General features: G+C 45.8%; 10 protein-coding genes, 1 non-coding gene and 2 pseudogenes across 39 annotated transcripts; 9 read left to right on the forward strand and 4 right to left on the reverse strand.

Moving 5' to 3' along the window:
- Positions 1-6529: 6529 nt before the first annotated feature.
- KDM4A (lysine demethylase 4A) lies at positions 6530-52704 on the forward strand. 5 transcript variants are annotated; one of them, XM_012775882.2, is made up of 22 exons: positions 6530-6656; positions 8899-9075; positions 10158-10333; positions 12977-13091; positions 15084-15277; positions 17501-17550; positions 18626-18729; positions 19131-19268; positions 20045-20292; positions 21024-21223; positions 22497-22867; positions 33643-33763; positions 39252-39433; positions 41036-41240; positions 41683-41759; positions 42382-42437; positions 44232-44340; positions 44667-44852; positions 46778-46948; positions 50449-50568; positions 50844-50936; positions 51409-52704. In XM_012775882.2, the coding sequence occupies exons 2-22, from the start codon at positions 8938-8940 to the stop codon at positions 51547-51549; spliced, it is 3195 nt and encodes a 1064-aa protein (XP_012631336.1). In that variant the 5' UTR covers positions 6530-6656; positions 8899-8937; the 3' UTR covers positions 51550-52704. The 5 variants fall into 5 exon arrangements, with proteins under 5 accessions (XP_012631336.1, XP_075853575.1, XP_012631338.1 ...); XM_012775883.3 differs by lacking the exon at positions 6530-6656 and adding an exon at positions 6852-6954; XM_075997451.1 differs by lacking the exons at positions 6530-6656; positions 8899-9075 and adding an exon at positions 6841-6954.
- Positions 52705-54667: 1963 nt separating this feature from the next.
- ST3GAL3 (ST3 beta-galactoside alpha-2,3-sialyltransferase 3) lies at positions 54668-248566 on the forward strand. 4 transcript variants are annotated; one of them, XM_012775890.2, is made up of 13 exons: positions 54668-54829; positions 77721-77856; positions 128408-128455; positions 148630-148672; positions 168310-168402; positions 218756-218850; positions 222179-222242; positions 223058-223153; positions 223424-223610; positions 241147-241293; positions 241518-241664; positions 246057-246112; positions 247518-248566. In XM_012775890.2, exons 2-12 carry the CDS (start codon positions 77751-77753, stop codon positions 246093-246095), a joined length of 1065 nt encoding a protein of 354 aa, XP_012631344.1. In that variant the 5' UTR covers positions 54668-54829; positions 77721-77750; the 3' UTR covers positions 246096-246112; positions 247518-248566. The 4 variants fall into 4 exon arrangements, 3 of the variants coding, with proteins under 3 accessions (XP_012631344.1, XP_012631339.1, XP_012631343.1); XR_012914863.1 differs by lacking the exons at positions 246057-246112; positions 247518-248566 and adding an exon at positions 225457-225613 and having other exon boundaries at positions 241518-241655; XM_012775885.3 differs by lacking the exon at positions 246057-246112.
- A 4198-nt stretch (positions 248567-252764) lies between these two features.
- Positions 252765-254526, forward strand: ARTN (artemin). 2 transcript variants are annotated; one of them, XM_012775894.3, is made up of 3 exons: positions 252765-253018; positions 253351-253513; positions 253590-254526. In XM_012775894.3, exons 1-3 carry the CDS (start codon positions 252959-252961, stop codon positions 254054-254056), a joined length of 690 nt encoding a protein of 229 aa, XP_012631348.1. In that variant the 5' UTR covers positions 252765-252958; the 3' UTR covers positions 254057-254526. The 2 variants fall into 2 exon arrangements, with proteins under 2 accessions (XP_012631348.1, XP_012631350.1); XM_012775896.3 differs by having other exon boundaries at positions 253375-253513.
- A 9955-nt stretch (positions 254527-264481) lies between these two features.
- Positions 264482-286623, forward strand: IPO13 (importin 13). Of its 3 annotated transcripts, XM_012775901.2 has the most exons (21): positions 264482-265214; positions 266916-267443; positions 267630-267697; positions 273687-273827; positions 273936-274077; positions 274188-274354; positions 274557-274677; positions 274764-274911; positions 275349-275530; positions 275613-275639; positions 275834-275968; positions 276141-276284; positions 278580-278660; positions 279200-279337; positions 279518-279614; positions 282976-283028; positions 285266-285332; positions 285419-285477; positions 285625-285714; positions 286187-286368; positions 286459-286623. In XM_012775901.2, the coding sequence occupies exons 1-21, from the start codon at positions 265131-265133 to the stop codon at positions 286553-286555; spliced, it is 2751 nt and encodes a 916-aa protein (XP_012631355.1). In that variant the 5' UTR covers positions 264482-265130; the 3' UTR covers positions 286556-286623. The 3 variants fall into 3 exon arrangements, with proteins under 3 accessions (XP_012631355.1, XP_012631351.1, XP_012631353.1); XM_012775897.2 differs by having other exon boundaries at positions 266916-267697; XM_012775899.2 differs by having other exon boundaries at positions 266961-267697.
- A 1965-nt stretch (positions 286624-288588) lies between these two features.
- Positions 288589-291942, forward strand: DPH2 (diphthamide biosynthesis 2). Of its 3 annotated transcripts, none has more exons than XM_012775902.3 (6): positions 288589-288954; positions 289226-289338; positions 289577-289800; positions 289997-290680; positions 290763-290939; positions 291020-291942. In XM_012775902.3, the coding sequence occupies exons 1-6, from the start codon at positions 288808-288810 to the stop codon at positions 291142-291144; spliced, it is 1470 nt and encodes a 489-aa protein (XP_012631356.1). In that variant the 5' UTR covers positions 288589-288807; the 3' UTR covers positions 291145-291942. The 3 variants fall into 3 exon arrangements, with proteins under 3 accessions (XP_012631356.1, XP_012631357.1, XP_075853622.1); XM_012775903.3 differs by having other exon boundaries at positions 288589-288902; XM_075997507.1 differs by having other exon boundaries at positions 288589-288800.
- A 2152-nt stretch (positions 291943-294094) lies between these two features.
- On the forward strand, positions 294095-297547 carry ATP6V0B (ATPase H+ transporting V0 subunit b). Of its 2 annotated transcripts, none has more exons than XM_012775905.3 (8): positions 294095-294196; positions 295115-295163; positions 295398-295481; positions 295613-295690; positions 295875-295944; positions 296050-296101; positions 296301-296491; positions 297232-297547. In XM_012775905.3, the coding sequence occupies exons 3-8, from the start codon at positions 295423-295425 to the stop codon at positions 297256-297258; spliced, it is 477 nt and encodes a 158-aa protein (XP_012631359.1). In that variant the 5' UTR covers positions 294095-294196; positions 295115-295163; positions 295398-295422; the 3' UTR covers positions 297259-297547. The 2 variants fall into 2 exon arrangements, with proteins under 2 accessions (XP_012631359.1, XP_012631358.1); XM_012775904.3 differs by lacking the exon at positions 294095-294196 and adding an exon at positions 294203-294367.
- Positions 297548-298452: 905 nt separating this feature from the next.
- Positions 298453-309057, forward strand: B4GALT2 (beta-1,4-galactosyltransferase 2). Of its 3 annotated transcripts, XM_012775934.2 has the most exons (8): positions 298453-298769; positions 300392-300747; positions 300968-301203; positions 304141-304331; positions 304547-304669; positions 304787-304891; positions 307919-307969; positions 308910-309057. In XM_012775934.2, the coding sequence occupies exons 2-8, from the start codon at positions 300444-300446 to the stop codon at positions 308977-308979; spliced, it is 1080 nt and encodes a 359-aa protein (XP_012631388.1). In that variant the 5' UTR covers positions 298453-298769; positions 300392-300443; the 3' UTR covers positions 308980-309057. The 3 variants fall into 3 exon arrangements, with proteins under 3 accessions (XP_012631388.1, XP_012631386.1, XP_012631387.1); XM_012775932.2 differs by lacking the exon at positions 308910-309057 and having other exon boundaries at positions 298458-298769; positions 307919-308808; XM_012775933.3 differs by lacking the exon at positions 308910-309057 and having other exon boundaries at positions 298762-298875; positions 307919-308808.
- Positions 308956-313251, forward strand: CCDC24 (coiled-coil domain containing 24). 5 transcript variants are annotated; one of them, XM_020289883.2, is made up of 9 exons: positions 308956-309035; positions 309475-309632; positions 309837-310012; positions 310125-310241; positions 310957-311034; positions 311616-311670; positions 312131-312200; positions 312310-312388; positions 312477-313251. In XM_020289883.2, the coding sequence occupies exons 2-9, from the start codon at positions 309507-309509 to the stop codon at positions 313249-313251; spliced, it is 1476 nt and encodes a 491-aa protein (XP_020145472.1). In that variant the 5' UTR covers positions 308956-309035; positions 309475-309506. The 5 variants fall into 5 exon arrangements, with proteins under 5 accessions (XP_020145472.1, XP_075853700.1, XP_075853692.1 ...); XM_075997585.1 differs by having other exon boundaries at positions 312473-313057; XM_075997577.1 differs by having other exon boundaries at positions 312119-312200; positions 312473-312799.
- SLC6A9 (solute carrier family 6 member 9) lies at positions 313014-344652 on the reverse strand. Of its 8 annotated transcripts, none has more exons than XM_012775925.3 (14): positions 344455-344652; positions 338433-338550; positions 325581-325737; positions 324833-324964; positions 324216-324486; positions 319262-319394; positions 318922-319056; positions 318741-318844; positions 317854-318091; positions 317639-317773; positions 317430-317529; positions 317241-317341; positions 314388-314558; positions 313014-314288 (listed from the first exon to the last, which is right to left on the reverse strand). In XM_012775925.3, exons 2-14 carry the CDS (start codon positions 338469-338471, stop codon positions 314094-314096), a joined length of 1911 nt encoding a protein of 636 aa, XP_012631379.1. In that variant the 5' UTR covers positions 338472-338550; positions 344455-344652; the 3' UTR covers positions 313014-314093. The 8 variants fall into 8 exon arrangements, with proteins under 8 accessions (XP_012631379.1, XP_020145463.1, XP_020145465.1 ...); XM_020289874.2 differs by having other exon boundaries at positions 325664-325737; positions 344455-344651; XM_020289876.2 differs by lacking the exon at positions 344455-344652 and adding an exon at positions 326418-326506 and having other exon boundaries at positions 338433-338528.
- A 33469-nt stretch (positions 344653-378121) lies between these two features.
- On the reverse strand, positions 378122-390803 carry LOC105877614 (zinc finger CCHC domain-containing protein 9 pseudogene; annotated as a pseudogene). 2 transcript variants are annotated; one of them, XR_012914892.1, is made up of 3 exons: positions 390648-390803; positions 390018-390199; positions 378122-378623 (listed from the first exon to the last, which is right to left on the reverse strand). The product of XR_012914892.1 is annotated as a zinc finger CCHC domain-containing protein 9 pseudogene, transcript variant X2 (transcript). The 2 variants fall into 2 exon arrangements; XR_012914889.1 differs by lacking the exon at positions 378122-378623 and adding an exon at positions 385015-389939.
- A 9622-nt stretch (positions 390804-400425) lies between these two features.
- Positions 400426-401161, reverse strand: LOC109730395 (translationally-controlled tumor protein-like; annotated as a pseudogene).
- A 22090-nt stretch (positions 401162-423251) lies between these two features.
- Positions 423252-432235, forward strand: LOC105877435 (KLF transcription factor 17). The gene is made up of 4 exons (XM_012775936.3): positions 423252-423355; positions 428917-429063; positions 429631-429775; positions 430097-432235. Exons 1-4 carry the CDS (start codon positions 423284-423286, stop codon positions 430285-430287), a joined length of 555 nt encoding a protein of 184 aa, XP_012631390.2. The 5' UTR covers positions 423252-423283; the 3' UTR covers positions 430288-432235.
- Positions 432236-469666: 37431 nt separating this feature from the next.
- On the reverse strand, positions 469667-469769 carry LOC142869756 (U6 spliceosomal RNA). Its single transcript, XR_012918324.1, has one exon. It is a non-coding gene; the product is annotated as a U6 spliceosomal RNA (small nuclear RNA).
- Positions 469770-477151: the final 7382 nt, after the last annotated feature.

The following is a 477151-nucleotide window of genomic DNA, read 5'->3' on the forward strand; positions in this document are numbered from 1 at the left end:
TATAAAGAACCCTTACAACTCAATAATGAGAAGATAAACAACCCAATTAAAAATGGATAAAAGATTTGAATAGACATTTCATCAAAGAGGATATATGAATGGCTAATAATAAGCACATAAAAAGATGCTTAACATCATTAGTCATTAGGGAAATGCAAATGAAAGCCACAATGAAATACTACTTCATGCCCACCAGCATGACTATAATCAGAAAGACAGACAATACCAAATGTTGGCAAGGATGTGGAGAAATGGGAATCCTCATGTATTGTTGATGGGAATGCCAAATGGTACACCCACTTTAGAAAACAGTTTATCAGTTTCTTTAAAAGATAAACATAGGCCGGGCGCTGTGGCTCACGCCTGTAATCCTAGCTCTTGGGAGGCCGAGGCGGGCGGATTGCTCAAGGTCAGGAGTTCAAAACCAGCCTGAGCAAGAGCGAGACCCCGTCTCTACTATAAACAGAAAGAAATTAATTGGCCAACTGATATATATATATAAAAAATTAGCCGGGCATAGTGGCACATGCCTGTAGTCCCAGCTACTCGGGAGGCTGAGGCAGCAGGATTGCTTGAGCCCAGGAGTTTGAGGTTGCTGTGAGCTAGGCTGACGCCACGGCACTCACTCTAGCCTGGACAACAAAGTGAGACTCTGTCTCAAAAAAAAAAAAAAAAAAAAAAAAGATAAACATAGGCCGGGCGCTGTGGCTCACGCCTGTAATCCTAGCTCTTGGGAGGCCGAGGCGGGCGGATTGCTCAAGGTCAGGAGTTCAAAACCAGCCTGAGCAAGAGCGAGACCCCGTCTCTACTATAAATAGAAAGAAATTAATTGGCCAATTGATATATATATAAAAAAAAATTAGCCGGGCATGGTGGCGCATGCCTGTAGTCCCAGCTACTCGGGAGGCTGAGGCAGGAGGATCGCTTGAGCCCAGGAGTTTGAGGTTGCTGTGAGCTAGGCTGACGCCACGGCACTCACTCTAGCCTGGACAACAAAGTGAGACTCTGTCTCAAAAAAAAAAAAAAAAAAAGATAAACATAAATTTACTATGCAACCCAGCAACCATTCCACTCCTAGTTACTCCAGAGAAATGCAAACATATACTCATACAAAGACTTGCATGTAAATGTTCATAGCAGCACTATTCATAATAGCCAAAAAGTGGAAACAACCCAAATGTCAATCAGCAGTATAATAGGATACCATTCAATAATATAAAAGAACGAAATGCTGATGCATGCTACAACACGGGTGAATCTCAAAAAAATTATACTGAATGAAAGAAGCTAGACACAAAAGACCACATACAGCATGGTTCTATTTGTATGAAATGTCCTGAAAAGGCAAATCTATATAGACAGAAAGTAGATTAATGGTTGCCTGGGGCTGGGGGGTGGGGTGAGAATGGAAATTGATTGTAAATGGGCACAAGGGATCTTACTGAGGTGGTGGATTTTATTGAGGTAATGGAAATGTTCCAAAACTGGATTGGCTAGTGGTTGTATGACTTGGTAAATTTATTTAAAAATCATTAAATTATACCCTTAAAAAGAAAAATGTTAATGACAACATATATCTTTTTTAAAAAAGATTTTTATACTCTTTTTTTTTAGTGTTTCCAACATTTTCCTCTAAACAACAAATATTTTTTCTCATTTTCTTAAAATTTCTTCTTTTAAACATTATTTCTTTTTTTTTCTTTTACCCATTACACTGACTTTGCTATTTAGCATATATCTTAATGTGGACTGTTTTTGTGCATTTAGCACAGTGTTTGAAATATAATAGCTCGGCTGGGTGCGGTGGCTCACACCTGTAATCCTAGCACTCTGGGAGGCCAAGGAGGGCAGATTGCTCAAGGTCAGGAGTTTGAAACTAACCTGAGCAAGAGCGAGACCCCATCTCTACTATAAATAGAAAGAAATTAACTGGCCAACTAATATATACAGAAAAAATTAGCCGGGCATGGTGGCACATGCCTTTAGTCCCAGCTACTCGGGAGGCTGAGACAGTAGGATTGCTTGAGCCTGGGAGTTTGAGGTTACTGTGAGCTAGGCTGATGCCAGGGCACTCACTCTAGCCTGGGCAACAAAGTAAGACTCTGTCTCAAAAAAAAAAAAAAAAAAAAAAAACCAAAAAGACAAAAACAGCTCAATAAATGTAGTTAACTTTTTAAGCTAACAATATTGCCATTATTATTATTTATGTCATGCTTACTATGTGCTAAGCATTGTGCTTGAATGCTGGGAAAAGTGAAGCTCCAGGAAGGAACCCTGGGCTAAGACATGGCATATACTTTATACCATGATATAGTTTTATTTCCAAATCCAGCTGACATTTACTGGCAAGTCACTCTAAATGTTGTTCTGCTCTGTTCTTTTCCTTCATAGTAAGCACAATTTTTATAATTACATTGATTGTATGATCACTTGCTTCATACATCTATCTTCTTCTAAAACACCATGACAGCAGGGAAAGGTCTGATCTATGCATTACTGGCAGGTGGGCAGATTCTGGTAGACTTTGCTGGCCTGATAGAAGAAACTGGTGCTGCCAATACTGTCCCTTTCCTCCTTATCCTCATGAATGTGGACAGGATGTCTGGAGCTGCAGCAGTCACCTTACAAACATGAGTTGCACACATGAGGGCCAAAGCCAAGTTGTGAAGAATGATGGAGAGAGATGAATGAGCCTGTATCTTTGATGACTTTGTTGAGCACTGAGCCAGTGCTCACCCACCTCTAGACCTCTTATTACATGAGAAAAATAAACTTGTATTTAAGCCACTGTTGCCTAGAGTATTCTATTTCTGGCAGTGGAACACATTCCTAAATGATACTACCAATAAGACCAAAGTAATATTTTTTTTTTTCTTTTTTCGTTGAAGATTCCATGTCTATTTTTTTTTTTTTTTTGAGACAGAGTCTCACTGTGTTGCCCAGGCTAGAGTGAGTGCCGTGGCATCAGCCTAGCTCACAGCAACCTCGAACTCATGGGCTCAAGCGTCCCTTCTGCCTCAGCCTCCTCAGTAGCTGGGACTAGGTATTTAGGTATCTGTAGGACATCTGGGGGAGGGATCCAAAGATAGCAAGATATATGGATCTGAGTTCAGGGGAGAAGACTGTGCTGGGGTACAGGATGGTCATCATTAGTGTGCATGTATGAGTAAAGCCTAAGAGTCAAAGTGTATTGAGTTCTTTTTTGTTGTTGTTGAGACAGAGTCTTGCTTTGTTGCCCAGGCTAGAGTGAGTGCCATGGCGTCAGCTCACAGCAACCTCAAACTCCTGGGCTCAAGCAATCCTGCTGCCTCAGCCTCCTGAGTACCTGGGACTACAGGCATGCGCCACCATGCCTGGCTAATTTTTTCTATATATATTAGTTGGCCAATTAATTTCTTTCTATTTACAGTAGAGACGGGGTCTCGCTCTTGCTCAGGCTGATTTCGAACTCCTGAGCTCGAGCAATCTGCCCGCCTTGGCCTCCCAGAGTGCTAGGATTACAGGCATGAGCCACCGCGCCCGGCTGTATTGAGTTCTTGTTTCAAGCTTTGTATCATTACCATCACCATCATCATCCATCATCGGAGCTAACATTTACTGAGCACTTATTATATGCCAATTAGACTTCAAACTGCTTTACCTCATTATCTCATTACCTCATTTATCTCATTCAATTCTCACAACCAAGAATTGGAAGGGAAGTACTATCCCAATTTTAGGTATGAGAAAACAGGAGTAGAGAAATTCAGTTGCTTGCCCCAAGTCATACTGCTAGTGATTTGTAGAATCAGAAAGACCTAAGGAGAGTGTGTCGAATGAGAGAAGAGGGCAAAAGACAGCCACGAGGACATCCACATGTTTTTCTTTTTTAATTTAAAAGAGGCTTAACATTTAATTTTAAAAACTAAGGTATACTATGTACATCAAATGTTATGTACAACTTAGAAGTGTACAGATATCCTCACTGAATTTTTTTTTTTTTTTTTTTTTTTGAGACAGAGTCTCACTTTGTTGTCCAGGCTAGAGTGAGTGCCGTGGCGTCAGCCTAGCTCACAGCAACCTCAAACTCCTGGGCTCGAGTGATCCTTCTGCCTCAGCCTCCCGAGTAGCTGGGACTACAGGCATGCGCCACTATGCCCGGCTAATTTTTTTTTATATATATATCAGTTGGCCAATTAATTTCTTTCTGTTTATAGTAGAGACGGGGTCTCGCTCTTGCTCAGGCTGGTTTTGAACTCCTGACCTTGAGCAATCCGCCCGCCTCGGCCTCCCAAGAGCTAGGATTACAGGTGTGAGCCACAGCGCCCGGCCCCCTCACTGAATTTTTACAGTGGGAACACACCAGTTAACCACCATCCAGATCAAGAAACAGAACATTACTAACACCCCTGAAGCACCCCTTGGGCCAATGCCCCCATCATTCCGTGTCCCCCACCTAAAGGTAACCAGAAGTTTAACTTCTATTGCCTAGATTAGTTTTGTTTAGACTGTAGACATTTAAAGGGTAGGTAGGAAAAGAGCTTAAAAATAAAACTGAAACAACCTGGCGGGAGAAATGGGAGGATGCCAAGAGAACTTGATCTGGGCTCTCCTTATCATGTACACACACCAGTTGGAAGCTAGTGATAAAATTAGAGGGGCCTTGGAAATCCTCTTTGAGGGAAATATAGCAAGCTGAGTTCATGGAGCAGTTGGTAGTAACAGCAACTGAATCCATATCTAGGACAGGTGGAGTCTGTGAGGCAGCCTGCAACATCTTGTGCTTAGTGGCAGCAGCAAGGACAGTGGTGGATGCAATTCGATTGCATGATTTGGTGTGGTCTTCTTTATGTATCCTCTAAGTTGGATTCTTCAGACTCTTGGCAATTATGTGAGCTACCCAATATAATCTATTACCTAATACTGTCTATTGCCTTACTAAGTCAAAAGAGAAAAACCTTATAATTGTTGTGGAAGACTATTGGTTGCTTACCCAAAGATTATTCTTTTTGAAACAGTCATTTCTGTTTTTGAAACAACTGTTTTTTGTTTGTTTTTCATTTTTTCAGGAAGCATGTGCTCAGCCTAAAGGGATACATCATGATTGGTTCATACCTTTCATTAATACCATCCTTTTTGCCAGCATTCATTAACTCTCATCTTCATAACAATCCTGCCAGGCTGGTATTGTTTTTCTTTTCGTTTCTTTTTTTCTTTTTTTTGAGACAGAGTCTTGCTTTCTTGCCTAGGCTAGAGTGAGTGCCGTGGCGTCAGCCTAGCTCACAGCAACCTCAAACTCCTGGGCTCAAGTGATCCTCCTGCCTCAGCCTCCCGAGTAGCTGGGACTACAGGTACGAGCCACCATGCCCAGTTGATTTTTATATATATATATATATTAGTTGGCCAATTAATTTCTTTCTATTTTTATGGTAGAGACGGGGTCTCGCTCAGGCTGGTTTTGAACTCCTGACCTTGAGCAATCTGCTCACCTTGGCCTCCCAGAGTGCTAGGATTACAGGCCTGAGCCACCGTGCCCGGCCTTTTTTTTTTGAGACAGAGTCTCACTTTGTTGTCCAGGCTAGAGTGTGGTATTGTTTTTTCCATCTTACTGATGTGAAAACCCAGGCTCAGAGAAGTGACTGGTTTTGAACACAGGTCTCACTCCATACGGCTCCTTGCAGTGCGCTACACCATTACTCATCCATTGGCAATTTGGTACATGTTTTATGACTCTGGTTGTGGGTATCCTGCTTTCCTATTTGAATAATAAGGGTGTTTTGTAATGCCTCATTTCCCATCACCCTTGAAAATCTGGGAACTCCTTAAGGCGACTCACTACTCCTTAGAAACCACTCCTAATGACATCTAGGACCCCCTCAACCTCCTGAAGTGCCTCTAATGACTCCCAGGATCCCCTCTTTCCGTCCCAAGAGCTGTTCCTAATGACCCCCAAATCCCTGCTCACTGAGGAACTGCCTTTTAATGACCCTAAGGACACCTTCCCTTAGAACCTGTCCTAATGACCCTCAGGGGCACCTTTCCCCTCAGGAACTTGCCAGCAAGTGAGGGGATTCTAAAGACACTGGAGTTTGTTTGTAAAAACCGAGACAAGCTGGGACAAGTTGGTCACCTTTTCAGGACTCCTTGACCTCGGAAGCTGCCCCTACGGGCCCTCAACACACTTCCACCTTAGGCAACGGAGCTACTAAGCCTGAGAAAACTTTGGTCCATTCTTTCCTTACAAACATCCTCTAATAACCCATAACAACCTACCCGACCAGCCCATTTCTAGGTACTCGCCTCTTTCAACCCTGATTAGTTATGGGTGGCCAGAGCCCCCCTATGATTGGCCAACTCCTCGATCCAGGCGAGATGCTCAGTGGCCGCGTTGCCGAGTGGTACAGCGTTTCCTCCTGGCAACAGCCCCAGCCGGCGCTCATAGGCTGAGCAGATTGATATCGCCGGACTGTGAGGCGGCTGCAGCGCGTGCTCATTGGCTGTTTGAAGTCTTATAGCCCTCCTCAGATTGGTTGGCTCTGTGGGGCGTTGTACGGCTGCGCAGATGCCGACTTTAGAGGAGGCGGAGCTTCGTCCTTCGCTTGCTGGAAAAGCCGTATGATCGGCTAGTGGCGACAGCAGAAGCCGAGCCTAAGCCCTGCCGGGGCTTGGGACTTTAGGTGAGAGCTATAGGGTTTTGTAATCCTTTAGGTTCATTGCTGCCATAGCCGTGACCGTGAGCTTCCGTGGGGGAGGGGCGGCGGGGTGAGTGTTTCAGCGTTGAGTAATGGGCATGTCTCTCGGCCAATAGGAAAAGAAACTTCTAAAATGGATTCTGAGATTGGCCCTTTCCAATCTTTTGTGGCCAATGGACGTCGGGGCAGGGGGGCGGGTCCTCTGGGCCTTATTTTCTTCTTCCTGCGGCCGGGCCTCACTCGCCAAGGCGGCGGGGCCGGCAGGGGGCTGTACCTTTGCGCGGTGAGGTTCGGGGACCCTGGGCGCGGGGGTTTGTCTTTGCAGTGATCCTCGCGGGAGTGGCTGTAGAGGAAAGGTGTGGGAGTTTGAGGTGGTTGTTTGCAACTGCTACCTTTATTGAGTGGTTAAGTACCGGGCCTAGCATTTCGCTTGCATCATCTGAGCTCATCACAGAGACCGTGCAGGGCAGGGGGTTGGAATCCCCATTTTACAGACAGAGAAACTGAGACTCAGTTAACTCCCACAGCCAAGGTCACACAGCTGATAAACGGCAGAGACGGGATCTGTGTTCAGAATTTTGACTCCGAAGCCGGTGCTCTTGAACCACTAGGCTTTGTTGCTGGATGCGGGAGGGAAGGTGTCGGGAAACGGGAGCTTTCCCCAGGGAATAGATTGGGGGAAGGGAATCCTAGGATTGAAGAAAGGGGATGAATAGCTGAAGTGAGGGTGAGCAAATCAGTTATTCAGCAGTTATGGAGTGCCTACTCTGTGCCATGCTTTGTTCTAGGCATACAAAGATGAATAGGGCCAGAGGCTGATGAAGCCCCATTAGGGCCCCTTTCAAGGCCTGGGGAGGGGCCCCTATACTGTATTCACTTGATTGTATGTTTTTATAAAATTTGCAAAGGTAGGATATTTTGAATTCTTTAAGAGTTTCCTCAAAATTGATAAGCTTCAGGGTTCTCCATACTTGGATCTGCCCTTGCAAAGACAGCCTATGTCGAGATTAGAATGTAAGTAGTATAGGGTAATGGAAGGTGCACTAGGAGTGCACTGTGGGCAAATTTCGTGGTATGTAAAGTAGAGATAACAGTATGCCTGCCATGCAAAGTTTCTGCAAGGTTAGTAAACAGCTCCTGGCCAGGAACACACCCTATTTTTGGTGGAATGGAAGGCTGAGAGATGTGGGTAATAAGGGTTTGTCTTCTACCTTACACAGTTCTGCTCCATGCTATCTCTCACATCTGTTACTAGATTTCTGGTAGATTGGAGGCAGTTTTCTTTCTTCTGAGCTCTCAAGGGGACTCTTGTAGCTGCACTGCCATTGCTTTTGGCCCCAGATTGTGGGAGCAGAACTGCTGGACCCTTTGGAGATTTAGTAAGGAAAGGACATACTGTTAGCTTCTAAACTGGCTCCTTTTGACTGGTATGCTTTGCACTTTTGAGATTGTCTGTTGTGTTACTAACCAGTGGAGATGCACCCGCTTAGCTGAAGTCCCCTTCTGAAAATGTAAAGTATTTATTTTGCTTTCTCAAGTCAGTTATGAAGACTTGCCTGTTTAAATTTTCTCCTTTGAGTTCTGGGTACAATGCAGTTGAACTTATTTCCACCTTGATTTCATTAAGTATTGCTGAAACTGCATTTTGATTTAGTTATCAGAACAATTTCACTTTAGGGTTTTAAAATCATAAATCACACTACTAATATCAAAGTACTTTAGAACCCTTAAACTTATCTTGAAGCCAAGTAATTTATTTTAGGAATCTATAATCCTGTTTTAAGGCTTTGCACTAGGAAGGAGCTCATAGGTGGCTTTTTAAGTCAGGTTGTAGTATCTTATGTTTAATACTCTGAGAAGGTATTAGCAAGGTGTGAATAAGGGAATAACCTAAAACGAAAAGGATAAAATATGGGCAGGCCAGCTGTATTGTTAGATAGGACCAACAACCAAATAATTACAGTTTCCCTTTTTTAGCTGATACAGTATCTTTAAGTGAGATTTGTATACATGCAGTTTTGATACATTAGGTTCTTTTTAAACAGAACCTTTTCTATTTGTATTTCTAGTTCATTTAAATAACTTCTAGAGGCAGATTCCAAGTGTGAGGTCTTGCTGCTGCTTCAGAATTTTTACACCATCTTTTACTATGTTCAGTACTGATATTCCCAGCATTTAATTTTAATTACATTTTATATAATTTTATGCTCTTAATGTATTTCTTCAGATTCCCGTTTGACCAAAGTGACCTCAAAAAAGAGGGAAAATGGCTTCTGAATCTGAAACCCTGAATCCCAGTGCTCGGATAATGACGTTTTATCCAACTATGGAAGAGTTCCGGAACTTCAGTAGATATATTGCCTACATTGAATCCCAAGGAGCTCATAGGGCTGGGCTAGCCAAGGTAAGGAGTTGAGATCTTCCACTTGGCTTTTGTGTTGGAGGGTAGCAGCTGTTGAGATTTTTCGTAAATGAAGACCGGAACTAGGTTTACTGAAAGTTGGGTGTGGTGATGACTTTAGTAAATGCTGTCCTATTTGCAAGTTAATTCATCTTGTTAACATCAGAAACATTTCTGCTTTTAGGTAGGATGAGAGCTACTTGGAATCTCCCAAAAGGGGAGGTTAAGAGCCAGCATTTCCAGACCTAGCTCCTATGCTGCTTCAGGCCTTATGGCAAAGAGGCTGAAAAATATGAGAGCAAGAGAAGTAGATGGCATGAGCACTTAGTGACAGTTAAAAATGACTAAATCACCCAGCTCCACCATGAGTTTGCCACCAAGAGAGGAGGGAACTGTACGAGTATAGAGTTGACCACATCAAGTAAAATTTTAGGGGTTTGTTTTGTTTTGTTTTTTTTGAGACAGAGTCTCACTAGAGGCTAGAAGGTGAGTGCCGTGGCATCAGCCTAGCTCACAGCAACCTCAAACTCCTGGGCTCAAGCGATCCTACTGCCTTAGTCTCCCGAGTAGCTGGGACTACAGGCATGCACCACTATGCCTGGCTAATTTTGTAAATATATTTTTTAGTTGTCCATTAATTTCTTTCTATTTTTAGTAGAGATGGGGTCTTGCTCTTGCTCAGGCTGGTTTCGAATTCCTGACCTTGAACAATCCTCCTGCCTCAGCCTCCCAGAGCGCTAGGATTACAAGCGTAAGCCGCCGGCCCAGCCTCATTTATTTTTTTAAGAGAGCTTTGGGCTGTTAAATTGAATAAGAATCAACTCTTCAACCTCCTTTCTTGGTGCCCAGATAAATTACTGAGGCTGGGAACAAGTGTTACTTTAGGTCATTACAACTAGGCAGCTAGTTGGTGGCAAAACTGGATGAGGGCTAGCATGACTGTGACTGACTGTGTTTGGGTGAGCCTGGGTAAATTAAAGTAACTTTCCAGTAAAAGTGACCATAAGGTTGGATAGCAACCTACACACTTCCTGAACTCTGACTGGCTTACCAGGTTTCTCATCTGTCTCTTGTGTTCCCTACAGGTTGTTCCTCCAAAAGAGTGGAAGCCACGAGCATCCTATGATGATATTGATGATTTGGTCATTCCTGCCCCCATCCAACAGCTGGTGACAGGGCAGTCTGGCCTCTTTACTCAGTACAACATACAGAAGAAAGCCATGACTGTTCGAGAGTTCCGCAAGATAGCTAATAGCGATAAGTGAGTGCAAACACTTTCTTACCTGTCATAGTATCTAGGAGCTATTGTCTCATCTTCCTAGCATCTCCAAGTCCTCCTGAAAAACAGTTTCCTCTTTTCTGGCTTCTGTTTCCCTCTCTACTCTTTTTATGGAAGCATTTACTCCTCTTAGTACTGTTTCACAAACTAAACCTGTCCCTCCTCTTATATGCAGTAATCCCATTGTTTTTCATGAGAAGTAGAATCATTTTTGACTCTGGTAAAATTGTTAAGTTGCAAAGGAGAAAATTGGAGGTGGATCAAAAGGAGCTTTTGCTGTATGTATTGACACCACCTGCTTACCAGAAAGGTTTCAGTGGTTTCAGTTCAGCTCTCCTTTAGGGATCCTCTGTCTTTAATCACGCCCATCCAGCTGCTAGCTCATTTCCGTTTTGATATTATCAAATGTAAATAAACGACCAAGCTGGTTGCTATATTCCGTCATTCCATACGTCATCTGTGCATTCTTTTTTTTTTTTTTTTTTTTTTGAGACAGAGTCTCTTGCCTAGGCTAGGGTGAGTGCCATGGCGTCAGCCTAGCTCACAGCAACCTCAAACTCCTGGGCTCAAGCAATCCTCCTGCCTCAGCCTCCCGAGTAGCTGGGACTACAGGCACGAGCCACCATGCCCGGCTGATTTTTTTATATTATATATATTAGTTGGCCAATTAATTTCTTTCTATGTTTATGGTAGAGACGGGGTCTCGCTCAGGCTGGTTTTGAACTCCTGACCTTGAGCAATCCGCCCGCCTCGGTCTCCCAGAGTGCTAGGATTACCGCGCCCGGCTGCATTCTTGACTCTTTTAGAAATGTCTTTCTTTGTTTAGGCCTGCTGTTTCCACTTGTTTTTCCTTGCTGTTTTTAAACATTTTGCTCTCATTTTACTTTGCATTCACAGAGAACGAATTTTGTTTCCTTCATTTGGCTCTGACTACTTTTAATCTTTTTTCTTGAATCTTCTCACTTTTGACTTCACTCCTTCATTTTGAGTTTCAACACAGGGTTCCACTGCTTTCCCTTGCTTCTCCTCTTGAGCCTTTTTGATCCATACATGCCTTGATTTCAGCCTCTGAGACATAACTGCGCCTTCACCGTGTGCAAGAGCAGGTGCTTTCCCTAGCCAGCCTTCACACTTCTGGGGGTGACACTTCATGTGCTTAATCATTTCTGTCTCATGTCAGATCTTGCTCTTTCTATTTCTACTCTTTGCCTTCTTTTCATTTGACTTATCACAATTCTAATTGAGGTCTTCCAGTTTTATTGACAACTTTTAAAACATCTTCATTGCTAGCCAACCTGCTGGCCAATGAGAGAATTTATGTTAAAGTCTATGTGACTTGCTCTTCAGATGAAAGGCATGTCATGCTTGATGTCTGATTTTAGCCATGCATGGGGACCCACCTCTGCTGCCTTCTATTTCTCATGTGGCATTCCACCAGGGGCTGCAGCCTCCTCTGTCTTCTTTTTTTGTTAACACATGCTAGACTTTTTCTTCTTGCAGGACACTTCTTTTCTTTTTAAATTAACCAGCCCTACCAGGGGTGGGGAACCTGTGGCCACATGTGGCGCTCTAGATCCCCCAAGTGATTTTTTCTGTAACATTTGGATTCAGTCAAAAGGCTACACTCAAGGATCCAGAAGGCCACATGTGCCCCCAAAGCTGCAGGTTCCCCACCTCCTGCTGGAGATTCTTACTCTTGATTTCTATTTGAATGTCCAGGTAGCTTTAAGAAAAGCCAGTAGGTAAAAACCTAAATTTATAAAACAGATCAGTTGGAGGTAGAGGAGTTACCACTTTACAACCACTCATATTTTTTGCCATTTTAGTTACAGTGTGCCTTAGGTTTTCTACCTTTTCAAATACCTGTAAGGTTTGTGTATTACTCCTTTTAAATTGCTGCATAAGAATTTTGAAATGGTTTGAACTGTTTAAAAAATACTTTATGGAGTAAATTCTCAGTATGTGATTATTAAACTAAAGAGTATGATATTTTTATGGCTTCAGATAGAATGGGTAGATATGAATTTGTGTATATGTATGTAATGTATATTTTCCTAAATAGAATTTTGATGTGCAAAAATTTATTTTTACTAAAATATCTTACATTTTTAGGCATAATTATTTGTTGGGTGTTAGCTATTGCATAAGGTGCAGGAAGATAGCAGTGACACCTACAAATGAGTCTTCTTCCCTTATGATAGTTTAGAGAAGGGAATGCTGTTAGAAAGTCTTAGCTTTCACAAGCTGGTGGGTTTTGGTTGTCTGTGGATATGTAGGAATTTGTGGTTCTTGGTTCTCATAAGTTTGTAAGCCCATTTTCTCCATGGGTAGCCAGGCTACTCCTGAATCTGGCAGGGTGTAATTTAAGTAGAATTGAGGGTATCATGCTTCTTAAGGAAGATGGGTGTACATCTGTGTGTACATTACCTTCCTCAGGCCCAGAGCTCATGGAAGGGCTATTGAGGGTGTTACTATGTATTAAGAGTCTTGAAGGCCAAATTAAATCTTGTTCATTAGAAATGTCTTGTGTTCCAGGAATAGGGGATTATGTCTTATACTGTTCATAATGCCTAACAAACCCCTATAAATGGTTAATACTTTTTTTTGTTTTTTTACTTTCAAAAGGTACTGTACTCCACGCTATAGTGAGTTTGAAGAGCTTGAGCGGAAATACTGGAAAAATCTCACATTCAATCCTCCAATCTATGGTGCAGATGTGAATGGTACTCTCTATGAAAAGGTGAGACTGACTGGAAACCCTCTGCAGCATTTTTGTAATTTTCTAATGTAATACCATTTTTTTCTGCCTAGCACATAGTAGGCTCCTAAAAGCTGTTGGGTGAGTGGGTGGATGAACAAATGAATGATCTACCACCAACTGATGTGCCTTGCTTGCTTAATTGTGGGTATTTTTGCATGTGACTGAATTTTATTTCTCTCACTTTACATGTGAATTGAATGACGTGGTGTTCTTTTCAAGGGCTGTTAGCATAGTCAGTGGGTGGTAGTTGATGAATTCTTGAAAGGGTGGAGCCAATCAGAAAATGAAATGGGGGAAAGGCAGTGTGGTTTCTGCAGAAAAAAGATCACTGACTAATCTAATGAAAGGGGCATATATTTGAGAAAAGTGTTTTGATTTTTCAAAACCCTCAAACAAGATTCTGTAGCAAAAGCTATTTAACTGATCACATTGCCTTGGGACATAGTGCTTTTGGGATAAAGAACTGTCTTATCTGGGTGTGATGGCTCCGCCCACAATCCTATCTCTTTGAAAGGCCAAGGGGAGGATCACTTGAGACTAGAAGTTTCAGACCAGCCTGGAAAACAGGAGACCAAAAAAAAAAAAAAAATTAGGTGGGTGTGGTGGCGCATGCCTGTAGTCCCAGCTTCTGCAAAGGCTGAGAGAGGAAGATCATTTGAGCCTAAGAGTTTGAGGTACAGTGAGCTATGATGACACCACTGCACTCTAGCCCAGGCAACAGAGTGAAACCCTTTCTCAAAAACAAAAACAAAAGAATGACAAAAAAAACTAAAACTCTTTTTTTTTTTTTTCCCAGACAGAGCCTCACTCTGTTGCTCAGGCTAGAGTGCCGTGGCATCAGCCTAGCTCACAGCAACCTCAAACTCCGGGGCTCAAGCAATCCTACTGCCTCAACCTTCCGAGTAGCTGGGACTTTAGGCATGCGCCACCATGCCTGGCTAATTTTTTCTCTGTATTTTTAGTTGTCCAGCTAATTTTCCTCTATTTTTTTTTTTTTTTTATCTATCAGAGACAGGGTCTTTCTCTTGCTCAGGCTGGTCTTGAACTCCTGAGCTCAAACGATCCTCCTGCCTTGGCCTCCCAGAGTGCTAGGATTGCAGGTGTGAGCCACTGTGCCCGGCCCAAACAAAAACTCTCAAGTATGGTAGGAGGGGAAAATACTTGGGACTGTGTCTGGATGATTGAAAAATCTGTAAGGTCTTTCAGAGATTATCACTCATGTTAATTTTAATGTTTTTATCAATTATTGGAAGAGTTTTAAAAGTGAAGTCCAAGTTTGTTAAGTTTTTTTGGGTAGAAAGTCAAGCTCATAGGGATGAATGGCAGGAAGATGCTGTAAGGATCTGGGATGGGGAGGAACAAGGCAGGACTTTTGATAATCCAGAACCCACTTATGTGCAGTGAGTTCCTGGCCGACCGTTGCAATGCTGGAAGAGGATATTATAGACTTTTTATGAAGACACTGCCAAGTGGAAATTGGGGCTGAAAAAGCCACAAAATTACTATAGTTGATTCCCATGTTTGGCTTTTTTTGTGTGTGATCTAAGAGTTCTTTCCTATTTTGACCTGTTTAGCTTTGGTTCAAACTCTTTCTCTTAGGATTTAAAACAGGTGCCTGTCATCTCTTTATTTTTATATTTTTAAATTTATTTTTTCCAGCATATTATGGGGGTACAAATGTTAAGGTTACGTATATTTCTCTCCTCCCCCCCCCCCGCCCCCAGTCTCTTTATTCATCTTTCTACACTAGCCTCATTCACAAAGTGGTATTTGCCCTTTGAAGGTATATTGGCATCAGTTCCAGCAGTAGCTTCGAAAGTGATTGCGGGATGCTGCGATCTTCATGTCCGTATTAATCTACATGTTTGGCAGAGGTGACAGCTCCCCTGTGACCTATTCTGGGATTTGTAAGTTCAGAGCCTCAGTTTATATTCAAATGTAACTTGCCCTGGACTGTCATTTCCTTTGCAGCATGTTGATGAGTGGAATATCGGCCGGCTGAGAACCATCCTGGACTTGGTGGAAAAGGAGAGTGGGATTACCATTGAGGGTGTGAACACCCCATACCTGTACTTTGGGATGTGGAAGACATCCTTTGCCTGGCACACCGAAGACATGGACCTGTACAGCATCAACTACCTGCACTTTGGAGAACCAAAGTCCTGGTAAAGTCTGTCTTCAGTTGGCACTGGGCTTCCCATGCCAGAACAGGGCCTCACTTTTAACATGCATGGGAAACACCTTGGGATTGTGTTAAAATGCAGATTCTGGTTCAGTAGGCTTGGGGTGGAGCTGGCATTCTACACTTTAAACACACTTTCAACTGCTGGGATGCCGTTGGAGCTGTGGTGCTCAGACCACCTTTTGAGTAGCTAGGCTTTAGTGAACAGGGCACTTAATATCGTTGTATGGAAGCATAAGTTGGCTGAGTTACAGAAGCCACAGGGGCTCTTTCAGGCTATTCCACTGCTTTCTAATTTCTTTTTCTGAACAGGCCTGAGGCATTTCTTAGAGGCAGACTTCCAAGACTGGAGTCACTCCTTCAGATGATAGAAAGCTTTCTTTTCCTCATGGAAAAAATATTTGGTGAGCAGCAGTATGTGCTTAACACAAGAGGGGATGCAAGGCTACTCAGTGTATATTTCCTCTTCTCCAGGATGTTGCCAGTCCTGTTGGGGAGACAAAGATTGGTCCTCTCTCCTCCCTGACCCATCTCTCAGTGTCGGCATTTAGCGAAGGTGCTACGGATAGCAGCAGCGAATGAGATAGATGGAGGTACCTGCCCTCGCACAGATAGGAGACCAGTCAGGAGATAGAAAGTGGGAAGTGTGCGAGAATGATGATACGGTGTGAGGAAAGCTCTCTGATGGGGAAGTAGTGGGTGCTAAGGTCCACATACGAAGGGCACTGGGGTGGGCTGGGGTGGGGATTAGAGAAGGTTTCCTTGGCAGAGGTGACAACTAAACTGAGACCTAAAAAATGAGAAGGGTATAGCTGGGTGGATGGTGGTGGGTTTGGGAGACAGGAGACTGAGGGAAGGAAGTGTGTCCAGGCGTTTGGGACCACATGTATGGTCCCAAAGCTGCTAAGTTGAGAGAGCACAGTGTGTTTAGAGAGCTCGAGGAAGTCCATGGTAGTTTGGGTGCCATATGCAAGGATGGGAAGTGAGTGATGAGACCAAAGGGGACACCATGGGCCAGGTTTTGGGGAGTTGTGAAAACCGTGTCCATCTTCATTTTTTCTTTTCAGCATCTTCAGCCACATCCTTTCCCCGGGGTTTTTCTTTCTTCTTTCACATGCTTTCTAGTTTTTGACTTGGGGAATAAAACCTTTTAAGCCTATGGTTACTCCCTGACTATTGACCTGTTTTCCTTCGTTAGATGGCTAGCTTTGTAGAATCTGTAATTGTAACTTGTGTATCTTGACCATAATTGTTAACTGAAAATTCCCTCATGTTGGGTTTCCATTCTCATATTAGGAGAAGGTTTTCTAGTTATTAATTACATACACTCTTTAGGTCATCTGAAGTGGGACCTTCAGAGACTTTTGTGCAAGGTTGCCTGATGGGTCCCAAGTCCTTTAGGTGACATTTTTCTCAACTCTCCTCCTCTGTTTTGTATTATAATGAAGCTAGTTAGAATGGGAAGATTTGTTGTTCTTGTGGAATAATCTTTAGATTATAAAGGTTAAAATAGTTACTGTGAGTTTGAGAATATAAAGTTTAACAGCTTTGCAAAAGTTTTAAATGTTCTTTTTTCTCTTTCTTTTCTTTCTTTCCTCTTTTTTTTTAATGAAGTGCAGTTTCTATGGTGTTTAGAGACCCTATTGGTTAGAGGAGTAATTCATTATTGGGTAATCAGTGTATGTAACTGTTGGGAGTTGGAGGGAAAATGCGCTCATTCATCAGCAGACACGGGGCTAGGCCTTTAAGTGTCTGATCCATCTTCACCTCATTTTCCATCCTTCTAGCATACCCTCCCCCCTCCCCCCCATCGTTAGGCCTTTCAAGGCTCTGCCAGGAGTATTTTTAAAATTGCTGAGGTTATATTAGGCCATCCTTCCTTTTTTTACCTTTTAAAAATTTTATTACATGAACAACATTATAAAGGAGTGTAACATTGTATACCATAAATCCTGGCTTATGGTGAATATTTAATAAATGTCTTATTAAATGAATGACTTTAGAATAAATAAATTCACTCACAATTCTATGGGGGCTGCCCACTCCTCTCTCCAAATAGTCTAATATTTCATTTTTCCAGATTCCTTTCTGGTGCTTGGGAAGTTTAAAAAATCTGCTATTTCAAGGTGTTTTGAGATTGAAAACAAGCCCCTTAGCTCCTGTACCTGTCGCTTGCCCAGGGTCTGATGCTCTCATGTGATTGCAGGTACTCTGTTCCGCCTGAGCATGGAAAGCGGTTGGAGCGCCTCGCCAAAGGTACTGTGTCTCCTCCCTGTGCTGGGTTGGACCCTCTTGTGAGCTGTGCTCATTGCTCTAAAATTTGCATTTCTTAGGCCGGGCGCGGTGGTAATCCTAGCTCTCTGGGAGGCCAAGGCGGGAGGATTGCTCGAGGTCGGGAGTTCGAAACCAGCCTGAGCAAGAGCGAGACCCCCGTCTCTACTATAAATAGAAAAGAAACTAATTGGCCAACTAATATATATAGAAAAAATTAGCCGGGCATGGTGGCTCATGCCTGTAGTCCCAGCTACTTGGGAGGCTGAGACAGAAGGATCGCTTGAGCCCAGGAGTTTGAGGTTGCTGTGAGCTAGGCTGACGTCATGGCACTCACTCTAGCCTAGGCAACAAAGCGAGACTCTGTCTCAAAAAAAAAAAAAAAAATTTGCATTTCTTGTGGTCAGATTCTTGGATGGCCTTTCGCAGGCCTGTCGGTGGGTGGGCTGGACTGCCAGATTGGTTACCTTAGCAGAGCAAGGACAATCAGAGCCTTTCCCTGCTTTATCCTGAGAAAGCACTTCATCATTCCTTCTTTGGTGTCTTTGCTTCAGTTTTACCAAGCACAAATTTATTTGACTGAGGATAGTCCATCAGTCATATTGAGTCTCATTCTTTTTGCCAAAAACCAAAGTCAAAATTGAATTATGTTATGCTTTGATTCTTTTAACGGGACTTTGATAGATTTGTCCCTTTAAGAGAGCCTATTTCAGGAAAGCCTGGGTAAACTACTGTAGCTGTGTTACTGACAGAAGATCGAGGATACAGGTGACTGGTGAAAGGTCCTAAATAGCTTCAGAGTTCTATAAGAACAGAGGCAGCTTGGGAGATCTCAGTCCCCCAAACAGAATTTGATTACCCGTGTAGCACCCTATGTGAGAGCGAGTTTAGAGGCTCATTGTAGAATCTTAGAATTGGCCTAGAGCTAGAGGGATCTTGGAGAGCACATTGGTGATTCACCCTCTTTATCGCCCAGGTGAGATGCACGTGTATGAAGTGAGTCCATTGTAGAGCTACTGTGGAGCATTGTGTTGACCCACACCCATTTTCAATTGCACAGGCTTCTTCCCAGGAAGTGCTCAAAGCTGTGAGGCTTTTCTCCGCCATAAGATGACCCTGATTTCTCCTTTAATGTTGAAGAAATATGGGATTCCCTTTGACAAGGTGAGCTGATTTTATATACAGAAGTCCTTGGGGCACAGACTCTCTCTTTCTGGTATTTATTTTACAGTTTTCTTGTAGTTCATCACTGTGTACCAGCCCAAAGCTAAATTCTGTAACAATACTTTGATCTAAGGGTGTTAAAGGTGGGGCTACTGTACTTTTGTGGTGCCAGGAGAGAGTCAGATCCCTTTGAACAGTGTTAATTTGGAAAAATTGTTAAACACAGTCATGGCATCTGATTAGTTCAAGTCTTTGCATTTTACAAAAGACATGAAGACACCAGTAGTTTTGTGACTTATCCTTGGTTACGTGGTTAAGTTGTGGCCGAGCTGGAGCTCAGAATGCCAGTTCTATAGACTTCTGCTATTTGAAGCAGCTGCTTCAAGTTTGCTTTTGTGTAGGTAACTCAAGAAGCTGGAGAGTTTATGATCACTTTCCCTTATGGTTACCATGCCGGCTTTAACCATGGCTTCAACTGTGCGGAGTCTACCAATTTTGCTACCCGACGGTGGATTGAGTATGGCAAGCAAGCTGTGCTGGTAAGCCCACTTTGATTTCTTTCTGTAACACCATGACTAAAAAGTCTGGTTGAGCAAATTCTGGATAGATAGATACATTGGCTAGTGATTAGAACATTTCTGTGAACTGCTGAAATTCAGAAAACAAACTGAGTAGGAATGTGCAAAAGTGCCAACATTTTGTGTTCTTAAGGAATTTTTAAAAATGTGTTCAGATTTGGGAGTATAAAATGAAGAAGTGTTGTGCTCAAGTCCATTATGCATTAAAACCACACACTCATTCAAGCTTTAGGTTTGTGGGAAAAAAAAAAAAAGAAAAAGAAAACCACACACTCACAGATATCAATATTTCTTGATTCAGTGACTCTGAGAATTCTCTGTTGAGAAATTCTTAGGGGTTTACTTTTATCCTAGGCAGGCAGCAGGGCTGGATATTTGGGCATAGTAGCCTTGACTGTGTGGGCCTGGCTTGGACAGATGTCAGAGGGCAAGTGGCTGTTGACCAGCCTGGGACCCACATGTAGAGCCTCATCTCTAACTATCCTCTACGCACCTTAGTTAGTGCCTGGGTAGACTTGGCCCAGTGCCATGCATTTTCTGCCCCTTTTTGCTGGCTTCCCTTCATGTTTGAAGGCTCTGCAAGGACAGTATGCCCTCAGTTTGTGAACCAAAACAATTTGGTTTTAAACTGTCTTGTGCTTTTTTTCCTGTTGGAGGGAGGCCATGGCATATGATGGGCTTGAGGTGGAAGCAGTTAAGGCATGCTCACCTAGAGCTCTTTTGGTTACTTGTGACAGTGTTCCTGCAGAAAGGATATGGTGAAGATCTCCATGGATGTGTTCGTGAGGAAGTTCCAGCCAGAAAGGTACAAACTTTGGAAAGCTGGGAAGGACAGCACAGTTATTGACCATACTCTGCCCACGCCAGAAGCAGCTGAGTTTCTTAAGGAGAGTGAACTGCCCCCAAGAGCTGGGAATGAGGAAGAGTGCCCAGAGGAGGACATGGAAGGGGCTGAGGATGGAGAGGAGGGAGACCTGAAGACAAGGTAACCAGCAGCCCTGTGGGCCTGGCTGTTTGAGGGAGGGATGCCTGGGCAGCTCCTGTAACCTGCAGAGAGGCTGTTTCTAAGAGGGGTGATGGAGCCAAGGGAGTTTCCTTCTTGATAAAGGCTCCCGGGTCAGAGCCAGGGTATTCAGGCACTTCTAGAATGAGAGTGCCCTGCAGTAAGGCCAGTAATCTGCTGGAGCAAGGGGTCCTTTATGCGAGGGAAGGGCTCCCTCTGAGCTAGAAAAGTCACATTTACTTATCGTCACGTCCAAGTGTTTTTTTAAAAAGAAAAATGTCGTAGCAGGAATGAGACTCAAGGCACTGGTAATGGTGTGATTTAAGTCTGCCAGTGTTGTCAGTGTCTGAGCCAGAGGATTTGTGCTTCGAGGAGAGTTTATTATCCTGGGCCATATGGGAAAAAAAGAAGGAACATTTATCTGGTACTTTCTACACGCCAGGCACTCTGCTAGGTACTCCGCATACCTTTTCTTAATCTTCAACAAATCCATGAGGTGGGTGGTGATATCTGTATTTTACGGATTATGGAACAAACTCAGAGAGGTGAAGTCCTTTGGTTCAAGTCACACATATGAGAGGCAGCCCTGAGTTTTGAACCAGGCCTAACAGGCTCTGGCCAATTGTTTTTGGTTGTGTGTAGATGTGTGTGAATGTGTTTGTGTGAATAGTTGGGTATGTGGGCTCTTAAAAAGTCTGCCCTTTTCCTTGTAGCCTGGCCAAGCACCGAATAGGGACAAAGAGGCACCGCGTTTGTCTTGAAATACCGCAGGAGGTGAGTCAGAGCGAGCTCTTCCCCAAGGAGGAGCTGAGTTCTGAGCAGTATGAGATGACGGAGTGCCAGGCTGCGCTCGCTCCCGTGAGGCCCACCCATAGCTCTGTGCGGCAAGTCGAGGATGGCCTTACCTTCCCAGGTTAGTTGATTATGGTGCTTTTTTTCCATAGCCCTAACTGGTGTGTGTTATGTGTTAGATGTCATATTAAGTGCAAAGTCAGAAATAAAAAAGGAGGACGACAAGTCTGTGAGCAGCTAGTGTAATTGAGGACATTGCAATGTGGGAACGGCTTTGGGTAGGGACATACAGGGCGGACAGGCACATAGGGAAAGGCTCCTCCCTCTGCCTGGTCGGGGGTCAGGGAAACATTGAAGGTTTTGGTGAAGGTGACTCTTGTAAGACAAGTAAGTGGGAACTTTCCAGGCAGACAGAGAATGCAGGGGTGTAAAAAGGGCTTCCCAGAGAGGAGCAGCAGGCATGGGCACGGAGATGTGGGTACTGGAGAGAGGGTGACTTCCTCTCATTTGAGTATGGGGGTGCGAAGGGGGGACGGGGGTGAAGCTAGAGAAATCGGGAGATGATGAAGCGCTGCTTGCCATCTTAGAGTTTGCTCACTGGGGACTTGAGGAGCTGTTTGTATTTTAAGGGAGGGAATAGTGTGGTCAATAGTATTTAGAGCAGTCACTGAGGCTAGATTTGTTAGGGAGAGGCTTGTATCAGTGTCAGATCAGGTGTGACATGAAGACTTGGTGTGTCTGCTGACAGCCAGACAGCACTGTGGACTAGGACCCTGCGGCTGGGCTGGCTTCTCTTCAGTGGATTCCCCCCGCCCCCAAAATGTATTTATTTATTTATTTTAAGTTGATAAAATTTATGCATTTGTCATGTACAATGTTTTGAATTTTATATATGTTGTGGAATGGTTAAATCTAGCTAAAATATTCATTATTTCACATAGTTTTTTTTTGTGGTGAGATCATTTAATATCCACTCTCTTAGCGTTTTTTAAGATCCTTAGCAGACTTGCTAGCTTGGGGTAGCCAGGTCTCTGCTGAATTCAGGCCTTCACTTCCTGCCAGAGACTTCTGTGGAAATGGCAGCTGCTCCTTCCTGAGTTACTGGGTGTCTGCCGTGGGCCAGGCTGTGCCCCCACCGTCTACTCAGGGCCATATTTAGGAGCCCTGGAGATAAATGGTAGCATCTTTACATTACAGAGAGGGAAACTCAAGGGCCAGAGAGGCTGGGCAGTTAGCCCTGGGTCACACAACGAGCCTGTCGGTGACAGAGCCAGGAGTTAAAGCCAGGTCTCACTCCCCCAGCTCGCGTTCCCTATGCTTCACCACTCTGCCTTCAGTCAAGTTCATGTGTCCAAGAGGAGCTTGACTTTGTCTAATGTGTATGTGTATTTCAGATTATTCTGACTCCACTGACGTCAAATTTGAAGAGCTCAAAAACGTCAAACTAGAAGAGGAGGATGAGGAAGAAGAGCAAGAAGCAGCTGCCCTGGATCTTTCTGTGAATCCTCCTTCTATAGGGGGACGCCTTGTCCTCTCAGGTTCCAAAAAGAAGCCATCTTCTAGCCTGGGTTCCAGTTCTTCACGGGATTCAATCTCTTCTGATTCAGAAACCAGTGAGCCTCTCTCCTGCCGAGCCCAAGGGCAGCCGGGAGTTCTCACTGTGCACAGCTATGCCAAGGGGGATGGCAGGGTCACCGTGGGAGAGCTGTGCATGAGGAAGAAAGGAAGCACTGCCAGAAGTATCAGCGAGCGGGAGCTGGCAGAGGTATGGCTCTGGGCAGTGGTGTCTGCTCTGGAAGGCATCCTGCAGAGGGGAAGTGGATTTGTGGGGCTGAGGCGCTGCAGGTGCCTCCAGCCTGCAGTGGTTGTGTCAAACAGAAAGCATTCATTTTCTGGGTGGCATTCACTCTCTCCCAGCTTTTTCTTTCATGGGAATTCCTTTTCTCTTATCCCTGTTGACTGTTGATCTGAGGAATGCATCACAAAAGGCTCAGTGGCAGAGCAGGTTCTCAGCACAATGGGATGCACACTGCCTTTTCAAGCGGGGTAGGCAGGAGCCCTTTGACCCACCATCCCTTAGCAGCACAAGGGTTAGAATGGCAGCGTTTGCAGCCCAGATGTTTGGGGGTTTGGGATGAGATGACCTTTCTTACCCTAAAATTCAAGGTTTTTTCTTACCAATCTCAACTGACCTGTAGACTCCCAGGATATCATTGATAGAGTATCCTTTTGGAGACTAAGAAGAATTCCCAAAGCAGTACATACGAATATGTTTGTTCAGGCTTTCTAAAACTCACGTTGTCACCAAAAGCTGTTCCTTCTTTGTATTGTGCATGGCTCTTGGTGGACCTGCCTCTCTGAGTGGGGTACATAGAGCCTTGGAAGGTGCAACTGGACTCATGCTACCCAAGGGAGCTGCTCTTATTCCCCAGCCTTATAGCTTGTGTGGGTCAAGTCGCATCCTTTGGGGAAAGGTGACAGACAGTAGGAGCCAGTGCAGAAGGTCCTCTTTATTCCTCATCCCTTTACCTTTAGTGGGCTTTTTTTACTGTGGTTTTTTTTTTTTTTTTTAATTTATTTTGATAGATTGGCCTTAGAGCCTTTTAGATCCTTGACTGTGGCCTTTTGACTGAATTCAAAGTTAACAGAACAAATCCCTTTATTAAAAAGGGTGCAGCAGAGAAAGAGAAAGATGCTTCTTTGGTACTTAAAAAAGAATAATCTTGAAATCAGAAGGCTTCAGGTTCCCCACCCCTGATTTAAGGGGTACAAGTGTCTTTTGGTGGATGTATCATATATTAGGTTGGTGCAAAAATAATTGCGGTTTTAGCATTGTTGAAATTTGCCGTTTGTTATTGGAATACATTCTTAAATGTGGTTATGTTACACATCATTTTAATGTGCATTTCTTGCTTTATTTTTTTTTTTGCTAATGACTTATTACTTGCTGTTTATTTTATATTTATTTTAGACTATGGAAATGTTAGACAAAAAGCAAATTCGAGCAATTTTCTTATTCAAGTTCAAAATGGGTCATAAGGCAGTGGACACAACTCGCAATAACAATGCATTTGGTCCAGGAACTACTAAGGAATGTATAATGCAGTGGTGCTTCAAGAAGTTTTGTAAAGGAGACGAGAACTTTGAAGATGAGTCCGGTGGCTGGCCACCGGAAGTTGACAATGACCATTTGAAAGCAATCATCGAAGCTGATCCTCTTAGAACTTCACGAGAAGTTGCCAAAGAACTCAACATCAACCATGTCGTTTGGCATTTGAAGCAAATTGGAAAGGTGAAAAAGTTTGATAAGTGGGTGGCTTATGAGCTGACTGATAATAAAAAAAATTGTCATTTTAAAGTGTTGTCTTCTCTTCTTGTATGCAAGAACAACGAACCGTTTCTCAGTTGGATTGTGACATGCGATGAAAAGTGCATTTTATATGACACCCAGCAATGACCATCTCAGTGGTTGGACCAAGAAGAAGCTCCAAAGCACTTCCCAAAGCCAAACTTGCACCATAAAAAGGTCATGGTCATTGTTGGGTGGTCTGCTGCCGGTCTGATCCACTACAGCTTTCTGAATTCTGGCAAAACCATTATATCTGAGAAGCATGCTCAGCAAATCGATGAGATGCATCAAACACTGCAACACCTTCGGCTGGCATTGGGTCAACAGAAAGGGCCCAGTTCTTCATGACAACACCTGACCGCATGTCGCACAACCAGTGCTTCAAAGGTTGAATGATTGGGTTATGAAGTTTTTCCTCATCTGCCATATTCACTTTACCTCTCTCCAACCAACTACCACTTCTTCAAGCATCAAGCAACATTTTGCAGGGAAAATGCATCCACAACCAGCAGGATGTAGAAAATGCTTTCCAAGAGTGGGTGAAATCCTGAAGCCCGAATTTTTACACTACAGAGATAAACAAACTTATTTCTAATTGGTGAAAATGTATTGATTGTAATGGTTCCTATTTTGATTAATAAAGATGTGTTTGAGCCTAATTATAGTGATTTAAAATTCACGGTCCGAAACCGCAATTACTTTTGCACCAACCTAATAGTAGTGAAGTCAGAGGTTTTTAGTGTACCTGTCACCCAAAGAGTGTACATTGTACCTAATAGGTAATTTTTGATCCCTCATCCCCCTCCTATTCTTTCCCCCATTTAGTTTTTAAAAAATGTATTTCTTGAAAGTTTTCATTATGGAAAATTTCTAAAGTATGTACAAATAGAATATCATCAGGAGTCCCCCCATGTATGCTCATCATATATATGATTATTTACGTTTGGCGTAACTGCTTTCCATTGTCTTTGACTGAAGTACTGATACTTATCTGTATTCAGATTTCCTTAGTGTTGCCAGTAGCCCCTTTTTTATGGTTTGTCCCCTTGTCTTTAGTACTTATGTAATTTTTTCTCTGCATCTCAGGGTTCAGCTTCTATAGACTTCACTTTGACCATGTGAATGTTCCTCTTTTCATCTTGGTGGTTGTAGGCTAATGAGTAGATAACCAGTGTTTCCTTTTCATTGCTGCTTTATGTGCCCACTTATGGCAGGTTGCACAAGAGGGGTTTTCAGCTTGGAAACCAGAGTCCCCTTACACTCCCAGTTGCTACCTATTCTTCACAAAGGCCCTGAGCCATCTTCATTCATTCCGCTGTTGCTTTACAGTTCCCACTGTCCTCTTATAGTATCTGCCTGACTTTCTTGTCCTGGGTTGCAATCACAAGCAGCTAAGGACTCACTATATACTAAATACTTTATATGCATTATGCAGTCTCTGTATTACTGATAAATTAATCTCATTACAGAGTCAAGTTTGTTTGCGGGGGGTTTTTTTTTTTTTTGGTGGGGAGATGTAGGAGACCAAAATAGCACTCATCTTTTTTTCTCCCAGATTTGGAACCAGTTTAAGTGATGGATACAAGAATCAGGCATATAGAGCTTAGAATATCTCTTTATTACAAGTCAAAATGATCGAAGAAATTAGCTTTTAATCTGTGGCCAAATGGCCCTGCTGCTCATTTAATCTCACTTAGATCATAAGTGATCTAAGTCAGGCAGGTCACAGGCAGTCCTAGTTGTCCACAAGCCCCTCATGGGGGTAAAGCATTTCCCCGTCAGCTTCCATGTGGTGCAGATGCAGACCAGAGTGCACTTTCTCTGCAAAAGGCAGCTCCTAGCTAAGTGAAGCACGTTCACTTCCAAGGAGTGGGGAGAAAAGCCAGAGATCCTTCCACTGGGGAAGGAGGTTTTTCTCTAACACTTCTCTCTCATTCAGTCCACTGTTCAAAAACCATTCAGTGCCTTTATGGCTCCCTTTTATTTCTGTATGGTCTTTGCAGCTGTAGCCTGATGATAATACCCCTGTCCACTCCTTCACCTACCATGCCTCCACCCCTGACATGTGCTGGCTTGTTTGAAGTACTGAGAAATCTCTGAAAATGTCTTGGCTGCTCTGCCTCTTCACTCTTTGTAATCATTTATGGCATGCCTGCTCTGGGCCAGGACGGCCTACAAGAAACTCATGGTCTAGGATAGTAAACGGATAGAAGCGGTACTTAGTGGTAAGTGTTGTGTCTCAAGTGGAAGAGTTAGCAGCTGAACCTAGGGTTGGAGTGCAGAGTTCAGGATGCTCAGAGAGAAGGAAGCATTTTAGCTAGGTCTAAGGTTAGAGAGAGGGTGCCAGGTGGATGGAAGGAGAGAGAATCTGGGAGGGGAAGGTGTTCTAAATGGTGATGATAGCTCATGCCAGGGTCAAAGCGTGTGGGGGTCTGCGGTGGTTTAGTTTGTCTTAGGCACAGAGGACTGGAAAGGGACTCAGGAGGTAGTGTTAGAGGATGTCAGGAGCCAGAACCTGGAGGCTCTGCCTTGTTGCTCTGTGAAGCAGTTCGAACAGTTGTGCTTTGGGGAACAGTGGAAGGTTCCCTACCATATGCATGGAGATTGAAAACTTAATAACACATTTTTTTCTTTTTTCTTTTTTTGAGACAGAGTCTTACTCTGTCACCCTGGATAGAGTGCAGTGGCATTATCATAGTTCCCTGCAACCTCAAACTCCTGGGCTCAAGTGATCCTCTTGCCTCAATCTCCTAAGTAGCTTGGATGACCAGGTGTGTGCCACGATGCCCAGCTAATTTTTTTCTATTTTTAGTAGAGACAGGGTTTCACTCTTGCTCAGGCTGGTCTTGAACTCCTGATCTCAAGCATTTCTCCCATTCAGCCTCCCAGAATGCTAGGATTATAGGCATGAGCCCCTGTGCCCAGCCTTTATAATACATTTTTTAAAATGCACACACAAAGGTGCAGAGCAAATAATACAATGATCCCACAAATACTCAGTGCTTAGATTTAATAGTTGTTAGGATTTTGCCACATTTGCTTCACCTTTCCTGTTTTCAATTTGCTGAAATATTTTAAAGCAAATCGCAAGTACCATGGCATTTCTTCCCTGCTTCAGTTTGTATCTCTAAAAAAGAAGGCCATTTTCTTAGATAATCACTATGCCATTATACCGAAAAAATTTACAAAAATCGTTTTGCATCATCTAATATCTAGTCCATAATCAAATTTCCCTAGTTGTCCAATCAAAATCTATTTTACAGTTGGTTTGTTTGAATTGGTATTAAGTCAAGGCTGGTGCCCACTTTTATTCCCCGTCCCATTGACTTACTCAATAACCTGTCAGTTGTCCTTCAACTGTTCAGTGAAGGATTTTTAAGCACTACACTGACAGATTATTCTGGAAGCAGTACAAAGATTTGAGGGTGGGGGAAGAAGGCAAAATTAGAAATGGTTAACAGGTTCTCTTAAAGGTGGAATTATGGATGATTTCGCTTCCTACATTTATGCATCATTGGAATATTTTTTATGATTAACATGTTATTTTTATAACTAAATACTTCTACTTCAGGAAAGGAGGAAAAAAGATTTGGAACATGGAAATGAGTTAGAAACCTGTTCCTTTAGTCTGAGAGAGGTAGTGAGGACCTGTGGGCCTGTGGGCGGTGGTGATAGGGATGAGAACAGAAAATGGACTCGAGTGCTACTTAGAATGTAGGAGTGTAGATTATGTGCCTGGGTGTGGGTGAGTCAGGGCAGTGTAGGAGTGTCGGGGTTGACTCAGGTGTCCGGCTGGAGTTAACTGGATGGATGATGGTTCCATCCATGTAGGATAGAAGTTACAAGAATAATGAAGGTGTTTTTAGTGCCGGTCAGGAAGTGAGTTCAGTTTGGGGCATGTGGGGCGTGACCTGCTTATGAGGTAGGCTGTGAAGCTGTATATACACAGATTTAATGCAGCGGTGGGGTGGGGGCGGGTATCTGTAGTTTTGCAAGTGTATGTGTAGAATGAGAGGGAGCAGTGGGAGACTGGGGAAACTAGGAGAGAACAGTGTGTCCAGAGTCAAGGTAGGAGAAAAATTTAGAACAATGGGAGGCACGGCCAAGCGTGCCCTGTATTAAAGAGCAGAGTCATACTGAGTAGAACTTGAAGATAACAAGGGAGAGTAGAGTGATTGGATGCTGGGACCTAAACAGGTGGGAGGGGATGGCTGCAGATCGGTTTATTGTACAGTTCAGTGGAGTAAGTACATCACATTGTGCCACCATCACCAGAATGCAGATGGTTTTGAGTTAGGATGAGACAGGCAGTTGTCTCCCATGGTCTCCTAGAACAGTCAGATTCCTACCTGGGCTTAGGGTAATCCTCCCTTTTCAAAAGCGACTGTTAGAAACCTCATTGTTTTCTATCTAGTTTACTTTCCTCATTGAAATCCTACGGTGCTTTGCTTCTTGGTGCAGTTGGAGAAAATAACTCCGGCTGGTGGAGAAAATAACTTTCTAGAAGTCGATCTCTGTGCCGCATTCATCCTTCTTGAGGTACCAATATGGTCCCCAGGGCTTGGCCATGCATTCTCTGTAAAGATATAGTAAATGAATGAAAGGTCAGGTTTACTTTAGTAAAAAGACACCATCAGGGTTAATTGTGGGAGATGGAGAACTGATAGTCAAGGCTTGGGGGCAGAAGCTGAACAACTTTGCCCTTCCCTGGAGAGGTCTAATAGCATTGCAGCATATTTGGAGACAGCTGGTTCCGGAGAGCACCCTTTGTTCCCCTACCCCCACTCTAAGCATCCTCAAGCTGTAATTTGGGCCTCTTGCTGTTCAGTTTATACGCCACCGTCTATGTCAAGGGCCTGTTTTAACAGGGCAGTCTGATCTGTTTTTGGTAGAAGTGCCCTGGTTGACTGACTGTGGAGGCATCTAAGCTGTAAAGTTTTCATTTAACTACAGACTGAGCCACAGTGACGTGTCTGCTGTAGAAGTTCTTGTAAGTTCAAGCTGCTTTGAAAAAGGGAGTTCTCCAAACAAGGTGAGAGAACAATTGGTTCTTCTCACCGCAGAACAAGCCCTGTCAGGAACACTGACCTTGACCCTGGTGCCAGGTGATAGAAGGGGAACAGAGAACTTGGGAGCCTCAAGCTGCAGCACTACTGCAGGTAGGGTCTGGGAGATTCAGCTCGTCCTCACACCTCCTTTTGGAAAATTACCCCCATTTTACTAGTTGGGTTGCTACTTGCCCAGGCTAACACGGCTAATTGGTTGAACTGGGATTTGAACCCAGCCCTTTCTGTTACATACTGAGGGAATTTAGAGAGAGCAGATCTCAGGGAAAGGCAGCACCATGACAAGGGCGTGGATGCCATGAAGTGGGAAGAGTATTTAGCTAGGAGGGGAGAAAGTGTGAAGAGATACTCAGATATTTGAATGGGCCTGACTGCCTTGCTGAGAAGCATCGTGGTGGTGGTGGAAAGGGCACAGACTTGGACACCAGGTCTCCCTCTGGCTGGGCTGTGAGCTCCTTGACACTAAAGATCATGTCTCATTCATCCTTGCACTGCCAGAGCACCAGGCACAGCGTGGGGGTGTGTTTACTGGGTATCCAGGAGGCACTCGGAACACACAGCTAACGGAAAAGATGCCCTCTTCCTTTCCCAAAGCTGCATTCTGGTGTTCTTGGTCATGACCTTGTCTGCCTCTTCTAGAACTTGGATCTATAAACGATCCGTCTCTACTTCCTACCCTGTATTAGTTCTCTATTTCTACTAGAACAAGTTACCGCAGACATAGAGGCCTAGAAGAACACAAATTTATTTTCTTACAGTTCTTTGGTTCAGAAATCAAAAGTGTCTCTCCCTGGGCTAAAATTAAGGTGTCGAGAGGGCTGTGCACCTGCCTGGAGGCTCTTGGGAGAATCCGTTTCCTTGCTATTTTCCAGCCTCCCTAGGCCACCCACATTCCTTAGCTCGTGGCCCTCATCTTCCATCTCCAAAGGCAGCAGCGGTCAGCCAGTCTTTCTCCAGTTGTGTCACTATGACAGACTCTTCTGCTTCCCTCTTCCGTTATTACGCCTCACTGGGATTACACTGGGCCCACCTGGATGATGATCCAGGATAATCTCCGTATTTTAAAGCCATCTGGTTAGCAGCCTTAATTCTCCTCTGTCATGTGAACATATTCTGTCTACCACTCATCCTAATATCTCCCTTTCTCAAGTTTTTTCTCCTTTGCCTATAAAACCATGCTCAAATAGCCCCAAGCCTAAAATAAAATTCTGGAGGACGTTTCCTTCTCAAATGATGATCTCACTTCTTCCCTTGAGCTTCTCAAAAATAGTCTTTGCGATGTGTTCGTTCCTTAATGTTGGTCTGCTAGAACTTACCTTGAAAAAAAGTCCTGACACCTCCCCATTGCTGAGTTCCTTGTTCACTTCCCTGTTCAATTCTTCTGTGCTCTTTGGCACTGTGGATTTCCCCCCCTTTGGAGCCATCTCCTCTCTGGCTTGTTGGTGTTCCTCTTACCTATCTGCTTCTGAATCTCCTTTCCTCTTTTCTTTTCTTCCTCCTGTCCCTGGAAGGCTTGGTCTTCAGTCATCTTGTCTTTCGCAGATAGATGTTATCTACGCCCATGGGTTGGTTTGTTTGAGACAAGTTCTCTGTTGCCTGTGCTGGAGTGTAGTGGCATCATCATAGCTCAATACAACTTCAAACTCCTGGTCTCAAGGGATCTTCCTGCCTTGGCCTTCCAAGTAACTGAGACTACAGGCACGTGCCACTACACCTGGCTAATTTTTACAATTTTTTTGTAGAGATAGGGTCTTACTATGTTGCCCAGGCTGGTCTCAATGTGATCCTCTCGTCTTGGCCTTACTCCCCCAGTTTTAATTCTGAACCTAATGCTTGAGGGTTCCCAAGTCTATAGCTCTTGCTCTGACCTCTTTTCTGACCCCCAGCCTGAATTTCTTATTACTTTCCTGGGTATTTCTAAAGGAAAAGACCTATAGATACAGGTTGTGTGTACTACACACAGCATGTTTAACATGGCTGGTTATTATCCCCCTCTCCTTGCACAGGCGTCCTCTTAAATGTCTAACCTTGGTGACTCAGGCTAGAAATTCCCACCACCTCTGGCTTCTTGATTCTCATCCCTGTGTCTGCTCTATCCCAGGCTTTAGTCCTCTTACCTCGGTGTCTTCATAGTGGGGAGTATAAAGTTACTGGGGTTCAGGAATAAAGTAAAACGAACTTTATTTTTATCTTAAACTTTTACAGTCTTTTTGTTTTGAAATATGCATAAGTGCATATTTATAGTATATAGTATATATATGTATATAGTATATATATAGTATATATATGCATGGTATATAGAATTTATTAATAAGCAATACATATGTTGGGGTACATGTTCCTAAATTTTTTATTTACATGATAAAACTATCAAAAAAGTTAGGCAAGTGTGGGTTTTCCAGTTTGTTTTAGCCAAAGAACCCTTTCTTTAAGTGAAATCTTACTCATTTGAAAAAAATCAAAAGCAGAAGTGTTCTGCTTTAGAGCCCTTCTTTGCTCTAAAGGAGGCTCCTGAGGGGCCCTCTTGATGCGCATTTTGAAAACCACTGGTTTAGGCAATTGATGTTGCTCTGGTCTGATTAAAAGTCTGTAATCATCAGGTTTGGTGGCTCCCGCCTGTAATCTCAGCACTTTCGGAGGCCAAGGTGGGCAGATTGCTTGAGCCCAGGAGTTCGAGAGGTTGCAGTCTGTTACGATTACATCACTACGCTCTAGCCTGGGTGACAGAGTGAGACCTTGTCTCCAGAGACGGAGCTGGGGAGGGCCCGGCGCAGTGGCTCACACCTGTGATCCTAGCACTCTGGGAGGCTAAGGAGTTTGAAGTTGCAGTGAGCTACGATGACACCACTGCACTCTACCTAGGGCAACAGAGCAAGACTCTGTGTCAAAAAAAAAAGTCTATGATCATGTAAGTCTTGATAGACACCAGTAGTAAAAGGTCCCTAACATTCTCACTTCACATTCCCCCACACTGCCGCCATCATCCCTTACTCGTGTAAGCACAGATCACATCCTGTTCATTCATTTCTCCATACCTCCCCCTTTCCTGGGTGGGCCTTTGCACACTGAATGGGCAAATGCACAATGGAACTTGTTGATAAAATTTGTTTGGAAGAGCAGGCTCTTTTTTACCTGGACATGGCCTGCTCAGAACTTTTTTCTTGGCATTCCAAATGTGGTCCTTAAATTTTGGGGCTCTGTGTAGTTGCACATGGAGTTTGTAGGCCCAGGGTGGCTTCTGTGAAGTGGCACTTCTCTGCAGCATTCTAAGGCACTGGTTTTTGTCACCGTTGCAAAGTGGCCTTTCTCCAGGCCTCATTTCCTCGCTTAATGGATTTTGTAAGCCCTGCATCTCCTAATGTCAGTATAACCGAGTTTTAAATATGTTGAGTAGAAAGAAACCCTTACGTATTATTACTGAGTCAATCCTGTACATTTTAAACCTAATTACATTTGCGCTGACATTGTATAAGTGCTATGTTGAATCAACCTTTCCCTTTGCAACTAGGCCAGAGTTTTAGGTGCACTATGTGTCCTGGCTGATGTTCTCCCCTGGAGGAGAAACTTAACTGAGGACTTAACAGTGTCAGTTAGAGCTGAGGTCTTGGGAAGGTATAAGGAGAAGTTGACCTACTTTACTTTTAATGGGTCAGTTGCTCCTCACCCCTTTGGATGTCCTCTAGATACGCCAGATGGCCCAGCTGCCTGGCACCCTGGCACATTGTAACAGGTGCTGCTATCCTCTGGTCCAAAGAAAGGGGCACCTGGGCTCCTCTGGGCTCTCGGATGCAGTCTCATGGCAGTGAGCTGCAGGGGGGTGCGGCTCTCCCTTATGGCTTGAGCAGGCTTATTTTGTACATTTCTTTCATTCAGGCTGCTTCGGAGAAGGCCAGGAACCATACTTAGGCAAAAATTTTGCCCTACAGTTTTTATATAATCCTGGTTTACACTAGTTTGGTACATTGTATTGTCATTTGGCTTTTTCTGAGGCAGGTATTTTCTGTTTGATTTTATATTTCATTGTGTTTCTCTGTGCCTCTCTCTACCTTGGTTTTCATGTAAGACTAATTTGTGCTATGTCTCAAGTTGAGGCAAGACTAATTTGATTTCTTCTGGATTGCCCAGGTTGCGGATGAGTACATGTTTTCCCTGGAGGAGAATAAGAAGTCCAAGGGTCGCCGTCAGCCCTTAAGCAAGCTTCCCCGCCATCACCCACTTGTGTTGCAGGATTGTGTCAGTGATGATGGTGAGTGTTGTCTTCTCTCTTCACTTAGGAGGATAGTAGCTCACTGCATTAGTTCTTGCTTGGACAGGATATGAGAAGGCCAGGCTAAGGGATGAGGGTGGGCCTGTGGCTTAGCTGTTCTCCCAGATACTCCATAAAGAGGATAGCATTTCCTTTTATATCTAATTTACTAATCAGATCTCATTATAAGTTTGAGTATCTTAGAATGTACCTTAATATGGGATAATTGCATGCAGGTTCTTTCTTTTCTTCTCCTACGGAGATAAAAGGCTGATTTTTCAGGATAGCAAATTCTGTCCATGATGCTGTGCTGGATGTGTGGCTGCAAAGACAATTAAGATAGGTCCTTGCCCTCAAGACACTCACAGGGTAGTTGGGCAAGCTGACAGGTTAAATAGATCTGAAGAAAGAAGAGGTGTTGATCCAGCATGAGTAACTATCGAGAACAGAAACAAAAAGGGTATATTCAGAGGAACTGCAATCGGCTCGGTGTGGCTGGAGTTCACGGGCAAGACCAGCAAGTGATAGGTGGGGTGGGAGGAATGAGGCTGGATCATGGACAGCATAATATGCGAGACCAGAGTCAGGGCCTTTTCTTACAGGCATTGGGGAGCCATTGACCTGTTTAAGCAGAGAAATGACAGGGTCAGATTGGTTTCAGAAAGATTGTTCCTAGTAATGGCATCTTGAGGGGGCTTTGAGAGGACCAGGTGGGCTTTTGGGTTTTTTTTTATTTGTTTGTTTTTTGAGACAGAGTCTCACTCTGTTTCCCCAGGCTAGAGTGCCGTGGCATCAGCCTAGCTCACAGTAACCTCAAACTCCTGGGCTCAAGCTATCCTTCTGCCTCAGCCTCCCGAGTAGCTGGGACTACAGGCATGCGCCACCATGCCCAGCTAAGTTTTTCTATATATTTTTAGTTGGCCAATTACTTTGTTTCTATTTTTAGTAAAGGCGGGGTCTCGCTTTTGCTCAGGCTGGTCTCAAACTCCTGACCTCAAGCAATCCGCCCGCCTCGGCCTCCCAGAATGCTAGGCTTACAGGCGTGAGCCACCTCGCCCAGCCTAGATCGGCTGTTGTAATGAACTCTGTGAGATAGGAGGGTCTGAACTAGGATGGTGGTGGTAAGGATGGGAGTGAAGGTGTTTTGGAAGATAAAGGCAGTTGGATTTGGTGACTGACTGAGGAGCTGAGGGTGGTAGGTAGGGGAGAAGGATGAGTTGAGTGCCTCCCTGGTTTGTAGCTTTGGTTGGTTTTTGGACACCTGAGTTAAGGGTCTGTGGGGGTTGTAGACTTGGGGATTGGCACAGAGATGGTATTTGATGTCATTATTGAGATAAACGAGGTCACTCATGGAGAGGGTGCAGAGGGGTGTGAGCAGAGGCTGGGCTATGTGGACAGAGCAAGGAGAGGAGCCTGCAGAGGAGACAGGGAAGTGGGGAGCAGGCAGACGTATAAGAACCGGGATGTGTTTGTGGCACTGAATGTCCAGGAGGGATGGACTGCAACAGAGAGTTCTCTCCTGTGTTTCCTGGAGCCTGGAGATCCAGTGAGATCTGCTGACGAGGCTCGCCATCAGCTCCGCTAGTGGCTGGGCCCAGCACGCTCAGGGAGAGCAGAGGCAGTTGTGCTTGTTGCCCTTTCCCACTGTGTCCTCTCCTTTCTGATCTGCTGTCAGTGCCCACCTCCACTGGATTTTTTGGTAGAAAGATCGTGATAAGCTGGGAGAACATCCCTGAGATCCTCTAGTCAGAAGTGTGGGCAGACCCTGAGTCAAAGAGGAAAACAAAATTACCCATGAAAGATGACCACTGTGAACATTTTAACATATAATCTCCCTGACTTTTCTAGTTAGGTATTAAATTATATCTGTGTATGTCTTTTTAAAGTAACACAATTGAGGTCATAATATCCGACCTCCCCCCATTTTCTTTTTTTTTGAGACAGAGTCTCACTTTGTTGCCCAGGCTAGAGCGAGTGCTGTGGCATCAGCCTAGCTCACAGCACCCTCAAACTCCTGGGCTCAAGCAATCCTCCTGCCTCAGCCTCCCAAGTAGCTGGGACTACAGGCATGTGCCACCATGCCCGGCTAATTTTTTCTATATATATATATTAGTTGGCCAATTAATTTCTTTCTGTTTATAGTAGAGACGGAGTCTCGCTCTTGCTCAGGCTGGTTTTGAACTCCTGACCTCTCACAATCCGCCCACCTCGGCCTCCCAGAGTGCTAGGATTACAGGAATGAGCCACCGTGCCCAGCCTTCCCCCATTTTCTTATGATGAAAAATTTTTAAATGTGGATAAGTTGAAAGGATCAAAACCTTGTATGTGCCGGGCGTGGTGGCTCACGCCTGTAATCCTAGCTCTCTGGGAGGCCGAGGCAGGCGGATTGCTCGAGGTCAGGAGTTCGAAACCAGCCTGAGCAAGAGCGAGACCCGGTCTCTACTATAAATAGAAAGAAATTAATTGGCCAACTAATATATATATATATATATATATATATATATAAAAAATTAGCCGGGCATGGTGGTGCATGCCTGTAGTCCCAGCTACTTGGGAGGCTGAGGCAGAAGGATTGCTTGAGCCAGGAGATTGAGGTTGCTGTGAGCTAGGCTGACGCCATGGCACTCACTCTAGCCTAGGCAACAAAGCGAGACTCTGTCTCAAAAAACAAAACAAAAACCTTGTATGTTCTTCATGTACATTCAGCGGTTGTTGCCATTTGCCATAATTGCTTTTGTCACTCCATGTGCTTTATCGACATACGTAACATATTTGCTGTTATCTCTTGATGGCAGGTTGTAGTCACCAAGTCACTTCGCAGTAAAGACACTGGTAGGCACCTCCTACGAAGGCTTATTTCCTGTGTAAACACTGTGCTGTTTTACACCTGGGAAAACAAGCAGTAGTTCCATAACGGCATCTAGGCTTCAGTCTGTAGCCATCTTTCCCTGCTTCCCAAGAATGTGTTTCAGAGCTTTCTTCCTTTAAACTGACATAAGCCAAACTGAGATCACACATTGCATTCAGAAATTATGTTTTTTTAGCCTCTTTTAGTCTAGTACACCTCTCCCCCAACTTTTAAGAAAACATTTTCAAGTGAGGCATCACAACAGAGTGAAAATGCATACATTTTAACTGTACAGCTTAATGAAATTTTATATATGTAAACTGCAAAATTTTGATTCCTGCAATTTTCACTTAACGGAGTGAACATTTTCCCTCATCATTCAGCATTCACAAATGGAATGATGTTTGGCCACTTTTGGCTATGCAAATGGAATAGATGTCAGTGTGTTAGTTTTTTAACTGTGGGTGTGAGCCTGTTTCTATTTCTTCCATCCTATCTTGGTCACTCTTGTTTTGGCCAGAATAAAGAGTAGAATCTGGGCTTAGGTTTTGAGTACCATGGTCCTGACTGGGCCTGAATGATGGAGCTTATAGGGGTTGATTTTAATTGCCTGCATTGGTGTCCTTGTGCCACAGTAGCCTTCACTGAGGCCACACACAATGGCAGCTGTCAGATCCTTTAGATTAAACATGACTGTGAAGGTGGAGGGGAAAACTATTTATTTGCACTGAGCTGGTGTTGCCAGAAATGAAGAAATGAGCACCTCATGCAAGTGTGTACCAGAACTTTCCTTGGGCTGCTTTTCATAGATGCAGGGGCCTCTTCAGAAGCACTGCTCTCTGGGGGGGAAACAAGAAGCTCCTTGGAGGGTCTATAGGTGGGAATTGCTGGCTCCCCCTCCCTCTACGGCTGGCTGCGGTGGTCTACTCAGGGGCCCCTGTGTGGTGGGGCTGGCACAGAGCCAGTCTCCTGTCAGGTGCTGCATACCTGGGGCTTGCTTTGGTCGTACTTGCCAAAGAAGGATGTAGCAATGGTAGCTTCTCATACCTCTCTCAAATGGGGGAGCATCTGAAAGAACACTTTGGACATCAGTTTATTTTGATACTTGCTTCTGCTTCTATCAGATTGCCCTCATTAACTCAAAACTTTCAGAATTTTGATAGGGTTTCATTTACTTCCTTGTTTCTGTTCCTTGTTCCTGCCGGGAGCTGGTGGGCTGTGCCCTTATCTCACTGATTAGGGGGAGCGGGGAAGTGTGCTTTCTTAATCACTCACATGAGTTTTTGTGAGCAAACTTGTTCATTTTCCATTCAGCAGTATGTCCCTTCCTTCTAGGAAGGTGCATTCAGAGGGGATTTTTCTTCCCTGAACAATAGTGAGGTATGATGAATCGTGTGCTCTGCTGGCTAGAGCTCCTAAGAGATGCAAATTGTCATGTAGACCAGGAGTCTGTGAAGGACTGGGAAGTAAATATTTTAGGCTTTACAGTCATTATTAGTCTCCGTGGTCATCAATATTATCTTTTTTTTTTTTAATTTCCAACCCCGTAAAGATGTAAAAACAAAGGCAGGCATGTTGTCCCAGCTGCTCAGGAGGCTGAGAGAGGATTGCTTGAGCCCAGGATTTAGAAGCTGGAGTGTACTGTGTATGATCATGCCTCTGAATGGCCACTGCACTCTGGGCTACATAGGGGAACCCTGTCTCTTAAAAAACAATGTAAAAACAATTCTTAGCTTCCCGAGTGGGCTAAGTCCACAGGCTGCTGTTTGCCAGCATTGATCAAGACTCAGGGCATTAATTCATCTGGAACATGCCTTCCTCTGGCAGAGCAAGGAGGGGTTAGTTAGGGAGCCCTTCTCAAAATAGGCAGGTATCCCAGTGACCTTACCAGAGGGAGCTAGAGTCCCAAGAACCATGATGTAACAGCTTTTTCTTTCTTTCTTTCTTTTTTTGAGACAGAGTCTAGTTCTGTTGCCCTGGGTAGAGTGCACTGGCGTCATCATGGCTCAAATGATCCTCCTGCCTCAGCCTCTTGAGTAGCTGGGACTACAGGCATGCGCCACCATGCCTGGTTAATTTTTCCTATTTTTAGTAGAGATGGGATCTTGTTCTTGCTCAGACTGGTCTCAAACTTCGGACCTCAAGTGATTCTCCTACCTCAGCCTCCCAGAGTGATGGGAATGTAACAACTTTTAAGCTTTTTCCTAGTTCCCTATTATTTTCTTTTCTTGTTTCTCTTTAGCACAACTAAAGGGAAAAATCTACAAGGTAAAGAAAGGATGTAATGTGCCAACATTTTGGAGTCAGCAGATAACATGGTCTCTGACAAGACAGTGCTTAGCTGTGCTGCCCTTGGGCAGAGGGGTTGAGTGGACAGGTGTAAGGGAGAGTAGGACAGGCCAAGCTCCTGGGGCAAGAGGAAGGATGGAGACCATCAGGTAGGGCTCCCCACACCAGCATGCAGACATTGAAGGAATGTGTGGACACTTGCTTTCGCATGTTGCCTTTATATCACCCTTAGGTGTCTTGGGTTTAGTAGAAACTTAGGACCAAGACTCCTAGTTGAGCTCATTTGTTCACTAAGCAGAGCCACAGATGTGCAGGGTTGGTGCTGACTCACATTTCTGTTCCCTGCTCTAGAGACACCTGAACAGCTGACCCCTGAGGAAGAGGCTGAGGAGACAGAGGCCTGGGCCAAGCCTCTGAGCCAACTGTGGCAGAACCGACCCCCAAACTTTGAGGCTGAAAAGGAATTCAATGAAAGTATGGCCCAGCAAGCCCCTCATTGTGCTGTCTGTATGATCTTCCAGACTTACCATCAGGTAAGCCTGCTCCACCCGGCCCCCCATTTACCCAGGCCCAGCAATTGGGGGAAGCTAGATTTAATTGTGTATATAGCTTGTCACTGGTTGTCTTGGAAAGGCTTTTTTTCTAGTGTTCTCTACACCATGTGTATATTGGTCAGGCTTTGCCAGGCAGATAACCCAGTGATGTGGGTTTTCACTTGATAATGCTTTGGAGGTGCGTTGAGGGTGTGGCTCAGGCTCCCCCTTGCGAATGCACTCATCACAGACTTCACTGTTTGCAGAGCAGTCTGCTTTTTTATCCTTACTCTAGTCAGTGATGATTCCTGCCAGGTGGTTGTAGTCCTGGCCAGTGACTGGAGGACTCTAATTTCTTTACTGCAGTCTGTACTTGAGATGAAAAGCCAGATCCTCTAATCTTGTCATCGCCTTTCCTTTCCCACTGGCACAGTGGGTGTTTCCAGAAGCAGAAGGAACTTGGGAGGGGCAGAAGCAGAGGGCCCAACTGAGGGAGAGCAGGGCAGGGAAGCAGGGTTGCTGAGCTCAGCCGTGAGCTTCCCACTCTGGGGCACTGATGGCTTCCCCATCATGGATCTCTTTGGGTCCAGCTCTAGGAGGCCAGGAAGGCACTTGCAGCAGCAGGTGCTAAGGGGACCGGCTCAGTCTCAGCTGAGGCCCGTACAGGGTGGCAGGTAGGTAAGTGGTCCCCTGTGCTGGTTAAAGTGGCATGGTTGGCGCTGAGCCTGGCATGGCTGGCACTGAGCCTGGCAGGGCCCCAGGTTCATGCCTGCTGAAAAATGGAATCTCAGACCACACACTTTGGAAGGCAGCTGTGCTCACCACTATACCACCAACACACTTTGGATTAGTAACTCACTACATCTTTCCATTGACAAAAAGCAAAACCAAAGAACTATAATGTGCCATTGCCTGTGGGGGAGGTGAATAGTCTGGTTGTTAACCATCAGCAGATCTACTCAGTGAAGGTCAGAGTTTCATGAGTGTTGACATGTTTCTGGGCCACGTCCTTGGGGTGGAGGGTGGTTAGGGTGCCATCCAGAAGCAGAACCAGTAGATATTTGTAGTCAGTATAGTTTGCCAAGGGAAGTATGTGGACATAATGTTCTTCCTGGAGGGGCCCGAGCCAGGAATCACAGGTGGTGCTCTAGCCATGTGAGGGTGCTGCACCTCAGGTGACCTGCTGACATAGGCCACTAGAGGCAATCAGTGTTGGCCCATTAGGAGCACCTGCTCTGGGTGCTCACCCTGGGTGGGGCCACCATACTCTGTAGCCCACAGGGGAGCCCACAGTACAGCCCAGCTGCTAATATCTCAGTGCATTTTATTACCTCTTAGTTTGGGAAGATTGAAATCCCAATTGCCTCTTACCTCGCTCCCTTTTCTCAGTTGTCCCCTAGGGGCCTTTGTTTGATGCTGCTGTGAGAAATTGAATTTGAGTCATTAGAGGTAACTTCAATTAACAGCTCTGGGATAATGGCTGTGCACCCGGGAGCCATAGCCATATCAATAAGAGCACCAGCTTTCTGCTGATGGAGCAGGTGGGAAGCTAAGAGCATAGGTGTGTGCTCACTGAGGTGTGCGCTTGTTTTCGCCCCTTAGGTTGAGTTTGGAGGCCTTAGTCAAAACTGTGGAAATGCTCCAGATTTAGCCCCACAGAAGCAGAGGACCAAGCCATTGATTCCGGAAATGTGCTTCACCTCAACTGGCTGCAGCACGGACATCAATCTTTCCACCCCTTACCTCGAGGAAGATGGTACCAGCATTCTTGTCTCCTGCAAGAAGTGCAGCGTCCGTGTCCATGCCAGTGAGTACTCCTCACCTTTCTGTGTCCTATCCCAGGAGCACGGGCCTGCTCCCTGGAAGTCCTTCCTTGCTACCTGGTGGCCTCCCAGTCCTTCCACACACAGTTTGCTTCTGTGTTCTGGGGAGTTTGTTGCTGATTTTCGTTGTCTCCAGGGGGCCATTCTTATACCAGTCATCTCTGTGCTGTCCTGTTGGTTGCAGGTATATGGAGGTGATTAGTTCCTGCTACTCACTGGGTGTTTGTACCAGTGAATCTATGGTTTTTGACTTTTTGAGACTTTGGGCCATACTATATGGTTGAACCCTGGAGACTCAGACTCTAGAATTCAATGGTTTCTATAGGTTTGATTGTAGCTTCGGGGCTGGTCTAAGGAAAAGAATTGCAAATCTACCTCTGGCTCTGACCTCTGGGTTTAATTTGCTCATCTTGGTGTCCCTGTTAGGTTGCTATGGGGTCCCCCCTGCAAAGGCTTCTGAAGACTGGATGTGTTCTCGGTGTGCAGCCAATGCCCTAGAGGAGGTGAGTCCTCCCACACTTTTGCAGAGACTTGGAGTACATTCAGGGCCAGACTGTTTCCTATTGGTCTTTATATTCCCAGTAGTCCACATAGGGCCTGCTACAGTTGTGTCAGAGAGTACTATGAGGATAAATCCTATGACAGTGAGAGTGGTCGCTGCCAACTTGTGGTGTCTGGAAGCTGTGTTTGCTTCATGCGTGAAGACCAGGTGGAGGCCTTCCTGTGGAGGAAGCATAAGAATTTATCCATCTTGGGTTGGAGCCTCAGAAAGGGGCTGAGATAGTTCATTTTGCAGCTTTCTGTTCGTTGTACCTTTTGGAAGCTGGCAACACCCCACATAAGAAGCAATCGGAGCCTTGCAGTGCCTCCAGTTGGAGCAGAGCATCTTTTGTGCCTTTGCCAACAGTTGTTATTAACAGTAACAGTGGAGAGGATTATGTTAAGTCAAGCGAATACTTGGTACACTTTAGCCCCGAGTGGCCTCTCCTTCCTACAGGGGAGTGCTGGTTACAGGGGCTGTGTAGGTGAAGCCCCACATCCCATCACGCTGCTTGCTTACGTGGCAGGAGAACAGACTGGATGTTAATGACTAGGCAGAAACCACTCTCTTTCCTCCCTTGGCAGGACTGCTGTTTATGCTCGTTACGAGGAGGGGCCCTGCAGAGAGCAAATGACGACAGGTAAGTTTTCTGAGTAGCATCTTGGAACAGACAGGCTCATTTCTGAAGCAGCATGCAGCGGCATTGTGAGGGCAATGGCTGTTCTTGTGAATGACTGATGAGGACTTGGGAAGCACTCTGTGGAGCTGGGATAGCATCTCCAAGACTAATTTCAAAACTGGAATGCCATGGGGAGCCAAACAATCCCTGACTTTTCCGATTCCAATTTCCCCTCTGTAGCAGAGAGGGAAGTGGGGTCCTCCTTTGGGAACTAATAATGGACTCACGGGAGCATGAAGACCCTGTGGAGAGGATGTAGAGACTTCGTGGGCTGGATGGAGGACATTTGCCTTGTTATGGCTGGCCCAGTGTGCGGTGGCCATGGGATGGGGAGCACTTTTCCTCAGGGCACTCTCTCCTGGTTCAGACCTGCTGGTTGGAATGAGGTGAGTACCCTCAAGGACAGCAGGACATTGAGGAGAACTCAGCCAAGCCCACCCTCTGTGTGGTCAAATCTACAGATGGCCCTGGGCTTCTCAGCTGTCAGGAAGCTCATTGTCATGGAGCTGAATCTTTGTGCTCAGTCTCTTGTTTAGTTGTTCTGAGGTAGAAATGGAAGATGAATGAGGTTTTTGCCCTGGAAGAGCTGGCTGTCTAAGGGATAGTACACACAGGTTGGCAGTGAATATCCTGTTTTGAAGTAAAATCCTATGGGAACTTGCAATGTAACTACCACCCAGCCTCCTGCCTCCCTGGAACCCCCATTCTGCTGTTTCAGATAGGTAGCTCTTCTGCTTGTTGTCTCCACTCCTTTAAACAGGCACTTGCTGCCATCACTTGAGGTAATTGTGTTCCTCACAACTGTAGGACAGTGCTGGTAATGTCCTTCCTTATTTGGAGTGCAGATGGCTCTGCTAGAGCCTCTCACTCTCACCTTTTAATCCCTGTACTGCTCTTCAGGGCCACATAAAACAAATCTGTTCCTACTCCCACATGACAGCCTCACCAGTGCTGCAGACAGCTTCCATGTAGCCCCAACATTGTCTGTTGTAGGTTTTCACATGGCCTGATTTTAAGAACTTTTACCATTTTAGTTGTTCTTATCTTGGCACATGTCAGTTTCCACAAAGGGTCAGAATTTACTTTAATTCTCTAAGGATGTCCGTTGAATAGACCTTGCAGGGTAAGTGGGGCTTTAGCCCAATGTCCTAGCACTCTGGGAGGCTGAGGCAGGAGGATCACTTGAGTCTAGGAGTTTGAGATTGCAGTGAGCTATGGTGATGCCACTGCATTCCAGCCTAGGTGACAGAGTGAGACTCTATCTCAAACAAACAAACAAACAAACAAACAAAAAGTGATTCAGAGATGGGTAAAGGGAGCAGAAGGAAGAGGCCATTTGAATCTGAGGGAGAGGACTGGGAGAGGCCTGGGGAGAGCTGTGATTGCTGACAGATTGGGGCACAGCGGGGATGTTTTCAGGAAGCACTCAGGTCCTTTTGTAAAGGCATTTATGTAAAGTTCTCCATTGTCTTCTCACTCTCTGAAACCTGCCATACAGTTACCTGTGGTTTTGCTCATTTTGCAGCAGACTGTGAGTGAGTGGTGTAAGAGGCCTGACCCTGTGTCAACACAAGGCAGTACAGTGGGGAACTGTTTCCGTATAATCAGTGTGGAGACACTTGTGATTCTTGCCTTCCTGGGTCCCAGGAACTTGCTGGGTGAGGAAGGATACACTGTCAGCAGATTCACATTAGAAGAGAAGGCCACAGAGCCTTGGGCCCAGAGGTGACTGAGCCAGCCTTTACGTTTTGGCAGGTGGGTCCATGTTTCATGTGCTGTGGCAATTCTGGAAGCAAGGTTTGTCAACATTGCAGAAAGAAGTCCAGTGGATGTGAGCAAAATCCCCCTGCCTCGCTTCAAGCTGGTAAGGAAGAAGAGACAGGCTTGTAGGCTTTATATAATTACCCTACCTGCAAGTCTCTGGGTGGAGGGGAACAAAGTATTTCTGCTTGGCCCAGTGGCCACCTTTATCCCGTGGTCTTGGTCAGAGTTTGTGATTCCCACCCTGTGGTTAAATTACTTAGTGGGACACCCATAACCAGACAAATTAGAGCTAGCTGTGTGTGTCCTCATGTTTTAGGAAAGGGGTTGGTTCCTGTTCATTAGGCTATGCATTTGAGAAGGGGGAACAACAGAGGCGGCTGTACCATCAGTTCCTGGAATCATTGACTTTCTTCCCCTGTGCTGCAGAAATGCATCTTCTGTAAGAAGCGGAGGAAAAGAACTGCTGGCTGCTGTGTGCAGTGTTCTCACGGCCGTTGCCCAACTGCCTTCCACGTGAGCTGTGCTCAGGCTGCCGGAGTAATGATGCAGCCAGATGACTGGCCTTTTGTTGTCTTCATCACCTGCTTTCGGCACAAGATTCCTAATTTGGAGGTGAGGGAGGCTGCCATTATGGAATCCTCCTGACAATTTTTGGGATCATTTTCTCTGCACGCTCTCCATTTATTGTGTTAGCAAATATTTCCTCAAGCATTATGCTTTATGGAGAGTGCTAATGAGTAAGGGATTAAGAGATGGCTCCTGTCCACCTCTACTCCCTGCCTGGTACTTCATAATCCAGTGGCACCAAACTGCTTGTGGTGGATTCCTTTTGATTATCTGTTTTCTTGTTGCCTCTCCACCAGGATAAACTCCTTAAGGGTCCATATCTTATTGTTCTGGGTGTCCTTATTACTTAACCCAGTGTCAGGGACATAGCAGAAACTCTGTAAATGTTGAGGATTAATGGGGAAGGCTCCCGATAGTTAACCCACTGACTACGCAATAGAGATTTTTTTTTTTTTTTTTTAAAAACAGAGTCTCTGTTGCCCGGACTAGAGTACCATGGTATCAGCCTAGCTCATAGCAACCTCAAACTCTTGGGCTCAAGTAATCCTTCTGCCTCAGCCTCCTGAGTAGCTGGGACTACAGGCATGTGCCACCATGCCTGGCTGATTTTTTCTATATATTTTTTAGTTGTCTAGCTAATTTCCTTTCTGTTTTTAGTAGAGACAGGGTCTTGCCCTTGCTCAGGCTGGTCTCGAACTCCTGAGCTCAAATGATCCACCTGCATTGGCCTTCCAGAGTGCTAGGATTACAGGCGTGAGCTACTGTGCCAGACCCTACAATAGAGACTTTTGCAGTTCTCTAAATAGTGAAGCTCAGAGAAACACACATGTATTGTTAGCTAGAGGAATTATGAAAGGGTTTGGGTAGAAAGTGGCATTTGAAGTGGGTCTTAAGTAAAAAGAAGGAATTGTGAGCAGGTGGCCATTCAAGGCTTTGAAACAGAATCAGCAAGTTTCAGAATAACGAACATGAAAGACTGGTTCTGGGAGTGTGGTGGGCTGACACTAGAGAAGTGATGAAGGCCCTAGACTGCCATGCTTAGGACTTTGATCTCTATTCCATTGGATGAGGAGGACTTTTAGAATATTATGATTTTCAACTATATGTTTAAAAAAAATCACTCTGGTGGTTGTTTGAGGAGAGGATTCAAAGAATAAGAATTTGAGACAGGGAAAACAGTTAGCCTTGGAGATAATAAGGTCTGAAATGGTAACACATAGGCAGAGCTTTAGGGTCGCATCTAACCCTGCGATCCTACAACAGGTAGAATTGACAGGGTTTGTTGACCTTCATGGGTTGAGAGGATGGAGAGATGAGGAGGAAGGGGTGATGGATTATGAATTAAGTTGACTTAGGTTACTCCCTTGAGAGATGGGAAGGATGCCAATATGATGGTATTGGTAATTGCAATCAGGAACTGAGACGGAACAGGGTGTTTTGCAGCAGAAATGGGGGAGGGATGGGAAAAAAGAAAGTACATGTAAACTTTGATGTCTCTGCAGCATTCTGGTAGAGGGTAGAGCTAGTGCTAAGACCTGGTAGAGTGTTTTGCCTGGCAGGACCAGGACCCCGGGTCACCTATTGAGTCTGTCCTTTGATACTTTGATGTATATCTGAGCTGTAGCATCAATAGATGCTATTTGGTCAGTCCTGGCAATAACAGGGAAGTCACAAGAGCCTGTTCAGGGAGTTTTGGGTAAGGTAATATAGTGTAAGAACGAGTTGTAGACTAGGAGCTAGGGAAGTTTTAAAATTTATGGAGGAAAATATGACACTGGTTTTTTCCAGTGTTTTAGATGGGATGTGTATATCTGTAAAGGCCAATTTCAGCTCCCATCTCTTCTCTCCTTTTTGTCTTCCAGTTTCCATACTTATCTTTCCCTAATAAAGAGGAACCAGTTGATCTTGGTCACCACGTGCCAGGCCTGACAAATTACTGTGTGAATAACATAAAGCTCTGTTTTTTCCAGCGTGCCAAGGGGGCCTTGCAGAGCATCACTGCAGGCCAGAAGGTCATTAGCAAACATAAGAACGGGCGTTTCTACCAGTGTGAGGTGGTCAGGCTCACCACTGAGACCTTCTATGAAGTCAACTTTGATGATGGCTCCTTCAGCGACAATCTGTATCCTGAGGACATAGTGGTAATGTCTGCAAAGAGCTTCTTGGGCAGTTTGACAGGGGGGATGTTTCTAGGTCTGGCTGGGAAACTGGCTGTAGGTCTGCCTGCCTTTTCTATCCAGGTTCCCCGGTCCCATTAGTCAATCCCCAAACAGAAAGAAGCATTTGTATTGGTCCTTCCTTGCAAAGAAAATTATGTGCCATTAGGGTACCCTGCTTCCCCTAGAAGTTTGTGTGAATCAGCATTTTCTGTAATTATTTGAAACATGCACATATTTTGGTCTAAATTATGCTTCGAGGCATTCTAGTGCAATAGAAAAGCCTGCACTAGTCAAACCCATGTGCCAACATTAGTTTCACTGCTTAGTAACTGGGTATTTTCAGTCATATCCGTCTGTCTTTTCTACCAAGTTCTCTTAGTAGATGTGTAGAATCTGCTTTTGTCTCTTCATAATTGAAGGCCTTGGGGCTAAGTAGAAACTGCTTGGAGACACCTGGCCTGCTTATTTTAACAACACCTGAGACACTAGAGACCCTGCCCTGGACCCAATCCTAGGTTTCCTGGCTCAGTATTCAGGACTTAAGTTTCCCCTACCCACACCCTGCCTTTTCATGTGGTAGACTAAGTGCCAAGGTAGAGAAGAAGGAAACCATTTCTTCCTTTAACAAATCAGGTATTTTATACCATTTATACCATTAGCAACTTAATTGCTAAAAGCACATTCATTAGTTATAAGGTAGACTTTTAGTGAAGCTGATATTAGTAGTATTCATAGTAGTATAGCTCTCATTTATTAAGCTCTTGCAGTATGCCAGGCACTATGCTATACTAAATGCTGTATGTCAAAAATCTCTTTCATTTTCATACCAACTCTGAGAAGTAGGTGGTATTATCTCTAATTTATAGAGCAGTAATCTCAGGGCTCCCTTTTATAAAAGTTATTGAAGACCCCAAAGAGCTTGTGTTTTTGTGGGTTATATCTATGAATATATACTATATTAGAAATTAAAACTGAGACTAATTTAAAATAATTCACTTTATAATAAAAAAATTCTAAAACAAAAACAATTGAAAAGAATGCTATTTTTCTACAATTTTGTAGATCTTTTTAATGTCACTTTTTTTTTTCTTTTTTATTTCAGCATATTATGGGGGTACAAATGTTAAAGTTACCTATAATACCCTTGCCCCCCCCTTAATGTCATTTCTTGATTTAATATGTTCTGATATACTGTTTTGGTTAAACTATAGGAAGAAAATTCAGCCCCACACAGATATGTAGTTGGAAAGGGGAGGAATATTTTCACAGCCTTTCAGATAATTGTGATTATTCTTCTCTGATGCTCTACCAAAACTCAAGTGGCAGTTTCTTAAAAGTTAGTTGCAGTGTGGAATCTGAAAGCAGGTCAATGAACTTTTCATACTCTGTTATATTAAGATCCATTGCTCTTTCTTAGAATGCATCTTTCACTCATGCCTGATTTTATAACATCATACATTGGTCATTTAGAAAACATTGGTGCATTGGACTATGGAGATCTTCCAAATGTTGTTAAATGTTATATATATCAACAGATCACATGGTTAGTATCACTAATCTCATCAGAAAACTTTAAATTTTGGAAAGCTTCAAGCTCACAGTGGTGAATGAACTTTTCTGAAATTCTAATTTTAGCTTGAAAGTGTGAATTTTATTATTGGCAATAGATACTGACTCTTGTTTTCTTTGAAGTGACAGGCTCACTTTGTTCATTTCAAGTTGTCTGCCAATCCCCAAGTCTGAATAACCATAGTTTGTCAGTCATTTTTTTCAAATAAAAACTGGTGTTTCACGAAAAAAGAAGCTGGTGTAGCTCACAACTCAAACAATTACACAGGTATTTTTCCTCTCAAGGCAACCGTCATACTTTGGTCTGCAGCCAGAGTGTCTTATGAGTACTTATACATATATTCAATGATTAAGGTTTAACAAAATTAATAATCTTTACTGCTCCATCAAGGGACGACGTTATGTGAAACCAGGTTTGCTTTTTCCCCCCTAAATTATGAGTGCACAGTGGTGAAAAATGCAATAACAATGAGTAGAACTTGGGGCCAGTGCTTTAATTTGTGCTCAGGTGCCAGCAGTTCTACCCATCATAGATTTGATGCCATCACTGCAAATGTCAACACAATGAAAGAGGCTAGTGTTTTAACATTATGAAAATAGTCATGGCCTTACACGCTCCCTGAAAGTGCCTCAGGAACCTCTCAGAGGTTCGTGGACTACACTTGGAGAACTGCTGTTGTAAGAGGTAGAAATGAGATGCAGAGAACTTAAGTGATTTATTAAAGGTCACATAAGTTTGACTAGCTAAAACTTCTGCAGATTTGGGGGGTGGGAGGCTGCAGTTTCTGCTTAATTATTAGATTGATACAAAATATATTTATTACCTACTAAGTAAATGAATTGTCAATACAGTATAAGCTGTTTCTGCTCAAGAAATGAACTGGAAGGACAGACCTTTTCTAACTCTCTTGTCATGTACCGTGATTGGTAAGAGCAGTTGTGAACATCCACACCCTTTATAGACTCACTGTCCCCCCACTCTTATCTGATGTGTACTTTTTAATCACGTCTCTAAGGACCTTTCTCCCAGGTCTACCCATCAGACCTTTCATTCAACCCACATGCATGTACATTGACTTTACACTGTATACCAAGCCCTTTACTGGGAATATCGTGAGGACTCACCTTACGATGCCTACCCACTTCTGGAAGGAGAACTTCTAAAATACTTTGCCAAGTGCCATGATGGGTGATCCTTTCTTTTAGTACCTTTTCTATTAAGAACACATTTTGAATACAGTTGTAGCATTTCAACATGGCAGAGCCCTGGGCAGCCCTTAAAGGAAGAGTAGAGGGAATGCAAGAAGGACTCTTGATTATGGCACCTGTCTTTTATGTTAACTAAATTATTATAGCCATTCTTTTTTGTCACCAAGAAGCATCAGGGGACAGAGATATAGGGCAGACTTTGACTTAGCAAGCACATCTTTATTGCATCTTTCAGCCCAGAGAGCTGCCTTGTTTGGAGTATTAGAGCAGGAATTTGTCCTAGTTCATTCTTTTTTTTTTTGAGACAGAGTGTCACTCTGTTGCCCAGGCCAAAGTACCATGGTGTCTGCCTAGCTCTCAGCAACCTCAAACTCCTGGGCTCAGGCAATCCTCCTGCCTCAGCCTCCTGAGTAGCTGGGACTATAGGCATGCACCACCATGCCCGGCTAAGTTTTTCTATATATTTTTGGTTGGCCAATTAATTTCTTTCTATTTTAGTAGAGACAGGGTCTTGCTCTTGCTCAGGCTGGTGTCGAACTCGTGGTCTCAAGCGATCTGCCTGCCTCGGCCTCCCAGAGTGCTAGGATTACAGGCGTGAGCCACCGCACCAGGCCAGTCCTGGTTCATTCTTTACTGAGTACATGGCAGTTATTATTGTGCTCAAATGGACCTTTTTTCACTCTCCTTCCTTCCTGTTTCCTCAGAGCCAGGACTGTCTCCAGTTGGGTCCTCCTGCTGAAGGGGAAGTGGTCCAAGTGAGATGGACAGATGGCCAAGTCTATGGAGCGAAGTTTGTGGCTTCCCACCCCATCCAAATGTACCAGGTAGCCAAAGGTTCTTGCTGGGAGAGGGGGTATGTAATTAAATCATTGCTTCCTATTGGGCCAGAGGCAGTCTGCTCTTGGGAGAACTAGTGAGTTGGTAACCCTTTTAGAACTAGGAGTCTGCCCTGTGTCCAGCTTGTCAAGTGTGGCTTCAAACATGGTAGCCCGTACTTCAGTGTTCTAATTCCTTCCTTTGGCTGCACGGACACTGCACGTGGTGGACCAGGGAGAGAGTAAGGGATTTCCTAGCCAAAAGGCTTTTGCTTCCTTGATAGGTGGAGTTTGAGGATGGCTCACAGCTTGTAGTTAAGAGAGATGATGTGTATACGCTGGATGAAGAGCTTCCCAAGAGAGTCAAGTCTAGACTGGTAAGTGTTTTTGTTTGTTTGTTTTTTTTAGACAGAGTCTCACTTTGTTGCCCAGGCTAGAGTGAGTTCTGTGGCAGCAGACTAGCTCACAGCAACCTCAATCTCCTGGCCTCAAGCATTCCTACTGCCTCAGCCTCCCAAATAGCTGGGACTACAGGCATCCACCACCATGCCTGGCTAATTTTTTGTATATATATTTTTAGTTGGTCAATTAATTTCTTTCTATTTTTAGTAGAGACGGGGTCTTGCTCTTGCTCAGGCTGGTCTCGAACTTCTGACCTTGAGCAATCTGCCCACCTCAGCCTCCCAGAGTGCTAGAATTACAGGCATGAGCCACCACACCCAGCCTAAGTGTTTGTTTTCTTGTGCCCTTGGTTCCTGTCTGGGAGGGAGGGAACAAGGCAAGGATCTGTCCCTTTGTGTTTTTCCGTTGGCCATAAAGTGATTGTTTGGCCTGCTTATTTTTCTGTAGTCGGTAGCCTCAGACATGCGCTTCAACGAGATTTTCACAGAGAAAGAGGTTAAGCAAGAAAAGAAACGGCAACGAGTTATCAACTCAAGATACCGGGAAGATTATATTGAGCCTGCACTATACCGGGCCATCATGGAGTAGGTGCTTCCAGGGTCCAAGAGATTCCCAGCCCTCAAGGCAAGAGCACTCCAAGGTTCCACAGCACAGCAGACACTTGGAACTCTGAAGTCTCAAAAAGTGAAGTTGTAAAAAGAAAAGGAATGAACTAACGAACTCCATCATCTTCTCACCCCATCCTCGTGGCATTCTGCTATAGTGAAAGGACAAGCCGTTTTTGGACACGTGACAGCAGCTGCTGATCTTCCAGCTGGGGGGGCTGAGTACTGGAATCCTGTGGCTGCACTGACCCCAGTCTATAAAGGGGTCCACTGTGCTGGCTGGACTGATTGCCCTGTTCCTGGCCTAGGACTTAGCTTCCTAACAGTTGCCCGCACCAACTAGGTAGAGGTGCTGGTGCCTGCCCCCATGCCCACTTTTGTATTTATGTGTGTGTGTGGGTGGGTGGCTGGGTGGGTGTGTGCGTATCTTTGTATGTTTGGTCTGGACCAGCTTCTGCCAGCCCCTGGCCTTTACTTTCTTCCTTGCCTATGTAGGGAAACAAAATGTGAAATTCTGCCCTCAGCTAAGCTGAGTAAGGGCCCCTAGGGGTTGGCTGGAGATGGGTGTGACATCTGTCCCTGCCAGAACAACCTCAAGAGAGTGCTGGCAAAGCTGCAGTATTGAGATGCTAAGAATTGATGCCACTTCTTTGTCTTCCCTTGAAGGAGAACATAGGGATAACATGGGTGTGTGCCCACAACACTAGGCACAAAGCCCTTGTGGCACAGTATTACTAGGTATGGGCGGGGATTACCCTGAAGGGGGGATTTTAATGATGGAAGCAGGCAGAGCCTGGTGGGTGATTCTATCAACAGAATATTGCAATCATGCAGGGGCTGGGAGGGTTAGGTTGAAGCAACTGGGGCCACTGGAGGCCCACTGGGGGTGGGAGGGAGCTGATTTAGGGGTGGGGGTGGGACTAGAGGGCAACACTGAAGGGGTTAAACAGGTTTTTACTCCTCATGAATTTGTTTGCCTGGGCCCAGGATTGCAGGGCTTCACACCTATACCCTGTGTATACAAGAATCAGATTTATAATACTTCCCCTTTTTTTGTTACGTATGAACGCTATAAACCAAATTATTTTGAAAACCGGTGCATCACCTTGTCCTTAGCAATAAAATATGTTGTGCAGAGGATTGGCTGTCTGCCCCAAGGAGCCCAAATGGCCCAGGGTCATGCTGGGGTGTATCTAGAGTCATTGGCTCTGGGACAGGGCCATGTATTATAAAAATCAGTAAGGCAGATCTAGGAAGCTGTTCCAAAGAGATGGGTTCTTTCCTTGTGAAGCTCTGTATTGGGCCAAGCATGGTGGGACATGGGAGCAGGTATACTTTGGGCTATGAGCACCTCTGCGTTGTATACCCTTCCTGGGAGATGGGCAGGAGGAGATAATCAAGGAAGCACCAGACGGCCCAGTCCTCTCAATAGTCTAATCTCTTGCTTGATACATCTTCATTGACTGGCCTAAGTCCATTACAACATCTTTGTTCTACACAAATTTTGGAACCAGTTTGAAGGAGGGGAGTGCATTTTAGGTGCTTGAAGAGCAAAGGATTCAGCCCCAGTGGGGTCCTGAAGCTGCTTTGAGCCATCTGTTGTTGGTGAGAAGCTTCCCTGGAGGAAGACCTGGTTCCCTTCACCTTGTGGGTCCCTGATGTTGAAGTGGACAATGATGGGGAGCTGCAGGGCATGGAGGGGACAGTGAGTAACAGGACTTGGGTATAGAAGATCTGCTCCAGCTGGCCCTTGGACAGCTAGATACCCAATGGCATGGCCCTGTCCCAGTGCAGGAGAGGCTTGGGTCAGCTTAGCTACTTTCAGTACTTGTGTCCTTCAGGATTAGGAGGTAGTTGCTACTTGGTGTCTGATTGTGGGAGGAGCAGCAGTTTTCAAAGATGCTTTTCTATGCCAATTCTCTCCTGGGGCCAAGAAAGGAAGGTTGACTTTTATGCCCTGTAGGAACATTCCCAGGGGAGGCTGGGCAGAGCCAGGCCTTAGTGGATTGGTGATTGAGCCCTGGGGGCACACATCTTTGGAGCACTTCCCTAGCCTTTCTTCACAGGGTCTCAGACCTCCCTGCTTCTCTCACTGACCCCAGTGTCCTCAACCCTGCTGAAGGATCTGCAGGGCTAGGTGCCTAGTCTAATCCCCGCAGAGTTCTTAACAGCTGACCATTTTCCTAGAAACTTTGCATTTTTTATTTGGCCAACGTGATGACCCTGAGGAAACCGAAACTCAGAGGGGACGGGCCTTTCCCATATCACATGGAACCCGCCTGTTTTCTCCCTCACTGGCTGCCTTTTCGGTCACGTCCGGGCCTTAGAAGACTGACCCCGGGCAAAAGGCCGGCCAGCCAGGCTGCTACCAGAAGCTTTTTGCCACAAAGGACAAGCTACCTTCCTTTAGCAAGGTAGGGTCATTGTGCTAGCATCCTAGGATTACGGTTTGAAGTCTCCCCTGACCCCTCTGAGGAATTAAGTTTTAAATTGTGCCCCAGGCAGATGATGCCAGGGCTCAGCTGCGGGGATGAGAGTGGGGTGGGAGACAGCTGCACAGGGTATGTGGGTGGGATGCCCATGTGCCCAGACTAAACACTTTCTACAAGGCTCTGAAGTTAATGCACAAGAGCAGTATGGACCTCCGTGGCCTTACCCCACAGGATTGGGCACGGAGGTCCAAAGCCTTGGGCCTGATGGAGTGGACTGGCTGCGCGAGATGAGGTGTCCTCGGCGTGGAATGACCGTCACCACCCTGCACTTTGAGCTCCGCGCACGGGCAAGGAAACAGGCTCTCAAGGGGCTAGGTCCTCGGGACGGCCCAAGCGGCCGTCTGGCGGCGAGGCCTGGGAAGGAGGATTCCTCCAGGCGGCCGGGTGTGCCCTTGAGGGCGCTGACGCGAGGCTGGCACGCACCGCTCCCTTTCCTCAGCCCGGGTCCCCGGGGTGGGCGGGCCGGGGAACTCCGCGGCTCCCGCGCCTACTGGGCAGCTCCGGCGCGCGCCCGCCCACTCGGGCAGCGCAGCTCCGCGTTGGCCAGCCCGGCGCCCCGCCCGGCTCCCGCGCGCCCATTGGCCGCGGACGCCCGACCTGGTCGTGGCCGCGCGCTCCGCCCGCCGCTGCGTCCCCACTATGGCGGCGCCCATGCAGCCCACCGCGTCGTGGGCGCCCGCCGGGGTCCCCCGCGGCTGCCGCCGCCGCCTCCGCCTTCCCGTCCCGCCTGGGGCCGGGCGCCGCCTCCCCCCTACCTCCCTCTCCGCTGCGGTAAGGGCCTGCCCGGTGAGCTTTGGGGCGTGACGGCAGACCGCGGCTAACGGTCGCCGCGCTGCCCCGCCCCTCCCCCGCTGCCCGCGGTCCCCGGGCCGGGCGGGGCGCGAAGCCTGCGCTAGTGCTGGGGAGGAGGGGGCGGGGTACGGCCCAGTTGTCCCACCGGCTGGGAGCCCAATCCCTGGATGACTTCGACTGTGTAGGGGCTGCCAGGCCTGGGGGGAAAGGCGGGCCGGATGCGGCCGAGCGGTCTGAGGTGATCTCCCAGCGAGACCCCGCTTTGCAGTGTACCTGGGCTCAAAGCAAGGACACTGTCATTCAGGCCCCGCTGTGCCAAGAGGGAGGAGAAGTACAGGGAAAGCCTGAGCCCGAATCAGCAGCATATGGGTCGCGGTTGTCATTGCTTACTGCTCTATTTGGGGCCAGATATTCAGAAGGACCAGGGTCAATTTGACTGGCAAAGTACCCCTTGCTTGCTTTCTTTGCTTCTGACACTTTTCCCCATTGTCTCCTCCGTGATTTTGCTCGCAAGAGGAAATATCTTAGTGAGGAGAGCAGGTTTTGTTAGGAGAGTGTCTCGTGAGTATTTTGGATTCCTTTTTATGACAATGCCCATTTTTATGATTCCTCAATAAACCTCATTTTTGTTTGTGTTTCTCTCATATACCGGGAGGGAGTGAAACATGAGAACTGAATTATTGCAGTTAATTGAGGGAGGGACTAATGAAGGCAGCTGTTAGTCCAGAAAGTAAAATATACCAACTTTTCTGTGGATATATTTTGAATTGTCTATACTATAGATAGTTGGACATGAAGGTAGAAAAAACCACTAGGTTACTGAAAGTAAAACACTCCTAATGACAAATTAGGTTGTTTCTAAGAATCATTTTGGGGCTGGGCCTAGTGGCTCAACCCTGTAATCTCATCACTTTGGGAGCCTGAGGCTGGAGGATGCTTGAGGCCAGAAGTTCAAGACTAGCCTGAGCAACACAGCCAGACCTTGTCTCTAGAAAAAATAGAAAGATTAGCTGGGCACGTTGGCACATGCCTGTAGTCCCAGCTACTTGGGAGGATTGCTTGAGCCCAGGAGTTTGAGGTTGCAATGTGCTATGACAAGGCCACTGGACTGTAGCCCTGGCTACAGAGGGAGACCTTGTCTCAAAAAAAAAATCATTTTGGACTGAGGATCACTGAACTGTTTGGTGTACTTTTTTTTACGTTAACAGTCATAGGGTTAAAAGGAAGCTGGTACAAATATTTATGACCAAGTCGTATTTTCAAATAATCTCTTAGGCAACAACAGCTCCCAAGAGTTGAGATTCTTAACTCAAGGATATTTTGAAGTATTAAGTTGTGAATCTCTCCATTTCACATGTCTAAATATCTAACCATGGTGTAATAAAAGTAAATTATTAATGATGAAATAAGACATTCATATTCTTAGAGACTAATTGACTTTGGATCAATCAATAAAGTGTCTCCTGAGTACATATTTTGTGCAAGGCATTGACTGAGGAGGAACTCAAAAACATTTAAGATATGAAACTTGTTCTGATGGCCTATAATATAGTTGTGGGAATAAAGTACACACATGACAGTGGTAAGTAATGATAATGCCTCCAGAATTCCAAGATAGTAGGTGCTATGAGAAATCAGGAAAAGGAGAAATCCATGTGTCTGAGGAAGGTTTCACAGGGGAGCTGAGTTGAGCCATGAAGAGTGGGTAGGCATGGTTGCCTGAAGAGGAAGGAGAAATGAGCAGATGAAAAAGTGAAGATGGTAGAGGCACAGGGACAACCTGAAATGCTCATGGATGCTTCTTCCAGGGAGTTTCATATTGGAAAAAGTGAAGATGAGGCTGTACAAAAAGTAGGTTGATGGCAATAATCCAAGAAGTACCTTTGTCCTGGATGGAGCAAAGGATAAATAGGTAGTGGTATTTATTTCAAAGGAAGCTGAGGATAGCTAACCATCAGAAAATAAGTACAGTAACACCTGATTTGACATTGTCATTTTTTTTTTTTATTAACCTCAGCTATTTGGAATAGCATTCTCTTAACTACCCAGGATCTGCACCTCATGTTCATTCTTGCCTTTCTTCTTTTGTCCCTGTGTTCAGTTGGTTGCCAGGTCTTGCTGATCCTACCTCCATACCATTTCTGAAATCTACTTTTTTCCACTACTGTCAGTTTACTAATTTAGGGCCATTGATACCATTTCTGCGAATTACCACAGAAACCCTGTAACATTTTTTTATTTCCTACCATCTACTGTGTGTGCTACAATCACTTCCAGGTATGTCACTTCTCTGGCTAAGACTTTCAGTGGCTCCCCACTGTCTGTTGAGTTAGGCACAGGCCAGCCTGGCATGGGCAGCATGGGCAAACTAATTTCTTGTCGTTCCCTTAGGTTTTATTATGATTTCCAGGTCAGTGGAACTATCTGCTCTTTGTGCTTTGCTGTTTGTGCTCCATATTTTTGCTCATGTTGGCTTTTTCTATCTTAAATGACCCCTTTGAATCTCTAGTTATTGTTCTTACCCATGTTTCAGGGCCATATTTGTAGTCCCAGCTACTCGGGAGGCTGAGGCAGGAGGATCACTTGAGCCCAAGAGTTTGAGGTTGCAGTGAGCTATGATAATGCCACTGCACTCTAGCCAGGGCAATAGAGTGAGATCTTGTCTCAAAACCAAATATGATATGGAACTTTGTTTGTGACATTTTTCTTTTTCTTTTTTTTTTTTTTTTTTTAAACAGCCAAAAACCATGTGTCATGTTTGTGACATTTTTCTATACTTTTCTCCCCATCTAGATGTCTCTCTCCTTTAAACCACTATAACATTAGAGTCTACTCTTTTGCTATAATTGCCTTAATCCCGCTTCTACCTACAACATAAGACTGAAGCTTTTTCAAGACATGGACTTTTTCATCATCTAACACATTGTTTTGTACATAGTAGGTACTTGGCAAACATATTTTAATTGAAAATAGCTTTTTTTGTTTTTGAGACAGGATCTCACTCTCTTACCCTGGCTAGAGTGCAGTGGCATTAATTATCATAGCTCACTGCAACCTCAAATTTCTGGGCTCATGCGGTGCTCCTGCCTCAGCCTCCCGAGTAGCTGGGACTACAAATATGGCCCTGAAACATGGGTAAGAATAATAACTAGAGATTCAAAGGGCTCATGCGGTGCTCCTGCCTCAGCCTCCCAAGTAGCTGCGACTACAGATGTGCACCATCATGCCCAATTAATTGTTTTATTTTTTGTAGACAGGGTCTCAATATTGCCCGGGCTGGTCTTAAACTCTTGGCCTCAAGTATCCTCCAGCCTCGACCTCCCAAAGTGGTAGGATTACAGGCGTGAGCCACCTCACCCAGCTTGAAAATTTCTTTGAACCAGGATGAATACGAAGAAAATTCTTTGTGCAAAAAAAATGTTTGTCATAAAATCTATAGATAAAGTTATTTATATGAGAGACTCCCTTACTGAGAAGTCTGGTATGTTGGTATGGATAGCTTGGATTAGGCTGCACTAACAAAAACCTCCAGACTTCAGTGGCTTAACAGAACAAAAGTTGACTTATCATTCATGTGACATGTCCAGCATGACTGCATAGGAAACTCTTCTCCTTACAGTCACCCAGGAACTGAGGCTGATGGAAACTCCATCTTAACATGGTGCTTCTGTGATCATTTTAATTCGATGAAAAAATGTTGGTCACATGGACAAGTTTCTGTCCCAGTGTGGCACATGTCACTTTCATTCACATTCCATTGACCAAAGCAAGTCACTTTTGGCCATGCCTAACTTTAAAGAACGGTAAGGAATTACAGTCTTAGTATATGCCTGGAAAGCAAAGAGCCAGAAATATTTTGTGAACAGCACTAATGACTACTATGTTGTCTATGGGTATCATGCCCCATTGAAGATTAGAGGTAGCAAATCAGATGGCCTATTAGAGATAAGCATACTGACCGTATTACCTCTAACTAGACATAGGGTAATGGTGGATTGAGAGTCAAAACTCTATTACAAGCACTTGTAGATGCTCATAGGCCAAGGCTGTTGATACAAGGGCAATCTGTTAAATCCCAGTTATAATAGTCATTCCTGAGGGAGGGACTATTTTAAGAAGTCAGGAAGTATGTAATCATTTGAGCTGCATTTTCAGTCAAATGGTTAAAATAAAGAATTTTAGTTTAACCTTATTGGTTTAATTGAGCCTAGCAAACTTGGTATTTGGGGAGATTCTACTTTTGACAATGAACAGAAGCAGAGTGCTAGTTGGAGCCCTGGTTTAGGAGACAGAAGTTCTAGGTTCAAATCTTATTTATTTTTTGAGACAGTCTCACTCTGTTGCCCAGGCTACAGTGCCATGACATCAGCCCAGCTCACAGCAACCTCAGACTCCTGGGCTCAAGTAATCCTTCTGCCTCAGCTTCCAGAGTAGCTAAGACTATAGGCATGCGCCACCATGCCTGGCTAATTTTTTCTATATATTTTTAGTCGGCCAATTAATTTCTTTCTATTTTTTAGTAGAGATGGGAGTTTCACTCAGGCTGGTTTTGAACTCCTGGGCTTAAGCAGTCCGCCTGCCTCGGCCTCCCAGAGTGCTAGGATTACAGGCATGAGCCATCACCCGGCCTAGGTTCAAGTCTTAGCCCTGCCAATAACTAGTTGTCTGACATTGGGCAAGAGTCTTGTTCTTGAGCCTAAGTTTTCTCATCAGTGAAATGCATAAGGTACTTGTGAGAATTAAACGAATTAGTTCATGAAAAGTACTTTACTTCATGCATACTACAGAGTAAGCACTCACGATATCGCAGCAGCAGCAGCAGCAGGGTTTGAAGAAACTTTGAGGAATCAGATAAAGAAGCCCCAAAGATGTAGGTGAAGATTCCCCCAGATAGTCCTACTTTTTCTCCCCTTCCTTGGATAGCTTTCCTACTATATGTCTTATTTTCATACTTACCATATTTTATTTAGTTGTACACATGTCTGTGTCTCCCACTAGACTAGGTGCTCTAATCACTCCACAGTTATTTACTGAACATGGTTGTGGCTTGATAGGTATGAAAGACATGTCCCTGGTCTCAAAGATCCTCCAGTCTGGTAGGACCAGGAGCAGTTAGAATATAATACAATAAGGGCTGTGATTGAAGGTCTTGTGGGATCTCCTAAAAGGGTCTCTGATATTACATGGGGAATATAAGTAGTGGTTTTCTAGAAAAGTTCACACCTAACTAGAATCTTGAAGAGTCAGTAGTTATTAGCTGGGTAGATGTGGGCTTAAAAGGCTTTTCACACAGGAAACAATGTGCTGTGGCCTAGAAACAGAGCGTGGCTACATCCTGAAGACGCCTGTGTGGCAGGGGTACAAAGCATGTTTGGGGAGTGTGTGGGAAATGAAGCTTCAAAAAGTTGGTCAAGTACAGGTTGTGAAGGGCTTTGAGAGTTGTGGAGTTAAAGCTTTATCCTGAAAGTGATTAGGCACCACTGAAGGATTTGAAGGGAGAAAATGACTTTATATCAGTTTTGTCATTTAGGAAGATCACCGTGTGTAGAAGAGGCATTGTAGTGGATATCCTATTTCCCTGACATGGGAAGTTCTGAAGTTTGCAACAGTAGTACCATGCCTGCTACACAAGAGTCATAAAATATTTATGTATAACAAGAGATTAGAATGAGGTGAGACTGGAGGGGAGGATACAGTTAGGCTGTGGCAGTAATATGAGGGACATGTCCATATCCTGCCCAGGGCTAGAGCAGACCATATACAAGAGTTAGCAGACCAGGATTTCAATGATAGCTTCACCAGTTTCTGTTGTATCACCTTGGGCAGGCTTCAGAATCCTTTGCATCTTCTTGGTTTTCAAATTTGGAAAATGGAGATAAAAATTCCTACATTGCAAGGTTACTGTGAGTATTTGAGGGAATAGATGTAAAAAGCCTGGTCCTGTGCTATTAGCTACATAAAGGACCTCTTGTAATAATAATAGTTTTAATATTCCTAATGTTTAGTATATTACCTGGTCCAGGGTAGGTGATTATTAGCCTCAAATCTCACCACCTAAAGATACCCACTGCCAACATTGTGGTTTTATTTATGCATTTTTTTTTTTAATTTTTTTTTTATTTTGGCATATTATGGGGGTACAGATTTTAAGGTTTCAATAAATGCCCATTACCCCCTATTTATGCATTTTAAGTGATTGATGATGCTGGGGTGGGAGTGTTGAGTATAAGGGAATTATTCTGAGATCAAGAAGAGGGAGTTGATGAGAATACAATACCAATCTAAACACTGTTTAAATGCCAACAGAGTATGTGTGGCCATTTAGCTGTTCCAGCCCTTGCTCAGAAGTGGCGCAGTGTGTGTGCATACACTCTCTTGTCACTTATGTGGCCATGATGTGCTCTCTGCATGGACTACTAAAACATACATGCTTTACTTCTTCTCAGCCTGTCATTGACTTCTTCCCCTCTGAAATTTTGCTCTTCCTTGGTCATCTTCTGATGATTTCTTTAAAGATGATAGTGGAAGTTTAATTCAGATTGGTTCTCCATTAAGTTCCTTCCTGGTCATCTTGTTTTGACATGGGTTCTTCCTCTCTGAACTCCTGTAGAACTTAATTTATTAAGTTATTCTGATTAAATGTCATCTACTACTTTGTCTTATTATTTGTCTGTAGGTCAGTAAATTTCCTTTTTCCTTGATGTCAGTTTTTCTTGCAAAATAATCGGAAGGTGGCATGTTTATGTATTTTTAACGCAGCTTAAAAACTCCCTGAAGCCTTTTGTTTGGAATATGTTAAACAAGTCAGAAAATTCTGTTACTGAGTTTTTAAAGTATAGTATATAGCAGTGGTTATCAGACTTTTAGGTCTAGGGATCCTTTAGAGTTTAAAAATTATCGAATACCCCCATCTTTGTGGGTTTTATTGATATTTGATGTTTTAAAAATTACTGAGAAAATTTTAAATCACAAGAGCGTACAAATACACATTCCATTAGCCATGAGAACAATCATGTCATCCCATCATGTGTTATGTAGCCTCTAGCAAACTCTGCAGGACCGTTATACGAGAATGAGAATGAACAAGGCAAATAACATCTTAGAATTATCAAGAAAATAATGTTAAACTTGTGGATCCCCGGAAAGGGTCTTGGGAAACCTCAAGGGTTCTTGGGTCACACTTTGAGAACTGCTGGTATATGGATGTAAGGGTTTTTATGAGACATTTTAATATCTTTTTTGGTAACAACATAAGGATGGAAATGTTTACAAACATCATTTCAAAATGCACTCAATGTGGTTTCTTTAAAAAAAAAAAAAAGACAGCTAAGTTTCTTTGTTACGACATCTTTATCTTGGAAGGGCAGAAGTGTGTATTTTTGGAATGTCTGCTAGTTACCATACTGCTGACAGACATTTGTCATTCCAGGAAAGGTCAGTAAACTGGGAACAACAGTATATTTGTAAAAGAAAAATATACAACTGCTCTTTAAGTTCTAGAAATCTTACAGTTACTTGGCCGGATGATAACTGGAGAACTTCTTTGTGGTGCTGGTTTCATGGTTTCTTGCTCTCTCATTGTCAAGTTTAGTTAATGACCCTACTTAGAAGATGCATTTTTAATGAGATTAATCATGTTGATGTCATTTTGTACTGCATAAACATTAGGAAGTTTGCTTCCTAATGTACTGTACTATATTAGGAAGTGAATGAATGAGTGGTGGCATCACCACACCACCCTCTGTTCCATGTATTTTCGCACTTTCTAAGGAATCTTCCCAAGCCTTGTGTGCCACAGATGTCAGACACAGGGATTGTGTCAGGAGGCCAGTGTCAGTGAAATTAAATACCAGAAAAGTTTATGAATAGGAGTTGTGTCTCTTATTTATGGACCCTGGTGGATCACTTTGGGTACTCTTCAAGAGGTACATCCTCTCTTTGAGGGCAGGTGGCCTGGGCTGTAGAATGGCTTCTTCTTGCTCTTGGCTTGGTCTTTTCCAGTGTATCCTCCATGTTACTACTTGAGTGATTTTTCTAAAATACATATCTATGTCATTTCTCTACGTAATCTCTTAAGTGGTTCCCCATTGCCGATGGGATACATTTCAAACTGCCTAGCATGGCTTATAAGGCCTTTCCTGGCCTCTGCTGCTTTAGTGTGCCACAGTCAATTTAATTCAGGCAGCACCTTGTAGAAGCTTTTCCTGAGCCTTACAGTTATTAATTGCACCATCTCACAGTGTCTGTTCCTTGTTTATACTGTGCCTCGTTATACTGCACGCATCACCCTGCACCTCGAGGGCAGGTGCCACACCCTGTGTTCCTACTGTTTCCCTCAGGTGTGCAATAGTGTCTTTTGCTGGAACTGATAAGATGGCATAGCTTCTTTCATGGTTCCAGCATAGTTATTCTGCAATAGTCCAGCAGAATTTCTCTACAATATTATATTTTTTTCCTTTTTTTTTTTTTTTTGTTTGTTTTGTTTTGTTTTTTTGAGACACAGTCTCACTTTGTTACCCAGGCTAGAGTGAGTGCCGTGGTGTCAGCCTGGCTCACAGCAACCTCAATCTCCTGGGCTCAGCGATACTACTGCCTCAGCCTCCCAAGTAGCTGGGACTACAGGCATGCGCCACCATGCCTGGCTAATTTTTCGTATATATATTTTTAGTTGGTCAATTAATTTCTTTCTATTTTTGGTAGAGATGGGGTCTCGCTCAGGCTGGTTTTGAACTCCTGACCTTGAGCAATCCGCCCGCCTCGGCCTCCCAAAGTGCTAGGATTACAGGCCTGAGCCACCGCGCCCGGCTTGTTTTTTTTTTTTTTTTTTTTTCTTCTTTTTTTTTTTTTTTTGAGACAGAGTCTCACTTTGTTGCCCAGGCTAGAGTGAGTGCCGTGGCGTCAGCCTGGCTCACAGCAACCTCAATCTCCTGGGCTCAGCGATCCTACTGCCTCAGCCTCCCGAGTAGCTGGGACTACAGGCATGCGCCACCATGCCCGGCTAATGTTTTGTATATATATATATTTTAGTTGGTCAATTAATTTCTTTCTATTTTTGGTAGAGATGGGGTCTCGCTCAGGCTGGTTTCGAACTCCTGACCTTGAGCGATCCGCCCGCCTCAGCCTCCCAAAGTGCTAGGATTACAGGCGTGAGCCACCGCGCCCGGCGCGGCTTGTTTTTTTTGTTTTTTTTTTTTTTGTTTTTTTTTAAAGATACGGGCAGATAAACAATATGGAACTACTACATAGGCTTAAGTCTCAGAGAAATAATAGCAATGAAAGGGAACATTTATTTCATATTTTCTAGTGATGTATTTTACACATATAAGAACAGAACAATATAATGGTACCCATTATTAAATCTTAATTTGCTATTTTGCTTCAGTTTTTTTTCCCCCAAATAAATAGCACATTATACTTTCCACAAATGTTTTTCCCCAGTTCCCTCCCTTCTTCACCAGAGAAAGCCACTATGTTTGATTTAAAGGTTTCTTAAATTCCCACACATTTTTATACTTTCACTACATGTTATGTTTCCATATATAATACATGGCAGAAGCTGACAAACTGGCCTGCAGATTGTATTGGGACACAGCCATGCTTGTTTTTTCACATATTGTTGGTTGCTTCTTTCAAGCTACAATTTTCTGTTTCTGATTTTCTGGGCATATTGCCATCTCCTAAACTCACCTTCAACACCAGTCTTTACCTCTTGTCTCAATTGGTCAGGCAAAGGAAAGCCATCCTTTCAAACATTGCAGTTGAATTTTCTCAAGACTGATTGCATTCAGCATGTTTTTTTCAAAGACACAGGGTTCACTATGTCATTATGTCACCCAGGCTGGCCTTGAACTTCTGGACTCAAATGATCCTCCCGCCTCAGCATCCTGAGTAGCTAGGGCTACAGGCATGCACCCAGCTTGCATTCAGCATTTTTAATCTTCCACATAGAAGTCACATTTTCCAAATAAAAAATTATGTCTAGAACCTTGTCCTCTGAACACCATTGCAACAAATAAGCAAAAAACCCCAATAAAACCAAACCAGAGCAGCTCCTATTCAGAATGGTGTTTTGTGGGTTTTTTTTGTAAAAACAAAGATGAACCCACATAGGCAGAACTGAAAGTTCTGTTCCCTTGGATGTTTACTCCCCACACACTTGCAGACTTTCTCAGTTACTTCTAAAGGGAATATCTGACCAGTGACAAAGTATTCTTCAGCTTAACTCTTCTGTTTTCTATTTTTAAAACCTTGTTTTAAAGGGTTTTAAACCCTTGTTTTAAAGGATATTTAATTTCTACCCAGAAAGTCACTGACTACCCATGTTGCAGGAGTCTGGGTCCAATCAGGAGAAAAATCACACGTTAATTTGAACAGGTAAAGTTTAAGAATTATTAACTATTACAGAGAATTGGAGTTATGTGGGATTGGCTAGTTAGAAGTAAAGAAATAAGCACATGGAAAGATGGTCAGCAACGTCATCGGCCATCGGGAGTACAGATCAAAACCACAGTGAGAGACCTCTCCACACTCACTAGGATACCTGTAACCAAAAAGATAAGAACAAGTGTTGAAACAGGTGTGGAGAAATTGGAACTCTCACTCACTGCTTGTAGGGATGTATTATAAATGGTGCAGGTGGTTTGGAAAACAGTCTTGTATTTCCTCAAACAGTTAAACACAATTTCCATATGTCCTAGGTATATTTTATTCCTAGATATCCTAGTCCATTTTGTGGTGCTATAACAATACCTAAGCCTGGGTAATTTATAAAGAACAGAGATTTGTTTCTTACAGTTGTGGAGTCTGGAAAGTCCAAGGTCAAGGGGCCAGCATCTGGTGAGGGCCTTATTGCTATTTCATCCTATGGTGGGAGATGGAAGGGTAAGAGAGCAGGAGAAGGAAGGGGGGTGGGAGGGAGAGGGAGAAAGATCAGACTCTCAGCTTTAAGCCCTTTTATAAGCAGCATTAATCACTGCATGAGCGTGGAGCCCTCATGACCTTACCTCTCATTAGGCTCTACTTCCCAATACTTGTGTTGGGGATTAAGTTTCCAACACATGATTTTTAGGGGGACACATTCAAACTATAGCATTAGATATATACCCAAGAGAAATTAAAATTTATGTCCATACAGAAACTGTACATGAATGTTTGTACCAGCATTATTCAGCCAAAAAGTGGAAACAACCCAAATATCTGTCATCTGATGAATGGATACATTAAATATGGTGTGTTCATATGTTGGAATAGTATTTAGCAATAAAAAGCAATGAAGTGCTGATGCATGCTACAATATGCGTGAGCCTTTAAAACATGCTAATTGCAAGAAGCCATTCACAAAGGACCATATGTTGTATGATTCCATTGATATGAAGTATCCAAAATAGGAATATTATTCTGAGTATAGAGACAGCAGATTAGGGCTAGGAGAATAGGAGATGAGAAGGGGCATGACAGATAAGGGATGCTAGGTACCTTCTTGGGGCTAATGAGAAAGGTCTAAAATTGTGATGTTTGCACAACTCTATGAACTTCATGGGTATACTGAAAGCCATTGAATTGTACATTTTGGGTGAATTGTAAGGTATGTGAAGGATAGTTCAGTAAAGCTGTTAATAAGAAACAAAGAGGCCGGGCGCTGTGGCTCACGCCTGTAATCCTAGCTCTTGGGAGGCCGAGGCGGGCGGATTGCTCAAGGTCAGGAGTTCAAAACCAGTCTGAGCAAGAGCGAGACCCCGTCTCTACTATAAATAGAAAGAAATTAATTGGCCAACTGATATATATATAAAAAAAAAAAAAATTAGCCGGGCATGGTGGCGCATGCCTGTAGTCCCAGCTACTCGGGAGGCTGAGGCAGAAGGATCACTCAAGCCCAGGAGTTTGAGGTTGCTGTGAGCTAGGCTGACGCCACGGCACTCACTCTAGCCTGGACAACAAAGTGAGACTCTGTCTCAAAAAAAAAAAAAAAAAAAAAAAAGAAACAAAGAGAGCTCTCAAGAATATAGAAATAGCAGATAAAGGAGCAGCCACCACCCAGGGCTGAGGCAGAGTGCCCCACAAGAGCCCCCCTCCTCCACTTCCCTAACGCTGCCCGTGGTTGAGATCTGGACCTTGGTGTAGTAGCTCGGTGGATGGCAGAGAAGTGACTGTGATGCTGCAGGGCAGAACATGCTGGAAATCTGCCCTGTAGTGTTCTGGGGAAAGCTGTTTACAGGGACGTATCTCACCAGAGGCACTCAACTACAAAACTGCCTGAGAAAAGTGCTCAGGGAAGCTTGGTGATGGCTGAACACTGGAAAAGCCATTGAGTGCTGCAGAAGCCTACTGAGCAGAGCTCTCTGGAACTTGGAAGCCAAGCCTCTTTCCTCATGCAGTGTCTCTGTGGCACCCTCTACCAACAGAGCTTGACAGAAGGCCAGCTGGCAAAAGAAAAATATTTACAGGGCCCAGATCCATTTTTGCAAGGTGGTCAAAAAGGATGAATTTGGAGCTGAGAAGCAATAAATCTATAACCAGTACAGTGGGTAACTGGGACCTTAGCATACCCTTAGCTTTTAATTTCCTTTGGAGGTATTTAGTTATTCTTGCCTTCCGTGGCTATTGTGGTTTGGAGAAGCTAGGAAACTCTTTGGGCCAACTTGCTGTCAGCTCAGCTTTCTAATTGTCCATGTTCACACCTTTTTCTATTCCATTTGCTTGGTTCTCTCTTTCAGGCTGCAGTTATGCTTATGGTGGATCTCCTATGACTTCCATTGCTACATGTTTTTGTTTCGTTTTTGGGGGTTTGTTTTGGAAATCCTTTTGAACGTTTTATTCTTTTTCATTTTATCTTGCTCATTTTTTTTTTAAGACAGAGTCCCACTCTGTTACCCTGAGTAGAGCGCCATGGTTTCAGCCTCTAATTCATAGCAACCTCAAACTCCTGGGCTCAAGCGATCCTCCTGCTCAGCCTCCCAAGTAGCTGGGACTACAGATATGCACCACCATGCCCAGATAATTTTTTCTATATATTTTTAGTTGGCCAATTAATTTCTATTTTTAGTAGAGATGGGGTCTTGCTCTTGCACAGGCTGGTTTCGAACTCCTGACCTTGAGTGATCCACCCGCCTCGGCCTCCCAGAGTGCTAGGATTACAGGCATGAGCCACCAAGCCTGGCCTATCTTGCTCATTTTTTACCAGTCATGATCTTTATGACTCTTAGAGTATTTTCAGGAATGTCCACTTTGTTTTGTTTCATTGAGGAGTTTGTGTTCGTGATAATGTTTTTCTTTGTTCACTTTTTTCCTGAATGCTAATTTTTATTTTAAAAATTTTGCTATTTTACAGTTTTTCCCCTGAGATTTCCCTTTACTCTCTGCCCCTAGTTCTTGTTTCACAGAGCCAATGGGGAGTGGGTGGACCTGGGAGAATCTTTATTAATCATCTTCATCAGTTCTGTGACATTTTTTTCTGTTGTGTTGTCTTCATCTACCATGCTTCCCCTTCCCTTCAACCCTCCCTCTTTCTTCCACTTTTGTTTCAGTATTTTTGTGAAGATTCTGTACTGATTCCTTTTCAATATTATTTGGATAAAACTTTTCTCATTATTTAGAGAGACAATATAGTATATGACTGAAGCCAGATCATCTGAATTTGAATCCTGGCTCTGCACTCACTAGCACTGTGATCTTGGACTAGATCTTTAACCTCTCTGTGCCTCAGTTTCTTCTCTATCAAATGAGAATGATTACATCACAGGATTGTTAAGAAGATTCAATGAATTAAATTGTATAAAACTCCTAGAACTGGGGCTGATCCACAGTGTTATATGAATATTAGCAATATTAATTATTTTATCTGTTACAGTGACTTGTAATTAGAATGTGCACAAGTCTTCTGAATAAAATAATTTTATAGATTGCAGGATAATTACTTAAATCTACTTGGTCATGCATGCAGTCTGAATAGTAGAGGTACATTCAGTGAAAACAGTTTGAAAAAATTGAACTTTTCAGTAGATGGTTTGGGAAACTGGATAATAAATAGTACGTAATAATGTCTAATTATCTTGCCTCAAAAATATTCACAGGAGACATGCTCTGGAAATACTCTGGTCTTTTGTTCTGCATGCATGATTTTGTCATAATTGAGTTCATATCCATTATGGCTGGTATTTGAAGATCATAAAAATTCTGACATTTCAGACTAACCTAAAAATTGTTGCTAGGTTTAGTTCAGAAAATAACCATATTGTTGGATGTTTTGGGGATAGCAAGAGTTTGGTGCAGCTTGTTTCAGTGAGTGTGGATTTTTATGCAATTTTGGATTTATATTTAAGATAATCTAGCTTTCTATACCTTATGTACCTCTTTTCAAATATACTATAACTAACTGAATAATCAGTCAGTGAACAAATAGTTCTTGAGCACTTACAAGGGATACAGTGGTGAACAAAATAGACATGTTTCCTTTCTGGATTAGCCAGAATATAAATGTTAAATTATTGCAAGTACTTATAAAATTATAAGTACACTATGTATTGGATTGGGATAGGCAGGTGCTGGGGGAGTTTATGACAAGGAAACCTAACCTAAAGTGTAAAAACAGATAATGCTTCCCAGTAGAATAGAACTTTTAGCTGAAACTCAAAGGAAGAATAAGAGTAGGCCAGATGAAGTGGTGTGGTCAGAGGATTTCAGCCTGGAGAGCATGGTAAGTTCAAAACATGGAAGTTCCATGTGGCAGGCTCATAAGAAGTGATATGGCAAAAGATGTGGGCAGAGAGATGAGCAGGGGTCAGATCTTATATGCCTTGTTAAGGGGTTTGGGGCTTTACCCTGAGGTTAAACCTGGGAGTGAAATAAGCTGATCCCATTGGCTGCTATGTGGAGAATGCATTGGAAAGGGGTAAGAATAGGAGGTTTACTAGGCTTTTGTGGTAGTCCATGCAAAAGATTATAGTGACTTGAAATAGGGTGGTGACCGTGAAGAGAGAGGGATGGATGGCTTCAGGAAGTATTTAGGAAGTAAAATTCATAGGACTTGGTCGATTATACATGGAGGGTGGGAGTGAGGAGGAGGCTAGTGTCAAGGATCATTTCCAGGTTTCTGATGGAAGCACCTGGGAAAGTGTGGTCTTTGATTGAGGTATTAAACACTGAAGGAAGGGCATGTTTATAGGGGAAGTAGAGGCATCTGGGAAACATCTAGATGACGAGAAGTTAAATGAATCAGCATAAAACGCAGAAGGGATATCTAGGTTGAATATGGAAAGTTTGGGATAGTCAGCATAATGATGATAGGTGAAGTCACAGAAGAGGATGACATTGCCTTGGGGATATCTGCAGAATGAGGGTGTAAGAACGCCTAACACAGTGCTCCAGGCTTCTCTCCACATTTAAAATTGCTGTGCATGTGTATATGCACACACAAATTATACCTTTAGTATATATTTTCAGAATGTGTTCAAATTACATTAGCTGTGTCTAGAGTTAGAGCACATCATTAGAAATATATTAACTTATTTTATTTTTAACTCTTCTTGGGTTTTATTATGTATGAGGCACTATGTTGTTAAATGCTGGTGATTCACAGACCTAAGTTATAGGTTCTGCTTTCAAAAGCATATGCTGATTCTCTGCAGAGACAGAAAAAGAGACAAGATGTTTTCTAGATGCTATAATAGAGGTAAGCATGGGATGTTATGGGAGTGATGCGGAAAATGTCGGGTGGCAGGACGTGGCCCATTGCCGCCTCCCCGTAGTTCCGCATCTCCAGGGGCCAGTGCTGCGTGAGGCCAGTTAGAGGCACGCTGCTGGGGCCGGGCCCTGGACGCCCCAGCTGCCCCCCCCACGCCCGCGGCACACAGCTGCACAGGGACCCCGCATGCCACCGCCTGTTTCGGCCACGCTGCTTGTGTGATCCTGATTGGGTGATTTTTGAATCCCACTGTTGATTGGATGTTAAAGCTTGTTGTTGATTGGATGTTAAAGCCTGTAGTTGATTGGATGCTTCTTGAGCCCTACTAAGGGTATAAAAGCAGGGTCAGAAGGGCAGGAAGGGGAGTACATCGGGAGAACATCGAGGGAACACGAAGAGAGCTGTAACACTAGGTGTGCTGAGCCTGCTGTAGAAGAATAAAGGCTGTTCTCCAACTCTTCGTGTGCCGCTCGGTTCTTTCCCCAGTCAAATGAATAAGAGCTGTAACGCTTAGCTGTACACACTGCCGCAACAGGAGCACAAAACCAGCCATAATGTGGGGCTGTGAGTGAGGAAAGCTTCCTGAAGGAACTAAGACTTGAATGGAGTCCTAAAAGATAAGCCCATATTAGCTAGGCAAATGAGTTGGAGAAAGAAAATCTCTTATTACCACTGTATCACTTCTCACAGTTTCAGATGCTGTGTAAAGGTCAAATCATGGGAAGATTGTAAAGTGTCCGGTGGATTTGGCATTTAAGGGGTCAGGTGGGGTCAGGAGACAGATGAGAGAGGTTGGTTGGTCGTGGTAGGTTGACAAATGAATGGGAAGAGAGAAGTCAAATACACTCCTTAAGGCAGGGTCTGAGTTTTAGTGTCCTAGTATCCTCTGTGTCCTGCACAGTCCCTGGCACTTGGTGTTTGTTACATTAGCTTTGGACAGAAGAGTGACACCTCATTCTCTGAGATAAGATGAATATATGAATATATTTTTGAATTTTTTTATTGAGGTAAAATATACATATATACTGTCTTTTTCTTTTGATGTGTCCTCACTGTGAGCATTGTCCTATTTTTAAGCATGACAAGATGGTCCAGGCTCATCTTGTGCTTCTCTGCTTCAGCCCTGGAATCAGCCATTCTTCCAAGGGTCCCTGCTCCCTCGTGGGGAATGGTATTTGAAAGCCAAGGTCTCGGTGCTAGATGTGCTCATTGCTGTTGGGATATGATTGCTGCCAGGCCCTTTCAGTGCATAGAGCTAAAGAATGTCTGTGTGTGCACACACTGTCCACATCTATATTTATTTTTATATCTTTATATATTGAAAACCATCTGTTTGTACTGACACCTCCAATTCCAATACAAACTAAAAGATTAATTCTAGTTTTTCCCTTTCCATATTTGTAACTGCCTTCATCACTGACAAATCTCACTCCCATTACCCTCAATGTATTAATATTTACTTACTGGTCAACCCCAAATCACCTGTTGCCACACCCCAAACCCCACACATAGACTGATACCCCTCTCTCCCCCTTCATCCCAGGCACAGGTGACTACCTCTAAAACCTATTGGTTTTTAGATTAAATCATTCAGAAAGGAAGGGCTGGAAAGGGCTCATTTCTTTTTATGGCTGCATACTACATATTTTGTGTATGCACCATAGTTTATTCAATTCCTATTGAAGGACATTTGGAGTACTTTGAAATAGTGCTGCAATAAATGGCCATATGCATAAGACTTTTTGTATTTTTGTCAGTGTATCTTTGGAATAGTTTCTTATAAGTGAGATTATTGAGTTAAAGGGTAAAAAGCATGTGTAATTTTGTTAGATATTGCCCTATCCCTTCTGCCTCCAGAAATGTCTGAGAGAGCCTGTTTTTACCTCACAGCCTCATCACTAGAATATGTTGTCAGACTTTTGTCCTAGGAGTGAGTTTAGAATTACATCTCTTTCAGCATCTTAGGGTGATGTTCTTCTTGTCTTGGAGGTTTGAGCTTCTTTTAAGGTCTTTGTTCTTTTGTATGTTGTCCACTTCTAGAAATCAGTTTCTTCTTTAGGATGGTTGTTTTCCTTAATGGAAAAGACAAACAAAATAGGTGATTAGTTCAGCCTGCTTAGTGTCATATTTGTTGAACGAATGGGTAAACCTATTGACTCACTGTCATGTGTCTGCCAGAGCCTTGGGTTGTGGTTACCTTTTGGCTGTGGCAGTTCAGACATTCCATCTGCATTCAGCACAGAAAGCAGGTGGAGGGACTGGTACCAGCCACTTCAGCACCCTTCTAAAAGCAAAGAAAAAGCTTTCCAAGAACCACTCGCCTTTTGTGGTCAGGATACTTATACCTTAAATTTTTAGTTCTTTTCAGTGGGAAGGTTGGACAAGATACGTAGTCTTTTATGCTGCTGGGAATGCAAGTCCAATTTCTGTTTCACTCTGAAAACTTTGTACCTTTTATAAATATAAAAATTAAAAGTGAATATACGGAGCCGGGTGTGGTGGCTCATGCCTGTAATCCTAGCGTTCTGGGAGGCCGGGACGGGAGGATTACTCAAGGTCAGAGGAGTTCGAAACCAGCCTGAGCAAAAGCGAGACCCCCGTCTCTACTAAAACTAGAAAGAAATTAATTGGCCAACTAAAAATATATAGAAAAAATTAGCCGGGCATGGTGGTGCATGTCTGTAGTCCCAGCTACTTGGGAGGCTGAGGCAGGAGGATCGCCTGAACCCAGGAGTTTGAGGTTGCTGTGAGCCAGGCTGACGCCATGGCACTCTAGCAGAGGCAACAGAGTGAGACTCTGTCTCAAAAAAAAAAAAAAAAAGTGAATATACGAATAGATTGTTAATCCCTCCAAACCTACTTTTCCAAGAGAATTATTGTCAATAGTTCAGGGCATATTCTTTTATGTATGTACTTGATATTTAATCTTAAATTTTAAATATTACCATCATCCTTAATTTGTCATTTCGAGTATGAGGCTATACATACTATTCTGCAGTTGGATTTTTTTCACTTAGTATTTTCTAGATATTTTTCCCCGTCAGTACATGCAGATGTGCTCCTTCTTTCTAACTGGTACGCCGCATTCTGTACTCGTTATTCTCCTGCCCTGGCAGATCCATTGTCTACCTTCTTTCCTCTGTGTGTTGGTGGCTCACCTTTATGAATGGAATCATCTGGACTTACTGGCCCTCTGGCTTCTGCTTGAGATCAGCTGCTAAAAGGCACCCACAGGAGAGTAGAGGGTAAGTGGTGAGAGAGGTCAGAGTGTTTCCCATCTCCCACTGCCCTTGTCATGATCCTAGTAGCAGCTGTGCTCCTCTGTGGCCACTGCTCCTATTGAGTGATCTCTCTTCTCCAGCCAGCTTTTGCTGGCTCCAGTGACATCCTTCTCTTCTCTGCCCTTCCAAGCCGAAGGGCACAAGTGGCTTTCTGCTGTGACCAGTCCCTAGATCCTTTACCATTCCTTGATGGTTGCTTTATGGCCTACTCACACTGCTGTAAAAAATCCTGCCATTAAGCTGCTTCCTTCAGTTTATTCCTTTGCGTGTGCCATCTGTTTCCTGCCAAGACCTGAACTGATGCCACCGTGAGACCTACTGTAATTCATTTGTCAGGTTCCCTATTGTTGAGCATTTGAACTGTTTCTAGTATTTTGTTCTTGTTATCAGTGTTACTAATGAACATTCGTGTACATGTCCTTTTTAGTATTTGGTGGAGTTTTGAGGAAAAAGTCATAGAAATGCTGGGTCAAGGTGTGTGAATGTTGTAAATTTCAATAGCTACTTCTTTTTTTTTTTTTTTTTTTTTGAGACAGAGTCTCACTTTGTTGCCCAGGCTAGAGTGAGTGCGGTGGCATCAGCCTAGCTCACAGCAACCTCAAACTCCTGGGCTCAAGCAATCCTACTGCCTCAGCCTCCCGAGCAGCTGGGACTACAGGCATGCACCACCATGCCTGGCTAATTTTTTGTATATATATATTTTAGTTGGGTCAATTAATTTCTTTCTAGTTTTAGTAGAGACAGGGTCTGGCTCAGGCTGGTTTCGAACTCCTAACCTCGAGCAATCCACCCGCCTCAGCCTCCCAGAGAGCTAGGATTACAGGTGTGAGCCACCGCACCCAGCCTCAATAGCTACTTCTTAATTACTCCTGGGTCTACCAGTTTACATTTCTATGGTGTGGTGTTTGATATTTTCAGTATTAAAAAGTTATTGAGCCAATACTTGTGACTTATAACAAATATGTTTAATTCAAAAGTATGTAAAGAAAGAAGTAAAAGTCCTCCCCAGTCCCATCCACTTCTCATCACCACCTCCTACTCCTTAGAGGTAACCATGCTGACAGTTAGCTATGTAGCCTGTCAGACTCTTCCCCCCTTTTAATATTTGTATGCCTAGCATAGAATAAATGGAATAAATTTGTATATATGTATATGTAAAGCAGACTCATTCATACATATGTGTGTATGTATTTCTTTATCTGAGAGAGCTCATTTCTAGACTCCATTCTGTTCATTGATCTATTTTTTTCCTGTGCCAGTACCCATCTATCTTAATAATTATAGCTTTGACAATATAAAGGATATTAGAAACCAAGGAGAGGGGAAGGCAGGAGGGTGGATATGGGATAAAAACTTAACCTATTGGGTATAATGAACACTATTCTGGTGGTGGGGCACACCAAAAGCCTGACTTAAGCATTATACAAGATACCCATATAATAAAAACACTTTAATTAATATTAATTAATTAATATTTAAAAATATTAAAAAATTATAACTTTGAATTGGTTTCATATCTGGTAAGGCAAATTTTCATCTCATTATTTTTCAGAAATTTCTTGGATTGTCTTGGGTATGAACTCTTCAGATTATCTTTGTATCCAACTTCAAAAAATTAATGGATTTTGACTGGAATTAAACTGAATTTATGGAGAACAACATTTCAGGGGAACTGACATGTTTCCAATATTCAATCATCTCACTTAAGAACCTACTATTGGGCTGGGCGCGGTGGCTCACACCTGTAATCCTAGCACTCTGGGAGGCCGAGGCGGGTGGATTGCTCAAGGTCAGGAGTTTGAAACCAGCCTGAGCAAGAGCAAGACCCGTCTCTACTATAAATGGAAAGAAATTAATTGGCCAACTAAAAATATATAGAAAAAATTAGCCGGGCATGGTGGCGCATGCCTGTAGTCCCAGCTACTCGGGAGGCTGAGGCAGCAGGATTGCTTGAGCCCAGGAGATTGAGGTTGCTGTGAGCTAGGCTGATGCCTCGGCACTCACTCTAGCCTGGGCAACAAAGAGAGACTCTGTCTCAAAAAAAAAAAAAAAAAAAAAAAAAATGAACCTACTATTGTTTGCTTTTATCAGTATTAGGACTAAAAAAAAAAAGAAAAAGAAAAGAACCTATTATGTCTCTTTATTAACTCAGATCTTTTATATCCTTCGGTGAAAGTCTTGCCCATTTCTTGCTAAGTTTACTTTTAGGTATTTTATAGATTTTGTTGCCATCACAAATGGAATTTTTTCACCTTACATTTTCTAATTTATTATTGCTGGTATAGTTTTTAAGAAGCTGCTGATTGTTGTAAATTAATCTTACAATCATCACTTCTTGGCCTTTTGGCTAAGATCAAGTGTAATTTTATAATCACCTGTTTTATTGAACTTCCTATTAGTTCTAATGATTTTTCAGTTCATTCTCTTAGCTCTTGTAGGTGGACAATTATTTAATTTGCAAATTATAACTTTTAGTCATTTCATTATTAATATCTAGACATAATTTGTTTCTCTTGTGTTATTTTGTGGGTAGAATATCTGATTAGGTGTTGGGGGGGGCCTGATCCAGGGAAGTCTTCTCCACTGATATTACATTTTATATTTAAGGTGAGTATCAAAGGATGTGCAGCAGGTGCAATAGCCGGCTAGGTGGAGAATGTATTCCAGATAGGCCTTGAGGAGAGAGACATCAAGGCAGCTTTCAATGAATAGAAAGAAAAATGACATGATCTTAGGGCACAAATGAGGTTGGGAGAAATAAGAGATGGAGAAGTAAATAGGGGCTCAGTCAGAAGCTGCTAGGCTTTAAGGGGAAATTACTTTATTCAAAGGAATTGAAAATGTAATGAAAAGTATGTTAGGCAGAATGAGTCCCTAAAGATATCAACACCCTAATCCCTGGAACATATAAATACATTACCTGATATGGCACAAGGGACTTTGCAGATGTAATTAAGGATATGGACGTTAAAATGGGGTGATTATCCTGGATTATTCAAGTGGGCCAAATATAATAACATGAGCCCTGAAAAGCAAAGATGTTTCTCTGGTTGGAAGCAGAAGCAAGATGCGGTAGAAAGGGAAATTGGAAGGATTCAAAGAGTGAGAGAGGCTGAAGGGGTCCACATGGAAAGCATTAAAAGGACCACAGGAGCAAAGGCTGGCCCCTGTCTGGTAACCAGCAAGGAACTGGGGGCCTACAGTTACACGAACTGAATTCAGCTAACAGCCTGAATGAGCTTGGAAGTGGATTCTTCTCTAGGGCCTCCAGAAAGGAACACAGCCCTGCGGACTCTCCCTGGATTTGTCCTTGTGAGACGCTAAGCAAAGGACCCAGCTGAGCCACACTATACCTAGATTTTGACCTTCAGTACGCTGAGATAAATCTGTATTGTTTTAAACTGCTAAGTTTGTGGTACTCTGCTACAGCAGCAGTGGAAAACTAATAAAAAGGGGTTTAAGCAGGGAAATAACATTATCAGATTTTGTATTATTAAAAGACTTCTTGTGCTGCAGGGAAAATGGATTTGGAGAATGTAAATTTGGAGGCAGGGAAACTTGTTTGTGGGAATACAGTTATGGCACGGACTAGGGTAGTGATTGTGGGAAGGGGGATATGATTTAAGATTTATTTGTAGGTTAGAATTGCCAGAACTTGGTCATTGACTAGATGTCGGGGATTGGGGTGGGGAAGCAAGGATGACTGCTGATTTTTGGCTTAGGTGCTGGATGATGGTGACGCCACTCCCTTGAGCAGGTTGGAAGATGCATGTCATGAAAGTGGTAACTCTAGGTTGTTCTTCATTTGGGAATTCTGTCTATAGATACTTTATTTTAAGATAGAGTATATCAATAAGATGAGTACTTTATCTTTTAAGAACTAAATTGTTTTGTTTTGTTTTGTTTTTAGGTCATGTAGGAAATTGTAAATCATGTGAAGATGGGACTCTTGGTATTTGTGCGCAATCTGCTGCTAGCATTCTGCCTCTTTCTGGTACTGGGATTTTTGTATTACTCCGCATGGAAGCTACACTTACTCCATTCCAGTAAGTATGGTCACTGTAGCCTACCCCGGGAAAAGCCCATTGCAGGTCAGTTACTGGTTTTTCATGTGGCTGCAGTGCTCTCATATTCTTCAGAGTTGAGCAGTGAGTATAAACTGAATGTTTCTGGGACTAGGCTTAGAAATTGCTTACCATTTTAGTTGGTGTAGGCTAGGCACTTTGATGTTTTTAAAAAACTGCATGCCATAGCAAATATCAGGGTTTTTTGGTGGTTTTTTTTTTTCAGAATATTACAGTACAAATATTTTGGTTACATAAATTGCTTTTGTACAGTTTGAGTCAAAGTTATAAATGCACCCATCACCCACATAGTGTGTATTGTACCTGTTAGATGTGAATTTACTCATCTTTTCCTCCCCCCCACCTACTTGATTTCTGATGAGTCTTATTTTTATATGTGCACGTAAGTGTCCAGTTTAATGGTGAGTACATGTGGTGTTTGTTTTTCCATTCTTGTGACACTTCACTTAGAAGAATGGTGTCCAGTTCCATCTAGGTTAATACAAGAGGTTCACCATTTTTTTTCATGGCTGAGTACACATGGTACATGTATACCACATTTTATTAATCCACTTATGTATTAATGGGCGCTTGGGTTGTTTCCACATCTTTGCAATTGTGAATTGTGCTGCTATAAACATTCAGTTGCAGGAGTCTTTTTTATAAAATGTACTTTTTTTCCTTTGGGTAAATACCCAGTATTGGGATTGCTGGATCAAATGGTAGGTCTACTTTTAGTTCTTTGAAGTATCTCCATACTACTTTCCATAGAGGTTGGACTAGTTTGCAGTCCCACCAACAGTGTATAAGTGTTCCTATCTATCTGCATCTATGTCAGCATCTGTTGTTTTGGGATTTTTTGAGAAAAGCCATTCTTACTGGAGTTAGGCAATATCTCATTGTGGTTTTGATTTGCAATGATTAGAGATGTTGAGCATTTTTTCATATTTTTTTTGGCCATTAGTCTATCTTTTGAAAAGTTTCTGTTCATGTATTTTGCCCACTTTTTTTTTTTCCATTTACAAACATGTTTAATAGCAGCATTTTTTATATTAAAGAAAAACAAAGTTCAAATGCCCAACAATGACATTTAACACTCAGTACACATATGAATAAAGACAAAAAGCTGCTAAACTGCATTTAATTAAAAGTATTAGAAGCACATGGGTACAATTAGCTGTAATTTAGGCTCTCCCCATCAGGCAATGACAACACACTGGACCACTAGCTCTGCTGGCTCAGAAAAAGTGTTTGGCCTGTGGCTCCACACTTTTAATCCTAACCTGGTTCCAATTTCAGGAGCCCAATCCATGCCTTTGGTTACCTGAGACTTTTAAGCAGCAGTATGAACCTTAAATGCCAGCACCGAACCAAGCGAAGGCTCTTATAAGATTCCAAATCTGTTACTTAAAATACCTTTCAGTTAAAAAGGAGGAGAGAAGAAACTTATCAGAACACGGCCACCTAGGAATGTTCTTAGCCTCTCCATTCAGCTTTTGGCTGACATACTAAACTATAAATAATAAATACAACCTTTCCCCAGCAGCTTCTGGGGCTTGGTCGACAGTGTTCGGAAAGATACATTGCCTAACTGGTCAGGCTAGTGATGTAGCTTCAGCGGCCTCTGAAAATGAGGCCTCGCCAACCCCCAGTGGACAGACACATAGTATCCAGCACCAGTCCTCGGGCCTTCCCTCCGAGTTTCACAAGCAGGATCCATGTGAGGGAAGCAGCCCATATTTCTGTTGGAGGATGGCTGTCCTACTTTCCAGGCGCAGCCTGGACGAATGATGCCAAACTTTCCAGGTACAGATAAATCAACCACAATTGAGCCGAGGTGACACTCAGTGCTCTGGCCATCCCCAATTGATCCCCTATCAATGACCAAGGACAAATGAGGCCAGAGGTCTTGGAACTCTTCAACATTCAGAGAACTGCCCTGGGAGCTGAGGTTGGCACTAGTGAGAGCAAGAGATCCCCCAAACATCTGGGCCAAGTCTTGCATAAAGGCATGGTGAAGAATCCAGATGCCTACAAGAAGAATAAAGGGGTTCAGATCCTTGTTGAGAGCCTCCGAGTGTTCCATCACCAGGCTCACTGGTCCTGGCAACAGGTCTTTCAGGAGCTCCTCAGGTACTCTCACATGGCAGTACCTGGGAAACAAAGGAGCATAAATCCATTCAAATTGAAGGGCCATTGGCAGTCCTTTCCCATATTCTAGGCAGACCCAGGAAAAGGGTCCATCTCGGACTACAACAGCTGCACTGCTGTGATACTGGGTTAGCAGTATCAAATTCAGTGGTTTTTTTTCTTCAGGATATTTGCTACTGTATTAAGCTACTGTGTTTGTTTCCTGTTTTTCTTCTGCCCTGATTAGCACAAAAGCACCAAAAGAATAGGGCACTTGCCTGCCTTGTGCATCGCTGTGTCGCAGCATGTCATTTGGGGCCAGGCACACATTAAGTGCTCAGTACACATTTCCAGTTCTGGATTCTCTGGTGAACCTGGACAAGCCTTTTGCCCACTTTTTAATGGGGTTGTTTGATTTTTTTTTTTTTTTTTTTGCTGATTTGCTTGAGTTCTTTGTAGATTCTAGTTATCAGACCTTCCTTGGATATATAACATGCTTTTAGTTTCTCCTATTCTATAGGTTGTGTATTCACTCTGTTGATTGCTTCTTTGGCTATGCAGAAGAAACTTTTTAATTTGATCAGGTCCCATTTGTTTATTTTTGTTGTTGCTGTGATTGCTTTTGGGGTCTTCTTCATAAATTCTTTCCCTATGCCCATGTCTATAAGAGTTTTTCCAACATTTTCTTTTAGAATTCTTATAGTTCAGTGCCTTCACTTTAAGTCTATTATCCATCATGAATTAATTTTTGTGAGTGGTGAAAGGTTGCAGATCCTGTTTCAATCTTCCACATGTGGCTACCAGTTTTCCCAGCACAATTTATTAAACAGGGATTCTTTCCCCTATTATATGTTTTTGTCTGCTTTGTCAAAGATCAGATGGCAATATGAAGATGGTTTTATATCTGAGTTCTCTGTTCTGATCCATTGGTATATGTCTCTATTCTTGTGTCAATGCCATGCTGTTTTGGTTACTATAGCTTTGTAGTATATCTTGAAGTCTGATAAAGTGAGGCCTCTTGATTTGTTCTTTTTGCTTAAGATTACCTTGGCTATTTGGCTCTTTTCTGTTTCCATATGAAGTGTAGAATTATTTTTTCTAGTTTGCGAAAAATGACATTGGGATTTTAATGGGAATTGCATTGAATTTGTAAATCACTTTAGGTAGTATAGACATTTTAACAATGTTGATTCTGCCAGTCCATGAACTTGATATGTTTTTCCATTTGTTTACATCCTCTGCATTTTCTTTCCTCAGTGTTTCATAGTTCTCACTGTATAGGTCTTTTACTTCCTTGGTTAAATATATTCCTAGATATTTCATTTTCTTTGTTGCTATTGCGAAAGGTATTGAGTCTTTGATTTGATTCTCAGCTTGACTATTATTGGCTTATAGGAATGCTACTGATTTGTGTGCATTGATTTTGTAACTTGAGACTTTGCTGAATTTATTTATCAATTCCAGGAGTCTCTTGGCAGAATCTTTGGGCTTTTTTAGATATATTAATAAGATCATATCATCAGCAAAGAGCAATAGTTTGACCTCTTCTTTCCCCATTTGGATACCCTTGATTTTCTTTTCTTGCCTGATTGCTCTTGCTAGGACTTTCAGCATTATGTGGGCAACCTTGTATGGTCCCAGTTCTAAGCAGGAATGCTCTCAGTTTTTCCCCATTAGGTATGATGTTGGCTGTGGGTTTGTCATAAATGGCTTTTATAATTTTGAGGTAGGTTCCCTCTATACTTAACTTTGTTAAGAATTCTTATCATAAAAGGGTGCTGAATTTTGTCAAATACTTTTTCTGCAACTATTGAGAGGATCATATGTTCTTTGTTTTTGCTTTTACTTGTGTAGTGAATCACATTTATAGATTTGCATATATTGAACTATCCTTTCATCTTTGGGATGAAATCCACCTGGTCATGGTGGGTTATTTTTATCGATGCACAGCTGAATTTGGTTTGTTAGGATTTTATTGAGATTTTTTGCATCCTATATACATAAGGCATATTGTTCTTTAGTTTTCTTCTTTTGTTGTGTCCTTTCCTGGCTTTGGTATCAAGATGATATTGGCTTGGTAGAACAAATGGGGGAGGATTCGTTGCTTCTCAATGTTACAAAATAATTTCCGCAGTATAGGTACTAGTTCTTCTTTGTAGCTCTGGTAAAATTCAGCTATGAAAACATGTGATTAGGGACTATTTTTGTTGGAAGATTTTTTTTTTTTTTTTTTTGAGACAGAGTCTCACTTTGTTGTCCAGGGTAGAGTGAGTGCTGTGGCGTCAGCCTAGCTCACAGCAACCTCAAACTCCTGGGCTCAAGCAATCCTCCTGCTGAAGCCTCTCGAGTAGCTGGGACTATAGGCATGTGCCACCATGCCCAGCTAATTTTTTCTATATATATTAGTTAGCCAATTAATTTCTTTCTATTTATAGTAGAGACAGGGTCTTGCTCTTGCTCAGGCTGGTTTCAAACTCCTGACCTCGTGCAACCCTCCCGCTTTGGCCTCCCAGAGTGCTAGGATTACAGGCGTGAGCTACCGTGCCCGGCCAAGATTTTTTTTTATTGCTGCTTCAATTTTGTTACTTGATATTGGTCTGTTCAGGAGTCCTATTTCTTCCTGATTGAGCCTAGGGAGGTTGTGTGTTTCTAGGAATTTGCCTATTTCCTCAGTGTTTTCAAGTTTATGTGCATAGAGATTTTTATAATATTCAGAGATATTTTGTATACTGTTTCCATAGCATCAGTTGTAATATCTGCTCTTTCATTTCTGATTGAGTTTATTAGACTTTCTTTTCTGTCTCTGGTTAATCTAGTGAGAGGCTTGTCAATTTTGTTAATCTTTGCAAAGAACCAACTTTTTGTTTTATTATTAATCTATATAATTCTTTTGTTATCAATTTCATTTAGTTCTGCTCTGACCTTATTTATTTTCTTATGCTGGGTTTGGGATTTGTTCACTCTTCCAGTTTCTTGAGATGATTCATTAGATTGTTGTTTTGTGATCTTTCTGTCTTTTGGACATAGTAGGCATTTAAGTCTATGAATTTTCCTCCTAGGACTGCTTTTGCAGAATCCCACAGATTTTAGCAACTTGTGTTCCCTTTGTCATTTAGTTTGAAGGATCTTTTGATTTCCATCTTAATTTCCTCCCAATAATCATTCAGCAGTAGGCTAATTCCAAGACTTTGTGTAGAGTTGAGTGTTCTTATTGGAGTTGACTTATAATTTTATTCCACCGTGGTCTGAGAAGATACATGGTATAATTTCTTTTTTTTTTTTTTTTTTTTTTGAGACAGAGTCTCGCTTTGTTGTCCAGGCTAGAGTGAGTGCCGTGGCATCAGCCTAGCTCACAGCAACCTCAAACTCCTGGGCTCGAGTGATCCTTCTGCCTCAGCCTCCCGAGTAGCTGGGACTACAGGCATGCGCCACTATGCCCGGCTAATTTTTATATATATATATATCAGTTGGCCAATTAATTTCTTTCTATTTATAGTAGAGACGGAGTCTCGCTCTTGCTCAGGCTGGTTTTGAACTCCTGACCTTGAGCAATCCGCCCGCCTCGGCCTCCCAAGAGCTAGGATTACAGGCGTGAGCCACAGCGCCTGGCCAATTTCTTTTTTTAAACTTATTGAGACATGTTTTGTGGCCTAGGATATGATCAGTCATAGAGAATGTTCCATGAGCTGATGAGAAGAATGTATTCAGTAGTTTTGGGATAGAATGTTCTGTAAATGCCTGTTAGGCCCATTTGTTCTAGAGTCCTATTTAAGTCCCTTGTCTCTTTGTTTATTTTCTGTTTCTTTTTTTGTTGTTGTTAAGACAGAATCTTGCTATGTCTCCCTGGGTATATTGTTATCATCATAGCTCACATTGTAACCTTCACCTCCTGGACTCAAGCCATCCTCCTGCTTTAGCCTCCCAAGTATCTGGGGCTACAGGTGTACACCACAATGCGTAACTAATTTTCTATTTTTAGTAGAGATGGGGCCTCACTCTTGCTCAGGCTGGTCTTGAACCCCTGAGCTCAAGTGATCTGCCTGTCTCAGCCTCCCCAAGTGCTAGGATTACAAGCATGAGCCACCATGCCGAGCCTCTTTGTTTATTATCTGTTTGGAGGATCTGTCCTGTTCTGTCAGTGGAGTGTTGAAGTACCGTGCTATTATAATGCTAGTGTTTATTATTTTGTTTCAATCAAGTAGGATTTGCTTTATGAATCTGGATGCACCTGTGTTAGGTGCATAGATATTTAGGATTGTTATGTCTTCTTGTTGAATTGTTCCCTTCAGTAATAACTGTCTTTGTCTTTCTTTTCTTTTGTTGAAGTCTATGTTATCTGATATGAGAATGGCTACACCAGCTTTCTTTTGGTTTCAATTTGTATGAAATATTGTTTTCCATCCCTTCACCTTGAGTCTGAATGAGTCCTTGTGGGTTCGATGCATTTCCTGGAGACAGCAGATACTTGGCTTGTATTTTTTTATCCATTCAACTAGCCTGTGTGTCTTCAGTGGGAAGTTTAAGCCATTAACATTTATTGAAGGAATTGATAAGTAGGGTAGATTTCTGTTCATCCTGTTGCATAGAATTTTATTGCTTTGTTTTACCTCTTGAGCCATTGTGGTATCTGGGCTCTGACCTTTAGCTTTTGGATGGTTATACACTGATGGGTGTCTACTGATCCATGTATAATGCAGATCTGAGTAATTCCTGAAGGGCCAGTCTGATCTTGATAAATTCCCTCAGCGTTTGCATGTCTGAAAAAGTCTTTATTTCTCCCTCATATAAGAAACTTAGTTTTGCAGGATACAAAATTCTAGGCTGGCCATTATTCTGTTTGAGAAGATTGAGAATGGGTCCCCAGTCCTTTCTGGCTTGTAAGGTCTCAGTTGAGAAGTCTGCAGTTAATCTGATGGGTTTTCCTTTTGTAAGTTAGACCTGATGCTTTCACCTTACAGTTCGTAGGAGTTCCTCTTTCATGTTAACTTTGGCCAGTCTGATGACTATATGTGGTGGTGATTACCTGTTGGAGATGAATCTCCCAGGAGTCTTCTGTGATTCTAGTACCTGGATGTCCAGATTTCTAGCAAGACTTGGGAAATTTCCCTCAATTATTCCCTCAAGGTTTTCCAGACCTTGTGTATTTTCTTCTTCACCCTCCTAAATGCCTATGATTCTTACGTTAGGCCTCTTCACATAATCCCATATTTCTTGTAGGCTTTGCTCTTTTATTTCTCTGCTCTATCTCTGCAGCTGACTTGTTGAATTGCAAGGTATTGTCTTTAAGCTCTGAGATTCTTTCTTTTACCTTATCTAACCTATTATTAAGGTTTTCCCACTGTTTTGTATTTCTTTGAATGAATTTTTCATTTCCAGAAGCTCTGCTTGATTTTTTTTTTTAATAATTTTATTTTTTTAAGTGAATTTTTCATTATCTTCTACATTGTTTTTGTTGTTTTTCTGTGTTGGGTTTCTATTTTCTCTTGTATTCCATTGGGCTTCCTTACAGTCCATATTTGAAATTCTTTGTCAGTCATTTTAATATTCTCATTTTGGTTGGTTTCCATTGGTATGGAGTTATTGTTTTCTTTTTTTTTTTTTTTTTTTGAGACAGAGTCTCGCTTGTTGCCCAGGCTAGAGTGAGTGCCGTGGCGTCAGCCTAGCTCACAGCAACCTCAAACTCCTGGGCTCAAGCGATCCTCCTGCCTCAGCCTCCCGAGTAGCTGGGACTACAGGCATGCGCCACCATGCCCGGCTAGTTTTATATATATATTAGTTGGCCAATTAATTTCTTTCTATTTATAGTAGAGACGGGGTCTCGCTCTTGCTCAGGCTGATTTCGAACTCCTGACCTCGAGCAATCCGCCCGCCTCAGCCTCCCAGAGTGCTAGGATTACAGGCGTGAGCCACCACGCCCGGCTTATTGTTTTGTTTTGAAGGTGTTCTTTCATTCTGATTTTTCATGTATCCAGAGATTTTTTTGCTGATTCCTTCAGATCTGGAGCAGCTTTTGCTTATTATTTTTGAATTTTCTTTTGATTAGATAATGGCATGCCTGGTTTAATCTTTGAGACAGTGGGTGGTGCTTGTGAGTGAGACTCAACTATACCTTGTATGATTGAAACAGTAAATGCTGTAAAGGGTGTGCAAATTGACCTCCCTGTCAATAGATGGTGCTTGCCGGAAGGAATAAGCTGCAGTATTGTTTTGGGGTCCTGTGACTTGCTGTAATTCCTAAGGAGAAGCACTTGATTGCCCTTGGGGGTAGGTGGGGCCCTGGAACGTCAGGTGAGTCCTTATTCTCTGCTACAGCAGAGGTGGGTTGGGGAGTGTGGCTGGGTAGGGTTGGGTTGGGTGAGCTTGCCCTCAGGCTCCACCAAAGTTGGCAGGGTAGCTGTTTCAGCAGGGGTCAAAAGTCTGCTCCCAGCCAGGCACAGTGGCTCATGCATGTAATCCTAGCACTATGGGAGACTGAGACAGGAGGATTGTTCAAGGTTAGGACTTTGAAACCAGCCTGAGTAAGAGCGAGACCCTGTCTGTACTAAAAATAGAAAGAAATTAATTGGCCAACTAAAAATATATAGAAAAAATTAGCCGGGCATGGTGGTGCATGCCAGTAGTCCCAGCTACTTAGGAGGCTGAGGCAGAAGGATTGCTTGAGCCCAGGACTTTGAGGTTGCTGTGAGCTAGGCTGACGCCATGGTGGCAACAGAGTGAGACCCTGTCTCAAAAAAAAAAAAAGTCTGCTCCCAGCTTCTAGACAAAGGCACCAGGGAGAGGTTGTAGTAGCCTCACCCAATCACAAATCTCCTCTCCTTACACCCTAAGCAATGCAATTAAGACCTGGGGGTATGGGCTGGCTGCGGTGGCTCACGCCTGTAATCCTAGCTCTCTGGGAGGCCGAGGCGGGCGGATTGCTCAAGGTCAGGAGTTCGAAACTAGCCTGAGCAAGAGCGAGACTCCGTCTCTACTATAAATAGAAAGAAATTAATTGGCCAACTAATATACGTAGAAAAAATAAATTAGCCAGGCATGGTGGCACATGCCTGTAGTCCCAGCTACTCGAGAGGCTTCAGCAGGAGGATTGCTTGAGCCCAGGAGATTGAGGTTGCTGTGAGCTAGGCTGACATCACGGCACTCACTCTAGCCTGGGCAGCAAAGTGAGACTCAGTCTCAAAAAAAAAAAAAAGACCTGGCGGTATGGAATCTGGCCTCTGGGCCTGTCCCAAGGTCCCTGAAGATTAATACCTAACCATGCCAGGGAGACGCATGTTGGTCTCAAGTTGCTCACAGGGTACCCAAGCAAGTTTGATGCCCGTCCACCTCGAGGCTTGCCCGACACTGATTGAGTCACCAGGCAGGCGGCACCAGGGAGGGCTTGCAGGCAGAGAGCTCACAGTGTGAGCACCCCTGGTCTGCTGCAGGACTCCTAGAGGAAAGATCTGACCCACATTCTCTGAGGAAGCCTTGGCATCGGGGCTCTTTTGTCTTTCTGGGCAGCTGTAGGTCAGGGAGTGGAAGGGGAGAAGAAGAGTCCAGGAAGGATTGGGCTCCAGTCTCTGTGGGAGCCCCAGTGTGGTGGATGCACCAACAGAGAGGAGAAGCAGTTCCTGCAAGCCCTGGCTCAGTCATCTCTTAGCAGCCACCAGCGGAGCAGGGGAAGGGCAGGAGAAGAGTCTGAGTGGAAGAAAGCTAGCACTCTTGTCATCTCTGTCCTTCTCTCCAGAAGGCAGTCCACCTAGAATGTCCAGACTCTGGGGTCACACGAATACCCTGGGACTCACTGGCACCCTGTGGCTTTGGCAATCTGGCCCAGAGTTAAGAAATATTTCTGTGGGAACGAGTGAGACTAAAGCTGAGGGGCTGAGGCCCCCCGGGGAAAACAAAGGTGCACAGTGGATGGAGAAGCAGTATGGCACCTGCCTTCTGGGCTGGGATCTGCGGTGATGGGAAGTGACCCCCAGGGCACTGGCTGCCTGGTACTTTGTCCTCACGAAGTTCCCAGTTCACTGGCAGTGGCAGCTTTTGGCCTTGTGAGGGTAGAAGAGCTCTCTAGCAGCTTGGGAGCCCACTGACTGCCAGAGATGTGGGCGAGGGAGAAATAAGCTGCTCCACCGACCCTTCTCGGTAGACTCCAAGCCTCTTGGGGTTGATCTCTGCCAATATCCTGCTCCTTTGTGTTCCACTCCTAGTTCTGGGGCTAGAAGTCCAAGGTGCCAGTGGGGTTAGTTTCTTCTGAACCTCTCTCCTAGGCTTGCAGATGACTGTGTTACTCACCCAGGTTTAATGAGCTCACTCCCTTTAATGAACCCAGTGAGAATGTGCTGTTCTTCAATAAAAATACAAACTGTACCCATACTTCTAGTTCTTGAGTGCTTTTTGTTCTTTTTAATTACTGTAGTGTACTGCCATTTTCTTTTGCCATTTATTGCCTTAGGGTTTGGTATTGAAGTCGATTTTCTTCTACTCTTAAAACATTCATCTTTACCTTTTCTTTGAATTTTCAATTTAACATTGTCTTTGTTTTGTTTTCCCTGAAGAAACTTTGTCTGCTTAATCTCTTTAGCCCTTGCTGATATTGATCTGGCCTGTGGGATCTGGCGTGTCCCAAGGTCCCTGAAGGTCAATCCCTGACTGTGCCAGGGAGAAGCATGTTGGTCCCAAGTTGCCTGCAGGGTACCCAAGCAGGTTCAATGTCCCTCCGCCTTGATGCTTGCCCTGCACTGATGGAGCCACCAGGCAGCTTGCAACTGACTAGAATAATGGCTTCTTTTCCCTACTCAGTAACTCCTAATCCCTATCTTCCACTTGTGCATTTGGTCTCATGTGTTGCATGGTGTTTTCCACATAGCTTGAACCCCTCTGTCTTGGTTTCGATTTGCCCGATGTTGGCTGTGTTTTAGTTATAGGCTTGCAGTTGAAGGGCTTACATTGATCAGCACCAACCTTTGCACATTCTTTTCTTGGCTATAGCTGGAAGTGTCACACGGTTACCATAAGTAGTTTTCTTTTGTCTGATGGTTATCTGGGCTTGGTGCAGGAAATAATATAAAATCAGATCAGGGTGCCTATTCTGATTCCCAGTGATGCGTCTTTTCTAAAGTAGTTTTATTATTACAAACATCTGCTGGATACCAGCGTAGAACTCACTTGAGAGTAGAGTCAGTCTCTAGGTATGAAGTTAAGATGAATTGGGATGAGTTGGAAGAGGCAACTGACAATTGGCCTAATGTTGTACTAAGACCCTGACATGGGACTATTACAATGAAGTAAGTCATTTATTTCTGATGTGGCCTAAACTACTGAGGAATTTTCAAGCCAGTTTTTTAAAATATAGTGTTATATCATTAATTTATTGTTTTATATAGAACATTTAAGTACTTCTTAAATGCTTAGCTTAAAATTATTACTAATTACTTTGTGTTTCAAGAGTTTTTTCAAATTTCTCTGTGCTGATTTATTTTTAAAATCAAGGAGACTACCCAGGATAAGGAGTGTTTATATCAGTGCTGTGCAGAATTCTGTAGTTAGGGACATTTTCTGTATTCATAATGGCGGATCTATCTGTCTCAGTAATATAGATGGAAATGTGTGCAAGGAACGGGGTATTCTTTTCTGTTAAGAGCTACTGACCTGTGGAACACAGAAACAAGGATCAGAGTAGTTTCCTAGAGAGGTAGGGAAGGGAATTAACGTTATGGAAGACCCATTGTGTGTTAGGTATTAGACAATTTACAAGTTTTAGTTCATTTAATTTAATTCTTAGTACAATTCTGTGAGGATGACATTATCCCTATTTTCCTGTTGAGCAAACTGAAGCACTTAGTTTATTTAATTTACCAAGGCTATATACAGCTAATTGTTGGAGCTGGAATTGAATTCTGGTTTTCTGTCTTTAAAAACCTATGTTCCATTTTTTATTGAAAATTATAATAAATACTCAAGATAAAATTTAATTCTATATTCTACCTGGTGAAAAGAGAGGAAAAGGGGGCTCAGAGAATAAGCAGTACAGAGTGTCAGGAGTGGGAGTAGAGAAACAAAACGGAGGAAAAGGAGAGGAAGGGGAAGAGAGAAAGTCCTCCAAAAGAAGACAGAGTTGTATTAGATTTGGAGGAAACAAGGTGCTAGCCACTTGGACTGTAGGCTTCATTAGTTTGTTATTAGTTGTGCTATCTTTTGCATTAATTGTAGCTGACTAACCAGTGTTCATAGTTTTTGTGTTATTCTTACTCTCAAACCTCTTAAACACTTGATTTTAAATAGATTGTTTAGACCATCTCACTATAGCATATTATTTTCTGAGCTGTAGTATCAGAGAAAAGAGTGATAGGACCAGCCTTGGATGGCTTACCAAGTCAGAGAGGGTTCTTTACTCATTAACAAAGTCAAGTTGAAGAAGCTTCCCAACCTAGATGACTGCTATGTTGTGAAATTTAGGCTGTAGTTTAATAATATGATGAATCTGATGATCAAATGAAATAGTAATTTATTACGTGTCTACCGTATATCTGTATTTTAACAGGATCTTTATATTCATAATCTCATTTGAACCTCATAATTTTTATTAGTTATTATCCCTATTTTACAGATGTAGAAAATAAGGCTTCAGAGAGGCTCTCTAATCAAAAGTTTGTATAACTTTGTTCTGAGGAGCTTGAGGACATTCTCAAGCTTGAAAAGTAAATGTCTTTAGCATTATTTTTCCTTAAGTTTTATGTTATTAATAACTTACTAAACTTATCTATTGGATTTCTTTCTAGAGGGGCAGTGGAGGCTAGAGTTTTTTTTTTTTTTTTTTTTGGAGACAGAGTCTCACTCTGTTGCCCAGGCTAGAGTGAGTGCCGTGGCGTCAGCCTAGCTCAAAGCAACCTCAATCTCCTAGACTCAAGCGATCCTCCTGCCTCAGCTTCCCGAGTAGCTGGGACTACAGGCATGTGCCCGAGTAGCTGGGACTACAGGCATGTGCCACCATGCCCGGCTAATTTTTTCTATATATATTAGTTGGCCAATTAATTTCTTTCTCTTTATAGTAGAGATGGGGTCTCGCTCTTGCTCAGGCTGGTTTCGAACTCCTGACCTTGAGCAATCCGCCCGCCTCGGCCTCCCAGAGTGCTAGGATTACAGGCGTGAGCCACCGTGCCCGGCGGAGGCTAGAGTTTTTTATTATTAAATTATTCATTCAAGCCACACATAGTGGCTCAGGCCTGTAGTATCAGCTACTTGGGAGGCTGAGGCAGGAAGATCACTTGAGCCCATGAATTTGAGACCAGCCTGGACAACATAGCAAGATACATATATGAGTGTGTGTGTGTGTGTGTGTATGTGTGTATATATATATATATATATATATATATATATGTATATATTTAAATTAATGAACAAATCAGCACAGGCTTTGGAGTTAGAGTTCGGCATGCTTCAGTTTCTTCATCTCTAAAATGGGGATAAAATACTATTTCTCTTTGCTCTGATGCTTTATTCAGGTCAGTGCCTTGGATAAGAGTTGGATAGTTGTTGCCTTTCAATAGACTTCATTCCAGTGGACCATTTGATGGCAGCCTTGCATATTTTAATTTATTAATTTAAAATTTTATTTATTTCTAATTAATAAAGTAGATCTTTTATGGGATTAATTTCCTGTGTTGTGGAAATCATAATTATAAATGCTACTACATTTATCAATTATAGCAACTCCCTTTGTGTTCTTGCCCATATTTATAAAATATTATAACCAAGAGAAAATATAAAAATATGCATTATTGATATGATTTCTCTGGAGAATACCATCTGGCAAGTAAGTTGGAATTGGATCTGATATTAGAAAGACAGGTTGAACTGAGCTTAATATACATAGGACACTATATTAACTCTTAGTTTTCCATCTTAAAAATGAAATAGAGGCCGGCATTCCTGGCCTTTGGCTTATTAGCAAGGCACTCTGCTTCCAGTGATGGTACAGTGACTGGTGTCAGAACCAGCCCTCCCTCGATAAAAAGCTATAAAACTGAACAAAGTAAATGATGCAACTGTGTCAGACAGTGGACAACACTTAGTAGCTATTAAGAATACATTTAAAGCAAAATACAATGAATAATAAGTACTTTCAACAGAGAAATAGAATCTAGACTTATAGTAACTTTATGGTAAATTTCACTTAATGGCAGATTAGATAGAACAGAAGAAGTCAGTGAACTTGAAGAGAGTGCAAGAGCAATTATCCAGTCTGAACCACAGAATGAAAAAATATTAAAGAGAAATAAACAGAGCTTTACGGATCTGTGACACTATCAAATAATCTGATATAAATGAGAAGTGAACAGAAAAATAATTAAAGAGATAATGGCTGGAAAATTCCTAAATTTGGTTCAAAAAACATTGACTTACAGATCTAAGAAGCTCATCAAACCCTAAGATAAATATTGAGGAAAAGACCTACATACATCATAGTTAAACTTCTGAAATCTAACAGCAAAGAAAGGGTGCTCTTGGTGCTACTTGTATGCTCGTTCAGTGTGGAGCTCTGGTACCATTTTTTTGTGAAGTGGCAGCTGTAGAGACAGGACACAAAAGGCATTAACCACAAAAGAAATATTGATAAATTGGATTTATCAAGATTCCGTCCACTCTTTAAATTGTTTCACCAAGAAAATGAAAAAGCAAGCCGCAGACTAGGAAAAATATTGATAAGATATATTGGGCAAAAGACTTGGCTCCTGAAACTGTAATGATCTCTTACAACTTAATAAGAAGGCAAATAACCAAGTTAAGCAATTGGCAAAAGACTTGAACAGAATAGTTCACAAAAAATATACAAATGGCCAATGAGAATGTTTGAATGTTTCTGTCACCTCCCAAAACTCATGGATTAGAAACTTAACCCCTAATGCAACAGTGTTGAGAGATGGGGCCTTTGGGGAAGTGATTAGGTCATGAGTACTTTGCCCTAATAAGTGGATTAATGCCGTTATAAAAGGGCTGGACAGCTGGGTATTGTGGCTCACGTCTGTAATCTTAATGCTCTGGGAGGCCGAGGTGGGAGGATCGTTTGAGCTCAGGAGTTTGAGACTAGCCTGAGCAAGAGGGAGACCTTATCTCTACTAAAAATAGAAATAAATTGGCTGGACAACTAAAAAATCCATCCATCCATCCATCCATCCATCCATCCATCCATCCATCCATCCATCCATCCATCTATAAAAATTAGCCAGGCATGGGAGTGCATGCCTGTAGTCCCAGCTACTCAGGAGGCTGAGCTACTTAGAAGGATTACTTAAGCCCAGGAGTTTGAGGTTGCTGTGAGCTAGGCTGATGCCATGGCACTCTAGCCCAGGCAATAGAATGAGACTCTGTCTCAAAAAAAAAAGGGGGGGGGGCTTGCCCTTCCACCTTCTGCTATGTGAGAACATGGTGTCCCTTCCTTCCAGTGGATGCAGAGTTCAAGGCACCATATTGGAAGCAAAGACCAGGCCCTTCCTAGATGCTGAAACTACTGGTGCCTTGATCTTGCTTCCCAGCATCTAGAATAGTGAGAAAATAAAAATTTGTTTTTTAAGCCGGGTGCAGTGGCTCACGCCTGTAATCCTAGCACTCTGGGAGGCTGAGGCAGGCGGATTGCTCGAGGTCAGGAGTTCGAAACCAACCTGAGCAAGACCCCGTCTCTACTATAAATAGAAAGAAATTAATTGGCCAACTAATATATATATAAAATTAGCCGGGCATGGTGGCACATGCCTGTAGTCCCAGCTACTCGGGAGGCTGAGGCAGAAGGATTGCTTGAGCCCAGGAGTTTGAGGTTGCTGTGAGCTAGGCTGACGCCACGGCACTCACTCTAGCCTGGTCAACAAGCGAGACTCTGTCTCAAAAAAAAAAAAAAAAAAAACAAAAAAAAAATTTGTTTTTTAGAAATTGCTCAGTTATTATAGTACTAGCAATAGACTAAGACACACCTCAAAAGATATTCATCATCATTAGACATCAGGGAAATGCAAGTTAAAGCCTCAGTGAGATGCCACTTCATACCCATTAGAATAGCTAAAATTAAAAAGATTAGGAATACTTGATATTGAAAAAAATGTGGAGTAGCTCAACTCTCTTATGTTGTTGAATGGATCGTAAAATGGCACAACCACTGTGGAAAACAATTTGGCAATTTCATACAAAGTTAAGCATAAATTTAGTGCATGACTCAGCAACTCTACTAACAGATATTTACCCAGGAGAAATGAAAACCTGTGTCTAAAAAAAAGACTTGTGAAAAATGTTCATGGCAGCTTTATTAACAATAGCCAGGTATTGGAGGCAACTTAAATTTCCATCAGCAAGTGATTGAAACACATACACACAGCTTACACAAAAGTAAATGTCAGTTAGGTTCAAGAATTAATTGTAAAAAACTAAAAATATAGAAGAAAATAAAAAATATGTTATTGAGGTTAAGAAAAATTTTATTATGCCACCAAGGTCAGAAACCATAAAATAAATGAATGAAAAATGTTGTTACCTTTTATTAAAACTTCTGTTTGAAAGACATTCTAAGCAAAGTTAAGACAAATGAAAAGTTGTTTTCAGTATATATACTAGACGAAGAGATATTTTTAATATATAAAGAGTTCATATTAATTATTTGGAAAAATTAAACACTAATAGAAAAATTGATAAAATGCATGAATAGATAATGTCACAGAAGGAAAATTATAAATGGTTATTATGATTTACAAAAATGTTTATTCTCACTGATTTTAAAGAAATACAAAGTGTAAAATAATGATTATGTTATTTTTACTCTCCATATTGTCAGAGATTTTAGAATGATAATGCCCTGTATATGTATAAGTAAGCCATTATTCTTACTAGTGGGTTTCTAGAAGGGACTGTAACAGTATGTATTCAAAAGTTTGGGCCAGGCGCAGTGGCTCACATCGATAATCCTAGCACTCTGGGGAGGCGGAGGCAATAGGATTCCTTGAGCTCAGGAGTTTGAGACCAGTCTGAGCAAGAGTGAGACCCCATCTCTACTAAAAATTAAAAAATTAACTAGGCATCTTGGTGCGTGCCTGCTTGAGCTTGCAGTGAGCTATGACAACACCACAGCACTCTACCTGGGCAACAGAACGAGTCTTTCTCTCCAAAAAAAAGAGTAAATGCAAAAATTTAAATATGCATACCTTTTTTTTTTTTTGAGACAGAGTCTCACTTTGTTGCCCAGGCTAGAGTGAGTGCCATGGCGCCAGCCTGGCTCACAGCAACCTCAATCTCCGGGGCTTAGCGATCCTACTGCCTCAGCCTCCCGAGTAGCTGGGACTACAGGCATGCGCCACCATGCCCGGCTAATTTTTTGTATATATATTTTTAGTTGGTCAATTTATTTCTATTTTTGGTAGAGACGGGGTCTCGCTCAGGCTGGTTTCGAACTCCTGACCTTGAGCATTCGGCCTGCCTCGGCCTCCCAAAGTGCTAGGATTACAGGCGTGAGCCACCACGCCCGGCCAAAATATGCATACCTTTTGATCCAGCAGTTTTACTTTCTAAAGAAATACAGAACAAGCATGCAAAGGTATATGTACAAGTGTGCACATTGCATCATTTTTTATAAGAAAAAAATGGAAACATAAATGATAGAGGATTGAGTAAGTAAATAATGGTGTGCCCATTTGATAAATACTTTGCAGCCATTGAAATGGCTAATGTAGATCTTTATGTACTGACATGGAAAGTATATAAGGATGATCCTTTTCATTTACACACACACAGACACGCAGACCCTCAAATGCCCATACATACATACAGGTCAGTTCCAGGCTTCATTTGCAGGAAGCTCAAAATCAACAGCAGTCAACATTTATTGGCAGTTAGAATATTCCTGGTATATTCTGTGTTAGATCTTTAGGATAGAAAGATGAAATATGGTGCTGTTCTGCTCTCATGGTGCTTATAATCTTGCAACCCTGTGAGGTTATAATAGGTTGCACTTTTGAACATTTAACTATGTCCTTAGAGCTCATGTTGTTCTAAAGTGCTTTGCATGCATCATCTTATTTAACCTATTGGGTATGTTTGATAGTATTTCCACATTTACAAGTTAGACTAGTGAGGGTTACCAAGCTAATGCCTCGTTTGAGAGCCCACAGATGGGATAGTAAAGTCTGGACTGCTCTTATCCCATTTTACAGATGGAAAAACAGAATTTTAAATAAATTGGCCACTAGCAGAGACAGGGCTTTAACAAAGGTTTTCTATTTTCGAAGTTTGTGCTCTGAGTAACAATATTTGGTACTCTAATGTCCCCATCTGCTTGATACACTAGGTTTTTTTCCTTTGGTTTTTTTTCCCTCTGTTATTCCCTCATGAATTTTTTTGACCAGGGCAAAAGGCCTCTTGTTCCACTTACTTCATCTATTTCACTTTTCAGTGGAAAAAGAACTTAGGTGATAGTGATGGAGTAGCTCTCTACAAGCAAATTTGGGGGAATTATGTATAAATCTGCTTTAAAAGAGTATTCATATTTTAATAGTAACTCATACATGCCTTGAGGTCTTGTTATTGGAAAATTACATCAGCACTTTTATTGATGGAAATATGTCAGTACTCATTGTAGAGTTAATAACTAAACAGTTTATACAAACTGAACTAATGGCTAAGCTAACTCAAATTTATAATTTAAAAGCAAGAATAACAGAGATTGTACACCATGTCCACTTCAAGACAGCACTGATGATGCACTGATAATAGACTATATTTCAGAGCATCGTAGGAATCCTGCCCATGTGTGGGCATGAGTGGGAGCAGCTTTGCAGTACAGTTGAATATTGCACGGTTTGCAGACTGCTTAATGGAATACTGGTTTAGAATTCACAGTACACTCCAGAAAAATGCTGTTTGGTTTTACCTATATCACATTTTTGTAACTTAGTAATTTATTTTGTGGGTTTCTAATAACTAGATAAGGCCCAATTTTAAATAAAAGTGAACATTTATGGAATTCCATGTGTCACAAAGAAAGGACTTGCATTTTTTAATCAGTCTCTAGTGTGGATCATTAGAAGAATCCGTCAGTACCACTTGTTCTAAGGGTGTACGTGGTGGTGGGAGGGATGCAGAGAGCTCTCCATTCCCTCTCCTGCTTTCCACTACTTTTGGCTGTGCTTGCTGATCCCCTCTTCTAAACTTCCTGTTACAGCGCTCTCTCCTAGCCTGCCGACCCTTATCAATGTCTTTCTCCTCTTTGGCTTGATGAAAGCTCTTCCTACTTCTAGTGAGTGCTCTGTCTGTAGGGATTCCCCCAGCTGGGCCTCTGGGAACCCAGTTCTTTATATCACAGTCTTCTCGGAATTCACAGGTGCCCTGGGTTAGAAGGGCTGAAACCAGGTGTGCTCTGCAGGTGCTAAGGCACAGCCCCCGCTTCCTCCCAGCCCCTGCTCCTGCTTATGTCCTCTCCCAGGTGCCTTGTCTCCCTCACTCTCTATTCCATCCAGCCGCCTTCAAAGAACCACAGTTCATTAGAGAAATCTGGACCTGTATATACCCAAACTATGGGCTAGCTTTATTTCTCTCTGTAAACATAGAAAAGTCTTGCCCTCCCAGATACTAAGGTGTTCTTAAAGCCATACTATTAAAAATAGTAGTGTTAATGCTAGGAAGAAAAAGTGACCAATTTAAACAATAGCTCAGAGACAAAACTCATACATACAGGAATGTAATACAACATAAAAGTGATACCACAAGTGAAAGCAGAAAGGGCATACAGGCTCATTAGATGACATTGAATAAAACTGAGTTCATATCTAACTCCAGGTACAAATGTAGACTTTAGATGAACTAAAGATTTAAATGAGAATGGTAAAATTAGAAAGTGATAGAAGAAAATAAATGATTATCTTTGTGACTTACATGTTTAAGGGAAGGACTACACAAAACTTTAAAAGCAAAAATTGTAGGCAAAAAAAATTGATGAATTTGTTTAAATCAAATTAAGGATTTTGTGCTATTAAGGACATTATTGACAAAGTTAATATACAGATAATATACTGGGAGAAGAAATTTTCAATATTTAAAATTCACAGAGGTTGATATCTAGAATATACAAGGAACTCTTGCAAATCAAGAAAAAAAAGGCAGCAACTTTAACAGAAAATGGACAAAGAATTGGAACAATTTACAGAATAGGAAACCCATGAGCCTAAGCATATGAAGAGATAAGCTCATGGACTATAAGAAATATTCAAATTAAAATATCACTTTATACATCTTAAATTGAAAAGATAAAACCTAGAGAGAGCTAGATAATGTCAAGTATTGGCAGAAATGTGAGAACACTGTATCTGTATCCTTTGCAAGTGGGAAAGTAGACTGGTACAGCCATTGTAGAGAGCACTCTAGCAGTAAGTAATCAACATAAGTGTACACATGTGTTCTGATCTTCCCCTGTGAGTTCATTCCAATTGCTTGGCAAAGAACTATCGGTTGAAAAATGTTTGGGGCCACAGTTTTATTTATATCTCCTGTGAACATTGCTACTTGGCAGCATCCCCTTAAAACTGCTTCCATTTAGGGTACAGACCCTACCACTTATAAGAAGGAGGTGGGGATGTTGTGTGGTGTATGTTCATATTTATACATATACAAGCATATATATTACATACAGATTACATACATATATATAAAATAACTCTAGAAGCATAAAACCCAGAAACAATAACCTTGCTTTCTTTCTGGAAAGAAAACATAACTGGAAGGCAAGAGTGGGTGAGATTGTTGGGGAGAGAATATAGGATGAAAGGGGACCAAAGACCAAATCCTGGAGAACTGACAACTAAGGGATGAGCAAGGGGAGGACAGTGTGGGGAGAAGCCTGATAAGGAGCAGTCAGAGAGATAGACGGAAAGTCTGAGGAGGAAAAAGTTTCAAGAAAGAAATCGTACAAAGGTATGTATGTGCCCTTTGACCTAGCATTTCCACTTCTAAGAATTCATCTACAGGGATTCATGCACACTGCAAAATGATCTATGCACAGGGTTACCCACTACAGCATTTTTTTGTTTGTTATTTGCAGCATTGTTTTTAATAGCAAAAGTTTGGAAGCAATTCAGGTGTTCACCAGTAGGGGACAAGTTAGCTAGATTATGGTTCCCCCATCCAGTGAGTACTCTACTCCTGAAGAGTGAGCAGGCTCTGTCTATGCTGCTATGGAGAGATTTCTAAGATATATTCTCAGGCGTAAAAAGCGAGGATCAGGAGTTGTGTTTGAGGCTTAGAATGTTTTAAACTTGTATCATTGTTCTAAATGGATATTGTTGGTTGTTGTTTTCCTTAGTATTGCAAAATACTGGAATTTTTGTTTTTTCTCTGAGCTTTAGTATTCTGTTCTTCTTGTTTTGAGCTTCCTTATTACATGCAATATTTGGAATGGAAGAGTGGCAAAATCAAAATTTTAAATTATTGAATTGGCTCAATTTCAAGCAAATCAGAGTTATTTTGTGCCTGGCTGCCAAGTGCCTTTATATGGTATTTCAGCTTTTTAATGGAACTTTGATATGTAGCAGTCGCCCTGAGCCACAAGAGGGCAGAAGAACCTTTCAATTGCTGCAGGATAAGCTCCTGCTGGATATTGCTTCTGGCAGAGTCCTGCATAGAATGGTTCTTCTGCTCACTCAGGAGACTGCATGCACCTGGAAGGCAGAGCCTGCCATCAGAGGAGTCAGTGGAGGGGTGAGAGGCGAGAGCCTGGATTTTTGGAAGCATCTATACCTGCCATTTCTGCACTCCCCACCCCCAATGACTTAGTGAACTAGTTACGTACTTAACCTCTCTTAGAGCTTGAATGTGCAAGACTTTAGAGACATAAAGGTTGAGGCTTTGGAGTCCACCCCAACCAAAATGAGTCCTGGCTCTGCTATTTGGGTAATTTATTTGCTTTCATTTATTCAATGAGATAATAAGAGTAAAGCTCTTAGCACTGTGTTGTGGTGAGCACTCAAGAAGTAACTGCTATAATTATAATAATATCAGGTACCAGCACAGATGAATAAGAGATCCTTAATAATTTTTGTTATGTGGCTGTTTGTTGTGTATTTAATAATTCCTTTGATTACAAGCAAGGTGGTAATAATTTCTTTAGGACAATTTCAAAGCTACTTTCTCAGAGGGCTCTCAAAATGTTTGTGATCTCTCATTAATTTTCTTGCAAATAACTAGTCTTTTAATAGTACGGTACATTCTGAATTTTTGCAGAGTCTCAATTTCAAAGCTTCCGTCCCATTGTGATTTTTCACTGGAAGATGTGGTCATTGTGCCATATACTGAGACACAAGTTAGGCAACATAATATTGCATCAAGGAAATGGTGCCTATCTCAGGTTGAGGTTCAGGAGAAGCAAACTCTGAGGTAAAGATTAGTGTGTGGAAAGCTTATTAGACACTCCTGGGAAAAAAAGAAAGGGAGGGTAAGAAGCAGGAAACAGGAAAGGGAAGGGAAGGGAAACGGGAGAGGATTTTATACAGGAAAACTTGGGCTGTGACTCCATCTCAGAAAAGGTCCCAGCCCACCCCACGGGGACTGTGGAGTTGGGATGGCCCTTCCTTGGCGATTGGAGTGAGGGGGCTGTGCCTCTGTGCTTCCTCCTGCCGGTCACTGGACGAGGCCTGCCCCAGGATGGCGCAGGACCCTGGGCCAGGCAGCGCCCCTCTGCCAAGGCATTTCTAAAGAGGGCTGATCCCAGCAGCTGGGGAATGTGTCCTTCATCCCCTGGGGGAATCTGAGTGGCACGGCACAGCTTCCCCACAGTGCCCAAGTCACCTGAAAGGTATGGCTTTAGACAGAATTGCTTGGGAACAACACTTAGGAATAATTGTTTTTTTAACTTTAAGAATTCAGGATAATATTATTTTGGTCAGGGTGGACTCCAGTGCAACAAAATACCCCCCAGTTTTGGTGATTCAATACAGTAAAGGCTATTTCTCTCTTGTCACAATCCGGTGCGGGTCTGTGGTGGTTGCGGCGGGGGCGGGGATTCTGTTCTACCTACTTTGCATAGAGTCAGGCTCCTCTGACGCAGCTCACAGAGGACATACAGGCAGGCACATGGAGAATCGTGCAGAAGGTCTCGGTGGGCCATGCCTAAAGGCCATGTGCTTGCCTGCAGTCCACCTTCCACTGATGAGAATTCAGTCCATGGTCCCACCCCACCCACCTGACCAATATGTCCAGGAGACCAGGAGGCCATTTGCAGATGCCCTCATGGCTGCAGTGTTATGCTGCTCACACCTCTGTGAGGACTCAAGTTCATCACTACTGGTGAATCAAAGACACCTCAAGAACTGTGTTTCAGATTCCCTAGCATTAGAATACTTAAATTGCCACCATTATGATATCATAGTTTTACTTAAGTGGGAGCATTTTTTAAAAAGGAAAGCTAGATTTTACCAAAGAGAAGGGATAGAAGGGAGGGATACAGAGCTGAGAATTTTCTCTGGAAAGGCAAAAAGAGGCAAAATAATTTCTCGTGTGTGTGTGTGTGTGTGTGTGTGTGTGTGTGTGTGTGTATGTGTGTGTTTAGTGGTATGGAAGAAAATTGAGAAGCCCCTGATCTTGTCATGTAGCTGTCAAAACAAGCTCTTCTCTCTTCCTGAGCTACAGCAGGAATGTCTTCAGCATGGTAACATGGAGAGAGTTGGGGGATCTAGGATTACAAGGAAATATTCATGCAAATAGCACTGACAGTTCATTGCCGGATATATGCTAATACCACCCAAGTAGCCCTTGAGTTGGAGGAGGAGAGGCCAAGGAAGAGATATCAATTACTTTTTCTGTCAGTCAACAAGGATTACTGCTGAGTGACAGCTCGTTACTTACTGCGCTTATTCCAGGCAGTGCGAGCGTACAGGAAGAGAGCACCCAGGCCTGACAAGCCTGCACACTCCAAGTTCAGACTCAAGGAACGTAACCACTGACAAGACCAGGTGATAGGAAGTGTTTCAGAAATGAGAGAGAAGTGACAGGTTGTTTCTTGAGACCAAGGTCTTGCTCTGTTGCCCAGGCTAGAGTGCAGTGGCATGTTCATAGCTCACTGTAGCCTTGAATTCCTCTCGCTATATTGCTCAGGCTGATCTTAGAGGTGTCAGCCACCATGCCCAGCTGAGAAGTGACAATTTTAAAAAATAAAATAAAAAAATAGGGCTGGGCATGGTGGCTCATGCCAATAGTCTAAACAACTTGGTGGGAGGATTACTTGAGGCTAGGAGTTCAAGACCAGCCTGGGCAACGTAGCAAGACCCCATCTATAAAAAAAAAATTTAAATTAGCCAGGCATGGTGGTGTGTACCTATAATCCCAGCTACTCAGGAACCCATGAGTTGGAGGCTGCAGTGACCTCTGATTGCACCACTGCACTCCAGCCTGGACAGAATGAAACTCCATCTCAAAAGAAAAAAATAAATAAATAAAATTTAAAAAATAAGAAGTGAAGTGGAGGAAGGCTTTGAGAAAGAGATGGGCTTTGAAGCAGGGATCTTGACGGGTGGGGTAGGACCGTTTGGGACCTGGGGGAAGTGCTCCAGCAGGTAGAATATGAGAAACATTTCTGAAGCTGGAGTGACAGTGACACGTGAGGAATGGTGGGGTGAGGAGTAGTGGAGTAGATGGAAGGCCCTGATGTCCATGTGGAATTTAGATTTAAGGCAACAGCCATTAAAGTTTCCTACCCTTAATGGAAAGAACAGGTGGGAAGGTGGTGTTCTGGACTTTTGTGTGAAAGAGGATTAATAGAACACAGAGGTTTCTTCTGGAATTTCTATTTGAGTACCTAGAATTTAAAATTGGGGGTTATGTTCCTTTATTCTCTCAGTGAAGTTCATTCCACATCCATTTAATCATAGTTATTAAACAAGTTACTGTATTGGTCTGGCATGGTAATTTTTAAGATCAAAATTAATTTGATCTAATTTTTAAGATCAAAATTAAAATAGACACAGCCCCTACTTTTGAGGAAATTATAGTCTGGTTAGGTAAGATATACTTTTTAAAAACAAATGCTAAAGCAGGTGCTCCATGTCCTGGAAGGATGCACAGCGGTGCTTATAGTGCTTACCAACCTTTGAAAAAGCTCACAGTCACCCTTGATTGAGATTTAAAATAAAATAATTGCCATAATTAAAAATTAATGAAGGGAAATCCTACTGCCCACCACTGCCCCTGATTATTACAGTTATACAGGGAGTGGCTAATTTGACCTAGAAACACAGCACTGGGGGACGGGTGCAGGAAAGGCTTCATAGAGGAAGTGACTGTCAAGCCTGGACTTGAAAGATGAATGAGTAAGGTAAGAAGAGTCTGAATAAGATGTAGGGGCCTGGAAAAGGGCTGGGAGAGTCTGGTATGGAAAGCTGAGTTTGGACTCTGAGTGAGGTGGAAGCAGCTGATGAAAGGATGTTAGGCAGGTGAGAAATGTGATTAGATTTGCATTTTATTTTATTTTATTTTTTTCTTTTTTTTTCTTTTTTTTTTGAGACAGAGTCTCACTTTGTTGTCCAGGCTAGAGTGAGTGCCGTGGCGTCAGCCTAGCTCACAGCAACCTCAAACTCCTGGGCTCAAGCGATCCTCCTGCCTCAGCCTCCCGAGTAGCTGGGACTACAGGCATGCGCCACCATGCCCGGCTAATTTTTTATATATATATCAGTTGGCCAATTAATTTCTTTCTATTTATAGTAGAGACGGGGTCTCGCTCTTGCTCAGGCTGGTTTTTTGAACTCCTGACCTTGAGCAATCCGCCCGCCTCGGCCTCCCAAGAGCTAGGATTACAGGCGTGAGCCACAGCGCCCAGCCAGATTTGCATTTTAGATGGCTAATGTTGGCAGCAATGTGGAGGATAGATTGAGAGGGAAAGACAGCCACAGCCCGTCACCAACTGGGGAAGACCAGGGATGGACAGGATGCCTGGAAAGGCTTCATGGTAGAGGTGATACGTGAGCTGAGTACAGAAGGAGAAGAGGAGCCCAGAGTAGCAGCAGGAGCATTTCTAGCAGAGGCCAATGCAGAAAGAGTGAAGGAGCATGGCATATTTGAAAACTATGGGAAGACAAGCATGGCTGGCATGAGGAGTATAAATGGGGGCAGGTGGGTGTAACCTGTAACTCAGATCACAAAAAATGTGCTTTGTATGTCATGTTAAAAAGTTTATCAGGTAAATGAAGGCAAAGCCACAGACCATACGCAAAGCAAGTCTCAACATGTTTCAGAGGATTAATGGCATTCAGAGTAAATTCTCTCACCACAGTGGAATTGAGCTAGAAATCAATAACAGAAAGATCACTAGAATATCCCTGTATGTTTAGAAAGTACGAAATAAATTTATAAGTAATCATTAGATCAATAAATCATGGAAATTGAAAATATTCTGAACTGAATGATATTGAATATACTACATGTCAAAACTCAACAAAGAACTCAAGAAAGTAATTGTAGGCCAAGCTACCTAAAAATACAGATGTTAAAATCCTGGAGAAAATTTTAGCTGGTTTCACAATATATAAAAAAGATAATATTTCATGATCTAGTTGGGCTTATCCTAAGATAATCTACATGGTTGACTTAACATTAGAGAAATTTATCCATGTAGTTAATCTTATGTCAAAACTTGTGTAATTGGGAATGGGCATTTATTGAAACCTTAAAATCTGTACCCCCATAATATGCCAAAATTAAAAAAAAATGCAAAAAAAAAAAAACTTGTGTAATGCTACCAAAGCCAAGCTTAAAGGGAAATTTAAAGACTTAAATGTACATGTTAGAAAAAAAAGGTCAAAAAATCAATCATCTAAACATTGATTTCAAGTCAGGAGTTTGAAACCAGCTTGAGCAAGAGCGAGACCCCATCTTTACTAAAAAATAGAAAGACATTACTTGGATGGCTAAAAATATATAGAAAAAATTAGCCGGGCATGGTGGTGCATGACTGTAGTCCCAGCTACTCGGGAGGCTGAGGCAGAAGGATTGCTGAGCCCAGGAGTTTAAGGTTGCTGTGAGCTAGGTTGACGCCATGGCACTCTAGTCTGGGCAACAGAGTGAGACTCTGACTCAATAAACAAACAAACAAACATTGATTTCAAGAAGTTAGAAAATGGACAGTACATTAAACCCAAAGGAGAACAAAATAATAAAGAGTTTGGTGAAAAATAAAACAAACATACAGTACAGAGGATTAATGACAAACTTCTGGCAAGATTGATCAAGGAGGGGGTCGGGGGGACGAAGAAAAGTTTCAAGCACAAGTGCCAGTGAGCAATGCCAGGAACAAAAGAGGGGACAACCCTATAGGAGCTGTGGACTTTAAAAGGATAAAAAGAGGATATTATGAACAATTTTATGCCAAAAGTTCTGAGAATTTTGTGAAAATGGATCAATTTGTACAATAATATAACTGACCAAAATTGACTCAAAAAGTAATGGAAAACCTTAAAATCCTAATGGAATCAGTAATCAATAATCTTTTCACAAAAAACAACTCCAAGCCCAGATGGCTTCCCTTAAGATTTCTTCAACATGGCTCATGCCTGTAATCCTAGCTCTCTGGGAGGCCGAGGCGGGCGGATTGCTCGAGGTCAGGAGTTCCAAACCAGCCTGAGCAAGAGCGAGACCCCGTCTCTACTATAAATAGAAAGAAACTAATTGGCCAACTAATATATATAGAAAAAATTAGCCGGGCATGGTGGCGCATGCCTGTAGTCCCAGCTACTTGGGAGGCTGAGACAGAAGGATCGCTTGAGCCCAGGAGATTGAGGTTGCTGTGAGCTAGGCTGACGCCACGGCACTCACTCTAGCCTGGGCAACAAAGTGAGACTCTGTCTCAAAAAAAAAAAAAAAAAAAAGATTTCTTCAACAGATTCAAAAGAATAAATAATCCCATCCTCTTACAAACTCAGAGAACAGAAAAAGAGGGATACTCCGTATTCATACTCATTTTTTGAGGCTAGCATAACTTTGATATCAAAACCCAACAGAGAACTCAAGAAAGGAAGATTATAGGCTAAGCTACTTAAAAATATAGATATTAAAATCCTGGAGAAAATTTTAGCAGGTTCCACAATATATAAAAAAGATAATGTTTCATGATCTAGTTGGGCTTATCTTAAGGTAATTGACATGGTTGATTTAATATTAGAGAAATTTATCCATGTAGTTAATCATATTAATAGGTTAAATAGATTTTAATAGATTAAAAAGAAAAATCATATTTCATTAGATACAGAAAAAGCATTCAATAAAATTCCACATCCTCTCACACTGGAACTGCTTAGCAAACTGGGAATAGTAGTGAGCTTTAATCTGAAAAAGAGTATCTGTCCATAAAAACTCAAGCTAACATCTTATTTGAGGGTGAAATTTTCCCTCCAAATCAGAGATAAGACAAAGATGTTCCTGAACCACTTTTTCTATAGTATTAGACTGGATGCCTAGCTTAGTGCACAAGGGCAAGGGAAAACATGATGAAAGTCTGCAGAAATAATAGGATGGAGGGGAGGGCATGGGTTTGAGAGAAATTTAGGAAGAAGCCTTGCCATGCCTTGGGTTCATGTGGTCATTTCTTTTGTTCAACAAGTACTGATGAAATATATTGTCTGGTAATGGGGAAGGTAGGAAGGAGAAGCAAAGGAATGGGCCTGGCATTTACTCAGTTTCTACCCTGTGAAGGCTCTGGACTAGATGCTTCCACATATTTTACCTTATTTCATTCTCTTTGCTATCTTGAAAATTCATGTAATTAGTCATTGGGGAACACATGAGAAAAAGGTGTACTGTTTTTGCATAAATCATTCCCATTGTAAAATATTAGTTCAAGTTTGTATTTTGGTATTAAGAGTATGTTGCAATTTCTGTAGTAGTTTTCTTTTTATTTTTTCTCTTTCTCATTTTTATCCATATAGCAGGTCTTTGAAATAGAATGAAGTCTGGCAAATGTTCTTTTTCTAATTTATAGATAAAGAAGCAAGTACAAAATTACACTAATTAGCTCAATGTCAATATGGGATTAAAACTTTAATCTTTCATCTCTGGGAGTAAATAATTTATATTACAACTTGAAAGGACATACTCAAAAGATTTTTGAAATGGAAATATGCTGGGGTCCTGGAAGCATGGTTTAGGGGATCACACAGAGTACTCTCTAGGAAGAGTCTTTGTAAATAAGACTCAGAGAGAGAGAGAGAGAGACAGAGACAGAGACAGAGACAGAGGGAAGGAGAGAGGAGAGGAGAGGAGAGATGGGAGAGAGAAGGGGGAGAAAAGATCTCTACCCCAGTGGAGAGGCCTCTCAAGGCCTTACCTGTGTGCATAAATTAACACAAACAGCATATTTTAAAAGTGTTGACACAGGAGGGAGGTGTCACCTCATTATGACTTGCTGAGGGAGGAGGGACTGATGACAAAAACATGATAAAGAAAAGGTACATCTGTCCAAAGATCAAATTTAATGGAGAAAACAAAGCAAGCTGTCCTGAAGGTGAGTATAGGGATAAAAATCATAATACTTGGACAGTTGTTGACTGACTGTTTTTGTTTTTGAGACAGAGTCTCACTCTGTTGCTTGGGCTAGAGTGCCATGGCATCAGCCTACCTCACAGCAACCTCAAACTCCTGGGCTCAAGCAATCCTCCTGCCTCAGCCTCCTGAGTAGCTGGGACTATAGGCATGCGCCACCATGCCCGGCTAATTTATATATATATATATAATTTTTTTTTTTTTAGTAGAAATGGGGTCTCACTCTTGCTCAGGCTTGTCTCAAACTCCTGAGCTCAAACGATCCTCCTCCCTTGGCCTCCCAGAGTGCTAGGATTACAGACATGAACTACCATGCCTGGCCTGACTGACTGTTAATACTAGGAATAAAGTGTCTGATAAAAATCTTGCCTTGATTCTCATTGCTTACAAGGGAGAAGAAATTATTCAGCTTATCAAACGTTTCTGAATTCCTGCTACATGCCAGGTACTTTGTTGAGTGCCTGGGAGTCTCTGAGCCTTGATCTCTAACGTGAAGAATCTAAAACATCCTTTTATGGCCTAAAAAGCCCTTCATATTCTGATCTCTGACTGTCTTTGCAGCTTCATCTTCCAAAATAACAAAGATAGCTGCCGTCTGTTGAGTTGAAGTGCATCAGGTGCCTTTCCTGCCTTGATTGGATTTTCTTCGTCCTGTTGTAGCTGCCAAATCCAGTGGATTCTTTCATTCTTCATCTGTTATCACTCCCCTCAGACATTTCCATCCTCTACTTTTCTCCTGGTTCTTTCCCTTGGGGCAATAAACACGCTCTCTTATTGACATATAAATAAAGCCATAAAGCCACGGTTGTTAAAGTTGTGATAATTGTGCTATTAATTTCAGGATAATAAATTTCTTAGACAAATGAACACCTCTCCTTGTTTTTTACAGAAGATTGTTTCAAAGGTGTGTGCTCCTGGTACACATCATTTTTCTCTCTTCCCGGAGAGTGGAAATTAAAAGAAAAAATAAGAAGTGGAGGAATATGAGAAGTCAGTTGATTTGAAACTGAACATATCCAGTAGAGGTGGTCCTTGTTTTTATTCTACATACTTATGTGCTTTTTATAATGGTGTGCAGATTTCCCGCAATCTAGAGTGCTTGTGACCAACCCTACCTTCCTTCATGAACTCATTGCTTACATCCAATTCTTCTCTTCCACACTCTCGGTGCCCTTTCCTAGCCCAGTGATTTTTTTTAAGAAAGGTTTTTGGGAGGGGGGCGGGTATATACATACATAATGAGTGAGAGGTGCACCATCTGGGGGATGGTCATGATGGAGACTCAGACTTTTGGGGGGAGGGGGGGAAATGGGCATTTATTGAAACCTTAAAATCTGTACCCCCATAATATGCCGAAATAAAAAAAAAAAAGGTTTTTATTTTCATTTAGTAGAATTGTTCAATAAAATGAGAAAATAGTTTCTTCTCTTTTGGCTAATCCTGCCTTTGTTCTCAAATCTTTTTTGAAAAATCACTGCATTAATAAATTTCTTAATTTATTAAGAAATTATTTCTTAATTTATTATTTCTTAATTTATTAAGGTTCTGAGTGCTCTGATAAGCATGGGAAAGGAAGATGTGAGGGGGTCTGAGTGTTGTAACTGTAGGTTGATTCATGCTTTCTGCGTTTCCTCTATCTGTGCATCCATAGCTAACCTAACTCCAGCGGGTATGTTTTTGGCTCCTGGTTGACATCCTACCAGTAAGTTTTGGGGTTTTTCCCCTAAAGACTGGAGAGATCCTGACGTAAGCCTTCTTGGCATCTCAGTGTTGTCCTACTGACATTACTACTTGCTCTGGTCCCAGGGCTCCCAGTTCTGATCCATCGTTAATCCTTTTTATTCATTTGTTTTCCCTTAGCTTTTTGCTTTGGAGAAATCACAAACCAGTGGAAAAGTCGAAAGAACGATTCAATGAACATCCGTATCTTTTCAGCCAGATTCCTCAGTTTTCATTTTAACATTTTACCATATTTGTTCTGTCTCTATAGATATATATATATAGAGAGAGAGATAGAGGATAGATAGACATCTACAATTTGAAAGTAAGCTGCAGAGTTTTTTATCCTTCTTCAAATATCTCAGCTTGTATTTCCTAAAAAAAACAAGGATATTCTCCCCTAGACACAGTACCATTATCATACTAAGAAAATTAACTTACTAATTCTTATATAAATTACCTAATAATTAACTTACTAATCACAAGGGGAAAATGTTCTGTGGGTCAACACGTTAACCAAATGATCCGATTTGTTAACATCATCAATGATGGGACAGTCTGTCATTATGTGCCTTCTGATGTGATGCAATAAGAATTACACATCACCTATGTAGTGTCTGTGCCAAAAATGTTTAACCTGAATCTAATCATGAAGAAGTAATCAGATAAAATCTGACACGTAGGACACACTACAAGCCAGCTGGCTTAGACTGTTCAAAACAAAAGGCAGTGGCGTGAGAAGACAATGAAGGGGGCAGGCTATTACTAATTAAAATACACTAAAGAGACAAAATAGCCAAATGCAATAGGTGAAATGTATTAGAACCCAGATGGGAGAAAACATAGATATAAAAGACATTTAGGGGGCATTTGGGTACATTTTAATATGGACTACACATGACAATATTAAATTCTTGTTATTCTTACATAAACCATATTAGTATTAATAGTTGTTTTGGTGATTCCAGTTCTAACTTGGTTTTTTCTTTTAATATGTTTATTCTTGTTTCACTGAGCACATGGAACTATATACCTTATAATATATTTTAATAAAAGGAACGGTTTTCCATGTTACTCCTCTGTGCAAAGTTTTGCAGTGAGTGTTACAGGAGGCTGCCACCTGGCTCTCTGTGCAGGTGTTGGGTGGGTCACCAAGTGGGCTCCCCTCTCTGGGACATTCAGGACCTTTGCCTTGCTGATCGTGGACTAGAGTTTTTTATGATATGGGGATGTTCTAAAAGTCTATAGTGATTCTATACAGAATTTGGTCCTTTTATTTACAGTGAAAAAGTGATTAGCAGGATTTTTGTTTCCTAAGGATTATATGTTTTCAGATCCTGTTTTATATTGTTTGTTTATTAGTGTAGCATCCAATAAATATTTATTGTCTGCTATGTGTCAGGTACTGTGCTAAGTGAAGAATATTGTGGAAAATACATTACATGTCACATAGAGTTTTCAATCTAGATGGGGAAACCAACACTCAACACAAATAAATATTCAGTTATGTCTTTGGTAAGTGCTCCACAGGAAATATAGGAGTGCTGTGAGAGAGAATAATAGGGATACGCCAAGCAGAGAGATGACCTCAAAGTATAGCTCTGAAGGTACTTACCCCGTACCTCCTCCTCAGCCTCTCATTACACCTGGTCCCCGGCTGCCTGATTCTGGCACATTCTCTTTCCTAGTTTAAAAGTAAGAACCACCTAACTTAATCCATGAGTACCTTGGATATCAATTTATAAAAATTATTTGTTACTCTTGCTGAATAGAAGAAGCACTCTTCCCTGTTGCCAGAATCTCCCAATCTTTCAAGAGAAGCTGGAAATCTGAATTTTTATGCAAAATATCCTGACTTATACATGTAAACAAAAATCTTCAAACACTTTGTGGGCTAAACCTAATTTATCTGTGAACCTTCAGTTTACAACTTCTGTTTGAGGGGACACAGAAGTATAGTTACATGAGAATTCTAATTCAAAGATTAGGAAAGCTCCATTCTTCTTGTCCATGTCCTTGTCCAGCATAGTTATTGAATAAAAGATTCAGAATCAAAGGGTTTTTTTCCCTCTCTTTTTTAGCAAAGTTTTCTCTTCATTATAATGTTAAGTAATAATTATTACCTTCACTGATTTCCTTCCCTCCTTTTCTCCCTCTCTTCCTGAATCCAAAGAGTAAAGATGCCCCTGTCTTACAAGGAGCAGACAAAGGAGATTGTCCACAGTCAGACACCATGACCACAACCTGGTCAATGTTTCCCTGGAGGCGAGATGACCTGCCTTCCACTCCCCACCTTTTTTTCTTTTTTGGTAGATAATAGTTTTCTTGAAATATAATATACATACCATACAGTTCACCCATTTAAAGTTCAAAATTCAGTGGTTTTTAGTGTATTTACAGAGTTGTACACACATCACCAAAATCAGTTGTAAACATTTTAATTACCCCAAAAAGAAATCCTGTAGCCATTTGCAGTCAGGCCCTGTTTCTCCCCATCACCCCGAGCCCTGGGCAACCACTAATCTATTTTCTATCACCATAGATTTGCATATTTTGAACATTCTATATAAATGGAATCATACAATATATAGTCTTTTGTGACTGGCCTTTTTTACTTAGCATAATCAAGGTTCATCCATATTATAGCATATGTCAATACTTCATTTCTTTTTATGGCCAAATAATATTCCATTGTAGGATAATACCACATTTTATTTATCCATTCATCAGTTGATGGATATTTAGGTTGCTTCTACTTTTATTATAAATAATACTGCTATGAACATTTGTGTACAAGCTGTTGTGTGGATATATTGTTTTCACCTGTCTAGGGTACATACCTAGCAGTGGCATTGCTGAATCATATGGTAACTCTATATTTAAGCCACTGAGGACCTACCAGACTGTTTTCCAAAGCTGCTGCATCATTTTACATTCTCCCCAGCAGTCTATAAGGGTCCATTTCTCTTTGTGCCTTCCACTCTTAATACTTAGGATGATTGACAGTGATGACAGCCTATTATAACTTTTCATTTCTCAGTTGGGGCACCGAGAACTGTGTATCCTCTCTTTTTTTAAATAGAGATCTTATAAATTAATAAGCATACAAAATTTATCATGACAAAATATAAAATCTTTATTGAGCACCTTTCATATTTGTTCCCTGTGTGTCTTAACTAAGCCATCTCTTGAAAATGGAATGGTACTATGCTCTTTTAATGATAGCCTATCAAGTCAATCTTTTTCCCATATAAAAGAAGGAATGTCATATGGCAAATGACTTAAGAATCTCATCCTGTCCAGGGTCTCCAGCACATGTGTATTATACAGGCCCTGCTCTCACAGAACTTCATATCTTTTATTATTTGTATTTTTTTTTGAGACAGAGGCTCACTTTGTTGCCCAGGCTACAGTGAGTGCCGTGGCGTCAGCCTAGCTCACAGCAACCTCAAACTCCTGGGCTCAAGCAATCCTCCTGCCTCAGCCTCCCGAGTAGCTGGGACTACAGGCATGTGCCACCATGCCTGGCTAATTTTTTCTACATATAGTAGTTGGCCAATTAATTTCTTTCTATTTATAGTAGAGATGGGGGTCTCACTCTTGCTTAGGCTGGTTTTGAACTCCTGACCTCGAGCAATCTGCCCACCTCGGCCTCCCAGAGTGCTAGGATTACAGGCGTGAGCCACCGCGCCCGGCCTATTATTTGTATTTTTAAAGCAAATCCCAGGCATTATGTTAATTTACCTACAAATACTTGAGTATGCATCTCTGTGTTATTATCTCACATTAACAATAATTCCTTAATGTCTTCTAATACCCAATCTGTATTCAAATAATCCTAATTAAATTATTTAAGGTCATTAAATATGAAATGTCCAATTTCAAATCAAAAGTGTAGTTTATTATATCTCAAACAAGAAGCAGCACAATTAATCAAAGTATGTACCTAAACTTTTGATACCATTTTGCCATCTTAACATGCCAGCAGTGAAGAAGCCTGGAGAGCAAGTGGTGATGAAATTGCAAAAGGCGTTTTCCACAGTTTGTTGAGAATTGAATATTTTTCCTGGCAAAAAGTGGTCCAAAGCCTGGAAGAAGAGGTAGTCAGTTGGTGCAAGTTCTGGTGAATACGGTAGATGACAGTTTCCAAGTCCAGCTGCTGTAGCTTGAGCAGCATTGTTTGTACGACATGATCAAGCCTTGTCTTGCAAGAGGATTTGCCTGTCTCTGTTGACTGATCTCAGCTGCTTAATTGCAAGCATCCTCATCATTTCATCCAATTGGTTGCAGTAGACATCCACTGTAATCTATTGAATGGGTTCCATGAAGGTGTAGTAGATAATATTAGCACTGGATCACCAAACAGACACCATTAGCTTCTTTTGATGAATATTTGGTTTTGGAGTATGTTTTGGCACTTCATCTTTATCCAGCCATTGTGCTGAATGCTTGTGATTGTCAAAAGTAATCCATTTTTCATTACACATAACAATTGATGTAAAAATGGTTCACCTTTATGCCATGACAGCAAAGAAAAGCAAGCTTTGAGACACTTTCTCTTATGATACTTGTTTAATTCACGCGGAACCCATCTATCCAGCTTCTTTACCTTGCCTCTTTGTTTCAAGTGGTCTAATATTGTTGGAATAGTAACATCAAACCTCTCTGCTAATTCACACGTAAGTTGAGATGGATTCCCTTTCACTGTAGCTTTCAGCTCATCATTATCCACCATGGTCTCATGTCACCCATGTGGCTCATTTTCAAGATTAAAATCACCAGAATGGAACTTCTAAAACCATGGATATACTGTGCATTCATTAGCCACATCCTTCCCGGATACTTCATTGACATTTCAAGCTATCTGCACTGCATTGGTTCCATGACGGAACTCATATTAAAAAATAACTAGAATTTTTTACTTATACATGGTTTCACAGAAATTGCTCTTAAAAATGTGAAAGATAATCATAAGCCAAAACATGTGTTTGAAAGACTGAGGGTGTACCTTCACAATAAAAATAATACAAGAAATGTCAAAGGAAATGTGAGAAATAGCAACTGTCAAACTTAGTATGTAAGGAAATAGGACATTTCATACTTAATATCTTTAAACTGCCTTTCATAGATAGCACTTTGGATCTGGGTCTAAACAAGGTCCACCATTTAATTGTTTTGCCCTTTAATTATCTTTCATTCTAGATTAATTTTTTGATGGATCATGTTTAGGTAAGTAAAACAATGAAAAAATAATGTGAGACAGTATTTAGTAAGGCATTCGGCAGGCTTTGATCAAATGTGAGGCATCTAGGTTTCTAATAGACTCTTCGTTGGCCCTAATGGTAGGTACATGATATACTACGTAGGTTAGGGAACCAGATCAATTAGATTTGAAGCCCTGGCCCTATCCCTGTAGGCTGTGTAATCTTGTGCAAATTACTTTAGAATTTGTTCTTACTAAAATTATACATGTGCATATGTTAAAAAGACAATTCTATAAGAGTTATTACCAACAGCCACCAACAACAAACAACACTCTTCTCCATTATCTCCAGTACTTGATTTGCTACCTCCAAGAGGCATCCATTTTTAACTCTTTTTACTAATTTGTTTGGTTTTGACTTCCAAATCTCTAGTAACAAACTGATGTTGCTAGTTCTTTTTTTTTTTTGGAATGCCCCATTACGTGGTAGCTAGTTCTTGATTTTTCTATTTTGAGTATTATCTATTGACTTTCTTCAATGGAAGAGGAAGATGTAGTACTTTATCCACCACTTCTCCACCACAGACATGCAATCTATCTTTTCATTCTCTTAATATAATTAGAATAATATTCAGTTTACATATTATGACCATGGAAATACTATTCATAGATACCATGATTACTATTTTTTTCACTGCACATTTTGTTTTTCCTAAAGTCGATAAAAGTCTTGCTTTTTGCTTTCCTTAGTTTTCTATGTATCTATTGCTATTTCAACCCTAAACTATTTCCTAGTTGTATAAATCTCCTCTCCATATGTTCAAACACATTAGATAGTCTATCAGCTTCCTTTTCTTGAACTCTCCCTGGGAGACTCTGATATGCTGTGCTCTGGATGGTTTGCTCTCTGTGTAGCTGCCCAGCTGTGATCTTGAAGTCTTCCATCACCATCATCCTTTCATGGTATATGTAGCCCATTTCCTGTCCCTTATGCTTTTTTCATTTACTTCTTCATTTATTGGAATACATCTTGTACTGATTTCCTGAGAAAGGTATATGAGAGGTAATTTTTGAGACCTTATCTGTTTGAAAATATCTTTATCCTAATCTCACACTTAAATGATAGTATAGCTAGGTATAGAATTCTAGGTTGGAAATCACTTTCCCTCAGTATTTTGAAGGTATTACCCCCATTGTATTCTAGGCCTGTTGAGGAGTCTTATGCTTTTCTGATTTTTAATTATTTGTATGAAACCTGTTTGTTTTTGTTTTCTCTGAAAATTTGAGTGTTCTGAAATTTCATGATGATGTTCCTTGGTAGAGTGCTTATTTTCATATTGTGCTGGATACTCAGTGTCCTTTCAAGACCTAAAAACTCAAGCCTTTCAGTTCTGGGGAAATTTTATTATTCCTTTTAATATTTTCTCTTTTTCATTTTTTTCTCTTTATTTTCTCTTTCTGGAACTCCCATATTCAGATGTCATGTTTTCTGGACTTGTTTTATATATATATATATATATATATATATATATATATATATTTTTTTTTTTTTTTTTTTTTTTGAGACATAGTCTCGCTCTGTTTCCTGGGTTAGAGTGCAGTGGTGTCATCATAGCTTACTGCAACCTCAAACTACTGGGCTTAAGTGATCCTCCTGCTTTTTTTCAGCCTCCTGAGTAGCTGGGACTGCAGGTGTGCACTGTGACACCTGCCTAATATTTCTATTTTTAGTAGAGATGGGATCTCCCTCTTGTTCAGGCTGGTCTTGAACTCCTGAGCTCAAGCAGTCCTCCCACCTTGGCCTCCCAGAGTGCTAGGATTATAGGCGTGAGCCACTGCGCCTGGCCTCTATTCTTGCTTTAATCCTTTTCTCCCATTTTCTATCTCTGTCTTTTTGCTCTATATTCGGAGAGATTTTTTCAACTTATTTTCCAATCCTTTTTATTTCTGCTGTCACATATTTAATTTTCCAGAGTTATTTTTTTCTTTTTGTTCACTAAATATACCTTTTTAATGATATCCTCTACCGGTTTCATGTATAAAATTTCTTCTCCCTGAGGATTTTAATGATTTTTTTCTAAGTTTTCATCTCCCCTAAATATTTTCTGTTTTTTCCATGTTGCATTTATTTTTCGTTTGTTTTGGTCACCTGTCTTTATATTAGATACTTTCTTCTAATGCTTTATGATCTTGGCTGTCAGCTTGCATTTAAGAATGCACCGTGTTTTTTTAATATCATCTTTACTCCCACTTCCAGTAGTACCTGATGCTGCTAGTGATTGAGTCTTTGGGGAGTTCTGTGGCGTATTTCTTATTACAGCTCAGCTTTTCCCGCTACCAGCATAGGATTCAGCTTCCTTAGGTTTGTGGAGTTCCACTGGTTTATTTGCTTTCCAGCTTCCAAACCTTTATTGCTGATGTCTCCTCTCTTGTTGTCTTTGTCCTTGTGTATTTCTGCTTTGCAATAAACAAATAATCTTTTCTGTCATTTTGGGAATTTGAGAGGGAGCAGAGGTATGTATGTAATCGAAATCAGGGTCAGCAAGCTATGGTTCCTGGACCAAATCCAGCCCACAGCTTGTTTTTGTGTGGCCTGACTTAAAAAGGGTTTTTACATTTTAAAAAGGTTATTAAGTAAAATGAAACAAAGAAAACCCCAGAAGGCTGTGTGACAGAGATGTTGTGTGGCCCACAAAGCCTGAAATATTTGCTGTCCATTTACAGAGAAAGTTTTCTGACACCCCCCGCCCCCCCATCTTAAAGTCAGTTTCCAACTGGAAGACTAATTCCTTCCCTCCTAATTTCCACAACCAATGGTCACCTGCCATTTCAGAGAGAAAATAAATCTTTCAGGCCTCCATACATAAACCACTGCTGTTTGCAGGTTACCCGTAGTTCTTCATCAAGCCAAACAATCATGAATGGCAAAGGTCATTGAAGACCTCCTTACCAAATTCAGGAGCAGTTTTTTCACTCTGTGTTTTACCTAGCTCCTCTGTGGCTTGCGATACAGTGTGGTTTCCATTCTCTCTAACTGCCTTGAGCCTGCTCATCCTGAGACCACCAGCAGCCTCCTAACTGCCGCATCCAGAGGGTACTTTTCATACCTTATCTGGACTTTCTTTTTGTTCAGTTTAACAGTATTGCTGCCCATCTATTTCTGGAATATTTCTATTCTCTTGTATTCTGTGATGCTGTTTTCTCTTGGTCCTCACCACCCACATCCAGTTTCCAATAGTGTCCATCCTCCCTCGAGTTCATCTCCTCCACCTTGGCCTCTTATTGGACCCTCATCGTCTCTCATCTGGTTTGCTGCAAAGCCCTCCCAACAGGCATAGCCACCTTAAGTCCCGTCTTTCACATTGCCCCAAGAGTGGTTTTCCTGAAACAAAAATCTGTTGCTATCATTAACTTTCTGAACAATTTGTAGCACTTTTCTCTCCTCTCTCAGCTTCTACATGAATCCAGACTCCTAACTTGATATTCAAAGCACATCATCTGCTTTCCTACCTTGCTTTCACTCTGTTTCTCCCTTTCCCTCTCCCACCCCACTTGTCAGTCCCCGTTTCACTTTAGCCAGACCACTGCTAATAATGGTGATAAATACAGCAGCAGGGGCGTTAAAGACTTACTGTGTGCCAGGCACTGTGCTAAGTGCTTTACATGAATCTAGTCACTTAATCCTCATGACAGCCTTCTGAATGGGGTCTATTAGAGGCCCACCATTACTGCAAATATAAACTTCAAAAGCCTTTTAAAAATAATTTTTTTCAAACAAGCACCAGATATATTCTCCAGCAACTGGTATTAACTGAGTAGCACCTAAGTGGACACATAGGTACTACAGTAATAGGGTATTGGGGCAGGTGGGAGGGGGGAGGGGGGCGGGTATATACATACATAATGAGTGAGATGTGCACCATCTGGGGGATGGTCATGATGGAGACTCAGACTTTTGGGGGGAGGGGAGGAAATGGGCATTTATTGAAACCTTAAAATCTGTACCCCCATAATATGCTGAAATAAAAGAAAAAAAAAAAGAAAAAAAAATAATTTTTTTCATAAGATTGGTGTCAAAACTCATTTGGCACCAAAATCTGACCTGAAATGATTTGAATATATTTACAGTTCCATTTAGTATAAAAATTCATTTCATAGCAGAAATATTAATATTTGATTATAGGATACTGCCCCAAATAAGGGGAATGTTAAATAATATGTGGTTTGTTCAACATGTTGCTTTTCTAAAATATAAACATTAGAACAAATTTTTTTTAGAGAGAGAGGATCTTGTTCTCTGCATCCCAGGCTAGTCTCAAGTGAACTCCTGGCCTCAAGAGATCCACCTGCCTGGGCTTCCCAAGGTGCTGGGATTTCAGGTGTGAGCCACCACACCAGGCTTAAAATATGACCATTATTGAATTCTAATAGTGTCTAGTTTCAGGGGGTTCTGAGAAGAGATTTTGGACTTGAATTACTCTTTTTTACATATGAGGAAATTAAGGCTCAGTGAGATTAAGTAACTTGCCCAAAGTCATACAGTGGAGAAAACAGCAGAGCCCAGATGAGCACCATGCCAGCCTGGTTCAAAGCACATAACTTGTCCACCATGCCTGCCACCTGCAGGTCCCTGCCCTTGACTTCTTCTAGGTTGCTGGCTTTTGGCCCTCCCTGTTCTCTCAATGTTTAGCCCTTGCTGAGTTCCCTCCCATGTCTACTCACCCAGGCTGAGTTCTTTCAATAGAGCCTCAGTTTCTTCACCTGCTGTCCTGAAAATGTCCAGCCCTGACTGAGTCTGCCCATCTGTCTCTCAAAAATCATGCTCTTGGACTGTCATTCAAGAGTCAATAGAAAGGCTAATCACCCTCATCTGCCAGTTTCACATTGTGCCCTAATCAGTGCTTAGTGATATTGCCTTTTACATTTCCTTTGTCAGCTTCCTTTCTTACTTTTAGGGTGGCTGTCCTAAAACTTTTTCCAAACCTCATCCCTACCATCTTATTCCTAGTTTCAGCACATGCCTAATTCCATTTTCATTCCAGCTGCTTCTGTTGTGCACACAGGGGTTTGTAAGCAGTGCCATCCTCCCACCCTCTCCACCACCTTAGGAGAGCAGGGGCTAGTAGAATTCCAGCAACTCCCAGACTTCCTGGTCTCCTTGTGGGTGCTGATGCCCCAGGGCCGTCCTGCCCCTGATCCTCAGCCAAGTGCCTTTTGTCTCCTGGCGTGACATAGCAGTTTCTTCCTCAATTTCATGGTGACTCACTTTTTAAAAATAGTCTTTGATGTGTCAAAGCCTTATTTTGAAAGTCTGAACAGGTTGTATTGACTGGTTCCGTTTTAGTCACATGCATTTTTACCTCCTGAAAGAAACCCTAATTATTAATTAGGTATGATTTTACCTTCCTGAAATCACACACCTCTCACTTTCCACGCTTCAGTGCATTTCTTTAGCTGTTCCCACCCTATGAGTACAGCCTGTCCGTAAGGTCATCTCACACCAGCGCAAACACCATCTCCTCCACATCTTCCCACCTCTTCCCAGCCCCAAATTCTCCCCCTTGCATCTGAATTCCTACAGTGAGTCTCTAGAGGGTGGTAATGTTGTTACTTGTATCTCTCTATTAGTCCTCTGACAGTTTGTAAACTCTTTGATGTCAGGGACTATGTCTGATCTTTTCATACAGTCTCTTGAGTTCGGTGAGAACTCTGTATATGTGGTAAGTCAAATTAGTGAAATAAATATAAAGTCTTTAAGTCTACTACATCAACAGCCCCCACTTGCTCATTCACAGGTGAATCTTTGAAATCAGATCATTGTTCAGAAATCATTTCCACTAAAGTTACAAATGCCCTCCCAGTGAATAACTCTGTTTTATCTTTTTAGTCATCAGCTTCTTCCAACTTTTTGCCACATTTAAATTCTCCTCCTTTATTCAGTAATCAATTCTCACCTCTTCTGGCTTCCTCTGTCCTGCTACTTCTCTCTCTGATTATTTTACTGTTTTCTCTTTCATATTACCACACCCTCCTAAATTAATGGTTGTGTTTTATTTCCTCTCCTCAGGTTTTTTCCTCAATGTAGCTTCAGGAATCTCATTTACTCAGGTGTTGCTTCATTAGGATTGGAGTTGGGAGGGAAGAACTTGAGGGACTAAGACTAGGGGTCAGATCTCACCAGGATCTAAGCAATGGAGCAACTAGAACAAGAAATAAGTGGCTACGTGGCCGTTAAAGTACCAGTTCTGTTAACAGACGTAAACCCCCAAAGTTGAGGGCTCTTTCATAAAGGAAGATTGAAGAACACAGCTTAGACCTTTGGGCCAGGTGAGGCCTCTACTGATTCTTCTGAAATTCACACCCGGTGTATGAGCTGTGCTTGGTGCAGATCCAGCCCTGTGGTAGGTCCACCTCTTACACCAGCCGTCAGGAAGGCAGAGAGTGCCCAGGGTATTCGGGTAGGAGGTTTGGAAGGTAGAGGAAGCGACTCAGATTGCAGACAGCTCTAGAACAGCAAGAGACAAGTAAAGAAAAATGTCAGCTATAGGTGAGGCCTGGGGGAACTGAGGGAAAGCCAAGCCCCAAGGCCTTGTGGAAAGATGATCTATGGTGCAGCTCGTTGCCACAGAGCCTGGAACTGGGAGAATATTCTGAATCTAAGGCATCCCTTTAAGTTGTCTTGTTGCCCTCTACAGCAGGGTTGCAACTCTTCTCTCTGATGCTCTACCACTAATGTGGGCCCTAGGGCCCCCGCATCCAGCCCAACCCATAGCATCCGAGTCTCTGCTCTTCTTTGTGTCTTGTGTCTCTTGCCAACCTCCCAACTCTCTGTGCTTCTCAATTTAAATCTCTAAAAGATAGACTGTGTCTGCCTCATAGATGAATGATCAGTCTATGAATTACCTTGCCTTGAGTCAGGTAACCACTGTGGTTCAGTCACCAGTGGCCAGAGGAGAGGCAGGGCCGTGTGGTTTAACCCACTCTCCATCGAGCAACAGGGAACAGCTGTTTGCTCAAGCCCACGCTGTGGGTATAATCCTTCTTCCTAGCGCTCCCTGATCTCCTGAAGTTTTACCTTTTGAATGTCCAGCATTCACCCATTTTTCTCTATTCCCATGACCACTGCCTTGGTTTGGGCCACCATCACTTCTCATCTGGAGTGCTGCATTCTCCTCCTTATCGATCTCTCTGACTTTACTCTCTCCCCTACTCTACATTTTACTCTGTTGCCAGAATAGTCCATTTAGTTTGCACATAGCAGCCATATTTATATTTTTAGACATAAATCAGATCTGTTACTCCAGTGGTTTTAAGCAGGACTTCTCATTGCTAATGAAATATAACACAGACATCTGTCAGCGTCTCCTCTCTGACCTCATTTCCCCACCCTCCTGTTTTCTGTGCTCAGTGCTGCAGCGACGCTGACCTTCTGGCCTCTTCCTTAACACATTGACGACCACGTGAGTTGTATTTAACTCAGGCTAATTTTGAGCCCATAGTCTTGTAAAGCAAAACCCAGTAGTTGGTTCATGAAACTCTTACTTGTTGATGTTCTTACTGTTACAATTAACATCAACAATTTAATTCTAAAAACATGATTGTGTTGCATATAACTCACACAGAAAACAATAAAAAATAAATTAGAAAGGATTGTTTTCTTTTAATAAAACACCATGGCCCCAGGGAAAAATTTTTTTTCTAGTGTGGCAATGTGTTAAGTGTGCAGGGTTGTGGCACTTGCTTTTCATTCTGCCTGGGACTCTCCTCCCCTTCATCTTTTCTTAGCTGGCTCCTGTCTCCAGGTCTCGACCCCTGTGTCACCTCTCCAGAGCAGCCTTCCCAAAATACCCCATCTAACGTTGCCTGCATGTCTACCGTTGGTCCCTGTCACATGGTTTAACATTCTTCATACTGCTCATCACTGTCAGAAGTTATTTTGCTCATTTTATTTGTTTTTCTTTCTCCCTGACTGAGACATAAATTCCTGGAGACTAGGAACATTCTTGTTCTTACTATTGTATCCCTAAGCCTGGTGTGTGGTAGTTGCTCAATAAATATCTGTTAAATAAACAGTGAAATCTCCTTCATTACTCTTTTTTCCATCCCCATGTATCATGCTTAGCTTTATATGCGTTTTTATTTTACCTGTCAGGTTGAGAGCTACTTGAGGGAACATCGTTTTTTTAATTCATTTTTACATCTTTAGGGCTTCCCCTGGTAGATAGCAAAAGGTGAGTATGGAATGTGTGCCATGACAGGTAGTACCCCAAAATGTAGCCCGTTCACTGCATCATTTGTGCTCTGGAAACCTCTCCAATGGCTGGAAAGACCAAGCCCCTTTTTCATACTCCCTTTATATTCCTTTTATTCCTCTTCAGAAACCAGACACAGGAAACATCTGACCATAATAAAAGATTTCCAGTAAATTCTAGGTTTCCTCATTGAACAAAGTCATGTGCAGCAAGGCCGTGTTGTGCTTTGGTCTGGGTTCCGTGTGGTCATTTGTGTAGCACGCCACATGGCTGCCTCTGGCCTGGGAGCCAGGAACAGCTGGAGTCTGGGACGCTAGAAGTAAAAGTGACATATTTGTTAACTTGAGATGGAGACGTCTGGATATTCTTTCTCTGTTTTGTGCAAAGCAAACTTCCCAGTTCGTTGAGTACTAAGTTTTCCCGTTAGCTGTCAAAGTGGTTTATTATTAAAATAATCTTACATCCTTTAGAATAAACACAAATAATGAATGGCCAAACTATGTCTGAAGTCTGTGCCTTTAATGCTCAAAGCAAAGTTCATCAAAACTTACACAAAACATGAATATGTCACCAACTTCCTCTCAAAATTTCTGCCCTCTCACTTGTATCTTCTGGAGGTTAAAGATACATTGCTCTTAGGAGCATTCCACTGTCACTGGAATTAATATTTACAAAGACTTTGACTCTTTCTTTACAGTAAGATTGTCACCTGTTTGGTGCTTACCCCGTGCATACCCTTCTCACACAGTATCACCAGGGCCTACTGACTTCTCTGTCTTCCTTGGCTTGAAGGCAAAGACTGTGTCTTACTTGGCTCCATGTCCCTGGTATCTGGCACAGGGCCTGGCACACACAGCTACTTGATAATATTTGTGGGAAGAAGGGAAGAAGAAAAGAAGGGGTAAAAAGAGCTCAGTTCATTTAGAGATTGATACCGTTGGGGTATATTTAAGTATAATGACATATAAGGATGACCTCCGTAACTAAAGAGAAAAGCTGAACAGCTTTTCAGCATGTACCGCAAATAATGAAGGTGATCAAGAACCTTCTATCCAGCCGGGCGCGGTGGCTCACGCCTGTAATCCTAGCACTTTGGGAGGCCGAGGTGGGTAGATTGCTCAAGGTCAGGAGTTCGAAACCAGCCTGAGTGAGACCCCGTCTCTACCAAAAATAGAAAGAAATTAATTGACCAACTAAAAATATATATACAAAAAATTAGCTGGGCATGGTGGTGCATGCCTGCAGTCCCAGCTACTCGGGAGGCTGAGGCAGTAGGATCGCTGAGCCCAGGAGATTGAGGTTGCTGTGAGCCAGGCTGATGCCACGGCACTCACTCTAGCCTGGGCAACAAAGTGAGACTGTGTCTCAAAAAAAAAAAAAAGAACCTTCTATCCCTTGGCATTAATACCAGTAAGTTATAGGTTAAAATCCTGAAGCTGGATCAGAAAATTCTTTAATTTTTTTTCTCATGATACAAGTAATGCATGTTTACTATAGAAGTTTTGCAAAAATACCAAGAATAAACATTACCTGTAATTCTACCACGCAGAGACAACCACTATTAACATTTAGTCTTTTTTAGTCTTAGTTAACTTTTAGCCTTTTAGTTTACTTTTAGCCTTTTTTCTTTACATTTCTTTTTTTTTTTTTTTTTTTTGAGCTTTGTTGCCCAGGCTAGAGTGAGTGCCATGGCGTCAGCCTAGCTCACAGCAACCTCAAACTCCTGGCTCAAGCAATCCTCCTGCCTCAGCCTCCCAAGTAGCTGGGACTACAGGCATTCGCCACCATGCCTGGCTAATTTTTTGTATATATATTAGTTGGCCAATTAATTTCTTTCTATTTATAGTAGAGACGGGGTCTCGCTCTTGCTCAGGCTGGTTTTGAACTCCTGACCTCGAGCAATCCGCCCGCCTCGGCCTCCCAGAGAGCTAGGATTACAGGCGTGAGCCACCGCGCCTGGCCTACATTTCGATTAAAAAGTTTAGAAGAGATTATATCAGAACTGCTTGTGAGTATAAAGAAGGTAAATGGCAATTGGAAAAATACTTGTGAACTACAATAAAAATTTTATAAAGACATCCACACCTGAATGTTTATGGCAGCACAATTCACTATTGCAAGATCATGGAAACAACCCAAAGGTCCGTCAATTCATGAGTGGATAATTAAAATTTGGTATATGCTCACAATGGAATACTACTCAATTCTAAGAAACAACAGTGAGCTAGCACCGTTTATGCTATCCTGAGATGCGTTTTAAATTGTTGCTCATCTGGGCAGGCAATTCCTCAGAATTCCATTCCCAGTTTTCTTCAGGGGAATGTGATCTCTCACCTAGAAAGCTCTAAGAGCACCTTTGTTATTCCTCCTGTGCTGAGACTCTGCGTGATTACTTTTATCTTCCGAGGATGAGGCCAGGCTTGAACCTCTGAAGCTTCACATTTCAAGGATAGTTCAGGACTGACTTGAACTGAATGAGAATCAATACCCAGAATGGATTTTTCCCCCACCTTGTGAAATACTGCTCAGATATCATCACCTTTGAAAGAAAGCAAGGACATTTACTAGTTTATTTCTTTTTTTTTTTTTTTTTTTTTTTTTTTGAGACAGAGTCTCACTTTGTTGTCCAGGCTAGAGTGAGTGCCATGACGTCAGCCTAGCTCACAGCAACCTCAAACTCCTGGGCTCAAGCAATCCTCCTGCCTCAGCCTCCCGAGTAGCTGGGACTACAGGCATGCGCCACCATGCCCGGCTAATTTTTTATATATATATATCAGTTGGCCAATTAATTTCTTTCTATTTATAGTAGAGGCGGGTTCTTGCTCTTGCTCAGGCTGGTTTTGAACTCCTGACCTCGAGCAATCCGCCCACCTCGGCCTCCCAGAGAGCTAGGATTACAGGCGTGAGCCACCGCACCCGGCCTATTTATTTCTTAACATACTGCTTTCTATGTGTCAGTCACTGAGCTAGACATCAAAGCCTCAAAGGGAATACACAATCCTTGTCCTCAGGGAACTTTCAGTTTAATGAGGGAAAAAAGAAAAGTAAACAAGGATTATAATGCAGTATAACCAATACTGTAGCAGAAATACAGTTATGGCCTAAAGAAGAAAGTGAGCAGAATTGATCAGAGAAGGCTTCCAGAAGAGGGGATGATTGGGTCGAGTCTTAATGGAAATGTGGAGATTTTTTATGCAAACAGGCAGAAAGAACAACATGTCCAATGTCTGAAGACATGAAGGCACATACCTCTTTGGGAAATATAAGTAGTTTGGCATATCTGGAACAAGAGATGTATTAGAGGTGACAAATGAGGCCCAGTAGTGAAAAACTTGAATGTCAGAGCTTGAACTTTATCTTACAGGCCGTAGGAAGCCACTGAGGGGCTTTAATCAAGAGCAGAGACACAGTCTGGTATACTTTTTGGAGAAATCAGTAGAAAGGATGGAGGGAAATGGGCTAAGTTGGAGGCAGGGGTTTGGTTTGGGGACTATCAAAACAGTCCCAGCAAAAGATGATAGGCAGACTTGCAGAAAAGCAAATCTGTAGAGACAAAAAGTAACTTAGTGGCTGCCTAGGGCTGGAGGGGAAGGGGGAGAGCGATTTTGAGTGGGTATGAGGGATCTTCTGGGTGATGGAAATGTTCTAAAATTAGATTGTGGTGATGGTTGCAGAGCTCTGTAAATTTTCTAAATATCATTGAATTGTACACATAACATGAGTGAATTTTGTGGTATGTAAATTATATGTCAATAAAGCTCTTTTTAAAAGCAGGGGTTGGGGAGGGAGGCGAGGAGATGAGGAGAGAGATGTTAAGAATGAGGTGAATTTATAAGAGTTAGACACTGATTGTATGAGATAGGATGGTCATCTATCTATTCAGCCAAGTATCCTAATTGTGCTTCTACATTTTGTAAAGAAGTGGCAACCCTGCCTCTTTGTTGGTAGATTTCAGAGCATATGGTTCTGCCCTTAACTAGCAGTATAGAATATCTACCGTGGAAACCACATCCTCCGGCTCTCTGCTACTCAGTTCTTAGTAAGCACATGGTTGTGAAAAAAAAATATTTATGAAGGATTTGTGATCTATTCATTTCTCTATGCTTTGTTATTCAGCAAATAGTTGTCAAGTGCCAGGTGTCATGCTGGTGAAGTTAGTGGTGAATAATGTAGATATAGTGCCTGCTTTTATGGAGCTTATGGTCTAGCAGTGGAACAGATGTTATTTGTACTTATGATAACTATTGTGTTGGATTCCATGTGCAATGAGAGAAAATAACATACAAACTGAGATCTGAGGATAATGCTGGGGTGGGGGGTGGCTGTAGACCCTGGTCCTGCATCCAACACGTGCACCTTTGTAGCGAGTGAGTCTTTTGAGTCTGGGGTCTCTTGGGTTATCTTGGGCCTTACATCATCTTGATACCCCTTATAATTGTTTTTATTGAGCTAAACATTGGATTTATGCTATCATTTGGCATTGGCTCATGTAAGAAACAGCCTTACAAGATTCACAAGGACTTATTATGGAAATGTTGTAGAATATACAGTCTTCAACATCAGATAGCATCCCCTTTTTTAAGACTCACAAGAGAAAGTTCTCTCTGATCACTGTATGGTATTTGCTTTTATGTTTTGGTCTTTCAGTTTCTCTGAAGCACCAGATTCCATCTTGCTTCAGGTCCCCATACATGGCCTTCTCTCTAGCTGGAATGCCCCATTCCGTTCTCATCGGCCCTCACTAATCCTTCAGCTATGAGTTCAAGTGTCACTTCTGCAGGGCAGGCTTCCCTATCCAGTACCAGCTGCTCTCTGCTCAATCCAGTTCCTAAGATAAACTTTCATAGCACTTTCTTCTTTTCTCTTTTATTTTCTCAGTTTCTAGTTAAATAATTTGTTCTTTAGTAACCTTTTTCTTTCCTAGACCGCTAGCAGGGAGATCCATAGGATAGACACCATGCTTCTTCTGTTTGCTGTTGTATCTCAAAGTCATAGTGTAGTGACTTGCACATAGTGTTTACTGAACATTTGAATGAATGAAAAAATGAATGCATTGTGGGTACTGAATATTTGACTGTTCATCTCCTTTTTCATTTGCCTGTTTGGAAGCTCAGACCCTGCTTGCTTCTACCTGCAGTGTTTGTGTAGGTCCTCATGGCATGCATTTTGTGCGCTAACATTTCCCCCACTATCTATTAATAATATTTTTCCTTTCTTTGAATACTTTGTTTTTTTATTCTAGCTTCTACTGTAAATTCCTATAGGCCACTTCAAGTTTTTTGGGGGAGAAGAAATAATAAACAATTGGGTATGTGAATAGAAAAAAGAGGTCAAAGGGGAAATGTTAGTGCCTTTAACCAGATGCAGGAGAGAAGTTTTATTTTGCTGTGTTTTAATTTTATTTTCACTAGGAGAAGGAAAAAGAAGTAAATTTGTCCCCTAATATGGTAGGAAGTGCCTCTGAAGAATTTGGAGCCTGTCCCTGCCCTTAGTCGTTTCTCCCAGTGGCAGGAAACAAGAGGTGCTGGGCTCAGCAGGGCCCCCGGCCCAGTGGGCAGTGGGCATGGGTCTGCAGAGGCTGCTATACAGCTGAGTTCCTTCCAGTGGACCCTCCCCTGGGGCAGGGTTTGGGAAGAGCCAGTGGGAGCTTGCTTTTTTACTATGAAGGAAAAAGAAATGAACTTGTCCTCTTGTGTTGCAGATTCAGTGGTTCTGTCCTTCGACTCCGGTGGACAAACACTAGGCTCAGGTACCAATTTTCCTCCCTGTCATTTTTTCAACACTTGATACTGGCCATATTTTTAGTGGAGCCTAATTGGAAGGGGGGTTTGGGGTGAGGGAAATGGAATATTTCAGAATTGTGGGAAAGTCTCAAGAAGCCTTTCTAGGGACTCATGGTCTAAGAAGCAGAAGAGGGATACAACATCCAGAAAACTTTTCCAGTTTCTTTCACAGTGTGCTCTGAAGAGTTGTCCAGATTCATATAAAAGGATTGCTATTTTCTGTGCACACATCCTGTCTCAAAGACTGGGTCTGAGAGACCCCAAGCTCTGTGAATGCTGGAGCAGATAACCACCAGGGCTTTCCAGAAGAATTCCAGGCTGTTGGGAGCATCCCAGTTTCCTGAGAACGTGCACTTTGTTGCATGTTTATGTGCACACCCTATGTATCCAAGAACAGAACTCTTCCAGGAGAGGAGCATCGTTTTATTGTGCACTTGTGCCAAAATGCACATAGGCAGACACACTCCCTCTCTTGTTCACACCCACACTCATGTTCACAGTGCAGGACACACAAATTGGTACACCTGCTCCTTTGACCCAGACCCAGAGGAACTTGGCTCTCCCATGGCTGAGGCAATTGATGTGTTTGGTGGCAGTGAAGGGGAAGAGAGGCTGCTTTGATTCTTCAACTTGCTGCCATTGGGTCCCTATGGGAGCCCTAGAATGACTTTACTTTGGAGTGAAAACATCGCTGTCATCAATCTTATGTTTTTAGGTGAAGTTAGGTGGGCCTTATACTATGGGTGCTGCCTGTGAATACCAAGGAGAGACTTTGCTGTCCTGTTGAGAGTAGTTAATATACTTTGCTGGCCTTAAATGCAATAAATTGACATTTCACTAAACAGCCACGAAGTTTAGGCAGTTGTGGTAGAGTGTGCAAGAGGAAAGACATTCAGAGAATGTGATCACAGCTGCCACCGTTTGCCAAGGGCCCACTGTGCCCCGATACTTTGCTGAATGCTTTATGTACCTCTGAGTCATCCCTTACAATAGCTTTGATATCTTAAATTATATAATAGATAATGAAACAAATGCTCAAAGATGTGAAGTAACCTGTTCAGGACATTCATCTATCTCTGTCCAACTCTAGAGCCCATACTCTCTCCCTTACCATTTTGCTATCTTATACCTTGTATGCTTGAGGTATGCACCACCAAAATGCTGAGGCAAGAGAAATCACTTTAAGGTAAAGAGGACAGACAGAGTTCTTAAATGAGACTCAAAAGCTGTATCTATACTTATAGGAAAAGATTGATCAATTTAATTACATTAAAGTTAAGAATTTCTATTCATCAAAAGACTCCATTAAGAGAGTGAAAAGGCAATCCAGAGTGAAAAAAGACATTTACAACACAAATAATCCACAAAGAACTACAAAATCAATAAAGAAACAATCCAGTACAGAAACAAGCAAAGACTTGAAGAGGCGTTTCACAAAAGAGGAAATTCAAATGGCAAGTAAACCTATGAAAAGGTATTTGATTGCATTAGTACTCAGGGAAATTCAAATTAGAATCATCACAGTGAGATGTTGTTACACACCTACCAAAGAGCAAAACTTGAAAAGCTTGATAATTCCAGTGTTGGTAAGGATGTGGTATGGGGAAACTCTGAGTCTTTACTGGTTGGAGGGTAAATTGGTGCAACAATTTTGTAAAAAACAATAGTAGTATCTTAGCTAAATTTTCATATAATGCATACCTCATGACCTGGCAATCCTCCTTTAGGTATTGCCTACAGAAATGGTATCCCTTAGGTATCCCTATAGAAATGCATGTTTATATATAACAGAGTATATGTGCAAGATATGTGTATAAGAATGTGCATTATTAATAATTTTCAAAAGCCAAAAACAGTCCAAATACCTAACAGCAAGAGAGTAAATATGGAAACTACATTATATTCATATGGGTAACAGTAAAAATGAGCAAATCATAGATAGATGCAACAACATGGATGAATCGTAAAGACATTGTTGGGTGAAAATGTCGGACAAAACAGAGTATATACTTTGTTTTTCCTTTTATATAACATTCAGAAACAGATGAAATTAAACTATATTTGTTTAGATGTGTAATTCAGTATTAAAACAATAGAGAAAAGCAAGGATATGAATTCTGTAATACCTAGGGTGGTGGGATTCAAGGGAATATGTTGAGGGATGAGCACATGGGAACTTCTGGAATGTTGATATGTTCTTTTCAGTGACCTCAGTGGAGTTACCTGGGTGTCCATTTTACAGTAACTTGTTAGCTGTAATTTAAGTTTTAGGTACTTTTCTATATATTTGTTAAATTTTAATTTTTTTATACAAAGGGCATAATGTATTGTCAGGCTTGGGACAAGCTGTCTCTAGGAACAGAAGGATCAGGAAGTAGCACTCTATGTTGGGCTTACCAGGACAATTAAGAAGGAGGAAGAGGGGGCAGCTAATATCTGTGGATCATTTATTATGTGTCAAACAGAGTTTTAACCACTTTTGTGTGTACTAACTCACTTAAGCCTCACAGCAACCCTTTGAAATAGATACTGTTAAAATTAGCCCATTTTTCAGCCAAGCAAACTGATGTACAGAGAAATGAAATAACTTAACCAATATCAAATAGCAAGGAAATGGCAGAGCCAGGATCGGAATTTAAGCACTCTGGCTCCAGAGTTCATATTCTTGCTTTCTCTAGTCTTACAAATTTTTAAGAGGACTTTGGTTCTTGGTCTCCATCTATCTTGGAGTTATAAACAGATCTTGGGCTTAATGTGCAAATAACTGAGGACCCTGGGATAAAGCTCCCAGTTTTATACATGGCCTCAGTGAAAGCTGGCAAAGAATTAGCATTCAGATATTTTTCTGCCTAATTTCCTCTTAGTGGAAGATAGGTCAAATTGATTTAAAGTCAGCTTTAAATGAGGACTTATTCTCAGCTTACCTAGCATTCAGTCTTCCTGACACCACCACTGAACTCCACACCTAGTCCTACCTTATTCATACTCTCATGGAATATTGGCAAGAGGCCAACAGTCTTGCTGTCTCATGCTTTGCATCAGCCCTAAAAGGGAATGGTGATAGAGAGGAGCTGGGCAGAGGTCTTCACAGTTGCCCTATTATTATTCTATTTGGACAGAATTTACACAACACTGGGAATACTACACTGCCAAAAAAGTTTTAGAATCTTAGCAAGATAAGTTTGGAATTAATCCCCCTTTTACTTTCTTTCTATTAGTGTGGGTAATTAAAACTAGGAAAAAATGTTCCAGTTCCAGGTAAGATGGAGTGAATACACTCACCTTATCTTTTCACTGAATGCAGCTAAAGGCCTGGGCAGAATGCATTTAGCAGCTATTTGGGGACTCTGAAACATAAATAGTAGCAGACAGATTGGGGAAGAATACCAGAATTCAATGTATTGCCAAACTGGCAGTGAATTTCTGATCTTTCCTTCTGTGTCTCATGTCTTGGACTCAAGGCAGCCCAAAACCCTGGAGTAAACACCAGGGCATAAACAGAGCTCCAGGAAAAGAGCTCTAGTTATATCTCTGGGGTAGGAAAATGGTGGCTAGGTCTCAGACAGAGGGGGAAATCCCAAAGGTTATTTTTTCTTTACTCTGTTCCCTCCCACCCTAGTCCCCAGCAAATCCCATGGTGGTGGTGGTGGTGGTAGGGACAGGGGCAGCAGTAGGGCCTTTAAGCACCTAAAACTGAGGGAAAGGAACCTTCCTCTCTGATCAGAGGAGATACAGTCCCAAGAGAGTGGGTTGCAATTTTGGTTGCTTAGTTTCTCTTTGCCTTCCTGCTGCTTGGCCCCAGATTTGGGCCTGGCTCAGGAAATTCATGGCAGAATGTGGTAACTAAAGCCCCAGCTTTCTGGCCAGAGGACCAAGAAGGGAAAGCCCAAGGAACCAGAAGGCACAGAGGAGAAAAGAGCGAGGGGGAGCTCAGGAAAGTAATTCCTTATAGTTATTTATGAACTCCAGACTAACCTGAGCTGTGCATTCATGCCTCTGATTCTAAACAATATACCAAAGACTTTCAGAACTGAACTAAGGGTTAGACCACTGCCCAAGTCCCAGCCTGGACACTGGGTGGCGCACACAGAGAACTCAATGAACAGGCTTTGAAAATGGCACTGACATTAAAACCACAACCACAGAAAGCTAGGCAGGAAACTTGCTCCCTGAACCCAGTCTGGTCAATTGTCTGCTAAACAAAAATATCAACATTCTCCACTGGATTTAACATGTTAACTGATTGTGAGTTGTATTTAACTCACACTAGTTTTGACCCCGGAGCCTTGTGAAGCATATGTAACTCACACATCTCTACCTTGGAGCCACATGAACTATTTTTCAAGTTGCATATAACTCATATACAGAAAACAATACAAAATAACACAGTTTTTATTAAATTAGAAAGGATAATTTTGTTTTTGTTCTAAAACACCATGGCCCTGAGAAAAGAACATTTTTTTCTAGTGTGGCAGTCAATGTGTTAAACAAGACCTAGAGTATCATAATATAATATTCAAAATATCTAGGATGTAAGCCAAAATTAATCATTAAATGAAGAACCAGAAAAATTTAATTCTTATGGGAAATTAGCAGATGTCAACACTAAGATGACACACATGTTGGAATAATGCAACAAAGACTTTAAAGTAGCTATTATAAAAATGCTCCCCAAAGTAAAGGCAAACACTGTTGAAACAAATGAAAAGCTAGAATCTTAGTAAAAAATGAGGAACTACATGGAGATATAAGAACAGAAAAAATAAAGCAATTGAAGTTTTAAAAACTCACTACATGAGTTCAATAACAAAATGGAAATGACAGAGGAAAGAGTTAGTATACTTGAAAATAAAGCAATAGAAACTATTGGAATACTGTGCAGTCATTAGAAATGTTGCAGCTTTGTTTTTATTGACCCAGAAGATGTTGAAGATATTGTTGAGTAAACAAAACAGGGACAAACACTATGGATATTGAGGCCAAATGTAAATAAGCTTATATGTACATTCCATATAGTATTTATGGAAAGAGATTTCTGGGAAAATAGTCACCAAAATGTTTATAGTGATTAACCTTAGGTAATGGGGGTTTCACATGGTTCTTAGTGTTTTTGCATTTGGATTTTTATATTGAGCATGTGTTATCCTTATAACTGGGAAAAATAAGTTATTTTTGTGTTGGGGGAACCCTGTCTTATTTTGTTCAGTAATTGCCTGGTTATTTATCTCTAGTTCTGACTTTTTTTTTTTTTTTTGAGACAGAGTCTTACTCTGTTACCCAGGCTGGAGTGCTGTGGCATCAGCCTAGCTCACAGCAACCTCAAACTTCTGGGCTCAAGCAATTCTTCTGCCTCAGCCTCCCAAGTAGCTAGGACTATAGGCATGCGCCACCATGCCCGGCTAATTTTGTCTATATATGTTTAGTTGGACAATTAATTTCTTTCCATTTTTAGTAGAGACAGGGTCTTGCTCTTGCTCAGGCTGGTTTCGAACTCCTGACCTTAAGTGATCCTCCTGCTTTGGCCTCCCTGAGTGCTAGGATTATAGGCGTGAGCCACCATGCCCAGCCTAATTCTGACTTTTCATCCAAGTGTTAGTCTTATATTCATAAATATCTATGTGGCTATTAATTTGGATAGTTCTTAAGATCAACATGTACAAAACCAAAATGTCTCATTTCTTTAAATATTTAACAATAACTGACACCCAAACTCTTTCTTTTGATTTTATATTTCTGCTTTTAGTACTATCTCAATCACACAAGTTAAATATCTTCTGCCAATTAAACATTATTTTAAACTGCATAGTTAAATAATATTTTCATAAAAATTCAGATGTTACAGGTAAGTCCACTGTATCATTGACTCCCCTCATCCTAGTCTTATGTTAAAAAAAAATTGCGGGCCGGGCGCAGTGGTTCAAGCCTGTAATCCTAGCTCTCTGGGAGGCCGAGGTGGGTGGATTGCTCGAGGTCGGGAGTTCAAAACCAGCCTGAGCAAGAGCGAGACCCCGTCTCTACAATAAATAGAAAGAAACTAATTGGCCAACTAATATATATAGAAAAAATTAGCCGGGCATGGTGGCTCATGCCTGTAGTCCCAGCTACTTGGGAGGCTGAGACAGAAGGATCGCTTGAGCCCAGGAGTTTGAGGTTGCTGTGAGCTAGGCTGATGCCATAGCACTCACTCTAGCCTAGGCAACAAAGCGAGACTCTGTCTCAAAAAAAAAAAAAAAATTGCGTATAATCTTAGTCCATTAAAAATACATGTGTGCTTGTATGTATGTATATGTATGAGTACAAAATACATAGTTTTGTTTGGGGTGCATATATTTAACAATTTATCTGGACATCTTTCTTTCAATGTTAGTATAAATGCATCTGATTGTTTTAAATATTAACAGTATTTCGTCTTCATCAAGCCATTTTAAAAACATCTCCTTTATATCCCAGCTCACATGAAATCTGTTTTTTTTTTACCTCAGCACTGCCATTTAGGTACTGTTTGAACTCCCATTTTAAAGATGAGAAAACAAGGCCCATAAAGTTTATTTTACCTGTCCAAGATTATTTAGCTGTTTGTGTAAAATCAGGTTGTAAAACCAGACCTGGTGACTCTCTATTGGATTGTCACCTGCACCAGAGCTCCTTTATTTGCATTCACATTGCTACTTGCCTAGGACTGTTAGGATGCCATGGAAGTATAGACACTTCCTTGAGTATAGACACTCACTTGAGAGAGAGACCTAATCAGAACAGCTATTCAGTCAGTCTGCCCCCTCTTTATCACCTCATAGCTATAACCTAACATCAAAATCCAGATAAAAGAAAGCCCCGGCCCCCAAAAAATTGCTTTTTGAGTGTCTTAATCCATTTGGGCTGCTATAACAAAATTACCTAGACTGATTAATTTTTAAACAACAGAAATTTATTTCTCATAGTTCTGGAGGCTGGAAAGTCCAAGATCAAGGCATTAGTAGATTCAGTGTTTGGAAAGGGTCCATTCATCATAGGTGGCACCTGCTATGTGTGTCCTCACAAGGCAGAAGGAGCAAATAGGCTCCCTCAAGCTTCTTTAATAAAAGCGTTAATCCCATTCATGAGCGTGAAGCCAGCATGAGCTAATCACCATCTAAAGGCCCCACCTCTTAATACTATCATGTTGGTTATTAGGTTCCAACATAGGAATCTGGGGGGGACACCAACATTTAGACTATAGCAGCAAGTATTTATGCCTTATATACCTTACTAGGTGCTAAGCTTCAGGAAGTTTAAGATAAAAACTGCAGAGCAAGCCACTTTTTTTCCATTTCCTATACCAACTGCTCTTTCAACATCCTGTCCCTCAATCCCCCTGAAGCTTTGTGCAAGATGCCCTGGCATGGCCTGGACACACTTGATATCATGAATATGATTGAATTCACTGCAGTACTTGGACCCTAGACATCTGCCATTTTCCCAGGACAGAGCGGAAATGAGCAGAGTAACCTCTTTGGCTGCAGTGGGAGGGGGCTTCTACCCATGGTGAGAGGCTTCCAGGGCTCCTTCTATAGCCTGTGATTGTCCTCACAGAGTTTCTACTCTCCATCAGCTCCAGTAGCCTCACATTGGAGAAGAGCCGTGCTGTGTTTGGATGGGGACTCATAGTCACAGGGGACTCCGTGTCATCAGAAGCATCTTGCTAGACCCCTTACCTCCCCCAACAAGTACACCCATTTGGGGTTGGATTTTAGTCTGTGAGCTTTTAAGTTATTTTGCTGGTTCATTTAATTTAGTCTAGGTCAGTGGGTTTTTCTGTGTTTAGTTTATAAAACTGCTTCTCCTATTTTAGTTTGTCTTTGATTAATTGATCCCATGTTACAGTTTATTTCCCTGACTTGAGATGTTGTGGGAGCTGTTTGCTCTTTGGCCAGCCCCTCTCAGGCCTCTGCTGAGTCGCATGATTCATGTGTGGCATGGCTGGGGGCCTCCTGGCATCGCCCCTGGGGCAGGTGGTGGGAGGTACTAATATATAATGCTCTCATGGCAGCTGCTCTCCGAATGTGAGGGTCTGCTTTTCTTGCCTCCTCTGAGAGTCAGTGTGAAATAATGTAAAGCAAAGAAGCTTCAGAGTCAGACCCAACTAGTCCACTTAATGATTGGGGGTCTTGAACATGTGTTTCCCCTCTCTAAGCCTCTGTTTCCTCATTTATAAAATGGAGATGATACCTGCCTTATGGGGCTGTAAGGATTAACTTGACAGTACTAAGAGTGGCATGGATACATAGTAGATGCTCAATAAATAGTAGTCCCCTCAGTCTTTCCTTCACCCAGCATGCCTGGCAGTCCATTTGGAACTAGTGCCAACTTCCTTCTCTACTCAAGCCGTGGCATATATTAATATTACGTTATGTTTCACTGGAAACTGTACAGTGTCATTTCTTAAGAAATGAGAGACCTATTTTGGTTAAGATAGGTCTGCATTCCATTTACTGCTGTGCCCTTTGCACTTAGCAATTCATCATAGCCCAGAGATTGGAGCCAAGACCACTTTAAAGAAGATCTGGAGGCAGAACTGCTTCTCTTGTGTGGGTAGACTTTTCTTGCTTGATGGACTATCCCTGCCCATGTGGCTTTTGTGAATTATAATATGAAACATTGTGATTTTCTGATAGAACCCAGTTCATATTTTTATGCCATGAGATACTAAACTCTGTAATCTTCCTCAAACTGATCCTCATGGGAAATGTTCACGGTTGTCATCAGTAGCAGTTATCTAATAAGCATCTGCTTTATGCCAAGCACAGTGACAGCTGATGGGAATTTGTGGTGGTTCTTTAAAATGAAAAAAGGAATTGGGTTATTCAGGACTGAAAATGCCAGTGCATGTAAGGCTCATAATGTGTGGCTGTATTCCCTGAAATTCAATTCTGGGGCTCAGCAACCTGAAGGTGTGGCTATAGTAGGACACCTGGCTTAAGGAATTTTTGAGAACGTCTCACTTTATCCTAAAATAGAATCTCACTGCATAGCATGGTGCTCCCAACTATTTGCACATCAGAATATCAGTAGAAAGTGATAACATTTGTATGCCATACTACAATAAACAGGGAGCTTGGAGTTATCTAAATAGGGCACTGTGAAAACATTTATAATTTTTTAATATTATAGAATTGTGATGAGCAAAATGAAACACAAAGTATTATGAAATATATTAAATGTTGACTCACTATAAAACATAAAAATCTTTTCCAGTTTTTAATTAAAAACTTGAACTTGTTTCGGTGCTCATATATTTTTAGATTAGGTTTTATGCCTGGGAAGGCTTCATGTAACTTCTGTCAAGACTTTAATGATGCTCAGTTGTTATCATCAAAACGAAATTTTGTTCACAAATAACTGATAAAAAATGTAAAACTATTTTTGTACTTATAAGTTTATGATGTTTGAAATTATAAAGAATCCAACAGCTCTGCCTTTTCTTTAATTAAAGAAAAGGATGATTTCCACCGATGATTCAAAAACAAGAGTGGGTAGAACTTCCAGTGCTTTAGCATGAATGAAGGCAGTGACACTAAACTATGCTAGTAGTCAATTGTTGCATTCTTCATGGCCATCCACAGTTTTACTTAAAATATGCTTCATGAAGCAGTAACAATTATTAAATTTATTTGATTTCATCCCTCAAGTACACATCTTTTTTATATTCTTTGTGGAAGTATGCATAGGACAGACACACTGTTGTGTACCAAAGCACAGTGGTTGTCTTTAGGAAAAGCACTTGTGTTCCCAGCTGAACTAGCTACATTTTTCATGGAACACCATTTTTACTTGAAAGAACAACTGAAAAACTATGGTTTGTCATACTTTGGAATTTGGAAATTATTTCATTATTTCCTCAATAATGAAAGTGAGCATATCACTTCAGGGGAAGTAACTGACAGTATTTTGTTGCCAGTGATAAAATGTGAGCATTCAAGTGAAAATTAGAATTTGGGGAAACATATTTCTACTTGATAGCTTCCCAATACTTAAATTTTAAATTAAACCAGGGTGGGGGGTTGGCCCTATGTTATGGCCTGACTAGTGATCAATTTTGATAAATGTTCCCTCCATGCTTGCAAGGAATATGCATTCTCCATTTATTGGATGTAAAGTTCTCTGTGTGTCAGTTAGTCCTAATTTAGTAGTTGTTCTGTTCAAATCTTCTGAATTCTCACTGATTTTGTGAGGCTGATTTTTCAGTGTTGCGTGTGTTTCCTATTATGATGATAGTAGACCTATTGTATATTTCTCCTTGCAATTCTGTTCATTTTGCTTTATAGAGAGGTTTTGTTATGTGGTACATATGCACTTTGATACATGGCCTCCTTTTGTTTATGTCCAGTTTCTGAATCTTCTAGGAGTTTATATGAGCTCTTCATTTTTCTTCCAACAATTTACATAAATCTTTTGCTGTAAGAAAGAACACCGACTTATCCCTTTGAAGTGGCAATGGAAGAGTTAATGGTTAATTTCAAAGACATCTGAAAAAGCACTTTCTGCTTTCACAGCTCTGACTTGGTGCAGGTGCAGGAGGAGAAAGGCAGAGATTTGCATCAGCTGTGTCACTCCCACCTGGATCTGGGCAGAGAATACACAAGTGTTCCTTGGTTACTGCTTTTTGTAATCCTGGGCTTTCCAGCCTGGCTGAGTCAGGCAGCTTAAGCCACCAGACTAAACATTTCTTCTTCACTACACAGCTGCTGGCTTGCTGCTTTGATACCTGGGAGGGGAGTATTTTTAGGTGCTGGGAGAGCTGGATATGAATGTCCGTGCCTATCGTGCCTGGCTGACTTGAGATTCTCAGTCTTCTGTTCTTAGTACAGATCTGGGATCAGTGAACTGCTAGTGAGACGTGGACTTCCCTGCCAGCCACCCGAGGGGTGAATTGTCCCTGAAGTGTTGGTACATTCAAAATAGCATTTCCTTTGTAGAAGGGGGATTCATGTGCAGCAACTCCGGGAACTCTTGTGTAAAGTTGCGTCAGCAACTCTTGTGTAAAGTAAGATGCTCTGGGATCTGTAACCTTGCCCATCCCAACAGTAAAGCAGCTCTGCTCCTGTATTCCCAGAGCATTCTGCCCCTGCCTTCCTGGTTGCTTTCTTTTCTGGTTTACACTTCCTAAAGATTATGCTTAAGCTTTCCTGCTAGTCAGGGAACTCTGCAAGGAACCACACACAGATTAGATCATCAGTTACATGAATATGTGGCTGGGGTTGAAAGTGAAGCACTTAGCAGTTAAGATCCTTGGTCAAGATGGCGATGAGGCAGTCACCAGTGACTCAGGAAGCTCAGGAAATCTTTGTAAAGAAGGCTAAATTTCATGTCTTATAAATGATGGGAGGGAATTACTTTGGCAGATTGGAAGTTCTCAAAAAGGAACTGTAATAAGGGATGTGAGGGACATTAAATAAACAGAGCAGCAGACAGTTGTGCCTTAGAAGAGCCAGGGGAGTTTTTCTATGGGCAGGTGACTACAATGTCATGGGATGGGCTGGGAGCCAGGAATGGCCAGAGCAAGGGTAGCACTGCTGTCGGAGACGGGCTAGTGAGTAGGAGAAGTGGCTACTGCTGCCATTGCTGCCACCACCAACATTGCCCCCTCACTGCAAGGGGTGGAGGAGACAAAGGATCCTGGTCTCAGGGCCACTCATTAAGCTCCCTGGTCATTTGGTCACTCCATTGATTCTTCCATTCATTCATACATATATGGAATACCAACTTGGTGCCAGATCCTATATTAGGTGTCAGAGGCTCTCAGATACAGAGGTGAGCCCAGACTCTTAGGAGAACTCAAATATGTATGTTAGGATTGCTTAATTGTAAGCAACAGAAACTGACTTGGGTTAACTTTAAAAAAAAAAAAAAAAGGAATTTACCAGAACATGGGTACCCACAGAATCAAATTAAAAGCCAAACATCCAGTCCTCAGAAAGAACATAAAGAGCAGCTCTAGTAATCTAGATTGCGGGAATAAGTGGCCCCATTCTTTAGCATACTGTTTTTTTTTCCTGATGTCACTCAGCTTAAGGGAAAAAGAGTCCAGCCAGCCTAGCTTTTGTCAAGTGGCTACACTGTGGACACAGATCCCACTGGCGAGGCCACCACTTGCCTGCAGTGGGAGAAGAGCAGTTCCCTGTAGGAAACCCAAGAGACCTGTTTCTAAAAGGACAAGTGACACATGTGCACTGCAGGCTCATAAGTACGTTCTGTAAGTTTGGTGGAGAGGACAGATGAAGTGGCACTGAAGCTAACAGGTTAGATCAGAGAAGGTGTTTTTCATTCAACATTCACTCAACATGTCATGTGTTGCAGCTGTGAGGAAGACAAGAAAACCCTTGGTGGAACTTCTAGACTAGCAAAGGAGAGGTACCAAATAGTCTAATAAATGTGTACTTACAAACTGCACTGAGTTCTGTGAGGGGAAAGTACACTGTGTCACAGGAGCAGGTGAGGGGCACAATCTAGGCAGGACGGGCAAGGGATGCTCTTATTAGAGAGGGCCTTTGAACTAGGGTCTAAAGAATGAGTAGGAATTAACCAGATAAAGAGGTGGCTTATTCAGGAAACTGAAAGAAGGCCAAAATAGCCAGAGCACAGAGCACAAGGGAAAAGATAGTACAGGATAGGAAGGTAGGCAAAGGCCAAATCATGAATTTCCTTGTTGCACTGCAAGAATAGCTATAAACCGAGCTTTGGTGGTGGCTGTATCTTGAAGAATGATTGAGTGTTCACCAAGTTAGCAAGGTGAGTGAGGCCATTATAGAGGAAACAACACCTGCAGTAGCTCTCTGGCATAAAGGCTGCCTAGAAAGGAGTGGCAGAAGATTAGGCCAAGAAGACAGATAGGTTAAGAGGTTGCTACATGGTCTAAGCAACAGCTAAGACTCAAGCAAAAGTAATGACAGTATTATAAGGAGGAGGGTCTGTATTTAGAAATGAGAAGCATAGGGTACACCAAAAATTTCTTTCTTGGAGAACTGGATAATAATGCCATTATCAAAAAAAAAAAAAAAGAGGAAACAAACCAAGGCTGAGGACAGAGTGAAGATAAAGTCTGAATTTGTAGCATTTTTAGTTAGAGGTGACTGTCAGTTGGAGACTATGTATGGGAAATAACCAATGTGAAAAGGGGTTGGGAGAATATTTTATTTTTTTATTTTTATTTTTATTTATTTATTTTTTGAGACAGAGTCTCGCTTTGTTGCCCAGGCTACAGTGAGTGCCGTAGTGTCAGCCTAGCTCACAGCAACCTCAATCTCCTAGGCTCAAACAATCCTCCTGCCTCAGCCTCCTGAGTAGCTGGGACTACAGGCATGCGCCACCATGCCTGGCTAATTTTTTCTATATATGTTAGTTGGCCAATTAATTTCTTTCTATTTATAGTAGAGACGGGGTCTCGCTCTTGCTCAGGCTGGTTTTGAACTCCTGACCTCGAGCAATCTACCCGCCTCGGCCTCCCAGAGTGCTAGGATTACAGGCATGAGCCACCGCGCCCAGCCTTGGGAGAATATTTTAAATGAAGGGAGAAGTATGTACAAAGGCCTGGAGATGGTAATGATACTCTGGAAGAAGACAAAATAGCTCCAGTCTGACTGGAGCATAGCATATTGCAGGGGCGAGGAAGGGACAATGTCAGGATCAAAAAATGAAATTGGAATGGTCGCTGGTGGCCAGATCATTAAGGACCTTGTAAACCAAGAGATTGGAGTTTATTCTGAGAACAACAGAGTCCATTCAGAGGTTATAAACAGGGTTGTGACATGACCATATTTATCTTATTGAAAGGTAGCTCTGGTTACGCATCGTTTGAGAGGGACGAGACTGGGGCAGGGAGACCTGGCTGTAATGGGAGGCTGTTGCGGTAATCCAGGTGAGAGGCAGAGCTGGCCTGGTCAAGGATGGTAGTAATGGAGAAAAAGTAAGTGGATCTGAGATCCATTGAGGAGATGGAATGAAAAAGACATGGTAATTAATTGAATGAAGTAAGAGAAAAGCAGGAATCAAGGAGTTCTTTCAGGTTTCAGGTTTAGGCATCTGGGTAAATAGTGGTGCCATTAATTAAGACAGGAAATACAGGAAGAGGACCGGGTTTGGGGTGTGTGTGAGCATGGTGAAGATGAACTCTGTGGGGCATCTTGAGTTTTAAGTGCCTGTAGGACACTGAGTGGAAATGTTTAGGAGGCAGCTGGCCACGCAAGTGGAGCACTCAGGAGGGAGGGTTGGGCGGGAATGAGAGATTTGGTTTGGGTGCAGTGGAAAGATGGCTGGGGCAGGCTTAACTGAGTGTGGAGTAAGGTGAAGTCTAGACTGAAGAAGGAAAAGTAAAGAAGGATAAATGACTGAAAAACATGAAAAACATTTTCTCATACATTGAACAACAGCTAGCACAGGACACTGATCTCTGAAAGAAGGGCACCAAATAAGGTTAGCCTTATAATTGCCAGGCTAACTGCCTGGAGAGGGTTTCTAGAACACAGCATAGGGAAGGAGAATCCTAACAGACCCCAGAGCCTTTCTAAGTTGAGGAAACAGTTGAGAATTTGAGGAGATTACCAGAGAGGAGAGAGCTGCACACAGAGAGTGCTCTGGGGATCTGTCAAGGGTCCCCTTGGACTTCTTAGCTGGTGAGTGCATGTGGATAGGAAAACTACCAGAAGCTGGGAAAGAACCACTGGAAAGGGGCAAGCAGAATAATCCCTAAAGTTCACACGGTTGGGAATTGTGGAAAAACTTCGTAATACATGAGCATCACATAGTATATTCAGAAAGGAATCGTTGTAGCAGTGGGGCAAAATTAGTAATGGTCCAAAATCAGCCTGAAGTTCATTCTTGCCTTTAACCCTAACCTCGCAAAGCTTAAAAGTAAGCCTTGAAAGGATCAAACTTTTTCCAAGTAATTTAATTGCACTTCAAAAATGCTTAAGGAATGTACAAATATCCTGCTCCCCAAAAGGTAAAATTCACATGGCTAGCAACCAATCAGAAATTACTAGGCAATTCAGAAAAGCATGAAAATACAACCTGTAATGAGAAAAACCAATCAGTGGAAACAGGCCTAGAGATGGCACAAATGACAGTAGACAGGGACATTACAACATATTTACATATTCCATATGTTCAAGAAAGTAGAGGAAAGCATGAGGATATTAAGGAAAGGCATAGAAGATACTAAAAAAGGAACTAGACATGAAAAAATATAATATCTGAGATGAAAAATATACTAGGTAGATAATCAGCAAATTAGATACTATAGAAGAAAAGAGTAGTGAACTGGAAGATGAATCAATAGAAACTATCCAAAATGAAACACAGAGTAGAAATTATTGGGGAAAAAAATGAACAGAACATCAATGAGCTGTGGGATTCCAAATAGCCTAATACATGTGTCATTGGAGACCCCAAAAGAGAGAAGAGGGCAGAAAAATATTTGAAGAAATAATTGCTAAATTTTTTTCAAATGTGATTAAAATCCAAGAAGCCCCATGAACCCCAAACACAGGAGAGATGGTGAAAACCACAGCACAGCACAGCATAAGCACTCTCTTCTCACCACCCACAGGTACTCAGCGTGGGGGATGAAAAGCAAAGTATCGGGGCACAGCCAGGCTGCAGTTCTGGCAGCGGGCAGAGGGAGGTGAGCCAGGCGGTGGGAATGCGGAGTCCGTAGGGCATTTTGAGAAGGATTTGAATAGGAGGTTGGTCAGGGAAGAACACCCACAGGAATAAGGATAAGAGAAATAAGTGTCCATGGCCTATTTTAGCTGGTTTATACCTGGGAGATTTAGCTCTAAATTTTCCGAAGACTATTCCTCCTGTTCCCAAGGGACCTTTATTTGTTCAGGGCAGCACATTCCTCCTTCTGGTAAATGTGTATCATGAGGGACTCATCATTTTCACAGACCCCATCTCCTCCATCCCTGTGATCAGATGCAAGCTCCGCCAACCCTGGCCCTTCCCCAGGAGTTTTGCCATCAGGAGCAGAGAGATGGGTCGCAGTCCCTTTTCAGTGGCAAAGCTGAAGACATGTGCCCAGAAGGTGCCGGGCGCCATGCTGCCTCCCTTGTGAAGAAAGCTCAGGGGAGAGTAAAGCTGATGGAGGGATGTTCGATGACAAGCCAGTCATTTTTGGTCCCCCCTAAAGCCCTCCACACTCCAGCCTTTCCCACAGTTTGGTTATATGAACCATGAAATTGCCCTCCTAGTTGCCTAAGTTAGTGCAACCAGTATGTTGCCAGCCAGCCCACCTCATGTCCTTTAGACTCTGATGGGAGTCCACTGTGTTCCCCAGGCCGGGCGAGAGACAAGTACTCGTCATGCCCTTTAAGTGAGGTGGGTTCATAACACAGCTTCCCCCAAAGGAATTTTTTGTATTCTCTCTCCTGTCATCTCTAACAACTTTAGAGGGCCGTTAGAATTATGTGACAAGTTTTCAGATATTTCCTTTGAAAGTCTACAATCTTAGTTTAGCACCTAACTTTGGCGTCTGAAATGTATCACCTTAGAGGCTTAGCTGAAACTTTCTTTTTAGCATCCTGCTATACTAATTTGATTTGAATTTATGACTGTTGTGACCAAATAATGCTGATAATAGCAGTCAACAAATATTCACTGAGTATCTGCTGTGTGCAGCCACGGCCCTCTTGAGCTGTCAGTCTAGAACAGTTTATGTGTATTTGGCCCACAGGCTGCATCCTGTCCATAGGCATATTTTGGATGATCCACATAGTCTTTAGGTTTCTCTTGAATCCACTGCCAATATTTAGAAACTGAGAAATTTCACCTAAAATAATCCAGATTCCTGCTGACATAGGTCTACACTGCTCCCTGGCACGAACTAGAGCTGTAGGCACCAGCATGCAGTCTCTAGGTAGACTCTACCCCCTCTGGACTACAACGAGCCAAGTGCCCGTTGCCATTTGTCATCAGTGGGCTCACACAGTTACCTTTCCGTAAGGCAGGAGGGTCACTTGACGTCAGGAGTTCAAGACTAACCTGAGAAACATAACAAGACCCCATCTCTGCAAAAAATAAGAAAAATTAGCTGGGCACAGTGTTGTGCGCCCATAGGCCCAACTACTCAGGAGTCTGAGGTAGGAGAATCAGTTGAGTCTAGGAGTTCAAAATTGCAATGAGCCATGATCATGCTTTAGCCTAGGCAACAGAGGGAGACTCTGTCTCTAAAAATAAAATAAAATAAAGAATAAAGTGAACTATTTCTGGTACTCATGTCTCTTAATAAAAGAGAGCTTCCATGGCTCTCTGTTGGCCAAGAGAGCCATGGAAGGGACAAAATTTCATTAGAAATAAAAAGTGTTCTTAGGCCGGGCACGGTGGCTCACGCCTGTAATCCTAGCACTCTGGGAGGCCGAGGCGGGCGGATTGCTCGAGGTCAGGAGTTTGAAACCAGCGTGAGCAAGAGTGAGATCCCGTCTCTACTATAAATAGAAAGAAATTAATTGGCCAACTAATAAAGTGTTCTTATATGCTTAATATGCAACTTGTGTGTGTAAAACAAAATGTAAGATGTCATTGGAAAAGAAACCATAGATGAAATTATTTTTATTATACAGAAAATATGGGGGGGGTGACAATGAATTTTAAAAAAGACATTTTAACAAGATGTTTGGCTTTTGTTTTTGAGACAGTTTCGCTTTGTTGCCCAGGCTAGAGTGAGTGCCAGTCTAGCCACTGCTAGGCAGCCACTGCTAGGCGTCAGCCTAGCTCACAGCAACCTCAAACTCCTGGGCTCAAGCAATCCTCCTGCCTCAGCCTCCCGAGTAGCTGGGACTACAGGCATGCGTCACCATGCCTGGCTAATTTTTTCTATATATATTAGTTGGCCAATTAATTTCTTTCTATTTATAGTAGAGACGGGGTCTCACTCTTGCTCAAGCTGGTTTCCAACTCCTGACCTCGAACAATCCACCCACCTCGGCCTCCCGGAATGCTAGGATTACAGGCGTGAGCCACCACACCGGCAGGCTTCTTCTTCTTTTTTTTTTTTTTAAGAGAGGGTTTTGCTCTGTTGCCCAGACTGGAGTGCTATAGCATAATCATAGCTCACTCTAATCACCAGCTCCTGAGCTGTAGCAATCCTCCTGCCTCAGCCTCCCGAATAGCTGGGACTGCAGGTGCACACCACCATGCTAATTTTAATTTTTATAGAAGCAGGGTCTTGCTCTGTTGCTCAGGCTGGTCTTGAATTCCTGGCCTCCAGTGATCCTCCTACCTTGGCCTTCCAGAATGCTAGGATTACAGGTGTGAGCCACCACACCTGGCCAGGATTTATTTTTTAATGCAACTAAAATAAGTGGTGTGAACTACTGCAAAAGGACATTATATCCTCCCACTTCCCTCATTTGGGTTATGTTCTTGTTTGGCCCCTGACATTTGAGTTTGCAACAAGGGTAAAAACACTATCTGGCCTCTCTGGAAGGAATCCCACAAAGTGTGGATTCACTGTCTAAGGAATCTCAGCTCAGGTGTGAGGAGCAGTAGCATGAGAGTTGCCCCATGGTTGTCATCACACAGGGAAAAAGTGACACGTATTTGGCAAGTTGATGAGGTTCCCTTTTCATGGAATGACAAAATACGATTGTTGACAGAGTATTAAACTCTGAAATGAACTCTTTTTGCAAATTATGTTTTTAGATTTATTTTAAATGTAAGCCTTTTTTGTTTTTCTTACTGAATTTTTAAAGTTCTTGATATATCAAAGAAGGTCTCTTATCTATTTGTCTGAAAGCAAAACCAGAATTATTCTAAGGAAAGGCTTTCGCTTGCCTCGGGGTATTCTCTTGTGAGGTAAGCCTTCCATTCAGTTATGTGTCCTAGTTTGTATCTTCAATTTTAAGAAAAGAATTTAATTCTCTCACTGCAGCTCAGCAGATTTTGAAAGCCATGAGTCTGGCCTTAATTGGCCTTGCAGAATGAGTCCTGTGAGGTACTCATCAGCCTGTGTAACTTCCCTCTCTTGGCCATTCAGGGCTTATTAAAGGCTGAGTTCCTCGAAAGCCTTGCTGCCTGGCCCTTCCATCCAGTGTTTTGGCCTTGTATTCTGTTTTACCCTCAGGTGGAGCCAGGCCAGCTGAGAATTGCATTCGTAGGCCACATTATTTTTGCATACACACACACACACACACACTCACATACACACACTCACTTTGCCATATTGAGCAGAGCTATAAGAAACAATCCCTTGACATTTCCTATCATTTTCCTTATACAAATATTTTTGAGGACACAAGATTCCCTCAAGTCTTAGTACCAAGAATAGCTATGATTCTCCTGTTTATTTTGTAGATACTGTGAACCATGAAATCAGTGCTTTGCACTTAATTTTTGCTGTGGACAGATGGACAAATCCTGGGGACAGCTCTGTAATCCTCCTCCAGGAAACACACAGGGCCTTAAGACGTTCACTGTTGGTGTTCCTCTTACCCCAGCTGCATTTTGGTTTTTTCCTATGCTTATTTCCCCTTTGGGCTCCAGATTCCTCCCTTTTGAAATCTTATAGTCCATACAATTTTGTAGGACTACATCAACCTCATTTTGGAATGAGGTGAGATATAAAAAACTTAAAGTATTAATGCTTAATCATTTGTTGCAAACATCTTACCAGTTTTTAAATTTTATTTTAAACTGTGTAATCCAATCTGTTGATTCTTTGTGATTACCATGAAGAGAATTGTTGCCGTGGATTTGAGGACCCGTTGTCTGCCACATCTTCACCCCACAGTTAACATGGCTGATTCAGCAAATATTGTTTAGAGCTTAGAGAAAGCAGAGATTGCTTCTGACATTCTTACTTCTCCAGGGTCCAGTTTCATGGTTTACAAATTTCAGCTCTAAGTACCATATTTATGCAGGAAGGTAATTATGTAACATAGGACTGGTTGGCCTAGAATGCCTGGGAAATACCTGGTATTGAACCTGGTCCTTCATAAAACAGGTGTTCCAGTAGCATTTTGTGCCTTGTGCATTTGGTTCTGTTCTGTGAAGCAGTTGAATCACATTCTTTTCTAAGGGCTGTCTGTGGTCTAGGTCTGGGGATCCAGTCTGCTAGTGTGAGCAGTGGCTTGACTTCTGTGACATTTTCTGCTTTTCTTTTCTTTTTCAGAGTATGATCGGTTGGGCTTCCTCCTGAATCTGGACTCTAAACTGTGAGTAGCATGAGAAGGTGCCTTGGCTCTGTGGTAGAGAGATCTGCGAAAGCTGGGGTCTCACTCTGAAGGGTCCGCTCTCATTAGCCCTGTGGTCTTTGGGAGATTCCCTGGGGCCTCTGTCTATAGAATCTTTGTGCATGTTACAGTCTGCAGGGGCCTGGGGAGGATGGGATAGTGGGTGCAAACATAAGGCCTTAGATTTGGCTGGCACAGGCAGCTCATTATAGAAGGCGGCCACTGCCAGGAATTTGAGGGACAAGGAGGCCCCTGGAAATACTTCATCTAAGGGTGGGAACAGTTGAGTCACAGCAGGAGGCAGTGGCCTCTCAAAAATGCTCTGTCACCTGGCATGCACAGTCTTCCACATCAGTCCCCTGTTTTCCTCTCCAGCTTCAACGCCAGTCACTCCAACCACAGGTGAACCCTCCTTTCCCCCCTGCCTTTACATGTGCTTGTTATCTGTGTCCCTTTCCTTACTGGACCACTTGGAAATCTCAAAGACCACTTCCTCCAAGCCACACAAAGTTGTCTCTTCCTCTATGCTTCCTTTGAGTTTCCTACCTCTTGTTACAGAGTATCTCACTAGACTATAACAAACTGTGTAATAATTATTAATTTATTAAGGGCATAGACGCAGAGTCAGGCAAAGCTTGGTTCAAATTCCAGATTGCCATTTATTCTCTTTGTGATTTGAGGCCAGCTACTTAGCCATTCTGAGCCTCAGTTTTATCTGTAAGATGAAGACAATATACATATTTCACAGGATTATTAAGGATTCCGTCAAAATGATTAACTCATAGGGGACTGTCAAACACAGAATATCAAACCCTTCCAGGATCCTTCCCTATTCTGGCCTTTGTGTTCTCTCTAGTGCCTAGATAGTTCTGACATATGTTTGTTAGGTGCTCATGGATGGATGGATGGACGACAGGAGGATGATTCTGCCCTTCCCTACTTGACCAGCAAGCATTGGGTTGGAGCTCTATCTACTATGAGAGTTTGAGCCCTGTGCAAGACTACTCACATGGCTGCTACTCAACAGGGGCTTGCAAAACCACCTTACTACCTACTGTGGCTCCTTTCTGTTGTTATTCATCCTTGTTCACCATGTCCCCTGTCCTGTACCAGAGAGACATCATGAAAGATGAGAATTGCATCTCCTTCCTTTCCTCTCTTGCCTCAGGCCTTGTCCACAACTGCTTCTGATGGTGATGGCCACAGCTACATACAGGACATCAAACCAGGGGCTGTTTGGCTTTCCCACTGAGTAGCCTGGCATCTGGCCCCTTTTATTGGAATCTGGCTTTTTGGCTCTGGTGCCTCATAGTATGAGTTCAGGCATTGTAACTCCCAGCTTTTATACGTCATGGAGGCAGCTACGAGGGAAGAATGGTCTGCTCTTTCCACTAGGCTAGTAGAGAGATGTCAGCCACATGTTAACATCTTAGGAATGGAGCTTGATTATGCTAAAAAGCCACAAGCTTCACACTTTTAAAAATTCTTAATTTAGTGCTCTGGGCAAAAAACAAATCAAGTGTAATCCATAAGCAAGTGAAATGCCACTGGAACAGAAGAGATATAGTAATTACCAAGTTGAATCACATTGATGAACAAAAGACGTGTTATCTAGGACATGTTAACTATAGTATTTAAACTGTCTTCAACGGTATAAGGAGGAGCATGAGGAGGACACTCCTGCCCTCCTGTCCTGACTGTTGGGTGGTGCAGAGTAGGCTATTGTGTAGCTTTCTGTTTAGTATCAGGCTTGTTCCATGAACCATTTGAGTCAGCCTAGTCTTTAGCACAGTGAATTAGCTTGGCCTCATTTGATTTAACTCACAATCTAAGGTACAAGCTAGAATTTTCCTGAGTCTTGCTATAGATAGAGGCTTGTCCAATCCAATGATGTCTTCAGAAGAAAGCATAGATTTATGAGAAAGGTTTCTACCTGTGTCCAGGGAGATGCTTCCAAATTAAGGATTCTGCTTTTAGGGGGCAATTCCTCAGAAAAGTACAGATCTCCCCTTACAGAGTCTTTCTCTGGTTGTGTTACATTCTATTTCTGATGTATAGGAAAGGACCTGAACTTGGATGAGAACTGGATTTGAATTCTGCCTCTGCTGTGTAGTATTACATAACCTTAGATCATTACTTTAGCTTTTTGAATTCTAATTTTCCTTTATGAAAAATGTAGACACTAACACTCATTTCCTATGGTTTTATTAGGAGTAAAAGAAAGGGTTCTTTAAAGTATGAATATGTAAGGCATTCTTTTCATTTTTCTTGACTGGTATTTAGCTTCTTTTGTTTTGGAGACAGAGTCTCACTCTTGTTGCCCCGGCTAGAGTACCGTGGCATCAGCTTAGCTCTCAGGAACCTCAAACTCCTGGGCTCAAGTGATCCTCCTGCCTCAGCCTCTTGAGTAGCTGGGACTACAGGCATGTGCCACCATGCCCGGCTAATATTTTCTATATATTTTTAGTTGGCCAATTAATTTCTTTCTATTTTTTTTTTAGTAGAGATGAGGTCTCACTCTAGCTCAGGCTGGTCTCGAACTCCTGAGCTGAAACGATCTGCCCCCCTTGGCCTCCCAGAGTGCTAGGATTACAGGCATGAGCCACCACACCTGGCCTTTTTTTTCCTTTTAACACTGTGTGCGTTTCCAGTAATTATTTAGCTTCTTAAGTATACGAATTCATATGTTCTAGAAAATTTCCAGCCATTTATCTCCTTAAATATTGCCTCTGCCCCACTCTCTTTCTACTCTTCTTCTGAAACGGATTACATTTTAGACCTTATCATTCTAGCCTTCAAGTCTGTTAACTTCTCTTTCATGTTCTCCATCTTTGATCCTTTCCACATTAAACTGGAAAGTCCCAAAGGACTCAGCATCAGGATAAACTAGAACTAAATCTGCACCCCCAAGCCAGGACTGCAGAAAGAGTTACCATAGCTCTGAATAGATCAGGGCAAAAAGTTAATTTTAAAAAAAAAATTGCTATTTGTTGCCAGAGTTCTCACCACTCACATGATCTAAGGAACCTCAAGTCAAGAGTTTAGTTTAAGGTATTCCAGACTGGCAGTGCCGCCAAGCACCTGGCAGAAGCAAATACAAATTCTCTATAGAGGAAGACATGAATTCTTCACAAATAACCTCACAAGGAAACAAGCAGTTTACAGTAAAAAATAACTAAACACACAAGGAAACAAGCTTCCATTAGTGAGAACCATGAAAAACAAAAAACAACAGAGGATTTCTGAAATTGGAATTACCAGACATATTGTATAAAGCAATTATATATTTAAGGAAATAAAAGACAAATCATGCCATTTTACTCCAGCCTAGGCAACAGAATGAGACCTTGTCTGGAAGGAAGGACGGGAGGGAGGGAGGGAGGGAGGGAGGGAGGGAGGGAGGAAGGAAGGAAGGAAGGAAGGAAGGAAGGAAGGAAGGAAGGAAGGAAGGAAGGAAGGAAGGAAGGACAAGATTGAACTATATGTACATAATAGGGACTACAAAAAGTAAAATATCAAATTTAAAAAGCAGTGAATTTATAGAATTGAAAAATACAATGAGAGAAAGAAATAAAAGTCATCAAAATTGGAAAGGAGGAAGGAAAATTGTCCCTATTTGCAGACAATGTGATCTTATATATAGAAAACCCTAAAGACTTACCAGAAAACTCTTAGGACTAATAAATTCAGTAAAGTTGCAGGATATAAAATCATTATACAAGAATCAGTAACATTTCTATATACAAACAAACTAGCTGAAAAAGAAATCAGAAAGGCAATAAATCCCATTTATAATAGCTACAAAAAGTAATAAAATACCTAGGAATAAATTTAACTAAGAAGGTGAAAGACCTCTGCAAATAAAACAGCAAAACACTGATGAAAGAAATTGAAGAGAATACAAATAGAAAGACATCCCATGCTCATGGATCAGAAGAATTAGATTGTTAAAATGACCATAATACCCAAAGCAACCTAGAGAGTCAGTGTAATCCTTATCAGAATACAAATGACATTCTTCACAGAACTAAAAAAAAATCTTAAAATTTGTATGGAACCACAAAAGATGCTGACTAGCCAAAGCAATCTTGAGCAAAAAGAGCGAAACTGAAGATACCACACTATCAGACTTCAAGATATACTACCAAGCTGTAGTGACCAAAACAGCATGGTACTGACATAAAAATAGACCCATAGACCAATGGAACAGAATAGACAACCCAGGAATTAATCCATATATCTATAACCATCTATTTTGACAAAGGTACCAAGTATACTCATTCTGGAAAGGACAGTCTCTTTAATAAATGGTCCTGGGAAAACTGGATATCCATATATAACAGAATAAAACTAGAGCCCCACCTCTCACCCTATACAAAAATCAATTCAAAATGGATCAAAAACCCACATGTAAGACCTGAAACTATAAAGCTGCTAGAAGAAAACATAGGGGAAATACTTTAGGACATTGATCTGGGAAAAGATTTTATGAATAAGACCTCAAAAGCACAGGCAACAAAAGCAAAAATAAACAAATGAGATTATATTAAACTACAAAGCTTCTGCACAGCAAAGGAAACAATCAACAGAGTGAAAGACACCTAAGAATGGGAGAAAATATTTGCAAACTATTCATCTGACGGGATTAATATCTAATATATACAAGGAACTGAACTATCGCAACAGCACAAACACAAATAGTCTGATTAAAAATGGGGCAATGATCTGAACAAACATTTCTCAAAAGAAGACATACAAATGGCCAACAAATATATGAAAAAATGTTCAACATCACTAATCATCTGAGAAATGCAAATCAAAACCATAATGAGGTATCATCTCACCCAAGTGAGGATGGCTATCATCAAAAAGACAAAAAATAACAAAGCTGGTGAGGACATGGAGAAAGGGGAACTCTTATACTGTTGGTGGGAATATAAACTAGTAGAGCCACTATGTGGAACGGTATTGAGGTTTTTCAAAGAACTACACACAGAACTACCGCATAATCTAGCAATCCCACTCCTGGGCATTTATCCAAAGGAAAGGAAATCAGTGCGTCAAAGGGACATCTGCATGCACATGTTTACTGCAGCACTATTCACAACAGCCAAGACATGGAATCAACCTAGGTGTCTAACAACAGATGAATACATAAAAAAAAATACGGCATATAAATACAATGGAATACTATTCATCCATAAAAAAGAATAAAATCCTATCATTCGATTTGGTTGGAACTGGAAGACATAATGTTAAGTGAAATAAGCCAGGAACAAAAAGTTAAATGCTGCATGTTCTCACTTATATGTGAAAGCTAAAAAATGTTGATCTTAGAAGTAGAGAGTAGAAGAGAAGATACTATTGGCTGGGAAGGATGGGGGGGGAAGGAGGAATAGGGAGAGATTTGTTAAAGGATACAAAATTATAGCTAGGCAGGGGGAATAAGTCCTAGTGTTCTGTACCACTTTAGGATAACTATAGTTAATAATAATATAAGTTTCAAATAGCTAGGAGAAGGATTTTGGATGTTCCCAACACAAAGAGATGATGAATGTTTGAGATGATGGATATGCTAATTACTATAAATATATTTATTTATATCAAAACATCTCTATGTACCTCCATAAATACATACAATTGTGTGTCAATTAAAAGAATAAAAGTATTTTAAAATAATACAAGTGTTTAGCAGCAGATTAGATACAACTGAAGACAGAGTTAGTGAACTAGAAGATAGAAGAAATTATCTGTAACAGAGTTTGCAAACTGTAAAGGGCTAGATAGTAAATATTTTAGGATTGGGGGGCCTTTTTCTGTCACAACGACTCAATTAAAAATATTAATAAGTTAAAATGTAAAAGACATTTTTAACTCATGGGCCACATAAAATACAGGTGGTGGGTTGGCTTTGACCCACAAGTAGTAGTTGGCTGACCCTTAATTGAAAATGTAACACAGATATCAATATATCTGGGTGAGTACTGTCTGCTCATCCAAAGTCTTTTCTATTCTTGAAACCCTATTCCATAAAAATAATCTTAAAATAACTGTCCAGTGATATTCCAAAAATCTGTAAATAGATATTTTGGATTTTTGTCTTTCCTATATTCTTTTAATTATGCTTTTCTGGAATAAATAGATTGGTTTGTATTTCCTTTGAGAATTCCCTACTTCTTGTATCTATATGACAAAATCATTTGTCAGTGCTATGAAAATTATTCAGAATACTTATGTGCAAAACCTTGTTTTTTAACTACAAGATCTGTTCAACTTAGGGTTCTGTCTGGAAATGCTCAAACTACAAGATTGTTCAGAAAGGCCAACAAAGGTGGTTACAAATGTGGGCTGCGGAGTCAGACGTGGATCTTTGAGGCCCAGTTCCACATCTTATTAGCTGTCATCTTGAGTGTGTTATATAACCACTGTCTAGGTTTCTCGCTATAAAGTGGGCATAATAGTAATCACTTGAGGATGAGATTCACATATCCTGTGCCCTCATCATTGTCTGGTGGTAAACTCGGAAGGATATAACCCAGGAAGGAGACCTAGACCTCAGCTTGCCTTCTGCTCATTTTGCAAATATTTCTTGAGCACCAACTGGGTGCTTTGTAATTGGGATTTAACTGAAAATGCTAAGCCATCTGCACAGCTGTATAAGCTTGACTAGAAAGGGTGTTTTGTGAGTGTGATTCTTGGTGAATGGGAAGGAAGTAATTGAGAACAGCTAGGGAGGGCAAAGGGGTGGTATTGCTGGATAGCATAAGTAATGAACAGGTTTTCGTGTTTACTTTTTAAATAAGAATGACATATTTTGGAAACATAAATGGAGTACAAAGAGGAAACCAGGGTTCCCAGTGTGCATGGGATATGAAAAAAGAGCAGCCTCCCTTGCAGAGAGCTGTAAAAATGGTGTTTTCCAAAGAGACCCAGGTTTCTATGAAAGCAGAAGGTGAAAGGAACATTCACTGAAGGAACAAGGAACTGAGGATATAAAGGAACAAGGTATCATGGAACATAATGGAAAGCTAGAGTGTGGGGCAGGAGGAGGGAAATAGGAAACTGGGCCAAGAAGCAGCAGAGAGCAGTGACTTGAGGATAAGAAAACTGACAAGGATATAGTTGGGGGAGTGAACAGAATAACTAGGATGTGAGGATGGTGAGTCAGTGGGTGTTGCTGGCCTCCAGGTTGCCCAAAAACCGATCCTGTCTTCCTGGGGTTGGGCACTCAGACTGCTCAGTGCACACGGCTACAGCCTGATTGGATGACACCTCCAGGGACTCAAGGCTGGTCACCTGGAGTCTAAGAGGCTCCAGGCTCTCTGAAAGGGGTTTGCTGTGTTCTGGTTCAAAGTTGGGTCCTGGGGAAATGCTCAGGGGTAAAGCCTCCTGCCCCGACACCGAGGTGAACACTTCTTCATTCAGTCAGCAGATTTCTTGAGCAATGACTATGTATCAGGCAATAAATACTATGTGCTCTGAAGATACACCAGTGAACAAGACAGTCAATATCCAAAAAATATTGTAAATAATTAAAGTTTTTAGTACCTTGGAATGTGGTAAACACTGTGGAAGAAAATAGGGAATGCTGTTGAAGAGATTGCAAGGTTAAATGGAACAGTCAGGGTCGAACTCATTGGGAAGGTGATATTTGAGCAAAGACTCAAAGGAAGAAAGGGAGTTATCCCTGTTCGTATCTGGAGGCAGAGCATTTCCAGACAGAACCCTAAGGAAATCTCAATCTCAGTTATGAGGAATATAACACCATGAGCTGGGAATGTGCCCATTAGTCCAGAGGAGAGAAAAGCCATCTGGATGCCTTGGAGGAGCCAGATCCTGGAGTCCAGATATGTGTGTCCTGAGCTCATGTGAGTCTTCTGGGAGTGGATTTAATTAAATGGAAGTTTCAACATTAAATGAGTGTGAGTAGGGAACACTGTCTGCCGCCACAACGTGGTGTTTTATAGTCATCATGTGGGTGAAAGCATGGGGACTCTTAACACTCAGTCTAATTTCATAAGGGAGTTCATGTGAAGACACAGATGAAAACCAAACAGCTTAATCCCCAGAGCCTAGTGAAGACCAGGCAAGTTGTGAAAAGTGTGTAGACATGGGGCAGTCTACGTACACCTGGAGGTGAGTTTACTAATTCCCAAGTTCCCTTGGCTACAAGGGGAAAGCATTTTGTGAGCTCTTACTATGTGCCCAATGCCATACTAGGTACTTTCTGTTACCTGTTCCCCACAACAGTCACTTAGATGATCTCATCCAGTATCATGGCTTTAAATGTCATCTATATGCTGATGACTCCTAAATTTTTATCATGCACAGTCCTTTCCCCACACTCCAGACTCATCTGTCCAATTGCCTTCTTCACTTGGATGTGTATTAGGCATCTCACAATTAACATGTCCAGAACCGAACTCCTGATTCACACCCTCCACCTCCCAGAATCTTTCCTGCTCCAGCAAATGGCGACTCCATCCTTCCAGTAGTTCAGGTCAAATAATCTTAGCATCATTTCTTTGACATTGAAATCTAATCATCAGCAAACCTTATTGACTTGATCTTAAACATCTTCAGATCCAACCACTTCTCACTACCTCCAGACCAGGGGTGGGGAACCTGCAGCCTTCAGGCCACATGTGTTGCCTCTTAGGTCCTTAAGTGGGCCTTTTGACTGAATCCAAATTTTCAGAACAAATCCTTTTATTAATACATTTTTGTTCCTCTTTTATATTTTTATTTTATTTTAAAAATAAACATATTTAAAATACCCAATAATAAAATAAGTTGCAATGAAATAATCCTCCCACATTGACCAGCGGCACAATTAGAACATCAGTAAGCCATTAAGGGCTAAATTGACAGCTGCTACACTCGTGATTTATCTCTAACTTCCTCCACCTGACTAGCGCCACTACCACACGAGGCAGGCTGGCAAGAGTTTATGGGGGTCTAGTATGCCAGTCTGTTACCAGCTTTTGACAACGGTGCACTCTGTTTGTGTCTGAATGGAATTCGTGAATAATTGCACACCTCGACAGCATTTTTTAATTCTGTCTGCTTAACAGCTATCATGTGAAAGAAGACTGAGAGAACCGCTGAATTAAACAGGTTTTTTAATGAGGATTGGGAATTGCAATATTATCTTGTTTCTGCTGAAGATAAGATGATTTGCTTGCTTTGTTATACTGCAATATCAACATTAAAGAAATTCAGTGCTCATCAGCATAACACTCATAAAGACCACAAATATTTTAAATTAGAGGGAGAGGCACCAAAGCTTGTACTGCAGAAATTAAAATATGAAAAGCAAAAGCAAAGACAGTTGTTTCAAGTGGCAAAAAATCCAAGCATTTCCAAAAAAGCTATCTTTTCAAAACACTTCTTCAAAAGGAAATTTTGGATGAACATTTTCCCCAGTTAACAAAGGTGATTGATGGGCAGTATGATATATGCAAATCATTTGAAGAATATGCAGCTGTTAAGACCTATTTTTTTTTTTTTAAGTCACCAGGTCCTGCACAACCTGCCCTGTCACCTCCCTTCCCTGCCCTCCTCCCTCTCTCCTTTTTAACCTCTCTGCTCCAGCCACAGGGGCCTCCTCCATGGTAACTTCCAATGCCAGGACTTTTCCTCCTGCCTTGGAACATTTGCACTGGCTGTTCCCTCCACCTTGAACCCTTTTCCCTCTGATAGTCCTATAACTCTTTCCCCCAATTCCTCCAAATATACTCAAACATCACCTTCTCCATGAAGCCTTCCCTGACCATCCTATGAAAAATTGCAAACGCCCCAAAATTGCAACCATACTGTCTCACGTATGACATACTTTACATATTTATTATATTTTTGTCTGTGTCCCCCACTCCTATGCAGGCTCTTTCCTTTTTTTTTTTTTTTTTTTTTTTTTTTTTTGAGACAGAGTCTCACTTTGTTACCCCAGCTAGAGTGCTGTGGCATCAGCCTGGCTCACAGCAGCCCCAACCTCCTGGGTTCAAGCGATCCTCCTGCCTCAGCCTCCCTAGTAGCTGGGACTACAGGCATGCGCCACCATGCCCAGCTAATTTTTTTTCTATATATTTTTAGTTGTCCAATTAATTTCTTTCTATTTTTAGTAGAGGCGGGGTCTCACTCTTGCTCAGGCTGGTCTCGAACTTCTGGTCTTGAGTGATCCTCCTGCCTCAGCCTCCAGAGTACTAGGATTATAGGCGTGAGCCACCGCACCGGTCCATGCAGGCTCTTAAAAGCGATCTGTTAAGACCTGTTAATTGGAGAATACAATGAAAGTTTCACTGACTTTGAGAATCATGACATCACACTTAAATTAGCATTTCAGCTTCACCTAGTTGATATCACCAAGGCATCTAAAGAACTACAAATGGAATTGATTGAGCTCTCAATAGATGACATTTTAAAGTCTTTGATGCCAAGAAAGATCCAATTGAAATATGGAAAAATGCAGAATACCCATGCCTTCAACAACACACCGGAAAAATGCTTTCTTGCTTTTCAACCACTTACTGCTGTGAGTCTACATTCCCCTACCCAACCAAATCAAGGTCACAAATGACTGATACCCATCTAGAGGATCAGCTGAAACTGCAGACCTCCATGCTGCAACCGAGCATTCAAATGCTTTCCAACAAAAAGCAAACAGAACAAAGTCTTTAAAAGGTTAGTTAACTTTAAAATTAACAAATAGCTTTCATTTTTTGAAATTATTAAATATGTAGTAGTTAGATTTTTGCAAAATAATGTACATTTTTAAGTATATAGAATTGAAGTTTCTTGAATGTGGCCTTATTTGATTACAGCTAAATTAATGAGGCCTTCCAACATGAAAAGGTCCCTCACCCCTGCTCCAGACCATCACCCTGTCCTAACAACCATCATATCCCACCTCATTTTTGTGCTCCTAACTCATCTCCCTTCTTTCATGATTGCTTCCCCGTGGTCTACTTCCACACTAAGCCAAAATGATCCCGTTAAAAAGCGAGATTTTGTTACACCTGTGGTCAGAAAGTTCCAGTGGCTTCCCATTTCTCTTAGAATGAGAGTCAGAGTCTTTACAATGCTCCCCATGGCCCTGCATGGTCTGTGCCCTTGTTTTCTTGCTACTCCCCTTCTTGTTTATTGTTTCATAGTGGGCTCCTTGCTGTGACTCAAATATTACAGGCCTACTCCTGCCTCAAACTCTTGGCATTTTCTCATTCCTTTCTCTAGGACACTCTTCCCCAGATACCTGCAGAGATTGTTCACTCCCTCACCCTTTCAGACCTTAGCTCAAATGTTACCTTCAGTGCGGTCTTCCCTGCCTATCCCATTTAATATTGCAACCCTATACCCTATTAGCATTCCCCTTTCCCCTTTACTGTGTCATCTTCTCCAGGGTTTATCACTGTCAGGTGCTTCATATATTATTTTACTTGTTTATTGTCTGTCTCCATGGGTTTTTATCTATTAATGTTTTGTTCATTACTATTTCCTAGCACCAAAAACAGTGCCCTGCTGTATTTCTTAGTGATTGCTCAATAAATATCTGTTGCACAGATGAATGACTTGGTGGACAACTCTGTGAAGTAGATAGTATTTAAATGCATTTTCACAAAAGAGAAAGTGATCATAGAAGGGATCAGTAATTTACTTGTATTTGTAAAACTCCATGTGAGTTTTGATTCATCCAACCCAAGTCTACTTTGGAGGCTGCAAAGAGCAAAGGGTGAGTTCCTGATGCCAAGAGTGGATGGATTCAAACTCACATGGAGTTTTGGATTGATTCAAAGCCAATATTTGAACCCTTCTCTGCCTGGCTCTATACTTTCTACTTTCTACTTTTCCCACTATTCAAGATAGTTTTCTATTTTTTCCAAACCCTTACTGTGAGTTCCATCCTAAGTTTGAGCAACTCTGCTGGAACCTTTGTAAGGGCAGGAACTATGAATGTCCAGCTCACAGTTGTATTCACAGTGCCCAGTACAGTGTTTGTGGGGCATAGCAAATATTCGATAAATACTTGTTAAATCAATTAAGGACAGAATGAAGAGGATATGAGCAAGAGAGAATAGTATCACTTTTATAATAAAACTCAGATCCTCCAAGCGTCAACATGGAGAGTTAGAGAGCAGGGAGTGCAGCGGAGCTGTCAAATGGCCCTTTCTGTTTTTTATTGTCAAATGCATAATTCCTGGCAAATTTCATATCTCCTACCACACACAAAAATCTAGCAGTGCTGGCATTACTCACAGTGTCGCAGCTTTTTGGAACCTGTTTTATAGAAACAATATAGATCCTCTTGTCTTTTTTTTTTTTTTTTTTTTTTTTTTTTTTTGAGACAGAGTCTCACTTTGTTGCCCAGGCTAGAGTGAGTGCCGTGGCGTCAGCCTGGCTCACAGCAACCTCAATCTCCGGGGCTCAGCGATCCTACTGCCTCAGCCTCCCGAGTAGCTGGGACTACAGGCATGCGCCACCATGCCCGGCTAATTTTTTGTATATATATTTTTAGTTGGTCAATTAATTTATTTCTATTTTTGGTAGAGACGGGGTCTCGCTCAGGCTGGTTTCGAACTCCTGACCTTGAGCAATCCGCCCGCCTCGGCCTCCCAAAGTGCTAGGATTACAGGCGTGAGCCACCGCGCCCGGCTTTTCCTCTTGTCTTTTCAATTCTCCAGTACCAGTCATTTTATGCTGGTTGCATCATAACTCATGCTGATGCCCATGACTGCTGCCTTCCAGTGACTTTCTCACAGGTGTGACTGCTTTGTTGATCATGGCCACAAATGCAAATGTTATGCAGAGTATGCAGGGGAAATGTGAACCATAATTAGTTTTCTGGTTGTGTTAAATTGATCCTTTGAAATTTTAACACAGAGTATACAACAGCACATCATCCGACTACGTCTTCTCCTGGACTCTTTCAACAGCATGTGCCTGGGTCTAAGGGCAGTACTGCGTTAGAGGATCACTGTAAAGCTAAAGTAGATAATTAGATCCACTGTCTAGCACATGGTTTATGCTCAATAAATGTTAGTTCCCTTGTTCTTTTCACTACCATCCAGAAAGAGGATGTGTTTTCATTTTTAAAGAACTGAAGTGTGGAAACAAAATTGAATTGGAGCACTCCCAGCAGATCCCTGGTAGAGATCCTCTGTGAAAATTGTCTGTAGTGCTCAGGCTAAAGCTCAGGCTAAAGCTTTCTGGAGAGCATCCTCCCAGCCAAGATGAAGTAAATTACAAGGCCCTGGAGATAAAGATAACCTGCAGTAGTGTCAGCTCCAGAATCACTGATCAAACAGGAAAGTGCCTGGTTTGATGGAAAGGTATTGTAGTGCCCGGGGCCTCCAGAGCTGAGAAATACCACAAATTCCAGATGGCTCACATCAAGCAGTCCCTCTTCTCTTAAAGTGATAGAAGAAGACTTCTGACAGTGATGCCTGTATGTGGGGCAAAAGCTGTAGAAAAACCCAAGTCTACTTTGGAGGCTGCAAGGAGCAAAGGGTGAGTTCGTGTTGCCAAGGGTGGATGGATTAGCACGCCCCAGATGTGGGTGGATAAAGAGACCTAGGCTAATGCAAGAAGGGCCAGAAGACCTGTAGTAATGGGTTGGAGGGATGGCAGTCAGAGGAGACAGAAATTGTCCTTAAGGAGAAAATTTCAAGTTTCCATCTTGGAGCTTGAGAGAGTCTATGGCAGTATTAAGTACTTTTCTTACATAAAGGCTGTTTAGAAAAAAATAAAAATGTTTAATGAAAGAATAGGCTTACTAAAGCTAAGCAAAGCTGCTCCTGCCATTATCCAAGTCATGTCATTGTTCCAGAAACAACTCTCTAGTAATAGGAGAAATGCCTCCTCATCAGAAAGGTAAAGGATGGTGGAGCAAGCTCTGTGCCTCGGGATCTTGTCAGCGCATTTGTGCAAGTCCCCCCAGTGTGAGAATATTGACTAGTTTTGATTAAGTTGCTGTGTTACTTGTCATGCAGTGTGCCAGGTGTTACATATGGCGTCTTCTTTTCTCATAATGATTGCCTTGAACTCTACGTCACTAAATTAGCACGTGGAATGAGGGAGGGGGCACAGTAGAGAGCTGATCTGAGTTCAGTCCTCTCTGAGATGGTTCTAGAAATTAGACTGTTGGCTACAAGATGTCCATCCCTAATCTGCAGAGTCCTCAGGGATAGGGCTCAGAGTCCTTTCCCCAGTCTCCCAGCCATCACCACCTCCCCCGCCCACTTCCTGTTGATTAACCTTGCAAGGCAAAGCAACCAGTTGAGTTCAGTCCAACATTTTGTTGGGTACTCTATGCTATGCATGCTGTCCTAAATTATCATGGTCTGGAGAGAAAGATATTTAAGTAGACAATAACTCTTCAGTGTAACGAGTGCTGGGCCATAAATATGTCATCATCATATCCCTAATCCTAGGCGCATTACAGTTAGCATGTACTGAGTAATAGCTAGGTGCCAGGCATTGTACTAGGTGCCAGCACATTATTCTCAGAGTAATCCTCAAGCAGTTTTATGGAGTAAGTACTAAAGCTGTGTAATCACAACTATAAAGATGTGGAAAGTCAGGGCACAGAACAGTTAAATAACATGACCCATTGGAAATCAAGCCGTGGAGAGGGGAGAATAGGGAAGGGGCAAAAACCTACCTAGCAGGTATGATGAACACTGTTTGGGTGATGGGCACATTTATAGTCCTAACTCAAGCATTATAAAAACTATCCATGTAACAAAAACATTTATACCCCCTTAATATTTTGAAATAATAATAATAAATCAGGCTGGGTGCGGTGGTTCACGCCTGTAACCCTAGCACTCTGGGAGGCTGAGGCAGGAGGAACACTTGAGGTGAGGAGTTCGAGGCCAGCCTAAGCAAGAGCAAGACCCCATCTGTACTAAAAATAGAAAATATTAGCTGGGCCTGGTGGTACATGACTGTAGTCCCAGTTACTCTGGAGGTTGAGGCAGGAGGATTTTTGAGCCCAGGAGTTGGAGGTTGCAGTGAGCTATGATGACACCATTGTACTGTAGCCTGGGCAGTAGAGCAAGACTCTGTCTCAAAAAACAAAACAAACAAACAAAAAAAAAAAACAAAAGAAAAAAGAAAGAAAAGAAAAGCCCTAAATCACACAGCTAGTAAGAGATAGGGCCAGGATAAAAATCCAAGCAGAGTGACTCCAGTGCCTCTAAATATTTGTTGCATGAGTGAAAGGAAGGAGGTAGGAGAGAAAGAAGAGAGAGTAGAAGTGAGCAAGCTAAAGGGAAAGTCTGCTCTAGGAAGCTTGGGGTCCACAGGCAGGATGGGTTGGTTCTACTTGGGAGGGGAAGCATCACAGGAAGTCCCGAAAGTAAGTGTTTAACCTGAACAGGTGTTCCCTGGCCAGGGTGGGGTGAGGGAGCAGAGCTAAGGCCAGCCCTTCCCCGTTTCTGCTAGACCCTCCCCTCCCCAACCTTCTCAAGGACAATTCTCCCTACAACTGTCCCGTCTCTACTGCATCCTGAGTTTTTCTTTTATTCTAACCAGCTTATAAACATGCTAAAATATTTCCTAACCTCAAAAACACTGTCTTTACCTGCTTCCTGCCTCCAGCTATTACCCCATTTCTTTGTCTCCCTTTAGAGCAAAACTCCTAAAAATAATCCTTATTCCATGCCTCCCAGTCCTCTCCTCCAGTTTTCTCTTAAACCTAGTGAAACGGGAGCCCCTCTACCTTCCAGTGAAACAGCTCTGGTCAAGGTCAGCAGCGACCTCCGTGTTGCCAGATCCAGCAGCTGGTCCTATGGCCACACCTTCCCAGGCTACCGCAGTGTTTGACCTGGTGGGCACCCGTATCCTTCTATTATTTATTTTATTTTATTTTTTTTTTTTGAGACAGAGTCTCACTTTTGTTGCCCAGGCTAGAGTGAGTGCCATGGCATCAGCCTAGCTCACAGCAACCTCAAACTCCTGGGCTCAGGCGATCCTGCTGCCTCAGCCTCCCGAGTAGCTGGGACTACAGGCATGCGCCACCATGCCCGGCTAAGTTTTTCTATATATATTAGTTGGCCAATTAATTTCTTTCTATTTTTTTTATAGTAGAGACAGGGTTTCGCTCTTGCTCAGGCTGGTTTTGAACTCCTGACCTTGAGCAATCCGCCTGCCTCGGCCTCCCAGAGTGCTCGGATTACAGGCGTGAGCCACCTCTCCCAGCCAACATCCTTCTTGAGATACTTCCTTCCCTTGGCAGCTGGGGCATCACACTCTTTCAATTATTTTTCTATCTCACTGACTGACTGCTCCTCCCACCCTCCTACAGTTCTCCTCATCTCCCAAATGTTGATTTTTTTTTTTTTAATAAATGCACACACCAATCAGGGCAGCCTCCACTGGAAGTCACGTGGCAGCTCTTCTTGGTGGGCAAGTCCAGACTGAGCCAAGTGTTCAAGTCCTCCACGTCCCGGCTGCCTGCCTCAGCCACCTCCCCTTCCATGTAGCATTTATACGGTGCTATCCTCTTCAAACATGCTTTCTCACCACATCCTCACAAGATCCTGGGAATTACATGGTTCCCATTGAGCATGCAGAAGCTGAGAATCAGATTTTCCATCATTTGCCCAAGGTCACACGGCTTGCAGTGTCCTCTGTGAGAGTTTCTGATTCCAGAACTGATGTTCTTTCTGTTTACATTGCTTGGCTGGATTCCTTAAACGTGGCCCTGCAGAGTGAAGCAGGGGAGTGGAAGTCTGGTTCCTTCTTTGGGGTTCCAGTCTGTCCATCTGGATGTCCCCTTGAGAGTGCAGTGGTCACACTCTTCACCCCAGGGCCTGGTAGTCACGTTTGCAGGACAATGGGTGCTCTTACTGTTTGAAAGGCCAGCTGCAGAGTAGGAGAAGAACAAGGGCTGAATGATTTGATCAGACATCTGTGGGGCCTCCTGGCATTTGGAGTGTGAGTGCCTTAGAGAGACTAACTATTCTGGCCTCAGGGAGTTGGCGACCGTTAATCTTGGTGGTTTTGACCGCTAACTGCCCCAGAGGTCCCAGCCTGCTGCATGACTCAGAGTCCCCAACACTCCCCCTATTCTTCTCCCACTGGGATAGTCAGGAGGCTATTTCTAAGGCATTTTAATTTGGTAATAACTTGACGTGGCCCACTGTAACTGGAGTTGTATGTTTTAGAAGTTATGTTGCATTTTCTAAAATGAGGGTTGATTTAGAGCCAATCATCTTGATATCTGACTGCCTTGCACTGCCATGGAGAGAGTAGTATCTCCTGCCATCCCTGCTGGGTTCTGATCCCCTCTTCTCCATTACAGATGGCCTGAGCCCATGGGCCCTCAACTGTTCCATAACCCTTTTTCTTTAAGCACCTCACCAAAAGTTGATGGGGTGAACTATAGAGAGCAAGGGTATGGCCTGGGGATTGTCTGTTGTTGTACCTTTATTTGTGTAACATACTGTGTGAAGAAGGGCAACCACTGTCCATCTGTCCACTTGCTTGTGAAATTTTCTAGAATTCAGAAAGACCACAGGAACTCATAGTACAAGGCAGGGAAGCAGGTTGCAGGGGGGCGGGGTGGGGGTTGCGGACAGGGCAGGAAGGGACTCAGAATGCTTCACCACTGTGTATATCCTTCCAAAGAGCTATGTGTGAGGCCTTCTTGATCCTGTCCTCTACCCCGTCTCCAAGTGTGTTGACCACTCCTGTGCTATCATTGGACTCTGCACCTTCCTCTGTGATCGTGTTGGTGGCAGTGTCACGTTGGAGCTCCTGCACTGGTGTTAGGGAGAAGTGAGTTCAAATCTGATGTCTACCACTTGCCAGCTGTATGATCCTGGATAAGTCTCTTCATCTTTCCGAGCCTCATGTGTTAAGTTAATAATTCATTGCACCTGCTCACAGAGTTGTTGAATACATCTAGAATGATTTCATCACTGTGCCTGGTCCAAAAGCTTCTAGTAAGTTCGGTAATTGCACTGAAGTTTATATTTCATTTCTGAAATACAGTTGTTTACATAAGAAAATATTTTTCTTTTGTTGAAACCTGTGGCTTTCTTTTGCCTACCAAATAAAGTCCCAACTCCTTGGCTTGTCACTCAGCATTTGGATTTGCATTTGAGGCTTTAAATTTCATTGGTAGAGAAGGCTTAAAAACATATATTTCTAAAAGAAATTGCACATGGATACAGATGAGTTTGTCTGTATTCAGCGAGCAGTTACTCTGTGTAAGGTCCTGGATTAGGCCCGCAGGAGTCCAGGGGTAAATCAAACATGACACACAGTAGGCAGTGGTATCATCGCTCTGGCAACACTACCCCATATCCACCCCACCCAGCCCCTGCAGAAGGCGGCCCTGCAGGCAGACTTGCCACAGGGCCCCAGCCCAGTCGAGCAGCTGGGCACCAGCTTGTTGGCAGCAGGCCCAAGGTGGGGGCGGAGGATGTTGGGACTTAGAACTGGCAGCCAGCCAGGGCTCCCTCAGGTGCCCCAGCATGCAGGGCCTCCAGCCCCAGCAGTCACTGAGCCCATTCACTGAATATGTCCTGCTCTCCTGCTGTGATTTTCTCTAGACTGCGTGGGGCAGAGTTTTTGGTGGCAGGGCAGTGACTTCAGCCCCACACTGAACACTTAAGAACATTGAAATCCAAAGATGTGAGGTTGCCTGATTATAGTCATACAGCAACAAAGTCTGGGTTAGAAGACAAGTCTTCTGAAAATATCTGGCAGTTTCTGCTTGTGGGTCCCTGAGATTACCTTGGCTGCAGTGAGACTGTCAAGGTCATTTCCTCCCTTTAGAAAGTTATAGGGGTCTTCTGTGTGCCCATCTCTGTGCAGGGTACAGGGTAGGGGAAGGTGGGCAGGCTTAAGTCAGATTCTGACCTCAGGAATTTGCAGCATAATGAGGGAGACACCCTGGCAATAATTCTAATCCAGAATGGCGAGTGCTGATGGGGGCAAGCGTGTGACATGGGTGGCAGGGAGAGGCACAGCACAGAGGCGTGTACAAGCACAGAGAGGCACCTAGCTCAGTCTGGGGGGTCAGGAAATCACCCCCAGTGAAGCTGACATCTGAGCTTAGTTGTGAAGGACCAGGAGGCATTGGCCAGGTGGAGAGGGACAGGAGGAACATCCCAGGCAGAGAGAGCGGGGAACACCCTCACCTAAAATAGCCCAGTAACACACTTATATTGTGTCCATATTCAGTACCTGCGAGTGGCTCCCACTGGGTGGATCGTGGTTCATGTGGTGGGAGTAAGAGCAGATGACGCTGGACGTGTGTGAGCGTCCAGGGAAGGGGGGAAGGCAGCGCCTCTGACCCCATCTGGCCTGAGCAGCTCTGCCGAATACCACTCCCGAGTCTTGGAGCCCGGATGGAGCTCCTGACTTCTCTGGTGTCAGGGTTACTGCCAAGAATCTGTGTGAAATCGAGGGGCCTGACTTACTTCTCTGCCTATTTTAGGGTTTCGGTGGGGGTTTTTTTGAACCCCTGAAGCCTGGTGTGGAAAAAGGCCTGAAGTGCTGATTGTAGAGAACAAAGTTTTGTTCAAGGTTTAAACACCTACAGCTCTTCGTGAATTATAACCCACAGACTGCTCAGTGCCTGGCAAACTGTGACTTTCCCTCTCTTCCCCTAGGCCTGCTGAGTTAGCCACCAAGTACGCAAACTTTTCAGAGGGAGCCTGCAAGCCCGGCTACGCCTCAGCCTTGATGACGGCCATCTTCCCCCGGTAAGTGCTCCTGCCTCCTTCCGCTGCCTGGACGGCCTGGTACGTGCGTGGCCCCTTAGTCAGGAAGCTGCCCCTGTGGGGAGTCAAGATTCTGCTGTAACGTTCCTCCGGGGTCCTGGGATCTACAGGTGCCTGGAAAGGACTTTGCTTCTAGTTGCCTCCTGCCCCAGTCCCTCCTGATGCCCTTGCCACGCCTCAGGCCCATCCTACGTCTTGGAGCTTGCGCCTGCAGACACAACCTGTTTCTGCAGAGGGATAACCTACATGAGGAAGCCAGGTATCCAGAGGTGGCCAGACAAGGCTGCAAGCACAGAAGCTCCTAGTCCTGGTATCAATGACCAAACAAGCTTTTTTGGAAGCTGGGACCAACTAGCTGGCTTCAGGGAGGCTTTAGCAGGGAACAAGGAGTTTAGAGGTGGTCAGAGTTTTAGCACCGTCCCTGTCTGTCCATTTTGCTCTCTGGAGCCCCTGACTTCCTTGATATCAGACTTGCTGAAAGAATATCTGCCTTACCCAGGAGTTCCTTTTACCACGTGCTGCTAAGGGGCCTTTCTCACTTATCTCCATTCTCCATTTGGGTTTTCTTTCCTGAAACCTTGGTGGGGGAAAGGGGCTGAAGTGCTGAGATTATCTTGTTTTGTCTTGGAGTGCGGTGAGCCTGTCAGGGTCATGGTATTCCTTTGGGAAGTGAGAGGAGCTTCTGCCTCAGAGGGGCTGGAGGAAAGGCTGCGCAAGAGCCTCCGGGCTTCAGGGCATAGCACTGGGACCACCAGAGAAGGCTGAGGGGTGGCCTCTGGGCTTGGGCTCTGCTGTCTTGGGGAAGGACTTGCCTCCCATCCCTTAGAAGGCTGAGGTTTGGGCACACGATGTGCTTGCAAAGGAGTGCTGAGAAACAGCTGGCCCCGAAGTAAATCCAGGATATTTGGTTTTATGCTCCTTTTCTCTTCTAACGTGAGCAATCCCAGTTTAGCAGGGGCTATTCTGGCTCGGTATCTGGTGCTCAGATAGTGATCTCTTTGTCCTTCTGAATTGAGTCCAAATATTTTGCTTCCTCCAACTATTTATTGAGTGCCTCTGTCTGTGTCTGGCTGTGTGTTCTGTGTTCTTAACGCATGTTTTCTCAAGCCTACACGACTCAGTCCCCTGGCCCAGACACCTGTGAGTTTTCTTTGACCTGTATATAAGCTTCTTTTACTTTTTCTAGTTGGAAGTAATATAAGCATGTGGTTTAAAAAAAAAAAAAACTCCAGTAGTATAAAAGTGTATGTACTGCCACCCCACACCCCTTCCCCAGACACAGCCAGTATTACCATAAATGGGAATATACTGTATTTACTGTTTTATACCTTGCTTTTTACTCCTAACAGTTTGTGTTAGACAGTATCCTATTATCGGTGTATATGGATCCATCTCATTTTTTAAATGATTGCATAATATACTATGGCTGTATCATTTTTTAAAGTGAGGGTTAATGAAGTTTGATTTACCTATATTAAAGTTTACCTTTTGAGTAGTTTTATGAGTTTTGAGAAATGCATGCTTTGTTTAATCACCACAACAATCAACAGTACATGTCTTTCATCCCCTAAAAGTTCCTTTATGCACCTTTATAGTTAACCCCTCCCCCAAAACCCAGCCCCTGGCAACCACTTGACTATTTTCTATGCCTGTCGTGTTTCCAGAATGTCACGTAAGTGGAATCATATGATAGGTAGCATTTCAAGTCTGCTTCTTTCAATTTAGTACAATGCATTTGCGATTCATACATGTGTTATATGTGTCAATTGTTTGTTCCTTTTGATTGCTGAGTAGTATTCCATTGAATGGATGTAACACAGTCTGATGATACACTCAAAGACTGAAAGTTATATGGGTTAATTCCAGTTTGGGACAATTATAAATAGAGCCACTATGAATACAGCTTTATGTGTGAACTTGTATGTTTAGTTTTCTTGAGTAAATACCTAGGGGTGGAATGGCTGAGTCCTAGGGTAAATGCATGTTTAACTTTATAAGAAACTGACAAACTTGTTTTCCAAAGTGATTGTATTATTTTGCCTTCCCACCAGCAGTGTATGAGAGCTCTAGTTGCTCTACATCCTTGCCTTCAGTCTTTTGATTTTAGCCATTCTAATAGGTTTATAGTGATGTCTCACTGTGGTTTTAATTTGTGTTTTACTAATGACTGACAATCTTAAGTATCTTTTCATGTGCTTATTTGCCATTCTTTTATCTTTACAGAATTGTCTGTTCTAATCTGTTGACATTTTTTAATTGACTGTCTTCTTACTGAATTAAAAGAGTTTTCAAATTTTCTGATAGCTCTTTTTGTCAGATAAGTGATTTACAAATATTTTCTTGTCTTTCTCATCATTCTCTTAACAATGTCTTTCATAGAGCAGAAGTGTTTAATCTCGATAAAGTCCAATTTATCTTTTTCTTTTAAGGATTGTGCTTTTGGTGTTATATCTAAGAAATCTTTTCCCAATCCAAGGTCAAAAAGTTTTTTCTTGTTTTCCCCTGGAATTTTTATAGGTTTAGCTCTCACACTTAGGTCTGTGACCCATTTTGAGCTAATTTTTGTATATAGGAAAAGGTGAGAGTTGAGGTTCAATTTTTGCACATGGGTGTTCTGTTGTTCCAGAACCATTTGTTGAAGACTGTCCTCTCCCCATTACATTACCTTAGCTTGTCTGTTGAGAATCAGTTGAACATATATGTGTGGGTCTGTTTCTAGACTCCCTGTTCTATTCTGTTGATCTAGGACTATCCTTATGTCAATATCATACATATATGGACATTCATATCTTCTGTTACTAAAGACAGTTTTATTTCTTCCTTTTTAACCTGGATGCCTTTAACTCCTTTTTATTGCCTTCCTGCACTGGCTACACTCTTCAATACAGTTTTGGACAGATGAAATGAGAGTGAACAAACTTGCCGTGTTCCCAGTCTTAGGAGGAAAGCATTTAGTCTTTCACCATTTTGGTGGTAGCTGTAGGTTTTTCATAGATACCAGATACCTTTTTTCCCAGATAGAGGAAGTTCTCTTCTATTCCTAGTTCATTGAGAGTTTTTGTTATGCCTAGATGTTGAATTTTGTCAAATGCTTTTTCTATATCTTTCAAAGTTATCATATGGCTTTTCTATTTAGGCTGTTAATATGGCAAACTACATTTATTCATTTTTGTTTTTGCCATTAATTGATTTTTGAATGTTACACCAACCATTCACTTGTAGGATGTGATAAAAGGAACTTACCAGCACGTGGTAAAAGGAACTCCTGGGTTAGGCAGATATTCTTTTTTTTTTTTACTGTGTACACAGATTACTTTTTATTTCATGTACAATTATTTTTTTCCTCCTAGTGTTAACAATTATATTTATTTGGTCAATATGCTCTACACTTCTCACTAATTTTTTTGTTTTCTTGAGACCGAGTCTTGTTCTGTCACCCTGGCTAGAGTGCAGTGGCATCATCATAGCTCACTGCAACCCCAAACTCCTGGGCTCAAGCAATCCTCCTGCCTCAGCCTCGCAAGGAGCTGGGACTACAGGCATGCGCCACCATGCCAGCTAATTTTTCCTATTTTTTTGTAGAAATGGGGTCTTGCTCTTGCTCAGGCTGGTCTTGAACTCCTGACCTCAAATGATCTTCCTGCCTCAGCCTCCCAGAGTGCTAGGATTACAGACGTGAACCACCATGCCAGGCCCCTATCACTAATTTATCCTGAAACTTCTCTGTGTAGGCAGATATTCTTTCAGCAAGTCTGATATCAAGGAAGTCAGGGGCTCCAGAGAGCAAAATGGACAGACAGGGACGGTGCTAAAACTCTGACCGCCTCTGAAAGTCCTTGTTTCCTGCTGAAGCCTCCCTGAAGCCAGCTAGTTGGTCCCAGCTTCCAAACTTCATTTGGTCTTTGTATTAACAATGTAACAATGTATTATTGTTTTTATACATTGCTGGATTTAGTTTCCTAATATTAAGGATTTTTATGTCTCTGGTCATGAAAGATAATTGGTCTGTAGTTTTCTTGTGATGTCTTTAGTTTTGGTATTGTTGTAATGCTGGCTTGATAGAATAAATGAGAAAATATTCCTTCATCTTTCTATAAACTTTGTATAAAATTGGTAATATTTGTCCATAAATGTTTGCTAGAATTACCTAGCAAAATCTAGGCCTATCTGAAGTAAAACAAACTTTTCCTCTCTACTGACACACACCACTGAACACGCTTCTGACACCAGATAGTGGCAGTTTTTCCCACACACCAAGCAAGTTTTCAGCAGTTATCAACTGGGTGTCCTATCATTCAGTTCAATTCTTACACTACCCACCTGGAGGTAGCGTCAGATCCCACAGGTTGAAGGCTCGCTTCAACAAGACTGCCCCCACTTCAGATGCCAATCACAAGTAGAAGGTTGTCATCTATACTTCTGACCCACCAGCTTAAATTGGGGATTCCCAAGACACCCTCCTTGGGTTTGATTAATTTGCTAGAGTGGTTTACAAAACTCAGGGAAATACCTTACTTATTTTACCCATTTATTATAAAAGATATCACAAAGGATACAGATGAACAGCCAGATGGAATAGACACATAGGACATGGCATGTGGGTAGGGATGCACCACTCTTCAGGCACCGAATTGCACTCAGCAATTTGGCAACTCTCCAAATGCTATCCTTTTGGGTTTTTATGGAGGCTTCTATAAATTCTATGGAGGTTTATGTAGGCGTGATTGATTATATCATTGACCATTGGTGATCAACTTAACCTTCAGCCTCTCTCCCCATCCCCAGGGTCGGGGGGGGGGGTGGGTTGTACTAAAATTTCAAAGAGAACAGAAGACACTCCTATCACTCAGGAAATTTAAAGAAATTTAGGAGCTCTGTGTCAGATGCTCCTATCACTCAGGAAATTACAAAGGTCTTAGGAGCTCTGGGTCAGGAACTGGTGTCAAAGACCAAATATCAGAACAAAAGTTTCTCCTAGTTCCCCTATCTACAAGGAATTTATTAGCTCTATGTCAAGCATGAGGAACAGATACCAATACATATATATAAATAAGAAACGTATCTTATTATTTCATGTGGGAAGGTTTTTTTATTAAGAATTAAATTTCTTTATAGATCTAGGGTTATTTAGTTTTCTTATTTTTTCTTCAGTAGTATGTCTTTCAGGGAAGTTTTGCATTTCATCTAAGTTGTGAATTTATTGCATAAGTTGTTCATAAAATTCCCTTATTCTTTTAAGGCCTAGAATCTCTATAGAGGTGTCCTCTCTTTCATGTCTGTTATTGGTAATCTTTTCTCTTTTTTCCCTAATCCATCTGGTTAGAGGTTTATCATTTTTATTGAACCTTTCAAAGAACTAGCTTTTGGTTTCATTAGTTCTTGTCAATTAATATTTTTTTCTACTATGTCATTGACTTCTGTTCTTAACTTCATTTTTTCCTACCTTCCTCTTACTAGAAGTTTAATTTATTCTTTTTATTTTTTCTTAGGGTAGAAGTTTAGATCGTTGACTTGATTCCTTTCTTATATAGAATTTATAGCATTGTAATACTATACATTTCCCTCTATTTACTGCATTGGCTGCATCCTACAAATTTTGATATGTTGTATTTTTATTTTCTACCTTTACTTGTGATCTCTACTTTGACCCATTAGTTCTTTTGAAGTATTTTGCTTAATTTCAAAATATTTGGAGATATTCCAGATATCTTTTTGTTATAGATTTCTGGTTTATTTTTATTGTGATCAGAATATACTTTGTATGATTTTAATACTTTTAAGTTGATTGAGACCTGAGTTATGGGATAAGATTTGATTTATCTAGGTGAATGCTCTGTGTGTGCTTGAAAAGAAAATACTTCTGTTGTTATTGGATATTCTATAATTGGCAATTAGATTAGGTTGGTTCATAGTGTTTCTCTGGTCTCCTCTATCCTTCCTGCTTTTCTATCCACTTATTCTAACAATTACTGACAGAGGGTATTGAAGTCTTTATCAGTTTTTTTTTTTTTTTTTTTGAGACAGAGTCTCACTTTGTTGCCTAGGCTAGAGTGAGCGCCGTGGCGTCAGCCTAGCTCACAGCAACCTCAAAGTCCTGGGCTCAAGCAATCCTTCTGCCTCAGCCACCCGAGTAGCTGGAACTACAGGCATGCGCCACCATGCCCGGCTAATTTTTCTTATATATATATTAGTTGGCCAATTAATTTCTTTCTATTTATAGTAGAAACGGGGTCTCGCTCTTGCTCAGGCTGGTTTTGAACTCCTGACCTGGAGCAATCCGCCCGCCTCGACCTCCCAGAGAGCTAGGATTACAGGCGTGAGCCACTGCGCCCGGCCACTTTATCAGTTTTTGCTTCATGTATTTTGAAGCTCTGTCATTTAGTACATATTCATTTAGGATTATCGTATCCCATTTCTGATAGATTCTTTCATTATTTTAAAATAATCTTTTCTCTGGTAATAATCTTTTTTCTGAAATCTTCCTTGTCTGATATTAATATAACCACTCTACCCTTTTTAAAGCTAGCTTTATTGTTGTATATGTTTTTTCATCCTTTTACTCTTTTTTGGTGGCCTTGAGTTATCTCAGGGCCGGTTGGGAAGCAGTCTGTCCTTTTACTTTTAACCTATCTGTGTCTTTATATTTAAAGTAGGTTTCTTATATATAGCACATAGTTGAGTCTTGGTTTTGTATCCTATCTGATAATGTCTGCCTTTTATTAGAATGTTTATAACATTTATATATCATTTATATTTAATATAATCATTGATATGGTTGGGTTTAAATCTAAGTTGCTATTAGTATCCTGTTTGTTGCTTTTTTTCTTTCTTTTCCTGCCTCCTTTTGGATTAATTTGGTATGTTTTGTGATTTCATTTTATCTCCATTATTGGCTTAGTAGCTGTACCTCTTTGTTCTTTGGTTTTCGTGGTTTTTGTAGAGTTTACAATATATAATAATCTATTTTCAAATATTATATACTTAGAGTATAACAATCTTACAGCAGTATACTTTTGTTTCCCTTTTTCATCTTTTGTGCTATTTTCTCATATATTTTACATCTATGTATATTATAAATCTACACAGCTTTGTTTTATTAATATTTATTAATACATTATTTGAAATAATTATTTAAAAGGAGAGGCCAAGTCAACTTACGGAATGAGAAGAAATATCTGCAAATCATATATGTGATAAGGGACTAATATCCAGACTATAAAGAGAATTCCCAAAATGCAACAACAAAAATGAACATTTTGAAATGGGCAAAGTACTTATACACAAAGAAGATGTACAAATGATCAAATATCACATAAAAGATTCTCAACATCACTAATTAGGAACTACAGATCAAAACCACAGTGAGATGCCACCTTATACCCATTAAGATGCCTACTATCTGAAAAACAAAAAATAAGTGTTGGCAAAGATGTAGAGAAATTGCAACTCTTGTACACTGTTGGTAGGAATGTAAAATGGTGCAGCCACAGTGGAAAACAATATGGCAGTTCTTAAAAAAATTAAAAATATCATATGGTAATCTAGCAATTCCACTTCTGGGTATATACCCAAAATAATTGAAAGCAGGGTCTCAAAGAAATGTTTGTACAGCCAAGTTCATAGCAGCACTATTTATAATTGCCAAAAGGTAGAAGCAACCCAAGTTTTCATTGACAGATGAAGGGATAAACAAAATATAGTATGTACATGCAGTGGAATGTTAATTCAGCTTGGAAAAGGAAGGAAATCCTAACACATGTTACAACATGAACCATGAGGACATTATGCTAAGTGAAATAAGCCAGTCACAAAATGGCAAACATTGTGTGATTCCATTTACATGAAGTGCTTAGAGTAGTCAAATTCATAGAGACAGAAAGTAGAATGGTGATTGTCATGTGCTGGGGGAAGGGAGGAATGGAGAGTTACTGTTGAAGGGATGTAGAATTTCAGTTTTACAAGATGAAAACCAGTTCTGGATATTGGTTGAACAACAATGTGAATTATACTTAATACTACTGAACTGTACACTTAAAAATGGTTAATATGATAAACTTTATGTTATATGTATTTTACCACAATTTAAAATTTTTTAAAAGTATTTTTAATGAGGGGTAAATGTCTTTTATATTTACCCACAAATTTTCTTTATTGTTGGTCTTTCTTTCTTTGTATAAGTACCTATTTCCACGTAGTACCCTTTTTCTTCTGCCTGAAGAATTTCTTTTAACATTTCTTATGGAGCAGGTCAGATAGCTATGAAGTCTTTCAGCTTTGGTTTGTCTGAACAAGTGTTTATTTTACCTTCAGTTTTGAAAGTTTTTTGGGGGGGCGGGGGAGGGCAAGGTACACAATTCTAGATTGACAGTTTCCCTCCTACTCCTTTAAAGATGTAACTCCATTTTCTTTTGGCTTGCATAGTTTATGACAAAAAGTCTTCTGTCATTCTTATCTTCATTCATATGTAGTATTTCCATTTTCTTCTGGATGCTTTTTGAGATTTTCTTTTATGACTGGTTTCTGACAATTTATTTATAATGCACTTTGTTGTGGTTTTCTTTATGTTTATTTGGCTTCAGGTTTATTTAGCTCCTTGGATCTTGGGTTCATAGTAATTGTTTATTTTTTTTGTTTTGTTTTGTTTTTTAATCAAGTTTGGGCCCTTTTCCCAGAGTTTTCAAGATATTTTTTCTGCTCCACCTCCTTTCCCAGGATTCCACATATGTGTATGTTACATCATTTGTCCCACAGTTCACTGATGCTCCAATTATTATTTTTTTAATCTTTTTCTCTCTGTGCTTCATCTTGAATAGTTGATTTTGCTATGTCTTCACATCCAGTGATTTTCCTTTTTTAGTGTCTAATCATCTGTTAATCCCATTTGATGTATTTTCATTCCAAATATTGTGTTTTTAACCTCTCTATGCTCCATTGAGGTCTTTTTAAATCTTTCATTTTATTTCTTATTATGTTTGTGTGTTCTGCCTCCTTGAACATATGGAGCATATTTATAATAGCTGTTTTAACATCTTTATTTGCTAATTCCATCATCTCTGTCATTTCTAGGATGGTTTCTATTGATTGATTTTTCTCCTGGTAATGGCCTATATTTTTCTGATTCTATGGATGCCTGATGATTTTTCACTGGATTCCAGACATTGTGAATTTTACATTGTTCTCTGCTAGATTTTGTTGGACAGGCATACCTTGGAGATAATGCAGATTCGGTTCCAGACCACTGTGATAAAGCAAATATTAAAGCGAGTCACACGAATTTTTTGGTTTCCTATTGCATATAAAAGTTATGTTTACACTATACTATAGTAAATTGTAATAGCGTTATGTCTTAAGAAAAAAATACAACTTATTTACCTTAATTTTAAAATACTTTATCGCTAAAAAATGCTGACACAAAGACACTAGGTGAGCACATGGCTGTTGTAAGAATGGCACCAAAAGACTTGCCAGACACAGGGTTGCCACAAACCTTCAATCTGTAAACCTCCCCCTTTCCCCCCATGCAATATCCATAGAGTGAAGCATGATAAAACCAGGTATGCCTGTATTCCTTTAAATAGTGCTAGATTTTGCTCGGGCATGTAGTTAAGTTACTTGGAATCAGCTGTATCCCTTTGAGGTTTGCTTTAAACATTGTTAGGGCAGGTCTTGAGTAGACTTTTATCTAGGGCTAATTTATCCCCATCATTAATGCCGTACCCTCTGAGAACCCTACCCAGTACCTCTTATCTCGTGAGGTATTCCCACTCTGGCTGATTCATTTCCACTCTGGTCTGTGTGAATATAACAATTCCTAGCCTTGTGTGAACACCAAGGATTTTTTGTTCTACTACTTGCTGGTGGTTCTTTCCTCAGCTTCAGAGTTTCCTTTGGTGCACACACAGATCAGTACTTAGCCAAGGGTTTTAGGGGAGCCCTTTGCAGATCTCTCTAGCTTTCTGTATAGCTCTCTCCTCTGTAGTAGTCTTCACAAGTTCTATGCTCCTTGTCTCCCCAGACTTTGATCTGTTTCCTTAAGTCAGAAAGACCACTGAGCTCTATTTAGGTCCCTCATCGCTGCACTGCCGGTTAGACACTGTCACCAGGCAGTAAGCTAGGTAATTGTGGGGCTCACTTCATTTGTTCCCCTTTTCTCAGAGATCAGTCCTGTGCTAACTATTATCCAAAGTCTGAAAATTGTTGTTTCATAAATTTTTACTAGTTTTCTAGTTTAAGGTAGGAGGGCAGATCCTGTCCCTGTTCTTCCATCACAGCTGAAAGAATTCCTCTCATTTTTTACATAGCATTCCACATCTAGATATACCAATGTTTAGTTAATAAGTTCCCTATTGATGGACATTTAGGCAATTTCCAAACTTTATGATTAGAAATATTACTTCAGTGAATAACATTTTTTTGTACATCATTTCCCACACATTCTGAGATTATCTAGAATAAAGTGGTATTTCTGGATCAAAAGTTATAGACATTTGTAATTTTGAGAGTTATCGGCAAATCGCCCTCATAACAGTTTTTAGATTTACATACACAGTAGTTTATTATGGTGCCATCTGTTTTTTTTTTTTACAGTTTTATTATTTATATTTAAATTATTAATCCATATACTTTTTGTTTTTGTTTTTTGGTATTAGGAGTGAGGTAGGGATATAGGTTTCTTTACTTTTTTTTCATGTAGATAGCTATTATTTCTTGCTATTTTGACCATAAAACACTTAAAGTAAATTCAAGATTTTGATTTCTATACCATCAATATTTTGACAGAAAAGAACTTGATACAACTTTTAAAAAAAATATATCGAGTATTGAAATGCAACTCTTTGGATGTGTTAATTTTGACATGATACAAACACAAACCATTAAATTTTTACCCTTTTTTTTTTTTATTACTGAGCATTGAGTGAAGTGCACATTCTCTTTTCCTAAGCTTCACTCCTCCCTGAGCCCGCCCACTCAGCGACCCCCGCTCCTGGGCACAGGTGGCAGAGAGGCAGCGTAAAGGAAGGGCACCGATAAGCCAGACAGTACAGGCTACAGGGTCCTGCTTCTCTGAGAAGCTAGACTGTTCCGCCTCACACCTTTGTGCTGTCTGCTAGAAAATCCTCCTGTCCTCCCTGAGCCTTGCTGCCTGGGTACATCTTCCTCTGGGGAGAGAGATGGGGAGAGGGTGGCAGAGATCCCATGAGACTCAAATTTATTGCATACCTGCTCTGCTCTAAACTTTGGAGTAGGGCTTTTGATCTGTTTGGTCTCATGGAATGCAAGGTCTTCCTTCCCTTACTTCTAAGCACACCCCGTTACTGTGCTGCATACGACCACAGCACCTCACACAAAGCTCTGTTTTTGTAATTATTTACTGCTATTCTTCTCCCACAGGAGGCTGTGGACTTCTCAGCATAGAGACATGGTCTTGTGTGTGGCTGCCAACACGTAGCAGGGCCGTTAGCACATAGTGGATACCTAATATTTGTTTTGTGCATGGATATTAATTTCTGCCCTCTGGAGATTGAGAGTCTGAGGATATTAGAAATGTTGATAAGACACTCTGTTAGTGGGGAGAATTATTGAAGAAAAATAATATTATGACATATTCCAATACATGATAGATTAGAAAGAGATGAGATTTGGAAACTAAAAGTTCTCACAGCTTTCTCACTTAACAGGCTGTATGATCTTGGAAAAGTTTGAGCATTACTTAACCCATTAGTCAAGGGAATGAAATGAGATGATATATCTTGAGGCTATAACTGTTAGATCATTCCAGCAAAATTTAATGTTAGACCTTTATTAAGTGAATTCTGTTTTCTCAGTGATTTTCATTATAATTAGTTAAGTTTTTCAGGAAGAAATAAAGGTCCCAGAGTAGGTCACAGTAAACATTTTAAATGTTGATTTAAGGAAAAAAATATAACTCATAAAACCTTAATAGACACATAACTAACATATCTCATTTTCCTGGCAGTACTTTGCTTCTTACAGTTGAGTGGCTTTTTGTGCTTTGGTGAAAGACATGATTAAGTATCACGCCTTTTAGCTGGGGCCACTCAGCACTGGACGAAAGTGAGGCATCTGCAGGCTGAGCCTGTAGCCAGTGGTTTGAGCAGAACGCAGAGCCCTAATCCATGCCTGGGCCATGCTGCAGAGCGGTAATAGCAGCAGGGACAATGACAGCCAGCATCTATTGAGTGTTTACTTTCTATCAAGTCCTGTGCTAAGAGTTTTTCCTATTTCTTTTGTTTTAATTCTCCCAACAATCATATGAGATAGGTATTGTTTTTAGTCTAGTTTTAAATATGAGGAAATAGAGGCATAGAGAAGTCAAGCAGTTGGCCTGCGGTCACACAGTTAGGCAGTGATGAAACTGGGCTTTGAACCCATGCATTCTGACCCCAGAACCCACATGCTTAACTACTGCATTCTACTTTCTCTCACAGCTGGTGTTTCGTGGGCTGGCTAATGGCCCAAATACAGAGGTCTACCAGATGTCTCGTAGTAGCTAATGAGGTACTGATGTAGAAATTATCCCCTTGCCCAACTGTACAGAGGTAAACCACACTTCTCTTGAGATGCACTTTGCTTTAGGAAGGTAAGGTGTGTGGTGTGTATCTGTGACTGTATATGTCTCTGATTCTCATACTGCTAAGGAACCATTGCCATGGTCCAAGCTGGCTGAGTTCCCCAGAGTGCAAGGATGGCTGTTGAAACCTTGCAGAGCTCTCTGAGGCAGGAAGTCTAGAGTGATAACACAGTCCCAGCTGCCTGTCTTGGGATCCTTGCGTGAGAAGGTACCAGAGGCCCATTGCACTGCCCTGGGGGCTTTGAAAGCTTGTGGGCTCCTGGCCAGGGTAGCTGGGTATCTGGTATCCCCACATTCCATAGCCCTTCCCTCTCTGCCTTTCCAGAGAAGGATCCTGGGATTTTTATAATTGCAACACCAGGAAGTGGTGGTAAAATTGAGAGGCATCCTTGTTAAGCTTTGTCATATGCCATAAATTACAGAGGAGAATAGAGCACTGTCCACTTCTCTACATCTATAGAATCTTTGTCCTTACAGACTGGGAGTAAGTTGGGCACCCCCAAACCCACCCCATCAGGAGGGTGCAAGATTTGCTGCAATTTCTTTCTCCACTTCCTCATGTCCCTCTAACTCTTAATCTGTGTAATCTAGCTTTCATTTCCACCCCACCCCTCCTCAAAATGTTCTTGTTCTGAGCACCAAAAAGCACTGACAAACCCAATGGATGGATAGACTTTATTTATGACATCTTTGAAGCACTTGGCAGTATTGATCTCTTCCTCCATTTTGAAACTCTAGTCTCATTAATTCTTTGTCCAAACTCCCTCCAGTTCTCCTCCTACCTCTCTGATTGTTTCTTCTCAGTCCCTATTGCAAGCAACCTTCTTTTCCTGTGCCCATCCTTTTTTTTTTTTTTTTTTTTTTGAGACAGAGTCTCACTTCTGTTGCCCCTGCTAGAGTGCTGTGCCATCAACTTAGCTCACAGCAACCTCAAACTCCTGGGCTCAAGCAATCCTACTGCCTCAGCCTCCCCAGTAGCTGGGACTGCAGGCATGTACCACCATGCCTGGCTAATTTTTTCTATATATTTTTAGTTGGGCAATTAATTTCTTTCTATTTTTAGTAGAGACAGGGTCTCGCTCTTGCTCAGGCTGGTCTTGAACTCCTGACCTTAAGCGATCCTCCTGCCTCAGCCTCCCAGAGTGTTAGGATTACAGGCATGAGCCACCACGCCTGACCTGTGTCCATCCTTAAATGTTGATATTTGCCAGGATTCAGTCATAACTCTCCTCTCTTCTCATTCCACTATGTCAACTGACATATATATTCTGATAACTGTCAGATCTGTTTGCATCCCCAATCTCTGCTGATTTCTACACCCAAATACCTAACTTCCTGCTGGACAGCTCCACATGGATAACTCAAAAGCATCTCAAACTCATTGTATCCAATTCATCAAATTTCTAATAAATCTAATCAGTCCAGTTTGCCTGTTTCAGTAAATGAAACCACTGTGTACTCTCACCCAAACCAGAAATCTGGGAGTTATTCTTTCTCCTTCCCCTCTCAACCAAATGTCCAGTTACTCATTGAACACTTCTGTGATTTCTCCTCTCTGAGGTCATTCCCTTTCCCTGTGCCCTGATTCTCCAACCTTTCCCACATCCTCGGGAACCTGGACCTTCATTCTCTTTACTGGCTCCTTCATATCACTGTTAATCATATTCAAGTTTCTCTCGTCCCTTAAAAATATTGCCACGTTGATGCTATTATCCTCTAAATCTAATGATAATAGCTACCATTTCATTCATTCAACAAATTGCCAGACATTTTTCTAGGTGCTAGAGTTTCAGTATCATATAAGATACATAAAACCTCTCCCCTCTGAGAGCTTACATTCCACCAACAGACATGTATTCAATGTCACACCATTTTTAAAACACTTAGTATGTGCCAGGCTCTGTGCTAAACACTGTATTTACTGCCTCATTTAGTCTTTACAATGAGAACCAGTCATAATTCTGAGAGACACAGTCCCAGATGCCAAAATCCCATATGTTGAAATCCCAAAAGATCAAAATCCCAAAAATATAATTCTAGAAAAAAATTAAATTCTTTAAAAGATATTTATATTTTTAAAAGGGGATTTATCTGAAAAACATATAAAAACACAACAGAACACTTCATAGCCTACTTTATACAATAAAATAGGCAATAATGACATACATATTAATATTTTTTTTTTTTTTGAGACAGAGTCTCACTTTGTTGCCCAGGCTAGAGTGAGTGCCGTGGCGTCAGCCTGGCTCACAGCAACCTCAATCTCCGGGGCTCAGCGATCCTACTGCCTCAGCCTCCCGAGTAGCTGGGACTACAGGCATGCGCCACCATGCCCGGCTAATTTTTTGTATATATATTTTTTAGTTGGTCAATTAATTTATTTCTATTTTTGGTAGAGACGGGGTCTCGCTCAGGCTGGTTTCGAACTCCTGACCTTGAGCAATCCGCCCGCCTCGGCCTCCCAAAGTGCTAGGATTACAGGCGTGAGCCACCACGCCCGGCCTCATATTAATATTTTTACAAGCATAAATATTTAGGTAGGCTGAGCATGGTGGCTCATGCCTATAATCCAGCACTTAGGGAGGCTGAGATGGGAGGATTGCTGGAGTCCAGGAGTTTAAGACTAGCCTGAGCAACATAGCAATACCCTGTCTCTACAAAAAAATTTTTTAAAAATTGGCTAGATGTGGTGGTGCAAGCCTGTGGTCCTGGCTTCTGGGGAGGCCACAGGGGGAGTATTGCTCGAGCATGGGAATTGGTGGTTGCAGTGAGCTGTGATCATACCATTGGACTTCAGCCTGGGCAACAGAGCAAGACCTTGTCTCTAAAAAAGAAAAAAAAAAAGACCAGGCATGGTGGCTCATGCCTGTAATCCTAGCTATTCTGGGAGGCTGAGGCGGGAGGATTGCTCAAGGTCAAGAGTTCAAAATCAGCCTGAGCAAGAGCGAAACCCCGTCTCTATTAAAAATAGAAAGAAGTTAATTGGCCGACTAAAAATATATAGAAAAAAATATTAGCCGGGCATGATGGCGCATGCCTGTAGTCCCAGCTACTCAGGAAGTTTAGGAAGGAGGATTGCCAAAGCCCAGGAGTTTGAGGTTGCTGTGAGCTAGGCTGACGCCACGGCACTCTAGCCAGGGCAACAGAGTGAGATTGTGTCTCAAAAAAAAAAAGACTCAGATATAATAACGACAGTCACATAGGTATAACAGTTACGAGCAGATGAACCATATTCATAAAGAAATAGATCAAAAAGGGAAATGTGTAAATGCATGTCACTATGATTAGTAACTGAGCGCACCCAGCTTTATAACCGTGGTCATCTGAAATACCATGAGGAACAACCTAAGTCTTTTGGTGACATCGATCAAAAACTGTGAGGGGTCACCACTGCATGTGTAGTTGCCCAAAGAGCTGAGATATTGAGAAATTTTATCTTTCACAAAGGCACATGTACAAAAAGGACATCTCTTCATTTATTGAGGAAGTTTCAATGTTTTTACATACACGCACAGTGCTTACACACAAAGTCAGTGTTGTGATAATGCACTTTCATGGAGTCAGATTTGCAAAAACCCTCTATAGCAACCCTGTGAAATAAGCGTTGCTATGCCCATTTTATAGAAGAAAAAGCTGTACTTGATCAAGGTCACAGTAACACAAAGCCAGGAATCAAACTCATTAACCCTACCCTGAATCGTGGCCCTACAGGGGAATGCAGATTCCTTTTGTTTGGAGAATCTTTTAAATATTTTTGGTAGGTACCCCCTGCTGTGAAATCCTTTGGTGCTGGGCCTTTGCTGGAGGAGCAGAGTGCTCAGCAGCTATAGCTTCTCTGTAGAGTGTGCAAGAGCAGCCCACCTGGGCTAGACGAACTACTCGCCTGCCCTTGCACTGGTCTCCAGCTCGAAGCTGGAGAAATTGCCAGCTGTGTCCTCTTGGTTTCTCTGCCATCAATTTTTTTTTCATATATTCCTTAGTATCAGGCATTCTGATTTCTGGGAACCAATCCATGTTCAGCTTTGAAATTAATTCCATATCTTAGCTTATCCTCTCTGCCTCCTCCATTATTCAAGGAACTCAGGCCCCAAGTCCCCTGTAGCTATATAACCCGTCTCTTTCCTCTTTGCTCTGATTCCAGCCCTTATACTTGGGGCTATAGTAGATGGCCAGAGTTGTATTTTCTTTGGAAAAGTCTCTTTCCCAGATGACTAGGGACCCATACTACTTTGCAAAGGTGAATATTGCAGATCCACCTGTTGAGCTGTCCCTGGTTAAGAATTTGTCTGCTGCAAGAGAAAATATATATGTATGCACAGACACACACACACATACACACACAGAGATTTTTCAAAAAATATATTTCTTTTAAAGATTGGATCTTGCTCTGTCACCCAGGCTGGATTGCAGTGGTGTCAACATAGCTCACTGCAACCTCAAACTCCTGGGCTCAGCCAATCCTCCTGCCTCAGCCTCCCGAGTATCTGGGACTACAGGTGCATGCTACCACAACCAGCTGATTTTTCTATTTTTTTGTAGAGACAGAGTCTCACTATATTGCTCAGGCTGGTCTTGAACTCCTGACCTCAAGTAATCCTTCCTCTTTGGCTTCCCAAAGTGCTGGGATTACAGGTGTGAGCCACTGTGCCTGGCCAGGGCTTATATTTTATCTGTATGTTTTATTTAATTTTTCTAGTGATTCATTTTTATTATATTTTATAAAATTATCATTTTGTGACATTTGAAATGTAAAAAGCAAAGCCTTCTTCAGGGAAGGTTTGAGAAGCCTTACACTATAGTGGAAAGAGCACAGGCCTTGGAACTGAATAGAACTGGGTTGGCTTAACCTCTCTGAGCTTCCTTTTCCTCATCTGTACCTACCTACCTACCTCAAGGTACTCTCTCCTCGGGGAGATAGTACAAGGAGACAAACACATATCCAGGTACATGTGCTCTCAAGAGGTGAGGACAGAGGGTGATGAGAGCATAGAGGAGGCCCTCAAGCGGGAGGAGCGATGAGAGATTGATTGGGGAGACTTCCTGGTAAAGGTGATGCCTGAGCTACGCTAGGAAGGGTGGGGCTTTGGTAGCAAGACCAGACACACTGGTGGGGACAGCTTCTTCCTTGCAGACCCAGTTCCAGCCTCCAGCCTGAGAGCAGGAACCCTAGAGGTACTTAGAAGTGCGGTTCCTGGGGAGGGCAGGCAGGCAAGCAGGCTGCATTCCTGTGGTGTTAGAGGATTGATCTTGTCAGATTAGCAGCTTTGCTTTTCTTGGTTCAGGTACAAGATCCCCACGTGGGGAGCTCTGCTGCTTGTGAAGAGCAAAAGCTGGTGGTGAAAGCACAGAACGTGATCCTGGCTCCTCGCCCAGGCTGCATGCGGCTCCAGGCCAGGACCAGCCCTGCGCTGCTCCTCAATGACAGGGAGGGCCCGCCTCTGAGCTCCACCCACAGGGGTCCCAGGGGGTGGCAGACGCTCAGCAGAGAGCAAGACAAGGCACCTCCAGGGCTTTATCCTGCTTTTCCTGCTCTATCCACACCTGGGGAGCTAGGTTGCTGTCTGACTTGCCTCCCCAGATAAAGAGCTAGAGCTAGAGGGAAGAAGCAGAGCTAAAGCCTCACCTCCCAGGTGGAGGTGACATACCTACCCCTGCCCACCTCCTGTCATGAGAGCTGTCTGCAGGGTTCAGACCCAGGCAAACGCAGCAGCCAGAGGGAAGCCACAGCACCCCCCACCCATCCCTGCCAGGAAGCCTGAGTTCAGTGAATCTCTCAAAAGAGAGGTCTGGGCTGCAGGAAAACAGCTGAAGTATTCTGTCCTCAGCATGTCCCAGAGCATGCCAAGTGTCCAGGTGTGATGCGGAGAGTACTGGGCCACGTGGCCTCTGCTCTTGGAAGCCCCTGGTCGGGGCAAAGCATGCCTGACTGGTGGTAGCATCATGAAAGCAGACCTGTTGACAGCTGGCCCTGTGACATCTTTGTGGCTCTTGTATTGAGATAAACCCATTCTTCCTCCCTGGGTTCCCAGGGCTTAGTGTGAGGACATTTCCTGCAGCAGGACAACCTGAGAACATAATATGAAAACACATAATTGGAAAAATCAAGATGACACTTTTCACTCTGCTGCTCAGCCCCAGAAGCAATGACTTTTTTTTTTTTTTAACATAGCAACTGCCTCTGATATAGTCGGTTCTGCATATATACTAGAATGAAGAAAAGTGCACAAGGCAGCAGGGCAGAGGGGAGCAAACCATGCCCAGCGCTCAAGGCTGTGGGAAGACTGCTCATCTAGACCCAGCCCTGTCTCCAGCGGGCTCATTCTGACAATGCCATGCACCCTCCTGGAGAGGCATTCCTTTGCTGCCACTTGGATTACTGAGAGGAAATATAGGGTTCAGGGCTGCAGTCCGGCCAAGGAGAGCTGTCAGCATAGGCACCGCTGCAGACCGGGTGCAAATTTGGGAGGAAAGGGTGAGCTGGGCCCCATCTGTGTCTGCTCAGGTCCTCACTCGGGACTCCCCCTTTTCTGCCATGCATCTGGATCCCAGAGCTAACCTCTGTGAGCAGCAGGTCTCTTCCTTGTCCAGCCATGAGCCCCTCTCTGGGCGGGGCTTCAGAGCTGGGTACAGAAAGGTAGTATGGGGACATGGGCCATGTGGTTATAGCCATTGTGTCCCCCAACTGGAGGTTGCTCATTTTTTTCCCAGGCCATAACTAGGCCTAATTACTAGCTGCATTTCAAACCTTTTCTGAGAGTGGGCCTGGATTTCAGGAAGGAGCTTTATAGATGGGGCAGAAGTGGTCTGACCATGTTCAGACTGTCATCTCTTGGCACTGTGAGGAAGCTGGAGAAGAGGGGGAAGGCACGTCTTTGACACCTGACCTCACCATGGGTCCCTGATCCCTGTGGGATCACAGTGTCTCCTTCATGCTATCTCAGCAAAGACCAAGTGCCACTGGGAGTTCCCCTGCCTCAGACTGGGCTAGTGAAAAGAGCTTAAGTTTTGGAGTCAGGCAAACCTGGATTTGGACCCCAGCTTTGCCACTTAGCTAGCTTTGTAACCCTGGACACATTCCTTAGTCATGTTGAGCTTCAGCCTAATTACCTGCAAAATAGGAATGACAGTCTCTATCCACCAGCAGTCAGGGCAGTTACACGAGCTGATGTCCTGGGCATGTGGCCTGGTGCCTGGTCTGTGGCAAGTGCTCCCTCGGGGGTGGTGAGTGTCATTGCTGTTCTGTCCTTGCACCCTGACTGCCTTGACTCTCAGAGACCTTCCGGTAACATGTCTCGGCTGGGAGCTGTCAGGACTCGCACAGACTGTGCACACAAACCCCGGTGATTGGCATGTGTTGGTACAGGAGGACCTCTATGTATCGGGAAGTGTGTGCCTTTTGTCAACTGCAGCCACACAGGATGATACTGATAACTGGTACTTTAGTAAAAAAAAAAAAAAAAAAAAAAAAATTGCTTCTTACCACCTGACAGAGCTGTCAGAGCACCGGGGAACTGATGCCACCTGGTGCCCCTAACGCCTGGGTGACACTGTCCTGCCAAACCATAGTCTTCTGCAGCTCTGTGCTGTGCGTGCTGTTCCCCCAACCTGGAATGCTCCCCACGTTCTTTGCCTTAAGAGCCACTACTTTCACTTCAACGCACAGCTTGAATGTTGCCTGGCACCAAGCACAGCAGTGTCTGCTCAGAGAACTGCTTGTGGCAGCCTTCTCCCCTCAGAAGGGGCCTGGACAAGACAGGTGCTCAACTGGGTGGGCTGTCCACATGCAGGTGCTGTCTGGAGTGTCCCGCCTCACACTCTGTACTTTTAAAACTCCAACTCAGGTGCCACTTCCCCTGTGACGTTTGCCCACCTTGGGGCCCCCATGGCCCTTAGTGCATCTTCATCTGTAACACTTCTGTGCACCCTGCTTTGCAGTTCTCTCCTGAGTCTTCCACTGATCCTTGTCTAATTTTCAACTTTAATTTAGCCTCTGTCACCACTTGGAGACTGAGTGGACTGGGGACAGCTCCCATTTCCCTTGCCTTTATCTGTCCTAGCACCACCACACTCCGCACAGCCGACTTGGGCTCAGGGACAGAAGTGAGCAGGAGACCTGTGGCCTGCTTGTGTGTTCCGCTGTGTCCAGGCCCAGTTGCTCTTGGGCCCTGCACCCTGGGCTTCTTTCCCAGCAGCAGCACCACCAGCATCAACAGTGATTCTAGGAATATAATAAATTCTAGATATTTTTCTCACAGAACATAGAGTTTGATAGCCTCCCTCAATTAGCTCAAATAACTGGGTATTGTGTGTCTGTTCACTCATGGAATACATTTTTATTGAGGGCCAGGCACTGTGTTGGACGCTGGGGAAGTGGTTTTGAAAATTGCAGGCATGATCCCAGCTTGCCATCTGGGGGAAGTAGATCGAAGTTGAACTCCAGGGTTCCAGTGACATTCAGGGCAGGTCGAAGGGCTCCCTCACCACTGCATCGCAGCCCCTGGCCCTTGGTCTGGCCACAGCACACGCTGTTGCCAAGTGCACGGGGATGTGGCGAGGCCGGAAGCCTTCCCGGGCGAGTGCCTGTCATGCAGAAGCCCTGGGGGCTGTGGCAGGAATGAGAAATGGCGGCTCTGGAGCCTCAGAAAAACTGGCTTGTGACTGACTTTGCATGGACCAGGGTTATAGACAAACAGAAACGACATCTGAAAACACTCCTCTGAGCAAATCTTCTGGCACATTCACCCAAGTCAAGCCCAAACAAAAGGCTGTTGATGACATTTCTTCCACACAAGTCACGAAAGCTTCAGACTGAGGGTGTGCAATTTTTTGTGTCTGCAATTCAGAGGCCATAAAGAATGAAGAATGGCTTGGGGAAAGCATGTCTCCATCATTATGCCAGCATCACCTCCTAGAATGGGGCATGTCCGCACAGCATGTCGACTTAATCCTGGAAGCCCCCTGCAGAGACTCCGGGAGGCAGACAGTGCCCTTGGGCGTGGGAGAAAGCCTCCTCCGCTGTGGGCCTCCAGCCAGATCCGCAGCTCACAGGTCCCCATCTGGACCCTGCCTGTGGTGACTACTCCTGTGCCCCAGGGACCCTAGGTAGGTTCTGCCCCTTCCCCAGCCCCTAAACACCCACTGTCTGCCAAGCCTTGTGCAGAGGTCTAGGGGACAGTGACAAATAAGAAGCAGCTACTGCCTCTATCTAAGGAGCTCCGTGAGTGGGCAGAGTGGTGAGTGCAGGGACAGGGCAAGCACAGGCAGCCGTGTGTTCGAACCTGGCTGGCAAAGCACCTAGGAAAGGTTAGGGTTCACGCCGAGGCAGGGAGACACGCTGGACAGTCATTTGGCCTGTTTGGAGTACACGTCTGACTGTAGCAAGAGGCATTGAACGTCATGCTCAGAAGTGTGCACTTTATTATGATGTCAGCCAAGGCCAAAGGAGGGAGGGAAGGACAGCATGGGATTTGTGCTTTAGAAAGGGCGTTGTCTGAGATAGGCAGAAAGGCGTACAGAAGGTGAGGCTGAGGACGGAGCCTCTGGAGGCAGTGATAAGGGTGAGGGTGGGTCTGTGAGATGTTAGGGGAGGAGAAATGACAACGTGAGGTGCCTGGCGCAGGGCTGAGTAAAAACAGATCCCCAGTTTCTGTTTCGGGCAGCTGGCGAGATAGTGGCATCGTTTCCTAACATAGGAAACACAGGGAGAAGTGCTCGCTTTAGGGGCAGCTGTTGAGTTGTTTGGGGTGATGCTGAGCTTGAAGTTCCTCTGGAGATGTCAGCACCCAGGTCCTTTTAGGGGGTTTGCCCCCTATTTTTTTCTATTGTAAACAGCATTGCTATGGATAACATTCCTATAAATAAGTCTTTATGCAGTTCCTTGACTGTTTCCTCATGTCTCTGACATAGCGAAAGTAATTTTTTCTTAACATTGCACTAGTTTGTTCTATCTATCCCTTTTTATCACCAAACTTCTCATCTTGAAACCTGTTTACCTAAACTTCCTTCCCAACGCTTCCCCCATTACACTGGGCACCATGCTGGCTGCTAAGGATGGAAAGTAATACATGATCCCTACCCTGGAACTTCAGTCTTGAGGCGGAGTCAGATGTGAAAACAAAATCATGCAGAGTGTTGACAGGCATAGGAGGCCACTGATACACAGGAAGGTGCCACCTAATTAAAGTGAGAGGTCAGAAAAGGCATTTGTCCTAAGGTGGGTTTCTGGGCTCACTCCCTTCCGCCATTGCTGTTTGTAGACCTCTTGACCTTCATTCTGATCATCCGCTTCTAGCGTTAGAAGGCCAAAGAAGAGCCTTTTGTTGGTTTATTGGTGATTGGTCGTTCACCATCATTCAGTTGAAAACATTTCTCTTTTTGTTTCTGTTTTGCATGTGGCAAGGGTAGGTGCTGTTAAGATTCAGTGGGTTGGATATATCATGTCAGTAGCTCCTCAGAATATGGTCTGTGGACCTAAGGTATTCATGGGCCCCTCAAGGCTTTGTGCAACCAGAGCCAAGGGGCTGTGCCTTTTCCTGGTCTCCTGACCTCCTCTGGAATCATCGTTGTCTGCCCTACACTCCCATATTTTCTCAACACTACCTGTTCTCAAAGACGTCCAGGTAAGGGCATATCATCTCCTTCAATAACCTGGGGAAAGGGCCTTGGAAGTTTCTTTCCCCTCAACTCCCACTCCCGTTATAATCCTGCAGCCCTGGGAGGATTTGTAACAGAGGAGACCTGGAAGAAGCCAGCTTTCAGAGGGAAAGTGGTCAGAGAAGGATTTTTGAAGGAGGTGATATTTTATTCAACTCTTAAAGCTTACATAGGAATTAGGCAGTTGAAAAATGATAGGGCAGGTGTTCTAGACAGAAGAAATACGTAAACTAAGAACATGAGGCACCCACGGACATTCAGAGAACTGCAGGTGGTTTGTCATGTTTGGGATACAGTGTTATGTCCTAGATGCTGGGAGACAAGGCGAGAAAAGTCATCCAGAGCCAGATGGTGGGAGACCTTAAAAGTCACTCCAGAAGGATTTTGATTCTACCCTGAAAGACATGGGGAATTATTGAGATGTTTTAGGCAAGAGATGATAATGACATGGACAGGTTTGCTATTTCGAAAGGTTGCTCTGACTCGTTTGAAAGACAGACCAAGGGAGCTTGGAAACATGAAGATGGGCTGGGAGACTGCTGCGGTCACTGGCGAAGGCAGGCCCATGAGGACGGAAATGGAGGCTATTTGAGGAACTCTGAGGAAACAGAATCCAAGCGCCCCTTCTCTCCTCCCAGAACATCTTGTGAGACGTTCTTCTACCACTAACACACGTCATGATGACATTGTTATCTGTCTGCCCCTCAGGACAGGGCTTGCGTGTTATTCCTCTCTGTGGCCACACCTAGCACTTAACAGTACCTGGCACTGATTAGGTGCTCAGTGAGCTTCACTATGCCTACAGAATTGACTTGATGATTAACTGAGTATGGAACCGGCCAGGGGGAGGGAAGAATCTGGAAAGACTCCCAGGTTTCTGGCTTCAAAGATAGGAAAATTGGGGTGCCATTCATTGAGATAGGGAACCCAAGAAGAAGAGCAGTTGTTTCTAGTTTAGATTTCTGGCTTTTTGGCAGGAGAAAAGGGCAGAGATCATGAATTTGGTTGTGGACATGATGAGTTTGCAATGCCTCTGGGACACTGAAGGAGAGGTGTAGATGGCCATTTGCATATGTGGGTCTGGAGTTCAGGGGGAGAGATAGAGCTGGAAACGATGCAGCGGGAGTCATCAGCATATAGATGACGTTTTGGCAGTGAATGAGGTTGGGCAGGGAAAGTGTTTAGACTGGGCCCCAGACTGGCAGCTTACAAGTTGCATATAGCTGCAGACATGCTTTATGTGGCTGGCACAGCACTTTCACATAGTGTGAATACTTTTAGGCAGTATGGAACTCTAGCTTGCCATATCCCTGTTCCTTTAGTATTTTATGTCTGGCCCAATGCACATATTTACAGTACCTTGGCTCTTGTAGGCATCTGAGTTTGTAATTTTTGGAGGAAGAAGAAGAAAACAAAATGACATAATTCTGGGGAATAGCCAGCATATAAAGGATGAATAAGAGTAAGAAATAATGGAGCAGAATGGGAAAGAACAGCCAGAGAGATTAGAAGAAATCAGGACCGAACAGAATTTTATTCTTTCCAAAATTATGGGAGGTAACATAGGCAATGTATAATAAAGTATGAAATGTGGATTCCATTTGATCCAACAATCCCACTTCTAAGTATTTTACATAAGGAAATAATCCTAACTATGCATACATTATGGTAATATGCTTGCTGCAGCATGCTTACGATAACAGTGAAAAATTTGAAACAGCCTAAATGTCTTTCAGCCAAGAATGATTAATACAGCATGTCCATGTGATGAAATAGCATGTAGTCAGGAAAAATGATAACAGACAATATTTACTGACATGACCCCATAGTTTATTATTAAATTTTTTAAAAAGCAAGTTGTGGAACAGTATATATAAGATAATTCCATTTATGTTGTCTATTTATGGAAGGAAAAATCTAGACGCCTTCACACACAAATCACAAGAACCTCCCAATAGCTAAATCTAGTAGACCTTTCTCTGGCCTCTGTGCCTCTGACCTTTTTCCGGCCCCTGTGCCTTATTAATTTCTTGGCTTTCTGCTCCTTGTCTTTTTTCTCTGACTTTAATCTCACAGGCTGGCATTCAGGGCTGAAAAATGGCAGACTCAATCCTGGGAGAACCCTTTAAAACTAGCAGCTTGTTTACATCCTGGGTACACCCAAAGCAGGGCACTTACTGGGCAGTTCTTGGAAGAAGCAGTTAGGGACAGCATTTCTCTGGCCCTTAGTCCCTTTGAGCCTATGCATCTCTTCGGGAATAAACCCTTCCCCAGGTCTCTGGTACAAGTTTCCTCTCCTTGCCCACCTCTCCCACCCTCTAGCAAAGTTGCCTGGCTATCCCCTCTCTCCCACGCCTTCTGTTCAATCAAGGGGTTATTTTTAACAGTGTTGTGTATACCGTGCTTAAATCCTGGCAAAACACCAGAGCTTTGGAAAAGACACTGGAGATGGAAATAGTCTCCCATAACCTCCCCCCTTTCCAGAGCTTTTCCTTTTAAAGAAAGAAAACAACTTATCCAAACTGTAGACAGCCCGACCAAGGAAGTCCCTAGACACTAGCACTGAGTGGCTGAACTTGCAGCCTTGGCCATGAGGTTAGACTGGAGGCTGGGCCTGCTACCACTGCGGGCCTGTCTTCAGCCAGGGTGAGTCCAGGGAGAGGATGGTTCTTGCCACTTTCCTGGGCTTGGTGGGTCTAGAACTCCTATGTCTTGGAATCATGACCCATCCCCCATTCCCAGTAGCTAGAGGCCCTTCATCTACAGACACAGCCCATCCAATTCAAGATGCTCAGTAACTGGAGAGTTAGCTAGGAAAAGTCAAAGTCTGCTTTTCTACAGCTTCCTGCTGTGGGTCTTGGTCCTGGTTCTGCCTGCCAGAGCCACACAGAACAAGTCCAATCCTTCTTCTCCATCAGTTGTTCAGAGATTTGAAGCTGGTGATTGTATGACCTCAAGTCTCTTGCCAGACAACTCTGCCTCCATGAGATATAAGAGGCCCCTCCCCATCACAGTGGTTCTCTTCTCTGGGTCAGTTCCATTTCATGACTGTTCCCTTCAGGAGGCACCCAGAGTAGAGCTCGGCTTGCTCCAGGGCTAGCCAGACAGGCTAGAAGGAGAAGCATCTCCCCATTGTTGAGGCTCCTCATAGTGACTAACGCCCACGAGATGCTACTTTGTCAGTGGTCATGTCACACTCACCATAAGCCTGTTCTTGACACACCGCTGCCAAGCCCCATCCCCTTCCTACTGAGCATGTGTGATGGAACGTGTGGGCCCAAGGAAGCCTGGCTAGGTAGCTGCCACTCTGGAGCCTTTTGAATCCTCTGTGGGCCCCCCAACATAAGCTATTCCTTTCCTTTCTCTTTGTCTTCCATTGATTTGATGATTAGGCCATTCTATCCTCATCTGAGCAGTACACATGGAAATAGTGACCGAGGTACACCTAACAGAGAAGCCTGCCACTGACCCTGCAGGCAGGGAGCAGGACTGTTCGCCAGCTTCCGTCTCTCAAACCGTGTTGCTGTCCATCTCACACCTGGCCAAGTCCACCTGAAAGGGCAGTTGCCACACGCTCTTCTGGCACTTGTCACAGTCTACATGTGGTATCTGAGAGCTCTATGCAAGAATTCATCCTTTAAAGAACTACAGAGTTCCAGAAGGACCACCCACTCTGGAATCAGAAATCTCGAGTTTCAGACCTGGCTCAGCACCTTCTCACCTTGGATAAATCACTCCCTCTCCTTGAACCTCAGTTTCTTCATCTGTAAATTAGGGGAAATGCCCACTCTGTTTACTTCAAAAGGGTTTTGTTAGGTTAAAATGATATAGTATAATGAAAAACAGTAGGTAAGAATTAGGTGATAATTATTTTATAAACATGTATTTAAAACCTACCAGTATAGCTCTGTGAGTGACACAAGTAGGAATTCCCAAGCGCCTGTTGCATTTTGATCCAGCAGGAGGTTTGGTTATGCCACCAGGCCATCACAGTCACGGGCCATGCTGGGAGCAAGGGAGCCCAGGACAAGCCGGAACAAGGGCTTCCAGGGTCTGGAACTGATCTGGTTTGGTGTCAGGACACATGTTAAGAATGACACTTAAATCCCAAGAGAGGCAAGGCAGGAATGAGACCTCAGGGCTAGAACTGGAGATGAAGACACCCTGGGACAGCTGTGTCTCAGGGGTGACAGGGGTGGGCTGGTTGACATGGAGCTGAATGTGAGGTGAAAACCTGCAGCCTGTGCATGGGGACCGTCCCAGGAGAGCCTGTGGAGGGAGGAGGGGATGGTGGGCTCAAAGCTGGGGAGGGCATGGCTGTGGGGGTGGAGGGGGCGCCCACAGAGGGGAAAAGTTAAAATGCAGATGCGCATGATGGCACAATTGATACAATAAAGCTCTAAGGACAATGAGGGTGGGAACTGGCCTTAATCTTAGGAGTGATGAGACTTGTGTTCCATAGCAGAGGAGAGTGACAACATACATAGTAGGCTCGCAAGTGCAGAATGAGAAGGGTCGAGGGATTTCCTTCTAGGGTAGTAGGATTAGAAGTCCGAGAAGAGTGGACAATGTTTGTCAGGGCCACTGTGGAGAAGGGAAGAGGTTACTAACTAGGACACCCAAAGACTGTGAAGCAGCAGAGCAGGCCAAGTGGAGACTTTGGCTCTTTGGTGGCACCAATCTGTGTGCTTGTGTGGTTCTCCCTAGCAGGCTTAGTTATCCAGGTATAGGGGCAAGGATTCTAAAAGAAGTAACGCCCAAGCTAAAAATCTTGGCCCAGATCATGGTGGTGCTTTCTAGAGGATTTGTGTATAGGATACAGCCTCTGTTCCTAAAGTGAGGAGAAAAGTGCTAAGGTTGGGGCAGGGACAAGACACAGGCCATTCCAGAAGGCTGCAGCCATGGCCAGAATGGACTGTGCCAGGTGAGCCTGAGCAGCTGGCCGAGGACAGTTAGTTCCCCAGACCCTCCTGCGTGTGTGGCCGGCAGCATTCTCTGGTGGATGGAGCGCTCCAGCCTCCCTGGAGGGTGAGGGTATTATACATGGCAGGCTATGTGGTGTAAGCTGGAGGGGCCAGAGCTGGTAGAGGACTCTGGAGAAGGGGCTGGGGACCCTGCCAGGCAATGTTGCCACAGAACCTTTGAGACTGAGACATTAGCCCAAGGGTGAGGGCTGCTGGGCTGTACTGATGGGGTGTGAGGCACCAGTCCCAGATACGACGTGAGGGCAGGACTTCTGAAAGCCTCCCTCAGTCTATTCTGGAGCCTTCAGCTTCCTCAGAACAAAGTGGCTCACATCTAACCAGGGACATCAGTGCCTGGGAGCAGGGCAGAGCCTGGCTCAGGGCTGAGGGAGTGCTGCTGGGGTGCCAGTGAGGCAACTGCTGCCATCACCCCTGCCTCTGACAGCCACTCCCTGAGGGAGAAGGAGGGCGTGGCTGAGACCAAAGTTACTGAGCAACTGGTGCCAAGAACGTGGCATGCCTTATCTCATTTCATCTTCACAATGATCCTTGAGGAGGTAGGTATTATTAGCTCCATTTTACATTCATTCATTCAACAAGTAAGTAAGTACCTGCTAAGTGCCAAGTACTGTTCTTGGTGCTGGAGGCAAAGCAGTGAGCAAAACTGACAAACATCCCTGCCTCCATGGAGCTCGTGTTCTAGTGGATAAGCAGGCAAAGAAACAAAGGACGTAAGTGAAATGTACAGTACATCAGATAGTGGGAAATGCTAGAGAAAACAGAGTGGGAATAGGGAGTAGAAGGTAGGGAGGGGTGCCACTTTAGGTAGGGTAATTGGGAAAGGCCTTCATGGAGGTGACATTTACATACCAACCTGAGGGAAGTTAGGGAGAGCTGTGCCAATATCTAGGGGAAGAGCAGGGTTTCCAGGCAGAAGAAACAGCCAGTGCAAAAGCTCTGAGGCAGAATCTAAAAACAGGACAGAGGCCTATGATGAAGGAGTGGGAAATGATGAGATAAAATCAGAAAATGAAAAAAAGTCTGGATCATGGGGACGTTGAGGGTCCCACAAGAGTGGAGGGTTCTGAGTAGATGAGTAAAGGTTTTTAAAGGATCACTCCAGCTGCCTTTGATGAAAATAGACTGTTGCAAGGCAGGGAGTCTAATCAGGAGGCTATTGTAGATGATGGTGACTTGGACACATGGAAGCAGTGAAGGGGGTAAGAAATTGTCACGATCAGGACATGTTCTGAAGATAGAGCTGACAGGTTTGCTGCCAGCACAGACATGGATATGAGAGAAAGAGAGGCACCTGGGCTGACTTCAGTATTTGTCCTGAGCATCTGGAAGAATGAAGGTGCCACTTACCAAAATGGAGAAATGACTGCAAGAAGAGCAAGGTTAAGGGGGAGTATTAGGAGCTCAAGTTTAAACATGTAAAGTTTGAGGTCCCTCTTGGACATCCAAGTGGAGATATCCAGAAGGCAGGGGAACATGCAAGCATGGAGTTCAGGGGAGAGGTCCAGGCTATGAATATGGGTGAGATCACAACAGTGAATGTAGATGGAGAAGGGAAACCAGGACTGAGCCCCCAGGACCTAGCCATGTTTGGTGATGCAGGAGATGAGGAAGAAACTGTAAAGGAGAGTGAGAAAGAGGACTGCCCAGTGTGATAGTAGGAAAACCAGGAAAATGTGATATTCTAGAAACAAAAGAAAGTATTTCAAGAGGAGTATTTAACTGTGTAATGTGTTGCTGGTAGGCAGAGTGATCATATAAATTACTATATAAACTAGGACACTTTTGAGAGTGAAAGTGGACAATAGTAATCATTCTAGAAGAATACATATAAAACACAAGATTGTCCCAGGCAAATCAAAATGTATGATCATTCTATTGATAGGTGGCTGAGTAAGAATTGACCATTGGAGGTTTAGCAACGTGAAAGTAATGGGTGACCTTGAAGGATCATTAAAATGAGTTCAAGAGAAATGGGAGGAGAGAGATTGGCAATGGCAAGTGTAGGTAACTCAGGGGGTGTTTCTGTGAATAGGAGAGAAATGAGTCTAGGTGGTGACTATATGGGTCATCATTATACCATTCTTTTAACTTTCCTGTATATTTGAATTTTTTATAATATAAAGTTGGAAGAGTACGAGTTTTAAAACCTTAAAAAAGACGAGAGGAAGAACTTAATATGGGAGAAACGATGCATGTCTGCTTAGGGTAATGAACCAGAAATATGATATAGGAGTGAAGACTTCCTGGAGCAATGTCCTTTAGAAAGTGGAAAGAGATAAGGTCTGGAGGGCACAGAAGTCGCCTTAGTTACAAGTAAGGATAGTTCAAACAGAAAAGAAATAAGAGAATATAGGCACAAATGCCAGCAAGTTGTGGTGTGGAGCTTGCAGACCTTCTATTCTGATTGTTTTAGGTATTTTAGTGCACTGATGAACAAGGTCATCTGTTGGCAATAAGAATGAAGGAGAAGGTGTTGGAAGTGTGACGAGAAAACAGAAAGTCTGAATAGTCATCTAGGATGGTGGGAGAATGGGCTAGTAACATAAAATATGATTGCCAGGCAGCATAAGAGCCTCACTTGAATTTTGAGTGAGGCCAAGCAGCATGTGCTTTTCTCCAGCCAGCCATGTTCACCTATGCAGGTCCGTGCCCAGGGTAGGTAGGAAGTTGAATTTAACCAAAGTTGTGTTCTTGCCAAGCAAGAGAGGATCAAGGAAGCTGAGGATGAATGCAAGGGAGTGATTATAATGGTTGATTTGGAATTTAAGCTGGGCAAGAATTGCAGTAAGAACATAATTAAGAAGAAGAAGGACAGTAAAAAGATGGCAGAACCAATGGCTTGATGACCCCTGTGTGTTGAGGGTTGTTGGAGTGTAGCTACAAGGTGGAGGTGGTCAGGGAGTCAGAGCTTGAGATTGAGATTGGGGAGGGCTTTAGTTATGAGTAATGAGCTTTGCACAGTTGCAATGTTATAGCCAAATAGGTTTATCCATGGCGTGATTATTGCTAATAGTTATTAGTAATGACCTGGTCCAGGATATAACTTAGGAGTAAATAGCTGAGATAAAGGCGAGAATAAGATCACTGGAAGAGAGGAGGTCAAGGCAGGCCTGCCTTGGAGTTCACCACTTTCTAGGTTTAGAAGGAAGTTCATCTGTCCTGTTTCCTGCTGTTTTTGTTTTTTGGTTTTTTTTTTTTGAGACAGAGTCTTACTCTGTTGCCCGGGCTAGAGTGCCATGGCATTAGCCTAGCTCACAGCAACCTCAGACTCCTAGACTCAAGCAATCCTCCTGCCTCAGCCTCCGGAGTAGCTGGGACTACAGGCATGTACCACCATGCCCAGCTAATTTTTATATATATATATATATATATATAAGTATATTTTTTAGTTGGCCAATTAATTTCTATTTTCAGTAGAGACGGGGTCTCGCTCTTGCTCAGGCTGGTTTCAAACTCCTGACCTTGGGCAATCTGCCCGCCTCGGCCTCCCAGAGTGCTAGGATTATAGGCGTGAGCCACTGCGCCCGGCCCTGTTTCCTGTTTTTTGAGGAGGGAATATGCTATAAGTATTGAGACTGATGATAATTGCTTTAGAGTTTCTCTTCACTTTATTTTTGACTAGGCCTACAGTTGAGGGGAGACAGACCTGTCAAGGAAGGAGTGCTGGACTTGCCAAACACAGGGATCGTGATTGGTTGTAGCCGTAGAAAGTCAGGGCTGGGCCAGGCGCGGTGGCTCACGCCTGTAATCCTTGCACTCTGGGAGGCCGAGGCAGGTGGATCGATCAAGGTCAGGAGTTCGAAACCAGCCTGAGCAAGAGCGAGACCTCGCCTCTACTATAAATAGAAAGAAATTAATTGGCCAACTAAAAATATATATAAAAAAAATTAGCTGGGCATGGTGGCACATGCCTGTAGTCCCAGCTACTTGGGAGCCTGAGGCTGTGAGCTAGGCTGACGCCATGGCACTCTAGCCCGGGCAACAGAGTGAGACTCTGTCTCAAAAAGAAAAAAAACAAAGAAAGTCAAGGCTGGCATAAAGGCAACTGAGGTCATAGGGCAGAACCTCAGGGAGAGAACTAGCCAAGCATCAGGATTGAGGGTCTTGGCTGTCAGATGTAAGAGACTGAGTCATAGAGGCCATCATAAGATACTATGGCTGGAAAGACAGGAGATTTAAGCCTGAGTTGGTAATGTGGAGCTTCTGGAAACGTCCCAAGGAGGAGACAAGATAGGCTGGGACTGCTTATCTCCCTTTCCTCTACTATGCATTGGCAGTGCCATGTCTTGGGAGGTGTCATGTGCCTAGAATGACCTACAGCAAGTCTCTGTCCTCCTTCCTGGTTGTTGGCTGGATGGCCATGGGTTGCTGACTGTAGCAGGGGGTAGAAGAGTTCCAGATGGATGGATGTGAAAGCAGAAATTAAATGCTGCAGCCCAGTAGTTTATGGCTGTAACAGGCCTCTGCCCCATGTGCAGGGCCCATTGTTGTGGCTGGTCATTGATTTGTTCATTGATTACCTATAATATGCTAAGTGCTGTTTTAGGAGAGGCATAAGGTGGGAAACAAAGAAAGCATATGGCGTTAAAGATAAGGCACAGTGATAAGACTATCAGTCTCTAGAGCCTCTTGGGTTTGCAGGGGCCAGAATGTAGCAGAGGTGAGAAATGGCACAAGTAGTGGGAGTGTTTTTTGGGAGCTGAAATTCTTATTGTGGGATAGTTCTCCCTTTGCATCTTGACGATAGGTCTGTGACAAGTGAGGTTTCCATCCATCACTAGCTTAACCCTTCCTGTTTGGCAGTTGATCTGGTATTTGGGCCCTGCACATGGGGCAGAGGCCTGTTACAGCCATAAACTACTGGGCTGCAGCATTTAATTTCTGCTTTCACATCCATCCATCTGGAGCTCTTCTACCCCCTGCTACAGTCAGCAACCCATGGCCATCCAGCCAACAACCAGGAAGGAGGACAGAGACTTGCTGTAGGTCATTCTAGGCACATGACACCTCCCAAGACATGGCACTGCCAATGCATAGTAGAGGAAAGGGAGATAAGCAGTCCCAGCCTATCTTGTCTCCTCCTTGGGACGTTTCCAGAAGCTCCACATTACCAACTCAGGCTTAAATCTCCTATCTTTCCAGCCATAGTATCTTATGATGGCCTCTATGACTCAGGTCTCTTACATCTGACAGCCAAGAGAGAATTCCACCCCTGCAGCCTCACCCAAGATCTCCAAAGTCATGAACAATACTGGGACCCCTGGACTGAAGAAGGCAGCTAGAGTATTTTCCTATAGGAACAGAGTCCCCAGCTAGGGCCAAGGAGACCTGCAGGGAGAATTCCAAGAGCAGTCTGCATTAATGCATTGCCCACCTGAGGCAGTGACAAGGAGTGCGATGTAATTGAACCACATGGGTGTGGGGGCTTCAAACTTCCCTGGCCAGCGCAGTTGGCCACCCACCCCATTTCCCTGCAGAGATACACAAGCTCGGCCCCAGAGGCAGTGAACAGCCAGATGGGTTTGCCCCTTAGTCTGTAACTTGGATACTCTTCACTTAAAAAAAAAAAAAAAAAAAGAGGGAGAGGAAAAATAGGTTTAGGGGAAGATAATGGGCTCCTTCTGTTGAGATGTTGAGCCTAGGTCCAGTAGGATATCTTGGACAAGATGCTCCAGATGCAGCTGGACATACAAGTCTTGGGCTCAGGATATATATAGATCCAAGTTCGAGATGGAGATTTAGTAGCCACCAGTTGGATATTAGCGTCTGAGTATCCGGAACATGAACCTTCCTGTAACAGTCACACTTTCTAGCCTTTTCTTTCCAAAACCTTCCTGGGACTGTAAGCAGTGACGAGACGCAGAGCAGGTGGTGGTCAACAGTGACCCCGGTGCCCCTCCCCTGAAGGTAGAGACTTCATCTGACAGGACAGTGTCTGCTCATTCATGGTTGTGTCGTGTCATTCCTGAGCAGAGAAAAAAAAATGACTGAAAACTTCCCTTCTAGGAATCCCATTTATCTGTGGGGTTCAGAAAGTAACATACCTGTGTAGATTTCCTGTGGCCGCCGTAACAGATTATTCTCTCACAGTTCTGGAAGCCAGAAGTTCAAAATCAATGTTCCTGGGCCGAAATCAAGGTGTCAGCAGTGCCATGCTTTCTCCAGATGCCCTATGGCAGTGGTCCCCAACCTTTGTGGCACCAGGGACTGGTTTCATGGAATACAGTTCTTCCTCTGACCACAGGGCAGGGGGAGGAGCAGAGGCCGAGCTCAGGTGGTGATGCAGGTGACGGGGAGTGGCTGTAAATGCAGATGAAGCTTTGCTCACTGCTGGCCTGCAGCTCACCTCCTACACACCTCCTGCTGTGCACCCCCTTCCACGTTTCATGGAAGATGATTTTTTTCCACCAAAGGGGTAGGGGGAGGGGGGTGAGCAGAGCCCTTCCAGAGGAGCTTGGAGGTTGGGGACCGCAACTCTAGGGGTTTATCCGTTCCTGGACTCTTCCAGCTCTGGTGGCTACCAGCATTTCTTGTCTTGTGGCAGCGCATCACTCCAGTCCCACATTGCCTCTTCTGTGTGTGGTAAAATCTCCATCTGCCTCTCTCCATCTCCCACTCTAGGACACTTGTGAATGCAGTTAGGGCTCACCCAGGTAACTCAGGACAATCTCCTCATCTCAAAATCTTACTTCCCTAGCCAGGTATGTGGCGCACACCTGTAATTCCAGCTACTCGGGAGGCCAAGGCAGGAGGACTGCTTGAGCCCAGGAATTTGAGGCCAGCCTGGGCAACATAGAGAGACCCTGTCTTCACAAAAAATAAGAAAAATTAGCCAGGCATGGTGACATGCACCTGTAGCCCCAGCTAGTCGGAAAGCTGAAGTAGGAGGATCACTTGAGCCCAGGTGTTCGGGGCTGCAGTGAGCTATGATTGTGCCACTGCACTCCCGCCTGGGTGACAGAGTGAGACCCAGTCTCTTAAAAAAAAGAAAAAATTTTACTTCATGAAGTTTCTATTCTACCAAAAAAATACAGGCAGAGTAAACAGCTAATAAGTAAATTAGAACAATATAATTTCCATGGAAAAAAAAAGTATAGCAAGGTGACAGGAGCAGTTTGTATTATTAAATAGGATGGTCAGGGTTAGCCCCCTGGGGAAGGTGAGATTGCACAGAGACTGGAGGGAGAAGAGGAGGTAAGCCAAATGGCTGTCTGGAGGGAGAACATTCCGGACAGAGGAAAGAGCTGGAGCAAAAGCCCTAAGGCAGCAAAGAGTATGGCTGTGGGACCATGAACAGGAGAGTAGTTGGAGATGAGATCAGAGAGGAAATTGGAGACCATGGATAGCCTTGTAGACTGTTGTAAGGGCTTCAGCCTTTTCTCTGAATGAGATAGGAAGGCACTGCCTATGTGGAAAGATGGATCTTTGAGGAAGAATGGACGTTTACTCATTTTTTTCAAGAAGGAAGGAGGAGGAAGTAGAACAGGTATGGTGGCTTTATAGATTTGGTGGGAGGCAGATCTCTGATCTCACTAGCAAATATTTATTTAGCACCTATTATGCCGGGCACAATTCTGAGTGTTGGGGGCCACACCAGGAACACGTAATGCAAAGGAGTGCACGTGGGAAGGGGAAGAAACGCACAAATAGTGATAAATGCTTATGGAGAAAGTAAAACGAGGTGATGTGATAGAGAATAACTGGAGGAGGAACCCACTCTAGACAGAGGAGTCAGAAGGCCTCTCTGAGGAGGTAAGATTTGGACAAAGAGCCGGATGAAAACAAAGAGCAAGCCTTGGGAAGATTCAGAGTTGTTCTGGAAAGGTCCAGACACAGAAAAAGGCTTGTTGCATTCAAGGACTAGACAAAAGGTCAGTATACTGTAGCAGGGTGAGTAAGGTGGAGGACCTGAGATGAGGTGAGAGCAGGACAGGCCCTGTGACCCACGGTTTGGCAGTGGGGAGGTTCCAACCAGAGGAATGGCACGGTATGATATGGTTGATGATTTAGGAGTGTCACCACAGCGTCCCTGAGAGAAGGGCAAGAATGGAAGCTGCTCACTGGCCATCGTAGTGGTCCAGAAGTGATTTGGACCTGGATAGTAGCAGTGGAGACAGATAAGTGGGTGGACTTAGAATATGTTCAGAGATTGCATTAGCAGAACTTGCGGATGCATTGGATGAGAGGCAGCTGAGGAAAAGAGAATGACTCTAGAGGCCACCATCCAATTGGCAAGAGAGAGGTTTGTTTGTAAAATAGGTGTTTATTTTTGTAAAATGTGTGGATCTGGGCAAATGAGACTAGAAGAGGAAAAAGAAGGACTCTTAGGTTTGGGCTTGATCAGCTGCATGATGTTGGCACCTGCCTTCCTCACCCTCAAAGCCAGAGCCCCATCCTGCCCCAGGGCCTGTGTATCACTGGTATTCTCACCACCTCTTTCAGTTCCATCCCTCTCCTCTCCTCCCATCAGACCTGCTGCAGCAGTGTTGGATCCATCCGACCACACTCTCTGCTTCTGCTCCTGGGCTGCTTGACACCACAGCCTTAGTGACATGCAAACACAGCCATGGCACCCCTGCGGCTTCAGGGTCTCCAGCCTCTGCAGAGGGCTCAGCAATCCTTGTTCCTGGTTGACTGACCATAGTGACTCTTCCAGACTTTTATCGTTCATAAGTCACTGCAGTCCACACCCTCACACCCACAACCCTACAACCCCAAAATGCCATCCCCAGAGATTTTTCAGAGAAAAAAGTCTATCTGGTGAGCATTCTCTCGGGTTCTCCCTACCTCTAAACTCACCTATCAGAGTAGCCCATGTTCACATCCTCCTCCCTTTTTCCAGGGCAGAGGTAGTCTGCCTTCTGTGTTCCTCCCCTGTACTCTAGATCCATCCCTGCCCCTCCTCTGGGGCTTCGGTCTCTTTCCTGTCCAAATACAAACATGGCCAGTTCCTTCCCATCCCACTTCACTCTCCAGCTTCATCTTATTTCCATCCTCTCCATCACCACCAGGTTTCTTTAGAAATTGTCTGATTTCTCCTGAATGCTTTCTCACTCCTCTCCCTCCTCAGCCCTGCAGCCTGGTTCTGTCCTCTCCCCATCCCCAGTAGTGTGTTCCCCTAAGGGGCCAGTGACTTTCGTGAATTCCCAAAAGCAATGCAGTAAATAGGAATGTGGCTATAAATAGAGCTGATCCATGAAGTCACTGTGAGGATTAAATAAGATAATGTACAGCGAGCACAGTGCCGGGAATGCAGTGAGAGCTCAGTAACCATTCGTTGCTGTTATTACTGTTGTCGCTATTGTGGCATCGGCATATATTTCACAATTGCCTCTCTGCTTGCCTGAATCACCATATTCCCAAGGACTAGTGCAATGCCTGAGATAAGCTAGGGCTTAGCACACATCGGAAAGAGGGATGGTGGGCTCTGGGTTATGTGGCTTCTGCAGACAGTCTGGCCATTGTCCAGGCTTTCTCCGGGGGAGGAGCGCCTGCCTCTCACTTTCTTCCCCACCTCCCCACAGTCCCCTCCATCCTTCCTCCACTGGAGGCACAGGCTGTCAGCAGAGGCAGTGGGAGCCTGTCAGCAGGGGCCCAGGCACTGTCCCCTTGAGGGCCTCTGGCTCAGCCTCTCCTCTCCTCCTTCAGCACAGGCCTCCCTGCCTGTCATACATGTCATGCATGTGGCTCCAGCCTGTCTGGACACAGAAGTGGCCACAGTCACTAAGCAGGCGGAGGGGCAGGAGCTGGCAGTAGTTCAGACGGGGGGGTGAGGGGCAGTGGCTGTGAACGGTGGAGACATCACCCGAATCCTGGCATTTTGGAGCAGAGAGATCAGAGTGTCCATGAGCAGCCACACAAAAGCAGCCCCCAGACCTCTACAGGTGAGGAGGAATTTGGCCTGGATTATCCTAGAAGATCCACCCAGTGGAGGCTGTCAGCCCAAGCTGCTCCTCCCTCTTGCAGCCCACAGGTATTTATTGAGCACCTGCTGTGTGCTTGGCTGTGTGTCAGGGGTGCCATACAGTCTGATGGAGAACAAGCCAATGACGTTAGCACGCCCTAAGTGCTAAGAGGTCAGTATGCACAAAGAATAGTGGTGACCCGGAGGAGGGCTTGCTCAGCCCTCTGTGACTCAGGGAAGACTTCAGAAGCATAGAGATGCTGGAGTTGAGCTTTGAAGAGTAAGCAGAAGTTGAGCATGTGAATGAGAAGGGGAAGAGAATACCAGGCAAAGGGAACGGTGGTGTGCAGGTATGGAGGTGTTAAAGAGCCTGGCAGATTCTAGAAATGATAAGTAATTGGATTGGGCTAGAACTTAGGAAAAGGGAGGGGAAGGAAGGTGTATCTAAGGCTGGAGAGGCAGACAGGTATCTTGTAAACCAGACTAAAGAGTTTATACTTGATCCTCTGGGTAGCAGTTGCAGTTGGTAGAAACCAATATCAAGCAGAAAGGAAATTTATTAGTTTACATAACTGTTGAGTTCAGGGCCTAAAATATTTTCAGGCCCACCTGAATCTAGGACTCAAGCAGTGTCTTTTTCCTTGAATCTTGGCTCTCCTAGCCTCTGGGCATGCCTGTTTTGGGACAGTTTTTGGACAGTTTTCTCCCTGTAACCACAGAAGACGTCTCCAGAACTTCTAGGTCCAGGGTTGGCAGATGTTTTTCTTAAAGGGCCAGATAGGTAGTACCAGCTTTGTGGCCCATACAGCCTCTGTCACAACTACTCAACTGCTTTGGTAGGACAAAAGCGGCCATGTATCATGTAAATGAATGGGTATGGTTGTGTTCCAAAAGAACTTTATTTCTAGAAACAGGCAGCTGTTCTATAAGGTATAGTGTGCCTCATCCTGTTCTAGATGTACATGATTTTTATAGCTCACTCTCATAGAGAAAAAGAGACTCCCACAGTTCCCAGTGTCCAAATAGGAAATCTCAGAAAAAGCCTTAATGTATCTCACTTAGGTCAGGTGCCCATTCCTGAGCCCCTGACCGAGGGGAGAAGTCTCCTGATCAGTCAGTTTGCAGCACTGGTGGAGGTCAGCTCTAGCAGGACCATGTGGCATGGAAAACGGGATGCTAGTACAGAAGAAAGGGAAAGAGATGCAGGTATCCACTGCAGGGTGCCAACGAAAAAGAGCATGAACTGGTGCCCAGAGTTACCAGTGATGATCCAGCTTGAAATTGGCCCTGACACGGCCTCAGGCGCCAGGCCAGCCCTGCAGTGCTCATGCACGCCCTTCTCGGCCTTTCCCTGCTGTGCAGTGTTGCACCTCAGCCGCTCCACTTACCCCATCAGGGTGTGCTTGCCCACTCCTTCCTCACACATGCTCTCCCGGGGGGAGGGGTGCCAGGCACTGCTTCCCTCTCTCAGCAGTATCACCCCTTATCTTGAAGGGACGATGCTTATGGCTCTCCTCTCTCCGTGCCTGTGGCTGTACTGCCCTTCCCAGCATTCTCTACCAGGCTCACATTTATCTGTCCTTCAAGGCTCAGCTCAGTTTTGTCATCATCTCCTTCAAGAAGTCTTTCCTGTACCCCCAAGTTGGTCTACGACCTTTGTACCCCTTGCTATTCTAAAATATAGGATGTGGAGACATGTTTTCTTAAGATTTTTTACTTACCTGTCTCTACCATTAGCTTCTTGAGGAAAGTGCGGGGCTAATTTACCTTTAGGTTCCCAGCTTGTACTGGGCACAGGGCCGAGCACTGAGTAGGTAAGCAGTTGTTGGGCGGAGCTGCAGTTTCCAGCTCCATCTAGGCCCATGTAGGATATGGAGGCAGGAGCTTCCTACAGCTGCTTGGAATAGTACTTGTTGGTCGGCACCTGCTGTCTATCTCTTTATCTCTGGGCTGCCCCTCTCAGGACTGATGCCCACCTACCCTGTAAACTACCATCCTTTCTCTTCAACTGCCATGGGATCCATTAGGTGGTCAGCAAGAGAAATACAGCAAGGCGTAAGTCTGACAAGGCATTTAGAAAGCGTTCATCTTGCTTGGTCTTACAGTGGGAGGCCCTTTATGGTAGAGCCACAGCAGCTGGTTACCACGCAAGAGCAGGTAGATTCTAGAAGTCCTATCTCCCTCTGTAATATCCATCCCACCACCTCCCAGAGCAGGTTCTAGGAAGGTGGATCTGTGGGGTTTGGCTTTTACCCCATTGGATGACATTCTCAGTTTAGAGGGGCCAAGGCCTATGGCTGAATCTGCCAGACTGATGTGCTGTGGTCCCTGGTCCAAGAACTCGCAGCTGGGTCTGCATTCTCTTTGTCTCCTGTGCTGCTTGCACTCCTTATAGTTGCTGAGAGAAGTGGCTAGAAGGCTGGCCACCCAACCAAACACAGATGGGGCACAGATGTAGAGCTGTCTGTTGCCCTAATCCAGCAAACCCACATATGGAGGCACCTTTTTCAGTTGGGCTGGTGGGAACTGGGAGGAAGCTCCTCCCCTGGATCTGCTGGGGCCCACACACAGCTACTTCCCACTCCTTAATACAACCCGGTCAGCTTTCCTGCCAGCCTCTAGGTACAGGCTTGATGTTTCAGGCTGTAGAAAATAGTTTAGGTCAATGAGCCAGGGTCTACACTGCACCTTAGCCACATTCTTGGGCATTAAATGAGCTAGAGGATCCCTTAGGAGGGCCCAAGGTTGCCCTCCCTGGCTGGTCAGACTGACCCTCTGCCTAATCATGGCCCTTTCTTGGTCTGTAGGTCCTTGAGCAAGGCAGCCTCATGGCTCCTGGGGTTCCAGGCTTGCTGTCAGAGGCACAGGTGTCAGATCTCCCCTCATCACATGCTCTCCTAGGGCAACAAGTCCCCAAACTACTAGGCTTTTTTGGGGAAAAAGGATGGGCAGGTCCCAGTGAAACTTTCGTCTCCTCCTTCTCCTGTTCCTTCTCACGCACTCATACACACCCTGTTGAAACCTGATCCTGAGGCCACCTCTCTTGTTGGGGCTCTGGCAGGGCTGACAGGCTAGGGCCTGTCTGCTGGAGCCTGCCCCACCCTGCCCCTTCTACCTCCTAGGCCAGGGCAAGCAGGTCAGGCATCCCATATCCCCGCTAGTCTGACTAGTCCTGCACCCTGGCAGAGCCCCCAAACTGGCCCACTGGTCTGGACAGAAGCCCCTGGATTCTGTTCCAGGTGTAGCATGAAGCTCTGCCCAGGCCACCTGCAGAATTAACACAAACACACACACACCACCGCTACCATCACCCCACCCCCACATTTCCTGTTGTTTATGGCCCCCGGCTCAGCTTCCAAGGCCTCTGCAGGCACCAAGCCACTGCACAGGGGTGGAACACAGTGCTGGGGGAACACCGGAGGAAGAATGCAGGTCTGCCTGGTGCAGTCAGGGAGACTTTCTAGAGGAAATAGATTATATGTAAATGAATAAGAATGAATTTTTCCAGGCAAATAAAGAGGGAACAGATTGGGAAATAGGGCAGGGGCATCCATTTCAGGCAGAAAGACTGCATGTGTCAATGTATGAAGAATAACCATTCAGGGAGCTACAGATAGTATGTGACTGGGAGCAGGTAACAGTACTCTCAGGGAGTAAAATCCAGATTGCATTAGACTGGGGTGTGAACAGAGATGGGAAAGTGGAGAGAGAATGTCCACTTCTCTTTCTAGAAGTTTTACCATGATGGGATAGAGAGAGAGGCTGGTAGCTAACTGGGGTACATGGCCAGGAAGTTTTGTTGAGTTTGGTGTTTTCGTTTTCACATGGGAGAAACCTGAGCCTGATTGTGTGCTTAGGGAGAAATAAACAGGAATGGGTTCCAGAGTGTGATGGAAAGATCAGCTTTGATGCCATAGGGATGGGGAAGGAGGCCCAGTTGAAGGACAGGTAAAGGGGCTGATAGATTCATGGGGAAGGAAGCAAGAAGCTGAGGGAGTTCCTATCTGATGGTCTTGGTTTTCTCTGTGAAGAGAGAGAAGTGATACCTGCTTAGAGAGAGTTAGGAAGGGATAGAGTTTATGGAGAGTAGAGAATGTTTGGAATAGCTGCTGAGCAAAGTTGAGGGCCCAGCTTTTCACGAATTTGTGGTGGTATCAGTCCATGTTAGTGTGCATGTATGTGTTCTGTGTGTGTATGTGTGTTCATGCACACCCTTGCAGCACCTCGAACATAAAAGGTACAAAAGTGTAGGATTATATTAATCTCTGGTTGGGTTTTGCCTAATGAGTGAGACAAAAAGACAAGGAAACCAGGGTCCTGGCAACAGAGAGACTGAGGAGTTGGATGAGATCCAGCTAGTCCTAGAGAGAACAGACTAGAAGTGTAACCAGAACTCAAGGGGCTTAGGAGTGAAGAAAGCAAAGGAGAGAAAGAGAAAGTCAAACATTAGGAAGTTGTATTCAGAGAGTACTGGAGATTAATGTTTTAAAAGTGATGAAAAGTTCCAGAAAGTGGTCATAGAACTGAGCAGCTGACACAGAGTAGAGACAAAATAAGTCATCTGGGGCCAGAGTTTTGGACGTGGAAGTTTCTGCAAATAGTGAGCAAGAATTGGGTTCGCATGGAATATAAGACAGATGCTGAAATCTTCAATGAATGTGACAGCTTTGTTGAAAGCTTGGAGAAGGTAGATAGTAAAGGTGTGGTGCTGTGGGAGTTATTGAGATGAGGTAGTGACTGGGGAGAGTTGTGGAGCTGGCTGTGTTGTTAGAACTGCCCTTTCTGAGAGTTCTAGGGTAACAAGAGAATGTGGAGTGTACCAGGTCCTCTTCCCATCCTGAAACCTGATCCCCATCACCATGAAAGCACATGTGGACAAGGGGAGGAGGGGGTGGAGGGTAGAGCTCAGCACAAATTATAATGAGGGAACAGTAGAGAGCTTTCTCGAATCCATGCAGCTACAATCAACAATCAAGGAAGGAAAACCAGGAAAAAATAAGCATGCAAATCTCCTAAGAAACATGAAGAAAAACCACAGAAAAGTCCTAAAACAGATAAAAGAGACTGTTCGTCATATGGAAACAGAAAAAATTGGACCCAATCTTTATACTAACCAAAATAGATCAGAGATTTAAATGTAAAAAATGAAAACACACAAATACTAGAAAAAAGTATGGATGAATTTCTCTGTAACCTGGGAATAAGGAAAACTATCCTAAAACTCAAAATTCAGAAGCAATAAGGGAAAAGATTGATAAATGTGACTACATTAATAAACAAAAACTATTACAAAATGGAAAAAGGAAAAAAAGCAAGAGAAGAAAACATCATAACTCAAGTAAATAAATAAATTGGGGGAAATATTTGTAATTGTATTTCAGAGGATTTATATATTTAATATATAAAGAACTTTAGAAAAAGAGAAGATAAAGACCAATACCCTATAGAAAAATGAAAAAGAGATATGAATAAAGTTTACATAAAAAGAACTGCAAATGGCCCTTCCATATATTAAATCATGCTTAATTCTACTCATAATAAAATAAATGCAAACTTAAATGACAGTAAGATACTATTTTTTTCCTATCGGCTGGCAAAATTGAAATGTTTGACAATGTACTCTGCTGCTGAGGCTGTCTGGGAAACAGCATTTTCATACATTGCTGGTGGGTGTTGCAAAATTGTACAGTTCCTGTAGAGGAGAATTTGGCAATATGAAGCAAAACTGCAGATACACATTCTCCCTTTGGTCCAGCAAACCCACTTCTAGAAATCTATTCCGAAGATACATTGGCAAATAGAAAAGACATACGCCTGATGTTATTCATTGTAACCACTATTGGTGGAACCTACTTTACAAAAGGCTGGGAACAACCCAGGAGACTGATTGAATAAAATAGGGTACATAATCATAATGGAGTATTATCAAGTATATAACTATAACGAGTGATCACCAGTATGTATTGTTTAGTGAAAAAAAAATCAATAGGCTAAAGAGTATGTATGTTCGTTACATTTTTAATGAATAAAGAGAGGAATATGTACACATACAAATGTATTTGCTTATATCAAAAAATAAAGAAGGATAAAATAAAAACTAATAAAAATGAATGCTATGTGGGAATGGAAGTAATAGGAGGCAGACACAGAGATGAAAACTAGGCTTTTGTGAATATATTTTCGTTTTGTGAATTTAATTGTGTAACAGTGCAAAGCTTTATGTCATCATAAAACAAAATTAAACTTAAATGAAGTCAAAGCACTCCCTAAAAAACAAAAGCAAAATAAAACAAATGAACCTAACTAAGTATCATTGATGAATTAAACTGAGCAAAATTATTTCAAGTGGCAAAAGCAAAATAATTTGTATTTCTAATTGGGTACATACTAAGGCAAAAAGAACTGCAAAGAAACCTTAAATTGTTTTTAGTAATGATTGCATTAGTAATAATACTGATATTGTTATCCTGAAACTATTATTTATATTTTCTACATGTATATGTTAGTATAAAGCAAATATTAATAGGTAATTATGTTAATGTCACTAGAAATTAGATGTCAGCTTAAGAGAGATACAAATATAAAATCAAAGTAGGTAAGTAAACAGATAGATTTTCTTCTATGTGAATTCTGTATCAATAAAGCTGTTTAAAAAAGAAGATAATTTCAAATCTTGCTGGGAGGGGGGAGGACGGGATGGGTATATACATACATAATGAGCGTGTTGTGCACTGTCTGGGGTATGGACACACTTGAAGCTCTGACTGGGTGGAGGGGGAAAAGGCAATATACGTAACCTAAACATTTGTGCCCTGATAATATGCTGAAATTTTAAAAACCTGAAAAAAAAAAAAAGAAGGGCAAGAAAAGTGAGTAAGAATAGGTTTAGACGACAAATAGCTCTTCTTCTCAATTTTGTGGAAAGTTGGCTATGACTATTGGTATAAGCCAGGATAAGTTAAATAATCAAACATAAAAATTGCAGTGACTTTAGAATAAATTGCTGGGCACTTGAAAAAAAAATCTTGCAATCTTAAATTTAAATCGGGAATACCAGTATAAATGCATGATATGTTTTTTTCTTTAAAAAATTATTACCCACCAGCCCAGTGGCTCACACCTGTATTCCTAACACTCTGAGAGGCCAAGGTGGGAGAATTGCTTGAACTCAAGAATTTGAGACCAGCCTGAGCAAGAGCAAGACCCTATCTCTACTAAAATTAGAAAAATCAGCCAGGCGTGGTGGTGCGCACCTGTAGTCCCAGCTACTTGGAAGACTGAGGGAGGAGGAATGCTTGCAACCAGGGTTTGAAGTTGCAGTGAGCCATGATGATGCCACTGTACTCTCTACCTGGGGCAACAGAGTAAGACTCTGTCTCAAAAAAAAAAAAAAAAAGCTTACTAGTTTTGTCCACCTGAAAAGGCCTGGAAACGATGACTAACCCATAGCAACATGAGCATCCCTAACCTCCCAGATGGTGATCTCTGAATTAAAAGGAAGAAGGGTGCCTTGGAGAAATGACCAGGTGGGACCAAGAAATGTACAAGATAGAGCCAGGTTTGGTGGCTCATGCCTGTAGTCCCAGCTTCTTGGGAGGCTGAGGCGGGAGAATCACTTGAGCCCAGGAATTCCAGCCACAGTAAGCTATGATTGCACCACTCCACTCCATCCTAGGGGACAGAGTAAGACCTAATCTCTTTAAAAAAAAAAAAAATGAATGAAATGTGCAAAGATAAGCCTGGAACATCTTTTCATACAAGAAAACCAAGACATTGTCAAAGACTACTAGGGCGTGTCCAAAGGATTCAGGAGCCAGGTTGAAAAGGCTCCACTGGCCAAAAATGGGATAATCTATGCATCAGGAAGAACAACGATTACAATAGATTGACATGCATCAAATATGTTAAAATGTATGAATTCCTAATGATTGAAACCTTCATTAATCACCTTTGGAGGGTGCTAAGGAATCAGCTCATTATTCTGAAAATTGATAAATATAGGGAGAAAATCAAGCATTTATCTTTTCTGTATGACCAGTGCCCGAGGATAACCAAAGAGTTGATGACAGAAAGTTTATAGAAGTATTCTAGCATCTTCTAAAGAAAGAATGGATTTAGGTAGTGATCCTTAATGGCTGCTGCAAGCATTGTGTTCAAAGCTGCTGAGAACTTTATAAGTTCCAGCCCAGACTGCTTGAACCCAGTGTTCAATCTTAACATCACAGGGACATGCCCATGTGTATGTACCTCCGAGGGCACGCTGGAAGACTGTTATTAAGTCTTCTTGCCCAAAGAGTAAACCAGATCCAACCACCAGTTTACAGAGTGCAAGAGACAGGAACATACTGAACAACATCTGAGTGCACTCAGAAAAAGATGGAGGCCAGGCGAGATGGCTCATGCCTGTAACCCTAGCATTCTGGGAGGCCGAGGCGGGCGGATTGCTCCAGGTCAGGAGTTCGAAACCAGCCTGAGCAAGAGCGAGACCCCGTCTCTACTATAAATAAAAAGAAATTAATTGCCCAACTAATATATATAGAAAAAATTAGCCGGGCATGGTGGCGCATGCCTGTAGTCCCAGCTACTCGGGAGGCTGAGGCAGCAGGATTCCTTGAGCTCAGAGTGTGAGGTTGCTGTGAGCTAGGCTGATGCCACGGCACTCATTCTAGCCTGGGCAACAAAGTGAGACTCTGTCTCAAAAAAAAGAAAATACATTTAAAAAAAAGAAAAAAAGATGGAATGTGGGGCACTCTACAGGACAAATAGCCCATTTTATTTAGCAACAAATTATAAGGGGAAAAAAGAGAAAGGAGGAAACTTATGGATTTTAAAGAGACATAGCAGTCAGCCAAATACAATGTGTGGACCATGCTTCCATTCTTACCTAAACAAGCCAACTATTAGAATAAATAACAACACATTAATCAATAACAAACATTAATAACAAACATTAATCAGACAGTAGGAGAGATCTGCTAACTGATTGGATGTTTGTTGCTATTGAGAAATTATGGTTTATTTTTTAGGCATTATAATGTTTTTAAGAGGACTTGTTTGGGTGTGATTATGTTTTTTGGTTTTTTTTGTTGTTTTTTTTTTGAGACAGAGTCTCGCTTTGTTGCCCAAGCTAGAGTGAGTGCTGTGGCATCAGCCTAGCTCACAGCAACCTCAAACTCCTGGGCTCAAGCAACCCTTCTGCCTCAGCCTCCCGAGTAGCTGGGACTACAGGCATGTGCCACCACACCCGGCTAATTTTTTCTATATATATTAGCTGGCCAATTAATTTCTTTCTATTTATAGTAGAGACAGGGTCTCGCTCTTGCTCAGGCTGGTTTCGAACCCCTGACCTCGAGCAATCCGCCGGCCTCGGCCTCCCAGAGTGCTAGGATTACAGGCGTGAGCCACTGCGCCCGGCCAGGGTGTAGTTATGTTTTTAAGGTGTCCTTATCTTTTAAAAATTAATGTTGAAATATAGATGAAGTGGCATAATTTCTGGGATTTTTTAAAGTATTAAATACAGAAAGTGGATGGGACATAAAGGAAGCAAAATTGACCATAATTGAAAATTGCTGAATCTCGGGTGATGATCTTTGAGGAGAGGGGTTCACTGTACTGTTTTTGTTTTTTTTTTCTACTTTTGTATAGGTGAAATTTCCTATAATAAAAAGTTTAAAAATATATATACTTTGTATATATATATATAGAATGGGCTCTTTGCAAAGAGGTACACTCAACTAGCAGAAAGAAATGTTAGAGAAAAGCTGGCTCGATCTTTCAGGGAATAGAAAGAGAAGCTGCAGAGAGAGCATCCAAAACATGAAGGCCTCATAAAATAAAAAGACGAAGTGGGAAGTTTTTGAAAACAGATCATAAAAGCAAAAAATGAATAGGTTACATACTAGAGGCAAAGATTTTTAAGAAACTCTTATCAGGCCCATTTAATATTTTTTGCCATGATCCGTCCCAAGAACTTTTTTTGGCCATTAATAATATGGCTACTCCTGCTTTTTTGGTCATATTTTCATTTGTCCATCTTTTTACATTTCACTTTTTTGGCTAATTCATGTTGCATTATCAGCAGTTTACGGGTTTTGTTGTTTGACCCAGTCTCTGTATTAGGAGACAGGGAGTCTACACACAACAGTCTACAAAATAATATGGGAAAAGGAAAATCAATTGGATATATACCATAAGTTTGTTTCTGTATTGTTGGATTATGGATTTTTTTTTTTTTTCTGAGACATGCCCACACTCTGCCACCTAGGCTGCAGTATAGTGGTGAAATCCTGGCTCACTATAACCTCAAGCTCCCGGGCTCAAGCATGATTATGGATATTTTTATTTTGTGTGTGCTTATCTGTATCTTTTCTAAAATTAACACATATTGCAGGCTACACAAAAAAACAAGATGTTTTTAAAAGTAAAAATTAGTATAATGAACTGTCTAACCATCTGAAAAGAAGGGGGGAGGGAGAGGAAAAGGAAAAAATATGTTGAGATTATTTGGCTAGATCTTAGGAGATTTTATTAGCATATGACATCCAGTACATATTGGGAAACAGATAAAATCCTGTCCGAGCTTGACTCTGAGAAACTTCACGAAAATTTTATAAGCTCAGTCGTGACACAGAAGGAGAGGTTCTTGATGCAGGTTTAGCCAGGGACCTTGTGTCCTTTGATCTAATACGTAGACCGTGGCCAGGATCCTCAATCCCTCTAATAAAACATCAAATGTATTAATTTACTTAGATTTTATATACTAGGCACACAAAATATGCATTACCCTTTTATACAGAGAGTAAGCATGCTGCCTCAGTTGCTGGGACCCAGAAGTCCAAAGGTAGGCCGTTAGGAATAGCCTTTCGACATTCCCAAGTATTGACATCTTCCTAGCAAGAACAATGAGGGAGGGAGCAGGATTGAAAGTTTTCTGCTTCTTTCAAGTTCACATCAAAATCTCTAATACAGTTAGGCCTCCGAGTGCTTACCGATTTTATTCCTCCTGGGAATGGTGGTAATAGTGGTGTTGGTGGTGATGGGAATGCGAAATGGATGCAGTTCCAGCTTCTGGGCTTGGAGGGCCTCTCCTGCCACCTCCAGTTGTTCAGAGGGCTGGTTGGGGTTGAGTTAGAAGTACAGAGACAGAGTCACTGAGGCCTAGGCCTCCACACATTCATTCTTGGCCAGAGAGGTCCTAAGCAGGAGCCTGTGGAACTCTCAGCACACAGAGGTACTGGCCGGCCAACTTTTGAGCTGCCAGGTCCCCTGAAAAGGGTCCCCAAGCCAGAGTGCCAGCTTCCATGTGAAGTCATGTTCTTCGAGCATCTCTGAAGAGCCTAAGTGGTCCTGTAGCTTTCCCTCTGCGCCTCACTTCCTTTTGCATCCCTTCCTCCCCAAGCGTGCCCCCGCCCTGCCCAAAAAGGGTAAAACTCACCTTTTTACTTCTCCCCAACTCAGCATCACTTCACCCTCCTTCTCTCCCCCTTTCCCTCCCATCTCTCCTCCAGGCCAAAGTTAAACCTTCCCCTTCAACCTCGGATCCTTCTCCCACCCCCACAGGAACTTAGCTTTCCCTCTCTCCTTCTCTCTACCAACAAAGGCGCTCACATCCCACTGCTCTGAAACCGCCTTCTCAGCCCTGCTTCTTAGCACTCTGCTTTTTCTTTCTCTTCTCTACCAAACTTCTGTCTCCTGTAGCTTGTAACCTGCCTTGCCCTCTCAATGTGAACTCTCCTTCCTCACCCTGGGTGGTCCACTTCCCAGAATTCTCTCCAAAATTATCTCCCTGCACTGGCTGTATTTTTGGATATTTTTCTGCTCGACTGGACAGTGTCTCATCTCCGTGTTCCCAGATTGCAGGAACAGTGTGGGCAGCGGTAACTATTTGATGGATGCCTGGATAAACTTCCAGAGAGCTTCCAGCTCTGAGTGTTGATCCTTGCTGAGCAAATCTTCTCTCTCCACTCCTACAGCTGGCCACATAAAGACTGACCAGGCCTGCTCCTTCAGACTCAGGCTCCACTGAGCAAGATCTGTGACACTCCTCAGCAGCCGCCCAGTGAACAGGCTGGGTGGGGTAGGGAGGGTATGCTGGAATGTCAGGGGTTCCAGCAGGTCCATAGCCGGGACCGAAGCACGGAAGAGCCAACGAGGACTCCAGCCTATTGAGTTCTGTGATCCTCAACAGCGTTTGTATTCCAGGTTCTCCAAGCCAGCACCCATGTTCCTGGATGACTCCTTTCGCAAGTGGGCTGGAATCCGGGAGTTTGTGCCACCATTTGGGATCAAAGGTCAAGGTATGTTGGGAACCCTGACCTACATTAACATCACATCCCCCAGACTGTGTCCCTATCCTTCCAGACAGAGCTATGTGCTCAGAAGTCCCCGTGCTGGGGATCCACCCATCCTCCACTCTCAACACTTCCTTCTCTCCCTCTTTGCCTTCCTTCCTTTTCTCTTACTTCTTTAATGGGATATTTACTCAGAGCACACCATTTGGCCAGGGGTAGGTATACAACAGTGAAGTAGACGGATGTGGCTCCAGTCTAGTAGAGATACAGATACTCAGGGTGCAGGATAGTAGGACTCTGGCGAGGCTATTACGAGAGCTGTGAGATCACAGATGGCTGCCAGAGTCACTAACACTAGAGCACTGGGTAGGATGAGGCCATTCCCCAGCATGCACCCAGGCTCCTCCCACAGCACCTCCTGATGTTTCTCACCTGAACCTGGTCTCTCCCCAATCCTTTCTTATCCTGGTCACGGCTAACCTTTTCCCCACTCTCTCAGAAACTCCCATTCCAATGCCTTAGAGACCCACCCACATAGCTCCCTTCTCACCAAAGACTTTCCCATCCCTAATAGTTTAACAGTTGTGCCTCTTTGTCAAGTTCCTGTACTATTCCATGACATGACAGAAAAGAATTTGGGCTTTAGGGTCAGACACAGAGGGATCAGATTCCCATACTGCCTCTTTACTAGCTGTGACCTTATTTTACCTACCTGTGCTTTAGTTTCTTCATCAGTTAAATGGAGAGAGGCCAGGCGCCATGGGTCACACCTGTAATCCTAGCACTCTGGGAGGCCGAGGTGGGAGGATCGCTTGAGGTCAGGATTTGAGATCAGCCTGAGCAAGAGCAAGACCTTATCTCTACTAAAAATAGAAAAAAGTAGCCAGCGTGGTAGTACACACCTGTAGTCCCAACTACTTGGGAGGCTGAGGCAGGAGGATCACTTGAGCCCAGGAGTTAGAGGTTGCAATGAGCTGTGATGATGCCACAGCACTCTAGCCAGGGCAACAGAGCAAGACTCTGTCTCAAAAAAAAAAAAATTGTGAGAATAATGCTATTGTGCAAGGTTGTAGTCAGAATTAAATAAAATAACTATTGAAGGGTGATGTTATTTGGCCAGGAGACTCAAGAATACCTGAACCCTCCAGTCAGCCCACCCACTCCTCCCTGTAAAGAAGCAGTGGCCAGCAAAAACACTGTGAAACGGAGCTTTGACCTCAAACCTCGAAGGTCAAATCTAATGAGTTGAACAACATGAAGAACTCCTTTTCCCTGGACGCAGGTAGCCAAGCAGCGCACTCTTTCCTCTGATCCCCTCTGGAGACTGATCGTGCAACTACCAGGGCCAGGAAAGTCCAGTGTGGAGCCCATCGACCAGCAGGAAGAGAGCACCTGGTAGTGTGTGCCCTTTCTGCTGAGGTTCTTCTCCAGGAAAACAAAGCCCCATTCATATCCTTGACCTTGGCCAATCAGTAGCAATATGCGTTTCCTTAGAGGTGCAATTGGAGGTGGGAAAAGGAGGGAATCTGTGGCCTTCCCTGAAGCCCACCGTAATGTATATCTGAGGGCACTTAAAGGTTTGTTTCTTTCCCCATCCTTAGCCAACTTCTGGAAAGGTTAGCTGTGCCTACTGCCTCATCTTTCTCACCATTTACTCCTATAGAACATCTCCACTCCCCACCCCCAATCCAGTGACACTGTCAGTGACCTCGTGAAGTCCAAAGGACACTTTTCAGTCCTTGACCTCTTGGCTGCATCTGATAGTGTCTCTGCCCCTCCTTTTGAAAACTGTGTTTGTTTTTAATTTTAAAGGCATCCTTCTTTACATGAAATATTTCAGGCATACAAAAAAGTATAAAGAATAATATAATTAGCACTCATGCACCTTCCACCCAGGTTAAGAAATAAAACAAGAGATACAATTAAAGCCTCCACGTAGCCCTTCCCACCCCATCCTCCTTCCCCAGGAGGCCCTTATCCTGGTTTTGCTGTCAGCATTGCTATGCTTAGTTTATGTTTTTACTACATATTTATATATCCTGTAAAAATATGGTATTGCTTTTGCATGTTCTTAAGTTTTATAGATACTGTCATTGTATGTATACATATGTGCATATAGCTGATTTTTTTTGCTTATGATTTTGAGATTTCTATATTGGTACATATAGCTCAATCTAGGTCACCTTCTGTGTAGTATTCTGTGTACCATATTTTATCTGTTTTTCCTTTGGTAGACATTTAGGTTGCCTCCAACGTTTTGCCATTACAAACAATTCTGCAGTGAACATTCTTGTACAAGTCTCCTTGAACAACTGTGTGTTTAAATGCTATACCCCTAGAAGTATAGTTGTAGGCTCTTAGTGTGTGTATTTCTACATTATTATTTGATATTATTAAGATGTTCTCCATTGTGGTGGTACCAATTTACTTTATCATTAGGTCTTTATGTACATTATCTTTTATCTTCCTAACAACACTGCAAAGTAGAAATTTACCATCTTCATTTTAGAGATGAGGAAACTAAAGCTCAAAGAAAGTGATTTACATAAGGTCACAGGATTTGACTCCAAAGCCAATTCCCCTATTACACATTATATAGTATAATGTATTATAATGCTCTCATTATGCCAGAATTTGAAAGGAGAACAGTCCTTATTGTCAAAGCAGAGAGAGGCCAAGAAGACGAGGTCTGCATAGAGCACAAGATCTGAGAGCACAGAGGTCACGGTGTCCTTGCTGAGAGCAGCCCGAGTGCAGCGCAGGTGGGCAGATGCTGGCAAGAGCAGCATTGGAGATTAGCAATGTAAGAGGGGGAAGTGAGTGGATGGTGGTATCAGAAAATGAGACAGGTGGTCTGCCAGGGTGAGCTCTTCAGGCATTGGGTGTCTCCTCATTTGTTTCCTGGTGTCTGCTTGGTGAGGACACAGGTAAGCACAACACGGCCTGTAGCCCTGATCAGGTACTCCTGTTTTGGGGGAGACATACGCTTCAGCTTCCAGGCAAGGCTGTGGCCTGGGGGTGCATGTCCTGGGGCCTGACTACAGAGCCTCAGAAAACCAGGGCAGGTGAAGCAGCCCTGGAAAAGAACCTGTATCCCAGCACAAGGGCCTGGCTCCCAGTGGAGATATGCCTGCCTGTTTTCCTGTCTTCATCTCCTTTCTCAGGGAGAAAGTTAGGGCAGTGGCCGAGCCTGACCTTGTGTCCAGAGCACCCTCTCCCCACTTCCACCTTCACTCTAGCCCTGAGAACTTGTGCCTTCAAGTAGGGTTATCAGCAAACATTTTTATGGAAACTTAAGTGACCCTCTCACAGGAACTCCCTCCTCTGTCCACAGACAATCTGATCCATGCCATCTTGTCAGTCACCAAAGAATACCGCCTGACCCCTGCCCTGGACAGGTGAGCCACTCACTGCCCAGCCTCCTGCCCCGGCTGCCTGACATGTGCAGCAGTTGGAGGCCAACTGGCCATTCCCTGATATGGGCCCGTTCAACATGTCCTCACTGGCACGTACAGTGCACACCTGGGGTGGGTGGAGCAGACAAGTGGGACCACTCCACTGGACTTGCATCCCTGAGGGCTGTCAGCATTTGGCAGGACATCTCAGTGCTCAGACGTCAGAGCTTTAAGGGTGAGAACTGAAGACACTGGGCCTGAGATCAGCCCAGCAGTGGGACTGCGGTCTGGGTGGTGGGGGAAGGTGATGGGGACAGGGTTTATGTCCAGGAGGTCGTGGCAGGAGAAACAAAGTGCGTAGGCTCGCTGGTGGCTGCTAACAGCGTAGAGGCTTCTGAGTTGAGATTAAGCCGAGTTTTGAGTCCTGGAGCTTCCATTCCCATTCGCCCATTCTTGCTTTCCTGGCTTAGCCTCAAGCTCAGACCGTTGCCTAAACCCCACTAACCATTGGGGAAACTTCACCCTAGAATGCTGCTTTACCAGAGCCCCCTCCTCACTACTCAAGGCTGAGACCCAAGCCTTTCCATGCCCCCGTTTTCCTGGGGAAATATCAGGGACTAGGGATGCCAGAGAGTCCCAGGGCCCAGCTACCCACAGTGTGGTTCTGGCCTCCTCTCAGAAATGCTGCCAAGAGCCCATGGGTCTTCTTCCTGTCTCTCAGCCTGGTCCTGGCCAAGGGCATGGGGTCAGGGGCCAAAGGGGCAGGGGAAGAGACCAGAGGGCAGCCCCCAACAGAATCTCCATCTCTCTCCACTCAGCCTCCACTGCCGCCGCTGCATCATCGTGGGCAATGGAGGTGTCCTTGCCAACAAGTCTCTGGGGTCACGGATTGATGACTACGACATTGTGGTCAGGTGAGCTCCCCAAAGCAGCACCTTGGACACCTGAGTGTCCTAGCCCAAACTCTGATCCTGAGCCCATTGAGGACTATGTGTCCATCTGGCCAGTTGGGCTGGAGGCCAACAGAAGCCTCAAGAACCCTGGGTTGGAGGGCTTGGGACAGACAACTAGGTGGCACCAGGTGACCTAGACTCCCTATTCTCTGCACCTGGGGTGTTCTGGGGTCTTGGTGCTTCCCCAAACACAGGCCCCAGGCAGGCTCTGACTGGGCATGCTCTCTGCAGACTGAACTCAGCACCAGTGAAAGGCTTTGAGAAAGACGTGGGCAGCAAAACAACACTGCGCATCACCTACCCTGAGGGCGCCATGCAGCGGCCTGAGCAATACGAACGAGACTCTCTCTTTGTCCTCGCTGGCTTCAAGTGGCAAGACTTCAAATGGTTGAAGTACATCGTCTTCAAGGAGAGAGTGGTGAGCACCCCAGCACCAACTCCTTGCCTTCCTGCCCTGGCCTTCTCCAACTTTCAGGCAGTCTTTCCCCCTTAACCCAGCAAAGAACAAGTAGGATCCTCCAAAAGAAGCATTAGTGACCCAAAGCTGAAAGGCACCAAACACAACCAAGGGACAGAGAGGCCAGGAGATGCCAGGGTCACTGGCCAGTCTCTTGGAGCTAATATGCCTGATGTCTGCCACCTGCCTCCAGCTATCCAGGTGCAGGTCCTTTCTCAGCCTTCTTACCAGACCCAACAGCGCTTCCCTGGGCCAGGTGCCCTTCGCTGGCCTTAGATCCCTGGGGACGGGAAGCTGTCTCTAAGGCCAGGCTCAGTATCACTCCTGATCTTCAAACTCTCCAGCCCTGACCTTGTAGCTGCCTCTTGGACTCCCTCTTAGCCCCTGTGAGGTCTCTCGGACTCTGGTCTTACGGGGCCTGGCCTCTTTCTCAGCTGGGGTAGGAAGGCCTAACTGGGGCCCTGGAACCAGCCATTCTGCAGGAGCAGCAGATCCTCAGCTCGGGAGTGCCAGCTCCCAAATTCATAAGTCTTGGCCTCTCTCCACTTTGTACTTTTACCACTCTCCTGTAGCTAGGTCCCCAACCTGCCTGCCATTGAGTCTGGTTCTACTCTTTAGGAATGATCAGATTCTTTACTTATTGTTCTAGGCAGGCAAAGGTCTGGGTCTATTTCTTTTGGAAACTTACGTGGCAGAGTAGGGTGAGACAGCTCTTTGGTAGACCACCCACTGAGTCCCCTCCTGAGACCTCTATTTCCAGTGCTGGGCCTACAGGGACACCCACCAACTTGTCCAGGTCCACCACCCCCTCCTCAACTGGCTGTCACCAGCAACCCCAGGGGAAGGGTACTGCTGAGCTCAGGCCATTCATCTTCCCATACCCAAGCCTCTTACCAGATGGGGAGGATGACAGATGGCCCTCCGCCTGCAGTAAGGAGCTAGCTCTTTCTGAAGATTGAGGGAGGAGTTGGGGGCTGGAACAGGTTACTGTGGGGGTCTCAGTGCAATTGGTTTAACTACACAGCTCTTTACCATGCAAGGCCAAGTGGAGGCAGTGTCAAGTAGGTAGCAAGCAAGAGAGAAGACAGAAGTGAGGTCCAGAAATTCAGGTAGGTGGGACAGTGGGGAAGGGGAGCCCGTCTCAGAACCAGGTGAATGAGGCAGCTGGGCTCCCCTGGGTCCAGTCCTGCTCCCCAAAGGGAAGGAAAGGGCGAGGCAGCAATGTGAGCATTTGGCTCCAGCCAGCTCCAGCTTCAAGCAGGCGCACTGCCCATGCAAACTAGGCAGAGGGTGGGGCTGGAGGAGTACCCTGCTGTTTTTGGAACCTTGAGGCCTGAGACACTAGTGTCCTCAGACCCCTTCTCTTTGCCTTGAGGGCAATAGAAGTAGGGTCACAGATAGGCACTTTTAAGGGAGAAATGGGAGGAAATTGGGTCTGCCTTGGGGAAAGCCAGCAAGCTTGGAGGCTGCTTGGTGACTGCGGCCTTCTGCCCATCTGCCCACCTCCTCCTGGCACATCCTTCCCTCTGCCCATGGACACTTGTCAACGCCTCCCTCAGAGCAGGAGCTCCCAGGGGCAGGGCCTGATCCCATTGGTTTTTACTCTTCAGTGCCCAGTCCCCATAAATGATCTGGAATGGGCTCAAACACCAGCTCCTGCTTCCCACTGTGCAGACTCGGAAAAGCCAGGTAGTCCAAATAAGGCCATGCCATGGGGTGGGTCAGAGCCAGCCAGGTGGGTGTTATCCCGTGTTCCTTCCAAGAACACCAAGGTCAGTTAATTTAAGGCTCTTACTGTTCATCCAAGGGAGTAATGAAAGAAAGAAGAAAAGGAAGGAAGCCAACTAGAGTCAGAGGACTCACTATCCTCAGGCCACTCAGGAAGCAGTCAGCAGGGCCTCGCTTTCCCAGGACGACCGCGGAGCTCTCTGCCTGGCCTGGCCTTGGCGGCAGGCAGATCCAAGGTACCAGAGCAGTGGGATGAGGAAGTGTGGGGTGTGCACAGGCACACACTCACCTTGCTGATGTTCCTGTGCATCCTGGCCCTGTGCAGGGATCCAGGGCCAGCCTTGTATTGGTGAGAACTCCTTCCCAGCGTGGGTGGGGGCGAGGGGAGAGAGGAGACAGAGAGGAGTCCTCTGAAGTCCTGTAGGCCTTCCCTGGCTCCAAAGGCAAAGTCAAAGTCAAAAGCCTTTAGAGTGAGCTGCCAGAGGGATGCCAGTGATGCCCTTGGCCTCACCTCCCCCCAGCGCCCAGAGGGGACCTGCCCAGGCCCTATGGCTGCCTCAGGGCCTCTTCTTTAGTGCCCAGGGCTAATGCATTCGCAGCACCTCTCCCATGCTCTCCTTCGTTCCTCTGGTGTCTGAGACCCAGGTAAGTGAGAGAGGCTGCTTCTCCAGGTCCTGCCACAGGCTTGTCCTGCTCCTGCAATGGTGTTTCTCACTGTGAGGCTGCTGGAGAGCTACCTACATCTGTCTGGAGCCTCACCTGCAGAATTCTGGCAGGAGGCAACTCTGTGTTCTGGAGCCAAGCCCTGGCTAAGCAGGGCTGGAACGGGTATTAGGCCGAAGTCATGGCTGCCGCCTACTGCTTGCTATGTGAGCAGTCACAGCATGTAACTTTCTAGTAGCCAAGAGTCCTGATGGGACATGGGAAGGGGGAATATGTAGGAAAGGAAAACCAAACAACCTGTTGCCAGGGCTGGTCGTACTTTCTTCCTCCACCTGGGACCTCTCCTTTTCACCATTTGTGGCCATTTGGTTTCCTGATTCACTGGACAGTAGCTCCGATAACTCCAAACAAGTTACAAAAAGGCCCTTTATCTCCCAGATCCCCAAAGCATTAACCAAGCCAGCAAGCAGAGGTAGGAGCACCCAGCATGCTGTGCTCAGGGCAGCTCAGAAGAGCACCAGTGGATGGGCAGGAGGAGCACAGAGGGGCGGAGGGAGGGTGGAGCCAGGGCCGTGGGGTGCAGCTGTTTGTAAGACCTGGTAGGAGGAGGCAGCCTCCAGCTTACCTGCGAGTCCTCTGAGAGGGGCCTTTGCAGTGGTGCCCGGCACTTGCTCCCGTACCAGCGTTAGTGAGATTCCTCTGTGCAGGCGCTAAGCTGGCCCCTGGGAATACAAAGAGGCATGAAGCACTGTTCCCAACCTGAAGTAGCTCACAGTCTAGCAGGAGAGGCAGTCTCAAAACTTGAGTGCAGTGTGGTAGGTTCTATGGTGGAGAGAGGCCTAAAGCAGCCCTGGGGACAAGAGAAGGCCTCCTGGAGGAATCACTCCTGAGCTGGAGTGAGTCAGGGGGGCAGTGTTACAAGCGAAGGGAAAAGCATGTGCAGAGGCCGAGAGACCACGCCGCCTTCTGTGTGGACAGAGCATGGCACATGAAGGCGATGTGTCAGGGCGTGCTGCGTATTGTCTCAGACGCCGCGGCCTGTGCATTCTCCTCCTGGTGTTGGATGAAGGATGGAGACGCCCCATCCTCCTGCCCCCTCCTTCTCACTTCTGAACCTGGAAAGCTGGCCTCATTGCTGAGCAGCCTCCGACAGGACATGGATTCAGCGAGCGGGCCAAGGCCTGGCTGGGTTGGTTGGATGTGGTCCCCGCACAGCAGGGGAAGGGGAGAGCAGAAGGGTGGGGAGGGAGCAGTTGGCCTCTGGGCAGTCTTGACCTTCTAGCTACAGTTTAGTCAGTCCCTGGAGAGGGAGGGAGGAAGGGCAGAATCTAAGAGTCCAGCCAGGGCCCCACATTCATATACAGGGTGACCAGGTCCCTGAATTGGGGAGTGACAACACAGTTTAAGAGGGGAAAATGGCTTAGGCCTTGGAGTTACACAGACTTGAGTTTAAATTCAGACTCTGTCATTATTGGCTGGGTTATCTCAGGCAAATTACCTAGCCCTTTTAGATTGAGTCTCATCTTTATAGTGCGTGATTAGTACTGTGCATTTTTCAGCATTGTTCTAACAATTAAGAAGAAATGTAGAAGTACCTAGCACAGAGAACTTAAGTTCTCAATCTATGGCAGTTATTAATGTTACTTGTTATTTTTTATTGGTGGTGGTGCTGATTTTAGAGAAGCCCAGTTGCACTGGGGAGTGGAACACTTTTCTGTCTAGGCTATAGGGCGTAGCCTAGGAGGTCACCCAGAAACAGCTGTCAGAGGCCAGGCCTAGAGGAGAGAGAGACTAGGCCTGCTCCCGGTAAAAGGCAGCAGGTGGACTAATAGCTGGGAAGTCCCCAGGGCAAACAAGGCTACCAGGTCCCCAAATATGAGGCCTTATTGAACCAGGCCTGAGATAGGGATTGAATGTCCATCTGCACCTAAACCTATACTCTGTTCAGGCCTGAGAGGGATGCGGAGCCTTTGGATGGTCTTTGGAAGGAGCCCGGCCTGGGCAGCAGCCCGCCTCTGAGGAGACTCAGCGCAGGCCTCCTGCTGCTTAGCCAGCAACCGTGGTCCCCTCCGTGCAGTCTCCTCACCACGCCCAAGACCAGCTCTCCTAGGATCCCGTTTCCTTGGCAGCCATCGCCAGCAGACACAGCTCCTTCTCCCTGTGAGGGCCAGGAAGACCTCGTGCTCACCCCAAATTATTGCATCCTAACCTAACCCTCATCACTGTCATTTGTGACCTCTTGGTTACTCTGTCTCATAATTACCATCATTGTCATTCTCCTCTTCCTGCCTCTCTTCCTTCTCTTCCTGCTCTTCGTCTTGCTGCTTTTCCTTCTCTTCTCCCTTTGCCTTCCATCATCATCATCGCAGCTGCCACTTATTAAGCTCGTCAGTTTACCAGCTTTCCTGGAAGTCCTTCGTTCAGTGGTCATAATGACCCTGCTAGATGGGTACCAGGGAGTTTAGGGATTAAGAAACTGAGGCAGAGAGAGGATGAGTCACTTGCTTAAGGTCACACAACTAGTTAAGTAGTAGAGCTGAATTGAAACCCAGCTCTGACTGCCCTAAGGATCTTCCTAAGAAATGACTCTGTCCACATACCTTCCTGCTTAGAATCCTCCCCTGACCAGCTCTTGCCTGCCATGGCCTCTGGAATGGAAGAGCTGCTGTTTACTGAGTTCCTCTCCATGCCAGGCCCTGGGCACCATAATTTACTTGCATTATCTCCACCTGCCATCCCAGCAGCAGTAGTAAGTAGTAGAGCCACATTTTGGACCAAAGGTGTCTCACTTTAACTATCACACTATGACACCTCTCATTCCTTCATTCATTCAGCAAATCCAAATTGATCACCAAAATTGCATGGAGTCCTGTGCCTCAAATACGGTCTCAGTCCCTTGACAACTCCCTCTCCCAGTGCCTCTCTCTCTTTCTCTGCACCTAGCCAGTCCAGTAGCAGGGGTTGCATGTTACCCACGGGGAGAGAAATTACAGCTGAAGCTATAACACCTGGTCGTGGTACCTTACTAGCATGTTGGTGCTGCTTCCCATTCCCATGTCCTGTCCCTGGTCATTGATCTCAGAACCCTACCCTCACCATCCTCAGTTCTACTGTACCTGTATCCCTGTTCCAAGCAGAAACCTCATGTCCAGCTACACAAGGAAGATAAAGGTCATCTTCACTGAAGAGCTCAGCTTCCCAGCCACCAGTCACAAATGTAACTGCGTCCACAATGTCCCTGCTCCTCTGCTCCACCGTCCCTCCTGTGTCTCTCCTCTTCAGGATCACTTCTCTCCTGTGCTCTGGATGCTATCTTCTCTCACCTTCTCAGGAGCTGCCTCTGTTTGTTGGTCTCCCTTTTCACCTCTTCACTGGATCCTTCTCTCACATCTATATGTTTGTTTGAGTTTCTCTCACCTTAAAAATAAAAGCCCTTGGCTGGGCACAGTGGCTCACACCTGTAATCCTAACACTCTGGGAGGCTGAGGCAGGAGAATCGCTTGAGCTCAGGAGTTCCAAACCAGCCTGAGCAAGAGCAAGACCTCATCTCTACCAAGAATAGAAAAAATTAGCCAGATGTGATGGTGTGCACTTGTAGTCCCAGCTACTCGGAGGCTAAGGCGTGAAGATCTCTTGAGGCCAGGATTTTAGGGTTGCAGTGAGCTATGATGATGCCATTGCACTCTACCCTGGGTGACAGAGAGAGACTTTGTCTCAAAAATAAATAAATAGGCCGGGCGCGGTAGCTCATGCCTGTAATCCTAGCACTCTGGGAAGCCGAGGCGGGTGGATTGCTCAAGGTCAGGAGTTCAAAACCAGCCTGAGCGAGACCCCATCTCTACTATAAAAATGGAAAGAAATTAATTGGCCAACTAATATATATATAGAAAAATTAGCCGGGCATGGTGGCACATGCCTGTAGTCCCAGCTACTCGGGAGGCTGAGGCAGTAGGATTGCTTGAGCCCAGGAGATTGAGGTTGCTATGAGCTAGGCTGACGCCACGGCACTCACTCTAGCCTGGGCAACAAAGTGAGACTCTGTCTCAATAAATAAATAAATAAATAAATACTCTCTCTTTAGCTCATGCTCACCCTCTCCTTCCCTTCTCTTTCAAGTTTCTGGGAAGAGTCACCACCTATGCTAGTATCTCCATGTTTCCCCTTCTATTTCTTGGCTTTTCCAGCCTGGCTTCCAAACCCATCCCTCTACTGGCAGTGCCCTTCTATTTCTAAATTCAGTGGACTCAACCTCTGCCCTCCCTTTAAAGGAACAACTTATCAGCAGATATCCAGTGAAATTGATTGTGTACCAGACCATGCTAGGTTCTGGGGATAGTCCCTGATTCTTACAAGTTCATAGCTAAAAGCCTGGGAAGCACTCTTGATTCCACCCATCTCCCTTGTGTTCCCTATTCAACCATTCAGTCTCTAACTCCTTGAGGGTGCCTTCTAAAAATGTCTGGCTGGGCATTGTGGTGTGCGCCTGTAGTCCCAGCTACTCAGGAGGCTGAGGCAGGAGAATAGCTTGAGCCCAGGAATTCAAGGCTGTAGTGAGCTATGATCATGCCTGTAAATAGCCACTGCACTCCAGCTTGGACAACTCTAAAAAAAACATTTTTTTTAAAGTCTCGCATGGGTCATTTCAGCAGCTTCCTTCCTCCCTGCCTCCAGTCAGTTCTTCCTCCATCTAGTCTCCCATCTGTATTCTAAGGAACCCTCCTGAACTGTCTGCCTGGCTGCCTCATTGTCCTGCTTCATGGTTCCTCATTGCCTAGATCCAATAGTTGTCAAAATTCCTTCTTATATCAGCAGCATCAATATCACCTGGCAGCTTGTCCGAAATGCATTTGGTAGGGGAGGGGGCCTTAGATGTTATGAATGAGAGACTTCCCGGGTGGTCCCAGCAGTCTGTTTTAACAAGCCCCCTGGGTGATTCAGACACAGGTTCAAGTGTGAGAACCGCCGGCATACAGGATCAAATTCGAACTCCGTAGCACAGCACTCCGAGATCTGGCCCCTTCCATGCCCTCCCTTGTCCTTGCCACTCTTTCTTGCACCCAACTTGTACTCTCCGCTCTGGATGTACCAAAATATGTATCCTATTTCACATCTTCGTGTTCTGCCTGCTCCCCTCTCCAAGGCCGTGAGAGACGCTTCTCTTCCTATGAGCCCCGGAGGGCAGGACCTGCCTTGCTTCTGTCTGTTAAGTCCGCCTCCTCCTGCAGCGTTGGAAGCATAGTTAGCGTACATAAATGAATAAGTAAACGTGGAAACTGAGGCCCAGAGTAGGGCGGTAACTTCTGGGAGAGTCCAGATGCCAGCCCAAGCTTTTGACTCGCAGTCAGGTCTCTTTCCTCCCAACTAGGCTGCCTCTTTCTTTCACGGCCCTGTGAGGTCATCCTGTTAGATTCAGACCCTGGCATCCTTTTGCTCTCTTCCTGCCTCTCTGGGGCATGTCTTTCCTCATAGTCATGTTTGATCTTCTTTCTGCAGTGCCAAGATCATTCTCCTTGATAAAGAAACGAGAACTAAACAGTCCCTGTGCTCTGCCTCTCAGCTGTCTGTCGGCATCACACGGTCCGCCCCAGGCTGGCTCCGCTTTTGTTCATTGCTTTTTTCCAAATATAGCTTTCAAAAAGGTTTTTGACCCTCTCCTCATAGCATACATCAAAATAAATTACAAATGGACTAAAAAGTAAAATATAAAAATACAACCAAAGGGGATTTTGAAGAAAGAATAGAAATCAAATCCCTAGAGGGAAAGAACTTTCAAGGCACAGAAGTGCTAGAAGAAATCAAATTTGACAACATATGAGAATTTCAACTAAGTTAAACAAACAAAAATACTGTACCACAAAACTTTGAAAAATATATTTAGAAAACATGACAAGGTGTTATTATTATGGAAGTTAACAAGAAAACCCTTAGGATCCCAGTAGATAATGAGCAGGAGCCTGAACAGGTCACACGGAAAGAAATACAGCTAGTGAGCAACACAAATATGCTTACCCTTCCTAGCAGTCAGAGGAACCCATGCGAAGGCAACAGGATGTCATTTGTCACCTATCACATTTTTGAAGAATGTGTTTAAATGATAATATACGATGCTGGCAAGAGGCTACTGGTCAAAGTGTAAATGGGGGACAAATTTTGGAAAAGAAATGACACTTGGTACTAAGAGCCATCCCCCAAAGGAAGGAAAAATCTGCACACAAAGATTTTTTAATACAGTGTTACTTATAATAGCCAAACTCAAATATGACCTAAGGAGTTTAATATGTAAATTAGGGTTCCATACTTGATGGAGTGCAAAGCAGCAGCGCAGATCTCTGAGGGTGCTGCACCTGGGCCAGCCAGAACAGCCACTGTCCCCCGGTTCCTTCACTGTTTAAGGCTGGTGGACTCAGCATGGCCCTTGGTGTTAGGAACTGACGCCAGTCTCTTCCTCTGCCACAGCCAATGTCTTTGAGTTTCATTTTCTTCTGTAAAATGGGGATCATAAAAGCTTCCCCGAATGGCTACCTTATACTGCAGTAAGATGGGACAGCGCACATGACAACACCGGACACTGTGCTCATCTGCAGAGGCTCAATCTCGCAGAAGTGAGATTGAGAACAATAATATCTGCCTGCCTGCTGGGCAGAACGCCCAGCCACAGGACCAAGGAGAGCAACAGGGCCTGGGCCTGGGTACAGATGCCACCTGGTCAAGAGGGTCAGCCATCGCATCTCTTGGCCTTCAGGATACTTACATAAGCCCTGGGGCCAAGGGCTTGTTCCATCCTCTCCCTGTAGAAGCTGGCCAGATGGACATGAGTGTTTAAGGCACAGAGAAAGAGTGGCAGAGTGTGGTGTATTTAGTGAGTTAAAAATAATTTAGTATAACTGGGGTATGGCATAGGTGTGTACTGTCTTTTGACCCGGGAAGAAAGAGTGTCTGCCCTGGAGCCTGCTCTGGCCCTCCTCTGCCACACCCCTTGCCATCGAGTGAAGAGGAATATGCAAGGCCAAGAGGGATGTGCCCACCCAGATCCATCCGCCTCGAGAGGCCGCTACCAGGTACTGGAGACCTCAGAATTTCTCGGCCTAATAGCGCCACGTCCACTTCACCTTCCTGAGGGCAGAATACAACTCTCTGCACATACCCTCAGCCCAAGGAGGGCTGTTTGCAGAGGCTGTGAGCAGAGCTTAGATGTGTGGGGTGAGGAGTCTACACACGTGTGCCGGACTTCCCGTGGGGTGGGGCCAGTTCTCCCTGCACCGTCTTGGTCCAGCACAGATCTCCAGGGTCAGAATTCCAGATTCACACCTGGCCCTCCAGGTCATTGTTCATGGAAGGATAGAATATATTTTATTTAACAGCTTGCTAGCTTGATTTATAACTAAGTATTTAGAGTCTAAATTTGTGGCATGTGGCATGTGGACATCCATTTGTAATTTTGTGCCTGTCCCCACAGGTATTAGAGATGGGCCTGCATGGATTGGGGGCAGTGGCTGGAGATGCAGCTGGGGGAGCAGGGTCTTGTAAGCCAAAGTCACATCAAGGAGCTTGAACTTCATCCTGAGGACTAATAAGAGCAGAAGCTACCATGACTTTACGCCAAACATGTTATATGCATGACTGTTTAAGGCTGGTGGACTCAGCATGGCCCTTGGTGTTAGGAACTGACGCCAGTCTCTTCCTCTGCCACAGCCAATGTCTTTGAGTTTCATTTTCTTCTGTAAAATGAGGATCATAAAAGCTTCCCCGCATGGCTACCTTATACTGCAGTAAGAACTGAATGGGACAGCGCACGTGACAACACCGGACACTGTGCTCATCTGTGCTCATGACTGTTAATTGCCATAACACAAAAACACTATGAAGTGGGAACTAGTATTTTTGACCTTATTTTATAGATAAGGATAATGAAACTTTGAAAGAGTAAAGGACTCACCCAGGGGCACAGAGTTATAGTAGTTGGGGTTGTCAGGTTTCAAAATCTAACTTACATTCCTAACAGTCTCCGGGGGCAGTGAAGAGCTGCTGGCGGATTTAAGCCTGTGTGTGTCACGACCATATTTGTGCAGGGAAGTGAGTGAACTGGAGGACAGCAAGATGAGGGCAGAGACACACGGCAGCTGTTAGAGTGACCCCATAAGAGTCAGTGGCCTGTCCTAAGGCAGTAGCAGGGGGAGCACAGGAGTGCACACATCTGCCCTACTTCTGCTGCAGAAAGCCAGCCGCAGTTAATCTCTCTACTACCAGACCGCCCAGCGGCAGAATCCCACAAAGGTGCCAGGAAACATTATCGCAGGAGCCTGGCAGGGAAGGCAGTTTCTTTCCAGATGTTTTCCCCATCGCTCCAGGCTGTTCTGACAAGAGCAGAACAGGTTGCATCAGCAGGAGACTGGCAGCTCCACACAGGGGAGCTGGGTCCAGACTTGACTGAGGTGGGGACATTCCCGGAGGAGGAGGGCTTTGACAAGGAATGTAGCCCACAGCTGGCCCTGAGGGGAGGTTTGACCATGCAGGGCCGGGCCAGCGGCCTTGGCTGGCTTTATAGGCCTCTGTGTTGTGTCCTGTGGGTTAGGGAAATGAGATGTGAAAGGCCTTGGGCCAGATTTGGACACGTGCAGGCACAGGCCTGTGGGACAGGACTGTTGTGCTTGTGGCAGGCCTGGCAGTGTCACCCATTGGCAGGGAGGTCTGCAGGGAGTGGGAGGGAAAAGCTAGCTCCCCACTGGAGCCTGTGGCTGTGTGCAGGTGTGGCTATGCACCAGCTCTCCCAGGCTGCCCTTGCTGACCACACCCTCTGCCCGTGCCCGTGGCTCCTGCGGCACTCTCAGCTGCTAAGAGTCATGGAGCGCTTGCTGTATGCCAGGCACCGTGCATGGCATCTCATTGAACCCTTGCAGCTATCTGGGAAGCAGGTCTTGTCATCCTTGTTTTATGCACGAGGAACTTGGAGCTTAAAGAGAGGACGTGATGTGCCTTGGGTCACAGATGTGAAATTGGTTTTCTACACTCTGAAGCCTCTGCAATGGTATGCAAAACGTTATGTGTTTGTGCCTGCGTACGTTTTTATGAGAAGAGGAGCCATAGCTTTTTTTTTTTTTTTTTTTTAGGTGATAGGCTGAGGTTTTGTTGGTACTTGATAGTTTTATGGCTGGGAAAACAAATGCCCAAATCATATTTTGGTCTCATTGTTTCTCCTCTCCCTGAAATTTCTGAGGAAACTACCAGGGCAATGACAGATGGGAAAGAATCTGAACCGCACTGAATTGTTGATGTGTCAGGCCCCCAGTTCCCTGACTCGGGGCTCCCTGGGATGTGAGGCCTAAGCATAGGACTCCCTGCCCTAGGGTCAGCGTCACTCTCAGCCACTGCTGGCTGAGAGACAGCCTAAGGCAGTAAAAGTTTCGGCTCCCTCAGCCTCCCCCTGCTGCATGGATGCCAAGAAGAGCTTCCTACGTGGGAAAGACACTTCTCACCTCCCACCAATACATGTGATACACTCAGTATTCTCAAATCTAACTAATCAAATTGGTCATGTCTCCTCCCAAGAAAAAATAAAGGTAAGAAGAGAGGAATAGCTTTCCCCGCTGCACTGGGGCTTTCATCAGAGTCTCAAAAGAATTTGAAGTCAATAGGCCAGTTTCCTACAGTTTCACATAGTGATTAAATATGGGGCTTTTAGCACATGGGACAGGCCAAGAAAGAGAGGCCCTGTCATGTCATAGAACTGGGCTCTGAAGTTAAATCTAGCTCAGGTTCTCGCCAGCTGTGTGTGCAGCCTGGCAAGTCCCCTCACCTCTCCAGGCATCAGTCCCCTCTATAAAATGGGATGTGGGCACCAGAGGACCCCTAACTCACTGTAGAGCTCACGGAGGGTGCAGGGGAGGTCTCATTCAGCTCTGACCCCAAGCCCCAGACTTCCCAAGGTGGGAACTGCAATGATGATATAAATGGTGTGGCAGAAAGAACAGTCTTGGAGACAGGACACTTAGATTTCAGTCTCGGCACAGCCACTTGCAGACTGCGTGACCTTTAACATGTTGCTTCATCTTAGGATCTGTACCTGTGAAGTGGGTGAAAGTTGAAGAGATGTAAATAAAGTAATATCTGTGAAAGCCAGCCTGGAGCCTTGACACAGGCCCCACTGTGCCCAGTCCTGGCTCTCTCTGTCCCTCCTGCTCAGCCCTGTGCTTCTCCCTCCTGTAGGTGTGGATGGGGCAAGCACAGGCAGGAACCCTGGGTGGGAAATTGTTGGCACCTGCCAGGCCTTGGAGAAGGGACAGGGGCTCTGCTATGCAGGGCATAGGCTGGCAGGTGCCATTCCCATCAGTCCACATCTGGCCCACCCAGGACGGCTTTTCCCCAGTTCTGCCCAAGGTCTTGGCCATTTCTCTTTCCTACTCTGTCCCACTGTCCATACTTTTACTTCCCTTATACATGCATAGCTCTCCTGGAGACAGAGGAGCAAGAGTAACTGGGGTCTGCCTGCCCAGGCCTAAGAGGGCCAAGGCTGAGAAGTTTACCCCAAGACCTGTTTTTTGGGCTGACCCTTGAAGGACAGGCAGAATTTGCCAGAGAAAGAGATGTTGCCACATAGGGGGGAGACAGGAAGAGGGAGTGGCTGGAGCAGAGACAGTCCACTGAAGAGGCCGAAGAGCTACTGACCGGTGGGGAGCCTGGGGTGGATGTCACGTCTCCTTTAGTAGCCACTCTGATGCCCCCTTGCTGCCTGCTGGGCTGGGCCCTGGGCCACAGAAGTGAATCATATGTGAGCCCCTACCCTGTGGGACTAATGTGTCTCCTACCTGAACTATCTCATTAGTTCTCGCAGCAGCCAATAAGATAAATACTAATAATCTCCTAGTTTATCCATAAGGAAATGGTTCATTCCTTGCCCAGGGTCTGCACTCAGTGAGTGACCACAGCTGAAGTCGAATTCCAGGACCAAGGATCTTCAGTGTGTATTTTACCACCTCTCAAAGGTTAGGGGTTTATAAATACTCCCACCATGACAGCCTCAAAAAAAAAAAAAAAAAAAAAGGTTAGGGGTCATTCTGCCATGGGATGAAGGGGCTCAGGATAGATGAGAGAGGCAGGTGCCGAGTCTTAGAAACAAGCCGGGCAGATCGTGTGGATGGAGGTGGGCAGGATGTTAGAGACAAGGAGCAGCACCAGCCAACACGTGGAGGCCTGAATTAGCAAGGGGGGGCTTCAGGTGGGCTGAAATTGAAACTGGATAAGAAATTCACGTCTTTGGTGGGCAGTGGTGATGTAATCTGATTTGTATATGGAAAGTGCATTCTAGCAGAGTGAAAAGTGATCTAGGACCTGGTGGAAGCGGCCCATTCTAGAGTCTCATCACATGCTTGTGGAATAAATGAATGGAATTCAGCAGTTATTTATTGTGTGTCGGTTATGTTCCAGTCACTGGACTGGGCTGTAGGTGCTCAGCAGGCAAGACAGGCACTGTCAATGGCAGTCACTGGGAAGGTCCAGACGAGATGTTGAGACCTGGACTTGGGGTGGCACTGGGTTTGGGAGCAAGGGATGGACCTATGGGATTCCAGGAAGACAGACTCCAAAGAACTGGATGGATTGGGTAAGACAGGATGGGTTGGAAAGTTGGAGGAGAATCCAAAATCGATTCCCAGGTTTCTGGTTTGGAAGACTAGATGGTCAGCAGAGGAGAGGGAACACAGGAGGTAGAACAGATCTGAGGAAACTAGAAACAATTCAGACGTCCAAACAACAGAGGATCGGTTACAGAAATCATGGTGCATCATGAGACAAAATTCTTAGAAAACATAATTTTGATGGCTATGACGTTCTGTTACATAGATGTATCATGTATCATTTAACCAAACCTCTGTTGCAAACTTCTAGATTTGTTTTCCTGGTTTTTCACTTTTATCAATAACACTGTAATAAACAGATTTTTTTTTTTTTTTTTTTTTTTTTTGAGACGGAGTCTTGCTTTGTTGCCTAGGCTAGAATGAGTGCTGTGGCGTCAGCCTAGCTCACAGCAACCTCAAACTCCTGGGCTCAAGCAATCCTTCTGCCTCAGCCTCCCAAGTGGCTGGGACTACAGGCATGCGCCACCATGCCCGGCTAATTTTTTCTATATATATTATTTGGCCAATTAATTTCTTTCTATTTATAGTAGAGACAGGGTCTCACTCTTGCTCAGGCTGGTTTCGAACTCCTGACCTCGAGCAATCTGCCCGCCTCGGCCTCCCAGAGAGCTAGGATTACAGGCGTGAGCCACCGCGCCCGGCCTAATAAACAGATTTTTACAAAGGTCTTTACCATTCTGATGACTTTTGGAAGGGAAATTTGGGGGTCATAAGATATAAACAGCTTTAAAGCCTTTGCTATATATTGTCAGATTGCTTCTTAGAAAGGACGCACTGAATTTCACTCCTGTAGCAGCGCAGGCGACTTCTACCTCAGCATGCTGCCACAAGCACTAAAATGTATATCCACATACCACATACAGACATATTTCAGTGGGGAAAAAATAATATCTTGTTATTTTAATGTGCATTTCTTTGTCATTAGTGAATTGAATTTTTTTTTCATTCTTAACTTTTTTTTTTAAATTTTCTTTCCCCATTTTTATGGGGTCTCATTGATTTTTCATGAGTTTTAAAATATACATTACTTATTATTTGTGATAAAAATTTCCCCACTCTTTTGTTTCCCTCTTAATTTTGTTTATTATATTTTTGATGTACCAAAGCACTTTAAAATGTTTATAAAGTCAACATCTGTTTATCTTTTAACTTCTTCCATTGCACTAATATTTAGAAAATTCAATGATAAAATATACATCTAAATTTCCTTTTATTTTTAATTTCTTTGTACTTACTTATTTTGTATATGGTGTGAGGAGAGAAAGTAAATGGATCTTTTCCCCAAATGGCAAATTTTCATATATCACTTGTTTCTATTGATGGTGAAGTTTCCTTTTTCATAACCTACACCTGTGTTGATCTACTTCTGAGCTATCCTGGTTGATTCTTATATGTGAATCACTATTGTAATAGGTACAAACCCATAATATACTCTAATACTTAATTTTTAATTTGGAGGTGTTATTTTTACCTTTTAAATCTTTTGAATGGATATTTAGAATCCTTTTGATAAATTTCAAAAATCCTACTGGGTTTTTTCTTAGAATTATGTTAAGCCTGTACATTAATCTGGGAGGAGTCATTGTACCTGATAGGTAAGTGTTTATCCCTCACCCTCTTCCCACCTTCCCCCATCTTGGTTTCCAATGTTCTTTACATCTCTGTACCTGTGTGTGCCCATCATTTAGCTCCCGCTTATTAGTGTTTGTTTTACCATTCCTGAGATACTCACTTAGGATAATGGTCTCCAGTTCCATCCAGGTGGCTGCAAAAGATATTTCATTCCTGTTTATGGCTGAGTAGTACTCCATAGTATGTGGGTATGTGCACTATCACACATATACATGCCACGTTTTCTTTACTTGTGAATTGATGGGCACTTAGGTTGATTCCATATCTTTGCAATTGTGAATTGTGCTGTAATAAACATTTAAGTACAGTTGTCTTTTTTATAAAATGACTTCTTTTCTTTTGGGTAGATACTTACTAGTGGGATTACTTGATTGGATAGTAGGTTACTTTTATTAATATTTCTTTGAGGAATTTCCATACTGGTTTCCATAGAGGTTGTACTGATTTGCAGTCCCACCAACATTGTATAAACATTCCTTTTTCAGGCCAGGCACGGTGGCTCACGCCTGTAATCCCAGCACTCTGGGAGGCCGAGGCGGGCAGATTGCTCGAGGTCAGGAGTTCGAGACCAGCCTGAGCAAGAGCGAGACCCCGTCTCTACTATAAATAGAAAGAAATTAATTGGCCAACTAATATATATAGAAAAAATTAGCTGGGCATGGTGGTGCATGCCTGTAGTCCCAGCTACTCAGGAGGCTGAGGCAGAAGGATCGCTTGAGCCCAGGAGTTTGAGGTTGCTGTGAGCTAGGCTGACGCCACAGCACTCACTCTAGCCTGGGCAACAAAGTGAGACTATGTCTCAAAAAAAAAAAAAAAAACATTCCTTTTTTCCGCATCCACACCAGCATCTATTGTTTTTTGACTTTTTAGTAGTGGCTGATTCTTTTAGGTTATCTAAAATAAAATAGCAAACTCACTGAAATACCAACGTGGAGCCCATGGATAGGTAATGCCTGTAGTCTGCAAGGTTGGTTTGTACCTTCCTCCAGCAGTGTTCAGGAGCCCGCTTGTAAGGGTAGAAAAGGGGGCAAATGGATCGATCCCTAGGCTGGGGTAATAGAAGGACAAGGGCAGAGTATTGGGGCAGCTCACAAAAGTGCAGCTGACATGATACGCTTCCGGGTCTAGATGAAGAAGGGCTCATGTGCTGAACAGAAAAGGCTGAGGGCTAGAGGCCTCCATGTGGTCGGGCAGGGGGAAGGGGAAGAGTTGGAAGGAGAGGAAGTTGTGGCCCAGGAATGGACACCAGGATATCAGGTTTCAGAGGTGATACCCTTCTAGTACAGCGCCGAGATCTCTGAGAAAAGAATGATCCTGTTTGACAATTAAAGAAGAGGCCTGGAGAGCTTGTTACCCAAAGTTACACAAATCTAGTCAGTGGCAGAGCCAGGATTTGAGTATTGCTCTGCTGTGTTGTGCTAGCTCACATCCCGTCTCCATCCTCCAGCTCCACTTAGAACAGCTGACTGAGAGCCGTGGAGACAGCAGCGGGGAGGGGGCACAAGAGAGAGGGCAGGCACACCCAGGCCCCTCATTGCTGCAACGGGGAGGGAGGACAGCGGGACCCTTGGGTCTTCCCACTGGCCCAAGAGCTCCCTCAGGCACGCCCTGTGCCCTGCCCCACCACATGCTCGCTCCTCGCCATCAGTTGCCCTTGTCTCTGTCACACACTCCCGTCCCCCCACACTAAAGGGCTTCCTACACCACAGGCCCCAGGCTCCCCATGACACACCTCATACCCGCCACCTCACTTCTCATTTATCTGTCCACACTTGGGGTCCCTGCCACTCCCACAGACCCATCCCAGCTGTACCCAGCTCATCTGTCTTTTGCTGTTTCCACAGAGCGCATCAGATGGCTTCTGGAAATCTGTGGCCACTCGAGTGCCCAAGGAGCCCCCTGAGATTCGCATCCTCAACCCGTATTTCATCAAGGAGGCTGCCTTCACCCTCATTGGCCTGCCCTTCAACAACGGCCTCATGGGCCGGGGGGTGAGATACCTGGGCCCCTGGGAGAGGGAGGAGACCTGGGTCAGAGGTGCCTCGGCACGGAAGGAGTGGGTGGCAGGGTGGTGGCAGTGCTCTTGCAAGACAGTTTTGGGGAAGAGGGCTCAGTCCCTGGGATTGGGGATTAACTCTGGAAAGCTTGGCTGAGGTCTCAGCCGACTCAACCCTGCAGCTAAACCCTACATGCCTCCTCTCCTCCCTTCTTCCAGAACATCCCGACCCTTGGCAGCGTTGCAGTGACCATGGCGCTACACGGCTGTGATGAGGTGGCAGTCGCAGGCTTTGGCTACGACATGAGCACACCCAACGCACCCCTGCACTACTATGAGACCGTGCGCATGGCAGCCATCAAAGAGGTTCGAGCTGGGCATGGCGTGAGGGCTGAGGGAGGAGGTACTTCCAGCACAAAAGACAGGCTCTGACTTCATGTGCTCAAATGAATGGTAAAGGGGTAAGCCAGCAGCTGGTCTGGCCACTCAGAGCTCCCCAGCAGGTCCTGCCCTACCCTCAGCCAAGTGGTGTCATTGAAGGTCCGTCCCTGCATGCTGGTCTCTGACCACCAAGCATCCTACGTGCCCGTCTCCCTAGCCTCCCACGGAACCCAGCACCTTCTCCCTCAGTCCTCTCCCCTTCAACAACGGCCCCAGGGACCCCACCCCCACCCTTGTCCTGCACCTCCCTTCTCCTTGCTGTGTTCCCAGCCATCAGACACCAGTCTTGGCACCAGCTCAGAGTCATCATTTCTATTGCAACTCCTGCCTTCCCCTAGAGGACCTCTCTGCCCCCAAGACAACCCACAAATAAACATTGCTGCTGCCTCAGGACACCCTGTACCCCTACTCCTCCCCATGGCCACACACTGAAGCTTTTTATCACCCAGAACTGCTTCCCAGGTGATCCATGTGGACAGGTGTGTTAAAGTTCTCCTACCCTATCTGTTAGCCTCCCCTGGCATCTCTCCTTCACAGCCCAGATCCCATTTGGAAAATCTGAACCCCTCTTCCCACACGTCAGCTCCAACCACTAGCCTTCCACTGATCCCAGCCTGAAACCTGGATATCTCAGGCCAGTGCTTGGAACAGCTCCTCCACTGCTACATCCCAGTGACTGGGGTTGTTGGAGGAAATCTCCCATCTGTGAAGGTTCATATTTCTGTAAATCCAGGGACTCTGGTCCCAGCTAGCACTCATTCTTGCTTGTCAATCTTTTTACCTGTCCTTCTCCACTCTCCACTCTTTCACCTGTCCACTCTCCACAGCTGCCCACACTCCCTCCCCTCCCCCAATGAAAAAATGGATGCCATGCAGCTCTGCTGGACTGCTCCCCCCCCCGCCCCCCATGTACTCCTCACCCCCACTTGGCCCTTCACCCCTCACAGCTGGCTTCCCCGGACCTCATCCAATTCTCACTAAGGTCACCGGTGACCTACCTCAAGGCTGCCAAATCCAGTGGACACATACCATCTTTCCTGATCTCTCAGAAATGCTTTGTGTTGACCACTCCTTCCTCTTTGAAACTCTGTTCTGCTTAAACTTCTGAGTCAGTAATTTCTAGTGTTGCTCTTATTTCACTTGCCATTTTCTCTCATTGTCTTTCTCAGTGTCATGGATTCTGACATACCCCTTAAGAACCAGCATTAGCTAAGGCTCCAGCCCAGAGAGTCTTCTCTTCTCACTCTACATGTTTCTCTGGAGATACATCTCCCTCCAGGGCATCCATTACCACCTATATATTTTATTGGCTTTTTTGGTTGTATCTTCATCCATTCGGGCATCTATAACAGGATGCCATAGACTGGGTGGCTTTTAAACAATAGAAATTTATTTCTCACAGGCCTAGAGGCTGGAAAGTCCAAGATCAAGGCATAGGAAGATTTGGTTTCTGGTAAGGACCACTTTCTGGGTCCTAGATGGCCTAGATTCTCTTTACATGGTGGAAGGGGTGAGGAAGTGCCCCTGAGTCTCTTTTAAATGGGCACTAATCCCATTCATGAAGCTCTGCCTTAATCACCTCCCGAAGGCCCTACCTCCAAATACCATCACATTGGGGATTAGGTTGCAATATGTGAATTTAGGGGGTGCAAGCATTCTGTCTATAGCAGATTTATTCAGGCTACCTCAAGCAGTTGAAAGTTATTTCATGGATATATAAAGGACTTGGGGATCTCACAGAAAACTGGAAACAGCCTTCTAGCTGGGCCCTCTGTCACCTAGATGGGAGTCAGGACTGAGAAGCTCATTCTGGGTCCAAGACAGTTCTAGGACTGTCCTGTCCCCCTCGGCAGTGGTGCCAACCCTGCTTCATCATTACCATGGCCCTGTCCATCTCCCATCTCTGCCTCTCCTTGCACATCTCCTTGCTGCTTTGTCCCTGACTGGCATCCACTCCAGACTGCTCACACAGCTTTTATCTGCCTCCTGGCTTCTGTTTACTTATATCTTTGGTCTCTTACATATTCCTTTCATGTAAACTCTATGTAAAAGTTTAAGTACAGAGAGTGAGAGCCTCAGACATAGGCAGTAGCCAGGTCATAAGGAGCTTTCTGTGCCACGGGAAGGAGTTGGGACTTTACTGTGAAGGCGGTGGGTAGCCATGGGAGAGTTCTCAGCTGTGGATTAGCAAGTAGTGCGCTCACTGTGGCTGCAGTGTGAAATAGAGGGGCAAGGCACAAATACAAGCTATTCGGGAGGCGTTGCCACAGTCCAGGCAAGAGATGATGACTCCTGAACCTGATCTTTGGCCATGGCGATGAGAAGACAGAGGCAAGAGACGGGATTTTAAATCAGTAGGGCCCGGGGATTGCCTCAGTGCAGGAGTGAGGTAGAAGGACCTGCCTTCCCTGACGCACTCTCTGGTGGAAGCTGTTGGTTTCCTTCCACCTGCCATATGTCCATTTTCAGGCCATTGCCCCTCCCTCACCATGTAAAATCTCTCTGGCTCTGAGGCCCATGGCATCTGCTGTACCACCCTCCACACAGAGTGCTTAAGAGTGTTATGTTCTCCAATCAGAGGAGCTGGCTTCAGGCCCTAGGTTCAGAGCCTGCTCTAGACCTTAGTTTCCTTATCTAGAGAAGGGATCATAATAGCATCTACCTCCTGGGGCTTGGAAGAGATCAGATGTGGCAATGTGTAAAAAAGGCCCGCCGCATAGGAAACATACATGCTAGCCACTGTTATTAATAGTTTACCCCTACTCATCACTGTTACCAACTCCCTGCATGGGGATTCACTGAAAATGCTGATGCCTGGGTTTAGGGCCCCTCTGTCACCTGGGGTGTCTTCAGTAGCCACATGGACCATTCATCGCTCTGGCTTCACCTGCACCCGATCAGCTCATTCACCAGGCCCAGCAGGAGTGTGTGGGATGTGAAGACACGTGGAGCAAGGATTGAATGCTGGGGATGTATAAGGATGCCAAAGGAATTTGTAAAGGAGACAGAGTAGAGAAGAATCAGGAAGGCATAGCATCATGGAGACCAAAGGAGCAGTGTTTCCAGAAGAGAGTGTCTCCAATGTCAGGTGCTACAGAGAAGCCCAGTAAGACAAGTGCTGAGAAATGGTCATTGGATGTGCCAGCTGGGAGGCCAGTGCTGCCTGTGCTGAGAACAGTTCCAAGAGTGGCAGAATCTAGTAAGGGCTAGATGGCAGTAGTGAACAGTAAGTAGAGAGGGCAACGGACCACAGGTGTTGCTCGTGGTAAGGACCCTCTCAGGACATTTGGATGACAGGGAAGGAGGGAGACTGAGCAGTAGCTAAAGATGAAGTGGGGTGGTACAGGAGTCTGCCACACAGCAGAGAAGTCAGGCCAGAAATGGAGATCTGTGAGTGGTGAGCACACCTGCTTGTCCAGATATAAGGAGGGCATGATGAGATTTCCCAGGAAGAAGACAAAGAGTAAAAAGTACAGACTGTCAGGACAGACCCTTAGGAACACCAATATTTAATGACTGGGTGAGGGAAAAAGAACCAAAGATAAAGACTGAAAAAGAGCTGTCACAGGGAGATCCTTCTGAGAGTGTAGGGTGGTGCGGGTGGGCGTCCACATCCAGAATCAAGGGTCCTCAAGGCTTGGTGCCCATGATATCCAGAATCCCACGCCAGCCATAGCCAGTGCAGAGCTCCGGAAAACGCACAAGTTTTCTGCGTGGAAGGAGGAATTAGGAAAAGAGCACCAGAGGGGTGGTACTGCCTGTCCGAGAGAGCTATACCCCAGGGCAGACTTGTTTGTTTACTTTTTTATGATGGAAACTGTCCAATGTATTCATACGTGTAGAGGATGATAAAATGAACTCCCACATACCTGTCCCCACCTTCCCCGGTTATCAACACATGGCCAGTGTTGTTTCATCTGTTCTTCCTCTCGTGCTCCCACCCCACTGACTATTTGGAAACAGCTCCTAGATACGTCATTTCTGCCATAAATACTTCATTGCATTTCTCTAAAAGACAAGACTATTTTTTATCACACCTAAATAAGTTAACAATAATTTCTTAGTATCAACTATACAGTTTTTTGCTGACCTTTAACCCTCAGTGGCTCCTACAGGGTGCTCTTGACCCTGACCTATTAGACTGGTTATTTCTTCTGCCCCGGGGAGTGGTGAGGGTGCAGGGTATGGAATGAGGCTTTCAGTGTCTACACTGGCTTGACTCCTGGCCCTGCTTTCCTCCAAGCCTCTGTTTTCTTATCTATAAAATCTAATTTCATTAAACAAATATTTATTGAGCACCTACTCTGTGCCTAACAGTCCCTGCCCTCAAAGAGAGCCCGTGAGCCAGATGCATGAATCTTCAAAGAATGGGGGTGAGTCACCCAGGGGTCTGAAAGAAGGAGGGCAATTTGCAGACGGCACAGTATAATGACAGGAGCCTGGGGGGTGGGGGTTCCTAGGGAGTCTGGAGAGACAGCTGGGTATGAGGAAGACCCTGCCCACCTTCAGGTGCTGTGGAGAGTGGGGGAAGAAACAGCCACCACTGGAGAGGGGTCTGGGGGTGCTGTCCTCAGGGCATCTGGGCTTGTGGTTAGCACAAGAAGTTGAAGGCAGTGTTTAGAAAAGAGGAGTATAGGGAATTCTGCTGATGACTGCCTGAGTTTCCAATGGAAAAGGTGTGGAAGGTTGGAGAGGGTTAACTGGATCAGAATAAGGGCTGGACAGAGCCCTAAGTTCCTAGCCCCAGTGAGATGTAGCTGTTAATGTAGTTATTGTGAGGTTCAATGCTGACAAATGCAGCAGAGGTCAATCGAGTACAAATTATTAATATGATGAGGATATTGGCATTCATTCCTTCATTTATTCAATCAATCCTTTTTCATCAAAGCTTCCTGGTAAGAGCCCTGGGGCTAGGAAAGAACCTATCCTGAGTGCAGTCTTCCCCCAGGAATGCCCTAGAAAGCAGCATCTTCCTTGTAATTTCCACATTAACAATAAGATTATCCTCTTCTAGCAATTTTCAAATATATAAGATATTATTTTTAATGACAGTCAAATGTTCTCACCACAAAAAATTGAGAAAGTATGTGAGGTAATTGATATGTTAGCTTGATTTAATTATTCCATAATGTGTACACATATCAAAAGATCACATTGTATACCATAAATATATATAATTATTATTTGTCAGTTAAAAATTATTTTAAAATTTTGTTTTAAAAAGACTAGTTTCTTCTCAAGTCACCTGGCTCCTCTGGGAGGCAGGATTTCATCAGCTGCCCCCAGGCCTGAGTAGATTTTGTCAGGCCAGAGAATGACTCAGCCACCCCTTGCTGTGGGACTTAGGTGACTCACATGCCTGCCCTCAGGGTGTCCAGGACCTAGTGGGTACCTGACAAGAAGTGGGTTGAAGTCTGTGGGAACAAGGTCCTTCCACTAGCACTAAGGAAGGTGGTTGGGAAGATTATACCTCCCAGGACTGGGAGGATGTCAAGAGGCGTAGTTCTTCTGGGGCACGGAAAGGGGCACAAAGGCTGTTTTTTCCGAGTCTTGGGAAGGGAGAAGGATGAGTGTTGCACACCTAGAGCAGAGTCATCATTATCTTGTAGGCACAACTGGTTATAAGTGTTTGCCTTCAGATTTGCACAGTCACAGAGCATTGGAGGGTGGTGACTGGAAGAGGGCATTGAGCCTGGGCAGGGGCATTCAAGGCAGGGCTGTGTCCCAGCAGCCATCTGGGCTGCCCACCTGATCACTTCTCTATCTCTTTCCTTCCAGTCCTGGACACACAATATCCGGCGAGAGAAAGAGTTTCTGCGGAAGCTAGTGAAAGCACGTGTCATCACTGACCTAACCAGTGGCATCTGAGTGGGCCCAGCACACGGCCATGATGGCCCAGGCACCACCAGGAGCAAGCAACAGCCACCACCACCTACGCAGGAGTCTTCAGACCCAGAGAAGGACAGTGCCAAGGGGCCCCAGGGGCAGCAAGGCCTTGGTGGAGCAGCCAGAGCTGTGCCTGTCCAGAGGCCAGCCCAGAGACCAGCACTCAGCCCCACTCAGCCTGGGTCCGCCAAGCCAGAGGGCCAGCAGGCCAAGGCTGTGCCCAGCAGGCCCAGCATGCAGGAGGTGGGACATTAGGCAGCAAGGCTGCTGCCGGAATCATTTCTCCAATCAGTGTTTGGTGTATTATCATTTTGTGAATTTGGGTTGGGGGAGGGTAGGGATAATTTATTTTTACATAAGGTTGGAGATGTCAAATTTGGTCCACTTGCTATACAGAAAGGGGCCCACTAGAGGGCCCATCAGGCAGTGGTACCAGTAAGCTCCCTGCAGGGTGAGAATGCCATGACCAGCCTGTACCCTGCTCCAGGGCTATAGGGGTCTGGGCAGGATCTCATGCCAGCCCCCCCACCCCCACCCCAGCTCATGACACTGTTTGGCCTTTCTTGGGGAGAAGATGGGGTATTCCCACTCACCAGTCCCTAGCTGTCCCACAGGGAAACTCTAGAGCCATCCCTTCCCAGCCAAGAGGACAGCCCCCCGGGCTAGATCAGAGAGAACTTTAAAGTCAAGAGATGTGGCCTGGCTCAGCCTAATGGGAATGGCTCCCCTCCACCCCAGCTGCAACTGATCCATACACTAGTGCCCAGGCATGGACTGACCAACTTGTCAGATGTTCTGGGTTGCAACAATGAGACTGCCAGGTCTTTGGGTTCTGCCTTTAGCCTGGACCAGAGGGAAGTGAGGCCCAAGGACCTTACCCAGGCTGTGGCCGCCATCCCAGGCAGCCCTCATGGAAGCAATAAAGCTCTTCCCTGAGTCCAGCCTCCTTTTGCATTCTGTGACTTTCCTGGAAGAAACAGGAACCTTGGCCTCAGCAACGGTGCAAAACCCAAGGGCCTTCTCCCCAGCCCACAGATTCCTAAGTCCCTTTCACTTCTCATGTCAACTGCGGGCCCTGGGTGGCCACCTAAGGCTCTGGAGCGTCTCCTGTCCACGTGGTCCTGTATCCTCTTTGCCTTGAGGAGACAGACCAGTGGTTTCAGGGCCTGCCCCAGAGTCAGCCCTAGTGTCTCCTAGAGGAGCCAGGAGGCAGGAGATTGGAGCCCACAGCCCCAAGACAGTGCCTCCGGGTCACCACAGCTCTAGCTCTGCAGTGACAGAGATTGCTGCGAGCACAGGAAAGATACTCTGCTGAACCCCTGGCATGCAGAGGCCCACAGACCTTCCCTACTCCTGACACCTGGGCTGTGCTCTGGGAAGGACGCAGCCCACTCACGCTCTTAGCATGGAGGGACACCCTCTCCCCTCAGCCTGCCTCTTCCCACACAGAAAGGCACACAGCCCAGTTCTAGGCATCCTCTGTCGCACTTTAGAAGGGACATCCCCCCACCACCTCACCCCCTTAGAGCCCTAGAATCTGATCCCTTTCTGCCACACATTGCCACTGTGGCAGTACGTGGGGCATCTGGCCCTGCACCTCTCTCCTGCCCAGCCCAGTCCAAGGCCCTCTCACTGGTGCCCTAAGGACAGAGAGTCCTGGCTGTCCCGAGGACCACCAATGCCCCACATCCCCGCCAGCCCCTGCTTCCTGCAGTCTGTCCTCAGGCAGAAGCTTCCTTGGCTGAGGAGAGCAAGGTACTGGCTAAGGGACAGGCAAACCCAGAAATGCCTTCTCTACTCCGCTGGAAGCAGGGCCTCTGTGATGCACAACTCTAGCATACGTACTCCTGCCTGCAGAGCACCCCTGGAGTTATACAGGCATAGGCCGCATGCCTGTAAGTTGTGGCTCCAGCTAAAAAAGCCCCAGGGAAGGTACCCCAATTGAGCAGCCAGTTGCGGGAGGCAACAGAGCAAGCTGCTCACCGCTTGGCCTCCTGTCCCACAGGGGTCCTGTGGAGCCTGCAGAGAGCCCACTATCAGCAGCAGGTGTCTGCAGCCTGACTTCTAGTCCCCAGCACTGCAGGAAACTACTCCTGCAAAAGCTGAGGTTCTGAGCCCTGGCCATGCACCACAATCACCTGCGCGAATTTGACAACTGCACATGCCAACCCTCAAATTCTGATTCAGGTCTGGGGTGGAGGCCTGAATGTGGGTAGTTTTTTTAAAGGTCCCCAGTGACTCTGATGCATAGCCAGGGTACAGCCAGGGACCACACATATTCCCTGAGTACTCTCTCCCCCACCTGCAGCTTCCAGTTGTCATCTGGTCCACAGTCCCTAATTGCCAGCCACGCTCTCTCCACCCCGCTCGGGGCTACAGATCCAACTGCTTCAGAACATTTCCACCAGGAACCTTTCCACTCACAGGCCCTTCCAACTCTAAATGTCCAACACAGATCCCAGCAGCCCCTATGCCTCCTCTGGGGAGCCCCAGGGCCCAGAAGGTACCCCCTCCACCTAGGCACCCAGGCCAAAGGCATACTTTTGCCAGACCTACCTCCTCACCCTGTCCAATCATGCACCAACTGAATTTCAAGAGTGTTTTGGATTGGGCCAGCAACCTCACTGCTCCCTGCACACCTGGCATCGGACCTCACCCTCTCCCCAGCAGCTTCCTGACTACCTCCACTTCTCCTCTGTCCTGCCTGGCTCCAGCCAGTCACCCACTATTGATACATCTGGCCACACCTTTCCACTCAAAACCCTTCAGGTTCCCCGGTATCATAAGGATAAGGGCAAGACCCCTTAGTAGGACCTTTCCATCCATGTTATTCACCCAACTCCCACCCCAAATTGCCAGTTAGGCATCTGAAATGCTACCCTGCAGCTCCTACTTGAAGAAGCCTCAGCTCAAATGTTCCTCCTCTGTGACCCTCCCCTTCTTCACCCCTCGCACCCCCTTCTATGAACACTGCCCTCACTGCGCCATAGTGACACCCGCGTTTGCAAGTATGTCCCCTCTCCAAGCCCCAGGAGTGGTGACTAAAGCAGAATCAGAGCTTGAACGCCCGCCCCCGGGGTGGGGTTGCCTACCGACCCATCGAGGTAAAGAACAAACTAGCAGTGGAGAAGAGACCAGTCACTGCAGGGCAGCCAGCCGGGCACCCCGCCCCCCGCCGGGTCTGCACGCACCAGTGGGCGGCGGCCCAAGGCAGGGACTAGCCTGTCCCCCCACCCTCCCCGCCCTCGTTCTCTCTCTCCCGCCCTCGCCGGGTCTCCCCGCTCCCTACTTCGCGTGTCTACAAACTACGAACTAGTTTCCGTGCCTCTCCGCTGCCCGAATTCTCCACTCTCTGCATCCAGGGGTCCCCTCCCAGCTTCTACCCCGGCCTCAGGGGTACCTAGCCGAGCCAGGGGGCAGCGGATCCCGCGAGTGAAGCGGCCAGGTGAGCCCTGAAAGGTGGGGCGGGGCAGGGGCGCTCCAGGCCCCACCCCAGGATCCGGTGACGCCGGGGCTGGAATTTGACACCGGACGGTGGCGGGCAGGAGGCTGCTGAGGGATGGAGTTGGGCCCGGCCCCCAGACACGGCCCACGGGCTCCGCCAGCAGCAGGTCCCTCGGGCCCCAGCCCTCGCTGTGACCCGAGCCGGAGCCCCACACCCGAGGTAAACCAGCCCGCCTGCCCATCCCTGGTCCCAGCCCTGGATGGACGCTCCTGGGGCTAGAGGGAGCGGGCAGGACCATCCCCCTCCACTCCTTTCTCGCATCCTCCCTCTCCTGGGCCCGCAGCGCAGCTCTCTGCCCCTCCCAGCCCCTTCAGTCCCTCTTGTCGCTTGTTGGACTGTGCTGGCCCAGCCCGCCTGCTGTAATGTGAGGCTCCCGCTGCCACTACAGGGAGCTGACTGGCTGCCAAGGCCACACTTTTGGCTAAAAGAGGTGTTGCCAGGTGCACAGCCCTGGGCATGAGCCATTTGAGCTGCAGGGGAAAGCCCACTACTGGTCCCAGGAAAGGTGCCTAGAAGAATACGGTGCAAGACCCCCGTGGTGAGTAGCCGGCTGCTGGATGGGGAGAGGAGGGTTGGAGGACCAAGTGGCACCAGACTGCAGGGAGGGAGAGGTAGGGCTGAGCTACCATCAAGGGACCTGCTCCTGGGCTCCCCCTAGTGCAGAGGGCCCTGAAGGTTGCCTTGCCTGGCTTTCCCTCCATCAGTGAGAAGTCACTGGTCTGACCTGGAGGGTCCGACAGAGGACCATCTCAGGAAGGTCTGGGGAGGACTGTCCCATGCTGTGCAGGCATTCTGTGTGCTTGGGGATAGGGGTGAGGGTGACAGCTGGGACCCAAGGGAAGGACAGATAATGAGGGCTCGTGAAGGCTCTGGGGCCCCAAAGGGGTGTTTGGGTGTGCCAGCCAGTTGGAGCTCAGGAAGGTTGGCTGGGATCAGGAAGGATGGCTCACAGGACAAACTTCTAGGAACAAGGCTAGGCTGCTAGAGCCATAGAAGGCTGGAATCGGGGCATACCGAGACAAGCTCCCAAGGTGGCTCAACTCTCAGAGACGAGGCTGGTGTGGAAACCTGGCTGGCCCTCCTGGGAGCGCCTCCTGCAACTCCCGCTGAGAGAATAGAAAAGCCCACCCCTCCTTTGAGTCTGCAGGCTTGGCAGACTCTGCCCTCTGGTGGCCATAGTAAGCCATGGCCAGGCCCCAACAGCCCTCACCATCTGCTGGCTCTGGAGGGACATCTCTGGTGCTAAGAGAGAACTCAGGCAGCTCTGGGGCCAGACCAGAGATCACACAGCAACAAGGTACAGCAGCTCTGGGTGGGCAGCAGAGGTGAGGCCTGGGCCCCATTGTCGTCAGATAACTCTCAGGCCTCAGCTTCCTCCCCACAGCATGGGGCGAAGGCTCTCTGCAGGGCCAAGTGTGTCCAGCTCCTACCTTCTCCAGCCAATCGCAGCTCCAGCCCTACAGCACAGACAGGAAGGTTCTGGGAAAAGAGGACCTTCCCTTCCCTCTGGCTATGTGGGCCCAGCCTTATGACCTTAGACAAACTCTGAGCTTCTCTGAGCTTTGTCCATCTGGAAAAGGGAGATCAAGCCATCTGCCTCATGGAGTTTTGAAAGAGGGAATAGCTGCAAAGCGCCTACCACACAGTAAGGTTCTCAACACAGCTACTTCTCCTGGGCTGAGTCCAGCTGTTCAAGCCCCTGTTCCTTACTGAGGTGGAAGGATGACCCCTCAAAAGATAACTCATCTCTCAATTCACAAGGTGTCTCAAGAGGAGGGTGGGGGAACAGGTCAACAAAGGCTGATGGGAGCTCCTGGTGTCGGCAGAGATGGAACTTGGACTTGGAGGCCTTTCTGCGCTGTCCTACTGTCCATGGCCTAGGCGGCAGGTAAGTGGTTCCCCCAGTGACTCCCACCTGGTGTTGAGGAAAGATAGCTTGTTTGCAGAGGGAGCGCAGGAGGTGGCTTGGGCAGGGGTCAGATATAGGAGGGGAAATAGGCGTCAGGCATATGAAGAAGGAGCTGGACTTCTCTGGATGGATGGTCAGTGCCCTCAGGTGATTCCTTACCTGGGAGCAAACTCATTATGCATGAACCTAAGCCCTCCCTGAGCTCCCCTCCATCCAGGTAGAGCCAGTCCCCTCTCTGATCTCAGCCTGAAGATAGCCCTTCCCTGAGTCGCTCCTCTCCGACCCACCAGGGTGTCCTCTTTCTCCCTGAGGTTCCACTTTGTGTCTCTGCACAGCCTGCCCTGTGGCCGACGCTGGCTGCTCTGGCTCTGCTGAGCAGCGTCGCAGAGGCCTCCCTGGGCCCTGCACCCGGCAGCCCCGCCACCCGCGAAGGCCCAGCGCCAGTCCTGGCGCCCCCCGCCGGCCACCTGCCGGGTAGGTGAGCGGGCGAAGGGGCGGGGCGGGGATGGGGCTGGCCTGGGACACCACGCTTGACTCGGTCTCGTTCCAGGGGAACGCACGGCCAGATTGTGCGGTGGAAGAGCCCGGCGACCTCCGCCTCCGCAACACCCCGGGCCAGCACCTGCGCCCCCCGCGCTCCCGTCTGCTCCTCCCCGCGGGGGCCGCGCGGCGCGTGCCGGGGGCCGGGGCGGCCGCGCACGGGCCGCAGGGGCGCGGGGCTGCCGCCTGCGCTCGCAACTGGTGCCGGTGCGCGCGCTCGGCCTGGGCCACAGCTCCGATGAGCTGGTGCGTTTCCGCTTCTGCAGCGGCTCCTGCCGCCGTGCGCGCTCCCCGCACGACCTCAGCCTGGCCAGCCTGCTGGGCACCGGGGCCCTGCGGCCGCCCCCGGGCTCCCGGCCAGTCAGCCAGCCTTGCTGCCGACCCACGCGCTATGAAGCGGTCTCCTTCATGGACGTCAACAGCACCTGGAGGACCGTGGACCGCCTCTCAGCCACCGCCTGCGGCTGCCTGGGCTGAGCTCTCTCCAGAGTTGTGCATATGGGCCCCTTACCTGTGAATCTTCCTGCCTGGGACTTCCCGCAGGGCCACACTAGCCAGAGGCCTCAGTCCTCAGCCGCCTGAGTGAGGGACATCAGCCCTGAGAGACAGATGGAGGGTGACCGACCAGAAGCCCCAGCACCCTCACCCTGCAGATCCCAGCCCTACAGGCACCAGAGACCTCAGCTGTGGAGACCTTAGGACCCACTTATCACAGACTCTGGCACCGGCCAGGCCTTGGACCTAGGACCCCTCCGGAGAACCTAGCAGTGGCTGAGGCCTCAGCCTGGCCCAGGCCCCAGCCCCGGCCCAGGCCCTGGGTGGAGGGCAGAATTTGGAGGAGACACATTACAGTTCCATGGCTGAGAATGCCTGTGCTGGAGCTGGCCTTGTACTCACTCGTGGGAGCTGGACCCTTATTTATTATTTCTAAGTTATTTATTTATTTCCGTGCTTTGTCTGATCTTTTCCTGGCCAGTGGGGGGGATGGGTAGAAGAGGCTGGATGGAGGTCATGCCCTGATCATCCCGGTCACACACTTCAGGCTGACTCAGCAATCACCCACCTGGCCTGGATCTCTTGCCCCGCCCAGCAGCTCTGGGATGGGAGGCATGGAACACAGGTAGGCAGGTGGCAAAGGTGCATTCACTAGTCCCAGCAAGCCTACTCACAACCCCCTGCACAGTCCCAGCACTTGGGGCCTGAGATTACCTATGGGTCCATGAAGCAGCCCAGGGCATGGGAGCATCCAAAGAAAGACTGCTGGTGGGGAGAGGGTGTGGTGGGATGCTGGTTCAGGGTAAGGAAGCACAGAGCTCCACTCGGATAAGAAGGCAGGAAAGGATTGAGGGCCCCAGAGGGACCTGCATCTTGGTTGAGGAACAAGGATATTCATTTATTCATTCAACAAATATTTTATTAAGCTCCTATTATATGTCAGGTATTGGGTAGACACCAAAGATATAGAAGTGAAAGGGACATGATCCCTACCCTTGAGAAGCTTAAACCAGGAGAGACAGGCAATAAATTAGCAATTACATTAATAATTATTTAAATTCAGGCCGGGCACTGTGGCTCACGCCTGTAATCCTAGCACTCTGGGAGGCCGAGGCAGGCAGATTGCTCGAGGTCAGGAGTTGGAAACCAGCCTGAGCAAGAGCGAGACCCCGTCTCTACTATAAATAAAAAGAAATTAATTGCCCAACTAATATATATAGAAAAAATTAGCCGGGCATGGTGGCGCATGCCTGTAGTCCCAGCTACTCGGGAGGCTGAGGCAGCAGGATTGCTTGAGCCCAGGAGTTTGAGGTTGCTGTGAGCTAGGCTGATGCCACGGCACTCACTCTAGCCTGGGCAACAAAGCTAGACTCTGTCTCAATAAATAAATAAATTCAATTTGGCAAATGGTATGAAAAAGGACAGGAAGCTAAGAGGTACACACCTTCATCTGGAAGGAAGGAGAGGTTAATGCTGAACCTGGCCTCTCACACTGTCCCCAAGTCATCTCCAGAAGGTCATTACAAGCCCCTAAGCTTTTCTGCATACCCTTTAAAACCTTATTTCCTAAGTCCTCTGCATTTGTATTGGGGAGAACTGTGTGATTTTCCTTCTTTGGAAATAAGATAAGGACATGTATTTGGAAAGGATGCCAAGTCTGTGGAACTGTGGGACACCCAAAGGGGTTGTCAGGGTCCCGTGGGATGTGCTGATGTAAGGCTGCAGAGGGAGGTCAGGGCTGGGTGGATTTGAGAGCCACTAGCACGGGGGCTGTAGCTGCAGTCAGGGGTGGGTAAGAGCACTGTGGGCGTGAGACCAGGTTGAGGGTGGGACCCCTCAGGCATTTAATACTGTTGACAGAAATTCCTCCCAATCTGCTTATGTGCCTGCCTACTTCGGCACAGGTGCCTCCTTTAGCCAGGCTAGAGTGCAGAACTGGCAAAAGCTCAGGGCTGTGCCCATCCTTGGTCATGAAAGAGAAACATGTCTATGCTCCACTCTTCTGTGTTCACTGCCCCAGTTCTAGGTGCTCTTGAAACTTTGGTGCTTTTGCTGCCTTCGAACACCCCTCTCTCTGCCTCCAAGCTGCTTCAGGATCCTCAGTTTCCACCCTCCTGCACCCAAAGTAAATAGTGCCTATGCCATACAGTTTATAGAGGGCTGGTTGCAGGTGGAGAGGGACATTTTATCAATTCTGAGGTCACTGGGGCCCGTTGCTGGTTAGACTCAGAAGCCTAGCCTGGTCCCCAAACCTTCTAGGCCCTGCCACTGAATAAACAGCACTGCCCTCTGAGTCACTTAAAGGATCCCAACTGAAGCCAACTCAGACACTGCTCACAGAGAGAGGGCCTAAGCCAAAGATGCTGGCTCCTGACACTACCTGAGTTTCCAGTTCTTGAGGGAGCAGAGTCCACCCCCAACTGGAGGCTGCATTTTGTGTCCTGAAGAGCTTGTGCCCAGCATCTCACAAAGTCCCAGATGAAATAGCAACTGCTCCAAGTAGAACACATTCCCACAAGAACTAGCCTCAGTTTGCAACTGAGCACAATCCAAATCTCTCTTTGGAATAAATAAATAAAGCTGTTTTTCTCAAAGGAAATAGCTGCAGAGCTGCACCTCTTTACCAGATGGAGGCTGTAACCTGTCATGAAGCCACACTAGGCAGCACCCTGTAGCTCCTGGAGCCTTGAGTGGCTCTGGTATCTCCATTTCTGACTCTGGTCTTTGCTTCATTTTGCAAAACTACATTTCCCATTGAGCAGTCTTCCCAGAACTAAAGCGTGGTCTCTTCCAAAGAGGTATCAAGTCACCGCCTCTTGCAAGACAGCTTTGAAATGACAGTTTTTCCAGCTCCAGGGAGCACCTGAAATTTCCCCTAGTTTCATTTCAGCCAGGAACCATGGTTCCACGTTCCACGTACTTCTCCTGCCCACAGCCTTCTGGTCCAGCAGATGCCCTTGCCAATGACTTTTCTCCTTTTTTGTCCAGGGATTGTCACCTTTTCCCTGACTAGAGATCCCTGTGTCCCTGTGTATGGACTGGCTGAGGTGTCACCTTGAAAAGGAAGGGCTGAGTAGAAAGCCAAGAGATCAGAGAAAAGACTTAGGAGAGTTTATGCCACGTGATCATGCTTTTCTTATTCGAAGGAGTGCTTCTCAACCTACTTTGGAGTTGTGGAGTCCTTTGAGAATCTGATGAAAGCCATGGACCCTCTCCCCACAAAAAGTGCTTAAAAAGTCACTGACATGCAAATCTGGTAAACAATTTTAGGAGGGTCCACAGACTTTCTGAAGCTTATTATTAATGTCCTCTTATAGTTAGATTAATTCCTCCATCTGTACTCAGGATCCCATATCAGGGCTGTCTATCTCAATTATTTATAACCCTTCCTACCTTCCCATTATTCAACCTTTTTCTACCCAGTATCTTTTTTCCCCTCTATATTTATACTTGCTCAAATATATACCATCATAAAAAAATTAATACTGTGATTAGTGTGTGTGTATGTGTGTATATATATTAATTTATACACATTTATATGTATATCTGCTTCTACCTCTCCTTCACCAAAAGAGCTCTTGCTAAGATCACCAAATTCAATTTCATCAATCCTCCTTGAAAACCAGTTGTGATATTGTGAAATATCTATTTGGGCTTCGTCCCCATTACCTAATATACAACTCCTAAAATCCTTGTGATCTCCAAAGTGATGTCTTTTTGCATGCTAATGATTGACTGTTAGCTTCAGGATAGGGGCTAGTCACTAGAAAGACCAAGGTAGGATTAGAGGGCTGGGACTTTCTGGGGCTGAAGGTTAAGTTGATCACTAATGGCCAATGGTTTAATCACTTATGCCTATGTAATGAAGTCTCGGCCGGCGGGCATGGTGGCTCATGCCTGTAATCCTAGCACTCTGGGAGGCCGAGGCGGGCGGATTGCTCCAGGTCAGGAGTTCAAAACCAGCCTGAGCAAGACCCCATCTCTACTAAAAATAGAAATTAATTGACCAACTAAAAAAATATATATACAAAAAATTAGCCGGGCATGGTGGCACATGCCTGCAGTTGCAGCTACTTGGGAGGCTGAGGCAGTAGGATCACTTGAGCACAGGAGATTGAGGTTGCTGTGAGCTAGGCTGATGCCATGGCACTCACTCTAGCCTGGGCAACAAAGTGAGACTCTGTCTCAAAAAAAAAAAAAGTCTCCATAAAAGGCCCAAAAGGACAGGGTTAGGAGAGCTTCATGACAGCCAAACACACAGAAGTTACTGGAGGGTAGTGCACCCAGGGAGGGCTTGAAAGCTCCATACCCCCTTCCCCATACTTCACCCTACACATCTCTTCATCTGTATCCTTTGTAATATCCTTTCTAATAAACTAGTAAACATGTTTCCCTGAGTTCTGTGAGCTGCTCCAGCAAATTAATCAAACCCAAAGAGGGAGTTGTAGGAACCCCAACTTGAAACCAGTTGCTCAGAAGTTCTGGAGGCCCAGGCTTGCAACTGGTATCTGAAAAGGGGGGTAGTTTTGGGAACTGAGCCCCTACCCTGTGGGAGCTGACGCTATCTACCTGGAGATAGCATCAGAATTGAATTGAATTAGAGGACGCCCAGCTGATGTTTGCTGCTTGATGTTTGGGAAACCCCTCCTCACATTTGGTCACAGAAGTCTTCTGTGCTGATGTGTGGGTGTGAGAGCAGAGGAAAACCAGTTTGTGTTTTTCCTGAACATTTGTCTTCCCTTGACTCTCTTGATCCCACACTTCCCTGATTTCCCTTCCACTCCTCCAGCTGCTGTTCTCAGATGACTTTTGGGTTCCTCTTCCTCTTGCTGACTCTCACCTGTTCCTCAGGGCTCCGATATTGGCTCTCTCCTCTTCCCATTCTACTCTCTCCTTGAGCAACATTATATACTCCCATGGTCCTAGTGACCACGTCCATGCTGAATATGCTCATATTTGATCTCCTGAGCCCAAGTCTGTAATTCTAATACTTCCACCTGCTTGCAGACTTCCAGCTTAACATATCTGTCCTGGGTGTCTTCAGTTCACTCCTTCAGATCAGTTGTCCGTGCTTCTCCACCCTGCCCTGTACCTCACATCAACCAGCTTCCCAGCTTCCCACCCACTTCAAGTCACTGAATGCACCAGTCTCCATCCTGTGACACAAGCCAGAAACTTGGGTGACATCCTAGACTCTGTGGGCTCTGTTATGGCCCTTAAGGGTCACCAAATCCTCAGATCTTACAGTTCCATCCTCTTTTCTCTATCCGCAAAGCCATTCCATTGAAGCCTTCATAATTTTTTGGATAGTTTATTGCTCATCCTCCTAACTGGTCTTTTTGTCTCCAGTCTCATCTCCCTCCGGTCACTCTCAACTTGCAGCCAGAGAAGGCACCATTCTGTAACATTACATGAGCACTGGCTGTCATGCACTGGGCCAGCTGCAGAGATTCTGGAGATCAGTGAGAGATACGTTTTGCCATCAAGAAAACTATAGTTGGAGGTGGAAGTAGGGGGAGGGTTGTCAGATTTAGCAAATAAAAATATAGGACATCCACTTAAATTTGAATTTCATATAAACAAAAATTACTTCTTTTCAAAGTATGTCACATGCAATAATTGGAACACACTTATACAAAAAACAGCATTGTTGTTTACCTGCTTTTTAAATTTAACTGGCTGTCCTAAATTTTTCCAGTAACCCTAGGTAGGGGTAAACAAGTAAACAAAAATGCAACCAACCACTGCAAATCCCCCAGGAGAAGTATGCCTGGGTAGTACGTATGTGTGTCAAGGAGGGGGAGGACTCTACAGTCACAAAGGAAGAGGAATGAGTTCTACCTGGACAGAAGGGGAAGAGGGGCCAGGAAAGTCTTTGTGGAGGAGGTGACACTTGAACTGAGTCTTGAAAATTGAATATATTTGAGCTATGTAAATACTTGTTAAAGGGGAAAAATGAATATGTTTGCACAAGGTGGATGAGAAGCCCTGGACCTGTACTGGTTGTTGTTTATTGCCTCTTAGTTCTAAATTCACCCTTTTCACTGTGGCCACATCTTCTCCAGCATGGGATGGATCTCAGCCCTGCATGGGGAGAGAGGCAAGAGCTTCTCCCTTGGGTCTAGATAGATCTCAGCCCTAAAGACTCTGCTCCCCTTATATTCTTTACAGTTCTCTTTACTTCTTACTAGCCAGTCCCTTATTGCTTTAGTCCCATTACAGTTCAAAATTCTTATATTAAACTTTCTCTGTGTGTTTACTGTGTGGTCTCTCCCTCCTGATTGGACCCAGACTGAGACAGAGCTTCCTTGACAGAGGCAGTAGCATAAACGAAGTCAGGGAAGTCTGAAACAGCGAGGTGTGTTCTCAGGATTGTCAGCAATTTCATGTAGAGTTGGGGGAGGTTCCTCATTGAGACATAAGGCTGGAGAGACCATTAAGGGCCTGAATGTTATGCCAAGGAACTTGACCTTTGCTCTGCAGGGAGCCACTAAAGGGTTCTAAGTTGGATTGGTTAGAGATGCATTTCAGATGGATCACTGGCCACTGTGTCCAGTATGGATGGAAGGGACAAGGCAAGAGCCAGCTAGAGCTGCAGCAATTAGAGCTCTTTAGGCAATAAGCACAGGCACCTTGATTTAGGGCAGAAGCAGGTGCAAGGACAGAGAGATGGGAGGTACAATAAACAGGACTTGGTGACAAACTGGTAGTGAGGACTTGATGAAAGAGATGGTTTCCAGGTCTCTGTCTTGGGTGACTCGTAAGGAACACAGGGGATGCAGTAATCTTAGCCGGTGATAGGGATGACATGTAGGGGAAATCATGGGTTCAGTTAAACTTAAGGTGCCTATGACACCTTGAGAGAGCCAGGAGGCTGGTGGCAGCTGAATACGTGGGTCTGGAAGTCAGCACAGTCTGGGCCAGAGAGATTGGGAGTCCCAGCTTGAAGCCAAGGGAGTAGTGAGCCAAAGCAGAATAAGAGAAGCAGAGGGTAAGGAGAACTAACATTTAAGGAATGGGTTGAGGAAGAGGTAAGGGACAAGACAGTGAAGAAAACCAAAAGGGAGAGGTCAGAGTGGCAGGAAGCAAAACAAAACTAAGAGAGGGAGAGAGTGGTCAATAGGACCAATTGCTGCAGGAAAACAGGCACATAAGGACTGAAAACTGCCCATTGGGTTTTCTTGCAACTGGTGGCCTAGGGACTTGGACTAAACTTCCTGCTGAAAACAATTAAAAATACTAGACCAAAAAAACATATTTTAAAAAATTAGGCCGGGCGCAGTGGCTCATGCCTGTAATCCTAGCACTCTGGGAGGCCGAAGCAGGCAGATTGCTTGAGGTCAGGAGTTGGAAACCAGCCTGAGAAGGAGCGAGATCCCATCTCTACTATAAATAGAAAGAAATTAATTGCCCAACTAATATATATAGAAAAAATTAGCCGGGCATGGTGGCGCATGCCTGTAGTCTCAGCTACTCAGGAGGCTGAGGCAGCAGGATTGCTTGAGCCCAGGAGTTTGAGGTTGCTGTGAGCTAGGCTGACGCCATGGCACTCACTCTAGCCTGGGCAACAAAGCGAGACTCTGTCTCAAAAAAAAAAAAAAAAAAATTAAATGCATCCATTATCTGGCAAAAACATAAGAAACATTGAGGCCAAAAAAAAAAAAAAAAGTGAAAGGATGCTATAAAAATAAGCAAACCCCTATAGTTGGCCTTTACCCTGCGGGGAGTTGTGGTGCCCAGTGGCCTGAGCATTGGTGGGTGAAGGGTCCCTGAACATATGAGAAAAAAGACAAAGCCCAGGGCCCACTCACCATGGAAAGTCTGTTTAGAAATTTCTCCATAAGGCCAGGACCCCAAAGGGCTATGCCTACACTATGAGGGTGAATTAGAAATAGATGTGCCCCTCTCCTACCTAACCTCTCTCCCTCACACCAGGGACTACAAAGAAAATTGCCTGCATCCAACCGAGGTGCTAAGTGGAAGGGGGAAATAAATCTCCCTGAAGAATAAATAACTACAAGCAGGCCTTTGCCTGCTTCTGCAGACCAAATTCACACAATTTTTTGGTAGGCTGAAAAACTTCAAATGGATCATTTATTTAACATGGACATGGATTGGTAGTGGTTCCAGATGACCAACAAAAGCCCCCTCTTCCCTCTCCTGGGCTTTGGGATGTTTTTTCCTGAATCTGCAGACCCCTCCAGGATTGTCACAGGTTCTGGCCCCTATATGCTCTATTTTTATCCCTTATAAAAGAACTCTTCTGTAACTGGCTCCCAAAGATTCATCCTCTACTTAGCTCCAAGCTATCCTGCACTGCCATCCACATCTCCTGGACATCTCCTTTGATCTGGCCTCTAGAAATGCCCCCAACTTTCCCGAGAGCCTACTTGAGTCCATCTGTCCTAAACAGCACGTTCAGGAGCCACTGCTGATGAGACTTGGCTTCTTTCTCCTAGTGGAACCCCTAGGGGTGAGGAAAAGAAGCCCTGGATTGGAAGTAGGAAGAAAATTCATACTGACCAAGTTGTGGCCTCTGAGCTGAGCTCTATTCATGTATCATCTCAATTTGTCCTTCACTGGAGGAATTACTGTTCTCTCTGTCTCTCTTTAAAATGAGTTTCAGAAGCAGCCAAGGCATCATGGCTAGAAAGAGGCATAAACAGGTTTTAAACTCAAGCCTAAGTCTAGAATGTGTGCTCTTTTGTTTTGTTTTTTAAATTTTTTTAAAAAATATTTTATTCTTTTAATTACACTTTCTTTTTTTTTTTTTTTCTTCTTCTCATTCTTGTCAAGGTGGAGAATGTGTGCTCTTAACACACCCTTCCCAAAGTTTCCACCAGTGAAACCTCCAATCAACACTAGGCCCAGGGTACTTCACACCCTAAGCACAGGTCTGAAATCAGTTACTTTATTTTGGCTTCCTATTTCCTCCTTCCAAATGTCTCCTGCCTCTACTCTTTCCTCCAACCTTTTCTCCATATTGCAGACAGATTTTTCTAAAATGTAAATGCAATCATCATTGCCCACCTGAAACCCAATCACGGTTTCATACTGCACTTAGGATAATGTCCAAACACCCAAAAACTCCCCATTTGTTTTTTCCAACTTCATCTGTTACTCATACCCTCCCCCTTCCTCACCCCACATATATCCCCTTAAACTGAACACAAATTACAAGCTGTTCTTCAAACACTTTCTTGATACAGATTTATTGAATGACTAGAGTCCCACTGGACTTTGCTTACCAGCTAAGTGAGCCCCTCTCTTCCCAGGGCTCTCTCCATTCTTCAAGCTCGGATCAAGTTCCCCCTCCTCAGGGAAGCCTTCATCAACCTTCTCAGGCCTCAGCAGCTACTGCCAATGCCAGCTTCCTCCATTTGAACACAACGACAGAGCTCTTTCCACTTTCAATTTTGTTTTCTTCCCTGCTAGGGTAGCTGGCAGGAGTTAATAAAAGGACAACTGGAGAGGTGAGAGGCAGGGACTACCAGGACATGTGGCAGACGAGATCTATGGCTAGGCTCTGCCATCCCAGCTGCGTGTCCGGGGGCAAGATAAGTTTAACTTTCTCCAACTTCTGTTTCCTCATCTCATCTGAAAATGCTGAATAAAAATACCTACCTCAGAGCTATTGAGAGAATTGAACCTAAGGTATGCAGAGTACTGTTCCTAGCACTTAAATGTGAGCTACTCTTATTCTAATTACACATAAAGAGAAGTTGCTTCCAAAACCTTATGAAATTCCCAGAGCACTGTCCATGGTATGTGGTTTCCTGGTTGCTTATTGGGTGGTCCCGACAGCCTTCCTGCTTTTATTCCTCAGGCATGCCAAGCCCCCTTTCCTCTTCCCTGGGTGGTGCTGACGCCTTCTTCCCATAGTGCCCCTTGGACCGCAGCGGAGCACCAGAGTGACCTGGACTCCCCAGGTCACCCATCCCCTAGCCCGGCCTCCCTCCTCCATCCACAGGCTCCTTGAGTCACATCCTCCTAGGGAGCTGCGCCGCAGCGCCCCCCACCGGTCTGATCCGGAGTGCCTGTTGGCCACTGTAGGCCTAGGAGAGGCAGGGCCCCGCTGTCCCCAACCCACGTGCTCCCGGCCTCCTCCGCAAGGCGCCGCCTTCCGGCCTGGCGCAATGCGGACTACATTTCCCAAGGTGCACAGCGGCGGGGCCTACCCTCGGCGGGGGCCTAGGGCGATGCACTACTCCGTCGCCTGCTCGGGGGCGCGCGGGCTGGCGTAAGGACAGGGCCAAGGACCCGGAATGAGTTTCCGCGCAGTTCCGCTGGGCCGTGCCGGGCCGTGCCGGGCCGGGTCAGGTGGGGGTGGGGGCCTGAGTTGACAGTGCCGGGGACAGGCGCTCGGGGCAGCCCGCGCCTTGCTGAGGTCCCCGCCCCGTCCCGGCTGGGCTGGCTTGTCTGTCAGTCACTGGGGCGGAGGCAGCGGCGGTAGCCGGGCAGGAGCCGGGCGGAGAGCAGAGCGCGGGCCAGGCCCAGCGGAGGGGACCTGCTACAGCCCCTCAACTCCACGGACTCTTCGACCCTGACTCGCGAAGCTGCACCTCTGCGCTTCATTAGACGCCATAACCCGCGAAGGGCTCTTTCCCCCGTGACCCCCCAGCCCCTTGACCTCATAGCACCAGAGAGCTCCCCCAGACGAGGGTGTTGTGGGTAGAGGCCATCGACCCCGTGACCCCTCACGGGCCAGGGGCTCGGTTTACCCCACAGGCCTCCCTCTCCTATGACTCCCTCCTCACAGATTCTGGGAACAGAGCCGTGACCTACCACTAGGACCTCCGCCTGCGAGCTGCTCACTGACGGCTCCCTCCTTGGAGTTCCCCTCAGTGGGTCTCCTAAGAGCACCCCTTTGGGTCTCTGGCAAGCCCCCCACCCCCAAACGAGGTGGGGAGGCCTCGGCAGCCATGCCCGCCCTGGGCCCCCCCTCACCCCACCACTCCCTGGACACCCAAGCAGGGGTCTAGCAGGGGGCCAGCAGCCAAGGGGCTGGGGCAGGATATAGATCAGGGTCCACCTCCCTGTTAGGGAGGGAGCAAAGATGGAGCGGCGGGAGGAGCAGCCGGGGGCTGCAGGGGCTGGAGCAGCACCAGCCTTGGACTTCACTGTGGAGAACGTGGAGAAGGTATGATGGCTCTGGGGTGGGCTCTCCAGTGACAGAGCAGAAGTTCTAGGGACTGTCACTAATGCCAGAGCTCAGGCCTGGGCTGGATGCCTGCTGGGATGGTGCCCCCAGAGCACCTGGCATTTGCTGTCTCTCTGGGCAGACAGGACAGCAGTGTTGCAGTGTCCTAATGGGCTATTTTTGGCTTTCCTAAGAGGTGGGTCGCTATGGACAGTTCTCTAGGTTCTTGGGATGGTCCCTTCAGGGTGCTGATGGCTTAGACTTCTAGCCAGACTGGCTATTCTCCAGCTCCATGGAAACTGCATGAGCAGTGCAGTAGGAAACCAGGAACCCAGGAGACCTGCAGCTTAGTCCCCGGGAACCATACTGATGCTGAACCATCCTGGACCTGACTTTGTTGAGCCAAGGGCTCAGAAAATAATCTGGAACCAAAACAATCTGGGTTATGTTTTCATTCTGCTTTGGAGAAGGGTCCTTCCGTTATTGGATGAAAGCCAGACCAGTCCTGGGCAGGCAGGAATGGGGCTGGCTCCCTTTGTTTTGTGCTGTGTCCAAGGGTCCTGGCCCTGCTGGCAACCTTACAGGGCTCTTTCCGACTCATCTGCACACAGAGCTCCCTGCCATGGCCCTCCAGGCACCCCCACTGCCCAGTCCATCTTTGAATTGCTTCTCTGGTTCTTTTTCGCATCTGCTCCCTGCAGCCTGGAATGCAGGAATGCATGTACCCTGGGATGAATGGGGAGATGGGCTATCTTGCTGGAAAGCAAGGGATAGTTGCAGATGTGCACTTGTTATTCTTGACCCCTGTTTGCCTTAACAAATGGTGAGGATGCATCTTTTCTGCCTCAGTTTTCTGCCTACCTTGGTTTATGGTCATAACTGGTTGTCAGGGGTACAAATAGATCTAAGCCTACTTGGATGGAGCCTGCTTAGGAGTCAGGGTCCTGGCTTCACTCTCCCACCCCTTGGGGATGGGCAGTGTTGGCATGGTGGCGTACTGTTCCATGTGCTACCAGGGAGATAAATCACTGTTTTCTTACTTTGTGAAGTCCCACTGGAATTGGGACCCTGGGGGGATTCTAGTTGAGAGCTCCCAGCTGGGCATTTGCCAGGGCTGCAGCTATGACCAAGGTTTCTCTGGATTAGCTTGTTGGACCTTCACATATGCTCTCTGAGGGATGTTCTCCCCCTCCCCCTCCAGTACATCTCTGCCCCAGGGCTGCCTGGCAAAAGTATTGTCCTGCTCAAATTTCACACTGGCTTTGGTGCCAGTATCTGGAGTGACCTGGGAATGATCCTGGGGGAGCTGAAAGGCGCTGTTGGAGTTGATGAGAGCAGCTGCGCCTGGAAGGGTCAGGGCCACTCAGGCTTTTCCATGCTCTTCTCAGGCTTAGCTTCATCCCTGTGGAGCCATTCCTTTCACCTGGGCCTTGCCCTCAAGTGCCTCCCCTTTGAGGAGCTCAGCCTCCTCTTTTTCTGCTTTTCTGTGGAGATTCCCTGTCTGAACCTATAACGTTTTGCTATAACAAAAAGAAGAGGATATGATAGAGCATGGGCAAGGTTCAGGCTCTCAAGATATCAGTAGGACCCCAGGCTCAGGAAACATTGCAGAGCCCTGAGCTCTCCCTGCTCAGTCCCCCAGTCAGGGAGAGAGAGCAGTCTTGCAGGACCAAGTCACACCTCTGTTCTGGGCTCTGGCAGGATCCAGAGTGGCCAGCACCTGTTCAGTCCTGTGCTGTCCTGCAGGCGCTGCACCAGCTCTACTACGACCCTAACATTGAGAACAAGAACCTGGCTCAGAAGTGGCTGATGCAGGCCCAGGTCTCCCCACAGGCCTGGCACTTCAGCTGGCAGCTACTGCAGCCTGACAAGGTGCCTGAGATCCAGTACTTTGGGGCCAGTGCGCTGCATATCAAGATCTCTCGCTACTGGAGTGACATCCCCACTGACCAGTATGAAAGCCTAAAGGCACAGCTCTTCACCCAGATCACCCGCTTTGCCAGTGGCTCTAAGATTGTGCTGACTCGGCTGTGCGTGGCACTGGCTTCGCTGGCTCTCAGCATGATGCCTGACGCTTGGCCATGTGCTGTGGCAGATATGGTACGACTCTTCCAGGCTGAGGACTCACCAGTGGATGGCCAGGGCCGCTGCCTGGCCCTGCTAGAACTGTTGACAGTGCTCCCTGAGGAATTCCAGACCAGCCGCCTTCCCCAGTACCGCAAAGGCCTGGTACGAGCCAGCCTGGCAGTGGAGTGTGGGGCTGTCTTCCCATTGCTGGAGCAGCTGCTACAGCAGCCCAGCTCACCCAGCTGTGTGCGTCAGAAGGTGCTCAAGTGTTTCTCCAGCTGGGTGCAGCTGGAGGTGCCACTGCAGGACTGTGAGGCACTCATTCAGGCTGCCTTCGCTGCTCTGCAGGACTCGGAGCTCTTCGACAGCAGTGTGGAGGCCATTGTCAACGCCATCTCACAGCCTGATTCCCAGAGGTGAGCTGGTCCCCACCTGCCCAGAGAGGGAGAGCCTCTTGGTCAGCTACCCATCCATCCATCTGGTCAATAAACATTAATTGAGTGCCTACTGCATGCCTGGTCCTATGCTAGAGATATAGCAAGGAACCAAACAAGACATGGTCCTTATCCTCATGGTTCATAGAGAAAGGCAGACGTTAAATAACTTATCATCCAGTGAATTATTCCATTAAAATATTTGGCTCTTTTCTTTCTCTCAACCATCCACCAATTCCTAGCTGTTCTCCCCTGACCATATTGCAAATCTATTTTTTTCCATTTCCTTTACTACCACCCTAGTTCAAGCTGTCATCATCTCTCTCCCCAGATTACTGCAGAGCTTTCTCACCAGTCCCCTGGTTTTCACTCTTGTCCCCTTCATTGTCCCAGCAGCCAGAGTGATCTTTTGAAAATGAGGATCTGATCTTTCCTTTCTGATCAGATCCCTTCAGTAGCTTCTCACTGCTCTTAGGATAAAGTTCAGATTCTCCAATATCACTCATAAAGGTGCTGCCCAATATGGCATCATCATCCTCATCTCATGCTACTCTCCTTGCCTTCTGTGCTCTCACATAGTCTTTTCAGTTCCTTGAGTGTCCTATGCTCTTTCTAGCCTCCGAACCACCACATGTACTTGACACATTACTTCTGCCCCATCTTAAACTTCACTTCTATGGGGAAGTCCTTGATGATTTTTAAGACTAAGTTTGGTATTCTGTGTTATCTCTGAGCTTCCAGTATTTTTCCTTCTTAGCCTATAATATGATTTTATTATAAATTAATGTATGTCTCCTCATTAGTCTCTCAACTCTGTGAGGACAGGGACTTTGTCATTTTACTTTGTCACATTGTGCCTGTGATAATGATACATGGTAGCATTCAGTATTTTTTGAATAATGAAAGTAGGAGTTGCCTGAGTGGGGAGGGGAGGGGTGGGGTGGAGGAGACTGGGGGAGAAGGGGGGAGTGTTCAGGCTTCAGGAACCACAGCAAGTACAAAGACCTGTGGCAGGTAGCATCATGGTACATTCAAGGGCCCAAAAGAAACTAGTGAAATGGCAAAAGTTCTTTGAGCACTTTCTGTGTCAGGCCCAGTGCTGAGCGCTGAAAGCACATAGATAATGCTTTAACTTCTATATGTCAGGAGTTCACAGTCTAGCGGACACACAAATGGGGAAAGTATAGTTAATGTGACAAATGCTGTCCTGGAGAAAGCAGGGGGCTCTAAGAGCCCAGAGGAGGCTTTAACCCAGTCTAAGGCTTATGAAAGGCTTCCTAGAGGAAGTGACAACTCAGGTGTGCTTGGAAGGCTGTGTAAGAGTAGCCAGATGGAGGTGATGGACGGGGAGGACATTGTAGATAGATGAAAGAGCTTGAGCAAGGGAAGGGTGTGAAAGAGCCTGACAAGTCTGGTGATTTGTAAATCATTGGGTATGATTAGACAGCAGGGTTTAAGGGCCAGAGTTGTAAGAGATCTGGGCCAAGTTGAAGATTTTGGTCATCATCCTGAAGATGGTGTAAAGATATTAAAGGATTTTAAGCAGAGAAAATGGCCTGCTGAGATGTTTGGTATAAGTTAGATTGGAAAGGCAAGACTGGAGGCCCGACACTGACATTTCAGAGATAGGGCTTTGGGAACACTTGGCAGAGTTGGAGGGGAAAACCGCTGAAAGAGACCGCATGGAGGAGTGGTTAATGGCTTTAGCCTTGGCATTAGTCATGTCTTAGTTTGAATCCCAGATAGTTCACTTACTAGATCTGAGACCTTGGGTAAGCCACTTCTAAGCCTCAGTTTCCTCATCAGTAAAATGGGTGATCTTATCAACCTGACAGAGTTGTTATAATGTTTTAAATAGGACAATATCCACAGGGTCTGCCCTTGGTATCAGTAAAGACTATTTTGACTCCCTGAATAATGGGAGTTTTTTTTGTGGTCACTGGTGGGGTGGGGGAGTCAGCAGCACCCATTTTTACATGTAGGTCACTCATATGTCACGTTTTAAGTTGGGGACTGTGTGTGCTTGTGTGTTCTACCTTTCTAACATATAGAGAAGTAGAAAGTGAATCATGTAACAGACAGTGGGCCTAGTTGATTAGTGGCTAAAATTGAAAAAGGGTTAGTACCTTTTATATATATATGTACGTATGCGTATGCATACATATATACAAATACATATGTATATGAATAGATAACGTGCTTCACCATTGCCTTTTATTTATTTATTTATTTTTTTTTTTTTGAGACAGAGTCTCGCTTTGTTGCCCAGGCTAGAGTGAGTGCCGTGGCGTCAGCCTCCCTCACAGCAACCTCAAACTCCTGGGCTCGAGTGATCCTTCTGCCTCAGCCTCCCGGGCAGCTGGGACTACAGGCATGCGCCACCATGCCCGGCTAATTTTTTATATATATATCAGTTGGCCAATTAATTTCTTTCTATTTATAGTAGAGACGGGTCTCGCTCTTGCTCAGGCTGGTTTTGAACTCCTGACCTTGAGCAATCCGCCCGCCTCGGCCTCCCAAGAGCTAGGATTACAGGCGTGAGCCACAGCGCCCGGCCCACCATTGCCTTTTAAAACTTTAAATTAAAACACTGGGGTTGATTAAAAAAAATAAAAGAACATTTTAGCATGAGGATTAAATAAGAGAATGTCTGCAAAGGGTTTAGCATTGTTCCTGTGTACTCCATAAATGGCATTTGCTAGTATTTGGTATCATTATTGTATTGGCAGTTACTATGATACCTGTCCCTTAGTTTCCCAGGTTTTCCAGCATAAGGTGAATACCAAGTCCCAGGACAAGGCCTCTCTTGGCAGCCTGAAGCTCAAGTGCTAGATGGGCTCAGACAGTTGGTGACTAAGGGAACTGATCAGGGGAAGTGTGTGGGTGATGTGGGGTGTCCTTGGATACACCCGAGTTTACCGCCCAGCCAGTCTCAAGGGCTTTGGCAGGTAATTGATGCCCCTTCTCCTCTGAACGAATGAGAAAGCAAAGAGCGAGTGAGGTAACCCACAGCCTCCTGGGCGCCCATTGGCTGCAGCCCCTTGGTTGCTTAGCAACTCTCCCCATTTTCTCAGCTCTGCTCCTGGAGCTCTAATTGCAGGTCTGGGCTGAGCTCAGTGTGAGCAACAGCCGAAGAGTCCCAGCAGCCCTGCCCGGCTGCTTATGTTGACCAACTGGAGCCAGGCATCTTGAACCCAGCCTCAGCTATGATCCTAAAGACATCCTCCCTGTCACCCTCATCCAAACCTAGAAACCTCTGGAGCCTCAGACTTGTTCTGTACACTCACAGGTCTCAGACACAGGTGCTCAGGTGGTAGGAAATCTATCTCCATGGGTGAGCTACACCCAGCCCACAGTCAGATCTTGGACCTTGCTCTATCCAGACTAGTTTCCTAGCTTGGGCTTAGGAAAGTCACCTTCAGTGGCTTTGATTCCTGGGTCATCCAGGCACTGCCTTCTCCAGGCATCCTGACATTTGCCCTCCCCTGGCTGAGCTTGCACTGAAGTCACCCTTTTTCTGCTCCTCCACAGTTGCTGCTGCTTCCTGGCTCTCTCCTTTGAAATATACTTTTTTCCCCCTGAAATATGTTTTTAATCCTGGAAAAGCTTTTCACTGGGGGTTTGGGGAAGAAAGAAAGTGCATTAGGCTGTTGGGAGTTCCCATCAGTTATGACTGGAGATATGGACTGAGATCTGCATAGATCCTTTGTGGAAATTCTGGTTGGGCTCTGAAAGAGAGCGGACCTCTAGCAGTTTAAGGGGCTGTTTCAACCAGGAATCTGCCTCTAAGTTGCTGTATGACCTTGAGTAATACTCAGCCCTTCTAGGCTACATTGTCCTTGATTTGTCCTATTATGAGGCTTAGATAAGACAAATTAAGAACCTTCACTGAGTACTTGCTCTCTGTGTGAAATTTTGCAGCCTTGGAATACAATGAGGATGCTATGGGGGTAGGGCACTACCTCCTGCACCATCTCAGCTGCTGGGGAGCTTGTGTGCCACAGACTTGGCCCTGCCCCTGCTTTTTGTGCCAGAGTCTGGCCTGAAAATGTCCATTGTCTGGCGGTGCAGCCCGTGTCAGGGTCATGAGACTGAAGCTATCCCAGCTGTCTCTAAACGGCACCCTCTGGGGCTATCTCTGGGATGGGGGTATGCTGGTATGGATGAGTTTTCCTACAAGAATGTGGAAATGGGAATGTGGAGAAGGAGGCCAGTGTCCCTGGGCTAGTTGCCTCTTTTTGTCCTCCTCATCCTCCCACTAAGGTTATGAGGCTACTGCCTAGGAACCTGCTTAGGGCAAGTCCAGATAGAACTCTTTCTCAACTCTCACTCCCCTCTCCCTACATAAATTGCCATGGTAATAGTATGATTGACAGAAGAAGGGCCCCAAGCATCTGATCCCCTCTGAGAGTATGGCTTCCTCTGCTTAGTCTGCTTTCCACAGAGCAGGCTGCTAGGGAGGGGTCCAGTGGGATGGAGCTAGCCATCTCTCTGTCTCCTTTGTATGCTGGGCTTCCTCTGATCCTCCTTTAAGGATCATTGTACTTTAGGGCTCTGACCTAGACCTTCTTTTCTCTCATTCAACATTTACCCCCTGGGCAAGTCTCATCTATTCCCAGAGCTTCAATTACCAGCTGTTAGCTGATGACTCTCAGATCTATGTCTTTTGCTCTAACCTTTCTGTTGGGCTTCAGGGTTTTATATCCAGCTCTTTCTGGATCCTTCTACCTGCATATCCTACCAGGTGCCTCGGAGTCAACATGCCTAATATGGAAACCATTACCTTCCCACCTCCCATCAAAGGTGTTACTGTTTCCCTCTACTCACTCCTCCAGGTCTCAGTAAATAGCTTTATCATCTACTTAGTTGTTTAGCCAGTAATCTGAGAATTATCTTTGACTCTTTCCCATCCTTATATCCAATCAATCAAGTCCTGTCCATTTTGCCTCTTAGCTCTCTCTGAGTTTATCATCTACTTCTTTCCTACTGCCACCAGATGACACAGCAGTTGGGATTTGGTGGTAGGGAGTAGAGTGACTGGTGGAGATTGATGCTCTCACGAGCTGCTGCTGCTTTTTCAAGTCTTCTTTAACAGGCCTCCTGAGTCTGTGTTAACTCTTCTGTCTCCCACCCTTATTCATTTTCTCTTAACACTATGTTAGTTTCCTAGTGCTGCTGTGACAAAATGCCACAAACTGGGTGGCTTTAAACAACAGAAATTTATTGTCTCACAATTATGGAGATTAGAAGTCTGAAACCAAGGTGTTGACAGGGCCATGTTCCCTCTGAGACCTGTAAGAGGATCTTTCCTTGCTTCTTCCTAGCTTCTGGCTTCTTTAGCTGGCAATCTTTAGCATTCCTTGGCTTCCAGCTGCATTACTTCAGTCTGTACCTTCGTCCTTCACGTCGCTTTCTCCCTATGTCTCTGTTTTCACATGGATGTCTTCTTATAAGGACACCAGTCATTGGATTAGGAGCCCACTTTACTTCAGTATGACTTCATCTGCAATGGCTCTGTTTCCAAATAAGGTCACATTTTGAGGTACAGGGGGTTAGACTTATCAAAAAACATATCTTTGGTGGGGGAACAATTCAACCCATAACAATCTGCCCTCTGGCCCCTCAAACTTCATGTCATTACCACGTGCAAAATACATTCACTGCATTCCAACCTCCCTAAAAGTCTTAACCCATTGCAGCATCAACTCTCAGTCCAATTAGAGGACATAATTCAACCCATAACACTGACCTTATATTTCCTTTCCAGGGTTTTCCTGGAGGTACCTGACCTAAGGTTCTTCCCCAAATGGGCAGCATCAAAGCTGCCATGTAGGCTCTGACCTTTTTTTTGCTTAGGATTTGATATGGGGAGGAAGGCTTTGATAGAAGACAGGGAGACTGTACCTTTCTCTCAAAACTGCTGGTGGGTGGGCAGACAGTTCTGATGGATTTTTTCAACTCATGCCTCCAGGTATGTGAACACACTCCTGAAACTCATCCCACTGGTGCTGGGACTGCAGGAACAACTGCGACAGGCAGTGCAGAATGGGGACATGGAGACCTCCCATGGCATCTGTCGCATTGCTGTTGCACTGGGCGAGAACCACTCCCGGTGAGGAGTGGGTTAGCTGGGGGTGGGATAGCAGTGCCCTCTAAGAGTGGGGTTGTGGAACCCCCTTGAGAGAGATAGAATGACCTTACTATGTCTCTTCTTCCCCAGGGCCTTGCTGGACCAAGTAGAGCACTGGCAGAGCTTTCTGGCACTTGTCAACATGATTATGTTCTGCACGGGCATCCCTGGCCACTATCCTGTCAATGAGACTACCAGTTCCCTAACCCTCACCTTCTGGTACACACTGCAGGTGTGTCTATGTGACCTCCAGTAGGACTGGGCAGTGATGGAAGAAGGTGGATTATGGGGGCTTCTATGGCTGCTGGTGAGGTGGCTAATTCTCTTCCCTGGCTCTCTTAGGATGACATTCTGTCCTTTGAGGCAGAGAAGCAGGCTGTGTACCAGCAGGTATACCGGCCAGTCTACTTCCAGCTGGTGGATGTGCTTCTGCACAAGGCCCAGTTCCCATCTGATGAGGAATATGGATTCTGGTCCTCAGATGAGAAGGAGCAGTTCCGAATTTACAGGTGATGGTAGCAGACCAACCCTAGCTCTAAGTGGAGTCCTGAAATAATGAAGGCAATGAGGGAAGGAGCCCAAAGCCAGGCTTCCTGAGACTCTTTTCTCTATTCTCTAGGCATTTTTGCAGGGTTGTGAGGGTACTGGGGTAGGCTCTAGGGCTTGTGGTCAGGATTGAGGCAGTATAAAAGGCCTTCATCTGCTTCTCAGGGTGGACATCTCAGACACGCTCATGTATGTCTATGAGATGCTGGGAGCCGAGCTGCTCAGCAACCTCTATGACAAACTGGGCCGTTTGCTCACCAGCTCAGAGGAGCCCTACTCCTGGCAGGTACCTCCCAAGCCTGATTCCCTCAGCCCTCCCAGACCTGTCACACCCGCCTCTTCAGCCAAGCCAGTGGCACCCTCTTTCCCCAGCACACAGAGGCCCTGCTCTACGGCTTCCAATCCATCGCAGAGACCATTGATGTCAACTATTCTGATGTGGTGCCTGGGCTCATTGGACTCATCCCACGGATCAGCATCAGCAACGTGCAGCTGGCAGATACTGTCATGTTCACCATTGGTGAGACCTGGCGTATGCCTGTGACCACATTCCCAGAGCCACAGCACCCATCCCCAGTCATAGCCAGTATGCAAGGTCCCATCCAAAATGGGAGAGACACGTGCCCATGTGTGCAATCAGTGTTGCAGCCAACTAACTGTCCTGGCAGGTCTAGTGTCCTTCCTACAGTGTACTGAGCTGCAGTTCAGTGAGGCAAGTTCACTGTCAATGGAACAGCAGTGCTGGTTCTCTGTTGAGTAACCCTTTCCTGCTTCTCAGCTGTAAGGCTCATGTTTGAGTATGCACATGTGTATTTGTCCATTCAGTTATCTGAATGAGCAATGATCTGTGCTGGGACTGCAACTTGAACCTGCCAGGAGCTCTGTCTGCCTTCGGGACATGGTACAAAGCCAGCCCAGCCTGCCTCAGAGATCCTCCTTTCTTCCTCCTTCCTCCAGGAGCTCTGTCTGAATGGCTAGCTGACCACCCTGTCATGATCAACAGTGTTCTGCCCCTCGTACTGCATGCCCTAGGCAATCCTGAGCTCTCTGTCTCTTCTGTTTCCACCCTCAAGAAGATCTGCCGAGAGTGCAAGTATGACCTGCCGCCCTATGCTGCCAATATCGTGGCTGTCTCCCAGGTATGCAAGGCCCTTGGTGGTACTGTGCCTCAGGGCACATTCTACACTGCGCTGATACTATCTTCCTTCTTTTTATCCCCAGGATGTTCTGATGAAACAAATCCACAAGGTGCGACTCAAGAGTTTCTAGGGATCTCCTTGTGGGTCTTATGGGACTCTGTTATCCCAGAAATCCTATCTTTTGCCTTCTCCTACCCCTTGTCCATAATTCTTTGTTTTTGGAATCTTCTTCAAGAGGCTCATTCTCCTTCCCACCTACAACCAGATGTGGCCAGGACTGACCATCCATGTTCTGCCCCACAGACAAGCCAGTGCATGTGGCTGATGCAAGCACTGGGCTTCCTGCTGTCAGCTCTGCAGGTGGAGGAGATCCTTAAGAACCTGCACTCACTCATCTCACCCTATATCCAGCAGCTGGAGAAGCTGGCAGAAGAGATAGTGAGTGAGCTCTGGGGGCCAGGAAGCAGCACTGGGACTCTGGGGCTTCCCCTTGTGTGGGCTGTGGCTGATAAGGGGTGGGGCTGGAAGTGGCATTCAGAGCTGGAGCTGAGTGATCTGGGGACCAAGCTTGGACTGGGAAATCTGGAGCTTGGTTTACTTCTCTCCATAGCCCAATCCCTCCAACAAGCTGGCCATTGTGCACATCTTGGGGCTTCTCTCCAACCTCTTCACCACACTGGATGTCAGTCATCATGAGGATGATCATGAAGGCCCTGAGCTTCGGAAGCTGCCAGTGCCACAGGGACCCAACCCCGTGGGTGACATTGTCTTTGCCATCCCCCCCCTGCCAAACCGCGGGAATGTCATGGCCACTCCCCAACTCTGTGGGTAATGTCATTACCCCTGGCCCCATTTGGGGTGATGTATTTGGTCCTGTGGCCCTGTGAATGACCTTATCATTTGCCTCACTCTGTAGCTAGTGATGGCATTGTCTCATTCAATCCTGTGGGTGATATTGCCCTTGTCCCCAGCCCAATTCCTGAGTTCCATGAGGGACACTGACATTATGTCCTTCAACCCGCAAATAATGTTATTATGGACTGCTGTTCAACCCCCAACTCTGTGGAGCCTTCTGCTTCAGCATTTGGTGTCCCTTGTGGGCACTGAGGATGCTTATTACATCCTCTGCATGTAATAGTTCTTGTCTCCAAGTTGCATCCAATATAGAGGAAATGTATGTAAACAGATTGTCACAAAGCAATGTGATACATCCTGTGATAAGCTTAGGCACAGGGGGCTTGGGGGCTCTAGCCTGTTTGATCTGGGGCAAGCCTCAGCTTCCCATTCAAAACTATAAACATGGGAATATCTGGTTTGCTCATCTCATACAACTATGATCGATAGGAGATATGGTCTTTTTTTTTTTTTTTTTTTTTTTGAAACAGAGTCTCGCTTTGTTGCCCAGGCTAGAGTGAGTGCCATGGCATCAGCCTAGCTCACAGCAACCTCAAACTCCTGGGCTCAAGCAATCCTGCTGCCTCAGCCTCCCGAGTAGCTGGGACTACAGGCATGCGCCACCATGCCCGGCTAATTTTTTCTATATTATTAGTTGGCCAATTAATTTCTTTCTATTTATAGTAGAGATGGGGTCTCACTCTTGCTCAGGCTGGTTTTGAACTCCTGACCTCGAGCAATCTGCCCACCTCGGCCTCCCAAAGTGCTAGGATTACAGGCGTGAGCCACCGCGCCTGACCGGAGATATGGTCTTGAGTAGAAGTAGTTTGCATATTGTAAAGTTCTTTACAAATATGAGGGACTGCTGTGGTCATTGTTCTAAGAACACCCTCTAGGGTTTCTCATGAAGCAAAGGAAATGATAGGTATCCTAGCTTCTCTGTTCAACTCCCCACCCCAGTTTCAGTTACCCTTTTAGCTCTAGACCACATCTGGGCCACCATGGTCACATAGAGCCCCTTTTCCTTTATGATAGTCATCATTCTGCCTTCCCTCACCTACTAGGACCTCAGTCTGCTCTCTGCTCCTCATAAGCTGCTCATATCAACACATCCCTTGGGGCTCTCTACACCAAGCATATTTGGGTGAAACAGCATCTCCACTTCCTCAAGGGCAAGCCCATGGTCTTAGTTTTACTGACTAGAGATGGATAGGGAGTGGTGTTTTTTGTTTGTTTTTAGAGACAAGGTCTCTGTCACCCAGTCTGGAGTGCAGTGACATCATCATAGCTCACTGCACCCTCAAACTCTTAAGCTCAAGCAATCCTTCTGCCTCAGTCTCCTAAGCAGCTAGGACTACAGGCACATGCCACCATGCCCAGCCAATTAAAATCATTTTTTGTGTGTAGAGGCAGGATCTTGATATGTTGCCCAGGCTGGTCTCAAACTCCTGGCTTCAAGCAATAGTCCCACATTGGGCTCCCAAAGTGCTGAGATCACAAGCATGAGCCACCATGTCTGGTTGATTTTTTTTTTTTTTTTTTTGAGACAGAGTCTCACTCTGTTGCTCAGGCTAGATTGCCATGGCGTCAGCCTAGCTCATAGCAACCTCAAACTCCTGGGCTCAAGCAATCCTACTGCCTCAGCCTCCTGAGTAGCTGGGACTACAGGCATGTGCCACCATACCTGGCTAATTTTTTATATATATATTTTTTTAGTTGGCCAATTAATTTCTTTCTATTTATAATAGAGACGGGGTTTCACTCTTGCTCAGGCTGGTCTTGAACTCCTGAGCTCAAAGGATCTACCCACCTTGGCCTCCCAGAGTGGTAGGATTACAGGTGTGAGCCACTGTGTCTGGCCAATTTTTTTTTTTTAAAGTTTACAAAGTTTTCATAATCTTATGAAGCACTTGTGATATATTTGCTTTGCAGTTTGAGACTTCCTTTAAGATGATTCCTAGAATTTAGGATATCCTCTCTCATTCATAGGGGAGTTCAGCAAACCACTTCTTTCCCCAGGGATCCCATGCATTGAGTCCTCAATATGTAGTCTGGGGTAATAGTTTTAAACTCCTTCCCTACTCGCTTCTACCAAGTCCTTCCCAGGTGGGTCACAGTGATGGAAGGGGCACCTCACTTCTCCCTGTGTCTTCAGGTGGTGGTGGTCCTGCAGCAGGTCTTCCAGCTTATCCAGAAGGTGCTGAGCAAATGGTTGAATGATGCCCAGGTGGTGGAGGTGAGCCCTGACCCTTGTTCTCTGCTCTCATGGTGACTTTGCTCAGAGATGGAGCAGGAGTAAGGTGTTGCTGCCCCCGTTTCAGCTTGGAGAAAATAGGAGAGGCGAATCCTGCCCCATGGACACAGGGAATCTTTGGGGAAGATATTTAGAACTCCCCAGTGTCACAAGAAGTGCTTGACAAGAGAACTATGATGTTAGGGTTGAGTGACAGTCAAGCATCTGCTTTAGCATCAGAGACCTGCCTTTGGTCCCTTTTCAATTCAGGTTTTTGTTGCTGTTGCTGTGTCCTGAGAGGAAATGGTGGAGATGTAAGTAGCAAGAGTTAAGTTACAAAGTTATATCCTGTGCCCCTCTGTGAAGGGCCTTTTTGTCCTCTGCCTTTCAGGGTGAGGGTCAGACCTGCTTGCCTTCCTTGGTTTGCAGGGCCAGGCAAGGCGTATAGGTAAGGGCCCTTTCTTAGGCCTCCAGTGCAGGGCTTCAGTTCTGTTCCAGCCAATTGTGATCTGCTGAATGAGCCCCTTTGCTTTCTTCCCAAGGCGGTATGTGCTATCTTTGAGAAGTCTGTTAAGACACTACTGGATGACTTTGCCCCCATGGTGCCACAGCTGTGTGAGATGCTGGGTCGGATGTACAGCACTATCCCCCAGGCCTCTGCTCTTGACCTCACTCGACAGGTGGGCCTTCTGGTTGGGGCAGCCAGTGTTCTGGAATTTCATCCTAGTCAAAGATCCTGACCCTGGGTGGGGGTCGGTCAGATGTCTGTCAAGGCTGGGTCCCCACCTACATTCCAGGGGTGTTGACTTGTCCTTGTGAGATTGGGCCTCAACTGACCAGAATTCCATGCTTTGTTGTAGCTGGTCCACATCTTCGCTCACGAACCTGCCCACTTTCCTCCAATTGAGGCCCTCTTCCTGCTCGTCACCTCCGTCACACTCACTCTCTTCCAGCAAGGTAGGTCCTGACCAGGGTCTCTGCTGCTGCCGCCACTGCCACTGCCTCTGCTTCCCCAACTGGGGAGCCAAAGCTGCCCACTCTGTTCTCCTCTGTCCCCTGAGTTGCACATGGGACTTGATGGGAAACTTGTGGGACCAAGCACAGCACAATTGTCACCTTACAAATAGTTGAAACCTTAGGTTGAAGTGGATAAGAGGGTGAATGATGTCTTCTACTGGCCTGATGTCTTCTACTGGGCCGAGGGCTAGTCTGTATATGGAGAAAGGTGGGGGCAGAGACTCTGAGGGACTTGGGGCACTAGGCTGGCTCCTTTCCTTTGGGACATAATAAAAAGTGGAAAGAGCATGGGCTTTGAAGTCAGATAGACCTAGATTCTAAACTCATCACCACCAACTAGTTGTGTGTCCTTGGGCAAGTCACTTACCTTTGCTGAGCCTTCAATTTCCACATCTGTGAAATGGAGATACCTTATACCTGATGATTGTCTTAGGTATTAAAGTTGTACCTTCTGGGCCCCTGCTTGGGGTTTTCGCATATGAAGTACTCAGAAAGTATGATTCCTTTCCCTGCATCAAGGCTTAGTCCTTTCTAGGTCAGAAGTCAGGTACCTTTGGCTATGGTCCCAGCCCCCAATTCACTGTGGCCCTCTGCTTGGGAGAGCTGGGAGCAGGAGCTCCAAGGCTTCCTGTGCTGTCTAACCCATGCTTCCAGCTTGGAAAAGGAACAGCGCTGCTCTGGCAGCCTTCTGAATCTTGCCTAGCTTTGTGGTCCCAGGTTTAAGGCTCACCAGGGGGGGTCCACAGCTGGAGCCCAGAATGCTCTTTGCTCAGATCTTTAGTGTCTAGGCCCATGATCCTGGCCTCTGTTTCTGTGGGCCGTGTGCTAGCTCCAAACTGGGGAGAAACCTGAGCCAGAAACCCAGGTGTGGCTGTCCTCTCATTTCCACCTATCCCACTCCTCGTACCTTATGTGGGACAAGTGCCGGTGATGCTGACTCCTGATTATCCCTCAACCAGCCCCCTTGTACCCACCATCCATGGCTACTGCCTCAGTTTAGGGTCTCACTGGGATTACCTCAACAACCTGCTACCTGGTTTCCTTGACATCTACCCTTCTCTCCAGTCTGTTCTGCAACTACAGATATAATGTTCTTTATAAAAACAGCAATCTGAGCATTTTTCCTCCCTGGCTCAAAACCCTTTCATTGCTCCCATTGCCCTGAGATTATTATCCCCTCCCCACCCACGTGACAAAACTCTGGCATACCTCTAATGTCCTCTCCTGCCAATGTCCTCACAACTCCAACATTCCAGCCACACTGACTTTTCCCTCACCATGTCCCATTTGATCTCTGTGCTTGCTTCTCTGTCTGGAATGCCCTATGCCCTTTACTGAATGAACTCTCACTCCTTCATGTCTTGGAAAGGAGGAAGACCATATCAGTCCTCAGAGAAACTTCTTTGAGGCAGAATTGGGTGCTTTTAACATGATGCTGAAATGGCATCATGTGCATGCTGCTGATGTAGCACCAATCAGACACAATAATCAGCCTTCATGTCTGTCCCTCTTTCTAGGCTAAGCTCCTCAAGGGCAAGGTTGAGTCTCTCCTCCATTCCACATTCCTAGTGCACAGAATGAGGCCAGAATAGAGCAGGTCTCAGACACTGTTAAGTAAAGGAGGGTAAGGGATCCCTGCCCTTGGAACCTTTCTTCCTCACTGCCTGGCCCACCTGTAGCAGGGTGGCTGCTGAATATTGAACCTGCTATTCTGTAGTGGGACCCAGGCCTGGGACACATTGGGCTTCACTTGCCAGGGTTTAAGTACCTCAGGGTTCAGAAATGAAAGAGACAGGTTTTATTTATTAGTGGCTGGCTGGGCGCGGTGGCTCACACCTATAATCCTAGTACTCTGGGAGGCCGAGGCAGGCGGATTGCTCGAGGTCAGGAGTTCAAAACCAGCCTGAGCGAGACCCCGTCTCTACCAAAAATAGAAAGAAATTAATCGACCAACTAAAAATATATACAAAAAGTTAGCCGGGCATGGTGGCGCATGCCTGTAGTCCCAGCTACTCGGGAGGCTGAGGCAGCAGGATTGCTTGAGCTCAGGAGTTTGAGGTTGCTGTGAGCTAGGCTGATGCCACGGCACTCACTCTAGCCTGGGCAACAAAGTGAGACTCTGTCTCAAGAAAAAAGAAAAAATATTTATTAGTGGCTCCTCATAGCCCAGAGAAGGAAGCAGGGCAGAGATTATTTACTTTACAGATGGGAAAACTGAGCATTTGTGGCTTGCACAAGATCACACAGCTACTTAGTGGTGTCTTAGACAGATGGTTTTGCACCACATCCTCCTGAGAGTGGAGCAGCCTGGGTAGGAGCTCCAGGTGCATGCTTTATTCTTGCCTGAGGAATCATCAGAACTGGAGGCCGAAGTGTCCAACATCGTATTTGTTGGGCTTGTTGGTTGTCTTGCTATAGAGGATGGCCCCCATACCTATTAGGCTCTCCTAGTCTTAGCCCTTCCTTAATCAGACTCTGCCTTCCCAGTGGACCATGGGATGACACATTGACTGGTTTCCCTCTTTCTTGGCCTGTCCAGATGGTGGGAGCTGGTCCTCAGCCCTGAGTTTGGCTCTCTGCTGAGTACATGACCATGTGGAGGAGCTTTGCTGGGGTGGGGCTATTGTGTTTTGATCTTATGGTATTGTTTCTTCCCCTGGGCCCTACCTGTGCCTTGCCCAGCCATCTCCATGGCACACTGCTGCCCTACCCAGGATGGGGGTCCTCGGTTTAAGTGGACCCAATAGATTCCTTTCCTTAGCCTGACCAAAAGCCGTAAGGCCATCATAATGAGGGGGCAGTTGCTCAGATTCTGATGCCCTGGCCTTTCCAGGGCCTGCAGCCAAGCCTCAAAGGAGATACCAAGGACTGACCCGCCACCAGCCCTGTTCTCCTCTTCGATGGCTGGTGATGGGGAGGTATGTGCTAGGAAGCAGTGTAGGGCTACCCCAGTCTGCCAGAGGCTACAGCAAGAATATGGAGGCCGTTTCTTCAGCTCTGTAGAGTCCAGAATTGCTTGAGCACCAAGGGATCACTGGGGGACTGACCTGAGGAGGAGTGGGGAGTAGGCAGAAGGCCCCTTGGGGGGAGCTGGGGCAGGCCCGTCCTTCACTTTGCCGTCTCTTTCTGTTGGGCTTCTCCCAGTTCATGGTTTTTGTATGTTTTGTTTCTTTATCTTGCTTCCTGCTGCTCATGTGCCCCCACGCTGTCTCCCTGCAGGCTCTCAGTCCCACATAACTATATGAGGTTGAGTTGCTGTTTGTATAATTTTTTCTTAAGTTCCATCTTTATTATATTTTAGGGCCCAGGGATCATCCTGATATTGTTGATTCATTTATGCAACTCCTGGCACAGGTGTGTTTTAGTTTTATTCATTCACGTTCTGTTCTCTCTCTTTCTCTTCTCTTATGTTGAAATTCAATTTAAGCCTATTTTTAGCTTTCTGTTGACAAATTTTTTTTCTGTTCAGTTGAATAGAGTTTCTTCATCTGTTTCCGTGGAAGTTGACAACCCAACATCCTCCTTTAGTGCCCCTTTGCCTCAACTAGCTCAGTCTTCAACAAAGACCAGGGAGAGGCTGATCCCGAAGGGAGGGAGCTGGGCTGGCCCGGGGGTGGGGGAGTGGGGTGAGGAGGAAGTGGTGACTATGCCCAGCAGCTCCTATGTGGCTGGTTTGCCCAGGAAGTTCAGGGGTAGGGCTGGAGTTGAAGGGCCTGGGGTTCACTGTCCCCGTGCTCCTGCCGGGAACTGCCTGCATCAGTGCCCCCAGCCTGCTCCTGAGAGGTAGGCTGGGAGCAGCTCCCAAGGGAGGGACTGAAGAAGATTGTGCCCAGTGGAGCCTGGAGTCGGGCTCTCCAACAGGAGAGGTTGTGCTGCTGCTGGGAGGTGGGGTACAGGCTCCATTGTGAGAACGCATTAGGATGTGTTTGCGTTTCGTATGTGCTTAAGTGTGTTAGACCTTATTTTGTATGTTTTGAGTTTGGTTTGGGAAGGGAACGGAAATCACCTGCTGCTGTAAGTAGTATGTGTATTGTGTTGGGTGATGGGATAAATGTGTAGTTGAAGCACAGGCACGTGCACTGATGCGCGTTGTGCATGGATGTTTTGTGTTTTGTGTTGGTGTGCTAGGCATTGATGGATTTTGAGTGTGGATATGTGTTGGAGGTGTGCGTGTGTTGGGTTGTGGGAGTGTATTATGGAGGACAGGACTATGTGTTATGGTGTTGGAGTGTCTGTGTTAGAGTGTAGTTTGGAAGATATACATGTTGGGCTGTGGGAGTGTGAAGTTAGTGTGTTGGGGGTTCTGTGTGTTAGGGGAGTGGGGTAAAGAAGTGTTTCTTTGCTCCATCATTCCACAGATATTTATTGAATGTGTAATACATGTGTGGTACTTTGCTAGGTGCTGAGGATGTAATGGTGGGCAAAAGCAGGCACAGTTCTTATTCTCCAGGAACTTCAGTCCAGTTGATGGGGTAGGAGGGAGTGAGGAATGAGAAGGAGTGTTCTGGGCCTGGATGGATATGTGTGTGAGTACCTGTGAGGGCATATCTGTGATGGCAAGGGTGTTTGAGTGTGTATTTGTGGATGGGTGTGTTGGGAGAGTGTACAGGAAGACTATGGGTAGGTGGTGGTACACGTATGTGGACATGGCTTCGGGATGTGGGAGTGTTTGGTTGTGTTGCAGGTGTGGGAGAGTGTGTGTGTAAGGGTGTGATAGAGGTGTATAAGCAGGGCATTTTAAGTGAGGGTGCATGTGGGGGTGTTTGCACATGAGTAAACATGGAGGGCAGAGGGTACGTGAGGGCTTGGAGGGTAGGGGTCTCTGTGGTACATGCTGGGGGCATTCATTGCTGGGGAGCAGCAGTGTTGGAGGATGGCTGGAGCTGTGCAGAGCGTCTCCTGTGACCTGAGGATATGCCAGTCATGTCCTGGTACCACTTGGGTTGGGCCGTGTGCTCCCGTCACTCCATCTGTTCCCCCACTATGGCAGCACTGTCTCCTGGGGTGGGCATGGCTGAGAAGGGCCTGGACACAGGGTATCCTGAGTGAAAGGTGGCGCCGAGGCTCCAAGGCTCCTGTCCTACTTTTCCTCTCCTTGAACAGGAGCTGGAGGGTGCCTAAGGAATGCAGGTGGGATATGGGAGGGGGCTGTTGGGCTGAGGGCTCCATGTCTGGCGGCCGTCTCTTCTTCCTGGTACCCTGTTCACAAACCCAGGGGCCTCCACTCCCTCTGTGAATCAGAGTGAAGTCACTGCTGGCTACCTGGAGCCTGCAGGATATCTGGCCCTGATGGAGGAGAGAGGGGAAGGTGTTTGGAATGCAAACTTTCTACATCGTGGTCCCCACCCCCAACTGTTCTCACATACTCCTGTGCGTTCACGTACACATACATGTACACAGCATCCCTTGGGCTATCCTCACCTGACCTATTGAACTCCGGGGTGGTGCGGGTCCCCTAGAGATAGCTGGGTGGCTGGTTTCGTCAGCCTCTACCTGTGATGTGTGAAGTTGGGGGCTGGGGTGGCAGGTGAGTGGGGGGGATGGTCCTTGGAGCTGGCTGGGGCTGGGCTTACCAGCTCCACCTCCTGCAGGCTCTGAAGCGGAAACCAGATTTGTTCCTGTGTGAACGGTTGGATGTCAAAGCTGTATTCCAGTGTGGTAAGTGGCACCAAGTGGACAGGTGGGCCTAGGGCTTCTAGGAGGATCCTTAGGCCCCATCTGATCTGTCTCTGCCTCTCCCACAGCTGTGCTGGCCCTCAAGTTCCCTGAGGCACCTACTGTCAAGGCGTCCTGTGGCTTCTTTGTGAGTCCCACACTAACCCCTGACCCCTGCCACCCCAATGTCCTGCCCTGCCCAGGACTCCAGAGCGTAGGGGTGTGGTGTGCAGGTCTTGTCCTCAGGGAGTGGGGGGAAGGAGCTGAGGCTGATGGACCTCTCCATCCTCTGCAGACAGAGCTGCTGCCTCGGTGTGGGGAAGTAGAATCTGTAGGAAAGGTGGTCCAGGAGGATGGTCGTATGCTGCTCATAGCAGTGCTGGAGGTAAGGTGGAGTAAGTGGGGGTTTGATGGGGGTGGGGCAGCCTCACTGCTAAGGCAGTTGGCTTTCCGGGAGGCTTGAGCCTGTGGTTCCCTAAGCTCTCAGATTCTATTTCTCCCTCAATTATATGGCTTCTGTGTGGGGGGCATGTGCCTGTAGTCCCAGCTACTCGAGAGGCTACGGCAGGAGGATCACTCAGACCTAAGAGTTTGAGGCTGTGGTGAGCCATTATCACATCACTGCACTCCTACCTGGGTAACAGAGCAAGAATTCCATCTCTAAAGAAAATAAAATTTTTCTTAGGTTGCTGGAATTTGTTAGGGTTGCTGTGAGGATCAGCTGGCTTTCAAAAAGCATCACTCACTGTGATGTGCAGTTTGGCTTAGGGACTGTCCCAGAGGGCTTAGGACGTGGTCAGGCATCCTTGCTGCAGAAGGGACAGGCCCCTGATGTGCTGAGAACTCCTCTCCCTCAGGCCATCGGGGGCCAGGCCTCCCGCAGCCTCATGGACTGCTTTGCTGACATCCTGTTCGCACTGAACAAACACTGCTTCAGTCTCCTGAGCATGTGGATCAAGGAGGCACTGCAGCCACCTGGTTTTCCCTCTGCCCGCCTCAGCCCTGAACAGAAGGACACCTTCAGCCAACAGATCCTTCGGTGAGCAGAGCTGGAGTGGGCCTGTTGGGCAGGGAGGAGGAGTTGGTGGTAGTGGATGGTGCTAACTTGGCTCTCCTGTTTCTCCTTCAGTGAGCGAGTGAACAAGAGGCGGGTGAAGGAGATGGTGAAGGAGTTCACACTGCTGTGCCGGGGGCTACATGGCACAGATTATACAGCTGACTACTGAGGGGCGCCCCCGTCCCACCCACCCCTTCTCATCCCTCCCTGTCCCCAACGAGTAAACCTGGACCCTCATTGCTGCTTCTGCTTCCTTTTTGCTGCCACCACCGCCTAACGGGAAGCCTGGCGTAGGGGAAGGATGAGAGGTTGCTTGGGCCCAGGCCTTGGGAGAGAATGGTGGGTGGGAACACCCTCTACTGGGTGAGGGTAGAGGGAAGAGGTACTGCTGTAGCCAAGCGACCTAGGCTGGAGCCATTCAGAATACTGCCATTTCCTGTGGGATGGGGTGGGGGCTGCAGTAGTGTCATCAACCCTCCATCCCCATTAAATTAGTCCCAACATGCATGCATGCATACATTTATGTTATCAACAGTTCTGAGTGCTAGACCCCTAGCTCTGCCCTGCCTTGTTCTGCCCTGAACAAAGGTTGATCTAGTCATAGCTACCATAAGCTGGGAGAATGGTAAAGGAAGGCTGCATGGAGGAAGTTTCTGATGAGAATAGGAGGCTTCCGGGATATAGGACTTGGGGTCTTGGGCTGCAAGTGGGGTAGGGCCGGGTCCAGTTGGGAGAGAAGTGGAGTGGGGCTTTGAGCTCCAGGATGGGTTTCTGGTGTGGGGTTATAGAGCCCCAAACTTACACATGGGTAAGGAGGGCTATAGAAAGGGGCCGAGGGGTAGGGGTGGGGGTTGGAGGGTGGGGAAGAGAAGGTATCACAGCCCCTAGAGGAGGAGCAAGGCGGGAATTAATGTCTGTATACCCATAGCTCCCCGCTTTTATGGGACCTCCTGCACAGAATGGTCAGGGATTGGTCAGGACCAGGGACAGTTCCTGGCCTGCTCTTGCTTTCTTTAGCAGGGTTGCCTTCCTTTCTGTCTCCTCAGCCATAGTTTCACCTGGGCTTCCTCTCAGGTATCCTAGCCTTCTCTTCAATAAGATCTGAAGAGCAGGACTGACTTCCCCCACTCTCATCCATGAGCCCTGAGTCTCCCTGGAGGTGATGGGGGAATTACTGTCATATTCATTCCACTTTTCCCCTGTTCTTTCCCCAACCTTTGCACAAGTTCTTCCATTCTTCCTCACTCAATGTCTTCTCACACCAGGCAGCATGAGCTCCCCCTCTGCCATCTTCTGTCCCCTGAAACCACTGTGTTCTTCCCTCCTCCTCCCCAGGTCCATTCTCACCTTACTCTTGAGTTCTTAATTCTGGGGTGTGTTTCATATACCTTTAGTTCTGTTTCCTACTACATGGCATCCAGGTGTCTTCTTCCACCTACCCCCATCCCACCCCCTGAGCAAATGAAGCATATATAAGGTAGGAGAATGAGTGGTCTAAGGCCCAACTGCAAAAATCAATAGACCTGGACTTGATGCTGGTTGTGCCACTGATTTGCTGCATCTTACCACACAAGTAGTTAGTCTCTCCAAACCTCAGTTTCCTCATCTGTAAAATGGGATAATTCTTACTCCAAAGACTGTAAACTAAGAATGTGGTGCCTGATGAACAGTAAGTGCTCAATATCCTCACACACTGCTATGAGGATAATAAGTAGCAAATGCTTTCACTGCATGCGATATGCCAAGGACTACTGTGTAAAGTTTTGTATATAAATTAATCTGACCCGCACAATGATTCTATTAAGAGGTATTCTGCAGATAAGGAAACAGGCATAGAGACATTCCTAAGACACTTAGGAGCAAATGGCCAAGCACAATGTTCAAACCCCGGCAGTTTGACACTGAGTTAAAAATTATGCGATGCTACCTCCCAAAGGATAAATTGCACATGAAATACTTAACAGTAACTGGCAGAGAGGAGCTGCTCAAGTTGGGGTAGTCAGTTTTAGGGAGTCGGTTTTCCCGAGCGCGGATGGCGGGCGGACCTCAAGAGTCCCTGCGCCGGAAGAGGAGCGCAGGAGAACTACAACACCCACGAGGCTCCGCGCCGCCCGCTGAGGCACTTCCGGCAGGCCTCGGACTCGGACGGGTCGCCGGTTCTCTGCGGCTGGAGCTGGCTTAGGATTGGTAAGATTGCTGTTAGCCACGCCTCTAAAACCCGGAAGGAATCTCCCGGCAGGCCCACGTGTGGTGGAGACGGGTTTTGGATGGCTGGAGGGGTTGCCCACCGGCTGTGGCCAAATTGTGATTCTCCCTCCACTCACAGGGCGACCCTGACCCTTTGAGAGCTGTTGTTGAGGACGCGGACCCCGAAGCTGACTCAGGGAGGTCCCTCCTGCATCCCACCACCCAAGGTGTCTCATGGAGTCTACGTTCAGCAGCCCCGCGGAGGCGGCGCTGCAGCGGGAGGCGGGGGTCCCGGGACTGCCCACTCCTCTCACGGACCTCGATCGAGTGTACGAGCTGGAGCGAATCATTGGATTTGTCCGTGACCTGGGGTGTCAACGGGTGAGGGCAGGCTTAGGGAGGGACGGCTCGCCTCTATGGGGATGAGTCGCCCAGAGGATGGAGATCCTGGGGGATTTCATGAGGATAAGGGTCATGAGGAGGGAATCAGGGTCTTTTCGCGGCCCGTTGACCATCCCTCTACTTACTCCGCGGTACGGAGTGCCCCTTTGGGACCAGAGACTTTGAAGGTTGAGTGGGTTTCACAGGTTTCCTCTGAAGAGGCCCTCAGTGGGGGAGATGGTGTCCCTGACTCCATAGTTTATGCTTACAGGTAGCCTTGCAGTTCCCTGACCAGCTACTGGGAGATGCTGGGGCCGTGGCTGCACGACTGGAGGAGACCACGGGGTCGAAGATGTTCATTCTGGGGGACACAGCCTATGGCAGGTGTGAACTTGGCCTTAAGTGGGCTGGGCCTGGGGACCCAGGGCTCATGGAGTCCCATGTCTATGATGGTGTCTGCCTTCAATGGCTGTGTTTTTTCTTGATGATGATGGTGATGGCTCCCCTCCTGAGGTTCCCTTCGATGCCAGAGACTTCCTTTCATGAAATCATTTTCTTCACTGACAGCATTTCCCACGGTGACAGATGAGAACGCCTCTCACTGATGGTATCTTCCCTGCAGCTGCTGTGTGGATGTGCTGGGTGCTGAGCAAGCTGGAGCTCAGGCTCTTGTACATTTTGGCCCTGCCTGCTTAAGCCCCCCAGCCCGCCCGTTGCCAGTCGCCTTCGTCCTTGGTCAGCGTCCTGTGTTCTTGGAGCTTTGTGCTAAGGCCTTTGAGGCCCAGAACCCAGACCCCAAAGCACCTGTGGTTTTGCTGAGTGAGCCAGCCTGTGCCCATGCCCTGGGTGAGAGGTTATGCCTGTATATGTAGGAAGGGTGGGCTGACTGCTTTATGCCTTAATTTTCTCACTTGAGTACACTCCCATGGAGCTCTTGATATAGTTTTGGCCCTAGCCTTTTGGGTCACATTTAGTCTCTTGGAGATGAGGGAGCTCTTGCTTTGCCAGGCTCCAATCCTGATACCACCTCCTTCCTTTCCAGAGGCCTTGGCCACTCTCCTGCGCCCACGGTACCTGGACCTGCTAGTCTCCAGCCCAGCTTTTCCTCTGCCAGTGGGATCCCTCAGTCCAGAGCCTAAGCCCCTGGAGCGTTTTGGGCGCCGCTTCCCCCTGGCTCCCGGGAGGTGCCTAGAAGAATATGGTGCCTTCTATGTGGGGGGCTCTGAGGCCAGCCCTGACCCTGACCTTGATCCAGACCTGAGCCGGCTGCTCTTGGGGTGGGCCCCAGGGCAGCCCTTCTTCTCCTGTTGCCCAGATACAGGGCATACTCAGGATGAGGGTGTCCAGGCTGAGAAGCTAAGGGCACGAAGACGGTATCTGATAGAGAGGGCCAGAGATGCCCGAGTGGTGGGGCTGCTAGCAGGCACATTGGGTGTGGCCCAACACCGTGAGGCACTGGCACATTTGCGGAATCTGACCCAGGCTGCTGGCAAGCGTAGCTATGTGTTGGCCCTGGGGCGGCCCACCCCTGCCAAGCTTGCCAACTTTCCTGAGGTGGATGTTTTTGTGCTGTTAGCCTGTCCTCTAGGCACCCTAGCACCCCATTCTTCTGGTAGCTTCTTCCGGCCTGTATTGGCACCCTGTGAGCTGGAGGCTGCCTGCAACCCTGCCTGGCCACCTCCAGGCCTGGCTCCCCACCTCACATATTACGCAGACTTGTTGCCTGGTGAGTGGTGGGGTACTGCCCAAGCTAGAAATTTAGGGTATGGAGTTAGGGGGCCAGTATGGATTTTCTTTCTCCTTTCCAGGTTCTCCCTTCCATGTGCCCCTCCCACCACCTGAGTCAGAGCTGTGGGACACCCCAGATGTATCACTCATTACTGGGGATCTCCGACCACCACCTACCTGGAAGTCGTCAGGTGATCCTGGGTGCTCAGCCCTGACCCCACGGCCCCAGCTGGAGCTGGTTGAGAGCAGTCCTGCAGGTAAGTGTGCATGTCTCCACCCTCAGCTGAACTTTTTGTCCAGATTCAGCATACTCAGCCTGAGCTCCCTCCCTTTACAGCCTTATTCCTTAGTTCCCGGAGTTGGCAGGGGCTGGAGCCCCGCCTGGGTCAGACTCCAGTGACAGAAGCTGTGAGTGGAAGACGAGGGATTGCCATCGCCTACGAGGATGAGGGAAGCAGCTGACACCATGTGGGGCCAGAGACACTGATGGCCCTATGAATCACTGCTAGAACCTTTAGTGCTACCTGCACCAACCTCCCACCCCCCTGCCAGGATCCTTGAAGGAGCCTGGATGAAGGGAGGGCAGGCAGCCCCTCACTGGGGATAGGATCCATCTCTGGCACAAGGCTCAGCACATATTGGCTTAATTAATGCCTGTTGTTTGGTGAACGGGGGAAGGGACTGGGGCTTCCCTGAGACCTTCTGGACCCATTTGTCCTGGGAACAGCCCAGGACCTTTGGGCAATCCCAGTTCATGGTCTGTAATTGAGGGTCTGTCCTTGTCAAACGGCTGGTGCTAGATGCTTTACACCAGGGTTTCTCAACTGTGGCACTATTGATGTTTGGGGGCAGATAATTCCTTGTAGGGGCTGTCCTGTGTTTGGTAGGGTGCTTAGCATCCCCAGCTTGTGCCCATTAGACATCAGAATCACCCTAATCCCACAATTCTGACAATAAAAAATGTCTCCAGACATTGGCATATGTCCCCTGTGGGGGCAAAATTGTCCTCTCTTGAGAACTACTGGTGTAGACCTGCATTGTCCAGTACAGTAGCCACTAGATATATATGACTAAACTTAAATTAAGACTAAAAGCTGTTTCTCAGTCACACAAATCATTTGAGGGGACAGTGCAACTATAGAATATTTCCATAATTGCAGAAAGTTCTGTTTGTTGGACAGTGCTAATCTATACTGACTCAGATTTGTTTCTCAGGAAGATCACAGAAACCCAAATAAACCAGATACTTTTTCTATTTATTTTCATTCATCAAACACTGCAGGTCCTACACAGGTCCTGTGGTTAGAGGTATGAATTATATTTAACCAGATTCCTGTTCCTACAGTGCAGTGTAGTGGGGAAGAGACAGTTAAATATGTAGTCACCATACAGTGAAACAGTGCTGTCTATGAGGAGGGAACCCCCAGGGCCAGCTGGATCCCACAAGAGGTACCTGACAAGGAGGCTTCACAGAGTGGGTGATACCTAAGCTGGATCTGTGGAGGAAGAAAATAATTGTTATGGCTGGGTACAGTGGCTCACACCTATAATCCCAGCACTTTGGGAGGCCAAGATAGGAAGATCAGGCCAGGAGTTTGCGACTAGCCTGGCCAAGATAGCGAGACCTCTATCTCTACAAAAAAAAAAAAAAGCCAGGCATGGTGGGGCATGCTGGTAGTCCTAGCTATGGGGCAGGCTGAAGTGGGAGGACTATTTGAGCCTAGGAATTTGAGGTCACAGTGAGCTATGATTGCACCACTGCACTCCAGCCTGGGTGGCAGAGTGAGACCCTCCCTGTCTCTTAAAAAAAAATTGTCAGGAGAAAAGGAGTGAAAAGGACATTTGGGCTTAAACACAGGCATGAACCAACATGGTAGGTGCTTTAAGCAAAGTAAAGCTGCTGGACCCTACAGGTTGAGAGGCATGAAGTGAAAAGACTAACCTCTTCATTCCCCACATTTGCTGAGAAACTTGTCATAGTGGCATTGTCCAAAGTGTTGAAGATGGAATGGAACAAAGGAGATGTGGTCCCTGACCACATCCCCAGGGAATGCCCAAATTAGTGGTAAAGGCAGACTGTCAACTGACTATGCTAACCTGGACAACGAAGGCACCAATCACATATTCTACAAATAGGTACTGAGGACCCATTCTGTGGACCCAGGCACTGGAAATACAGCAGTGAGCATAACAAAAACCATGGTGCTTACACTCTTCCGGGGGTGGGTGGGGGTGAGATGCACAAACAAAATAAAATATTTAATATGCCAAATGGTGATAAGTATGTACCATAGAGAAATATTAATATAAAGCCAGGAAGGATGGCCGGGCGCAGTGGCTCATGCCTATAATCCTAGCACTCTGGGAGGCCGAGGCAGGAGGATAGCTCAACGTCAGGAGTTTGAAACCAGCCTGAGCAAGAGCGAGACCTCGTCTCTACTATAAATAGAAATTAACTGGCCAACTAAAAATATATAGAAAAAATTAGCCGGGCATGGTGGCACATGCCTGTAGTCCCAGCTATTCAGGAGGCTGAGGCAGAAGGATTGCTTGAGCCCAGGAGTTTGAGGTTGCGGTGAGCTAAGCTGATGCCACGGCAGTTTAGCCTAGGCAACAGAGTGAGACTCACCTGTCTCAATAAAACAAAACAAAAAAACTAGGAAGGAGATAAGGAGTTTGGGGGAATAGGAGGTTGCAATATTAAACAGAATGGTCAGGAAAGGCCTTTTGAAGAAGGGGGGCAAAGACGGAAAGGAAGTTACAGAATCAGCCACATGCATAATTAGGAGACCCAGAGGGAACAAGTGCAAGGGCAGTGAAGTGGGGTATGGCTGGCACATTCAAGGAATAGCAAGGAGGGCAGTGCAGCCAGAGGAGTGTTAGTAGGGAAGTGAAAAAAATGAAGTCAGGTAAAGGGCTTGGGGAGCTGCATGGTTGAGGCCTAGGAGGCCATTGTAAAGACTTTGGCTTTTACTCTGAATAAAATGGGAGCCAGTGGGACACTGAAACAGGGGAGTGTCATGATCTTACTGAAGTTTTATAAGGATCACCAGGGCATCGTGAGAACCCACAGCAGGCCCTGCTACTGGGTTAGGGAAGGCTTCCTGAAGAATGACTTCTGAGTATCAGTAGATGTTAGCCAGGGATAGATCGAGCTCTAAGAGACGGGCTTCACGCAAAGGAAACAGCTAGAGCAGGGTAAGGAAGAGAGAACGCACGGCACCTGCCCAGAACTGGGTAGAACACAAGGAGGCCAGAGGCAGTAGCAGTGATTGGAGGCTAAAGCAGGGAGGCTCGGGAGTAAAGCTGGGGTGGCGGGGCGAGGCGAAGGACTGACCAGAAGTCTAAGTACTTAAGGGAGCCAGAGCCTCCGCCAAGACGCGCAACTACAACTACCACAATCCTCAGCGCCTGCAGTTCCGGCGTCGCCATGTTTAATCTATAGGGACGACGCTGCGCGGGGATCGGCGCTGTGTGGGTCACGCGGTGCCAGCGCCTCACGTGGGCGAGTCAGGTGACACTGCGGGGCGGGTCGACAGACTGCGGGGCGGACAGTGGACGCAGGGACGCGGTTTTAGCTTTGGCCCCACCGCTCCGACTCCCGCCGTCCTTACCGCCATGACGGGGCTAGCGCTGCTTTACTCCGGGGTCTTCGTGGCCTTCTGGGCTTGCATGGTCGTCGTGGGTGAGGCAGGGCCCTGGCGAGCGGGGGACAGCATAGGGCCGACCTGGCCCGACTGGAGGCCAGCGGGGGCAGGAGGGTGCCGGGAATTCTGAGCCCCAACGCGAGCTCTGTACCCCGGGCTGCGAGACTTGCCTCACGCTTGCTGGGACCTCTGACTCCGACAGGCGAGACCCAGGCCTCTAGCTGCTTGAGGGGCGCGGCGACGGTGGCCGGGGGCCATGAGGGCAGAACCAGCCCCTTTCTGTCACTGCCGCCATCTCCTTTCCTCGCTGCTGTCGTCCCTTTCTTGCTGTTGACTGGCCTGCTTGGGTCACAAGCCGGCTGCTCCGGTTCCTCTTTTCCCGGTGGTTTTGCCCTCCCCCACCCACAACATGTTGGGTAAACAGCGGCCCGGCCGGGGCTGGGCTGGCGGGATCTGGTGGGGCCAGGGTAGAGCGTTTGCTTCTTTCCTCCACGGTATCGAGGCCTGCTGGTGGCGTGCCTGTGCAGGATCTTGGTCTGGGAGGTGGTGTCATTGAGGGAGATACGTTACTGAGGGAGTGGCCGAAAATGGAGACCTGAGCAGAGGAATCTGTATGGACAGCTGTACTTTCATCTGGGGTCTAGCTACTCCCTTGCTTCGGATGTACGCAGACCTTTGGGGAGGTGGCCCTTCACTTGGGCAGCTACTTCTTCTCTAGGTTGGGGAGCTTCTCTCTAGAGAGCAGCACCTAACCCCTTTTTTTTTTTCTTTCCTCACTGCTGCAGGAATCTGCTACACCATTTTTGACTTGGGCTTCCGATTTGATGTGGCATGGTAAGGGAGGGCAGGGAGAATTCTCCTAGGAGCTGCTTCTCTGCAGCCTTTCCTCTTCTCGGGTCTGAACCCCTCCTCTACACCACTCCCAGCAATCTAGGACATGGACCTTTGGAGATACTATTGTTGCAGTACCCAGGACTGGTGGGGTTAGAGGGTAGTTGGGAGGCTAAAAGTTTTGTGCCCCTTTTCCCTGTCCGGGCTGAGTTGCTTTCTTTCCTATCGCCACACTAGGTTCCTGACTGAGACTTCACCCTTCATGTGGTCGAACCTGGGCATTGGCCTAGCTATCTCCCTGTCTGTGGTTGGGGCAGCCTGGTGAGTGTTGGGGTGGTGGGACTTGGGGAAGGGACTGAGTCATGGCAGGTGGTGCCACTGGGTTCTTAGTCATCCTCAGAGCAGTGACAGCTTGGGCTCTGCTCATCATCAGTTTCTTACTATTCCACCAGGGGCATCTATATTACGGGCTCCTCCATCATTGGGGGAGGAGTGAAGGCTCCCAGGATCAAGACCAAGAACCTGGTCAGGTAGGCGTAAGCATCCTTGGAAGGTTGTCAGAACCAACTGTGTTGGGAGCTGCTTGTGTGTTTGACATGACATACTGCTTCTGCCAAGCCTTATGGTGGGGTGGGATATTAGTAGGGGAAAGGTTGGTTTCTCTCTCATCTCTTTCTCCTCTCTACCCCCTACCCCCACCTCTGCTACTTCCAGCATCATCTTCTGTGAGGCTGTGGCTATCTATGGCATCATCATGGCAATTGTCATTAGCAACATGGCTGAGGTATGGAAGACCAGGGTGGAGGAGGTCATCCATTCTCGTGTGTTCTACACATTGTTTTAGAGGTGCATAGGGGGTCATTTCTGATTACTTTTCTGCCTCCCTCAGCCTTTCAGTGCCACTGACCCCCAGGCCATTGGCCATCGGAACTACCATGCAGGTAGGTGGGTGAGCGTGTGTGAAGGTGAAAAGCCCTCCTACCTCCCAGCTTGGATTCCGAGTTTTGATGTGCTTTCACATGCTTTGGCCTGTTTTACAGAGTTGGGGTGGACATTGGCTCCATTATCCCACATTGGGCCTTGTCTTCATCTCCCCCTGTGACTAGCTGTGCCTCAGGGTACCCCTCTTTGTCCTCCCAGGCTACTCCATGTTTGGGGCTGGCCTCACAGTGGGCCTGTCCAACCTCTTCTGTGGAGTCTGCGTGGGCATCGTGGGCAGCGGGGCCGCCCTGGCTGATGCTCAGAACCCCAGCCTCTTTGTAAAGATTCTCATCGTGGAGATCTTTGGCAGCGCCATCGGCCTCTTTGGGGTCATCGTCGCAATCCTTCAGGTGCCAAATCCCCCTCCGGGGCCTCTGTATCCTTGTCCCCAACCTAGCCTTACCCTCTTCTGGAGACGCTGAAGTGCTCCTCATCTCTACCTATAACTGTGGAACCCCCCCCAAACAGCTTCCACCTCCTCATTCTCATTTTCCCCTTTTGAGGCTTTCAATTTGTTTTTGTCTCTCAGCTCATGTCACTGACAATAGTGCTGTTCTTTTCTCTAATGACTTGTATCTGTATGGTTCTCATTTAGTCTCTTCTGCCATTTTGTTTATCTGTCATTCTCTTCCTGTCTCTGTATTTGTTTGTGGTCTAGACTGAGTTGCGATTTTGTCTGTGTCTTTCTCAGTCCATCTTGTGTTTAACTGTGTCTGTCAGAGCCTGTGTGTATCTCTATCTGGGATGCTCCTGCCAGTAGGAAAGCATATCTGAAATGTGTGTTTTGTGTCTGTCTTACAGTATGTGGGTTTGTGACTAAGGATCAGCCTGAGGTCTGAGTGTGACTCTTGGTGAATGGCTCTATCCAGATGCCACTTCTCTCCCTTTGTCCCACAGCCTAACTCTGCGGTTGTCTGACTATTCCATTCATCTGGGTGTATTCATCACAGTGTGTCCATCCTAGTCAGTCATCCATCTGTTGTGATCTGTCCATCCACCTATGGGTTTGCTAGGTCTGATTTCTGTCATTTGTCAGTATCTTATCCATTCCTTTGTCCCTGCCTGATTTCTCCTGTTCTTTTTTTCGCAGACCTCCAGAGTGAAGATGGGTGACTAGATGGTCTGTGTGGGTGAGGCCGTGCCTCACTCCTATTTATTGCTGGTTTTCCTGGGACAGCTGGAGCTGTGCCCCTTAACCTTTCAGCGGCTTGGTGTTCAGGGCCCTTCCTGCACTCACCACTCACTGGCTGCCGACTTGGAGGCACTGCAATTCAGGCTGAATCCTCAGTGTGGGGAGAGGGCCGCTGATGGCGAGACTATGTGTGCAACTGTGCACGTGTGTCCCCCACCTCCACCCCCAACCCATATTCCCAGTGTTTGTGAAATAAACGTGGTAATTGTCCGGGTCAGTGCATCCTGTTGCCTGCTTGCGCCACCTTTCACAGAAGAAGGGTAATTGAGCCTGTGCTCCTCAACTTCATGCTAATCTCTTGCTAATTTTCTGACTGTGTATATACCTTCTCTGCTCTGAACAGAGCTGGCTCTTGGGAGGGAAGGTAAGAGTGTGGGGAGGGTTCTGTAGCCCCTAAACCTCTTCGTTGAAGAGGGGACAAAGCAGTCCAGGGATATGGGCCCCTGGGTATGTTTGTGCCTGGGGTCCTAGCCTCCTGTCTTTAGCAATCTGCCCACTAGGCCCGAATTGTCAGACCACATCTACTTACCTGGCTCTACCCTCACGTGTCATCACCCAATATCCCTGTGAGGCTCAGCAGCCTATTCCTCGGTCTCTGCCTCTCTAGTGATAATACTGTCCCAGCACCCATCCCCTTCCAGCAACCACTACTCTGATCCTTGTTCCCAGGGCCCTATCCAGCTCCTCCTACTCTTGTCCAATCTCTATTTTTTTCCTCTTACCCCACTTGTTACCCTAGAAACCCTGGTCACCTCAGATCCACATGTTTAAGGGTCCTGCCCAACCAGCAGCCCCCTCTCTGCTGACCAACCTCTAATCACGCCCCGTTGGAGAGCGGACATTGCTGGACGCCTGCAATTTGTCCGCCCTACCTCAAGGTCCCCTTCCTAGGCTGAGTTCATGCTCCAACCCAGTCCCCTCCCGACTCAGGGCCTTGACCAATCCATACCCTCTCTCAGACCCGACCTCTATGCCAACCCGCTGGATGGGCCTAGCCAATTTCCTACGCCCCTGCCGGGGCCCCTGCCGGGTTCGGAGCCTCCTCAGTCCCGAGGCTCGGCCGCCGGCCAGGGCGGACGTCGGAGCGGCGCACGGCGGTGGCGGGCGCGCTGGAGGCGGGGGCCGCGGGGGCGCGCGCACGGGCGCGCCGGCCAGGCCTGCCTCTCCGAGGCGCCGTAGCGCGGGAGGGAGGCGGCGGCGCGGAGGTACGTCGGTCCGCCGGTCAGTGGGTCTGCCCGGCCGCCCGGCCCCGCCCTGCCCCCCGGGGCGGCTCGGCTCCATGGCCCGTGGCGGCGGCTGGAGGCGGCCCGGGGGCCGCTGACCGGGCGGCGGGAGGCGGCGGGGCCGGGCCATGGGGGACGGAGCTGTCCGCAGCTGCCGGAGCTGGGAACCCTGCGCGAACCGGAGCGGCGTCCCCTGCTGAGCCCGAGCGCCGGGTGAGAGGATAGCGCGCGCAGCCCACCACCCAGGGCCCCGAGATTCCAGACCCGGCCCCGTGAGGGGCACCCCGAGCGCGGCCCCGATACCCCAACCCAGGACCGGGTGAGAGAAGCGCTGGCGGCCAGACCCCGGCCTGGCTTCCCCCACCCCACCCCCATCCCATTCCCGGCTCCCCTCCTGGGCTCCTCCGCCGCCCCCAGCCGGCCTCCCTCATTGTCCTCGCTCGCCCCGGCCTCCTGGTGAGGGAGGCGTTCCATTCATGGTTCCCCTTCGCCTCGGCCCCCGCCCCACATCCACTCCCCGCAATCCACATCCCTCACCCCCAGGCTCCACACCCACCGCTTTCTGTTGCCTCCCCCGTCCCGGGGTGCCACGTGTTCAGCCTCCCAGCCCCGCCCAAACGCACCCCTCAGCCTGGCCACCAGCCTGACCCAGAACCCCTGCCCCGGAGGGAGGGGTGGGAATGTTTGCACGTGGGTCAGGGTGTGAGCTGCCTGGGAGTCTGGATGGATGGCTGTATACGTCCAGGAACAGCAGCTTTGTTTGTGAGTGTGTGACTCCTTGTATTGTCACCCGGGTGTGTCTGTGACTCTATATGTAGTTGTATGTGTGTTTGGGTGTGGGTGACTATAGCTGGTACCAGGGTGTCCATGTGGTTCTGTTGTTTGTGAGTGAGACTCACCCAGCTCCCTGAAGCACTGCCAAAAGTGGTTGCTGCTCTGTTGGAACCACAGTTGGAGCCATCGCCCAGGCAAGACCCCTTCCTGCCATGCCCTGTGCTGTGCCCCTGTCTCCAGGGCCCAAGCATCCCTGTTCTGGGAATCAGACCAGCTGTGCTAGGCAGGCCCCAGAGCCTTTGTCCCAGTCTCAAGGGGACTGGCCTTGAAGTCTTAGGTGAGGGGTGTCCTCTGCCCCACCCTGTATTTTGGCCTTGTGCTCCAGTGGGAAGGGATCCATATTTGGGTCTTCTGGATGCTCAGGGCCCCTTCCTAGCCTGGTCCCAGTTGGCCCAGCCTGCTTGCTGCTGGGACCTGAATGACCAAACCACTTCCCACCATGGCTCCTGGAAGGACTAAATGAAGTCATAAGTATAAAGTACTTATTGTAGATACTCAGCACTCATAAGTGGTCTCCCTTCCCCCCTTCTCCAAGCCATGAGTCGGGTTGAGGATGCTGCCCTGTGAGATGTCTGTTTTCTGAGGCACAGGTACACATGTGAGTCTATAGGTAAACATGTTTCCATGCTTAGGTATGAACCAGCATGATCAGAGTTCACATGTCTGTGTTCTTGGGAATATATGGGTATGTGTGTAGAGTTGAGCAATGAGGGTTTGAACCTGAGTGTGTGTGTGTCGGTGAAGTCGAGGAAGGTAAATGGAGGAAGGTAAATGTGTGTGGCTTAGTGGGGTGTGCCTGAGGATGTACGAGTACTGAGTTGCCAGGGACTTTGTCTGGGTATCTGTTCGCAGGTAGAATATGAGTCCATGAGTGTCAAAGGGTGGGAGCAAGCAGTGTGATGTGTGGGTCCGTGACTGTGAGCAGCTGGGCAGGAGGGGGTGGGCAGCCTTGCCCGCCCTGCCCTGACCTGCTGGGTCTGTTTCTGTCACACCCTGCTCAGGCCGGCAGCCGGATGCCCGGGCCCAGTGGACGGGCCGGTGGCCACCTGCGGGATGAGCAGACTGCTGGGGGGGACGCTGGAGCGCGTCTGCAAGGCTGTGCTCCTTCTCTGCCTGCTGCACTTTCTCGTGGCCGTCATCCTCTACTTTGACGTCTATGCCCAGCACCTGGCCTTCTTCACCCGCTCTAGTGCCCGTGGCCCTCCCCGTGCCCTCCACCCGGCTGCCAGCAGCAACAGCAATTGCTCCCGGCCCAACGCCACTGCCCCCAGCTCTGGGCTCCCTGAGGTCCCCAGTGCCCGGCCTGGCCCCACGGCTCCTGTGCTGCCACCCTGTCCTGACTCGCCGCCTGGTCTGGGTAAGCCTGGAGGGTAGGGTCTGCCTGGAGGTGGGGAAGAGGGTCTTACAGTTTGATTAGGGAAATGGAGTCTGGACTCATAGGGGTGCCAAGGGTCTGGATCTGCTGTAAGAGGGCTATTCTTGGGGTTCCCTTGTGCATGCCCAGGCTGGGGGTGGGAGGGGGCTGATGTCCCTGGATTCTGGCCAAGGCCCTGATCCTGACACCATCCTGCTTGCAGTGGGCCGACTGCTGATTGAGTTCACCTCCCCCATGCCACTGGAGCGGGTGCAGAGGGAGAACCCAGGCGTGCTTCTGGGTGGCCGCTATACACCGCCTGACTGCACCCCAGCCCAGACAGTGGCGGTCATCATCCCCTTTAGACACCGAGAGCACCACCTACGCTACTGGCTCCACTATCTGCACCCCATCTTGAGGCGGCAACGGCTGCGCTATGGCGTCTATGTCATCAACCAGGTGCGCTATCTGTGGTTCCTCGTTAGACACTAGCTACCAAGGAACGCACGTGTACCTGTAGGTTGCCTGCCCATAGGGGTGCAGAGCCCATGTGCATGTTGGTGCATATGTGGGTTGGGGGCATTTGTGGTCCTTCTCCACCCACGGTAGTGTGGATATTGGAACGTACATGGGCATGGATGTGTACGTGTTTGTCAGTGTACACATGTACGCATTTGGGTGTGTGTGAAGGAGTCTGTGCATGTGAATGTTGGCATGCACACGGCGGGAGCGTGCATAGCCTCAGAAGGGGGTGAGCCCTGTCCCGTGGTGGTGGAGGCCTAGGGTATGCTGAGGAGGAGGAGGTGTTGTGGGCCCGAAGGAAAGGAAAAGTTAGAACCAGGGAACTCAGCTAAGTGCCCGAGCCCTTTGGTGGGCCTGGTAGGGCTGCCCACTTGGTCCCAGACAGGATCTGACAAAGGCCTTCCCTACCCACAGAGACCTCCCAGACATGGGTTCCCACAGATTGCAGGTGAATGGTGTGTGAGTGGAGTTGGAACAGGGCCCGTGGGAGCACAGAGGGGCCTGGTCCAGCCTGGGGTTGGGAAGCAGTTGCTGAGACAGGTCCTGAGGGATGAATAGGTGTCAGGGACTGGAGGAGGCCAGCATGTTAGGCAAAGGGACCTGGAGGACACAGGGCCCAGCCAGAGAGCTGTTCTCCTGTGTTTGGGAACTGTGGGCTGAAGCGGGGGTCCAACATGTAGGCTGAGTGGCAAAGATGAGGCTGGAGGGGTTAGTGGAGACCAAACCAAAAAGGGTCTTGGGAGGCACGTTAAGCAGCTGGATTCTAGCCTAAAGGTAGTGGGGCACCATTGTGAGGTTGTAAGAGGGGAGTGACATGTATGTTTGCTTTTTAAAGGATTGTTCTGGTTGCATGTGGCAAGTGGGTGGAAGGGGGAAATGAGAGGCAGGGTGACCACTTAGGAAGAGAGAACAGTGCCTACGAGGAGGGCAGCAGTCGTGGGGATGAAAGAGGAGACGTCATGGAGAGTGAGAAGAGAGTGATATCAAGACAGTGCGAGGGTTCTGTCTTGGCTGTTTGCTGTGGGGGTGGCCATGCCTGTGAGTGAGACAGGGACACAGGAGCTGGGCCAGGTCTGGGGAAGTGTGACTCTGAATTCTTCTTGCATGTGATGAGTTTGAGTGCCTGTGGGAAGTACAGGAGGAATGTGTAGCAGGCAGGTAGACAAATGAGTCTGGACCAAGGAGGGAGGTTTGCGGTGGGGAGAGGGATCTGGGAGCACTGGTGTGTGGATGGTCCCTAAACCAACAATGTCTGACCTGCTCAGGGAGCAAGGGACGTGCGAGGAGAAAGCCAGCACTTAAGGGATAGGTGGAGAAAGAGAGGCTGCTCCAGAGGCTCAGAGGATGGGCCAGAAGGGCCGGCAGAGCCCAGGAGAGTGTGGTGTCCCGGAAGCCCGGCAGTCAGTGTCAGGAAGGAAGCGTGGCAGCTGCGTGAGCGCTGTGGGGGAGTGAGGAGGAACATGGACAAGAAGCGTCCAGTGGATTTAGCAACAAGGTGGGCCCAGCGAGAGCCATTTCAGGGGCATGGTGGGGGCGGAAGCAGATTGCAGTGGGTTGAAGAAGGAATTGGATTTGACAAAATGGAGATATCCAATTGGAGACAACGCTTTCTAAAAAATCTCTGCTGAGAAGGGAAGGCAAAAGGTAGGGTGGTGGCTGGAGGAAGGTTTGTGTTTTTCTAGATGGGAGAGAATTGAGCATGTTTATGAGCCGTGTGGGGGAAACCCAGGGCTCCTGGATGGTGAGGGAGGTCAGAGGGAGTGCTGATGGGCCAAGAGGACATGGACAATCCCTCCTGGGGCCGGTGGAAGAGAAGGTGCAGGAGAGGGAAGGCAGGGAGCAGGGGGCTGGGCAGTCCAGCGGAGCAGTTCCCATCCCACCAGGCCCAGGCCAGACCTCCTCTCCAGGGGCCTTTATGGCTATAGCCTGGAGGTTGTGGGTTGGGGCAGGGACTCAGGGGTCAGCCCCTACTGTTTAATGTTCCCTGCTCTGCTCAGAATTTGGTGCTTAACCCTCTTAGTGCAGCATGCTGAAATATCAGCTTTTTCACCCTAGACGCAAAAGCCGATATTTCGGCCCACCACACTAAGAGGGTTAAGTCTCCATAGCCTGGATCCCTGTAGCCCCATTCTCAGTGGACCCCAGGCTCACTGGGCTGTGACTACCTATAGGCCCTCTCTTTGTCATTTCATTGGGAGGACAAGTGCATCTAGCTCAGTCCTGTCCTGGTCTCAGAGGCTACCCAGGGAGTCAGATGAAGATCCAAATGAGCCAGAGGGGGCAGGTGCCTGAGGCTTGATGGCTCAGTCCCCGTGGACTGACATTGGGCATCTGGGCATTCATTGTTCATCTCACTTCATGACTATATGCTCAGCAGGGATAGGGACCAGGGCCGCTCATCTCCAGAATTTCCCCTGGCACCAAGGCCACAGGGTATCTTTGAGTGAGCGAATGGGATGAGAGCTCTATGTAACCAGAACTGGTTATGCAGACATTGGTATAAACAAAGTGCAGAGGAGGGAAGGAGGAAGCATACTAGGGTGGGAGGTTTGATCAGGGGAGCCTTTCCAGACGTGAGTTTGAAAGTGAAGGAGAGCATTCCAGGTGGGGACACTGCTGACCCCAAGGCCCGGAGGCAGGCCAGGCTGGGAGTTCTGGGGCTGGTGAGGAGTGCGGTGTGGCTGGGCCTTAGGAAGAGGCAGTGGCCAAGGAAGAGACTGGAGCCAGATCTGGAATAAAAGCTGGACTTGATCCTGAGAGTCTGGAGGAGCCATGGGTGGGTAGTAGGCCCCCAGGGACTGCTCTGGAGCATGGTAAAGTGGCAGGTACTGCTGGTCACAGGCTCAGAGCTGACCTGCCCTCCCCCCACCTCAGCATGGTGAGGACACCTTCAACCGGGCCAAGCTGCTCAACGTGGGCTTCCTAGAAGCATTGAAGGAGGACGCCACCTACGACTGCTTCATCTTCAGTGATGTGGACCTGGTCCCCATGGATGACCGCAACCTGTACCGCTGCGGCGACCAGCCCCGCCACTTTGCCACTGCCATGGACAAGTTCGGCTTCCGGTGAGGGCTGTCTTCTCAGCTAGACCCAGACCATCCTGTCCCTGCACTCCCAGGCCCAGTGCCCTGCTTGCTCCTGGCTCCTGGCCCCAGCCCAGACCCTTCTGACTGGGCTAGATCCTCCCTGGTCCCAGCTGCACATTCCTGCCACTCCCTCTCTGTCCTTCGCCTTGAATCCCCTTGGGACTCTTACTGACACCTGCCATCCCATGCCATAGGCTGCCCTATGCTGGCTACTTTGGAGGTGTGTCAGGCCTGAGTAAGGCCCAGTTTCTGAGAATCAATGGCTTCCCCAACGAGTACTGGGGCTGGGGTGGCGAGGATGACGACATCTTCAACCGGTGAGTAGGGATGGGATGGGGAGTAGACTGGCTGGGTGAGGGTGTGAGCTGCAGGCTGTTGGGGGGGCTCCTTGCCCTTCCTGGTGCCTGCTCCAGTCAGTCTGTCCCCATCCTCAGGATCTCCCTGACTGGGATGAAGATCTCACGCCCAGACATCCGGATAGGCCGTTACCGCATGATCAAGCATGACCGGGACAAGCATAACGAGCCCAACCCTCAAAGGTGACCCCCTCCAGCACCCCTGACCCCAAGTGCCCCCAATCCCTGACACCCTTGAGGTGGCCTCCAAGTATCCTTGACCCCTGAGAGGTGACTTCCAGGCCACTGATTCTCAGAGGTGATCCCAAGGCCCTAGACCCCTGACTCCTAGAGGTGACAGCTGGCACCCCGATCCTTGTCCCTCACCCCCACCTCAGTTTCAGCCCCAGATATTGCCCACCCCTGGCCTGATGCCTAGAGGTGACTAGAAATGGAAGTCAGGGCTCATTGAGTAGATTACATTCCTGTTGGTGCCCTTGCAGTCCTCATTTGTGTACCTTACAAGACCTCTGCTTATACTGGCCCTGCCAGAGCAGATAGGATGAAAGATAGCAGGCACTGGGCACAGCTCCTGGGGAACCTGACAAAGGTGGCCTGAGCAGTGTGGGACAGGGCATGGAAAGACAGTGCCAACACCCCTGAGGTTGGAGGAGGCAGCTCCATTTCTTAGGAAGTGGCCACATTTGGTGCCTGGGGCTGGCGGGGAGAAGGTCCTAAAGGGTGTGTGAATATAGACAAGGGCTTCCTGGGCTTCTTGCTGCTCTGTGACTGGTGCCAAACCTTATGGGGACAGGGGACCCAGAGCAGTCATCCCCAATCTCTGCTCTCCCTCATGAAGTTCATTCTAGGCAGGGAGACAGATAATTACAGCACAAGGAGATCAGGGCAAAATGCTGTCCTGGAAGAAGGGGTAGTGATATGGGAGACTTCCTGGGGGGGTGATGGCAAACTGGAATTTGAAAAGAGTTATTCATTCAGCAGATGTTTGTCTCATGCCTACCTTGGGCACAGTGCTATATTCACCAGTCTGATGGAGGAGCCCTGTGTGGATAAAGGGAATCATATCTGCAAGAGTCTGGAATGTGAACATGCATGGTATATACTGAGAGTCTGAGACTGTTTGGCTATAAGATCTCTGAAGGCTGGTAGTGACAGGAGGGGAGTCAGTGCTGGATATTAGAGGTCTGAATACCAACAGGTTGTGAGTTTAACTTTTGTCTCAGAGAGACTGGGGAGTCATAGAAGGGAGCAGGGGGAGGCAGGATCAGATTTGTGTTTGGGTGGCATACTCTTGGAGTTTGAGGAAGGTGAAGGGCTGGCCTGGCTGCTGAGTATAGCAGGAGAGGAAGTGGACTGGGCCTGAAGGAATTGCTGGGGCCTGTGGGGGAATGCTGGGGTAAGGACCAGGGGCGGGGGTGTGCTGTGTTCTCAGCTTGGACACCAGGGTTTTCTGCTCTGAATCCAGGGTATAGGAATGGGGGCGGTGGGCTGCAGCACTGATGCTGGGTTAGTGTTTGGCAGAAGCCTGAGGCACCAGGGGTCAGGGAGCTGATGAAAAAGTGATTCAGATAAAAACCCTGGGCCGCAGGGAAGGGAAGACAGCCTGGGAGAAGAGGGCCTTTAGGGCAGCAGCTAAGGGAGCATGCTCAATACTGGGTGGCTCAGGAGAGGGATCTGAACTGAGCTCAGGACCGAGAGGATGAAAACATTTGAGATATGGGAGTGGAGCTCTACAAGTACATGTGAGGAGCCTTGGTCCTGTTTTGGGACTAGCTTGTCTGGGTGGGTGCCATCATCAATTAGTGATGTCTGCCTTGGGTGTGGAATGGAAAGGTTGCAAGAAACTGTTCGCCCTAGGAACTCTGTAGATGGTGGTTCTGTCTACCTAGTTGCTTTTGCCTCAAATCCAGGAGTTCTCCTGGATTCTTCTTTTTGTCACTCTATGTATCCAAACCATTAGCAAGTCCTAACACAACTGAGCCCATCCACCTTCCCACTTTACTACCTCTTTCTTTTTTCTTTCTTTCTTTCCTTCCTTTTTTTCTCCCCAGGGTCTTGCTCTGTTACCCAGCCTGGAGTGCAGTGGCATCATCACAGTTCACTGCAACCTCCAACTCCTGGGCTCAAGTGATCCTCCTGCCTCAGCCTCCCAAGTAGCTGGGACAACAGGCATGACCACCACGCCCGGCTAGTTTTCTAATTTCTGTTGTAGAGACAGGGTCTTGCCATTGTTCAGGCTGGTTTCGAACTCCTGACCTCGAGCAATCCACCCGCCTCGGCCTCCCAGAGTGTTAGGATTACAGGCATGAGCCACCTCACCCGGTTGCCCTTTACTACCTTAACCCTAGTCCAACCTCTGATCTCACTTGAGCTATCACGATGGCTTCAAACTGGTTTCCCTGCTTCCCCCTTGTCCCTCTGTAGTTCATGGCCTGCCCTGCAAAGTGGGTTAAAACCCCTCAGTACCGTCTCACTCACAGAATAAAATATGAGCTGCTTACTCTGACTTACAGAGCCCTGCCCAAGTGTAGTATACTCCAATCCAAGCTGGTATTATTTTCTTTTTCCACTTGACCATTAAGGTTTAGCCACTCAGCTGTGCACAGTCTTACTCCCAGTTTAGGGTCAGCATGTGCTCTGACCTCTGCCTGGGCCCCTCTTCCCCTGCCCCTCAGCTCGATGTCACATACCCACTCCTTCTAAGGCAGCCCTCTTATCTCCCTTGGCACTCTGACCTCTTCCTTAACTGTTATCTGACTACCATAGAGAAGCAGACATGCCTGAAGAAGGACCTGTCTGTCCTGGCCTTGACTGTAGCCCTAGTACCAGAGCACAGCCTGGCACATGGGGCTGCTTAATAAGTAGCTAGTGAAGGGGTGACTGAAGGATGAGGAACAGAAGATGGCACAGGTTTGGGAGTAAAGATGACACAGCTGATGTAGAACACATTGCATTTGAGGTGCCTGTAGGGTGCCTCATGTCTGGGTCTCAGGCTTAGAAGGAAAGTCTGAGCGGAGAGGTTTGTGACGGTGTCACAATTCTGTTTTATGACCTAAGGGGATGAGATCTGTTTTGAAGGCAGATGCAAGAGCAGAAGGGCTCCTGCCCAGTCAGCGCTGGCAGGAGCCTGGATGTTGTAAGCCTTTGACCCAGAGATCCCTCATTGGGTTTGGTGTTTAGCCCTGATCCAGACCATTTCATCCTGTTTAGGTTTACCAGGATTCAGAACACGAAGCAGACTATGAAGCGAGATGGCATCGGGTCAGTGCAGTACCAGGTCTTGGAGGTGTCTCGGCAACCGCTCTTCACCAATATCACAGTGGACATTGGGCGGCCCCCACCATGGCACTCTCGGGGCTGATGCTAATGGACACAGGCTCTCAGTGCCGAGGATTGCCTGCCAGAGGACTGACTTACAGCCTGGCTGGTGGCTACTCTGTGGGGGACCCCTAGGACTGAGACTGGGCTCTGTTTTCTGAGAGTCTTCATTAGGCCTCCCCCCTCAGCTGCACCTGGAAGTTTCAGAACCCACTTTGGAGGGCTTCCTGCCTGGCAGGCCCCTCAATTGTGGCCCTCTCCAGGGTCAACCCTCCTTTCTGCCCCAATCCCCCCAGCCCAGCCCAGGTCACTGTCAGGGTCGGGCCAGCCCCTGCACTGCCTCACGGAGTGGCCTGGGCTAGGTCGCTCCACCTCTCTGTGCCTCAGTTTCCCCCCCTTGAGTCCCCTAGGGCCTGGAAGGGTGGGAGTTGTGACTAGAGGGCAGTGTCTCTTCCAGGGGGAATTCTCAAATCTGAGGAACCCCTTACTCCAGGGGAGGGGAAACTTTTTTCATTCAACTGGCAGGGGACAAGCTTTGGTGTGCCCCCTGCTGAGGAGCAGCCCCAGGAGGGGACCGGAGAGGGTGCTGTGTCGCTGCCTGGGGTCTTGGGGTTGGTTGGCCTATGCATGGGGGGCGGGTGGGGCTTGGACCAGTCTGGTTCCCGCCTCCCTGTCTCAAGAAAGGAGGCAGTAGCCCCAGGGCCGGTTTGTGTTTGTACATTGCACAGAAACTTGTGTGGGTGCTTTAGTAAAAAACGTGAATGGAGCAGTCCCCTTGTCTGTTTGGGGATGGGGATCCGGGTCCCTGGACCTACTTACCCCGAATGTGTTGCGGTGGAAGGACACCTGGTCGGGGGCTGTCCTGATTCTCCGCTGGCCCTAGGGAGAAAAGTTCACGCTGCTGCTGCCTCCAGGCCAGTCGAGACAACGAAGTAATAAACCTAGTGGGCTGAGGTTTCTCAATTCTTACACCTTCCCCGAGGCCGGAGTGCCCGGGGATGAGCCCGAGGTACTGGGGGTCAGGGCTCTGGGTGGCTTCCACGCACCAGCACCGCTCCCGCCGAGCTGGGATTCTCAGCCTGCCCGCCGCGCGCCGGGCCTGGCGGGGGCGGGGCCGGCGCCTCCGAGGGGCGGGGCCTGGGGTCGCGGCGCGGTTTCCTGGGTGACGGCCGCGCGGAAGAGGTAGGGTAGGACCCGGGTTCCCACTTCCCGGCTCCGGGGCGCCGTGGCCTGGAACCGCGGCTCCCGAGAGTCAGTCGGAGAGGGGCAGAAGAGACAGCGCCAGGGACTGGCGGCTCTGGACAGGGTAATTCCAGCGCGGGGGCCGGCGGCGGGACTTGGGTGGGGCTTGGGGGCGGGGCCCGGAGTCGGGCGGGGCGTGAGTGGGCGTGACTCGGGCGACCCGCGGGCTAGCAGTAAGTGCCGCGCTCCGAACTGCTGCCCCGCAGGTGTAAGCGGGGCACTGTGGCGCTGGCGGGCCATGCCCCGGGACTCCCCGTCGCTGTGGGAGCTGGTGGAGGAGCACGTTCCGCTCCCGGAGCGGCCCGAAGTGAAGAGGATTCTGGGGGAGGCGGCGGTGGACCTGAGCCTGGAGCTGTGGGCGGAGGTGGGGAGTGGGAGGGTGGGCCATGCCCCAGGCCTGCCCCACCGCTCGTCTGATTTCTCTCCTCCTCCAGTCCCTGGCCTTGCCCGGTAACTCCTGAGGTCTTTTCAGACCTTGCTGTCCGCCCTATCCTTTACTCCCCCAGCCCCCCACCCCACTCCTGTCACCTCCCTCCCCAGTTGCAAGGCGTTCCAGCTCTGCTTGCAGGTGGCGATGTTACGGGCACTGCTCCAAGAGGCTCGATCTTCCCAAACCCCCAGCTCACACCCTATCTCTGACCCCTCCTCTCTTCTGGCACCGCCGCCGCCGCTAAGGGACCTCGTGCGCCAGGAACTCCGGCTGCTGCTCCAGGGTCTCCGCCATAAAGCCATCTGCGAGGGCAGGTGGGAGCCTCAGCCCTGGGCCTGTCCCTGCTCCTGACAAGGAGCCAGGGTCGCCTTTCCTGTGGTTTCCTGAAAGGAGCCCCTCACCTTCCTTCATGTGTACCTTCTGCAGGGACCAGGCCCAGGCTTGGGCCCAGTATAGTCCCAGGGTCCTGCGCTTTGCCTTGGAGGAGCCCAGATATGATTTGCCAGAACGAGAGATATTCCAGACGAGAGCTGGTGAACCCAGGTAAAGTGCTGGTAGGAGAGGAGGGATCTGTCCCCACTTGTCAGTGGGCCCCAGCCAGCTGGTGGGTTCCACCTGGCTCCATGGAGGAGCTGGATGCTATTATAGCCACTGTGGTAGAGATTAGGATGTGAGGGCTATGGAAACCCAGAGGTTTCCTAACCTGACACCTAACCAGGCTGGGCACAGGCAAGGCTTCCTGGAGAAAGTGACTGGTTTGATCTGGGTGCTGTAGTATGAAAATCAGTGTTCTAGCAGATGAAAGAGAGAAGAGCTTTGCAGGAAGAGGGAGGAAAGGAGGCCATGTCCAGTGGGCAGTTGTTCCTCAGGCCTAGAGAACAGCATTGAGGGCGGGGCTAGAGCAGTAGGGACAGATGAGAGAGGGGGTGGTATTTACAGCTGAGACTGAATGAGATACATGTTCATAAGAAGTGGATGGTAACAGCTTCTTATTCTAATCCTCACACAGCCCTGGGAGGTGGGCAACACATCCCCATTTTACACACAACTAAAGTTGAGAAAGAATAAGTGATTTGCCTAAGGTTGCACACAGTGAAGGTTGGCAGTTGCAAACCCAGGCTCCCAAACTCTTACTCATTGCACTATACATGTTGCCTTTGTGAGAAAACACACAGAATTGTCTAGGAGAAATGGTATTTGTGTCCTGAAGACCTGAGGTGGGCAATATGGGGAGAGTGATGTTGATTTCATCTGCCAGCAGCAGTCACAGGGACCTCAGCATTTTGAAGGACCAACTGAATGTGTCCAACATTCATCAGGTTGCCAGACACCTGAGGTGAGGCCTAGGGGCACCTGAGGTGAGGCCCAGGGGCACCTTTAGGTGTAGGTGGGGGTGGAGACAGGACAGGAGACAGGGACGGGTCCTGAGGTGCTGGGGCAGCATATCTGGTGTCAGGCCTAGTTGTACGACAGAGCCAGTTGCTGCAGAGCTAATGAGGTTGCTACCAGGAGGTAGCCAAGGACAGATGTCAGAGGGGCCAGGGCCCCAGGAATTTATCCTGACATAGGGTAGGGGTGGAGGGTAGCCATGAAAGGCGAAAGGGTTTTAAGCAGGGGAAGGGCTGGGATGGAGACAAGAAGAGTCACAGGCTAGGGCAATAGTGCAGAAGAGAGAGGATGGTGGCTGCCAGGCTGGGAGCTGTGAGGTGGGCAAGGAGGAGACACATCCTCTCCAGAAAGAGACTGATGGGGGCTGGAAGTTTATGTTGGGGCAGCTGCCAGGCAGCAGAGAGCAACATGGGCTGAGAAAGTAGGGCTGGAGGGGCTCTCAGTGAGGCTGGAGGTTGGGGCCATGTGGTGGACTTGGTAAGACTTGGTCCTGTGACTTTGGGTCTGGCTGCCATGATTGTGTCCCAGGGGCCTCCTGGAAGAGGAGTGTCGCACCTTGGAGAGGGAGATCCCCATCCTGCAGGTGAGCCGCAGCCCTGGGCCTTCCCCCAGAGCCTCAGTGCTGAGCGTAAACACATGCTTCTCGCCTGGGTGTATGCGTGTGTCTTTGTTCATATGTGCACATAAAGGTTGTGTGACTCTTGCATCCATTTCTCGCTTGTGCACATTGTGTTTGTGTGAAATCCTAGAAGCCCAGGATTCTGGTTGAGCGCTTAAGTCCAGCATATTTAGACTAACCTGCTGCATTTGCCTCAGGTCTTCCGCCTCCTTCACCTAAGTCTGGGTACAGGCCCCACCACCATCTCACTAAACTCAGCTTTCTGGCAGGGCTGGAATTCCCTTGGGGGCTGCCCTCATGGCGGTTGGGCTGGGGGCGCTGCACAGGCTCATTCCTGGGCCCTGTCCTAGGGATGTTGGCCTCGGTATCCTCCCTTGTCCCACCCCTCCCTTAAGGCTGGGCACTGACCCAGCTCTCCCTGCAGCACTGCTTGGAAGAGGAGTCCTTGCGGGCTTGCCACCCCTCTGAGTCAACCCTGGAACCCACCCTGGCAGGTGAGAACCCCAAGCAGGCCCAGAGCACCCGGCCTCTTGCTCTCTACCATGCACTTGCACACACCCTGGAAGAGCTGGGCACCGTGACTCAGCTGTATCTGTCCTCCAGAGCTGAAGGAACAGAAGAGTGCCATGGAACAGGAGCTGCAGGCATCTCTGGGGCCTTCTTGTGTCTCTCCCAACCACAGGTAAATCAACGCAGGTAGATGGCCAGGCAGGGTGGGCTGAAGGATCAGGTCACCACCTCCTTACAGTACCTCCTTCCTGTCCAGGCAGTGGCCCTTGGGGTCCTCCACTCAGGGCCTCAGACCCCCTCCTTGCCTCCGTGGGGCTGCTGGAGTTTGGGCTGCGCCTCTCCAACACCACCTGCCTACACCTCCTTTGGAGCGCTGTCCCCGACCTGGAGGCCAGGCCGCCAGCTGCCGCTGGGGACGGCAGCTTCAGTGCAGACCCAGGGAAGGGCCAGCTTCCACCCCAGTGTCCGGTGCGGTGCCCCAGGCGCCAACCTGAAGGGCTGGTCACGAAGTGGGCTTCTGTTCCTGCTGGAATGCGCCCTGTCTGCTGCTGCCTCTCAGCTGCCATGGCCCAGCCAGCTTCAGCTGGAGTCTTGGAAGCGCTCTCACCAGGACCCCAAGGCTGTCCGTCTGTCTGGCCCTTGCCCCACCCCCTCGCCAGATCCCTGTATCTGGGGCTGTGCGGCTGGGCATCTGTCCCAGTGCTCAAAGCCTTTGGCCTTTCTCCTGTAGACAGAGGTCCCATCCCAGCCCTGACTCTTGTTCCCTGGGGGCCCCAGACAAAGCACAGCAGCAGCTCAGAGACAGGAATAGAAATTTCATTAAAATCTATGGACTTTAAAATCCTAGTGGTGCACGATGGGCGGGGGTGGGCGGTGCACCGTTATTGCTACAGAGGATTAGAGGTGGCGTGGCAGGGGCTGTCACTGCACAGAGGGCACAGAGGACGGACAGACAGACACTGCAGTGTTGGGAGAAGGAGCTCTGACTCCAGAGAGGGGATGGGAGCACATGGGCTGGGGCCATTTGGCACGTGAACAAGGGCAGCATGTTTGGGAAGACGGGGCCTTTAGCCTGGTTGGGGGCAAGAGGGTGTCGTGCAGGGTCCCCTTCCCTAGGGTTCTGGACTTGAGCCTCCTGTTGAGCAGTCCCCACCCCTGTCCCCCAGAAACAAGTGCTTTGGGCAGGCTGCTGGGTCACAGTCTCTGTTGGCTGGGCCTGACAGCCAGGACTGGGACGAGGGGCAGAGACCCCAGAGCAGCCGAGTGAGGTGCAAGCAGGCCTGGAAGACGGATTGGACCCGAGGCTGGGGGTGAGGGGTGGCAACCACAGATAATACAATTTTTACAAAAATAATTACACAGATAAACAGGGCTGGGCAGTGCAGCCTGACAAGTAACACTGCGCACCCCACAGCCCCTCCCCCTGCCCCCTGGTAGGAAGATCCAAATTTGCCTGGGCAGAGGTTGGAGTCTACTCAGAGGGCAGGAACACTGGTCATGGGGCTGGAGGCCCAAGGAGGGGACAGGTGGGGACCTACCCAGACCTCAGCTCAGGGCAGAGTGCGAGGGCATCAGAGGCCATGTAAAGCCAGGCAGGCCATGGAGGTCCTGGCCCGAGACCCCTCCAAAGTGCTTTGGGCTCCCTGGCAGCCCTCCCCTCGTGACCCCCACCCCCAGCTGCCATCTTGGCATCCAAAGGACGTGTAAACACTGGGGACACGAGCACAAATGACCACACTAGCAGTGGTGGCCAAGGTGACAGCAGCCGTCCTGGCCAGGGTGTGGCAGGGGGCAGGCAGTGACACCTGTCCACTGCCTCCCCAGTCTCTGTGGTGGGAGCACAGGGTGGTGGTGGGGCCACTCCCTGGCAGCTGTGCTCATATCCGGGAGTCCTGCAGACGGCCAGAGCCATTACTGCCCACCATGGGGATCTGGGCCTTGTCCGGGTGCAGTGGCTGGACCTCGAACCCATCTTCAGGAGAGGGGGCCATGGTGGGGGCATAGCGCCCAGTCCGGTGCTCCAGGAGGGCAGGGCCCCAGTCTCTGCTTGGCTTTGTGGCATTTTTCAAACGCTGCATGAGAGGTAGGCATGGGACGCAGAGGTGGGGGCAAGTCAGAGGGAGCCTTTAAGCTCCATCCATCCCCCCCTCACCTGGCTGCCCAGCCCTCACCTGGAGGAGGGTGTCCCCATCTGTGCGGCAAAGCTGGAACAGGGCGTAGAGTGGGATGCACAGGACAGAGGACAGAGCCATGAGGAAGCCGATGGCCACGGCCCAGCCCGGGTACTGGTAGTGGTTGTAGGTGATGGGCCGGTACTGGATCACCGTGAAGACGAGAATGAACTGCAAGGAGAGGGTGGGAGCGGGCGTGAGGCCCATCCAGAGCCCCACGCAGACCCCAGGCATCCCTCCTATCAGTACCCCTTCCTCTGCAGCTCCCCAAGCTAGAAAGAGGCATTTCAGGCAGGGCAGGGGTGACTGTCAACATCCAGGCAGTGGAAGAAGCAGGCGGAGCTGGGATCTGGGGCACGGTGGGCAGGCAGGCACCATGGGAGGGAGAGGTCTTTCTTCACCATAGTCCTCAGCTGGCCAGACAACAGTCAAGCTGCTGCTGCCTCTGGGAGCCAGTCAGTTCTGCTCAAAGACTCACTGTGGCTCCCTATTTCCTAGTGAGGTAAGGAGGCCAAATCCCCAGCTTTAGGCTTTCGCCTTGCAAAGCGCTCTCGGCTTGTCTTGCTGCCACCTTGTTTCAGCATTTCCCTTACACCCAGCACTTCCCACCCTCTCTCCCTTTACTGGGAAATCACCCTCTGCACCTGCCTCTGTCAAACCCTAAGCCAGTGCCACCTCCTTTAAGAAGCCGCCCCAGGTTACCCCGTCTTCTTCTGAAGGGCCTCTCAGTGGCATTTGCCATCTGCTTCCCTTAGAGTTACTTTGTTTAGTGTTTCCTGCAGACCTGGGAGCTCCTGGGATTGCATCAGCTCAGGGTCTCCAGTGCCCAGTACGGTGCCTGGCACAGTCTCATTTGTTGATTTGAATGGATTTGTGCAGAAGGCAGAGGGGGATGGGGAGAGGGCAGGGTGAAGCCCTGTCTGTCTATGGCTGTGGAGACAGTGACATTCAGTCCGGGGAGGCTCCAAAGGCTGGAAGTGGTGAGTGGTATGCTGTAGATGCTCCTGGAGCCTCTCTGGAGAGAGACAAGTGAGATGGGAAATAAAGCCTGCGGCTACGACAACAAAAAAAGTGAAAGGAGGCAGAGGGAGGGGCCTGTGGCTCACCAGCCACCCAGAGAGCTTCGGGGGTGCCTTGGTATACCAGGAGGGCTCAGCATCCTCCTCCTGGGACTTCAGCCATATCCTGGAGCTCGGGCTCCTCCGGCCTTCCTTGTGACCAAACTCTAGTGTGCAAGACCCACATCCAAACAGGGGGACCCCTCCTGGGACGCTGCACACAAGTTTCCCGGAATGGATACCTATCCACGTGTGGACAAATCCCTTATTTGAGTTGACAGAAGGACGGAGTTTGTCAGAAAGAGCTTTTCAGAAATATAAAGAAGCAAAGCCCCAAAAGGAACCACAACAGCACAGAAACAGATGTGCCCATGGAGCCCAGAGCCCCCGGTAAAGGTAACTCCGGCCCGGCTTCCCAGGCAGAGAGGGCACTGCCCGCTTTGCTGCACCCTCGTGGAGATGCCAGACCCAGGCCGAGGCTGCACCTGCGGAGCCTTCTTGTGCCTGCCTTCTTGCTGGCTCCTGCCCCTGGCAGGTGCCCCAGGCGTGTCCCCAGGACGGCACTGTGTTCTGAGTGTGGGGAGCACGCTCCCTGCAGAGCTGCGCAGGGCGCGGTGCTGCTCGGTGGTGCCTGCCCTCCCCAGCCTCCCCACGACAGGAGACTTCCGCTCCTCCTGTTTCAAGGCTGGGCCAGTGGCCAGAGCCCGTGCCTGTGCCAGGCTTGGGAACATCCCACACTCCTCAGCCCTCTGTGGGCCTTTTCATTCAGAAACATAAGCCACAGTGGAAGTGCAGTGCCCAGCCCCCCTGCGGCTCTGAGAAACATGACAAGAGTGTGACTCCGGACACTGCTCTTGCTGCGAGGCCAGCCCTTTGTCACTCAGAGGCAGCCTTGCCTCTTCTCTGTGGAGTGACCATCACCCCTTCTCCTCTGCTTCCCACCCGGACAGGAGTCGAATCTATGGATTTAGCCCTGGGCCACCCTCCCGCCGTAGAGGTGCCTCTAGCGCAGCGCTGGCCCAGCCCACAGCCTCTGAACCGGAAGGCCTGATCTGAGTCATTGGCTCTGCCTCTTACTAGCTGTGGAACCATGGACCAATTACTTAACATCTCTGTGCCTCAGTTTCCTCATCTGTAAAATGGGGTTAACAGTTACACTTTGGAGAGTGGTATTGGGAGTTAATATATGAACAGTGTGCAGAAAGTGCCTGGTTCCTTGCCATGGCGGGTCCTCCCACTGATTCAGCTCCTCTATGGGAGTTTCCCAGCTGTTGAACCAGCCCCCTTCACTGCTAGGAGGCTTCCGGCCTTGCCCCTGGTGCAGAGCCACCGCCAGCCTTCTACAACCTGCGCTGCAGGTCCTGGGGCTGCTTCTGGGACGCTCACACCTTCATACCACACAGCCACGCTCCCTGAGCACCTCCTCTGTGAGGGCCGGGAGGTGAGATCAGCGAGGTACGGGCGGCACCGATATTAATAATGACTGCTGAGGCCCCTCTAGGGACTCCAGGCAGGAGCACCAGGGAGGGAAGGCTGACTCATTCGACCTGCTGCCAGCCAATTTCCCCCTCTAAGCCTGCGCAGTGTCGTCAGTCAAACAGGGCTCAGCGTTCCCTTCCTAACCCGGCCAGGTCTGGGTGGCTCTGAGTCTCACACACCCATCCGACCTCCCTCAGCCTCCCAGTGGCCACAGTTGTGGGTGCGGAGCTCCTGCTCTCTCCCTTTGCTGGTTCCCAAGAGAAGGACACCTGGCCTAGGGGCAGCAGGGGAAGGGAGGGCCAGCCAAGGAACTCACAAAGATGATAGCGGGGGAGACGAAGCGCCAGCAGATCTGGAAGAAGAGGGGTGGTGGGAATCCCAGCATCATCTGGATGTCCTGGAAGTAGCTCCGGTGCCCTGGAGAGATGGGGAGTCAGCAGGCCGGCAGGATGGTGGGCGGGCCAGGGGCTGGGACACGGGAGGTGCCGAGAGCTTGGGCACTTACCGTAGATGTACATGATGGACACGCACATGATGCAGGAGATGATCACCAAGGAGAAGCTGGCTGCATAGTTGTCCATCAGCAACAGCCAGTAGATGCCTGCCTGTGGGCCAGGGGCAGCTGAGCTGGGGTGCCCGTGGCCTAGGTGCCCCAACCTGTTCCCCATATATCCCGGTAACTCAGGCCCAGGCTTCCTGTCACGGGTTTCTTACCTGGCTGGTGAGGGGGATGCCCAGCAGGAAGCCAGCCACAGCCACGCCCAAGGTCACGTAGGTCTTTTTCTGCAGGATCCACTCATTCCCCACCTCATCCACGATGGCTGTGACCAGCGTCTCCAGGAGGCAGAACTGCAGGATGCCACCATCAGAGCAAGGACTTGCCCCGCCCCAGCCCTCCCCAGGCCACCAGCCCTGCCCGGAGCTCATACCTGAGTGCCCAGCCCCAGCAGGATGAGCATGAAGAAGAAGAGCAGGGACCACACTGGGGAGATGGGCAGCAGCGTGAGGGCCTCGGGGTAAGCCACGAAGGCCAGGCCCGGGCCGTGGTCTGCTACTCGGGACACGTCCACCCCCAGGTGATTGGCCATGAAGCCAAGGATGGAGAAGATGACAAAGCCAGCGTAGACACTGGTGGCACAGTTGGTGATGCTGATGATAACACTGTCCCTGATGGGAGGAAATCAGAGGCAGAGTTCAGCAGATCCGCTGGCTTCTCTCCCCAACTGGGGCCAAGAGGAGACAAGGAGACAGGGCAAGCTTCAGAAACAAAGGTCCCAGCTCCTTTTCTGGTCTGCTCTGGGCCTTTTCTTTGAGATAGGGTGTCACGGTGTCACCTAAGCTAGAGTGCAGTGGCATCATCATAGCTCACAGCAACCTCAAACTTCAGGGCTCAAGTGATCCTCCTGCCTCAGCCTCCTGAGTAGCTGGGACTATAGGCACATGCCACCACACCCATCTAATTTTTCTATTTTTTGTAGAGATGGGATCTCGCTATTGCCAAGGCTGGTCTTGAATGCCGGGCCTCAAGCAATCATCCTGCCTTGGCCTCCCAAAGTGTGCTCGGGGCCTTTTTAAGTGAGCCTGAGGCTCTTGAGTGCTCACAGGCCCCTGGGACATCATTGTCCCCATCCCTCTTCTCTCTCTGGCCAGTTTCTCTCCCCATTCTCCAGTGACTCGGTCCAGACCCAGTGTTCCCAGGACATCAAGGCCATGAGTGGAAGGGGTCCCGGTGGGCCAGGGGGCTGCACTGGAGCCGGGGTCAGGCTGCAAAGAATGGCGGGGAACGGGCAGCCTCTAGGTAGCAAGGGCAGCTCACCGGTAACAGTTGTTGTGGAACTTGTTGTAGGAAGCCATGGTGATGAGCCCGCCCCACGCACAGCCCAGCGAGTAGAAGATCTGGGAGGCAGCGTCCCCCCACACCTGCAGGGAGCCATGGCGGGTGAGGAGCTGTGGGCAGAGGCAGGCCCCTCCCTGTCACTTTCCCCTCCATGACCCACCTTGGCCTCCAGGATCTTGTCCCACTGTGGGGTTACATAGTACATGATGCCTGTGAAGGCTCCCTCCAGGGTCACTCCACGGACAAACAGGATGGTCAGCACCACGTAGGGGAACGTGGCCGTGAAGTACACCACCTGGGTGCAAGACGGGCTCCATGACGCCTCTGGGCTTTCCCCACCCTGGGCACCATGCCCCTGGCCCACCACCGCCCTCTGGTCCCTCTCCCCCTCCCGTGTCCCTCCACTCCCTTCCCAGCCTGCCCCCAACACACGCGCAACCCAGGTGGGGGAGGCAGGGTCTTCTGGGTGGACACAGATCCTGCTGCGGGAGGATACTTGCTTTCCCCGAAGACTTGACGCCCCGGATGAGGCAGAGGAAGACGACCACCCAGGAGACACCGAGGCAGCCGAGGAGGGGCAGCCGCACCTCCCCGAAGTTCCCGATGTCATCTGACAGCTTCAGCACGTAGAGCCTGGGGAGAGGAGACTGTCGTTGAGGGCCAGCCCCTGCTGCCAGCAACAAACTCCCAAGACCCAGGGCTGGCCTGACACCTCCCTCCCTTGTCATAAGGTCCCACTGGCCAGCTTGTGTGAGGTGGGGGCCCCTGCGGGCCCATCACCCCCTGCCTGCTGCAGCCCCTGGGGAGCAGGACGCAAGTCTGAGTTCTGCAGCCTCCCCCAGGACCCTCGAGGGCTCCTGGAGATCACACCCCCGGCCTGGGCATTCCTCTTGTCCCTCATCAGGCCACCGCAGGCCTTTGCTTGGGCATTTCTCCCTTCAGGAATGCCCTCTCCTCATCCTATTAGGTGTCAGCTCAGGAAGCCTCTGTGAGCATGTCACCTGCGCTACTCTGCCCATCTCCAGTGAACCGAGGGAGGCAGTGGAGTGCTCAGCAAAGACTGGACCCAATTCCTCCCTCTGGGTGGCTCCGTCCGGCGCCCTACGCCACCCCAGCCGTGCTCTCCCAATCAGCCAGGCCCTGTGCTGGGTGCTGGGCCTGCAGACCTGCAGGGCATCACCCGGCTCTCAGGGAAGAGGGTGCAAGAGACAAGCAGGACTGCTCTGGGTGGGCAGGTCTAGGGCAGAGATAAGTACAGGGTGCTGCAGGGACGCCAAGGGGGCGTCTCAGTCCCCTGGGGAGAGGCATGGGTGGGAGGCGTCCGAGAGGAGGCGAGGCTGGAGCTGTGGTTTGAGGACCGGGGAGGAGGTGGGTGAGGAGGGGTGGAAGAGTGTACCAGGCTGAGGGAACAGCAGCAGCAGGGCAGGGGGTCAGGAAATGGCACGGCCCAGCCTGGGCACATGGGGCAGCTGAGTTAGGCTGGAACAGTGGGGAAAGACAGAAGGTGACAGGTAGGAAGGTACCTGAGTGTAAGAAGCCATGAGGGTGATGGGAAGCCTCTGAGGGTTTTGTAGGGACATTTTGATAATCCCTTGGCGCCAGACCTTGCAGTGGCTCCTGTCTCTCACTATAGAAAAGCCACAGCCCCTTACTGTGGCAACAAGGCCCTAGGCAACCCATCGTCCCCTGCCCTGCTATCTCTTTGATCACCTCTCCTCCTGCTCTTGCTGCCTCTCCAGCAGCACTGGCTTCCTTGTTCCTTAAACATGCCAGGCAGGCCCCCTCCCCAGGACCTTTGCACATGCTGTCTCCTCAGTCTGGGGTGCTCTTTCCCCAAATATCTACATGCACACACACGCATGAGACCCAAGTAGTCACACAGGGCCTGTGCTTGGGGTAATGTTCTGCCATCATCATCTCCAAATTCTTAGCACATGTGAACATGTGTTAAGACATGTTCTTAACACAGGGGCCTCGTATTTTCACTTTGTACTGAGACCCGCACACTATATAGCAGGGCTTGTCCAAACGGCTCCCTCCCTCCCTCAACTCCTTCAAGTCTTTCCTCACGTGTCTTCTTCTCCAAGGGGCCTTCTCTGGCTACACTGCTGTAAGTGCAGCCCGAGTCGCAGCCGGGCACCCCTCCCCTCCTCTGCTTATTTCCCTCCACAGCACTTGGTGCCTCTGTCAGACTATTTGGCCTAGTTATTTTGTTACCTGTCCTCTGTGAGAGCAGGAGTTTTTTGTCTGTTCTCAAACTCCTGAGCTCAAGTGATCCTTCTGCCTCAGCCTTTCAAGTAGGTGGGACTATGGGTGTGCACTACCATGCCCAGTTCATTAAAAAAATTTTTTTGTAGAGATGGGGGTCTTGCTGTGTTGCCCAGCCTGGTCTCAAACTCTTGGCCTCAAGCAATCCTCCTGTCTCAGCCTCCTGAAATTCTAGGATTACAGGTGTGAGCCACCACACCTGGCCTATGTTATTTTTTTTTTTATTACAAGAGTACAGCAGTACAATACTAGGGATTAAAGCATTTAGAAGGCTAGCCTGGAAACCAAATAATGAATTCTAGCTTTATTTTTATGACGCAATATTTAGTGTTTTGTTTTGTTTTGTTTTGGGACCCCGTGCCTTTGAGATCAAACAATTAACCTAAGAACTTTCGGAACCTATTTACAAGTCTCTTCATATGGAACATCTCTGGGATCACTCTGTGCTATTTTGTATTTCTCCACCCACACATCCACATCTTATCTCCCCAAGCAGACAGTGAAGGCCTTGAGAACAGGACCCCCTAAGCTGTCTTTGCATCTCCAGCAGTGGCAGCGACTGTGAGCGCCCGTCACTGTCCTTAGTGAATCATGAAGCACTATGTCACTTCATCTTTAGGACCAAGTAGGCACTGTAGCAACCCCAACTTAACAGATGAACAACTGAGACTTGGAGAGGTTTGGTGACCTCCCAAGGCCACACAGCGAGTAAGTGGCAGAGCCAGGGTTTGAGCGAGGGCCGTGTGACCCCAGAGCTGCCATGAAGACGCTGGGGAGAGGCGCTGGGTGCCAGGAGGAGGGCAGCACAGGGCCATGGAGGTGAGAAAGCCCGGTGACGAGTGTAGGGCCAGTCGCAGGAACTGGACTGTACAACAAGGTTGTGACGCAGTGGCGAGGCAGGGAGGACGGCGAGTGAGAAGGGTGAGTGAGCAAGAGGCAGACATGGGCTCGGAAATCTGCCTTCTGTGCTTCTCCCACTTTAGAGGAGTCTCTTAATCTTTCTTTCGACTTGCTTCCCTCATTTGTGAAATGGCGATTTTTAAAATAATGCCTGCCCATGATTTTTAAAATAGTGCCACTACCTAACAGAGCTGTTGTGGGGCTCCAATGAGATCATGCAGTTTTCAAAGGGACATTGGAGAGTGTGGACGAAGGACACCCACACAGACAGCCCCATCAGCCCAATTCACACCAGGGACACCAAGCCACAGCTGAGCCAGAGTGGCTGGAGCACACAGATCCTGCCGCAGTGAATGCTGCCTAGCTCCTGAACCTCTAAACAGCAGCCTCTAGATCTGAAAACAGAGATAATATCTACTGAGATAATACACCCAGCACATAGTAGGTGCTCAGGAATCGGGGGTGCTTGCTCTGCTCCCTTCATTGAAGCCTGCCCGGGAAGCTGTCTTAAGGGGCATTTCCCAGGTTCCCCAGGAGGGGGCAGCAGGGAGCCACTCTGCCAGCAAGGAGTCCTGCCTGGGACAGCAGCCAGTTAGGCAGGCCCGGCTCCAGCCCCCGCTGCGGAGTTCTGCTAGCCCCCCAGCCCAGCCAGGCTTCCGACTTTACTGGCTCAAATCTCCAGAGTGTTGCCCTGGGTGGCTCCAGGGCTGGGAATCTCTGGCAGACAGGCCCCAGGACCACTAGGGCATCTGGGAGGGGCGAGCAGACTGAGGGGTGGGTGGGGTTTTGTGTTTCTGGGAGGTTCCAGGAAGTGTCATCATCCCCAGTCTGGATCAAGTTGCCCAGTCCACACCATGCCTCAAACGCAGAGCAACACCTACTTGGGCGTGAGCTCCGGGGGAGGCAGTGTCCCTGTGTCTGACTCCCTCTGAGAGCAGGGCCTGGAATCTAGGAGGTGCTCAAGAAATGATCTGTCCAGTGCCTGGGTGACAGTCTGCCCGTCCCTCACTGGGGCAGCAGTTCTCTTCTCCACACTGAGTCTCGAGCGCAATGGCCATGGCTTGCCTGTCTTTGGGAGCCTCTAGCCCAGCACAGAGGCTGGCACAGGGAAGCTGGGTCCTTCGGGGTTTGAGCAGTCGGGACTGGGCTTAGAGGACCTGCTGTGACTTCAGGTATCCCTGGGCCCTCATCCATTTCCCCTGTGGGTCTCTGTCACATGGCAGAGAAAGCCCCAACCCTTAGCCTGGCACAGGAAGCCCGTGCTATACAGTGCCTGCTGGCCTCTTCTGTCTTATTGCCCTGTCCCACCTGCCCCAGCTCCAGTCTGCCGCCCCCTGGCCTCTGCTCACCTGCTCAGGGCACTCACACCCCCGCTTCCTGCTCTCTCTTCCTGGGACGCCCTGACCACTTCTGCTTGCCTCGTCCCCTTAGCACTACGCACTACCCCTCTGCCCAGTCCACACCATTCGCCAAGGCTCCTGCCCCTGAAGTGACCAGCTATCTGTCTCCCCACTGGCTTGTGAGCTCCTTAGGGCTCCTGTGAGGGCTCTGGGCCGCTCAGGCCCATCATGGGCACACAGGGCCTAGCAGTGCAGGCGCCATGAATGTTTGTGGAATGAATGAACGAGGCATCGCCACCCCTAACGCCCTCTGCCCAGGGGTTCCCCAACAGGACATGGGGAATTTCCTCTAGGATGTCCTGCTGTCCCTCCACCCACCAGTAGGGACAAGGGATTCCAGGACACCTCTAGCAGCAGCTTCCCTTAAGCCGGCCCTGGGACTCTGGTCTCTTTGTCACCTCTGAACAAAGTGCGCCAGGACGTCTTGATCATGACACCCCTGGCTCAGGGAACTTGTGTGGCTCCTTGTGTTCTGCAGTGCGAAGTGTAAGCCTAATTCTTGTGGCTCTCGGTGAAAGTGGTGCCGCCTCCTTGGCTCGCCTCAGCCTAAGAACCAGCTTCTGCTCATCCCGGACTTGGGGCCTTTGCTCATGCTCTTCTCCCCAGGACACCATCCCTTCCCTTGGCCCCCATTCTCCTCTGACTTGCCAGGTTTCTGGAGGCCCCTCACTGCTGCCCTGTAAGGACTCCCCAGTTCTACATCCCAGCTCCCGTTGCTCTCTGTCAGTCACTTTCTTCTCCTAACCCTCTTCAGCCACCTCGGCCCCTCCCAACCCCACGGAGGGCTGAGCGTGCACCGGCCTCGTCTGCAGATGGCTGCATCAGGGGGAGAGCAAGGCCTGAGGGTTGCCGCCAGGTTCCCTGGCCCGGCCCTGGGGGGACTCACCTCCAGTACTCCTCGCTGGGGCTGGTCCTCTGCAGGGTGTGGTTGAGCAGGTGGGAGAGGTTGCTGGGCCGGGCAGCGGGCCGGGAGCCGTTGGTGAGGTTGGCGGCGTCCAGCACGCTGGCGCAGTCGGGCGTGTTCCAGGGGTTATTGCAGTAGGCCCAGGGCAGCACGTGCGTCATGGACGAGAAGAAGTAGTAGAAGGCGATGCAGATGACCACGTTGTAGTAGATGCCGATGTACGTGGACACCACCATCATGCCATAGCCCACGCCTGGGGGAGGGGAGGGGCACGGTCAGCGCTGCTGGGGGTGGGGCGGGCTGGGAGGAGGGGAAGGAGGCGAGGTTAACAGTTTCTATGGGCCCCAGGGACAGGCTTTGAGGGAGGCCGCAGGAGGGACAGGTCAAGGCTTTGGCAGGGCAAGTAGGGGGCCAAGGAGTTCTGTGTATCCACGTGGTAGGAGGGGAGGGTGGAGGCCGAGTAAACATGGACCCCAGTGTGCGCCCATGGCTCTGGCCACTGATATGGCCCCATGGGGGTCGGCAGTGTTTGTACAGGTGGGCGAGTCAGCACAGCCCCGGGGCCTGTGTGTGTGAGCAAGGGCCCTGCCCCGCCTCACCTTTGAACAGGGGGCAGACTCTCCAGACCCCCAGGCAGCCCTGGCTTGCAAACTGGCCGAAGGAGAGCTCCATGAAGAAGAGTGGGATCCCGCAGAATATCAGCATGATGAAGTAGGGGAACATGAAGGCACCTGGCAGCAGGGAGAGGTCTGGCTCAGGGCGGGCTTGGGGGATCCCACCCTGGGCTTCCTGCTCAGAACCCAACAGCAAAACCTTTGCCATCAGGCAGGACCTGAGGAGGAGCATGCCAGGCGCTGAGCAGGAGCCTGGGTCTGAGGCACACTCCCCCCAGCCTGTCTTTGAACTTGACAGAGGCTCCCAGGAAGTCTGCTCTGGGCAGAATCCAGGCCCCAGAGCCACCATGTTTGGGTGGGATTTGATGGTTTAACCAAGCGATTTCATAAACATAAGTTGCTGGGATCCTTAAATATCCCTGAACCATTGTGTGTGTGGGGGTGTTGAAACACAGGAAATAGAACAGGGAGCCCAGGAGTTTGGGGTACTTTTCTCACCTCTCCTCACCTCAAGGGAGCAGGCTGGCAGGGCCAGGCCCAAACAACAGACTGCCAGGTTTGGGGTGATCTGCATTGGGCAAAGGGTGCCTACGCCAGGGGTGGGGCGCAGGAGACCAGGGCAGGAGGCCAGCCTTTATCTGCAGTGGGGTCTGCGCCAGGGAGAGGGTGGCCCAGGCCCTGATGGGTGGGCTCTCCCCAAGTGGGTGGTCCCTGCCCTGTGCCCGCCGGGTACCTCCCCCGTTGCGATAGCAGAGGTATGGGAAGCGCCAGACATTGCCCAGGCCCACGGCATAGCCCACGCTCGTCAGTACAAACTCGATCTGGTTGCCCCAGTTGCCCCGTTTGAGGTTCTGGTCTTTCTTGGTGGCCTCGCTGGGCACAGCACCATTCTGTGGGGACAGAGAGAAGCCACCATCAGCAAGGCATTTGTGTTCGGTGCCTGACCCCCTGGGCCTCCCGCAGCAGGGACACCATGGACCCCCCAACCCCTCCCCACCTGGGCTTCCCCTCTGCTGGCAGGAGCTGCAGGCAGGCCTGGCGAAGGAGGGGAGAAGGGGGTTGCGGCTGCCAGAGGGCATCGAGCAGAGCTTCCCTCACCAGCCCCCCAGCACCCCGTGCCAGGTGCAGCAGCCCACCTGAGGAGCTACTGCCAACGTCTGAGAGGTGGGACACTGAGGAGGGAGCTAGGGCCGAGAGCCCCTGGCCCCTCCACAACCTCCCCCGCCCTCTGGGTAAGGATCTGGGAGCAGCTGAGCCTCACACCAAGCAGCCAAGTCAGGCCGGGCACAAAGGGGCCTGTGTCCAGACAGCCCCCCCAGCCGTCCCTACCACATCGCCAGGCTGAGCACGCTGCCCACGGGCAGGCGACTGCGGGGGCAGGGATGCCAGACCCTCTCCCCCAGCTGAAGGCTTCTTCCTGGGGGCGCAAGGTGGGCAGGGCTGGCAGGGAAGTGGGGGAGCAGCTGAGCTGGGCCAGACCTGGTGAGGGTGTTGTGGGACTCAAGGTAGGGGGTCCCAGGGGAGCTGTCTATATTGCCCACGGCTGGGGAGGGGCCCTGGGGAAGCTGACCTGGGCCATGGCTGGGGAGTGCTGGGCCGTGAGTTGGGGGAGGAGACCAGAGTTGTAGGCATCATGCCAGACTTTGAGGACAGACTCTGCTAGGGAAACAGAGGGAGCAGTTCCAGAAAAGGGAGGCAGGGAGAGGGTCTCTCTGAAACGAGAGAGGGTCGCCAGTGGGGAGGGGGTGAGGAGGGCATTTGCCCCAGGGAGTAAGGCAGGCCTGCCAAGGGAGCTTCGGGGCGGGGCCGGGCCGAAGCCCCACTGAGGACAGCCCCTAGTAAGTGTGCTGCGCCCCTCCACCCTCCCCACGCAGGGCAGGAAATCAGGCCGCCCTGAACCAGAGCCTGAGGGGCCAAGGGGTGTCACTAAGGAGACATAGGGACCCGGAGAGTCACCAACAGAGAAACGCAGAGAGTCCCTGAGTGCCAGAGACAGCCTCCCAGAGATGAGCTATTGCTCTGAAAGAAACAGACGGGAGTCTCAGGACGCCCAGGATCAGAGACGAGCCGCATAGTCTTGGAGAGACGATGGTGACTTGGCGCTGACCCTCAGCTTGAAAGAGACATGTTCAAGGACAACAATCGCTCTGGCCAACAAGCAAGGCAGCCTGGTGTGTGGAAATGCTGACGGACAAAGATGGAGAGGACAAGTGGCCTCACCGGGCCCCAGGCGCCCTCACGCCAGCTGACTGGGAACATGGGCGCAGCAGGCACCGAGGGCTGGTGGGCCCTACATTCCCCATCAACCCCACAGGGTGCTGGCCCTCACGCCTTCTGAGGAGGTTGGGGACACAGCGCCAGGGACCGTGGGTCCCCTTCAAGGAGCACCCAGAACAAATCAGCGGCTGAACAAGCCTGCGTTCACGCCTTCCTTCATTTATTCCTGCACTGACAGATCTAGCGACACCTGCTACGTGCCAGGCCCTGTGCCAGGCAGTGGGACTTCAGCAGTGCACACAGCAGAGAGCGCTCACCCGCTCAGAGCTGGAAGTCTAGCAGGGGAGCAAGCCATGGACACATTAAACACCCATCACCTTTAGATGCGACTTCAACGTGACCACAGAGGGGAATTTCTCAAAGCCACAGGAGTATGGAAGCAGGACAGGGAGCGACGGCAAGCTGAGGCCAAGACAGGCCTCCCTGATGAAAAGGCACACTGGGCCCTGGGAGGGGGTGACTCCTAGCCTGAGTGCATCCTCTGTGACAAGCCCCTGCAGAATCCTGCCTAAGCATGTCACCTCCTCCTAGGGCCTTCTTTGGGGCAGGCATAGCAATTCCACGGGGTCAGGGGGCCATATTTTGGAGTGTATGAGGCCTGCTTAGGGAGGTTTATCCATTCCCAAACAAATACCAGCCAAATAGGGCTCCTATATGTTGACCCTACAATAATGGTTTTATTCTGTCCCAGGCTTGTTTACTTAGGGGCACAATGCCGGATTGTGGCAGCTACAGAGTACGTGGGTGGGGTCACAGAGCAGCAGTTACAGCTGTAAGAGGGACAACTGAGGGTCCAGGATGGCCAGTGGGGAGGGCAAAGGCAAAGCCCCCTGCAGAGACCCAGGTCCCCAAGGCTTGAAGTTCGAGGCCTCCCTCCAGGCCCCAGCAGCATGAGGGACAGACACCCCATCCTCCCAACCAAGTGCAGTGGGACCACACTTGGATCTCAGAGGTCTGCTCCTTCCCTGGCATATTGGGGGGGGGGGGAAGGGAGGGTGCCCCCAGCCACATGCCACAGCAGCTGTCTGCCTGAGTCTCAAGAGCCAGGTGCTGCTCTGTTAATGAGCCATGCAAGATCCAGTCCAGCCGTGTGGGGTGCAGCCCAGGGAGGCTGGAGTCCCCAGGACAGGACTGGGGCTCGGGAGTGGTGATCGGGCTCTGGCAGGAAGTCCCTGACAACACTAGAGGTCTGCCATGGACAGAGGCTCCCCACAGAAGCAGCGCCCATCTCCTCTGGCCAGGGCCTAGGAGCATCGTGGTGCCCTGACCGTGGGAACCTCACCCAGGGCCGGGCCTCTGACTTCCACTCCAGTGCGATCTATGCTCAGGCGGCGGGGCAGGGACGAGCTCTCAGTGGAGGACAGAGGAAGCCTACCTTTCTCCAAGCGAGTGGAGGAGGGGCTCTCCAACATGCTCCCTTTCTGCAGACGATTTCTGGGTGCTCTAGTCACCTTCCTTGCCCAGCTCTCCTCTGGGGACCCCCACCCCCACCCCCATCCCCCGGCCAACTTCTCTCCCAAGCAGCTAAGCTTTTTTCAATGCCGCATAACTTTTTTTCCTCCTTGCATAATCTTTCTTGTTCTAAGCCTCTTGTTTTTCTTGATCTGCCGGGTGGATGGCTGTGTCACTGATATTAACTGTCCCTGCAGTGGTCATTGGTTCTGAGGTGCCCATGAGAAAACCCCTTTGTGCTCACGGTTTGACCCAGACTGGCTACCTGTCTGCTTTAGCCAGCACAGCCCCGCTAACAGGCTGTGCTCCAGGCCTCTCCTGCCCCTGCTGTCACCCACCTCTGTCCCTCTGCTCTCCCTCACTCACTTCTCACATCTCAGCGAGGAATTAAACCACAGTGCATGATTCCCTCTGGGCTGGCCCCCTTCTCCAAAGGTTGCCTGGACAGCCCCTGCCCTCACCTCTGAGTCCCCTGTCTGTGCTCTGCCACCCCTCCCAGCAGCTCTGAAATGCCACTGCCATGGGCCTGGTGGGTGGCTTCCAGGACAGGCCTACCCTGCCCTGTCTCAAGCTCTCCCAGGCTGGGCTGAATGGAGGCTTTGGAGCTTTCCTTCCACAGCTGGGTGGGGTGAGCTGGCTGGCACACACACGGGCACACACACACACACACGCCCCTCAGATGTTCCCTTACCCTTAGAACTAGTCTTTGCAGCCCCAGTGTCCCCCCACTTCACAAGGACCTGTGATCTTTCTTGGGTTAGCAACCCCCACCCCATTCCTGACGAGCCAAGTGAACCCACTGAGCAAAATCTCTTACATAAGCCCTTTACATAGCCCTCCGCCTGGCTTATTTACTGCCCTGGATGAGCTCCTGGAATTAAGGCTGTTCAGCTCTGGGGACAGAACCTGGATCTCCCACTCTGCCCTAGGCTTGGCAGAGGCAGGACACCACGTGGGGGTGAGAACCCTGGTGTTCCAGAGCCTGCTCCTCCATTAACCCTGGGCAGGGCACTTCCACTCCTGGCATCTCAGCATCTCTACCTGTGAAACCGGGAGCTGCAGCATACAACCTCGGTAGGTTTACTAGAGTCGCAGACTGGACAGCCTCAGTAGGTCTGCTGGTATTCTGCAGCTCTGCCTCGCCGGGCATAGGTATTTTGCTATTTCTGACTCTCCCCAGTATTTTCCATTAGTTCCCACTAGCTTTCTAGATTATTTTCAAAAAACATTTTGTGCTTCTTTTCTGATATAAAAGTACAGTAAGCTTATTGCAAAAAGAAATTTTTTTTTGAAAAATACAGAAAAGCACAAAGATGAAACAAAGCCGTGAAACCCACTCCCAGAGCAACCACGACCAGCGCGAGGAGGTACAACCATCTTTCTTCTGTGCAGACTCTGAGAGCCCCGATTTCTGCCCTGGACTGGGACTCTGCTCTGGCTGTGACTCCTGCCCCCCTAGACCAGTGTCCAGTTTATGTTTTTGTGAATTGCAGCTCCTACCGCCTGCTCTTGGTGGACATGGAGGAACCCCGGAGCTGCCCTGGCTGGACATGTCCCCCTGGGACCCATCAGGCTTCTCGTTTAGGACTCTCCAGCCCCAGTTGTTTGCTCGTGGGATGAAGTCCCATCCAAGACAAACTTTATGGAGGAGAACAGGCAAGACCTCACATCCCAGACTGCCTTGGAGCCAAATCAGATCACTGGCAGCTTTCTCCAAGCCCCTGTGGGGAATTCGAGCGGAACAGCCTTTACAGTAACTGTGGATGCCTCAGAAGACTCCATGACCAGCCCTTGGTCCTCTTGTTCTTTTTTTTTCTTTTTTGAGACACAGAGCTTTCTTTCTTTCTTTCTCTTTTTTTTTGAGACAGAGTCTCGCTCTGTTGCCCAGGCTAGAGTGCCGTGGCGTCAGCCTAGCTCACAGCAACCTCAAACTCCTGGGCTCAAGCAATCCTTCTGTCTCAGCCTCCTGAGTAGCTGGGACTACAGGCATGCGCCACCATGCCTGCCTAATTTTGTCTATATATTTTTAGTTGGCCAATTAATTTCTTTCTATTTTATAGTAGAGATGGGGTCTCCCTCTTGCTCAGGCTGGTTTCGAACTCTTGACCTTGAGCGATCCTCCCACCTTGGCCTCCCAGAGTGCTAGGATTACAGGCGTGAGCCACCATGCCTGGCCAGTCCCTCTGTTCTTGTTCCCTAAGTTCTCTTTCTTCAGTTAGGGGCTGGGCAGGCTGGTAGCCAGCGCCTGCCCTGCAACGACAGAATCTTCTGTCCTTCATCTGCCTGGGCACTGAGTAGACCCAGCCGTGGCTCCGACCTCCGGCCTCAGCTACCTGGACATGGGAAAGAGGCTAGGGCTGGGGGTGGAAGAACAGAACCACGGAAAATCTGCCCCAAGCCTGAGCAGTCCCCAGGGGCTATTTGTGCCTCATGCCTCAAGGAAAACCTCAGAGCAGCTCTGAACACCTCTCAGGACTCCAGGTGCCCGCAGAGTCCAGGCCTTCAGAGAGCAGGTGGGAGAGGCAAGCAGCAAGGCTGCTGTTTCGTCACGGAGCCCTGATTGGCAGAAAGAGACCTGCCAATTTGCGGGCAGCAAACAGAGGACTGGCACCCCCTGGCAAGCCGGGCTCCACTCCAGGCCCCGGGGAGAGTGATGGAGGACATTGGTGGGCCCTGCCCATCCCTTCGCCTCCCACCCCAGAGAAGCCCAGCAGCCCGTGAGACGGAGGCAATAGTCTGCCCTGTGCTGCGGCAGCTGTAGGCAGCCTCTACCCTGGAGGCTGGCAGCAGGCTGGCACTCTGGGAAGTGGCTTTGGTTCTTGACCCCAGCAGACCTGAGGCTTGAGGGCAGTCCTAAGTAATGCTTCTCCCCAACCCACCCATGGCCTCAGAGGACACTCCCTCTCTTGCCTTCTGAAGGTCAGGTCAGGATGTCCTACAGGAGAGAAGGTAGCTTTCCCAGTCTCCTCACCCTCGCTGCCATCAGCCACATGTACCTGATACCCCTGCCCGTCCCCAGCTTCCAGGGATGACGCACTGGCTCCCACCCCACATGGGCACTTACCCTAGATGCTGGGGAACATTCCGTGGGGTCCCTCTCCTCCCAGCTGAGACTCTTGCCCCGTCTCCTTCCCCCGCCCCCCACCAATGAGCCCATGTACCACGTTCCCCTGCCCCCTCAACTCACTCTCCCCATAGGAGTAACTGCCGTGGCACAGACAATGAGGCTGTATTGATTAGTACAATTCCTGGGCACCTCCGGCCCGTCTCCCCGGGAGCGAGGACAATGCAGCTTTGATACACAGAGCAGATTCTCAGCAGGTCCTTGGGCTGGGGGAGCCCTCACACCCCCACTCTCCTCCCCCTCGCCCCCCCCAACAGCTAGCTCTTCCTGCACTCCTTTGCACAGTTGCAACTTTCTGGGTCACTTTTGCTAGTGTCTGTCTCTCTGGCTGACTGTGCCTGCCCCTCCCTGGCACAGACCACTCAGCCCCTCTCCCCACCCCCCGTCCAGTCTCCAAGCCTGCCTGGCACCAGGGAGGGGGCTCGACCTTCTGGAAGGTGACTGACCTGTTCTGGGGAAGACTGGGCCAGAGGTCCATGAGCCGCGGCCATCCCTGGGCGAGCACTCAGAGCCCGCGTGTTGGGCGCTCATTCACACCTCTGCCAGCTCCAGCGACACTGACGCATCCCCTGCCTCTCCCACTGCCGGCTGGGCAGCGTCAATTACTTTCACCTCATCTCCTCCCGAAGCTCTGCCTACCCCTCCCTGCCCTCCCCCTCCGGCCAGTCCCCATGCAGCCCAGCGCGGGTGATCCAGGGCTGGGAGTGAGGCGTGGGGTTTGTTGTGTTTTTCCCTTGTTCCCAGCAAGATACTGGAACAAAACACACATACACACTTGCAACCACAGAGTAGGGCAGAGCGAGCGCGGGAGAGAGGGAGACGATGGCTCGCTCCCCTCCCAGAGCCGGCCTGGGCCCGGATGCCGCCTGACCCCACAGACCTGGCACTGGGTGGGCCCCTGGTAGGCCAGGTGAGTGATGGGCTCTGCCCCACTGGGCACCAGATAGGGACAGGCAGGAAGATGGAAGGCGTGTCCATGGGGCCCACCCAGAGCACCTAAGGCTTCTTAGAGGGGCACAGGCTGAGAGCACCCACCCTGTGGGACCCCCAGCCCGCCAAGATGATGATGAGCGTCCTCATAGGAGAATGTGACTGACTGTGCAAGAAAGCTCTGCCTGGGCCGGGCGCGGTGGCTCACACCTGTAATCCTAGCACTCTAGGAAGCCGAGGCAGCTGGATCGCTCAAGGTCAGGAGTTTGAAACCAGCCTGAGCAAGAGTGAGACCCCATCTCTACTAAAAATAGAAAGAAATTAATTGGACAACTAAGAATATATAGAAAAAAATTAGCTGGGCATGGTGGCACATGCCTGTAATCCTAGCCACTCGGAAGGCTGAGGCAGAAGGTATGCTTGAGCCCAAGAGTTTGAGGTTGCTGTGAGCTAGGCTGACGCCACAGCCCTCTAGCCCGGGCAACAGAGTGAGACTCTGTCTCAAAAAAAAAAGAGAAAGAAAGAAAGAAAGCTCTGCCTAGTGAACTACACCATCGCCTGTCCAAAGAAAGGTGGTGTCAGCCAAGAGGGTGGCCACCACAGAGTCCGACAAAGTGGGGATGGCAGAATAAGAACCAGTGAGGGTTTGTACTGTGTTGCCCAGAACCCGAGGTGTATTCTGGGAGTGTGTGCTGCATGGGCCGCATGGGCTGTGTATGTGCAGCGCTACCACCACAACTGTGGTGGGATGTCACTCACGCCTACCCAGTCCCTCTTCTCTGAGGCCACACTCTCCAGCCAGACTCCAGCTGACACCAAGATATCACACACCAGTGGCTAAGAAGGTGGCTTTAAGTGCTCCTGTGCTGGGAAGGTAAAATTCCCTGTGGAAATTCCCATGCGGCAGAAGGCCTGACGGATGGTAGACCGAGGGAGGCACGAGTGAGTCTGGTGTAAGTACTGCTTTCCTGTGAGTTTGCTAGGTGTGGTGACCCCAGAGGAAAAATAGAGAATACTGTCTAGGGCAGGATGGCATTAAAAGAAGAAAGGCACAGGCTTCAGAGTCATACAGACCTGGCTCAAACCCCAGCTCTGTCAGTTTCTCAACACATATAACCTCAGACAAGTGACTTAGCATATCTGGTCTCAGTTTCTTCATCTGCAAAATGGGGATACTATCCACCAGTCATTGAACCTAGTGAGTGTTACCAATAATAGTAATAGATAAGACATATTAAGTGCTTGCTATGAGCCAGGCACTGTCCTAAACACTTGGTGCATGTTAATCTCATTTAGTCCTCCCAACCATCCCATGAGGGAGCTACATTATTATCTCTATTTTGGGGGGGGAAGATGGGGATGGGCCTTGGCTCAGGAAGTCTCCTAGGATGGCCTCAGACCCCACTGACTCGGCTGCTTGATGAGCCAGCCTCATGCAGCATCATGCAGCCGGGTCTCCAGACACACTCCCCTGACTTCCTGCAGGCACAGACTGAGGGCCAAGGCGCTGGCGGGGCCACTGGCTCTGGGAAGGCCCAGTCACCCATGATGCCCAAATGCTCACTTCCACCCAGGGTGGGCTCTGGGCTCTGGCTGCCCTGGCCTGGGCCGGGTGCCCGGAACAGGCAGCCCTGACTGGATGGCTTTCCCTGGCTCGGGCCATGGGGACAGGAGGAGGCGGCAGCCCCGCTGGGCCCTGGCCGTAATGAGGCCTCATTAGCGGGATCCAGCTGCTCCAGCCCCACTTAGGGAGGCCGACTCCCTGGCCCCCGCCTCTGACTTTTCTTAATAAGAGTGGGCACGCCTCCAGAGGGGCAAGGCGTCTAGGGGCTTTGCTGCCCCCTGTGACTCTGGAGGGACAGTCCTGCTGAGCTAGCACTGAGACGTGCTGGAGGAAGAGGGAGGGCTGTAGAGAAGCTGTGTGTGGGGCCAGGCCAGGGCTGAGGAGGTGGGCTAGAGGGAAGGTGGGGAAGGGGAAGCGGGGAGGGCCCTGGGCCCAGAGAGGAAGCCTGAGGGAAGGTGGGCCTTTGCCTCTGGATCTAGATACCGTCCTTTTCACTGGGGAGGGGGCAGTTGTACATGTAGGACCAGTGCAAGCTCATTGCTCAGGCTGTCCTGGCTAGGAGAGCACCTCTGCTGTGCTGGGCCTTATATAAAGAGGTGCCCACTGTGTGCCAGTCCCTGAGCTAGGAGAGCACCTACTGTGTGTCAAACCTTATGCTAGGAAAGTAGCCACTGTGTGCCAGGACCTGCATCAGCAGAGTGCCCACTGTGTGCCAAGTCTAATGCTGGAAGAACACACATTGTGTGCCTAGTCCAATGGTGAGGGAGCACTCATTGTCCCTGTGATGTGCTAGGTCTTGTACTAGGTGAGGACCCTGGGTATGCCAAATTCTATGCCAGGTGAGGACCTAATGTGTGCCCAGCCTTGAGCTGGGTGAGCACCCACTGCGTTTCTGGGACCATGCCAGATGAGTGCCCATGGGTGGCAGGCTCTCTACTAAGGGAGTGTCCAATGTCTGCCTTGTCTGTACTAGTTGAACATTTGGCACATGCCGAGACTTAGGCGAGGTGAGTGCCTCAGGGAGCAACAGGCCCTCTACTAAGGGAGTGCCCAATGTGCGCCAAGCCCTGTGTTTGTTGACTTCCCAGTATGTGCCAAGCCTGTACTAGTTGAGCACTTGCTACATGTCAAGACTCGGGCTGGGTAAGCACCCACTGTGTGCCAGGCCCTGTGATGGATACTGACAAGAGGTGTCCAAACCCTCATGTCAAAGCATAAAAGAACAGGTCAGGGTGGGGCAGCCCCAGGTGGCCGGTGGTGCTTACAAAGCCTTCTGGGATGTAGATGCTCTGGCACCCAGAGCCCTAGTCTGAGTGACTCTGCTCTTATTCATCACCAGGCTTCCTGGCGGCAGAAGCAAGCAGTGTGCTCAAAGACATGGAAAGAGGTCAATAAGGCTTACCAAGGCCTCGACTGCCCAAGACTCTGCAGGAGTGGGGAGCAGCACAGGGGAGGGGACAGAGGTGGCCAGCCCGGGAACTGGTGTGAAACGGTGGGGTTAAAGCTGAGCCAGTGGGGGCTCTCCTGCCTCCTGTCCAGGGCTCCTCTCTTCCAGCCCCTTGTCCTCTAAGGCCCAGGCAGCCCTGCCTTGCACGTGTAGAGGCCCTAGGTCTCCATGGAAAGACCACCCCACCCACCCCCTAGTGCCCCCAAGCATCCCAGCTGCTCCCAGGCTCGGAGGCACCCTGGCCAGCTGGGTTCTTGCACGACCCTGTCCTAGGAGCTGCTGAGGCGTGAGGGAGGCAGCTGAGCTGGCCTGGCAGAGACCATCTGGGCTGGGAGTGGGGGGAGGAACACGTGCAGCAAGCATGTGGGCCTGGGCACGTGCCGGGAAGTAGCTCAGTCCTCCATGGAGCACCTGCTCCAGAGCCCTGCACAGGCTCCAAGGATGACACAGGCATCTGTGGACACTGGAGAGGCCTGGAGAGCCAATGTCCTCACACCAAACCTGGGGTAAAAAGGGATGGAAGTGAGGACCCCATGGCAGGGGCCAGCTGCCCACCCCCTACATGCTAGGGCACAAACAGGACAACTTGGGAAGGTCCAAGTGCCATCGGATTACATGCACACCCTCAACATCCTCTCTTCTGACCTACCACGCATCTAAAGAAGTAGCATTGGAAAGGAACTTCCTTCGCCATTTGCCCTTAGGAAGACACAACGCCTCGCAAGTGCTGACTTGGCCGCCTGTGCTGGGAGAGACAGGGCGCGCAGGGGCCCCTGCCAGGGCACAGCACTGAATGGAGGCAGCTTCAGTTCCAAACTGGGACCCAAGAATAGAGAAGCCCAAGGTCAACAGCAGAACTGAAAAAGGCAGGAATAGAATCTCCGAGCGACCACTGGGGGTGCCCATGGGACAGCGCTGTGAGCCTCAAACGCAGCAACAGCGGGCAGAAGCCAAAGGGCAGAGAGAGCAGGGAGGGAAGCAGCCCCAGCTATCTTTAGGCACATCCTGGTGCTGGGAACGGGAGTCCCAAGGCAGCATTCCCATCCACAGACAGGCTGGCCGGGCTGGCCGGCAGAGGACAGGGTCTGGGAAGCCCAGCTCAGGCAGGGACTCTGGGACAACGAACGGGTCTCACATAGCTCCTGCCTGCCTGCCCCAGTCCTTCCAGGTCACTCCAGAGAAAGAAGAGCAGCCAGGGAGGACTCAGAGGGTTTCTTAGGTTTCCCGGGACTCAGATTCTCCACAGTAGGAAGGGACAGAGCCACACCCCTACTTCCTAACAAGGGGCCCATGGAAATTCCAAGACTTCTCTGGGAAAGGTGGGGCCATGTTTGGGTTCTAACCCAGGATCCACCCCTACCAAGTGTTCAGGTCCTAAGACCTCCATCTGTGCCCATTTCTGAGCACCCATGGTGCGTTCAGACTTGTTCCCACTGGGAGGGGCCAGACCAGAGCAGGCCTGAGGGACTGCAGGAGGGGAGGGGTGCTCAGGTTCAGAACAGTGTGAGCTGGAAGATCCCAAACAGAACAGAACAGAACCACCTGCTTCCTCCCCCAAACCACTCCTTTGGACCAGGTGCTTTCTTTTTTTCTTTTCTTTTTTTTTTTTTGAGACAGAGTCTCACTTTGTTGCCCAGGCTAGAGTGCCGTGGCATCAGCCTAGCTCACAGCAACCTCAAACTCCTGGGCTCAAGCAATCCTTCTGCCTCAGCCTTCCGAGTAGCTGGGACTACAGGCATGCGCCACCATGCCCAGCTAATTTTTCCCATATATATTTTTAGTTGTCCAATTAATTTCTTTCTATTTTTAGTAGAGACAGGGTCTTGCTCTTGCTCAGGCTGGTTTCGAACTCCCGACCTTGAGCTATCCGCCCACCTCAGCCTCCCAGAGTGCTAGGATTACAGGTGCTCTCCTGGCCAAGGTGCTTTGAGTCCAGAAACCTTTGGTGAGAGACAGGGTTCTCTGGGGGGGACTCGGCAGGACCCCAGGCCAGTCCTTCACTGAATGAGAAAAGCAATGGAAGGAAATGATGGGGCTGTGCTCAGTCACTGGCTTCTTGGCCTGACAGCCGACCAGTCTAGCCTGTCCCTAAAGCAAGATCCCCAGAGAAGTACAACCACTGCCCTTGGGATAAGATCTGGCATCTTTTCCCGGTTCCTGCCCCGGGTGCCTACCCGCTCCATCCACCTACCAGTCTTGCTCCTTCAGGGACCCGCCCCAGGCCCGGGTTTCCCATGGGGCCTCCCCACCAGCTCTGCTGTGCTCCGAGGCCGAGGGCCAAGGAAGGGCCCCTTCCACGAAGGGGAAGAGGGAAATTTTCTGAGAGCCCTTGAGAGAGGATTCCAAAAGAAATATTACTTTTCAGAGTGAGAAAAACCAAAGAAGAGAAAGCCCAGGCAGAGCCTGAGGACCCGTTGGTCAGCACAGACTGAGCATGCACTGGTGTCCTACTGTCCTCTCATCAGATGAACTATGTCCTTTCCTCTTGAGCACCTCTTGTGACAAGGATGGGGAGAGCGCCTCCTGCCTTCAGGTGGGCCTTCTGGGGGGTGGGGGTCTGCGGCAGAATCTGCCCAGCTGTGAGCTGGGAGCCTGGTGCTGTGTGACCTGCTGGGTGAGGGGCTGCCTTCCCCAGGCCTGCGACAGCATGGCACTCAGGAGCCCCGGCAATGCCAAACTCGGGCTGTGCCCAGAGCCCCCTAGGCCCTCCTGTCATGGCAAGCTGCCGGAGGGAGGTCCCAGGGGGCAGTGTTGTGATCCCCCCTGCCCGTAGTCTGGCCCCTGTACTCACCAGCATCCCTTTGGCACCTTTTCCGACCATTGTGGTCATAGGAGGGGGGCGCTCTGCAGACCCAGACCTCACCAACAGGCTCTGCTTCCAGCACCTTTCAGAACACGGACCTCAAGAGCTGTGGAGAGAGCACAGGGGAAGGTGAGGACCTGGCCCAGGAAGGCAGGGCAGGCCAGACAGGTGGCGCAGAGCCATGCACCACCGGCCAGCTCGTAGTCCTCACTGCCCCCCACCCAGCCCAGCCCCTCTGCCAGTTCTCTTCCGCATCCCGCTCCTTTCTGGAGGGCTCTCGGATCCAACTTCTTCCCAGTTCTCCCAACCTTTCCCCTGGATCTCTCGATCTCCAGGCTTCCTGTCCCCATGGGCAAAGGCCTATTTCTGACTCTCCAGATGCCCAGTCCTATAAAAGATGAAAAATGAACACAGAGCTGGGATGGAGTCCAATCCCCTCATCGTCTGTGTGAATGGCTTCAGCTTGTCCCCAGGAGGGGACTCAGCTTGGATGAGCACACGCTCCCCTCCCCAACCTCACCCCGGCCAGGCAGCCAGCACGGTCCTGCCCCATCCTGATGCCACTCAGCATGGGCTCTAAAGCAGCTGGGCTTGTTGTTATGTCACTCATGTGGACCGTAAGCTTTGGGCAGGCCAAATGCCCCCCTGTAGTCAGTGACACCTCCTTGCCTGTGCACAGGCTGTCCCCCTCTCCTACAATCCTTCCCTCCCACTCACCAGGTGAAATTCTACAAATCCTAAAGGACCAGGCTTCAATGTCATCTCTTGTCTGTAGCCTTTCCTGACACTGTCACCCACCAGAATCAACAAATTGCTTCCTCCTTTCTGTTTTGTGACTTCTAGCATCCTTATCTCATATTACACTTATTTGCTTATAAGTTTGTCAACCATGAGTCAGTGAGTTCCCGGAGGGCTTGGGACTGGGTTTCCTTTACCCTCTGTGCCCAGCACCTAACCTTGCCCTCGGCTGGCAAGAGTGCTGATTGAATTGAGCTGAAAGGGCATGGGTGAGGCAGAGGCACCTAGCAGGCAGCACCCAAGAGGCAAGGTGAGGCTGGTGTCCGGAGTGAGCACCAGACAATGGAAGGTGTAGACTGGTTTAATGCAGACAGGATGGAAGAGGGGGTAGCTTTTGAAAGGCCTCAAAGAGAGGAATCAATCTTCAGAGAGCCTTAAAGAACTCTCTCGATGGGAGTTGGGAGGAAAACCCCATGTCACATGGATAAGGGCATTCAACTCCATAGGGCCTGGGCCCAGGAAAGATTTGGCCTTGCCTCTGGAACCTTCCCAGGAAAGAGGCTCTACTCCAGAGGTTGTTCTGGGCCACAATGCCCCACCCACAGCCACCTGTCAAGGGCCACCTCTCACCCACAAGCCCAGGAAGTCAGGAAGGCTGCAGGAGAGAAGAGGAAGCTCTTTGCCTATGCAAATGGGCCCTTGGCTTCTTTAGGCCCTTAGCCTGGAGCCTGGGCTCCTGCACAGCCTTCTCTTCAGGGTCAGGGGCAGGGAGGGAGGTGAGTGTAACCCTGTAGCCCAGGCCTGCCTGCCTCTCAATCATGTCCTTCTAAAGAGGTCCTGGCTCACGGCTTTGGTCTTCTGGAGGCAAGTAGGGGAAGGAGGGGGGTGTTCCCTCAGAAGGGGGTCATGCCCTATCCTTGCTCTCTGCCCCTGCAAAAGCAAACTCTAGATTTGACTTCCTTAAAGCTGTCTCTCTTTAGCCAGGGAATGATAATGACCGTGGTGATAGTAATAACAGCAGATGGCATTACTGAGCGCTCCTTATGGGCTGGATGTTATTTATCGTACCTCTGGTCTGGTGAGTGAGCTGAGGACACTGCCCTGGAACTTAGGCTGCAGAGCAGCAGAGCGTTCTCCCCCAGGTCATCCCAGGGCTGCTCTCGCAGCATGCAGTGGAGAGGTGGACTCAGAGAGGCCCGACGCCTTGTGTGAGTGCCTGAGTGTGGACTTGAACCCGCTTTTTGGACTTGCCATCTGTGACTCTGAGGTAACTCATCCACACCCAGGCAGTCACGAAAGCCTGTTCTGGGCCAGGTCCTGAGTACCCTCAGGTAGTGGCAGCTCAGTGGGAAAGACTGCTTAGTGGCTGCTTCCAGGAGAATGGGGTGGGCACAAAGCGTAGCTGCTTCTCCTGCCACTTCGGTCAAATGGCCCCATCCATCCTCTCAGAAAATCCCAACTGTATGCCCATGGTGTGCCAGCCCTCTCCTTGGTGCCAGAGATCCACAACGCCCAGGCCCCAGACCTGCCCCTAACTCATTCTGTGGGCCACCACTGTCACGTGGCAGTGGGTCACATCAGTTTAGTGTGTGGTGGAGAGCTCAGGTGCTCGGGTCTGGTAGGCCTGGGCGGGATTTCTGGCTCTGCCATATACTAGGAATGTAACTTCAAGCAAGTCACTTAACCTCTCTGAGCCTCAGTTTTCTCAATCTGGAAGATGGGGCTAATAATAATAATTCCTTTGTAAGTTCTAAAGTTTCTGCCTCATTTTTGTCTCTACCTCAAGTCCTCCACATTTTCCTTCCCTCCAATCCATTAATCTTCCAAAAGCCCTAAAGCCCTGATTCCCACCAGTCTTTCCCCACAGCCAGCAGGGCATGGCCTAAATTGCTCAGCAGGCACTTAACTAAGGCTGGCCACAATTAGACCCATTTATTCCACAAATGTTGACTGCAGGTCTGCCCTGGGCCAGACCTGTGCTAGGCACCAAGAACTCAAAGGTCTCTGCCCCCCTGCATCTTATGGGTTAGTGAGCAAGAGTGAAACTAATGACTCAAATTTAAATAACTACAGACTGAGATAAAGAATATGAAAGGGAAAGATCCTGTTATGAGACTTTACAGCAGGGGGGTCTGGCCCAGTCTGAGTCAGAGAGGGTGTCCCTGAGGAAGTGATGTTTAAGGGTTTAAAGGGATTAATTAGGCAAAGTGGCAATCGTGAGGAAAAGGGAAGACAGAGTCCAGCAAATGAAACAACACGTGAAAAAGCTCTGAGGCTGGAGCTCAGCCAGCCAGGGAGAAAGTGGCTGGAGATGAAGAAGGACAGAGAAGCCTTTGGGTCTGGGATTCAGTCTTCTCCTGAGGGCACTGGTGGCTGCTAATAGCTTTTAAGCAGAGGATCAACTTGGAGGAGCAGCTAGTGGAATGCGCATTTTGAAAACATCATCCTAGATGTAGTGTGGAGAAAGGATGGAGGCAGGTGAGAGCGGAAGATAGGAAATCTACCAGGGATGAGCTGGGCAGAAATGAGGAGAGGGCTTGGATCAAGCAGGTGATGAGGGGATGAGAAGCGCACAGATTTGAGAGGAATACAGAAGGTAGCACAGTGGGACTCAGTGATAAATTGGATTGGGGGGGCTAGTGAGGGATAAGGAGGGGTCGCTGGTCTCTGCGGGTGCCAGTCCCAGAGACAAGAATGCTGGTCGGCCGGGCGCTGTGGCTCACGCCTGTAATCCTAGCTCTTGGGAGGCCGAGGCGGGCGGATTGCTCAAGGTCAGGAGTTCAAAACCAGCCTGAGCAAGAGCGAGACCCCGTCTCTACTATAAATAGAAAGAAATTAATTGGCCAACTGATATATATATAAAAAATTAGCCGGGCATGGTGGCGCATGCCTGTAGTCCCAGCTACCCGGGAGGCTGAGGCAGAAGGATCACTGGAGCCCAGGAGTTTGAGGTTGCTGTGAGCTAGGCTGACGCCACGGCACTCACTCTAGCCTGGGCAACAAAGCGAGACTCTGTCTCAAAAAAAAAAAAAAAAAAAAAAAAAAGAATGCTGGTGATGCTGCAGCTTTGCAGGGGGAGTTGATGAGTGAGGTTGGACAAGCCAGTCTGAGCTGCTTGTGAGCTGAGTCCAAGGACAGTCACAGGACTTGGTGTCTCTCCTCTCCCCCAAACAGGACTGTCAAGTCAATGGATGTTAAGGGCTAACCCCTGGAGTCCTCACTGGGGATGGAAAGGTGACAGGCTCTTTCCCTTAGTAGGAAGATAGAAGAGGAAGCACAATCTCCACTCGCTGTGATGGAGGGAGTGAAGGGCTGTGGGAGAAGGGGAGGGTCCTTAGGTCTACCTGGGAACCCAGGTCAGCTACCTGAGGCCATCTGCCCCCAGGCGGACTACCCAGCATTACCAGAGGACTCCTGCCTTCACACCTTTGCTCAGGCAGGGGCTCCCTCTTCTTCGAGCACTGTTTTCCCCATTTCCACCTGTATATATCCTATTCATTCTCGAAACCTATCCCAGTGCCCTTATCTTCATGGAGCCTTCCTTGGTCCTCCGGGTTGCCATCAACATTCCTACTGTACCCCCAGAGAACACTGTGTGCGTCTGATTAGCACGATAGTCACACAGAGCATTGCGGCATGCTTGCTTGTGTCCAAGTCTGGCTCCCCTACTAGCTGGAGAGCTCTTCTAGGGAAGAGGTGTGATTCTTCCATGCCCCCCAACCAGGAACTGAGCGGGCACCGCCACAGTCGCCAAATAGGCCGAGTAAGGAGGCGTTTTCTCTATGGTCCTTGGAAACACATGGGCATGCTCAGTGTCGCCCATTAGTCCCTAGTACCAGCCCCCTCATCCACTACTCTCCAACCTCCTGAAGCCCCCTCACTTTGGGATCTTTAATCTCTCAGGTTCTTCTCTCCTCCTCTACTCCTTGTCTCCCAGCCTTTATCTCCCAGGGGCCCGCAGCCTCATGCTGGTTTCAGCAAAGAAATAGACCCGGCTTTGTGAGGGAGCTGTCAGCGAGCCGGGGATGCGGCTCCTTTAAGAGCGATCAGCGAGGGGCGTGGCCTCCGGCGAGCAGGCCCAAAAGGGGGTGCGGCTCCTTTAAGTAGCTGCGGGCCCCCGGCGCGGAGGCCCGGGGCTGGCAGGCAGGGGCGCGGTCGCTCTCAGAGCTGCTGCAGCGCCCCGGTTCCTCGAAGCGGGGTGTGTCCGCTTTAATCGGGGTGCTAGGGTGGAGGGTGGGCGTTACATCAGCCACCACGTGTGGGCCGCTCAGCTGGCGTGGAGGCGGCGGCCCCGCCCCCGGCCCTGCCGTGGAAAAGTACCGGGCGCCGAGGGCCCCGCCCCGGGCCCCGCCCCCGGCCGCTCGGCCCCTCCGGGCCCTGCGGGCAAGCCCCTCCAGTCCCGCCCGGCCGCCGCAGCCTCCCGCCCGGCCGTGGCCGCCGGGTGCGGGCGCTGGCGGGAGGTGGGCGCCTCGGGACTGCTAGGCCCCTGCCCTCACCTGCGGCTGCCCGGCCCGCCCTAGGCGCGCCCGTGCTGCGGGGCGCGGTGGGGAGGGCGCGCATTCCTCCCGGGTGGCAGCCCCTAAAGAGCTCCCCGCTCGCAGTCCCTTCCCAAAGCCCCAGCCCCGGGAGCTGCGGACAAAGGGAGCCGGGAACGCCAGGAGTCTGCCGCGCGGCTTCCCGGGACACGCGGGCACGCGGGCACCGGCGCCCGGCGGGCGGGTGGGCGGGCAGATAGGAGGCAGGCCGGCTGGGGCGGCCAGATAGGCAGCCGGCTGGCCGGCGGTGGGAGAAGATGGAGCGGGAGCCCGCACGCGGGCGCAGACGCCGCCGGCCGATCTCGGCTCCTGCAGGCCCCTGGCACGCAGAACCACTGGCACCCCAGACGGACCGTGACACGCTCTGGTTCCGCCACTACCCGCACAGCCCGCGCCGCCGCCCCGGAGCGAGCCGGCATCTGCACGCAGCTCCCCCCTCGGGGAGCGGCCCCCGTGCCCGCCCGCTTCAGCTCCTAGGTGACAGCAGTGACACCAAGACGCCCGCACCTACCCCGACCTTTGCGGCGAGACAGACATCCCGGTGCGTGCACCCACTCTCTTACCCACAGATGCCCGCATGCATGCGCGATCACTCTCTCTCTCTCACTCACACACACACACACACACACACACGCACGCTCTGGTCCTGGGGCTCAGCCCCGCCGAGCCGCCAAACAGACCGACGGCAGGACAGACAGGGCGCGGGCCGCAGCGCCCCCTTCCCCCAGCCCCCTTACCATGCTGCAGCCCCCGGCCCAGGCGAGCTGGGTCCGCCGCGGTGCGCCCAGGTGGCTTTCTTAAAGGGAAAGTTGCATCAGCCTCCCGAGGCACAGTGCCGCCGCGAGTCCGCCCGCCCCGCCGCGCCGCTCGCAGCTCTTCCAGAGCTTGTTGTGTTTTGGTTTCGGGGAGGCGGGGGCTAAGAGTTTGGTGAAAGTTTGAAGAGTGGAGAAGGCTTGGGAGACCTAGCCAAGTCCCTCCCCTCCCTGAGCAGCTCCCCTGGCCGCCCTACCCCTCCCTCATCCCCTCCCTCCCCGTGCCGACTTCTCAGACTCCTCCTCCCAGGGAATAAAATTACAAGTCGCTCCAGCTTTCAGATGATTGATCCTCATGAACCCCTGGGAGTGGGCTCCACAAAGGAGCCCCCTTCTGCGCCCCTGCCTTGCTGCCCTCCAGCTGGGGCCCTTGGAGGAAGCAGATGTCGTCCCCTTCGGGCTAGGCTGGAATGAAGCCATAAGGCCTGGAGCACTTCAGGGGGCTGGGGCTGGAGTTAGCCCGCCAGGCCCCTGGCCTTCTGCGCCTGCGTTCCCCCTAGAGAGAAGTCAGAGCAAATTCCATTCCCTCTGGAGCTGAGCCGCTAGAGACTGTGGGCACAGCTGGGTAAGGCCTGGGTCCTGCTCCTTGGAACAGGCCGGCTGAGGGGAGCTCTTTCTCCACAAACCTTCCTTGGACCACTGGCTTGGTCAGCCGTTCTGTCATGGTGGCATAACAGGGGCTGCACACTCCAACCTGGGCTCCTTTTTCCCTCTGTGGGGAGACAGACCTGGGTTCAAATCCTAGCTAAAGCAATCTTTGCCAAAAGGACCTTTGCTGAGCCTCGGTTTCCTCCCCTGTGAAGAGAGCTTGGGCTAAGGAAATACACATATGTGTATATAGCACACTGCTCCAGGCCACCTCTGTTGGCGGTGCCTGGCATTTGGAATGGGGCTCCCACATTTGCTTACCCTGTGAGAGCCACCAGCTTCCAGGGAAAGGGTCCAATTAGTACTAATGTCAGAGGAACCGTTTTGCCCCCACCCTGAGTGGGGCATCTGCTCAGGGAAAGGGACCCGCCTCGAGAGACAGTCTCCACTCTGCACCCTGGTTCCTCACGGTTTTCTGGCTGGGAAACCGGTTTTATTTTTTTCTCGGGGACAGTCAGCCTCCAAGAAGCTGATGCACACGTGTCAAACTTTCACAAGACCAACTGATGAATGAAATTCCACTTTATTATTTTGTTATCAGAGACACTGAACAAGATAACAGGTACCAACAGGCACTACCTGCGCTGTGAGCTCTCGCAGGCCACACACAGTCCATCCCACACTTTCCCCAGGGCCAAGTGCGTATAAAAACAGCTCTCCACTGTCTCACAACCTACAAACTTCACACTGGAGACTCAGTCAGATCCGGGAAGATACCTTAGCAAGATTATTTACTTTGTCCCCAAACCTAGCAGATATAGCATGTTTGGGATTTTCTTCTATGAGCCAATCACAGGTGTTTTCTTGTGTGTGTGTGTGAAAGAGAGAGAGAGAGAGCGCTGTGCACTGCAGCAGGTCTGTGTAGTTGTGTGTGTGCCCAGCTCCTGGGACTGGGCAGACTGGATTCATGCACTCCTTGTCTCTCCTGCCAGGACCCAACTCCCTTGTAAATTGTTTCCAGGATCCCCTTCCCTGCCTCCTCCTTGGGGCTTGTCAAAAGGGCTGCCACCCAGGAAATGCTGAATAGAAGCTGTTGAAGAGGCCCCCAAGCAGCAAAGTGCGGACAGGAAGAGTGTGTGTGTGTGTGTGTGGGGGGGGGAAGGCCTCCTTCCTCTCTCCCCCTTGAAGCAGCAGGCTGGGGTAGGGGTGGGCCTGGGAGAGGGCACTGAGAATGTTCTGACAACACTCAACTAAGGCTCTAAGGCCCAGGGAAAGTGGGGCTTCCCACCTACATCAGGGAATCTATATGAAGGGAGGCAGGTGCAGGATGCTGAAGCCCGATGGCTGGGGCTGGGGGTTGGAAGAAGAGAGGACACAGGGTGCTCAGGGTTCAGTCCTCTGAGGCTCTGTGAGGAAGAGAAAGAGCTGGGGATTGACGTGGGGACAGGGAGGCAGCCTAGCACTTTAGCCCATGGAATAAGGAAAAGAGATTTTCCTTAGGGTGTTTGGGGAAATTGGAGATGTTGACTGTGAGGGTTTTGCTAGACTAACACTGACATAACACAAAGCCTATGGATGTGTGTATTTTACCCACCTGGATCCAGAAAGAGCTTCGGGGAGCCACATAGTAAGTTGAGTCCTTGGGGCAGGGGTCCCCAACCTATCGTGAGTTGTGTAATTATTTCATTGTATATTACAATGTAATAATAATAGAATGCAATAAAGTGCACAATAAATGTAACGTGCTGGAATCATCCCAAAACCAACCCCTGCCCCCGTCAGTGGAAAAATTGTCTTCCATGAAAATGGTCCCTGGTGGCTGGGTGCGGTGGCTCACACCTGTAATCCTAGTACTCTGGGAGGCCAAGGCGGGAGGATTGCTTGAGCTGAGAAGTTCAAGACCAGCCTGAGCAAGAGTGAGACCCCTTCTCTACTAAAAATACAGAAAAAATTAACCAAGCATGGTGGCACATGCCTGTAGTCCCAGCTACTCAGGAGGCTCAGGCAGGAGGATTGTTTGAGCCTAGGAGTTTGAGGTTGCTGTGAGCTAGGCTGATACCATGGCACTCTAGCCCAGGCAACAGAGCAAGACTTTGTCTCAGAAAAAAACAAAAACAAAAAAAAACAATCCCTGGTGCCAAAAAGGTTGGAGACTGCTGCCTTAGGAGACACTTGTAAGAAAGATTCTGGTATGAAAAGCTGTCTCCATGAAACAGAGAACAGAGTGGGCAACAGGAGGAGACTCTGTCTCAGAAAACAAAACAAAACAACAACAACAACAAACGGTCCCTGGTGCCAAAAAGGTCAGGGACCACCGCCTTAGAAGACAGATTCTGGTATGAAAAACTGTCTCCACAAGACAGGGACCAGAGTGGCTGCTTTTTTCCGATCAGAATGTGGCAAGGAAGGCAGGTTTGTGCCTTGCCCCGGTCAGAGCTGGGATGGCCTTCACCCCTGGCTGTGAGTCCCTGGCCCTGGGTGGCAGCTGGCCCACAGGGTGAGAAGGGCCTGGCCAGCCTGGGCCACTGCAGGAGAGCAGAGGGATCAGGCCTGAGGACCTACAGGAGGACCTACGGGGTCAGACGTCTTGACTGGCCTACTTCTTCCTGGGGCAGGGCAGCAAGAGGCTGGCAGCAGATGGGCCCCACCCATCAAGGCGTGTCTCAGGAGCCTCCAGTTGCAGTGCTATTTCCTGGGAGGGCTGCACCCAGCGTCAGGTCCCCCCCCCTTGCTGGCTGGGTTCCTCATTTGTTGTCATCAACCAGCAGGATCAAGGCCTTTGTGTTGGGACGCAGTCAGCCTAGGTGTGTGTCTGGCTGGGGGAAGAGAGATAATGCCAGACTTGGGCCCCTCCTGGAGGTGGCTGTAGGAGCTGGCAGCACTGGCACCTTGATGGAGGGGTGCTCAGCGTCCTGCTGAGAAGTTGGGGAGGGGCAACATTGCTTAGCTGTGGAGCTTTATTAGCTGGAAGCATTATTGGGAGGGGCCTGGCTGGGCTTTACTCTCAAGATTCTTCCTCTCTTGAACTTGGGGCCCCGTGGTCAGTGCCTGGCACCTTCCCTGCCCTGTCCCAATGCAGGGGAGCAGGTTAGACAGATCCAAAAGCTGTCTCTGGGCTCCATGTGCCCCTCAGGCCATCCTGTTTTGTTTTCTCTGCCCCCCCCCCAGATGAGCATAAGCCAATCCTGGGGCTCAGCAAGGTGTCTCACTGGACCTCAGGTGCCAAGTAAGATCAGGCATACCAACAGGAAGTGTTGACTTTGGCCCTGCCAAAGGGCAGCCCAGTATCCAGAGCATTCAATGCCCAGACTCCTAAATACCTTGGAATCCCCATGGCCAAGAGTGCCAGAGCCCAACACTGCAGAGGACCCAAACCCCAGAGTTCCCAGTGCCCAACCCCCAGGGGGCCTAATGCCCGTGGTGCCCAACAGCTAGAACACCCAATGTTCATAACACCCGGCCTTCCGAGTACCAGCGTCCTATTCACTGGAAAAGAACCTGGAAGGAGGGAGCCGTGGCCCTATATGACCAAGGTCTGTCTCTTCTGCCTTCACTTGGGGGAGTGAATGCTATGAAGCTGGGGCCAGAGGGGAGCTGGCAGAAGCAGCAGTGCTTCCTTGATGCTACCACCCTGGGTCTGGAGCCGCCAAGAGGGGCTGCAGGAGAGATGGTGTTTCTTCCCGCCCCACCCCACCCTAGTCACGGGACCTGTGCAATTGAATGTCCATTTGCTCACTCACCAGATATTACTGCACATCTGCTAGGAGTACATCCATAAGAGACAAGGGTTTCTGCTCTCCCAGAGGGAATGGGTGACAACGTGTCTGTCCTGGGGTGTTGGTGTGGTTCAGCCTGTTGCCATCAGTGGCCCAGTTGAGTGAGACTGCAGGCACGGCTGTGAGCATGGCTGTCGGTGTGATGGTGTTGGCTGAGGCTGTGAGTGCAGACTGTGTCAACAAGTTGATGTGTGTGACTATCAGAGCAGGTCTGGCTATGTCCATCTCTCTAACCATCCTAATAATCCCTCCCTGCCTCACTGCTATTCTAAGGATGGGATGTAAGGCCCCCTTTCCCCTCAGATCCCCAGGTACGGAGGGTCAGGTCCCCTGTGGGGAGGAGAGGGCTAACCCCAGAGCCACCCTGCAGTGGGGCTGGAGATTTCTCCCACTGCTCTTGCCCTGACTGGACCCAGAGCCTCTTTGGATTGGAAAGACAGGAAGAGGGGTAGCTGTAAGTGGAGCAGCTGACACCAAAAATAGCCATCTGCCCTGGGGAAGATCCTGTGACGCCACCCCCTCTTCCAGTCCAACCCAACCCGGCCTGTTGACCTGGAGCCTGGGTAGGGTTCCTGTGTGACTCTGTCTCCCCTCAGACTTGAAGGGGGAAGAGAAAAATGACATCACTGCAAATTATGACATCATAGGAAGTTATGATATCACAAGGAGTGACACCAGGCAGGGAGTGGGAGTGGATGGCCTGCTGCCTTGGTGGGTGGGGCTCCATCTGCTGGCAGCTCCCCCAAGTCCCAGCAGCTGGGGCTGACATTGTTGGATAAGCCCTGCTGGGGACCCTGCCTTATCTGCCCCTCGCATGTGTCGGATAAGCCTCTTACCATGGGCTGGCCCAGGCGGCAGGTGGGAAGCGGCTGGAAGAGGAGAGGGCCAGCTGGGGCTGGCTGAGCTCCAGAGAAGACAGCAGGGGTTGGGGAGTCCCAGCAGAAGCCCAGGAGGGCAAGGCGAGGGGTCACAGTGAGGGAAGTGGGGAGCAGTGGTTTGGGCCGTGGATTCTGACGCCAGGCTGCCTGCATTCGTGGCCCAGGTATTCCCCTTAATAGCTATGTAAACTTGGACCGTGGTCTCCTCAGTACTCCTTGCCAGGAATTCTATTAGTAGTGACTACCAATCACAGCATCGATGTGACATTAAAGCATTTAATATGTCTGAAAGAGGCACAGAGGTGGGCTTGGTATACAGCAAGTACTCATCTTCCTTCCTAGGCCAGGAGCTTCCCCAGGAGGGGCCCACCACCTCCCGCAGTACACCTGGGGCCCAGCTGCCTGGCCTCAGGCACAGCCCCAACACCTACTCAGCCTGTCCTCACCGGACACTCCTCAGGAATCCTGGCCTTCCTGGAAATCCCCCCAGACACCTTGTAGCCCTTGTGCCCTCTGGTGACAAAAGCCATGCATGGCAGCTGGATCTCCAGGACACACTGGGCCAGAGACGATACTGTCCCTTGTCTGCTTATTTTATGTCATCCTCACATCAAGTTGACAAGGTAGGAGTTATCTCCATTTTCTAGAACTAGGGCTCAGACAGATTAAATAATTTGCTGAAGGTTATAGAACTAATAAGTGGTAGAACTTGAACTTGAATTCAGGTTGGCCAGTCTGCAAAACCTATGGTCTGACCCCCTGCACAGTATGCACAGGCGACTTAGGAGGGTGTGCACACAGGGCCACACGATCCAGTAGATGTTTTAAACATGAGCCATACTGGTAGTTTGGGTGCGAGTAGGATTGGGTGTATGGTCACTGAGATTCTCTAGCTGTGACTATAAAATAGTGTCAATTGATTTTGAGCACAATAAGGTTGGGTGTTGGCTGTTGGGACTTTTTGAGTGGCTTTGGTGTGCGTGTATGATTGCATTGTGTGAGTGTAACCATGGTTAGTCCTGTTACTTGTGTGAGATCAGCTGTGGCCGTGTGTGGCTAGTCTGACTCTGTGTGTGTATGTGTGTGTGTGTGTGTGTGTGACAGAGACAGCCAGAGACGGTATGGCTGTGTTGCAGAGGGTGTGTAGCTAGTGGGATTGTGTGGGGAAAGGTGACGGAGGGCCCCGAGTTCCCAGCGCCACTCGCCTTTTTGGTCCCATGCCTGCGTCTGCTCACCATGACATATGTGATGGATGACTTCACATGCCTGACACACTCCCATGAGCCTGCCCGGGATTTCATTTCCCCCTTTTATTTTTTGAGGAAGTAAAGCAAATAGTACCACAGATGAAGTTGGTCTTCGTTTTTTCTGTGGGATATTTGTGAAAGCATTTTACATGCCTTTGAATGTTATCTAAAAAGAAGTGTCATTTTATTTATTTATTTATTTATTTATTTTTTGAGACAGAGTCTCACTCTGTTGCCCTGGCTAGAGTGCCATGGTGTCAGCTTAACCTCACAGCAACCTCAAATTCCTGGGCTGAAGCAATCCTCCTGCCTCAGCCTCCCGAGTAGCTGGGACTAGAGGCATGCACCACCATGCCCGGCTAATTTTTTCTATATTTTAGTTGTCCAATTAATGTCTTTGTATTTTTAGTAGAGACAGGGTCTCGATCTTGCTCAGGCTGGTCTAGAACTCCTGACCTTGAGCGATTCTCCCACTTCGGCCTCCCAGAGTGCTAGGATTACAGGAGTGAGCCACTGCACCAGCCAGAAGTGTCATTTTAAAAAGAAAATTTGATTTGGCTATTCTAATTCTTTAAACATTAGTTCTTAAGGTGTTGACTGGGATCAAGGTGTTCCTTACAGGGGATCCACAGGCAAAAATTGTTTTCCTAACAATACTAAGTTGTTATTTGCCATTTCACTTGGTTGATATTTGCACATGATGCAAGAGCAACAGTGGGTAAAACAACTGGCGCCTAAGCAGCCATCCAGGCTCGGCACCCAACTGTGCTGGTAGCATTCTTCTCTGCTATGGTGCATGAACAGTAAGACAAGAGGGAAAAAGCCAATTTCACTTAAAAAGTCCTTGATGAAGCAGTAAAATTATTATTTTTTTGTGGTCTTCTGTATCAGTAGTACTTTGTTTTCATTATGGAGTCGTATTTCATTGTATAGATATTATGCAATTTGTGTAAACATTTACATGTTGATGGACATTTGGGCTGTTTTCCACTTTTATTATTATAAAGTTGCTATGCACATTCACATACATATCTTTGTGTATATTGTCATTTCTTTTGAGTAAATACTTTGGAGTGGAATTGCTGGATCATATTGTGCATAGGTGTTTCATTTTATAAGAGATTTTCAGTTTCCCAAATTGGCAATATTATTTTGCATTCTTATCAGCAATTATGAGAGTCACAGGTGCTCTGAATCCTTACCAGCATTTGGCATTGTTTATCTTTTAAATTTTAGCCATTTTTGTAATAGGCGTGCAGTGGTATCTTATTGTGTTTTTAATATGCAATTTCCTGATGATTAATAATATTGAGCATCTTTTCATGGGCGTTTTGCCATTTGTATATCTTCTCTAGTGAAGTGTTCATTCAAATCTTTTGATCATTAAAAATAAGATTGTATTATTATTACAGAGTTATAAGAGTACTTTATATATTCTGGATATAAGTCAAATATTTTTGTAGTCTGTTTCTTGTCTTTCATTTTCTTCCTTCCTTTCTTTTTTTTTTGAGACAGGGTCTTGCTGCAACCTCAAACTCCTGAGCTCAAGTGATCCTCCTGCCTCAGCTTCCCAAGTAGCTGTGACTAAAGGAATGTGCCACCACACCTGGCTAATTTTAAAATTGTAGAGACAAGGGTCTTGCTTTTACCTACGCTGGTCAAGCAATCTTCCTGGTTTTAAGCAATCATCCTGCCTCAGGCTCTCAAAGTGTTAGGATTATAGGTGTGAACCACCATGCCCAGCCCCAATTCCTTTTTAATTGCTATCATTGAGTCACCCAGATGATCCTATGTTAGCCACAACTCAGGGTCACCTCATCTGTGTGTCAAGTACAAATAACCTAATGTCCCTCAAACCCTAGGTCACCCACAACACATTGCCACCTAGACCCCACATCACCTGCAAGTCTATGTCCCCAAAACTTTCTGTTATCCAAAATCCTGTCATTGATACTTGTGTGACACATAACCTGAGTGGTGTCCATGCCTCTGTCATGCCTTTTCATTTTCTTTTATTTTCCTTTATTTTTATTTTTTAATTTTTTTGAGACAGAGTCTCACTTTGTTGCCCAGGTTAGAGTGAGTGCTATGGAGTCAGCCTAGCTCACAGCAACCTCAAACTCCTGGGCTTAAGCAATCCTTCTGCCTCAGTCTCCCGAGTAGCTGGGACTACAGGCATGTGCCACCATGCCTGGCTAATTTTTTCTATATATATTAGTTGGCCAATTAATATTTTTTCTATTTATAGTAGAGACGGGGTCTCGCTCTTGCTCAGGCTGGTTTCGAACTCCTGACCTTGAGCAATCCACCTGTCTCGGCCTCCCAGAGTGCTAGGATTATAGGTGTGAGCCACCTTGCCCGGCCGCCTTTTTATTTTCTTAATGGTGGCTTTCAAAGAATAAAATTTTTCATTTTGATGAAAATCAATTGATTAACTTTTTCTTTTGTAGTTTGTATATTTTGAGTCCTATCTAAGAAAATATTGACTCAACGCAGGGCCTCAAAGATTTTCCCTTATGTTTTTGTCTACAAGTTTTATACTTGTAGCTATTACTTCTAGGTCTATGATCTAGCTTTGCTTTAATTTATTAAATTGTATGAGGTAATGAGTTAAGTTTTGTTCATCTTTGTCTTTTTGTTTTGTTTTGTTTTTAGAGACAGGGTCTCACTTTGCTGCCCAGGCTGGAGTGCAGTGGCCTGATCATAGCTCACTGCCGCCCTGAACTCCCGGGCTCAAGTGATCCTCCCGTCCTTTGGGAGCAAAGTGCTAGCATTGTAGCTGCGAGCCACCTTGCCTGGCCTTGTTTTTGTTTTGATTACAAATTTCCAATTGTTCTAGCATTATTTGTTGAAAACATAACTGTCCTTTCTCCAATGAATTACCTTGGGATCTTTGTCAAAAATCAATGGATCATATACATACAGATCTAATTTGGACTTTCTATACTGTTCCGTTCATCTTTTTTTCCTTCTTTTTCTTCTTCTTCTTAATTTTTTTTGAGACAGAGTCTCACTCTATTGCCCTGGCTAGGGTGCTGTGGCGTCAGCCTCGCTCACAGTAACCTCAAACTCCTGGGCTCAAGTGATCCTCCTGCCTCAGCCTCCCAAGTAGCTGGGACTACAGGCATGCGCTACCATGCCTGGCCAATGTTTCTCTATATTTTTAGTTGTCTAATTAATTTCTTAGTATTTTTAGTAGAGATGGGGGTCTTGCTCTTGCTCAGGCTGGTTTCGAACTCCTGACCTTGAGCGATCCTCCTGCCTTGGCCTCCCAGAGTGCTAGGATTACAAGTGTGAGCCACCGTGCCTGGCCCTTGTTCCATTCATCTTTATGTCTATCTTTATGCCAATTCCACCCTGTAGTGATCACTGTATTCTTATATTGTTTAGAAGAAGCAGTAAAATTATTAATTTTATTAATTGTTAACCCTCAAGTACATGCCTTTTTTATATTTTGTGTGACAAAATGGAGAGTATCTTTCATCTCAAGGAAAAGCACTTATGCAATTGAATCATGCGCTGAATTCACCAAACACCAATTGTACTTAAAAGAATAAGTGACAAACCATAGTTGTTCAGACTTGGATATTTGGCATACATTTTCTCGAAAGTCAATCAAGTGAGCCTATCAGTTCAAGGGAAAAAACTATTAGCATTTGTTGCCAATAACAAAATTAGAGCTTTCAAGTGAAATTTTGAATTTGGAAAACTTGTATCTACTCCTATAGTTTGAAAGCTTCTAATTGTAATGAGATCGGTGGTGACATTAACAAGAGTGTGTGTGTGGTGGCTTTTTGATATTATATAATGAAATGTGTCCACATTTGCAAGATCTGCATAACTCGGTGAATCAATATTTTCCAAATGACCAATACCTGATGTTGCAAAATCATGCATGAGTAAAAGATCTATTCAAAGTGCAAGGCAGACCAATGGATTTTAATGTGACAGAGTATGAAAAGTCAACACTGTAACTAACGTTTAAGAAACTACCACCTCAGCAGCATAGATGTCTACTTGTTGCTGCTTCTTTTTTTAGAATTATTTATTTATTTATTTGGAGACAGAGTCTCACTCTGTCACCCAGGCTAGAGTGCCATGGCGTCAGCCTAGCTCACTGCAACCTCAAACTCCTGGGCTGAAGTGATCCTCCTGCCTCAGCCTCCCAAGTAGCTGGGACTACAGGTGAGCACCACCAAGCCCAGCTAATTTTTCTATTTTTGGTAGAGACGGGGTCTCCCTCTTGCTCTGGCTGGTCTCGAACTCCTAAGCTCAAGTGATTCTCCTGCCTCGGCCTCCCACAGTGCTAGGATTATAGGCATGAGCCACTGGGCCTGGCCTTACTTGTTGCTTCTAACTCCAGGAAGATACTCCCTCTCTCTGGGGGCTGGGAGGGTCCCGGGTTGTCTTCACGCTCATCCACGTCCTCTTGTGGACCTGCGTGTGAGTTTCCTAGAGTAATATACAGGAGAGAAACTTCTAGGTCACAGGCTGTACCAGCCAGGAGCATGGCGAGAAGCAAATGGCACAATTAAAAGGGGTTGGGGCGGAAGAGATTTAAGGAAGGGACGTTTTACAGATGTGTGAGCAGGTTTAAGGGACAGATGAGATGCACCCAGGACTGGCAACAGAGGGGAGACGTTACTACCCCTTAGGCCTGAAGGGGTGAGGGGTGTGCACCACGGTGCCAAGAGGGAAGTGAGACCGAGTGTGGCCTCCCACAGAGGAACACAACAGCTGCTCCAACAAGGCCAGGCAGGGAGGGAGCGACCCGGGGAATAAAAACTCCCCAAATGCTTCGTCTTGCTGGGACTGAGCTCAACCAGAAGCCAGAGGATGAAGGGGCTTGTTGATAAAGTCCATGGAGCTAAGAGCAGGGGAGGGACGGTACGGGACAGGACAACGGCCCACAGAGTATGCACAGACTTCGTGCCATTAGCTAGTACCAGGCGTTCTGAAATGGCTGCTTGAAAACTGCTTTGTCTTGCCGGGCACAGGGGCTCACGCCTGTAATCCCACCGCTTTGGGAGGCCAAGGTGGGAGGATCAGTCCAGCCCAGGAGTTTCCAGGCTGCAGTGGGCTATGATCACACCCCTGCACTCCAGCCCTGGCGGTGGAGCGGGACCCTGTCTCTAAAATAAAAAGTAAAATAAATTAAAAAAAGAAAAAAAGAAACTACCACCTGGAATTTTGGTGTAGCATAAAGAGTAGCCACAGTTAACTGAAAAGGCTATTAAAATATTTGTCCCTTTCCCAGTAGCATACATTATGAAGCTGAGTCTCCATCACATATTTTAACCAAAACAACATATTGCAACAGATTGAATGCAGAAGCAGCTATGAGAATTCAGCTGTCTTCTATCACCCAGACATTAAAGAGATTTGCAAAGGTGTAAATAATGCCACTATTCTCATTAAAATTTTTGTTTTGGAAAATTTATAGTTATTTTCATAGATAGATATATTTTTTGGTCAACATATAATGATATTATTATTGTTATTTTGAATTAATACATATTTTAACTTTCAGTTTTAATTTTAAATACATTGAATATCAATCAAGAGATAAAACTAACTTAAAACTCTTTGGGCTCTTAATTATTTTTAAAATTGTGAGGGAGTTCTGACACCAAAAAGTCTGAGAACCACTAAATTAGAGTTTTACTTAAAAAAAAAAAAACTTGATTTCTTTTGCCCTAGATCTTTGTTAATATTAATGTGCTATTAAAGAATAAATTAATTTTATTGCTTACATTATAGTGCACATGAGCTACAGGCTTTTAGCATGTCCCCCGTGTGGCTGGCAGCATTCTCTCTCCTGCAGGGAAGGTGCATGTTTTCACTTTCTCCCTTAATGAGGAAGAAAACTCGATCACCCCATAGCTACTGCCTCCAGGACAGATAACAGCAGCTGGCTGGCCATAGGCCCTGCTCGATTTCTGGTGATCTAGCTTAATTCCCTCTCTTTGGTTTCTAAGCACACTTTTTAAAAAGCCATCGAGCACTTCCTGTGTTAAGAGCTTTATGTTCATTTTCTCATTTAATCCTCATAATAACTTTATGAGCTGGATACTGTTATTATTCCCATTTTATGGATAAGAAAACTCAACCTTAGAGAGATTAGGGGAAACTTGCAGGAATGTAACTAACCTTAAATCCTCTCTAATTTATAAATAAATATTAAAGGTGACCTTAAATCCCTTTAAATCTATACATTAAAGAACCCATTCATCTAAAGTGTAGTTCTTTAACAATTGCTCTCAGTAACAAGTTACCACCGAAGGGAGACACCAGTACAGACACCAGTACAGACCCCAAATCCTTACCTGAGCCCCACCTGAGCCCCACCTGAGCCTTTATATCTGAGCCCTCACACTTGGGTCCTTACCCTGGAGTCCCCCTGAAGCCCCATGTCATGTTTAGGGCATGTCTGCCTCAGACCTGAGTGCTTATACTGATGTTCTGCATGATTTTATTCCAGAACCTTTATACCAAGCCTTCACACCCATCCTCCTCACTGGAACCTCCCTGATCCCTTCCTTGAGGCAATATGTGTAGCTCCTCACCTGAGCCTCCATGCCTGAACCCACTGATCAGCCCTCACACCAGAACCCCTCACTTCAGCTGTCAGCTGCGGGACTAGTGGTGGGCTCGGGCTCTGAGACTGTCCCTCCCGAGGGAGCAGCAGAGGGATCAGGGGCTGGAGGGTGTGGAAGTGCTGGAGTCGGGGTGTGAGCTGGGAGATGCAGGAGTAGGGAAGAACTGGGGGCTCTTGGCCCCTAGCCATGGTCAGGAATGTTCCCAGACAGCACTGACCTCTCACCCCAACCCGCCTCTGCATGAGCATCAACTGCCTCCACCACCCCCACTTCAAAGACCTGCAGCCGCCTCTGGAGCAACTGGGGCATCTCCATGGCAACCATGCCAAGCCAGCTTGGGAGTGGGGTGGGGCTCCTTTAAAATCTTTTATGCCCCCAAACATAGGCTGATTCACCCACCCTGTAACCTTCAGGGGCCCTGTAGATTGGAGTGTCCAGAAGAGAAGGACACACTCCCTCCATGTCCCTACCATGTCCCTACCATGTCTCTCAACTCAGGGAAAAATGTGTCTCTGGTCTCAGCTGCATCCTGAGTCAAGCTGGTGGGACCCCCAGCTCCTCCCAACACCCTAGATGCCAGTGGGTGTCTCTGGCCTCCTCCTGGGCTCAGGCAGAAGAGCTCGAGGGAAGTCTGAAAGGGTCTGAACTCTTTCCTCTGCCCACCTAGGCGGCAGGCTTGGTGCTGGGATCCTGTCAACTGAGTGCCTGAAGGGAGGAGTGACTGGGGCGGGGAGTGGAGGCTGCTCAGGGCTGTGTGACCTAGACAGAGGCCTTGTGTGGGTGATTAGCTGTCACGCTGGGTCTAAGCTCCTTACCCTCAAAATCTAGCTTCCCTACCCCCAGGCCTAATCCAGAGGTGGGGGGAGGGGCCCGAAGGCACCTAGCAGGGCTTAGGGGCCTCGGTGGGTCCCAGCAACCCATTTAGCAGAACCAGCTGTGGCCTTGTGGCAGTGGCGCCTTTCAGTTTCTTTGTCTCTGTGTCTCGCTGTTGTGGGTTTCTCTGCCCTTCCTCGCGTATGCCCATCAGGGTTTCCTTCTGTCTCCCTGTGCACTCCACACCTCTGTCCCCAGCTCTGTACCTTGACTCTGGGAAGCTGTTGTTGGTGACAGAAGGCGTGGACACCATCGGGTAATGGGTCACACGAGTCTCAAAGACAAGACTGTGGTTGGCTAGTTGAGGAGACTTTCCACAAGAAAGTCTTGGAGACACAGACTTGTAGGTGATGTGGGGTTTTAAACAACACAGGGTCTAGGTGGCAATGTGTTGTGGGTGACCCCTAGGGTTCAAGGGACATTGGGCTATTTGTATTTGGCACACAGATTAGGTGACCTTAAGTCGTGGCTAACATAGGATCATCTGGGTGACTCAAATGACAGCAATTCAGAAGAAACTGGGAGGCATCCAAATGGCAAAGGTTGTTCTCCACGGGGGCAATTTGAGCCCCTGCCCCATGCTGGGACATTCGGCTATGTCTGGAGACAGTTTTGGTTGTAACACCTGAAGGGAGGGGGCGCTACTAGCATTCAGTGGGTGGAGGCCAGGGGACGCCGCTCAGCACCCTGCACACACAGGACAGCCCCCACCGCAGAGAACTGCCCGCCGGAACGTAGACCTGACTCTGACTCGCGCACCTGTAGCCCAGGGCGCATCTGTGCGTCTCTCACAGGGGACACCCACGCAGCAGCCGTCTGAGGAGACTGGGAGTACTGAGCCAATACTGGCAAAGTGTTTAAAGTAGTGCCTGGCGCATAGCCAGCGCTGTTCACCGACTCGTACCTGGAAAGAACAAGAGTGGACGTGGATGGAGGGGCTCGGACATTCTCTGCCTTTCTCCTTTTGGCTTCTACTGCAGACAGGCTTTTTCCATTGCCAAAGGCAGCTCCAGTCTTATGTCGGTTTAGTGATATCAGAGGAAAGGAGAGAAGCTTTTTCTCTACTGTACTGTACCGTGTTTATAAATCCCGGAGGACGGGCTTGGCGGGGCTGGGGTCACGTGATCACCCAGAGCTTCAGGATTGAGATCAGAGCCACCTGGCTGGAGAGGGGCTGCTGTTGCCAGGACAAAGGCAGCTGGGTGGCGAGGATGACAGATGTCCCTACGCGGGGGTTGCGGGTGGACCTGGGTTGGCACAGCATCTGATCACAAGGGTTACAGGTGACACCGTGTTGCAGGAGGCTTCCTGAGCTAATCTGTCAACCTCCCAGAAATATTCATCTCTCTTGACCACTCCCTCCCTTCACTAACTTTTTGGCAACACAGTCTTCCGATTTTCCTCCTTCTCCTCTGGCAGCAACTTCTGTCTCCTTCAGTGACTTTTCCTTTTCTACCAAGCCTGGAAGTGCTGGGTTGCTCGAAGCTCAACCCCAGACTCTCTTCTTTTCCTCCGAACCTTCCCCAGTGGCTCATCGTGACATATCATGTTGGTAGCTTGAAATCACCACGATGGGAGTATTTACATCACTGAATTTGGAAATGCTACAAATCAGAGTTTCTTTTCTTATTTTTTTCTTGAAGAGACAATAGTTAAACAGTTGCCAGCACATCACTGCCCAACACCATTGTCACAAAAATCTTGGTTTTATCCAGACCTTGTCTTACCCACAACCCTATTTCACTCACATTCTTTCTCAACACACTTTCACACACAACCCAGTGTTATCCCCAAACTATTTTAACCTCAGTTTAACCCTGAGCCCATTTTCATCTAGACTGTGTGTCTCTCACTGTCATTTACGATGCTCTCTCAGCACTGTCATCCCTAGCTAATGGCACAGATTTGTGCCATCCAGACACTCCTCAGATAATTCATTGTCACCCAGTCTTGATGCATGTAGAATATTCTTAATATTCTATTTAGGATGAGCTTACCTTGGAATATAAGACAAATAAAACAGGTGTCAGCCTGTGTATGAGGAATTTTCCATAAGGTTTGGCAAACGATTATAGTACTAATAATAGTAGGCAACATTTATTGGGTGCTTACTAGGACCAAGTCAGTTCTAATCGCTTTCATATATATTAACTCATCGAATCTTCACAACAACCCTATGAAATAGATACTATTACTTATCTCATTTTAACAGCTAAGGAAACCAATGTGCAGAGATTAAGTAACTTGTCCAAGTCCATGCGGCTAGAAAATAGCAAACCTAGAATTTAATGTGAGGCAGCCTGACTTAAAAACATGCACTCGCATACACTAGGCTACAGCCACCTCCTACCTCTTTGAAAATATTTATGTTTAGCTATGCCAGTTTTGATTTAAAAATGTACAGCAAGAAATAATGTTGTATTAGCTAGCGCGCCTTGGTCATAGAAATGTTTTCATTACAAAGTGTTGCTCATTTTTGTTTTTCTAAGATAAAACCATTGTGCTTAAAGCATTAAACCATTCGTCCCTCTGAGTGGGCTGAGAAGAGATTAGTTGTGACTTTTGATCTAACAACCTTGGGGAGAAAAAAACAATAAGAGCTGGTCCTGGGGTGAGGTGTGGTAGGGCGGGGAGGGAGGAGGAGGACAGGTGGTGGTGATGAGGAGGAGAACTAGGTCTAGATAAGTCCCAGCCTAGACATGGGATGAGGTGGCCGTGGTTGACAAATCCTTGAGGTTTGGATGGTGACCCAAGACCCAACTCAACCCTTGGCTTTCCCTGGAGCACTGCCCGGGATCCAGCACAGTCGAATCAACTTCACTAATAACTTCTGCCATTGGTCACAACCATCTTGGGGGAAAAAATGCCTAGATCATGAAGTTATCCTGCTCTGGGACCAGGGGTTGGGTAGCGGTGCTTCTTCCTTATTTATGTCACCTATTTCCTTCCTAGCTGGCTAGTATAAGGAATAATCAGATGGAAACATGGGTAGATTAGATAGGAAAAGGAAGATTCATTCCCTTGGGAATTCACAGAGGCCATGCTGCAACAGTTTGGCGTTAGAAGTGGGATTATAGTATCCTCTAGTGGACACTTTGTGAATTTACACAATCGTTTTTGCATGAGGCAGATGGATTATTTACCAGGGGATTGGCATCCAATCCAGGGCGGTTGGAAAGCAGGCCCACAAGAGAACACAGTGTACGTGTGTATGTTGGAGGCCGTGTGGCTTCTCCTAACTTCACCAGGCAGGAGTCAGCGAAATGGCTGCAGAAGCAAAATGTGGGAGCAGCTGATGGCAATGGCCCGGGGAGGTTAAAAAAATTAGAAAACCAAAGGCTGTGGAGACAGAAACTTTCTTCCTCTCTTCAAGCAGTCTCAGTAAGGTGACTTCAATAAGAAAGGCAGGCCTGGCCAGTGACTTTCTGGGCAGCGCTGGATGTGTGCCTGGCGACCCTGGGGCCAGTTCCGCTGAGAAACGCTCTGATTCCACTGACGCCCTCGGTTCCCCCGGAACAGACGGGGGGCCCACAGACGTTGTGCCCACAGTGAGATAGAAGGACGTTTTTGTCAGAGTGGGGAAATAAAAGGATTTTAAGGGAAGGAAGATAAGAACAGATGAGTTAGAGCTTTCTTCTTCTTTTTCTTTTTTTTTGAGACAGAGTCTCGCTTTGTTGCCCAGGCTAGAGTGAGTGCCGTGGCGTCAGCCTAGCTCACAGCAACCTCAAACTCCTGGGCTCAAGCGATCCTGCTGCCTCAGCCTCCCAAGTAGCTGGGACTACAGGCATGTGCCACCATGCCCAGCTAATTTTTCTATATATATTAGTTGGCCAATTAATTTTTTTCTACTTATAGTAGAGACGGGGTTTTGCTCTTGCTCAGGCTGGTTTTGAACTCCTGACCTCGAGCAATCCGCCTGCCTTGGCCTCCCAGAGTGCTAGGATTACAGGTGTGAGTCACTGTGCCCGGCCCAGAGCTTTCTTCTTAATGGTGAATGTTTTTGTCTCAAAGTGTGGGTATAACTATTTCTTCTTCTGAGAAGTTTCCACACCCTTCGTGTTTTAAGCCTGAGCCCTTTGTTGATATGATTGGATTTAGGGCTAGTTGGTTAAAAATTAGTATGTGGGCCAGACGTGGTGGCTCACGCCTGTAATCCTAACACTCTGGGAGGCTGAGATGGACGGAATGCTCAAGGTCAGGAGTTTGAAACCAGCATGAACAAGAGCAAGACCCCATCTCTACTAGCAATAGAAAGAAATTGATTGGCCAACTAAAATATATATAGAGAAAAAATTAGCCGGGCATGGTGGTGCATGACTGTAGTCCCAGCTACTCAGGAGGCTGAGGCAGGAGGATTGCTTGAGCCCAGGAGTTTGAGGTTGCTGTGAGCTAGGCTGACACCATGGCACTCTAGCCCGGGCAGCAGAATGAGACTCTGTCTAAAAAAAAAAAAAAAAAAATTAGTATGTGGGGATTTAGAGAGTATTCTTTTTGCTTGGGTGATTTATTCTAAGTACATAAATGAATTGCTTTATCATTAATCTAAATTTTTCTTGGTGAAATTGTTGGTGTGTTCAGCCAAGGTATAATCTGTTTAATTTATGAACACAGTAAGATTTATCTTCAAATTAGAGATGTTGAAAAGTTGATTTATTCTGATAATGATAAGTGTTTTGTTTTTGTGTGTGCACATAATACATGAACATATTAGTTTAATAAACTTTTTATTGAAGTAAATCATTCAAGCAGAAAAATGCAATCATCATAAGTATATAGCTTAATGCATCATCACAACTAGAACACGTCTGTGTAATCATGAATATCTTAGTCCGCTGGGGCTGTTACAGTAAAATACCATCAACTGGGTGACTTAAACAACAGACATTTGTTTCTCGAAGTTCCAGAGGCTGGAAAGTCCAAAATCAAGGTGGTGGCAGGATTGGGTTCTGGTGAGGGCTCTCTTTCTAGCTTACAGACAGTCACTTTCTCACTGTGTCTTTTTTTTTTTTTTTTTTTTTTTTTGTGAGCAGTGGAAGATATCACTGTGTCTTTAATTGGCAAACAGAGTGAGTGAGCAAGCTCTCTGGTCTCTTCTTAGAAGGGCACTAATCCCATCATGAGGGCCCCACCGTCACAACCACATCTAAACCTAATTACTTCCCACTAGCCTCACCTCCTAATACCATTACATTGGAGATTAGGGCCTCAACATATGAATTAGGGGGGGCATGACATTCAGTCCATAACAATAATCATCTAGTAAAGATGTCCCCCCCCCGTGCTACCTCCTAATCACTACCCTATCTGTCCTCCCCAAGATAAGCATTAGCCTGACTTCTAGCTGCATAGAGGAATTTTGCATGCTTTTGAACTTCATACAGTTAGAATTACACAGTATATATTCTTTGGTATATGTCAGTTTTATCTATGTTGTTATGTAAAGTAGCAACTTGTTCATTTCCATTGTGGTATAGTATTCCATTGCATGAATATACAACAATTTATCCATTTTAGTTTTCCAATTTTTGACTATTACAAATAACGTGTATTTTTCGGTGCACAGAGCTAGGAGTAGAATTTCTAACATATACATATATGTTCAACAGAAGATATCATCAAATGGTTTTATTAAGTGATTATATCAATTTACGCTCCCACCAGCAATGTGTGAGAGTTCAGCCATGGTAAAAGTATTTACACCACAGAAATTGGTAACTTTTACAAATCAGGCTTGCTTGCTTTCTTAGATAGCCAGTTGTTAAATAGTTATTAGCTGGGCTGAGCGCAGGGCTCATTCCTGTAATTCTAGCACTCTTGGAGGCTGAAGTGGGAGGACAACTTGAGCTCAGGAGTTTGAGATCAGCTTAAGCAAGAGCAAGACCCTTGTCTAAAAATAGAATAAAAATTTAGCCAGGAGCAGTGGCACGAGCCTGTAGTCCCAGCTACTCGGGAGGCTGAGACTGAGGATCACTTAAGCCCAGGAGTTTGAGGTTGCAGTGAGCTATGATGATGACATTGCACTCTAGCTCGGGCTACAGAATGAGACTCTGTCTTAAAAATAAAATAAAATAAAATAAAATAAAATGAAAAATAGTTATCAGCACATCACTGCCAATACTCATTGTCATCAAAACCACCACGTGCGTTCCCACACTTGGTATTTTCCGTCATTTTTCCCCAAGAAAAATGATTGAAATTTTAATTGAATGAATTTTTAACTCTAAGTAAGACAGAATATAGAGGAATTATTTTTTAGTAAGATCAAATTTTAAGTAGTCAATCTCTTATTTTATATTATACCTATATTAATATCTACATCTATAGATCCAAAAGAAACCCAAATTTAAAAATGAAAAGACATTATTTTAAAGTCTTTTAAAAATCATATATCTCAACATGAAGGATGAGGAAAACCCAGGACCCTCTTCCACATAAACTGGTACGACCACTTTGGAAAACTTCAGCAGTACATACTAAAGCTAAACATTCTATGACCAGATTCTATTCCTGAATATATCTTCAACAGAAATGGGTGCTTCTGTCTACCAGAAAGGAGGTAGGAGAATGTTCATATTAGCTTTCTTCATGATAGCTTGCACTGAAACCAACACAAGTGTTCATCAACAAGAGAATGGGTAGATACAATGTGCTATATTCATAAAATGGAATGTTATTATACATGGCAATAATAAAGAGTATTATTATATGTGGCAATAATAAAGAACAAAATATTTATAATAAAACAACATGGTGAGCCTCGCATAATTTTGATTGAAAAAATTCAGACACAAAAGAATACACACTGTATGACTGGAATTATATGAAGTTTGAAAACTGGCACTACTAATCCACAGTGATAAGGCCAGGTAGGAGTTGTGCATGAGAGTGGCACTAATTTACAGGGAATAAGAGATAGTCTTCCGGATTGCTGGAATTGTTTTACTCTTGATCTGGGTGGTGAGTACATGGAAGTATATGTATTTAAAATTGATTTTCCTTGTTTGTATAGTGACAAGTAAAAAAAATAAAATAGAATAAATAAAACAAAATGGATTTTTACATTTTACTGTACCTAAATTATACTCCAATAAAATGTGAGAAAATCATATAGCTGCCAGTTATTAAGAGTGATGTGACTAGTCAGATCCTAATATCAGGTGTAGCCAAAGCCTTTTTTCTATAATTAGTTGACATTGCAGTGTAACATGGAAATACCATTGTTCATAGGCATGTTGTAAGAAACCAAGCTAGCTATTTCTTCTCTAATATTTGGGAGCACTTTTCATTTAGGCTGTTCCAGAAATCATTAATTATAAGGTTTGGGCAGCTGCTACTTTTTTTTTTTTTTTTTTTTTTTTAAGGAATAATCACTTAGATATATTCTGACTCTTTGCTTATGGGGTTTAGACCCAGCTTGAGAATGATAAAACTCTACTTTTTACTTGCAATTTTCTTTTCTTCCGCCATAGCTTCAGGAAAAATGAGTTTGCATAGTATGTCAGAAGCTACCAGCAAAAAGATCATTAGGAACATACTTGTGGTTAATAGAAATTAGATCGATCTGGCTCACTGCAGCAGAAAGAATGCATCCCAGAGGAAAATTGGGACCATCTCAGTGAGGGAGCTTGGGTTTGGGCTTGTGTTGGATGATTTTGAGAACAGAACAGGGAAGCAGGAGCTAATTTGGGAGTAGATGCTGTTAAGAAGGAAGCAATGTCACAAACTTGATTTTTTGAAGAAAGTCAACAAACTGCAAGCACCTATTAATAAAGGTCTTAAATAATAAAAATAAAAAAAAAAGAAGGAAGCAATGACTATTGATGATTGGTGCAATTCATAAAGGTTAGTGGGGTAGGGGCAGGGCACACATCAGGATGGAAAAAGGTGGAGAAAGCAGACCAAAAGGGGGAAAAGGGACAAATGGAGAATATCAGCACAGCTGCCCATGTGTCCTCTCTAAAATAACTACCAGAGGAAGTACATTAGCCAAGTGAAAAAATAAATAAGTTAGCTCGAAAACAAGGAAGGCATGATATGCTAAATAGAGCAAACAGCAACAAAACCAGTAAAATTTATTGTTATGGATATCCAATTATTGATATTGTGATTGTGGAAAGATTCTTAACTAAATTCTCATAAGAAGACATATGGTTGTCATAATAATTAATGCAGAAAGCACTAAAAAGTTTTTTTAACTGCCCCGAATGGCATTACCCCAAAACAATTATCTTCAGCATTTGTTGATCATCATTCTAGACACTTTCTGTGCAAATATGTAGAGAAGGATAGATATACTTAATTTTATGATGTAGAATGTATAATAATTTAATATTAGGGATTCACCAAAGTTTAGCTGCAGGCATGGCATTTGGCTTATGTCAGCTATTTGACTGTGCCTTTGGCCCCAGCCCTTGGAAGGTTAGGTAGCCAAATCCCTACTTTAATATTATTCCTGACATCTCTGAACTTCTGTGTGATTCATAGTCATGATTGTATAGATTTCCATCATATTCGATCAATATAACAGTAGATCAGTAAACCAAGCAAGCCATGTTATTTGGACTTACTGCTATTATAATATCTGAATATTCATCTTCAAATATAGGTAACCATTCAAAATGTTACTTTGTGAAAATGTCCTTCTTTGCTCTTTATATGCTGAAATTCTATTAGTCTGTGGAAGTATAAATGTATATTTCATATTTCATGTGTAAAATGCTATAATAAATTATTTGAAAACTGCTAATTATGTGCATAAAAATATTAACTATGAACTTTGAAATAATTAAATATGAAAATAGACTGAAAGTTAATGGCAATTTTTAAGAGAATATATTAACTAGGCCTCTTTAGGAAGGAGGTTTTATGGTTTTAAAGTTAAGAAATGGGCCGGGCACGGTGGCTCATGCCTGTAATCCTAGCACTCTGGGAGGCCGAGGCGGGTGGATTGCCCGAGGTCAGGAGTTCGAAACCAGCCTGAGCAAGAGCGAGACCCCCGTCTCTACTATAAATAGAAAGAAATTAACTGGCCAACTAATATATATAGAAAAAATTAGCCGGGCATGATGGTGCGTGCCTCTAGTCCCAGCTACTCGGGAGGCTGAGGCAGGAGGATTGCTTGAGCCCAGGAATTTGAGGTTGCTGTGAGCTAGGCTGACGCCACGGCACTAACTCTAGCCTGGGCAACAAAGTGAGACTCTGTCTCAAATAAATAAATAAATAAATAAATAAAGTTGAGAAATGTTTATAACAATTTATACAGTAAAAATCAGAATACTAGTGATCATATCATGTGAATTATTTGGTACAATAGTATTTATAACATGAATCAAAATAATCCTTGGACTGGGCACAGGTGGCTCACACCTGTAATCCTAGCACTTTGGAAGGATAAGGCAGGAGGACTGCTTGAGGCCAGGAGTTTTTGTTTTGTTTTGTTTTTTAATTTCAGGATATTGTAAGGGTACAAACAGTTTGGTTACATGTTATATCATTGCCTCTCCCTAGCTAGGGTTAGATGCATGCCTTCCCCCCCCCCAATGCTCACCGTGTCCTTTAGTTGTGAGTTTACCCCCACCAACCCCCCCATCCCTGGAGAATATTACCACCACGTGAACACCATAGCTTAAATCAGTCAGTACCAATTTGATGGCGAGTACATGTGGAGCCTATTCTTCCGATCTTGTGTTACCTCACTTCGGATAATGGGCTCAAAGTCAATCCAGGAAAATATAAGAGGTGCTAGATCACTGTCATTTTTTGTAATTGAGTAATATTCCATTGTATACATATACCAAAGTTTAATAATCCACTCAGGAATTGATGGGCATTTAGGTTGTTTCCTCATCCTTGCAATAGTGAATTGTGCTGCCATAAACATTCGGGTGCAGATGTCTTTATTATAGAATGTCTTTTGCTCTTCTGGGTAGATGCCTAATAGTACTATTACCGGATTGAATGGTATTTCTATTTTTAGCTCTTTGAGGTACCTCCAAATTCTTTTCCACAGAGGTTGCATTAATTTGCAGTCCCACCAACAGTGTAAGACTGTTCCTGTCTCTCTGCATCCTCGCCAGCATTTGATGTTTTGGGATTTTTTTTTTTTTTTTTTTTTTTTTGAGACAGAGTCTCGCTTTGTTGTCCAGGCTAGAGTGAGTGCCGTGGCGTCAGCCTAGCTCACAGCAACCTCAAACTCCTGGGCTCGAGCGATCCTTCTGCCTCAGCCTCCCGAGTAGCTGGGACTACAGGCATGCGCCACCATGCCCGGCTAATTTTTTTTTTATATACATATCAGTTGGCCAATTAATTTCTTTCTATTTATAGTAGAGACGGGGTCTCGCTCTTGCTCAGGCTGGTTTTGAACTCCTGACCTTGAGCAATCCGCCCGCCTCGGCCTCTCAGAGAGCTAGGATTACAGGCGTGAGCCACCACGCCCGGCCTGTTTTGGGATTTTTGATAGAGGCCAATCTCACTGGGGTGAAATGATATCTCATTGTGGTTTTTTTTTTTTTTTTTTTGAGACAATCTCACTTCTGTTGCCTGGGCTACAGTGCCATGGTGTTAGCTTAGCCTCACAGCAACCTCAAATTCCTGGGCTCAAGCGATCCTCCTGCCTCAGCCTCCAGAGTACCTGGGACTACAGGTGTGTGCCACCATGCCAGGCTAATTTATATATATATATATATATATATATATATATAGTTAGCCAATTAATTTCTTTCTATTTATAGTAGAGATGGGATCTCGCTCTTGCTCAGGCTGGTTTTGAACTCCTGACCTTGAGCAATCCCCCCACCTCGGCCTCCCAAGTGCTAGGATTACAGGCGTGAGCCACTGTGCCCGGCCTCATTGTCATTTTGATTTGCATTTCTCTAATGATTAGAGATGTTGAGCATTTTTTAGATGTTTGCAGGAGGCCAGGAGTTTGAGGTCAGCTTGAGCAACATAGTGAGACCCCCATCTCTATAAAACATTTTTAAAAAACACTTTAATAGCTATATTATTTCTGTTTATTTATTACTCCTTAGAAAAAATAAAAATACAAGCCACAAGCAAAGGAAGAGATATTTATAACACATATAACCAATGCAGGATTAATATCTAGTATATATAAATAGTCCCTACAAAATAGTAAGAAAAAGAGAGGTAATTAAATAGAAAAATTAGCAAAAGTTATTCTCAGAAAAGGAAATGTGTATGGTCAATCAATTGATTTAAAATGCTCAACTTTATTAATAATGAGGGACATTTAAATTAAGACCAGAATGAGATATCATTTGCATTCATTCAATGATCAAAATTAAGAAGTATGATAATACTTTCAGAAGAGAATGTTGGTCAGTGAGATCTCTTACACATTGTGGATGTGCAAATTGAACAGCCACTTTGGAAAAAACAATTTGACATTGTCTTATATTATTGAACAATCACATACCCAGAAATTCAATGTTTAGGTATGTCCCCAAGATTGGGGATATACACATGGCCATCTTGCACATGGCCATCAGAAGCTATCCCTCAGGAATGCTGCCAGTAGCACTGTATGTAAGATTCACAAAAATGTAGCAATTCAAATGCCCATGGCCCACAGAATGGGTAGATCAGGGTGTAGTCTCACACGTAGAATATTGCACAGCAGTGAAAATGAATGATACTCCTTTACATGTCTCAACAGTTACATCTTAGTATTATAATTTTGAGTGAAAAAGCAAGTCTCAAAGGCTACTGATTCCATAAAGATCAAAAACAAATAAGACAATATCTTATTTAGGCATCTACATATGCATTAGCATCCTCAGACAGTGGTTACCTCTTTGGGGAGACATGGGTAGACCTAAGTTATTGACAATGTTCAACTCTTGGGATGAGTGTTGAGCTCATGGGTTGTTTATACATTATTTTAAAAACCAACCAACCACCCAATAAATAAATAGTCCTCACTGTCTCATCCTCTAATGCTGTTAATATCAGGATTATCATTGCCTTTAAACCCAACTGGCTCAGACAATTATTAATAATCCCAGTCCTCGGTCAACTATTAATAATCTCAATCCCACTCCCTCGTGTGCTAGTTGCTGCAACCATTTCTGGTGTGAATCTTCATATTGGTCGAGGTTCTTGGTTGCAGACAACAGAATCTGTAATACTCAGTTTAAACAGAAAGGGATTTATTACAGGGGATTAGGTACCAGATAAAGCTGAATTTTGAGATATAATGTATTGTGGCTGCAATGGCATTTTGGGTGATGCTGGTTATGAGTGACACAGGCTGTCTTAGGTCAGGTTTCCCAGGACAGAGCCTGACATGGAGACTTCTTGTTCCAGGAATTTATGGGAGGAATGCTCTCAGGAGAAGAGAAAGGAGAGAAGCAGGATAGGACAGAGGAAGAAAGCTAAGCAAAGATGTGGAATCATCTGGAGACTGTCTTCAACCTGGACCTGCAGGGAGCCTTGGAGTGCAAATTGCACCAAAGAGCTGGTTCCTGTTTGAGGCCAGAGGGATGCTCCTTTCTACTCCAGGGCGGTGCAGAACCTCCAGGAGAGCTGATCACATTAGCTGAGGATATAGCCTGGGGCTGGGTGCACTGAGCAGGGCAGAGCAGCAGCTGTGGCACAAAGACACAAGGCTGGCCTGACCTCAGGGACCAGATCAGGATCAGGTGGGGGCAACAGAGGCTGGGAGGGTCTGTGCATCCTGTGTACCAGGGAAGCACAGCCTGGGGTCTTTGAGACCAAGGGGGCTTAGCCTCAGGACCATTGAACTCTCTTCTCCATCTGGACTTCGGAAGGAGAGGCCAAACCCTTCCCTCCACTACTCATTCTCTTGAGTCCCGAGTGCCTCCTCTTGAGAGCCCTGTTAGTTGGCTGGGAGTGGGGTGGGTGGGTGGGAGAGTTCCTGGGGCCGCCCCCACCCCCAGTGCCGCTGGGTCGCCCTCCCCGCTCCTCAGGCAGAGAGAACCAGGCTCCTCTCTCAGCAGCCTCCTCCCCCTCCCCGCTTGGCCTTGGCCTTGACCTCAAGCTCTGTGGGTGCTGGATTCAACGTGGTGTCTGATTCATTGGGTGATGGGCAGCTTTTCCCAAGCTGCCTCCTGGGTCTGGAGTGGAACATTCTGGCCTCACAGAAGGCCTTAACCCCTGCTCTGCCAGCACGATTCTCCAGGGCCACAACCTGGAGTCCTGAAAGTTGTTTTCTCCAAGAGTGGCGTCAACAGGAGGCTTGTGGAGGATTTAGACATTCCATATACTTTCCTGTTCTCACCCAAGCCATCCGGGAATTGCTCCATCTGAGTAAAACAGTGTGTCCCCGGCCCATCCCCCTTTCCACCACAATCGCCACCCTACACCCTTCCACAGAGACTTCTGGGGCCACCACTGGTGGCATCCCTAACCACGTGGCCTCACCTCTCCCACCTGTGCTTTCTGCACACCCCCCCCTCCCCGCCACATGCCCTGCTCTTGGGGTCAGCACCCGCCCCTCCCACAGAAACGTGTCTTCATGATCACTCCCAGGGGAAGTCGAAGCCTGCAGCCCTAGTGGCAGAAACGCAGAGGCTGAGGCCGGTGTGGGTGGGAGACTTGCAGGACAAGGGTCTTCCAGCCCTTACCTGCTGCCAGCAGGTAGACTGGGGACATCTTGGTGAGGTGGGGTGAGGTGGCTCAGAGGGGTCTGCCCCGTCTGACCGTCTTTCTTTCCCTGTAGTGCTCACCTTGGGAGGTGCCACAGGAAAGGCTGAGTCTATTTGTCCCCCTAGCTGCTTGGGTCAGAAGGCATCTTGTGATCTGGGTCAGGGCTCCACGTCTCAGGGTTCCACGTGCCGACTTCCCCCCTCTTTCCCCAGCTCTTGCACAGCCTTGGCAGCTACCCAGCCTTGGCAGGTGCCTGTCCTTTCCTTCAGACCTGGCACCCCTTGCTCCCTCGCAGCTGTGGCCACTGTGGTCAGCGGGTATCTTTCACCTCTAATGGCTCTGGATGGGGAAGGGCAGGACCTGGAGTCCCCACCCTCAGCCTGTCCCTCCTGTGCCCCGGATCCCTCTCACCTGACCCTCTTGTTTGGTTGATTAGTGCTTCTTTCTTGCACTTTAGCCTCTAAGTCTCAATTGGTTCCTGTCTGCAGACTAGAAACACGCTAAACCCTCCATACTTTGAAAGAATAAAAGCCCCTAAATTGCCTTCCACCAAATACCCAGCCCCTCCTCCTCACTTCTCTGTTGTCCTGAGTCTTATCAGAGCCAGACCCTGCAGGGTTACCAAATAGACAAACCAGGCACACACCTCATGTGCCAGCAAAGGACAACACAATTAATAAGCATTACTGAATAGGAAAAAAAGTTGCTTTAAATGAAAATTTACAATGAAATTAACTGCAATTAAAATAATTTAGAAGGCGTTTATTTGAATTTTAACATTCATATACATTTTATGTTATTTTTAAAAATTATTTTAGAGACAACAGGGGTCTTGCTATGTTGCCCAGGCTGGAGTGCAGGGCAATTCACAGGCATTATCATCACACTCTGCAGCCTTGAACTCCTGGGCTCAAGTGATCCTGCCACCTGGCCTCCTGATCTTCAGCCCACTGTGGGATCTTCAACACCACCATGTCCTAACTGCTCCTCCTAAGGTCAGCAACGACCTTCATGTTGATAAAGCCAGGGCATATTTCATGCTCAGCTACGAACCTCTCACCAGAAGGCAACTCTACCCCTGAAAAGCTCTCCTGGTTCCCGTCTACTTCTAGACCTGTCTATCCAGCTGTGTACTCTCAGGCACTTAAATTCACTAAGTTGGAAATTGATTCCTCATCTCCCTCCATAAAACCTTCCTTCTCGAGAGTTCCCCATCTCAGTGAGAAGCATCACCATCCATGTAAACCCTAAGCTCAAACCTTTCTCTTCCTACCTACAGTCAACTACGAGGTCTTGTTGGCTCTACCCTAGATGTCTTGAATTTCCATGGCCACCACCCTAGTCCAAGTCACCATCATCTCTCACTGCAATAGCCTCCAGTCTCTACTTCCTCAACCCATTTTCTAAGCTGAAGCCAACCTGATGAAGTTTCAATGGTTCCTCGTTGGCTCAGCATAAATCCAAGCTCTACAGGGTGGCATTCCAGGGTTCCCACATTCTGGCTCCAGACCCCACCTCAGCATGGCTCTCCTCGCTGTCTGCCACCCACCCTCTGCTGCAATAGTGTTTAACCACCTGGAGCTTCCCCTCGGCCCCGTCACTCTGCTGCTTGGGCTGCGCTCTCCCTCCTCCTCCTCCTCCTCCTCCTCCTCCTCCTCTGACTGTTCTTTTTTTGGGACAATAATGACCAGGCAAGAGATGATGGTGACTTGGACATGGGTACTGATGATGGATATAGTGAGAATTGGTGAGATTCTGAACATATTTTGAAGACAGATACAACAGGACTTGTTGATGGATTTGGACGTGTGGGAAGAGAGTCCAGTTTTTTGTTTGTTTGCCAGAGTGACTGGAAGTCATGAGTTTCACCAAGAGAGAAGGGAAGGTAGTGGGAAGAAAGAGTTTGGGTGGGAAGATAAAGAGCTAGTTTGGCACGTGTTGATGGAAATCCCCATTAGAAACCCAATTAGGGCTGGGCGTGGTGGCTCACGCCTGTAATCCTAGCACTCTGGGAGGCCAAGATGGGCGGATTGCTCGAGGTCAGGAGTTCAAAACCAGCCTGAGCAAGAGCGAGACCCTACCTCTAACTATAAAAATAGAAAGAAATTAATTGGCCAACTAATATATCTAGAAAAAATTAGCTGGGCATGGTGGCGCATGCCTGTAGTCCCAGCTACTCGGGAGGCTGAGGCAGAAGAATTGCTTGAGCCCAGGAATCTGAGGTTGCTGTGAGCTAGGCTGACACCAGGGCACTCTAGCCCGGACAACAGAGTGAGACTCTGTCTCAAAAAAAAATCCACAAAAAACCCAGGAGTTCGAAACCCAATTAGGTGTCTGAGTCTGGATTCAGGGCACTGATCTGAGCTCGAGCTGTAAATGTGTGAATCATCAGTGTGTAGGTGGAATTTAAAACCATAAGAGAGGGTATAAGCATTGAGGATGTAAGTGTGGATAGATAATAGAAGAGGCCCAAGAATCTTTGGCATTAAGACATTGGAGAGAGGAGCCCAGGAAGGAAAGGGTGGTCACAGGGGAGGAAAACCAGGAAAAGGGAGCATTCTGGGAGCCTGGTGAAACGAGTGTTTGAAAGAGGAGCAAGTGGCCAACTGCATCAAAAATCAAGTAAGCAGAGGTCTGAGAATTGACTTAATAAGAGGTCATCAATGATGTTGACAAGAGCAGCTTTAGGAAACGCTATAGACAAAAGCTTATTAGAGGCTGGGCGCGGTGGCTCACGCCTGTAATCCTACCACTCTGGGAGGCCGAGGCGGGCAGATTGCTAGAGGTCAGGAGTTCGAGACCAGCCTGAGCAAGAGCGAGACCTCATCTCTACTATAAAAATAGAAAGAAATTAATTGGCCAACTAATATATATAGAAAAAATTAGCCGGCATGGTGGCGTATGCCTGTAGTCCCAGCTACTAGGGAGGCTGAGGCAGCAGGATAGCCTGAGCCCAGGAGTTTGAGGTTGCTGTGAGCTAGGCTGACGCCTCGGCACTCACTCTAGCCTGGGCAAAGCAAGACTCTGTCTCAAAAAACAAAGCAAGACTCTGTCTCAAAAAAAAAAAAAAAAAAAAAAAAAAAAGCTTATTAGAGCATGTTCCAGAGAGAAAGAGCAGCAGAGAGGATTGGAGTTGGTTGGGTAGACAGTTCTTTCAAGGAATTTTTCTGTAAAAAGGTGCAGTAAGGTGGATGCTAGCTGGAGGGAGAGTTGGGGTCATGAGAGTTTTTTTAAAAAAGATGCAATAAATAACAGCTGATTATTTCTGTATATTTGTGAGATTGACCCACAGAGCGGAAATCATTGATGAGGCAAGAGAAAAGAAATGTTTCAAGAACAGAATCCTTGAGGAGTTGGGAGAGGAAGGGATCTACTCCCCAAGCAGAGGTTGGCCCTGGGTAGGAACAGGACTTCCATGGCCGTGGCCCCACTGGGAAGCTCTTCTTCCTAAGGCCTTGGCACAGTTTCCTGGCTCACTTTACTCGGCCCCAGTGTCTGTTCTTTTCTGGGGTCTTTTCTGACCACCCTTCTAGAGTGGTGTCCCCCATCCACCGTCCTCTGTTGCTTTCGCCTGTAGCCCTTCTCGTAATTATCCATAACAAGTGTGTTTATTTTCTGTCTTCCTTGCTACAATGTAAGTTCCACGTGAGAAGGTACTTAGCCTTATTCACTACGGCATCCCTAGCACTTAGAATAGTGCCCGGCACACACTTGCTGCCCCCAAATATTTGGGAATGAAGGACTAAATGAATCTTTTCCCCAAGCCCCATGCAACAGGCTCACCTCTCATTCCATTCTCATTTCTATCCCATTCATCTGTAACTCACATCTCTTCCCACTCTCCTTCTCCATTTGTCCAAGCAAACGTTCAGTGTCATCTCCGGTGTCAGCCCCATCGTCAGCTAGACGGTCCTCTCCCCACCCTGGCCTCACCCCATGTGCGTCCATCTTCGTCTCATTGTTTCTTATCTCATCCATTCCCCTTAGTTTCTCTTCTAACTCCAGTCTCGTCCCTGTCCCCACCCACATCCACTCTCCTCGTCCCCACTGCATTTCGATCCCACCATTGTGGCTAGCCCCCTTCCTGCTTCCATGGCCCGTGTCCTCCCTGCTCCGCCTCTCTCCATCCATTCCCTCGTCACCAACGCACAGTCTCCACCTCCACTGCCATGCTCCCTGCTTTCCCTCTGCCCCACCACTCAAGCTGCCTCACCTGCCCACCTCCCACCCAGCCTCCTGAGCTGCCCCGTCACCCTGGAGAAGAAACACAGCTTTGCACTGTGATTGGGTAGAAGCTACCAGAATCCTGGTTGATTAAAGCAGCTGTGGGAAGAAGGACAGAGGGAACTGCTTCCTCTCACTTACTGACTTAAGTAAATATTAACAAGCATATTTTATGAGCCAGCACTATTTCCTGCAACAGACATAATAAATGACTTTCTGAAATGCACTAAAATGTGTCTTACAAATATTGGCATTATCACAAGCCTTGGGACTGGGGGTTCCGAGCCCAAGAGATGAAAATATTTGCTATGGTAAAAACAATCTGACTTCTGAGAGGGCCTGTTTCTTCTTAATTTATAATATCAGGAAACCCTGGGAGAGCGTCTGTAAGTTATGATAAACAGAACAATTCCAATGAAAGCTCACTTGAGATCCTAATCTCTGCCCCAGACTGACCAGTCAGCTAAGAAGGCTTTTTGGTTTGCCTGCCAGGTGATAACTACTCTGTATCCTTTTTTATCTTACCGTCAAAAAAAGAAATTATCAGCCAGCACTTGAATAAACAAAGTGCTTCCAGGTTCTTGAGACTTTTGTCCTCTCTTATTTATTTATTTATTTATTTATTGTAATTGACACATAATGTACATATTTATGGGGTACAATGTGATTTTTTTTTTTTTTTTTGAGACAGAGTCTTGCTTTGTCACCCAGGCTAGAGTGAGTGCCATCACATCAGCCTAGCTCACAGCAACCTCAAACTCCTGGGCTCAAGCAATCCTGCTGCCTCAGCCTCCCGAGTAGCTGGGACTACAGGCATGCACCACCATGCCCGGCTAATTTTTTCTATATATATATTAGTTGGCCAATTAATTTCTTTCTATTTTTATAGTAGAGATGGGGTCTCGCTCTTGCTCAGGCTGGTTTCAAACTCCTGACCTTGAGCAATCCGCCTGCCTTGGCCTCCCAGAGTGCTAGGATAACAGGCGTGAACCACCGCACCCGGCCTACGATGTGATGTTATAATACATGTAGGCCTTACGCAATGACTGAATCAGAGTAATTAGCATATTCATCACATCACACAGTTATCATTTCTTTGTGGTGAGAACATTCACAATTTTGGCCTCTTTACAAGCTTTTTCCTCTATACCAAGTTGTGACCCTTCTAGTCACGGCTGGATAAGAATATGTATAGAAATACACACATATACATATATGTACATACATATGTTTATATACTAGTTAGTGTGGCATATAAACAAAACTATTGTTCCCAATATAATTATGATTCCTTATGTCATTTTATTCCTAGTTCTCTTAGTAAGATACCAACACAAGATCATAGATCTCAATTCTCAATCTGGTGCTTGATACTTTTTCTCTGGAATTTTCTGGAATGCATAGTAGTGTTCTTTACCAAGGAGGGCACAAGCCCCTTTTTTCTTGGCTAGAATAAAATCAAGATGAGTGTGGTTTTGTAAATTTGCTACCATCACTGTTGTATATAAATTTGACTTAATAAGAATATTTGTTTGAATCAAAATCCAATAAATGTTTCTAGAACAGGGATATATTGTCATTAAGACCAAGCAAATAGAGTCCTTGGGCCAAGTTGCTTTCTCTTTTGGACAACATTTGGATATGCATTGCCAATTTGACACTCACCTCTGAGAATCCTATTTTGTTCAAGGTCCATATTAACCAAAGTCTTTCAGATTTACAGATATTTTCCAATTTTCTATAAATTATGAAACAAATTTATTTTTGTGACTCATGTGTATGGTAGAATAACATGGGAAGAGCAAACAACAACTTATTTGCTCATTCTTTTGTTGATGGGCATCTGGGTTACTTCCAGTTTTGACCACGACAAATAAGTTGGTGTGAACATTTTCGTTCATGTGATCTCATTCTGTGGATTTGTGCACACATTCCTAAAAGGTATGAACTTAGGAGTAGAGTTGCCAGATTACAGGATATGTCCATCTTCAACTTTCCCAGATACCACCAATTTTTTGTCCTAAAGTGGTTATACCAATTCAATATCCCATTAGTGTGTGTGTGAATATCTTTTACTGTGACAACAAACCTCATGTACTTTCTCAGATTCCTTCAACCGCCTTCTTTTCTTTCTCTCTTTCTCTTTCTAAGCACCTGGTCACTTGTCCACTTTCAGGTTTGGAAGAAATCCACACCATGGAGAGCTGCCAGAGGGCCAGGGGAAGCACGGAAACGTGGAAGCTGGAAGTGCAGGGGAATCACTGCATGTGATGTACACCTTGACTAATGGAAACAGGAGAAGAGAAAGAGCCAGAAAGATACATTTCCCCTCCTTTCTCTATTCTGAAGTGTGGTTCCCCCTTGCAACCCTTCCCACATGAAACATGACCATGTTTAATGAACAACCTGCTGTGTCTCTTGGAAGCTTGTTGCACAGCAACAACCAGGACAGTGACATATCACATTGTGTTATATTTTTCCCTGCCTCACTTCTTTTTCTCCCTCACCCTCCTGCCCTGAACTGGCACATCCCATATCAAGCCTTAACACGATAATCCTTGTCTCAGGCTCTGCTTTCAAGAGGATCGAGGCAAAGAAAATTCCTGTTACTCCACTTCTTCACAGCCTCTTGAGATGTCAGGCTTTAAAGTTTTTGCCACTTTGTTGGGTGTATTTCATTTTTAAAATTTCTTTTTATTTTTAATTATTATGGGTACATAATAGTTGTATATGTTTATAGGTTACCTGTGATGTTTTGATACAGGCACACAATGTGGATTAATCAAATCAGGATAATTGAGGTATCCATCACCTCAAGCATTTATTATTTCTTTGTGTTAGGAACATTACAACTGTACTCTTTTAGTTATTTCATAGTATAACTACAACTTATTGTAGACGATAGTCACTTTGTTGTGCTATCAAATATTATTCATTCTATCGATCTAACTATATTTTTATACCTGTTAATTATCTCCACTTTGTCCCCCATACTTGCTGACCTTCCCAACCTCTGGTAACCATCATTTTACTCTGTCTCCATGAGATCAATTATTTTAATATTTAGCTCCCACATGTGAAGGAGAATTATGAGATATTTGTCTTCTGTGCTTGGCTTATTTAACTTAACATAATGTTTTCCAGTTCCATTCATGTTGTTGCAAATGACAAGATTTCATTCTTTTTTGTGTATATGTACCACATTTCTTTATTCATTCATCTGTTGATGGACACAGGTTAATTCCAAATCTCGGCTATTGTGAATAGTGCTGCAACAAACATGAGAATGCAGATATCTTTTCAATATACTGATTTCCTTTCTTTTGGATATTTTCCTAGCAGTAGAATTGCTGGGTCATTTGGTAGTTTTAGTTTTTTGAGGAACCTCCACACTGTTCTCCACAGTGATTGCACTAATTTACATTCCTACAAACAGTGTATGAGGGTTGCCCTTTCTCCACATCCTTGCCAGGATTCATTATTGCTTGTGTTTTTAATAAAAGCCATTTTAGCTGGAATGAGATGATATCTCATTGTAGTTTTTTTTCATTGTAGTTTTTTTTTTTTTTTGGGAACAGAGTCTCACTTTGTTGCCCAGGCTAGAGTGAGTGCTGTGGCGTCAGCCTAGCTCACAGCAACCTCAATCTCCTGGGCTCAAGCAATCCTGCTGCCTCAGCCTCCTAAGTAGCTGTGACTACAGGCATGCGCCACCATGCCCGGCTAATTTTTTCTATATATATATAAGTTGGCCAATTAATTTATTTCTATTTATAGTAGAGACAGGATCTCGCTCTTGCTCAGGCTGGTTTCAAATTCCTGACCTCAAGCAATCTGCCTGCCTCGGCCTCCCAGGGTGCTAGGATTACAGGTGTGAGCCAGCCCAGCCCTGTAGTTTTGATTTGCATTTCTCTGATGACTAATGATGTTGAGCACATTTTTTCACATACATGTTGGCCATTTGTATGTCTTCTTCTTCTTCTTGTTTTTTTTTTTTTGAGACGGAACAGAATAGAGAATCCAGAAATAAATCCAAACATCTATAGTGAACTTACTTTCAACAAACATGCCAAGAACATACAGTGAGGAAAGGACAGTCTCTTCAACAAATGGTGTTGGGAAAACTGGATGTCCATATGCAGAAGAATGAAACTAGACCCTTAATCTCTTGCCATACATAAAAATTAAATAAAAATGGATTAAAGACTTAAATCTAAGACCTAAAACTATGAAATTACTAAAAGAAAACATGGGGGAAATGCTCCAGGACATTGGTCTGGGCAATAATTTCTTGAGTAATACACCAAAAGCACAGGCAACAAAAGCAAAATTGGACAAATGGGACATCAAACTAAAAAGTTTCTGCATAGCAAACAATCAGCAAAGTGAAGAGTCAACCCCCGGAATGGGAGAAAATATTTTCAAACTACCCATCTGACAAAGGATTGATAACTAGAATATATAAGGAGCTCAAACAACTCAATAGAAAAAAAAATCAAGTAATCCATTTAAAAGTGGGCAAAAGATCTGAATAGACATTTCTCAAAAGAAGACATACAGGCTGGGCACGGTGCCTCACGACTGTAATCCTAGCATTCTGGAAGGCCAAAGCGGGAGGATTGCTTGAGCTCAGGAGTTGGAGACCAGCCTGAGGAAGAACGAGACCCCCGTCTCTACTAAAAATAGAAAAATCTAGCCGGGTATGGTGGCATACACCTGTAGTCCCAGCTACTTGGGAGGCTGAAACCAAATTTCTGCAGTATCAGTTGTAATATCTCCTTTTTTACCTCTGATTTTATTTATTTGGGTCTTTTTTTTTCTTAGTCCAGCTAAAAGTATGTCAATTTTATTTATCTTTTCAAAAAACCAACTTTTCATTTCATTGCTCTTTTGTATTTTTTTAGTTTCAGTTTCATTTATTTCTGCTCTGATCTTTATTATTTATTTTCTTCTAATTTGGGTTTGATTTGCTTTGTTGTTCTAGTTCTTTAAGACACATTGTTAAGTTGTTTATTTGAAACTTTTGTATTTTTTTTGATGTAGGCACTTATTGCTACAAATTATACTCTTAGTACTGTTTTTGCTATATCCCACAGGTATTTTATTTTATTTTATTTTTTGAGACAGAGTCTCACTCTGTTGCCTGGGCTAGAGCAATCCTCCCGCCTCGGCCTCTCAAAGTGCTAGGATTACATGTGTGAGCCACGGTGCCCGGCCACCACAGGTTTTGATATGTTGTGTTTTCATTTCCATTTGTTTAGGAACATTTTTAAATTTCCTTCTTAATCTCTTCATTGACCCTCTGGTCATTCAGGAGCATATTGTTTAATTTCCATGTATTTGTATATTTTCCAATGTTCCTCTTGTTATTGATTTCTAGTTTTATTCCCTTGTGGTCAGAGAAAATACTTGATATAATTTCAAGTTTTTAAAAAATGTTAAAACTTGTTTTGTGGCCTAACATATGGTCTATCCTTGAGAATGATACATGAGCCAAGGAGAGGAATGTATATTCTGCAGCTGTTGGATGAAATGTTCTATAAATATCTATTAGGTCCATTTCGCCTATAGTGCAGCCTAAGTCCAATGTTTCTTTGTTGATTTTCTGTCTAGATAATCTGCACAATGCTGAAAGTGGTGTGTTGAGAGCTCCAACAATTATTGTACTGGGCTCTATCTTTCTCTTCAGCTTTGATAATATTTGCTTTGCATATCTGGGTGTTCCATTTTTTCACTGTAGCTTTAATTTGCATTTTCCTAATTACCGATGAGGTTGGCCAACTTTCATAGTTTATTGCCTATTGGATTTCCTCATTTGTGAGATTTTCCTATTGGATTTTCTTGTTCTTTTTTATATTGACTTGTAAGATGTTCCAGTTAACTATTGCTACATAACAAATCGTTTCAAACCTTAGTGGCATAGAACAACAATTTTACTAGGCCCATAGATTCTGTGGTTCATGAACTTAGGCAGGACACAGTAGGTATGGCTTGTGTCTGTATCTGGGACTTCAGCGGGTGAGTCTCAACATCTGGGGTGACTCAGTGGTTGAGGGGTAAAGTTATCTGGTTGTATTTTGTTACATGTCTGGTGGTGGATGCGCCTATTGTCTGGGATCTCACTTGGGCAGTTGGCTGGAATACCTTCATAGGACTTCTCCATGTGATCTGTGCTTCTTTAAGAACTAGCTTCAGGCCGCTTGTGGTGGCTCACGCCTATAATACTAGCACTTTGGGAGGAGGAGGTGGGCGGATCCCTCAAGGTCAAAAGGTTGAAACCAGCCAGAGCAAGAGTGAGACCCTGTCTCTACTATAAATAGAAAGTAATTAATTGGCCAACTAAAAATATATAGAAAAAATTAGCCAGGCATGGTGGCGCGTGCTTGTAGTCCCAGCTACTCGGGAGGCTGAGGCAGGAGGATTGCTTGAGCCCAGGAGTGTGAGGTTGCTGTGAGCTAGGCTGATGGCACGGCACTCACTCTAGCCTGGGCAACAGAGTGAGACTCTGTCTTTAAAAAAAAAAAAAAAAAAAAGAACTAGCCTCAGTGTAGTCAGAATTCTTACATGTCAGCTCAAGGCTTCAAAAGGTGAGTGAGCCACATAAACCAGGCAGCTGTATTGCTTTGGGCGTCATGCAGTGTTACTTCTGTTGCATTCTGTTGGTTACAAGTGAATCTCTAAAGGGGACCAGACATAACCCTTACCTCTCAATGGGAGGAATGTCAGGGTCACATCATACAGGAGCACCTGAAATGGGAGGCATTGCTGCTGCTGCTGTGTTTGGAAAATACACCTGCCACATCCTGCTCTTCGTATTATCTGGATACTAGTCCTTTATTGCTTATATATGCTACAAATATCTTCTCCCACTCTTAGGATTCATTTTTCACTGCCTTAATGTGACTTTTGTTAAACAGGAGTTTATTTTCATTTAGTGAAATGATCAATCAGTTCCTTATGGTTGGTGCTGTAGATGTCTTAATAACACCAAGACCATGAAGCTATTCTTTTATAATGTCTTCTAAAAGCTTTATGGTTTTGCTTTTCGCATTTAGGTATTTATGCAGTTATTATGCAATTTATTGCTGCTCAACTCCAAATCCTACCTTCTCTGTCCTTATTATGCAATTTATTGCTGTTCACTCCAAATCCTACCTTCTCTGTCCTAGAGCTTGACCTTATAAACATTTCTCCTTTGTCAACAGACGCAAGGTTAGATCTTGCCAGAAGAGGTTGCTGGAGGGACATTGCAAAAGGAAGGGACTTCTCTTCCTGGTTCCTTCTTGTTCCACTGATGTGGATGCCAGCAGGTGGCTTCCCAGTGAGTTTTTCTGGCACCCCAACAGGTGGTTTCCAGACAAGTCTAGCTGGCACCTCACCGGACAGTTTCCTGCCTGCCAGCGCTGGTCTGTGTCACCTTCTCTCCCACCCAGTGGAGCACAGCTGCACCCTCTGCACTGAGGTCTGAATCTCAGCCGTGGGCTGGGCAGCTCTCTTCCAAGTTTGTTCCTTTCCTGGGTACTCTGCCTTAGCTGTAGAGGTAGTCGTTGCTCCCTACATCTTACTATTTTCACTCAAATCCACAACAGAGACAATGTTTCCTTGTTATTGCCTCACTTTCTTTAGGTCCAAGACATGCCTCCTACTTCCCATAACGTCTTGGGCTCTACGTTTCTAGTACTGGCATTTCCCCCACAGTAGCCTCACGTCCACGTGGGCATATAACTGATTTCAGCTCTTTGTGTCTGTTTTAGGCTCTTAGAGATTTTCCCAAGCTTCTTGTGGTCCCAACAAAGCATATGAACATCTATTTGTTAAAATGTATCCAGTTTCAATATATTTTTAAGAAGGAGGGCTTTTCAAAATATCTAATGAGCCGTACGGCTAGTGGCAGAAGTCTTTTTGTTGTAATATCTTCTAGAGTGTTATTATATGTGACATTACCAACTTGTTCTAAAATGTTAGATAATTTTTCTTAATGGACCTGGCAACACCATATATTGGGAAAGTTAATGTACAAAGCCTTTCCGTTTCAGTGATTTCTCTGAGATTCCATAATTTTGCTTGGGGGAAAGACTAGAAGCGGTGCATAACCAGAATAATATCCCCATAATCACATGAGCCGGATCAATTCCTTGGGAATCAAAAGTAAGCTCATGTACCACAGATGAAATAAGTCCCAATAAATGATCACCAACAGTCTAATTGGGTAATTGAGCAACTGAAGAGCGGAAGATTAAGATACAGTGATGTATTGAACTCAGAGAAATACAGAGATTAATACGACATTCATTATAATTACATTGGCTATTGGCCACAGGAACTAATCCATTTTGAACGAAACATTAAAACCCCTTAATGGTGGTGGCTATTTGTGGAAAGAGTGTGAAAGCGTTGGAAATTACACAGTGGACAGCGTGCATTTGGAGGGTTTTATTGGTCCTATACCAGCAGTGTCAGAAACAACTTTTCTGTGTCCCCAGGCTTCAAAAGTCTCCCCAGAGGAGAGACATTGTTATCCTGGGTGCCCCATGAGAACTGATCCAATGCTTCAAGATACAAAGTATCTTTATGAACAGAAGGGAGAGTTTGAGGAAAGCGTTATATTTTTATCTCTGGATTTTTGACACACAAAAGCCATATAGTAATCAAACAAAAGCCTATCAATCATTTCAGAACTTTTTTTCCTCAATCTTTTGGATGACAGTTCTTTTCTCTCTGGAGTGGAAGATCCTTGCAAAATCCTCTTTTTTTAAGAGACAGGGAGGGTCTTGTTATGTTGCCCAGGCTGGTCTTGAGCTCCTGGCCTCAAGCAATCCTCCCTCCTCAGCCTCTGCAGTAGCTGGGATTACAGACTTGAGCCACCATGCCTGGCTCTGGAGTGGAAGATCCTTATCACTTTGGCGTGGCATGTTTTCTGTCCCTTAGAAATGAGACCCCAAACCAAACCGGTGCATTCAGAGGGGATGGTGTGACCAGCACTATGACAACTGCCCTTTGTCACTGCTTGGTCTCACTGTTTGGTCTCCTTTTCACAGAGCGGAGGTCACCAGCACAGTGACTGTGTCTTTAAGGCAGGAATTGGGTAAGTCCTCTTTCTTTTCTTTTTTATCCAGTCAGGAAAAATTGCTAATTTGCTTAAGTTTTTTCCTTGGAGAAGCAAGGATAGTGACAGAATTATTCTCCTTAAAGTTGTAACCTCTTACATTGATAGGGAAAAGCCCCAGCCCGGGGACCCTGAGGCAAAATCCACTGCTGACTGGATACCCGTGAAGCTTAAGGCTAATCCTATTAATCCCACTGTTAATTGGATAATTCAGTGGTGCATGCTCATAGTTGATTGGTTGTGTGTGACCCAAGAAATGTATAAGACTGGAGAGAAATAAGGAAGAGGTGCTCAGAATTTGGTGGCATGCCCCTCTGAGCCCGCCGGTGAAATAAAAGCTGATTCTCCGCTAACTCTCTGTGTGCCACGCGGTTCTTCCCCTGGTCAATTGCTGTAACACTTGCCGGAACAACACTGCTCACAAACTGGCCCACTTCCAGCCTCCTTGGTTAGGACAAGTGTCAGTTGGCATCCAGAGAGCAAATAATAAGCCAATATAAAATATCCATCAAATTATTCTTTAAAAAACATTTTTTTTTTCCTGTAGAGACAGGGTCTTGCTATGTTGCTCAGGCTGGCCTTGAACTCCTGGCCTTAAGCAATCCTCCTGCCTCAGCCTCCCAAAGTGCTGGGATTATAGGAGTGAGCCACCATGACGAGCCTCCACCCAGTTATTCTTAAAGCTAAAAGTCCATACAATAGGTATAAGAAGCTGCCATGGCCCTGGGGCAGACCTCTCTTCAAGTTGGGCAGCCTGGACCAGGATATGTGGGTGGTGAGTACAAGCTGAGATGGTCCTCCCCAGGGAAGCTCAAGTGGTGCTTCTTTCCTCTGATTCAGCAGTCCCCAACCTTTCTAGCACCAGGGACTGGTTTCATGGAAGGTAATTTTTCCATGGATGGGGTTGGGGGATGGTTTCAGGATGAGTCAAGTGTATTACACTTATTGTGCAGTCAAACCTCTCTGCTAATGACAGTCTGTATTTGCAGCCGCTCCCCAGCGCTAGCATCACCGCCTCAGCTCCACGTCAGATCATCAGGCATTTTCATAAGGAGAGCACAACTTAGATCCCTCACATGCGCAGTTTAAGTAGGGTTCTCATTCTGATGAGAATCTAATGCCACAGCAGATATGACAGGAGGTGGAGCTCAGGCAGCGATGCCAGCCATGGGGAATAGGTGTAAATACAGAAGAAGCTTTGCTTGCTCCCCTGCCTGCTCCCCTCCCGCTGTGCAGCCCAGTTTCTATCAGGCCACAGACCAGTACTGTTAGGCTCTGATTGATCTTCATGTATATTCAATCTCCAGTTTGTAGATTATAGCTCAGTTTCACCAGGGTGACTATTTAGGCTTCTTGTCCCTGTGCATGGAAACTTTTTTCTGGTTTTGAGACAGTCTCACTCCGTTGCCCTGATTAGAGTACTATGACATCACGGCACACCACGACACCCAGCTAATTACAACTTTTGACACATTTCAGTAATGCTTTGTAATAATCTAGCGAAATGCTATTTTATGTATAAATGTTTTCCAAGTGGGTGGTCGCTGCAAGTGTAGAACGAAGTTTCATGAGCCCATCCTGTCCTGTCAGCTACAGATCTCATGATCTTGAGAACTACAGGCAAGACATCTGGCCATTTTGGTCCATATATTTTAGCCAATTTATCTTTTTATTTATTTATTTATTTTCAAATAGCAAGTGTGTTTTTATTCAATATTTTGAAAATACAGACCTTGTGGCAACTTATAAATTTCTACTATAATAATAAATTGATACTTTGAACCAAGAAAACAATATAACCAAAAATTCATTTCCAAAAATAAGCAGTACCCTTTGTTAGGGATGGTTTACATTTATGCATAATTTTGCTTTTAAAAAAGATGATTGTTACAATCAGGTTTATAACCACTTAGATATGTCTAAGTTCCGTCTGTTAAAAATGTTCTTTTAGAAAGTTCAATTTAATCATCTCATTCTTTTTTCTTCAGTGATTTTCTCCAAACATTGGCAGAAGTACCCTTTAATAGACAGAATGCAGAAAACTGGTTTTGACCACTCCCAGATCATACTGATATCTACAATATAGGCTTAGCAACAAGGGAGCCTAGCTCTAATTAGTGAAGTAGGCCCACTTTAGAAAGTAACAATGAGGTGGTAACTAACAACAGTGCTAGTCTTATCAAAAATTAATAATTTTAGGTATCTTTGTTCTGGGTTTCTGTGGTTTAGGTGCATCCAAAATTTCTTCATAGTCTGTACTCATTCCCTTTGCCCAGTGACTAACTGTGATCATTTGATTTGAATTCTGACTTTCAGGGCAATCTTTCTTAAAGTGTTTCACAGAGCCACAAAGTTTGCAACCACCACCAACAGCATAGACTCCTTTGGGATTATCAGGACAAGGTCTAGACAGGTGTCCCATTTCCCCACAAACAAAACATTTTGCAAAAGTAAATTCACCAACAGCTGGGTCTACTTTAGCCTTACACTTGGTTATTTCATGCTCTGTGGACCCACACCGGTAACATATTCCAGTGCCCATATCTTGATTTTCAAGGGCGGCTGGGCAATCTGCAATTCCATGACCAGGTTTTCTACAATGGAAACATACCATTGCATTTTTCTCTGCTGCTTGTCTTTTTAATCGTCTTCCTTCCTGTCGACTGTCTTTCTTTAAAGCAACTGCAATTTCTTCCCTTACTTCCTGATTGTCTGTTGCTGTAATGTCCCCATTGTGAACCATCTGTGAGTTCTGTCTTAGGTATTCCATGAATCCATTCACATCTTCATGGAAGGACTCTTTTTTCTTTTTGTTCTTTTTATGTTTTGCTGGGGGTGCATCATTTTTAAGGGATAGCCTATTGGTTTCAACTTGTTTGTGCTTTGGTAGGTTTTGGCTTGTTCCCTTGAAGGACTCCTTCTTCACATCCTCCCATGATGTGGCAGGCAAGGGTCTCTTGTTACGTGTGGTACTAACACGTGCCCACCTGGTCATAGTTTCATCAGAGGTACCTTAGCGACCGTGCATGAGTCCTCCAGAGCAGCTGAGTTAGCAAGCCAGAGAAGCACGCTCCCCTACGGCCACGTTGGTTTTCGGGACCGGAAGCCCATTTTATCTTTTTAAATTCTGCTTTGGCTTTCTACTATCCCAAACTAATTGTGGCACACTATTCCAGTGATAGGGTTAGTGTATCGGTAAGACTTTACACATTTCCTTACAATTTGATCTGAAAACTGAGGGCTGTGCTCACTCTTGAAGGCTAAAGTTGCCTCAACCTGGGAGTGAAGATCTGAAGAGGTTTCTGGTTGGTGCTGCTTGTGTAAGCTTTTGATCATTGCTGAGTTTCTCTTTGTTCTAAAAACATACGTGAATTACCAAGGCATAACCAAATGAATATTTCTTTGCCTGAGTAAAAACAATTTACATATTTATAAATATCCTTGTGGTAGAGGGTGAGCTACTACTATTTATGGGCAAGTTGGCATTATTGCTCATCCATTCAGTGAATTTTATTTATTTATTTAGTGAGACAGAATCTTGCTCTGTTACCTGGGCTAGGGTGCTATGGCGTCAGCTTAGCTCACACCTCAAACTCCCAGGCTCAAGTGATCCTCCTGCCTCAGCCTCCCGAATAGCTGGGACTACAGGTGTGCACCAGCACGCCTGCCTAATTTAATGTTTTCTATTTTTAGTACAGACAGGGCCTTACTCTTGCTCAGGTTGGTCTCAAACTCCTGAACTCAAGTGATCCGCCTGCATCGGCCACCCAGGGGTACTAGGATTACAGGAGTGAGCCACCGCCCCTGGCCTGGATGAATATTTAGTAAGCACCTGCTATATACAAAGCACTGCTCTAGGTGTTGGAGATAAAGTGACTAAAGAAGGTAAAAACTGCTTCCCTCCTGGAGCTCACATTCTAGTAGGAAAGACAGAAAACAAACAAGGTACAGAGGGGAATTATTATATATTATGTTGGTAGTATTTACTGCTAATGTGAAAAGTAAATTAAGGAATGTGGATAATAAGTTTGTATGTGGTAGGTGGGAAGAGGAGTAGGAGTTTAGCCAGGACAAGGCTTCCCTGGGAAGGGGCCCTTAAATAAAGCCAGAAGGAGGTAACAGCAAGCATGTGGCTACCTGAGGGAAAGAGGACTCCAAGATCACGAGTGATGAACTTTGTGCGCCCAGGTCCCCTGCAGAAAGAGAGAAATGGCCCGGCACATTCTGTTATTGGAGGTCTGGGACATAAGGAGGAGCCAGTACAAGTCGTGACGGAGACAGAGGATAGATAACCAGGACACTGTGCTGTTCTGGGAACCATGTGAGGCAGATGTGTCCAAGGAGGAGAGAGTGACCTCTGTCACGAGCTGCTGGTCGTGGAGCGAGACGAGAACCCAGAGAGGGCCAGCTCTGGAGGAGCGACAGGGTGAAATCCTCACCAAGGGGCGCCAGGGGTGACCAGATGGAGAGAGACTGGAGACGGTGAACCTGGACAACTGTGTTGAGGGGTTTGCTTTAAAGGGGAGCAGGGAAACAGTACAATAGCCGGAAGGGGAAAGAAGGAAAGCGTTTACCTTTTTGTTTTCTGGACTTTTTTGGGGGCAGATTGGAGGCCAATTCAGCATCTTTGAATGCGGATGGCGATTATCCGCTGGAGAGTATCTGGAACCACAGGAATAAGGTGGCGGCACAGACAGCCCCAGGGGAGAAGGCAGGTTTGATGGCGGGAGCTCTGGAAGTTCTCTCCCGGTGGCCTCTGTTAGTGAGATAAGAAGCACGGTCATTAGCAGAGAGTTAGGATGGACCGTGTATAAAGAGGAAGGAAAAGATGTGAAATAATTAACTCAGAGAGTAGGAGAGTTAATGGACTAGAAAAATGTAGAATAATTGCCAGGAAGTTAAGTGCCCACTTGAGGTAGGTGGTCATGAATGTAAAGTGGTCCATTCAACACGGCTGCTTTTCTTCAGCCATATTCTGTAGTGCCGATATAGACATGGAAGAATCGGATTTCACCAAGGTTTGGGTTTTGCCAAGCAAACGACACAAAGTGAGATACAGCCAGGGAGTGGAGGGTGTTTGCAATGGTTGGTTATGGCTGAGCATGAAATTTAAAGTAGGTAAGGAAGTGTATTAGTCAGTTCAAGCTGCCATGACAAGATACTACAGAGAGGGTGGCTTAAAGGAAAGGCATTTATTTTCTCACGGTTTTAGAAGCTGGAAGTCCAAGATCGAAGTACAAGCAGCGTTGGTTTCTGGTGAGGAGGCCTCTCTTCCTGGCTTGCAGGCATCTGCCTTCTTGGGGTGTTCTCACTGGCCTTTCCTCTGTGACTGCAGTGAGAGATCTCTGGTGCCTCTTCTTGTTCTTGTTTTTTTTTTTGCAACTGGGTCTTGCTGTCACCCAAGCTGGAGTGTAGTGGCGCAATCATAGTTCACTGCAACCTCGAACTCCTGGGCTTAGGCAATCCTTCTGCCTCAGTCTCCCAAGTAGCTGAGACTATAAGCATGTTCCACTGCACCCAACTAATTTTTTAAATTTTTGTAGAGACAGGGTCTCGCTGTGTTGCCCAGGTTGGTCTCAAACTCCTGGGCTCAAGCGATCCTCCCCCTCAGCCTCCTAAAGTGCTGGGATTATAGGTGTGAGCTGCTGTGCCCGGCCAAGGCCTCTCTTATAACTTCATTTAACCTTAATTGTCTCCTTACAGGCCCTATTTCCAAACACAGTCACATTGGGTTAGAGTTTCAACATATGAATTTTTTTTGGGGGGGAACACAATTCAGTCTCTAGCAATTAGGAAGGAAGTACTTGGGGGGTTTGGGTCAGCAAAAATGTGGTAAGATTAATAGATGTAGCTAATGATCATTGGGGTTGGAGCATAGGTGTGAGCTGGAAACAGCAGTGGTTGATTGGAGAATGGGTATGAAAGTGGGATCGCAGAGGGGCTACAACCATTTGTAAAGACAGAATCCAGAGTGTGACTGTGGGAATGAATGGCTGAGTTAGTGGATTAAAAGCCCCCTGGAGGAGCGGGTGTCAAGGAACTGAGAGGCCAGGGCACTAGAAGGAACATCTCTGTGCGTACTGAAATTACCAAGAACTATCACAGGAGCAGTGTTGCAGAGAGTGACAGTGAGCCAGGTGTTAAATCTCCAAGGAAGAAGGGAGAATAACCTAAGGGGTATAGATGAGGGTATTAAGGTGGGACTATACTGTATTGAGGAAAAATTGCAGCATAAACAAACAAGTCACAGAGGGAAATATTTGTAATACATATAACCAGCAAGAGTGTCACAGATTGTGTTCTCCAGAAGCAGATGCTGAGGTGGAGTCTGAGGTACAAGAAGTTGAGCAAGGATCAACGCTTGTGAAAGGAAGGCGGAGGAAGCAGGATTGGGCAGAGGAAGAACTTGAACTGAGATACAGCCCTGCAAAGCCTCCACTAACCCAGCAGGGAGCTCTGGAGCCAACACTGCACATCAAAGTGTTCTAAGTTAAGCCAAAATAGCTGGGCCTTTCTATCCTGCCACCCCGTAGGTCTCCAGATATGGACTGCTGGGAAGTGTCTGACCTTGGGTGAGGCAGCTCTCCGCAGATGAGGCAGAGCCTGAAATAGCAAACAGCTGGAGGCTGTCTGCCTAATGCACTCCTTGCAGCCAGGCAACAAGTTCTCCCCTGAAGGGGGATCTGGGTGGTGCATCTCTGTGTTTGCCACAAAGTGACAACTATTTTATTTAGCATATATTCAGAAGCCCTACTAAAATATGAACTTCTGATTTGCCAAGGCTAAGAGTGACTGCCTCGGCTGGGCGTGGTGGCTCTTGCCTGTAATCCTAGCACTCTAGGAGGCTGAGGCAGGAGGATTGCTCAAGGTCGGGAGTTTAAACCAGCCTGAGCAAGAGCAAGGCCCTATCTCTACTAAAGATAGAAAGAAATTAATTGACCAACTAAAAATATATAGAAAAATTTAGCCGGGCATGGTGGCGCATGCCTGTAGTCCCAGCTACTTGGAAGGCTGAGGCAGAAGGATTGCTTGAGCCCAGGAGTTTGAGGTTGCTGTGAGCTAGGCTGACGCCACGGCACTCTATCCTGGGCAACAGAATGAGACTGACTCCAAAAAAAAAAAAAAAAGACTGGCTGCCTGGATCTGAGTCTCTTCACATTCCAAGTAGCTATACAGCACTGGGACCAGGCTCAGAGGCTCATGCCTATAACCCCAGGGCTTTGGGAGGTCAAGGCGGGAGGAGCATTTAGGAGTTTGAGACCAGCCAGGATAAAATAGTATGACCCCAACTCTACAAGAAATTTTTTAAAAATTAGCTGGGCGTGGTGGCACACCTGTAGTCCCAGCTACTCAGGAGGCTGAGGCAAGAGGATTGCTTGAGCCCAGGAGTTTGAGGGTACAGTGGGCTATGATCATACCTGTGAATAGGCACTGCACTCCAGCTTGGGTGACAGAGGTCTTTTTTAAAAGACCCTGTCTCTTAAAAAAATTAATTAAAAGTAAATGGGGGGAGGGGGAGAAATGGGCATTTATTGAAACCTTAAAATCTGTACCCCCATAATATGCCAAAATAAAAAAAAATAAAAAAAAGTAAAAGAACAGGGATCATCAAATAATGTCCTAGGGGCTGGGCACCTGTTTTTGTAAATAAAGATTTATTGGAACACAGCCCACACCCATCTGTTTATGCATTGTCTTTGTGGCTGTTTTCACATCACAATAGCGGGGCTGAGTAGTTGTGACAGAGATCATGTGGCTTACAAGCCTAAAATATTCACTATCTGGCCCTTTAAGAAAAAGTTTCCTGATTCCTGATATAGAACAAGAAGAAAAAAATAAAAACAAAAACTACTTTCTCAGCATAACTAGATGACAGAAAATTCCCAGACTCTAAATTACCTGTAAGTAGAAAAATAAGCCCTGAATCCCAGGGAGACGTCTTGCACGATTCCACTGCAGAGCTCTGTGCAGAGCCAGGGCAATCCTGGAGAAACCCGAGTGTGAGAGGAGAGGGGGCAGCTGACAGGTCAAAGATTGATCTAAAATCACCGTGTTAAAGGGAAAGTCCGCTGTCTGTGGAAAATGCGGGAAAGGAATGCTGGGAGATCAGAGCATGGACCGCGGGAGGGACTTGAAAAAGCCCTGTAGGACTCAAGGAGGCATCTCGGGAAAGTGCCGCTTCTGGCGGGAGAGGAGGCAAAAAGGGAAAAGAGAGGTGCCCTTTGGAGATCAGGCGGTGGAGAGGAAAAGAATCAAAAGAGGAAAATGTAGGGCACGCAACACAAAACTGAACCAAAAACTTGCAGGATATACAATTCCCACCACACACACACACACACACACACACACACACACACACACACACACAGAGGGGACATCTATTAAAGCAGCACTTCTCAGATTTTTGGTCTCAGGACTTTGTTACACTCTTAAAGTTTGAGTCCCCTAAAGAGCTTTTGAATTTCTGGGTTACATCTAGCAACATTTCCTGTATTCAATATTACAACTGAGAATTTTTTTTATTATTTTAGAAATTAATTAAAAAATAATAGCCCGGGCGCAGTGGCTCATGCCTATAATCCTAGCACTCTGGGAGGCCGAGGCGGGAGGATCGCTCAAGGTCAGGAGTTCGAAACCAGCCTAAGCAAGAGCGAGACCCCCATCTCTACTAAAAAAAAAAATAGAAAGAAATTAAATGGCCAACTAAAAATATATAGAAAAAAATTAGCCGGGCATGGTGGCGCATGTCTGTAGTCCCAGCTACTCGGGAGGCTGAGGCAGGAGACTCTGTCTCAAAATAAATAAATAAATAAATAAATAAATAACTGATTTCATGCCAACATAACTAATTTTTAAAAATAAAGAATAATTATATTTTCCAAAACAAAAAAAATTCACGAGAAGAGTGGCATTATTTTACATTTTTACAAATCTCTTTAATGTCTGGCTAAAGAAAAGACAGCTGGACGTTCACATCTGTATATGAGAATCTGTATATTCAACCTGTCACAGTATCACTCCATGCAGCTTCTAGAAAACTCCTTGTACGAGAATGAAGGTGGAAAAGATAAGTAATGTTCTAGTATTACTATTAAAATAGTTTTGACTCTGCAGCTACCTGAAAGGTCTTGGGACATCAGAGCATCCCTGAACCACACTTTGAGATCTGTTGCATGAAACAATTGTACCTCGTTACACTGACAGAAGGAAGTGCCGTTGAATCAAGAATCTTGGAAACCATCCTCATTCCAAAAAAATGAATAGCCAAAAACAGATCAAATTGATACCAAGTTTCTGTAATAAAATAGAAAACGAGAATCCAAATAGCTCAAGTGACAAACATTTCTACATTCGCCCCCAGAGAAAGACGACCGTGAAGCAGAAGAAAACTGCAATGTAACACGCTAAGCCGAATTGTCTTCAAGTAAACATTGGAGGATACGAACAATCACCTTGAAACAGAAATTCAAAAATTAAAACCAGAAACGGACATCCCCCTCCTCCAAAGGAATAAATGACGAGTTCATTGAACTCAGGAAAAAAGAAGAAAAGGCAAAATCATTTCAGAAATGAAGACTAAATTATAAGGTATCCCAGGAGAATAAACTCAAATGGAAATGTAATAAATTGTATAACCAGCTCTACAAACAAATTTCAATGACTCCTATGTGTTTTTTATAATCTTCTTCCTCTTTTTTTTATTCTAGTATATTTTGGGGGTACAAGTGTTAAGGTTATATATCTTGCCCATGCCCCCTAATCTTCTTCCTCTCATGGTTTAGATTCTCAGGCCAGCAAAGCGTGATTACCAGGAACCCTGAGACTCTTAACTGCTTGCCCTGTCTGTGTTGTTTCTCAGAAATGGTGGAATTTCTGAAAGATGAGGAGCTGGGATTCTGAAGCCCCCCAGGCAACCTTCCTTTTTTTTTTTTTTTTTTTTTTTTGTTTGTTTTTTTGAGACAGAGTCTCACTTTGTTGCCCTGGCTAGAGTGAGTGCTGTGGCGTCAGCCTGGCTCACAGCAACCTCAAACTCCTGGGCTCAAGCAATCCTCCTGCCTCAGCCTCCTGAGTAGCTGGGACTACAGGCATGGGCCACCATGCCTGGCTAATTTTTTCTCTATATATTAGTTGGCCAATTAATTTCTTTCTGTTTATAGTAGAGACGGGGTCTCGCTCTTGCTCAGGCTGGTTTCGAACTCCTGACCTTGAGCAATCCGCCTGCCTCGGCCTCTCAGAGTGCTAGGATTACAGGCGTGAGCCACCGCGCCCGGCCTACGCAGCCTCCCTGATGCCAAGACTCATCAGCCCCCATAACCTGCCCCAATGTGTGCAGCCCCTTGCTAATTACACCACTTCCTGCGCCAGTGCTCACAGCCCTTTCTTAAAAGCCCGTAAATCTCCATTAGGGAGACAAATTTGAGCCCCGATTCCCTGTTCTCCCAACACATGTCTTTCATATTAAAAAAATTCCTTTCTTCCTTGGCACTCCTTGTTGTCTTGATAATTGGATCTTTGTGCAGTGAGCAAGCAGCTAGACCTAGGATGAACCCCCTGTGCTTTCAATAACAGAGGCATTAAAGAAAGACAGGAAAAACCAAGTGGATGAAAATGAAATAAAGAGAGAAGTGTTGGGAAGAAAAACTTCTCCTCTACCAACCTAGGTCCAACTAACTGGTTGGGGGCCTGTGAATTAAGTGGCAATAGCCAGATTAACAGGAGAAAAATATGCAGTGTGGGTGTACCCTATAAAGGGAGTAGCTCCCTAAATAGCCAGAGGTAAAGATTTATATACCAGCTTAGCTAACATGGGGGTGGCAAGGGCTTAGGGCTTCAAAGGATGGAAGTTTCTGTGAGGATTGTTTACACTATTGTTCTGGAATGTCCTGATGTCCAAGGCCAGTGCTTCCCTGACGGGGGACCTCTGCGGGAGGGTTTGTGGCAGCTCTCTCTCCTAAAGCTCTACTCTTGTCGGATAAGAGAAGTTCACATAAGATTTCTTTCTGCATCTGGTATAGCTCAGCTGTTTTCTCTTTGAGGTAATCTCTTTACCAGTTTGGCGGCGGTGGTTTTCTTCAGAAGTGTAAAGGTCAGAGAGAAATCAGTTGAAGTGGAACACAGGCGAGGAAGAAACAGTACAGTTGACCTTGAACAACATGGGCTTGAACTGCACAGGTCCACTTACACACGATTTTTTCCCAACTACATGAAGATTGAAAATACACTATTTGCAGGGTGTGAAACTTGGGTACATGGAGGGCAGATTTTCGTATACTCAGGGTCCCAGGGCCTGTGGGACTTGAGTATGTGCAGGTTTTGGTATACACAAGGGGTCCTGGAACCAATCCCACATGAATACCAAGGGACGACTGCATACATCCCTGATGTATATATGCATCCCTTGGAATCCCTGAGGAAGAACAAAACAATTGAACAGAACTAATATTTAACATTATAATCCAAGAAAATTTTCCAGACATAAGAGAAGATCGGATCCTACAAATAAAACATGCCCACTGATACCTGGGAAAATTGACTCAATGATTAACTCCAAGATATTTCCTAGTAAAACTATTATTCTTTAAAGATAAAGGAAAAAAAATCTCAAGGCTTCCAAGGAAAGATCAAATAACATACATACCAAAAGAATTAGACTAATATCGTACTTCTCAAAAACAACCTACAAAACAAGGCAACAATAAAGCAGAATTTTCAAATTCAAGAAAATAAATTATGAAACAAGGATATCCTTCTTCATTGTGTTGTTACTTTCCATTACATTCCTCGGCCGGGCGTGGTGGCTCACGCCTGTAATCCTAGCACTCTGGGAGGCCGAGGCGGGAGGATTGTTCGAGGTCAGGAGTTTGAAACCAGCCTGAGCAAGAGCAAGATCCCATCTCTACTATAAATAGAAAGAAATTAATTGGCCAACTAACATATATAGAAAAAATTAGCTGGTCATGGTGGCGCATGCCTGTAGTCCCAGCTACTCAGGAGGCTGAGGCAGCAGGATTGCTTGAGCTTAGGAGTTTGAGGTTGCTGTGAGCTAGGCTGACGCCATGGCACTCACTCTAGCCTGGGCATCAAAAGCGAGACTCTGTCTCAAAAAAAATAAGATAAAATAAATTCCTTGAGCATCTTTCTTTCTCTCTTTCTCTCTCTCTCTCTTTAGAGACAAGGTCTTGCTCTGGTGCCCAGGCTGGAGTGCAATGGCATGACCATAGCTCATTGTAGCTTTGAATTCCTGGACTTAAATGATCCTCCCACCTCAGCCTCCCAAGTAGCTAAGACTACAGGTGTGAATCACTGTATTTGGTCCCTTGAGCATCTTCATAATATTTACAATAGCTCCCTTTAAAGACTGCCTGTTAATTCCATCATCTCTGCCATTTTTGCATTTATTTCTACTGACAAATTTTTCTCCTGGTTATGGATCACATTTTTCTGCTTCTTTCTTTGTCCAAATTTGATGAGTATCAATTTTGCATTGTTGAGTGATTGGATTTTGTTATATTCCTTTCAGGAGGTTTAGATTTTGTTCTGGCAAGTAGAAAAATTACCTGCAGATCACCATAATCCTTCTAAGGTATTTTTCCAGCTATGTTAGGGCAGATCTACAGTTAACTTTATTCTAGGGTGTTCATTATTACCAGGAATAATATTGCCCCCAAAGAGGCAAAAATTAGTTTGGGTGGGGGGAAGCTTACTCTTTTAACATATAAGCACAGATATACATATAGTCAAAAGTGGTACACAACATATTTGTGGTGTTAAAATTGCATGTGGGAACAGTCAGCCTATTACTGTTCAAAGAAAAAAAAAGTTCATGGGGGAGCAATTAGGAAAAAAAATGTCTGAAAGGTTCTTTCAGGGGGGAGGAATGATAACAAAAGTATGGTCGAGAAGTACTGCTCTAGAGCTGTCTCTGAGAAGCTTCCTCCTCTCCAGTACTTTCCCCACACGTTCCACATGCCTCAGCCTTTTTTCCATTCTCAGCTCAGGAAGACCATCACGCTAGTCTTTGGTTTGCCTTCCTTGCAGGTAGAAAGCTGGAACAAAGTACTTGCCAAGTTTGCTTTTTTTCTCTCAGGGAATCACAGTTTCGTACTATCTATCATCAATAACTGGAAATAATTGCAGAATAGATTTTGTCTAGCTTTCTAGCTATTTATGGAAGGAGGTCATATCTAGTCAGTTATTCCATTACAGCCAGAAGTAGAAGTTCTGATGGATACATACTGAATAAGATAAATTATAAATATCTTTACTTTTGAGACAGAGTCTCCCTTTGTTGCCCAGGCTAGAGTGAGTGCTGTGGCGTCAGCCTAGCTCACAGCAACCCTAATCTCCTGGGCTCAAGCGATCCTTCTGCCTCAGCCTCCCAAGTAGCTGGGACTACAGGCATGCGCCACCATGCCTGGATAATTTTTTCTATATATATTAGTTGGCCAATTAATTTCTTTCTATTTTTAGTAGAGACAGGGTCCCGCTCTTGCTCAGGCTGGTTTCGAACTCCTGACCTCGAGCAAATCCTCCCGCCTCGGCCTCCCAGAGTGCTAGGATTACAGGCGTGAGCCACCGCGCCCGGCCCTATAAATATCTCAATTCTAAAACCAGCATCTTACTTAATAGGGAAATAGCAAAGACATTCCAACTAAGTTCAGGAACAAAGTAAGGAGGCTGGTAAAGATTACTATGTCTCCAGGCCGGGTGTGGTGGCTCACGCCTGTAATCCTAGCACTCTGGGAGGCCAAGGTGAGTGGATCATTTGAACTCAGGAGTTCGGGACCAGCCTGAGCAAAAGCGAGACCCTATCTCTACTAAAAAAAATAGAAATTAGCCGGACAACTGAAAACATACATAGAAAAAATTAGCCGGGCATGGTGGTGCATACCTATAGTCCCAGCTACTCGGGAGGCTGAGACAGGAGGATCACTTGAGCCCAGGAGTTTGAGGTTACTGTGAGCTAGGCTGATACCATGACACTCTGGCTTGGGCAACAGAATGAGATTCTGTCTCAAAAAAACCACAAAAAACATAGTAATCTCCATTACAATTAACATAGGGTAATTAAAGTAGTAGCCTATGCAATTAGATAAGAGAAATCAATAATAAGTATAAGATTAGAAGTAAAAAGGAAAACTATCTTTTTTTTTTTGAGACAAAGTCTCGATTTGTTGCCCAGGCTAGAGTGAGTGCCGTGGCGTCAGCCTAGCTCACAGCAACCTCAAACTCCTGGGCTCAGGAGTTGGCAAATTACTTGGCAAATTAATTTCTTTCTATTTATAGTAGAGACAGGTCTCCCTCTTTTTTTTTTTCCAACTGAATTAGTGTCTTTTTATTCTCTTGGTAATCTCTTCCAGAGTCACTACTTCCATTGGAGGTGATGAGACGTGTTAAGGCTCCACTTCAAGTGTTGGCACTATGAGCATGGTCTTTCCCTTTACTGCAACTCAGAATTAAAACTTCTGATTCGGCTGGGCGTGGTGGCTCACGCCTGTAATCCTAGCACTCTGGGAGGCTGAGACAGGAGGATTGCTTGAGGTCAGGAGTTCAAAACCAGCCTGAGCAAGAGCGAGACCCCATCTCCAACATAAATAGAAAGAAATTAATTGGCCAACTAATATATGTAGAAAAAATTAGCCGGGCATGGTGGTGCATGCCTGTAGTCCCAGCCACTTGGGAGGCTGAGGCAGGAGGATTGCTTGAGCCCAGGAGTTTGAGGTTGCTGTGAGCTAGGCTGACGCCACGGCACTCACTCTAGCCTGGGCAACAAAGTGAGACTTTGTCTCAAAAAAAACCAAAAAAACTTTTGATTCCTTTTTATATTCTAGCCCCAGAAGTAGTTTCCACTGTAGAGTTTACCTGATGACAGTCTTATGCTTTCTAGTAGTGGCCTACAACCAGGCTCTAGCTTCTCCAGGAACACTATAGGATGGATTTATAGTTTAAACATGTATTAAACTAAAAGGCATTCTCTCAAAATGAGTTTAAATGCATTTTATTTTTAGACAACCTACATGACAATGTTTTTTCCTTAAAAACAATGCCTCCACTCCAAATAAATCATGGTGAAAATAAATGAAGAGCTCAAGATGACATCGGTCCCGTTTGTCTTAAGTCCTGGTGCTGTGTGGGTGACAAGCAGCAGCCAGTTATGATGACAGGTGATAGATCCAAAGTAATTGCCAAATTTGTTAACATTTTTCCATTTCTAAACCATCCTTAAAGAAAATCATATATGGGGTCACACCGTCCTCACGGTAGTCCAGTAGAGCAACCATGCCATCTGGATTCATGTTTTCGCCAATAAAGAACTGGTAGTTTTTGAAACTAGCAAGGATGTGTTTGATTTGTTCTGCAGCCCCTGTCATAAAAGGTTTTACTCTTTCTGGCCTCTGTTCTTCAAGTTTGCCTTTGATTGACTTCATGTAATCTTTGATGTACTTGTTGTGGGCTTCTTTTGTGAAGCTGGTTTCTTGCAAATGATGGTTCATGACGATATCAACACCAGTGATTACTGTGCACCTTCGCCCTCAGGGCCTTCAGCGGAAGCATTTCCACCAATGAGCGAGTCATCAATGCTACCCTCTGTCCTACTGACCATCTTCCCCTCCACCTCCAGGCACAGGCCGTCTGCGATCTCTCGGATCTTGTAAATGTCGGAGAACAGCTCGTCATGGCTGACGAGGTCCCGGTAGATAATCACGATGGTGGCTGAAGGGAGCCGAGGGCCGCAAAAAGCGGGTCTTGCTCTTGCTCAGGCTGGTTTTGAACTCCTGAGCTCAAGTAATCCACCTGCCTCGGCCTCCCAGAGAGCTAGGATTACAGGCGTGAGCCACCCAGAGAGCTAGGATTACAGGCGTGAGCCACCGCGCCCAGCCTGATCTTAATTTTTGAATAAAATGATTCAACATAATAAAATATCGGTTCTTCCAAAGTTAGTCTACAAATTCAATTGTGATCCTCCCCAAATGCCAACAAGTTGTTACTAAATCTCATGTGGAAAAGTAAACATGCAAAATAGACTGGAAACAATTTTTTAAAAACTTTTTTTAAAAATTCATTCCATCATGAGATGGAATGAATTCTATTGGTAATTAAAACATACTTTAAAACCTCTATAATTTCACTTCTGAAATGTACCTTAAAAAAAAAAATAAAAAAAAAATAAAACCTCTATAATTAATAGTGCCAGATTACTTTTGTAGGCTATGAATACTTTTTAAAATAATTAAGATAAGTAATTCTTCGATTTGTTTTCTATGTATTTTCCTATTAACATTCCTGTGGTTTCAATAGATGGGTTCCAGAACCTGAGAAGCTAGCTTTAGCTTATTATTTTATTTGCTTAAGCAAACCATTTCTTAATTTTAGCTGTGATAGATAAACCAGAGTTTTAAATGAAATACTGCAGCAGCTGGTGGTATTGAAGTACCACCTATAGACTAAATTAACACAGAGCAATTTCAGTAGATTTATGGATTGAGGTAGTCCCAGTTTTAATCTCTGTGTGCCAAGCATAAATCTTTAAAAAACAAGCAAGAATCATGTTATTAAAATTGCCAGTTTCCTTGGTAACCATGTACAAGTATATATGAATTATGTCATTTGTACTATTCTTTGCCAAAGTATCCGAAGGCTTAATAACTTTAACTGTGGTGTCAGTGCCCGGACTATAATTGACAGTAGTGTCGGCAGAGAGGCATTGCAAATGTTGGAAGAATTTAGCAAGATAGATTGTAAAGAAAATACATGAGACGTTGTTAGCCAAGGGGATTGATTATGTCCACAGATTTTCTTTTGAAGGCTTTTGTAACCAAAATGAAGACTAGAAAATGCTATTAATAATTTGCAATTACTAGTGAGTAACCTTGTACGTAAGTATTCTGTATTGCAGAGGCATGTCTTTTGGAAGTGGGATATATAGATCAAGAGGTAAATGCAGGCCTGGCATGGTGGCTCACGCCTGTAATCCTAGCACTCTGGGAGGCTGTGTGTGTGTGTGTTTTTCTCTTTTGTCTTTTACTATTTCTGTCTCATATACATATGTGTGTGTGTATATATATATATCTGTATGTATGTATATATATATAAATGTATAAAATATATGCTATTATTTGAATGAATTACTAGTTTTAGTTTGCCCTGAAGAACTTTTGTCCCTGCACTGAATGAGTATTTTGGTTTGTCAGTGATTGTTGCTTTCCAGGTGCTCTTTCCAATCATTTTTTTGTTGTTGTTGTTGAGACAGAGTCTCACTTTGTTGCCCAGGCTAGAGTGAGTGCCGTGGCGTCAGCCTAGCTCACAGCAACCTCAATCTCCTGGGCTCAAGCAATCCTCCTGCCTCAGCCTCCCGAGTAGCTGGGACTACAGGCATGTGCCACCATGCCTGGCTAATTTTTTCTACATATATTAGTTGGCCAATTAATTTCTTATTTATACTAGAGACGGGGTCTTGCTCAGGCTGGTTTTGAACTCCTGACCTTGAGCAATCCGCCTGCCTTGGCCTCCCAGAGTGCTAGGATTACAGGCGTAAGCCACCATGCCAGGCCTGCATTTACCTCTTGATCTACCTATCCCACTTCCAAAAGACATGCCTCTGCAATACAGAATACTTAGTACAAGGTTACTCACTGGTAATTGCAAATTATTGATAGCGCTACACTCAGGAAAATGATTGAATCAACCATGATACATCCAAATGAGTACTATGCAACTGTAAGAAAGAATCCATATGAATGACTATATACATTGTTACATGAAAAAACAAAGTGCCAGTATGCTACCTTTTGTGTAAGAAGAGAAAATAAGAAAATATACATGTATCTGTTCATTTGTGCAAAATGAACAGAACAGAGAACTCACAAATAAATTAGACTGGTGATCCATACTGGGTGGGTAGGATAGGGTGGAAAGAATGTGGAGTGGAATTGGGGTGCAGAGATTGGAAAATAGGAAAGATGCTTTGCTGAGTAGAACTTTTTGTATAGTTCTGGGTTTTAGAACCATGCTAATGTTTTATATACTAATGCAAAAACAAAAACAAACAAAAATCTGAGAATGGGGGAAAACCTACAATGGAATACAAAGAAACAAATGAAGCAAAGTATATTTCAAATGGATAACATAACTACACTAAAGGGAAATAAGTGAATTCATGGTCAGGCGCGATGGCTCATGCCTGTAATCCTAGCATTCTGGGAGGCGGAGGCGGGCCCATTGTTCGAGCTCAGGAGTTCGAAACCAGCCTGAGCAAGAGCGAGACCCTGTCTCCACTATAAATAGAAAGAAATTAATTGGTCAACTAATATATATAGAAAAAATTAGCCAGGCATGGTGGTGCATGCCTGTAGTCCCAGCTACTTGGGAGGCTGAGGCAGAAGGATTGCTTGAGCCCAGGAGTTTGAGGTTGCTGTGAGCTAGGCTGACGCCACGGCACTCACTCTAGCCTGGGCAACAAAGCGAGACTCTGTCTCAAAAAAAAAAAAAAGAATTCAAATAACTTTCAAATACAGAATTTTGAGTACATAGACTCCAGTCAAAGAAAAAGAGAAATGATGAGGTCTTCTTAATCTCAAGATCTGGTTTGTTTTTTGCAAGGGTATGAGCTAGAGATTGTGGAGTTTCTTCTGTATTTTCCAGGATTGAACAAATAAGCCAGGTTTCTCACTGTTGGAGAAGGAAGTTACAAATGTGGAAAGAGTAAGGGCTAGAATGAACCTTGTGGAATTGGATTAGAATTGGAAGGGTTACTTATGAACTCATGGTTTGTACATGGTATGTACAAATCTTCTAGCTTGGTCCACTGAGAGGGTCTAAAAACAGTAACACAGTAGCAATGAGCTCATCTGGTGCCCAGTCTTGGTTTTTAAATCCACACTAAAAGGAACCAGTATTTCAAGGCTGGGGCTGGGAAAGTAGAAGATGAGGTTGGAATATCTTGTTGTGACAATAGTTAGGAAAGTACTCAAATGATAGTGACATGTAAAAAGGACACAGTCAGTAGCTTGAAGTGCCTCTCACTGGCCAAATGTGGAAAAATTTCAGCATGAAAATAATGAAAGTAATGGATTATAATCCACTAAGTACAGTAGGAATCCATGAGTCCATCCTGACATACGTAAATAAATAATGAGAAGAAAAAGCTTTTATTTATAGTAGAATGCCAACTAATAAAAGTAGGGTGATGACCGATTAGGAAATCCCTCTCCAGCAACCATGATAGTAATCATCGAGTCAGGCAAGAAGTAATGGATGCTAAAACTAGTGGGTGAAGTGAACATAGTCTCAAATATTTGACCCTACAAAATACTGATTCATTGTGAAAGGAAAATAGTAACCTCAATCTACAAGTATTTTGGGATTCTTTGCTATCTTTCAGTTTATTGCTATTTAGATTAATTGTGGTCTAAGAGCACACATTGTATGATATCTATTTTTTCTTTTTTATTATTCTGGATCTTTCAAAAGCAGATATCTATTCTTCTAAATTGGTTAGTCAGACATGGTGGCTCATGCCTGTAATCTCAGCAAATCTGGAGGCTGAGGTGGGAGGATTGCTTGAGGCTAGGAGTTTGAGACCAGCCTGGGGACATAGACAACCCATCTATAATTTTTTTTTTTTTTTGAGACAGAGTCTTATTGTGTTGCTCAGGCAAGAGTGCCGTGATGTCAGCCTAGCTCACAGCAACCTCAAACTCCTGGGCTCAAGCGATCCTTCTGTCTCAGCCTCCTGAGTAGCTGGGACTGCAGGCATGCGCCACCATGCCAGACTAATTTTTTCTGTATATATATTTTTAGTTGGCCAATTAATTTATTTCTATTTTTAGTAGAGACAGGGGTCTCACTCTTGCTCAGGCTGGCCTCAAACTCCTGACGTTGAGCGATCCTTCCTCCTCAGCCTCCCAGAGGGCTAGGATTACAGGCGTGAGCCACCATGCCTGGCCTAAATTTTTTTTTTTAGGTGGGCGTGGTGGCATACACCTGTGGTTCCAGCTAGTCATCAGACTGAAGAAGGAGGATCATTCGAGCCTGAAGAGTTTGAGGCTGCAGTGAGCTATGATTGTGCTATTTTCTTAGCATTCCATCCAGCCTGAATGACAGAGTGAGACTCCGCTCTCTAAGAAAAAACAAAAAAAGAGAATCACAACTTACTGAGCTTGAATGTCAAGAGGAAGAAAAAAAAGACTCTACTTGAGATGACAGAGTGAGACTCTGTCTCAAAAAAAAAAGAGAGAGATTTTAAAAAATTAAATTTGTTAATATGTGTTTTATGCCCCAGGATGTGGTCTGTCTGGTAAATGTTCCATGTGAACTTGAGAAGAGCATGTAATCTTCTGTTGTTGGAGAAGTAGTCTATAGATGTCGATAATGTCCAGTTGATTCATAATATTGTCAAGTTCAATTATGTCATTACTGATTTTCTACCTGCTGGATCTGTCCATTTCTGAAGTCTCCAACTATAATAGTGGATTCTTCTATTTCTTCTTTCAGCTGTCAGTTTTTGCCCCACATATTTTGACACTCTGTTGTTAGGCTTATACACATTAAAAATTGTTATTTCTTCTTGGACAACTGACCTCTTTGTCTTTATGTATTGCTCCTCTTTATCCCCGATAATTTTTTTTTGCTCTGAAATCTTCTCTGTCTGAAGTTAATATAGCTACTCCAGCTTTCATTTTTTTTCCCTCCCAGCTTTTTTTTTTTGATAAGTGTTAGTATGGTATATCTTTCTCCATCCCTTTACTTTTACTCTATATGTGTCTTTCTATTTAAAATGAATTTCTTGGCTGGGCGTGGTGGCTCACGCCTGTAATCCTAGCTCTCTGGGAGGCCAAGCCGGGCGGATCGTTTGAGTTCAGGAGTTCGAAACCAACCTGAGCAAGAGCGAGACCCCGTCTCTACTATAAATAGAAAAATTAATTGGCCAACTAATATATATAGAAAAAATTAGCCGGGCATGGTGGTGCATGCCTGTAGTCCCAGCTACTCAGGAGGCTGAGGCAGGAGGATTGCTTGAGCCCAGGAGTTTGAGGTTGCTGTGAGCTAGGCTGATGCCATGGCACTCACTCTAGCCTGGGCAACAAAGCGACGCTCTGTCTAAAAAAAAAAAAAAAAAAAAAAAAAAAAGAATTTCTTGGCCAGGCACAGTAGCTCATGCCTGTAATCCTACCACTCTGAGAGGCTGAGGCAGAATTGCTTGAGATCAGGAGTTTGAGACCAGCCTGAGCAAGGGCAAGAAGCTGTCTGTCTCTACTAAAAATAGAAAAAAAAAATAGCCAGCCATGGTAGTGCATGGCCTGTAGCCCCAGCTATTCGGAGGCTGAGGCAGAAGGGTTGGTTGAGCCCAGGAGTTTGACCTTGTGGTAAGCTATGATGATGTCACTGCACTCTAACCAGGGGGACAGAGTGAGATACTATCTCAAAAAAAAAAGTGAATTATAGAAATATATAGTCATATTCTGTTTTCTGATACACTCTGAAAATCTGTCTTTTGTGATATTTAGACAATTGACATTTAAAATGATTATTGATATACTTGGATTAATATCTATCATATTTATAACTATTTTCTATTCATTGTCTTTGCTCTTTGTTCCTATTTTGTCTTCCCTCTCTTTTTTGCCTTTTGTGGTTTTTTTTTTTTTTTTTTTTTTTTGAGATAGTCTCACTTTGTTGCCCAGGCTAGAGTGAGTGCTGTGGTAGCTCACAGCAACCTCAAACTCCTGGGCTCAAGCAATCCTACTGCCTTAGCCTCCCAAGTAGCTGGGACTACAGGCATGCGCCACCATACCTGGCTAATTTTTTTCTATATATATTAGTTGGCCAATTAATTTCTTTCAATTTATAGTAGAGACGGGGTCTCACTCTTGCTCAGGCTGGTTTCGAACTCCTGACCTTGAGCGATCCGCCGCCTCGGCCTCCCACAGTGCTAGGATTACAGGTGTGAGCCACCTCACCTGGCCCTTTTGTGGTTTTAATTAAGCATTTTATGTGATTTCATTTTCTTAGCATATCAAGAAAAATAGTAATTTTATGGTGGAGAAATTCATGATGGTCAAAGTTAACATCACCAGTAAAAGGACAAATAGATATCACATGTGTCCTGATAGGGTATACTGAGAAGGACGCAACATCATTTTTCTGGTATTCCTGCCAAAAAATGCATAACGTGAATTAGTTCTGAGGAAACATCAAACAAACCTAAAGTAAAGGACATTCCACAAAGTAACTTGACTGCACTCTTCAAAATGTCAAGGTTGAAAAAGATAAGGAAAGATTGAGAGCTGGGTGCGGTGACTCATGCCTGCAATCCTAGCACTCTGGGAGCTCAGAAGTTTGAGACCAGCCTGAGCAAGAGCAAGACCCTGTCTCTACTAAAAATGGAAAAATTAGCCAGGCGCCATGGTGTGTGCCTGTAGTCCAGCTACTGAGGAGGCTGAGGCAGGAGGATCACTTGAGCCCAGGAGTTTGAGGTTGCTGTGAGCTAGGTTGATGCCATGGTACTCTAGCCTGGGCAACAGAGCAAGACACAAGACTCTGTCTCAAAAAAAAAAAAAAAAAAAAAAAAAAAGAAAAGAAAAGAAAAAGGAAAGATTGAGAAACTATTTCAGAATAAAGAAGACTTAAGGCATGACAGATTCTCTTTGCTATAATGAATATTACTGGGACAACTGGCAAGATTTGAATAAGACTATTTAGTGTCATTTCAGTGTTAATTTCTTGATTATGATATTTATACTGCAGTTATATAAGAGAATATTCTTGCTTTTAGATAAACAGCTCTATCTACCTGTTAAAGAGACAGGTAGATAGAGCAAATACAGTAAAATGTTAATATTTGGGGAATGTGAGTAAAGGGCATATGAGAATTCTTCATAGAATTCTTATACTATTTCTATAAACTTGAAATATTTTTAATATAAAAGTGAAAAAAATGGGATGGTATTTAAATTTCTGGTATTTAAATTGTATTAGAGAAGAGTGTTATAATAGTTGTATTTTATTTATTTATTTTTAGAAACAGGGTCTTGCTCAGTCACCGAGACTGGAGTGCAGTGACGCGATCATAACTCACTGCAGCTTTGAACTCCTGGGTTCAAGCATTCCTCCTGTCTCAGCCTTTTGAGTAGCTGGGACCACATGTGTGTGCCACCACACCCGATTAATTCTTTTTTTTTTTTTTTTTTTTTTGAGACAGAGTCTCACTCTGTTTCCCGGGCTAGAGTGCCATGGCATCAGCCTAGCTCACAGCAACCTCAAACTCCTGGGCTCAAGGGATCCTCCTGCCTCAGCCTCATGAGTAGCTGGGACTACAGGCATGTGCCAGGCTAATTTTTTCTATATATTTTTAGTTGGCCAATTAATTTCTTTCTATTTTTAGTAGAGACGGGGTCTTGCTCTTGTTCAGGTTGGTTTCGAACTCCTGACCTTGAGAGCGATCCACCGCCTCGGCCTCCCAGAGTGCTAGGATTACAGGTGTGAGCCGCCACGTGCTCGCTCGGCCTAATTCTTTAATTTTTTGTGGAGACAGGGGTCTTGCTTTGTTTCCCAGGGTGGTTTCCAACTCCTGGCCTCAAGCAATTCTCCTGCCTCAGCCTCTCAAAGTGCTGGAATTATGGGCGTGAGCCACTGTGCCTGGCTTCAGCAGTTGTATTTTAAAATGCCAATGTTTATAGTACTCCAGAAATTATATCCTTTGCAACTATTCAACTAAAAGGAAAGTTTTGGATATCAACCTAAAAATATGTGAGAGTTTTAGGGCAGTAAAACTGTTCTGTATGCTATAATGGTGGATACACATAATTATACATTTGTCCCAACCCATAGAATGTAAACACCAGGAGTGAACCTTAATGTAAACTGTAGACTTTGGGTGATAATTATGTAACAATGTAGTTTCACTGATTATAACAAATGCACCACTCTGGTGTGGGATGTTTATGGTGGGTGAAGGTATGCATGTGTGAGTAGCTGGTATATAGAAACTTCCTGTACTTTCTGTTAAATTTTTCCTGTGAATCTAAAGATGCTGTAATGAAAAAGCTTATATAAAAATATGTGTAAAAAAAGAAAAACAAAAGAATAAAAAATATATGGAAGGACACACAAGTTTTCAAAGTCTTTTATGGATAAGTGAGGAAAATATTTTGAAACCATATCCCTAGGGGTTTGTGCATGTGTTTGCCAGAATACTTCTATAAGAACAATTATAGCAGCATTTTTACAATAACCCCAACAACACTATTGCCTAACAACAGCAATTGATAAGTGCATTGTGATACATTCATAAGATGGAAAACTATTCAGCAATGAAAATGACTGAACTACAGCACCACATATGAATTAAACACCTATGTCAATATAGATTGAGTATGTGAAGCAAGATGCAAATGATTCCATTTATATAAAAGTCAAAAAACAAGCCAAACTATGTTGTTTAGAGACACATCCATAGGTAGTAAAACTAAAAAGAAGCTGGGCGTAGTGGCTCACATCTGTCCCCAGCACTTTGGGAGGCTGAGGTGGGAGGATTGCTTGAGGCCAGGAGTTTAAGACAAGCCTGGGCAACGTAGTGAGACCCTGTGTTTACAAAAAAATAAGAAAAATTAGCCAGGTGTGGTGGTGCATGCCTACAGCCCAGCTACTGGTGAGGCTGAGGCAGGAGGATCACTTGAGCCCAGGGGTTTGAGGTTAGAGTGAGCTATGATGATGCCATGGCACTCTAGCTTGGGTGACAGAGCAAGATCTAATCTCAAAACAAAACCAAACAGTAAAATAAAAATGATAAAACTAAAAACAAAAACAAGCAAGTAAGGCCGGGCGCAGTGGCTCACGCCTGTAATCCTAGCTCTCTGGGAGGCCGAGGCGGGCGGATTGCTCGAGGTCGGGAGTTCGAAACCAGCCTGAGCAAGAGCGAGACCCCGTCTCTACTATAAATAGAAAGAAACTAATTGGCCAACTAATATATATAGAAAAAATTAGCCGGGCATGGTGGCTCATGCCTGTAGTCCCAGCTACTTGGGAGGCTGAGACAGAAGGATCGCTTGAGCCCAGGAGTTTGAGGTTGCTGTGAGCTAGGCTGACACCACGGCACTCACTCTAGCCTAGGCAACAAAGCGAGACTCTGTCTCAAAAAAAAAAAAAAAACAAGCAAGTAGCTAACATAAAATTCAAGATCGTTTTTGCCTCTAGGGGTAGAAGGGCATGTTACGGGAAGAAAGTCTTGCATGGATAAGGCTTGCTTTGCGGGTGTTGGCTAAATTCAATTTTTTGAAATGGGCAGTGGTGAAATCAATGTTCATTTTAGAATTAGTTATTGCACTTTACATTAAAACTTTATGCACTTTTGTGTGTGTTATATTTCACAATGAGTTTTTTAAATAAATGGTGCTTATAAGGGATCTATAAAAAACACACACAGAGCATAATCTCAATTTTTCATATTGGTCTCTTGGTGTCCTCTCCTGAATTTGGCAGACAGATGGCCAGAGGAAATGCACTGATGATGGGGAGACAGGGGACAGAGAGGTCTGGAAAAGACAAGTGGCCACTGCTTTGGCCATGGCATCCACTAGGGCAATGCTTCTTTTTTTTCCTTTTTAAAATTTTTTTTTTTTTTTTTTGAGACAGAGTCTTGCTTTGTTGCCCAGGCTAGAGTGAGTGCCATGGCGTCAGCCCAGCTCACAGCAACCTCACACTCCTCGGCAATCCTCCTGCCTCAGCCTCCCAAGTAGCTGGGACTACAGGCATGCACCACCATGCCTGGCTAATTTTTTCTATATGTATTAGTTGGCCAATTAATTTCTTTCTATTTATAGTAGAGATGGGGTCTCGCTCTTGCTCAGGCTGGTTTTGAACTCCTGACCTCGAGCAATCTGCCTGCCTCGGCCTCCCAGAGTGCTAGGATTACAGGCGTGAGCCACTGTGCCCGGCCTAAAAAATAATAACCCTATTATTTTTAATTTTGCATTTTTATTTATTTATATTTTCATTCTTTCTTTTAATTTTTTTTTCTAGGCCAGGCATGGTGGCTCAAGCCTGTAATCCCAGTACTTTGGAAGGCTGATGTGGGAGGATCACTTGAGGCCAGGAGTTTGAGACCAGCCTGGGCAACATAGTAAGACCCTGTCTCTACAAAATAAATTTAAAAAACTAGCCAGAGGTGGTGTGTGCCTCCTAGCTGCTTGGGAGGCTGAGGTAGGAGGATGCCTTGAGCCTAGGAGTTAGCTTGAAGTGGCAGTGAGCTATGATCACACCACTACATTCCAGCCTGGGCAACAGAGTGAGACCCCATCTCTGAAGAAAATAAATTTTTTTTTTCCCTAGAGTAGTGCTTTTTAAACTTCAGTATGTGCACAAATCACACACCCTGGGGAACCTTGCGAAAATGCAGATTCTGATTCAGGAGGTCCGGGAGGGGCTGGGGATTCTGCATTTCTAACAAGCTCCGTGGTGAGGTCCACACCCTGGGTAGCAAGGAGCTAGAGCCTCCCTGTGGAAAGCGGCCACTGTGGGAGGCAGCTGGGCTGAGCCCCCTGCCAGCTTCCTACTCTAGTGCTGGCTGCTGGGCGAGGCAACCCCATGAGCAGGAAGCTGTGAGAGTACTCCTCCCGCCTTAACCTCACTCCTATCAGCACCCATTCCTCCATCCCTACAGAGCCACCTTCCATCCCTGTCCCCGCTCCCACCCACCTCCTTCTCTACCCCTTTCTCCACCCTAAGGTTCTTCCCTGTCCCCACCCACCCCACTGTGCTGTGTCTCCATCTCCATGTCTGTCTCTCTTCCCGTCCACCTCCACCCCCAGCTCTTCTTCCTGTGTTCCTTCCTGTCCCTGCCCTGGCCAACCCCAGCCCCATGGCCACCTCCATCCTCTCCCCAGGGCACCCCATCCCTATTCTGATACATTCCCTTTTTTAAAAATTGTTTTATATACTTTTTCTTTCCTTCATTTTTGATGGATATATTTCCTCTTCACCTTCACTTTCCCCAGGGTGAAAATGGAGGCAGATTCAGGAAGAAGTCTAAGGTAGGGGAGCGTTGGGGACGGTCAAGGTGGACGGTCCCTCCACACAGAGCTTCTTCCCCAGATTCCAAGTGAGACTGTGAAAGAAATCTCTCAAGTCAGGAACCCACCAGATCGTCTCCACTGCCCACGGTGAGTGTGGGGAGGGCTGGCCTGGGACGGGGAGTAGGAGGGAGGCACAGCGACCCAGAGAGACAAGACGAAGAACAACAGAGAAGCGAAATCAGAGACTGGAAGGGAGGGAGAGAGACAGAGAGACTGCGACAAAAGAGAAAGAGCTGTTTGGAGTAACAAATCTCAAATCCAGTGGAACCCTTACCTCTTCCCCTCCCACCTCCCTCCCAGGCCCTGACTGGAGGAATTTAGAGAAGGGGAAAGGTGTGATCTGCTCTTTCATTCAGTCTGTTATCTTATCAGTGGTCATTTTTTATTCAAATGGGGGAGAAGAAAGGAGCCAGAAATGGACCCTCATCTCTCACTTACCTGGCTGTGGAGTGCTAGGCTGATCCACTTGCAGGATAGAAGGTTGGGGGGGAGATGGGGATGGGGGTGGGAATGTAGTGATGATGGTGATGGGTTCATGACTATGAGACTGGAGTTTATTTATTTATTTATTTTTGAGACAGAGTCTTGCTTTGTTGCCCAGGCTAGAGTGAGTGCCGTGGTGTCAGCCTAGCTCACAGCAACCTCAAACTCCTGGGCTCAAGCAATCCTGCTGCCTCAGCCTCCTGAGTAGCTGGGACTACAGGCATGCGCCGCCATGCCCGGCTAATTTTTCTATATATATTAGTTGGCCAATTAATTTCTTTCTATTTATAGTAGAGATGGGGTCTCACTCTTGCTCAGCGTGGTTTGGAGAACTCCTGACCTTGAGCAATCTGCCCGCCTCAGCCTCCCAGAGTGCTAGGATTACAGGTGTGAGCCACTGCACCTGGCCGAGACTGGAGTTTTATTTTATTATTTTTTTTTTTTATGTCTAGAGAGGATGTGATTTTTTTTTTTTTTCGAGTACCAATACACCAGGTCAGTTTTATTTTTATACTCTAAAAAATTAAAATTAGTTTCTTGTATGTAACCACCCAGGCATTTCAGCAATGGCCATAAATTCTGGAATATGTAGCCTTAGGGAAGCAGATATCCCCTGGCTCAGAATTTCCAGGTGGTTGCTCTAGGCACCAGGCATAGATCACAGACTGAGATTAGCAAGGATGGGCAAAGTAGCCACGGGGGCATTTCTCATCCCCAACTTCTCTTAGGGTGATCCCCAAGATCTTAGGCTGATCCCCAGAAGCTGTGCATGGCTAAGGTCGCCCCTCCCTTGAGGGGTCTTACCCGTCATTGACTAACCAGCCATCTTATGGGGCTCAAGCAGCAATCACAGGAACAATGTGTTTATCATGTGGCCTCCAGGCCCCCCAAGAGCTGCTGGGCAGCTCTTGCTTACTTGCTACTCAGGTCCTTTGTTATGCCTCTAGGCAACAGCCTTGTTTATCACAAGGACCTTGTCCAGAGCACATTGCTTTTAAACGCTCTGGGCAGAACATGTACATTACTCACTAAATTTAATTCTTAAACTAGGAAAATATATGTCAGTCCCCTACATCAGACTATGGGACTTACACCAATGGCCCTAGGTTTGGATTGGACTGAGCTACGCCATGGACTTCTCTGGTTCTCCAGCTTATAGACAGCACATCACAGGACTTGTCAGCCTCCATAATTGCATAAGCCAATTCTTATAATCCCCTCTCACATATCTATATTTATGTATCTATGTATGTTTAATACATATATACTATTGGCTCTGTTTCTCCGGAAAACTCTAATATAGGAAGAAAAACAAAATGGGCACAAGACAATGAAGGGAGCTGGGAAGAATACTGGGCATGGACAGGCCAAAGGGCCCTGGAGAAAAGGTCAGGGCCTACCGGTTGTGTGTAATAGGAGCGGTGTGCATTAGATTCATGGGGGAGTTGAAAAGCCTGAAAGTTAAGGACTGTGGCATTTGAGGGTGTAGGCCATAGGGGACACAGGGAATGGGCTGAGATATTGGAACTGGAAGTACACATAGGACAAGAGAAAGGACAGCATATATGATGTAGTTTGCAGAAGTGACAAAATGTAAGGAGGACTGGACTGAGGTCTCTGGCGTAGGAATCACAGAAGGATGGAAGTCAAAAAGGTCACAGGATGACGGTGGAGAGGGCAATACAGAAGACTAGAAGGGTTGGGGGGGTGAGGGTGATGGAGGTTTAGTCACAGGAGTGGAGGAATGAAGGATGTAGCAGGGGAAGACACAAGAAGTGGAGAGACAAGGCACAGAGCTGGGGTGATGCGGAAGTCACTGAATCACCCTGATTCATTAATTCCCTTATTTACGATCAAATCATGCGGAAGTCACTGAATCACCCTGATTCATTAATTCCCTTATTTACGATCAAATCACGAATAATTTCCGAACCTGACGGTGGGACCCTTGGCCTTTCATCGCCCCAGACCCTTTTAATCACTGCCCGCCTAAGTGTCCATCTAGCACGAAATCACCAGGACTGCCGAGTGACTAAATCAAAAGAAACCCCCAGAACACTGTCCTTGACACACGCCCCTCGTCCGGATCCGCACCCAGAATCGGGCTCTTCAATCCTGAGCTTCTCAAGACTCCGCAGGCAGCTACCAAAGGCTCGAGACTGGAGTTTTAAATTACAGTAGCCATCCCCCCATCTGTGGCTTCATTCACTCGAGGTCAACCTCGGTCTGAAAATATTAAATAGAAAATTCCAGAAATAAACAATTGATAAGTTTTCAATTGTATGCCATTCTGAGTAGTGTGCCAAAATCTCACCTGTCCCCCTCCATCCTGATTGGCATGAATCACCCTTTGTCCAGAGCATCCCAGCTGGTCCCTTTGCGGTCTTGGTTATCAGACCCGCCATTGCTTTTCCGCAACTGGTGTGTTCCAGTGACCCTTACTTGGCTTACTGACGGCCCCAAATGCAAGAGCAGCGAAGCTGGCACGTTGCTATAATTGCTCTATTTTACTTTTAGTTATTGCTGTTAATCTCTGTGCTTGATTTATAAATTAAACTTTATCATAGGTATGTATATACAGGGAAAACATAGTACATATAGACAGGGCTGGATGCTGTTCACGGTATCAGATATCCACTGGGGTCTTGGAACCGTCCTCCCCAGAGTTTAAGAGTGGAGCAACTACATGCTGAATGACCGGAAGACTAATGAGCTTGCCCAAGATACTGCTCAGACACAGGAAAGGGCAATGTGACAAAACGGAGTTGAAGGCAGTGATTGGGGAATAACAGAACGGTTTCATGTGTGCCCCCACTCAACCAATCACTTGCTGCGTGGAACCTCTCTTTCCTTCCCAAGACCTTGAATGTGTCCTCCTGACCTGACCTCATGGTGAGCTTGGAGGTTTCAAGGAACAGATAAAAGCATATTCAAATAAGCCTTGCTTAGAGACTCCCAGTTTCTTTCCCTAACTGGGGATTCAGCAGTGGGAGCCTTGTCCAGTTGCCCTTTGTTGGGATTGGCAGGAAGCCTCACAAATGATTTAAACCCAGCCCAGCTATTTTTTTTTTTTTTTTTAGAGATGAGGTTTCCCTATGTTGCCCAGGCTGGAGTGCAGTGGCTACACAAAAGTGCAAATCATAGCTCACTGCAGCCTTGAACTCCTGGGCTCAAGTGATCCTCCACCTCAGCCTCCCAAGTAGTTGGGAATACAGGTGCACACCACCAATGCGCCAGGCTTCTGGCTGTCTTTTCTTGACTTCTGGAGTGAATCTCAAGAAGCATTGGAACTTTACCTTTGCTGACTCTCTTTTCTCTTCCAATTCTCTATTTTAGTTTCTATGTATTGGCCACAGCTGTTTGTGACTTGTCTAATTGTATTTTGTTCTTGGTCCCGTCCCACAGCCAGTCCACGAATACAAGGGAGTGGACCCTAAGTCAGGCAGGGCTGCATTGCTGAGGGGAAGCCTGTGCATTTGAGTCTGATTTAGGCAGGGTGCTGGGTTTCCCCATGGGTAGGTAGCCGCAATGGTTAGGAGCCCTGTTCTATGGTTTGACTGTTGGGGATCTCTGCTGGGTGGCTGGTGGGCTCTAGTCTTTTTGGGATGAGAGATGACAGAGAAATCTGATTGTTATTTCTGTTTGTTTGTCAGATTGCTTATTTAAGTGAGATCAAACCACTTAAACTATTTCATGCCCAATGGAAAGGACAAGAGCCATTTGAGATCTGTCTGAACTGGTGAGTTCGTGAGCCTGTGTCTTCTCGGACTAGTAACAACTGAAGCTGCAAACTCAAGTGTCTGTAAGCCTGTAAATGAGAAAAGCCTTAAATCTTGTTGTGAGTGGAGGATATTTTCATACCTCCTGAGGGTATTACCAAATTAGATTATAAAGACTTAAATTAAAGGGACTTTTTCCTGATTGGTTTATAGAGACTAGTAAGAGCTTACATAAATCCAATTTTACCAAAACTCTCAGAAAACAAAGAAGCTCAACTCCTAATACTTTAAATGGGTTAAACAAAACAAAAACCTTTCTTATGGAAACTGATAGCTCAGAAGCAATTTTATGCAAGAATCCAAGGTTCATGTACTTAAGCAAGGTGATAGGTCAGACTGATTTGATAATTTTGCCCTGAAAACTAACATGTCTTTTTCTTGATTTTACCAGTGTAGAGAATTTTAGTTTATTTGATTTTTTTGATTTACTTTTGTTTTCTCGTGAAGAGAATAGTTAATCCGAACACTTGAATACACAGATATACTCCTCTGCCTCTATTAGTCCAGGTATAGCCACAGTCACCCTCTTCTAGTTTTACCAAAGTAACTAACTTCTGTTTCAGACAGGGAACTGGGAAGTAGGACATTAAGAACTATCTACCATAAACAAATATTTTATCAAACCAACAGAGCTTACAAAGGGCACATAATATGATCCCCATAGCCATACGCATCTTTTTTACACTTTCTTAAAATGGCAGTTATTAACAAACTCATTAAAATGACCCAAAGGTCAATCCACTACATAATAAGAAAAGGTAGATATAGACCACACTTGGTGATCAATGTTTGAGCATTCTATGTTACTTAGAAATTATCTAGATACCCAAAAATTGTTACTTAACATTATTTTATAGTTTTTTTTGTTTTGTTTTGGGTTTTTTGTTTGTTTGTTTGTTTGTTTTGAGACAGAATCCCACTTTGTTGCCCAGGCTAGAGTGAGTGCCATGGCATCAGCCTGGCTCACAGCAACCTCAATCTCCTGGGCTCAAGGGATCCTCCTGCCTCAGCCTCCTGAGTAGCTGGGACTACAGGGATGCACCACCATGCCCAGCTAATTTTTTTGTATATATATATAGTTTTTAGTTGGTCAATTAATTTCTTTCTATCTATTTTTAGTGGAGATGGGGTCTCGCTCAGGCTGGTTTTGAACTCCTGACCTCGAGCAATCCGCCCGTCTCGGCCTCCCAGAGTGCTAGGATTACAGGTGTGAGCCACCACGCCCACGCCCGGCCATTACTTAACATTTAAGCTAGGCTTTAAAGTTAGTGATAGATCTTCAGAATTAAATTTAAGTTGGTGTATTATACAACCTAATTACTACTGAAATCAAAAAATTTGTCAGAATTGTACTTCAATTTAGTTGAACCCATCATAATTTTATGCTTTTCTTACTCTTACTATCTTAAATTAGTTATCTATCACTCCCATGAATGTTTTTAAATCTTTATTACATACACTATATGTATGCATAAATAATTTCTAGTATTATTTTTCATGTTCTAAAAATTTTTATTACTATAAATGCTATCATATTGCATGAATTCCTTTGCAACTTGCTTTTTTTCTTTGAGCTTATATATATTTTTAAATTTCTTTTCATTAAAAAACTTTTTTTCACATATCTTATTTTGAAGTGAGAGCTTATATATTTTTAATAAAATTTTTATGTGGGGATTATTTAATTAGTAAGATGTGAGTGATAAGGAGCAGCTGTAAATAGAGATGAAGCTTCACTCCTCTCACCAGCTACTCACCTCCTGCTGTGCAGCCCGGTTCCTAAACCTCTTCATTTGACAAAGAGTTACTAATCATCTCAGATGCTGCGCTAAGTACCCAGAGGTTTCTCCATAGCCTCTTCTCTGCCCATCCTACATCCCAGGTGTCTTGTTCATTCTAATGCCTTTTAATCTGAAATCTACAACTCCAGCCCCGAGCTTCACTTCCTGAGCTTCTAACACATATATCTAACTGCTTCCTGGACATCTCATTAGGATATCCCATAGGTAACCTCAAAGTCAACCTGCTCAAATACTAGCTCCTCTGTGCATATGCCCTGAATCTGTCCCTCTTCTGGTGGTCCCTGTCTTACTGAATGGTATCAGCAACCTCCCAGGAACTCAACGTAAACACCTGGCATCATTCCATTGCAGCACCAAGTTCTGTCTATTCTATTACCTTAGAGCTTCTCAAATGTGCCAATTGAATCTATTTATTTATTCATCCTGCATTTATTCAATGCTTTTTTGTGCGAGTATCTGTCCTGGGTTCTGAGGAAATAAAGATAAACCATTCCTTTTCAAATTATCTGTGGCGAAGGAGCTTTTTTCTTTCCCTTTCTAATCAGTCAGGGACAGATCCTTTTATAAAATACAATGAAAATCAATTGCTAGACAAAAGAAAAAGAAAAAAGGACATACAAAATACAAGTCCTGGTTTTCATTATTAGATTCAATAAACACAGAACTACTTGCCAACTTGCTATAAGCGTTTTTCAGTGTTTCTCTCAATTTCTGTACCTATCTTGTTGCAGACTGGCGAAGTGTGCACACTGGTGTCGTCCATGGACCACACTCAGGGTAGCACCAAAGGGAGGCAAACAGAACAGCGTGTAAACATAGGCCTTAGAGTGGGAGCTGGGAAGCCAGAAAAGGAAGATTCTTAAGCAAACAAATAATAACCACATCATCATCAACAACAAAAGCCATTAGCTACCTGTGCTAAGATGTGGGTTACCCAGGGCAGTGGGAGCACAGAGGAGCACTGAACCCAGCCTGGGTGTCAGAGAAGGCACAGGACAGGCAGGAGCTGGGCCGGGGAAGCACCAGGGAGGAGAGGGAAGGATACACCAGGAGAGAAGCCAGTTCTAGAGTCATTAAGCAGCATGTGGGTTAGCAGTGGGCCCTAACCTTTTTGGCACCAGGGACCCTTTCTTGAAAGACATTTTTCCCACGGATGAGGGTGGGAGGAGCCTGGGGGGTGTGGGGTCTGGGGGCAGAGCTCAGGCGGTGAAGTGAGCCATGGGGAACAGCTCTAAATACAGATGAAGCTTCACTCGCTTTCACCTGCCTCTCACCTCCTGCTCTGCAGCCGGCTCCTAAGTTTCATGGAAGATAATTTTTCCATGACAGGGGTGGAGGGTGGAGGTTGGGGGACAGCCCTAGCTCAGGGGGTGACATGGCCCAGTTCCTAGCAGGTTTGCCCATACACAGGGGATGGGGGGGGGTGTTGTTGGGACCACAGGGTTAGGGGATTATCTTTCTTTCTTCCTTTTTTTTTCCCTTTTTGGGGATTATTATTATTATTATTATTTTTTTGAGACAGTGTCTCACTTTGTTGCCCTGGCTAGTGTGCTGTGGCATCAGCCTAGCTCACAGCAACCTCAAACTCCTGGGACTGCCTCAGCCTCCCAAGTAACTAGGACTACAGGCATGCACCACCATGCCCGGCTAATTTATATATATATATAGTTGTTCAGCTAATTTCTATTTTTTTAGTAGAGATGGGGTCTCGCTCTTGCTCAGAACAATCCTCGGCCTCGGCCTCCCAGAGTGCTAGGATTATAGGCGTGAGCCACTACACCCAGCTGGGATTACCTTTCTTATCACTTAATGGGCTGCTTTTCTCTGAGCCTCAGCATGTTTCCACACTCACAAAACCTATATGATAATCCTTTCTTTGAATGACAAAAGAAGGCATGAAAAGTGCCTGGTGCTTGTTCATGTTGCTGTTTTGTGGGTAAAGGATACTCACAGGAATCAGCTGCCACAGATGGTGGGGTGCAGTGGGTTGGGGGGACAGTTCATTGACCCAGGACTGGAGCCCATAATGACCTGGTTCTGGGAGGTGCCAGAGAAAATGGCAGGGGGGTGGGCAGCATGCCTGCCCAAGTCATCCTCAGGCCCAAGGTGTGGCTCTGTAGGATGGACTGTCAGTGTGGAGGATGGGGGATAGTGTTATGTGGGGGCAGGATGCAGGACCCCAGAATAAGCTACTCTTCCCCACAAACCCCAGCTGTTCCAGATGGCCGCATGGCAACAGGCTCTAAGTCAGGGGTCCTCAAACTATGGCCCTTGGGCCACATGTGGGTGTTTTTGCCTGTTTGTTTTTTACTTCAAAATAAGAGATGTGCAGTATGCATAGGAATTTGTTCATAGTTTTTTTTGAACTATAGTCCGGCCCTCCAATGGTCTGAGGGACAATGAACTGGCCCCCTGTTTAAAAAGTTTGAGGACCCCTGCTTTAAGTTAAAAAGCTGAAAGGTAGGGCTGGCTCTGTCCTATTCTGATATATTTTGAGGAACTGATAATGGTGTTAATGGATCATTCATAAATCGTGAAGCTGATCCTCTCAGGTGCTGGTTGCTAATGAAGCAAGTGAGATCAGGAAGTTTATTAAAGCACAGATTTTGAAATCTCAGCCCCGGGGCAGTGCTGGAATTCAGTCTCAGAGCCTGACTCCAGACTGCATCTCTTAACCAGATAGCATGTTTAGAAATATGTTCTGACCACAGTGGTCACATGGAAATGAATTCCAACTGGTCCTTGCAGTTTCCCCAAAGACTGCTCACGGGAGAGAGGCACGGAAGTGGGGGTGCAGCAAAGGCTTCCTGGAGAGAGACACTAGACATATGGGAACTGGAAGAGGCATCAAATGGGCGTCAGAGCCAGGCCCAGGCGGAGGTGATCCCAGAGCTGAGAGCCAGCAGGTGTTAGCCATAGGACCTCAGCCACACTTCTCACCTGCCTGCTCTCACCCACCGGATGCTAGTACCTGGAAAGCCTAAGACACCTAAGCCTCTTCTTACCCTGCCTGTTACCACAAAGCAATGTCCCTGCTATCACCAAGGCCCGCTTGCCTATTGGTACCCTGGGCCCTGTCCTTTCTTGACTCAATGACTTTGCGGCGATCTTGAAGCCCACTCTGCTTCCATATCGGTTTCTCCTTCGGCGCCTCCCCTCGGCCTACACTATGCCTCCCCTAACCACCCTTGCTGTCATTGGCGGCAAAACTTCCCTGCAAGAGTTGTTTCCAACTGTGCGGCTCAGTGAGGCCACCTGGTCAACTCCTGTCAGTGCCACTCAGTTGCGGGCTTTGACCTTGACTCTTTCCGCCCCACCCCCGCTTCCGATCCTGCTCCATCCCCGAGTCCAGCTTTGTCTCGTTCGGGTTTTTTTGAGACGGGTTCTCCCGATGTCGATGTGGCGATGCTGCCCGGGCTGGGGCGCAGCGGCCACTCCATCAACAGGCGCCGTCCAGAGCTTTGATGTGACCTGCGCGCGCCAAGGGCGCGGTGTCCCCGCCCGAGCTTGGTGCGGACGTCGTGGGCGCAGCGCCCTGCAGCCCTGGCTCCCGCGACGCTCCCGCCTGGGCCCTGGGCCTACCGTCCTTTTAAATTCCACAGCATTCTCTAATCGCCACCACCCGTCACCAAACACTGACATCTCTTTCTCGGAGAGTTCCTTTACTTTCTAACTGGCGTCGCTGCGTCCCTCTTGCCCCTATAGTCCATAAGGAGCCAAACGATTATTTTAAAGACATAAATCAGATCATACCAATTTCCTGCTGAAAACCGGTCCGTGGTTCTCCGTCACAGAATAAAATCCAAACTTCCTCCCATGTCCTCACGGCCCTCCCTAGCCCCCTGTCCCGTGTCGCGTCACTGCGGTCCCCGGGCCTGCCGCCCTCCTGCGGGCTCCGCCAAGCTCTTTCTCGCCCCCGCCTTCCCACGCGCCAGGGCCGCTCCTCTCAGGCATTTAGGTCTCAGCTCGCATTTCCCTGTTTTGGTCCCTCCATAGCACTCACCACCATCTAAAATGACAATAATCATTGACTTTATTACTCATTTCTCGTCTGCCAGTTTAGGATGGAGATTCCTTGACAGCAAGGACTTTGTTCTGTCTCGTTTGCCATTTTACCCCTAGTTCCAAAGCAGCGTCCAGCACACACGAGGTACTTGATCAATACTGTGGAGTAAATGAATTGTGCCATGGAGCGCCCAGGCCCCAGTTTGCACAGACAAGGGACGGAGGAGCCCGGCCTTGGCATAAGAGGTCCAGGGCGCACCCGGTGGCAGCGGTGGAGGCTGTCCGGTCCGCAGGGGCCTGCACCCGGCCCTGCCACTCTCCAGCCTGCTAACCCGGTTCCCCACTCGGGGAGGCCTGGCTGGAGTCGGAGACTCAGTGTACCCAGTCCCACTGGGGGCAAGCGGGAGCTCAGCAAGATGGGAAGGGTAGGTGGGGTGGGCAGTCATAATTACTTTAAGGAGTAGCGAAGGCCAGAGGTCCCCGCTGGGGCTGGGGTCTGCAGAGCACCGTGGGCCGCCGCGGGCAGGGCACGTGGGGCGGCGGCTGGGTGGGGCGGGCGTGACTCCGCCCCTGGCTCAGCAGTAAGTAAATAAAAGCGGAGCGCGGTGATTGTGGCGTGGCGCAGCGGAGACATCTGCCCGCGACGCCTGCGGTGTCTGGCTCTCTTCTGGTCTGGAGTTGGCCTGGGCCCCACGCCGAAATGGAGCAGGAGGCGGAGGAGCAGGGTGCTGAGGAGCTGAGCCAGTGGCCCGGGACAAACCAGCCCGCCCAGGTGAGTAGGGCCTGGGCCCCCAGGGTCCCTGGAGCGGGCGCAGGCCTAGGTGGATGCGGAGGGAGAAGGCCAGGGTGGGGAGTAGAAATCTGGGGGGAATTAGAAATCCAAGGGAGGGGATTGGAAAAGGGAGGGTTGAGGGAGGAGATCGAGGACGGAAATCATACATAGTTTATTCAATTAATAATCACCGACCGTTAGAGCTTGTGTTGGGCCCGCTGGTGGTAAAAAGGTTTCAGGCAACTTTCTGGCTGGGGACTTGGGTGCTCAGGAAAGCAAAAACAAAGTTAGGAAGTCGGCGAGAAACGACAGGGAGGAAAAACTTAAACATTTATCAGAGGCCAACAAAGTGGTGGGCCTTTGCCAGACCCTGGATATACAATGGTGAGTTTACCAAAGGCAAGATATGATGTCATTTTATTTTTATTTTATTTTAGAGACTGGTCTCACTATGTTGCCCAGGCTGGCCTCCAAACCAGCCCAGGGGCTCAAATGATTCTGCCACCTCAGCCTCTCAAGTAGTTGGGATTACAGGCTATTCCATTTTATTAATAAATAATTAAGCTGAATGATTGGAAGTGTCCAAACTGCTGTGAAGGAGAAGTGGGGGGATCATGGGAGCAAATAGCAGAGGTTTGATCTGATTTTGGAGGTCAGAGAGGCAGCGAGAGTTTGGTCTGGAACCAGTGAACTGGGCAGGTGAAGGGTTTCCAGGTCCTGAGACCAGAGATAGTAGCTTTCACTTTGGAGGAACTCAAAAGATGCCTAGAGAGCGAAGAGAGAGTGGCCCCAGGGAGGGGAGGCAGGGACACTGTCAAGGTCATTCAGAGCTTGAGTTGAGTTGGTTATTCCAAGAGTGGTAAGAAGCTGGTGATGGGTTTAAATATGATCTGTCTCAATTGGAAAGTGCCTGCGGGCTATTTAAATGGACCCCAGCAGTAGGCAGCTGAAATTCCCGAGAGATCTTCCCTGGAGCTATAGATTTAAGAATAATTGGATTATAAACGGGGAATGAATCTACTGGCATAGAAAAGGTGCCCTTTAGAGAACGTGCAACCTGCAAAAGAGACTGAGGAGGGGGACAGAGAGAAGGGAAGGAGAAAAGCCAGGAAAGTATGAGGGGGCCCAGGGAAAGACACATTGCAAGAAGAATGTGGCCAGCAGCCTCAAACTCCTGAGAGGCCAAGCCAGGAATCTGAAAAATGCTGCTTGGACTTAGTGCCATGGAGTCCTTGGTGACCTTCATGAAAGCAGGTTCTGTGGAGAGATGGGGGCCAGAGCAAGTCTGGGGGGATAATAAGGTGAGGTAGTGGTAAAGGTGCCTTTAGACAACCTTGAGCTAGTTTGCCCTGAAGGACTGGGAAGGCCAGAGGCCCATTGCTGAGAGGGAGGGAAAAGAGGCTGTGAGCGCCCCAGAAGTGCCCTGGTTCCTATTGTGCCCACCTTATGCTAGTTGCCCAGCATACAGTGCTGAGTAAAACAGATAGAGCCAGGCACCGCGGCATATGCCTGTAGCCCTGGCCTAAGAGGGACGGAAGTGGGAGGATCACCTGAGCCCAGGAGTTCAGGGTTGTAGCAGATTGTGCCCGTGAATAGCCACTATACTCCAGCCTGGGCAACACAGGCCGACCCTGTCTCTGAAATGAAATGAAATGATTTAAAAATAAATAAATAAAATAAAATAGATAGCATCTTTCCAATTCTGCTAGTGTTTTTAAAAGAACATTTTCCTCTATAACCAAAACAACATAATCAGACCTACCAAAATTAATGATAATTTCTTAAATGATCTTAGATGCAATCCTTATTCAAATTCCCTGGTTGTCCCTAAAATGTCCTTTGCAGCTGGTATGTCTTAAGCAGCATCTATTTTAAGACCACACACTGTATCTGGTTATTATGTCCCTTGAGTCTCTTTGAAATTAGAATAGTTTTCTTTTTTCATGACTGACAGTTTTTCATGATTCAGACTTTCATGATCCAATCCTTTTGGATTTATCAGATTGTTTCACCATGGTACAATTTAGCTTATCTTCTGTCTCTTGCATGACCTCTAAATTAGATTGAATCTTAAAGTTTAATTGGATTTAAGGTTTTTGGTAAGAATGCCTCCTAGGTGTGGTAGACATCACCTTGCATTACGTCAGGAGACATCTGGCTTTCCATATTTGATACTAGACTTTAACACCAAATTTTAATTTTTCCTTATCAAAAATTTCATTAGGAATTGCAAAATAATGATTTTGCAATTTCTTCTTCTACACTTACCAGTTTGTAGTCATCTGCAAAGTATGATTTAACTGGAATTATTTGGTAATTTTGAAATAAGTTTTTTATTGGAAAGACAGAATAAGTGCTTAATTCTTTCACTTCAATTAGCAATGTTCAAAGTTAGCATGATAGCTGGCCTTCTGTCACTTTGGGCTCATGAATTTTCACAGATTCAATCTATTTCCATCAACAATCATTATTTTCTATTCACCACTCATCCCAAATATTGCCAGTGGGAATCCTTTGTGTCCTTGAAAAATTATTTTTTTCTAAAGGTTGTGGCAAAACCTACACAGCAAAATATGCCACTTAAGTGTTCAGTGGCATTAAGCACATTCACATTATGCAACCATTGCCACCATCTATTTCCATAATTCTTTTCATGTTCCCAAACTAAAACTCTACCCATTAAATAGGAACTCCTCATTCTCCACTACCCTGGCAACCATCATTCTACCGTTTCTATTTTTTTTTTTTTTTTTTGGAGACAGGGTCTTACTCTATTTCCCAGGCTTGAGTGCAGTGATGTTATCACAGCTCACTGGAACCTCAAACTCTTGGGCTCAAGAGATCCTCCCATCTCAGCCACCCTAGTGGCTAGGACTACAGGTGCGCACCACCAGGCCCAGCTAATTCTTCTATTTTTAGTAGAGAGGGGTCTCACTCTTGCTCAGGCTGGTCTCAAACTCTTGCCCTTAAGCAATCCTCCCACCTTGGCCTCCCAAAGTGCTAGGATTATAGGTGTGAGTCACCACCACTGGCTTACTTTATCTCTTTGAATTAAACTTACTCTAAGTACCTCTTGAGAGACTCGTACACTATTTGTCTTTTGTGACTGGCTTTTAGTATAATGTGTTCAAGGTTCATTTATGCTGAAGCACATGTCAGAATTTCCATTTTAAGGTTTGTTTAGGGTTTTTACATATAAAATCCTATCATCTATAAATTCTTCTTTCTTTTCAATTTGGGTTGTTTTTATTTCTTGCCTAATAGCTCTGGCTAGAACTTCTATGTTAAATAGAAGTGGTGAAAGCAGGTATCTTCGTGTTGTTCCTGATATTGAAAGGAAATGCCTCAGTCTTTCACTGTTAAGTTTGATGTTAACTATGGGTTTTCCATAAATGCTCTTAATTATGTTGAAATTTCCTTCTATTCCTAGTTTTCTTTTTTTTTTTTAATCATGAAAGAGTGTTGGATTTTGTCAAATGCTTTTTCTGCATCAATTCAGATGATATATTTTTCCCCTTTATTTTGGCTTATGTAGTATATCACATTGTTTTTTCATATGTTGAGTCACCCATGCATCCCAGGAAAAATGTTGGTCATGGTGTATAATCCTTATAATATACTGCTAGATTCAGTTTTCTAGTTTTGTGTTGAGGATTTTGCATCTTTATTTATGAAGGATGTTGGTCTGCAGTTTTCTTATTGTGATATCTTTGGCTTTGGTATCAGGGCAGGGCTGGACTTATAAAATTATATAGTAAGTGTTCCCTCCTCTTAAAATTTTTGGAGGAGTTTGAGAAGCATTGGTGTTCTTTAAATGTTTGGTATAATTCACCAGTAAAGCCATTGAGTCCAGGACTTTGACCTGGAGGCTTTTGATTACTGACTTAATGTCTTTACTAGTTATGGATCTATTCAGATTTTCTATTTCTTTTTTTTTTTTTTTCGAGACAGAGTCTTGCTTTGTTGGCCAGGCTAGAGTGAGTGCCGTGGCGTCAGCCTAGCTCACAGCAACCTCAAACTCCTGGGCTCAAGCTATCCTCCTGCCTCAGCCTCCCGAGTAGCTGGGACTACAGGCATGCGCCACCATGCCCGGCTAATTTTTTCTATATATATTAGTTGGCCAATTAATTTCTTTCTATTTTTATAGTAGAGACGGGGTCTCGCTCTTGCTCAGGCTGGTTTCGAACTCCTGACCTCGAGCAATCCGCCGCCTCAGCACTCCCAGAGTGCTAGGATTGCAGGCATGAGCCGCTGCGCTTGGCCCAGATTTTCTATTTCTTTGTGAGAATCTTGATATATTTTATTTCCAAGAATTTGTCCACTGTATTCAAATTATCCAATTTGTTAGTGTATAGTTTTTCTTAAAACTGCATTATAACCCTTTTATTTTTGTAGAATTGGTTATAGTGTCCCCACTTTCATTTCTCCTATTAGTAATTTGAGTCTTTTCCTTTTTCCTTAGTTAATGTAGCTAAAGTTTTGGCAATTTTGTTAATCTTTCTTAAGAACCAACTTGTAGTTTCATTGATTTTTCTCTATTTCTTTCCTTTGACTGGTTTTAGGTTTAGTCTATTTTATTCCTTTTCATTTTCTTGTCCTTTTTTTTTTTTTTTTTTTTGAGACAGTCTCACTCTGTTGCCCAGACTAGAGAGTGCTGTGGTGTCAGCCTAGCTCTCAGCAACCTCAAACTCTTGGGCTGCCTGAGCTTCCCCAGTAGCTGTGACTACAGGTGTGTACCACCATGCCTGGCTATTTTTTTCTATTTTTAGTTGCCCAGCTAATTTATTTTTATTTTTAGTAGAGATAGGGGTCTCCCTCTTGCTCAGGCTGATCTCGAACTCCTGAGCTCAAGCAATCCTCCCGCCTCTGCTTCCCAAAGTACTAGGATTACAGGCGTGAGCCACTGCACCTGGCCTCCATCCTTTTTTCAAATAAGTGTTTTTCACATCTGTCTTTCCCCCATATCTCCTCCAATGCTTAATCTTAGACCTGCCCAAGCAGTTCCTGCTCAGGGGAGACCCTATTCTATAGACAAATATTTGTGGATGGTTTCCAAGTTTTGCTAAAGCCAAGACCCATCTGAAGCCTCCATTCTTCCTATCTTTGTGGCTTTCTCGCTCATTCTGCTGGTTTGAGATGTTCTTTCACCCTTACACTTAACTTTATTTTATTTTTTATTTATTTTTGGCTGTCCTTTGTAGGCCAGGACAAACTTAACTTATACTTTGGAAAATTTTTAAGTTTTGCTGAAGGTGTAGGTTGTGGTTTATTTTATTTGCTCTCTTTGTTTTTTGGTATGAAATAAAAAACAAAAACATGTCAAGGAGGATGAATGGCCTGAGTTACATTTAGGGTTCCATTGTGTTAGCCAGACCTGCATCTTAGAAAGCCAGACCTACATCTTAGAAAGCCCAATCTGAAAAATGGTGTGGAAGCAGGATAATTCAGGCAAGGGATGATGGGGGGCTGGATTAGGATGGGGTCTGGGGATGAGGAAGAGGAACATGTGGAACTGGAATTTGAGCTAGGGTAAATTTCACCTGACTTTTTCTCTCACCAAGGGTAATGAGAATGTAATGTCCATCTCGGAGCCGTCTCCACCTTCTGGAACCAGTGGGGTGCACACCTCTTGGAACCATGGCGTACCAGACATTCAGCACTTTCCTCAGGGAAGAGAGGTGTCAGGGACCCCCTTGGTGTCTGCTGAGGTACCAAGGCAGAATGCGAATGAAATGGGGCTACAGTTCAATATGTCATTACCTGAGAATGGCAGGAGCTACTGCCCCCAAGCGATCCCCGGTCCTTCGCAGATGATTTACTGTCAGGGAGTATTTCCCTCCCACCAAGAGATGCTTTACAAGGGGTCCCAGGTGATGGCCTTGGGAGAGCCCAATAATACAGGGGTGGCCATGACCTTCCCTGGGCATCCAAGGATATACCCCAATGGATTGCCAGACTCGGCTTCTAATAGAATCCCTATGATGTCCCACTTCTGGGCCCCAAGAATGCCTAATTCTGAACCCTTAACAGTATCTTCTAACACAGCCTCTTCGACACCTGAGATGTTATTGGCCCCAACCATACCTTCCACTGAGGCCCACGTTATGCTTCCCTCTCTGGCTCAGATGTTGCCCCCCAGAGAGCCCCTTGACCTTGAGATGGCCCCAGCTGAGTCTCAATCATTGCTGGCATTAGAATCACAGGACTCTTTTGTGAGTCAGCCAGCCTTCCAGGCAGGCGTCTTCCTGCCTGAACACCCCATTCCTGCTCCCCAGGGAGCAGACCCTAACTCTAGGGCCCAGGAGGGGGCACGTGGAAGGAAACCCTTAGTTTTAAGGCCTTACGTCTGCCAGCATGAGAACTGTGGAAAAGCTTATACCAAGCGCTCCCACCTCGTGAATCACGAGCGCAAACACACAGGTGAGTGAGGTCAAGTGGGGTCGGGGCGGAGGAGTCTCTGGGCGTTAGATTGTCTGGGCCACTGGTTTGTGATTGGGGTGATCACTTCATCTTTCAAGCTTGGAACTCAGCTATACTGGCCCAACTGAATTTCCATCCATAATGACTGCCAAGATGATGGGGAGAGGGCACTACTGACTGTGTTGCCCCCTCACTGGTTTCCCATACCTTCCCTGATTGTTCCCTAACCTTGGCTGTTCTACCTCATAATCAGACCCTTTCCCTCCTACCTACTGGTCTGTTCTTCTGTTTAATTACACCTCTCCCTTATCATCCACCCAGGTGAGAGGCCCTACAAATGCACTTGGGAAGACTGTACGTGGTCTTTCTTCCGTTCCGATGAGCTTGGACGACATATACGGATACACACCAGATATCGACCATATAAATGTCGCCAGTGTGGTCGACTCTTCATGAGATCTGACCATCTCAAGCAACACCAGAGGACTCATCAGCAGATGCCAGGCCCCTGAGACCCACAGGCCAATGATGGAGAGATGGGTGGTCCTCCCTGGGATCCTGCCTGCCTCTGACCAGTTCACCTCTTTGGTGGATGGAAGCTTAGATGAAGTCTGTACAAGATTATGAGGCAATGTTGAAGCCCAAATGAAGTTCTGGACCCAGTCAGAGACTCTTCAAAACCTGTCTTGGATGCCCTGACCTCTCTGTGGCCACCTACTTTTGCTGGAGTGTAGCCAGATGGGAAGATGGAGCACAGCAGAGATTAGGCTTAGAACCCTTCAGTGACTCCTTTGCCTGCTACATAAAATCCAAGTTCTTTATCTTGGTCTTCCACAGTTTCCAGAGCCAGACATGTTCAAATCCTGGATTTACCACTAACTAGCCATGCAACCTTGGGACAAGTCTTTTATTACTATGCCTTGTTTTGTCTTCTGGAAAATGAGAAAACAATGACTGTATTGGCCACAGCACATGTTCCACATCAGGTACTCTCTAGCACTCACTATGCACATGGCCCAGAGTTTGTCTCTTCCCACTGTGACTTCTAGACTTGGATGGAATGCCCTTCCATGGGGACATGGGATCTGGCACTGCAGTGCCCAGCCTGGTGATAACCTTCCATTACCTCCCATACCCTCCTGCCTCACTTCCCCCTTCTCAATCTGAATATCTTGGGCTTGTACCTCCCAAATAGAACCTCAGTATTCTTGCACCTGATATTAAGGGGGCTGTGCTACTCTGTTCTCTCCTGGGGTTGAGGGGATAATGACTGCCTTGGCAACTCAGATAGTTTAGAACCATGTTTCTGGACTCCAGGCCATTTCATTGACCAGCAAGCTAATAGTGAGAAAAAAAAAAAAAAAAACTTGGCCAGGTTATTAAGTGCAAATATATCTGCTCCAGAGGTGGCCTCTCACTTAGAGATGGTGCCTTCCGTAGGTGTTTCCTGAACCCAGTCCGTCCCAAGCATGGCCAGGTGGTGGCCATAGAGATGTGACTCAGGTCTGGTTTTCTATGCTCAAGGGACCTTGGTGTAGGGGCTGAGAGGTCCCCCTAAGTGCAGTCGGGAAGAGAAGTTGCCAAAAGGAGGGTCAGAAAGGCTTTCTGGTGGAGGTGACCCTTGAACCCAGTAACAATAACATCTCGTAATCCCTCCGGCTGTTGGAATAAACTGAGCAGGTGAATGAAGCAAGAGGATTCCAGGCAGAGAACACTGGATCTGGCAACTGCTCGGAGAAGAGTCAGCATGCAGGATTCCATTCACTCAACCAGTGTTTTTCGGGCCCACCATGCAGAGCACGCCAAGGCTGTGCAGACCAACGGCGAGGAGCACAAAGACAACTAAAGAACGTGTCGGGGAAGACGGACCTCTCAAGGAGATGCCTGAGTCAGACCTGAAGGACTCGTAGGGGTTAGCCATGCCTCCGAGTTCTTAGACATGGTCATGCCCTGTGCTGGTCACTAAGGATTCAGAGGTGCATGCAGGCACCCTGCCTCCTGAGGAGCAGAACATTCTGAATGCTCAGTGCTGCCGAGGAGAGGAGCTGGGTGTCTGGGGAAGCCCCACAGCCTTGGCTGTGCCTGCCTCTGCCCTCCCACCCCTATCCTGACCCCATCCTGCTTGGCCGCCTTGGTCCATGTCACTAGTGGCCTCCGTGTACCAGATGTGGACATCCAGTGCCCTCCACCCAAGCCCCGAGTGAGGGGAGGACATAATTTTTAAAACATGGGCAGGGGGTTTAGACTGCACTGGCCCCTCAGCCCCCCTCCAGGAGGCGTTTGGAGCCCAGGACTTGTCAGGATTGAGGAGAACAAGGTTAATCCCATTTTAAGGTGTTTTCTTTGGCTGCAGTGTAGAAATTGGATTAGGGTAGGAATTTAAGAGAGAGGGAGGGATTTTAGAGTTTTAGGTGAGACAAAGGTGGCTTGAGCCAGGGTGGAAAGAAAGGGTATTAAAAATTAACTGGTTCCAGTGGTGACTTTACCTAAAAGAAAAGAAAGAAACAAAAAAAAAAAAAAAAAAGAAAAAAAAAAAAAAAAAAATTAACTGGTCTCCAAGTATGCAGGGGCCAAAAAAAAAAAAAAAAAAAAAAAAAAAAGAAAAAAAATTAACTGGATTTGGTCTGTAAGAGCATGGTCAAGGGTGACTCCCAGATTTCATGAACTTCATTGACTTATTTTCTATTGTAATATCTTTCATACGTGCAAAAATATTTGTATATTCAATTTGAAGAATAATAAAAATAAATACTCATTTGCCTCTTAGGTCAGTTGAGAAAAAGAATTTGCTAATACATTTTAAATGAATTCCTCATTTTTCTCTCCAGAGGTAACCACTATCCTGAATGTTGTTTAATCTTGTCTTTGCTATTGTTTTTTTACCACACATGTATCTATTCCTAAATAGTATAGTAATTGGTTTTATATGGTTTCGGACTTTATATTTAATCTGTTTGGGCTTCATTGCAGCTTTTCAATCCAAGAGTTTATAGTTTGAATAAAATTTGGAAAAATTTTGGCCATTGTTTTATCAGTTTTTTGCGTCCCCTCTCCACCTTCTGGCATACAGTCTGCCCATATGGTTGACCACTTGATACTGTCCCACAGATCACTGATGCTTTCTTCATTTTTTATTTCTTTCCCTGCTTCATTTTATTTTATTTTTACTTTTTTTGAGATTAGAGTCTCACTTTGTTGCCCAGGCTAGAGTGAGTGCCGTGGTGTCAGCCTAGCTCACAGCAACCTCAAACTCCTGGGCTCAAGCAATCCTCCTGCCTCAGCCTCCCATGTAGCTGGGACTACAGGCATGTGCCACCATGCCCGGCTAATTTTTTATATATATATCAGTTGGCCAATTAATTTCTTTCTATTTATAGTGGAGACGGGGGTCTCGCTCTTGCTCAGGCTGGTTTCGAACTCCTGACCTTGAGCAATCCGCCTGCCTCTGCCTCCCAGAGTGCTAGGATTACAGGCATGAGCCACCGCGCCTGGCCCTTTGCTTCATTTTTAGATGTTTTGAAGTTCACTGATCTTTTATTCTGTAGTGTCTAATCAGCTGTTAGTGTTTCATCTAGTGCCTTTTTTCATGTTGGATATTTTATTTTTCATCTCTAGAAATTCTATCTGGATCCTTTTTATATATTCCATTTCTCTCCTTATGCTCATGTTTTTTCCTCTATCATCTTGAACATAAAAAGCGTATTTATAATGGCTATTCTAATATCCTCAAGTGCTAATTCCATAATGTTTTGTCATTTCTGGATCTGTATCAATTGATTTTTTTTCTCCTGGTAATTGCCTTTATTTTCCTGCTGCTTTGTGTGGCTGATATATTTTTTTACTGAATAAGAGACATTGTGGATTTATATTGTTGTCGCTGGATTTTGTTTTATTCCTTTAAATAGTATTGGCTTTTTTTTTTCTAGCATGAATTTACTTTGAATTAATTGAATCCCTTTGAGGCTTACTTAAAGCTTTTTTAGGACAGTTAAAAAACATTTTTTAGCTAGGAAGAGCTGCCTTTTTTCCCCAGGGCTAATTTAGCCCCACTGCTAAGGCAATATCCTGAGGATTTTGCCTGATGCTCTGTGTGTTATGTTATTATGTTCTGGCAAGTGGAAAGGAAACTATTCCCAGCCCTGCATGAGCTCCAGGAATTGTTCTGCCTACTTTTAAGTGGTCCTTTTCCTGGTCTTATGTACGTTCTTCTCATGGTTGATGAGTACTCAGTCAAAGACACAACAGGATACCTTTGTAGATCTCCAGAGCTCACTCTCTCTGCAAAACTCTGTCCTCTGAGGTTCTCCACCTCACAAATTCTAGCCACCCTGGTCTTCCCAAGCTTCAGTCTCTGTCTCTTCCATCAGCGAGACTAACAGGCTCTGTTTGGTTTTCCTCCCTTATCTCGGGTCACAGGCCTGAGCTGCCCATTGCCCATTGCTGAAAGCCACTGTTTCATATATTTTGCCTGACTCTGTAATTATTTTAAAATAATTTATTCTATTGACACACTTAATTGTTTTGCTGTTAAGAACAGTGCTACTCTGAATATTCCCGCCTACCCTGCTAGTGTACATGTGGTAAGTTCCTTTTTGAAGCATTTTTCAAACGGTGATTCTTGACTTGATAGGTTATAAGCTGACCAGAGAAACATAGGATTGCATGACAAGTTTGAGAACCTGGCAGAATTTGGTGACAATGAATTTATAGAAGTGCCAGTCTACCCTGTTGTAGGACCTTCTCTGGTGGCATCAATTGCTTGTGTAGTTACAGAGAAGGCAGTTGGTCAGAGTCAGCAAGGGTGGAGGTTTTGTCAGGTGTGTGCCACAGTGGGACAAAGGGACGGAGTGTAGGACAATGGCAATGAGAGACAATGGACTATGGAATTTAAGATGGGGATGTAAAGTCCAGAGGAGACAGATGGATAGGGACAGAGTTCTGATGAAGTCAGATCACTGGCGTGTTAGGAACAAATGAGTGAGGCTGGAACGCTCAGGGATGGTCATGGAGATTAGGATGTTGAATAGGTGCTTTTGTGGGTAGAACAGTTTCAAACGATGACAAAATCCAGGATATGGCTATAGAAGTGGGTGGCTGGGATGGACCAGGGGTGAAGGTTTTAGGAAATGTGGAGTTCAGGGTGTCATCTGGGTGGTATCCAGGTCATCCTTGGATAGTAACCAGGGATATGGCTAAACCTTGCATGGAGAGGACATGGGGCAGGTGACAGATTCTTACAGGAATGTCAGTGAATGACTCAGTAGGAGCAAAAAGGTGGAGTATCTAATGGAACAGGGTTTTGGTGGGGATGTAGAATAGTGGCATGTAAGTGGCATATCCAAAGGTAGGTGGAGTAGGGAGAATGAGAGGTGTCCACAAGGCAGAGATGTGGCAGGATGTGAAGGCAGGTAGAAGAGGGAGCTGCTTGGAAGCAGTGGAGGGTGTGGGGGAGTCTCCGGATTGTGGAGCGGGAGATCCAGAGAGTACAGTGGGATAGTTTGGGAGGGAGCTTGGGAGAAGGATGGGAAATAAGAACTAGAAATGGGGAATTCTTTCCAGAGGTCTTTGGGACACTGACCCTGTACAGCATCGGAACTCACATTTTATTCATTCTCGTTCATCAAAAATATACTGGGTGCCCAGGGGTCTTGGTGCCAGGGATATAATGACTAAGTGGTCAACTGGATCTTAGCTCTCCTGGAGCTCTGTGCTAAGTGCAGGAAAGGCTGAACCAAAACCAGATGATTATAATTGCAGTTGGGAAGCCTATCTTGGTTGCCTTGAGTAGAGGATGGTGATGGAAGATTCTGGGCAGAAGAGTAGGCAACTGCATATGGGGAAAGGGGCAGATAACAGCGGTCTGCACAGTGCAGCAGATTGTGAGGAGTGGTGTTGGAATCGGGTGTTTGCTATGCTGGTGACTCCCCTGGTGCTAGGTGCATAGGAGGAAAATCCTGCTTTTGTCAAGAAGGTGCTGGAGGCCACCTGGCTTAGGACTCTGGGCTCCAGCTAATGCCCTCCCTGAGCCCCACCTGGGTCTGGAGGAGGACACCCTCTCCTCCGTCTGGGCTAGTGTAGAATTCAGCCACGCTCCATGGATTGGAGAAACAGTTCTTGAAGAGACTCCTGGGTGGTGGGGAAATGAGATGGAAAGTACTTTTAGAACTGAGTCCTGGATGGGTTCAGAGAAGGTGTGTGGAGGGGAGAGGAGAGGAGGGCAAGGAGGGGTGGTGTGTAAAAGGGCTCTTGCAAAACGCTGGTACTTCATTCCACTTCCACATATATAGCAAGAAAGTAATGCCCCTTTTCTAGAAGTCTCTCTTCTTGTGAGGTCTTCATTCATTTATTCAGTTCTCCCTTGCTGACTCGTACCTTCAGCCACGAATCATACTTTTACTTGTGCTAAATGTAATAAGAGAAAAACAAGCCCTCTGACTCAGTTTTCTTTCTCTTCCTTCTCCTTTCCTTCCTCCTTTTTCTTTGCCTGCTTTGTAAAAAATATTTTTGAATAGGTAATATATACATATAATACAAAATTCAAAGGTAGGAAGTATTCAGTGAAAAGTCCCCCTTCAACTCCTGAACCTTTTCCCTGGAGGTGATGCTACTTTCTGTTCTGCACCTTCCAGATCCATTCTATCTATAATAAACAGCACAGTATTCACACTATCGGGTCTCTTGCTTTTTCTGGTACATCTTGGAGACTGTTTCTGTGTCAGTAAATATAGAGCTACTGGAATCTTAAATCGGTCGATGTGTGTAATGCCATTGTATGGATGGACCATATTGAACCAGTCTTCTGTTGAAGGCTGTTCAGCTCATTTGCAATCATTTGCTATGAAACAATGCTAGAATCTTGAGAAAGGGTTTTTTTCTTTTAATAGATAAGTTTATCTCACTTGCAATAATAAATGTTTAGTCTTATTGACTTATTGCCAACTTTATTTTAGAGAAATTTTAGAAAAATTGAGAAGATAACGCCAACTTAGAAGAAAGAACTAAGGCAAATGCATGTAGGTAAACAGTTTATTTGGGCCAAATTTGAGGATTGCAAACTGGAAAACATACTTCCAAACTAAGTTCTGGAGGCGTTCCTGAGTTGGAGTGGTTACAAGCAGATTTTTAAGGATAAAATGAAAAGGTATAGCAAGGGGATCTCAGGTTGTTCATATAGAAATACCCTTGGTTAACAGAAATAAGCTAAGGGATGATTGGCTAAAGGCCAATTTTTCCTACTGAATTGTGGTGTTTTTTCCCCTCAATTTTTAAGTTTGCAAGTTGTCTTTTGATTTTCTTTCTTTTTTTTTTTACTACATGAAAGATATTTATTTTCATGCAGTGAATTTTACCAACCTTCTTTTATTGCATCTGGATTTGAGTCATTGAAATCCTTCTCTAAATTCTAGTTATAGAGGAATTCACCTATATTTTCCTAGGACTTGTATGGTTTTGTATTTTACCTTTGGATTCCTGATCCTTTTGGAGTTTACTCGGATACGGAATGAGACATAGATCTAATTCTAGCTTTTAGTAGTTGGTTGACCCATTGTCCCAGCATAATTTCTTATCTTTGTTCCAATGAGTGACTTGAGATATCATTTTTATCATATAATTATTTTCCACATGTGCTTGTGTCTCTTTATGGGCCTTCACTTTTATTTCACTGTTCTGTTTGTCTATTCACCAGTTCCACATTACTCATTGACCTTACAACCCCATCCTAGCCTGGTGATCACTTTCCTGCAGCCCTCTTGATACACACGCTGCATATACTTCAGGCCTCCCACCCACACCAATGCCCCGGGACCCTCACTAACTAAGATATGTCTCCCCTGGCCCTTCCAACATCACAGCCCTTCCTCCATGGATACTATGTGTTCCATGCCTCCTGCCCACTCTAGCACCTCCGTTTCCTCCATGTACCCGCTTTCTGTCCACAGCTCACCTGCACCCTGGAGGGTTGCTTCCCACTTGACCAGTGACTGTGGACCAGCTCAGCTTCTCCAATGACTACTAACCAGCAAATGTCTCTGTCCACCTTCTGCAGCTATACCATCTCCAATGACAGCTGAATTCCAACCTTAGAGAGAGGGCTCATTTCCCAACCTTGTCCTTGCTTGTATACTGTCTCTCAGCCCTAGGGTACTACATAGTGTTTTCTTACATCTTATGTTTAGTCTTACCATATTTTTAAAGTTCTTTGTATTAAACTTCTCCTGTTTAAATCACTGTGTGATGTCTCTGTCTAGATTGGACTCAGATTGATACAATCAGGAGAATATAATTAGCATCTAATACAGCATAGTATCACTGTCTATGCACAACCACCATGTGTACTAATGAACTCATTAGGTTTTAAATATGTAATTGTGGGCTTTAATACTTTATATAATCTGAAATCCTTAGGGGATTATTAAATATGGTGTTAGTGAAATTTGAGGAAAATGGCTGGGGTTTTTGGATGGGTTGGGAATATGTTACTATTTTTTATAGTTAGGTTAATGGAATATAGACTCTTTTTGTCTGAAAATTCATGATCCAGGGAACTCATATCCAAGGGTACTTGAGTCTGAGTTTCCCCCTGAAAATAATTCATGATTCAGCAGATTAGATCTGGATAATGAGGGATAGCTATATTATCTTTTTTTTTTTTGAGACAGAATCTTGTTCTGTTGCCTGGGCTAGAGTGCAGTGGCTCAGCCTAGCTCACAGCAACCTCAAATTCCTGGGCTCACGCAGTCCTCCTGCCTCAATCCCCCAAATAGCTAAGACTATAGGCATGTGCCACCATGCCCGGCTCATTTTTTCTATTTTCAGTAGAGACCAAGGTCTTGATCTTGCTCAGGCTGCTCTTGAACTCCTGACCTCAAGTGATCCTCCCACCTCGGCCTCCCACTGTGCTAGGATTATAGGTGTGAGCCACTGCCCCCAACCTTATCTTTTGTTTTTATAGTTGTTGTACTTAATGTAAGACCCAAGTGCACTCTCATATCTCTTTGTTCTCTCACCTCCCAACCCCAGTGTGTTGATAATGCAGAGTAGTTTTATTTGGGGTTGTTATGGATTCCTCTTATTGGTCTTAGCAACAACATGTATGACTCTTAGAGATAAAATGTGTTGAAAACAAGGCAGTTCCAGAAGACTATATATAGCTTAATATAATATTTATGAAGCTCAAAATAAAAAAACCCAAAACTTATTTTTTTAAACTTATTTTTGAATACATGCATTTGTGATAAAACCATAAAGGGAAAATCAAAGGAATTTATATCTAAAAAATTCAGTGTGGTCGTTAATTCTGGAAGACAGAGGGATGGACGGCGGAGCACAGCAGGACACTGCAGTTTTCTGAAGGGAGCTGCAGTCAAAGACTCGGTCCCCACTGGGAGGAAGGTTCACTGTGCCCTGGTTATTAGCTTGTCTGGGTTCGGCAAGACAGAACACCCATGCACACGACAAGCTATGTGAAACAGGTTTATTACAGCAAGGGACAACAGAAGCCCAGGGTTCATTGTGAGTTGGGCTCCAAGGCTCAGGAGAGCTGCCCAGGGCACATGCAGTCTCAACTGTGTGTACCCCACTTGCACCACAGCTGAGGGACCCCAGAAGCAGCCTGCCTAGGTTTTATACCCCAGGGTTGTGTGGTTCGCTGGGCTAAAGCATTGAAGGACATCCTGTTTCTAGGGACAACTGGTACAGAGCCCAGGCTGTTCAGGCCAATTTCCCCTTATCTTAGCATATTGTAGTCTTAGCACATTCTAGTTATTCTTAATTTTCTTTCTTTTTTTTTTTTTTTTTGCTGTTTATTTTGAGCATCTGGGTGCAGATGGGTGGAGGGCGAAAAAGGCATCCACTGCAGTTATTCTTAAGAACTACAAATGAGAAAGATGGGACACTGGGTCAATCCAAGGACACCTGGAGAACTGTCCTGCACCCATCACCATGGGGCAGCCATGCTCACATGCAGAGCTACATTCCTAGCTCTGGTGGCTCATAGAGATCGCCTTGTTAGGGGCCTTGGCTGAGGCACGTTTTCCCATCTGATTCCATACTTTTCCACTCCCATCTCTTTCCCCTCTTTCTGCCCTTAACCTACCCCGTCCGTAAAAAGGTAGGAGCCTTTTGTTCAGGGGCAGTGAGAGAATTTCCACTATCTGTGCTGTCCCTTAACTCTTGCCAAGTGCTGTTCCATGGGGAAAGATAGAATATAGGAGAGCCAGCCCCTTCTTTTTGCCTCTTGCATCCTCTGTAGCAGTAAGTAAATAAGGGCTCGATTGTTACTTTCAGTTTGGCTCATTGTCCTAATTGGCCATCCTGACACCTGATTGCCTGACACTGGATGATGAGCTCTTACAGATGTTCATTTTTATATAATTGTAACCTCTATATATTAGGTTGGTGCAAAAGTAATTGCGGTTTTAGCATTGTTGAAATTTGTTGTTCAATATTGGAATATATTGTTAGATATGGTTATGTTATACATCATTTTAATGTACATTTCTTGCTTGATGTTTTTTATATTTACATTTTATAATAATGACTTATTACTTGCTGTTTATTTTATATTTACTTTAGACTATGGAAATGATGTTAGACAAAAAGCAAATTCCAGTCCAGCGGAGACAACTCACAACATCAACAACACATTTGGCCCAGGAACTGCTAAAGTACAGTGTGGCAGTGGTTCAAGAAGTTTTGCAAAGGAGACAATAGTCTTGAAGATGAGAGCCGGTGGCTGGCCATCAGAAGTTGACAACAACCAATTGAGAGCAATCACTACAATCACTGAAGCTGATCCTCTTATGAATACATGGGAAGTTGCCAAAGAACTCACGGTAGACTGTTCTATGGTTGTTTAGCATTTGAAGCAAATTGGAAAGGTGAAAAAGCTCATAAGTGGGGGCCTCATGAGCTGACTGAAAAAAAAAATCGTTTTGAAATGTTGTCTTCTTTTCTTGTAACAATGAACCGTGTGACAAAAGTGGATTTTATATGACAACCAGTGACTACCAGCTCAGTGGTTGGACTGAGAAGAAGCTCCAAAGCACTTCTCAAAGCCAAACTTTCACCAAAAAAAAGGTCATGGTCACTGTTTGGTGGTCTGCTGCCGGTCTGATCCACTACAGCTTTCTGAATCCTGACGAAACCATACCATCTGAGAAGTATGCTCAGCAAATTGATGAGATGCACTGAAAATTGCATCACTGCAGCCGGCATGTTTCAACAAAAAGGGCCCAATTCTTCTCCATGACAACACCCAACCGCAATCGCACAACCAACGCTTCAAAAGTTGAACGGGCCAGGCACTCACGCCTGTAATCTTAGCACTCTGGGAGGCCGAGGCGGCTGGATCGCTCAAGGTCAGGAGTTCAAAACCAGCCTGAGTGAGACCCCGTCTCTAATAAAAATAGAAAGAAATTAATTGGACAACTAAAAATATATATAGAAAAAATTAGCCAGGCATGGTGGCACCGTGGGCCTATAGTCCCAGCTACTCAGGAGGCTGAGGCAGAAGGATTGCTTGAGCCCAGGAGTTTGAGGTTGCTGTGAGCTAGGCTGATGCCATGGCACTCTAGCCCCTGCAACACAGTGAAACTCTGTCTCAAAAAATAATAAATAAATAAATAAATAAAAGAAAGTGATACTGGCAACTTTTACAAGAAAGAAGTTTCCATTATGCATTGACTAGAAAATTTCAAATACAACTAAGCAGCTATGCTATAGCTCAGTAAGTACCATTAAACAGTCTGGGCTAGTACACATTTCGGTTTATTACACAACTACATTTGGGTTTTAGAAAGGCAGCAATAATTATATTTTGGCTTTTAGTTTAGATGCTTAACATAGCTAAGGTGACAATTCAAGCATATTAAGTGAAGGTAGTTAAAATTTAAATGACAATCGTCACAATCTCTTATAACCTACATACACTTGTATAATGCTTACATGGAATGAAACCAGTATTCTTTTTTTTTTTTTTTTTTTTGAGACAGGGTCCCACTTTGTTGTCCAGGCTAGAGTGAGTACCGTGGCATTAGCCTAGCTCACAGCAACCTCAAACTCCTGGGCTCAAGCAATCCTCCTGCCTCAGCCTCCCGAGTAGCTGGGACTACAGGCATGCACCACCATGCCCGGATAATTTTTTCTATATATATTAGCTGGCCAATTAGTTTCTTTCTATTTATAATAGAGATGGGGTCTCGCTCTTGCTCAGGCTGGTTTCAAACTCCTGACCTTGAGCAATCCACCCGCCTTGGCCTCCCAGAGTGCTAGGATTTTTTTTTTTAATTATTTTATTTATTACTTTTCTTTTTTTTTTTTTCTTTTTTCTGAAGAAACAATTAGAGGAGGTTTCTTCACATTTTTTAATTAAGGAGTAAACTTTTATTTAATATAACCACCACCTACATAAAATATAAAACATATCTATAAACATATTTCCCCAAACTTGCATGCTCTGAATCTTGTCTGTGCCAGGGTTATATATCTACCTCTTGGCACTGGCCCTCCGAGGTGTCAGAACAGGAGTAAGCAGATCGTTGCTTCCAGTGGCATCCTCCCCACTGTCAGCAAAGTCATCTGAAGATTCTTCATCTTCTTGGCTGGAGTCACTGATGCTGTCCTAGAGACAAGGCTGCCTTGTCATTGGATGAGGCCTCCTCCCCTGTCCTCTCGCCAGGATGATCCTCCTAGAGGTCCTCAGGGGGAGTTTTCCCTCCTGTTTGAGTCTACCCAGCCAATAGATGTGGCCTCCTCCTCCAGATCCTCGTGTACTGGCTGGAGTGGAATCCACAGCATGGGGTTGGGATCATCCGAAGGCGATACCACTCACAGGTCTACGGAGGAAGCTGGGTTTGGCTGGAAAATCTCCCAGACACCAGGTGATCTGAGTTTCCTGGCAGCACGGCAGTTCAGGACACTCAAAAGTTTTTTTTTGAGACAGAGTCTCACTTTGTTGCCCAGGCTAGAGTGAGTGCCATGGCGTCAGCCTAGCTCACAGCAACCTCAAACTCCTGGGCTCAAGCAATCCTGCTGCCTCAGCCTCCTGAGTAGCTGGGACTACAGGCATGTGCCACCATGCCCGGCTAATTTTTTGTATATATATTTTTTAGTTGGTCAATTAGTTTCTTTCTATTTTTAATAGAGATGGGGTCTCGCTCAGGCTAGTTTCGAACTCCTGACCTTGAGCGATCCAGCCGCCTCGGCCTCCCAGAGTGCTAAGATTACAGGCGTGAGCCACCTCATCCGGCCCAAGACACTCGAAAGTTTTTTTTGTTGTTTTTTTTTAGTACCTTTAAATAATAAATATATCAGCATTATTTACTTTTTTTTATTTCAGAATATTATGGGGTGCCCATCAATACATGAGTGGACTAACAAAATGCAGCATTACTTTTAAAATGATTTCATTTTATGTGCAACTAATGGACAGATGTTCTACCCATAAACTCTACTTTCCAAAAACAATCAGGAGCTTTTATACAGAAAATCACACAAAAAATTTTTTCAAAGGCACTGGGATTCCTCTGCTTCTAGATCACTGCTGGGCTAGAAAAATACAGCCTGTTGTACCAGGAATCACAAGTTAGAACTGAGTATACTCCAAAGTGGAAATTACAGAGTGCCATTTAGGCTAAGATTATTCAGCTTTCATCCTCAACATCCATAGTGAAATCAGGCCAAAACAGTTCAGTATAATTAGGCTTCACAAGAAGAGGCCATTATGCTCTTCTTGTAAGACGCTAATAACCCAAAACAGGAAAAACTAATCAAAATAAAAGAGTATTTGAAGCTGATAGTCACAAATTGTTAGTTCCTTGTTGTATCTCCCCTTCTATAACATTAATAAAGAGAATTTTACCCCCCCCAAAATTTTATTTTACATATCACTAGCCAGAATTTTTCTCCTTAGTTATTATATAGATGTTCTCTAGTGCCATTATCCAAATGGCATGACCATTTTGTCCACAATTCATTTCTGTATTTCCAAGCAGAATTTTTATAATTTACATAAGCACATCAGTGAAGGCTTAACATTGAAATGCAATCTAACATCCATACTATCTGATTTTTGCAGACAGCAATGTAGGAAATACATTTAATCACCTTTCATTTGAGTGACCTTATGTAAAAAATAAACCAATAACTTAAAAACCGGCTGCTTTCCGGAAGGCTTTAGTCCACCTGACCTTTCCAGGATTGAGCTTCTTTTTAAAGTTTTTATGACATTTGGATTTATAAAATCTGAACACCTTGCAATCGTTGCGGACGAACATCATGCCGTGGCCAGGGTAGATTGGTCCCGAACAGAAATAACACTTCTCGATACGCATGTTGAACCCGCGTGGGGCCCTACCGACCAAACGCCAAGCTTGAGAGCCACTCAAAAGTTTTGACATTGGCCAGGCACGGTGGCTCACACCTGTGATCCTAGCACTTTGGGAGGCCAAGGCAGGAGCACTGCTGGAGGCCAGGTGAGTTTAGGACCAGCCTGAGCAAGAGCGAACAATGCGTCTCTACAAAAAGTAGCAAAAATTAGCCAGGCATGGTCTCACGTAGTTTTAGTATAGATAAAATATTCCAACTTAAAATATCCTGTGAGCTTTAATTCACTTCCCCTTCCACTGTTCGATTAATTTAAAGCTGTAGGAAAATTTTTAAATCAATAAAGTCACGTCTGTAGTTGGCACCTCTAGTTCCCATTGCTGCTGGCTTCTGCGTGGCTCTACCAGACACTGGCCTGTTTCAAAGTCATTCTGCTAAAAGGTCCCAGATTTTCTATTGTCATTGCTCCTGATACTAGGTGTTTCTCTCTGAATCTGCCTGCCTTTCCAGAAACAGTCTTGAATCTGATGGGGCCGTGCACAGGAGCTGGGTCCTCCTGGTGGTGGGCCCAGCACCTGGGCTTCAGGCCCAGCATGAGCTCTGCAGGAAGCTCTCCAGGTAACGATGCTCTTCCTGACAGCATGCTGAGAAGGCAGAGGGGAAAGGGAGACATAAAGAGGAGAAATAACCAGGGCCAGAGATCAAACATTTATATAGACTAAGACTAAGGCCCATCTAAACAAGTTTCATTTAACCTGAGACCATTTTACACTGGACTTGGACTGCGTGCCCCTTCCTTCTCACCCCGTGGGAATTAAGCTTCAAACAAACATGAGCTCAGATACAGAAAATAAAGAACATTACATTCAGGCCGGGGGAGGTGGCTCACGCCTGTAATCCTAGCACTTTGGGAGGCCGGGGTGGGCGGATTGCTCAAGGTCAGGAGTTCAAAACCAGCCTGAGTGAGACCCCGTCTCTACCAAAAATAGGAATAAATTAATTGACCAACTAAAAATATATATACAAAAAATTAGCCGGGCATGGTGGTGCATGCCTGTAGTCCCAGCTACTCGGGAGGCTGAGGCAGTAGGATCGCTGAGCCCCGGAGACTGAGGTTGCTGTGAGCCAGGCTGACGCCACGGCACTCACTCTAGCCTGGGCAACAAAGTGAGACTCTGTCTCAAAAAAAAAAAAAAAAAAAAAAGAACATTACATTCTTTACACATCTGAACCTTGTAAATTTCAGTCGTCTACGTGTATACATTTTTACAAGCACACATAGGTAAAATGCACACAGCAAGACCTGAAAGGATTCTTAGCACACTGATAAAAGCAGGTACCCCAGAAGAGGGGAGTCAAGGAAGAGTGTTTCTGAATCTATCGAAGGGTACATTACCCAGTTTTTATGTGAAAATGTATACCTGCTTTCTTTGTATGTTTTAGAAAACTTACAAATGATATTAAGTACCTTCTAAGTGCTGGCATGGTGCTTCTGCTGAATTCCAGGAAACAAAAAAGGTCAGTAGGGAGAATCTTTCAGTCATACACATTTCCTCATGGGTTGATGGGTTCACAGTCGTGGCAAAAATTATCTGTGCGTCTTTTCATGCTGCCTCAGGTGATCAGATCGTGCAAAATCCCTGTTGCATTTCAGGCACAGGTAGGGCCGCTCTCCACTGTGCTTTCTCTTGTGTCTGGTGAGCTCATCTATGCGGGGGAATTTCCATGTGCATCCCATCACATCGCAGGCGTAGGGCTTCTCCCCTGGACCGGAGAGAGAGAACCTGTCATACTTCGGGGTGGGGTAGGGCAGGGACATTGAGAGTGAAGAGAAAGGTTTTGAGTATGATGGAATGGGAGAGGGAGAGCCAGGGAAGAAACAGGAGCCGGTGAGTGAAAGAGGAGGGCTGCATGAGGTGGAGGGACAAGAGGAAAACTGTGGAGGAGGGGAAGGAAGAAGAAAAAAATGGGATGAGGCAAGGGCTGGCAGGAAAGTCAGTGGGGAAGTAAGGAGGGTGGGGGGAAGCGGGTCTGGGGTCTGTGGGGCCTGAGAGGAGGTCCATGAAATGACAGCCCCAATAGAGGTAGGGTCAAGAACATCTGTAAGGGGTCAAACAAGTTCCTCCACTTATTCCCATCATCCCAGCACCATTAACACCACAAAAGGCTGCAGCCAGACTGGCTGTGGCCCAGGACTGGAGCCCGTCCCTAGGACTGCTCCTAGGGGATCCATTCAAATGTGCCAACCTTCTCTAGGATCTTCTTTCTAGGATCTTCCCAGGCTTAAAGGCAGTGACAACAATCTTAACTGATCCCAGAGCTTTATAAAGGCACAGATCTGTAGCCACTTGCCCCTCACCCCAATCCTGGGCCCTCACTCACCAGTGTGCTTGCGCTTATGGGTTAGGAGGTGGTAAGGCTTTCCATAAGACTTTCCACAGTTCTGGTATGTGCAGATATAGGGCTTCTGGCACCGATGGAGCTGGGTCTTCTGCTTTTCTGGGAGTTGTCCTTGGATCAAATGGGAACTTGAAAAATGTAGGAATCCTGGGTATGGCAATGATGAGGACGGATGGGGTCTCATGTAGCCCCCATGGAGGGTCTGGTCACCACAGAAGGTTGTCATATGGCCTACTTTAAGAGTCTGGTCACCACTGACAGTCATCATCTGGCCCCCATAGAGGGTCTGGTCACCACTGTATGTCAACATCTGGTCCCCATAGAGGGGCTGGTCACCACTAGAAGTCATTGTATATCTCCCAGTGAGGATGTGGTTAGCATTGAAGGTCACCATCTGGCCCCCATAGAGAGTCTGGTCACCACTGTATGTCACCATCTGGTCCCCATAGAGGGTTTGGTCACCATTGGAAGTCATATATTTCCCAGTGAGGGTCTGGTTAGCATTGAAGGTGACCATCTGGCTCCCAGATAAGGTCTGGTCACCACTGGAAGTCATTGTATATCTCCTGGTCTGGTTCACACTTAAAGTTGTCATCTGATCACCATAGATGGTCTGGTCACCACTGGGGGTCATCTGGCCTCCATAGAAAGTCTGGTCACCATTGAATATCATCTGGCCTGTAGAGAGAGTATGGTTGTTACTGAGGGTCTTCATTTGAGTTGGCATCTGGCTACCACTCAGGGTCTGGTCACTACTTAGGGTCTTCTGGTTACCTTCATTGGAGATTGCAATCTTGTTTGCAGTGATGGTTGTCTTCTGACAATCAGCAACTGGTATCTTTGGGGTGTCAGTAACATCTGTCATCTGGGAGCCTGCTATGTGTTTTATCTGATCACAGGAGGTCACTTTCTGGCCCATGAGAAAAGTCTTATGTAGGTCTCCAATGGGTATATCAAGGGCTTTAACAGGAGGAGGTGTTGAGTTCTGAGTGAGGACTCTCCCAGGGATGTCAGAACATACAGAAGTCATTGTAAGCCTCACGGGAGGCATTTCCTGGCTTTGAGTTGACTCATGTGGGTTATGTTCCCCATGGGCATTCAGAGGTACATTAGGCTGTGGCTCTGGAGCACCTGGCGTTTTTGCCTGTTCCTTTTGTGGCTCAGAGAGGTCCTGGAGAAGTGCATCAATATCATCAAGACTCTGGAAGCAATTAAAGTCCATCTCTTTGCTATTGTACAAAAACTGAATTATCTCTTCAAGTGTGGGATCCTGCAAAAATTTAGAAGGTTAGAGCCCCACACCAGCTCAAATCCCAATTCCATACCCTTCCCCATCCCTGCTGACCCCATCCTGGTCCAGGCCACTATTATCTCTTGTCTAGAAGCTTCCAATTGCCTCTCAACTGGCCTCCCTGACTCTGGAAATTGACCTATGCAAAGCATCCTCCACACACAGAGCAACATTTCTAAAATGCAAACTTCTACTATGCTACTCCTATCCACCAGAGGAGATGAGAGTCTAGATGAATGCATGAATGCTCTACCATCCCCTGTAGAGATCTTGCCCCAGGGACTTTTCCAAAGATGCCCTGACATCCCAGACATCTAACAGGAGATTCAGTTAAATGATTAAACTTTCAAACAAATTATCTCCTTTCATTCCCACCCTGACCCCAGAAGATAGGAGTTGTGATTAATACATTTTAAAGAAGAGAAAACAGAGGTCCACAGACGTGAAGTGACTTGGCCCAGGGGAAGACCCTTAAACTCTACCAGATCTTTCTGGCTCTGTGTCCTCACAACCCTGCATCCACTTGAGACATTCTTCCCACAGCCCTCCCTGGGGACACCCAGGGATTCCAGCTTCCTGAGCACCATCCTTGAATGCACCAGCTTCCAGGAACCATTCTGCTATGGACTGAATGTTTGTGTCTCCCCCAAAATTCATATGTTGAAACTTAATCCCCAGTGTGATGGCATTAGGAGGTGGGGCCTTTGGGAAATAAGGCAGAGCCCTCGTGAATGGGATTAGTATACTTCCAGTGAATGGGATTAGTATTCTTCCAAAGGGTTGAAGATATCAGAGTTCTTCACTTCTACCATGTGAGGACACAGCTATGAACCAGAAAAGCAGGCCCTTGCCAGAAACCAAATCTGCCAGCACCTTGATCCTGGACTCCCTAGCATCCAGAACTGTGAGAAATAAATTTCTACTGCTTATAAGCCACTCTGTTTATGGTATTTTGTTACAGCAGCCTGAACAGAAGAGACCAAGACACATTACAAGAAGCAGCTACTTTAGACACAGAGACCTAAATGTGCACATGGTTAAGGTTTATACTTTTGTTTAAAGTGGCCACCCATATGCTTCTAGGCTTCCTATATATCTGGTGTTGAGTTTTTTTTTTTCTTTCTTTTTTTTTCTCTGCCCCCATGTGATCTGTAGGAAGGGTGTCAAGTTTATAATTAGCTCTCCAAAGCCACCATCTGGGTAGCCTCAATCTTTTTCACCCTCTGTGCCTCTTCCCTGCTTTTGTCCTGCTCTAGCCAGACCAGTCCACTCTGTTTTCCATATCCCTTCCAATCCCTTGCTCAGCCTGCCCCACAGAGCCAAGTTATATCCTGCCCTGTCTAACATGTTCTCCTTTCCTATTCCTGCCATCAAAGCTCAGTCTTTCCTGCATTGTCCTGCCTCTCAGAACAGAGTAATACCATGATAATTCCGCCAGGCTGTATTCAAAATGTATGACTGGACTGATATTGAATATGGTAGGCTGAGGATACTCTAAAGTCCTCACCTTCTATGCCAAATCCACAGAAATTGTAGACAGATGGCTTTAAATTATACACATACACATATGTACATATATATACTCATACATACATAATCATGATTGGAAATAAATGGAATTTTCCAAGGACTAGAAGAGGGTACCCTTAAAAAAATGGATAACTACAGCCACAGTGGAATCAGAGACCACTTTCACTTGAAGGTGTGAGCTAATGTCACTTCCATGAAGCCAATGCCACTGTAGAGACACTCTACCAAGAGGAGCCATCCAAACCTAGGGATTCTTCAAGTCAGAAATCCATAACAGGCTGGGTGTGCTGGCACATGCCTGTAATCCTAGCACTCTGGGAGGCTGAGGTGGAAGGATGGCTTAAGGTCAGGAGTTTGAAACCAGCCTATGCAAGAGCAAGACCTTATCTCTACTAAAAATCAAAAAATTAGCAGGGTGTGGTGGCACGTACCTATAGTCCCAGCTAGTTGGGAAGCTGAGGCAGGAGGCTCACTTGAGCCCAGGAGTTTGAGGTTGCTGTGAGTTAGGCTGACACCATGGCACTCTAGCCTGGGCAACAGAGCAAACTCAGTCTCAAAAAAAAATAAAAAAAAAAAGAAATCTATAACAGAGGTAAAACTGGAAAATTCACAAATTTGTGGAAATTAAAGAACACACTCCTAAGCAAACAAAATCGAAGAAGAAATCACAAGAGAAATTAGAAAATACTTAGAGGTGACTGAACAAAAACAACATATCGAAATTTATGGGATGAAGCAAAAGCAATGCTAAGGGAGAAATTTATGGCTATATACATTTATATCAAAAGCTAAGAAAGATCTCAAATCAGCAACTTAACTTTACAATTTAGGGAACTAGAAAAAGAAGAAGTTGGCCAGGCACGGTGGCTCACACCTGTAATCCTAGCACTCTGGGAGGCTGAGGCAGGCGGATTGCTCAAGGTCAGGAGTTAGAAACCAGCCTGAGCAAGAGCGAGACCCTGTCTGTATTATAAATAGAAAGAAATTAATTGGGCAACTAATATATATAGAAAGAAAATTCACTGGGCATGGTGCCACATGCCTGTAGTCCCAGCTACTTGGGAGGCTGAGGCAGGATTGCTTGAGCCCAGGAGATTGAGGTTGCTGTGAGCTAGGCTGATGCCACAGCACTCACTCTAGCCAGGGCAACAAAGCAGACTCTGTCTCAAAAAACAAACAAACAAACAAAGAAGAACAACTAAACCCAAAGCTAGCAGAATGAAGGAAATAATAAATAGAGCAGAGATAAATAAAATAGAAAACAGAAAAACAGTAGAGAAAATTAATGAAGCCAAAACTTGGTTCTTGAAAAGATCATTAAAGTCGACAAACCATTAGCTAGACGGACTAAGAAAAAATGAGGAGACACAAATTACTAGAATCAGAAAGTCAAATGAGGACATCACTACCGACTCTACAGCAATAAAAAAGATTATAAAAGAGTACTATGAACAATCGTATGCCAACAAACTGGGCAACCTAGATGAAATGGAGAAATTCACAGAAACACAAAACCTGAACTGAATCCGGAAGAAACAAAATCCGACTGTACCTATAACTAACACGCAGATTGAATCAGTAATCAAAATCTCTTAAGAATGAAAAGCCATGGACCTGATGGCTTCGCTGGTGAATTCTACCAAACATTTAAAGAAAATCTCACACTGCTCAAGCTCTTCCGAAAACTGAAGAGGAGAGACTTCCTAACAGCATATCACCAACATCAAGCCAAAGACACAATGGGTCACAACCGAGGGCGAGGCCTCCTTCTCCTGATCTCTAATACTTTTCACCGCCCAGAGATCCTCGTTATCTTTGCATGGACGTCTGCAGGAACCCAGGACCAGACCGTGGTCTGGGGACTCGAGCAGCCCAGCGTTTGTGCCCGAGGGGCCTTCAGGGACCACATCGGCCGAAAGGGCGAGTTCCCCCAGGTTCTCTGTTCGCCAGCGTCTGCCTGGTAAAACGCGTGGCTTGGACATCCCAGGCACCTGGAGGTGCTCAGTATTTATGTCCCTCAATAAATAAACCCCAATAAATAAATGAGGCACCCACTCACCATGACGCACACAGCGCGTGACCAGGAACGGGACCAGGAACGGGACCAGGAACCGAAGGCTTCGCTGCGGGAGCAGGACCTACACTGCGCGGCGCTCGGCCCTGGGCCTTTTATAGCAGGCACGTCCCGCCGGCCACGCCCTTAGAGGCGGAGCCCGGGACCAGAAACGCCACACCTGTGCGATTTCGCCCTCTCAGGACAGAGTGACGGTTACTTACCAGGGGCCCCAGGACTCTAACGCACTGGCTTCCTGTGTGCCCAATGTGCACACATTAATAAACCCATTTCATCTGCACCAGTCCTGCGAGATGAGTTTTATTGTTACGTGAAATGGAAACTGAGACTCAGGTTAAGTATTTGCTGGAGGTCACGATGAGTCAGTCATGGATTCCAGATTTGAACTCAAATGGTTTTGCTCTTGAGGTCTGAGTTCTTAAGCACATACAAGGCCTCAGATCCAATCAGCCGCTCAATTATACAGATTTCTTCCCGTTGACCTTGACATTATCAAAATTAGTGTAGGGTGAAATATTTTTTTTTCCTTCTAGGTGATTCAATCCAGCCTAATAGGGTGAAATATTGAGGATTCGATAAGGTCACCCTAGAAATGATAATGGCATTTATTTTTTATTTTTTCTTATTTCAGGCAAGCAGGAGTTGAAATTTACTGAGGGGGAGCAAGATAGGATTATAGAGCAAGAGCAACAAAAATAGGTTTACAGAATGAAAGTAAGATATACTCGCCACAGAGGATTAACGGATCCCCTGTTGAGACAAAAAAAAAAAGCCGGTATTATCCTTTAATTACAATTTAATCATGTTACCTAAAATCAGTAACTGACTTTAGGACCTTGGACTAATACAATATTGAGGTAATTAATAATCATTGTTTACTTAGAAGTCTTTAAGGAAATTAAAATTCAGGGAGGGGAAGAAAATAAAAGTCATAGTTGCCATACAATCTTCAAATGCATTTTTTTTTTTTAGTAGAGATGGGATCTTGCTCTTGCTTAGGCTTGGCTCGAACTCCCTGAGCTCAAATGATCCGCCCGCCTTGGCCTCCTGGAGTGCTAGGATTACCGGCGTGATCCTGGCCTTTCAAATGAATTTTAATCTATGTATTCTCAACTATGTATTTGTTCTTAACAATGTTCAAAATTAAGATGGTAAAGCCAATCCATGTCTTAAAATCATTGCCCCCAAATAGTGCATCTTTGTATTAGCTTTAGCGTTTGTAAGAATTATGTGGAGAGCTTATTAAAATACAGATTTCTGGGCCCCACCTCTAAGATTCTGATTCAGTGGGTCTGGAGTGGGACCAGAGATTTTGAACCCAACAAGGCCTGAAGTAATGCTGCTACTGCAGGTCGATGGACTACTTTGTGTAACTGCACCAGGATGAGATTGATTAGATTAATTTGGTTTTAGAAACAGAGTTTAGGCTTAGCGCTGTGGCTCATGCCTGTAATTCTAGCACTTTGGGAGGTCGAGGTGGGAAGATTGCTTGAGCCCAGGAGTTTGAGACCAGCCTGAATAACATAGCAAGATCCCCATCTCTACCAGAAAAAATAATTTAAAAATGAGGTGGGTGTGGTGGTGAGTGCTTGTAGTCCCAGCTACCCTGGAGGCTGAGACGGGAAGATCGCTGGAGGGCAGGAAGATCGCTTGAGCCCAGGAATTTGAGGTTGCAGTGAGCTGTGAAGAGGACTGGCACTCTAGCCTCGGGTGGCAAAGCCAGAGACCCTGTCTCAAAAAAACCAAAAAAACAGAGTTTAAAGCTTTCAATAAATCCTCATTTAAGCCTATTTGGTGTGACTATATAAATATGTGTAGATCTACATACATACCTATAAATGTGTAATAAAATTATTAAATATAAGAAATGTATACAAGAAAGAGACTGGTAGCTCAGAGTAAAAAGAACTAGGCTCTGGGTACATAATCTGTTTTCAAAACTAGGTAGAAACATGTTTTTCTTTGCTTTTTATCTCTTCTGCCTCAGTGGCAGTTCTACGCTGTGTCACCCAAACATGTACACTACTCCTCAAGAGTCTATTATTAACCTTTGGACTGACTTGCATTAAATTTTCAGATAGTTCAACTTGGGACATTTGTGAAACAATAAGGCATCTCACATTCAGAGGAGTATTTTTAATGGTCCTTACACAACTTACTGTTGAGATATAATAAAATATTGTCACCAATTAAAAGCATATGCGTAGGCAAAGGTGTAGCCATTTCTCATTCTCATTCACCTTTGGCCTTTGTGAACTGACCAATTATTTCTGGTCACTTTTCCTGATAATGCCTTTCTCTATGATCCTGGTCTCTCTTGCACCTAGACTATTTTTCCTGTGCTCCCACCCAGATGGTCACTTAGTATGAGCAAGAATTTGCTTCCTCATCCTGCTTTAGCATTCTAAGGCAATGCACCCTCAAAGGGGTTCTAGAAAAAAATTGCTATGCTCCACATCCTTCCAGAGTTGTTCAACAGAACATTGTTTGTCATTCCCACAGCGTGGAAAAAACTGGCAAGACAAAGAGAAAAACATCAGAGTTGCTTGTCAAGTTGAATTTTTTTTAATGCATTAGTCTCTTAAATCATGTGGAAAACAAAAAGTGGAGTTATAAATCAAAGTTACAATAATGATAGCTTTTACAACTGTATGATTTACCTTTACCAGAGATCTTTATTTCTTCTTGTGACTTTAAGCTACTATCTAGTCTTTCTGTTTCAACCTGCAGGATTCCCATTAGCATTTCTTGCAGGGTAGATCTACTAGTAAGGAATTCTCTCAGCTTTTGTTTAACTTAATATCTTAATTTATCCCTCGTTTTTGGTGGGCAATTTGGCCAGATGTAGGATGATTGGTTGAGTTTTTTTTCTCTCAGCACTTGGAATATACTGACCCACTGCTCTCTGGCCTCCAAAGTTTCTGATAAGACATCAGGTCAAACAGCACCTCATGCTAAAAACAAAAACAAAATAAAAAAAGAAATCAGGAGAAACTCTTATTGAGAATCTCTTGTATGTAAAAGAGTCAATTCTCCCTTGCTGTTTTCAAGATTGTTATTTTGTCTCTGGCTTTGGCAGTTTGATTATAATGTGTCTCCTGTGGGGCTCTTTGGTTTCATCCTATTTGGACTCTGTTGAGCTTTGTGGGTGTTTGTATTTATGTCTTTCATCAAGCTTAGGATGTTTTGAGCCATTGTTTTTTTTTTGTTTTTTTTTTTTTATCTCTCTGCCTCCTTTTCTCTTTTTCTTCAGAGATGCCTACAGTGCAAATGCTGGTCAGCTTAATGGTGTCCACAGTTCCTTAGGCTCTGTTTACTTTTCTTCAATCTTTTTTCTTTCTGTTCCTCAGACTTGCTAATTCCAGTTGTCCTACATTCAAGTTTGCTGACTCTTTCCTCTGCGGACTCAAATCTGCTTTTGAATACCTTTGGTTAAATTTTTATTTTTAGTTATTGTGTTGTTCAGTTATAGAACTTCTTTGGGGTTCCTTTTTATGTTTTCTGTCTCTTTCTTAAAAATTCCCTTTTGTTCATACATCATTTTCTTAACTTTGTCCGTGTCTCCCTTTAGCTCTTTGAGCATCTTTAAGACAGTTGCTTTAGATTCGTGGTGTAGTAAGTTTGGTGTTGGGTCTTTCTGTTGACACTTTTTTCCAAGGTCATGGTTTACTGTTTCTTTGTACGTCTTGTGATGTTTTTGTTGTTGTTGAAAACTGGACTTTTTTTTTTTTTTTTTTTTTTTGAGACAGAGTCTTGCTTTGTTGCCCAGGCTAGAGTGAGTGCCGTGGCGTCAGCCTAGCTCACAGCAACCTCAAACTCCTGGGCTCAAGCAATCCTCCTGCCTCAGCCTCCCGAGTAGCTGGGAGAAAACTGGACTTTTGAATCTTATGATGTGGTAGCTCTGGAAATCAGATTTTCTCCTTCCCCAGAGTTTGCTTATTTTATTTTTTGTTGGTTATATGGTGTCTCTGTGCTGGGAATTTGTGTGGGAATGAAATTTAAGGTCTTTTCTTAGCTTATGTCATTTCCTGGACACGCACGGGGACTTTCTAAATTCCTCTGTGTATGCAGAGGACCTCTCAGACTTTAAATGTCAGGCTCCTAAAAGGGAGAAAAAGGAAAAATGAAGGGGAATAAAAACAGTCACTGGCTTTCTAAATCTTCTGGAAGTCACCTCTGCTAGAGTGGGTTGTAAAAATGGCAATGGGGGTTGCAACAATGGTGGTTTCCTTCTGTGTCTGCATCTCCACCACCAGAAGCAGAGATTAGGGAGCAGAACACAGATCCCAGATATTCCCAAGATAAGGCATTGCCTGCCCTGGCTCCTGCAAGCCACCTTCCAGCTGCTCCAGGAATATATGGGTAGCTCCCTGCCACGGGGTTGGGGTAAGAGTAGCTATTCCCATGCTAAGAGCTGAAATGGACTGAAACCACCCACAATCTATAATCCAAGCCTTCCCTTGGAAATTGCAAACCTTGTAATAGAGTCCAGAATTCCAAAGTAGTTATATCAGACTGACTCTAGGATTGTCTAGATGGGGAGATAGATTCCCAGTGTTTTCTACTCTGGCATCTTCCCTGATGTCATCATGATCTTATTAATTCTTATTTACTCTCTTTTGAATAGTTTCTTCCCACTTGTCATTTCTTACTTAGTTTTGGTTTTTCTATATTCTTGCTATTTTTCAAAGAACCAATTTTTAACTGATTGATTGGTATATTTATTTATTATTTCAACTCTTTTTTTCTGACTCAATCATTTCCTATTTTCATATTTATTAATTTCTCCCTTCTGTAATATTATCTTTCCTGAATTATATATATATATTTTCATACTCTTTCTGTTTCCTTTGCTCATTTTCATTTGCCTTTGGTATCAGAGAAGCTGAACCACCGTGAGTGTTACAAAGCAACAGATTCATTACAGGTGTTAGGCATTAGATAACTTAGGGATCTAGTAAATAAGTCTTCAGAAGACAGTTGCCTCTGTGACTGATGTTGGCTTGCAGTCAGCAGGGCCAGCGGCGAGGCAGGGAAGATGGATGTAATGGTAGGAAACCATGGACAAACGGGAACTTTTGAGGAAAAACTCCGAAGAATGGCATCTGAATATCATTGCCTCAAATGTTAGTGTTGCAGGTAGCCTGTAGAATACACTGGTTCTTTTCACTGTGGGTAGCACACACACCCGGCCCAGGATTCAGAGAAGCTCAAGGAGATCTGGCAGGAGCTAGAGGAGCTTCAGGTCTGGCTGTCCCACAACAACGAAGTGACCAGTAGATCAGAAACTACAGGCACAAACGGTAGCAGCCCCTGCCGGACTCTTTAGAGCATTAAAATGTTACTTGTTTTCCGCCTGCCAAATATTGTGTACATTTCTCTTGTGGCCAAGGGGAAGGAAATTTGGAGAAATGGTTTGAATGAACTTAGGAAAATTGATGCATCACAAAGCCACCATAAATATATTTTTATATATATTTATAAAGCAGTTTTAACTTTTTCCTAATTGTTATCTTTTATAATACTCTCAGTTCCCATTTTCCTTTAGACAATGTCTATAAGACTAGCTTGTAACCTCTTCCTCACTCTTCCCTCTTTCTATTCCACCATCTAAAATTTAGTCCATAGTATATTTCTTATGGTTTTTCTTTGTACTTTCAAATAAACTTAGGCTTTCATTACTTGACTTTTTTTTAGCTTTATGTAATGTCCTGTGATACACAGCTATTGCCTCTGAATCAGTTAATGAGTTTATTGGCTTTTTCTTCCCTTTTAAAATGAGATTATTTCCATTTTGACAGAGCGTATCACATTTTCACATTAGTTTACCACCCTTATGTCTGCATTTGTTTTATCCTTAGATTTTCAGCTAAACGTAGGCAATTTATTTTTGCCAAAGTTTCCCAATCATCTCTTCTGGCCCATTCTCTCTTCGGTTCTCCAGGAAGAGCCAATGAGAACAATGTTCCCTGAGTTCTGGCATGTTTAAAATTGCTGTCCTACAGCCTAGATATTATAAGTTCACTGGCCCACAATTTCTCTCCTGTGTAGCTGCTATTCCACTGCTTTTTTGCATTGAATGTTTATGTCAGGGATGTGTTTCCAACATATATATATACACATACGTGCCATGGACCATGCTGATGGCTCTGGTCACGTCTCTGGCCTCTGCCTTGCTAACCACACAGGCCATGCTGCCAAACGTGTGACAGACAAACCTTAGGCCCTGGGGAAGAGGAAGGGCGGATTCAACCTTTTCTTTTCTTTCTTTCTTTTCTTTTTTTTTTTTTTTTTGTTCTCTTTCTTTGAATCCAGCCTTTTTGATACTGAAGTAGTATGATTGTCAAACATACCTGCTGTTCTATAGCAAGAAACGGAGATAGCTGTATCTTGGTTCCTGCTCATTGCCAATGTTTGGATATAGACTCAACTCAGTCCCTACTGACAGTGCTTCATAATTTTTAAGCAGAAGAATAGAATTATAACCTTACTAATTAAAAGAAAATTCAAATACTGGAAGGGGACAGAGTAATTATAAAGGAAAATTTCCCTAGCCTGAGAATGAAAAAGAAAAACAAACATAAAACAAAAAAAGACATTTTTTAAGAGGGAAAAAAAATAAAATAAAGGAAAAAAGGAAAAAGGAGACGGACTAAAATTTCCAGTAAAGATCCTGAGTGGGAAACTTCTCATTTCTGCAGGTAAAAAGACCTTTGGGAAAAGTAACTGCCTATATTGACCTCTAGACAGAAATAACTCCTTGGGCCCACCTCTTTGATGGGCTCAAAATCAAATTGTACCCCCAAATCCATACTCCTAATACAGGACCTAGGAATTAGGTCATTTCTGCTGGGCAGAGCCCCTTGGACACTCTGGTCCTTGTGTCTTCTGCTCACTAGGTGGCACCCATGTCCCAGCTCGGATAAGATTTGACAAATTCCCCTCTCTTCTGAAATTTTTAATGTTATGAGAATTTCTAATCAAATTGTTACTTCTACCCTTTCCTTGAGAATATTACCTTAGGGCCACTATATATTTTTAGTTAAATCTTTTCTTTCTTGTCAATCTGTTGAGTCATAATTCCCTTTAAAAATGAGGGCATTAGGCCGGGCGCGGTGGCTCACACCTGTAATCCTAGCACTCTGGGAGGCTGAGGCGGGTGAATTGCTCGAGGTCAAGAGTTCAAAACCAGCCTGAGCAAGAGCGAGACCCCGTCTCTACTGTAAATACAAAGAAATTAATTGGCCAACTAATATATAGAGAGGAAAAAAAAATTAGCGGGGCATGGTTGTGCATGCCTGTAGTCCCAGCTACTTGGGAGGCTGAGGCAGGAGGATTGCTTGAGCCCAGGAGTTTGAGGTTGCTGTAAGCTAGGCTGACACCACAGCACTTACTCTAGCCTGGGCAACAAAGTGAGACTCTGTCTCAAAAAAATAAAAATAAAAAAATAAAAATGAGGGCATACCTTGGCCAAGCCAGATGGCTCACCCCTGTAATCTTAGCACTCTGGGGAGCCAAGGTGGAGAGGATTGCTTGAGCTCAGGAGTTTGAGATCAGCCTGAGGAAAGAGCAAGATCCCATCTCTACTAAAAATAGAAAAAATTGCATGGATGTGGTGGCACCTGCCTGTAGTCCCAGCTACTCAGGAGGCTGAGGCAGGAGGATTGCTTGAGTCAGCACTTTGAGGTTTCTGTGAGCTAGGCTGATGCCATGGCACTTTCGCCCGGGCAACAGAGCAAGACTCTGTTTTAAAAAACAAAATGAGGGCATACCTGATGGATGGAGAGCTGCTGGAGGCCACACCCCTCCCCCAAGGGCAGGAGGTTTTTGGATTAGTAGTAGCAGTAGCCCCTATTAATCTCCAAATCTAATGACCCAATTTCAATAACCTCTAAACAACAACAAGAATTCTTGCTTCTGTGCCTCTTTCCTTCTGGTCTTGACATAGTAGGTTGGATTATTCATTGTGTTTAGCCAGTTAAAATAGGTCTTAGGAAGGGTTCTTCCAGAAGTCCACTCTGAGCCAAAGATCCATGTCAAAGTGGTTTATTAAGGATGAGCTCCCAGGAGAACCAGTAAGGAAACAGGGAAGCAGAATACCAAAGGAATAGAAGCCAAGCACATGTGATTGCAGGGTAAGCCCTAGAGTGTACCTGTTCCTGCTGGGGGTTCTGAGCTAAGGAGATGGGCTTTTGTACTCCTGGCCAAAGACTGGCTAAACTTGTACAACAGCCAGGCAGCTCCCGCCCTCTATACAGTGTGGTGGAGGTGGCGGGGGAGGGGGTGGTGTGAGCTTTAGCAGCAAAGCAAGCAGAAGCGGGAAGATGGGCACGCAGCTGATAAAAGGGAACTGAAGGCATGTGGGTGGGGCCCAGCTGTGAGACTATCTGCAATTAAATATATTCTCAAAGGACCTACATTTTATCCCCCGCCCACTTGATTTATCTGTTGAGCTCTTAACATTCAATACCTAAGTATGTGACTATATTCAGAGATGGGGTCTTTAAAGAGGTAATTACATAAAAATGAAGTCAGTAGGGTGGACCCTAATCCAATGTGGCTGGTGTCCTTATGAGAAGAGGAAACTTGGACACAGATGGATACAGAGGGGAGACCATATGAAGATGCAGGGAGAAGGCGGCCATCTACAAGTTGGAGAGAGGCCCTAGAAGCCCTGTTGACACTTTGGCTGTTTTTATAGCAATGCCACGATGTTTTGGTTACTACAGCTTTGTAGCATATTTTGAAGCCATGTAGTGTGATGGCTCCAACTTTGTTCTTTTTGCTCAGTATTGCTTTGGCTATTCAGGGTCTTTTGTGGTTCCATATGAATTTTAGGATTTTTTTCTATTTCTGTGAAGAATGTCATTGGTATTTTGATAGGGATTGCATTGAATTGTAGATTGCTTTGGGTAGCGTGGGCATTTTAACTATATTAGTTTTTCCAGTCCATGGGCATGGAATGTCTTTCTATTTGTTAGTGTCCTCTTCGATGTCTTTCATCTGGTGTTCTGTGGTGAGCAGGCTATGGAAACTTACCCACAAAGCCTAAGGAATCTGAGAGGCTAAAGAAAGAGGCTGACAAATCCAGTTGCTCAGAAAAACATTTAATAGAGACTTACAAGCAGAAGCCATGTCTCTGGTGGCCATGAGATGAGATGGTGGATCCCTGTACCCTTACCCCTAGACCCAGGGCTTATACCATTGGGAGGGAGTGTGTAACACAGTTGAAATCCATCCTTCACGGAAAAGTGAGAATTTGCCTAAGGGCAAGATTTATGGTAAGTACCTGTTTATGATAACATTAAGGTTGCTTTGACCTAAGGGCAGGATTTATGGTAAATATGTGAAAGTAGGTGTATCTTAGAGGCATTCCCAGAGCTGGGGTTAATCAGAAGTCAATATGGTAGATTAGCATCAAAAATGGAGTTGCTTTATCCTATGCATCTGTGTTTTGTAGTTTTCATTGTAGAGGTCTTTCACCTCTCTGGTTTAATCTTTTTTTTTTTTTTTTTGAGACAAAGTCTCACTCTGTTCCCCGGCTAGAGAGCGTTAGCTGAGCTCACAGCAACCTCAAACTCCTGGGCTCAAGCAATCCTTCTGCCTCAGCCTTGTGAGTAGCTGGGACTACAGGCATGTGCCACCATGCCCGGCTAATTTTTTCTATATGTTTTTAGTTGGCCAATTAATTTCTTTCTATTTTTAGTAGAGACGGGGTCTTGCTCTTGCTCAGGCTGTTTCAAACTCCTGACCTCGAGCGAACCGCCCGCCTCAGCCTCCCAGAGTGCTAGGATTACAGGTGTGAGCCACCGCGCCCTGCCTATTTTATTTTATTTTTCTTTTTTTGGTTCTTCTTCTTCTTTTATTTTTATTTTTATTTTTTATTTTTGAGACAGAGTCTCACTTTGTTGCCCAGGCTAGAGTGAGTGCCGTGGTGTCAGCCTGGCTCATAGCAACCTCAATCTCTGGGGCTCAGCGATCCTACTGCCTCAGCCTCCCGAGTAGCTGGGACTACAGGCATGTGCCACCATGCCCGGCTAATTTTTTGTATATATATTTTTAGTTGGTCAATTAATTTATTTCTATTTTTGGTAGAGACGGGGTCTCGCTCAGGCTGGTTTCGAACTCCTGACCTTGAGCAATCCGCCCGCCTCGGCCTCCCTTCTTCTTCTTTTTTAGAGACAGCGTCTCCTTTGTCACCCAGACTGGAGTGCAGTGGTGTGATCACAGCTCACTACAACCTCTAATTCCTGGGCTCAAGCAATCTTTCTGGCTCAGCCTTCTGAGAAGCTAGGACTACAGTCTCATGCCACCATATTCAGCTAATTTTTAAAAATTTTGTAGAGATAGGGTCTAACTATGTTACCCAGGCTTGGCCTTAAGCTACCCTCCCACTTTGGTCTCCCAAAGTGCTGGGGTTACAGGTGTGAGCTACTGCACCCAGCCTGGGTTTTTCTGTGTATGAGATCATGTCATCTACAAAAAGGAACAATTTGAATTCCTCTTTTTTTAGTTTTGTTGCCTTTTATTTATTTCTCTTGCCTAATTGCTCTGGCTAGGACTTCCAGTAATAAGTTGAATAGGATTGGTGAGAGTGGGCAGTCTTGTCTTGTTCCAGTTCTTAGAGGAAAGTCTTTCAGCTTCTCCCCATTCTGCATGATGTTAGCTGTGGCTTTGTCATATATGGCCTTTATTATGCTGAGATATGTCACTTCTATGCTTAATTTGTTGAGAGTTTTTATTATGAAGGGATGTTGAATTTTATCAGATGCTTCTTTCTGTGCCTATTGAGATGGTCATATGGTTTTTGTCCTTCATTCTGTTGATGTGATGTAACATTAATTGATCTGGATATGCTGAACCATCTTTGCATCCCCTGGGATAAATCCCACTTGATCATAGTGTATTATGTTTTTGATGTGTTGTTGGATTTGGTTTAGTAGTACTTCGTAGTGGATTTGTTGGGTCCGCCGTTGTTCTCAGTTCTTGGTGTGCTCTGGCCAAAGAATGACCAGACACACCAAAAGCAAGGTAAGCAGAAAACAAAGTTTATTGAGGAAGACTCAGATAGGTTTATAGAGCAAGAGCAAGCTACATTTCCCACAGACGAGGAATGTGCACCGTATTGTAACAAGAGGCTCTGGTTATGGTCTGGGGTCCTGTTTTCTTTTTCTATTTATTTATTTATTATTTATTTAGAGACAGAGTCTCACTTTGTTACTCAGGCTAGAGTGAGTGCCGTGGCGTCAGCCTAGCTCACAGCAACCTCAATCTCCTGGGCTCAAGCAATCCTATTGCCTCAGCCTCCCAAGTAGCTGGGACCACAGGCATGTGCCACCATGCCTGGCTGATTTTTTCTATATATATTAGTTGGCCAATTAATTTCTTTCTATTTATAGTGGAGACGGGGTCTCACTCTTGCTCAGGCTGGTTTTGAACTCCCTACCTTGAGCAATCCGCCCGCCTTGGCCTCCCAGATTGCTAGGATTACAGGAGTGAGCCTCCTTGCCCGGCCTGGGGTCCCGTTTTATACTGTCTAGAATGGGCCCTCCTTGTGATTCAGATGTCACCATGGAACCACTCTGATGGACAGTTAACAACATGATAATTAGCCTTAGGTTACTCTAGCCTCCCCTGTGCACTGCACCACCTGTTCCTTGGGATGCAGGACACTGTACGGCCTACAGTGGTGGGGACCTGGCTACACTGCTGGCATTGTGATGCTGCAGCCCTCTGGGTGTATGTGGGGTGATGCTAATGGAGTTCCGGGGATGTGGTGATCAGGGGCTATTGGTCCCCAAGGCAGGATGTAGTCTGTGGGGGCTGGGCCCTCAAAATGGTGCCAGGCTGCCGCTGCTTGGGTTTCTGAGCAATGGCATCTTGTGGACTCCAGGTAGCTCTCTATCCTCGTCTCAGTGCTTGCAAGAGCTGAGGGGCTCTCTTGTGGCCGGGACTGTAGGAGTCTGTGATGTGACTGTGGACTGCTGGGCGTCTCTCACTGACCTCTCCCCTGCACATTCCCAGCCCTTTGCTTCCTTCTCCTCTCCATGCCCTGAGCTTCCCTGTCACTTCCCAGATGGTTCCAGTGTTCTCTTGTAGAAGCTCTATTTGACATGTGGTTATCTACTGGCTGTTTTGGTCATTCTTTTTGGAGGAGGCTAGTACCTGGCCTCTACTCTGAAGCCCTCGGTTAAACATATTCATACTCTCCTAGAACCCAGGAGCAAGCCAGGTGCCAGATCTGAAAAGAAGAGCAAGCTGAAGAGGATGCACTTTCCAAATATACTCTATTTAACAGGGTAAAGCTAGTCTTGCCTGGAAATTTCAAAAGATTGTCCTTGTAGCCTTAACGTATTTATGTTAATATCAATCCAGAGGTCGGGCAAGGTGGCTCATGCCTGTAATCCTAGCAATCTGGAAGGCCCAGGCGGGTGGATTGCTCGAGGTCAGGAGTTCGAAACCAGCCTGAGCAAGAGCGAGACCCCGTCTCTACTATAAATAGAAAGAAATTAATTGGCCAACTAATATATATAGAAAAAATTAGCTGGGCATGGTGGCACATGCCTGTAGTCCCAGCTACTTGGGAGGCTGAGGCAGGAGGACTGCTTGAGCCTAGGAGATTGAGGTTGCTGTGAGCTAGGCTGACGCCACGGCACTCACTCTAGTCTGGGCAACAAAGCGAGACTCTGTCTCAAAAAAAAAAAAAAAAAAAAATCAAACTAGAGTGTCTCAAGCCAAAGGCCACAAGCCTTTATTTTGACTAGTCAATATATTTTCTTTATTTTGACTAGTCAAATAAGAGATTACTTCAGGCTTCAATATGGTTTTGTATCTGCATCCATTGATTAAAAAAAAGAAAGAATGGAGCATTATAGAGGCTGTGATACAATAAGAAATATATATTTAATCTTTGCCCCAGTGGCTGACAGAGACCTTCTAAAACCCTTGGAATTTTCTGAGTGATGGGGTGATAGGAGCATCTTTTGTTATTAATAACAAGCCCCTTTCAACCTGAGTTTATGCTAACAAAGTGACTCTTGGTGGGCCCCTAGATAGCTTCAGGGTGGGGTTTGGTGGTAACCAATCTTGCGATTAGAGGGTTAGAACTTTCAGCCCAATCCTCAGAACTCTGGGAAGGGGAGTTGACCTGGAGATTGAGTCAGTCACCAATGGCCAACAATTTAATCAATTATGCCTATGTAATGAAACTTCTATAGAAATCCCCAAACAACAGAGCTCAGAGAGCATTTGGGTTGGTGAGCACATCCATGTGCCAGGAAGGCGGTGCACCCCAAACTCCACGGAGACAGAGCTCTTGTACTCAGGACCCTTCCAGACCTTGCCCTATGTACCTCTTCATTTGACTGTTCATTGGTATTCTTTATAATAAACCAATAAATATTAAGTAAAATGTTTCTTCAGGGAATCATCGAGCCATTCTAGCAAATTATTGAACCTGAGGAGGGAGTTGTGAGAACCTTGATTTATATTTGGTTGGTCAGAAGTGTAGGTACAAAGTACTTGGGACTTTTGACTGGCATTAAAAGTGGGGGCAGTCTTCTGGGACTGAGCCCTTAACTTGTGTCTGTACTAACTCCAGGTAGTTCATGTCATGAATTGAATTGTAGGACACCTAGTCGGTGTCTGGAGAGTTGGAGAATTGCTTGTTGGTGTCCAAAAGCACCACACACTAGTGTCAGAAGTGACGTGAGTACAAACAGTTCAGAGAGCCCTGCTGGAAATTTTCCCTATAGTGGGCTCTGGACCCCATAAAACTGCCATGTAACTATTTATCCTTCTCATGGGAAGTGCATGGGATTAACAGACTGTGACAACTGTCTTTTATTTTTCCACAATATTTGAACTTTTATCTGTTAAAAGGCTTCCAACACCAAAGAAAGCAACCTAAAGAAAGTAATTTATATTACAATTTTTATTTGATCTAACACTTGATCTTTTGAGTTTGATGTCTTTGCTGGGGAGACACGTGAGTGGGGGAGTTCATGTCTTTTTACTACGGAAAATTTCAAACATACGCAAAGAACAGAGAGAATGGTACGATAAGCCCCCGTGCACTCACCCAGCTTCAGCTGTTACCAACATTTGGTTGCTCTTACTTACACCCTAGCCTCCTCACCACCCCTTTTTCTCTTTCGCCAGATTATTTTAAAGCTATCCATGATATCATATCATTACACTTGTAAATTCTTCAGTAAAAATCTCTAACATATATGGAAGTAACATGCATCAGGTGTTGGGCTGGAGGAGGAGGACGGGGGGATGGGTATATTCACGCCTCACGGGTGCAGTGAGCACTGTCTGCAGGACGGACTCGCTTGTGGCTGTGACTTGGCGGTGCAAAGGCAATATATGTAACCTAAACATTTGTGCCCCCGTAATATTCTGAAATAATTACATAAGCACAACTTCATGATCATAGCCAGCAAAAAAAAAAATTTTTTTTTTTTTTGAGACAGAGTCTTGCTTTGTTGCCCAGGCTAGAGTGAGTGCCATGGTGTCAGCCTAGCTCACAGCAACCTCAAACTCCTGGGCTCAAGCAATCCTGCTGCCTCAGCCTCCTGAGTAGCTGGGACTACAGGAATGCACCACCGTGCCCAGATAATTTTTTCTGTATATATTAGTTGTCCAATTAATTTCTTTCTATTTATAGTAGAGACGGGGTCTCGCTCTTGCTCAGGCTGGTTTCGAACTCCTGACCTTAAGCAATCCGCCCGCCTCGGCCTCCCAGAGTGCTAGGATTACAGGTGTGAGCCACCGCACTCGGCCATAGCCAGCAAAATTAACAATAATTTTCTAATATTATATACTGACCAGTTCATGTTTAGTTTTCCTTATTTGTCCCAAAATGTCTTTTTATAGTGGTTTACTTAAATTGGGATCTAAACAAGATCTACATTTGCATTTGACTGGTAAGTCTCGTGAAGTAAAATAAAATCTTAAGTGCCCCCACCCCCAGCTGACTGAATAGATTCCACTCTTGGCCAAAGGGCTATCCTAAAACTGAGTTGCTGGCCAGGAGAAGGGAGGGCCCTTCTTGCAGATATCCTTTGTAACTCACTAACAGGCCTAAGGCTATTCAAGACAAACCTGCAGGTCTTCGATTTACTTAACAAATCACTTGAGTCTGGGTATATGTCCAGTGGCTTGTCTCTCATTAGCAGCCTTCCTTATCTTAAATTAAAACATTCCAAGCCTTTAGACAAAGCTTCCTTTCTTTAACCAATTACAAGTCAAAGAGTTTTAAACCCACCTATAACCTCTAAGCCCCCCGCCCCCACGATGTCCTACCTTTTCAGGCCAAACCAATGTACGCCTTCTATGTATTGATTTACGACTTTATGTATAATTCCTGTCTCCCTGAAATATATAAAACCAAACCACAGCAAGACCAAACTAGAATACACACTTCCTAGTTAAAAAAAAAAAAAAAAAGCATAGAAAATCCCTTTATTTTAGAGTCCTCCTTATACTTATTAATGGCATTTTCTTTTTGACTCCACACATTTAGTGTAAGAGATTACTGCAACAGTCGTATGACTTGAAGGCCAAGGCTTGTGAACAAAGCATGCTGTAATGGTGGTAGCCCTTATAAATGTCAACTTAAGTAACCAACAGAAATGCTCTTTTTTTTTTTTTTTTTTTTGAGACAGAGTCTCGCTTTGTTGCCCAGGCTAGAGTGAGTGCCGTGGCGTCAGCCTAGCTCACAGCAACCTCCAACTCCTGGGCTCAAGCAATCCTCCTGCCTCAGCCTCCCGAGTAGCTGGGACTACAGGCATGCGCCACCATACCCAGCTAATTTTTTTTTAATATATTTTTAGTTGGCCAATTAATTTCTTTCTATTTATAGTAGAGGCGGGGTCTCGCTCTTGCTCAGGCTGGTTTTGAACTCCTGACCTCGAGCAATCCGCCCGCCTCGGCCTCCCAGAGAGCTAGGATTACAGGCGTGAGCCACCGCGCCCGGCCCAGAAATGCTCTTTAAAAGAAAAAGATACTTGGGAATAGAGTATTGTAATAGGAATATATATATATGTATATATATATATATATATTTTTTTTTTTTTTTGAGACAGAATCTCACTCTGTTACCCAAGCTAGAGTGCCGTGGTGTCAGCCTAGCTCACAGGAACCTCAAACTCCTGGGCTTAGGCAATCTTTCTGCCTCAGCCTCCTGAGCATGAATTAAACAAGCATCAGAACAGAAATAGTCTCCAAGCTTGCCTTTCTTTGTTGTCACGACATAAAGATGAACCATTTCTATGCTGTATTGTTACATGTGATAAAAAATGGATTCTTTTTGACAATCACAAGCATTCGGCACAATGGTTGGATAAAGATGAAGTGCCAAAACACTGTTCAAAACCAAATATTCATCAAAAAAAGCCAATGGCGTCTGTTTGGTGGTCCAGCGGTGGTATTCTCCACTACAGTTTCATGAAACGTGGTCAGTCAATTATAGCAGATGTCTACTGCAACCAATTGGACGAAATGATGAGGATGCTTGCGATTAAGCAGCCCAGATTGGTCAATAGAGACAGTCCAATCCTCTTGAAAGACAAGGCTCGACCAGTTTGGTTACAGTTACAGTTACCAGTTACAGTAACCAGTTACAGTTTGGTTTTATATATTTCAGGGAGAAAGGAATTATACATAAAGTCGTAAACCAATACATGGAAGGCGTACATTGGTTTGGCCTGAAAAGGTAGGACATCGTGGGGGCAGGGAGCTTAGAGGTTATAGGTGGCTTTCAAACTCTTTGATTTGTAATTGGTTAAAGAAAGAAAGCTTTGTCTAAAGGCTTGGAATGTTTTAATTTAAGATATGGAAGGCTGCTAATGAGAGACAAGCCACTGGACATATGCCCAGACTCGACCACATGTCGCACAAACAATGCTGCTCAAACTACAGAAGCTGGACTTGGAAACTCTGTCATCCACCATATTCACCAGACCTTGCACCAACTAACTACCACTTATTCCAGGCTTTGGACCACTTCTTGCAAGGAAAAATCTTCAATTCTCAACAAGCTGTGGAAAACATCTCTCTCAATTTCTTTGCCACTCGCTCTCCAGGCTTCTTCACTGCTGGCGTAAACAAGCTACCGTTAACATGGCAGAACTGTGTTGATAGTTTAGGCACACACTTTGATTGTTCTGCTTCTTCTTTGAGATGTAATAAACTACACTTTTGATTCAAAATTGCACATTTCATATTTAATGACCTAATATTAAAGGTACTGCCATTAAAGTAAAAAAACAAGGCAGGGACCATCACTACACGAGCAAAAGCAGCTCTGGGTCTTAGGATTGTTTGGATAATTAAAATTTTTTTCCTTCAACCAGAGGGCATGCTTTCTTCCTTTAAAAACCTTTGTCTTCCGCCGGGCGCGGTGGCTCACGCCTGTAATCCTAGCACTCTGGGAGGCCGAAGCGGGAGGATCGCTCGAGGTCAAGAGTTCGAAACCAGCCTGAGCAAGAGTGAGACCCCGTCTCTACTAAAAATAGAAAGAAATTAATTGGCCAACTAAAAATATGTAGAAAAAAATTAGCCGGGCATGGTGGCACATGCCTGTAGTCCCAGCTACAGAACTTCTTTCCAGCTTCTATCTATCCAGCTTCTTTACCTTGCCAATTTGTTTCAAATGGTCCAATATTGTTGAAATAGTATCGTCAAACCTTGCTGCTAATTCATGTGTAGGTTGAGATGGATTCGCTTTCACTACAGCTTTCAGCTCATCATTATCCACCTTGGGCTCAGGTCACCCATGTGACTCATTTAAGATTAAAATCACCAGAATGGAACTTCTCAAACCATGGACATACGGTGCATTCATTAGCCACATTCTTGCTAAACGCTTTGTTGATATTTCGAGCTGTCTGCTCTGCATGGGTTCCATGATGGAATTTATATTAAAAATAACACAGATTTTTGACTTATCCATGGTTTCACAAAAATTGTTCTAAACGATTTTTTTGAAAGATAATCATAAGCCAAAATGTGCATTTGAAAGAATGAGGATGTACCTTCACAATAAGGAAAAAAAAAAACAACCAAGAAGTGTCCAAATGAAATGTCGGAGATAAATGTCAAATGTAGTACTTAAGGAAATTGGACATTCCATACTTAATAACCTAATATTTAGTCATTTAATATGATGTTTGCTCTTAGTTTCTCAAAACAACACACATACACAACTCTTTATCATAGTTAGGAAATGTCCTTTTTCTCTTGTTTTACTTAGTTTTTTTTTTTAAATAATATGGTACTCTTCACAAAGTTGCGTCATCCTTGCACAGGGGCCATGCTAATCTTCTCTGTGGTTCCCCTTTTAGCATATGTGCTGCTGCAGCAAGTACCACTTAGCGTTTTTACCAGAAATGGTTCTTAAATTTTCTCCAATGCTATATAATTGTGCAGTTTTCAATTTTATTTTTATCAATGTAATTAGATTGACAATTTCCAATACTGAACTATGCTTAAAGGTCTGAAATACATTCTATTTTTGGATTTATTCTTAACTGTTTAATAGTGTCTGTTGCTTTTAGAAAAGACTATAGGAGACAAAAAATATAGTTTTTGTTGCTATTATAAATAGAATCTTATTTTCTATTACATTTTCTAATTGGTTATTACTGGTATATAGGAAAGCTATTGATTTTTGTGCATTGATCTTGTATGTGGTCACCTTGCTGAATTCTCCTATTATTTCTAATAGTTTGTCAATTGATTTTTTTAGGTTTTCGTGTGTAAGTGATAGTGTCATCTGCAAATAATCACTATTTGCCTCTTCTTTTCTATACCACTTATTGTTTCTTCCTCTTCATGAATTAGGGAGAACATCTGCTACCATTTTCAACAGTGGTGTGATAAGGTAATTCTTGTCTTGTTTCTAACTTCAGTGGGAATGCTTCTATTGCTTCACCACTAAGTATGGCATTTGTTGTAGGTTTTTATCATTGTTTTATTAAAAACAAAATGTATCAAATCAAGGATTTTTTCCCTAGTTTTCTAGATGTTTTTATCTTTTATGTAAATAATGGGCATTGAATTTATTAAAATAATTGTATTTTTTATGTTTACTTTGTTGATATAATAAGTTGATATATATTCTAATGCTGAACCATCATAGCAAGGCTGGGATAAATCCTCTTTAGACTTGATGGATTGCTCCTTTAGCACACTGCTAGATTTAATATATTAGCATTTTATTTAGGATTTTTGCTTCATTGTTCATAAATGGGATCATATATATATATATATATATGCTTTTTTTTTCTGTTGCTGCTCTTGTCTGGCTTTGGTTTCAGGATATACTAGTCAGTAAAATTTGTTGAGTGGCTTTCCATCTTTTCTTACTTCTTTAGTTTATATAACATGAGAATTATGTATTTTTCAAAGATTTTTCTCTGTTAGGCTCTGGTATTTATATTGTGCTATTTTCATAAGTTGAGAAAAATTTCAACTTATATACTCTAAAGTTAACTAAGGAATAATCTGTTACTGGAATGCCAAATAGAACTCACCTAGTCATAATTTTCAGCTCGTTACCTTTCAAAATTGTAGCTCACTAACTATCTTTTGTTTTTCTATGGTTGTTGCTCCATTTGGTTCTCTAACTCTTCTTGGAACAATTCTAGCTACTTGTGCTTCCTAGAAAAATAACTAAGAACTATGAATTGTAGCTGATCCATAAGCCACTATCAAAACAGTCATGAATTTGGTATTTTTGTTTGGGCAGTGAAAATCTAGCTAATGCTAAAGGTAGCCCTGGGCCTGCCACTAATAGATTATCACTTGCAGGCGATTTAAATTTGAATGAAGATACATTCATTGAAGGCAAAGGTTAGGGAACCAAACAGCCTCTTCCACAGAATGGCATGGAGGGCAGAAGGAATTTGTGAACTGTGCAGTGAAGAGGGTTTTTTTTTAACTGTTCTGGACAGAGTGAAAAAAAAAAAAAGAATGACAAGCTAATATGCTAAAATGTGGCGCAAGATAAGTCTCAAATCATTGACTTTCTATGTCTGTGATAAAAATAATTTATCTGTTGCAGTCATGGGGCTAATTATAGCTGAAAATCAAATTCAAAGTTTGATACTGGGAATTACCGTTGCACAATATCAGTTAAATTCACAATTGCCAGGTCTCTTACGCGAATGCTGGGGCACTGACCGGAAAAGAAAGCATTTAGGTAACTTGGATCATTCAAAACTCTACCCTGTGGAGCTTCCCTTGCTCGCAGACACAGCTCCTCTTCTGCTGAGGCTAATGGATGACTTAAAATCACTGTCAGCGGGAGGAAATAGAGGAAATAGTTCTGTGAAAGCCTTCCGTTGACATCTTCTGGTAAATCAAGAATGCACTAGGATCAAAGCATCTTAGATTCAATGAAATAAAGTACAGTTGACCCTTAAACACACGGGTTTGAACTGCATGTGTCCACTTATATGTGGGATGCAGAACCCGAATATACAGAGGGCTGACTTTTCTATGCAGGGGTTCTGCAGGGCCTACTGTGGGACTTGAGTGTACAGCAGATTTGGGTACACATGAGGGCTCTGCGACCAATCCCTCACATATACTGAAGGACTACTGTAAATCTCATGAAAATACATCTCAGTGGTCTTTCTGGAGGTCCAGTGTGTAGGGCATGTTACAATGTTCCCACCTAAGTACAAGCTGCTTCACCTTATACCCCCTACCATGTGAAAGAGGAATACTACTATATATCTCATTGATTCTAAGATGCATATTTTTCACCCTTAAAGAATAATTTATTGAGGTGAAATCCACATAGCATAAAATTAACCATTCAGGGGCATTTTGTACATTCACAAGGATGTTGCCCCCCCCCCACACACACACATTTTAACATCTGGCAACGCATCTTACAATCAACGGTATATCATGGTTTAATTGATAGTGGTTTTTTTTTTTTTTTTTTTTTTTTTGAGACAGAGTCTCGCTTTGTTGCCCAGGCTAGAGTGAGTGCCGTGGCATCAGCCTAGCTCACAGCAACCTCAAACTCCTGGCTCAAGCAATCCTGCTGCCTCAGCCTCCCGAGTAGCTGGGACTACAGGCATTCACCACCATGCCCGGTTAATTTTTTGTATATATATTAGTTGGCCAATTAATTTCTTTCTATTTATAGTAGAGACGGGGTCTCGCTCCTGCTCAGGCTGGTTTCGAACTCTTGACCTGGAGCAATCCTCCCGCCTCGGCCTCCCAGAGAGCTAGGATTACAGGCGTGAGCCACCATGCCCGGCTAATTGATAGTGTTTTAAAAAATGCTTTCAGGCCGGGCGCTGTGGCTCACGCCTGTAATCCTAGCTCTTGGGAGGCCGAGGCGGGCGGATTGCTCAAGGTCAGGAGTTCAAAACCAGCCTGAGCAAGAGCAAGACCCCGTCTCTACTATAAATAGAAAGAAATTAATTGGCCAACTGATATATATATATATAAAAAATTAGCCGGGCATGGTGGCGCATGCCTGTAGTCCCAGCTACTCGGGAGGCTGAGGCAGGAGGATCGCTTGAGCCCAGGAGTTTGAGGTTGCTGTGAGCTAGGCTGACGCCACGGCACTCACTCTAGCCTGGACAACAAAGTGAGACTCTGTCTCAAAAAAAAAAACTTAAAAAAAAAAATAAATAAAATAAAAATAAAAAATGCTTTCATATTACCACAATCTTTAATCCTCTAAAAAAAAAAATGCTTTTATAGGCCGGGCGCGGTGGCTCACACCTGTAATCCTAGCACTCTGGGAGGCTGAGGAGGGCGGATTGCTCGAGGTCAGGAGTTCGAAACCACCCTGAGCAAGAGAAAGACCCCGTCTCTACTATAAATAGAAAGAAATTAATTGGACAACTAACATATACAGAAAAAATTAGCCGGGCATGGTGGCGCATGCCTGTAGTCCCAGCTACTCGGGAGGCTGAGGCAGCAGGATTGCTTGAGCCCAGGAGTTTGAGGTTGCTGTGAGCTAGGCTGATGCCACGGCACTCACTCTAGCCTGGGCAACAAAGCGAGACTCTGTCTCAAAAAAAAAAAAAATGCTTTCATAGTGCAATACAAATGAAGGTGCACCTTGCAGCTGAAGGCATCCTAGCTTAGTTGAAATATGGGTCTTGGTGGCTATCTTGGAATTTTAAGGCAACATATATCACATTTGGATGTCCTGCATCCACCCATTCACTCAGTTACCTGAAAGGCTTGCAGAGGACACCAGAGTAAGGGAAAATTCTCTAGTGGGTCTAGGCTGCGATGTAAGTTGATATGGCACCTGTCTCCAGGACCCACCAGATCCAATCATGTTTAGATCACTACGTGGATGGAGTTGACAGCAGGACGAACATGGCAGAAGAAGGCCCTAGGATTTGCGAAGAAAATCATGCCCCTTTTGGCAAATAACTGATCTTCCTTTGAGAAACAGCTTCGTCTTGCTCCTGGCCCCTGATAGAGACTGAATGCTTGTCCATTGGACAACCAGGTTGCCTTGCAAACTGAAGTGTCCTCATACCTGCAAACTATCTAACCCACAGTAAAGTGTGTAGTGTTCATTAGCCTTCCACCTCCAGGTAGAAAGGGCATGAAAGAGACCAGGCCCCAGCGTGCCCTCCTTTGCTGCCCATCCCTCAACCAACACCTATGGTCTCAAGAGGCAGAGATTGTTTAAATGGGTAAAATAAAGCAAAACCCAAATCACCGCACTTTAAATATAAGCATACAAGTAAGTTGAAAGAAAATGAAAAGAAGAAAATATACAATGCAAACAGTAAGCTTATGAAGGCTGAGGTAGCTATAATATCAGATAAACTACACTTCAAGACAAAGATTGTTACCAAAGATAATGCTGTATATTTCTTAATGATAAAAAGGTCAATTCACCGGAAAGACATTACAGTTATAAATGTGTATGTGCCTAATAACAGAATTTCAAAATATATTGCAAAATCGGACAGAATTAAAGAAATGGATAATTCCACAATCACCCTCCCTCTCCGCAATTGATAGAACGATAGACAAAAGAAATCAAAGGAAACGTAGATGATATGAATAATAGTGTCAATCTTCTGGACCTAATTAATATTTACAGAATACTATACCAAACAATTGCAGGATACACATTCTTTTTTTTTTCTCTGAGACAGAGTCTCACTCTGTTGCCCAGGCTGGAGTGCCGTGGCATCAATTTAGCTCACGGCCACCTCAAACTCCTGGGCTCAAGCGATCCATCTGCCTTAGCCTCTCGAGTAGCTGGGACTACAGGCATGCGCCACCATACCCAGCTAATTTTTTCTGTATATATAGGTTAGCCAGTTAATTTGTTTCTATTTTTAGTAGAGACGGGGTCTCGCTCTTACTCAGGCTGGTTTCGAACTTCTGACTTTGAACCATCCGCCCGTCTTGGCCTTCCAGAGTGCTAGGATTACAGGCGTGAGTCACCGAGGCCGGCCATGATATATCAAATATTCTTGGTATATTCACTAATGGACCATAAATCAAGTTTCAATAAATTTAAATCACTACAGACTGTACAGTGGGTCAAATAGTTTGCAGGTATGAGAGCAGTTCAGTTTGCAAGGCAACCTGGTTGTCCCATGGACAAGCATTCAGTTTCTTCAGGGCCCAGGAATAAGATGAAGCTATTTCTCAAAGGAAGATCAGTTATTTGCCAAAGAGGGCATGACTTTTTTAAAAAATCCAGGGGGCTTTTACAGTCATCCTCCTGGGCTTGCTATCGACTCCATCAGCATGGTGATCTAAACATGATTCCATGAAATCATCTGGAACTTATATCGTATGGACCACAATGGAATTACATTAGATATCAATAATCATAAGATATCTAGAAAACTCCCAAATATTTGGATATTAAGCAACATACCTTTAAGTAATCTATGAATTGAAGCAGAAAGCACAAAGGAAATTAGAATGATAATGAAAATGCAATACTGCAGGTATAGCTAAAGCAGTGATTAGAGTGAAATGTATAGCTTTAAGTATTTATAATGGAAAAGAAGGAAGGTCTCATATATACCCAGTACATTTTATAATGAAATGCTGACTTGCATTCCCACATTTATGGTTCAGTGGGTTGGATGATTCTCAGTTCATGCTGGACAGTTCCAGTTAGTGTCTCGTGGTCAGGCATTCAGCTTCTACCAGGGGCCAGGTGTAAGGCAGAAACTGCTTTTCAAGTGGTGGCCACTTGTTTGCAGGTGAGATCATAGCCTAACATCAGAACACTGGGTAGCTGTGCTCTGACTCTGCCATTGGGATTGCCAGAGGGCATACTTAAAATCTTTGTCACAAAATACTTCCAATATCATTGGCCCTGTTGGATAATCAGACCCAAATCAGATCTAAGTTGCTTGCACTGCATAGACTCCCTTTTTGGCCAAGCCCTTCTCAAAATTGATAGGTTATCTGGTAAAAGAGTCAGAGATGACCAAATGTAGCACACATGCCTCCAAATCCAAAGAGAACCACCAAGCTTTGTAACTTTCTTCAAGGTGGGTGGTACAAGGTATAGCAGCACCTTGTCTCTTACTTTAATTTTTATTTAGTTAGTCTAGAAGAGCAAAAGAATTGACTTGGAAAGAAGTCTTTTAAGAGAGTCAGACTTTAGAAGGATTGGCTCACCAAATAAAAAAATATAAAGAAGGTGAGCACACTTACCAATTTGTTCATGGTGGAAAAACAGCAATTTTCTCACATAATTATCATATCTAAAAAGCATGATATATTGTCAGAGAGCAGTGTTGCAAAAATCAGGAATAAAGTTGTCTTTGCTGGGGAGTCAGTAATGTACAGGAAAGGATCATGGTTTTGTTTATTTCAGGTTTAAAACTAGTCATGTGTCATATGAAACTTAGTTTTGAAAGAAAAATAAAATAAAATAAAACTAGTCAGTGTGGCCCTATTTTTGTATTGTTTTTTTATTTCCAGGAACAAGTGCTTTTCCTCTCCCATCTTCTTGATTGGGGGATACAATTTGCACACCGAGTAGGGAGTGCAGAGGAAGGGAGGCAGAGAAAGTTGTCAGTTTTGCTCCAGTCCCTCTTTGGGATCTATCCCTGTTCATAAGCACACATTTGGCCACATAAGTATGTTTAGTGATTTCTGATTTTGTCCAGTGTTTTGTTTTATTTGATGAGTTTTATTCATTAGGTTTAAGGAAGGTGTCTATTAATACACCACCTTGTTGTCTGGTTCACAAAACACCAGAGCTTAAGATTTAACTTCTGTTAACCCTAGGGTTGTAATTTACCTTTATATATTAATAGTCAAATTTATCAATTATTTCTATATGGTTGGCTCCCTATATGGTTAGTACTTGCTTCCTTTTTATTGAGGTATAACTTTCATACAATAAAGTGTATATTTTTAAATATACCAGCTCAATAAATGCTTACATACGTATGTATATACCCATATACAGCACCCAGACCAAGATATGGGGCATTCCCCACGATCAGGGGGGCTCCCCCCTGCCTGTTTCCCCTTTGTGTCCCTCTTGCTGTTCTGCCCTCTGTCATGATAGATTAGTCTGATTTTGAACTTCATATGAGTGAAGTTGTACATCATGTATAACTTTCATACAATAAAGTGTACATTCTTAAATGTACCAGCTCAATCAATTCCCAGCTCATTTTAGGAGACTAGTATAATGTTGATTCCAAAATCAGATAAGGATAGTTACAAGAAAAGAAAAGTATAGGCTCATTTCAGTTATAAATAG

The sequence above is a fragment of the Microcebus murinus genome, chromosome 2 (assembly GCF_040939455.1).
Source record: "Microcebus murinus isolate Inina chromosome 2, M.murinus_Inina_mat1.0, whole genome shotgun sequence".
In the NCBI taxonomy this organism is placed as follows: domain Eukaryota; kingdom Metazoa; phylum Chordata; class Mammalia; order Primates; family Cheirogaleidae; genus Microcebus; species Microcebus murinus.

Coding starts and splice junctions, on each gene's coding strand:
- ST3GAL3 (XM_012775885.3), top strand. CDS start 77,751: ATGGGACTCTTGGTATTTGTGCGCAATCTGCTGCTAGCATTCTGCCTC. Junction 222,243..223,057: donor CTGACCCCTGCCCTGGACAG/GTGAGCCACTCA, acceptor CTCTCCACTCAG/CCTCCACTGCCGCCGCTGCA. Junction 223,154..223,423: donor GACTACGACATTGTGGTCAG/GTGAGCTCCCCA, acceptor TGCTCTCTGCAG/ACTGAACTCAGCACCAGTGA.
- CCDC24 (XM_020289883.2), top strand. CDS start 309,507: ATGCCCCGGGACTCCCCGTCGCTGTGGGAGCTGGTGGAGGAGCACGTT. Junction 309,633..309,836: donor GCCTGGAGCTGTGGGCGGAG/GTGGGGAGTGGG, acceptor CTCTGCTTGCAG/GTGGCGATGTTACGGGCACT. Junction 310,242..310,956: donor ACGAGAGCTGGTGAACCCAG/GTAAAGTGCTGG, acceptor TTCATCTGCCAG/CAGCAGTCACAGGGACCTCA.
- IPO13 (XM_012775897.2), top strand. CDS start 265,131: ATGGAGCGGCGGGAGGAGCAGCCGGGGGCTGCAGGGGCTGGAGCAGCA. Junction 274,078..274,187: donor CCTTCTGGTACACACTGCAG/GTGTGTCTATGT, acceptor TGGCTCTCTTAG/GATGACATTCTGTCCTTTGA. Junction 275,969..276,140: donor AGAAGCTGGCAGAAGAGATA/GTGAGTGAGCTC, acceptor TTCTCTCCATAG/CCCAATCCCTCCAACAAGCT.
- ATP6V0B (XM_012775904.3), top strand. CDS start 294,301: ATGACGGGGCTAGCGCTGCTTTACTCCGGGGTCTTCGTGGCCTTCTGG. Junction 294,368..295,114: donor GGCTTGCATGGTCGTCGTGG/GTGAGGCAGGGC, acceptor TCACTGCTGCAG/GAATCTGCTACACCATTTTT. Junction 295,164..295,397: donor TTCCGATTTGATGTGGCATG/GTAAGGGAGGGC, acceptor TCGCCACACTAG/GTTCCTGACTGAGACTTCAC.
- ARTN (XM_012775894.3), top strand. CDS start 252,959: ATGGAACTTGGACTTGGAGGCCTTTCTGCGCTGTCCTACTGTCCATGG. Junction 253,019..253,350: donor GTCCATGGCCTAGGCGGCAG/GTAAGTGGTTCC, acceptor TTTCTCCCTGAG/GTTCCACTTTGTGTCTCTGC. Junction 253,514..253,589: donor CCCCGCCGGCCACCTGCCGG/GTAGGTGAGCGG, acceptor GTCTCGTTCCAG/GGGAACGCACGGCCAGATTG.
- DPH2 (XM_012775902.3), top strand. CDS start 288,808: ATGGAGTCTACGTTCAGCAGCCCCGCGGAGGCGGCGCTGCAGCGGGAG. Junction 289,801..289,996: donor AGCCTGTGCCCATGCCCTGG/GTGAGAGGTTAT, acceptor CTTCCTTTCCAG/AGGCCTTGGCCACTCTCCTG. Junction 290,681..290,762: donor TTACGCAGACTTGTTGCCTG/GTGAGTGGTGGG, acceptor TCTCCTTTCCAG/GTTCTCCCTTCCATGTGCCC.
- B4GALT2 (XM_012775932.2), top strand. CDS start 300,444: ATGAGCAGACTGCTGGGGGGGACGCTGGAGCGCGTCTGCAAGGCTGTG. Junction 300,748..300,967: donor TGACTCGCCGCCTGGTCTGG/GTAAGCCTGGAG, acceptor TCCTGCTTGCAG/TGGGCCGACTGCTGATTGAG. Junction 304,332..304,546: donor ATGGACAAGTTCGGCTTCCG/GTGAGGGCTGTC, acceptor CCCATGCCATAG/GCTGCCCTATGCTGGCTACT.
- SLC6A9 (XM_012775924.3), bottom strand. CDS start 332,191: ATGGCCGCGGCTCATGGACCTCTGGCCCAGTCTTCCCCAGAACAG. Junction 314,559..317,240: donor TCTCCCCCGCTATCATCTTT/GTGAGTTCCTTG, acceptor CTCTCCTTGCAG/TTCATTCTCGTCTTCACGGT. Junction 314,289..314,387: donor ATGGGGACACCCTCCTCCAG/GTGAGGGCTGGG, acceptor CCTCTCATGCAG/CGTTTGAAAAATGCCACAAA.
- LOC105877435 (XM_012775936.3), top strand. CDS start 423,284: ATGGAGCAGGAGGCGGAGGAGCAGGGTGCTGAGGAGCTGAGCCAGTGG. Junction 423,356..428,916: donor GGACAAACCAGCCCGCCCAG/GTGAGTAGGGCC, acceptor TCTCTCACCAAG/GGTAATGAGAATGTAATGTC. Junction 429,776..430,096: donor TCACGAGCGCAAACACACAG/GTGAGTGAGGTC, acceptor TCATCCACCCAG/GTGAGAGGCCCTACAAATGC.
- KDM4A (XM_012775882.2), top strand. CDS start 8,938: ATGGCTTCTGAATCTGAAACCCTGAATCCCAGTGCTCGGATAATGACG. Junction 18,730..19,130: donor ATGGGATTCCCTTTGACAAG/GTGAGCTGATTT, acceptor GCTTTTGTGTAG/GTAACTCAAGAAGCTGGAGA. Junction 44,341..44,666: donor CCCTGCCTCGCTTCAAGCTG/GTAAGGAAGAAG, acceptor CCTGTGCTGCAG/AAATGCATCTTCTGTAAGAA.